This window comes from Mustelus asterias, chromosome 2 (genome assembly GCF_964213995.1).
Source record: "Mustelus asterias chromosome 2, sMusAst1.hap1.1, whole genome shotgun sequence".
NCBI classification, from domain to species: domain Eukaryota; kingdom Metazoa; phylum Chordata; class Chondrichthyes; order Carcharhiniformes; family Triakidae; genus Mustelus; species Mustelus asterias.
In genome coordinates, this window is record NC_135802.1 from 88,909,160 (window position 1) to 89,416,475 (window position 507,316).

The following is a 507,316-nucleotide window of genomic DNA, read 5'->3' on the forward strand; positions in this document are numbered from 1 at the left end:
TGCGCATTTCTGCTGGTTTCCTCTTCTTAGCTTCCCTCTCTGCTGTGGGACACAGGTCTGTGAGGAGCAGGTTGCCAAGGGTGCTGCTGCTGCTGCAATTCCTCGTGTGAAGTCCAATCTAAGGCATCACATGTGGCACCCATCCTGATATGATAGCTGGGCAAACCTCTAAAGTGCAGGAAGTACATTCTCAGCGAAAAGGACTGTGAACAAAGGCTTTCCCACTTGAAGGTAGGAAATCAGCTGCCAGGACTGACCATTCGTTGACATATATTCCTGAGACTGATTTAGTCCCTCAATCGGAGCCGTGTGTTCACCTTGCATTAAAGGGAGAGTTTCAGGAAGCCTGGGAGATCTGTGGAGCTGGTCTTAAAACTCTAAAGTGTGTGTAATATCCCTCCAATAGACCAATTAACATCTGTTAATTGGCAACCTGCCTTTCCCGAGAGTCTTGTGGGCACTCAGCCTTACAAGCGCGAGTTACACACTGAAGTTGACAGGTTTCAGCCAGGTATCCAACACATTGGCATTTTTCTCAGTCTTGTGCCCCACTAGCACTCAAACTCTTCCAGCTTAAAATTAAATTGCAAGTCTGATTACCAAATTATCACCCATGAAAAGAATATAATGATGTATTCTGAGAAGCAATATGCATTTATGGCATCCAAAAGGATGTGCCTCCCCTTTAATTAGACTGAGCCTCATTTTCCACTTATACAATTAGGATCGCAATGATTTAATTATGCTCCCATTGAGTCTGCTGCTTCAAATGTATTATGTTTCTCATAAATTTAATAACTAAGATAAAAACACAAGCACTGTGCTGTAAAAAGGTCTGCCCTGCAGCAAATATACCATCTGCTGAGAGGCAGAAAGTTTTCCCAATAACCATCATAAGTGCAGCAATAAAGTTCTCAGAGAGATTGTATGTGGCTGGGCCCGAAGTAAATCTTTTCCATTGAAGCATTAAAGTACCCCACTTCATATCAGCTCCATTGTTAGATTAGTTTAAGGAAATAAATTTGGGCAACTGGTTAATTCTTTAATTTATTTTTATGATGATATTCATTGAGTTTGACATTTTGGTGAAACTCACAACTATCAATTAATTTATGAAATAGAATAGAGCAAATTTAATGGAATGTCAGGAAAGAGATACTTTATTTGGACAAAGCTCATCAGAAAACATAGCATCAGAAATCATCCCCAGTTAGCAAAGGAAAATAATTGCTCTAGATGAAAAGTTACCGATTCTTAGAACCTAAAGCGAGTGTAGAAAAATAATTTTCAATGCAAGAAAAGGAGAACATCTCCGAATAGTGTGTGCACATGGGGGTGAGCGTGTGGGTGTGCATGTATGTGGGGTGGGTAGTATGAATGTGTATCTGGGGGGTGTGGATGTGGGTCTGTTTTGGGGGTATGTGTATGGGTGTGTGTGTGCTGGGAGGAGGGGGGAGAGTCAGTGTGGGGCTTGCATATATAGATGTGTGTGCATGGAGGTGGGTATGTGTGGAGGGATGGTTTGAATGTGGGCATGTATGGGGGGGAAGGTGTGGATGGCGGCGTGTGTGGGGAGGGACGGTGTGGATGTGGATGTGCATAGGGGATACAGTGTGAATCTAGGAGTGTGTGGGGGGGATGGTGCCAATGTGCGTGTGCGTATGTGTGTGTGCACGTGCGCACGGAAGGGGGGTGGGGGGGTGGGATGCGGGTATGTGTGTATGCCTGAGCAAGTGCATATGTTCTCCAGTGCAGGGGTTTTGCTAATGAATGTCAGACTCATTGGTGAGGGTTCAAGTTTCCCGGAGGTGTTGGAATGTCCATAAAAATCACCTGCACTTTGTAATTCTTTAGACTTATTTGTTCCTTTTCTTTTCACTCGCTTTCTAATTGCAGTTTGTTGGCACAGGGGGAAATCCCAGACATGTTGAATGAACTGGTTCAAACACATGTGGCGGCTAGCTGTACCTCTCTCATAAATGGCATCTCTGGCTGCACCATCGCAATCTGGTCAACTACCTTTGTACTCCTTCCAGTAAGGAAGCCAAAAAAATATGTGCAGCAAGTCAGTGCCATTAATCATTTTAACAACATACACTAAGGAGCGGTGGGAGCTAGTGTCAAATGTGAAAAAGCCGTAGGCAACTTGCTTATGTTATTTTTTTTATTTCATTGAAATGCTGCATTTATTATTGCTAAATAATCCAGCAGAAATCTCTTTTAGTCACTATTTTCTTTCCCCCTTTTAAAGAGAAGCAAAATTACCACATAATGGAATAAAAATTTAGCAGATTAATCATTTCAAGAACCTGCTTCAGAAGGTAATGTTGTCACCAGGTGTGTGGTACTCAAATTGACATAGCACTGAACCAGAAACATAGCCATTGTTTGACTTTCCCATTAATTCTATGCCTTCATAAGTACAAATTGCTTTTGCCCATCTTCCATTTAGACAAGCATAAATTGTTCCTTAGATGAATGTACCTGATTTTCAATATATTCTGCTCAGTATTTATAAACACCAAGTCACTGCATGACTTAATTGCAACCAAATTACAAAGGATAATTGGACCTCCTACCAGCTGTGAGGCCCAGCCCACCACGAATATTGGCCACAGATACTGAGTTTAAAAGCTTTGGCTTGTCACGATAGCCCACTCTGCTGGCTGCCTTGGGGGAACTTGTCAAGCCTGGGTCCCTGCTGCTACGCTTCTGAGATTATTTTATTAAAAAAAGCCTCACAAGTGGAATTCTAACTGTCTGGTTCCAGAAAATGTGGAAAGGATTAATGTGGCATGCAAAACAAATCACTCCTGAAATCAGCTGAAAAAAAACCCAGCTAATATTAAACATGCATCACAAACAGGGCTTTTGTGAAAGAACTGAGGTTTGTTGCACAGGTTTCATTTGCCCAATTCTTAAATCCATTGGCTGCTTGGAAATGGAAATTGTTTATGTGAATGCTGAATGCTTTCAAGACTCCTCATCACAGCAGATGTTACGCAAACTAATTCTTTCTACAAATGGGCTTTTGCTTCTTGCTAGCAGAAAGTCAAAGGTGATCCAATTGAAGTTTAATCAATCCTTTGCAAAGTGTTTATCTAAATTATAAAAATACAGAGCGAGCAGATATGGTCTGGATTGCACCATTATAGAATGCCATTACATGGCATGAATTAAAATGTAGTGAACTTAGCCAGACTGGCTAAAGTGCTTGTTTCACAATGTGCTGGACCAAACAGAGGCTAATACTGTAATACACCAACCATGTGTGGACCGTTCAATTTTCATGCAGGTTTATGCAGAGATAATGTATGCAAATTGGATGCATAATCCACTCCACAAAGCTGGGGCTAACAGAGGAAGCAGAGTTGAGTGATTTTTAAAAAAGAACTCCAGTGATTTCTGCTGCACTTTTCACAGCTACATTCCTCAAATATCTCAGAGAAGTTTCATACTAATCTGAGTGCTTCTGAAAGAAGAGACATAGGGTGGGATTTTACGACCTCACTCCGGCGACACCGGAAATTCCCGCCCAAGGTCAACGGAGATTTCCGTTGTTGGACCCTCCCCCGCTCCGATTCCGTGGTGGGCAAGGTGGTAGAGGTCTGGTTATAATGTCGAAGCTTTTTTACCTTACACTCATCGGGATAGATGCAAGAATACCAACTTTCAAAGGGAGCAACAATTAATGCTGCACAAGAAAAAGGATGCTGATTGGTTAGCAAGTGGAGTCTGATTGGTTGACTTGCTGCCATTTAGAAAACACCAGTGAACAATTATTCCTCCCAAGTTTTTGTTTAAATTAAAAAAAAGTAGATGCTGATTGGTCAAGACATTGCTATGGAGGGTGCACCAGGAAAAGTTGTTCCCCAAAACTCTTGCCTAATTAAAATGTTGCAATGCCAAGACATGTTCTTTCTGTTTGCAGAGGACAAGACTCTGCATATGAATGTATGTAACTTCTAGCAAAGATAAGTGAGCCACATTGTGAGCTCAACTAATAATAGACACTATGTTCTGAATTTTGCAAACATAGTCTGGTTGAATACTGTTAGTACTCTGCCTGTTGTGAACAGTTAGGGGGAGGTGCTGTTTGATATGATCCACCAGTCTTTGGGACATGCCTGGCATCACACAGGTACTGAAATTCATATATCACATTACATTGTGTGGTGGGCAGAATGGGTTTTTAGCCTTGACAACAGCATCTTGTTAGTGGAGAATATCGCTTGTGTTGCTGCTGTACAGTGCCAGTGTAAAATGGCTATCTTCACTTATTGCTCAAAGTTTTGAGACACTTTTGCCCTTCCAAGTTAATTTGAGGTAGACTAAGCACTTTTCCAGATCAAATGTGGCCTTCGGCCCATTTGTGTGTTTGTGTGATAGACAGCAAGCAATGATCTGATCAGGATAGCCATTATTCCGCAGGATAGCTTTGAGACCACCGATTTCAGCATCAAGCTCGCACAGTGAGCAAATGGCTTGTGCTTAGTTTATGAGGTTGTCTACAATCTTCTAATACGTGGAGCTGTAGGAATCTTGACAGATGTATTGAGTAATGAAGATTGCAGTAGACACAAGTAGAGAATCCATGAGCGGGTTTCTCAACTTGCACATAAAGAAAAAGGAGATTATTGGATTGCAGAATTTAAAAGGTGAATCTGAGCATGCGATGGAGCCCATTAAGGTATGCGAGGAATTTCTTTATGTTCCTTTTATTTTTGTTTTTCTCTTTTTGCCTTGCAGCATAGTTTCCTTGTGTACATTTTGAGCAGTGTGTCAATTTCATCAATGAGAAATCCTCTGAATCTTTCTCCTCCTCGTCTTCCAGAGATCCTGATTAAGCAGATTAAGATCCCTGGTTAAGCATAAAACATATTTTAATTTTGTTATCGCCAGATGAAAAACAGGTGGAAGCAAATCAAGGGCCCATTTGACAACTCGCCACTGCAAAGATGTGCAGGTTTAGGTGGATTGGCCATGCTAAATTGTCCTTTAGTGTCAGGGGGATTAGCAGGGTAAATATATGGGGTTACAGGGATAGGGCCTGGGTGGGATTGTTGTTTGGTGTAGGCTTGATTGGCCAAATGGCCTCCTTCTGCACTGTAGGCACTCTATGATTCTACCACTCAGGCAATAGAAATTAAAATTATCTCTAAGGTGTAAATGACCAATAGAAAGAGCAATAAATGAGAAATATGATGAAACAAGATCTCTTACATCCAATAGTTTTGTAAATTCTATTCAAATTCACAACTTTAAATTTACAAAATGAACAGTAGTGTGCATTTAAAACGTTGATGGTTCCTGCTGTTGACTGTGGTTTTCAGCTATGAAAAATCATTGGGCTTAGCAATGTGCCCAGCATGAACATCCTGTTACTACTACTATTTGTCAAATGCATGTTAAAATTTATTTGCTGACGTTCACTGTAATAATGAAAAAAATATTTTTTTCTACAGTTAGATCCTTCCTTGCTCTTTCGAGCAGTAGCTAGTTATCTGCTTTCCGGCTTGTAATAATGATGGATTATAAAAGAGATTGAACAAATGGGTAAATTCCATAATGGAGTACCTTATGCAGTGTGTGGAGATTTGATATGTGTACTCACCTGTTCCTGCAAAGGTTCAGGTTAGCTCACCTGTTAATTTTTATTTCCCCCTTTTTTCTTTGCGTACCAAATTCTAGATGACAAAACTGGGTTCTAGAATGCACTAAATTTGGAAACACGAATGTAAACTATCTATCACCTCCTTAAATTCATAAATCACCTTATTAGTGACCTGGATTCTAAAGTATCCATGAACTTCCTCTCTTTATAATGTATAGTGTGTTGATTATTTCATTGTTGCTAAATATATCATAGAAATCATCATAGAATCCCTACAGTGCAGAAGGAGGCCATTCGGCCCATCAAGTCTGCACCGGCCACAATCCCACCCAGGCCCTACCCCCACATATTTACCCACTAAGCCCTCTAACCTACGCATCTCAGGATTCTAAGGGGCAATTTTTAACCTGGCCAATCAACCTAACCCGCACATTTTTGGACTGTGGGAGGAAACCGGAGCACCTGGAGGAAACCCACGCAGACACGAGGAGAATGTGCAAACTCCTGTCTGTGTGGAGTTTGCACATTCTCCTCGTGTCCGCGTGGGATATATAATAAAAACTCATTCTAATGAAGTGCTGAAGGTATATGGTCTGATATCATTCCCTTCGTCTATTACTCCCTCCCTATTTGCACTAACCTTTCCCTACATTTTTCATGTTCACTGTGTTTATCACTTGTGGTGAACCATAGTTGGTTACCACTATGAGTACTGAACCATAGATGGTCAGCACTATGGGTATTTGTAGATATGTTACTGTTGTCACTGTTGGGGTTAGGGTTGGGCTGTTCTACCTGTTGATATTGTTCTGTGGTACACTCCAGTTGGCTCCGCCTACCTGGAGCAAAATAAAGGTCACTGCACTGCCTGGTGACCCTTTAGTCTGGGATTGTATTGTATATAGTGTGCTCCATTCTTGTTAGTAATAAAAGCCTTTATTTCCCGGGTACAATCTAGCCTCCCGAGTGATTTAATCGCGCATCAATTTTATTACTAACAAAATTTTGGTAAAAAAAAAACCATGGAGCAAATGTTGAAACCCGATCAGCTTACTTTAGATCCACGTGCGGCAGGAGCGTCGAACACTTTCGACCATTGGTTAAAGTGTTTTCAAGACTATATCGTTGCCTCAACAGCCATTCAAAACGACGCCGATAGACTGCGGGTCCTCCACACGAGGGTAAGCGACACCGTATACTCTCCCGCGCATATCTGACATGGTCAACCAGATTGCGCAGTACCGGGTGTTCTCCACCATTGACTTGAAGTCAGCTTACCACCAGCTCCCCATTCGCCCGGAGGACCGAAAATACACGGCCTTTGAGGCGGATGGTCATCTTTACCACTTTTTAAGGGTTCCCTTTGGCGTCACGAATGGGGTCTCGGTCTTCCAGCGTGCAATGGACCGAATGGGCTGCGGGCTACCTTCCCGTACCTGGATAACGTCACTATCTGCGGCCATGACCAGCAGGACCACGATGCCAACCTCCTTAGATTATTACGCACTGCGTCTCGCCTGAATCTGACCTACAACAGGGAGAAGTGCATATTTAGCAAGCGCCGCCTAGCAATTCTTGGATACGTGGTGGAAAACGGGGTCCTTGGCCCTGATCCAGACCGTATGCGTCCCCTCCTTGAACTTCCCCTGCCCACTAGTATCAAAGCACTGAGAAGATGCTTAGGTTTCTTTTCATACTATGCACAGTGGGTTCCCAATTATGCGGACAAAGCCCGTCCGCTCATGAAGTCTACCTCTTTTCCCCTAGCAGCAGAGGCTCGCTTAGCCTTTGAAGGGATAAAAGCCGACATCGCGAAAGCCACGATGCACGCTGTTGATGAGTCCATCCCCTTTCAGGTGGAGAGTGATGCATCTGATTTTGCCCTGGCCGCCACACTTAACCAGGCGGGCAGGCCCGTCGCCTTTTTCTCTCGCACCCTCCAAGGCCCTGAAATTCGGCACTCCGCGGTGGAAAAAGAGGCCCAGGCCATTGTGGAGGCCGTTCGGCATTGGCGCCATTACTTGGCGGGAAAACGATTCACCCTGCTCACGGACCAGCAGTCCGTGGCGTTCATGTTCAACAACACGTTACGGGGTAAGATCAAAAATGATAAAATCTTGAGGTGGAGAATCGAACTCTCCACCTACAACTATGATATCAGGTACCGTCCAGGGAAGCTCAATGAGCCCTCAGACGCCCTGTCACGTGGAACATGTGCAAGTGTGCAGGAGGATCGATTACAGGCCCTCCACAATGATCTCTGCCATCCGGGGATCACTCGGCTCTTCCATTTCGTAAAGGCTCGGAATCTACCCTACTCAGTGGATGATGTCAGGTCCATAACCCGAAGCTGCCAGGTATGTGCTGAATGCAAACCGCACTTCTACCGACCTGACAGGGCACACCTCATTAAGGCCACTCGCCCTTTTGAAAGACTGAGTGTGGACTTCAAGGGCCCCCTCCCTTCGACAGATCGGACGTGTACTTCCTCAACGTGATTGACGAGTACTCACGATTCCCTTTTGCCATTCCCTGTTCAGACATGACCGCTGCCACGGTTATCAAAGCATTACGGGATCTTTTCACCCTGTTCGGTTACCCCAGCTATATCCACAGTGATACGGGCTCGTCATTTATGAGTGACGACTTGAGGCAATACCTGCTCTCAAAAGGGATTGCCTCAAGTAGAACTACGAGTTACAACCCTAGGGGTAACGGACAGGTTGAACGAGAAAATGCTACAGTCTGGAAGGCTGTCTTACTGGCGTTGAGGTCTAAAGGTCTTCCAGTCTCCCGTTGGCAAGAGGTACTCTCTGATGCGCTCCATTCCATCCGCTCCCTCCTGTGTACGGCAACCAATGCTACTCCACATGAGAGGATGTTTTCCTTCCCTAGGAAGTCTTCCTCTGGGACCTCATTACCGTCTTGGTTGGTGTACTCAGGACCTGTCCTCCTGCGGCGGCATGTTAGGACCCACAAGTCCGACCCTTTGGTTGAACAGGTCCATCTCCTCCACACCAACCCTCAATATGCCTATGTGGCATATCCTGACTGGCGAGAGGACACGGTCTCTATTAGAGATCTGGCGCCTGCAGGGGACTTGGAAACCCCAGTCGCTCCCACACCCTAGTTAGGGACCCCTTGACCTTTATCTCCCCTCCTGACACGGCGCGGGCAGTATCGGGACCTTCACTTAATCCTTTTACTCCCGTGTACAGCTTGCCTGAGTCCAGGAGATTGTCACCACCTCGAGGCGTGCTCGAATCCAGTAGATTGTCGCCACCACGTGGTCCACCCGTCCATGAGGAACTGGAGGAGTCACTGGACACCGCCTTGGAGAGAGGGTCACCACGGTCACCAGAACCGGCGTTACCACCAGTGTTGAGGAGGTCACAGAGACGGTGCGGTCCTCCAATACGACTGAACTTGTAAATATATGAACAGTTGTTCTGGTTTTTTTTGCCCCGCCGGCCTTTGTTTTAAAGGAGGGGTGAATGTGGTGAACCATAGTTGGTTACCACTATGAGTACTGAACCATAGATGGTCAGCACTATGGGTATTTGTAGATATGTTACTGTTGTCACTGTTGGGGTTAGGGTTGGGCTGTTCTACCTGTTGATATTGTTCTGTGGTACACTCCAGTTGGCTCCGCCTACCTGGAGAAGTATAAAGGTCACTGCACTGCCTGGTGACCCTTTGTCTGGGATTGTATTGTATATAGTGTGCTCCATTCTTGTTAGTAATAAAAGCCTTTATTTCCCGGGTACAATCTAGCCTCCTGAGTGATTTAATCGCGCATCATCACTTAAGTTCACAAAAATAAACCAAACACAATAAAGAAATGTTTATTATGATCTTAAGCACCTCTATCAGCTCATCTATTAATTCTTTCAACTTTAGTGATAATAGTTTTTTCTTCATTATAGTAAGCAAACATCCTTCATATAACCCTGCTGAATATATATTACACCTTTTGCATTGCCTTTACATCCTGTACACAGAAATGCACAGAACACACCAACTGCAAACAAAGATCATCCCCGTGATCATAACCGGGATATGGAAAATTATAGTTATGAGCAGAGACTGGAGGTCTGGTGATTCTATACCCTGGAAAAGGCTAAAAGAAGATTTAATAAATGCTTTTAAAATTATGAAGGGCTTCAATAGAATGAAGAGTTGATTGTCTCTGGATGATGTTGAGTTTCTAGAATGTTGTTGGAGTTGCACTCATTCAGGCAAGTGGAGAATATTCTATCACACTCCCACTTGTGCCCTGCAGATAGTGAACAGACTTTAAGAAGTCAAGAGATGGATTACATGCCACAAAATTCCCAACCTCTGGTGTGCTCTTGTAGGTATAGCATTTATATAGCTGATCTAAAGTCACTGGTCAATGGTAACCCTAGGATGTTGATGAAGAATTCACCAATGGTAGTTTCATTGAACACCAAGACTAGCTGGTTAGATTCTCTCCTATTGGAGATGGTCACTACCTGGCGCTTTATCTGCACAGAATGCTATTTGCCATTTATTAGCCCAATTGTCGTGGTCTTGCTGCATGTGGGCACATATTGTTTCAGTATCTGAGTTGCAAATGGTACTGAACACTGTGTAATCATCACCACTTCTGACCCTATGGTAGAGGGGGGGAATCAAATACTGTCTTGATGTCGAGGGCAGTCACTCTCATCTCACCTTACTAAGAGAGTGAGGCTCGGACAAATTGTTCTATGCAGAGGGTTGTTGGAGGGAGGAATCTTTTATTGCCTGGAATGTCTGAAGCAGAGACCTCATCATGCTATAAGAGATAAGTCACACACATATTTAAAGGTAGAGGAGAGAGTGGGACAGTGGAATTCATCTTGGATTGTTCTATCACAGAGTTGACACAAACACAATAGCCCAGATGTTAAGTCAGAGGCACACTGGGATCGGTGAGAATGGCGATCCAATATCTCTTGAGAAACCCAGAAATAAGGTCAACTGCACTCCCAGTGGCATTTTATGCAGCCAGTTCATCACCATTTCACTTCTCGGTTTGATGTTGACATGGGGTGGTGGACATGATGAGGATGCGCATGACAAGGCCCTGACTCCAGTATTTAAAAGCACAATCCAAAGATGGAATTTGGAGGGGTGAGAGCCGGAAGCAAAAGCATCTTTTGACTTCTTAAAGCCTGTTCACTATCTGCAGGGCACAAAAAAGTGTGACAATGAATTCGGAGCTGAAAGACTGCGCCTTACATTAATGTGATCCTGTTAGGAGCTGAGGACAAATACTGCCCCGCAGTATTGGGAGGAAGAAACTTGCTGCTTTCACAAAAGATGTGTGGCTGGAGGTGTCCCAGGAGGTCAGTAGCAGGAGCAATGGGGAGAATCTTATCATCCCACATGAAGCAGGATGACGGCGGGTGGGGGGAGGGGATTTTGCTCATAGTGGATTTGACGTAAGCTGTCTTCTTTAGCAGTGGCCACTGTTCCGGGTACTCCAAAAGTACTTTTGGCAAGGTGGCACAGTGGTTAGCACTGCTGCTTCACAGCGCCAGGCATCTGGGTTTGATTCCCGGCTTGGGTCACTCACTGTGTGGAGTTTGCACATTCTCCCCGTGTCTGCGTGGGTTTCCTCTGGGTGCTCCGGTTTCCTCCCACAGTCTGAAAGATGTGCTACTTAGGTGCATTGACCTGAACAGGCGCCAGAGTGTGATGACTAGGGGAATTTCACAGTAACTTCATTGTAGTGTTAATGTCAGCCTTACTTGTGACTAATAAATAAACAAACTTTAACTTTACTTTAAAAGTGAAGCGCTGTGGAGGGTCTGGAAGTTTTGAAAGATGGTTTGATGCTGTCTAAACGCAAATTCTTCTTTGTTGCCTGTCCATACAATGTGCACTTGAATCCCTTATTGCTCTCTCTGTATAAAATGCACCACCCTTGCATGTTTCATATGGTTCTATAAAATACCTCCAAAATCGAGTTTGAAGGGAAGTCAGAGGAAGGGAAGGGAGAGAAGGGAAAGAATCTGGACAAGGAAAATGACAAAGCTCCTTTGGACATTTCAGGAAACAAAGATGAGAGGATTTCCTGATGGTATTTCGGAAAGGATGTTCGCTTTCTGTAGGCAGTTTTAATATTGCCACACTTCTCTCTGTATGAGGCTGCTCCATCATGAGCAATGGGAAGAATTTCTGAGGATAAGACAACACTATTTTCTACAATGGGAAGGATCTCTAAGATGACATGAGTTCATCTGGAGCCTCAGAGTTGCGATGAATCACAGCATGGTTTATTTCTCTGAGTTCTGCCTGCCTCGCATACCGAACCACTTGATCAATGATGGAATTCTGCGGCGGGCTTTGAGAACGGCATCACAATCTGTAGCCATCCCTTCCATTCCCTGCCTCGGGAAAAGATAGTCTGCTACCAGGCCCACAGTATAGAGAAACAAACTGACCTGGTGCCCTTGCTCTTTAGCATGAAGGCCTGATGCTACTCAGTATCGAAATAAGTTTCTCATCCAAAACTCCCAACTCTAGCCTCTCCATAGTCCCACAATCTTCAAAAAGGGTAGTGGAAAGGGTAGTGACTGCTGGACAGTGCTGGCATGATTAGCAGTTTCCAGTTTGCCTCTTCCTTTGTTAAATTTGTAAATGCAAGTTATTATCAAACTTTCCTTCACTCCCTTACCATGGTTCAGTTGATGGCACCAACCTCTGGCTAGATTGGTGTTACCACCACTGCTACCATGCTTTGGCTATCACCATGATCTATGCACTGTTGCTGTGGTTCCTGACTGCTGATGTGCATCACCTATCTTCCCCAGACAGACTGTGGTCTTATTCCAGTACTTGCTTTAAACAGATTAAAGTATAGGTATGTCTCTCCCATGTAGAATGCATTCTATCCTCATTCTCAGGAGTCTTGCACATGACTACTGATATCACTGGTACATCATTATCTTGTATATCTACTCCATCAATCCGTTGCAAGAAAGGAAGATAGGAAGGAACAGAGGGGAGGGAGGATGAAAGGAAGGGAGGGAGGAGACTTAAATTATATCAGGGGCCTAAGTACAAAATAAGGACCTGATTTGCTCCTGTCTGGTTTGGTTAGGAGTGCTGAATGACTATTCCTTTCAGTATGAAAATGGCCAGAGGCACTGCATCCTGGCCTCACTATTATTCCCTTCCCTCAAAGAAATGGGTTGATAATACCATATTGTCACCAATGTCCCTCAGGAATATCTCAAGGCGCTTTGCAGACAATGAAAACTTTAAAACGTTACTATGTTTCCCGTAACGAGAGGCAATTTGACTTCAGGAAACTTGCACATTCGACAAATAAGATCAACGACCTGTGACTGAATCAGGAAAAAATTTGATGTTGGTCATACGACAAATTCATTATTTTATTAAAATAACCTACTTTCAGTTTTGGGAAAGGATCTGGAAATTTTGCTTAAATGTTACAAGAGAGGATTTAAAAAATGGAATACAAATTTTACTTACAGGTTTTGCTGGTGTTAGCTGAAGGGGGAATGGTAAACATTAAACATCGGGCAGGACAGAAAGCTGAGCATATATTATCCAGATCTCCTTCAAATCCTGAGTAAAGTTTGCCCAAAAGCACTGGCATAACATCCTAAGCGCTAATTTTCTTTCCTCATAACAGCTCTGGCTTGCTCTAACAGCAAGCTAGTATCAGACAATTCATCTTTGAAAGTCACTGAAAAATGTTTTTTACTGCTTTGCTGGAATATCCCCGCAAAGACATAATGGCCAGATTGGTGGAAAAGATCTAAAAATTACTGATAACCACTGGAGTTGTTAAAATGTGGATAAGTTCATTTATCCCTTTTTTTTAACTTGTTAAGCATTTTAAAAAAAAACTTGATACCTTCCAACACAATATATTTCACAGCAATCATAAAATGGCTTGTGACTGATGGCAGGCAGGCAATTTCCTTGGCTCAGGAATGAGCTATGCAGCTGTTTTGAAGCCAATCACATTAACTGTTTGGGTCCAAAATATTTTCCTATGGGCAGCCTTGACTTACTGTACAGTGATTAAGGCCAAGTATTGGCCTTGGTATGTTACTTACACTCAGTCATTCCTGCCACTGTTAATTAAATTCATGCAAAAAGGAAAGGATATCACAGGAAAAATATTAACGAACATTGTGGTCAAACTTCTGAATAATGGAGGTGTGTTCAGTAGATTTTTATTAATTTGAAACTAATTCAGCAAGTCCAGGCCTCTGAAGTCTGTGAATTAACCATCTGTGTATTGAGGACAAATGTAACTGGTATGTGCAATAAGGACTTAGAATTAACAATTGCTTAGCAATAAATTTAATAAGTGCAAGCAAACTGAGGGGCAATCTCATTCTTTAATTTATTTTCTGACTTTGAGCTGGAAATAGCAACGGATTCATAAGGCCAAATTTTCAAATGTTTTCCCCCAGCTACACATGTGCATGTGTGCAAACACTAAATGGCATAGGCTAAAAGGAATTGTGAGCCATCAAGGATAAAACATTTACAGCACAAGAAAACCATAATTTATTAAAATACAAATGGATGACTTTTTGAATTAAATTTGTGACTCTGATCTGAGCTTCTTGTTTCGAATGCTATTTCCATACAAAGGTAGCAAAAGTCTCTCCATCAATAAAGATATTTTATTTATAGAGAACCGTTAACATAGTGAAATGTCCCACACATGCACATGTCAAGGAGCATTACAAAGCCAAGAGTGACACAAGGACATGTTTGGAAAGATGACCAAAAGCTTGATCAAAGGGATTGATATTAAGGAGTGCCTTAAAGGAGGAAAGTGAGGTAGAGAGATTTAGGGAGGGAACTCCATAGCATAGGGCCTTGGCAGCTGAAAACATAGCCACCAATGGTAGAGCAAATAACATTAGGCATGCTTAAGAGACCAGAATTAATAGCGGGCGACATGATGGCACAGTTGTTAGCACTGCTGCCTCACAGCGTCAGGGGTCCGGGTTCGATTCCCGGCTTGGGTCACTGTCTGTGTGGAATTTGCACGTCCTCCCCATGTCTGTGTGGGTTTCCTCTGGGTGCTCCCACAGTCTGAAAGATATGATGGTTAGGTGCATTGACCTGAACAGGCACCAGAGTGTGGCGACTAGGGGAATTTCTCAGTAACTTCATTGCAGTGTTAATGTAAGCCTTACTTGTGACGAATAAATAAATAAACTTTACTTTAGATGAAGTCAGATACCTTTGAAGGTTGAGAGTGTATTGTAGTGAGGTACGGTTCAAACTGCAGTCAGTGAACTAACAAAGATTTATTAACTGAATAATTATACACATTACAAAGCAAAGAAAAAAGTCTTTAAACTCCACAGACCCAAATTCCAACTGGCTGGAACTAGTCTAGGCAAGTCTCCATGAGTCCCCAACCCAGCTCCTGATTGGACCAGCAGGGACCTTTCAGGGATGCGCCTCTTAAAGGGCTACGACACCACAGAGGAGCTGGATGGAATTAGAGATATTGAGGGATGAGGCTGTGGAAGTGTTTGAAACATTGGTGAGTAAATCCCACCCACTGTTACTACATACATTTTAGCTAATTGTTTAAACAAAATCTGTGCCCAATTTCTGTGCTATTTAGATTCTTCTTTCATAGTGCAAATAATTATTTTAGCTTATTGAGCAGAATTTAATACAGTGGCAAGTTTAGTGGTAGAGGGCCTTTAATCAGGCGAGAGTTTGGCAGGTGGGATCCCACCGCCTTCCCCATCCACCCTGATTAAGTCTGTGGTGGAAAAGACAGTGGGCTACCTTCACACCCATCGCTGTTTAGGTCCCCTTAAGTGGACAATTAACACTGGTATTAACCTCGCACCTGGCAGGGGCTCACAATGTGGCAAAATGATTCTCAATGAACACCACACCTTCATAAACTTGATTACTGAATCAGGCACCAAGAGCCTTTGAATGAGGTAGATGGCACTGTTAACCATGAAATAGATGGCCTATTCAGGTACACTGAGGGAGAATTTAGCACAGCCAATGTACATAACCAGCATGTCTTTTGGATTGCGGAAAGAAATTGAAACACCCAGATACAGAGAGAATGTGCAGATTCCGCACAGACAGTGACCCAAGCCTGGAATTGAACCTGGGTTCCTGGTGCTGTGAGACAGCAGTGCTAGCCACTGTGCCACCGTTCTGCCCTAGCTCTCCAGGTCTCTGATTGGCTGGCAGCTTGCAGTAGTTGATACTTCTGTCTCCAGGGTCCTTGAACCCAAGGAAGGCCAGCCCCTGCCTTGTTAAGTACTTGTGTGACATACATTTCCCTGAAGCTACTTCTGCAGTCAGGCATAAGAAATCTCATCTTTCTCAGAGGCAAACTGTCAGTGCCTTAAGCACTGTGCCTTAAGCACAGACTTGTTTCTGTTTAACCGCCAGGTAACCACATCCATACACAAAGAATAGAAATCAGGATTCCTTTTCAAAAAAAGACAAATGATATTAAAAGAAAATACATTTAAGAACATAAGATAAGAAATAGGAGAAGGAATAAGCCAATCAGCTGTTTGAACTTCCTCTGTTACTCATTGAGATCATGGCTGTTCTTTGGCCTCATTTCCGCCTTTCTGCGCGATCCCTCATTTCCCTTCGTACAAACAAATATATTAATCTCTGTCTTGAATGTTCTCTATAGAATGTTAGAAATGACTTTGTCATTTTCTACCTTTTTGCAAGGTGAACACATTCTCAATTTTCCAAATTGCTTGGTGGTACAGAACTTGAATATTGCTGAGAAAAGAGACATGGCTGTCAAAGCTTTTTTGACATGCACTCATCAGGACAGATACAAGAATACCAAATTCAAAAGGAATCAACAATTTAATCTTTATGGCAATGCCTGACCAATCAGGGTCTACTTGCCAACCAATCAGCACCCTTTTCTCATGTAGTATAAATTGTTGTTCCCTTTGAAGTTGGGTATTCTTGTACTTGTCCTTATGAGCGCAAGATGAAAAGCTGTGTATCTTTTTTCAGCAACACTAAAATTTTCAAAGTGTTATCATTCATGTTATGAGAACCCTTGCTATACTTTTAGTAGAATATTATAGTCTGGAAACTGAAAAAAAAATTCAGCTGTAGTATACATTATTGTTGACTGGGGTGCTTAAGGCTTCTGTTTTGTTTCATGAACCAGTAACCAATACTGCAGCAAGCCTATGCGGCCAGCAGAAACAATTGCCTTTTTGTCATGAGCAGGAAGAAGAAAAGAGAAATAGTAAACTCTAGACGGATGGTAGATGGGCGATACTTGTTCTACAGTGTCTATATCGGATTCATATCTACCAGTCACTACATCTATGCACAATTGATGCAGCTTATTAGGCAGGTATTGCACAATGGCAAAATGAACTTTTTAATCAATTCAATATTATATAGTCCAGAATTATTATTTTAATGATATGCAACTGCAAAATCTGTCTCCTTAGCATCCATTTTTTTGGTGCTGTGAGTGTCTTTTTGGCTCTGAAGTTCTGTCATGGTATGCACACATGTACATCTAGTGCAAGTCTTAGCAGAACCTCATTGCCAGTGAATGTTAGGGGAAAGAAGATAGTGCGGTGCATTGAACAGTAACTGAGATTTAGTGGTACTTCGGTTGAGATATAGGGCGGGATTTTGTGGCCTTGCTCGGGTGAGATCGTAAAATCTCGCCCAATGCCAACCGAGATTCCCATTCTTGGAACCTCGCTTGCCCCGGAATGGGGGGGGGGTGAGGTGGTAGGGTTTCGGCCATGGCATTTGAAGATGCAGTCACTGACCTTGACCACTCAAGTGAAGTTTTGGAAATTTATGCAACACTGGATCAATGTGCTTGGTGCTAAACACCTAGCAATGGCAACCATGCGAACTAACTCCACTGCCTGAGCAAATTTTATCTGGAGAGCATCCTGGTCCAAATGGATGGATAAAATCTCCGGTTCACCTCCTGCTCAAAGGTCTCCATTGAAGTTAAAGTTGTTAAATCGTGGAGCCCATTCCTGACCACATTTTGCCATTGTTGTGTGTTTCCCAGGTCAAAATCATTTTTAGAAAGACGTCCAACACTGACTCCAATCTAATTCAGTGGATTTTGAGATTCTCCTTTCAACAGTAAATCACTTCAGTGTTGACTGTCCAGGGAAGCTAACTCAAAGATCAAAGAACAGTACAGCACAGGAACAGGCCCTTTGGCCCACCAAGTCTGTGCTGACACAGATGCCTCTCTATTCTAATATTTTCTTGCTTGTACATAGTCCATATCCCTCTATTTCCTGCCTATTCATGTATCTGTCCAGATGCCTCTTGAATGTTGTTATAGAATCTGCTTCCATCACCTCCTCTGGCAGTGCATTCCAGGCTTTCACCACCCTCTGTGTGAAAAACTTGCCCCTTACATCTCTTTTAAACTTCCCCCCCCTTGCTTTCAACCTATGCCCCCGAGTAATTGACCTTTCAACCCTGGGAAAAAGACTCTGACTATCTACTCGTACCAAGCCTGTCATAATCTTGTAAACCTCTATCAGGCACCACCCTCCCCCCACCCCCTCACCTCCCACCACCCCCTCATCCTCTGAAGCTCCAATGAAAACAATCCAAATTTGTTCAACCTTTCTTCATAGTCCATATCCTCTAAACCAGGCAACATCCTGGTCAACCTCTTCTGCACCCTTTCCAATGTATCAACATCCTTCCAGTCATGTGGCGACCAGAATTGTACACAATACTCCAAATGCAATCTAACCAAAGTCTTCTACAGCTGCAATGTGATTTTCTAATTCCTATACTTCCCCGACCGATGAAGGCCAGCATGCCATACATCTTCTTGACCACCTTGTCCACATGAGTTGCCACCTTCGGGGAACTGTGGATTTGCACACCTAGATCCCTCTGTATGCTAGTATTTCGAAGGGCTCTACCATTTACTGTATGCTTTCCTAACACGTTATTATTTTGCTTCCAGATACTTCCATAGACTTTCAGAATTTTCTGTGTTAGCTTGCATTTTGAGACCTTTTTGATCATGGAGCTGTATAGAAACAGAAACATAGAAAAACTACAGCACAAACAGGCCCTTCGGCCCACAAGCTGTGCCGAACACATCCCTACCTGCGAGACCTACCTATAACCCTCCATCCTATTAAGCTCCATGTACTCATCCAGGAGTCTCTTAAAAGAGTCTATTGAGTTCGCCTCCACCACCACTGACGGCAGCCGATTCCACTCGCCCACCACCCTCTGTGTGAAAAACTTACCCCTAACATCTCCCCTGTACCTACCCCCCAGCACCCTAAACCTGTGTCCTCTCGTAGCAGACATTTCCACCCCGGCAAAAAGCCTCAGAGAGTCCACCCGATCTCTGCCTCTCAACATCTTATACACCTCTATTAGGTCTCCTCTCATCCTTCGTCTCTGCAAGGAGAAAAGACCGAGCTCCCTCAGCCTATCCTCATAAGGCATGCCACTCAATCCAGGCAACATCCTTCTAAATCTCCTGTGCACCCTTTCAATCTTTTCCACATCCTTCCTATAGTGAGGCGACCAGAACTGAGCACAGTACTCCAAGTGGGGTCTGACGAGGGTCTTATATAGCTGCATCATTATCCCCAGACTCCTAAACTCAATCCCTCGATTGATAAAGGCCAGCACACCATACGCCTTCTTAACCACCTCCTCCACCTGCGGGGCCGATTTTAGAGTCCTATGGACCCGGACCCCAAGGTCCTTCTGATCCTCTACAGTATTAAGAGTCTTTCCCTTTATATTGTACTCCTTCATCCCATTTGACCTACCAAAATGGACCACGACGCATTTATCTGGGTTGAAGTCCATCTGCCACTTGTCCGCCCAGTCTTGCGTCCTATCTATGTCCCCCTGTAACTTCTGACATCCCTCCAGACTATCCACAACCCCACCAACCTTCGTGTCGTTGGCAAACTTACCAACCCATCCCTCCGCTTCCTCATCCAGGTCATTTATGAAAATGACAAACAGCAAGGGTCCCAGAACAGATCCCTGGGGCACACCACTGGTGACCGACCTCCATTTAGAAAAAAACCCATCTATACCCACTCTCTGCCTCCTTTGGGCAAGCCAGTTCTGGATCCACCGGGCAGCAGCCCCTTGGATCCCATGCCCTCTCACTTTTTCTAGAAGCCTTGCATGGGGGACCTTATCGAACGCCTTGCTAAAATCCATATAAACCACATCTACTGCCTTCCCTTCGTCAATGTGTTTAGTCACATTTTCGAAGAACTCCACCAGGCTCGTAAGGCACGATCTGCCCTTGACAAAGCCATGCTGAGTATTCTTGAGCATACTAAACCTCTCTAAATGCTCATATATCCTGTCCCTCAGGATCTTCTCCATCAGTTTACCAACCACTGAGGTTAGACTCACCGGTCGGTAATTACCTGGGCTATCCCTATTCCCCTTCTTGAAAATAGGAACCACATCCGCAATCCTCCAATCCTCTGGCATCTCTCCCGTCTCCATCGATGACGCAAAGATCATTGCCAGAGGCTCTGCAATCTCTTCCCTCGCCTCCCACAGTAACCTGGGGTACATCCCATCCGGACCCGGCGACTTCTCTATCTTGATGCCATTCAAAGATTCCAGCACAACCTCTTTCTTAAAGTCCACATACTCAATCCTTTCCGTCCACCGCACGCCCGCAATACATCCACCCAGGTCCTTCTCCTCTGTGAAAACCGAGGCAAAATACTCATTGAGCACCTCTGCCATTTCTACTGGTTCCGTACAGACTTTCCCGCCTTCTCCTTTTATAGGCCCTATTCCGTCACGTCTCATCCTTTTACTCTTCACATATTTATAGAACGCCTTAGGGTTCTCCTTAATCCTACCTACCAGGGCCTTCTCGTGACCCCTTCTGGTTCTCCTAATTTCCTTCTTTAGTCCCTTCCTACAAGCCGTATACTCTTCTAAATCCCTATCTTCGCCAAGCTCTCTGAGCCTTTTGTACGCTTTCCTTTTCTTCTCGACTAGGTCCCGCACAGCTTTCGTGCAGCACGGTTCCTTTAACCGACCAACACCTCCCTGTCTGCTCGGAACGTTGTTCTGTAGAACTCTAGAAAGACATTCCTTGAAAAACTGCCACCTCTCTTCAGTACATTTCCCCGAGAATACCTCCTTCCAATTTACTCCTCTAATTTGCTGCCTAATGTCTTCATATTTCCCCTTACTCCATATAAACACTTTCCTAGCTTGCTTGATCCTCTCTTTTTCCAATGCAAGCCTAAAGGAGATAGAGTTATGATCGCTATCCCCAAGATGCTCTCCCACTGAGAGATCTGACACCTGTCCAGGTTCATGAATGACATAGATCAAAATATCAATGAATTTATTGTATTTTCTGGCAGCCACGACCTAATGTGTGAAGATGCAGATCAGGGTATTTGACTCATCATGCCCCTAAGTGATCAGTGGAAATATTTTGACATCCTACAGCTCTTTGGACGGTCATTCCATGGGATGCAAAATTACACATGAAAGGCACCTTCAGTCTGGCATCCTGAGAGGAGAATGCCCTCGAAATTATCAACCCTCCTTTGCTGCACTTATTCCATCAACACCTTGAAACATGCATCAAAAATGGGCATCTGATCTTTCCTGCAGCCATTTCTGCTTCTTAACCTGGCAGCAATTCATGTGCCCTTTCAAATGGAAGCTGTAGCCTTTACCAGTCGCAGGTGAACCCAAGTTTCTCCTCTAGCTGTCGGTCAACTCCTGTAGGCTAAATGAATGTGCATAAAAAACCTTCAGAAATTCCTGGCAGTTTGTTCGAAGGCAGGCATGAAGTTCACCATTCTGTTACAGAGCCAATTTTATTCTCATGACAGAACATTGCTCCCATTGTGTATATTGATTGAAATCCATCATTGGACAATCATGGAAAGTGTTAATGTTTATGAAGAATAGGGCCTATGAAAGAATCAGTCATTAATATTTATTTAAAATAATGGATGGAAAACCTTGCACAGTGTTTGACCAAATTTCCAAAATGCACGATTGCATCCAAGAGTGGATAAACTCTTGGAGAAACGTCGACAATAAGTTTGTTACTCGAGTTCATGAAAAGAAATAGTGCAGCCTCAAAATTAATTGGTGCATAGTTTTCTCCATATAAAAAAAGACATTTGATTGTTTAAACACTGAAAGGAAGTCATTTATCTAACTGGTGACAGATTTATACAAAACCTTTGTTGTATGTTTGTTTATGCAGAGCTTTTTTGGATTGCAATTTGATCCATTTGTTATAATCAACTATCACGTAAAACATAGATTGATCTAAGAATTATTTCAGCTGTAGTGCAAGTCCCTTTAGCCAGAAAAAACTGACTGTGAATAGACATCTGTTTATTAGGTTTCAAAGGTAACCATAAAATGAGCATAATCTAAATGTATGTGCGCAAAATGAAATAAATTTCCCTTTGTGACACGATGAACCCCACAATAATTATCCTTGAATAAAATGATAGATAATAGCAACATTTATTTCCAAATTAAATATATATACAAAGATGTAATTATTTAAAAATTACACTGGACAAGCATAATGAAATGAACTCCTGGTTGATAATGACAATCTGACCAAGGGATCGGCTGACAGTTGAAGTTGGCATGCAGCAGTCCAGCCAAAGAAAAGTAGGATTTTCCATTCTAAAGTAGTTTATAAGACTTTTCCACATATACATTTACACAGTACATTGGAAATTAAATGGAATTGAAGAGTAAAGAAAATAAGCTGTTAAAGGAAAGCTTTATAGGGTATATTTTCCAACAGCATACTGGATATATTTTCTTGTTACTGTGATCCTGATTATATACGGAACATTTAGTAGTTGCCACAGCCTGCAAGAAAGGAGTGATGAATTCATATTGCTGATCTAAAAGTCATCTCACGAAAACAAGTTGCAATGTCTTCATTTAACTATTACGCTGCAAATAAAGTTTAGAGGAATTTTTCACTGCCTACGACAAGATCACATTGGGAGCTCCTTTCAATCAATTGGAGCGGGTTTCTCAGAAACTTCATTGCATGGGCTGACTGAGTTTGAAAAAAATCAGTAACATCACCAGAAAGTCATAAGTTGATTAGTTGGTGAGTAACTGCTATTCAGGAATGGATTCATGAACTAGAGTAACAAACTTATTGTTGACGTTTCTCCAAGAGGTTATACATATTTAATTCTATTTGTACTGAAAATTCATCCATTTTGTTACAATGCTTATGCACATTCAGATGCAAAGCCTATAGTTTCCTTTCTTAACTATTGTTGCAAATTTTGGCCTTATCTGCTGATGCAGTCCTTAGCTTTTATGCTCACTCCGAATGGGCAATTTTCGGAATCTGTGCTGCCGTTTGGGAGGTTTGCTGTCAGTAGTACATTTTGGAAATTTGGTCAAACACTGTGCAAGGTTTTCCATCCATTATTTTAAATAAATATTAATGACTGATTCTTTCATAGGCCCTATTCTTCATTATTATTAACACTTTCCATGATTATCCAATGATGGATTTCAATCAATATACACAATGGGGGCAATGTTCTGTCATGAGAATAAAACTAGCTCTTACTGTGCGTGTGTAAATAGCTGGAAATTAGAAAACCATATAAAAAATTGAAATAAGCCCTAAGTAGCTACCTTATAATTAATTAGCAGATACAAACAGAGGGAAGTAAGAAGCTAGTGAGTCTATTGTTTATTTTATTTGTAAGTGATAAAGTTTATTGCATCACTAAGTTCTAAATTAGTACGGTAAATGGTGGTGAGGAGAGGTATTAATTTTTTTTAAATTAAGAAAACAATGAATTAATTAGTTAATTAAAACACAAAAAGGATGGCAGGGCAGGTGATATTTTGCAGATGCAGTATGTGGGAACAAACATCAAAATGGGGAACAGACATCAATGTGATCCATGGCAAACACATCTGCAATTTGTATCAATGGCTCGAGAAACTTCAGTTCACAGTCAATGAGCTGGAGGCCGAGCTACAGTCGCTGTGATTTACCAGGGGAGGGAAATGTTCCCTGGACACTTTTCTCCAGAAGGCAGTCAAACTATTTAAGATAGGGTCATTAGATTTGATCAGTGGTCAGGGACTGGGCGTGTGTGACTGCAAGTGAAGAAGAATCTGTCTTTCCAGTTGTTCAATAGCTTCTTTTAACTTGAATAGATGAGGGGGCAAGTGAAGGGCTGCATGGTGAATGAACAAACTGACTATGGCACTGTGGTTCAGGAAGCCTTACAAATGGGGTGAGTAAATAGGAATGTTGTGGTTGTAGGAAACAGTAAAGGCAAAGGGTTTCACACAGTTTTCTGCAACCAAGAGGGAAAGTTCAGAAGGTTGCATTGCCTGACTGGTGCTAGCGTTCAAGAAATCTGTTTGGGGCTAGAGAAGAACTTGTAGTGGGAGGCAAGAATCCAGTTGTTATGGTCCACACGGGTATAAACAACATAGACAGGACTAGGAAAGAGGTTCTGCTTAGAGAATATGAACAGTTAAGCGTTAAATTAAAAATAAGAAGCACAAATGTAATAATATCTACTTATTACCTGAACCATGAGCAAATTGAATGTGTGGCTCAAATACTGATGTGGGAAGGATAGGTTTCAATTCATGGGGCACTGGCACGAGTAGTGGGGAAAGTGCGAGCTGTACCATTGGGATGACCTTCACCTGACCTTTTCTGGGACCAGTGTTTTGGCAAGTCAAAATACTAGAGCAGTAGAGAGGGCTTAAAGCAAAATAATAGAGGGAGGGATCATGTGAGGGAAGATATGGTAGTAGGGAGGGGCAGAGCATAAAAGCTAAGGAATGCATCGGCAGATAAGGCCAAAATTTGCAACAATAGTTAAGAAAGAAAACTATAGGCTTTGCATCTGAATGTGCATAGCATTTGTAACAAAATGGATGAATTTTCAGTTAAATAGAATTAAATATGTATAACCTATATCCATTACAGCAATGTGGTTCCAAGGTGACAAAGGATGGGAACTGAATATCCAAGGATGCTTGATATTTCGGAATGACAGTAAGTTGGAGAAGGTGGTGGGGTAGCTCTGTTAGTACAATAGTAAAAGATGACCTTCGTTCTAAAGATCAAGATGTAGAATCAGTTTGGGTAGACATAAGAAATAGCATAGATAAGAAGTCACTTATGGAAGTAGTTTTTATATCCCCTAACAGTAACTGCACTGCAGGATGGAATATACTGGAAAAAATAACGGGGGTTTGTAAGAAAGAGACTACAATGATGATTTTAATATTGGTTGAGATTGGAGAAATCAGATTGGCAAAGATAACCCGAAACATGAGTCCATAGAGTGTTTTTGGGACAGTTTCTTAGAGGAGCACATACTGGAGCCAACCAGAAAGCAGGCTATTCTAGACCTGGTAATGTGCAATGACGATGTGGAGATGCCGGCGTTGGACTGGGGTAAACACAGTAAGAAGTCTAACAACACCAGGTTAAAGTCCAACAGGCTACCAAATAAACCTGTTGGACTTTAACCTGGTGTTGTTAGACTTCTTAATGTGCAATGAGACAGGAGTAATTAATGACCTTATTGTAATGTGGCCTCTGGCTGGTGGTGATCATAAAATGGTTGAATTTCACATTCAGTTTAGGATGAGCGGTGTGGGTCTAAGACATGTGTTTTAAATTTAAATAAAGGCAATTATGACATTACTAAGGTAGAGTTAATTAAGGTGAACTGGAAAATTATGTTAAAGGGTTGTCCAGTAGAGTGGCAGGGGCAGACGTTTAAGGAGATATTTCATAACCCTTAGCAAAGATATATTCCAGTGAGAAAGAAAGACTCTATGAGAAGGATGCACTACCTGTGGCTAACTAAGGAAATTAAAGATAGTGGCCCATAACTTGTCGAAACTTCAGGTGTGTGGAGATCGTATGCCACACATGCGTGTCGGGACTATGCTATGCGGAAGGACACACGTGCTGAAAGTGTGCCAAACCTAAACTCCTGAATCATTTTTATTAAGTCTCCACATGGAAGTGCTGCACTGAACCAGTTAAATGAAAATTAATGGACTTTGTCGGCTTTCCCCGATGTTCAATAGGTATTTACACTTGCTTATCTACACAGTTTCTTTTTGTTCTAGCAGCAGTGAGCAGAGGCAGGAGACATCTTAGAAAGATTCTTTAGATGGGCTAATCTTTTTTAAATGTGTTTTAAAGATGTTTAAAATGCAAGTGAAAGAAAGATGTATCTTTATTTTTTTAAACCTTAGTTCATCATGAGGCTGTTAATTCTATTAAAAAGTACTTCCATTTATAACAAAGTGGGTTTGGAGTGTCAGTAATAAGCTTCAGCTAAAGTTAGTTTGGATTTTGCTATGTATTTTAAGCAGTGTTGTTTATTTCAGTCTTAAGAGTCTCCCCGATGTAATGATGATCCTTACAAGCCTCTTAGCCAACTGCGTGTCCCATATTGCAACATCAAAACACAACATTTGAATACAAGATAATTATAACTGACTAACATAATTGAAGTAAACAACATATTTGAACAGGCAAATGTTTGAGTGAAGGCATAAATATATTGATAAACAACACAAAGCAAAAGAAAACACATAAATATTTTTTTTGAAATCTTGCTATCCCGTCCTGAAGCACAGAGACTGAGGAAAGCTTGTGCCTGTGAGAAGGTTCAATATCTGCTTCCAAGCCATTGATTGAAGTTTACTCGGAGGTTTAGAGTTTCCACGGCCTAGAATGTGAACTCTCCTCCGTTCAACCTCACGCAATAAGGTATCCAAATCATCGTCAATGAAGTTCTGACTTCTCTTCCTTATGACTAAATTTTCAGTCGCCATATTCTTAATTAAAACATATGAACAATTTTAAGCATGCCACACGTAATGTTATATAATAATATAATGCAGATTTATTTAGTACTTTTACAGATTTAAAATAAATAACAAAACCTATGTTCACTTATAAATATTAAATAATCATCTTCAATCATAAAAAAAATTAAAAATTGCACTTGAAATGAGCACTGGGGCCTGTGACAACTGTCCAGACGCAGACTGAAGGCTGCTGCTTGCACCGAAAGTTACTTCGTGTTTTTTTGAACAGAGGTAAGTAGATATTTTTTTCTCTTGGTTTTGGTCACCCATGGCTTTCCGTCGGTACACAGAAGCTATGGGCCAGTATGAAATTGAATGAACAAGCGTACAATTCTGCAAAAATTAGGTTGTCAGAAGATTGAACAGAATATAAAAACCAGCAAAACAAGATTAAAAACAATAAGGATGGCGAAATTAGAGTTTGAAAGAAGGCTAGCTAGAAATATAAAAAACAGATAGTAAGAGTTTCTACAAGTACTTTTAAAAAAAGCAAGCAAAGTGAGCATTGGTCCTCTAGAGAGTGAGTCTGGAGAATTAATAATGAGAAATAAGGAAATTGTGGAAATATTGAATGGATAATTTGTATCTGTCTTCACTGTAGAAGACACAAATAACATCCGAGAAATAATTGTAAATTGAGAGGAGAAAGGGAAGGAGGAACTTGATTTACAATTACCAGGGAAAGAATATTGAAAAAAAAGACCTAACAGCTAATAAATCTCAGGACCTGATGGCCTGCATCTTAGGGCTTTAAAAGAAGAGGCTTGGAGAAATGGATGCATAATTTTCCATAATTTCCTAGATTTTGGAAAGGTCCATTTGGTCTGGAAAAGAGTGAATGCAGAAAGGAGGGTGACAGAAAATTGGAAACTGCAGGTGACTTAGCCTAACATAGTTAAAGTGCTAGGATCTATTATTAAAGAGGTTAAAGCAGGTCACTTTGAAAATCCTAATGTGATCAGGTCGAGTCAACACGGTTTGTGAAAAGTAAAACTAATTCTATTTAAGAGTCTTTCGAGGGAACAACAAGCAATGTGGATAAAGGAAAATCTGTGGATGTGATGTACTTGCATTTCTAAAAGGCATATGATAAAGTGCTACATCAAAGGTTACTAAACAAACTCAGAGCTCATTGTGCAGGGGATAACATATTAGCATGGCTAGAGGATTGGTTAGCTAACAGGAAGCAGAGAGTAGGAATAAATGGGTCATTTTCAGGTTGGCAAGTTGATACTGATAGAACGCCACAGGGACCAGTGCTCAGGCCTCAACTATTTACAGTCTATACCAATGACCTAGCTGAACGGATCAAATGTATGGTTGCTAAGTTTGCGGATGACATAAAAATAGTTAGAAGAGTAAGTTACAAAGAGGACATAAAGGGCCTGATTTTACCATCACATTGCACCCATTTTTGGGTACGAAAACTTGATAAAGTCGGGCGTGAGGCGAGTAGCGCGATCCGCGCCTGCCTCCGTGCCAGTTCCCCCTTTACCAAGGCCCGAAAATGGCCTGCATGCATTTAAATTGACTTAATGGGCTGCACACCCAATTTTACCGGCACTTCCCCCTTTACCACCGCGTTTGCCCACTCAGAATCGGTGTGAAACAGACGTGCTCCATATAAATTCAATTTGGGCTCTCAGTTAGTGAGGAGGTAAGTGCCAAGCGTCTGACAGATCTCTGTTTGAGATCGGTAGGGGGGAGGGGGAGGAAGGTGGGTCCGCTGCCACTTTGCTTGAGCTTGGTCGGGGGTGAGGGAGGTCTGCTGCCACTGTGCCTGAGATCAGTGGAGGGGAAGGGGGGTCTGCTGCCACTCTGCCTGAGATCAGTGTGGGGGTAGGGGGGTCCGCTGCCACTCTGCCTGAGATCAGTGTGGGGGTGGGGGGGTCCGCTGCCACTCTGCCTGAGATCAGTGTGGGGATAGGGGGGTCCGCTGCCACTCTGCCTGAGATCAGTGGGGGCGGGAGGGGAAGGGCAGATCATTCTGCCAGTTGGAGGGGGGAGGGGGAGGGGCCCACGATCAGTCTGGGTGGCAGGGGGATGGGGAGATAAGGGGATCAGTAATGTTGTGGGGTGGGGCAATGTCCGTGGGGCCAGGGGGAAGCATTATCCGGCCCAGGAGGGATGTGGCAGGGGAGCAGCATTTTATCTTTTTTTTCTGCAAATGCGCAGTTGGAGGCACTGATGGGAGCTGTAGGGTTTCGGGCACGTTAGGCCCTGACCACAGTCTTGTACAGCGTGATTCAGAATCGCTGATATTTTTGCAGGCAGAGTGCAAGTGGGGTGCCTCAGAACGGGTCTAAAAGTCGGATCTGAAACGCTCCCAGTTTCAAGTCCACCAAGCACTTAGAATCAAAATGGTAAAATAGGGCCCAAAGAGTCTGCCCAAGAATATGGTTCGGTTAATTGAATGGGAAAAAAAATAGTAGCGAGAGTATAAAGTGGGAAAATGTGAACTTGTCCACTTTAGCAAGAAGAATAGAAAAGCAGTATATTATTTAAATGGTGAGGGCTTGTAGAACTCTGAGGTACTGGGGGATCTGGCTGAACTGCCAAATGAATCACAAAAAAAGTTAGCATGCAAGTACAGCGAGTGATTGGGCAGGCAAATCGAAGGTTGTTATTTCTTACAAGGTGGGTGAAATATAAAAACAAGGAAGTTTTGCTACAATTGTACAGGGCATTGGCGAGACCACATCTGGAGTACTGAGATTCCTTACTTAAGAAAGGATATAATTACATCAGAAGCAGTTCGGAGAAGAGTCATTCAGCAGATTCCTGGAATGAAGGGGCTCTCTTATTAGATAAAGTTGTGCAAGCTGAACTTGTATTCATTGGAGTTTAGAAGAATGAGAGGTGATTTTATTGAAACATATGAGGGACTTGACAGGGTGGGTGCTGAGAGAATGTTTCCCATTATGGGAGAGAATGAGAACCAGGAGACACAATTTAAAAATATCCCACTTAAGACAGAGATGAGGAGAATTTATTTTCTCTCAGGAGGTTATTAATCTGTGGAATTCTCTTCTCTGGAGAGGAATGGAGGCATTGAATATTTTTAGAGCTGAATTAGATAGATTTTTGATTGACAAGGGAGTCAAAGAATTCAAGAGGCAGACAGGAAAGTAGAGTTGAGTTCACAAGCAGGTCAGGCTTGATCTTATCAAATGATGGAGAATGCTCAATGGGCAGGATTTTCCGGCCATGCTCGCCCCAAGACAGGAAAATCCCACCTGAGGTGAATGGACCTTTGCATGGTCCTGTCCTGCCCACTATGAGTCCCGTGGCGGGCAGGATGGGAAAATTCTACCCAAGATGTCTAATTTCTTACTCCTGTCTTAATTCATTTGTACCTGCGTATGGACAACAGAGGGCTGAAATTTCTCAAAGCTTTTCTTGTTTTCCAGTTTTAAGTACAGTTTTTGTCTTTCATTAAAGATGGCACTTTTATTCAAAACTACATTAATTTTAATATTGTTCAGAGTTTTTTGTTTCCTTATAATAGTGGCGGCTCCTTTGGTCTCTTAAAGTGATGGTTTGTGCTATGGTAGTTAACTCCGTGGTAGCACCGCCTGGTGTAGCTCAGGAACCCACTCTGGCATGGCAGTCTCTGCTGCATTTGCTGCAGAGGCAGATGGTGGGCCTAAAAGGTGCACAATTGACTGGCCTCTGTTTTCTCTGGCACCTTCTCTCAGCCAGATGAGCATTTCATTTCTGATCACTTCTTACAATTTCCTTCCAAACAGTTAGCCTCCAGAGGTCATGGTCATCAGCAACTGTCTCCAGCTGTCAGTGCCAATGCCCACCTTCTTCATATCTCACTTGCAGGTCTCCTTGTGGCAGAGGTATGGATAATTAGGAGGTCGTGACCTTGTGGCCAGTTCACCACACAGAAAATCTTTGGGTATATTGCCATCATCTATCTGATGAACGTGGCTGAGCCAGCACATTGGCTTCACGATGAGTGTATTCTGATGGAATTAGCACATTCCTTTGTGATCTTGTCCAGTCAAGAGATGTTGAGGATGCATCTGAGACAGTGAAGGTGGGAAACTGTTCAACCTTTCCTCCCGCTAGCATACGTTGTTCAGCTCTCAACACTGTAGAGGGGTGTGCTGAGGCCGCAGGCTTGTTAGACTCAAAGTTTGGTGATCTCAGTCAGGTTTCTGATGTTCCACACTCTCTGGGTGGAATTTTCCCATCCCGCCCGCCACAGGAATCATAGTGGGCCGGACAGGACCATGCAAAGGTCCATTGACCTCAGGCGGGATTTTCCGGTCTTGGGGCGAGCACAGCCAAAATATCCCACCACTTGATTCAGCTTGGACATAATATCTGCAGCTTTTGCAATGCATGTGTTGATCTCCATGTGAAATGATAGATTGCAGTGCCATTAAATGTGAAGCTATCAACAACCGCCATTACTTTATCAATGCTGACTGATGGCAGTTTGGAAACATCATGGACCAGGAAATTTCCTGACCAATAGAACATAGAACATTACAGCGCAGTACAGGCCCTTCAGCCCTCGATGTTGTGCCGACCAGTGGTACCAATCTAAAGCCCCTCTAATCTACACTATTCCAATATCATTCATATGTTTATCCAATAACCACTTGAATGCTCTCAACGTTGACGAGTCCACCACTGCTGCAGGCAGGGCATTCCACGCCCTTACTACTCTCTGAGTAGTAATGGTTAAACCAAACTCATAATAGGCATGGCTTTATTCCTGTAACAGCAGGCAATGTTTATTTGGAACCGAGAAGGATTGTTAGCTAATTTACCAGAAAGCTGACTGCAATTGATAAGAATCCAAGATTTCAACAGAACAAGAGCCCCAAAATCCCAGCCAAACGGACATGAGAAAGTATCTCTTACATTATCAAATTTCAAGTAAGCTGAAGGTATAAAACTACCTATGTGAAGAATCCCATGTGGTCCTCAAATGTTGTTGACTTCCAAGTCTACGCCCATCTGGACAACATTTGGTTTGCTCCTCTCCAATCTGCTTTCTGACTCGTCCACAGCACCAAAACAGCCTTAATTTCACAAACAAGTTGTCTTTGGCACATTCTGAGGATCAATTCTCCCTTCAGATCAGGAAGTCAAAGCCATTGGGCTGACTAAAAATAGCAGTGGCTGCCCCAGCTCTTGCTAATTCTTAAATTGAAAGGTAAGAGTTGGGTGAAAGCATAGGGGAAAGGTAGAATCGGTTGCTCAGAGAAAGGCAGAAATAGTTACTCAGACAATGACAGAGCTGGCTGCTTGGGTCCCTATTGTTTTGTGGATTGAATATTAATTTGTAAGTTATTGCCATGGGAGAAGGTGGATAAAGACACATTGGGGTAGGGAGGAGTAGCAGAAATCAGTTGAAATGACATGGAAGACAGAAGAAAAGCTAGAAGGGAATAGGATATACAACTTTACAAAAAAATAAAAATAAATTGAAAACCTCCATGAAAATTATTTTGGTAAAATGCAAAATGGATCATATGAATTATAATATTCAAAATAAATGTAATGAATCTACTGTGGTTCTCCAATCAATATGATATCTTCTACTGGAAAGAACACAGATAATCAAAGGAGACAGCTGCTTTAAATTGCATGGGAATGGTTCATTTGTTTAATAATAAAGACCAGAAGAGTTTTAAATAACTCTGTTCCTATAGATAAACAATCAGTTTTGACATTGAGACTTCCAGAATTGTTGTGGGAGGGACGGAAAATTTGACAGACCATCCAAAGCTCCAGTGACTTTGGACAGGAATTTCCAGTTCCGCTGCTGACAGAGACAGGATCGAACGAGGCAGCTCTCCTAAAGGAAAAGGATGAGGAGTTCTGAAACCTAGGTTGGACTCTTTTAGCCTTGTCGAGTGGATTTGGGTCATTCTCAGCTTAAAATGCCATGAGGTCGGAACCTCCTCAGGCAAGGCGGCCTGTCCCCTTTGTCTGAAACAAGGAAATGTGATTGTGATCAATTAAAAAGGGCAAGAAGAAAAAAAAAGTAGCACAAAATGATGTCATGTATTAAACATGTGTACCAGATGTTTCTTGATATAAACCAGAAGAGCCCAGTAAACATCAAGATTCTCCTAGTATGGTTTAGATTCCAAGTTTGGTGAACACTATGATGAACTGGGAAATGTAACTGCACTATGCAGCCAGACAGCCATGGAAAAAAAATAAAAGTGGCATGTGCCAATAAGATATCAAATTCGCTTCATTGCCTGATGTCTTTAAAATTTACAGGAAGGTGATATAGCTCTGTGTAGCCCACATTAACATTACCTAATTCAGGATATTTATCTACACACATACACATAATTGGCATATCTCCCATAATATTGCCTAGGGTGTGTCTGAGGATGCATTGTTTTATAACAATAGAGCTGCTATACCAACCATGTAGAGCATAAGACCAAGGACACAGAATAAGACAAGTTCTAGGGTTTTTATCACATAGTGTCCTGGAATTTTTACTGTTTCTTTGGGAATTAAATTATTTGATTCTGCCCATTATTTTCTGAAACCAGAACCAGTATGCATATGTCTGTGCAATATTTAATTTTGGTATATCTATATATAACATATAAACATTTTTGGGGAACGCAATATTATATACTTGTGTGTTTTATTTTTATCCAGAGATATTTTAAAGCTGAGAACATGTAGTGAAAAGCACCAGCTACATGTAGCTATCAGGTATTTAGCAATACTGAAAACGGAAAGGAGTTTAGCTGTACTGGGGGATTGTTTGTGGGGATTGCAGGACTTAGGGTGGTCTATATGAGAAGGATCCTGTGATCTGGTACCTGGGATATTTTGAAACTGGTGACAAATCTAATGGCTGGGAGAATGGGGGGAGTGGAATCTGGAATTTGGCTCATTGAAGATTTCCCAGGGTCTGTAGGTAATGAAGGGGAAACAAGATAAGGGAGTCTACCAGAATAATTGGAAATTTACTTGGTACTCAGATATGAGTATGTTCATCATGATGAAGTCTCTTAATTGGTCTTATGAGGGCAGTGGCTCCACGTACCTGTACGAAAGTTATCTATATAACTGAGGTAGAGCTGAGGATGGGAGGATTGAACATTAAAATACTTGTGCCCTGCGCCTTAATTCTTTAGGACTTGATGCGTAGTGGTGCACATACACCTGGTAAGCAGATGTGGGGCCCACCTGAGGTTCCAAACTGAGATCAGCTTCTCTGAAGCAATATAAATACTAGTCCTGAAATTCCATCAATTGTTCTCCCAATCTCCTGCCGTTACTCTTAGCAGGTGATTGGCAGAATACACCATTAAAAGTCAATGGAAATAAAAATCGGAAGAGATGTAAAACAGATGACCAATCTGATATCATCCATTTTGCATGATTGCACAATGTCAATATTTACCCCAAAGTGTGATCAATGCATGAATGTACCACGATGAGTAGGATGGTGGAGGTCAAACTCCTGGAATAATTTACAACACATCTGGAAACTACAATGAGATTTCTGAATAGATCAGCAAAGAGCAGCTTTATGGTTTTCCTCAACTTTATCCATTTCATGATCTGGCTTACTGCCAGATTTCACATGTAAACGGCTATTTCATGGATTACTAATACAATTGTCCCTTTACTCGAGTTACAAAGGTGCTTCCATAATCCAGTCAAATGTTAAAACAACCAAATGCTTTCTCGAAACCCACAAATCCAAAGAATGTTGCTCTCCCACATTCCATTTATTTTTTCTTTTTATTTGGTTTAAAACTGGTCAGCTGATTATGATTAAAAGATGAAACAACATGCAGAGGTTGATAGACATGATCAGGTTCATTTATGGCTGGAGGGAATAAAGGAATTTTGCTAATACCATGAGCAGTAACTGAGAAGCACAGGAACCACCGGCTTAGCATTTGTGAGTTTCTTGTTCACCTTTGCATCTTCTTCTACTGTACCACATATACAAATTTAAATTCAACTCAAATCCAGGCTGGAAGAGGGAAGTGACACTCTTACAAAAACTATGTTCATTTTTGAGCAGCGTTATACTATAAAATCTGATGTAAAAACAGAAAAATCCTGGGAAATATTCAGCAGGTCAAGCCGCAGCTATAGAGAGAAAAACTGCTAACGTTTCAGGTTGATGATTTGCACCTTTATCTGATGCATTGGTCACAAACTCTCAGGGAGAATATTAGGTGAATAGCTGAGACACACAGACTCAGAAGTCCCAGATTTGATACTAGCCTATGCAGATTGAGTTGATGTTTGCCAGTGTAATAGTGTCGGTACAATTTTAGCAACCCAGATTAGGGAGATGACAATCAACAAGATCAAGCAATCTGTAACAAGCAAATACAGACATCACAAGAGGACAGATTAATGACCATCTGCAAAGCCCCATCCAGGCAGAACTGCCTACTAATGGTTGCTGTTAAAACTCATAACTGGGAGGCACTGCAGGTGACTGTCGTTTGTGCACTCAAATACCAGGGATGAGTTTGTACATTCAGAAAAGGAGGTAAAAATGGTGAGAAAACACTAACAAGATCAATGTGTGAATGTACCTCTGGGAAGGCTTTGTGGAGGTAAAATTCCTGGAATAATTTACAACACATCTGGAAACTACGCTGGGAACTGAATGTTATTTCTGTATAGATCAGCAAAGAGGAGCCTTATGGCTTTCCTCAACTTTATCTATTTCATGATCTGGCTAAATGCCAGATTTCACACGTAGCCAACTATTTCATGGATCACTGACACAATTGTCACTTTACTAGAGTTAGAGAAGCTCTATTTTCTAACTAGATGCTGCTTCCACAGTCTAGTCAAATGTTCAAACAATCAAATGATTTTTCGAAACCCACAGCTACTGCTAATAATTAATTACAAACTTAAATCACAACCTTAATTTACAGATCACAGGAGATCTTTGTGAATTTATATACTTATCTAAGAATAGCTAAAGTGTAGAAAAGAACCATAATGAAATCAGCTGCTTTAAACTTGACTCTGGTGATTTTTAGGAGTGTAAAGTACTTAGGTTTTGTACTGATTTAAAAAGGAGATACTTCACATTTTCTCATACCAGGCAGTGGTAGGACTTTGGTGGCCAAGGAATGAATCAAAGTGACAATATGGTTTGGGAGCGAGTTCCAAAGCAGGAAGAATGATATGTTAAAGTTTGATCAGTGGTATGGTGTGTGCTTTGTTCGAATTAATACTGATGAAAATAAACCATTTCCCTATTTATGCTCCCAGATCAATGATGGTCACCCCAGGTTTAGACACGTGGGCCGCGATTCTCCCATCCGCCCCACCACTTTCCTGGCGGGTCCGGCCGGGAGACGTGCGCCTGCGGCCTTGAACGGGGATTTGCGCATGCGCGGGGAAAGCATGCGCATCTCCCAGAGCCGACGAGCATCGCCGGCCAGACCACACTGGAAACTGGCGGGAAGGCAGGTGAGTAATTTAAATCTTCTTTTAATCTATTTTAAATATGTGTATTTGTTAATTATCGAGACCTTTCAGGTCCCGATTGAATCCCCCGCCCCGCCAGCAGTACTTCATTCTGGCGGGCATCAGACTAGCTCCCCATGTTCACGGAGCTAGCAGGAGACTCCATCAGAGGGAAGAGGGGGCAATTGGGGCCCCCCAGAGGGTCGGGCAGTGAGGGGGTAGTGCCCCCTAGGCAAGGGCACCCTGGCAGTGCTAGCCTGTGCCCTCTGGCAATGCCCAAGAGGCAAAGTGCCCATTCCCAGGGGGCACCTTGGCACTGCCCACTGGGCATCAGGCAGTGCCAAGGGGGTGGGGCCTATTATGGGCAGGGCCTAGGTGCGATTGGTGGAGATGGAGGGTCCCGCTGAAACTCTGCATTGGGATCGGTCTGTGATGGAGGGAGAGCAGCGATTGGGCAGACTGGGGGAGGTGGTCTGCCGGGGGTTTCAACGGGAGGTACCATTCATGAGTGCTCTGCCAAAGGTAATCGTTGGCTCATTGCCTACTGATACTTCATCCTGAGCCATTTTCTTGGCTTTTCTTTTCAGAGGCAGGGCAGGGAGTCAGGTCCCAAATCTACCTTGGCTGGAATCAAGCCTAGATTGCTGGTGTTATTCTAAATGACATTCTAGCCATCAAGCCAACTGAGCTAACTATACTAAGGGACATAGAAAGTTTAAATGAGTGTGCACAACTGTAAAAAATTGAGTTAAATGTAGGGAAGTGTGAGATCATCCACATTGGATACACGAAAGTCAGCATATTTTCATAATGATGAGAGAATAGGGATTTTGGAGGAATGAAGGGATGTGGGTGCTCAGGTATACAATTCACCAAAAGCTGGTCCACCAATACAAAAGTAAACAAAAGGTTTATATCAGGCCGGTTGGACAATGAACAGAAGTGGAGTAATGGGACAACCTCATCTGGAATGCTCCATTCAGTTTCAGCACTACCATTCGAGAAAGATATTTTGGCCCACAATACAGATCCAACAGAATGACACCAGGGCTTATAAGGTTAATTTATTAGGGCACGTTACGCAAACTTGGCTTGGATTTCCTTCAGTTTTGAAGATTGAGGGATGAATTTATTGAAGTGTTTGAAAAGGGGTTCAATAGAATAGATTGTGTGGATTAACAGGATGTGTTCTGCCAGTCCACCTGGCTCCAGACCTCATTACAGCCTTGGTCAAAACATGGCAAAAGAACTGGGTTCCTGAGGTGAATCGAGAGTGACTGCCCTTGGCATCAAGGCAGGGGCGGCATGGTGGCATAGTGGTTAGCACTGCTGCCTCACAGTGCCAGGGACCCAGGTTTGATTTCCGGCTTGGGTCACTGTCTGTGTGGAGTTTGCATGTTCTCCCCATGTCTGCGTGGGTTTCTTCCAGGTGCTCCGGTTTCCTCCCACGGTCCGAAAAACATGCTGGTTAGATGCATTGACCTGAAGGCCCCGGAGTGTGGTTACTAGGGGAATTTCACAGTAACTTCATTGCAGTGTTAATGTAAGCCTTACTTGTGACTAATAAATGAACTTTAACTTTAGAAAAACACTTGAATGAGTGTGGCATCAAAGAGCCCTACAAAAGTGAGTCAATAGAAATCTGGGGAAAAATCTCCATTCGCTGGAATCGTACTCAGCACAGAGGAAGATGGTTGTGGTTGTTGGAGGCCAATTATCTCAGCCCTCAGATATTGCTGCAAGTGGTCCGCTGGGTAGAGACCAGGGTCCAACCATCTTCAGCTGCTTCATTCACGAACTTCCTTCCACAAGGTCAGAAGTGGGATGTTCGCTAAAGTGGTGCACTGTTCATCACCATTCACGACTCCTCAGATACTGAAGCAGTCTATGCCTGCATGAGGCAAAATCTGGACAATATTCAGGCTTGGGCTGATAAGTGGTATGTAACATATGTGCTTCACAAGTACCAATAATGATCAGCTAAACAAGAGAGCATCTAATCATCTTCTATTAATTTTTAATGGCACTAATTTCACCGAATCCCCCACTGTGACCATCTTGGGGGCTCCAATGACCAGAAACTGAACTGGACTAGCCATCGAAAAATTGTGACGATAAAAGAAGGTTGGAGGCTGGGAATTCTGTGATAAGCAACTCACCTCCTGACTCCCCAAAGTCTGTCTACTCCCATCTACAAGGCACAAGTCAGGAGTGTAATGGAAACTTTCCACTTAGCTGGATGAGCACAGCTCCAACAACATTCAAGAAACTTGACACCTTCCAGGACAAAACAGGCCGCTTGACTAGCAGTCCATCTAACACCTTAAACATTCACTCACTCCACCACCAGTACATTGGCAGAAGTATGTACCACCTACCAGATGCACTACAGCAACTTGCCAAGGGTGCTTTGACTGCACCTACCAAACCCACAACCATTATACTTAGAATAAGGACACCAGGCACATAGAAACAACACTATCTTAAAGTTCCCCTTTAAGTCACTTGGAACTAGATCGTCATTCTTTCATTGATACTGGGTCAAAATCCTGGAACTCCCTTCCTAACAGCACTGTGGGTGTACTTACACCACATGGACTGCAGCAGTTGAAGAAGGGACTCACCACCACCATGTCAACAGCAGTTAAGAATGGGCAAGAAATTCTGGCCTTACCAGTGATGCCCAAATCCCAGGAAAAAACACAGTTAAAGTTACAGGAAAGCTATTTCCTTGGGTGAACGTTTCCAGAAAACATGGGCACAAACCTATAATTAGAATTATAACCATTCTGGTATGTTAATTGAGGGAAGGGGTGAAGGAGTACTAGTCTCAAAGGAATAAATGGGCCCACCCACTTAACCCATTTATTACCTGGAGTCTTTTTTTTGTTGAAACATTTGGTTATTCAGCCTCTTGCTTCAAATGATAAACAAGGGAATGCCTGGGCCTTTTGGGATGTCTGGGGAAGCCGGGTGGAACAATATTCGAGTTTCAGTGGACATGTATTTTAAGGATCTGAAGTGGCATTTGTACCGACCTGTCTCATTCTAATGAGATGACCACCTTCCGACCTGCAAATTCTGGCGGGGGTGATGATGGAAGGCCTCAACCTCAGTTTAATGGTCAGGATCATGATCCAAGGAATTTTGAGGCCAAGGCATTCGATTGGAACATTTAATGTAAGATTACGTCTTGTTTTGTTTTATTCATTCATGGGACAAGGTCTCCACTGGCTGGCCAGCATTTATTGTTCATCGCCAGTTGTCCTGGGAGGGCAGTTGAGAGTCAACCACATTGCTGTGGCTCTGGATCACATGTAGGCCAGACCAGGTAAGGAAGGCAGATTTCCTTTCCCAAAGGGACATTAGTGAACCAGATGGGTTTTTCCAACAATTGACAGTGTTTCACGGTCATTAGTAGATTCTTACCAGATTTTTTAAAAATTCAAACTCCCCCACCTGCTGTGGCAGGATTTGAATCAAGGTCCCCAGAACATTATCTGAGTTTCTGGATGAAGAAACTAGTGATAATACCACTAGGCCATCTCCTCCCCTTGTAAATATCATGGAAGGAAATACTCATTAAGTTTATCTCATTTGACAGTGATACTTTTAAAAAATAAAACAATAGTCAATGAATTAAGAAATATGCTGGAGGTGACAGTCCATGGTGGGGCACTGTAACTAAAATAAAACATCAAATGGAAACTTTATTAATTAAGTTAAAATGTCATTCCCAGAGATGATGTATCCCAGCCCCTCTGGTGCCGAATGATCATAGCGTACCCATGGATACTACATGCTCCTTCTCCAAGGCCACTTGGCCGTGAATGTAGCCATGGGTCGAGGGACAAACATTCATGTTGGACAACTCCCTCAAGAACTGGACCTGTTGACTGGACATGTTAATGGCTACCTTGGCCAGGCCCACCGGGAAGTCCTCCCTCCTCCTCCCTCCTCCCTCCTCCTCCCTCCTCCCTCCTCCTCCCTCCTCCTCCCTCCTCCCTCCTCCTCCCTCCTCCCTCCTCCTCCCTCCTCCCTCCTCCTCCCTCCTCCTCCCTCCTCCCTCCTCCTCCTCCCTCCTCCTCCCTCCTCCCTCCTCCCTCCTCCTCCCTCCTCCCTCCTCCTCCCTCCTCCTCCCTCCTCCTCCCTCCTCCTCCCTCCTCCTCCCTCCTCCTCCCTCCTCCTCCCTCCTCCCTCCTCCTCCCTCCTCCTCCCTCCTCCCTCCTCCCTCCTCCCTCCTCCTCCCTCCTCCCCCCCTCCGTACCAGGTGACCAATGATAGTTATATGTGAGCTAAGTAATATGTTGCCAAGTGCAATATTAAATAGATGATACATACTTATGTATTGCAGTGTAATTTTTCCATCAATTCTCCCCTTGTTAGCAGATTATAGAACAATTCAGTAAAATACATTTTCCCTTCACTCATGCAGCATCCACATACATCCTCATTTATTAAATCAAACCAGATGATGAGGAGCAATTTGAGCAGTTTTTCTTCTGGTTGGTAGTCTTACTCCCCCTGCTGGACAAAGACAGCATAACCACATTGAAGCTTTCTGGAGGGAATTTTCTTAAAGACAGTTTGGACGGTATCTTCCAGACATGAATAATAATTGGAGGTGAGAGGTGCGTAGGCAGGGGAAATGTCTGCATTTATCAATAGGCTCCAGAGGCAAGAATGCAGGGTGTTACAGACCCTAGTGTGAGTGAGAGCAGTGGGAGCATGCTGAGGGCGAGATTGATGAAGCCTCAGGGAGGCACTGCATTAGCGTCTATTGTTCGGATGAAAGGTTCACTGCATTGGGCATTGAAATGATTTTATCACTCAATGGCCAGGGTGTATTACAACCAGGATGAGGAGAGTGCACGGATTATCTAGTCCACTACTCCGCAGGTCGTATCATTAATTTAAAAGTTCAATTTACTCACCAAAATGGCCAAATATTTACCTTCTCTACCAGTAATCAGAGTAAAAAAGACTTTAACCAGGTTTCTTTCAATAAACTCACAATGATTGTTATTAAAAAACATTTTTTTAACAAGTTGCTAGAACTGGTTAAAATACAATTGTACACTGGAGGAATAACTATCTCTCTCTTAAAACACACACACACACACAAATAGCACATACATACATAAATGACAAACAGATAGGTTCAATCTGCAGAAATGGATAGGCATTATGAAATAATGGATAAAGTTTGCAGGGTCTTGATGCTATTGATCTGGAGTTCCCTTGTGTGAAGATGATTCTGGTGAATTTCTGGAAGTTTTTACCAATGGGACTTCAGCATAGAGAAGAAGATAGGGCTGGATCAATTCTTTTTGTCTCAGCTTTGCAGGTTCAAATGCAGACAAGTTATAAGGATTCACTGGCAACAGGTTGCAAATCACGAAACATTTCAGAAAAAGCAGAGAGAGAGAGAGTCAGGTAGGGTAGCCTTCCTTTTTCGGCTTATTCTCCAATAGGGATGACTTCAAAACTAACAAGTTCAAAAATTAAAAAGTTGTGAGCTAGATGTTCCACGCAACCCACCGCATATTTAACAGCATCGGAGGTGGCCCACCGTTGTCCGATGGCAGGATCTTCTGATCTCGCCATTGTTGACAGGGATTCCTATCGAATTCACTCCTTACCATCAGGAAACCCGCAGCAGGGGTGAGCTATTGGTGGGAATGGAAGATCCCACTGGTATGAACGGCTGGAAAGTTCCAGCCTGTTTCTGTCATGTGATTTCCAGCTAGTCACTAGCCTTTATCTTTCTGTATTTTCCCCCATCGATTAAAGTGATTGCAGTTCACAACAAATGGATCTTCCTCAAGTACTACGCAAGAAGGAGAAGGCGGGCTTGCTCCCAGTTCAAGATGAACTTATGACCTTTTTTTAAAAAAAGTCCAGGTCAGCATCTAAGTGTCCAGATAATGCAATGCTTTTCCATTTTTAAAAACCAATATAGTTTTGACATATCTGATTTTCCCAACAGGTGTCATATGTGCAGACAGCAACTTTACAATTTGCTGTCAATGAATAAGTCACCATCTTTTGTGTTACAAGACTCCAAGCTCCCATTGTGACCCTGCCTCTTCTTACCTGTTGGCGCAAAGGCATGAGCTGCTGACAGGATCTCATTGTAATGGGTAAACATGGGCTCATTGCCCTTGTTATCCACCCTCATTACGGTTGATGGGCTGCGATCAACTGCCACTGGGAGACTAACCTCTGGCAAAACTACATGGAGGTGAGAATGTGTCAGGATGCAAAGTTATCTAAATTTCCACAGATCCTATCCGCCCCTTCGTTCTTTCCTCCTCCAAAACCCCTCCCAAGAGGTTAGAAAATCCTGACCTCTGATTCTGTCTACAATTTTGGATGCTGCAACTGAGCCTACGATTAATAAACTAATTTGTTAAACATTTTGAAACTATAAATAAAAGTGGCCTTTGCAGCTGGTCTGCAGTTGGGCATCTTTCTCCAGGCTGCTAAACCTGCCCCCCCGCCCCCCCACAGGAAAATCCCAGTTGGCTTCCTTCAGTAAACCCTTAACTACCTCAATTGGTTACCTGTGGCCCTGCTGGCCCCCATCCCATCTCTGGGGAAATGGTCCAGGGACGGGATCAACCCAGCAAACCAGCATACAAGTCAGCAGGACTAAATCCCACACCTCCATTCCTGACCTCAGCAGGGGCTGAAGATTCAGCCCATGAGCTCACAGTTAGCTGATGACAGGATTACAAATATCTCTGGCACATACTTGTTGACTTACTTTCATCTGTGACTGAACGACAATAAGACTGAACATTGATTGTAATTTTTGTCACAGCTAAATCATATTCCTTTCTTTGGTCTTCATGCAGCAAGTGTTGTGGGACATCCATCAGAGCAATTCTTCAGAGGATCTCACTCCGTTTGAAGGTGCACCATCATGGCATCTACAGCCACGCAGCAGCATAAATGTTTGCACGTTAGTAGGTCAACGTTGACGGTCACTTGGGTTTTCACCCAATGATTCATACCTCACAAATGGGCATAAGCAGAAAATGGTGTCAGCGGTGAAGAGTCTACCTCTGAGAGCCACAATTCACTCCACGTTCTGCTCAGGTGGACACAGATGCTGAAATCCAAGGACTGTTGTTGAGAAGTAAAATGCTGCAGTGCATTAGCAACTTTGCGAGTTACTGACAGATATGCCATGCACATGCTATAAGAGTGGTGAAGATGGAGGAGTCCAATTTGTTCACTAATGGTTATGGTTACATGGGAAATTGCAGGAACGTCTTCCAAGGAGAGAGAGCTTGTCTCTGTGGAGCTGTAAGCCAGGTTCACAACTTACCAGTGGTTTTACAATGTATCACCAGCCTTCATCAATCTGATCTCTGGCAGAGTGGGAAATAAATAATGTGGCATTGATGTGTGAAAAACATTTTGTAAATTGAAGGCCAGAATATAATGAGATTTTAAAGATTTATTTTTAATGAAGTTGTACAATTTAGTGCAATGCCCAATAACAAAAATCAGCTCCAAGAAAAAGATATTTTGTAAGATGAAGGTCAGAGTATAAATAAGGGGACATGGAAGTGGCAACACCAATCAAAGTATGTCCAATTCCTACCTGATGCCATTCCCTTCTGTCAGTACCTGGCAAGCTGCTTCGACTTCCCAATGACTTAGCTATCCCTGCTTAGGTGAGTGGGTGAAATCTTTATGAGGTAGAGGTCAAAGGTCAGAGGTCAAAATCATCTTAGCAGTTAGAATAAGGATCAGTGTAGCCTGCTGGAGACACACAGGATGCAGCATGTCAAGTGGTAAGAAGGATAAGTTGAAGAAATTGCACATGGGTGTTCTGGCAAAATGTTATTTAAAATAATGCTAGATAAAATTTGCACCACTTTCATGTCTTGCCTGTTAGAGTGTCCTGAGGGCCAAGTTATCCTTTCACTTGTTTCATATGACTGGATGTCTGTCCAATGGGTGAATCAGGGGGTGAAGGACTGCTTAGTGTAAAAGGCATGGTGGTGAGTGGAGGGAGATGGCCACTGGTGGCGGGAGTGGGTCGTGGGATTTCCTGTTTCACTCCAGGTGAACCTTTGTGATATCAGGCATCAATGTACACAGCTGGTCAGGTGAACATATTCATTCTCCTGCTCCACCTCCTCTATATTCCACTGATCAGAGCATGGGTGATGATCCCCTTCATCCTCTCCCACTTCTAAACCTCCTTCCTGTGGGCCTCTCTCTTTGTACAAAAATTGAGCTCACTACAGCAACATCATTACCACGAATAGTGAATGTCTTCTTCTCCTGATCAGCTGTCAAATGCATCCAAGGCATCTCCCATACTGATTTTGTCAATTTGAAATTCTCCAAGGTTGAAAAATGCTGTATCCACAAACCACGCCCAGCTGGACATTTTGCCAAGGCAAAGCGAGACAGCCTTCTCTTTGGTGGGAAAGCGAGACACCTGCTGCAAAGAAATCTGTGCTCCTCAAGTACGATTTAGAGCCAATTTAAAGACCTTATTAATGTCTCCTGAGGATGTCAACTACAGCAATAAGTATCTGCCTCTGCATCCAATTAAGAAATCCCCAATTTTGGTCATGAGGTTTCCTGCCAGCATCCAAATACTTCTCCATTAAACCTGGAAGTGGGTATGTTGGATCTGGGTTGCACTCACTCTCTAAAAATCAAAATGTTTACCCTCCCCCTGTGCATTCCAAACCTACTTATTCCTGAGCATTACATTCCCCCATTCTTCCAATTCTTGTTCATGTCTGAATGTTCAACTAAAGGTCCCAGCAGATAATAGCTGAGGGGAAGGTCCTGGGTGAGAAATTGGCCTCGTGCATGCCCATATTTGGGAAATGTGAGCTTTTAGAATTCCAAAATGGAAGACAGAGCCCATGTATACTTCTGGGGCCAGAAACCATATTGGTGAGGGTGTTAGCACGCATGCAGTGAAGGTTCACCGTGAGTATGGAGAGTAGGCAGATCATGATGCAACACTGATTTGATGATAACAGTGCTGTGGTGGAGCTCAATGCTCCAGCCAAACCCATCTGTTAACCTTGAATGACTGGACATGAGTTCAGCAGCAGGAAGGAGATCTCACCCTGACCAGTTCTATTTAAAGGGATCATCAACTACTTACAGGCTAGTTACTGATTGATTTATTCTAGTTGTTGCCATGATTTCTAGAAGCTTTTGATGCTCCCAGAGCAAAATACTGCAGAGGCTAGAAATCTGAAATTTTAAAAAATGCTGCAAATACTCAGCAGCTCTGGCAACATCTGTGGTGAGAGAAAAGAGTTAATATTTCAGGTCGATGACCCTTCGTCAGAAGGTGATAGCTGTTTCAAGTTGCCAAAGTCTACAGGGAGTGTTGTGGAAGGTGCCCCGACTTCAAAGCTTCTGCACAAACCCGTTGCTCTGAGATTTGGGTATATTAGTAGGTCTTCCTCTTGCAGCAGAGCATGGCTTAAAGAATGAACAGAAGCAATAAGAACATAAGAACATAAGAAATAAGAGCAGGAGTAGGCCACCTAGCCCCTCGAGCCTGCCCCGCCATTCAATAAGATCATGGCTGATCTGAAGTGGATCAGTTCCACTTACCCGCCTGATCCCTATAACCCCTAATTCCCTTACCGATCAGGAATCCATCTATCCGTGATTTAAACATATTCAACGAGGGAGCCTCCACCACTTCAGTGGGCAGAGAATTCCAGAGATTCACCACCCTCTGAGAGAAGAAGTTCCTCCTCAACTCTGTCCTAAACTGACCCCCCTTTATTTTGAGGCTGTGCCCTCTAGTTCCAGCTTCCTTTCTAAGTGGAAAGAATCTCTCCACCTCTACCCTATCCAGCCCCTTCATTATCTTATAGGTCTCTATAAGATCCCCCCTCAGCCTTCTAAATTCCAATGGAGAACAGGACAAGCTAGTGGAAGAAGAGAAAGGGGAGCAGGGCTTTCAGAAGGAGAGCCCCATGGTGGCCAGGGAGCAGTTCTCCTACTTGCGATAAGCAATTGTAAAATGTCTGTGCTTCAGTCAGGATATCCTCACTGAAACCAAGCTACAATTGCAACCTCAGAGTATGGTGAGGATGGCGGTGCCTGTGTCTGTGAAGGTGACTGTGACCAGCAACTTTATAGGCAGTGTTTTCAGGAGTACGGGTGCTTGGCCCCCTGCCTTCCAAAGAGTCGATGGGAAATGTATCCCCTTGCCTCCAGCAACCCCGAGCCATTTCACACTCTAAGGAGCATTGATTGGCAGAACTTGTGCCTGTCACTGGGAGGAAATCCTGCCTTGGAGAGGTGCTGGCCAATCAGATTGTCATGAACATTGAACAGTGCTGCAGTAGCCAGGAGAGGCACTGGGCGGTTCACAAACAAAGTGATCAGGTTCTTGGGAGATGGGTCACAGGGGAGGGAGGACCGAGATGACCAGGCCCTAAGGGGAGGTTACTCCAAGTCAGAAGGGGGCTTCTGATGGAGATATCCCCCTCCAAGATCAAACCTAGTTCAATTTTGGCTTTCCCCTCCGATTTACCATCTGCCTATCAGCCTAAAAATTGAAGCTGGGTGGGAAAAGGCCCTTAAATGGCCTAAGTGATCAATGAATGGCCTTAATTGGGGCATGGTGGACTTTCCATCCAAGGCCACATCCGCCCCGGCATAAAGTCCTTGCGATTTTATGTACTCCCCTCACGTCAGAGGGAAAAATGTCTGGCTTCTTCCAGGCTGGAGCTGGGGATATTTGCAATAACCTGTATTTTACCATTCATTGTTGTGTGAGACATTATCCAAGCTCTCCATTCAACCACAGCTGAATATGTTTCATTGGCGCTTGCCAGAAGCAGGCAAAGTTGGTGCGTAACTTTGCCAGGATTCCTCTCCCATTTTGCCAGGATTGCTGGGTCCCCCATGGTGCAGGGTCTCATTCCCTGCATGCACCTCCTTTTATGGGCGTTGCATATCAATCTTAAGAGGTACCACAACCAAAAGGGATCCAATTCCTCAACATCTAGCTGGCATGTTCTAAATACAATGAATCATGCAGGTAAATACCCATATCCTTGAAGCTGTCATCAAGCCTTTAAAAAAATGAAGCCTTTATTTTGTGTCATATTGTGCCAGATGCATTTGAATGACCATATCAAATCAAAGGTTGACTATGGGCTATTGACTATGGTTTAAGTAAGCTTAGATGACAATTTTTAGTAAAAATCTATCAGTCTCAAACCAACCAACAAGTGATTACATGAAAAGCAATTAACCACTGCATTTTTGAATTGGTTCTGACATGTTTGATACATCAGGGATTGTAAATGAAACAGTAAATCAGCAGAAAATGTGAATCCCCACTTTTGCAAAGAACTTCCTTTCTCTGGATAGCATTTTGTGCACGTAGAATGCTCAATCGATAGAGTAGGTTTATCAAGTGTAAGTGTTGTGAAACCTGGAATTTATGCACACTCCTTCTCCTGCACCTATTTGCCGTTTCAGCTTAATACAAGCAATAACAACAAGAGTTCAGGATGATATCAAAGCAAAATACTGCAGATGCTGGAAATCTGAAATCAAAACAATAAATGCTGGAAATACTCAGCAGGTCTGCCAGAATCTGTGGAGAGAAACAGAGTTAACCGCCTGGATTTTCACTGAGTCAAGTTGACTCGGGAGCCCTTTAAACATGGCGATCAGGTATCAATTCCAGGATTCCTGACCCCATTCCTCATCTGTGCAATCTTTGGGAGTGTCTTGGGTGCAGACTGGTTCCTCTCAAAGCCCACATCCAGCACGTCCAACCAGCTGGCTCCATTGCAGAGATTGGTTTCACCCACACCTCGACAATTTTCATCAAGTTGGGCTAGGTTTTTAAAGAGTTGTGATTCACGACCCCTGAGGGGAGTTGTGAACCCTCATGTGCCTGAGGGGACCTTTTGAAAGGTAAGTTCAAAAGGTCCCCCTCATGCACTCAGTGCCAAGTTACACTCATCATCCATCCTCAATGGCCCCTCATGTCCCCTATGCCAAGATATTGCCAAGCTGAGGCATTTCCATGCCCATTGACCTACTGTACACTTTCTAGAATCAACGAATCCTATAGTGTAAAGTTGAATCTGTAAAAAAAAACTTCTCAAACAGGAATCATTCATGACAATAGATGTCCATCTGCAGTAACACCTGGACAATATCCAGGCTTGGGTTCATAGAAATCATAGAAACCCTACAGTGCAGAAGGAGGCCATTCGGCCCATCGAGTCTGCACTGACCACAATCCCACCCAGGCCCTACCCCCACATATTTTACCCGCTAATCCCTCTAACCAACGCATCCCAGGACTCTAAGGGGCAATTTCTTTTTTTTTTAACCTGGCCAATCAACCTAACCCGCACATCTTTGGACTGTGGGAGGAAACCGGAGCACCCGGAGGAAACCCACGCAGACACGAGGAGAATGTGCAAACTCCACACAGACAGTGACCCGAGCCGGGAATCGAACCTGGGACCCTGGAGCTTTGAAGCAGCAGTGCTAACCACTGTGCTACCGTGCCGCCCGGTTGACAAGTGGCAAGTAACATTCATGCCTCACAAGTGTCAGGCAATGACCATATCTAGCAAGAGAGAATCCAATCGTCACCCATTGACATTCAGTGGCAATACCATCACAGAATACCCCATAATCAACATCTCAGGGGTTACCATCAAACAGAAACTGAACCTGATTAGCCATATAAACATTGTGGCTACATTGCAGACAACACAAAGCTTGGCCGAGTAGTGGATAGCTATAATCTCTAAAACGATGTAGATGGGTTGGTGGAGTGGATGGTAAAGAGGCAGATGGATTTTAACACAGAATTGTGAGGTCATGCATTTAGGCAGGTTAAACAGTTATAGACAGTACACAATAAATGGAAATATACTGAGAGGGGTAGATGAAGTGAGAGATCTTGCCGTACAAGTACACAGGTCCCCAGAGGTATCAGTTCAGTTGGACAAGGTTATAAAGAAGGCATATGGAATGCTCTCCTTCAGTGGCAGAGGGATATAATATAAAGTTGGAATTGTATAAAGCACTGGTGAGGCCACAACTGGAGTATCTGGTCACCACGTTATAAGAAGGATGTAATTGCTCTGGAGAGAGTGCAGAGGAGGTTTACAAGAATGTTGCCAGGGCTGGAGACGTGTAGCTATGAGGAAAGGTTTGGATAGGTTGGGGTTATTTTCCTTGGAACAAGGTAGGGCTGAGGGGTAACTTGAGTGAGGTGTACAAAATTATGAGGGGAAGAGATACTGGACAGGATAAAATTGTTTCCTTTGGTGAATAATTCTAGAACCAGGGGACATAGATTCAAGATAAGTGGCAGAAGGTGTAGTGGGGGCATAAGGAAGAACTTTTTTATACAGAGGGTAGCGGGTGTCTGGAATTCGCTGCCTGAGTTGGTGATGAAGGTAGAGACTCTAAACTCCTTTAAAAAGTACATGGATCTGCACCTTCAGTGCTGTAAGTTACAGGGCTATGGGCCGGGTGCAGGAAGGAAGATTAGGAACAGCACCTTTGCATCCTCAGGCTGGCATGGACAAAATGGGCTGAATGGTCTCCTTCTGCGCTGTAACTTTTCTATGGTTCTATGGTTTTAAAAGGTTAGAGGCTGGGAATTCTGCGATGAGTGACTCACCTCCTGACTCTGCAAAGCCTGTCCACCATCTACAAGCGCAAGTCAGCAGTGTGATGGAATACTCTCCATTTGCCTGGATGAGTGCAGCTCCAACAAAACTCAAGAAGGTCGACACTATCCAGGACAAAGCAACCCATTTTATCGGCACCTTAAACATTAATTCCCTCCCTCACTGATGTACAATGGAGCAGTGAGTATCATCTACAAGATGCACTGCAGCAACTCGGCAAGGATCCTTCAAAAATGTCTTCCAAACCCGAGTGACCTCTACCACCTGGAAGGACATGGGCAGCAGATGCATGAGAACACTACCATCTGCAAGTTTAGCTCCAAAACACACATCATCCTGATTTGGACCTATATATCCATTCTTTAACAATCGTAGGGTCAAAATCCTGGACCTCCCTTCTTAACAGCACTCTGGGTGTTCCTTTTACACATCACCACCTTCTCAGGGGTAACTAAGGATGTGCAACAAATGTTGGTCTCGCCAACAATGCCCACACCCCAAGACTCAGTATGTATGCTTGCCTGAGAGCCTGGTTAGGTATTGGAATACTAGAACACTTTGCTCCCCAGAGGAAACACTGTTTGAATAACAGTTCAGACTCTCTGATTCTGCGGCCAATTTCACAATGTTTATTTACAAAAGTTAAGTGGTTTTAAAGGTTTGTGGTTTTTGTACCTTGAAAGAAGCAGAATGGTTGACAAAAAGTTTTATTTTTATATATTATATTATAGGGTTCATTGGTTCTAGAAAAGGTACAGTGGATCAATGGGCATAGAAGTGCCAAAGCTAGGCTTGGGGACATAGGATGGGAGTAGAAGGGCAGAGCTTGGCATAGAGGACATGACAAGACATAAGGGGTAGGTGGCAGATCTTGGAATGGAGCATGTATGGTGGGGGCATTAGATAGCAATGATGGAGCATCAGAAATGTTTGAGGATGAAGGGGATGTGAGGGGTGAGGGATGGAGGGCACTAAAGTGGGATTTCAAACAGCCCGTCTCAGCATCAGGCAGTCCCCGTGGCTGTCTCCGCACTTCTTCCTTGGTCATCTGGGAGTTTGGGGGGAGGGGATGTTTGAGTACCATGGGGGGGAAATCCTGTGGAGGGGAAATCCCATGGGGGGAAGATCAGGTGGGGGGTTGTTATTGTGGGGTGAAGAGATTTCAAGGGGGTGTGGGGTCAGTCCGTGGTGGGTTAGTGTGGGTCCGTACAACAGTTACCCAGAAGTCAGAAGCAGGTTTAATTCTTTTCATTTGTTTTAAGCAACTATCGATGTAACGCAGTCAAAAATATTTGAAGTTTGTGATTTAAATCGCATTTTCGGATGATTTCCATTGCTGGGCAATTGTCTCATCGGAATTTTGCACTTTCCAGGCAATTGCTGTGCAAATCTTACCTGGGAATCTCTGAAGAGATGGGGGAAGGGAAGTTCACTAGTGCATCTTTGGGAAATCCCCCAGTTTCACTGCCCTGGAGCTCAGTTACAGCCCTAATTCTTAAAGGGTTTTATGATGTCGATGCTGAGAGTCTGTTTTCCATGGCTGGCAAGTGTGGAACTAGGGGACAGTCTCAGGATGAGGGGGACAAAGATGAGGAGAAACTTAGTAATTCAGCAAATTGTAAATATTTTGTCTTTACTATTCCAGAGGGCGGGTTGATGAATATATGCAAAGTTGAGATTGAAAGAAGTTTTGACACTAAGGAAATCAAAGGATATGGGGATAGGGTCTTTTTTTATTTGTGGAGTTTTTTTTTATTCGTTCACAGGATGTGGGAGTCGCTGGGTGGGCCAGTATTTTTTGCCCATCCCTGAGGGCAGTTAAGAGTCAAACACATTGCTGTGTGTCAAGAGTCACATGTAGGTCAGACCAGGTAAGGGCAGCAGATTTCCTTCCCTAAAGGACATTAGTGAACTAGATGTGTTTTTATGACATTTGACAATGGTTTTCTGGTCATTAGACTTTTAAATACAGATTTTTATTGAATTCAAATTTCACCACTTGCCACGGTGGGATTCAAACCCAGGTCCCCACGGTACCCTGGGTCTCTGGGTTACTTGTCCAGTGACAATAACACTACGCCACCATCTCCCCTCTGAGGTAGAAGTTCTGCCTTGTTTCAATTCATCATATTGTCAGTTTTGATTTTTATATGTTCTTATGTATGGAGACAGAACTAATTGTATTCTTTAGAATGCTCTTGCGCACCTTTTAGTGGCTAGCTGAAGAAAGTCAGAGGAGTGGAAACAAATTGCTGGTTCAATAAGAAATTGGGGGTGGAGTTGGGGGGTGCCTCACAGTGCCAGGGACCCGGGTTCAATTCTGGCCTTGGGTCACTGTTTGGGTGGAGTTTGCACGTTCTCCGTGTATGCGTGGGTTTCCTCTGGGTGCTCTGGTTTCCTCCCATAGTCCAAAGATGTGCCGGTTAGGTTAATTGGCCATGCTAAATTGCCTCTTAGTGTCAGGGGGATTAACAGGTAAATATGTGCGATTATGGGGATAGGGCCTGGGTGGGATTGTGGTCGGTGCAGACTCGATGGGCCGAATGGCCTCCTTCTGCACTTTCGGATTCTATGAAATGACGTGTGAATCTGGGATGTAAGTTTCAGCGGACTGGTGATATCATAGACACACAAAGGAAAATTCCCCAATAGGTGGGATTATGTGCAAGCCTCAAGAAAGCACACCAAAAATCTCTTACCAGAAAGTGTCCCTGCTGTTATCAACCTCACCGAATGTCCACAGCTCCTTATGTCCTTGTTGGGATTCGTAGGTTGTGACTTACATCAGGAAATCTGATTTTTTGTTTAGCCGCCAGTGTCAATCAATTGTAGTGTCTCCCCACTGCCCTCACTGGGAGCAGCTCTTCAAGCACACACTCGGGATCAAACCTGGGGCTTTTTTGCACCATACAGTTCAGGTTCATACCTTTGACTAGGATGTAACTAAAACGTGCTAAATAAAACCAATCCTTTACCAGGCTTCAAATATCATTTATTGAGAAATACAGTAACAGCGGTTCAACAATTGTGGATATTGCCTGGGTTCGGAATAGTCACATTCGAATGGCTTTGATGCCGAGGTCAATTCCAAGTACTTTTTTCTAAACGAGAGCTCATTCCCAGTTTTACTTATCAGCTTTAAATCCAGAACAATCATTAAAGCAAAAAGGAGATTGTTTGATTATTTGGCTAACGGGACTTGCAGTGTGAATGCTCCCAGGGGAAAAACCTCCCTTGTCAGGAAATGATGGACACGCCGCAAAGATTTTCCATTGTCCACTTTTGTGAAATTGGCCCAACTTTGGCCCTCGGTTTGTGTTTGAGCCACAGCACTAAATCCAGCAGGTGGCACTGCAGTCTGGGAATCTGAGCTTGCTAGAATCTTTTGAGTTTTGAGAGCTGAATTTTCTGAGGTTGCGATGTCCTGCCATTGGGAGCGAACGTGAGAGTCAGCCCTGCCCTGGTGGTGGTAAGGCCCTGGGCGATACTTTGTCAGTGATTGCCCGAACTGCCATCCAATTGAGGATAGTGGCTGGCATCCTAGAGCTGCCAGTCGATCAACGGTGACCACTGCGCAGGATCGGGCCTTGAGGAAAAGCAAAGTTTCTTTTGGTGAGCCAAGGACAGGAATGAGCGATTGAGGTGGGGAGTCATATTCCAACTGTGGACCCTTAGCTGTGGAGGCATCCATTTGGGGACCACCTTACGGGCCATGGAGTGACCATTAAAGAGGCTACCCCCCACTTCCAGCAGCCCCCCTCCCCCAGAACCTACTATCTCCTGGGGGGCTTCCAGAGATTACCTTGCGGTCTCCCCACATGACCCCCTTCCGATACCTTCCCCACCTTATTACGAGTCTGCACCAATCACATCCTGTCCCCAAAAGGCTGTTAAAATTTGATCTGCCGAGTATCACGGAAACCTTAAATTTGGAGTTTTCAAACCAAGCAACAGGTGGAGGTTACACTCCACAGGAGGTAGTGTACACTCTGTCACCCTTATTCCCCTTGTGGTATTAGCTCACAGAATTATGCAAAGTTCATCGGGAAGCATCCCAGCCTCACCATGACAGATCTTTAACATCCCTCACTTGTGTCTCAGTGGTTTATAAAACCTTCCACACCACCTCTTTTTTCCTCCTGATGTGGTCTCTTTGGAACAGTTTTCATGTTTTCACCGGTGTAACTCATTGGTTTGAATCGCTGGCCCCGATTGTATGTCTGGGGTGGGAATGAGTGGGGTGCGGGGAGGAAATAGGGTTGGGAAAATGGGAAAGTGTTGGTTCGGGAGGAACTGTTGGAAATATTTTTAATTGGTTTCCTGTCCAACAGCTTGACATGCTGCTTACTAGGCACAGAGCAGACGGCGGTATTTGGGTTTAGTACTGGGATCATTGGGCAGAGATCACAGTCTTTGGGATTTGAATCCAGGGGGTTGGTCAGAGATGGGAGGCCTTTGGGTTTACATTGGAGGTTGGGTTGAGTTGGGGTCTTTGGGATTTGGCTCGCAGGAGTCAGGGAGAGATCAGAGACTTTGGGGTCTGGATCAGGGATTTGGTAAAGATCTGGGTCTTTGGAGTTTGGGTTGAGGGCTTGGGGAGGGAGAGATCAGAGTCTTTGGGGTTTAGATCAAGAGGGTTGGGAAAGATTTGAGATCTTCAGCATGGTTCAATCACTTTGGGGAGCTGTTGAGATGCGTAATAGAATCATAGAATCCTACAGTGCAGAAGGAGGCCATTCAGCCCATCGAGTCTGCACCAATCACAATCGCACCCAGATCCTATCCCCATAACCCCATATATTTACCTTAGCTAGCCCCCCTAACACTAAAGGGCAATTTAGCACGGCCAATCCACTTAACCCGCACATCTTTGGACTGTGGGAGGAAACTGGAGCGCCCGGAGGAAACCCACGCAGACACGGAGAGAACGTGCAGGCTCCACACAGACAGTGACCCAAGCCGGGAATTGAACTTGGGTCCCTGGCGCTGTGAGGCAGCAATGCTAACCACTGTGCCACCATTAACCAAATTAATGAGTTTACATGTGAGCCAGGGGGGAAAAACATCTGTCCCTCCTCACCTACAGGCAGGATAATAAAGTCCCTCATCTGACGTTTTTTACACAGAGAGTGGTGGGGGCCTGGAATGCGCTGCCAAGTAGGGTGGTGGAGGCAGACACGCTGGCATCGCTTAAGACTTACCTGGATAGTCACATGAGCAGTCTGGGAATGGAGGGATACAAACGAATGGTCTAGTTGGACCAAGGAGCGGCACAGGCTTGGAGGGCCGAAGGGCCTGTTTCCTGTGCTGTACTGTTCTTTGTTCTTTGATGGAACTGGAAAGCCTCCTTTCATTGTTGAAGAATACAAAAAATGAAGGTGATCTATATCTTAGTGATCAGGTCACCTCCTGAGAGTGGATTGGTTGCCCTGCATGCTTCCTACCACCCACCTTCATTACAACCAGTAGGGGGGCAGATTGGAGGATAGCTGGGATTGAGCTTCTTATTTTAACATTTTTAACCAACTATTTGAAGCCGGTTCCCTTCACCAAAGTTTTAGCCATGCTTTACTCCACTGACTTACTCTCGGTCTCTCTTCACTAGCACAGGACAGACATATTTCAGAAAATAAATCATTTCAGTTCCTTCCCTTAAGCTTCCTATCTAAAGCTCTAAAATAAATAAACCAGTAAAAACGGGGAAATAAGAATACTGCTCCAAACTGTTTTGCCGCATTGGGTATAAGCGACATCAGATCCTCAATCTGTGCTGCCATGAGCCAGCAAACCATTAACTTTTCTCGGAGCGTTTTGTGCTGAGTTCTATCTGCAAACCAAATCATTGAATCCCTGCATCTGTTTGCAACTCTTTCCCTCCTTCTTTGATGGACTCTTGGAGCCCCTCAGTGCTCGGGCGCATCAAAATTAAATTCAAATGCCGATTTACCAATGAGCTGCCTGGGATGTTCAGCATGTGCCTGCAGCTCAAAGGCCTTATTAAAATGAGGCCTGCTGCCCCATACCTGATGTGACTCGGGACTGCGAGCAAGCTGTTTCCACGTAACTGTTGAAGAGAACCAGCAGCACATGTAGAGAAACATGACGAATAACATGAACAGATTGTAGGCCACTGACTGCAGCCCATCAGTCAGATCCATCTGGTCATAGAATCCCTACAGCGCAGAAGGAGGACATTTGGCCCATCGAGTCTGCATCAACTCTCTGACAGAGCATCTTGCCCCTTATCCTATCCCTGTAACTCCATGCATTTACCCCGCTAATCCCCCTAATCTACAAATCTTTAGAAACCAAGGGGCAATTTAGCATGGCCAATCCACCTAACCCGCACATCTTCAGACTATTGGGAGGAAACCGAAGCGTCCGGAAGAAACCCACGCAGACATGGGGCGAACGTGCAAACTCCACACAGATAGTTACCCGAGGCCGGAATTGAACCCGGTTCCCTGGCGCTGTGAGGCAGCAGTGCTAACCACTGTACCATTGTACCGCCCCAATTTAACTCATTGATCTGAAGGGAACGTTTGCAGCCATTCTCTCCCCATTTCTACAAACCATATTTTTGCAATGTGTCCACTGTGTTCTGCCCTAAGTATCACACATTTTATTCTTGAGCCAGGTATGAGGGACAAATGTACTCCTCATGGTTTTTATTTATGAAGTACCGTCTCCCAGATGAGCTGCAGCTAAGGCTAAAGCAACTTACCCTTTATGATGTTGGGGGTGGGGAACAGTCACCCATCCAAATGGGCATCAATCCCAGTATGTAGAGCTGGTGCCTTGGTCTGCACACTCTGTCTGGAGTTAGAGCTATGACCTTTCACCTTCTAATTGAGAGGCAGCAATGTTACCACTAAGCGTACATTTTTTTATAAAACCTCCTGCAATAAAATGGGTGAACCTGCAAAATTTGCTTTCCCACTGCAATCTCAGACTAACTCCTCTTCATCATGTGTCATAAGATCTTTATTTAGTGTAGCTTGTGGTCGGTTGGCCTTTTGATGTGGGTGGGCGGGGGGAGTGCCAGGCATGACAGTGATCCTGCAAGTGTCCATAAGGTGTTGCCATTTTGCTAGGCTGGTACAGATGAACGTTAATAATGGAAAGAATGTTAATAATGTATAGGATTTTTGATTTATTGTATGCTGCGTAAAAGTTAAAGCTTTGAGATTAAATAAGCCAGGAATTTATAGGGGTAATATTAGTTAGAGTGCCCTGTGATTATTGTTATTAAATTTCTCTTCTCTGATACCACCTTTACTATTACAATCTAATTCTGTAAAATTCCATAGGTGATTGAATCCTGGTATTTTCTTTGATCTGCTCATACCAAATAAGACAGTAAATCAAAGAAATCAATCACATACAAACACTTAAATGTTTCTAATCCAGATGAAGATATAAAATTGCAGCAGAAATGATAATTACAGTAATTTCAGCTCTTCTATATGTCATCCCTGTTGGACTACTTCAAAACTCTTTTTTTGGCTTTGCTCTTCCACTTTTCTTGGGACATAACTCATGCTTTTTCCCCACTGATGCTTCATTGCGTCCCTTCTTGTTTGGACCTTCCTGTCACTGATTATTCGTTTTCCCTGCATTAGTTTTGTTCAATTACTGGATTTCTTCCTCAACTTTTCCTCATTCCTTCTCCTGTTTTTCTGCATTTCCTATTTATTTTTCCAGCCTTTATTCCCACCCACCCCCCCTGCCCCCCCCCCCCCCCCCCCCCCGCCCCCCCTTTCCTTGTCTCTCTTTCTGATTCTCTCGCTCAGTCCTTATTCTACTTTCTGTATCTCTTGGTGGCTCTTTGGTGACTCACTATTGTCCATTTTGATGCCGACGTGTATAAAAATCAAATGAAACGGGGGAAGAAAAATCCGGCCAGCTTGAGCACACATGCATCATGTGCAAATGAGTTCAGCAGTGGCAGAATGGGCAGTAGTGTGATGAAGCAGTGTGGGGAGGACAGCATAATGGGACAGTGAGCAGTAATTACTTTGTCTTTTTGACACAGCTTCCCTGGAATACATCAGGGAGCTGCAAGGAGCGCCACATTTAATGTAGTTACCAGAAGTTAGCTTAAGCGCTTGTTCTAAATGTGACACGAGACTGATTTTCTACATTAAATTGAGAGGGACTGAAATGGAAACATTGTGAATATTGTAGAGTCATAGAATCCCCACAGTGCAGAGGAGGCCATTCGGCCTATCAAGTCCACACTGACCCTCCAAAAGAACATCTTACCCAGGACCACCCCCCCCCCCCCCCCCCAATCCCCGTAACCCCATACATTTACCTCACTAATCCACCTAACCTACACATCTTAGGACACTTCGGGGAAATTTAGCATGGCCAATCCACCTAACATGCACATCTTTGGAGTGTGGGAGGAAACCGGAACACCTGGAGGAAACCCACACAGACACGGGGAGAACATGCAAACTCCACACAGACAGTGACCCGAGGGTGGAATTGAACCCAGGTCCTTGGTGCTGTGAGGCAGCAGTGCTAACCACTGTGGAAATCAGCGCTGAGAAGCTTTTAATTAACTTACTGTAATTTTATTTTCCCACTGCTTTTAATTCTCTCGTAAGAAGTCTCACGACACCAGGTTAAAGTCCAACAGGTTTATTTGGTAGCACGAGCTTTCGGAGCGCTGTTCCTTCATCAGGTGAGTGCCTGAGTTTAATTCTCTAAGTAGAACAGCAATCTTTTAAAAAATAACTTTCGGATCCTGTTAAGCATCTTTAAAGTACCACGCTGTAATCTTCTGGAGAAATGGTTACTGGGCAATTATTTAAAAACAAAACTCAATATTTAAATCAAAATGACAGCTCTCCCGCATGAACCTCTCCTCAGGTTTTTGTACCACCATTAACATAATGTACCGTCTGGCTGTATTCCAGGTAATTTCATATCACTGGTGGGAAGAGCCTTTTTTTGAAGGTGTGGAGTAGAATTTCTTCTGTAAGTCTTGTACTCATAAAGATGGGTTAACTCAATCAGAGTCGAGTCATAACTGATTCTCACACGGTCACCAATGAATGGGGTCTTCATTAGGGCAAGATGGACAATAACAGATAAGTGGACTTCATATTGTTGACCTTAGTAACTCTGGATTCTGAATTTTGAGAGCAGATTGCTGCTCTAAACTGGATTTCGCGTCCTGTTAATCTTCCTGAGAAAAAGTTGACAGAGGATACTTGCAGTTTTTCACAGCCGCCATCAGAGGGCAGTATGTTCCTTCAGCCAGTGTTCAGCCATCACAACATCTGTGACTGACTGCAGTCAAACCACAAGGAGCTGTCCAGTTAGAGCAGGGCTTCGCTGCTTTGTTAATGAATCGATGATTGAAGCTCCTTGCTTTGCAGATTCTTGAACTTCATTCATGTCCTGTACAAAAATAAAAATTGAGTTAAGGAGATGTAGAGATTTTTTTATTCCTTCCCTTTGGTTACTGACCTACTATCGAGCACCAAAATCCACCACACACTTTATATTTTTCTTTCTAAATCCATCCGACACTTTATACTTTAATACTCAAACAATGCAAACAGTTTACCAGCATATGTACATTTTATTAATGCTAATCGTTAATGCAAAATATTTTGCATTCCAGTCTCTGCCGATTTAAGAGAATATCACTGCTCGTATTTCTTTTAAATACCATAGTTGCACAAACTGTGATTAATGTTAGCATTCTTCTGCCTCTTTTTTCTTGTTTTTTTATCTCTCACCACCTAACCTATTAGCTATATCTGGTCCAGATCTCCTCAAAGCAGTTCATGGCAGCATGTGTGAAATGCCCTTTCTTCATTTTTTTATGCATTGCATTTCAATTTGGTTCTTCTCTGCAGTGGTAGACTTTGAGAGTTCAGTAAATCTATGATCCTATGATTCATTCTATGAAATGAGGGACTGACAGCCAAAGATACATTGCACATCACGTGGCTGCTTTAGCAAAAATGCATCACAATGGTCATTATTTTTGATGATTTCTATAATGTTGCTGATACCTGTAATGACTCAGGAAAACCTTTGATTTGATTTGATTTATTATTGTCACATGTATTAACATACAGTGAAAAGTATTGTTTCTTGCGCGCTATACAGACAAAACATACCGTTCATAGAGAAGGAAACGAGAGAGTGCAGAATGTCGTGTTACAGTCATAGCTAGGGTGTAGAGAAAGATCAACTTAATGCAAGGTAGGTCCATTCAAAAATCTGACAGCAGCAGGGAAGAAGCTGTTCTTGAATCGGTTGGTACGTGACCTCAGACTTTTGTATCTTTTTCCCAAAGGAAGAAGATGGAAGAGAGAATGTCCAGGGTGTGTGGGGTCCTTAATTATGCTGGCTGCTTTGCCAAGGCAGCGGGAAGTGTAGACAGAGTCAATGGATGGGAGGCTGGATTGCGTGATGGATTGGGCTATTTTTGTAGTTCCTTGCGGTCTTGGGCAGAGCAGAACCATACCAAGCTGTGATACAACCAGAAAGAATGCTTTCTATGGTGCATCTGCAAATGTTGGTGAGAGTCGTAGCTGACAGGGCAAATTTCCTTAGTCTTCTGAGAAAGTAGAGGTGTTAGTGGGCTTTCTTAACTATAGTGTCGGCATGGGGGACCAGGACAGGTTGTTGGTGATCTGGACACCTAAAAACTTGGAGCTCTCGACCCTTTCTACTTCGTCCCCATTGATGTAGATAGGGGCATGTTCTCCTTTACGTTTCCTGAAGTCAATGACAGTCTCCTTCATTTTGTTGACATTGAGGGAGAGATTATCGTTGCCGCACCAGTTCACCAGATTCTCTATCTCTTTCCTGTACTCCATTTCATCATTGTTTGAGATCCGACCCGCTATGGTGGTGTCGTCAGCAAACTTGAAAATCGAATTGGAGGGGAATTTGGCCGCACAGTCATAGGTGTATAAGGAGTATAGTAGGGGGCTGAGAACACAGCCTTGTGGGGCACTGGTATTGAGGATGATCGTGGAGGAGGTGTTGTTGCCTATCCTTACTGATTGTGGTCTGTGAGTTAGGAAGTTCAGGATCCGACTGGAAAACCCGACTGGAAAGGAACATAGTTTATTACAGAAAACCACTACTGCGGTGTACACACACTGGTCCCTGCCTGGAACTACAGTTCAGCAGGCCCAGTCCAGGGTCTGCCTTCTAAAAGGCTCAGGTAATGAGTTTCAGCTGGACAGGCCACTGCCTGTGATCAGGGCAACTCATACTCAATGCATCCCACACAGCAAGATCCATCAGTGGTTTTCCCTTGGGCCTCATGGAGGCTATCGCACCACACCACCCCCACCCCCCTCCTCCCTCTAAGTCCGAGGTTTCCCTCTCACTCCCATGACAATGGGCCATTCGCTGGCTCTTTACCCGACGCCCGATTCTCTGGGTCATCACGATTCTTGCCAGGAGCTAGTGGGTCCAAAGAATCCTCCCGCCATCTCCACACTCTTCCCCCCCCCCCCCCTCCCCCCCACCCCCCACCTACATTTTCAAACTATTCCAGCTGAATTCCTAGAAGGCCACATATAAAGAGATTGGGGCTCCTGATAAGAAAACTATGAGTCACTAATTTCATGATCTATTAAACATTCATCTTTTTGAAGGAATCCTGCAATAATCCTGATATCTGACTCCGGAGAACTCCGGAATGGAACGGATTTCCTTCATCACAGGATCCAAAAGATTGTATTCTGAGCTAGACATGTGAATTGTTAACTGTCTTAGTGCTTGTAGGAGTACACTATCTTCTTTAAATGTGTGAGGTGAGTCCCATGGCGTTTAGAGTTTGCTGCTGGAATGTGAGATTCGATAATCCTCTTCATTTAAAACTCACAAAAGTCTGCTGCTGATACTTTTAATTGACCAATTGCTAATTGGGGCTTGGAAATGAACACATCTACCTTTCCAAAAAAAAATACCACGCTGATTATGGACAGGACGGAAGGGAATTGAGATTTTTCAGTGTAGCTCTACTCGCTGGTCTATAACACACTTTCCACTTTTAGACAACCAAGCAGTTCAGAATCAAATATATAGGCTGATGTTATAAAGTCTTAATCCCAGCAGCTGAGGTTCCCACCAGATGCACTACTTTGTAAAGCACAATTGTAACTGCCTAAGGGGAGACAGGCTCCGGTACAGGTGGGGAGTTCAAAGGCTGAAAAGTGGTGTCAGGTCTGGAACCTGATACGATCCTGCCCAATTCCAAGTTTAACCTGAATGTGTTTGCTGGCGAGAGGGGAAACCCGTATGGCGATTGGGTAAGTAACTGAAATACGCAAAGAGGCAATGAACTGAATTTGATGCAGCATTCCACCTTTAACAGGCAGAGCCTGGGTTTCCAGAGCTATGCGCAGCCAGGGTCAAATGCTGAGAGCACAATATAGTGTGCTACAACAGGGAAACTGCCAGGCTGGCAGGGCAGCAGTGAGGCTGCCAGGGCAGCAGTGAGGCTGCCAGGCTGACAAGGCAGCAGTGAGGCTGCCAGGCTGACAAGGCAGCAGTGAGGCTGCTAGGCTGGCAGGGCAGCAGTGAGGCTGCCAGGCTGGCAGGGCAGCAGTGAGGCTGCCAGGGCAGCAGTGAGGCTGCCAGGCTGGCAGGGCAGCAGTGAGGCTGCCAGGCTGACAAGGCAGCAGTGAGGCTGCTAGGCTGGCAGGGCAGCAGTGAGGCTGCTAGGCTGGCAGGGCAGCAGTGAGGCTGCCAGGCTGACAGGGCAGCAGTGAGGCTGCCAGGCTGGCAGGGCAGCAGTGAGGCTGCCAGGCTGACAGGGCAGCAGTGAAATCTGATATTCTAGCATTTGTCCAAATTGCAAATTGAAAAACTTCGACAGCATGTCTTTTTCTTTGAGCAATACTGAAGTTCTGTCCCACCAATTGACTATTAGTTTAATTCAAAACAATACAAATATCTCAGCAAACAGGAATGAAAATCTCTGTATGGACTAAACTTTCTATTAAGTTTAATTTGCTTATTCAATGGAGAACTACTTCCCAATCAGCATTCCATTAGAATCAAACAGTGACAAAAAATCTGATTAGCTTTTACATATTTTTGTTCTGTGTGTTTTGACTCATGTTTTCCAAAGATATATTCAGTGGAAAATATGACATATTCAGAAGAATATTCAGAACTTGGATGACACACTGAGATCAGCAGTACGAGGCTGGTCCAGACATTTGGTAATTTATCCAGTGTTGCAGCAATATTTTACCATTCTGTCTGTTTGGTATTGTGATTAACGCCCCCTCCCCCCCCACAAGGTCCATGGGGAATCAATGAAGCTTCCGGCCTGCCCCACCAGCTCCGATCAGGATATTCAAATACAGTAGTTAACATATAGTTAGTGAGCTGGAAGCACGAGTCAAATATCTCTCGCTATTCACCGGCCTCCCCAGTGGGATCTGTAGTGGGTGAGCTTTTCAACAAGTCCTCACAACCGAGGACCAGGTGTGTTGGACCCCAAAGGTCAAGGGGCACCACCAGCCCCATAGCAATGAGATGCATCCTCCCCCCACACAACGCAGGCATAACGTATACCTGACCCCCCCGCCCACTCAGCACCCCCCTTCGCCCTCAGATCTCCCACTCAGCCCCCTTTCCCCCTCTTTCCCCTTAGACACCCACTCAGACCCCCCCCCGCCTTCCCCATTAAAACCCTCACTTAGCCCCCTTTCCCCCTCAGACCCCCCACTCAGGCCCCCTTCCCCCTCAAACAGCTCACTCAGCACCCCCCTTCAAGCCATATGCCTTGGCAGTGCCAACAGTGGACTACCCCCTGCCACCCGGGCACTGACACCCTAGCCTGGTGCCTTGGGCCCCGAGGGGAGGATCAAGGAAGTAAGTCCACAGCCATTTTCCCCTCTGCTGCCGCCAGGTTGCAGTGGAAGAGTCCATCAAGGATCCTTGGGGTTGGGTGGGCTTAGGTCGCCCTCATGCCTCCATGTTGTAGGATGGTGGGGTTACCTGATGTTTGTGGATGCGGGGGAGAAGCCCTGCTTTGGTGAGGGGCTGGTGGTGTTCCCCCGGTCAGTGAGGAGGACAATCATTTAATTTTTGGGGGGGGGGGGGGGGGGGGAGTGGGGGGGGGGAAGGGGGTGGGGGGTGGGGGCTGTCTCCAAGCCGGAAATTGGGAGGCCCTTTACAAAGGGCCATCCGATCTTGGAATAGTGGATCTGGCCAGCAGGTTGCTCGACATGATCTTTTAGCATCTTTCAGGTGGGTGAATCCAGTGGGAAACATTCCTGTTTTCCCACCAGCGTGGGCACATCCAATTCTGGAGAACTGCGGCTGTAGCCGCCAGTTTTAGGGCAGAGATGCATCACCTTTCTCTGCAACTGGTATCTGCCACATTCTACTGACTGCCTCTGATCCGTTATGAACATATGAATTAGGGGCAGGAGTCGGCCACTCAGCTCTTCAAGCCTGCTCCACCATTCAACAAGATCATGGCTGATCTGACTAGCCTTCGGCCTACCCCTGTAAATCTTTAATCCCTTTGCTTATCAGGAGTCTGTCTACCTCTGCCTTGAAAACATTCAAAGACTCTGTTTCCGCTGCCTATTCTTGGAATACTCTTCTCTCCTTCAAGCTGAATGTAAAATTCAATCATATTATGATCACTGCTACCCAGGAAGAAGTCTCACAACACCAGCTTAAAATCCAACAGGTTTGTTTGGCATCATAAGCTTTCAGAGCACTGCTCCTTCATCAGGTGTGTTAGGGGTGTCTCTACCATAAGGTTATCAGTTAACCCTATCTCATTGCATTAATACCAGGGCTAGTATAGACTGCTCTTTTTTTGTTGTTTTAAGAAATTATCCTGGAAACTTCTATGAACTCCTCATCTATGCTATCTTTACCAATGTTTCCAGTAAATATGTACCTTTCTGACAAGCTCTCATTATCTCTTCCTTTATACTATGTCCTACCTTGCAACTAAAATTAGCGGGCATTGTACATCATTCCCACAAGTGACTTCTTGCCTTTATCATTTCTCATCTTGACCCTAACACCTTCTACAGCCTGATTTCCTGACCTTGGGTCATTTATCTCTATAGCACTAACACCATCATGACTTAACACAGCCAACCTTCCACTTTTTCCTAACTTCCTGTCCTTGCTTCTGTCCTTCAATACTCAGGTCCCAATCTCTGTCATCCTGCAGCCAGGGTCTTGGGATAATAGAAGATTTTAGTCTCAGAAGCCAGTTACAGTCACATGGTGAACAGCCAAAGTCCACCCAGAATGACTTAAAGCTAAAAGGCTATTGCTGTACAATAGGAGATAAATGGTGATCTTTTAAAACACTTGAAATGTGGATAACTGGTCTCATCAGCTTCCCTTTGTTACATTACAAACCTGGAGATAGGAGTGCATTGATACTGTGTTTGGGGTAAGCTTTGAACAATCGCAGGTGTGAATTCCACGAATAGCTTCCGTCTAGGTGAGTCACTCAAGGGCAAGTTCCCTCACCCATGGGTAGTAAATTCAGAACTTTCCAGAAGCTTGATAGTCTCTGTTGAAGTTGCAAATATCACTTGACCCCTTAGCAGCCATTTTAAATAAATAAAAGCCAGCTCCAGAAGCTTCCATACGAGCACAGTCCATGCTTAAAGTTATGAATAGGACATGCCTTTGACAGCATTCCTAATTCCAATGCTAACACTCCTCACCTTGATAAACACTAACATTCATGCATAAAATTCATTAATTAAAATACTTGAAAATATTTGAGAATTAACTTTTTTTGTAGGGTTTATTTAAAAACTACAAAAATGTAAAGTGAATTTATTGCGCCCATTACTTTTCTGAGTAGGTTATAGATCAGACTGGAAATATACAGGAAGATCCATCTTCAGCTTTCTTAGCCACAGGAAGAGGTTATTCAGCCCATCATGCCTGTGCTGGCCGAGCTGCCCATTCTAATTCCACCTTCCAGCACCCGGTCTCTAGCCTTGGAGGTTGCACCACTTTTTAGTGCTGATCCAGGTGCCTTTCTAATAAGTTGAGGGTTTTTGCCTCCACCACCAGAGCAGGCTGCAAATTCCAAACACCCACTTCCTTCTGGGTAAAGAAGCTTTTCCTCATATTTCCTCTAATCTTTCTACTAATCACTTTAAATCTGTGCTCCTTGGTAATAGACCTCGATGCTCGGGGAAACAGGGTATCCCTATCTACTCTATCTAGGCCCCTCATAATCTTGTACAACTCAATCAGATCACCCCTCAGCCTCCCCAGTTCCAGGAAACTGACAAAGTTTCAGGAAATCTAAGGAAATTTGGCATGTCAGCTACGACTCTCACCAACTTTTACAGATGCACCTTACAAAGCATTCTTTCTGGTTGTATCACAGCTTGGTATGGCTCTTGCTCTACCCAAGACCGCAAGAAACTACAGAAGGTCGTGAATGTAGCCCAATCCATCGCGTAAACCAGCCTCCCATCCATTGACTCTGTCTACACTTCCCACTGCCTCGGAAAAGCAGCCAACATAATTAAGGACCCCACGCATCCCAGACATTCTCTCTTCCACCTTCCTCCGTCGGGAGAAAGATACAAAAGTCTGTGGTAACATACCAACCGACTCAAGAACAGCTTCCTCCCTGCTGCTGTCAGACTTTTGAATGGACCTCCCTTGCATTAAGTTGATCTTTCTCTACACCTTAGCTATGAGTGTAACACTACATTCTGCACTCGCTCCTTCTCTATGAACGGTATGCTTTGTATAGTGTGCAAGAAACAATACTTTTCACTGTATACCAATATATGTGACAATAATAAATCAAATCAAATCAAAACAACCTCAGCCTATCCAATCTCTCCTCATAACTGCATTTTTCAAGTCCTGGCAACATTTTTGTAAATCTCCTCTGTACTTTCTCTAGAACAATTATGTCCTTCCTGTAATGTGGTGACCAGAACAGCACACAAAATTCCAGCTGTGGCCTAGCCAACTTTTTATTCAGTTCCACCATCTCTCCTTTTGTATTCAGTACCTCCCCCAATAAAAGAAAGCATTCCATGTGCGTTCTTTACCATCTTATCCACTTGTCCTACCAACTTCAAGGGCCTGTGGACATGCACTCCAAGGTCGCTCAGCCCTCTCAATATCCTCCCGTTTATTGAGTATTCCCTTGCTTTGTTTGCCCTTCCCAAATGCATTACCTCACACTTTCCTGGATTAATTCCATCCGCTACTTCTCTGCCCACTCGACCAAATCATCGATGATGACGTCTCCTACCCATTCTCTTGGAATCTCAGGAGCTTTTACAAAATAAAGATGTTGTTTGGGGAAAATCACCCATACGGAGCTCCTCCTCTACTTTTCTTTCTTATTCTGTTCCACATCAAAGTCAAGGCCCACAATCCACATCGACAAAAGGGAAGGAATTCCGCTTCTGTGCTTTTACTTTTGTCGGGTGAGCCAGCGATTGCTGGTGACACTCACAAAACTGGGTTTGTGATACAACTGAGTTTCTCAAGGTCAGGTCAAGCATTACTAAGAGGCACACTTAATTAAAAGTATTGTGTCTGCTGCCAATGGCACCTTATATAAATTCACATGTGTAGCTGGTAAAAATAACGTAAAAATAAGCAGATAAAATATCTCTTGTTAAAATATGAGTGGATGTTCTTTTGTGATTCAGTGCAGGCTGCTCTTCTTAATTACAACTATCCCAAAAAAATATAAATTAGAATTAACTTAGTTATAATTGTAAGGAGTATAAAGCCATTTTTGTTACAAATTTGAAGGTTTGGAAAAGAGCTTTAAAGAGAGAGATCCTTACATATAGGATGACATCTTACCAAAAATGTAGTGTTTCACGTGCCAGCATGTTTTCAGGCCAAAACTTACACCTGATTAAAGGCAGCACGGCAGCACAGTGGTTAGCACTGCTGTCTCACAACGCCAGGGACCTGGGTTCAATTCCCGGCTTGGGTCACTGTATGTGAGGAATCTGCACGTTCTCCCCGTGTCTGCGTGAGTTTCCTCCGGGTGCTCTGGTTTCCTCCCACAGTCCGAAAGACGTGCTGGTCAGGTGCATTGGCCATGCTAAATTCTCCCTCAGTGTACCTGAACAGGTGCAAGAATGTGGTGACTAGGGGATTTTCACAGTAACTTCATTGCAGTGTTAATGTGAGCTTGTGACATTAATTAATAAACTTAAAAAAGATTTCTATTCCCACGGGTTTCACGCCGCTCCTGCAACATGTTCCCTCTGATTCACCCGTCGCGTAACTACTTAACTGCTGCAGGCACTGGGGAGCTCCATATTAACAGCTCCCCAGCAGGCGCCAGCACTTGTTCCACAACAACTGCAAGAGATGGCAGCCAAAATCAGCTGGCAAAAGGATGTGGAAACCAGCAGGCTGCCTCAGCTTTATCTGTAGATCCTGGGGATACACCTGGGAGGGTGAGGAACATTAAGAAACCATAGGCACTTAGTGGGCACAGGTGAATACAGGCATTGTAGCACTAAGGTTACCATTCTGCTGTGATTGTATGTTATTAAATTTCACTTTGTTCACCAATAGAGCCACCAGCCTGTCGCTTTGTGCCACCAAACTTGGGGGTACCAGCATGCTCACCCGGCGCCTCATCCCTCTGGAGTATGAGAGTGCGGGTGCTATGTCTCTGCCACCCTCTTGCTAGCCCCCAGTAAGAAAGAGCACTCCCCCCAGCAGCAATATGAACAGGAACCCAGGATGGAGGATATGTGGGAAGCGCTGCCGGAATACCAGCCCTCACAACCCTTTGAGAGCAGAGGGTGCCCGGCATGAAGGGAAGAGAAGGCCTGCAAGTAACCCCTCCCGGCCTTTCCCCCCAGAATTGCGACTGTGGGACTCCCCCAAGTTGAACTTATCTGTCCCCAAGTCCTCTTCGGAGCCCCCTGAGCAGTGCCCACCGCTGAGGATGCTGGCTGCCTGAGCGCTCCTCTCCGAAATCCCCCTTGGAGGTGAAGGCGCCGGGTTCACGCTTGTGTAGAGCTGTTGTAAATGGTGCTGACGTTTAGCGCCAACTCAAAATTCGGTGCTGGCTCAATATCCGGAGAGAGTGCTTGCTAATGACATGCTAATGTATTAAAATGAGCTTTCTGCGGTCCCGCGGCATGTTTCAGATCACTCCATCAGCCAGGGGCCAGTAAGATTGGAACTTGGAAACTCACCAGCGTGAATCGCGTTCTCTGGATTTTGAATAGGCGCCGCTTTTCCCACAGATGGAGAGTGTGGGCTCAAAATCGCCCCCACCATCTTGTATTTACCTCACATTGACATGTTCTGTTTGTAATCACTTTTTCTGCTGTTCAAACTCAGATCTTTTAGTTTTCCACTCATTTTATCACATAACCTATTGCCAAAAATCAGGTCAGACATGTTGCTTGAAATAAATCTGATAAGGTGAGCAGCACGCAGAGTCAATCCTGAGATATGTCAAGTTGTTGTTATGGCCCATTACAGTAGAAATTACTTGATTGACTCAGTGTTAAAGAAATAACTTGCATTTATATTGTCACTTGTCACACCCTCTGGGTGACCCAAAGCACTTTGCAACTAACAAGTTACCTGGTGAGAATGCCCTGCTCTTTTTCAGAACAATTGCCATGGGTTTTTTTTTATATCAACAGGAGCAGGCAGATTGGCTCTCAGCTTAATATTTCATTGGAAAGATGAGAACTCTGATAATGCAGCACTCCCAAAGTAATATGCCTTCGTGTCAACCTGATTTATGCGTTCAAGTCCCCAGTAGGCTTGAAAGCCAAAGTTCTGACTAAGAGGCATGAGTGCCGCAAACTGAGCTCACCTTTTACTGGAACGTGTGAGCCTCAAAGTTTTCCCCATCAAGCAATTTTGTAAAAAATGCTACAAATAAGTGTTCAAAATTGCATTTAAGCAAATTGCAACTAAAGTGGTATAAAACACTGCAAATGGTTTGATGACCAAGCTTGATTTTAAGTGGAGTAATATGGATTTCTGAGATGTGTTAGAGTTATGGGGTTTATAATATTTTTGGACTGCAGGTTTAAATTTAGGGTAAGTGAAGGGGGCCATGTGAACTGTTCTGCAGTCTGCCTGACAGTTAGCCTGGACGGGTTAATTGTTCGAGATCAAATGAAAGTTTAGATTGTTCTCCTGAGAAGAAGGTGCAAAGTATTTACACTTGGAGACAATGGCAGGAGTCTCTTGAGTTTCTTTTTTATATTCGTTCATGGGATGTGAGCGTTGCTGGCTAAGTCAACATTTATTGACTATCCCTAATTGTCTTTGCAAAGGTGGTGGCGAACTGTCTTCTTGAACTGCTATAGTCAATGTGGACTGGTGCACCCACAGTGCTGTTAGGAAGGGAGTTCCAGGATCTTGACCTAGCGACAGTGAAGGATCGGTGATATAGTTTCAAGTAAAGATGGTGGAGGGAGTGAATGTTTAAGGCGGTGGTTGGGGTTCCAATCATGTGGGCTGATTTGTCCTGGATGTATTGAGCTTCTGGGCTGTTGGAGCTGTAGTCATCCAGATAAGTAGAGAGTATTCCATTCCACTCCTGAGTTGTACCTTGTAGATAATGGACAGGCTTTGGGGAGTCAGGAGTTGAGTTTCTTATTGCAGAATTCCCAGCCTCTAATCTGCTCTTGTAGCCACAGTATTTATATGGCTGGTCCAGTTCAGGTCCAGGCCAATGGCAACCCCCAGGATGTTGATATTGAGGGATTCAGTGATGGTAATGCCATTGAATGTCAAGAGGAGGTGGTTTGATTCTCTCTTGTTGGAGATGGTCATTGCCTGGCATTTGTGTAGCATGAATGTTACTTGTGACTTATTAGCCCAAGCCTGAATGTGCCCAGGTTTTGCTGCATTTGGGCACAGGCTGCACCAGTATCTGAGGAGGCACAAATGTTGCTGAACATTGTGCAGTCATCAGCAAACACTCCCACTTCTGACTTTATGATGGAAGAAAGTCATTGATGAAGCAGCTGAGTTCAGTTCGTTTGTCCATGTTTGAGCCAAGGCTGTAATGAGGTCAAGAGTCGAGTGACCCTGGCGGAACCCAAACTGAGCGTCTGTGAGCAGGTTATTGCTGAGTACGTGCCACTTGCTGGCACTATCGACAATGCCTTCCATCACTTTGTGGACAGGACATTCCTGGTAGATTTTCCACATTGCTGGTTGATGCCAGTGTTGTAGCTGTACTGGAACAACTTGGCTAGGTGTGCAGCAATTTCTGGAGAATAGTTCTTCAGTACTATTGCTGGAATATTATCAGGGCCCATAGCCTTTGCAGCATCCAGTGCCTTCAGCCATTTCTTGATGTCATGTGGAGTGAATCGAATTAGCTGACCCCTGAGATGCTGGGGACCACTGGAAGAGGCTGAGATGTATCATCCAGACAGCACTTCTGGTACTTCTGCACTTCCGCTACGACTCTTATGAACTTTTACAGATGCACCACAGAAAGCATTATTTCTGGTTGTATCACTGCTTGGTATGGCTCCTGCTCTGCCCAAGACCACAAAAAACGATAAAGGGTCATGAAAACGAAGCCCAGCTCATCACGCAAACCAACCTCCCATCTATTGACTCTGCATATCTTTTCACGCTGCCTCAGAAAAGCAGCCAGCATAATCAAGGACCCTACGCACCCCAGGCATACTCTCTTCCACTAGGAAAAAGATACAAAGGTCTGAGGACACGTACCAACCGACTCGAGAACAGATTCTTTCCTACTGCCATCAGACTTTTGAATGGACCTACCTCTTATGAAGTTGATGTTTCTCTACACCCTAGCTATGACTATAACACTACATTCTGCACTCTCTCCTTTCCTTCTCTATGTACGGTATGCTTTGTCTGTATAGCATGCAAAAAACAATACTTTTCACTGTATACTAATATATGTGACAATAATAAATCAAATCAAATCAAATGAAAGTGGTTGCAAATGCTTCAGCCTTTGCTCTTGCACTGATGTGCTGGGCATCCCCATCACTGAGGATGTGGATATTTGCAAAGACTTCCTCCAGTTAGTTGTTTAATCACCATTCCTGACGGGATGTTGCAGGACTTCAAAGCTTAGATTTGATCCATTGCTTGTGGAATAGCTTAGCTCTGGCTATTATTTGCTGCTTATATTGTTTGGCATGCAAGTAGTCCTGTGCTGTACATTCACCCGGTTGACACCTCATTCTTACATATGCCTGGTTCTGCTTCTGGCATGATCTCCTAAAGCCTTCATTGAACCAGAGTTGATCCCCTGGCTTGATGGTAACGGTAGAGAGGGGGATATGCTATGCCATGAGGTACTGTGGTTGAGTATAGTTCTGCTGCTGCTGATGGCCCACAATGCCTCATGGATGCCCAGTTTCGAGATGCTAGATCTGTTCAAAATCTATCCTATTTAGAACAGTGGGAGTGCCACACAACAAGAAAGAGGGTATACTCAATGTGAAACTGGGGCTGTGTCTCCACTGTGCTGTGGTCAATCCTACTGATCCTCTCATAGACAAATGCATCTGTGACAGGTAGACTGGGGAGGAGGAGATGAAGGAGGATTTTCTTTCTCTCCTTGATTCCGTCACCACCTGCTGAGGTCCCAGACTAGCAGCTATGTCCTTCAGGACATAGTGTGCTTACTTTAGGACTCGGCCAACATGGTCAGTAGCTTTGCTACTGAGCTACTCTTGGTGATGGGCATTAAAGTCCCCCACCCAGCGGCTAATGGTAGAGTAAATAAAAATTGGGGATGTGCAAGGGGCTAGAATTGGTTGAGCACAGGGATCTCAGAAGGCTGCAGTGCTTGAGGAGGTTACAGACATAGGAAGATGCAAAGCCATGGAGAAATTTGAAAACAAGAATGAGAATTTTAAAATCGAATTACTGCTACACTAGTAGTTAACGTAGATCACTGAGCGTGTCCGACCCAAGATGTGCATTGGGACCCGCAGGAATTTCGAATTGCGTACAGACGACATGGGAATTGCCTGGGAAATCTAAACTTCTGATGAGCCAATTCCCAGGTCCCTCCGAGAAAGTCTCTAACTCTGAATTAGAGTAGGAAAATTCAGATTATTTAGATAGCTACCCAGGAAATGTTAGACAGAAAATTTCTAGTCTAACTCCTGGGTAACTATACAACTGACACCTCCAATCACTAACACTGACCACCACCACCACCCCCCTCCGACCTGCCCTGACCCACCCCCAAACTGGATTAAGCCCCCGACCCGACCTGACTAGCCCCCACCAACCAGCTAACCCTTGACCGAACTGACACTCCCACCCAACCTCAAGACTGCCCCCAACCTGACATGACCTGACAATCCCTCCTGACCCGACTACTCCCTGACACCTCTACCCACCTTTCACCCTGCCCACTTACCTCACCCAGTATCCCCACGTACCCATTCACTAACATTCATACTAGACATTTAAACTTATTTTATGGGAGCTAGTGCTGTAAAAAGGGGACATGTCTTCTGCGCTGATTCTCTTCACCGCTCTCTGCAAAGATCCCCGCTCTGAGTGAGTTCTCCCACATTGTAGAGTGGAAGTCTGGCCATTTTCAACACATCCAGGTAAGTGTGTATTTTTGTATCTGACGAACATTGGACTCAGCAGCTCCGGTGCTGATTGGAAGGTTTGAGCCCTAATCTCATCCAAACTGATAAGTGGGTTTTCCTGTTGGCTTCAGTGCCCTGATCTTAGGGAGAAGAAAGGTCAGCCAGGGTCAAATTCCTGACTGACCAGTGACCTCTGCTAAATAACCTGCATGCAAGGATATGGGTTAAGGATGGGATTGGGTGATTAGTTTATTTATTAGTCACGAGTAAGGCTTATATTAACACTGCAATGAGGTTACTGTGAAATTCCCCTAGTCGCCATACTCTGGTGCCTGTTTGGGTCAATGCACCTAATCAGCACGTCTTTCAGACTGTGGGAGGAAACTGGAGCACCCAGAAGAAACCCACGCAGACCTGGAGAGAATGTGCAAACTCTACACCAGGAACTGAACCCAGGTCCTTGGTGCTGTGAGGCAGCAGTGCTAACCACTGTGCCACCATGCCGCTCAATTATTTGGTTATTTGGCTGAGATAGTCAGGTTCATAGTGAGGTTCAATAGACAGCATCTTGTTGGACTGCATCACGGTGTGATACGGCAGTCGCTCCATTTCTGACCGGAAAGCTCTGCAGCGGGTCGTCAAAAGTGCCCAATACATCATCGGCACCCAGCTACCAGCCATCCAGGACATATATCACAAACACTGTCTGCGGAGATCTCTCAGCATTACTGGAGATCCCACCCAATCCAGCAAAAGACTGTTTGCCCCCCCTGCTAGCTGGGAGGAGCTACAGATGAATTCGAACCCATACGGTCAGGCTCAGGAACAGCTTCTTCTCCAGAGCTGTTATCAGCTGAACTCCATCCTTTAACATATTCCCAGGCAATGGGTATTGTGCAATATGCACGGATACACTTAATGACTATTGGCACTATTTTATAATGACTACTTGCATTTGCTTCTTTCTTTATTTCTTGGGTGCTTGTAAGCTCACTTTTTGTTGTATTTGGATTTGTGCACTATACAATGACAATAAAATTGAATTGAATTGAATTCAACCTGCGCCTGATAACTCTGATGTGGAGATGCCGGAGTTGGACTGGGATAAACACAGTAAGGAGTCTAACACCACCAGGTTAAAGTCCAACAGGTTTATTTGGTAGCAAACGCCACTAGTTTTCGGAGCGCTGCTCCTTCTTCAGGTGAGTGGGAGATCAGCTCACAAACAGCAAACAGTGTTTGCCGTTTGTGAACAGATCTCCCATTCACCTGACGAAGGAGCAGTGCTCCGAAAACTAGTGGCGTTTGCTACCAAATAAACCTGTTGGACTTTAACCTGATAACTCTATCACCCTTAAAATAAAATTATGGTAATGTTTCAGTATTTTTGTGTTACTTTGATTTGCAGCAATGCAATGGTAGCGGTTACAGCGTCTCTTATGGTAAATCATCTGAATGATATCTGATACGACAGCCATTTTCTGGAAAATGTAATCACCAACAACCCCTATGAAAAGCAAATATTCACATTTAGTTAACAGTAAAATCTAACCACTTTATTGGGTACATTTTTTGCAAATTCAATACTTTGATCTAATTTCCTCCAGCAATCTAGAATGGATAAGTTCAATATATGATTGGAAACACATTCTTCACATTTGTTTAATACAAACCTTGTGGTGCTTACGTTTTTTTTAAATTTCACAGTGGCATTGTATTACTTAGAACTAACATGAGAAGGTGCCATGTTTGGAGCCATAAAAAGTTATATATACCATCCAATCCTCAGTAAATGCTTTGGTCTTTGGTCACTTTCAGTGGAATTAGGATCAAATATCTTCCTTATGAGAAACACCTAAAGGTTGATTCAAGCAAATATGATCATTATGTCGACCTACAATTGCTGCATTCAATCTGTTATTTCAACAAGTTAACTAAAAGATCTAAATGAGGTAATATGACATTAGCTTTGGTTCTCTTCCTTAGATCCACAATATTTAAATATAGCCATACGTTAAGTTCTTGGAATTAACACATAAGATTTAAAATTGTAATTCAAGAATATAAACACTTGAAATTCACATAAGTTGCATAAAGTCTATTTAATAATTAGTCACAAATACAAAACAATCCTCTGAATCTTTCTCCCACCTTTAAACAAGGTCTCAGGACTCCCACCACCCTGTCTTATTATTAACCTAATCAGCTTTGATGCTTTCTCTTAACCGTGTTTCTTGAACACAATGGCCTAGATTTTCCTCTTAAAAAGCATATGGATTCGTGTGATCGGGCACAAACTCATTCTGTGGCTGAAAATATTGCTAAACTTCAGATGAAGTGGCCTAGGGCTTGGCTCCTCTCTCTGCGACTGGATCCTAGATTTCCTAACCCACAGACCGCAATCAGTAAGGATAGGCAATGGCACTTCCTCCATGATTATCCTCAACACCAGTGCCCCACAAGGCTGTGTCCTCAGCCCCTTACTATACTCCTGATACACTTATGACTGTGTGGCCAAATTCCATTCCAACTCCATTTTCAAGTTTGCTGATGACACCACTGCAGTGGGTTGGATCTCAAACAATGACGAGACGGAGTACAGGAAAGAGATAGAGAATCTGGTGAACTGGTGTGATGACAATAATCTCTCTCTCAATGCCAACTAAACAAAGGAGATAGTCATCGACTTCAGGAAGTGTAGTGGAGAACATGTCCTTGTCTAATGGTGATGAAGTGGAAATGGCAGAGAACTTCAAGTTTCTAGGCGTCCGGATCACCAACAACCTGTCCTGGACCCTTCACGCTGGCACCATAGTTAAGAAAGCTGTAACACTATATTCTGAACCCTTTCTTTCCCCCCTATCTACTCTATGAATGGTATGTTTTGTCTATATAGCGCAAGAAACAATAGCTTTCACTGTCCAATACATGTGGCATTAATAAAGCAATTAATAAATCAAATCAAAGGTGAGTTACATTCATAACTACAGCATATCCAAGTCAAGTCTCCTCAATCTTTAATGGCTGACCATCAAACCTTTTGTCTGACCAAATCTCTGCCTACAAGACTAGCAAGTGTATGACTCTCAGATGTAAGGATTATTCAATTATGCTTTTATGGTGGTTGGGGTTGGGGATAAATGGAGTGGAGGGTTTGGTGGGGGTGTTGGATTACTTAACATTGAAGCTATGTTTCTGGATGCAGCACAGAGGAAAACAGTTTTGCTGCTTTTTTATTGAATATATTTTCACTAAGACCCGCTGTATATTTTCCCTTTCTTTGACTAAGTTTTCATGGCAAGGTATCTTCTTATTCTAAGCTGTGCTCTAAGCTGTATGACAAAGTACAAGTCCCATTAAAAATTGAAACACTTCCCTGACTGCAGGTTCTTAAACATTATCCGTGGCTAGATTGCTTAAATGATGTTTCAATAAGCTGAAACTTTATTTTTAAGATGCACTAGATTAAGGTGTGGTTTCAGTGCTTTTTGAGCCTCAGTTGTTTAAGCTGATTAATGTTTGATTACAGGTTAGGCATATTTTAATGAGAGTGGAATATGTGGATGCAACTTGCCATCTGCAAAATAACATGGCTTTGGATGAAATTGGAATGCAATCTCTGGGTTGTGCTCTGAAAGGAAATTCCAGGCCACTTTTCTCAATTAACTTCCTTCTCCTATTTAATGTGATTATTTTGGTTCGAGATGCACATGTTATTCTTGAAGGACAGCTCAACAGATGAATCCCCAAACTCAAAATTGGCCTATTACCGGGGTGCTTCAGTTCAGTCTGAATGAGGTATTTACAAAGTAGTCAGCGCTAAATAACGTGGGTTCCTGAGCTTTCCGATTTTGATCTAATTTTCAACCAGTTTCCATGATCAAAATTAATTCATGCGCATTGCTGAGTTGTAGACATTCAGACGTTCCTTCTCATCGGTTTCTAGAACCTGATTGCAGAGAGACCATTGGAGTGAAATGATTCTCAAACCATTTTCAATTGGAGAAAGTCTACTATCAGCCATGACCAAAAAAGTTACTTTACAGGAGGACAAATTCAGAGCTCCAGCAAGCCATCAGTGCGATCTGGCCACAGCTTAATACTGATCAATTGCCATTTGACACAACAGGTCAAAGTAAGGATCCATTGATTTGGAAAAGCTGATGCAGAAGAAATTAATTTAATGAACTAGTTTGCTGGGAAGTGGACTTCACACTATTACTTAGCTAATGTTAGCAGGCATAACAGCTGTATGGTTTCAATTGTTAAAGCCCTTGCTGTATCCCTGTGCATACTTGGAAATTCCCAAGTGATGGCTCTCACTAACCTGCATCCTGTAATTAAGTAGCTGTAGTCATACTATGTACACTTCATAGAGTGTGAACAGAAGTCTACTAGTGTGGATTTCTCAGGAGCATGCTTGAAAAAACTCACAAACAAGCTGGTGGATTTCTACATACGTTAGATGAAAACTATTGTAAATTCACTCCATTCTGCACAGTTTTAACATATTCAAACCTTCCAAAAGCCTCAAATGAAGTTATTCACACGTTCTGTCCCACAGTCACATGGGATAAAGTTTTGTCAATCCTTATAGCCGTTCCCTTTAAGTAAATTATTGTACATTCCTTCAATCATTGCAAAAGAAATATTCAAAATATTTAAATGGAAAAACATTGCAGCAACAGTTTGATTTAACCAATGAAGGGTGAGATGAGGCACACTTTCTTAATGCAATAGAAAGCAGCACGAAAATACTATTAATATTCACCTCATTTATGTCTGATTCAATTCCTCAACTCCCAGCACCATAACTGAGAGGATAGTTCTGTTCCCTAATGCAGGATGTGGCATTGGCAAGAGGTGACGATCAGGACATCAGGTGATGAGAATGCAGATGCTGGCACCATATTTAAAATGCTGAGAGGCTGTGAAAGGCAAGACCATTGTCAATCGGAGGAGTATGGGAGACTGTGCCATGCTCTGTCCCGGGTTTTTGATGAGCCACTCGGCCACACAAGAAATGCTGGAGTTTCAGCGAAACATGAGGGCGCATTTTGCAAACTTACTGGAAACAGTGCACGGCCACGAGCGAATGATGGAGGAGTCCATCCAGGCCATAATTGTTGCCATGTCTCAGGCACATGAGCATATATCTTCCTCCACTGAGAGATTGGTGACCTTCATGAAGAGTCAAGTTCTGCAGATGAGAGCAGAGTTGCACATCTTCCATGAGTTCAATGCGACAAGGTGAGAGAGGAACAAGACACCTGAGTCTCCACCAGGGCCTCATCCTTCTCTGGTCAGCAGGGAGATTCAAGTGAACCTTGAAAGGGATGAAAGGGATGAGGTGTGGCTGCCTTTCACAACTGGGGGCTCCTCTCAGGGCAGTCCGAGCGTAGGCAGCAGCTCCTCAGCCCACTTGGCAGTGATCCAGCTCCAGTAGCAGCGTTAACTGTGGAAGTTCCTGGTGCAGTCCTTCAGCATGCCGAGACCCACTAGCCTCTGGCTGCCAGTGGATAGCTGCTAAGGTTAGCCACAGGACAGTAAGTTCATGCAATCTGCTGACACCTCAGCTGTGAGCGCAGAGGCAGCACCTCATAGGAATGCAGTAAGTGCATGAAGGATGCTTAGGTGAACTTGGGGTCCGCCAGGTGTTAACAACTGGATGTGATTATTGATTGTTTCGAGACTTTAAATAAAGGGAGGTCACTTTGATTGTAGAAAACCTCTCAAACTTTTCTTTGTGCCTTGACAGAAGCTACCCTCACCTTTGTTTGCTCAATGGTTTGCCAGTGTAGAGTTTATTAGCATTTGCTCATCGTCTCAGCTTTGCGAAGAGTGCATGTGATGACCTCGGCTCTTGGTGTTGGATTGTGACAGGTGGTATACATTGAGGTGAATCTTTACTAAGTTCATTAGGAAAGGACTTCATGGGGCAGGAACTGGGTATACTAGATTGTCTCATGCCCCCCTTGTGTGTCGTTCAATGTTCCTCGCCGATATGGTGGCAGAGTGGTTAGCACTGCTGCCTCACAGCGCCAGGGACCCGGGTTCGATTCCTGGCTTGGACCACTGTCTGCGTGGAGTCTGCACGTTCTCCCTGTGTCTGTGTGAGTTTCCTCTGGGTGCTCCGGTTTCCTCCCACAGTCCAAAAGACGTGCCCGTTAGATGCATTTGCCATGCTAAATTCTCCCTCAGTGTAACTGAACAGGTGCCTAAGTATGGCGACTGGGGGATTTTCACAGTAACTTCACTGCAGTGTTAATGTAAGCCTACTTGGGACACTAATAAATAAATAAACTTTAAAACATTTCAAGGGCTTCTTCACCCTGAGCTGATTGCTCAGCATCCACCCCATGTCCCCCTCATTGGATGAAGACTCACAATCAGCCATGTCTTCATGATGCAAGGCCTCCATCCTCTGCACTGCTAGATTGTAGAGAGCACAGCAGACCAGCACAATGCATGAGACTCTGGCTGGGGCACACTGCAGGGCTTCACTAGATTGATCAAGGGATCAGAGTTTCATTTTTAGCAGCCCAATGACCAGCAGTCATTTGGAATGACCCGTGACAGATATTGTAGCTCTCCCCTGCTGCATTACTTACAGTTATGAGAAACCCTGTCTCCAATGGGTAGCCTGTGTTACCAAGAATGCATCCCTGAAGAATGCTCAAGGTGGGGATGTGGAAAAGCTGCCTGCATCTATAGGAGTCAAGGCTGCTTCCTGGGAACCAGGCACAAATCTGCAAGGTGGATTTTTGGTGGTTGCAGACCAGTAGGACATTGATGGAATGCAGGTCCTTCCTGTTGATGAAGGCTGCTGGCTGAAACTGGACACCTTGCATCTGTGGAAATCCAGCATTGGATCTGAAGCTGATGGCTCGCTCCACCTAAATGTCAGTAGTCACCAGCCCTCCTGAACGAGATATCAGTCACCTCCGTGATGCAGAGATAAGCTACTGCCTGTGAGATCCTACACATGTCCCCAGTAGATCCCTGGAAAGATCCGGATGCATATAAGTTGAATGCCACAGTGATCTTCAGGGCTACAAGTATTGAATATCCACTGAGGTCCTTGGATCTCAGCTCATCCTGCAAAATGGTGCATAATTCTGTGCCAGCCTACCTGGTAGAGGTCTTCACCGACACTGGCAATTGGACATTTGCAGATAGTTAAGGCGAGTCTGATAAACTCTCTGACACAGAAAAGCCCTTCTGAGTATGGCCTTCTGTCACTCCACTGGTGGGGCACTGCCTTTCCAGACAATACCTGGCCAAACATCCCTCTGTGCCTCTGCAGCACAGCACAGGGATTTACAAAGATCAGGTGTCTGAGACTCGCACCCAATGGTTTCTCCACCCCAGATGTGCTGACCCTTGAAAGATTATTTGATGCTTTCCCTTTGACTCTCAGATCCTCTGAGCATGTAACGTTGCTCCTTCTTCTCCCACCCTTTCAGAGAATTTGGCACCCTTAGCTGCCCACCCTCGCCGTGAATGCAACAATCTCTCTACTCCGCTTTATGCTGTATCGCTGTTGACCGATATCTGCCCGTCCCTCTGTTCCCCGACCTGCTTTCACCCAGCACTCCCAATGGCTGCCTTTCTGAAGCAGCACAGAGTATCTGCCTTGGTACCTCCATCTTTAACCAGATGAGAATTTGAAGGCAGGTGATCCCCATGTGCTGTTGCTTAATTTCAAGAGCCCTCAAAGTTGACGTGATCTCCATGCAAATGCAAGTTAAATGCCTGCTCAGCAACTTAACTCGCAGCCTGGCAACATTAACACCGCCTCGGAGTTTTCCCGCCACTGCTAAAATCCTGAACCGACATCGAGTTTCAGAGCAAGCTCATCCCATCCCAGTTTTTCAACCTCCCCCCACTCCCGCCATGCCTCCCAACTCACACAAAATTCAGCCCTTTGTGTGAATTCCATACCCATTTTCATAGCGGCTCAATCTTTTAACAAACGTACACCGCCAAAGCACCACCTGCTAGATCGTTACAGCAAAATGGAGCTACACTTTTCAATGAAAGAAAATCATACAAGCACCACTATGATTGATGGGACACAGTCAGTACCAGTATTTTCTGAACTTCGTACGCCAAAACAAAAATGCAGTGGGTAATTTTATGAATATGCACTCTCAGACAGAAAAGCCTGCCGTTTGTTGACCTCTGCAGCCAAGCTCTCTTTGATCCCTGCTTGCACTAAGGGCTAGTGTGCATTCCCGACGGGTGAAACTCCACCTCAGGAACATGAGAGCACAGGAGCGCAAATTCATAAAATTACCGCAGTTTATTTAATAATTTCTGCACCATCAATCACTGTTTTAAAACTTGTGCTAAGTTATTTTTAAACAAGCAGAGATTGTTTCTTTTAATTCCATTTTTTAAATCAAAGTCTCAAGAGACTAATAATGCGGGTGTTGTAATCTAATAGCTGCTCCATCTGTCCATCACCTCTCAAGGCATGGCAGCAACAACTGATTTACTTACTGCAGGAAACATGCATCACTTCTAGGTTTTCACATAAATATTTGACCCATGTAAGTCTTTCTCATAATAAAAAAGATTCCAAGTATATATTAAAGAAGGCAGAATATCAATAGCTGCAGTTGACTTGTGACTTAAAACTGTTTCCTGCTGAACATGTTGTCAAGAAGGCTGGCAGCTGCAGAACACAAAGCATAACGTTATAGATTTTGAGTGCCACCGTTAAAACTGTATTTGCATCATTGATATCAGTATAGTTTTATTCCAAAGAACCCCAGATGTTTTTGTTTTCTTTTAAGAAGCAACACTGCCCCAGATTATCAGCAGATCTTTGCATAGTTCAGGCTGAGAGAAGTTAATGCCAGTCCAATTATTTGTGAAATGATATCATGCCCCCATTTGTTAAAGATAGAGGATTGAAGATGAGGTCTGAATATACCAGAAGTTGCATTAGATGATACATTTAAATTATGTCATTTGATAAAAAAGCTGGGAAATTTCAAATGCAATTGGAACACAATGGTGGCCCACAATAGTGGTGAACTTTTATGGTGACACCAGGAGTTGGATTTTGTCTTCCATTACGCTGTCTGAAAATGGAGAAAAAAATTGTCATTGAGGCCTATCAATATCTCAGAAACTCAACCTTACCCCATCCCTGTTAGGACCACTGTTGTCTGCCCAGTGCATGCAAATTCTGAAATATTGTTGGGGGAGGGGGGGGGGGGGTGGCATGGCATATGATCTGGATTTCAATCCCTGTTTCTGCTGGAAGTCATGATGTGGAAATGCCGGCGTTGGACTGGGGTGAACACAGCAAGGAGTCTAACAACACCAGGTTAAAGTCCAACAGGTTTATTTGGTAGCAAACGCCACTAGCTTTCGGAGCACTGCTCCTTCGTCAGAAGGAATTTCCACTCCATCTGATGAAGGAGCAGCGCTCCGAAAGCTAGTGGTGTTTGCTACCAAATAAACCTGTTGGACTGGTGTTGTTAGACTCCTTACTCTGCTGGAAGTGGCAGGTAATCATTGAATCCCTACAGTGCAGAAAGTGGTCACTGGACCCATCAAACCTGCACTGACAACAATCCTACCCATACCCCATCCGTGTAACCCCCACATATTTACCCTGTTAATCTCCCTGACACTATGGGGCAATTTAGCATGGCCAATCAACCTAATCCGCACATCTTTGGTCTATGGGAGGAAACCGGAGCACCTGGAGGGAAACCCACGCAGACATAGGGAGAACGTGCAAACCCCACACAGTCACCCGAATTAAACCCGGGTCCCTGGCACTGAGAGGCAGGATTAGGTTGCTAATTACTGTGCCATCCTGATGGTGGTTTCTAGGCCAGTGCCAAGGAGGTCTCTCAGTCGCCATGTGCCTACTCACTCCATTTTCACCTTCAGTACCTTCCTTAATCAACGGGAAATGTGCTGAGGTTTTTGGGGCATCTCTTCCCCTTTCATTAGCTACCGTCTCTTATGTTGACTTTTCCCATGGAAAACAGGAGGAGCACTGTTGGCATAAATCCTGCTGGATACTACCATGTATGCTTAATGATCTGGGCCTGGGCTATGGAACTGTGTAAGATCTGCACAAACTCTGTACAGACAAGACTCAGGAAAATCCAGACACAAGTGTTCTGTCCTTGCACCACCCTGAGTTCAACTAAGAGTATAGGTCATTTCTTCTCTGATCTTTACCTACCTGCCATTAAGACAGTTGCTAGGAGGTTAGAAGCAATGGTTCATTGAGAATTTTCCCTCCAATATTCTCTGTCTCTTATGGACAAGCCACTGGTTTCATATTAGTTCTACCCACTGTGATGCACCTCCTATTGAACACTCACAAACATGAGAGAGGAAGCTTGTGCCACAGACTGCAAAAGCAACACACTGGAGAATACCAACAAATATTGCTACTTTTAGTCGTTATACACAGACTAAAAAAATCAATGTTGATTTCAGTTAAATTCAAATGATTTAACAGATAGTTGCTTGAAGTTGTTAATATACTTTAAATATTTTTAAATATTTTTAAATATTTAAATATACTTTAAATACCGCGGCACGGTAGCACAGTGGTTAGCACTGCTGCTTCACAGCTCCAGGGTCCTGGGTTCAATTCCCGGCTCGGGTCACTGTCTGTGTGGAGTTTGCACATTCTCCTCGTGTCTGCGTGGGTTTCCTCCGGGTGCTCCGGTTTCCTCCCACAGTCCAAAGATGTGCGGGTTAGGATGATTGGCCAGGTTAAAAATTGCCCCTTAGAGTCCTGGGATGTGTAGGTTAGAGGGATTAGCGGGTAAATATGTGGGGGTAGGGCCTGGGTGGGATTGTGGTCGGTGCAGACTCGATGGGTCGAATGGCCTCCTTCTGCACTGTAGGGTTTCTATGATAATTGCTTTATTTAGTTCCTTCTTTCTTGTCCAGTTCTGGCCAATCATTGCTGCCTCCCATATCAACACATCTGTCTTTGAGTCAGGATGTCAAGACTTCTTTCAAACTGTCAATGCTAATTCATGATTACTGATTTTGTGGTGTCTGGCTGTCTGATCAGATTTTAATCTTGCTCATGTGACCATAAAACTGGATAAAGTGTCTGGAATCACATGTGGATGCCAAGTGAGCTTGAGTACGGTGTTGTGCTTTGTTATATCTGGAGGCGAATGCACTCAACTAATCATAGAATCATACAGTGCAGAAGAGGCCCTTTGGCCCATCGGGTCCGCCCTGACACATTAGAAACACCACCTGAACTCCCACTTAATTCCATCTGCCAGCACTTGGCCCATAGCCTTGAATGTTATGATGTGCCAAGTTCTCATCCAGCTACTTTTTAAACGATGTGAGGCAACCCGCCTCTACCACCCTCCCAGGCAGCACATTCCAGACCATCACCACCCTCTGGGTAAAAAGGTTTTTCCTCACATTCCCCCTAAACCTCCTGCCCCTCACCTTGCACCTATGTCTCCTCATGACTGACCCTTCAACTAAGGGGAACAGCTGCTCCTTATCCACTCTGTCCATGTCCTTCATAATCTTGTATACCTCGATCAGGTCGTCCCTTAGTCTTCTCTGCTGCAACAGAAACAACCCAAGCCTATGCAACTTCTCTCCATAACTTAAATGTTCCATCCCAGGCAGCATCCTGGTGAATCTCATCTGCACCCCCTCCAGTGCAATCACATCCTTCCAATAATGTGGCGATCAGAACTGTACACAGTACTCTAGCTGTGGCCTCACCAAAGTTCTATACAACTCCAACATGACTTCCCTGCTTTTGTAATCTATGCCACGATTGATGAAGGCAAGTGTCCTGTATGCTTTTTCATCACCCTACTAACGTGCCCTTCCACTTTCAGAGATTTGTGGACAAACACGATAAGGTCCCTTTGTTCAACAGAACTTCCTAGTGTCCTACCATTGATTGAGTACTTTCTTGTCAAATTACTCTTTCCAAAACGTATCACCTCACACTTATCAGGATTAAATTCCATCTGCCACTTATCTGCCCATTTGACCATTCCGTCTATATCTTGACACTCCGCCTCATTATTAATCATCTGTCCAATAATAGAACGATGAATTGAAACCTGTATGCTTCACATATAGAATTGGGCTCACATTTGAACACCTTTCGTGTAATATATTTAGTTCTGAAATATTGTCAATTTTGGAGTAAATCTTTCTGTCCTTCTATGGGTTTAGTTTGATCATAATTTGCAAATATGGGCCCTTTCATTTATGACATATTTTTAGATAATAAAGAATTCCAATGGGTTACTCTGGCACTAAACATGGCAGTTCTTCTGTGAAATACAGAATGAATGACATCCATTATCAGTGTTTAAACAATGGATCTGGTAGTGATTAGAAATCTGCACAAAGGAGTGAATGTTTATCTTCACTGACTTGGCATTAATCAAGTAGAGTAAGTTGGGTCAGCCTGTTTCAGAACCCACCTGATTTCCATTCTTTAGAATGAAAATCAAGAAGTTTCTATAATGAATAGTGATTGCTTCACTGGTCTCCCATCCAGATGATGTACAATTAGCAATGACATTTTTTGACAAAAAGATAACTTTCTTCGAATCATAGAATCCCTACAGTGCAGAAGGAGGCCATTCGCCCCATCGAGTCTGCACCGACAACAATTCCACCCAGTCTTCATCCATGTAACCCCACATATTTAACCTGCTAATCCCTCTGACACTAAGGGGCAATTTAGCATGGCCAATCAACTTAACCTGCACATCTTTGGACTGTGGGAGGAAACCGGAGCACCCAGAGGAAACCCACACAGACACGGGGAGAATGTGCAAACTCCACATAGATAGTCACCCAAGGCTGAAATTGAACCCGGGTCCCTGGCGCTGTGAGGCAGCAGTGCTAACCACTGTGTCACCTATGTGAGATAGTAAATCATACATAAAAGGTAAATCCAGAAAAATAATTTAAATTGTGAGAGCAAGACAATGGGAAGCAGGTTCAAGCTGGTAAAAGAGAACAAATATGTTGATGAACTGATTAATACTAAGAATATACTCCCTGATATTTCCTCTTCTTGAGGAAAACCATGTTCTGCCCTATGAGTGATCAACTCAGGAGTTAGTTCATCTTTGCAGAAATCTCACATTATCTCTGTCCATCTGTGTGCACTTTGTGTATGAATACACCAGTACACTTGGGAGATCTACATATATACATCACCTCTATTAGAGTAAAACATTAGTAAATTGACCAAGAAAAATAAAAAAAGTCTTGCTCAATATTACAACCGCTTTCTACAACAATGACAAGATAATTACAGGCAAGGAAGGCCATCCTGTCTGAACAACTAGAAAGATCCTAAAATCTTCCTGTTGCAGCATCCAGGTAACCCATTGATGATGATTAATCTTCATCAGCGATGAGAGGTTTTGACTTTTATTGGAATATCAGGAAGTATATTTGAAGTACTGATCACTTCTTCAACAAGAACTTCCTGATATTTGTTCTTTTACCAGCTTGAACCTGCTTCCCATCTCACAATTTAAATTATTTTTCTAGTGTGTGTACACCATGGTAGTGGTTTTACTTTGCATTCTGTAATAAATTATGTTCCTTTCCAGTAAGGCTTCCGAATCATTAATGTTTATTTAAATAATATGTTTCCCAAAGAAAACAGCAGTCCAAGTTACCCAAAATTACAAAAGGATAATGTGCCTTATTAACATCAGAAAACATCCAATCAAGTTAAAGGCAACATGCAGGTAGCTGTAGCATGTGCCTATGTCGTAGATATTTGCTTTGTTGTACTGGATCCACTCAAAAGGGTTTCAGTTAAAACAATTGAAAGTAATGCAAACTATCAGAAATGTTTATGTCAAATGAGCATCTGAAAGAAAAGAATAAACCTAGATTAAAAGTTTGGATTTGGAAGTCACAGGGCGGAATTTTTCCATCCAGCCTGCCATGGGAATCATTGCAGGCGGAGGCAGACTATGCTACCTTAGCATAGTCTGCCTCCGCCCGCAATGATTCCCATGGCAGGCTGGATGGAAAAATTCCACCCTGTGACTTCCAGCCTTGGGGTGAGTGTGCCTGGAAATCCTGCCCACAATCTTCTCTTAATTGAAGTAGTTTAGTTCAAACTAATAATTCAAACTCTTGCTATAACTATATCTTTGTACTCAGCTGTTATTTGTATTGCTTAATTTGAATTATGGAATAATTCAACATTTTAAGCAGTAAAATGACTTCAAATTCTCAGGTGTAGATTGTCTTGATTTAAGGTATTTTTACAATTCAATTTTTTGGTGAATATTTGTGGGACCAAGAATGGAGTATGGTTCTTTTCACTTGTGACAGTTGAGATTTTTTGAGGGTGAAATTCCAAAGGGGTGATACTTTTGCCGGCTTTTTCAACTCTTCCCAACCTTGACCAATTCCTCTGGATTGGGCCACATCATCTGTGTATGGTACATTCATGGTGGAGTTCCTACTGCCAAGAGGGAATTGGCCCTACAATGAATGAAGGAATGAAGACTAGCTGTTCCATTGAACCCGTCCTTTACTGTAATATTGGAATTGATAATCATGATCCACAATGTTCCCTACCCACCAGCAATCTCCTGCCATAAAATAGGTGTAACAGAAAAAAACAACCTATGTTAAGAAGGGAAAAAACGATTTCTGGGGAAATTCCTTTCCAATTGCCTCCCAAAGGTGATCAAAGTGAAGGAAATCTAAACAGTACTGCAAAGGGACCTGGAGAAACCAAAATGACGTAAGGGGCAAGAACTGAGAGAGTGTCCAAAGTCATCTCATTTAGGACTAACAGCCAACAAAGGCAGGAAACTTTCAATCCCACTTCTTTCAGCTAGTTTCATAACTCAGGGGAATCTGAGTGAAAGCGGGTGCACTAATCCATGTGCCATTCATTTCCTGTTTTACTTTTCAATTGAAAGCACTGGCTGAACGCACTCCCTAATCCATTGAACCTTCTGACATTTCTCAACACCAGTCGCAGAAAAAAGTCCCACAGAAATCCAGAATAATGGTTGCTTACACTATATGAGAGGAATGTTACAATCTATGGAGATCTATCTGCAGAACTGTTTAAACAGCTATAACAAATTCAAAACAGCTGTGAGAAAGAGAGAGATTTGATACAAACTGCTACAACTTGCCCATTTTTAAAGGCATGACTCCACTCTTTACGATGTGACAGTGAATATTCTTAGACAAAGGGCGCTCATTGTCTCAAAATTCTGCAAAGCACCCTGCACGATTCTCTTAACTCTCAACTTGGTAGTTACAAAGCAAATGGAGATTCTACAAATACATTTACTCTACTCAGTGCTAAGTGAAGGAAATGTATTATAGCAGACAGGAGAACAAAAGACTGAAAATAACAAGGAAATCCACAGTAATGTGCAGGCCCCTATCTGTTTCAATATGATTCCGACAGTACTGTTTTAGTTTTTTGCATTACAGTTTTTTCCCCTCTTGCAATATTTACATTATTTCATGTTTCAGCATTTAAAATATTAGATCTGCTTTTAATGAAAACAGAGGTATATCTTTTAAAAGTTGGCTGTTATTGTGGGGAGCATGGAACCTGATGTACAATATATCATGTATGTTGCTTTTATAATTTTAGCTGTTACAATGGTAAGTTACATGTTTTGTTTAAACATGCAACCAGAAACAACAGGTGCTAACCAGCTTTACAACAAATGTAGAAACATTAGGGTAAAAGATTCATATGCGTCGTTCTTTTATTGTCAGGAAACAGAGGTAATTTTAAGTAATCTGTATTTGTGGGTATTAGAAATAAGGTATAGCTTTAAGTACATTTATTTTTATGTTTCTGTATAAGAAGCAGTTGAAACTTTATTTAATTTCATGTTAAACAAATGTGCCTGTACGTCTGTGGGTTTTGGTTATTTTAAACTGCCTGCATTGTAATTAAAGGGTTTACGGCATGAACATAAACAGGGTTAAAGAAAGACTAGACTGTCGCTTAGCAACCAGGAGTCCATACTGAAAAGCGTTGGTACTTTTGGTTCAGTTGGAACGAGGCATCTGAGAAGAAAGCAGCTCTCACAAAAACTGCCAGCAGAGAGGCAGGACAATGGAATAAGGGGCAGAAAGCAAGCCCCAGAAGCTAAAGAAAGATAGTTCCGGGAACCAGGGAATGAAAAGAGGAGTCAAAGGGACAAAGAACTGGAATCAAACCAGGTACTTTCACTAAGTTAAAGAAAGGGGCAGAGAGATGCTCCCAGTTAAAGATAGAGCTGTAAGGTGCAGACTTGGACAAGTTGGCTAGAAAGAAGCCAGACATCTTAAGTAATCCTAAGGTTGGTGACACCTTAATATAGCCCTTGAAACAGTGATGGTCTGTTGGCGGGTCGGGGTACTGCAAAGATTGTGTGAAAGCTTGAAAGCACACGGCAATCCAGAGTAGAGGAATGCTAAAAGGCGAGTTTAAATTCCTGGATCTGGATCCTTCGTGAAGACATCTGAGAAAGATCCTTGTGTGGGAGAAGATTTCAAAGTGTGCTCTTCGAGAGTGGTAAATTAGAAATCCTTGGGTTGAAGTCAGATTCCAGTAAGACCAATTGACTCACAGTGTGATAAATAGCTGGAAAGATTTAATGCAAAATCCACAGAAGTTGTATTGGGTGTCATCTGCCACTTGGTTTCAGAGTGTAGTATGTCTGACCACAGCCTATTGGTTTACATGGACTGTGTACTTACTGAGAACATTGTACTACAAGATTTATTTTGTAACTTGTGTTATCCTTAAAATCTGTGAAGATGTAGGCAGGAGAAGGAGTATTGTATTATAGCCAATATTTTCATGTTTATAAATGTTTTTTTCTTTTGTTAAAAGTGAACTGGCAGTTCTGTGACTCTGTACATCCGTGTTTCTAAACAAAATATAAAAGTTATGATCTATCAAGCCAGAGTTCCATTCTGGGATCTGACTGCCCAATAGTAACATCAGTAAGAAGTCTCACAACACCAGGTTAAAGTCCAACAGGTTTATTTGGTAGCACAAGCTTTCGGAGTGTCGCTCCTTCCTCAGGTGAATGAAGAGTTGTGTTCACAAACAGGGCATATATATGGATATATATATGTTTGTGAACACAACTCTTCACTCACCTGAAGGAAGAGCGACACTCCGAAAGCTTGTGCTACCAAATAATCCTGTTGAACTTTAACTTGGTGCTGTGAGACTTCTTACTGTGCTTACCCCAGTCCAACGCCACCTCCACATCAATAGTAACATCAGCAGGGATGGTAACATTATTCATATGTTTCCAGCAAAGTCATACAGTGACATTGAATTGAACATAGACCAAATCATTTCCCAAAGAGGAAGAAGTTTTCCCAAGCTGCTTATCTTCTCTCTACAGAAGGTAGACTCAGAATAGAACAGATGCAGATCTGGGATCAGGTCACTTATCCACCCTCTTAGAACCATAGAATGGTTACAGTACGGAAGGTGGCCATTTGACCCATTAGGCTGCAGTACACAAAGTGCCGGATTCCCCACAATGCCGACTTGAATAAACATTCAGGGAGGAGCCTGCTGCGGGGAAGACCAGCTGCCCCACAGCCATTTAACATCCAATTGGCTGTTAATAGGCTGAAGATGGGACTCCTGTGCTTCTGAATCAGAAAGTCCCACCCCAGAGAGCTGCCAGCCAATCAGAAACTGGCAGCTGCCCAGCAGTTTGGACTTGTGGCACTGGATCATTTAAGTATGATTGGGGATCTTGCCGGGTACCAAACTGTCAGGACTGTAAGTAACAGACAAGCCACCCGTTGGACGTAATGAACTCCTCCCACCTTCAAACACATAGGCGGGGAGAGAATTAAATCAGCCCTATGTGTCTGAGCTGACCAAGTCCTACTCCACCACCACATAACCTTGCAAATTTATTCTCTTCAGGTGCTTATCCAATTCCCTTTCGAAAACCCCGATTGTATCTTCCTTCACCACACTTCCATTTAGTGGATTCCAGATCCTAACCACTTGCTGTGTGAAGAAGATTTTCTTCATATAACCATTGGTTCTTTTGCCAAACACCTTAAACATCAGTTTTGTTTGATTCTCAATCCTTCCACCAATGGGAACAATTGCTCTCTATTGTGTCTAGATGCCTCATGATATTGAACAATTCTATCAAATCTCCCGTCAACATTCTGTTCTCTAGCCACAGTTTCTCCAATCTATCCATGAAACTAAAGTCCTGTATCACTGAAAGATTTTAGTAAATCTTTTCTGCACCCTCTCTAAAGTCTTCACATCCTTCTGACGGTGCATTCCCAGAAACGTACATAGTACTCCAGCTGAGGCCAAACTGGTGTCAAAATGGATTAAGTGTAGTTTTGGGAAACCAATCGAGAAGAACAAAAATATTTCTCCAATAAAGATTATTTTTTGGTAATATCTAAAGCCCAGCTAGTAATTAATTTCAGGACTAAATTGTCCATTTCCTTTTTTAAAAAAAACAAAGGAATAAACTAAGGTTTGAATTCCTGATTTTATCTCAGGTAAGAAGTCAACAAAATCTGGTGGGACAGACAGAAATCCAGGTTGAATCAACTTGTTGATCTGAGGCTCAGGCCATTTAATCATCAAGGCATGATTACCATATTTCTGTCATTGGGTGTTCTGTGGGGGCTAGTAGGGGAGATCAGGGACTGCATGGCAGAAGGCTGCCACCAGGGACTCGTGTGAGAGGTACCATATAATCAAGTGCATATGTTCGCTGTTGGATAGTGGCGTGGGTGCACAGACATGATCACATTTGAAGGGGCAGACCTCCGGAGCAGGAGAGCCCAAGGATTTCCTTGTTGGGCTCAGGGGAACACTCCTATTCCTCTCAGACAAAAAGATAGCTTAAAAATGTAATCAACTTATATTTGTGACCCTCTTCTGGGCATTCTCCTGGTTTGGGTGAGAGTCTCTAAGCTGACCTGGATGTTCAAATGGCAGGGGCACAAGTGTAGTGTGGGCAAGGTAGACAATATTTTAACCCCCCTTTTCCCTTGAAGAGTCACTTCAGGAAAAGTATTTCTGAAGGATGGGATCACCAAATGTTTGTACTTCCAACATTTATATTAAACAATCTTGGCTCCTCAAATGGCAGAATATTTTGAAGTAAACATTTTGCCACCTTAGGTTTGCACCACAAACTTTACATTCTGACAATGTTACACTCTGACAGGGACAGATGTGTTAATATGTACTGATAAGGCCATTAGGAGCCTCAAGTGTGGGAATAGATCTGGATCTCTCACCTCAATGCAGACAAGTTGCATTATAGGGAGCCTGAGGCACTGATGTTTGGGTTACCTGGGCTCTGGTGCTTCAACTCTTTGTGTTTCCTTCTGGAAAGGAGTCTTTTTCCCTTATCTTTTTGCAGGCCAGACAAAGGCAGAGAGGATGGATCATATTTGTTTACAAGTGAATTGCTTGGGGATACAGACACATTTTTCTTTTTCACTTTCCTGGCTAATCCGTTCATTAGAGTTTTGAAAGAACTCTGAAGGTATAAAACCGCCTATGTTAGTGAAGGAGACTTAAGTCTCTTTTACTGTTATGTTAGAGCAGCGTTGAGTGACATGATTGCAACTTCTACCATCTCTTCTGGTTTCTGCTTACCTACATTTTACAGAAAAACTAAGTATCAAGAGCACGCAAACTCCTTCACCATTCTTGTAATCTATTTTCATTTTAAGATCAGCATTTAGATATTTTGGGTCGGATTTTCAAAGTGGGGTTGGGAACCCGATACCCTGATAATTTCTGTGTTCTGACCCCCATCACACAACACTACTTTGAAAAATAAATGCCCTAACTGGACTGGAGGCACATTTGGACCATAAGTCGTAGGAACACGGGCGGCACGGTAGCACAGTGGTTAGCACTGCTGCTTCACAGCTCCAGGGTCCCGGGTTCGATTCCCGGCTCGGGTCACTGTCTGTGTGGAGTTTGCACATTCTCCTCGTGTCTGCGTGGGTTTCCTCCGGGTGCTCCGGTTTCCTCCCACAGTCCAAAGATGTGCGGGTTAGGTTGATTGGCCAGGTTAAAAATTGCCCCTTAGAGTCCTGAGATGCGTAGGTTAGAGGGATTAGCGGGTAAATATGTGGGGGTAGGGCCTGGGTGGGATTGTGGTCGGTGCAGACTCGATGGGCCGAATGGCCTCCTTCCGCACTGTAGGGTTTCTATGATTCTTTGATTTCTATGAACAGAAGGAGGCTATTTGACCCACTGAATCTGCTCCGCCATTCAATGAGATCATGAATGATCTGATATAACTCGCAACTCCACTTTCCCGTTTTATTGCCATAATCTTGGATTCCACTGCGAGTTAAAATTCTGACTATCTCAGTCTTGAACATACTTAACGGCCCAGCCTTTACAGCTCTGGGGAGTAAAGAATTCCACATATTCGCCATTCTTAGATGAAGAAATTCCTCCTCATCTCAGTCTTAAATGAGCAACAACTTGCTCTGAGATTATGCCCTCTGGTCCTAGACTCTCCCAAGGGGAACCAACCTCTCAGCATCTACCCTGACAAACCCCCGGTAATCCTATACGTCTCAATGAGGTCGACGCTCATTCTTCTAAATTCCAATGAACACAGACCCAACCTATTTAACCTCTACTCATAACAAAACCCCCAATTAGTGGCAGTAAGCATTCTCCAGGAGGCTAGAGGTGCTTGCAGAGTGTGAATGACAAAGGCAGACAACAGCCTACCTTACTGAAGAGAGCAGGTAGCTCCTCGAAGCGCTAGCAGCATAAATGCTCGCAAAAGTAACCATATGGCCAAATGAGAGGTCATGCACTTGGTCCAACACAAGATCCCCTATATTCTTATATTTCTCACTGCATTTAAAAAAGAAAATTGACTTCTCTCCAATTTGAACATGACATTTGCGCACTGATGTGCAGTAGATTATTCGGGATCCCTGAAATCACATTTGAAAATAACATTCTCGCCCTTCCCAACCCATTAACAAGCTCCTCAAGGAGCTTAATGGGTCATTACTTAGTTGCAAGTGGGTTCTCAGTTCACCTACCCCACCCACTTTGAAAATCAAAGCACATCCCAGAGGCATCAGGAGCCTGTGATGCCCCCCCCGAAAACACTATTTTTAAACTGTATGTACACCAACTCTATAAATAGTATGATAAATTTTCATCATTATTCATTGGTGCCCAAAGTGTTCTTTAGTAAGCTGCAATAATTTTAGAGAATCAGTGTGAGGTGCAATCACTTCACATTGCAAACTCAACACTTTCCATCCCCTGGAACTCATTTCAAACTTCTGATCCTGTTATGTGATCAATTACATGGAAAAATATATTGTAGATTGGAAGGGAAAACTGTCGTGCATAGAAGAAATCACATTCATTGCTTTTAACTAAAATATGTCCAGTATCCCGAAAGCAAACATTTCTTTGGTCTTTGGGTCACTCTGTTGCAATGTTATTTCATCTGTTGGATAATGACATACAGTCACACATTTTGGGAAATAAAAAACAGCCAATAATGAATATCAAAGAGCATTGTACGCAGTCCAATAAAGATTTGTGATAATAGGGTTGCACAAGCATATTGGACATATGAATCAGTTATATATTTGGCACTATGTCAACGATTCAATGTTTTTTTATCAAAAATTCAGAAGAAATTGGCAGCAGATGGATTTCAACTTTTTTGAATAGAGTTGAAAAAAATTCAAAACAAAGCTTTTGAAGCCCCAAATGTTTACACTTATTCTGTTCCAATTCATTTTAAGTCGTACATTTAATAGCTTTAATAGAGGATTTGTAATTAATAAATAGTGATAGGAAAATAGCATAGTCGATGCTTATGATGAAATAGACTGCTATCAAAAGCTGAAGGACCACTATAAAAACACAGCTTTCTTAGATAAATAATGTAAATGGAATCCTTTTTCTTAGGTATACATATACAGCAGGAAAACGCAGGCTAATACCAGTTTCTATATGAAATGGTCTCATCTACACATGGGGCACTACAAAGTATCCCAATAATATCTGATGAAACCAAATTAATTTAGGCAAACCCATCTAAATCACAAGAAGCCAAGTCTGGTTGCTGGAATTAAAACCCTCAATTATTTTATTCCAGGTTGCTATCTGTCACTTAGAAAGACAAATTTGAATAGAAATTGCTTCTGGAGATAGCTTTGCCTCCTAGCTGTGTATAGAAGGAGCTTGAATGAGGAGATTGTTGTGCCTTGCAGAATAATCCATCCATGACGGAACACAAATTCATTAAATCTATCTTTTACTGCTTGATTTTTAGATTAGCATGTGAACGATTGATATCACTATGCCTGACACATTGCAGATATCTGAGGAAATCACTTGATAGTGATAGTAGATGGAGTTCTCTTAATGCTGCAAATGTCAACATTGCTGAGGCACACTGCCAGTTAAGTGCCAAGAATTGCATGGCCACCTTGAAATTGTGTGTGATTTTAGGGAATTCAGTAGAATCTTGCCCTATCAAAATAAACCAAAAAGAGACCTTTCTACTGAGCCAGGAATGTCAGTGGTGTTGGAGCACTAACATTTATTTTATTGGTTTATTGCTTTTTTAATGTTTTGGAGAGCTTTTTCTTATAAATATTCTGATTAATTCATTATACTTAACATCTGCAAATTCACAGGAATTTAATGACAGTAAGCTTGATGGAGGCACATGTTGCATATAGCCAAGGGAGGGATGGGGATGCATGACAGCATCCGTGTGAACTAAGCAAGAGCCGACCGAAGGTTAAGCTGAGCTTACAGTGCATGTAAAATAAGATTCTGTTGAATGGTAATATGATAAAACAAATTACAAATAAATGAAGGGGAACTCAGGAGAGCAAAAATCTCCAACATGCTTTAATAACTCAACATTATTGAGTAACTAAAGTACTTGCAGTTGTTGTAGAACTTTCTCATGATCCAGTACAAAGAACTAAAGAGCAGTAATATATCCCCAAACTTGCTCCTTATATCTGAGATGACATATGGAAGCAGAATGAGACTAGGAGCTGGACACATACATCCTAAACTCTCACCAGGGGAAAACACTCAGCAGAATGCAGATCTTCGCAACACTATTTAACTCAACATTATTATAATTATGCAGCTCTTCCTGGAAGCTTTTTCCTGTCAGTTGATGTTCTGTAACTAGAAAGCTGAAAAAATAAATCTTTTCATTCAGAGCTTCCACCTGAACCCACATCAAACAACCTGCTCTGAAAACTCTGCTCACACTTTTGACAGCTGTGACGAATTCTACTGCAGCTGTTGAGATAATCCACAACATTCTAAAACAATCACCACCATTCTAAACAAAACATTCCCTACAACATTGTAAAAAAAAAATCAATTCACCCTATCTCCCAATGTTAACAGATCCTTTAAAAATTCTAAGATCCAGATCCACATATTCACCAAAAGCTAATCACTCCTCACTTGGGCCATACCCTACCTGTGTAACAAGTTTCACATTTTTATGATATAGTGCATACAGACAAATAGACAAACAGGAGTGAAACATTACCTCCATTCACCTTCTGTGGTGGAAGTAATAAAACAGAATATATCGCACAGAAGCAGACCATTCAGGCCCGACTAGTTCATTCTGGTGCTTATACGCCAGGTGAGTTTTCACCCATTCCATTTACCTCATCTCAGCTGCTGAACATGTCTTTCTGTTCACTTCTCTCGCATGTATGCATCAAGTTTCCTTTTGAAAGCATTTAAGCTATCTGCCTCAATCACTTTGTGAGTTCCATATTCTAACCACTCTCTGAATAAATAAATTTATCCTGATTTCTCTATTGGGTTTATTAGTAACTACTATCCTGTATTTATGGCCCTTAGTTTAGAATTCTTGGACAAGTTCTCTGCATCCACTTTGCCTAAGCCATTTGTAACTTTAAAAAGCACTTCAGGTCTTTTCTAAGATTCTTTCCTAAACAAAAGACACACCAACCGGAATGTTACCACTGTTCACGCCGGTGGGATTTTCCTACCCCGACAGAGTGAACGGAAATTTCGCTGGGCACCAAATTCTTAGACCTCTCTGCAGCGGGAGTGTGGCAGGAATGGCTGGTAAGATCATGCCCAACTTGTTCAAATCTGTTTTAATAGCCATTATCTCTCAATTCTGGTACCATCCTTGTAAATCTTTTTTGTACTTTCTCCAGTGCTTCTATGTCATTTTTATAGCATGGAGACTGGAACTGTGCACAATACTTTTACATGCAGCCTGACCAGGGTCATATAAAAGTTTGACATAACTTCACTACTTTTGAATTCTATATCATGGGAATAATTGTGAGTGCTTTGTTAGCATCTCAACTACTTTGCTGAACTGTGATGTTGCTTTAAATAATCTTTGCACCCATATCCTTAGATACTTTCATTTTTCCACACCATTCCATAGAACCATAGAAAATTACAGCTCAGAAACAGGCCTTTTGGCCCTTCTTGTCTGTGCCGAACCATTTTATGCCTAGTCCCACTGACCTGCACTTGGACCATATCCCTCCACACCCCTCTCATCCATGAACCCGTCCAAGTTTTTCTTAAATGTTAAAAGTGACCCTGCATTTACCACTTTATCCGGCAGCTCATTCCACACTCCCACCACTCTCTGCGTGAAGAAGCCCCCCCTAATATTCCCTTTAAACTTTTCTCCTTTCACCCTTAACCCATGCCCTCTGGTTTTTTTCTCCCCGAGCCTCAGCGGAAAAAGCCTGCTTGCATTCACTCTATCTATACCCATCAAAATCTTATACACCTCTATCAAATCTCCCCTCAATCTTCTACGCTCCAGGGAATAAAGTCCCAACCTATTCAATCTCTCTCTGTAACTCAGCTTCTCAAGTCCCGGCAACATCCTTGTGAACCTTCTCTGCACTCTTTCAACCTTATTTACATCCTTCCTGTAACTAGGTGACCAAAACTGTACACAATACTCCAAATTCGGCCTCACCAATGCCTTATATAACCTTACCATAACACTCCAACTTTTATACTCGATACTCCGATTTATAAAGGCCAATGTACCAAAGGCACTCTTTACGACCCTATCCACCTGTGATGTCACTTTTAGGGAATTCTGTACCTGTATTCCCAGATCCCTCTGTTCAACTGCACTCTTCAGAGTCCTACCATTTACCCTGTACATTCTTCTTTGGTTTGTCCTTCCAAAGTGCAATATCTCACACTTGTCTGCGTTAAATTCCATTTGCCATTTTTCAGCCCATTTTTCTAGTTGGTCCAAATCCCTCTGCAAGCTTTGAAAACCTTCCTCACTGTCCACTACACCTCCAATCTTTGTATCATCAGCAAACTTGCTGATCCAATTTACCACATTATCATCCAGATCATTGATATAGATGACAAACAACAATGGACCCAACACCGATCCCTGCGGCACACCACTAGTCACAGGCCTCCACTCAGAGAAGCAATCCTCCACAACCACTCTCTGGCTTCTTCCATTGAGCCAGTGTCTTATCCAATTTACTACCTCCCCATGTATACCCAGCGACTGAACCTTCCTAACTAACCTCCCATGAGGGACCTTGTCAAAGGCCTTGCTGAAATCCAGGTAGACAACATCCACCGCCTTCCCTTCATCCACTTTCCTGGTAACCTCCTCGAAAAAGTCTAATAGATTGGTCAAACATGACCTACCACGCACAAAGCCATGTTGACTCTCCCTAATAAGTCCCTGTCTATCCAAATATTTGTAGATCCTATCCCTTATCACACCTTCCAATAACTTGCCCACCACCGACGTCAAACTTACTGGCCGATAATTTCCCGGATTTCTTTTGGAACCTTTTTTAAACAACGGAACAACATGAGCCACCCTCCAATCATCCGGCACCTCCCCCGTGAATACTGACATTTTAAATATGTCTGCCAGGGCCCCTGCAAGTTCAACACTAGCTTCCCTCAAGGTCCGTGGGAATACCCTGTCCGGTCCTGGGGATTTATCCACTCTGATTTGCCTCAAGACAGTGAGCACCTCCTCCCCTTTAATCTGTAAAGGTTCCATGGCCTCCCTACCAGTTTGCCCTATTTCCGTAGACTCCATGCCCGTTTCCTCAGTAAATACGGATGCAAAAAATTTGGGCTTTTAAGCCCAAATTATTAAAATCATAATTATTCAGTTTCTTATTTTCTAAGACATGGATGACATTTCAATTTTTCCCACACAATTGCCTCATTTTTTTTATTTCAAAAATATACTTTATTCATAAATACTCTGAAATAAATGACATTTCCAATAATTACAAACAGTGCAAAAAACAGTCATATTTACAATGCTCTGCTCCAATTGGTGCTCTGTTCCAAGACATTACATTCATTACAGTTCAGCTCTTCAACAAACTATATACATTTGTCACTGTGTGCTGTTTTTACGGATTAGCACGCAGTTACGCAGTCATATTTATTCATGTTAAACTTAACTTGTCACCTAACTGCTTAATTTGCAAGTTTTCTAATGTCTTCTTGCATAATGATGCATACCTCCTCAGTGTTAGCCTAACCCCTAGTTTGATTTCATCTGAAAATTTTGATACCGAGTTACTTGCTTTTAAGCCCAAATTATTAAAATCATTAATCAATCATAATCAAAATCATGATTAACAATGGCCTCAGCACTGATCCTTTTGGACACAGTTTTCTATCTTTGTTCAATATGAATATCTACCCTTTACCTCCATTTTCAACCATGTTTTAGCCAATATGATCTTCATTCCACTATTTGTCCATTGATTTTGATGCCCTAACCTAGTGTACTTTATTGCATGCCTTTTAAAAATCTAAGTATTTAACATCTGCAACATCCTTGTCTACTCTTTCCATGACCTCTTTAGGAAATGCTGTCGAGTTTGTTAAGCAAGTCTTAGCTTTTTGCAATCCACGCTATATTTTACTGTATGTTCTGTCTCTAGATATTTATCTATCATGTCTTTTATTATAGATTACAATATCCTTTCTATCTAGGAACTAAACACTAAAGCAAAAATATAGCATTACACTAAGAAAATAAACTGGTTGCAGTTTTGTAGGGAAGTATCTGGAGATTTATTCGCAGAAGGAACATATGAGTACTGCTGGGAGGAATGACATCAAGGTACTTGAGGCTTTAGACTCAGCATGTGAATATTGGAAGTAATATTGAATGGAGAGAATTATAAGACTAATCACGCAGAACAACAAGTGGAGTGTTTTTTTAGGTTCAAAATCCAGCAATCAATTATTGACTTGCCAGCCTTCCTGGCTGAACATTAGCTTTGGCTAATCATCCTCTTCCACCAAGTTGCATGCTGACCTGTCCGGTTTGTGGCTGAATGGATCAGATAGACTGTTATGGCCCTCAAATCCTTGCACGATCCTATATATCCGACAGATTCTGCATGAGCCACTTCCATGGGATAAACAGATGACCGTAGCAATATCTTACACATTCCCAAACACTTATTTTTTAAATTTGGATTGCCAGCAGGCAATGGATATTATGAAAAGAATTTGCAATTTAATGCAAGAAATAAAAAAAACTAAAATCTGGTTGATTTGGCACAATAGTCTTGTCTTAGGTTTTGGTTATGTGAGCAAACCCATTGATGTTTTTGCGTTATTTCTTAGAAATAATGTGAGCAGAACCTCTGCAAAACAGATGTGAGTTGCAGCAGCCAAGTCTTGATGATACTGTGATATTCAATAATTTGCTCTGACAACAGAAACATCAAACAAACAAATAAGGAGTAGGACCTGCACTTGTGTCATTCTCAGGAAATGCTGATCCATAAGGGACTATAAATTGTTGTCTAGCAACCTTGTGTTGATGAAGGAAAACACTGATTTAATAGCGTCAGCTGGCATGCTCGGACGCAATTATTTGCAGGTTTCTGCTTTCTCCAAAAAAATTGGTTTGAATATTGAAGCTATGAGACTTTGTGCCTGCAGATTCTCAGTCAGGTGTTGCATGTGAAATGGAAAGCCAACATTCAATCAATACTATATTGCAAGTCGCTGAAAGGGTGTGGAGGAAACACAAGTGAGTTTGGGATGGATGGATCGAGTATGACAAGCAGCATAACTGAAAACATAATAATAGTTTTCCACACAAATGGTCTTCAGAACAAACAGAATTTTAGGTTACCATGGAACAATTCTCCAGCAAAGAATGGTCTGTCAAGATGAGTGAATTAAGGCAAAAGAATACAACCGTCTGATTTGAACAGAATTTTGGGGCTGTAGATATGAGTTCAGCTCATGATTGATGGGTACTTTATGCGTCAAATCAAGTTTTGCGTGACCAATGGATTCGGAAGTTTTAAGAATAACAATTTTTAAAAATCTAACCAAGTAAAGATTCAGTTGCGACCTTTGCCCTGCAGTTACATAGAACTTTTAAGGTAATAAAGCATCCCAAGGTACTTCACAGGGGCAAAAAATACAAATTATAACACAAGAGCTACTTACACAGATTAATCAGATGGCCAATGAGTTTGGTTTTAAGGAGGGTTTTAAAGGAGGAACGAAGGAAAGAGGTGTAGAGAGGTTTAGGGTGGGAATTCCAGAGCTGATAGGCAGCTAAAGACAGGGCCACCAATGTTGGAGCAATTACAGTCGGCTATACTCAACATTAGAGGAGCACGGATATTTCGGAGGTTTGTGGAACTGGAGATTAGTGAAATAGAGAGAGGGGAGTTCATGAAGAGATCTGAAATCAAGGATGAGGATTTTAAAATCAAAGCATGCTTAACTGGGAAGCAACAGGTTCAGGGGTAATGGATGAAAAAAATTTGGTGCAAGACAGAACACGGGCAGCAGAGTACTGGATGACCACAAGTTTACAGAGGGTAGAAATGGGAAGCCGGCCAGGACTGAGTTAGAATTGTCAAATCTAGAGGTAAGTTCGTTCCATGCAAAATAAATAGATGTTGCGTCCAGTTACATTGTGGAAATATGATCCAAAACAATATAAATGCAGTCGCGTGTTTGATACCATATGGTTTAGAATCTATGCTGGCAACAAGTTTGTGCATCATTGTTCAAATTCAAATAAATGACTTGGGGGCACATGGAGGGATTTAAGCTTATCCATCCATTGGAAATCCTATCCACCCTCAAACCACTCACCAATTGGGACCTTTTGACATAAGCGTCAAGTGATGGGGGTTAAACTACACATCTAAAGTATTTAAATATGCAAATTGAGGACCAATTATGTAACCACCCCCAAAAGACAGTTTTAACTCTAGGCTGAATGGGGAATTTGTAATGATGTTCTCATGAGGCTGAAGAGAGTTGCGGTTTTCCATAATAAACATAGAGACTGAAACAAATATTTTTTTTGTCTTCCTTTGTGATGCCAGGAGTAGATATCAGAGGCAGAAATTGCTTCTATCTGTTCTCTGCCTGTTCTGGGCAGGAAGCTGCACACAGCATCTTTTAACAAGCTCCGGGAATTAATTGGGCCCAATTTCTGCAGCAGCCAGTCATTGCCCAAAACCCATACAAAGTTAAAATGGGGGCCATGAAATGTTTTGGGTGTTGCAGTGTTAAGAACTCTAATTACTTACTCAAATATATTGACATCAATTGAATAAAAGCTAATATTTGCCCTATAATCAATGTCAATGTGTCCAGTCAATGGAGTATTTTGGTCCCAGGGTCCATTCTGATTCCTGTTTAAGTGCACGCAAAATTGTTCATTTAAATCTGATTGCTGAGAAGCTGAGTCTTCCTTTGAATCTCTCTGGACCACTGTTCAGAAGTATCTTTCCCAAAACTGTGGGTTACTCAAATGATAGTGTCAAACTTTTACTATCTCAGTTTTTCTGCAGATGCACACAGTAATCAATATGGAGTGAAAAAAATGGAATGTAATCCGTTACTAAAGCCAGTCATCACATTCCAGAAAGCACAATCTAGGTAGGAATAACATTGCAATGTTACTTTTAAATCAAGTTTCATTCATCACAGTTTACAAATTCCACCTGCAGCGTGACCAGTCTCTTCATCAAATAAAAGCAGCTTGTTAAATCTTTTCTGTGAACAGTCCTACTTTGTTGTTTCAAGATAGCTTATTCATTTTGAAAACAGGTGTTGGTTACTGTAGGGCTACATCCTGAGGAGTTGGGAGGGCCGGCAGTGGAGTGAGGGCTTGGAAGTGCCATGGATGGAGTGGTTAGCCAAAGTATAATGTAGTTGTACCGGCCGACCCATGAATAGGGAACAGGTTGGAAGTTATGCCTTTTCTACCTCTTGTCCATGGCAGAGAAATAACAGCAGAAAAATGTATGTTTGGAGATCGGTTAACAAGATCTGCTGATCAAGGTAACAATGCATTTGGGCCATTTTACATTAGGTCTTGATCTGATTGGATGAAAGGGCTGACCAAATGAAAGTACTGCTTCGCAACTAATGCTTATTTAATCTGACTCAAAAGAAATAACTACTATTACTACTAAGCTACTCCTTGAGATTGGTCCGCAAGTGTTTTTTTCTGTGCATTTCTCTCCCTGTCTGTGATGGACATGCCTCATTTCCTGAGGTTCACCTTCAAGGAGTCCTTGAACTTTAATCTTGGCTTACCTGGCAGGCAGGGTTCAAGTTTAAGTTATGAATATATGATACATTTATAGGAAAATGCACATTAAATAACAGGGACAGTGCCGTATGGCTGAATAATTCTTTGTAATATTGAAGTGTGAAACAGTCTATTGCATGGACGATTGGGGAAGCATACTAGGGCATTAGTGAGTTAATGGTAAACAGTTCATTCAATGTGTCCCTTGCTATTTATCCTCCAAGTCACAGTAGGTAAATCTTAGTTTGTGAAAATAAATTGGGCTTGGGGTACATTCAGAGCGATCAAAGAAGTTGGGGCAGGACTCTTGCTCCTGGGTCCGGAGGAAGTGTGGGCTGGGAACCCATTTGCCGATGGCAGGATTTAGAGTGTGATTTTGGAGGAAGCGGCCAATTAGGTTGACACCTCCAGGAGACCCATCCAATTAAAGATGGCGAACAGGCTGCTGAGACTACAGGGCTAATAGGAGCCTGTACAGCAGTAACATATCAGCTAGCCCTACTATAAAGGTGAACACTGCTGAAGAATACAGGGCATTAATGGAGACTCCATTCCCCGTCACTTGTCACACAAGGGCCATAAGAGGACTGAAGGAGTTAGCGTAATGGACATGAGGGGGTAGTCCCCCTCTATAGCAATGGACATTGCCTAGGATGTGGTTGATTTTTAGAGCAGCATCTTCTACATTGAAAGGAGCCTCCTCTGATGCCTATCCAGCCTGCCGCTGCAATGCTGCCTTACTCCTCATGGAGAGGATCGACCCCTCCTCTGTATTTCCCATGCCTCCTCTCCAAAACTGCAAACTGAGTTTCAAAGAGTTGACAATTAGCTTTTCTGCATGCTCAATTACTAAACCACCATTTTTAAAAGATATTTTGCCTTTTATGGAGAATTTCACATAGACCAGCCAATTTTCAGGTCAAAAAGGGCAGCTTTTGGCCCATTTGCGTGATTCACAGTAACAATGATCTTATCAGGGCAGCTTGAATATGCTCTCTTTCTGCATCAGGCTTGCAAGATGAACAAATAGCTTTTACCTTATTTGCAAGATTGCTGATAAGGCCAATCTTACAGCAGGTGGAGCGAAATAAATCCCAACATGACTGGAGAAGGTAGACTTGTGGATTACTGGATTTCTCAACTAAAATATTGTGTATTAGACTGCTCTGTCTCAAAGTGAATTAGAGTGTGGGTAGTGTGAAAGGAAATCTTTACACATGGCTGCAGATTCAAAGAATAAATCGTATATGTATTGCAAATATGCATGCAGTAAGAGGTTAGGGCTTATTCCATCATAAACATGTTTCTTGTGGAAACCAATGAAATGTTAGCGAGCACTGGACCTAGAAGAGACCCCATGGCTACACCACCTATTTTGCATACAAGGTGTGATTAAAACTGAACTGGGCTGCTCTTTTCCCATGACCCTGGAAATGTTTCCTTTTCAAATTCCAATAGCAAATTCCTGTCTTAAATTTATTATTGAATCTTCTTCCACCACGCTTTTGAACAGATTCTAGATCAGAACAATTCATTGGATGTTTTAAAAAACATCTTCTCCCAGAAACTGTAGAGAAGACCCAGCTGGTCAGTCAATAAGTTGAAGGAAAAGACAGAATAATGTTTTGCTCTGTGACTTTTACGTGATCTTGCTTTTGATGCATGAATGTCCACAAATCTAACCTGTTCGCATTGTTTTCAAATTGATAACAAAATTGACTAGAATCATAGAATCCCTACAGTGCAGAAGAAGGCCATTCAGCCCTTTGAATCTGCACCACCCAGGCCCTATTTCAATAGCCCCACATATCCACTCTGCTAATCCCCCTAACACTAAGGTCAATTTAGCGTGGCCAATCAACCTAACCCGCACTTCTTTGGACTGTGTGAGGAAACGGAGCACCCGGAGGAAACCCATGCAGGCACGGGGAGAACATGCAAACTCCACACAGACAGTGACCCAAGCTGGAAATTGGACCCGGGTCCCTGGCGCTGTGAGGCAGCAGTGCTAACCACTGTGCCGCCCTAAATTAAGTCCATTATTCTACATAAAAGAACAGAACAGCACTCAAACATTTCACTCTTGCTCATGGTGAATGATAAAGACTCATCTTTTTCAAATTCAACAATAAGATTGTGAAACAAGTAAATTTTACTTTTCTATATCTGGCATAATTAATTTAAAGAAATGCAATCTTTTTTCCCATTACTTTATGAAAAAAATAAATTACATTAGCCTCAGTTATTCTTTCAGCTCAATTTCTTAAAGCACTCAATATCCATGAAGTATACATTACACTGACAGATTAAAAAGATTATGGGCGGAATTCTCCAAAAAAAGTTCGAACTGTCTGAATTCACATGAAAACTGGAGTAATTCATGCTGGTTTTCTCAGTCGGAGTTCAGAGAGAAATCAGAAGCCACCAGTGTGAATATCATTAAATTTCAGGGAGTGGGGCCTATCCCTGCTGGGAGAGGCTGAAATCAGTGCACTGAGCGGGCCACTGCTCATGCGTCGATCCCGGCACTGACAGATCGGCGCATGCACAGTGGCCCGCACTGCTGGCCTCCTGATTGCTGGCCAGCTCAGACGTTGGCCAGCCTTGCGATCCCTGCAACTTCAACGCTCCGCCCCCCATGGCCCGATCGCTGGATTGGCACTTTGCCCCTTGAGCAGTGCCGATTGCCCCCTGCTTCACTCCAGCGGGGTCGGGCCCCTAGCTCCCTGAAAGTGGGGAGCTAGTGTAATTCCCGCTGGAGTGAAACACTCTGGTGGTGTGGGAGACACTAGCGAGCCTGGAGACTTCAGTCTGGGGCCCGCTAATGATAGTCAAATAATATTAAAATGACCATTTAAATGGTCTGTGCATCTCCCCGCCGATTTTCCGTGTGGAACAGACGCTGCCGGAAATCCGGTGCTGGGAGATGCAAGTGGGGCACAAACGCTTGCGCAAACCCCGAGAACTGGCTGCTTGGGATTCTCCTGGCCCGCTGCACTAAAAACTTAACACAGCGGGATGGGAGAATCGCGGCCTTTATATTTATCAGACATCTATTATAACTACATTGGCTAAAGTTTTCCAGCCGTTTCCGCCAGTGGGATCTTCCGGTCCCGCCAATGGTGACACCCCGTGGGGCGGGGGGGGGAGGCGGCACAGAATATCCACCCAATTGTAAAATCACTCAGGCTAATGTTGAATCATTCAAAAAAGTCAAGTGGAGGCAAGCTGAATATCATTTGCCGACCAAACATTACTCAACTTCATTGGGCAAGTTGAAGATTTATAATGTGATTTATAGCTGTTGGGTGAACTCATAACATGTTGAGCGAAGCTGTCATAATTAAACAAATGGAAACTTACCACAAATGACAGGAAGCTGAGAAGCAAAGAATGATCTCTTTTGGTTTGAGCTATAGTGCCAACTATAGATATCAGACCTCTCAGTAGAATTGACTGCGTCTCATTAGTTTAAAGCTTGCAACATCTAGTTTCACAATGAAAGCAATATGAGTGTAGCACTAAAACAGAATCTTTTAACTTATTCAGAAGGGTTGTAGTTCTTTAAAATTATAGTAATCAGACACATAGGGCAGGATTTTCTGGTTCCTTGTGGCATGGTTACCCGTGACAGAGGTGGCTTGCCATTGGGGTATCCCAGTCCTGCTGAGGTATCTGCCTGCCCTGCCTGCTGTAATTTGTCGCCTTCGACAGGACTGGAAGATTCTGCTGTTGGGAAGGGCCAGAATATCCCACTCATATTTGAAGACTAAGGGCCCGATTTTACCATTTGGAGTCTAAGGGCTGGATCCGGGCGTAATGCAGATCCGAGCCCCAAATCCTCTTTGCAGCGCGCCCATACACTTTTTGCCGGCTCCAGTCCGATCCGCGCAGTGGGCGGGGCTTAGCGCTGCCGGAGCAATCGGAGCTCTGAATTGCGCATGCGCAGTTCGAAAAAAAATCTGAAGCAGCGCGCCTGGACGCGAAAGAAAAAAACAGCAGAGAGAGCAGAGAGGGGTGGGGGGGGGGGAGGAGGGGGGGATTGGGGGGGGGGGGGGGGGGGAGGATGGGGGAGGAGAATCTTGCAAACTGAAAATAATGTAGCATCTTCTTTGTGCTGCCTAATTATCTATGGGAAAGGTAATTAAACTACAGTGTCCTAGTGAGCAATTAGTGACCTGTATAATACATTTGTGATCTGTAACTGGATTGTTGATGTCCCTGTAGCCATGAGCCAGGTGCTCAAATGTTCAGAGTCATGTGGTGAACTTGGAAGAATTGTCCCTATGGTGGAACTTGGTTGGAAATAAGATTCAAGGAGATTACTAAATCTGGGAAATCAACCACAGTGAAAAGAAGTTTGTATTGGCAACTCTTCTCTCACATTCCATGGCAGATGTGCCCCTACTTATGAATGTGATTTGCATGGGCAGCCAATCTGCCTCTGGAGCAGCCTTGGATCCCTTCTTTCATCTTGTTTTCATCTGAACATTGCACAGAATTAGAGAATTCCCTTTGGAAGATAACGTCAAAATTATAATCGCAGGAACTAAAAACCTGACAGTCAAAAATTTGGGAAAATACTTCAAAATATATATCCCCCCAACCATATTTTGAAATATTTTCCCAAATTTTTGACTGTCAGGTTTTTAGTTCCTGCGATTATAATTTTGACATTATCTTCCAAAAGGAATTCCTCTAATTCTGTGCAATGTTCAGATGAAAACAAGATGAATGAAAGGATCCAAGGCTGCTCCAGAGGCAGATTAGCTGCACCCAACGTTGCCCATGCAAATCACATTCATAAGTAGGGGCACATCTGCAATGGAATGTGAGAGAAGAGTTGCCAATACAAACTTCTTTTCACTATGGTTGATTTCCCAGATTTAGTAATCTCCTTGAATCTTATTTCCAACCAAGTTCCACCACGGGGACAATTCTTCCAAGTTCACCACATGACTCTGAACATTTGAGTACTTGGCTCATGGCTACAGGGCCATCAACAATCCAGTTACAGATCACAAATGTATTAAACAGGTCACTAATTGCTCACTAGGACACTGTAGTGTAATTACCTTTCCCATAGATAATTAGGCAGCACAAAGAAGATGCTACATTATTTTCAGTTTGCAAGATTCTCCCAAAACCATCCTCCCCCCCCCACAACCAGAGATCCATCCGAGCCCGCCCCCCTCCTCCGGCGGAAGGCCAAGAAAGTGCTGCAGGGTCTCGCAGGACTGCAGGTCGGAAGGATGGTGGAGGGAGGCCAGTGGTCGAAGTAGGTTGGGGGTGTGCTCTGCCGAGGGGGACCTGCCTCCCAGGGGGGTCTGATCCCGGGGGGTGGGGGTCTGCCGGGGGAGGGGGTCTGCCGGGGAGGGGGGGGGGCCTGCCTCCCGGGAGGTCCGATCTCGGAGGGGGGGAGGGTCTGCCGGGGGGGCCTGCCTCCCAGGGGGGTCTGATCCGGTGGGGGGGGTTCTGCCGGGACGGTTAGCGGGAGGGTCTGCGAAGGATGGTCGAGGAGGATGGGCTTCGGAGGTTCCCCTGCGGAATAGAAATACGCTTCGGATTTTTATTCTGCAGGTCACTTACAGCGCCGATCCGGAACGGACCAGAAGACGGTAAAGTGGGATTTGGCGGTAAAGTTGGGCGCGCGGTTCATTAAGTCAATTTAAATGCATGCTAATGCATTTAAATTGTCAGGCCGCCCGATTTGGGCGTGGACTGGACCCGCGCCCGAACCGGGTGTCGGTAAAGCCGCGATCTGCCCGGATTCGGGTGCAGATCACGTTAAAGGCCCGACGCCCGACTTTACCGTGATTTCATGCCCGAAAACGGGCGCGAATCTTTGGTAATATCGGGCCCTAAATCTCCAAACAGTGATAAGAATGTTTACAAGTTTAAGAAATCAAATTAATATGTATATAGATTAATTTAATTCAAAGGAATATGTCTTCTTGTAAATGTGCTAAATAAATGTGCTGGATCCACAGTCAACTAGGAATAGGAGCATAGAGTGAAAAAAGGCTAATCATACCATATCATTGGGCATACAATTTGTTAAATCAAATCACATTGATGGCTTTCAAGGAGCAGCTGCAGAGAAGGGAGAGGAAGATACGAAAAGTAGATCAGAGGAGAAATTGGTCCCTAGTGTCTTATATTACTGAAAAAGAGTCCTCAGAAAAACATCAAAGCATGTGCCAAGCAAGTTCTGCTCAGGTCACCAAGCACTTGTTGTGACCAAACAAGTGGATAGATTTTGAAATTTAACTTCTCTTAATGTGAAACCAGGGGAGCAAGTGTGCTCCTTCCAGCTCCAAAGCATGTCAGAGAGCCTTTGCTAGCCCACAATCACCTCCCAGGATTGATCTCAAGGCCAGTAGCACTGAGGTAGCTGATTCTGTAGTGCCTTTGTCAGCTCTCTAAAAGCCATTGTTTTGTACAAGGATTTTATACAGGGAGCTCGGAATTTGTTTGATTTACTATTGCTCTCATGGAATGCATCTTGACTAAACCCAAACTGCCTCCTCTGTAAAGGCAGCTCAATGACTAGCTTTATCAGCCAGTTCTTCACCCATCAGCTGTTTCTCTGCTGCTGATGTCACTTTATTGGCTAAGGAGGTTAACTGAAATGTTTTACTTATCTTTTTATTATTTAAAAACCATAGATTTTAATTTACAGCAAAATTCAGAACTGTTAAATGTTACTATCCTTTATTATTTTGTTGTAATTCTATCCTCTAGATTCAATTAATTGATAGATTGTAATCATACGAAAAATTATAAAATTGGCTTGTTTTTAATATCTGTGCTAGTTAAGCAAACGTTCAATTTATCCTTTGTAATTATTTAATTTATATTATATTATAAAGCTTACCTCAGAACTCAACCCAAAAGACGTTATTACAAAGGGAATGGAATAGGAAAGCAATTAAGTTTGAATGCAACTGTACAGAGCCATTTGTGCGACCACAGCTGGAGTTCTAATTCCATATTGGAAGCAGTTCAGAGAAGGACCCAGGAAGGTTCCTGGGATGACGGGCTTATCTTGTAAGGGAAGGTTGGACAGGTTGGGCCTGTATCCATTGGAGTTTGGAAGAATGAAAAGGCAATCTTATTGAAACACAAAAGATCCTGAGCGGTCTTGACAAAGTAGGTGCTGAAAGGATGTTTTCTCTCATGGGAAAGATTAGATCGAGGGAACACATTAAAAATAAGGGTTCTCCCATTCAAAATGGAGGTCAGGAGAATTTTTTTCCCTCGGAGGGTCATTGGTTCATGGATTTCTCTTTCACGGAGAGCAGAGGCAGAGTCATTGAATATTTTTAAGGCTGAGTTAGATTCTTGATTGACAAAGAAACTAAAGGGAATAGTGGAGCTGAGGCCACATTCAGATCAGCCAAAAGAGTAACAAGGGAGAGTAGGGCCTCTTAAGGATCAACAAGGTCATCTATGTGCAGATCCACAAGGGATGGGTGAGATCCTAAATGAATATTTCTCATCAGTATTTACTGCTGAGAAAAGCATGGATGTTAGGGAACTTGGGGAAATAAATAGTGTTGTCTTGAGGAGTGTACATATTACAGAGAAAGAGGTGCTGGCAGTCTTAAAGCTCATCAAGGTAGATAAATCCCCGGGACCTGAAGAAGTGTATCCCAGGACATTGTGGGAGCCTAGGGAGGAAATTGCAGGTCCCCTAGCTGAGATATTTGAATCATCGACAGGAACGGGTGAGGTGCCTGAAGATTGGAGGGTGGCAAATGTTGCGCCTTTGTTTAAAAAGGGCTGCAGGGAAAAGCCTGTGACCCTCATATCTGTGGTGGGTAAGTTCTTGGAAGGTATTTTGAGAGACAGGATCTACAGGCATTTAGACTGATTAGGGACAGTCAGCATGGCTTTGTGAGTGGAAAATCATGTCTCACAAATTTGATTGAGTTTTTTGAAGGGGTAACCAAGAAGGTAGATGAGAGCAGTGCAGTGTCGACATGGACTTTAGCAAGGCCTTTGACAAGGTACCGCATGGTAGATTGTTGCATAAAGTTAAATCTCACAGGATCCAGGGTGAGGTAGCCAAATGGATACAAAATTGGCATCTTGACAGAAGCCAGAGGGTGTTGTAGAGGGCTGTTTTTCAAAATGGAGGCCTGTGATCAGCAGTGTGCCTCAGGGATCAGTGCTGGATCCACTGTTATTTGTCATTCATATTAATGATTTGGATGAGAATATAGGGGGCATGGTTATTAAGTTTGCAGCTGACACCAAGATTGGTGGCATCGTGGACAGTGAAGAAAGTTATCTCCGTTTGCAACGGGATCTTGATCAATTGGGCCAGTGGGCTGACGAATGGCAGATGGAGTTTAATTTAGATAAATGCAAGGTGATTGCATTTTGGTGGATTGAACCAGGGCAGGACTTACTTTAGTTAATGGTGGGGCATTGGGGAGAGTTACAGAACAAAAAGATCCAGGGGTACATGTTCATAGCTCTTTGAAAGTGGAGTCACAGCTGGACAGAGTGGTGAAGAAGGCATTCATCTTGCTTGGTTTCATTGGTCAGAACATTGAATACAGGAGTTGGGAGGTCTTGTTGAAGTTGTACAAGACATTGGTAAGGCCACACTTGGAATACTGTGTACAGTTCTGGTCAATCTATTATAGAAGGGATATTATTAAAACTAGAAAGAGTGCAGAAAAGATTTACTAAGATGCTACTGGGACTTGATGGTTTGAGTTATAAGGAGAGGCTGGATAGACTGACTTTTTCTCTGGAGCGTAGGAGGCTGAGGGGTGATCTTATAGAGGTCCATAAAATAATGAGAGGCACAGATCAGCTAGATAGTTAATATCTTTTCCCAAAGGTAGGGGAGTGTAAAACTAGAGGGCATAGGTTTAAGGTGAGAGGTGAGAGATGCAAAAGTGTCCAGGGGGGCAATTTTTTCACACAGAGGGTGGTGAGTGTCTGGACCAAGCTGCCAGAGGTAGTAGTAGAGGCGGGTACAATTTTGTCTTTTAAAAAGCATTTAGACAATGACATGGGTAAGATGGGTTTAGAGGGATATGGGCCAAATGCTGGCAATTGGGATTAGCTTAGGGGTTTAAAAAAAAAGGGTGGGTTGGACAAGTTGGGCTGAAGGGCCTTTTTCCATGCTGTAAACCTCTATGACTCTAGCTTATCGAATGGCGGAGCAGGGATTTGAAGGAGTTAAATTTGGGCTTACTGTACGACATAGAATATTACTGCAAAATAAATGAAGGTGGAAAAGCAGCTCATTAAAGTTCAGTGAGGTTTGACAATCAGAACATTTTGCAGTGAATCATAAACTGAAAACCAGATGTAAAGATGACAATTACATTAAAAAGCTTGCAATCCTGGAAACATTATTTTCCTGCAGTGAACATTTTTTAAAAGTGTAATTAAAGTGTATGAACCATAGTTCAATTCTTTCCAGCTCAGACACACTGGTTCCCATTGATCTTTGAGCCACATTCCACTGTTTTTTATGCCTGAATCAAATAAAGATTAAAATTCAAATTTTACTACAAGCAGGTAGTAATTAGTGGAATACTTCGACTGTAAGTTGTAATTTAAAAGCAAATACTTGGTAAGATGCATATTAGCCAGGGGCTGCAGAGCAGGGGGCAATAATCACTCTCTAACTAATTTAATTCTGGTGACTGTAGTTAACACAAAATATTTGTAGCATTGGGGGTTGATTTAGCTCAGTTGATTAGATGGCTGGTTTCTGATGTAAAGCGATGCCAACAAAGTGGGTTCAATTCTCATACCGGCTGAGTTTCATGAAGGCCCACCTTCTCAACCTTGCCCCTCGCCTGAGGTGTGGTGACCATCAGGTTAAATTGCCACCACTCAGTTCTCCCCCTCAAAGGGTAGCACATGGTCATCTGGGACTATGACAACTTTACCTTTATTTGTAGGAATTATATTGGTTTTTGCTTAAGATGACTTTTATGCTCAATATCATGGACATTTTTACACGTGTATATCACATTTATTTTAAAATATTGTCAGCAGCTCACAGCAATGCGATGACTCATGGGCACCCCTTAATCACTTCAGACAGCCTAATCACTTTAGACTCCAAGCAGGGAAAACACAGACAATAGCTCAACTGATTAGATTATGCAAGAAGCTCAAAACACAAAGGGAATCCTCCAGAAAGAGATCAGCCCAGGGAAATGGGTTCACATCATCATCAGCCACAGATCAATTCCACCTATCTATAATGGCTTTTTAATATCTTGCTATTGTGCCACTGCTTTGTGTTATTAGCAGGCACTGATCATGTAACTGGTAGTAAATGATGAGCCTATTACCATATGTTTGGCGCCAAGTTCAAAACCCTACAAATTGTAAAGCGCACAATGGCCAGGCAGAGCAGTTGACTAGCAGCTGTCTCTCCCCAGGCCTGCGGTTTTTGTTATTTTAAACAGAGAATAAAGTTTGTGTTGCCTTTTTGTACTGTACTCATGTCTGCTTGTCTTTTATGCTGATAGGAAGCGAGAAACTTCCCCTTACAGTTAGATTACAACTTGTTACAAACCAATGTGTGCTCCAAAACCCTGCCTTAGCCAACCTGTCTCTTGGTCTATAAGCCAGCCAGGAAGAAAGCCCACAAAATTCCCCATTTGTTTTAGACTGGAGGTATCATCTCAACTCCATCATTAGCTCCAGTTTGCACCTTTCCACATATCAGTGTCACACCTTCAAACCTCTTGCTCAAGAGATCTGAAACTAAACTAGGAGAGAGAGAAAGTATAGTGGGGCGAGATTTCTGTCTGCTGCTTTGTGGCGCTGCCTATACCATCCCAAATTTTGGGAATGGGATCATTACAATATTCTGGGCGGATGCCCACATCTGGAGGAGGCAGAAGTCAGTGCCGTAACCTTCACGACACTTCAAAGAGGAACCTGATGCATGAAACAGGCCCCAAAAATGCATTGGTTCATTTACGGCAGGAAATCAAAGGGTAACTTTGTAACAATCTACACCCAAATGTATGACTTGTATTTCAGGCATGAGAATCTGTGCGCCGGCAGTGTGAATTAAATTTTTTCGAGAGAGTAAAGCAATTGGAGTGAAGCCCTGCCAGAAGATGAAAGATCTTCAAGATACAAACTTATATGATGCATGGTCTCACGATTTAAGAGGCCTACGGTCTTGTAAATTCTTTGTTTTCCAAGTACAAATGCAGTGCCTTGTGTGACATTGAGACAAACATACCAACAAGTTCTCAGATTCAATCTGAGGTCAGTGAAAAGTTTGTTAACTCTGCCAGGCAGCAGAAAAAAAAGAAATAAAAACAGAATATACAAGATACATGAAGCGGTCAGCAGCTTTGACTAGAATAAGTGTCATTGTTACAGCTCCTTGACAGATCTGATAAAATGGAAGATGAAGAAGTTAATAGAGTGAGAGCAAAGGGGGTGAAGGACCTACACCTGAAACATGAAGACAAATGCTGACTATTAGCACATTTCTTGCTTTTGTTTCAGATTTCAAGCATCTACAGATTTTTTTGTGCTTTTTGTTTGCATAAGAGGATGATTACTTGATGGCAGAGATGATAGTTACATCAAAGAGGCACCAAAAATAATTAAAGACACACTGAATCAAAGAATATGCGAATGGTTGAGGAAACACCATTGAAAATGGCAAATTAGTATATAGTCGCTCAGATTCGCTGAGAGAAGAACAGGCCAATTCTAGGGTAAAAGACCAACCAGTCTCTGAAATGGGGTGGGAAGAGCTTTGGAAGAGTTAAGTCTCAAATTCTTGGGCCTGCATGGCACCATTTTATAATGTATAGTGCTAAACTGGTTTGAAAAGGGATTCTCTGACCACATCCATGGTTCAGAGGTAGTTGTACAATGAAAAGTGCAGGGTTATCTTCAAACAGATCTAATTTTCTTAAGTAGGACACGATTCGTGGACCTTAGACCTTTAAGGAAAAGGTGTAGAACTGCCAGAGTTATTTGGAGAGGTAGGTTACCCTTTTTAATAGGTTCAGGGACCCATTTGGAAGAGGTAAGGAACCCTTCAGGAGAGGAAAGATTAGACATGACTGTGAGTAAAAACTGGATATGTTCTGTAGAACTGTCAAGCTTTCAAAGCGCTTAAATCTCCTTTAGATTTAAAAAAAAATCAGCCTTTGCAATTTCATTCTGACTGTAACTCCTACAATTTGTGCCTTTTTTTCTAAAGCTGAATTCTCATTGTTATTCACATAATACTTAAAACGGACATAAACCTGAGGACTATTATTATATGATTTGTACTGTATGACTGATTCCACAACTCAGCATTATCACAGTGGGGTTGCTGGCAGTCTGATTGAAAGCTCCAAGTCATTATAAAGATCCGCGATTTAGTGGCTCTGTTGATTATAGACGCAAAGCCCGTAATGGCCGCTAAATCTTCTGAGCAGCCAAAAGCGAGATTTGCGCTGACGAGATCTCAGTTTGAGACAGACGTTGTGATGCGCGTTATCAAACACGAGGCTAGATGCTCGGGAAATAAAGGCTTTTATTTACTGTAATGAAGCAGCCAATAATTATATACACGATCCCAGACTGAGGGGTCCCAGCCAGAGCAGGGACTTTTATACCTCTCCCAGGAGGCGGAGCCCGACTGGGATGTACCACAATACTACAGTACAAAGGTGTAACAACCCCACCCTAACCCCAACAGCAACAAGTAGCACAACCCAACAGTAACATATGTACATCCTTGTAGTACTGGCCAGACCCTGGCTCAGTACTATCCAGTTGGAACCAACGATGGTTCACCACATTCACCCCTCCTTTGAGAACAAAGGCCGGCGGGGTACAAAAAAACAGAATAAAGTGTCATCAGTCTATAAGTTCAGACGGTCAGGGGGACCGCACCGTCGTTGTGACCTCCTCAATACCGGCGGTGACACCGGAGTAGGCACTTGCGGTGGCGTTCTCCCCAAGGCGGCGTCCAGCTGTTCTTCCACGGACTCACAGGCCGGTTGACCCTGAGGTGACGGTAGTCCATGGGGTCCTGACACGCCCTGCAGTGGCGACCATCCTCTGGACTCAGGCAAGCTGTACACGGGAGTAAAAGGGTTAAGCAATGGTCCCGATGCTGCCCGCGCCGTGTCCGGGGGGGAAACAAGAGTTAAGGGGTTTGTAACAGGGGGTATGGGAGCGACAGGGGTTGCTACGTCCCCTGCTGGCGCCAGGTCTCGGATCAAGTCCGTGTCCTCTCGCCCGTCAGGGTATGCCACATAGGCATACTGAGGGTTGGCGTGGTGGAGATGGACCTGTTCGACCAACGGGTCGGACTTGCGGGCCCTTACATGTCGCCGCAGGAGGACGGGTCCTGAGTACGTCAACCAAGACGGTAATGAGGTCCCCGAGGAAGACTTCCGAGGGAATGAAAACATCCTCTCGTGGGGAGTAGCATTGGTTGCCGTACACAGGAGGGAGCGAATAGAATGGAGCGCATCAGGGAGCACCTCTTGCCAACGGGAGACTGGAAGACTTTTTGACTTCAACGCCAGTAAGACAGCCTTCCAGACTGTAGCATTCTCACGTTCCACCTGTCCGTTACCCCTAGGGTTGTAGCTCGTGGTCCTACTCGAGGCAATCCCGTATGAGAGCAGGAATTGCCTCAAGTCATCGCTCATGAACGACGAGCCCCTGTCGCTGTGAATGTAGCCGGGGTACCCGAACAGGGTAAAGAGATCACGGAATGCCTTGATAACCGTGGCAGCGGATGTATCAGAGCAGGGAACAACAAAAGGGAACCGAGAGTACTCGTCAATGATATTGAGGAAGTACACATTCCGATCTGTTGAGGGAAGGGGGCCCTTAAAATCGACACTCAGTCTCTCGAAGGGACGAGTGGCCTTGACTAAATGTGCCCGGTCAGGTCGGTAAAAGTGCGGTTTGCATTCCGCGCAAACCCGACAGCTCCTTGTTACGGACCTGACGTCCTCCACCGAGTAGGGCAGGTTGCGGGCTTTTATAAAGTGGTAGAGCCGAGTGACCCCAGGATGGCATAGGTCATTATCGAGAGCCTGCAAACGGTCCTCCTGTATACTGGCGCATGTTCCACGCGAGAGGGCATCCGAGGGCTCATTGAGTTTCCCTGGACGGTACATGATGTCGTAGTTATAGGTGGAGAGTTCAATTCTCCACCGCAAGATCTTGTCATTCTTGATCTTGCCCCTCTGCGTGTTATTAAACATGAACACCACGGACCGCTGGTCCGTGATCAGGGTGAACCGTTTTCCCGCCAAGTAATGGCGCCAGTGCCTGACGGCCTCCACAATGGCCTGGGCCTCCTTTTCCACTGCTGAATGCCGGATTTCGGGGCCTTGGAGGGTGCGGGAAAAAAATGCGACGGGCCTGCCCACCTGGTTAAGTGTGGCGGCCAGGGCGAAATCAGATGCATCGCTCTCCACCTGAAGGGGATGGACTCGTCAACAGCGTGCATCGTAGCTTTCGCGATGTCGGCTTTTAATTTATCGAAGGCCAATCGGGCCTCTGGCGTTAGGGGAAAAGTCGTGGACTTAATGAGCGGACGGGCTTTGTCCGCGTAATTGGGAACCCACTGCGCATAATAAGAGAAGAAGCCTAAGCATCTTCTCAGTGCTTTTGCACTAGCAGGCAAGGGAAGTTCAGAAAGGGGGCGCATACGGTCTGGATCAGGGCCAATGACCCCGTTTTCCACCACGTATCCTAGGATGGCTAAACGGCCCGTACGAAACACACACTTCTCCCTGTTGTAGGTCAAGTTCAGGCGAGATGCAGTGCGTAGGAAATTCAGGAGATTCGTGTCGTGGTCCTGCTGGTCATGGCCGCAGATGGTGACATTATCCAGGTACGGGAAGGTAGCCCGCAGCCCGTTCTGGTCCACCATTCGGTCCATAGCACGCTGGAAGACCGAGACCCCATTGGTGACACCAAAGGGAACCCTGAGAAAGTGATACAAGCGACCATCCGCCTCAAAAGCCGTGTATTGTCGGTCCTCTGGGCGAATGGGGAGTTGGTGGTAGGCAGACTTGAGGTCTATGGTAGAGAACACCCGGGACTGCGCAATCTGATTGACCACATCAGATATGCGCGGGAGAGGATACGCATCCAGCTGCGTATATCGATTAATGGTCTGACTCTAGTCAATGACCATCCGGGGTTTGTTCCCGCTCTTGACCACCACGACCTGCGCCCTCCACAGACTAGCGCTGGGTTGTATGATCCTTTCTTTGAGGAGCCGCTGAACCTCAGATCTAATGAAGATCCGATCCTCAGCGCTGTAACGCCTACTTTTAGTCGCAATGGGCTTGCAGCCTGGCACAAGATTCTGGAACAGGGAGGGTGTGGTGATCTTCAGCGTCGAGAGGCTACAGGCGGGGCGCGTTGGGCAATTTGGAGGCTGCTGCTGTTCTCCCACTGCCAGTGAAGGGAGTGGCCCGCCGTACTGTAGGGTTACACTCCTCAAGTGGACCATGAAGTTTAGTCCGAGAAGTATTGGCGCGCAAAGGTACGGCAACGCTCGTAAACTGTGCCTTGCACCGTCAAAGTTACCACGCAACTCCCTAGCACGGTGACAGACCGGGACCTCGATGCCATAGAGATTGTCTGTTTGGCAGGTTGAATCCGGAGTCCACACCGCTTCACAGTGTCTGGGTGGATAAAGCTCTCAGTGCTCCCGCTGTCAAACAGACAATAAATCACGTGGTCATTTACCTGGATGTTCATCATAGATTTGTCAAGTCTATGAGGCTTGGCCTGGTCCAGGATGATCGACGCCACCGTTGGTTCATGAGCGCCACTGCAGGCAGCTGAAATCGACGAGGAGGACCCCTGCTGGTCGTTCGAGGTCGGTGCCGACCAACATGGCCGCTCCCATAAGTCGCACGTGGGTGATGGCGTCAAACTCAGCGACCCCTGGTGGTCACACACCTCCGACTCCGTCGACCGTAATGGCGTCGTCCTGGCCTCGCACGTGGACGAACCCCTCGATGATTTCGACGACGAAGAGCCGAGCTCTGAAGAATCGCAGGCCGCACTGCCGTTCCTAGATTTAGATAGGCACACTTTCGAATAGTGCCCCTTCTTACCGCAGGCGGAGCACAACACAGCCTTAGCGGGACACCGTTGCCGAGTATGCTTCGCTCCCCCACAGAAGTAACACCGCGGGCCGCCCGGAGCTGCTGCCATCGTCTGGCCCGAGTGTGAGCACGCCATTATGCAGCATTTCGAACCCGAGGGACGAGGAGGGATTGGCGACTGCTCCTGCCACGTTGTCTCCATGTGGTCTTCCAGATACAATACTAAGCTTTTGGAGGCCGTCTCCAGCATCTCCGCTAGCTCGATTGCCTGGATAAGGTCAAGGTTACCTTTCTCCAATAGTTTAAGTCGAATGTACGACGATCCGACTCCCGCCACAAACGCATCTCGGGCGAGGTCGTTCATGCTCTGCTCAGCCGACACAGCTTTGCAGTCACAGCCCCTGGCTAGCTGTAGGAGCTCGTTCGCATATTCCTCCATCGTTTCGCCAGACTGCCGTCGTCGAGTGGCTAAGAGGTAGCGAGTGTGTATTTCATTGGGCGGTTTGATATAACGCTTCTTCAGAAGCTCGAGGGCCTTTGTATAATCGGTGGCCGCACGGATCGCGAGGTAGACAGTGTCGCTTACCCTCGCATGGAGGACCCGGAGTCTGTCATCATCTGTGGTGACCGCTGCGGAGGCTGCCAGGTAGTCTTCGAAGCACTTCAGCCAGTGGTCGAAGGTGCTAGAGGCGCCAACCGCATGTGGATCTAGTGTAAGGCGTTCCGGCTTCAGGATCTGCTCCATACTCTTTTTTTTTCTTCGACGAGAGTTTAACAACAGTAAATAAAATTGATGCGCGTTATCAAACACGAGGCTAGATGCTCGGGAAATAAAGGCTTTTATTTACTGTAATGAAGCAGCCAATAATTATATACACGATCCCAGACTGAGGGGTCCCAGCCAGAGCAGGGACTTTTATACCTCTCCCAGGAGGCGGAGCCCGACTGGGATGTACCACAACACTACAGTACAAAGGTGTAACAACCCCACCCTAACCCCAACAGCAACAAGTAGCACAACCCAACAGTAACATATGTACATCCTTGTAGTACTGGCCAGACCCTGGCTCAGTACTATCCAGTGGGAACCAACGATGGTTCACCACACGTTGTGAAGGGAGTGCCCTGATATTGGCATTGTGTTGGGGGAGGGGGTGCTCTGATATTGGCGTTGTGGTGGGAGGGGGTGGTCCCAATATCCATGGGGGTGGAGCAGAGGAGGGGAGACTTTTATTTAAGTTGGAGATCAGGGTGCCCTTACAAAATAGCACCCTGATCTTGGGATTCCTGGCCTTGCCGGCATCCTCAGGCACTGTCCTTCCAGCTAATGGTGTGAATTTCGCTTTCCTTATTAAAATGCCTGCAAGCTTCATATCATTTTTCTTGCCAGAGTCTCTGTTTTTGGGAAAATTTTGCCCATTGTCTCTGTTGTGGGGCCAATAATGTGTTTTTATTAAAAAAAAGTACTTGAATGAAATGTTTGATTTCATAAGGGATTTAGCAATTTAAGGAATCTAAACGTATTGAATAAGTTTTTATGAGAGTTTCTTCTTAAAATAAAAAGAATGGGCGGCACGGTCGCACAGTGGTTAGCACTGCTGCTTCACTGCTCCAGGGACCTGGGTTCGATTCCCGGCTTGGGTCACTGTCTGTGTGGAGTTTGCACATTCTCCTCGTGTCTGCGTGGGTTTCCTCCCACAGTCCAAAGATGTGCGGGTTAGGTTGATTGGCCATGCTACAAAATTGCCCCTTAGTGTCCAGAGATGCGTAGGTTAGAGGGATTAGCGGGTAAATATGTAGGGATATGGGGGTAGGGCCTGGGTGGGATTGGGGTCGGTGCAGACTCGATGGGCCAAATGGCCTCTTTCTGCACTGTAGGGTTTCTATGATTCTGATTCTAAAAATCTATAATAGTCACACCTTTATTAAATCTCAGCATGGCTACTGAGCTTTGCCCATGGTGGATACTGGGTGAGCTGGCATGAATGGCATATGGGAAAATGTGGTGGGGGACCTGGTTTGCCATGAGTTGGCAGTAGGTTGGAGGAGGGATATGAAGGGCCATGGGGTGGATAAGTAGCATCGGTTGGCACAGGGGGGTATTGGATGTGATGGATAGAAGGGCTTAGAGGTGTGAATAGCTGTGAGGATGGATAGAGGGGTATCAGTAATCAAAAGTCATGGGCAGAGGGGCAAAGGTTGGCATTGGTGGGCTATGGGGGTGAGTGGGTGTCAGGGATTGGCATAGGACATATGAGAGAATACGGGGTAGGAACAGTGTTATAGGAGGTATGAGGGCAATTGATAGAGGCGCATAAATTAGTATAGTACAGTGCAGAAGGAGGCCATTCAGCCTATTGAGGTTGCACCGACTCTCTGACAGAGTATCTTACCCAGGCCCTCTCTCCCGCCCTAACCCCGCAACCCCACACATTCACCATGGCTAATCCATCTAAGCTACACATCTTGAGGTATTAAGGGACAATTTACCATGGCCAATCCACCTAACCTCTCCAATATGTATCTTACAACCAACAGTACTTACAACAGATTAGCTGACCATTTTAATATTGCTATTTGTGGAATTTTGTTGTGAGCAAATTATATCCTTGTTTTCCTTCCTACGTTGCAAGTGACTACAGCAGAAAAACATTTATTTGGCTCTAAAAAACTATGGGCATCGTAAGATCGAGAAAAACACTGTATAAATGTAAGTCCTTTATATTTTAAAGACATTGACATCCATGTTGATCCACAGCAGACTATAATTTGTGCAGTTAAGTCCTTGACATGTTGTTCCATTTAGAGCTGGTATATGCAGGCTTCACAGATATCTGTGCAACATAATTAAGAAGTCATTTTTTGATATGAAAACCCTAAATCCTGTGTATTCGTAGTGCATTCACTTTTTCTAGTTTTCAATCTAACTTGGCAGTAACAAAACATTGTGTTACCACCTTCTCAAATCACTTTGTTCCTGCCCCAGAATTCCAAGTAGAATTCTATGACAGACTGGATTTAAAAGCCTCCATCCAATAGCTTTCATAGAATCATAGAATCCTACAGTGTAGAAAGAGGCCATTTGGCCCATCGAGTCTGCACCAAACACAATCCCACCCAGGCCCTATCCACATATCCACCCACTAACCCCTCTAACCTATGCATCCCGGGACACTAAGGGGCAATTCAGAATGGCCAATCAACCTAGCCCACACATCTTTGAACTGTGGGAGGAAACCGGAGCACCCGGAGGAAACCCACGCAGACACGGGGAGAATGTGCAAACTCCACGCAGACAGCGACCCAAGCCGGGATTCGAACCCAGGTCCCTGGAGCTGTGAAGCAGTAGCGCTAACCACTGTGCTACTGTGCCGCCCCGCTTTGTAAGTGTCTTTTTTTTTTGTCAGACACAAATTTTAAATGTTTTAACCAAAATGATGGTAAATTAATTATAAGTAAGTGGGAAAGCAGTAGCTGAGTATTAAATGCTGCTCAACAAATTCAGTCAGTAAATTTCGAGGATTGGATATAATGATCTTTTGATTTAAAGATAAAGTAACCTGGAACATTATTGCTGCTGAATCCTGACAAATGCAGAACTAATTCACGCTGAAATGTTATAGTTGGACAGGGCTTGTGCATAATAGAAGCAAACAAGAATGGTAAGTCAAATTTCACGCATGGATTTGGTATGCATTTTTCCACTCCATGCTCCATTATCACCACTGCCACGAAGGCCACTTGAGATTATGAGTTTCCATTTCAATTGGATAATTCTCTTAGCTTCAATGCAAAAATGACTATATTTTAATACTTTCCACTTTGACTTGCCAAATGTAAAACCAGACGAAAAATTAATCTAACAAGAACACCCTCAAATCCTTGAACTGGCTCGTGGCTGGAACACTACGTATCATTTAGATTCATCCCAAAACCAAATCAATGAAATTAGGGATCGCATCCATGCTTCAAATGAATGTCTGTTGACAATTTATGTTGTGTACCAGGAAATTATCAAAACAAGTTAACAAAAATTGTATTTAATTTAGGTTCAAGAACCGTCCCATCCCAGAAAATTACACATCCTTATTTTTACCAACTGTCACTGAGGGAAATAAATTACTGTGAAATTACAACCATAACTAATCTGACGTTCAGATATTTTCAAGATGTTCTAGAATGCTGCAAGTAGATTCTTCATGATCAAAGTTTTTGAGATGCTCGCCTCTGGTTTTTCATAGCCCTCACTATTAACAGATAACAAGGAAAACGGGCCATCGGTTTTTTGGAAATTAGCAGATCCTTGGAATTGCTAAAGAGAGTTGCAAGTTTTGCTCTTGTTTCCTGGGAAATGAATAAATAGAAATGTCCTTGCCCCTTGTGGGTAGATAAATAAATATATCCTCATCCCTTTTCTAATAAAGCCATGCATACATTTGGCACAGTGGCACAGTGGTTAGCACTGCTACCTCACAGCGCCAGGGACCCAGGTTCGATTCCCAGCTTGGGTCACTGTCTGTGCAGAGTCAGCACGTCCTCCCACGTGTCTGCGTGGGTTTCCTCCGGGTGCTCCAGTTTCTTCCCACAGTCTGAAAGACATGCTGGTTAGGTTTGGCCGTAGTAAATTCTCCCTCAGTGTATCCGAACAAGTGCCAGAGTGTGACGATGAGGGGATTTTCACAGTAACTTTATTGCAGTGTTAATGTAAGCCTACTTATGACACTAATAAATAAACTTTAAACATTGAGGAAAAATGGCACTTTTACTTTTCACTACAAATGAGGCCTTTCAGAGTGTATATTAATTGTCCAATGCAGTGGACGAAGTCCAGTAAGTGCACGGGGAACCTGAAATTTCAGGAGCAGTTTGGTGGCGTTTTTCACAGCAGTGGCTTTTTAATCCTTTGCATTTGTATCTGATTTCCAGATTTCACCAAATGATCAGCGCAAGTGGGTGTGGCAATGACCAACATGAGTCCATTTCAGCTGAAGTATTTAGCAGACCCTGTTAAGAAGAAATAGAAGAAGGATTGTCCATGTGTGTCAACAGAGGAAGGAACTGCAGCAATGTATTCCCACTATTGCATGGCAGCACCTGCAATCTGTCAGGACCAGTCAGGAGATAGGCTTCCTTGCAACGGGAAGAAGAAGCCTGGCTGAGAGAGCACGAATGAATGGCTGGCTATTGCAGAGTAGGTCAGCAGCAGGGATGAACCCTCACACTCCAGGGTACAATGCCAAGAAGATTTTAATCAAATCAAGAAAGATGAGTGGCATGGCACATTCAATGATCTGTAACTAATTGAACCTCCCCTCGTTCTGCCTTCTCAAGCCTACTCCCACACATCATTCCTCAGAGCAACTTACCTTGCAGGTGATGCCATCCCTCTTTGTCTAGGCATTCCCTCAACGAAGTTTCCACTAAGCTGCACACGTGCACAACTGTACACTGGCCTGAAAGACACTATACAGGCCTCACTCTATGATAAAATACACAATTGCACAGCCAGACAAAAATTTAAAGGTACAATTTGAAACAACTGAATTCCAGAGAGAGTACTGCTCCTCAAACAATCTTCTGACACAAACCTTCATCTTAATCCTTCAAAAATGTTGCTCATTCATCCTTTACACACATTCCACTCATAGATCTCTTTTTTGCCTCCATCCAGCAAAAGAGAGCACTGACTAGCAGGGTGAGGGAGAAAACCAGAGACTGCCTTCGTCATACTGATTGGGTGGAGGAAGCAGCACCAGAGATCAGCCAAGTCTCGGCATGACTGGTCATTGGAGGTAGCGAGCTGATTGTTAAGGTGAAGAGTTGTTCGCTGAGGTGGAGAGCTGGTTGTTAAGGTGGAGAGCTGGTTGTTAAGGTGGAGAGCTGGTTGTTAAAGTGGAGAGCTTGTTGTTGGAGGTGGAGAACTGGTTGTTAAGGTGAAGAGCTGGTTGTTAAGGTGGAGAGCTGGTTGTTAAGGTGGAGAGCTGGTTGTTAAGGTGGAGAGCTAGTTGTTGAAGGTGGAGAGCTGGTTGATGGAGGTGGAGAGCTGGTTGTTGGAGGTGGAGAGCTGGTTGTTGGAGGTGGAGAGCTGGTTGTTGGAGGTGGAGAGCTGGTTGTTAAGGTGGAGAGCTAGTTGTTGAAGGTGGAGAGCTGGTTGTTGGAGGTGGAGAGCTGGTTGTTGGAGGTGGAAAGCTGGTTGTTAAGGTGGAGAGCTGGTTGTTGGAGGTGGAAAGCTGGTTGTTAAGGTGGAGAGCTATTTTGGTGACAGAATTAAATATCAGACAGATGTCTGGCATCCAACATTCGCCATTTTGCCTTGATTTTAGCAATGAATCAAATCTGATCATGTACGCAATGATGTCTTAACACCTTCTTACCTTAACAGTTCTGAATCATGTCTTTCATTTCTCACAGGCCCATCAAGCATCCTGAAGGAGGTGACATGGAAGAAGGATGAGGACTTCTCAGAGAAGGTCACTCATGCATGAGGATGCACTGTCACAGGACTCAAGCAGGCAATCCAGCTGGTCAGATACACACATCTCTGTGGGACTGACAATGTTCTCACGTGGTACTTAACACACAAGTGAGCAAAAACAGGTGGTGGAGATACAGACAGTAATAGAGAGATCCTCTTGGATTGTACAAGACCCTCCAAGCTCTGCTCAGCTTGACACAGGGAGCTGTTAGTGAAGAAGATAATTCTGGAGCGCCAGCAAAAAATATGTGAAACACAGGCAGCCTTAACATGTACATTGTGCAGGATTGGAGAAAGATTAGCCCAGCTTTGAGAGGATGCCCAGCCTGAGGTCCATGGTCCGGGGGAACTCCAGCAAGGCTCAGAGGATGAGGAGGTCAGACCATCCTGCGGAGGTAACTCACACAACCAAGCGTCTATCAAAGAAGACTTTCCTATCTGGAGATGAGAGACAGAGAATATCATGCATGTCTACACTTATCAAGAGATATGTTGGATCATAGCTGTCACAGTCTGCGGGAGGCTGTCATGCACCGTGGACTGGGAGGATATCCCAGAAGTGATATCAAGTTTCTTCATTTTTCAAACCCTACCACTAAGTCTAGTGCATCCCCAACCACCGCAGCAGAGGTGGAGGCAGCCTGCTATGACATCTTTGATGATGTTGATGGGGGTCCTCTGGAGGGCCCTGGCCTGCATTGGGCATCCTGCTGTGGGGCAGGCGCACCCAGCTCGGCCTGTGCAGCTGCAGGTGATGAGGTCACAGGTAGAAGGGATTGGGATTGGCTGAAGACTCACTGGGTGGATGACCCCAGGGTCTCCAGCTACTGGTCCCCCTCCCTGCGTATGCCCAAAGTCTCCTGCCTAACTCCGAGAAGAAGGGGCTGTTGGGGGGAGGGTGAAGTGCCCGCCCCCCCCCCCCCCCCCCTCTCTCGACTAGCTACTGATGAATCTCACCAATAGCAAAGTAATGCAGGTCCAAGTGCAACTCCGGCAGAATCTACTGGACTAAGGACCTAGGCAGCCGCCACATTTTCCATGGAGACCTTGTGGCATTCACTCACTCAGAGCCAAGACATCAGAAAGAATGTGGGTGGACTCATCCATCTTTCGTTCCAATCTGTTTTCGCAACTCTGTCTGATTTTCCCTCCCTTGCCGATGCAGCTCCTGCTTGTGTGAGATGGTTGTTTCCAGAGGCTCAACATCTGCCTTGGATTCTGATGGTGCCTGATCTCCAGCAGTCCTTCAAGTGCCAGAGACCTGGGCTGTCACTGCTTCAGACTGCTGTGAAGATCTGTCTGTGACTTATTCCCCTGAGCCTAATCTGGATGTGTCACCCATCAGGGTGTGTGTCTGCACTGGTGGTAGGTACAGGTGAACTCAGCAACAGGTATTCTTCAAATAAATCCTCATCATCCTCTTCTGCGGAGGTATGGTGGCTGGGACTTCTGTTGGTTGTGCTGGTGTGTCTGGACCTCCTGCTGCCTGTAAATGAGAGAAGATAGATTCAGTTCATGAACAGACTGAATACAGCTTTGCATATAACTCAGAGTCTGTCAGGATGTGATCAACTCATGGAGGACTCATCTGCACTGGCTCGCCTACCCCACAGGAGCAACCTCTGTCATCCCTTGCCAACTCAGCATCATCCTCCTCCAATATGGAGAGCTCCTACATGTTGGCTGTCCTTCTGCTATTGTGGGATTTGTCCCTCTTGTTGTGGGTAAGCTTGGGCTGCCTGGAGAGAAATGAATGGAACGTGATGAACAGAGATGGAGGAGAGGTTGGGAAGCAGGCAAACTTCCTGTGCATACTGAGCCTCTCTAGTAACGGCCGAGGATGGAGTTTGTGCAGCATGGATAGATGAGATGTTGGTGATGTTAAAGTGTCCGTGAAACAACCCGTGCTGATGTCTCCCCCACTCATGTTATGTAAGGTCATGAGCAGTGTAATCCTTAAGTGCATGATGCCGTTATGAGAGTGTGAGATTAGAGTGAGTTGACGGTTGACTTATTCTGGTGGAGTGGATGAGATCATTTGTCCTCTCTCTGCATTGGATGGCGTTTCTTGGGTGCTCATTGAGCTGATGTTCTTTGAAACCACCTCGCAGGTCAGTGAAACGAGGATGGTGGGCATCCCTCGGGTAGAGAATATCCAAGTGCCGGAGAACGCCACAGATGAAGGCCTCAATGGAGTCATTGCTTTTTTCTTGTGCGCAGCCACATTGAGGTGTTTCCTCCAGCAGCTGGGCTGGAGAAAGTGAAGGTATGTCTTAGAAAGAAATCTTAGAATTTCTGGCTCTGCTCAGTTGGGATTTACATATGATGCTTAGACCAACAGACCCATTAAGTAATGGCAGGGTGGATGAATCAGTTCCCTCCCCGCCCTGTCATGTGATTCAGAGAGCTACTCACCCATGCAAAGTTGATGAGCATCAGAGCCACCATGCTGTGCAGCGATAAACATGCTACAAAACCCGCCCACCACTGCAGTCAGTCTGTAAAATGGAAAACTCCACCCTGTATCAGGAGGGTCTACATCAAAAAGAAAGCACAACCCTTAAGTATAATTTTTTTTCTAAATCTCTGTGTAAAAACATTAAGAAATGTTACCCTGCCTTGGTTCCAGAAAGATTACACTGGAAGTTCCCAATGTGCACTTACACCATGAGGTGCCCCTTTGTGAATCTTTGGGACAACCTGACACGTAATTTGCTGTGCTCCTTCCAGGCTTTTTGTGTTTCATCCACCATGAGTCCTATAGCCCTCTCCGGCTCTGTAATCTTTAGGTGATAATCCATCATGATATATACATGCCCCTGAAATTGCCCAAACCAAATTACCCAATTCCTTCATCCAAATCATTGATCTCGATCACAGAAGGTGCCTGTTAACATGGATCCCTATGAGTCTCTGCTTATGATCAAACCCTAATAGAGCTCCCCCCAGCACCCCTCACACCCCACCATTTGCTACCTGCTGACAGCAAGAATATAAGCAAAGTTATCCAGCTTTTGAAATCAGCCCGTCAATCTCACACAACAAGACCTTACTAACAGCTTCTGTGCACCATCTTAACAAAGGCTTCGGAAATCAAATTATACAATACCAACTAGGTCACTCTCATTTACCAAACTAGCCAACTCTTCAATCTACCGAGAGCGTAAAATTCTGGTGGCACCACTCACCGGAAGTGCGGCACTGGAAAATTTCCACCCGTTCTTTGATTCCATAGTGGATTTGCCCCAAATCTCATTTGGTCGGAGTAAGATACATGCCTGGATGTGAAGCAGTGATGCAACAGAGTACTGTGGGCAGTGTGGGTGGTTTCACACCTCGCTAAACAGCCATTCTCAAGTAACCAGCTGTGGTGAGGTGCTGAGTAGAAACCTGGTATGTCTCCACAGCCATACTGAAAGGTGAAGCTGTCCCTGGATTTTTATTGGAAACACAATGAGGGCTGATTCAGAGTGATAAGAGATGAGACCTAGAAGTGGGTTCCCATAGAATGGGACTGCATGTACCTGTATGAAGCACTTTCTGTGGTGTACATCAATGATTTGGATGAAGGAATTAAATAAATAAAGTACAACTTTATTGATGAGAATAATGCATGTCAGAGTTGAAAGTAGATGAATTACATAGGATGCTGGTCAATTTAGATATATTGTGGAAATGGCCCACATGTGCCAGATGTGCTTCACACAAGTCCATGCAGTCCCATTGGTTTCTACAGTGCAAAAGGAGGCCATTTACGGACGGCACGGTGGCACAGTGGTTAGCGCTGCTGCCTCACAGCTCCAGGGACCTGGGTTCGATTCCCAGTTTGGGTCACTGCCTGTGTGGAGTTTGCACGTTCTCCCCGTGTCTGCATGGGTTTCCTCCCACAGTCCAAAGATTTGCAGGTTAGGTGCATTGGCCATGCTAAATTGCCCCTTAGTGTCCCGGTGTGCATAGGTTAGAGGAATTAACAGGGTAAATACATGGGATTATGGGGATAGGGCCTGGGTGGGATTGTTGTCGGTGCAGATTTGATGGGCCGAATGGTCTCATTCTGCATTGTAGGGATTCTATGATTTGACCCATCGAGTCTGCACCGACCACAATCCCACCCGTAACCCCACGTATTTACCCTGCTCAATGGTAACACTAAGCGGCAATTTAACATAGCCAATGCACCTAACCTGCTCATCTGGACGTGGGAGGAAATCTGGAGGAAACCCACGCAAACACGAGGAGAACATGTAAACTCCACACAGGCAATCACCCGAGGCCGGAATTGAACCCAGGTCCCTGGCGCTGTGGGGCAGCAGTGCTAACCACTGTGCCACCGTGCCGTCCTAAATGTGGTCCCAGTAGAATTGAAGAGTTGGCTGGTTTGGTAAATGAGAATGACCTAGTTGATATTGTATAACTTGATTTCCGAAGCCTTTGTTAAAGTGGTGCATCAAAGCTATTAAGCAAGGTCTCGTGTGAGAAGGGTTGTCCAAGAAGATTCCCTCCTGAAGACTAAAGGGAAAGCAAACAGGAGCTTTATTACATTTATAAAGATGTAAGAGTCACCAAAAGGAATCACATGCAATCTGGACAGCTAAACTGAGGCATCCATTGTGAATCACTTCTGAAAATTAATGAATTTTCTCACAAAAGCTAATGACACTGGCCCTTCTTGATAGTTGAATAGCATTATGGAACGACATGCTATTTTAGTTAACCCCTAATAAGATTATTATCTGACCCAATAATCTTTAATATATTGCGGCAAATGATTATCCTCCCCCTTCACGCCAAGACCCACTGCTCCAAGTATGTTTCCTTTATCTATAATTTGATTAAGTATATTTTGTCATGAAAATGACTCATTATTTTGGAAAAATCAACTGACTGGAGATTCAATACTTTAAAAAATGAGACAGCAAGCTGCTTTAAAAGACAAGCCTACCTTCCAAGGTAAAGGTGAGAAAAGCAAACAAGAAGCCCCCTCAAAAGGAACTGTGTTGAGAGAGATTTTTCAAGAGAAACTGACAGATATTAAAACCCACTCTAAAGAAGAGTTTAAAAATGAAAATGCTGCATTTTAATCAGATGTAAAGGGAATGGGAGTAGCTAACCAGACAGATACAGTGAACAGACATTCAAACAACACCCACCCCCCCCCCCTCAACCCCCATGGATTGCAGAATTAAAAGGAAGGAAATTGTTGCCAGCCGCGAGTGTTTGAGTGTGTGTGCGGGGAGTCAGTGCGTCCTTCCTCACCCATACAATTTAAAAAACTTTGACCATGATACTCATTCAAAGCTTTATATTGGTGAGGAATTGTACGTGGGAGTGATCTAATTAATGGAGGTCTCAAAATGGATGTTCAATGCCACGATTCACCAAAAATATAGACAGACTGAATTGCTGAAGACCAACCAATAACTGTGGGAGATTCAGTTCAATGAAGGACCTTTGTTTATTTGTCCAAAAGAATACTGGAACAGACATTAACCAAATAGAGATATAAAGAGCAACCTGATCAGTAAATTAAATGGCCTTAAGGCAATGCACTGATTAAAATGATTAGACTAAATTGCTTTTCTACTGTTCATGAACAAACATGTATGGCAATTTCAAAAATGAGAAAACGTCAACAACAGCTTCAAAAAAACCGACAACACCCATAAATCTTTTGAAGTGGGGAAAAACATAAAGATGGGTACATAACACATAAAATGGCTGCCTGGCACATAAAAAGGTTACCTGGGAGAGAGACATTAAGCAGGCACTGACTTTTAATGCAGACAGCTACTTGAAATTGAAACATACAGGACAGACAGTTATTTAAAGTTCAAACATGCAGGGAACAAATACTACAGGAAACAGCCAGGGCTTGAGGCACTTTTAAGTTAAGGACAGATCTAGGACAATAAGGACTGATAAAGAGGTTAGCCACAAACGGGAACGGGAATACATAAATGCAGGAAAACCAATTACTGTACGTATCGACCGAAACTAAGTCATTGATAGGGAAAATGTACCTATTCTAAGAAACAATTCGATGTTAAAAGCCAATGTCTGTACATGTCTGGCTGTAATGATGTGTTAACTATCGATCCTACTCGACTATAACGATGTGTTAAATGGCTAATGTCCGGACGATCCATTGTCTGAAAAGTATAAAAATGAACCACTCCTATTGTATCATTGAGAGAAGGTAGCTGCCTAAAGTACTGCGGAGTGTCAGTGCCTTTTCTCCACGAAGCTTCATTGAATAAAACTGTATTGTTGAAACCTCCAAGTCTGACTCCGAAGTGGCAATTTTCCCACAACATCGGTCAACTCAAGACCGGACCTGATTGTAAGCTCTTCCTCCCCATTCCCTACACAGAGTGTTGGGACTCTTCTTCCTCCCCCACCCATAACTGCCAGCCTTAGCTTCTATCTCTTCCCTCTCCCCTTCATCCCTTCCCTCTTACATCTTCTACCCGAGTCCTGTTGTTAATGGAAGGGATCCTGATCAATTTAACACAGTGAACACAACTCCTCTTTCATATGCTGAGGAAAGATATGTTCTACCTGTAACTTCATTTGCAAACTGCAATCTCTCTGTTCTTTTTTTAAAATTCATTTGTGGGACATGTGCATTGCTGGCTGGCCAGAATTTATTGCGCAGTTGCCCGAGGGCAGTTGAGAATCAACCACATTGCTGTGGCTTTGGAGTCACATGTAGGCCAGACCAGGTAAGAACAGCAGATTTCCTTCTCTACAGGACATTAGACCAGATGGGTCTTTCTGACAATCAACAAGGATTTCAAGGTCATCAGTAGATTCTCAACTCCAGAAATCTTTAATTGAATTCAAATTCCACCATCTGCCATGGTGGGATTCGAACTCGGGTCCTCAGAACATTAGCCGAGTTTCCAGATTAATAGACTAGCAGTAACACCACTAGGCCATCGCTGCCCCTGTTCACTTATCTATTTGCTTATCTAACTATCTGGCAGTTTATAACCTAGAGACAATCTATGAAATGCTTTCACTATCACCTTCCAAAGTTGAAGAAGACAGTGAGGGCTTGTGACATACCTCTCAGGATGAAATACAATGATAAATGATTTCTGTTTGACTTCTGAGTTTGCTACAATTGGCTGGATATTATGCAGAGAAAGGCACAGTCCAGGTCATAAATGCACTTTCGTAACTCATGATTAGGTACTTGTCAAGATAACCAGCAAACGTATGAAAATGAAAGACAGGGAGAAAATGGTCCCACATTGTCGTTGTGTGACTTACGTACAGCCAAATGAATAACAACAACATCTTGTAATTCCGAACCCCTTTAACATGGCAACTGTGCTTCACAGGAACATTCTTTTTAAAAATTGACACTGAGGCTCATAAGACAAGTTTGCGGTAGATGGCTAAAAATTGATCAAAGAAGTCATTTTTAAGAAGCGTATTAAAGGTGAAAAAAGTGGAGAGGTTTGTGGAGGGAATTCCTGAGACGGCCACGAATGGTGGAGTGATTAAATTTGGGGATGCACAAGAGGCGAGAGTTGGAGTTGCATAAGTATGACCAAAATGCTGCTAACCAAGAGCCAATGTGGATTCACAAGCACAGGAGTGACAGGTGAAGGGGACATGGTGGGAATTAGGGCTGCAGAGTTTTAAATGACGTTAGGTTTATGGAATGTAGAACATGGAAGGCCAGGAGTGCGTTGGAATAGTCAACTGTGGAGTGGTATCAAAGGCATGGATTAGAGTTACAGGGGCAGATAAATGGACAGAGTCAGACATTGTTACCCCAATCACTTCCCTCAACTTCTCCACCCACTCCCACAATGGTGGTGGTGGTGGTGGTTGGGGGGGGGGGGGGGGGGGGGGGAGGGCTGCAAAACAGAGCCAATTTTTTTAAAAGTTCTGAGAAATTCTGCTTCAACCCGTGAAGACTATCAAATAAGTTTTTGGAGACATCAGTTACTAATCCAACCCTACTGTCTACCTGAAGTTATGTTGCTATATCAGCTACCATTTGGATACTTCTAGCAAATCTGCATTTTTGTCGGTGCCAGCAACTTATTCCAGAGGTTGATGACTTTTTGCAGCTGAAGTATTATCTCACATTCAATCTAGTTCTATGTTAACATAACTTATACTCATCTGCCTACTTCCTCACATATCTGTCTAGAATCATAGAATCCTACAGTGCAGAAGGAGGCCATTCCGCCCATCGAGTCTGCACTGACCACAATCCCACCCAGGCCGTATCCCCACAGCTCCATGCATTTACCCTAGCTGGTCCCCCTGACACTAAGGGGCAATTTATCATGGTCAATCCAACTAACCCGCACATCTTTGGACTGTAGGAGAAAACCGGAGCATCAGGAGGATATCCACGCAGACACGGGGAGAATGTGCAAACTCCACACAGTGACCCAAACCGGGAATTGAACCTGAATCCCTGGCGCTGTGAGGCAGCAGTGCTAACTGCTGTGCCACCGTGCCCTCATGCTTGAACAGCATATCCACTTGGACTACACAAAATCCTTTCATTATTTTAAAGATCTCAATCAAATCTCCTTGAAGTCTACTCTATTCTAGAGTTAAAAAGCCATCTTGTAAGCCTGGAACGGCAACTAAAGTTTTTTAATGTAGCTATGAAGGTGGTGGGCCTTCTCCATAACTTTCGCAGAGTTTCAATATCATCATGTGAGTAGACCAAAACTGGAGACATAATTCTACCTAAGATAGGACTAAGTTGTTGTACAAAGTAGAATAACATTTCTTGATTTGTATTTAATAATTCTGGGAACGCGTCTCCTCGCTCGATTTGTTTTTGTGATTGTCTCATGGCACAGATTATGGACCTTGAGTATTTAATGCAGTTGGATCCTTGTCCTGCTCAGCAGCTATGAGGATGTAACCCTGCAAGATATCTGCACACATGGCTTTGTCCTTACTAAAGTGCATTTCACATTCACCCAACACAGCTGGATCTGTGATCTGTTTTTTTTTTCATCGAAAAGATCTTCACATTGGACAACTGAAAACTGTGGGAGAGTTCCCCAATCCTTCATCCATCCAGATCACTGGTAAAGAAGGCCGTAGAACCAGCCCCTGCAGAACTCCACTAACGACCAGTCCTTGCGTCGAACTACTCATATAAGTGTTTAATGCTCCCTCCACCCACATTGTCTGTACCTTTAAGACCTGGCTGGCTGTAGGGATTCGCATTCTAATCAGTATTCTGCAACTTGATTTTGTGTCTGTTTGCACTGTTTGAGAGAACATTTCCACTCCATCTGACGAAGGAGCAGTGCTCCGAAAGCTTATGGTATTTGCTACCAAATAAACCTGTTGGACTTTAACCTGGTGTTGTGAGACTTCTTACTATGAGAATGTAAGCAGCTCCTTATCTAACCCAAAAATCTGCCTGACTATCTCAGAAGGCTCAACCTTATTTAGTAGCCTTTAATGCAACTTCACGAAGATTTTTTTTCAGAATCAAATCAGAAACAACATCCATATCATCAGTTCAAAAGAGAGCAGCTTACAGGTGATTCTGCAATTTCACACTTCCAATGGGAAAGCTACACTTTTATGGAATATAGATGGGAGATAGGGCTACAAAACTGTCCCCTCGATTCTCCACTCTGCAACACCAAGAGCCCAAGAATGAGGCAAGACTGTGATGATGTTGATAGGACTCTTACAAAATTCAAGCACCAATGGATGATATGTAAACTGTGGTACTGGACACAGAATGGCCTAACGAGTGGTCCTTAAAGGCAATTATAAACATACTCTGCCAGATGGTAGCAGATAGATCTCTACAATGTAAACGTTTCTACAGACCTTCAGCAAAGTTTTAAAAATGATTTACAAACCAAAATATTCATGCATCTAATGAGATAACGGTAGGATATTTGGAGCTATAAAAAAACGAAAAGAATGCAAGTGTTGACAAAATAAAATAAAAAACAGAAGATGCTTCAGATACACAGACTGTCAATGTCGACAGAGAAAACCTTAAGGCAGATTATGAAGCAGCATTCTGTTGACGGACAAATTTATCAGATGAAAGCCATTCTGGGATCCGTGGTCAGTCAATATTTAAACTGAGGAAAGCAACTGTGTAAACTGATACAAGAACGCGGTTGTTCTTTGAGCAACTGTTTGCCAAGACGTACTAGTTTAAAACTGAAACCTGCTTGTAGTTTTTGGGGGGTCAACAAACGACGTTACCCTCCCAGCTCATGTCGTTCCTCGGCCGGGAGGAACTGAGTTCTGTGATGTGGGGTGGGATTCTCCCATCCCACTGCGCTACTTTTTTTTAGCGGAGTGGGCCAGGAGATTTAGGTGGCACCCGATCCGTAGGATCTGTGCTGGGCACCCGAGTGCGTCTCCCAGCTTCGGATATCGAGCGTTGTCAACTCCTCACCAGAAATAGGCGCAGAGCTGCATAATTTATGTAAATTCTCATTTAAATGTGATTTAAATGCTATTAGCAGACCCGGGACTGAAATCTCCGGGCCCGCTAGCATCCCCCGCCACCGCCCCCCCCCCCCCCCCCGCCCCCCCAGGAGTATTTCACTCCAGCGCGGTTTAGTTTGCTCCCCACTTTCCAGGGGCTGTGACCCGACCCCACTGGAGTGAACGGGGGGGCATCAAGGCCCCCCACAGGGTCAGGCACCGGGTGTGCCCCCTGGGCATTGGCACCTTGGCAGTACCAGCCTGTGCCGCTTGGCACTGCCCAAGGGGCAAAGAGCCAATGCCCAAGGAGCACTGTGGCATTGCCCATCGAGCAGTGCCATGGGGGCGGGGCCTAATAGGGGCAGAGCATCCCAGTGCCCCTCTGCAGTCAGGATTAGTGAGGGAGGGAAGGAGGCCAGTGCGGTTGGGATCAGTGGGGGTGGGAGGTAGACCAGCAATTGAGGCTGGCCATCCGCATGGGTGGTGGGGGGGTGCTGAAGATTGGAGCGGGTTGTGGGGGGGAGAGGGGCTGGCCCAGGAATGTTTGGGGGGCCAGTGATTGGGCCATGGGGGGGGGGGGGTGAGGTGAGAGAGCCAGCATTGTGGGAATCGTGGAGCTGACCAGCGATCAAGAGGCCGACAGACGGGGGCCACTGCGCCTGTGCTGATCTCGGTGCTGACAGCACTATGTTGCCGGCCTCCCTGGCAGGGATAGGCCTTGCCTCCTGAATTCTGCCGTGAATCACACCGGTGCACTCTGCAGGGCACAGAGTGTGGGAGATTCTTCTCTTGAAAAAACGTGATTTACTCCAGTTTTCACGCAAATTCGACACTTCGTATTCTTTTGGGAGAATCCCGGCCGTGATCTCTACTGACTGGCATCTGAAGGCAGGTTTAATTTGAACATTAAAAAAGAGCTAATGGGATACTCTGCTAACATCAAAAAGATCAAAGGGAAGTTTATTAAGCTTACTTTACCCCAGCTGTTGCTGTAGCCTGTGTGACGCTGAAGTGTCATGAGATATGATTTCGAGGTAATCTCAAACACTTGTTTGAATTTGGCTTCACACCCACAGTAAATGAAGCCACTGAGGCAAACTGCATAGTAGAATTCACCTACGAGAATAAAAGTGTAATAATTCCACTCAGATCTATTTATTGTGATATGTTTAGGATTTTAAGATGAATGAAATGCAAAGTTACACCATTTACATTAACAATTTTGTCAAACCAATTTGAACTGGGGAGTGAAGCAAAGCTATTTAAAAGAAAGCAATGAGAGAAATCAAACTTTCAGGAGTGTACTTTCCATTAAATGTGCTCATTGCAAAAACATCTTTGGCAGAATGAAGCTATTTGTTTGATACAACACCGCCAGTTAAGAGAAACTAAGGTCAATGACTTTGTTAAAGTAAAACATTGGGCACGGCCATAGGAAAACAGTAGGGGAATGGGGCTGAGTTCAAACTTGCCCGGGTGAAACCCAAAAACGGATTGGATGACGTCAAGATCCGGATTCAACATCACTGTTAAGGAATTCAAAACCCCACACTCAAACTTGCTTCTCCCTGTCTGTAAAAACTCTTTGCATTGCCTCCATGTACATGACTCAAAGACTTAACTGAATTGCAACCATTGATACAAGAACACTGTACCTTCGTTAGCATCAACACATTCAAACTTATTTGGCTTTCATGCAAAAATACTTGCGGAATATATTCCCAAAGAACCAGCAAAAATCAGAGAAGCTGTTGTTTTAAAAATGGAATTTGATTGATTTAAGCAATGCATTGATAAGAGTTTTATGTGGTTAAATTAACAAACCCCAAAACATATTTAACTATAACACGACATTAAATAACAAACGGCCAATCTAAAAATTATAATTTCTCAGATAATATATTTTATCTGTAAATGCTTTAATGTGTAAATACAACAAGAGGTCTGCCTATCTTGCTTTTCTTCATATTGGTTACATGAAACTTCTTGCTTCGGAAGCAACATGTAGGTGTCAATTGTGAGGCATGAGTTACAAGAACTTCTAGGAAACGGAATAGGTCATGCTGCCAAAGAAAAATACTCCTTGATCTAAACCTAATCTACCCACCTTTTCACCATTTTCACAGTCCCTTCTTTCTCCAGAAATGTATCTCTGGAATAAACATACATTGTCCATTTCAATGGCTGCCTCCAGTAAATCAAATTGCATCTACTTCTTGACAAGTCAGTAATGTATGTTAAAGCAGCTTAACATGTAACATAATTATTCATTTCCTTCTCCACACTGTTGCTTTCTAATGATGTGAACTGCTGAGAGGCTTGACTGTAATTGCCGTTTCTCCTTCTGTAATTGTTACGAGATACAGCAGAGTATCTCATTATTTAAATTCCTAAGGTAGCATTCCACAACCTCATAAAAAATTACTTACTATACAACACCTTAAATATTAAGCCATCTGTAAAGGAACTGCATTAACAGCAAAGGAAAATATATGTCAGACAATAGAACTGTAAAATAGTAATCCAGGCGAATGGATCTAATAACCTCATAAATGCCAATTACAAGGCTGCAGTGCGTTAATGCTAAGAGCAGAATTTAGAGAATGAATTACTGCCTTAAACCCAATGCTAATTGACTATTATGCTCCATATTATTGCAACTGCTTTTTTTAAGTTAACAAAAGTTTTCTTTACCAGAAGCACACCGATGATTGAGAAAGAGTGGCCTTGAAATTCCATAGAGGTTCCACTGGTCTCATACAACAACTCCATGGGAGGCAATCGGCCAGTCTCCAGGTGGGAGTTATGACATGAGACCGATTGAACCCTCTTAGAATTTCAGGGCCATCAAGTGAAAGCATTAAATGACATTGATAAATTTGAAGGTGTATTGTACCATGAGATGGATATAACAATAACGCTAGGTTCTTCCTTTCCCTGAGCAAACTACAAGAAATCAGATCTACAAAGATATATCTGAAATTTATTCGACTTGTCACGCTGATTGCATAATATATGAAAGCTGGCATCTTGGTGAAGGCAAGCACAACACAATGAACCCTGACTATACACATTAGTTGAAGTATTAAACACAATAGACTGCATCACTCAGTTTTGATTCCCTAAAATGTCCAGAGAAATTTAGTGATTTTGTTTATTCTTAAAAAGTAACACGTGTTTCAATTTCTTTACTTTTACCAAGTCACGGAAGCTGATAAGAAAGCACTGATTTTCTGAGTTGGACAGACAGGCTATGTTAGCCTGTAGCACAGGCACACCCACACTGGAGGTTTAGAGGGTGTCCCATTGCTTAATTTGGCATTGGAAGTAATGCCCCCTTGAAAATGTAGTTGTTATGCACAGCCCATTTTTTTCAGTATGCATATTTAATTTTTGTTGTGGGGCCATACACACAGAGCTAAGGCCTGTATAGGACTGTCTGTACCTTGCAGACTGCTGCTCAGCTATGCAGCTTAGTGGGATAATTGATTGAAAACCCTTCCCCTTTATGTGAATAGGTATGAAGACAAGGAAAGTTTGCTGAACAGAGAGTTAAGCACACTTCTCAGGGGAGCATAGAATCTAATCAGGTTACGTAAAAGGGAAAATTTGAAGGTTACAGAAGAAAATAGACCAATTGTTCATAATGGCACATCAAAGATATATGGGCATCACTGCTTCCTTTAGCTTGGAATTGTTTTGAAGCCACTTTTCAAGCACCAGACAAATGGAGGTCTGAGGATCACAAGACATTGGTCCTCAGGCTTCAGCTAAGGAAATGAGGCTGGAAAGTTGCATCCAGAAATCACAGGGGTTCTGCTAGAAAAGGAGAAACTAGGAGCAGGCCAGTCAGCCCTTTGAACCTGCTCAATATGATCATGGTTGATCTCTGATCTCAATGTCATATTCCCACTTTCTCCTCATAACTTTGATACCATTAAAAGCTAAAAAAATCTATCTCTTTCTTGAATAAATTCAGTGACTTGGCTTCCGCAGCGTTTTGTGATAGAGAATTCCACAGTTTCATAACACTTTGATTAATGACATGTTGAAGGTTCCAAAGAAGAATGTCGTAGCTTCTCCGCTCCGGGGAAGTACTGGACAACGAAGGGTACTCTGTCCACCGTGTCCCGTGTTTGTCTTCTGAGGAGGTCGGTGCGGTTTTTCGCTGTGGCACGTCGGAACTGTCGATCGATGAGTCGAGCGCCATATCCTGTTCTTATGAGGGCATCTTTCAGTGTCTGGAGGTGTCTGTTGCGATCCTCCTCATCTGAGCAGATCCTGTGTATATGGAGGGCTTGTCGGTAGGGGATGGCTTCTTTAACGTGTTTAGGGTGGAAGCTGGAGAAGTGGAGCATTGTGAGGTTATCCGTGGGCTTGCGGTACAGTGAAGTGCTGAGGTGACTGTCCTTAATAGAGATGCGTGTGTCCAAGAATGCAACCGATTCTGGAGAGTAGTCCATGGTGAGTCTGATGGTGGGATGGAACTTATTGATGTCATCATATAGTTGTTTCAGTGATTGTTCACCATGAGTCCAAAGGAAGAAAATGTGATCAATGTATCCAGTGTATAGCGTTGGTTGAAGGTCCTGTGCGGTGAAGAGGTCTTGTTCGAACCTGTGCATGAAGATGTTGGCATATTGAGGTGTGAATTTGGTCCCCATGGCTGTTCCGTGTGTCTGGATGAAGAACTGGTTGTTGATAGTGAAGACATTGTGGTCCAGGATGAAGCGGATGAGTTATAAAATTGCATCTGGAAACTCGCAGTTGTCGCCATTGAGTACTGAGGCAGTTGCAGCAATGCCATCGTCATGGGGGATGCTGGTGTAGAGTGTCGAGACATCCATTGTGACGAGGAGTGCTCCTGGTTCAACTGCTCCATGTGTGCTGAGTTTCTGTAGGAAATCCATAGTGTCGCGACAAAAGCTGGGGGTTCTTTGTACAATACGTTTCAGGATGCCATCGACATAGCCGGAGAGGTTCTCGCACAGGGTCCCATTGCCCGATTTGATGGGACGGCCGGGTGTGTTTGCCTTGTGTATCTTCGAGAGGCAGTAGAGATCTCCAACGCGGGGAGTATGTGGGATGAAGGTCCGGATCAAAGGTCTTGATCAGTCTGTTGAGTTGACGGGTGTGTTCTTTGGTCGGATCTGCGGGTAACTGTCTGTAGTGTCCCTCGCTGTTCAGTTGTCGGTACACTTCTTTGCAGTAATCCGTTCTGTTCAGTATGATGATGGTCCCTCCTTTGTCTGCTGGTTTGATGACAATGTTGCGGTTGGTCTTGAGAACGTGGATGGCTTGCATTGTGCTTGGGTGATGTTCGGGGCTGTCTTGTGAGTGCGGCTGATGAATCTGGTGTTGACGCACCTCCTGACGGCTTGGGCATACATGTCAAGTCAAACCGGAACGGCCGACAGAGAGATCCGCAGTGCAGCAACCGAAGAGGAAAGAGTCGAATTGGACTCCTCCGGAAGGCCACTGCCCTCGACTTGACATGTATGCCTAAGCCGTCAGGAGGTGCGTCAACACCAGATTCATCAGCCGCACTCACAAGACAGCCCCAAACATCACCCAAGCACAACGCAATGCCATCCGCGCTCTCAAGACCAACCGCAACATTGTCATCAAACCAGCAGACAAAGGAGGGGCCATCGTCATACTGAACAGAACGGATTACTGCAAAGAAGTGTACCGACAACTGAATAGCGAGGAACACTACAGACAGTTACCCGCAGATCTAACCAAAGAACACACCCGTCAACTCAACAGACTGATCAAGACCTTTGATCCGGACCTTCAGAGCACGCTCCGTGCTCTCATCCCACGTACTCCCCGCGTTGGAGATCTCTACTGCTTCTCGAAGATACACAAGGCAAACACACCCGGCCGTCCCATCGTATCGGGCAATGGGACCCTGTGCGAGAACCTCTCCGGCTATGTCGAGGGCATCCTGAAACCTATTGTACAAAGAACCCCCAGCTTTTGTCGCGACACTACGGACTTCCTACAGAAACTCAGCATACATGTAGCAGTTGAACCAGGAGCACTCCTCATCACAATGGATGTCTCGGCACTCTACACCAGGATCCCCCACAACGATGGCATTGCTGCAACTGCTTCAGTACTCAATGCCGACAACTGCGAGTCTCCAGATGCAATTATGCAACTCATCCGCTTCATCCTGGACCACAATGTCTTCACCTTCAACAATCAGTTCTTCATCCAGACACATGGAACAGCCATGGGGACCAAACTCGCACCTCAATATGCCAACATCTTCATGCACAGATTCGAACAAGACCTCTTCACCACACAGGACCTTCAACCGACGCTATACACTAGATACATCGATGACATTTTCTTCCTTTTGACTCATGCTGAACAATCACTGAAACAACTATATGATGTCATCAACAAGTTCCATTCCACCATCAGACTCACCATAGACTACTCTCCGGAATCGGTTGCATTCTTGGACACATGCATCTCCATCAAGGACGGTCACCTCAGCACTTCACTGTACCGCAAGCCCACGGATAACCTTACGATGTTCCACTTCTCCAGCTTCCACCCTAAACACGTTAAAGAAGCCATCCCCTACGGACAAGCCCTCCGTATACATAGGATCTGCTCAGATGAGGAGGATCGCAACAGACACCTCCAGACGCTGAAAGATGCCCTCATAAGAACAGGATATGGCGCTCGATTCATCGATCGACAGTTCCGACGCGCCACAGCGAAAAACCGCACCGACCTCCTCAGAAGACAAAAACGGGACACGGTGGACAGAGTACCCTTCGTCATCCAGTACTCCCCCGGAGCGGAGAAGCTACGACATCTTCTCCGGAGCCTTCAACATGTCATCAATGGAGACGAACATCTCGCCAAGGCCATCCCCACACCCCCACTTCTTGCCTTCAAACAACCGCACAACCTCAAACAGACCATTGTCCGCAGCAAACTACCCAGCCTTCAGGAGAACAGTGACCACGGCACCACACAACCCTGCCACAGCAACCGCTGCAAGACGTGCCGGATCATCGACACGGATGCCATCATCTCACGTGAGAACACCATCCACCAGGTACTTGGTACATACTCTTGCAACTCGGCCAACCTTGTCTACCTGATACGCTGCAGGAAAGGATGTCCCGAGGCATGATACATTGGGGAGACCATGCAGACCCTACGACAACGGATGAATGAACACCGCTCGACAATCACCAGGCAAGAGTGTTCTCTTCCTGTTGGGGAACACTTCAGCGGTCATGGGCATTCGGCCTCTGATCTTCGGGTAAGCGGTCTCCAAGGCGGCCTTCACGACACACGACAATGCATAGTCGCTGAGCAGAGACTGATACCCAAGTTCCGCACACATGAGGACGGCCTCAACAGGGATCTTGGGTTCATGTCACACTATCTGTAACCCCCATGACTTGCCTGGGCTTGCAAAATCTCACTAACTGTCCCGGCTGGAGACAATACACATCTCTTTAACCTGTCCTTAAAGCTCTCTCCACTCACATTGTCTGTACCTTTAAGACTTGATTACTTGTAAAGACTCGCATTCCAACCATTATTTTGCAAATTGAGTTTGTGTCTTTATATGCCCTGTTTGTGAACAGAACTCCCACTTACCTGACGAAGGAGCAGCGCTCCGAAAGCTAGTGGCCTTTGCTACAAATAAACCTGTTGGACTTTAACCTGGTGTTGTGAGACTTCTTACTGTGTTTGTGCAAAACCCCATGAATGCTTTCCAAATGTTCTGTTATCACGTCTTACATGATATACTCTAGCATCTTCCCCACTACTGATGTCAAGGTAACTAGTCGATAATTCTCCCTTTTTTCTCTCCCTCCCTTTTTAAATAGTGGGGTTACATTTGCCACCTTCTAATCTGTAGGAACTGCTGCAGAGTCTATAGAATTTTGGAAGATGGCCACCAATGCATACAATATTTCCAAGGGATAAGGCACCTTACTACACAAAAGACTGGTAAACTTCCCACTGCTTGTCTCGTCAGGCTAACTCTACCCCTTATGGCACAAGCTTACAAGACGATCTGGAAGAATTCCAGCCCCAGTAATAGGTATATTCCTCCAGGTCTCATGTATCAGGCTGGCTGTCATATATCACAGCATTCTGGATAACTGCAAACCTGCCTGGTTGAACTATCACATTATGTAATCTGCAACAGACGACTGATTCAATTCCAAACTCCCATCCTCCAGGGTATCTTTTTGGAACCAACTCAACCACAATGAGTTATTGCAATGGCAATTAAATGCTGCACATCAGTCATGTCCTTTGCTTCAAATAAAACAATATCAATTAAATGCACAAGTTTCGTGGAGACCTGTGACTACTGTGTCAATTTTTGCTACTATTCATTTGAGTGTCAGTGTGGGAGAGAAATTTACTTGGCAAGCATGTGAGCTCTGTAACTGGTAAGAATTAGGTTGAAGATGTAAGATGCTTGTAGATGTCCATGATGACATCACACTGTAGTTCCAATGAAGGTATGCACTACAGTCTTCACTCCCAACAAAGTAGAATACAGCTGTAATTACCCATAATAACCATATATCTTAAGATGAAGGGCAGCATGGTGGCACAGTGGTTAGCACTGCTGCCTCACAGCATCAGGGACCCGAGTTCGATTCCTGGCTTAGGTCACTGTCTGTGCGGAGTCTGCACATTCTCCGTGTTTGTGTGGGTTTCCTCCGGGTGCTCCAGTTTCCTCCCACAGTCCTAAAGACATGCTGGTTAGGTGTATTGGCCATGCTAAATTCTCCCTCAATGTACCCGAGTGTGGCGGCTAGGGAATTTTCACAGTAACTTCATTGCGGTGTTAATGTAAGCCTACCTGTGACACTAATAAATAAACTTTAAAATTGTTCAACCTTTTTAGGTCTGCACACTGAACGTTTTGCAATTGACACTGAATTAAGAGTTGACTTCCTGGTGGTAAAATGCACATAGCAAGTATTCTAAGCACTTTATTTCCAATATCTTATTAAAGTAATTATCTTTGGAATTTTAAAAAGTTGCAGTTTAATTTTAAAAGAGATTTTAGGTAAGTCTGTATTCCTGAAGATGCTGGGTTCAATTCTGCAATAGCTAATTTAGTGCTGATAAGTACTTCATAATTAACCTCAACTGCCCTGCTCAAAAACACTTTTGATGGTCGCTGCATATTCAGGACTTGCCTCAACTAATTTTCCCCTTCCTGTCAAATAGCTTTTAACTGTTGATGTCTAGGTTCACAAATTAATTATTGGGCAGCAAGGTATCAGATGCTATGCCAGCAAAGATCTGGGGAAACAAGATGAGAAGAAAATTGGAAATAAATTAGTAAACAGAATGCTGTACAATTCGCTGAAGAAGGCAGTCATTATTGTTAATTATTTATGAACATACCACTACATTTAGTTGTAATTACAGCGGCCTAGTAATGGGCCAAAAGGAGACCAAAGTGGGATCAATTATTTGCGACCTCTTTCTGTTCATCCTCAAAGTTAACTTACCAAACAGTATTTGCTATGTCACTGCTACAGTTCACACTCACCATGACAATGCCACCTAGAATTCACACCATTTGTTGTGTATTATCAATGAATCTGTTCCATATGGAATTTAACGCAGACAAGTGTGAGATATTGCACTTTGGAAGGACAAACCAAAGAAGAACGTACAGGGTAAATGGTAGGACTCTGAAGAGTGCAGTTGAACAGAGGGATCTGGGAATACAGGTTCAGAGTTCCCTAAAAGTGACGTCACAGGTGGATAGGGTCGTAAAGAGTGCCTTTGGTACATTGGCCTTTATAAATCGGAGTATCGAGTATAAAGGTTGGAGTGTTATGGTAAGGTTATATAAGGCATTGGTGAGGCCGAATTTGGAGTATTGTGTACAGTTTTGGTCACCTAGTTACAGGAAGGATGTAAATAAGATTGAAAGAGTGCAGAGGAGGTTCACAAGGATGTTGCCGGGACTTGAGAAGCTGAGTTACAGAGAGAGATTGAATAGGTTGGGACTTTATTCCCTGGAGCGTAGAAGATTGAGGGGAGATTTGATAGAGGTGTATAAGATTTTGATGGGTATAGATAGAGTGAATGCAAGCAGGCTTTTTCCGCTGAGGCTCGGGGAGAAAAAAACCAGAGAGCATGGGTTAAGGGTGAAAGGAGAAAAGTTTAAAGGGAATATTAGGGGGGGCTTCTTCACGCAGAGAGTGGTGGGAGTGTGGAATGAGCTGCCGGATAAAGTGGTAAATGCGGGGTCACTTTTAACATTTAAGAAAAACTTGGACGGGTTCATGGATGAGAGGGGTGTGGAGGGATATGGTCCAAGTGCAGGTCAGTGGGACTAGGCATAAAATGGTTCGGCACAGACAAGAAGGGCCAAAAGGCCTGTTTCTGAGCTGTAATTTTCTATGGTTCAATGTCTTTCAAAATATTAAATACATTTTACAAAAAATTAAATATCAAATAATCTGTTTTTTTTAACCAGAAGAGTTTTCAACATAGTAAAGCCACAGAGGGCCCAAATTTACCAAAACTTTGCGTCCGTTTTCGGGCACGAAATCGCGGTAAAGTTGGGCGTCGGGCCTTTAACACGGTGCGCACCCGATTCCTAGCAGAGCCCAATTCGGGCGCGGGCCTGATCGGGCGGCCCGCCAATTTAAATGCATTTGCATGCATTTAAATCAACTTAATGAAGCGCACATCCAACTCTACCACCAAATCCCACTTTACCACCGTGCAGCCCAATCCGCGTTTTTAACGACCTGGTAAATAAAAGTCGGAAGCCGGCACTTCCTCAGTGAGGGTTGGCGAGGAGGTAGGCACGTTGCATTCGAAGGCTCCCCGGTACTTACGTGTGTCTTGAGTTGCAGCCATTCCGTTGTCCCGTTGTCCCGCAGTTCACAACTCAGATCGGTCCGCCAGCGCTAAGCCCCGCCGACAGCGCGCATCGGGCCGGAGCTGGCAAAACGCGTATGGGCGCGCTGCAAAGAGGATTCCGGGCTCGGATCCGTATTACGCCCGGATCCCGCCCTGCGAGTGTGTGGGGGGGGAGAGATAATATTTCAAAATGTATATCCTCCCATCCATGTTCTGGAATATTATCCCAGATTTTTGACTGTCAGGTTTTTAGTCCCTGAGATTATAACTTTGACATTATCTTCCAAAGGGAATTCCTCTAATTCTGTGCAATGTTCAGATGAAAACAAGATGACAAAGGATCCAAGGCTGCTCCAGAGGCAGAGTAGCTGCACCCAAAGTTGCCCATCCAAGTCACATTCATAAGTATCTGAATATTCATAAGTATCACATCTGCCATGGCATGTGAGAGAAGAGTTGCCAATACAAGCTTCTTTTCACTATGGTTGGTTTCCCAGATGTAGTAATCTCCTTGAATCTTATTTCCAACCAAGTTCCACCACGGGGACAATTCTGCCAAGTTCACCACAGGGCTCTGAACACTTGAGCATCAACAATCCAGTTACAGATCACAAATGTATTATACAGGTCACTACTTGCTCACTAGGACACTGTAGTTTAATTACCTTTCCCATAGATAATTAGGCAGCACAAAGAGGATGCTACATTATTTGCAGTTTGCAAGATTCTCCCAAGTCCATCCGTCCCCCCCTCTCTGCTCTCTCTGCTGTTTTGTATTTCGCGCCCGGGCACGCTGTTTCGGATTTTTTCGAACTGCGCATGCACAGTTCACAACTCAGATCGGTCCGGCAGCGCTAAGCCCCGCCGACAGCGCGCATAGGGCCGGAGCCGGCAAAACGCGTATGGGCGCACTGCAAAGAGGATTCCGGGCTCGGATCCGTATTATGCCCGGATCCCGCCCTTCGGCTCCGATTGGTAAAATCGGGCCCAGAGTGTACCACTGATGTTAAACCACAATATTATGAAGAGATTTCATTCTTATGAATAGATGTCACTATGTCATCTTGTCATTAATCAGATCCTGTGTCCTCATTTATAAAACTTTGTGACCTTTCCTCATCTTATCTCTGCAAGGTCTGACAGTTCTATATTCCCTTAGGTACACACACTTACTACCTCTATGCTTGGCTGTGCAACCAGACACACCGCCACCCTCTCCATCTCCTTTGATCCACCACTACCATTGGTAGCAGAGTTTTCCGCAACCTTGGTCCTAATGCTGAGAACTCCCTTGCCAAATCTCTTCAAATCGAGATTAGAGGCTACCCTGTCAAAACTTTTCCACCCTGGCACCAGAACTCATTGTCGGTGTTCTTATTCTAAGACAAACCTGGAGGCAGTTCTTACATCAAAGGTGCAAATTGTTGCAGTCCAGGCAAACAGCCGTAACCACTTAATTCCTCGCACCCACACAATCAATACTAAAAGCTTCCATGAACTTGCCAACTAACATTCATTAGGCAGTCTACACAGGGAACACACCTTCCTTTTGAAGTGGCTTTGGCTTGTGAGACAGGAAAAACAGCAGGGCCACGGGAATGACCAAAATCCCCCAAAAATATGTAGGTACCAACACTGCACAGTTCTGCTGTTGACCCAGAACCTTAACAATGGCAAACAAAGGTTGGAAATCATTTCAACTTTCACAACACACTATTGAGGCTCCTCTTCCAAACTCCAATAATTAACTCAACAGTGTCTCAAATGTTGAAACAAGCTATGTCACTGAAGCTTTAGAATTTCATCTTTTTAATTCTTTCAACCTGGGCAATTTTAAAAGAAGCAATGCGTGGAAGAAAATTGTACAGATTATATGCAATAAAAACAGAAAATGCTGGAAAAACTCAGATTTGGCAAAATCTGTGGAGAGAGAAGCAGAGTCAACGTTTCAAATCTGTCCGATCTGATGATTGTTTGGATTGATATAAATGTCAGGGTTCAACCACATTAGCTTCTGCACTTCTGGTATAAACATGGAGGTTTACCACATGAGCAACTATTGTGTTGTTGCAGTCATGATATTGTAGATCTATTGTATAACCTAGCAACAGCAATGCCATAACGTAAAGGTGAACTCTGACATTAAATAGCCTGCTTTATTTGAGACAGTTGTTTTGCATTTAATGATACTGCAGAGGCCAAGACCAAAAAATGGATTTTTTTCTGCAATCTACCTTCAATTTGACTTCAGATTTACATTCCCCTGCACCTACCTACAAAGATGTGGAGATGCCGGTACTTATCTGTGTCGATATGCGCGATCTTCTTGGAGATCCTCTTCACTTAGAGCCGGCAGTTTGCGGAAACTGATAGCCAAGTTCCGCACACATGAGGACGGCCTCAACCGGGATCTTGGGTACATGTCACACTATCAGTGACCCCCACGACTTGCCTGGGCTTGCAAAATCTCACTAACTGTCCTGTCTGGAGACAATACACATTTCTTTAACCTGTGCTTAACCCTCTCTCCACTCACATTGTCTGTACCTTTAAGACTTGATTACCTGTAAAGACTCGCATTCCAACCATTATCTTGTAAATTGAGTTTGTGTCTATATATGCCCTGTTTGTGAACACAACTCCCACTCACCTGATGAAGGGGCAGTGCTCCGAAAGCTTATGGCTTGTGCTACCAAATAAACTTGTTGGACTTTAACCTGGTGTTGTGAGACTTCTTACTGTATCTACAAAGGTCAGTGGTGGTTTGAGTGTTGGTTTGTAGTTTCCCACAGGCATTCATAGAATCCCTACAGTGCAGAAGGAGGCCATTCAGAGCATCAAGTCAGCACCAACAACAATCTCACCCAGGCCATATCCCCATACCCCCACGTATTTGCCCACTCACTCATTTTGTCAAAATCACCTTGAAGCCTATTAATATCCTCCTCACCACTCATATTCTCACCAAGTTTCATTTCACCAGCAAACTTGGTAATATTGCATTTAGTTTACTCATCCAAATCATTGATGTATATTGTGAATAGCTAGGGCCCAAGCACTGATTTTTGCAGGGATCTTGCATTTCTCTGTAGTGATCTTGCAAATTTCTTCTTCTATATCATAGAAATAGAAACCCCTACAGTACAGAAAGAGGCCATTCGGCCCATCGAGTCTGCACCGACAACAATCCCACCCAGGCCCTACCCCCATATCCCTACATATTTAACTCGCTAATCCCTCTAATCTACGCATCCCAGGACACTAAGGGGCAATTTTATCATGGCCAATCAACCTAACCCGCACATCTTTGGACTGTGGGAGGAAACCGGAGCACCCGGAGGAAACCCACGCAGACACGAGGAGAATGTGCAAACTCCACACAGTCAGTGACCCAAGCCGGAAATCGAACCCAGGTCCCTGGAGCTGTGAAGCAGCAGTGCTAACTACTGTGCTACCGTGCCGCCCCACCAGTTGGTGACTTATAAATTACATCAAACCATGTAAAGATACCTTTATTATTTCATAGCTCAAGTCAAATAGATTCTGTTCTTGACCCTTCTGGGATATTCTCCGTCTCGAGACCTATGGTGTACTCTTTAATCAATAGTGCATCCCTCCTCCTTTGGAGGAGGCTCTTCTTGTGATCGCAGACCAGTTAAGAATGGAGGAAATGGGGGTCCTTCCTGTTGATGAATATGACTGGGTAGTCACTGTGTTATAATGTAACCAATTGTAGCATGCTGTGAGGGTCAGCTGACCCACTAGACAATGTAACCAATGACAAAATGATGTAGTGGTCAGCTGACCTGGTATAAATAGAAAGCAGATGGGGATTGTGGGGAGCATTTGTAGCCCAAATGGTGGTGGAATTATGTTTTTTTTTAAATAAAACCTTTACTTTGTGAAGTTAGTTATTTTATTGCTTGCTACTGGAGTATCCTTACTGGTAGATAAACAACTGGGTGCCTTGATGATCATATGAGTGCAACTGAAGGTGCCTTACAACTGGGGCAATCCAACAACAGCTGCAAAACCCAATGGTCCCTCTCATTGAAAGGCCACATCTGTTGTTAAATGATGGCACTGTGCAATCTTGAAAATGTAGCCATCAGTGACCAGTGAGATGTAATGGCATGCAGCATTAAAAAGAGATGGCACTAAGGTCTGCAGCTTATGCTTGGAAGGAGTGAGAAGTGAAGAAGTTCAAAACCACAGTAACTTTGACAGTGAGCAGTGCTGCAATGTGAAAGGTCTTTGGCAATGAGGTCACAGGTTTCTGTGACCATTTGTCTGGAGAATCACACTCTCTTGAGATACTGCAGGTTCTCAGATATCTCCACCTTCAAGGATAGATTCTGTATTGAAGGTTTGGCATTTATTGCCTTCTCCTTTCCTCTCCTATGTCCTCCTGCTACATGGAATTCCATCTCCCCTCCTCCCCCATTTCCTGTGGAGGATGTTGCCCCTCATCTTCACTGGGCCCAATATCTGACAGTTGAGCTGTTAACCTTCCTTTTGTACAGGCGGCTTTCCAATTGTCCTTGGCAGCCTTTTCTCCGGCTGCTCTGCCCTGTGGTGCCAAGGGTTGAGGAACCCATTCAATGCCTGAGCACCAAGTGCCCACTCTCCCTCTCACCTTCACAGCACTCAAGGGCACTTACCAATCAAATTTTACCTTTCTGATTTTATTATCTATCTCATTCTTTTACTATATTCTAAGATACCTCTATTCAAGACTGAAGAGCACTAAGTTCTCCAATCTTATCTTCATAAATAAATGTCTCCAGAGTCTCACCCATTCTTATCCCTGCCCTTCCCTGATCTCCCTGCATCACAAATCACCTCTGACCCAGGGAAACAGTGGCCGAAATTTTTTGTCAATGCTGGGCCGCATCAAAGTTTCTTAACCTTAGTTAAAGGGCTTGAGAGGTTATTATTTGTGCTACATTTTCAAAAAAAAGCTCTCTTATTTATCTCTTTCACTATTTTGCACTCTTTTCCCTCTTTCACTAGTTTCACTGTCCTCATTTTCTTTATCTTACTCACGATCCTCCAAGTTTCACTTTAGTTTTTCTTTCTCCCTCACTTTTATCTCCCTTTCCTCCCTCGCATCTCTTCTTTCCATTCTTATTTTTAACTTTCCCTTTTCTGTGCTTTGCCTCTTCAATCAGTTTCTGTTCACTTCCTTCCTACATTTGACTTGCCCCATGAGGAGCAGCGTGGGTAAGATGAGGAAACCAGACATGCCTCTCCATCAATCAGACAACATGACTCCATGAAGAGCAGGGCTTGGGAACAGAGCAATGCTTTCACATTGAGAGAAAAGCTTTGTTGACAGGAGCAGGAACTTGAAAGTGCAGATGCAGCAGGGAATCAGCAAGCTGGCCCCTGCAAAATGTTGACCAGGATGGTTTCCACTATCCCATGTAGTGGGGCTTTTTTCAAATGAGTAACAGTAAGCAACTTCTATTAGCAGATACAAATCTCAGAATTACACAGAACCCACAACATGGAAATAGGCTGATTAGCCCAACAAATCCATCCCAAGCAGCAAATCCATCCTATTCCCATACCCATTTATTTGCCAGAATTTTACGGTGCCGCGTGTCACGGGAATCGGAGTGGGTGAGGAACGGACAATGGGAAGGTCCATTGATCTCGGGCGGGAGTTTCCAGTCTTGCGATATGCGAGGTCGTAAAACCCCGTCGATTGTCTTTCACATCAACCCTCCTAAAAGCTGACATGTTTGTTGTTGTGGTTGTTATTCCTACAACGACCCATCCTTGGTTCCCTCCTATTGTTCATTTCATTTCTGCCCCTCGGCAATCTCACCCGAGAACGCACCAATTTCAACTTCATCAGCTCCGTTCTAGACCTTTGGCTCTAAATTGTCAGATTGCTTCCTCCAACTAACTATTGGAAAGACCAAAACCATAAATTTTGATTTCTGCCACATTCTCCCTTTCCTAGAAACTGCATCCATCCATTCCATTGGCAACTGCCTTGACACTCAATCAAAATATAGATAACATTGGTGTCATATGAACCCAGAAATTAGCTTATTTCTATATTGCTGTGCCATCACTGAATCTCTCTACTTCACCTCCATAACATCTCTGTCCCTACCTCATCCCATTTGCTGTTGAAACCTTTATTTATACCTGTGTGTGACGTTAGTGTGCCTTTAAGAATTTTTTAAAAATCATGTTCTCTGCAGTTAAGCAGCTTTGTTTTTTTTTATTGTTGCTGAGCTGTCTGCTAAAAGTCCTTTTTATTGCTGCTTCAATGGTTTAAATCGGGTTTTGTTTATTTTTACTCAGGGCCTCAGGTACTTTCCGGGATTTTTTTTATGACCCTGCATTGTGAGGGGGAAGATTAATTGACAATTCAAAGTCAGGTGTTTCCTCTCCAGAAGAATCCAAGGATTCACTTTCAGTTTTGGGTTTAGAGTCAAAAGCTGTCCTGGTTGTCAAATACAGTAAGAAGTCTCACAACACCAGGTTAAAGTCCAACAGATTTATTTGGTAGCAAATACCATAAGCTTTCGGAGCGCTGCTCCTTCGTCAGATGGAGTGGATATCTGTTCTCAAACAATGCACAGACACAGAAATCAAGTTACAGAATACTAATTAGAATGCAAATCTCTACAGCCAGCCAGGTCTTAAAGGTACAGACAATGTGGGTGGAGGGAGCATTCAACACAAGTTAAAGAGATGTGTATTGTCTCCAGACAGAACAGCTAGTGAGATTCTGCAAGACCAGGGGCAAGCTGTGGGGGTTACTGATAATCTGACATAAATCCAACATCCCGGTTTAGGCCGTCCTCATGTGTGTGGAACTTGGCTATCAGTTTCTGCTCAGCGACTCTGCGCTGTCGTGTGTCGTGAAGGCTGCCTTGGAGAACGCTTACCTGAAGATCGCTTACCTTACCTTACGCTTACCTGATACGCTGCAGGAAAGGATGTCCCGAGGCATGGTACATTGGGGAAACCATGCGGACGCTACGACAACGGATGAATGAACACCGCTCGACAATCACCAGGCAAGACTGTTCTCTTCCTGTGGGGGAGCACTTCAGCAGTCACGGGCATTCAGCCTTGGATCTTCAGGTAAGCGTTCTCCAAGGCGGCCTTCACGACACACGACAGCGCAGAGTCGCTGAGCAGAAACTGATAGCCAAGTTCCACACACATGAGGACGGCCTAAACTGGGATGTTGGATTTATGTCACATTATCAGTAACCCCCACAGCTTGCCCCTGGTCTTGCAGAATCTCACTAGCTGTTCTGTCTGGAGACAATGCACATCTCTTTAACCTGTGTTGAATGCTCCCTCCACCCACATTGTCTGTACCTTTAAGACCTGGCAGGCTGTAGAGATTTGCATTCTAATTAGTATTCTGTAACTTGATTTCTGTGTCTGTGCACTGTTTGAGAGCAAATACCCACTCCATCTGACGAAGGGGCAGTGCTCCGAAAGCTTATGGTATTTGCTACCAAATAAATCTGTTGGACTTTAACCTGGTGTTGTGAGACTTCTTACTGTGTTTACCCCAGTCCAACGCCGGAACTCCACATCCTGGTTGTCAAATGGCAGGCAAGTTTTCTCTCTCTCTCTCTCTCATTGGATTGTAAATTCTACTGGCTGGCTGGAAGCAGGTCTCCTGGCCTTCCTGGAGTGAAAATCCTGCTGTTGGTGGTTTGCTATCTAGTACCCAGAGTTTCTCTCTCTCCTCTTGGTGTTTTGGGAAACTGTTCTGACTTCAAGCTTGTCTGTGTGTGTATCAAGAAAACTGTAGCATCCAACCAAAGGACTAAGTTCCAGCATCACATGAGCTTTCGTATTTTCTGTGCTAAACCTGTGGCAAGGATTTTGTTTATGGGATTTTTTTTGGTTGGAACGATGTTTAGCTGTTAAGGTTTATACAATATCATGGTTGTTTTTTCTTCCTTGTTTGTAAATGGTAAAAGTTATTGCTATATGTTAACTGTATTCTTAAATAAACTTTGTTTGATAAAAGCTCCCTAGTGGGTCAGTTGAATCATACCTGAAGTGAAACATCTTATGCTCACCCTAGCCAAATTCAAATTGCAAAACTTATGATCCAGGCGGACTTCATAAAACATTTTGGAGTTTCTGATCTGAATTATAACATATGTTACCTCTGGGCTTGATTATTCCAATGTACTTCTGATCAGATTACCATTTTCCAATCTCTATAAATTCATCCAAAACTCTGCTCGCCTTATTCTAACACACACCAAGTTCTGTTCACCTATCACCCCTGTGCTTGCTGACTTGCAATGCTTTGATTTTAGGATTCCCATCTTTGATTTGAATTCCTCCATTGCTGCGTCCCTCCAATCTTTCTAACTTCCTCTAACCCTGCAAACCTCTGAGATTTCTGAACTTACTCAATTCTGATGTCTTACACATCCCTAATGTTAATTGCATCATTACCAGCAGCCAAGTCGTTGTTGAGAACCTGGAATTCCTTCCCCAAAATTCTCTGCCTGTTTACCTCTTTTTCTTTCTTTAAGGCACTCCTTAAAACTTATATCTCTTTGATCAAACCTTTGCTCATATGCCTTAATATCTCCTTTTGTGATTTGTTCTCAATTTTTGTTTGATAACAATCCTGCTAAGTATCTTGGAATGTTTTACTACCTGAAGGCACCATAGCAATGCAAGTTATTGCTGTGGCTATTCTTTCTCTGTGATAATGAGACCACAATCCAAGAACAATGCAAATTTATATTTGTTGCATTTCCCTTCAAATACTCTCACATTGCTAACTTTTAATAAAGGTCACTGGAGACCTAAAGGGGTTTTAAAAAAATGATGCTTCAGACGATGTCATGTTGTTTCAAGCTTAAGGATTCTCCAAGGATTATGGTGCCTAGTTGTCTGATTTTCTGGTCACTCTCCTACAATGATTCAGTCAAAATGTATGAAAAGGTGACAGCATTTTTTGTGTTTCAGTTAAGGCAAACTATTTACTTTTGAACTAGAGCAATTGTACGTTTGTGTTTGACTCCATTCTTTCTGACAGCTATCTATTGACATTGTACAGTTTTGTGTTTTCATGTACAAAGTAGCGTTCCATTTAGTTTAGTCAATCACAAACACACACACTATACTTTGAGAAAACTGGCAAATCTCCATTTAGCTGTGAGGAATAGGTGTAAGTGGAGTGGTCAAAGTTCATGAATAAAGTTTATGGCACCTACTTATTTATGAATAGTGCCTTTTTATTGACAGTTCACATTTCAAAACTAATCCTGACCAAACCCAAGGTTTGTAACTACTCAAACAAAGGGAACAAGGAACTTCCGCAGGCAGCAGTCTTTGTTTATACAGTTAACTTTAAAATACAAATATCAGTTCTGTTCCAGCCTTGACCCTGAAAACTCTACAATCACTTTTCATTTTCTAATTTGGCTTTACCTGAAGACAATGGAAACAATCCATTAAAATAAACTTGTGTATCTTATAAATACAGAGCATGCTGCAAAAATTAAAAAGTATTCCTCACACAGAATTTAAAAGGAAACAACTGTGTGTTGGTTATGTGATGACCACAGTAGATAAACAACTAATTATTTTATTCTATATGGCTGATAACACAGCACTAAAGGCAAAAGACATTGGGAACGATTTTACGACCCCATCATGCCCGTTGTTTGGCGAGGTGAGGTGGTACGATCGGGTGAGAGGTGAGAAATCAGAAACACACCCGGTTACTCATCTCTCCTGAATGTACCGGCACTGTTTTGCCAGCGAAATGTCATTCGAGAGTCCAAGACACTATTGTCCGGGACTTACTTGAACTTACCTGCTGTCGGTCTAACTTCCCACTGGCAAAGACCAGATGTGATGGCCTTGCCAGGAGATCAGAGGCCATTGAAGCCCCTGTGTGGTCAGAGGAAGGGCCAGGTTGTGCCTGCTTGGCACCCTGATACTACCCACCGGGCACCATAACTGTGTTATAGAATCATAGAATCCCTACAGTGCAGAAGGAGGCCATTTGGCCCATCGTGTCTGCACCAACCACAATCTCACCCAGGCCCTATCCCCTTAACCCCATCTTTTTACCCTGTTAATCCCCCTAACACTAACGGCCAATTTAGCATAGCTAATCCACCTAACCCGCACACGTTTGGAGTGCGGGAGGAAACGGGAACACCCGGAGGAAACCCACGCAGACACGGGAAGAACATAAAGACTCCACACAGACAGTGACCCGAGGCTGGAATTGAACCTGGGTCCCTGGCGCTGTGAGGCAGCAGTGCTAACCACTGTACCAGTGTGCTGCCCTCAGAGGCAGTACCAAAGGGGTGAGGCCTGAATGGGAGTGAAGCCTGAATGGGGATGGAGCAATTACGGCAGGCAGGGGGGGGAAGAGGAGCTCCATAGTGGTGGTGACTGGGGAGGGATGGAACGCTGCAGAGAGGGGTGATTGGGAAGGGTGGGCGAAGAGGGAACTCTGCAGGGGTGGTGACCGAGGAGGGAGGGAATTCTGCAGTGGTGGTGATGGGTGAGAGGGGGTTGGCGACGTCTGTGAGGCAGATGGAGGGTGGTGGACCGGCACAGGGAGTGATCGGTGGCGGGGGGGGTCCCAATGTCCATGGGACAGGTGGGGTGGGGGGGGTTGCAGCAGATGATCTCCCAGTTCGCTGGGAGTTTGGGGCGCCTGTGCAATGGTGCCCCAAGAGCTCAGCAGCCGGCTTCCTCAGCAAACTCTGGCTCCGCCCACTGCTGGCGAAAATCGCATCCTGGCACTTTGTGCACTAAGTGCCATAAGATTGTAACTCACAGCTCACCAAATAAAAACCCAGCGCGATTCTCTCCCATTTTCTCACTTGTTCGGGACTTTGAATCTTTTTGTAAGATCGTGCCCATTCCTATTTAAGCGTGTGGATACCTGCTGCACCGTCAACTGACCTCATGCTTAACTCCAGGTGAGGTCACCTCATGAACATCATGGTGATTCTGACTTCAGCCATTTGATGGTAAGGAGATTTGAGATTACTCAGCCTTGGTCATTCTCTTGGAATAATGGTGTTGATATGGCTGCTGCAGTTCAGCTGTGGGTTAACGTTGATCTGAAGGATGTTGGTGGATCAGATATCACTGAAAATCAGGAGGAGGGGGTTTCCGTGTTATCTTGTTAGAAATAGTCAATCTTGTGTGGAGTGAACGTTACTGACCATATACCAGCCCAAGCCTTGGGGTTGATCAAGTCCTGCCTGAACCATCATGGGCTTCATTATCAGAGAAGTTGAAAATTAAACAGCCTATTGTATAAATGCCATTGATGAAGCCATTGAATGTGGCTGGGTCTAGCATGCTGTGCGGAGGAATTCCCAACCTCATGGGACTCTGACATTCTTTCTTTGCAAGAGTTTTCAGTCAGAGGAAGGGACTCCCTTTGATCTCCACTGACCTCAAACGTGCTTTAGTGCAAAAACTATTGAAATAGGTGAATACTTTATTTCGATATTGTAGCAATCACAACTTTTACTTTTCATGCTAATTTGAGAAATTGTGGGTGGGTTTGTGAGCTGGACTGCATGGAAGTGGGAGAAATTCCTGCTAAGAGCCAGACAGCTGACCAGAGGTGATCTTGCGCTTGTCAGCTTATGCATCTGCAAGGAGCTCACCCATTTTCATGCCGGGGTAGGCAAGAATTCACCAACCCTGCTGTTATTTCATGGGGTTAAATTTCAGATGCCATATTTAAAGGGCACCCAGACAACTTGCACACTCCCTGCCACCTTTGTCTAGCCAGTGCTCCACCTTCCCCAGTAACCCTCCCTTGCTTCCTTGGTCATCCCACCCACAACCTGCTTTGCTGAAGAGGTTGGTATTTAAAGGTTTTCTCCAAAGAGGACAATGCAGCGACACTCATTGGTAACCATGGAAGAAGTCAACTTTGCCAGGTGCATTCCACCTATATGCAGTCGTGAATGTGAACGTTTTAATTTCTCGCTGGCAGGGAGCTTAATTTGACAGGGAAACGTATTTCTGGTGAGATGACCTTTGAATGAGCATGTATGACATACTAATGCACGCTGAGGGACTTCCCGACTTTGTTCTTAGGGAAGTTCAATCTGCCTTTAACCCACCTTTAAAGTCCTGAGAATAGAATTCCAAAAGTTCACCTTGATGTCAGAAAAATGATTTTTGGCTTCATGCCACATTAAGTTTCCCTGCCTGCCTGCCTGCCTGCCATGCTTCCCACTGCTGGTGGGGCTGAAAGATTCCGCTGTGCTTTTCTCTCTCTTTCCACACCATTGGATTTCCTTGGACACATTTTGCCCTTTACTTCTTTTCTCTGTACTTTTCAATTTCCCCTTTCCCCGTCCCCTTTTCTTGCTCTATACTCTTTACATCCCTATCCCATTTTTTTCTATTTGTCTCAGACTGACCAGCAGGAGGCTGGGGAACAAACTACAGTTGCTGATGAACAACAGAGACCAGGAAAGACCAAGTCAGGGTTGTTCATGAACTACCAAGAATGGGAGGGGATGGATTAGGCACAAAATGGGAGCCAGCAGGTCAGCACTGTTCGTGAACTTTCAGAAATAAAAGTGGGCAGTCTGGGGCAGCAATACACCACACACAAAATGAGACACAGTAGGCTGGAGCCTCAGGAATGCAGAAACTATTATGTTAATAAGGAAATATACATCTCTTTGTGAAAGCAGAAACTAATCAATTAATTGCCAATTCAAAAGGAGAAAATGTAGAGAGTGAACTAACAATCATGACAAAGATATCAAACCTAAGAAATTTTACTGTACATACACTGACATTTATACTGCTCCCTAACAATATACAAAAATGTTGTGGCATCATCCCCACTATAAGTGCACTTGGAAATAATCTGGAATTGATTTCGGCAGAACTTTTACATTTTTTTAATAGAGTATTATCTCCTTAACAAAAGCTTTAACAAGGGCAAAGAGTAAACCCATTAACCGAGAATATTTATTCTTGGAGCAGAACGCAATGTTCAAAACATGAATCTACTAGTGTTGTTAAGATACTTCTGTGGTCTTGTGAAGTCATCGGTTTGTGAATAAATGTAAGTAATTGAGAGACTTGCTTTCAGTGGCCAAACCTAAATAAGGTTGTTGCTTGGAATGTTGTTTTGAAATAAAGTGTAATTACCTTTGAGTGGGTAGGTTTGAACAGTTTGCAGAAGTACTAATATAGTTTTCCAATGTCACCACGTAATCAATTGAAGCTGCATAAATAATTCAAACACTGCAGTCAAACTGGTGGTTATAGCCAGATGGGGCATGTCCACGAGTTTATGGAGCAAACAAAACATCTTGGGGTTGATTTTCCAGTCTGCCACGGGAATCGGTGCGGGTGGAGCAGAAAAGTTGGCAGACCATTTAAAGATCCGTTGACCTCGGGTGGGAATTTCCAGTCTTGGGGCGCACATGGCCGGAAAATCCACCCCTAATTTCCTGATATCAAACAGTCAAATTAAACAGATGCAATTTTGATTTGTGTCATATACCGTCACAATCTGAAACCACAGTATGACCGACATTTTAGATTGCTAGATAGATTTTTGATTAACAAGGAGACGAAAGGTTATCGGGATAGGCAGGAATGTGAGTTTGAAGTTACAATCAGATCAGCCTCGATCTTATTGAATGGCAGAATAAGCTCGAGGAGCCAAGTGGGCTACTCATGCTCCTAATTTGGATGTTTGTATGTTTATTTATATACTGCCTTTCATGAGATCAAATTATCGCTAAGTGCTTCACAGCCAATCTATCTGTCACCGATGCATCTGTCCCTGACAACATTGGTTGGAGTGACCACCCCAGAACCCTTGGGGAGACAAAGTTCAATCTTCACGCAGAGGGCACATCCACTGAGTACAAAATGGGATAGATTAAGAACAGATCCAGCAGCTCAAATGGGCTATATATGACACTGGGGACCATGAGCAGCAGCAGAACTGTATAACACCACAATCTGTAACCTTAAGGTTTGGCAAATACAAGAGTACATTAATAAACTTGCAGAGTGGGCTTGTAATTCATAAATGAATTTCAATATAGGCAAATGAGAACTGGTGCATTTTATAGGAATGTAGGAACAGGAATAAACTATTTATTCCCGTAAGCCTGTATTACCACTCAATGGGGTGATGGGTGATCTGCAACCTCACTCCATATGTGGACCTTTGTCCTATATCCTGTGATACTCTTGGCTAACAAAAATCTATCAACCTGAGCTTTAAAATTAATAATGAATCATCTAGTATCAATTACAGTTTGCAGAAGAGAATTCCAAGCTTCCAGCAGTCTTTTCATGTATAAGTCTTTCCTAATTTTACTCCCGAATGACCTGGCTCGAATTTTTAGATTATGTCCCATCGCCCTGTTCCGCCCAGCTACTAGGAATAGTTTCTCCCAATCCACTCTATCTGCTTGCCTTAATGGACCTTCCAAGCTGCGGCAATGATAGATTACCGCTGCACTCCAAAATCATCCAACTCGATGCTGCTGCACATTTCTTCTGGGGTCTTCAGAGCCCGGCTTTCACAGAAATGCACAGTGCAGCTTCCCTCTGGGAACTGCATCAGAATGGAGTCAGGGGAAGACAGGACATGCTCCCTTTTTATGGCACTAACTGCTGCAGGGTAAGTTTAAATGTCCAATCTGAATGTTAGTCAATGGATGAGTAGATGAATTGGTAGGTGGGTAAGTGGGTAGGTGGGTGAGATAGCATGTGGACGAAGTGGGTAAGTGAGTGAGTGAGTCAATGGATAGGATGGGTAGCTGGGTATGTAGGTGAGGTCGGTAGGTGGGTGAGTTCGGTGAGTGGATAGTCAGATCGAGGGTTAGTCAGATCAGGTCAGAAGTTAGTTTGTGGGTAGTCGAAGCAAGTCAGGAGGGTAGCCAGATGGCTGGTGAGTTTGGGTCAGTAGTTAGTTGGTGTGTTGGGATCGTAGTCAGGTTGTGTGGGGGGGGTGTGGCATCAAGTCAGGTTGGCAGGTGTAGTCGGGCAGTTAGTCAGGGAGATAAAGAGGGGGGACAAGAGGTCAGTTGTGAAGTTACCCAAGTGTTGATATGTCTAACAGCTCCTGAGTAACTATCCAGGTAAGTACCATGGGACTGTGCAAAATCTTTGACTCATTGGAGACATTTGCAGTGAATCTTGAGGAGCAGGGATATTGCCCATCGGAGGTTAAAACTTCCCGGGCCATTCCCAAGTAGATCCATGCGTCAAGACTTCCACAAAGTCCTGACACGCATCTTGAGACATATGTCTGATTTCCAATGATCTGGAGACCAGAAAATTTGGCCCATTATCTTGAAATAAATCACCCTCAACCTTCTAAATTGCTGAGAATACAATTCTAGTTTGTGCAATCTCTCTTCATAGCTTATTTCTTCAAGTCAAATAAATTAATGTTGCACTCCCTCCATGACCAATATCTCCATCCTGAGGTGTGGTGCCCAGAAGAACTTCTGAGGTGTGGTGCCTAGTTGTCTGGGAGCATTGGGAAGAAATACAAAGTTCTTTCAGTACTGGGGCTGGAATAGCTTGGGTTTTGTAGCACTGGCTTAGACTGGGAACAGGACCCCCAGGTTATGAGAGCAGTGAGGTAGCCCATAAACTGAGAACATTGAGAGAGAGTGCAGAGAGGACCCAGGATCTAGAAGCATGTGGCGGCACGGTGGTACAGTGGTTAGCACTGCTGCCTCACAGCACCAGGGACCTGGGTTCAATTCTGGCCTCGGGTGACTGTCTGTGTGAAGTTGCACATTCTCCCCGTGTCTGCGTGGGTTTCCTCTGAGTGCTCTGGTTTCCTCCCACAGTCCAAAGACGTGCGGGTTAGGTGGATTGGCCATGCTAAATCACCCCTTAATGTCAGGGGATTAGCAGGGTAAATACATGGGGTTACGGGGATAGGGCCTGGGTGGGATTGTCGTCAATGCAGGCTTGATGGGCCGAAGTCCTCCTTCTGCACTAAGGATACTATTCTATTCTTTTCTATTCTATTTTATTCTATTCTATATTTGAGGAAGGATGCTGGGGCCACAGTCACGGTGTCTGGAAATGTAAGGAGAGGGTTGCTCTGAAAAGATGTTTCATAAGAAGGGAATGTCCTGGTGTGTGCAGATACCAGAATGATGACCCAAGGAACATAGTGGATCTATGGAATGAGGCCTCTATGCATGGTGGTAATGGGAGGAACTTACCAAAAGGTTAACCAAGTTGTTGGAGCAGTGAGAGGGGCTTCTATTTTGGAGAACATGGTGAAGTGTGGGGAGGTGGTGGGGGTTGTGAGGGAGGGGGGCCGGGGTGGTGGGATTGCAATTGCCGCAGGAAATGTGAACAACAGAGGTCGACAGTCAAGAATCAGGGAGCATTATGGTGGAGCAGGCTGCCTGGATCACTGCATGAAGACATTTTCTAAGGTGCACTTTGTACTTAGTGACAGAATCTGACTGATTCAGGGTGGAAAATTCTACACATACTCAGAACATGCCCTTTATCTAGTAGTTGTTGGTCAAAAATATTAATGCTAGATCCAGCCTTTTGAGAAAGGACGATGCCTTGATGTAAAAGCATCAATAAATCTACTCTAAAAGAAGAAAAATAATGTTATAGTGCTAAATTTAATCATGTTATTATGGAAGTATACATTGTATTAATGTTTTTATGTTAGAAATCTGCTATTTTTGCTCATACTCACAAGGCAGAGGAGGTCATCAGCAACTGCAATAAATAGTTGGAGAGTTAGGTAGATTACTACCTTGAGTTGTATTCCAAGGAAAACATTGTCATTAAAGAAACCTCAGAGAAACTCTGCCTGTCATGGCAGAGTTAGATATCAAACCCACATTGGAGCAGCTTAGCAAAGTTATTGACTTGCTCGCAGAGGACAAAGCTCCAGGTGCTGATGCTATACTATCTGAATTCATCAAGCATGGGAAACCAGCAATCCTACAGCATTTGCGTAAACCTCTCTGTCTCTGCTGGAGGGCGGGTGCAGAGCCCTCTGACCTTGTACAAGAACAAAGGTGACCACAGCGATTGCAACAAAAAGTGAGGCATCGCCCTGCTGAGCATGGTGGGAAAGGAATTTGCCCTTGTCAGACTGCTCATCTTGGCTCAAGACATCTATTTTGCATCACCGTGTGGTTTCAGAACTGGAAAGTTTATAATTGACATAATCTTTTCAGTTTGGCAGCTGTAGGAACAAAGGCGATCACTATGTAGAAATATAGAAAACAGGAGCAGGAGTAGGTTATTCAGCCCTAGGAGCCTCATCTGACATTCAATATGATCATGATTGATCATGATCATATGATCATGGGCGGGGCGACACGGTAGCACAGTGGTTAGCACTGCTGCTTCACAGCTCCAGGGACCTGGGTTCGATTCCTGGCTTGGGTCACTGTCTGTGTGGGTTTGCGTGGGTTTCCTCCAGGTGCTCCGGTTTCCTCCCACAGTCTAAAGATGTGCGGGTTAGGTTGATTGGCCATGCTAAAATTGCCCCTTAGTGTCCTGAGATGCGTAGGTTAGAGGGATTAGCGGGTAAATGTGTAGGGATAAGGGGGTAGGGCCTGGGTGGGATTGTGGTCGGCGCAGACTTGATGGGCCAAATGGCCTCTTTCTGCACTGTAGGGTTTCTATGATTCTATGATTTCTATTATCCTCTATTTCAATGCCATACTCCCGCTCTCTCTCTATACCCTTTCACGCCTTTAGAGTCTAGAAATCTATCTCTTTCTTAAATATATTTAGCGACTTGGCCTCCACAGCCTTCTGTGGTAGAGAATTCCGCAGGTTCACCACCCTTCTTTGATCCCACCAAGGTTTTTGACCATATGAGCAGAGGCTATCTATTTAAGCTGCTGGAGAAGGTGGCTGCCCACTGAAGCTACCCAATGTAATCTCCTTCCATGACAACATGATGGGTAAGGTCAGCTATGACAGGGCAACGTTTGGAAAACTTTGCGATCTGCAATGGGGTCAAATGGGGTTGCGTTCTGGCACTGAGGCCCCTTGGCATAGTCTTCTCTTTCCTGATGTCATATGTCATTTGGTCATCTTCCGGAGATGTTGACTTACATACCAGAAGGGACAGAAAGCTGTTCAAACTACTTCACCTCAGATCCAAGAGAAAGGTCTGTCGAGTTCTGATTCGAAAGTTGCTCTACACTGATGATGCTGTACTAACATTCCATACTGAGAAGCACCCGCTTGATGCTGATATCAACACACACATCGCAAAAGTTGCAGCTGTTATGTCCAAGCTGAGTAAGAGTGTGGAAGAACAGCAACCCGACTGAGAACACTAAACTTCAAGTTTACCAAGCCTGCATCCTCAGAGCACTCCTCTACAGTGGTGAGACTTGCACAATATATGCTAGGCAGGAGAAAAGGCTGAACAGTTTCCACCTTTGCTGTTCCAGATATATCCTCAGCATCCCTTGGCAGGAGAAGGTCACCAACTGAGAGATCCTGAAGTGTGCTAATTCCATCTGCATACATCATTGCTGAGCCAATGACATGTGTGCTGGCTTGGCCACGTTGATGGGATGCATGGTGGCTGTTAACCCAAAGACCTTCTGTACAGTGAACTGTCCCCTGGGCCGTGACCTCCTCAGCATCAATTCCTCTGCTACAAGGACACTGGCAAGTGAAATATGAAGAGGGTGGATACTGACATTGACAACTGGGAGACGGTGGCTGACGGTCATGACCTTTGGAGGGCATTGGAAGAGTGGGGCAGAAATGAAGAGCTCAGATGGCCGAGAATAAGGCCCAGAGGAAACAGAAGCCAGTGAATTGTGCACCTTCTCAGCCCAGTGTCTTCCTTTGCAGAAAATATAGACAGAGATTGCCAAGACAGAGTGGCTCCCAAGCTGCACCAGGTGATGCTTAACACAGTGTTGACCACCAGACTGTCATTTTATGTGATGGAAAGTTGCTCCAATCTGATATTTTTGTCCATACTTACCAGGTCAGGGAAACAAAAAAAGGGGCTGATTTTTGAGTCATTTCCCTTCTTTCTCCTGACAGGTCATTTAGGATTCGTTTTTTTCAGAATTTTCCCAGGCTTTTTTCATTTTTGAATCATATTATAGAAAGTGTAAAGATGAAGATAGAAGGAAACTTCATAAGAATGATAGTAGAATTGAGAAATTCTATTATCAGGAAAAGGTGAACAGACTGAGGCTCTTTTCTCCAAAAATGAGAAATCTTACTTAATTGTGACCTAATGGAGGTTTTTCGGAGGATTTTGTGGCGCAGTGGGCAGCTCCCCTGCCTCTGAGCCAGTAGGTCCGGGTTTGAGTCCCATTCCAGGACTTGATGGCCAAGAATGGTGCGTTCATAACACTGCCAAACAGGTTGAGAATCAACTTGCAAAATCCTTCCAACTGTGTGGCGGTAAGAGTGGGAGAGAATCCTAGTCAGGGGTACTACTCCACTTCAAGCTATAAGCCTCAGGTGATAGACTACCGACCAAGAATTACTTGCCATGAAAACAGACAAAAGTCTGCTTTAGTGCACCACTAGGTGTTGAAAGGGAATTGGAGTGGAATGTAGGCATTTGATAGGGTTGACAATGAGTATCTGTTTCCACTTGCAGTGGAGGCCAATACTAGAGACCATGAATATAAGCAACCAATCTAATAAGAAACTCTGGAAAAATCTCTTTACCAAAAGAGTAGTAAGAATTTGGAATACGGCGTGGCTAAGATTAATCATAGATGTACCTTAAAAGGAAGCTAGATAAACACATGAAATAAAACAATAGAAAGGATGTGCTTATAGGATTGAAAAAACAAAGATGGGAGGAGGTTTGTATGGAGTAGCAACATTGGACTAGACCACTTGAGCCAAATAGCCTGTTTCTGAGCTATAAATTGTATGTAATGCCATGAAATGCATGTGGGTGAAGAGCAGGGAGGAGACTAGAGGAGGGGAAAGGACAGAGAGGGTGAACAAAAAGAGTGGCAGAGAAGGAGAGAGTGAGAGGGGTAGAAATGAAACCAGTGGGACAGGAGGTGGCAAAGGATGGAAGGAGAGGGGTGGCAGAGGAAAGGAGGAAAAGACAGAAAGGAAGGTTGGCTAGGAATTTTTACTTTCTTCCACCCATCTCTCCTGGTCCCCATCTCTCCTCCCTCTTGGGAGAGAACTTAAAACATTAAACAATTGACAGCAGTGCATCCAAGAATATTGCTGCAATAGTCCAAGGCTTGTAACACTGACTGAAACTGAGTGTCTGAAAGTCATTCGCACCATTAACATCCCTCACCTTGATGAGTATAAAGATTCAGAGAAGAAAATGGGGAAGGAACAGTTGATTTTAACAGAGACAAAAGTCACGAGTATATAGAAAAGCAAAGCATCACATAGTTCTCCTTCCAAAACTATGCAGTAATCTTAAAAAAAAATACAGATCTCTGGAATGCATTTTCTTTTTGAAGCAATGTCCAAAAGTTCAAAGAAAACTGGAAACGGCGGAACACAATTCTAAAAACTGCGCACGCAACTGATTTATAATGATAACTGAACATAAGGTACATGGGGCAGCCAGCTCCAACACATTAAAGCAATTAAAATAAAACTAAAACACAGAACTTTATCGATATTTTGGATTCTGAGTGAAAAATTCTTTCATTAGGTGAGGCTTTCTGAAGGCCAAGCATAACAAGGTATGTTTTTGAAACATCTGGATTTTCTTTTAGATAAATATTGTTAGGGTCCTCACACAGGATCAAACTAATGTAGGCAATGGAAGAAGCATAACACTCAATGAATTAGGAAAAATATCATCTTGCATTTAACATTCCTTCTACTTCCTGTGCAACAGGGAGGAAATTAGCTAAAAGTAAACATCAGGGTTCCGTGAATTAAGGAACAAAGGCCCACATGTGTCACCCTGGCAGCTCTTAAAACTATTGACAAGGTTGAAAGATGATGCATAAGACTCATAAATGGGAAGCCATCATAAACAAAAATATCGCATGAGTAAAAGATGCACCCGGAGGCTTTTAAAAGCATCAGGGAAAGAAATATTTAGAAATCACAACTCTGTCAACAGCAGCAGTACATCTGTTGACACAAAAGACCCCAAGTCAAATTGCTTCAACTCAAAGTCATTAAGTACAAAATACTTCATGTGCTATCATGAAATGATGCAAGCTTTCTCAGCATGGAGGGTAAATCTTGCCAATATCTTCGTACAGGAGCCAAACATTCCCTAACTTATGAGTATGGTAAAAGTTAAAAAGGACATTTGCAGAAGGGGGAGAGAAAAACAAAAGTTACTGCTGACACATCTGTTTTATTGCCACCATACAGAAATTCGCCATTTGCTCGATCAAGTTTGTGTTGACTCTTTGTTGGAGGCAGGTGAACCAACTGTCCTGGACTTCCCAGAACTGTACTTAAGGTGTGCATCCAGTTTTGTTCTGCCTCCTGGATGCTGTTTGCCCATATTCCCAATCATTGAATATTACACAATATGCACTTGTGCACGCATATTGTGCTTTCCACCCGGCATCTTGTTCCGATGTTACCACAGAATTGCCAGCCCCCTCTGCCCATCCCCGCACTCCGAAAGCTAATGGCATTTGCTACTTTAACCTGGTGTTGTTAAAACACTTACTGTGTTTATCCCCGCACTCACAGACATGACAGACAGACTCAAAGAACAAAGAACAGTACAGCACAGGAAACAGGCCCTTCGGCCCTCCAGGTCTGTGCCGCTCCTTGGTCCAACTAGACCAATCGTTTGTATCCCTCCATTCCCAGGCTGCTCATGTGACTATCCAGGTAAGTCTTAAACGATGTCAGCGTGCCTGCCTCCACCACCCTACTTGGCAGCGCATTCCAGGCCCCCACCACCCTCTGTGTAAAAAACATCCCTCTAATATCGGAGTTATACTTCGCCCCTCTCACCTTCAGCCCGTGACCCCTCGTGAACGTCACTTCTGATCTGGGAAAAAGCTTCCCACCGTTCACCCTATCTATCCCCTTCATAATCTTGTACACCTCTATTAGATCTCCCCTCATTCTTCGTCTTTCCAGGGAGAACAACCCCAGTTTACCCAATCTCTCCTCATAGCTAAGACCCTCCATACCAGGCAACATCCTGGTAAACCTTCTCTGCACTCTCTCTAACGCCTCCACGTCCTTCTGTTAGTGCGGCGACCAGAACTGGATGCAGTACTCCAAATGTGGCCTAACCAGCGTTCTATACAGCTGCATCATCAGACTCCAGCTTTTATACTCTATACCCTGTCCTATAAAGGCAAGCATACCATATGCCTTCTTTACCACCTTCTCCACCTGTGTTGCCACCTTCAAGGATTTGTGGACTTGCACACCTAGGTCCCTCTGTGTTTCTATACTCCTGATGACTCTGCCATTTATTGTATAACTCCTCCCTACATTATTTCTTCTAAAATGCATCACTTCGCATTTATCTGGATTAAACTCCATCTGCCACCTCTCCGCCCAATTTTCCAGCCTATCTATATCCTGCTGTATTGCCCGACAATGCTCTTCGCTATCCGCAAGTCCAGCCATCTCCGTGTCATCCGCAAACTTGCTGATTACACCAGTTACACCTTCTTCCAAATCATTTATATATATATCACAAATAGCAGAGGTCCCAGTACAGAGCCCTGCGGAACACCACTGGTCACAGACCTCCAGCCGGAAAAAGACCCTTCGACCACTACCCTCTGTCTCCTATGGCCAAGCCAGTTCTCCACCCATCTAGCCACTTCTCCTTGTATCCCATGAGCCTTAACCTTCTTAACCAACCTTCCATGTGGGACTTTGTCAAATGCCTTACTGAAATCCATATAGACGACATCCACGGCCCTTCCTTCATCAACTGTTTTTGTCACTTCCTCAAAAAACTCCACCAAATTTGTAAGGCACAGAGTCTAGTTGGACTCAGAATGTTAACTGAGGGGATTTTCACAGTAACTTCATTGTAGTGTTAATGTAAGCCTACCTGTGACACTAACTTAAATAATAAACTGTTCCTCGCTCCACCGATGCTGCCGGACCTGCTGAGTATTTTCCAGAATTTTCTGTTTTTATTTCAGATTTCCAGCATCCGCAGTATTTTGTTTTTAAAAAGTGCATATTACATTGGACAGGGTTTCATTTGTGTAGGTAGAGGTGAAACTGAAAAGAACCATAACAAGGGTGGGTATCTTATGAATTGGACCTGACTGACTGTTGACTGGACAGAATCACTTGAAGAAATCATAATGGGTCAACTCCTCTCAAGTCACAGATTATGTCTAATCGATTATTGGATTTAAATTTCAGTGTACAAAGGACAGTTTCAGGCAACACATTCACATGTACACTTGCTTTCCTTGGGTATGAAATTTGGATACATAGCCTTGCTGGAGACAGTGTGAAGTTGAACACCCATCTGGGGGTGCTCACTGCACTCCAGTCACAGCTCCCAGTCAGGTTGAGAAGGGCGATGGTCTGGGAATCCCCAGATATCCCCAGCATCAGAAACAGCTGAAATAGTTACTTCATGATGCCACGTAGTCCCGCTGGCAGATGTGATGCCCTTTTTCCAAATTGAGACCATGCAGGTCCAATCGATGAATTCACTTGTCACTCATTGAGGGTAAAGTATTCAGCTGCAGGAGGGGCCCAGCACGTGTCTTATTTAAAGGGTCAGGCACCAAGCCTGCAGTTATCTGTATACACAAAGGCAAAGAGCCTGATTTTACTATCAAGTTGCGCCCGTTTTCGGGCGTGAAAACTTGGTAAAGTCGGTTGTGAGGCGAGTAGCACGATCTGCACCCATTCCCCCTTTACCAATGGCTGAAAATGGCGGTGATCGGGACCGCGCCCAAAATGGGCGCGACGGCAATTTAAATGCATTTGAATGCATTTAAATTGAATGAATGGGCTGGAAGCCCAACTTTACCAGCACTTCCCCCTTTACCACCGCGTTCGCCCGTCCAGACTCGGCGCGAAACAGACATGGTCCGCAAAGGTCCAATTCGAGCGCTCCAGCTTCTGAGGAGGTTCAGGGCTTCTAGCGGATCCCTGACTCAGAACAGGGGTTGAGGGGAGGGTTTGAGAGGCAGGTCAGATGGCTCCCTGTGGTGGGAGGAGGAAGGTGGGTCAGATGGCTCTCTGGTGGGGAGGGCTGGAAGGGGGCAAGGGCAGGGGTGTCCGCTGCCACTCTGCGCCTGATCGGTGGGGGGGAAGGGGGGGTCCGCTGCCACTTTGCGTGCAATCGGTGGGGGGGGGGGAAGGGGGGTCCGCTGCCACTCTGCGTACGATCAGTGGAGGGGAAGGATGGGGTCTGCTGCCACTTTGCGTGTGATCGGTGGGTGGGCGGGGGGGTCCACTGCCACTCTGCGTGTGATTGGTGTGGGGGAAGGGGGGTCCACTACCACTCTGTGTGATCGGGGGGGAGGGGAGCAGGGGGCGCGATCGGTCTGGGTAGTGGGGGGGGGGGGGGGAGCGGAGGGGGAATTAAGCCCTGCCCAGCAGCGCAATTTTTTTTCTGATATTTTTTCAGGCAGAGTGCGTATGGGGGCGCCTGAGAACGGGTCTAAAAAGTCGGATCTGAAACACTCTCAGTTTCAAGTCCGCCCAGCACTATTATTAAAAGGGTAAAGAGCCCAAAGTGTCTGACAGTATGCTTATTCGCTGGGAAAGGGTGCCGAGATCCTTCGGCCAATCTGAACCGAACTTGGTGGGAAGATACCTTGGACCGAGTGGCATACCATGAGGGAGTTGACAGCTAATCATGCCCACTGAACATAGAACATAGAACATAGAACATTACAGCGCAGAACAGGCCCTTCGGCCCACGATGTTGCACCGACCAGTTAATCCAATTAATCTCTTACCAGCACTGCTGCTTTTCAATCACCCCTCTCAGCTTGCTCCAGTGGATCAATGAGGGGGAACCTCCCAGGTAACTGACTTTTAAAGTTAAAATAAAAACCCTTCCCAGACTCCTTTGCTGCCCACTTCTAGTTTTCACTTTAAACTTGAAAAACTGCTGTTAAAGTAAAGGCCAAAAAAATACACACACTAGCTGACTAATTAAATAAATAAACAATTCAATTAATCCAATTAATCTCTTACCAGCACTGCTGCTTTTCAATCACCCCTCTCAGCTTGCTCCAGTGGATCAATGAGGGGGAACCTCCCAGGTAACTGACTTTTAAAGTTAAAATAAAAACCCTTCCCAGACTCCTTTGCTGCCCACTTCTAGTTTTCACTTTAAACTTGAAAAACTGCTGTTAAAGTAAAGGCCAAAAAAATACACACACTAGCTGACTAATTAAATAAATAAACAATTCAATTAATCCAATTAATCTCTTACCAGCACTGCTGCTTTTCAATCACCCCTCTCAGCTTGCTCCAGTGGATCAATGAGGGGGAACCTCCCAGGTAACTGACTTTTAAAGTTAAAATAAAAACCCTTCCCAGACTCCTTTGCTGCCCACTTCTAGTTTTCACTTTAAACTTGAAAAACTGCTGTTAAAGTAAAGGCCAAAAAAATACACACACTAGCTGACTAATTAAATAAATAAACAATTCAATTAATCCAATTAATCTCTTACCAGCACTGCTGCTTTTCAATCACCCCTCTCAGCTTGCTCCAGTGGATCAATGAGGGGGAACCTCCCAGGTAACTGACTTTTAAAGTTAAAATAAAAACCCTTCCCAGACTCCTTTGCTGCCCACTTCTAGTTTTCACTTTAAACTTGAAAAACTGCTGTTAAAGTAAAGGCCAAAAAAATACACACACTAGCTGACTAATTAAATAAATAAACAATTCAATTAATCCAATTAATCTCTTACCAGCACTGCTGCTTTTCAATCACCCCTCTCAGCTTGCTCCAGTGGATCAAGCGATGGTCTCCTCACAGAGGACCCCCCAAATCTGCCTACACTATGTTCTCACTGACACTGGGAGCCCGATTTTATCATTGCGTTGTGCCCATTTTCGGGCACGAAAACTTGATAAAGTTGGGCGTGAGGTGAGTAGCGTGATCCGCACCCGCCTCTGCGCCCATTCCCTCTTTACCAAGACCCAAAAATGGACGTGATCAGGACCGTGGCCAAAATGGGCGCAACGGCCATTTAAATGTATTTGCATGCATTTAATTTGACTTAATGGGTTGCACGCCCAACCTTACCGGCACTTCCCCCTTTACCACCGTATTCGCCCATCCAGAAACGGCGTGAAACAGACATGCTCCACAAAAGTCTGATTCGGACAATCCAGTTAGTGAGGAGGTAAGTGCCGAACGTCCAATGGCTCTCTGCCTAAGATCAGTGAGGAGGAAGGAGGGTGGGGTCCGCTACCACTCTGCAGATCGGTGGGGGGGGGGAGGGGGGGGGCTCGCAATCGGTCTGGGTGACGGGGGTGTGTGGGGAGGGTAAGGGGGTCAGTAATGTTGAGGGGGTGGGGCAATGTCTGTGGGAGCCAGGGGAGGCATTGTCTGACCCGGGAGAGATGTGGCAGGGGAGCCGCATTCTATCATTTTTTCATTTCTGCGCATGCGCAGTTGGAGGCACCGATTGGAGCTGCAGGGTTTTGGGTGCATTAAGCCCCAGCCACAGGCTTCTAGAGTATGATTCGGAATGGCTGCTATTTTTGCCGACAGAGTTCGTATGGTGACGCCTCAGAACAGGTCTAAAAGTCGGGTCTGAAAAACTCCCAGTTTCAAATCCGTCCAGTATTTAGAATCAAAATGGTAAAATAGGGCCCTGTAACTCAGACATGCTTTAACCAACCTTAACTATACATTCCAAGAAAGAATGTGACAAATTTACATCGTAAATTCCTGACTTTCTTTCATATTTCATTTGCTTTTTTTCTCATATTTTAGTTGCTTCATGAGCTTACATTCTGCAATAGTACACATTAATAGTTGGCAAGGGAAAGGCAGCAGTTAGATAAAGAGAAAGATGAAGAAGCAAGAACGAGAAGTCAAGAAGTTAACAGTCAGAATGCAAGAAGAACCAGTGCTTCAGGTAAGAGACCCAGGGTGGGATTTTCCAGCCCTTCCCGCCGGTGGATCTTCCGGTCCCACGGCAGGTTCTCCAGCAGTGGAGCTGTACAAAATGCTACAGACCTTGCTGGGACCGTTCTCTTTCAGGAAGCTTTCATCCACGATCCTCCTTATAATTATGAGTCAGTTCCAGAACATGATATTGGTATTAGGTCCGAGGTATGTGTATAATGTGCTCCAACAAAGAAAAAGAGCCACCTTCAATGTGCTGTTCAGATGGTAAAATATGATTGCCATCCTTAAGTGAGCCACCTGACTCCCTGAATGTTCTTCTTATGAAAACAACAACAAAATCAAAACACATCCATCAGAAAATATAACTGCTGAGCAGGGTCACATATAAATCTCTTTATTTTTGCTCAAGAAGAAAGACATTCTATTTCGGATTGTCATGAAATATTTAATGTTTGAACAGATAGTGACACTGAAAATGTGCCATGCCCTCTGCCAACGTGGACCTGGCATGCGTCATGCTCCCTAACAGTAACAGAAGATTATCCAGCAGGCCAACAAATACACCCAGTATCTCAGTGTTGTTACAATTCCCGTTGATGTTATTTAATGTTAGAAAATGAAGACAGTGACGCTGAAAATGTAGAGAGTGATATTACAGATATTGCCTCTGATACTGATGATGGAATATTTGCATTAACAAAGCTCCAGGAAATAGGTCGAAATATGGATTTTGATTCTGAGGATTTTGAGAGTGACATTAGAGTCAGGGAGTCATACAGCGCAGAAGAGACCTTTTGGCCCATCGAATCTGCACTGACACGTGAGAAACACCTCACCTCCCACCTAATCCTATTTACCAGCATTTGGCCCACATATAGAACCATAGCGGATGTAGAGAATGATTAGCAGAAATCATCGAATAAAAATTCTAAATCCAATTAAACCAGAGTTAAGCCAAGTAAAGCAAGTGAAAATAAATTCATGGTGAAAATATTTTTTTATTTTATTTAGATATATGGTTCATATTTGTGGGATCAAACCTGTTAATTAAAATAATTGCGTGAAATTAGGTAATTAAGTGAATTGTTGAGAGAAATATGTTAAATATAAGAAATTATTCAAACAAATTACTTCATGGACACATTTTTGTGGTTTGATTTTCAGCGTTAATATATATCTCATCCAGTCCAAACGCCCACTGAGCAAATATCTCAGCTTATTACTTCATAAAAACATTTTTTTGATTTTATGTTTAACTTTCATCCCTTTATTTCCCAGCCGTAGGACGTTGGCCTGTATATAATTAGAATAACTTCTATTATTGCAAAGACTCTGAAGGTGCTATGCGGTGTTTATGGAGGGAGGTTGGTAAACATTTAGATTTGGTAGGGGGTGTTGCTGAATCCTCACTGGGAGGGCAGGGAATTTTGGTGACCTGTCCACACAGGGGCTTCTACAGGTTGAGGGCTGTGATCCTTGGATTACCCTGACTCGAAATACTGGCTCTATTCTCTCTCCACAAATATTGTCAGACCTGCAGAGTTTTTCCAGCATTTTCTGTTTTTGTTTCCTCCTTGGGCTACTGTGGCTAGGCATAAGGCAGCTTTGGGCGTACCAAAGAGGAAAATTAGAAAGAGCAAGTTTGGTGAGGATAAGGAGGGTACGAGGTTCATGGATATGCCATCTGCAGCTTGTCCAACATTTTTTTGTTCATTAAAGTAAAGCGATAGAAGGGTAAGGCTGGGGACTGTGTGGAGATTCAGCCTTGCGGACATCATCCAGACAACTGGATGTGTAAACTTAGTTAAACATGGGAAGATTCAGTTTCTTAGGGTTATTTATGAAATTAGGACACAACTGAATTAAAATAGGTCAGTTTAAGTGTTTTACTTCCTACTGATGGATCTTGCATGGTGTTATTCACCTGTTCATCAGCTATCACATGCTATTAAAAGCCTTTTGATTTTGAAAGAGAGGTCAATCAAATTACTTTGAGAACGTTATAATGCTATATTTACTAATGTCATTATTTATTCTATGCAAGGCTATTTATAACAACTGTTAACAACAGTTCACCTCTTACAAGAGGGCCTCTGGTTTCCATCGTGTCACCTCAAACTATGCTACAGATCTAAATTATGTGCACATAAAGGAGATAGGAAAGAGGGACCACTCGCAGCATGGCAAAAGACAGACATGAAGCCAATAACTAGTGGGTACACCAACACACCAATACAGTACCTAGCCCCACAAGCTGGTAAGTAATTTTATTTATCTAATAATATAGATAACAAAGACACCAATGTCAGACTCCTATTTATTGACTACAGCTCAGACTTCAACACCATTATTGTTGGAATGTCTTGTTGGAGTTGTACAAGACATTGGTAAGGCCACACTTGGAATACTGTGTGCAATTCTGGTCTCCCTATTATAGAAAGGATATTATTTAATTGAAAGAGTGCAGAAAAGATTTACTAGGATTCTACCGGAACTTGATGGATTGAGTTATAAGGAGAGGCTGGATAGACTGGGACTTTTTTCTCTGGAGCGTAGGAGGCTGAGGGGTGATCTTATGGAGGTCTATAAAATAATGAGGGGCACAGATCAGCTAGATAGTCAATATCTTTTCCCAAAGATAGGGGAGTCTAAAACTAGAGGGCATAGGTTTAAGGTGAGAGGGGAGAGATACAAGTGTCCAGAGGGGCAATTTTTTCACACAAAGGGTGGTGAGTGTCTGGAACAAGCTGCCAGAGGTAGTAGTAGAGGCAGGTACAATTTCATCTTTTAAAAAGCATTTAGATAGTTACAAGGGTACGATGGGTATAGAGGGATATGGGCCAAAAGCGGGCAATTGGGATTAACTTAGGGGTTTTTAAAAGAAAGGACGGCATGGACAAGTTGGGCCGAAGGGCCTGTTTCCATGCTGTAAACCTCTATGACTCTATTCCTACGAAACTCATCTCCAAACTCCCGTGGCCTGGGGCTCGGCTCCTCCTTCTGCAACTGGATCCTGAACTTCCTAACCCACAGACTGCAATCAGTAAGGATAGGCAATAACACCTCCTCACGATCATCCTCAATACCAGTGCACCACAAGGCTGTGTTCTCAGCCCCCTACTATACTCCTTATACACCTATGACTGTGGCCAAATTCCCCTCCAACTTGATTTTCAAGTTTGCTAATGACGCCACTGTAGTGGGTCGGATCTCAAACAATGACAAGACACAGTACAGGAATAAGATAGAGAATCTGGTGAACTGATGCAATGACAATAATCTTTCCCTCAATGTCAACAAAATGAAGGAGATAGTCATCGACTTCAGGAAGCACAGTGGAGAACATGCCCCTGTCTTCATCAATGGGGGCGAAGTGGTCGAGAGTTTCAAGTTTTTAGATGTCCAGGTCACCAACAACCTGTCCTGGTCCCCCCCATGCTGACACTATTGTTAAGAAAGCCCACTAATGCCGCTACTTTCTCAGAAGACTAAGGAAATTTGGCATGTCAGCTACGACTCTCACCAACGTTTACAGATGCACCATAGAAAGCATTCTTTCTGGTTGTATCACAACTTGGTATGGCTCCTGCAAGAAACTACAAAGGGATGTGAATGAAGCCCAGTCCATCACGCATTCCAGCCTCCCGCCCATTGACTCTGTCTACACTTCCCGCTGCCTTGGACAAACAGCCAACATAATTAAGGACCCCACAAGCCCCGGAGATACTCTCTTCCACCTTCTTCCATCAGGAAAAAGATACAAAAGTCCAAGGTCACATATCAACCGACTCAAGAACAACTTCTTCCCTGCTGCCATCAGACTTCTGAATGGACTTACCTCGTATTAAGTTGATCTTTCTCTACACCCCAGCTCTGAACTGTAACACTACATTCTATACTCTCTCCTTTCCTTCTCTATGAATGGTATGCTTTGTCTGTATAGCATGTAAGAAACCATACTATACACTATACTAATACATGTACAATAATAAATCAAATCAAAATTAGAATTTATGGATGGCAGATTAAAAGATGCCTGGTTTTCAGACATTCCACACGATTTTCGATAACTGGATTTGAGACACTTTACCTGAAAAAAATATGTTGTGAACGTAACCTGTAATGGTAAGTGCATGAGGGTACCTCATATACTCTATCGGATAAAATTGAACTGTATCTGTACAATCTGTACTTGACAACTCAAATTGCTAAATTTGAACTGTTATGTTATGTAACTTTATAAATTAAATGCAGTCTATTTTTGGGAGCAAAGCCAAAGATTTCATAACATTGATGGATAAAGAAATAAAAACGTGTCCACATGAGGCGTAAATGGCTGTGGAACAGCCAACCAAATTACCACTCCCCTTAGCTTTAATACCATTTACTCTCTCTTGCCATCCCATTACAAATCTTTCCTTTTGATCATCCTCCCCTCTAATCCTTTTCACTTGAAGGAAACCGATTACATTTCTATCTTTCCTCAGTTCCGCTCAAGGGTCATTGACCTGAAATGTTGGGTTGGATTTTATGTGCTGCTGTTTCCCCCCCGCCACAGCCGTCTAAAATGTTGGTAGGGAGCTCTCCACCAGAAAACTAGCAGCCCTGCAGTTGATTAATTGCCTAAGGTCGAGACTTCTGCCACCATCTGGGGCAGAAGTTGCACCTTAAGAGAGCTGTCAGCCAATGCGATTGGCCAGCAGCTCTGTTGTCCCAGCAGCACCTGGTTCAAGCAGTGGCCACTATTGGCAATCCTCAAAGAAGTGGAGGTTATGGTGCCAGACCTCAAGGTAACCTGGGGTATTGGCCGGGCCTGGGAGGTAGGCCCCGCAAGGTAAGAGGTCGGATTTGAGAGGCTAGCGGGTGTGATCTTGGGGAAAGTGTCTCCCATGAGCACAGAGGATTTCCAAATGGGCTTCCCCCACCAGGAGGGGGGGAGGGGGGGAGGGGGAGGGGGAGGGGGGGGAGAGAGGGGGTAGGGGGGGAGGTGGGGGGGAGGGGGGGAGGGGGAGGGGGACGGGGGGGAGAGAGGGGGTAGGGGGGGAGGTGGGGGGGAGGGAGGGGTGAGGGGGGAGGGTGGGGGGGAGGTAGGGGGAGGGAGGGGGGAGGGGGGAGGGAGGGGGGAGGGGGGGAGGGAGGGGGGAGGGGGGGATGCTTGGGGCTGTAAAATCCACCACATCAGCTTTTTTTTTCTCCACAGAAGCTGCCTGACCTGCTAACTGTTTCCAGCATTTTAATTTCACATTTCAGTGGTCTAGCATCTGTATTTGTTCCAGGCTCTAGGTGAACAAATAATTCATGATCAATAAATGCTGGCCTAGCCAGTGACATTCGCATCCCATGATGGGATAAATTTTAAAAAGGTGATACCTGTAACCTTTGTGTAACCTTAGGCAACCTTACCTTCCCTTAGGTAACATTCCATGAGACTTTGCCTGCCCTGGTGCCCATGCGAGGCAGTTCCCCAGTGGCACGGCTAGTGGAAAACTGCTGATGTTAAATGGAGAAGATTTAGATTGACCTTGAGGAGCTCTGGACCTGGAAGTCCCGGCTACAGAATCCATCTTCTCAGCCTGGACAGCAGCAGTTTGGGTTGGCTAAAGACAGCAGCAAGGGCACTGCCAAACTGGCACGGTTGGAAGCATGAATGTTATCGTCCTGAGCGAGTGCAGCAAGTCATTGCTCCATGGGGCTACTGGCAATTTCCTGGGGCAATGCCTCAGCAATCCTACCTATCTGTTGGAGAACAAATTGTCGGTGGGCCGTCATATCCTGGCCCATATGCATGCCGGTATCTAAACACATAATGGCAGCTGTAGTAGCTGAATGGCTGATGTTTGATGGAACTAAGATACCGGCCATCGGGCATTGCATCATGGCTGGCTCAAAAGATTTGTTGATGGAGGTGACCACCTGTTCCATGTTGGAAGGCCCTGTGTCAAATTGGTTGGACTTCTCCATGCACCTTAAATCTTTCAGCCTTTCCACAAGGCTTCTCAATGCACTAAATGTTTGGTGATGTGCATCCATCAGACCTATGCTGTCATCTGGCCCATCAAAGTCCTCATCTGAGTGAGTTCTCAGCAGAACTTACGAGCTACCTCTCCTTCTGGTGAGTTAGCGCCTGTGCCATCCGCCCCCCCCCACCCAGCTCTGGTTTCAGCACACTTGTGCCAGATGTGGATCCTGCCTCTCTGCTGGCCTCTAAATTACATGCAGTGTTAGTATGTGAGCTGATGGCTGCAATTGTGAGATAAAGTGGTGGTGTCCCCTCGCAATTTTGATCCATTCCTGGGATATGGGTGTCACTGGCTAGGCCAGTATTTATTTCCCATTCCTAATTGCCCTTCACTTTTTCCTTCCTCTCCCTCCACTGTTCCAGTTCTTGAGTGTCTGAGATGAAAGAGGTAAGGGTTGGTTTATGGTGAGGGCAGAGGAAAAAGTAAGAAATGTATATTTACACAGTCTGCAACTTTTAGGCCAGAGAAGATTGAGGGATAAAGGGCAATAAATGAAAGAGGATTATGTATGAAGACCTCCTTATCTTCAATGGCTTCAGTCACACTGGTGACTGTGGTCTCTGCAATGGCTCTTCCCCGAACAGCCAGCACCTTCTCCTCCATAGGGGTTTAAAAGTGCAGACCCTCCTTTCCCTAAGCTACTAATTCCTCCGACCTCAAGTTGTATTCCACCTTCTGTAAGAAAGAGAGAAGTGTTTCACTGAGTGTTTGAGGTGATACAGTGGTCATGTTTCAATAGCTGCCAGTGTACACAAGCTCCGAGCTGTGAGGATGAGGTTTGTAAGTGTGTGAGGGTGAGCTAAACTATATCAACGTTAGGTACAAGTGCTGATTCAAAAAGATTAATACGAGATAAGTGGTGGGTTTTAAGTAATAAGCAGCGGATGAGGCCAGCTGTGCGGTTGGCAGAATATGGCATTTTACAGTCAGTGATCTTAAGAACTCACGTGAGATCATTACACTTCTTCCTGCACTCCAAGAGGTCTTTAAGGCCACACTCCTGGCATTGTGCTTCTCTATCATCTCTTGTCACTTACTTCTAGGGATGTGTTTGAAGGGCCACTGCCTGATCACACCCCTCTAGCAGAAGATCCTCAACACCGGTGCCCCACAAGGGTGTGTTCTCAGCCCCCTTCTATAAGACCATAAGACATAGGAGCGGAAGTAAGGCCATTCGGCCCATCGAGTCCACTCCACCATTCAATCATGGTTGATTTCAACTCCATTTACCCGCTCTCTCCCCATAGCCCTTAATTCCTCGAGAAATCAAGAATTTATCAATTTCTGTCTTGAAGACGCTCAACGTCTCGGCCTCCACAGCCCTCTGTGGCAATGAATTCCACAGACCCACCACTCTCTGGCTGAAGAAATTTCTCCTCATCTCTGTTCTAAAGTGACTCCCTTTTATTCTAAGGCTGTGCCCCCGCGTCCTAGTCTCCCCTGTTAATGGAAACAACTTCCCTACGTCCATCCTATCTAAGCCGTTCATTATCTTGTAAGTTTCTATCAGATCTCCCCTCAACCTCCTAAACTCCAATGAATATAATCCCACGATCCTCAGACGTTCATCGTATGTCAGGCCTACCATTCCTGGGATCATCCGTGTGAATCTCCGCTGGACCCGCTCCAGTGCCAGTATGTCCTTCCTGAGGTGTGGGGCCCAAAATTGCTCACAGTACTCCAAATGGGGCCTAACCAGTGCTTTATAAAGCCTCAGAAGTACATCCCTGCTTTTGTATTCCAAGCCTCTTGAGATAAATGACAACATTACATTTGCTTTCTTAATTACGGACCTATACACCTATGACTATGCGGCCAAATTCCCCTCCAATTCGATTTTCAAGTTTGCTGACGACTCCACCGTAGTGGGTCGGATCTCAAACAATGACAAGACAGAGTTCAGGAATGAGATAGAGAATCTGGTGAACTGATGTGGCAACAATAATCTCTCCCTCAATGTCAATAAAACGAAGGAGATTGTCATCGACTTCAGGAAGCGTAAAGGAGAACATGCCCCTGTCTATGTCAACGGGGACGAAGTAGAAAGGGTCGAGAGCTTCAAGTTTTTAGGTGTCCAGATCACCAACAACCTGTCCTGGTCCCCCCATGTCGACAATATAGTTAAGAAAACCCACTAACGCCTCTATTTTCTCAGACGTCTAAGGAAATTTGGCATGTCAGCTGTGACTCTCATCAAATTTTACAGATGCACCATAGAAAGTATTCTTTCTGGTTATATCACAGCTTGGTCTGGCTCCTGCTCTGCCCAAGACCACAAGAAACTACAAAAGGTCGTGAATGTAGCCCAATCCATCACGCAAACCAACCTCCCATCCATTGACTCTGTCTACACTTCCCGCTGCCTCGGCAAAGCAGCCAGCATAATTAAGGACCCCACGCACCCCGGACATTCTCTCTTCCATCTTCTTCCTTCGGGAAAAAGATACAAAAGTCTGAGGTCACGTACAACCGACTCAAGAACAGCTTCTTTCCTGTTGCCATCAGACTTTTGAATGGACTTACTGTGCATTAAGTTGATCTTTCTCTACACCCTAGCTATGACTGTAACACTACATTCTGCACTCTTTTGTTTCCTTCTCTATGAACGGTATGTTTTGTCTGTATACCACGCAAGAAACAATACTTTTCACTGTGTGTTAATACATGTGACAATAATAAATCAAATCAAATCAAATTAAAGATACAGGAGATCTCTTCTTTTTTGCCTTTTGCACCAGAGCTCCAGTACAGCATCCAAAACCTTGATGTGCGCTCTTTGCCATGGTCAGTTTGTGTTGACATTTTCACAGATTAATAGTCAGAATTATTCCTGCACCATCAGCTGCCACTATGGATGCACTTCCCCCTTTAAGAGATGCAGGTGAGCTTTAAGTAGCGCCAAGCAGTTAACAATATCAGGTCACTGCAGATGCATGAATACTTATGATTCAAAAGAGAAACAAAGGCATTGGGAGGAACAACGTAGGGCTGAAAAATGGGGCGGGTGCCCATCACACCATCTTCCCACCCACCCCTGAGCTCACTCCTATAATACAGGGGACACAGGTGGATAGGTGCCAAAATTGGCAGCTACGTTTAAGTGAACAATTGAGAGTCAATTCTTCTTCTGAGGATGACTTGATTCCACACTAAAAATGAGTCCAATACATGGCCTACAGTCTCTGTCACAGGTGGGGCAAAGAATTGTTGGAGGAGTGTGTGCCACACGCTCCTTTCACTGTCCACGCTTGGCTTCAGTTTGCTCTTGGCGATGAAACTCGAGGTGTTCAGTTACTTTTCAGATGCTTTTCCTCCACTTCGGGTGGTCTTGGGCCAGAGATTATCAGGTGCCCATGGGGATGTTATACTTTTTGAGGATGTTTTGAGGGTGTCCTTGAAGTGTTTCCCCTGTTCTCCTGATGCTTATTTGCTGTGTCAAAGCTCCGAGTAGATCACTTGTTTTGGGAGTCTCAAGTCAGACATATCAGCCCAACCAGTGGTCAATGCTTCGATGCTGGGAATGTTGGCCTGAGCAAGAACACTGATGCTGTGTGCCTATCCAGTCAATGGAATTGCAGGATCTTGTGGTGCTGCACATAGACCACATCTCTGAGCCATATCGGAGGACAAGTATCAATATTACTCTTTAGACCATGAGCTTGGCGTCAAGTCTGAAGTACTGGTCTTCAAACACTCTCTTCCTCAGGCGACCGAAGGCTATGCTGGCACACTGAGGGTGGTGTTGAACCTCGTCGTCAATGTCTGCCCTGGTTGACAGTAGGTTCCTAAGGTATGAAAGTGGTCCATGTTGTCGAAGATCTCATCATAGACTTTGATAGCTGGGGAATGGAGGCGGGAGGGCTAGTGTTTTGTGATGGCGGAGGTTGAACAGGCTCTCGTTTGTTCTGTAGTTTAGCTTCAATTCAACGGTGAGCTTGCTGTGGGTGAGATGAGGCATTTCAGCCAGGAGACTGTGAAGAGCATCAGTGCAATGATACAGCCTTGCTTCACTCTCGTCCAGAACTGTGGTGGATCCATTTGTCAGGATCGTGACTTGCCTGTCATCGTGGAACAGGTGGAGGGAGAATGATGAAAACCTACGGGGGCAGCCAAAAAGGAGGATGCTCCATAATCCTCATGGTTGACAGTGTAGATGGCCTTTGTGAGGTCAAAGAAAACCATCTACAAGGATTGGTGCTGCTCCCTGCATTTCTCTTGTAGTTGCCATGCGGTGAAGATCATGTCCATTGTGTCCGTTAGTGGGCAGAATCCACATTGCAACTCTGGGAGGAAATCATCAGCCACACTGAGATCTAGCCAACCTTTTTTGTCTAATATGATGGGGGCGATTCTCCCAAAAAAATTCTAAGTGCTGAATTCGCGAGAAAAATGGTGTAAATCACGATAGTTTTTTCAGTGGGAGTTCACACTCGAATCTCCCACACTCTGTGCAATGCAGAGGTCACAATCGTGAATCTCATTATAAGCTCAATCGCTGGCCAACCCGAGCCCCCACAAGCATTCCCGGGCCTGCCCCGACCCCCACCCCGATCCCGGAGTGCCCCGATCTCCAGTCCACCCCCCCAGCACTGACGATCCCCCCACCAACCCCTCCCCCAGAAGACCCCCCCTGTCCGCCCCACAGGAGGCAGACCCACCTCCCGGGAGACACCTCCCTCCCCCGGGAGGCAGACCCACTCCACCCCATTAAACCCACCCACGGCCCCAGCCCGCCCCGATTACTGGTCTCCCTCCGGCCCTGACCGATCCAAATGGCAGAGTGGCAGCAGGACCCATCCACTCCCATCGATCGCCCCTTGGCCCTACCCTCATCAGGCCCTACCCCAGCCCTGCCCCCAATAGACCCACCCCTTGGCACTGCCCTGTGCCCAGTGGGCACTGCCAAGGTGCCCCTTTGGCATTTGTACTTTGTCCCTTGGGCACTGCCTGGGGACACAGGCTGGCACAGCCAGGGTGGCCATGCTCAGGGGCACCACCCACCCGGCCGACCCTCAGGGGGCCCCAATTGCCTCCCCTTCACTCCAGCGGGGTCTCCTGCTAGTTCCCCAAAAGTGGGGAGCTAGTCTGAATCCCGCTGGAGTGAATTTGTACTTGCGGGGTGGGAGATGCTATCGGGCCCGGAGAATTCAGTCCCAGGCCTGATTTTGACATTCAAATAACATTAAAAATAGATTTAAATTACTTACCAGATTTCCGGCGGTGGGAGACGCACATGCATCGAGAACGCATGCGTGAATCGTCACATGCGTGCATCTCCTGACCCACCCCGCCAAAAAATTAATGGGTCAGAATGGGAGAATCGCCCCCATAATGTTTTATTCTTTCTGCCATCAGTTCATCAGCAGACTCCTGTGAATCTGTTCAGTAACTGACCTCCATGGTTTCTAAAAAAAAAGTTACCATCTATCAAGCCAGGTTTTACTCTGAGATCGGACTTGCCCAGTATTAATATCAACTGGGATCAGCTGGGATAGCTTGCGTTGCTTAAAAGGGGATCAATTATATTTTTTAGATAATAAACAGTTTTGGTCCATATGATCTGGTGATCCTTGCCCTGGAAGCAGAAGAAAATGGAGAGTGGAGGCAGTCAGCCAGGCGGAGAGCTGGATTTCAGAGCAGTTGGAAATAATTGTCAGGACTTTTGGTACTGTTTCCTTCACTTCCTTGTGAGTGAATGCCCAAAATTGGCAATGCCATTATAAAGGTAAATAATGTTTTGATAGATTCATGACCAATTGGAGTTGAGAAAGTTCGGAAAGAACTGCACCACTGTTTAAAAGATTTCACATGTGGAATCTGCTGTATAAGGAGAATCGGATAAGTCTTTGAAGAAAAGAGACTGGAATGCTGCCCAAGGAAGATCCAAGCTTGGATGATCTGTGTGGCTGAAATTGATGCCCGTGAAACCTGTCTATGTTGCATCTGCTATTCCAATGTAAGTTACAGTTTGTACCAACTGTGATTTGCCCGTTGATTTACGCTTAAGCTACATTGATTCTGACTTGTATTAAAGTAAAAGTCATAAAAAAATGAAATCTTATTTGGTAACTGATTCATTTGGGGACCATCCAGTAAATTGTGCTCTTTTGATTTATGGATCCCCATGGGGAATGAACAAAACATATTGACAAAGTTATATTTCTCCGTAACTAATATTGTGCTTCAGGAATTGCTCAGACTTAACATTAATAGATCATTGGAAAATTAATGTCTAAATGACACACTACATAAATTGCAAATTGCCATAAATCTGCTATTAGCTTTGTGCTAATGTCATTTCATAATGTTTCATAATGTTGCTGAATTTGCACATTAATTGTCCATTAAAACTGCCACAGAGAGCTAAGTTAATACCATAAGTACCCTTTTAATAATGACAATTGTTAATGACTCCTAATAAACCTCTCAGGCCCAGAAAGTGAACACTTGAAATTGTGGAGCAGCATTCCTTCTGGTAGAAAAATCAGGAAGCTCTTAAAAATGCCCATTTATCTCCCTTTCCTCCCTTTTACATTTTCTCTCAATCCAATCTTTCATTCACTTTCTATACCTGATTTAATATTAAATTAGAATTGGTGAATCTACTCTCCTTCTGAGTTCTTTCTTCTATTTTGCATCCTATCCTTTCCTTCTCCCCTGTGTACTCTATGAACGGTATATTTTGTCTGCATAGCTCGTAAGAAACAATACCTTTCACTGTATCCCAATAATAAATCAATTCAATTCAATAATTTTTCAATCTGTAAATGTCACTGTTTAAAGAGATACTCCATTGGTCCCATTGTTCACCAAAGTTCCAGATCAACCGTTGCCCTCACCATAGTTATCAGCCTGCACTTCAAGCAAATTACAAGCCAAAAACCTTCTGAGCAGGAAACAATCTAACCAGGCTCATCATGAGATGCTCTCTTCCAGCAAATTAAGGCCCATTGTTAATTTGTGTAGACTATTCAATAGATTATTCAGTTAAATTCAACAGTTAGGGTATATTATGAGGACATGAAAAGTAAATTGGCATCATTGATATTTACAGTGTACACTTGTAACTGATATTATTTCCCCTCAGCCATCAAGCTTTCTACCTTTGGTTGTAATCTTGTTAATTTGTTACATATACTGAAGCTTCAGCTGATGAATGCAGTTTCCACAATGCCATGCCTGTTCTTTCATGAGTTTCTCCATATGGTTTGTATTTTCCCATGTTGATAACTTGTCTGAGAAGCCTAAAGACATATTTTATAAGGATAGACTGATGGGCATGATAAAGACTAAGTGCTTATTTTTGTGTTTTGGCATAAAGCATTTCTAGATACTTAAAGATTGAAGAAAATGGTATATGATTTTGATGAGATAGTCTGTTATTCACAGCTCGAGCTTCAGATTTGGATTGTCACGGAGCCATCAGCAGTTTTGGAGCAAAAATGCATTTTGGTGAAATGTAAAAGGATTTTTCTTTATAAAATACAGGGCAGGATTTTGCCCTTTCTGTTGTGGCTGTATCAGAGCCAAATAGGGGCCAACTCCTCATTGTGTGGAAAATAATCACCTGGCAGTGATTTTCCTGAATTGGTCCGATAGTGGCTAAAGGGTGGGCACACCATCCAATTAAAGTCAGAGGTGGTTTCTCAAACTGGAGGACCATAGAACCATAGAAACGTTTTAATGCAGATGGCCCATCTTGTCCATGCCAGCCCAAGGACACCCAAGTGCCCTTTTTTAATCCCACCTTCCTGCACCCGGCCTATGTAGCTTACAACACTTAAGGTGGAGACCCTAGGTACTTTTAAAAAGAATTTAAGGTCTCCGCTTCCACCACCAACTCGGGCAGCAAATTCTGCCACTTATCTTGAACCTATGTCCCTTGGTTCTAGAATTATCTACTGGGGATTTGGGGTGGGATGGGGGGGAGGGGGGTGTATGTTTGTCTGTGTCTGTGTCTGTCTGTGTGTGTGTGTGTCTGTGTATGTGTGGTGAACCATCGTTGGTTACCACTGGGGGTTGTTATTATGTTACTGTTGGGCTAGGGTGTTGTCACTGTGGGGGTTGTACAATGTTGTTGGGTTAGGGTGTTTACCTGTTATAAGTGTTATTATGGCACATCCCGGTGGGGCCCCGCCTCCGGAGGAGAGGTATAAGACCCTCTGCTCCAGCAGGACCCCTTCAGTCTGAACTGGTGTATTCGTGTTAGTAGTTCCATTGTTAGACAATAAAAGCCTTCAATACTGAAGCCTTGTTCCACGTGCTTGATTGTCGCGCATCAATTTTATTGTCGAACAGAAAACTCTCAGCTGTACAAAAAAAAAGAGTATGGAACAGATCTTGAAACCAGATCGTCTGGCGCTGGACCCACGTGCGGTCGGTGCCGCTAACACCTTCGACCACTGGTGGAAGTGTTTCGAAGACTACCTGGCTGCCTCTGTAGCTATTACTACAGACAGCGACAAACTCCAAGTCCTCCACGCAAGGGTAAGCGACACGATTTATCTCGCGATTCGTGCGGCTCCCACTTACCCGAGGGCCGTCGAGCTCTTGAAGAAACGATACACGAAACCACCCAACGAGATACACGCTCGTTACCTCCTCGCTACACGACGTCGGCAGTCGGGCGAAACCATGGAGGACTACGCCAATGAGTTCCTGCAGCTTGCCAGGGGTTGCGATTGTAAAGACGTATCAGCCGAACAATACATGTATGACCTCGCCCGAGACGCGTTCGTAGCAGGGGTAGGGTCCTCGTACATCCGGCTTAAATTACTGGAAAAGGGGAACCTCGACTTGACCCAAGCGATGGAGATGGCTGAGATGCTGGAAGCGGCGTCGAAAAGCTTGGCGCTGTACCCCGAGGACCACGTGGAGTCAACGTGGCAAGAGCAAGCCCAGCTCCCTCCTCGCCCCGCAAACCCGCGCTCCCAGATCGATCCGACGACGGCGGCAGCTCCAGGTGGCCAGCGATGCTATTTTTGCGGTGGGGCCAAGCATCCACGGCAACAGTGTCCGGCAAGAACGGCAATCTGCAGCCAGTGTGGTAAAAAAGGCCACTACGGTAAAGTCTGCAGGTCGAAGTCTAAAAACGGCAGTGCAGCTTGTAACCCTCCAGAACGGAGACAATCTCCTTCGGCGTCGCAGTACCCACGAGGTCCGACCACGTGCGAATCCAGTACGGCGCCATCGTGGCTGACGGAGGAGGAGGAAGACCACCAGGAGTCGCTGCATTTGGCGCCCTCGCCCACGTGCGATTCATGGGGGCGGCCATCATGGTCCACGACGACTAGGAGCGACCAGCAGGGGTCCTCAGCATCAACATCGGCGGCATGCAGTGACGCCCAGGGGCCAACGGTGGCGTCGATCTCCCTGGACCAGACTAAGCACCACAGGCTTGAGAATTCAATGATGGATATAAAGGTAAATGGTCGAACTGTGAATTGTCTGTTTGACAGTGGGAGCACCGAGAGTTTCATACACCCTGAAACTGCTAAAAGGTGTGGACTCCGGGTTCTCCCTGCCAAGCAGACAATTTCCATGGCATCACGGTCCCGGTCTGTACCGATCCAAGGACGATGTATGGTAACTAGAGGTACAGGGCACAATTTACGAGCAATACAGGCTCCTTGTGTTACCTCACCTTTGTGCACCAATTCTCCTCGGACTAAATTTTATGGTCCACATGACGAGTGTGATCCTACAGTACGGTGAGCCACTCCCTTCACTGGCAGTAGGGAATCAGCCGCAGCCTCCAAATTGCCCAAAGCGCCCCGCATGCAATCTTTCCACTCTGAAAATCACTACACCATCCCTATTTAAGAATCTGGTACCAGGCTGCAAGCCCATCGCTACTAAAAGTAGGCGTTACAGCGCTGAGGACCGGATCTTTATTAGATCTGAGGTTCAGCGGCTCCTCAAGGAAGGGATCATAAAGGCCAGTGGAGTCCGTGGAGAGCGCAGGTCGTGGTAGTCAAAAGCGGGAACAAACCTCGGATGGTCATCGACTACAGTCAGACCATTAACCGTTATACGCAGCTGGATGCGTATCCTCTCCCGCGCATTTCTGATATGGTCAATCAGATTGCGCAGTACCGAGTGTTCTCTACCATAGACCTTAAGTCCGCCTACCATCAACTCCCCATCCGCCCAGAGGACCGACAATATACGGTTTTTGAGGCGGATGGTCGTCTATACCATTTCCTCAGGGTTCCATTTGGTGTCACCAATGGGGTCTCGGTCTTCCAGCGTGCTATGGACCGAATGGTGGACCAGAACGGGTTGCGGGCTACCTTCCCGTACCTGGATAACGTCACCATCTGCGGCCATGACCAGCAGGACCATGACACGAATCTCCAACACTTTCTGCGCACCGCATCTCGCCTGAATCTGACCTATAACAGGGAGAAGTGCGTATTCCGTACGCGCAGGTTAGCCATCCTCGGATACGTGGTGGAAAACGGGGTCATTGGCCCTGATCCAGACCGTATGCGCCCCCTTTCTGAACTTCCCGTGCCCGCTAGCACGAAAGCACTGAGGAGATGCCTCGGGTTCTTTTCGTACTATGCACAGTGGGTCCCCAATTACGCGGACAAAGCTCGTCCGCTCATCAAGTCCACGACCTTCCCACTTACGCCGGAGGCCCAATTGGCCTTCAAGGCTTTGAAAAGCGACATTTCGAAAGCCACGATGCACGCGGTGGATGAATCCATCCCCTTCCAGGTGGAGAGTGATGCATCTGATTTCGCCCTAGCCGCCACACTAAACCAGGCAGGCAGGCCCGTCGCGTTCTTTTCCCGCACCCTTCAAGGCCCCGAAATTCGGCACTCAGCGGTGGAGAAGGAGGCTCAGGCCATTGTGGAGGCAGTCAGACACTGGCGCCATTACCTGGCAGGGAAGCGGTTCACTCTGATCACGGATCAACGATCCGTGGCGTTTATGTTCAGCAACACGCAGAGGGGCAAGATCAAGAACGATAAGATCTTGCGGTGGAGAATTGAGCTCTCCACCTATAATTACGATATTATGTATAGTCCAGGGAAGCTCAATGAGCCCTCGGATGCCCTCTCGCGCGGAACATGCGCCATCATGCAGGAGGACCGCTTGAAGGCCCTCCACAATGACTTGTGTCATCCTGGAGTCACCCGACTCTACCATTTCGTCAAAGCCCGCAACCTGCCCTACTCGGTGGAGGATGTCAGGTCAGTGACGAGAAGCTGTCGGATTTGCGCAGAATGCAAACCACACTTTTATCGACCAGACCGGGCACAATTGGTCAAGGCCACTCGCCCTTTTGAGAGGCTGAGTGTGGATTTTAAGGGCCCCCTTCCCTCAACGGACCGGAACGTCTATTTCCTCAACATAATAGACGAGTACTCCCGGTTCCCGTTTGTTGTCCCCTGTGCGGACACGTCGACTGCCACCGTCATCAAGGCATTCAGTGAGCTTTTTACCCTGTTCGGGTACCCCTGCTACATTCATAGCGACAGGGGCTCGTCGTTCATGAGCAACGACTTGAGGCAATTCCTGCTCTCATTCGGGATTGCCTCTAGTAGAACCACGAGCTACAACCCTAGGGGTAACGGACAGGTGGAAAGGGAGAATGCTACAGTCTGGAAGGCTGTCCTACTGGCACTGAAATCCAGGGGCCTTCCAGTCTCCCGTTGGCAGGAGGTCCTTCCAAATGCGCTCCATTCGATCCGCTCCCTCCTGTGTACGGCAACCAATGCTACTCCCCACGAGAGGATGTTCTCATTCCCTCGGAAGTCGTCCTCGGGGATCTCATTACCAGCCTGGTTGACGTACCCAGGGCCCGTCCTTCTGCGGCGACATGTGAGGGCTCGCAGGTCCGACCCCTTGGTCGAACCGGTCCAACTCCTCCACGCCAACTCTCAGTATGCCTATGTGGCATATCCTGACGGGCGAGAGGACACTGTCTCCATTAGAGACCTGGCGCCCGCAGGGGACGTAGCAACTCCTGTCGCTCCCATACCCCCTGTCACGAATCCCCTACTACTCATTTCTTCCCCAGACGTGGCGCGGTCAGCACCGGGACCAGTGCATAACAGTTCTCCTCCCATGTACAGCTTGCCTGAGACTCGGAGATCGGCGCCACCACCGAAGGTTCCAGGATCCCCTGCACCATCGCCTCACCAGGGCCAACCGGCCCGGGAGTCCTTGAGGGGACAGCCGGACGTTGTTTTGGAGAGAACGCCACCGCAAGCACCTGCTCCGGTTTCGCAACCGGTGTTGAGGAGATCACAGCGACGGTGCGGTCCTCCAGACCGTCTGGACTTGTGAATTTTGTACATATGACCTGTTTTTTTTTTGCACCCCGCCGGCCTTTGTTTTTAAAGGAGGGGTGAATGTGGTGAACCATCGTTGGTTACCACTGGGGGTTGTTATTATGTTACTGTTGGGCTAGGGTGTTGTCACTGTGGGGGTTGTACAATGTTGTTGGGTTAGGGTGTTTACCTGTTATAAGTGTTATTATGGCACATCCCGGTGGGGCCCCGCCTCCGGAGGAGAGGTATAAGATCCTCTGCTCCGGCAGGACCCCTTCAGTCTGAACTGGTGTATTCGTGTTAGTAGTTCCATTGTTAGACAATAAAAGCCTTCAATACTGAAGCCTTGTTCCACGTGCTTGATTGTCGCGCATCAGTATGTGTGTCAGTCTGTGCGTGTGTGTGTGTCTGTGTGTGTGTCTGTTTGTGTGAGTGTGTGTGTGTTTGTCTGTCTGTCCATCCATGGCCACATGCCTATGTGGCAACCACCATATGCGGCTGAAAATCCTGACCTTCAGCAGAAGATCTAAGGTGACATTCCGATGCAATACTGAATTCTGAAATGCTGGGCGGGATTTTCCAGATCTTCCCGCCGTTGGGATCCGCTGGTCCTGCCAAAGTCAATGGGGATTTGTATGGATCGCAGTGGACTGGAAATCTTTGGTCTCTGTGTCATGAGAGGTGAAGCCGAGGCTCCATCTAGCTTATGAGTGGTCCGGTCAATATTTATCCCTTAACAAACATGAGTAAAACAAACGATCTGCTCATATCAAAAAGCTACTTGTAGAATCTTACTGTGCATAAATTGGTTGCCAGGTTTCCTACATCACAGCAGTAATGATATTTCTAAACTAATTTGTTGTCTGTAAACTTCCTTGAGAACCCATGGAGCTGCAACTTATTTTTCTTTTAAGCGCAAGTGGCAGACAGGGAGAAATTAATTTTACAGCTGTTAGAAAGGGTGTAAGGTGCTGTCAACCTATCAGCAGCCTTTGCTACAGGGGAGGGAGGTAAGAAGTGACTGCCAAAATTTAGCAGGAAAGGAAGTCCAAAGTGTAAAATGAGAACACAAGCGAGTAACAAAGCAGCCCAGCGCTGAAGCTTTTGTGGCTTGATGTGGTTGCACAGCAGCTGACCCTGTTGACCCCGTCAAGGTATTATTCCCATAGGTCAGCATTGGAGAGGAAATAGAGACAGTTTGAAGTCTCGTGCTGACAATCAACTGTTTTTTTTAAGCTTTATGAAGCTGCCAGTGTCCTTGTGGAAGTTGGCACAGCTTTGGATCTTACACTCTACTAACCGAGAATTGTTGAAGAAAGTTCACCACAGTCATTGCCAGATAAGTGACCGTAATAAAACCATAAGAGTTAGGAACAGCAGTAGACCTTTCAACCCTTCGTGCCTGGTCTGCCATTTAAAAGATCATGGCTGATCTAACACTCATTGAGTCCACTTTCCTGCCTTATCTCAGTGACCCTTAATACCCCTACTGATTAAAAACCTATTGATCTCCGCCTTGACAATGATCGAGGACTCCACAGTTTTCTGGTGTAAAGAATACCAAAGTGTAACAATAACATCAAATATGGCGAAGTGGCATCTTCATCAGTCCAGGAATCAAATTATTCTTGCTGTTGATCACCCTGACTGATCTTTTATTCTGCAGCACTGAAAGCATGATATTCTACAGTCATGGTTTTCCACAAGAACAATTCAGCTAAATGGCTAGTCAGGCCTCCACCTATTTCTGTGCCATTTGCTGGTATATCTGACTTTCAGAGTTGAAGCCTCTTCATGCTTTAATCCTTAGCCAGGATGAGGCACGTGCAGCTTTCTATGTTTTTGCTGGACTGGAAGTGTTGGCATGCATTGCTGGTGCAGTCTGGTCTGCCTGGTGTTCCGACATTGTTGTGACGTTAGTGTACCTTTAAGAAATGTTTTTTCTTTAAATCATGTTCTCTGCAGTTGTAAACAGACCTTTTCAGTTTCTTTTCTCATTGTTGCCGGGCCGTCTACTAGAAGTCCTTTTATTGCTACTTCAATGGTTTAAATGGGATTTTGTTTATTTTTACTCTGGGGTATTTTATGACCTTGCATTGTGAAAGGGAAGATTAATTAACAAGTCAAAGTCAGGTGGTCCCTCCCAGGAAAAAATCCGAGGGTTCATTTTCAGTTTCAGTTTAGAAGAGGGTGGACATCAGATTGAAAACACTCTCCCGCCCTGGTATTATAGCATCTGCTGTCAACTGGAAGTATGGTTCCTGGCCTGCCCGGAGTAGAAAGTCTGATGCTGGTGGTTGGCTTGCCTAGAGTCTCACTCTCCCTGGTGTTCTGGTAAGCTGTTCTGACTTCAAACTGTTTTGGTGTATCCAGAGGGCTGCTAGAAGTTACAAGGCTGAGAAGTAGGGTTTCAATTCTCCAACCAAAGGATTCAGTTCCAGTATTACGTGAGCATTAGTCTTTGCTGTGTTAAACCTGTGGCAAAAGTTTTGTTTATGGGATTTGTTTCGTTGGAATGGTGTTTAGCTGTTAAGGTTTATATAATATCATATTCTTTTGTTTGTAATTGGTAAACGTTATTGCTTATTTTCTTTCTATATATGTCAATATATTCTTAAATAAACTTTGTTTGATACAAGCTCCCTAGTGGGTCACTTGAATCATACCTGAAGTGAAACATCTCATGCTCATCCTAGCCAAATTCAAAGTGAAAAACTTATGATCCAGACAGGCTTCATAAAACACTTTGGAGTTTCTGACCAGAATTATAACACTGTCATGTGGGGAATCTTCAATAAAAGACAAAGTGCCAGCACCACTTGTGAGCTCATTTCTGCCAAAGCCTAGATGTCAGGGCAGTCATCCACAATATGACTGTGGATGGCAAACACTTTGTTTGTGAGTGAACAGACAATCTGCAGCTGGAGAAAGGTAGTGAATATTAGTCTTCTGGCAGAGGGCAGTGACACAACACCAGGTTAAAATCCAACAGGTCTATTTGGCATCACTAACTTTTGGATTCTCAAGCTCCTTCATCAGGTGAGTGAGGACTTGTGTTCACAAACAGGTCATATACAGAGAGACTCTTTCTGAGACTCCGAAAGCTAGTGCTGCCAAGTAAAGCTCTTGGACTTTAACCTGGTGTTGTGAGACTTCTTACTGTGCTTACCCCAGTCCAACGCCGGCATCTCCACATCAGAGGGCAGTGAGGCAGTGATTGCTGGGTCAGCAAGATGGAAAGGTAGCTGTTGAAATTTGCCCCTGATAATGCAGTGTGTGGTATGTTCAGCAAGAAAGATTCAACATTATGTAATAAGGAGTCAGAAGCAAGGCATTTAATGGGCCCTGTAGAGAGTGCAAGAGAGGCAAAATGCTTTCCAGCAAAATGCTTTCCATTTGCGTCATTTGGTCAGTGACATCATTCAACCTTCAGATCATATCTTTCACCTTTTTCTGCTGTGGATTGGACTGGCTCCTCAAGTTCATACTGCTGCTCCCAATCTAGTGTGCACAATCAGGCAGAGTCCAGGAGATAAATATCAGCAAAGCTCCAACCAATACAAAACAAGCTGGGTGGAGGAATGTGCAATTTGTCCTGTACACTTTAAGCACGTTGCTGCAACTCAAAGTTTCAGCAAGAATGCATCTCTATTCAGGTAAGGGCATTTTACACAGTGGAGGAGAGGAGACAGGCAAGGGGAAACTGCTCAGAAGCCATGGTCATGGGCAAGGCTGGAAAAGAACAAAAGAACAAAGAACAAAGAACAGTACAGCACAGGAAACAGGCCCTTCGGCCCTCCAAGCCTCTGCCGCTCATTGGTCCAACTAGACCATTCGTTTGTATCCCTCCATTTCCAGACTGTTCGTGTGACTATCCAGGTAAGTCTTAAACGATGACAGCGTGTCTGCCTCCACCACCCTACTTGGCAGCGCATTCCAAGCCCCCACCACTCTCTGTGTAAAAAATGTCCCTCTGATATCTGAGTTATACCTCGCCCCTCTCACCTTGAGCCCGTGACCCCGTGTGATCGTCACCTCCGACCTGGGAAAAAGCTTCCCACTGTTCACCCTATCTATACCCTTCATAATTTTGTACCTATTAGGTCTCCCTCATTCTCCATCTTTCCAGGGAGAACAAGCCCAGTTTACCCAATCTCTCCTCATAGCTAAGACCCTCCATACCAGGCAACATCCTGGTAAACCTTCTCTGCACTCTCTCTAACGCCTCCACGTCCTTCTGGTAGTGCGGCAACCAGAACTGGACGCAGTACTCCAAATGTGGCCTAACCAGCATTCTATACAGCTGCAACATCAGACTCTAGCTTTTATACTCCATACCCCGTCCTATAAAGGCAAGCATACCATATGCCTTCTTCACCACCTTCTTCACCTGTGCTGCCACCTTCAAGGATTTGTGGACTTGCACACCTAGGTCCCTCTGTGTTTCTATACTCTTGATGGCTCTGCCATTTATTGTATAACTCCCCCTTACATTAGTTCTTCCAAAATGCATCACTTTGCATTTATCTGGATTAAATTCCATCTGCCATTTCTCCGCCCAATTTTCCAGCCTATCTATATCCTGCTGTATTGTCCGACAATGTTCATCGCTATCCGCAAGTCCAGCCATCTTCGTGTCATCCACAAACTTGCCGATAACACCAGTTACACCTTCTTCCAAATCATTTATATATATCACAAATAGCAGAGGTCCCAGTACAGAGCCCTGCGGAACACCACTGGTCACAGACCTCCAGCCAGAAAAAGACCCTTCGACTGCTACCCTCTGTCTCCTGTGGCCAAGCCAGTTCTCTACCCATCTAGCCACCTCTCCTTGTATCCCATGAGCCTTAACCTTCGTAACCAACCTGCCATGAGGGACTTTGTCAAATGCCTACTGAAATCCATATAGACGACATCCATGGCCCTTCCTTCGTCAACCATTTTTGTCACTTCCTCAAAAAACTCCACCAAATTTGTAAGGCACGGCCTCCCTCTTACAAAACCATGCTGTCTGTCACTAATGAGGTTGTTCCGTTCTAAATGCGCATACATCCTGTTTCTAAGAATCCTCTCCAACAACTTCCCTACCACGGACGTCAAGCTCATTGGCCTATAATTACCCAGGTTATCCCTTCTACCCTTCTTAAATAACGGTACCACATTCGCTATCCTCCAATCCTCAGGGACCTCACCTCTGTCCAATGAAGACACAAAGATTTCCGTCAGAGGCCCAGCAATTACATCTCTTGTCTCCCTGAGCAGTCTAGGATAGATGCCATCAGGCCCTGGGGATTTGTCAGTTTTAATGTTACCCAAAAAACCTAACACTTCCTCCCTTATAATGGAGATTCTCTCTAACGGGTCAACACCTCCCTCTGAGACACTCCCAGTCAACAAGTCCCTCGCCTTGACATTTCGAGTCCAGATGACACTTTGTCAAAGCTAAAAGACCTTGATTAGATGATCCTGCATCACTCTACTATACTCAGGGGAATACGATCAAGCTTAAGCAACCTATCCTTGTAAGTTATAATTTTAAATAACAAATGAGGTGTTCATTTTGGTTCTCCCACACTCATGGTCAGAAGGATAATTGGGAGAGCACATTTGTTTGGGAAAGGAACTGGTAAAATTAGGGGGGGGAAAAAGGGCAATAAATTCCAGGCCCACACTGGCCAAAGCTGGTATGTGTTTCTTCTCCTTGAGCTGTCTGCTGGAAGGCAGGTCTGACCCACAGTGCTATGACCTTCACTCTGAATTCTGAATCAGATCCGATCCTGTTCTGTTGGCATCAGTCTGATCCAAGTCAGCAGTCCAGCCAACTGAGCCAACCGGACCCCGCCAAGGAGTTGCGAGTTGCACTGGCAACATACATTTTCATTTTTGTGTTGTAGCCTGAAGCTATGGATAGTGATGGTAGAGGCTCCAGTTTCTTTCCATCGCATGGCTGACCAGGAATCTCTCCCACCGCTAACACTTGTCTTTTGGAAGGTGGACATTGGAATGCATAGGGCTTACCTGGGAGACATCCTTGAAACATAAACCATGCTGATCCAAACAATAGGAAGCCAATATTTGCTGTTCAGGGGCCTGAAACTTCCTATGTAACAGCACCGTGAGGTGACCTTTACGTGACCTTGGAAGGGGTGGAATGCAGGTCATTTAAAATTGTAACTTACAAGGATAGGTTGCTTAAACTTGATCGTATTCCCCTGAGTATAGTAGAGTGATGCAGGATCATCTCATCAAGGTCTTTTAGCCTTTTAGCTTTGACAAAGTGTCATCTGGACTTGAAATGTCAGCTCTTTTCGCTCCTTACAGATGCTGCCAGACCTGCTGAGATTTTCCAGCATTTTCTCTTTTGGCATTTAATAAAGGTGTTTAAAAGTTAACAAGGTTCAATAGAGTAGATGGGGATTCCAGAGTAAAGCTAAAATAGACTTAAACTTTGAGCCAGGCTGTTCAGGAGATAAATGAGGAAGTAGCTTTCCGTATACTGGGTAAGAGAAATCCATAACTCTCTCCCCAATAGGCTAGGTCAATTGAAGCTTTCAATACCTGGACTGATAGGTTTTTGCTAGGTAAGTGTATGGAAGAATATTTTATTTTTATTCATTCATGGAATGTGGATGTTGCTGGCTGGGCCACCATTTATTGCCCATCTTCTTCACTTGGTGCAAAAGTAGATAAATTTGACTTACAGATCAACCTTGTTTCTAATTGAATGATGAGGCAGGCTAAGGTAATAGTTCACCAGGCAGCAGCAATTCCCACACTTCCACTTATGCCTCGACGTTTGGACAACCTGCAGTAGGCAACTCAAAGAATCAGCAGTGGTGCCTTCACAAGATCCTCTAAATCCAATGGCAAGAAAAGCAATCCAACAGCAATGTCCTCTCTCAAACCAACATGCCCAGCATCCAGGTGCTGATCGCTCAAAATCAACTCCACTGAAATGCTCTTAGGATATCCTCAGAGAGCTTCGAAAGAGGTCAAACATTCTCACAGACTTATGGGAGTCCTTGGCATGTGACTGATCAAAATGGAGAAGGTTAATTCAGGAAGGTTAAGAAAAACATTGAGAGACTTCATTGGAAACACGCAGAGGCAAAGTTAAGGTATCAGAGAGACTGCACAAACCTCCACACGACTCGTTTATCTGATCTGCCAAGTGCCAACTGCCCCACATCTGGTATTGTCTGCAGATTACACATTAGACATGTCAATGATCTCAGAATTCATCAAACCAGAGCGGAGGCAAGTCATCCTCAAACCTGAGGGACTGCCTAAGAAGAGAGACTGGTGAGTGTTATTTAATTTGAATTTATACAGTATTGCTTTTACATTTAGTAACTTATTTTATTTCACAGGTTATTTAATTTACGTATGTGCAGTACTATACATGTACTGCACAGTATTTCAATTTGCGGTAAGTTTTCAAAGATGAGAAATGCCCATAAGACTCTAATTACAGTTTATATATTGTTTCCTCTGGGAACCTCTGATTCCTTAAAATTCTTTAACTTTAAGTCAGGAATTACTGTACTCCACTTAGGGCCAAAGTAATGTTTCATATAGATTTCGCATAATTTTGTGGTTTTGCTACTCTGCAACTCTGTTCGTAAAGCAGGATCACATATGCTTCATTAACTGTTTTGCGAACCTGCCACCTTCAAAGAGTTTTGCAAAAGCACGCCCAGGTCTCTCTCTTTTACATCCCTGTTAAAATTGTACCATTTAGCTTATATCGTTCCTTACCTTCTTCCTATCAAAATGCATCACCTCACACTTTTGTGTGTTGAATTTTATCTCCCACCAGCTTATCTAAGTTCATTACTACCTTCCTTAATGTTTGCTACACTTGCGAATTTCAAGGTAACTACAAATTTTAAAATTGTGCCCTATCTCTGCAGTCAATGTTATTTAATGCATATCAAAAACGAAGCAATTTGAGTCCCACCCACTCATTGGAGAACTGACAGAAATCTTTTGATTTAATTTGATTATTCTTGTCACATGTATTAATATACAGTGAAAAGTATTGTTTCTTGCACGCTATACAGGCAAAGCATACTGTAGATAAGGAAGGAAAGGAGAGAGTGCAGAATGTAAGTGTTAAAGTCATAGCTAGAGTGTAGAGAAAGATCAACTTGCGAGGTAGGTCCATTCAAAAGTCTGATGGCAGCAGGGAAGCTGTTCTTGAGTTGGTTGGTACATGTCCTCAGACTTTTGTATCTTTTTCCTGACAGAAGAAGGTGGAAGAGAGTGTGCCCGGGGTACGTAGGGTCCTTAATTATGCTGGCTGCTTTTCTGAGGCAGTGGGAAATGTTGACAGCGTTAATGGTGAAAGGCTGGTTTGAGTGAAGGACTGGGCTTCGTTCACGACCCTTTGTAGTTTCTTGTGGTGTTGGACAGAGCAGGAGCCATACCAAGCTGTGATACAACCAGAAAGCATGCTTTCTATGGTGCATCTGTAAATGTTGGTGAGAGTCATAGCTAACATGCCAAATATCCTTAGTCTTCTGAGGAAGTAGAGGCGTTGGTGGGCTTTCTTAACTATAGTGTTGGCATGGGGGGACCAAGACAGGTTGTTGATGATCTGGACAACTAAAAACTTGAAGCTCTTGACCATTTCTACATTGCCGCCATGGATGCAGACAGGTGCATGTCCTATACTACGCTTCCTGAAGTCGATGACTATCTCCTTCATTTCATTGACATTGAGGGAGAGATTATTATTTTTGTACCAGTTCACCAGATTCTCTATCTCTTTCCTGTATTCTGTCTCATCATTGTTTGAGATCTGGCCCACTACGGTGGTATCATCAGCATAGTTGAAAATCGAGTTGGAGGGGAATTTAGCCACAGTCATAGGTGTATATGGAGTATAGTAGGGGGCTGAGGACACAGCCTTGTGGAGCACCGGTGTTGAGGATGATCGTGGAGGAGGTGTTGTTGCCTATCCTTACTGATTGCAGTCTGTGGGTTAGGAAGTTCAGGATCCAGTCGCAGAGGGAGTAGCTGAGACCCAGGCCACGGAGTTTGTAGATGAGTTCCGTAAAAGAGTTTTGTTGACATAATAGTGTTGAAGGCTGAGCTGTGGTTGATAAATAGGAGTCTGACATCGGTGTCTTTGTTATCAGGTGTTCCAGGGTTGAGTGCAGATCCAGGGAGATAGTGTCTGCTCTGGACCTGTTGTGGCGGTAGGCGAACTGTAGTGAATCCAGGCAATCTGGGAGGCTGGAATTGATTTTTGCCATGACTAACCTTTCGATGCACTGCACAATGATGGATGCCAAAGCCACCGGACGATAGTCATTAAAGCATGCTGCTTCATTTTTCTTTGGTACTGGGAAGATGGTCGTCTTGTTGAAGCAGATAGGGACCTCAAATTGTTGTAAAGAGAGGTTAAAGATGTCTGCAAATACCCCGCCAGCTGATCCAAGCAGGATCTGAGTGCTTGTCTGGGTACCACATCTGGGCCAGTCGCTTTCCGTGGGTTGACATTCGAGAAAGCTGCTCTGACATCTGCGATGGTGACCTTGGATACAGGTTCATCCTAAGCTTTCAGCGTGGAGGGTGTGCTCTCACTGACCTCTTGCTGAAAACGGGCAGAGAATGCATTGAGATCATCAAGGAGGGGTGCGTTGGTGCCGGCGATTTTACATGCCTTTGTCTTTCAGACCTTGCCATAGTCGGCGGGGGGTTCCATGTGGCTAGCCTGGGACTCTAGCTTGGTCTGGTATTGTCATTTGGCATTTTTGATAAATCTCCTTAGATCATATCTGGCTTTCTTGTATAGGTCAAGATCGCCTGACTTGAACGTCTCAGACCTAGACTTTAGAAAGCAGTGGATATCCCTGTTCATCCATGGTTTCTGGTTGGGGAACACACGGATTTGCTTTTTTGGCACACAGCCTTCTACACACTAATGAAGTCAGTTGCTGTAGTGACATACTCGTTCAGGCTGGTCGCAGAGTTTTTAAATACTGATTAGTCCACTGACTCTAAGCAGCCCCGTAGGAGATCATTCGATTTCTCAGACCAATATTGCACGACTTTCTTTGATGGATTCTCCCGTTTCAGTTTTTGCTTGTAAGCTGGGAGCAGGGGCGTAGCCTTGGGGTCCGATTTGCCAAAGACTGGGCGCGCGACAGAGTGGTTGGCATGTTTGATATTTGTGTAGCAGTAGTTTGGGATGTTTGGCCTCTGGTGGAGCAGGAGACATGTTCGTGGTATTTTGGTAGGACGCTCTTGAGCTTGGCCTGATTGAAGTCCCCAGCCACGATGAACAAGTCTCGGGATGTTTCCTCTCAAAGCTATTCGTTGTGGTCCAGCGTGGTCATCACGTCCACGTGGGGTGGGATATAAACTACTGTCAGGATAACAGAGGTGAAGTCCCACGGAAGGTAGTAGGGGCAGCATTTTAGCATCAGGTATTCGAGGTCCGGGGAGCAGAAACTTGCCAGTGTTGCTATGTCTAGACACCACAAGGTGTTGATTAGAAGGTAGATCCCACCTCCCCTAGCCTTGCACGAGGAGGCCGCTGTAATCTACTAATGTTGCTGCCATCAGGCACTTAACTGGCAAGTGGCAGACCTTCCCCATGCTTCAGGACACCGGAGGATGGAAATCCCTTCACCAACTTGCCCACTCCAGCCTGTTCTACTAAATCCAGCCCCAGCAAAGATCCTAGTTCTGAAACATAGGCAACTCCACTGTATATTCCTCCAGTTTGAAAAACAGTTATTCGCTACAACTGTCTGTTTCCAATCCCTTAGTTGAATTTAAGAACGCAATTCCTGGACTTGCGCAGTTGCAGTGTGTGTGGCGTCAAAGCAGTGAAGTCCGAGGTTCTGTAGAAGGGTCATATGGACTTGAAACATTAGCTGTGTTTCTCTCTCCACAGATGTTTCCAGACCTGCTGAGTTTATCCAGCATTTTCTGTCATTATTTCAGATTTCCAGCATCCACAGTATTTTGTTTTTATATGCCTGCATTATGAATGATGCAGATTTAGTCCCCACGCAGGCCAGTGTAAAGGAGGACAGAGAGGGGAAGGCATCTCTTGACAGCCCGTCTTCATCTGCATTGCAGCTGCAAGGAGTTGGGCATGGGACAACAGAAAGTCCAGGTCACAGCGTTCTTTTATTCTCTGGATCACTCTGCAGCTTCGTGTTTGCATTAGTTGCTGGGTGATCAAGGCAAAAGTTGGCATTTGGGAACATCGAATGAAGAGAGATATTAAAAGCTTTGCAGGTAGCTATGAAGGAGGACTGTGGTACAGTGACTTGGATCTACTTTGAAGTTCAGGCCTCCACTTTGGCAGAAGCTTGGAATTCAAATGGTTGAAATTACCTCAAGAGGTGCTTTAGAATTTTGCCATGTGCAACAGACTGGAATGCATTATCCCCTTAGAAAATCCAGCAACCCCAAAATTCCTCGGTCAGGCAGGGCTAGAGGCGGGATTTGCAAGGCAAGGAATTTCCAATGTAGCTGATTTACAGCAAGTTTATTCTGAATCATGAACGTATTTGGGTTCAGAGATGGCTGACGAAATACCTGGAGTTTATCAACTGCCTCTGACAACCTGCGCCATTGCTGAGTTTGACAGGACCAACTTGTCACAAAAGAAGTACCTTGTTAAAGAGGCACTTTAAGCTATTACTATTCCACTTGTTTTTGAAATGTTAAATCTTTCTGGTGGAGCCTGCAGTTTGAAAGATGACCAAATCATGGGTATGGGCCTGAGAGCTTTCAAAAATTACTCCACACGGGGAATGCCCAGTAAGTGGGTTGATGGCTCCACGCAATTGCCAGTGCACAGAAACCAGTACTGGTATGAGTGAACAGACAGACAGATGTACTCCGATGACATTAGCAGTGGGTGAAGCTCTGCGTGTGTGGGTGGATATAGTATGAGTGAACAAATACACAAAGGTGCCTTCTGATCAGCATTCGGAGTTAGCATTCCCAGACCAGCAGCATGGCTTCCAAAAAACATGAGCATTTTCTTGCTGGTATGATGTAAATTAGGCTTGCTGACTTTGATACCCAATTCTACAGTCTGAAATCCCCACCCCCAAAGCCCTGTTTTTGGAAGATTATGGAAAGATAATTTGAAAGTTTTGACAGTGTTAACGAAACACAGCTGACAATATCACTGTGTTGCAAAATTGCCAGACTGGATGTGGGATAAGGAAGACAGTTCCATGATCGAGCAAAAGATGGAGTCTGTACACTCTTCAGCCCGAACAGGCAGACATGACATCATCCTGGATCACAATGGAACAGAAAGACGGATGAGAAAACAGAGGGAAAGAAAAAAATAGTGACGGGAACTAAAGAAACAAATGTTACAGTTTTGGTGGGGTTTTGTAATTCTGCCCTAATGTCAAAGATTTATGAGACGGCTTCACCAGACCTGTAGAATAAATTACGCAGACAAGAAAACCATTGCTGGAAAATTATAGCATAAGGCACCACTGCAACCCATAAAAAAGCAAGGACTTACTGTAGAATCCTACATATCTAGTGTATCCCATTTTATTGAGGCAATTCCAAATCCCATTTTATTGAGGCATTTCCAAAGTATTTGTCACACATTAATCTTTTCACTGTGGTCTGCTGGTGTTTAATTATTCCATGAGAACACACCGGGCCGGATCCCACGTGCACAACACAAAGCAAAATGCACCCTTTTCTATGGCATAACCTAAGCTAATAACACTTTGGAAAAACCTGCATTCGTTACAGAGCGATGAAGGTCACTGCCTAAGTTAATCTTCAGCGTCACAACAGTGCAGGGGGAATTTGCTACAATGGCACTGCAGATGTGGGACTTCAGTTAAGTGGAGAGGCTGGAGAAGCTGAAATTGTTTTCGTCAAGAGTCAAGAAAATGCAGAGGAGATTTGATAAAGGTGTTCAAAATCTTGAAAGGATTTGATAGAATAAATAAGGAGTAAGGGTTTCTGGTGGCAGGAAGGTTGATAGTCAGAGGTCACAGTTTTCAGAGAATTGGCAAAAAAATGCAGAGGAATGATGAGACGTCTCTCAGGCTCTGAATCCCTGTGATCTAGAATGCATTATCGGAAAGGGTGATGAAAGCAGATTTAATAACAACTTTCAAAAAGGAAAACAGGAACAAGAAAAATTGACAGAGTACTGGGAGCAGGATTGATTCAATAGCTCCTTTAAGAAGCTAAAACAGGCCTCCTTCTCTGCTTATGTGGGGGTAGGGGGGATGGTTGGAATCAGTTAATTGCACAGTCACTGTCAGTATTTTATTTAAAGCATTATCAATGACACAGCTCAACTTACATCAAGTTGGAATATATTTACTTTTCTCCCCACACCCCAACCTGCATGTACTGACAGTATTGCTATAGGCAAGTACCAATGGGGGGTTCTCACTGAATGAACACCATGCAAACATTTCATAGGTGGGTTCACTGTACAGAAATCAGGTATGGGAGCCTTGGCTGATTCATATCTTCCCCAGCCCAACGTTGCAAACACCTGTTCTCTTAGTCTTAGTCCAATACTCACCCAGAAAGGGTAGCGTAATGTAGATTGGGGATCAAATAAGAGACTTTCCTGATTGAAATGTCTCATATTGGTCATTCTTAAAGTACCAAGCAGAAGCTCCATTACCTACCATGTGATGGGCTAAATGAAGAGGGATGGGAGGAAGCTTGTGTTGGGCTGAATTGGTTTCTTTCCATACTGTAGGCTCTATGTATTGTAATTCTAAATAAGGTAATAGATGTAATTCTGCACCCCCTCCCAGGTGGTCATGCAAACATGTGGATAATTGATTTCAAGTGAAGGTCTGATACATATGGGACAGCAAAAAGCGACATAAATCAAAATGAGGATAAGAAATGTTTTGTGCCAGGATGATGGATAACTGCACTGTAAACAATTCAGAGAGAAATTGATTTTCTCCAGGGCATAGGTTTTTAAACTAGTTTCCTCACAGCCTTGAGGATCTGTGACATCAAAATACATGTTGGCCATGACCTTAAACCACGGACGTATAAAAGTGCATTTTAACAACAACTTATTCACATCCGGTGAGGCAAGCAAAGTGAAAAAGAAGGAAATTGAAAAAAACCCTGCACCATGTGGAACTTAGAAATGCAGAGAGAGAAATGCAGAGAGAAATGCAGGTTTAAGCTTCGTTCTGTATTGAATTAGTGGATCTCATGGTAGGAGAGTGTAGCAAATTGGATTTTGCCTGTAGTCTAAGCTGATCTTTATTAACTTGTAACGTTTCCATAATGATGGCTTCAGCATTTCCTTGACCAGCAGCTGGAAAATTCATTGAGTCTGACAATGGAGATTTGAAGTATGAATTAGTATTCATGGGTGTGCTCATTATGTACAATTTAAACTATTCCATGTGATTATGAGACATTCATTCCTTGCAACACCTGACAGTCCAGGTGTTATTCATTCTATTTGCACAGCAGAGAACTTAGCTAATGCAGACACATGGGGGCTTCCTGATCCCAAATCAAAAGGCATATGTTCACTTCAGCATAGTAAATGCGAATGACAGCTCAATGAACCGAGCTCCCATTTCAGTCATTTAAAGGTGGCAGCTCCGAGAGCTTTTTCCTTCTGCTCTCTCTGGTACAACGAATCATTACAGCCTGTTTTGTTTCAAAGCCTGAATTGGTTTTGCTTTGCAGATGAGTTTGAGAAGTGAGCCCATGTTTTGCAAAATAGAAAGTTATGTTTTTATTATTTTTCATAACAAAAGAGCACGGGAAATTGACATCATGCTGTTCCTTCGTGTATTTTACGTATAAACCAGTGCACAGTCTAACACTGTGCCCGTCTTGATAAGAGTGAATTTCAGGACAGCATATTGCCACAGTGGTTAGCACTGCTGCCTCACAGTGCCAGGAACCCGGTTTAATTCTGGCTTCAGATCAGTGTCTGTGTGGAGTTTGCACGTTCTCCCCGTGTCTGCGTGAGTTTCCTCTGGGTGCTCCAGTTTCCTCCCACAGTCGTGGGTGCAGGTGCAAGATTAGGTGGATTGGCTATGCTAAATTGCCCCTTAATGTCAGGGAGACTAGCAGGGCAAATCCGTGGGGTTACGGGGTAGGGCCTGGGTGGGGTTGCTGTTGGTGCAGGCTCGATGGGCTGAACGGCCTCCTTCTGTACTGTAGGGATTCTATGATTGTATGATTCAGTCCATTGTACATAAAGTGACACAATTCAAGCGGCAGCCAGTGATCCATTTCTGTTGTTGGCCTATGGTCTAAGGGTTTTTCTGTTATGATTCCTGGGTCTTACAATTGTTTAACCAGATATTGGGCAGGAAAAAGACCATGCTCTCTAAATCATATGGGATGCAAAGTGACCTTAGTGCACAAACAGAAATCCAGCAATTTTTACTAGAATATTATGCCAACATAGGTTAGGACAGAACTATGCTTTACTGTGATGCAGAATAGACTGCTGACACTAAGCTCATGATGTGGACTCCCACCCACCTGACGAAGGGACAGCCTGTTCCGAAAGCTAGTGGTTTTTGCCACCAAATAAACCTGTTGGACTTTAACCTGGTGTTGTTAGACTTCTTACGACACTAAGCTTAGCCAGAGGTTGCCGCTTTTAGGGCATATTGAAGCTCTGCTCTAGGTGTGTGAAGATGAAAATTAATTCATTTATGTCATAAAAAGGAATCACAAAGTCCTCTTTTGGTTATATAAATAATAAAAGAGTGACATTTGAGTAGTAGGGCTGAATAGGGACCAAAAAGGGCATTTAGGCATGTGAGCACAGGGCATACCCGAGGTATTAATTTAATATTTTGCATCTGTCTTTACCAAGGAAGAAGGTGTTATCCAAGCCAGGAAGAAGAGGCAATTACTTACATTAGATGGGTTTAAAATTGATAAGCAGGAGGTATTGGATACGCTGTCTGTGCTTCAAACTGATAAATTGTCAGGATTAGATTCAATACATCCAAGGATACTGAGGCAAGTGAGAGTGGAAATTGCTGAGGCACTGGAGATGATTTTTCAGTCTTCCTTAGACTTAGGGATTGAGCTAGAGGGCTGGAGAATTGCAAACTTATACGCTTGTTCAAAAATGAGTATAAAGATAAGCCCAGCAACTGCAGGCCAATCAGTTTGACTTCAGTGGTGGGGAAACTTTGAGAAACAATAATGCAGGACAAAATTAATATTCAGGTTTACAAATGCAGGTTCAAAAAGGAAAGCCAGAGTGAATTTGTTAAGGGAAAATCATGCTTTACTCACTTGCTGATTTTTGAAGAGGCGACAGAGAGGGTTGATGAGCACACAGCTGTTGCTGTGGTGGACTGGAACTTCCAAAAGGCACTGATACAGCGTCACACAACAGACTTGTGAGCAAGGTTATAACTCATGGAATATAAGGGATAGCAGCAACATGGTTCAGAAATTGGCTGAGTGACAGGAAACAGAAAGTAGTGGTCAATGGATATTCTTCAGGCTGTCAGTAGGTTGGTAGTGGAGTTCCCCATGGGTTAGTTGCTCTTCCTGATATATTTTAATGACCGAGACCTTGTTGTTGTCATGATGATGGAGAAAACCACAAATACAGACATACTAAGCTTTTAAATAAGACCTGTAGTTTTAAAACTGGACATACAAGCCAAGGATGGCTGAGGATGTAACTGAAGTCACTGGCTGAATTGCTGGTGGGTGATGCTCTGAGAGAAAATGGAATCACACCATGTTTCCAGACAAAGACATCAAAAGCACAAAAGCCATATAGAAACTAATTGTCATCTCCCATGGAGATAATGGGAGCTGATTATCAGCTCAGCAGGAATGATATATAGTGAGCAATGTCCCAGACCGGTGTGTGGGTTTTCACCTTCCAGGAATATACAAAGACTGAGATAAAAGCCAGTGGCAAAACTTGGTCAGTGTGTGACACAGGAGGAAAGGCAACTGCAGCAGAGCCCTGCAAATTTTGCCAGTAATTCTCTCTCTCTGATTTCTGAAACAAGCCACAGCTGAAAATGAAACAGGGCAATCTCTCAGCCAAACTGCAAAAAAGTGCAATCTCGGAACTGACAATTCACCTGAAGTTAGCACTACTGGAATCACGAATCGCAATGGCCGCACATTCCACCATCAACTCCTCACAGAGAAGTCAAAGACTGACACATTTTTAAAAAACTTACTTTCGGACTCGATTCTCATTTCTGGATGTGCTTTATCATTTTACTTGTATTTAGCAGCCAATAAACTCAATCTTTCCTTAACTCAAGAAAGCCTGGTTAAATTTGCTCCTTTTAAAACATAAATATCGGACTGGGAAAAGGTATCCATAAGGAAAGGGATCCTTTTAAAATTAATCTTGTGACCAACCAAGGGGTGTAGCCAGTTCATCCCTCCTCACCTGGGATAATGAATTTGGGGAACCTTGTCTAGAGACCGGTTGTAACAGTGCACAGGGCACAATTTCATAATTATGGATAATACAAAACTTAAATTCATTGTGAACTGTGAGGTGGATAATGTAGAACTTCAAAAGTTGGTGGAACAGGCAGGCAAGTGGCAGATGAGGTTCAATGCACCTAGACACACCTAGACAGCCATATGAACGGAGTGGGAATGGAGGGATACAAAAGAATGGTCTAGTTTGGACCAGGGAGCGGCACGGGCTTGGAGGGCCGAAGGGCCTGTTCCTGTGCTGTATTGTTCTTTGTTCTTTGTTTTAAATGTGGGGCGGGAGTCTCGAAAGAAAATTCTAAATGTCGAATTCACACAAAAACGGGAGTAAATCCTGCTGGTTTTTACAGCGGATGTTTCAAAATGAATCTCCCACACTCTGTGCATCACAGAATGCCCTAGCTTGAATCTTGCGAAAAATCAGTGGGCGGGACCTATTACCACTGGAGAGGCCGGCAGCTAGCGCAGAGCAGGCCACTGTGCAAGTGCTGATCTATCAGCGCCACGATCGGCGCATGCGCAGAAGCCCCGCACTGCCAGCCTCCCAATCGCAGCGCCGCTACCCCCACCGATCCCACCACAACCCGATCGTTGGCCCCCGGACGTGTCCGGGCCAGCCTCACCAACCCCGGCTCGACCCCCCGCCCCCCTAAAACCAGCAGTTCCAATCCGATCTCCCCCCCGCTCCTCCTCCCCCCACCACCAGCAGCCCTGACCCCTCTAGTTCCGATCATCCACCCTCCCTGCAGTCCTGACCTCCCCCCCCTCCCCCTCCCCCCGATGGCCAACCCTGATTGCTGGCCTCCCTCCCTCTGTTACTGATCCCAGTGCAGAGTGGAAGCGGGTCCCCCCATCCCCACCAATCTCTCCCCCCCCCCGTCCCCCACAGAGGCCCTGCCTCCATTTGGCCCTACGCCATTAGGCCCCCCCTTGGTATTGCCGATACTCAGTGGGCAGTGCCAAGGTGCCCCCTTAGGCATTGCCACTTTACCCCTTGGGCAGTGCCTGGGGGCCAAGCTGGCACTGTCAAGCTGGCAATGCCCAGGGGGCACCCCCCCTTATCCTGACCTTCTCGATGGCCCCTTTTCACTCCAGCAGGGTCAGGCCGCCAGCTTCCCGCTATGGGGAGCTGCTGTAAATCCCGCTGGAGTGAAACACTCCTTCAGGGTGGTTGAGACGCTAGTGGGCCTGGAGACTTCAGTCCCGGGCCTGTTAATTAGGTGCAATTCATCATTTAAATAACTCATACAGCTCTGCACTGATCTCTGGTGTGGAGCTGATGATGCCGGAAATCCAGCGGCCAGAGACCAGCGGAGGCTGTGGTCTCCAGCGGGAAGCCCACTAAATGGCCTCCACTTGAGTCTCCCGGCCCACTGTGCTGCCCCCTGAAGTGAATCATTGTGGTAGAACATGGAAAAGACTATGTAAAATAAAGGGTGCAAATCGAAAGGAGGTGCAGAAGCAGAGGGATCTGGGTTTATATGTGCATTTGTCAGTTAAGGCGGCAGGACAAGTTGAGAAAGCAGTTAACCAACCATCCTAGGCTTTATTAACAGGGGCATAGTGTAGAAGAGCAAGGAGGTTATGTTGAACTTGTATAAGACACTAGTCTGATTTCTGCTGCATCCACTTCTGGACACCGCAATCAAGGAATCTTTCTGAAGGCATTGGAGAGAGGATGTAGAAAAGATTTAGCAAAATAGTCCCAGGAATGAGGGATTTCAGTTTTTTTAAGGTTTAAAGTTAAAGTTTATTCGTCACAAGTAGGCTTACATTATCACTGCAATGAAGTTACTGTGAAACTCCCCTAGTCACAAAGGTAGATTACAGTCATTGGGACTGTTTTCTTGGAGAAGATTCAGATGAGATTTGACAGAGGTGCTGAAAATCATGGAGGGTTTGAACAGAGTAGATAGGAAGAAACTATTCCCACTCATGAAAGGATCGAGAAATGGAGCACACAGATTTAAAGCAAGTGCCAGAAGAAGAAAAAGGAATGAGAGGAAAAAAAAATTCATGCCAATTGTGGACCGCCAACACGCCAGTTTGGGAGGAGGCGTGGAAAATCCCACCCTATGTCTTTAACAATCTCTTATAGCTCTATTAGATTACCTCTGATACTTTCATTCCAGCCTCAAAATCCCTGTCTAACTACAGTATTTAGACCCCAAAGCTGAGGATCAGTCTTGTGGCTCTTCTCTGCATTGCCTCGAACACTTGATTGTCTCTGTAGTTTCTTGGCGACTAAACTTAAGTGCAGTAGGTGCAGTCTGAGAAGAGCACTGTACGGTGTGATCATTCCCTCCTCAGACTTTGATTCCATTATTTTGGCTATATATTTCAAAATCCTATCAGCTTTGTTGATTGCAGCTCTATCCTGGAGGAGCATATTGCTAAGCGTCTTTCAACTTTCTCCTTAGCGATATTAATACCAGAGTATGCATCTCATCAATTTTGCTTCCTCTTTGCATTCCTGTGTTTCACCTCTTCTCCGACCACCCTCTCATTGCTGAAAGAATTGTTTTCTGTTATGCTTGGTATCATTTGATATACCTTATTCCTCATCTCATTTTGCCCTTCTGATCATCCTTTTAATTTTTTTTGATATTTTCTTAAATTAGTCCCAGTGAGCTCCTTTCCCTTTTGACTGGCAGGATTTGCACAGGTCATTTTTCCTCTTTATTTCATTATTAATTTGCTTGCTAATCCATTTACGATCACATTGCTTAGATGGAGCTGGCTGGCTTTAGAATATATTTGTCCAGCATGTCCGCCTTATATTTTTAATTAAAAGTTTCTTTTGAACCAGACAAAACTGACTTGCTGCCAGTGCAACGTTCAGAAAAATAATTTGCTTTTCAAAGGCTCCGATTGCAGTAAATTAGATTTTGCTGCTTCTTATCGGCTGCGGGATGTGCTCACAAGCAGTAGGAACAAGCTTCATTGACAAAGTTCTCTTGTGCTTGGAATAGAAAAGAACACATATCTTTCCGTCCCACCATTTAATCCAGTTTTAGGTTCAGCTTTTCTAAAATGGTCTTCAGTTAGGAGGGGGAAATAATTAGCAGCATAGAAGATGTGAACAAACTCAGCGGAAAGGGAAAAAAAAAGTTATAACAGCAGCTTGGAACAGAGGAAGCAAACTACATTAAAGGTAGGCAGCAATAAGTTTAATTGTGGGATCAAATGGGCACAACCATGGTATACAGGAAACAGGATTACACAAACACTTCCTCAAATTTAGGTGTGCTGGAACGCTAATTTACAGCAAAACAAGAAACGGAAAATACTTTTCTCCCAGCATGTTCGTATTATAGCTCATAAACTATCTGCCTTTATCACAGACTTAATGGAACCTTTTTTTTTGTCCTGCTGAACTTATAAAATACAGATCGGTTTTATTTTTCTTAAACCATAATTCATTAACATTCTAAGTGAATGTTCGCAGGTCTTTCCATTAAAAACATCTGTTTCTTGAGGAACTAATCTCTCAGGAATGCAATGGTAATATTTAGCATGTAATTATAATTTTACAGTCTACCAGAGGAAATTAAAAGACGTGCTTACAGAATCTATGGGACCAATGCCAAGTCTGGAAGATTTACCAATCCCTCACTTTACAGATTAATTATGGTAATGCTCAAACTGCTTAAACCTTTCGAGCACTTTATACATTCGCGAACATGTTGGTAAAGGCCGTGGAGTAGATACACATCAAAACTCTCAAGTATTATTGCTTGGATTTGAGATTTTTGGTAGAGAATTTAATTGCAATAATCAAACCAAACATGCTGTATGCAACATTTACATTCCTTGTTTTACCCTATTCCAATCACATCTTTCTGGGAATAGAGGGATACAAACGGATGGTCTCGTTAGGAACACATGATTGGTGCAGGCTTGGAGGGCCGAAGGGCCTGTTCCTGTGCTGTATTGTTCTTTGTTTGTTCTTTGTTCTCTGCCACACCTCTCCTGAAGCTTGTGACATGGTCTCTGACTGTCTTTCAAATTCTTCACCTCAACAACCGTTCTTCTTGAGGCTTTTCTTACACATTCATGGGATGCGGGCATTACTGGCAAGGTCAGTATTAGTTTCCCATCCCCAATCGAACCTGAGAAGGTGGTGGTGAGCCGCCTTCTTGAACTGCCTCCAGTCCATGTTTGTATGGGTACACCACACTGTGGTTAGGGAGGGAGTTCCAGGATTTTCACCCAACTGAGTCAGTTATTCATCTTCAATAGTAATACACACAAGTCCAATTCTGCCTTCATGTTATTCTCACAGAGACAGAGCAGTAGGGGGTTGTTGAACTGCTTTTATATGGCACTTTTCACAACTTTAAAGCATTTTACAGTGAATTAAGTATTTTTCAACTGCAGTCATATTTGTAACATGGGAACAACAGTGGACTACACTTAATGGCTTGAACAGGAATCCTGACTGATGTTGCCCTTTCCTTCAAAAGCCCACATTTTGTGGCACAGGTATCACACTTGCTGTTGCGATCAGCACACAACTAGGATTTTCTGGATCATGTGGCTCAACTACTTGTCCCTGAATTTTCACTATGACAGAGTGCCTTTCATTGAAGCAAAAATGACAGACAATCCTGTAATTCAGTAGTCCCGCCCTCCAACATGGCACATATAATTTTTACAGGAGTAGGAATGGGCCTGGGTCACGTTTTGTGCAAGCGCGCTTCACAGAGGCAGCTGCCCATATTTATCAGCAGCTGCCTTCACTCAAGTCAGGTTTTGGTCTCACAGCTGTCCGAAATGTGGTGTGCGCAGAGTAGACCTGGTAGGAGCAGATCTGAACTTTGCGTAATTCTTTGGATAGCCAGGTTACACATTTGGAGAGGTGCATCTACCCCTATGGTAGGGGTCCCACAGGCAGGAAGGGAATGGGTGACCACCAGGCAGAGCAAGAGAGCCGAATGGTCTACTGCTGCTTCTAGTTTCTGTTAGCTGTAACCTTGCCAGAATTTGCAAGAACTCAATTCAAGTTGTCTTGTTTTAAGCCAAGGGTATCAGAGGGTGAGTCTGCTGGAACTACAGGGTAGTTTTTTTGTCCCTACTGACTCGTGCACCCAGGTGCCAGGAAAAACACTGTGCTTGAGAAGGGAGCATTGCGATGTGTGCAAAGGAAGATAGATGAATAAAACACCCTCACACATAAACACCATAGAAGCCAGTCAGTGAGAGCATCTGGAGGTCACCACTTATGGAGAAGGAGGAAGAGGACAGGCAGGACCACTAGGCATCAATCTGTGGGAAGTGTGTGCAGGCCTTTGACGGCATACCTCAATATGATGGAGAACCAGTGCTGAAGGCGACTGAGATTGATCCGTGAGGTGATGACAGACATATATCACATGGTCCAGCAACAACTCGAGCCACACTCTATTGAGCCCAAACCCTGCCAGTTGTTGGAAAGGTAATTGTCATTCTCAATTTTTACACGTCAGATTCTTTCCAAAGTCATCAGCAGACCTGTCTGGTAGAGTCCAGTCAGCAGCACACAGTGCATCAATGCTGTAACAAATGCCCTCATTGCATGTATGAGGGATCACATTAGTTTCCATGTTGATTTGGTGTTTCAGATGCAAAGAGTCACTGCCTTTGCCCAATTAGTGGGCTTCCTTCAAGTGCAGGGTGTTATTGAATGCCCACATGTTGCCATAAAGTCTCAAACTCATAATTCGGACACTTCTGTCAACCAAAATTCCTTCCATTCAATGTCCAGGTGGCTTGTAACTACAACAAGGTCTTCTTTCATGTGTGCGAGGTTCCCTGGTAGCTGCCATAATCCCTTCACACTCCATGATAGTGGTCAATCTCTCATGGTCAGACATCATGTGGTTGAGTCCCTGGGATAATGTGGAGCTCATGATTAAGATGGACTCCTCCATTCACAATCCTAGAGCTCTCTCTGCCTCAGGAAACATTGCCAGATGTCCACACATCTGCTGCTGAATGTCCAGGTACTGTGTCCCAAAAGGTGGCTCCTGAGGCTCCACATTCCTGTCCCCTGGAGCATCATCCTAATTTACCCCTTCCCAAATGGGGTCTGTATACAGACTGACATCTCCTCCTGCACTCTGGTGTGGTGATTCACCCTGTGCCACAAGCTGTTATCCAAGTTGACGGAGTGTGGGCTCGTCAGATGTGACTCCTCGGACTGTCATCCTCTTGATGCCTGAGGGGTGATCTGGCCCAGGTGGGTGAAGGGGCAGAGCTGGCCCCTGTGTGAGACATTCAAAGGAGTTATTTAGGCCCTTTCCTTTCCCCTTGTGAAAGGACGCTCTGATGCATACTTTAACCATGCTCATGCTGCATGAATGATGCAACCTCATCCTTGTACTGCCTCTCATGCCACCTGCTCAGTGAATTGCCATCATCAACACCAGCATTGCCACCATGTTTTAAGGTGATTTTAACACCTCCTTTATCACCTAATCAGGGACCCTGGCAATCTCCATGGCAACCTGTTCACCCGAGTAAATTCTCAGCCAGGCTGACCCATTTCTACTCCGACCCATCTGAAGTGTTCTTCACCCTTTTCGACTACAATGACAACATGATTATATGTTAGTCTGGTACATAGTGCATGCAGCAATATGTCTCTCCACAGTGCTCATTCACATGTGCTCTGTACACACCTACATGAGCAGCTTACACTCACAAGCCTCAATGTTGAAGCAGAGCTATGTGCCAGGTCTCACATCTCAGCTGCAGCATGCAGGTGTGACCCTTCCAAGGACCTCTGTGTGGTTGAGCCAAGCTACTCACCTTTCTGGAATGCAGCAGGTCGTTGAACCTCTTCCTGCACTGAATCCATGAGCACTGATGGTCTCCTGCTGAGCTCACCACAGCTGCAATTTGAATCCAGGCCTCCTTGGTTATTGCAGGTTGATTGCCCTGGCCAGCAGGATATGGGACAGCTCCCCTCTTCTGGACCCCTTCCACCAAGATCAAAAAAACATGGAGCAGCTGAACCTATCACTTCCTGTGCAGCTCCTCCATAAACAATAACAATGCAAGGCACAAAGGTTAGTGAACTGTTCAGATTATAAACTCTCATTCATTTTTAAGTGCTTACATGCACTAACCAGTTTCACCATATCATTATTGATTACTGCTATAGCATAGTGGAGAAAATGGCTCTGTGCAGATGTCTGGTGCTATGTATACTGCAGCTGTCACTCCAAGATAAGATACTGTGCTCCACCACCACTGACAGCCCTACTAGTTTCCTCCCATTTTGTCATACTGTTCTGCAATGACTGTCTGCAAACGTGAGGGACTTGGTCAAGATTCAACTGTGTGGGTGCATCCTGTTAGATAGATAACAAGAGGACAAATGGACGCAATTATAACCTTGTTTATTATTCATTCACTGAAACTTTACAGCTAACAATGTGACTGCAGAATATCTGTACCGAGTAGTGGTGGCAAAACAATGCCATCTCCATGGCTGTGTTTTGAGAATCCACTCCATGCTTTCAGTGCTTCAACAGTGTAGACTGTGAATAGGCAACAACAATGACATTTTTCCCTCGGGAAAGCCCCTGATGGACCATCCATTCCAGGATCCACTCGCTACCAGCTGGACAACATTTACAGAGTTCCCACCCACCTGACAAGTCAATGATGTCTCCTCCGAGGCACAGGTTCTTCACCATAGACCAACCTCTCAGATGGACCTTTCTGAGGGCCTGGTATTTACCCATGCTGGAGTTGCCCAACCCATGCCAGGCACGCCTTCAACCTCTCACTACGTCCGGGGTCACAGCCCCGACTCCTAATAGAGCCCATCCCCCAGATTAAAAACCTGACGTTTGGCCAGATATTTCGGAAGTTGGGTTCGCAGGGCTGGGAATTCTCCCAGTTCTGTAGAAGGGTCATTTGGACTCGAAACGTTAGCTGTATTTCACTCTTCACAGATGCTGCCAGACCTCCTGAGTTTACTCAGCATTTTCTGTTTGTTTTCAGATTTCCAGCACGTGCAGTATTTTGCTTTTATTTGAGGATTCTCCCGATTCTGTGCACTCGGCATGCAGATTAAAACCTGGGCCTTGATGTCTAAATGAGCCAAGCTATCAGAGAATTTCCAATAAAAGCTGAGAGGTGAAATATAAATAGGCAGCCTCCACTTGAAAGTGGGCATCAAACTACTTTTGACTTTCTTACATCAGTAAAAGATAAGCTTTAATATTTCCACTTCATTTGAAACTAAATTTAATTATTTTTTTATTAAACATAACATTAGGATAATATTATGCCATTTATGGTTGACATTGGAGGCTGGGATGTAGGCACCATTAGTTCTAATGTTACCTGAATAGTTAAAATTGGATCTATCATATTACAAGTCCATGATTCCACACATAGCACGATTCAGATAATATATAGATAAAGTACTGTTGCAAAGCATAACTAAAAACGGATTTGCTCAGCCAATTTTCAAGATGACATTAAACAGTTCAGGCAGATGTTGGAGATTACGTATCGGGTAAATGATTTAAGCTTGCAAACTGCATTGCAATATGTCCAACCTTTAGCTCAAATTGCTCTGCCATGCTAATACTAAGGTGCAAGGTCAGGAGTGCAAAAAAGTAAGCCTGGGTCAAAATGCTGACCTTGATTCCTGTTTTTCTACGTCGGGCTCCAAAAGGTTTTAATAAATTCAGACACATAGACACCTTTCAGACTCTTGAGTACATACTTTCCAGTTACTTCATAGAGCCTCCTGTGCCATGCAGGATTGCACACGGAATTTACTGTTGGTGACGTGCGTTCAGCCCATCGGACTGATGGGACTCGTGTCACCTCCTTGATGGGTGCCTGGTGCTATTTAAATGCAAACTCGTACCATGTCACCCCTACATAATTCAGTCCCAAGTGGGGCAGAAATCCAACCCCTGAGTGCTGCTGGCCAATCGGAGGCTGGCAGTTCCATAGCACAGGTAGTGCCACTGGGAGCAGTGGCTGCTGCCAGTAATTCAGTGAGATCTCCAGCAGGGGTCATCATCGCAGGAGACAGGTGAGGGTAGCAGGTTGAAGGTTGTGGGGGAGGGGGCTGCTAGTGAGGGGGAGAGGGGTAAGATGCAATGGTTGGGGGATAGCTCTTAGAGGGAACGCCCCCATGCCGATGTCAGGTCCCCCAATCAGGCAGGAAGTGCCTTTCAAAGAGGGATCTTTTTGATGAGGTTGGCTGGGAGGACATCATGGAGGCACTGGAGACCCAAATGAGTTTGGGAGAATCTCTGAGCCACCACTAAATTCCTGTGAGCTCAGGGTTAATTGCCTTTTGGTGGATCAGTAATGAGCCTAATTGTCAGTGGGCAGGTTCCCTGCGTTGGCCCCAACGGAGGCCAGTTATCCTGCCGGCTGGAACGATTCTCATGATTCTCCAAACCCTCCCACCACCTCGATGAGTGCAGTTGCAACAACACTTGAGAAGCTTGACACCATCCAGGAAAAAACAGCCCACTTGACTGGCACCTCATCCACCACCTTCAACATTCACTCTCTCCACCACTGACGTACAGTGGCAGCAGTGTGTACCATTTACAAGATGCACTGAAGGAATACACTACCAAGGTTCCTTCGACAGCTCCTTCCAAACCACGACCAATACCATCCAGAAGAACAAGAACAGCTGCATGGGACACCACCACCTGCAATTTCCCTTCCAAGTCATGCACCTGGAGCTATATCGCCGGGTCCTTCATTGTTGTTGGGTCAAAATCCTGGAACTCTCTTCCTAACAGCACTGTGGGTGTACCTACATCACGTAGACTGCACCAGTTCAAGTACACAGCTCACTACCACTTTCTCAAGGGCAACTATGGATGGGCAATAAATGCTGGCCTAGCCAGCAACGTCCACATCCCATGAAGAAATAAATAAAACTAACATCTGCTTTGTGTGGAAGAGAGTTCCACATTCTACCACCTTTTGTGTGAGGGTGTTTTCTAGCTTCTCTATTGAATTAATTGGCTCTAATTTTAAGGTTACATCCATTTTTCCCAGACTCTCCCATGAACAGAACCAGTTTCTCCATATCTACAGCCTTTCAAAATGCTAAAAATCTGAATCAAAGCAACACTTCTGTATTTCACAAAAGCCTGTTTTATGTAATTTCTTCTCATAATCTAATACCTGATACCCTGGTAACATTCTGGTGAATCTTCACCGGGAAAGCCAATATATACTTCCTAAGGTGTACAAAGCATTCTGCATGTGGTTTAACCAGAGCCTTTGTATAGCTGTAGGAAAATTTCCTTTTCTTTGTATTTTTACCCCCCAAGAGACGGCTAGCTCAATTGGCTGAGGTAGAGTTGAAACCAGCCTCCTTGCCAGCCCCATTCTTGATGCCCCTGAAGCTATAATGCCAATTGTCTCTAAGAGAGAGAGATGCCGACAGTCTCTCCTTCATTTTGGCTAATTGCCTACATATATTCTAATCCTGTGGATCTAAAGGCAAACATTCATTTACATCTGACTATGACATTTAATAAATATTGTCCACATTTCTTTGGACCTCCACCATTCCCCAGGTTTTAAAAAACTATTCACATCTGTCCTTCATTGGTCTAAAATGGATGGCTTCACACTAAGCTGCGTTGAAATCCATCTGCCACAGTTTTGTCCATCACCTAAACAATCTTAGCAAGTAGTGTAGCTGGAAGCATAAAATTACAATGTCAGCAATCCTCATGTCATCAGCATATGTGGATATATGGCTCTCTATTGTGTTATCTAAACCATTCATAAATTGAGGCCCCACACGAATCCATGTGGGACATAGAACATAGAACATAGAACATTACAGCGCAGAACAGGCCCTTCGGCCCACGATGTTGCACCGACCAGTTAAAAAAAAAAACTGTGACCCTCCAACCTAAACCAATTTCTTTTCGTCCATGAACCTATCTACGGATCTCTTAAACGCCCCCAAACTAGGCGCATTTACTACTGATGCTGGCAGGGCATTCCAATCCCTCACCACCCTCTGGGTAAAGAACCTACCCCTGACATCGGTTCTATAACTACCCCCCCTCAATTTAAAGCCATGCCCCCTCGTGCTGGATTTCTCCATCAGAGGAAAAAGGCTATCACTATCCACCCTATCTAAACCTCTAATCATCTTATATGTTTCAATAAGATCCCCTCTTAGCCGCCGCCTTTCCAGCGAAAACAATCCCAAATCCCTCAGCCTCTCCTCATAGGATCTCCCCTCCATACCAGGCAACATCCTGGTAAACCTCCTCTGCACCCTCTCCAAAGCCTCCACATCCTTCCTGTAATGTGGGGACCAGAACTGCACACAGTACTCCAAGTGCGGCCGCACCAGAGTTGTGTACAGTTGCAACATAACGCTACGACTCCTAAATTCAATCCCCCTACCAATAAACGCCAAGACACCATATGCCTTCTTAACAACCTTATCTACTTGATTCCCAACTTTCAGGGATCTATGCACACATACACCTAGATCCCTCTGCTCCTCCACACTATTCAAAGTCCTCCCGTTAGCCCTATACTCAACACATCTGTTATTCCTACCAAAGTGAATTACCTCACACTTCTCCGCATTAAACTCCATCCGCCACCTCTCGGCCCAACTTTGCAACCTGTCTAAGTCTTCCTGCAAACTACGACACCCTTCCTCACTGTCTACCACACCACCGACTTTGGTGTCATCAGCAAATTTGCTAATCCACCCAACTATACCCTCATCCAGATCATTAATAAATATTACAAACAGCAGTGGCCCCAAAACAGATCCCTGAGGTACACCACTTGTAACCGCACTCCATGATGAATATTTACTATCAACCACCACCCTCTGTTTCCTATCCGCTAGCCAATTCCTGATCCAATTTCCTAGATCACCCCCAATCCCATACATCTGCATTTTCTGCAGAAGCCTACCATGGTGAACCTTATCAAACGCCTTACTAAAATCCATATATACCACGTCCACTGCCTTGCCCCCATCCACCTCCTTGGTCACTTTCTCAAAAAACTCAATAAGGTTAGTAAGGCACGACCTACCTGCCACAAAACCATGCTGACTATCACCTATCAATTCATTACTCTCCAAATAACTATAAATCCTATCCCTTATAATTTTTTCCAACATCTTGCCGACAACAGAAGTGAGACTCACCGGTCTATAATTCCCGGGGAAGTCTCTGTTCCCCTTCTTAAACAATGGGACAACATTCGCTAACCTCCAATCTTCTGGTACTATACCAGAGGCCAACGACGACCTGAAGATCAGAGCCAGAGGCTCTGCAATCACTTCTCTTGCCTCCCAGAGAATCCTTGGATAAATCCCATCCGGACCAGGGGATTTATCTATTTTCAGACCCTCCAGAATATCCTGCACATCCTCCTTATCAACTGTAATACTGTCTATTCTACTCCCTTGCAACCCAGTGTCCTCCTCAGCTATATTCATGTCCCCTTGCGTGAACACCGAAGAGAAATATTGGTTCAATGCTTCACCAATCTCCTCCGGTTCCACACATAACTTCCCTCTGCCATCTATAACTGGCCCTAAACTTGCCCTAACCAACCTTCTGTTCTTGACATACCTATAGAACGCCTTAGGATTCTCTTTAACCCTATCCGCCAAAGTCTTCTCATGTCCCCTTTTAGCCCTTCTAAGCTCGCTCTTCAACTCCCTCTTAGCCAATCTAAAGCTTTCTAGTGCACTACCCGAATGCTCACGTCTCATCCGAACATAAGCCTCCTTTTTCTTTTTAACCAACAAAGAAACTTTTTTGGTGCACCACGGTTCCCTAGCCCTACCAATTCCTCCTTGCCTGACAGGGACATACCTATCACAGACTCGCAGTAGCTGCTCCTTGAAAAAACTCCACATGTCGGACGTTCCCAGTCCCTGTAATCTCCTAGTCCAACCTATGTTTCCTAATTCTCTCCTAATAGCCTCATAATTACCCTTCCCCCAGCTAAAACCACTGGCCCGAGGTTCATGCCTATCCCTTTCCATCACTAAGGTGAACGTAACCGAATTGTGGTCACTATCACCAAAATGCACACCAACTTCCAAGTCTAGCACCTGGTCTGGCTCATTTCCCAGCACCAGATCCAATATAGCCTCACCTCTAGTTGGCCTGTCTACATACTGAGTCAAAAAACCTTCCTGCACGCTTTGAACAAAAACTGACCCCTCTAACGAGTTAGAGCTATAACAATTCCAGTCAATATTAGTCAAGTTAAAATCCCCCATAACAATTGCCCTATTACTTTCACTCCTAAGCAGGATTGACTCCGCAATCCTTTCCTCAACCTCTCTAGAACTTTTAGGAGGTCTATAAAAGACTCCCAACAGGGTGACCTCTCCTCTCCTATTTCTAATCTCCGCCCATACTACCTCAACAGATAAGTCCTCATCAAACCTCCTCTCTGACACTGTGATACAATCTCTGACCAATAATGCTACCCCTCCCCCTCTTCTACCTCCTTCCCTACTTCGACTAAAACATTTGAACCCCGGGACCTGCAGCATCCATTCCTGCCCCTGCTCTATCCATGTCTCTGAAATAGCCACAACATCGAAGTCCCAGGTACTGATCCACGCTGCAAGTTCACCCACTTTATTGCGAATACTCCTGGCATTGAAGTATACACATTTCAAACCCTGCTCCACCCCACCTCTGCAATGCCGTGCATTGCAGTCCCCATCCATGCATCCCTCACTTTCAGCCCCACTACTCAGGATCCCTCCCCCCCCCCGAATCAGTTTAAACCTCCCTGCATGGCCTTAGCAAATTTACCCCCCAGGATATTGGTCCCCTTCTGATTAAGGTGTAGACCATCCTTCTCATAGAGGTCACACCTTCCCCAGTACGAGCCCCAATTGCTTAAGTACCTGAACCCCTCCCTCCTGCACCATCCCCTCAGCCATGAATTCAAACCTTCCCTCTCCCTATTCCTCTCTAAACTATCCCGTGGTACAGGCAAGAGTCCAGAGATAACCACTCTGTCAGTCTTGGCCTTTAGTTTCCACCCCAACTCCATAAATCCCTGCCTAATATCCCCTTCCCCTATCCTCCCTATGTCGTGTGTCCCCACATGTACAATAACTTGTGGTTTATCTCCCTCCCCCCTAAGAGTCCTGAATACCCTGTCAGACACATCCCGGACCCCAGCCCCTGGTAGGCAACACACCAACCCTGAGTCCCTACCTTTAGTTCCGACCCTCCTATCTGTCCCCTTAATTGTGGAGTCCCCAATCACAAGGCCCAGTCTTTTACAGCCCCTAACCACCTGAGCTTTCTCACTCGGCTCACCCCCAGAGATCTGCATTGCAAGTAACTTCCTTCCAATCTCTTGTCACATATATCTGGAAAGTAGCAGCTAATGATGACATGTCACGTCCTTCACTGAGCAGCTGAGCTCCATGTTTGTTAGGCTGAAGTTCTCCGACACCATGGCAAACCATTTAAAAGCACTTTCTGAGGCAAAAGAATGCTCTTTCTATTCAAATACCGAGAGGATCTGCTTTTCAACAGTTAACTTTTTGAGCCAAACAACGTTGGAGCAATTTCCATTGCATTGAAAAATATTTTTCCAAATTGTGACCTTCATAATCAACTTACCGAAAATAAAGAAAATAAAGAAAACACTGGAAATTTTCTCAGAAACATGCTGTAACTGTATGTAAATCTGCTTTTTTTCAGAAGATCTCCAGTTGAATAAATAAAAACCACAAGAACACTGATTGAGAGGATTTTTCCCCACTCGCGCATCACTTCTTGAATGAGAAAGCAGAGGAGATATTTAACCAAGAGAATGAGCTCATATCAAGATAGAGATAACAGCAGGAACTCATCTGTCAAGAAATTAAGTGACACAGTTAAACTCACGCTAAGTGCATAGGTTGCCTTCCAAGTCAGTGGGGAGCGGCTCTCAAATGAACTGTCAAATAGGAATTTGCCATATACAACCCATGTTTTCTTGTAGTTTAAATTTAATGAATAGAAACTCACAACCAAACTGACCATCCCACTGAGTGCAACCCCTGTCAGCAGCAAGGAGTCATAAGTCTGGATTTTCATGCGCCGAAATAGGTTAGCATGAAGGTGGGCAACTAAAAATAAATGGCACCAACAGAGTTGGTCTAGCACTTCTGTTCCCACCAACCCTGCTGCCTTTCTTGAGGACGGTGGTGGGGGGAGGCAAGAAAGTGAAGTCGCCTGCATCATTTTTGTATTAAGGAGCTCATTAAGAACTTGCGTTCTAAAGATCTGAAAATCTCACAAGGGCAGGGAGCCGTTGGGAGCTGTGTAAAGCTGAATGACAAGGGCAGCATAGTGGCACAGTGGGTTAGCACTGCTGCCACACAGCGCCGGGGACCTGGGTTCAATTCCTGGCTTGAGTCACTGTGCAGAGTTTGCACATTCTCCCCGTGTCTGCATGGGTTTCCTCTGGATGCTCCGGTTTCCTCCCACAGCCCAAAGATGTGCGGATTAGGTTGATAGGCCATGCTAAATTGACCCTAGTGTCAGGGGATTAGCAGGATAAATATGTGGGGTTACAGGAATAGGGCCTGGATGGGAATGTGGTCAGCGCAAACTCAATGGGCTGAATGGCCTCCTTCTGCACTGTTGGGATTCTATAATTCTATTTTATGAACTCCAGCCTGTCACAAACAGATACAGCCGCGTTGAAAATGCTCCAAGTGATTTAAAAAGTGCACATTTTTGATTAAAATCTATTGCACAGCAAAGTAATTTTAATAACACCAACATTTCCCAAACAGATCCCAGGTTCCATCTCTCTCATCTGCCCTGGTCAACTTGAATTTGCTATTTTAACTCACACACAGCAGAGCAACGGCAGCTGAGTCAGTTCAGACTGTACCGTTTCCCACCTCCATTCTGGTACTGCCCTACTGCCACCACTAATTGGCCAGCAGACCTGTCCCTTCTCCAATCATCTACTTCAGCACTGACCGGCTCCTGCAAATGAACTCTCCACCCAATTCCACTTGGTCTGCAAAAATCCAAAACATAATATCTTTAGGGCACAGAAGGTGATTCTGCCCATTGAATCCTTTCCAGCTCTTGGTACCACAATCCAGTCAGTCCCATTCCCCGGCCCCATCGATCCTTGGAGGCACTTTTTTAAAAAAAACTTACTTTTTAACATTTTTGATATCAGTTATAAAAAGGATCATATCAAGAATCTATAAAGAATCACCCAATAGGTCAGTTCACTTTCCAGTTGACCACAGGAAGGCAGTGTCGTAAGGATGGATACGTAGGCTAACCAATGGCAGGAGTGTGGAGGCAGGGAACTGTGAGGATGGATGTGCACAGTGGTCAATGGTGTAGGGTGAGAGTGGGATGCCACAAGAATGAGGGTGTTGAGTGATCAATGGCATGGATGTAGGTGTGGGAGAATTGAAGAGAGGAGGTCCTGAAACCTCCAAGAATACCACAGCCCAGAGTTGGCAACCCTAACTACCCCAATCACGGTGTCGGTTTCCCAGGCTGCTCACTGCATCGGAGCCCTCTGTTTGCAGGTATACCTCCCTCCAAAAGTGCTCTCGCTGTGAGAGAGAAACCTGTGAGTAACGGGACTTTTGAGGCCCTGTGAACTCTTGTTCAATTGCTCCATAGCCAGAGAGAGAAAAACAATAATCCATTTCTGGTTTCTCAGAACGTGTATTCACTAAATTGCCAAACGCTTCAATCCCTGGTCCAAAGAAATTTCTCCTACGTTGTCATCATTACTCAGATTTAACCTTACTTCGAGATGAATACAACAGAGCGCAGTTACAATGAGTGACCCTTGAGCTGAAAAAACCACTCCATCTGTACAGTTACAGAGAATGTTAATCTTGTATAAAACACAAATTCGGCCCCAATGGGAGTATTTCATCCAGTTCTGGGCACCACGCTTTGGGAAGGATGTGAAGGCATTCAAGGGGGTGCAAAATTCATGAGAATGTTTTTAGGGATGAGGAACTTCAGTTAAGTAGATAGACTGGAAAAGCTGGAACTATTTTCTTTCCAGAACAGAAGTTTGAGAGGAGATTTGATAGAGGTATATAAAATCCTGAGGGATCGGACAAAATAGATAGGGAAAAACTGTTCCCATTGGTGGAACAATCGAGAACCAGAGGGCATATTTAAGGTAACTGGCAAAATAAGCAATGGCTGCATGAGGAGTAACTCCTTCAAGCAGCGAGTGGTTAGGATCCAGAATGTACTGTCTAAGAGTGACTCAAGGCAGGGTCTATCAAGAGAGAATTAGTTTATTCTCTGAAAAGAAAGAACATGTAGGGCTATGCGGAAAAGGCAGGTGAGTGCAGCTGGCAAAAAGTGAATTGCTCCTTCAGAGAGCCAGAATTGACACAAAGGGCCAAGTGGTCTCCTTCTATGGAGACCATTCTATAATCTGTACACAGTGAGTGGCTCTGATACTGAATAAGTAAATATTGAGTAGTTACAGTAGGTGACCTTTACCCTGAATAAACAGTGACATTGTACTGTTACACGATGAATGACCCTTGCCTTGAACAAACAGTAACTCTGTACAGTTACACAGTGAATGACCCTTACTGTGAATAAACAGTTGCTCGGTAGTTACAGTGAGTGACCCTTACCTTGAATAAACAGTGACTCCTCTACCACAGCAGTCAAATTTTTATATTTGCTTCATTCAGTAAACCAGATGGTTTGACAAAGATAAATGGCTTACAGGCAGTCAATAAGTATTTGGAAATGAGCCATGCTCAAGTGGCTGATTCATTAAGATTTCCTTCTGCTAGGAAAAATACCAACAAACTTATCTTACTTTTGTAAAGTTAAACTTGGCTTCACTCAAGACAGATGCCTTGGATTTTGAACAGGAAGAAGAGACAAGAACATTCAGATCCAAACAGGAGACATTCTTAGGTGATCACGCATGAAACAACTCAAATCAGATCTTAAAGGAAGCATAGTCAAATCAGCACTAATCCAGCTGAAATAAATCAAGCATTCATATCTCTGAATAGCTGAGTAACTTGAGGATTTGAAATACAGCCTCTTTTTAACAGTTGATTAGTTTGCAAACACGTGTATTTTTTTTCTGAATGAACTCTTACATGAAAATACCAACTCTATAAAGTGTTATTCCATTCTCCCCTTCCTATTTTCAGATTTTCCCATGCTAACTGGCTTTCAGAACTTCCTCCTTATGACCTACCCAAAGTTGTGATGTAACCTCACATTGCATCAATGAACTGTGCCACCAACTGCCCAGTGAGTGCAGAACTCAAAGAATTAATGAGGAATGTACATACTTCTCCTTGAAAGCTAAGAAAATACAGAGCGGAAAAATAATAGTGCATGAAGTAGTGGAACTCAACCAGAATAGCAGCACTGCACATTATTCTCCATTTAAACATGGTCCATTGGATATCCAATTATAATACTAAAATGCAATCTCAATTATCCATCAGATTTTTAGATGATAAGAGGAGAACTGTGCGAGTCATGATAATTCACTCAACTTTGATATGCTGCTCATGCCAGTTAAGTTAAATAGCATTGGAATCATTTAACTGGTCCACCGTCTGAAAGTTCCCAATTTGTCAGACCTTAACTCCAGCCACAAGTTCCATTATTTCGATGAATTAGTCAAAAATGCTCCTCGTCAAGACATTCATTGTATTCAAGAAAGAGGTATATTTTAAAGATTTTAATGGCAAGACATATGGGGAGAAAGTGGGAATCTGGGATTGAGATCAAAAATCAGCCATGATCATATTGAATGGTGGAGCAGGTTCATAGGGCCAAATGGCCTATTCCTGCTTTGAGTTTCTATGTCAGTAATTTTCTGTCCATTGCTGCCGGCAGGATCTTCCCATCCCGCCGGTGGTGGACTGCCACCATGGGTTTCCCGGCAACAGGGGATGCATAAAATGGGAAACTCCATCGACAGTGGCAGGACCAGACTATTCCACCACCGGCCAATGGTGGGACACCTCTGCCGCGACAAAACATGCAGTGGGAGGCTCAGAAAATCCTTCTCTGTGTTTCTATGTTTGATGTCAACCACTGTCTATGAGCTCCAGAAGAAATAACAAGCTCATCTTCACTGATCTCAGTGGAGCTGTTGTTTTGAAGAATCAAAACTGAGTTTGCCTATTTAAGTAGGTTTTGATTCTAATCCAGTATGTGTGAAATGTAATGCCAGCCAGTTCAGTAAGTAGCTAGCTTTATATTCAACATGTGTTCTTCTCACTGGCACAAGCAAATCTGCTTTGTCTTTAAAGTCAATAGTTTTTGCAGTCATAATCTAAAGGGAGGCTGTGGATGTTACCAATCGAGGTGATATATGCTGCCTTTCACACGACGCAAGGAAATAAATGTAGTGAAGCATTTTTCGTCAGTTTCCTAAGGCCTGTAGTGGACGTAGAAAGTGCAGTCAAAGGAAAATATATGGGCCAGCGCATCAGCTTACAGAAGAGTTGATCCAATACCGTCTGACTTTGTTGGCTGGAAACGAGCAGCAAAGCGAAGGCTACTAAGGGGAACTGAAGTGGACAGTTGAAAAAGAGCGGTGCATTCAGAATTCTGCACAATATTGCTGACGAAGAGCTTTTAATCACTTGCCTGCTTTTACCATCCACTGAGAGGACCCACTCCAGTCTAGTACGGAGTGGATAACTAAATATTACTTGTCCTAGCATATGATCGTTTCAAGGATGATATTTGTACCGTTTACTACTGACAAATTGATACCACCACTATAAGCAAACATAGAATATTTCTCAATAATTTTACAATGATAAGACAGGGGCTTGGATTTTCATCTTGGAGGTGGGAAAGGGATGCGTGACTTATCCCGCCATCACGGTTCTGCCTCTATCCCTAGGCTGCCAGGAAAGAGGATTTGGACTTAATTGGTTCACAGATGGACCTGTTCACTGGGATGGGAATGGAATGGTGCCAGAGCAGAGGTTAAAAGATCATTTCCATTCACCAAAACCATCCGCTCAGTTCTTCCAATGGAATCAGCAGTGCAGGTTAAACAATATTGGGAAAGTCTCACAATCTATAGAAATTCAAAATGACTGATCTATTTAACCCCCCTCCCCACTCATCCATTATATTCCCAGCTGGAAGCCATTGAATAGCACATAAACCACACCCCCACCCCCAAGTAAAATAACAGATTATTCATACCAGCTGCGCAAACAGAAGCAATCATTTGTAAAATGATTAGGCAGCTGGCTTGCAGCCAAGAGCCCAGAAAAGTCCCCAAGTAAACAAACTCACCTCAGAATTTCTATCTCAGGTGTTTTGAGGTGTAAAGTAATGGGAAAAGATTAATATTTATTCATACTCCGGAATTGTATCGCCCCGCCCGGCACGGAATCGGAGAGGGCGAGGGACGCACAATGGGAATGTCCATTCATCTCATCAGGAATTTCTGATCTCACTCGAGTGAAGCCATAAAATCCTGCCCATAGTTATCCCATCCTTAGTATTAGCAGGTAGACTCCAGGGCCTGTTCCTTCCCCTGCCCTCGTGAAAATGGCTGAGGGCGTTCTGCTCGGTGGCTATTTTTTTCCAGTCCTGCATTGATTTGGTCCAGATTGGGATCATGAAATTCCGACCCCATGTATACAATCAAACAAAAAAGAACATGGAAAGTTGATAATAGATCAAACTAGCATATTTTGCTGGATGGCATACCCAAAAAAAATTTAAAGCAAACCATTTACTCAACACCAAGTCATCACTATTGATGGTCAAAAGGTAATAATGGATCAGTAAAATTTCATGTGGTGGCTTAATGAAAGACAGCACAATCTAGTGACAAAATGTTCTCCACGCTTTTTTCCAGTTGGTTTTCCCAAAATGGGTTCCTTAAGTTTTACAAACCGCAAAATGAAACAAAGAAGAACTGTTAGCATTTTGACTGCACTGAATTTGAGATGGATTAATGTATACTTTCTAAAGCAATAAGTAAAGCACAAAGAAACGATCCCTACCTGGGTGTAATTAATCAGTAGCCTGTAAACTAAAATATTTTTCTGATTGGCTTCCTTTGCCAGTTCTCTGATGTTGGTAAAGTCTTCCATTCGAATGCAAAGAGCTGCAGGTTCCAAGTTGCTCAAGTGCACCTGTAGCAAAAAAACAATCTGCACTTATAAATGAAATAAAATACCTTTGTCCTTAATAGAAAATAAAGGCACAAGATGGGAATAAATGGCCAACGATACTGAATTATCACAGTGCAGTTAAAGTCAGAGGTGTTTATCACTTCCAAGAGGGAAACTAATGGCCTGGATTTGGCTGTTATAATGACAACAAAACTGTCAATGTTCGCTGTCATTACCTCTCTGAAAACTGACAGCAACTTCTGGCATCTACACACGTGCAGTTAAATGTGGAATTCCAGAAGCTGCTGTCAGTGATTTCCTGTTCCTCTGCCGCGTATGCTTCTGAAGTTCCCGCAGATGGCAATCGTAGAAGTCACTTGAAACCACTTCCAATTTTATGCTCAAAGCAAACTACTGCAGATGCTGGAATCTGAAACAAGAACAGAAAATGCTGAAAAATGTCAGCAGGTCTGACAGCGTCTGTACTGTCATCCAGACTGAAACGTTAACTCTGTTCTCTCCCCATTGATGCTGTCAGATCTGCAGAGATTTTCCAGCATTTTATGTTTTGGTCCAGTTTTATATGATTAGTCTCACTGCCAAAACCCTTCAAAAAGTCACAGCTTGTTGAATGAAGTGTAACAGGGTTCTTCACAGTGCACTGAGTTCACAATTACTTCCCGACAACCTCCCTAGTCCTGAAAAGCTGATTTTATATTGTGAAAAGTCAGATTTCTCCATTATAGTAAAAACAAATGTACAGATGTTTAAAATAAGGCTATTTTAATGGCTGTGTAGATTTCAAATTCCAACTTAATGCCACATGTATGTCTTCATTTCACCATCTGTAAAATGATTAAAATGTGCAGGATAATCAAAGATTTTTAACTTCCTGGTTTGCTCACTGCCAAAATTCTTCAATGTGATTAGCTGTTCAGCCTTCCTAAAGTCATCACTATTGCTGGACATTTCAGATCCCTTTGAGCTGATGCCTGAATAAAACTAACATCAAGAAAGGTGAAATTCACACTATAGTTGAGATCACTGCGGACAACTTCCTTCGAGATCAACAGCAAGTGCAATTGACTGCAAAATCTGAGACAATAAGATCAAATCCCCTTCCTCACATCATAGCAATTGTGGACTCCTGGAACCTAATGTGTCTTCCTTGTATTCATTGTTGCAATACAATTAATGATAAAGCATCACTCTATCATCTGCCCACCACAAGGAAAACCTGGAGAAATTGCAGAATATATCGAACTTTACATCCAAAATTGGTCAACGTGGCAACAACATGCACACAGTTTGCAAATTATGAATGTCAATGTACCGCAGAAGTGAAACCTGAAAATGCTGTTTTCAGTTGTGCTGAAGGGTATGCATCTAAAAGTATATGTATTCTTTCTTTTTGGCACACCATATATTTCCAGGATTTATTTCTCAATTCTAACATTTGAAGTTTATTTTCTTTTCATAAATACCTCAGAGTGTTTGATTATTTCAGTCTATAATCTTCAATCATGTTCCCAATCATATATTTGTCCAGCTCCTCTAAAGGATTGGCACACACTATTAACTGCTTTCCACAGTTGCAATATCTCCATGAATATTCTTCTAATCCCTCATCTTGCCTGAGACTTGTCCATTTTAAACCTGTGCTCTCCACTTGTAAACTCAAAGCCCAACTCCAATTATCTTTTACCATCAAACTCACTTTTGTCTCAGCATTTTAAAGATCTGGATCACAATCTGGCTCAATCTTCTTTTCTCCAGAGAAAATAAGTTCAACTCTGCGCATTTCCCTTTATAACTCCTGGTCCTTAAATGCAGCTCATTCTTCTTGCTTTTTTCTGAAACCGCTATTTTTTTTGAAGGTGACAGTCTCCAAACTGCTCCCAATTTTGAAGTGATCTACACTAGGTTAAGAAGGTCAAATATAATTAAACATGCAATTTAAATAAGTAACATATGAGTGACGATGGTAGAAACTGAACATAGATTTTAATTACAAAATTTGAATAAACTGGATTGTCTAAAAATGGGCAGAATTTATAAAGAGAGATTGCACAGGAAACAACATGAACAATATCTGGCAGAACATGCTAAGCACTTACACGCTTCCTTAACTGTGGTAATAAGCACATTGTGCATCCAAGGTGCTTGATATTTTGAGCTCCTGATCCAATGGCATCATATTGGGATTTTGTAGTCAAAAGGGCAGATATTTTCCCAGAAACATGAGTTGAGATGAAGAGAGCCTGAAAATTTGAGGGATATATTACTCGACTCAGCTACCTGCTTGTCCACTCTCCCAGCTGGGAAATACTGCATGTTCCACGAAGAAAGAAAATATAGCCGGGGGAGGTAGTGGAAGCAGATACGATAGTGATTTTTAAGGGCATCTTGACAAATACATGAATAGGATGGGAATAGAGGGATATGGTCCCCAGAAGGGTAGGGGTTTTTAGTTCAGTAAGAAGTTTAACAACACCAGGTTAAAGTCCAACAGGTTCATTTGGTAGCAAAAGCCACACAAGCTTTCAGAGCTCTAAGCCCCTTCTTCAGGTGAGTGGGAATTCTGTTCACAAACAGAGCTTATAAAGACACAAACTCAATTTACATGAATAATGGTTGGAATGCGAATACTTACAACGAATCAAGTCTTTAAGAAACAAAACAATGTGAGTGGAGAGAGCATCAAGACAGGCTAAAAAGATGTGTATTGTCTCCAGACAAGACAGCCAGTGAAACTCTGCAGGTCTAGGCAACTGTGGGGGTTACAAATAGTGTGACATGAACCCAATATCCCGGTTGAGGCCGTCCTCGTGTGTGCGGAACTTGGCTATCAGTTTCTGCTCAGCGACTCTGCGCTGTCGTGTGTCGCGAAGGCCGCCTTGGAGACCGCTTACCCGAATATCAGAGGCCGAATGCCCGTGACCGCTGAAGTGCTCCCCAACAGGAAGAGAACAGTCTTGCCTGGTGATTGTCGAGCGGTGTTCATTCATCCGTTGTCGCAGCGTCTGCATAGTTTCCCCAATGTACCATGCCTCGGGACATCCTTTCTTGCAGCGTATCAGGTAGACAACGTTGGCCGAATTGCAAGAGTATGTACCGTGTACCTGGTGGATGGTGTTCTCACGTGAGATGATGGCATCTGTGTCGATGATCCGGCACATCTTGCAGAGGTTGCTGTGGCAGGGTTGTGTGGTGTCATGGTCACTGTTTTCCTGAAGGCTGGGTAGTTTGCTGCGGACAATGGTCTGTTTGAGGTTGCGTGGTTGTTTGAAGGCAAGAAGTGGGGGTGTGGGGATGGCCTTGGCGAGATGTTCGTCTTCATCAATGACATGTTGAAGGCTCCGGAGGAGATGCCGTAGCTTCTCCGCTCCGGGGAAGTACTGGACAACGAAGGGTACTCTGTCCACTGTGTCCCGTGTTTGTCTTCTGAGGAGGTCGGTGCGGTTTGTCGCTGTGGCGCGTTGGAACTGTTGATCAATGAGTCGAGCGCTATATCCTGTTCTTATGAGGGCATCTTTCAGCGTCTGGAGGTGTCTGTTGCGATCCTCCTCATCCGAGCAGATCCTGTGTATACGGAGGGCTTGTCCGTAGGGGATGGCTTCTTTAACGTGTTTAGGGTGGGAGCTGGAGAAGTGGAGCATCGTGAGGTTATCCGTGGGCTTGCGGTACAGTAAGGTGCTGAGGTGACCGTCCTTAATGGAGATGCGTGTGTCCAAGAATGCAACCGATTCCGGAGAGTAGTCTATGGTGACTCTGATGGTGGGATGGAACTTGTTGATGTCATCATAGAGTTGTTTCAGTGATTGTTCACCATGAGTCCAAAGGAAGAAAATGTCATCGATGTATCTAGTGTATAGCATCGGTTGAAGGTCCCGTGCGGTGAAGAAGTCTTGTTCGAACCTGTGCATGAAGATGTTGGCATATTGAGGTGCGAATTTGGTCCCCATGGCTGTTCCGTGTGTCTGGATGAAGAACTGGTTGTTGAAGGTGAAGATATTGTGGTCCAGGATGAAGCGGATGAGATGTAAAATTGCATCTGGAAACTGGCAGTTGTTGGCGCTGAGCACTGAGGCCGTTGCAGCAATGCCATCGTCATGGGGGATGCTGGTGTCGAGTGCTGAGACATCCATTGTGACGAGGAGCGCTCCTGGTTCAACTGCTCCATGTGTGCCGAGTTTCTGTAGGAAGTCCGTCGTGTCGCGACAAAAGCTGGGGGTTCTTTGTACAATGGGTTTCAGGATGCCCGCGACATAGCCGGAGAGGTTCTCGCACAGGGTCCCATTGCCCGATACAATGGGACGGCCGGGTGTGTTTGCCTTGTGTATCTTCGGGAGGCAGTAGAGATCTCCAACGCAGGGAGTACGTGGGATGAGAGCACGGAGGATGTTCTGAAGGTCCGGATCAAAGGTCTTGATCAGAGTGTTGAGTTGACGGGTGTGTTCTTTGGTCGGATCTGCAGGTAACTGTCTGTAGTGTTCCTCGTTGTTGAGTTGTCGGTACACTTCTTTGCAGTAATCCGTTCTGTTCAGTATGACGATGGCCCCTCCTTTGTCTGCTGGTTTGATGACAATGTTGCGGTTGGTCTTGAGAGCGTGGATGGCGTTACGTTGTGCTTGGGTGATGTTCGGGGCTGTCTTGTGAGTGCGGCTGATGAATTTGGTGATGACGCACCTCCTGACGGCTTGGGCTTACATGTCAAGTCGAGGGCAGCGGCCTTCCGGAGGAGTCCAATTCGACTCTTTCCTCTTCGGATGCACTGCGGATCTCTCTGTCGGCTGTTCCGGTTCATTGGCTGTCTCATTGTGTTCGTTGTTGGCCTCTTGGGGTTTGTGGAAGAACTCCCTCAGCCTCATTCGCCTGATGAATTCCTCTGTGTCTGCTGCGAGACTGATGGGGTCTATTTTGGTGGTGGGGCAAAAATTAAGCTCAGACAGGCAGCATGGTCAGTGCAGACTTGGAGGGCCGAAGGGCCTGTTCCTGTGCTGTAACTTTCTTTGTTCTTTGTTTTGTTCTTTGAAAATAGTTTTTAAAAAATGAAATTTCTCCACTTTCTCTGATATTTAGTCTGGTCTTCATAATACGTGGGGATGAAATCAGTCAAATTATCCTTTTCATTATTAGTCTTCATCTACATTGCTTTACCTCCGATTTCTGCCTGTGCCTCCAATTGCCAATAAATGTAAATCACTCTTCAGTTTCTCGCTCACACTGCAAACCAACATGTTCATACATGATCGTGGAGGTGTTGTTGCCTATCCTTACTGATTGTGGTCTGTGAGTTCGGATGTTCAGGATTCAGTCGCAGAGGGAGGTGCTGAGGCCCAGGCCATGGGGCATGTTGTTTACTGCAAGTAAAGACCCATAACATCCATTTCTCTTTTGATTAATTTGCACTCATCAGATTCTACAATATTGAAGCTTTTCTATTTAGAAAAATGGACACTGTTCAGAAAGTTTTAATTCAATTCACTCTGGAAATGTTTTTAAACAAATAATTATGCTGCAATTTTCTCCCCATTCATGGTGTCAATAGGGGGAAATGTCATCTATATCATCTTTTTGCGAAATAACACATTGCCTCTTAACACATTTACTGCAGTCCAACAGTTTCAAAACTATTTCTTTTACCATTTCACTCATTTGACTGGAGTGAGAAGTATTGTTCATCTGACAGCCATCGCACTTTGAGCCACCATTTCACCCGAACAGCATTTGAAATTCAAGAACTGAGATGCACAGACTCAGCTACTGGTTCCATGGTTGCAGCAGCTATTCAGAGTTTTAAATGTCAGGAAATGTGTGACAGGTGTGTACATGCACCAACGCATATTTAACACTAAAGTATAACGCAGAATGCATCATTCCACTATAATTTAGCCGTAAGCTAAAACCCAAAAGTTCCTTATTGAAACTGTTCCAATTTACTTATTTATAATGTAGTATCTATTCTTATCAGTTAAATATCTGATTTTTGATTTCATTTATTATTGTCACATGCATTAACATACAGTGAAAAGTATTGTTTCTTGCGTGCTATACATACAAAACATGCTGTTCATAGAGAAGGAAACGAGAGAGTGCAGAATGTAGTGTTACAGTCATAGCTAGGGTGTAGAGAAAGATCAACTTAATGCACAGTAAGTCCATTCAAAAGTCTGACAGCTGCAGGGAAGAAGCTGTTCTTGAGTCAGTTGGTACGTGACCTCAGACTTTTGTATTGTTTTCCCAATGGAAGAAGGTGGAAGAGAGAATGTCCAGGGTGCGTGGAGTCCTTAATTATGCTGGCTGCTTTGCTGAGGCAGTGGGAAATGTAGACAGAGTCAATGGATGGGAGGCTGGTTTGCGTGATGGTTTGGGCTACATTCACGACCTTTTGTAGTTCCTTGTGGTCTTGGGCAGAAAGGAGTCATACCAAGCTGTGATACAACCAGAAAGAATGCTTTCTATGGCGTATCTGTAAAAGTTGGTGAGAGTCGTAGCTGACATGTCAAATTTCCTTAGTCTTCTGAGAAAATAGAGATGTTGGTGGGCTTTCATAACTATAGTGTTGACATGGGGGGACCAGGAGAGGTTGTTGATGATCCGGACACCTAAAAGCTTGAAGCTCTCGACCCTTTCTACTTCGTCCCCATTGATGTAGACAGGGGCATATTCTCCTTTACACTTCCTGAAGTCGATGACAATCTCCTTCGTTTTGTTGACATTGAGGGAGAGATTATTGTTGCCGCACCAGTTCACCAGATTCTCTATCTCATTCCTGTACTCTGTCTCATCATTGTTTGAGATCTGACCCACTACGGCGGTGTCGTCAGCAAACTTGAAAATCGAATTGGAGGGGAATTTGGCCGCACAGTCATAGGTGTATAAGGAGTATCTTAGGGGGCTGAGAACACAGCCTTGTGACGCACCGGTGTTGAGGATGATCGTGGAGGCGTTGTTGCCTATCCTTACTGATTGTGGTCTGTGAGTTAGGATGTTCAGGATTCAGTCGTAGAGGGAGGTGCTGAGGCCCAGGCCATGGAGTTTGAAGTTGAGTTTCGTGGGAATAATAGTGTTGAAGGCTGAGCTGTAGTCAATAAATAGGAGTCTGTCATAGGTGTCCTTTTTATCGAGGTGTTCCAGGGTTGACTGCAGTGCCAGGGAAATGGCGTCTGCTGTGGACCTGTTGCGGCGGTAGGCAAACTGTAGTGGATCCAGGTAGTCTGGGAGGCTGGAATTGGTTACTGCCATGACCAGCCTTTCGAAGCACTTCATAATGATGAATGTCAGAGCCACCGGCCGATAGTCATTAAGGCACGCTGCTTGGTTTTTCTTAGGATGATGGCCATCTTCTTGAAGCAGATAGGGACCTCAGATTGTTGTAAAGAGAGGTTGAAGATGTCTGTGAATACCTCTGCCAGCTGATCCACACAGGATCTGAGTGCTCATCCGGGTACCCCATCCGGGCCAGTTGATTTTTGTGGGTTGATCTTCAAGAAAGCTGCTCTGACATCTGCAATGGTGACCCCAGATACAGGTTCATCCAGGGTTTCCAGGGTGGAGGGCATGCTTTCGCTGACCTCTTGCTCAAAACGGGTGTAGAATGCATTGAACTCATCAGGGAGGGGTGCGTTGGAGCCGGCGATTTTACATGCCTTCATCTTGTAGCCTGTTATGTCTTGCAGACCTTGCCATAGTCGGCGGGGGTCGGTGTAGCTAGCCTGGGACTCTAGCTTGGTCCGGTATTATCTTTTACCATCTTTGATGGATCTCTTTAGATCGTATCTGGATTTCTTGTACAGGTCTGTGTCGCCTGACTTGAACACCTCAGACCTGGACTTCAGCAAGCAGTGAATATCCCTGTTCATCCATGGTTTCCGGTTGGGGAACACACGGATTTGCTTCTTTGGCACACAGTCTTCTACACACTTATGAATGAAGTCAGTTACTGTCATGGCGTACTCGTTCAGGCTGGTCGCGGAGTTTTTAAATACTCACCAATCCACTGACTCCAAGCAGCCCCGTAGGAGATCATCCGATTCCTCAGACCAACATTGCATGACTCTCTTTGATGGATTCTCCCGCTTCAGTCTCCTATCTGAGGCTAGCACTGCTGCCTCACAGCACCAGGGACCTGGGTTTGATGCCTGGCTTGGGTCACTGTCTGTGCGGAGTCTGCATGTTCTCCCCGTGTCTGTGTGGGTTTCCTCCAGGTGCTCCGGTTTCCTCCCACAGTCCGGAAAACATGCTGGTTAGGTGCATTAGCCACGCTGAATTTTCCCTCAGTGTACCCAAACAGGCGCTGGAGTGTGGCGACCAGGGGATTTTCACAGTAACTTCATTGCAGTGTTAATGTAAGCTTACTTGTGACACTAATAAGTAAACTTTAAACTTTAATGAACAGAATTTATTCTATTGTCCTGTGAGGGTCAATGGTGGTGAAAAGGAAGTCATTCAGAGGACTATGCCTCAGTGAATCAATAATAGTCAATTACTAATATTAAGAAAATTGAAGCAAGTTTTGCTGGGAAGCATGCCCATATCTTTAAACAACTTCAAAAGGATTGGCAGAGCATCATCAAAGAAAGAAACAAACCAACTTTTAGAGTGGAATCAAGATAACTGCAGAAAAGGATAGAGGATGGGAAATCACCCACAATGAATGAAATGCTCTAATGGTAACAAGACTATGATATTTTTAAGGAAAATTTCCTATGGGCAGAAAAATGCTAAATGATAAAAGTAATCTTTGAAGTGGAGATAGCACTTCAATCCTGGTATGTAGATATAAATTGGCCTATACATCTGCCAATTATCTACCTAGTCTGCTAGCCTAACAATGTTCTCAACTTGTATCATTCAGGCTAGTGATGGGCAACCTTGGCGCTGACAGATCGGCACATACGCAGTGGTCCGCTCAGCGCTATGCTGCCAGCCTGTCCAGCAGGAATAGGCCCTGCCCACTGATTTTCTACATGAATCTCACTAGAGTACTCTTCCCCCTCCCCCCTCTATCAACAGTTTGTCATTCTATGTGTGGTCTCTGCTCAATCTCTGCCATGCTGCAGCCTACAGCACCTATGAGTGGGAGCAGGTAATCCAAGTAAAACTCTTTGAAAGAAGAATCAAGGCCTTCTCCCTGTAGGCTTCACCAACTTCAAGTGGCAGAAGATTCAAGCAATTATACAAATGCAGCAAGAGCTAATTGAAATGAATCAGCAACCAATTTAAATGCAGTTGTTGATCCTTTATGTAGCTGTTGCGGGGTTGGGATTCCCCATCCCCCACTGCATGTTTTGAGGTGGCAGAGGCAGCATGCCATTGTTTGGTGGTGGGATTTTCTGGTCCTGCTGCTGTCAACGGGTTTTCCAGTTGTTTACATGCTCCGCCAGTGGGGAACCTGCAACAGGGGCTCGCCGTCGGTGGGACCAGATGATTCCACCAGTGGGAACAGCCAGAAAATCCCGCCCGGAATCTTTTGAGCTGCTGACCACATGTTCTACTGTGTAAGGTTAAGCAAGGGCATTGCTTGGAGCGTTGCATCAAAAATGTCTCCACTGGCATTAAATCAGCGTTACTCAACTGACATCATTGAGATCTATAACCGTTTCTTTGATCAACATTGCTCCCATCCCAGCCCACTTCTTCTGCCCTTTCTTATTTTTCCTGAATATCTTGTTGTGTGCAATATTAAGTCCAAATCCTCACTTTCTTTGGGTCAGGTTTCTGTTATTATCAATATATCCCTGTATTGTACCTGCTGCTCACCAACCTTATTCACCACACTTTACAACATGCACTTCAAACCCACCTTAGACTGCCTCATTTGACCACCTGTCTGAGTCCCTCTTATTCTTTACTCTAGCACTATTGCCTCTCCCAGACGACAGCAAATTGTTTCCCCTCACTAGTGTTTCATCCTGGTGCCCAATCCCTTGCAAATTAGATTAAATCATCTCCACAGCAATATGTTATTGTCCCTGGGGAAAATAGTCCTAGCTCTGTTGAGGTGGAACCCATTCACCTTGAACAGCTCCCTCTTGCCCCTAAATTATTCCTAAGGTTACAGGAATCTGAAATCCTCCCTCCAGCAACTTGGTAACCTTATCCAAATATTCCTATACATACCAGTGCCAGGCACTGTGATAGTTCAGAGATTACAACCTTTGCCATTTTAACTTGTTTGTTAGCTCCTTAAACCCTAACTGTAGGAACTCGACTCTTTTCCTTCCTATGTCATTAGTCCCACATGAACCATGGACTCCCCGTGTCTGTTCCCTTTTGCCCCTCAAAATGTCTTAGTTGCTCTCAGTGATGTTCTTGAAGTATACATGATTCACATCAACATGGAATTCTGTAGAACCATAGAATTCCTACAGAGGAGGAGGCCGCCATTCAGTCCAGCGAGTATGCATTGATTTACTGAAAGAGCACCCCCCACCCTATACCTGTAACCCTGCGCATTTATTATTGCTAATCCACCTAACCTGCACATTTTTGGACAACAAGGGGCAACACTGTATGGACAATCCACCTAATCTGCACATCTTAGGACTGTGGGAGGAAGCCAGAACATCCGGGGGAAACCCACATAGACACAGGGAGAACATTCAAACTCCACACAGTCATCGAAGACCAGAATTGGACCTGGGTCCCTGGCGCTGTGAGGCAGCAGTGTGCCACCGTGTCCCCCTGACCATTGCCCTACAACCAATTCATTTTTACACTTTGCTGTGCCCTTTCCTGTGAAGTTATTTGTCCCACAATGCCATGGATGTGTTCTGGATTGCACTCTTCCAAAGTTGTCAACCTCACTGGATATTCAGCACTGCAAGCCAATTTACCTGTGCCATGCTCCCTGAGAATTCCTGCACTGCAGGATGGTCATCCACTTACAATGCTCCTGAACTTTCCGTGGGCTGCATGGCCATCTCATGGAACAAGTGATCCTAACTTTGTGAACTTGTTGTTTGATAGCCAACATGAGTCGCAGAGACTAGGTCTGAACTGTTCACCTTTTAAATTTACTTAACAAGCAGTGTGTGATTGCGTGTTTCAGAGGACAAAAATTATTTTTAAGTAAAACATGGAGGTAATTTCCTAATCCAGGCTTCCACTGGTGAGCACCACTCATGGAGTGTAGCTCAGGAAATTGAGTCACAAACTGCAATTAGAATGAACAGCTGAAATATTATGGGGTGCCCAGCAGCCTTCCCTAGGTACACATTCAGTAAGTGTCACTGCCCAACGGAATTGCCAAATCACAGAAACACCCTTGTAGTGAAACGTAATTTTCAATCTTACAATGCTCAAATTCCCACAACACCTGTCCAGTGCACTAGTGTGAACAAGATAGTTTCCCACACCCTACACTGCTCTGAAATCTTTTTGTTACTTTCTTGAGTCTTAGGACACGAGTCCTTTTTAAAAGCCTGTAAACCTCTGTGACTCTCTATGACTCTAAATAGCAAAGGTTAGATAATGGTGTGTGCCAATTTTTGGCTGTGGGTGAGTGGGGCTTAAAATAAAAGACCTGCCCATGTTGGTCCTACTGAGGTGTGCAGCACACAAATTTGGCGCTACCATACCATTTCCATGTAGGTCCAAGCATCTGCCACACTGCAGGCTGCCTCTGTGCTCAGGAGGCAGCCATACAGCATTGCTTATCTCACATGGTGTAATCAACTTAAAGACTGTCTGTCCCTCTTAAAGGGAAGTTGCTGTCAACCACAGGATGCTGTTGCTGAGTACAATTGATGCAATTCTGTGCAAGGAAATGGAACAACAAAGTATAGGTGGGACTCACATATCACATCCACATACTCTACTTCACCCTCACATGCCTACCAATGTTGCCAGCCTTATACTTACCTCACATTACCTCCACTTGTCTCCAGCTATTCAGTGATAAGTATTCAATGATGAACAGGCATTTCACCCAAACACGGTGCAACACAGTCAATGACATTCTTCCCTCCTCTTGAAGGACAAGGTGTCCCACAGTAGATAGGAGCAGAGTGCAATCAAGGAGAGATCAGAATGTCTGCACTTCCTGAGCCGTGTGGAGGACAATTCTCCACATCACAGGGTGAGCTGTAACAGAGCATGAGCATCTGGCAGCACCAAGAATATGGAGGATGACAATATGTTCCAGCATCATGCCCCTTCTCAACTCCTAGTTCACCCACATCCTGTGCTCTGGTATGGTGAACAAGCTGCAAGTGATGTGACCATGAACATCTCGCTTTCCATGCCCACTTCCCTTTTCCCAACGTTCCCCTTCTGATTTTCTACTTTCAGACATCCAGACATCCTGCCTGCACAACCATAGCAGTCCTCGGAAGAGGAAAGAGAGCAACATTAACCAACTGATGAAGAGGCCCAATCACTTGTTTCGACACTTGCAGCCACCAGCTCAGATGCCTGCACTGCACTTAAAGGTTAATACAGAGTTAGGAACGGCATGAGGTGAGTTACCGGGCATGAGTGTGCTACAGCCACATCGGGATAATGGATGGTTTGTGCACCAGATCAACGCAAGGGGGCAGTGGCAGATAAGTTCTGCTGCAGGGAACTCAGATGAGGACCTCCATGGGGTAGCATGCAGGAGAGCACTGCTTAGGTACGCACCCTGAAATCCTGCATTGGCTGGCCTGCCAGTCAGCCTCCTGTCATTGTCAAGGAGCACAGGTAGATCCAGTAAGAAATTGGCAGAGGGCATCATGCAGAGTTTCTCTTCTCTGCAGCCTCTGCTCCAGTTGTAGTGCCTCTGCTATTGCAAATGCAGAGGCACTACAACTGCAGACATACCTGTCACGGCCTACGTACAGTAAGAAGTCTCACAACACCAGGTTAAAGTCCAACAGGTTTATTTGGCAGCACAGCTTTCGGAGCACTGCCCCTTCATCAGGTGGGTCAGTGCTCCGAAAGGTGGGGCAGTGCTCCGAAAGCTTGTGCTGCCAAATAAACCCGTTGGACTTTAACCTGGTGTTGTGAGGCTTCTTACTGTGCTTACCCCAGTCCAACGCCGGCATCTCCACATCACGGCCTATGTGGGCAGCAAATACTCTGCCTTCCCTGTGAGGATGTAACAACACTTCCTGCCAAATGTGCCCCAAATATCATACACATGTGTCTAACATCCTTAACCCACTACACCGTTGTTTTGCAGTTCTTCAGGAAATCCAACAAATCAGGCAGGTTTCGACAGGGAATACAGCAAATGTTAATTTATGTACCTACCACAGTCACAACCACAGGATACAAAGCTGACAGTTTTGCCTTTTCAATTGATTCCACCAGTTGCACAATTTCCTGAGGTAAATCAAAGTTGTTGATCTGTTCAAGACAAGAAACAATACACTGAAGAGAAGGGAAACATGTCAAGAGCAATACAGGAGGTAAAATATAACATTTAGAGGGATCTAGCAGCATTACATGGATTTACATCGATTGCAAGGGGAGGCAGTTCACAGACTGCTACCTATGTGGCTTGATTCTTCAATGATATCAGTGGAAAACACCTGGTGTGCTGTGAATGGCTCACTGTGCTGCCTGGCTCAGTGAATCGACATTAATCCACACTAGGAGCAGCACTACGAAGCAGCACTATGCAAACAAATGTCTGCTCCATTGCTTTCTGATGAACATACATGAAAATATTAAAATACTGAAAATGCTGAGATAATATCTTATTCCAGATTAACTGAAAACAGCAGAAGTGTAGTTGTCATCTGCATTAATTTCACGGATAATTACAGGCTAGACATTTGAACTCTTGCTCCAGCTAATTGAGGTATTACAGTGACATGTGTACACAACTGTAGGGAGCCCTCCTCAGCTGGGTAGAACTTTTGCCCACACCTAATTCCACCTCCGTTCCCACAGCCAAGAGGTCTGCAATCTTTTAAATTCTCATGGGCCCCGCTTTCACCAGGACCAACAGCAGTAACTTGTATTTATAAAACACCGTGAATGAAATATTAAAGTCCCAAAGCAATGTGAAGCAAATATCTGACAATGAGCCACATAAACACATAGAACACTTTCAGGGGTGCTGACCAAAGGATTGGTAAAAAAGGCATATTTTAATGAGTGTCTTAAACAAAGAAAGAAAGGTAGAGAGTGGAGAGAATTAGAGGGAGTACCAGCGCTTATTGTCTGTGCAGTAAAATTTATCAACGCAGCTGTAAATAAAAGTGGCTGATTTAATGGCAACGCCTCGACCAGTCAACTAGCTACCCAATCAGCAACCTTTTCTCCTCTAGTATAAAAGATGATTGTTTGAAATTTGGCATTCTTGTGCTTATCCTGATGAGTTCAAGATGAAAAACTTTGGCAACACGTCTCTCTTTTCAGCAATAAGAAATCCAGATTACAAGTTCACAATAAATGGAAGCAAGTCAGAACACGTCAATCAGTTCAACCATCTAAGAAGCACTGTAACATCTGATGTCAAAAGCAATACTGAAATCCAAAAAATGGATTAAACAAGCCAAAAGAGTTTTTACATTGGACAACATTCTTGGAAGTGTCAGTTTGAGTCTTGAAATGAGAGTCCATGTGCTAAAATATTTATCTGGTCAGCAATGAATTGTGAATGTGAAGCTTGAGAATGAGAAGGAAACGAAAATCAAAAATGTGATGCTTAAAAAGGACCCTAAGGATAAACTGGGTGGAGAAAAGAACTAATGAAGAGGTACAGTACAAGCCAGAAGAATGAGAGAACTCATAAATAACAGCAAAAGAAGACAAATGCACTTCTTCAGCAGATTTTTCTTGCAGAAGGGTTGGAGTGTCTAATCATCACCAGAAGGATTAATAGAAGAACTCATGAACAAGGAACAAAGAACAAAGAACAATACAGCACAGGAACAGATCCTTCGGCCCTCCAAGCCCGCGCCGCTCCCAGGTCCCAACTAGACCATTCTTTTGTATCCCTCCATTCCCACTCCGTTCATGTGGCTATCTAGATAAGTCTTAAACGTTCCCAGTGTGTCCGCCTCCACCACCTTGTCCGGCAGCGCATTCCAGGCCCCCACCATCCTCTGTGTAAAATACGTCCTTCTGATATCCGTGTTAAACCTCCCCCAGCTCACCTTGAACCTATGACCCCTCGTGAACGTCACCACCAACCTGGGAAAAAGCTTCCCACCGTTCACCCTATCTATGCCTTTCATAATTTTATGCACCTCTATTAGGTCACCCCTCATCCTCCGTCTTTCCAGTGAGAACAACCCCAGTTTCCCCAATCTCTCCTCATAACTAAGCCCTTCCATACCAGGCAGCATCCTGGTAAACTTCCTCTGCACTCTCTCTAAAGCCTCCACGTCCTTCTGGTAGTGTGGCGACCAGAACTGGGCGCAGTATTCCAAATGCGGCCGAACCAACGCTCTATACAACCGCAACATCAGACCCCAACTTTTATACTCTATGCCCCGTCCTATAAAGGCAAGCATGCCATATGCCTTCTTCACCACCTTCTCCACCTGTGACGTCACCTTCAAGGATCTGTGGACTTGCACACTCAGGTCCCTCTGCGTATCTACACCCTTTATGGTTCTGCCATTTATCGTATAGCTCCCCCCTACGTTAGTTCTACCAAAATGCATCACTTCACATTTATCTGGATTGAACTCCATCTGCCATTTCTTTGCCCAAATTTCCAGCCTATCTATATCCTTCTGTAGCCTCTGACAATGTTCCTCACTATCTGCTGATTACCCCAGTTACACCTTCTTCCAGATCGTTTATATAAATCACAAACAGCAGAGGTCCCAATACAGAGCCCTGCGGAACACCACTAGTCACAGGCATCCAGCCGGAAAAAGACCCTTCCACTACCACCCTCTGTCTTCTGTTTAAAACTTTGAGATATGGTAGAGCTCATCTATACCATAGACTTTTCTGTTCACACTGCATGAGCTCTCAATACCTCAGGGAACACTGACAGATGACCACGTATCTCCCTCTGCAGTAGCAAACCAAACTGTGACTCATGAGGCCATTACTCAGTGCCGAGCGAAGCATCACTACAACTGTCCTCCCTCCTCTGAGGGGTCTGTCTGCTCACGGATGCCTCTGCCACAGACACATAGGAAAGTAAGACTTAGGTGCAGGAGTTGACCATTTGGCCCCTCAAGTCTGATCCACAATTCAGTAAAATCATGGCTGATCTGATCATGGTCTCAGCCCCATTTTCCTGTCTGTTCCCCATAACCTTTGAGTCCTTTGTCTATCATAAATCTGTAGAACTCCGGCTTGGATAAATTCAATGACCCAGCCTCTACTGATTTCTGGTAAAGACATTTCCACAGACTAACAACCCTCTGAAAGAAAAAAATTCTCCTCATCTCCATTAAAAGGGAGACCTCTTAATCGTAAACTGTGTCCCCTCATTCTAGACTCCCCCACAGGAGGAAACATCCTCCCGGCTTCTACCCTTTCAAATGTGCTCAGGATCTGACATGTTTAAATCAGTTTGTCTCTAATTCTTCTAAACTCCAATGGGTATAGGCCCAACCTGTTCAACTTTCTTCAAAGGATAAGCCCTTCTTCCCAGGAATGAGTCAACTGAACCTTCTTTGAACTGCTCCTAATGCAGATATATCCTATTTCAAATCCAGAACTGGACACATATTCCAGATGTCCTCTCACCAATGCCCTGTACAGCTGCAGTAAAACTTCCCTACTTTCATATTCCATTCCCCTTGCAATAAACGCCAACATTCCATTTGCTTTCCTAATCATTCGCTGTATCTACATACAAACTTTTGTGATTCATGAACAGGTCAAGTTCTGCAATCTCTCTCTATTTAAATAATATATTGCTTTTCTATTCTTTCTGCCAAAATGGATAAGTTGATCTCTCGATTTTATTTCTGGGTATGATGTGTTACTGTTTCTTGTTAAATAATGAGTGAGAGAGCACCATATTGCAATTATTCACAAGTTATCGTAAAGAATACTCAACACAAAAATACTGTGGCATATCAAATAATCAAATATGGTAATAATAGGAGTCATCTTTTTTTTAGTACTCAAGTTCAGAGGTACCAAAGTCTTGACTAAGACTTTCAGCCATGGATAGACTAAGATGTGAACTGCAGCAGGCAATGCTGCAGAGATGGCAGTATGCAGTTCGTGTGATGAGCATGGTATGGAGTCAGAAGTTCATCTCAGGTGTGGAGAGCACAGAGTGGAAGCCTCTGCCACAAACTCTGTACATTTACTACCTTCTCCACCTCCTCTAGTCGTCAGTACGATCAAACTACCACTCTGTGCTCTCCACACCTGAGATGAACTTCTGACTCCATACCATGCTCATCACACGAACTGCATACTGCCATCTCTGCAGCATTGCCTGCTGCAGTTCACATCTTAGTCTATCCATGGCTGAAAGTCTTAGTCAAGACTTTGGTACCTCTGAACTTGAGTACAAAAAAAATCTCATGGCTGGCCTCACTCCCATCATAAATGTCACACCATTCATATCCTACCCAGCACCGTAATGAACCTGCCATCACCTATGCCTTCATTGACCTATATGGAGAGCCTAAACACGCCAGTAAGCCCAGCTTCACAGAGATCGGGCACTCATTAAAGGGGCACCCTAATCTCAAATTTAAATTGAGGACCCACTTCCTCCCCCCATGGGTATCAGGAACACCGCCCATCTTCCCATCACTGAAGGGAGGTTTACTCACACCCTCATCAACAAAGATTATTGATACTGGGACATTGGGACCTTCTCAATTGGTCCCCCTTCATGTCCTGCTTCATGACCCTCTCTTCATGACCTCCACTTCATGACCCCGCCCCATGACCCCCCTCAGGCTCCACCCCCTCATGCCCCAGCCACCTTGGCACTGTCCCTGGCACCCTGGCAACTGGCAGTGGCCACCTGGCAGTACCAGGGTGGTTCTGACAGATAGGCAATGTTCAGCCATGCACCTAACCACCAGGGGATTCAATTGCCTCTGAGCCCCATCCCTCCTCCAGCGTGGCCAGTATACCTGGGCTCCGTTTGTGTAGGTTAGTACAATTCTCGCTGGCTCCTGCTGCGCACGTGGGTCGGAAAATCCGAGGAGCAGGGAAGAACCAGCTTCGAATGGACTTAGTATATTTACATAGAACATAGAAAACTACAGCACAAAACAGGCCCTTCGGCCCCACAAGTTGTGCTGAACATATCCCTATCTTTTAGGCCTACCTATAACCCTCCATCCTATTAAGTCCCATGTACTCATCCAGGAGTCTCTTAAAAGACCCCATTGAGTTTGCCTCCACCACCACTGATGGCAGCCAATTCCACTCGCCCACCACCCTCTGTGTGAAAAACTTCCCCCGAACATTTCCCCTGTACCTACACCCCAGCACCTTAAACCTGTGTCCTCTCGTAGCAGCCATTTCCACCCTGGGAAAAAGCCTCTGAGATTCCACCCGATCTATGCCTCTCAACATCTTATATACCTCTATTAGGTCTCCTCTCATCCTACGTCTCTCCAAGGAGAAAAGACCGAGCTCCCTCAGCCTATCCTCATAAGGCATGCCACTCAATCCAGGCAACATCCTTATAAATCGCCTCTGCACCCTTTCAATCTTTTCCACATCCTTCCTGTAATGAGGCGACCAGAACTGAGCACAGTACCCCAAGTGGGGTCTGACGAGGGTCTTATATAGCTGCATCATTATCCCCGGACTCCTAAATTCAATCCCTCGATTGATAAAGGCCAGCACACCATACGCCTTCTTAACCACCTCCTCCACCGGCGGGGCCGATTTTAGAGTCCTATGGACCTGGACCCCAATGTCCTTCTGATCCTCCACAGTACTAAGAGTCTTTCCCTTAATATTGTACTCCTTCATCCCATTTGACCTGCCAAAATGGACCACTACGCATTTATCTGGGTTGAAGTCCATCTGCCACTTCTCTGCCCAGTCTTGCATCCTATCTATGTCCCTCTGTAACTTCTGATCTCCCTCCAGACTATCAACAACCCCACCAACCTTCGTGTCGTCAGCAAACTTATCAACCCATCCCTCCACTTCCTCATCCAGGTCATTTATGAAAATGACAAACAGCAACGGTCCCAGAACAGATCCCTGGGACACACCACTGGTGACCGACCTCCACTTAGAAAAAGACCCATCTATACACACTCTCTGCCTCCTTTGGGCAATCATGATGTGGAGATGCCGGCGTTGGACTGGGGTAAACACAGTAAGAAGTTTAACAACACCAGGTTAAAGTCCAACAGGTTTATTTGGTAGCAAAAGCCACACAAGCTTTCGGAGCTGCAAGCCCCTTCTTCAGGTGAGTGGGAATTCTGTTGGTCTTGAGAGCGTGGATGGCGTTACGTTGTGCTTGGGTGATGTTCGGGGCTGTCTTGAACAGAATTCCCACTCACCTGAAGAAGGGGCTTGTAGCTCCGAAAGCTTGTGTGGCTTTTGCTACCAAATAAACCTGTTGGACTTTAACCTGGTGTTGTTAAACTTCTTACTGTCCTTTGGGCAAGCCAGTTCTGAACCCACAGGGCAGCAGCCCCTTGGATCCCATGCCCTCTCACTTTTTCTAGGAGCCTTGCATGGGGGACCTTATCGAATGCCTTGCTAAAATCCATATAAACCACATCTACCACTTTCCCTTCGTCAATGTGTTTAGTCACATTTTCAAAGAACTCCACCAGGCTCGTAAGGCACGATCTGCCTTTGACAAAGCCATGCTGAGCACTCTTGAGCATACTAAACCTCTCCAAATGCTCATAAATCTTGTCCCTCAGGATCTTCTCCATCAACTTACCAACCACTGAGGTTAGACTCACCGGTCGGTAATTTCCTGGGCTATCCCTATTCCCCTTCTTGAAAATAGGAACCACATCCGCAATCCTCCAATCCTCCGGCACCTCTCCCGTCTCCATCAACGACACAAAGATCATCGCCAGAGGCTCTACAATCTCTTCCCTTGTCTCCCACAGTAACCTGGGGTATATCCCATCCGGACACGGCGACTTATCTATCTTGACGCCATTCAAAGATTCCAGCACAACCTCTTTCTTAAAGTGCACATACTCAATCTTTTCAGTCCACCGCAAGCCCGCAGTACATCCACCCATGTCCTTCTCCTCTGTGAAAACTGAGGCAAAATACTCATTAAGCACCTCTGCCATTTCTACTGGTGCCGTACTGATTTTCCCGCCTTCACCTTTTATAGGCTCATTTAAATGCTCATTTAAACATGCTGATCTGGTTCCCACCATTGCTTTCAGTTTGGTCTCATGATCATAACCGATTTTGAGCACGGGCTGGGAGACTGCAGCCAGAGTGAGATTCAGCCAGAGTGAGGGTATCAGGATTGGGCTCACCAAATTGCAGCAAAACGATGGAGGAGGATTTCTTGGAATGTATGAGGGATGGTTTTCTCGACCAATTTGTCAAGGAACCAACTAGAGAGCAGGCCACCCTAGACTGGATATTGTGTCATGAGAGAGGATTAATTAACAACTTTGTGCTGCGAGATCCTTTGGGGAAGAGTGACCATAATATGGTAAAATTCTGCATTAAGATGGAGAGTGATACAGTTAAGTCTGAGATTAGGGTCCTGAACTTGAGGAAAGCTAACTTTGATGGTATGAGATGTGCATTGGCTAAGATTGGCTGGCAAAGGATACTTGACGGGTTGACAGGATAGGCAATGGCAGACATTTAAAGAACACATGGATGAACTTCAACAACTGTACATCCCTGTCTAGCGTAAGAGGCAAATGGGGAAGGTGGCTCATCCATGGCTAACAAGGGAAATCAGGGATAATGTTAAAGCCAAAGAGGAGGCATACAAATTGGCCAGAAAAAGCAGCAAACTGGGAGAAATTTAAAATCCAGTAGAGGTGGACAAAGAGTTTAATTCAGAAGGAGAAAATAGAATACAAGAATAGGCTTGCCCAAAACATAAAAACTGACTGCAAAAGCTTCTGTAGGTATGTGAAGAGAAAAAGACTGGTGAAGACAAATGTAGGTCCCTTACAGTTAGAATCAGGTGAATTCATAATGGGCAACAAAGAGATGGCAGACCAGCTGAACAAATGCTTTGGATCTGTTTTCACTAAGGAGGACACAAATAACCTTCCAGAAATACTAGGGGACAGAAGCTCTGGCATGAAGGAGAAACCAAAAGAAATCCTGATTAGTCAGGAAATTGTATTGGAGAAATTGCTGGGATAAAAACCCGATAAGTCCGTAGGGCTCTGCATCCCAGAGTACTCAAAGAAGTAGCCCGAGAAATAGTAGACGCATTGGTGATCATTTTCCAGCATTCTATAGACTCTGGAAGAGTTCCAATGGATCGGAGGGTAGCTTATGTAACCCCACTTTTTAATAAAGGAGGGAGAGAGAAAACCGGGAATTATAGACCAGTTAGCCTGACATCGGTGGCGGGAAAAATGCTGGAGTCAATTATTAAGGATGCAATAACTGAGCATTCGGAAAGTAGTGATAGGATCGGTCCAAGATAGCATGGATTCACTAAAGGGAAATCGTGCTTGACAAATCTTCCGGAATTTTTTTGAGAATGTGACCAGTACAATGGACAAGGGTGAAACAGTGGATGCTGTGTATCTGGACTTTCAAAAGGCTTTTGACAAGGTCCCACACAAGAGATTAGTGGGCAAAATTAAATTAAAGCTCATAGTATTGGGGGTAATGCATTGATATGAATAAAGAACTGGTCAGCAGACTGGAAGCAGAGAGTGGGAATAAACGGGTCCTTTTCAGAGTGGCAGGCAGTGACTAGTGGGGTACTGCAGGGTTCAGTGCTGGGACCCCAGCTGTTCACAATGTAGATTAATGATTTGGACAAAGAAATTGAATGTAATATCTCCAAATTTGCAGACGACACCAAGCTGGGTGGCAGTGTGTGCTGTGAGGAGGATGCTAAGAGGTTGCAGGGTGAGCTGGACAGGCTGGCTGAGTGGGCAAATACTTGGTAAATGCAATATAATGTGGATAAATATGAGGTTATCCACTTTGGTGGCAAAAACAGTAAGGAAGATTATCTGAATGGTGGGAGTTTAGGAAAATGGGAAGTGCAACGTGACCTGGGTGTCATGGTGGAACAGTCGCTGAAGGTTGGCATGCAGGTACAGCAGGCAGTGAGGAAAGCTATTGGCATGTTGGCCTTCATGGCAAGAGGATTTGAGTATTGGAGTAAAGATGTCTTGTTGCAGTTATACGGGGCCTTCATGAGGCCACATCTTGAGTATTGTGTGCAGTTTTCGTCTCCTAGCCTGAGGAAGGATATCCTTGCTATTGAGAGGGATTAGCAGGGTAAATATGTTGGGTTACGGGAATAGGGCCTGGGTGGGATTGTGGTCGGTGCAGGCTCGATGGGCTGAATGGCCTCCTTCTGCACTGTAGGGATTCTATGATTCTATGAGAGAGTCCAGCGAAGGTTCACCTGATTGATTCCTCGAATGGCAGGACTGACATATGAAGTGAGACTGGATCGACTGGACTTGTACTCACTGGAATTTAGAAGAATGAGAGGGTAGCTCATAGAAACATATAAAATCCTGAAAGGACTGGTTAGTCTAGATGCAGGAAGAATGTTTGCAATGTTGGGGAAGTTCAGAATTAGGGGTCACAGTCTAAGAATAAGGGGTAAGCCATTCAGGAGTGAGATGAGGAAGAACTTCTTCACTCAGAGTTGTGAACCTGTGGAATTCTCTACCACTGAAAGCTGTTGGGGCCAGTTCATTAGATATGTTCAAGAGGAAGCTGGACGTGGCACTTGTGGCTAAAGGGATCAAGGAGTATGGAGAGAAAGCGGGACTGGGATACTGAAAGTGCATGGTCAGCCATGATCATATTGAATGGTGGTGCAGGCTCGAAGGGCCAAATGGCCTACTCCTGCCCCTGTTTTCTATGTTTTTATGTTTCTAATCAATCCAGTATTGGTGATCATGCCTCCAGCTGCCTGGACCTCAAGCTCTGGAATTTTCTCCTGATATGTCCAGCTTTCTTTCCGCCTTGAAGGCATTATTATTCTTTTGGTCTTCTCAAGATAGTCATATCCCAAGCTAATGCTGAAACAACAGAGTTGTAATTGTCTAAAATGCATATTGCAGATCAATCCCTTCTTCACAATAATAAACTGCACACGCTGAGCAATTAATCAAATAATTTTTTTCTGGTAGGGATCTGTCTGGAAGCATTTGCCCAACATAAACAGAGACAGACTGTAGGTTGAAGCTCGCCCCTTCAAAGCAGGCAGGATCTATGTATTTGCTTGATGCTCCAGATAGAGATCCCAATTCTAGCTTTTTAAAAGGTATTGATGGGATATGGGTGTCACTGGCTAGGTCAACATTTATTGTCCATTCCAAATTGCACTTGAGGGAAATTAGGCAAAAAAAGTCGGACATATTAGTGTCAATTAGTGTCAATTAGTAACTAGACACATGGACGAGGGAAGAGCGGTAGATGTAGTTTATATGGATTTCAGCAAGGCGTTTGATAAGGTGCCCCATGCAAGGCTCATTGAGAAAGTGAAGGGGCATGGGATACAAGGGGACATTGCTTTGTGGATTCAGAACTGGCTTGTCCACAGAAGGCAAAGAGTGGTTTGTAGATGGGTCTTTTTCAGCATGGAGGTCGGTCACCAGTGGAGTGCCCCAGGGATCTGTTCTGGGACCCTTGCTCTTTGTGATTTTTATAAATGACCTGGATGAGGAAGTGGAAGGATGGGTTGGCAAGTTTGCTGATGACACAAAGGTTGGTGGGGTTGTGGATAGTGTAGAGGGATGTCAGCAGTTGCAACGAGACATAGATAAGATGCAAGACTGGGCGGAGAAGTGGCAGATGGACTTCATGGTGGTTCATTTTGGCAGGTCGAATAGGATGAAAGAATATAATATTAAGGGTAAGACGCTTGGCAGTTTGGAAGATCAGATGGATCTTGGGGTCCGGGTTCATAGGATGCTCAAAGCAGCGTCGCAGGTGGGGGCTGTGGTTAAGAAGGCGTGTGGAATACTGGCCTTCATCAATAGAGGAATTGAGTTTAGAAATCGGGAGATAATGCTGCAGCTGTATAGGACCCTGGTCAGACCCCACCTGGAGTACTGTGCCCAGTTCTGGTCACCTCATTACAGAAAGGATGTGGAAGCCATAGAAAGGGTGCAGAGGAGATTTACAAGGATGTTGCCTGGAATAGGTGGCATGCCTTATGAGGATAGGTTGAAAGAGCTAGGTCTTTTCTCCTTGGAGAGGCGAAGGATGAGAGGTGACCTGATAGCGATGTATAAGATGTTGAGGGGTATTGATAGAGTGGATTCTCAGAGGCATCTACCCAGGGCTGAAATGGTTGCCACAAGAGGTCACAGGTTTACATAGAACATAGAACATAGAACAGTACAGCACAGAACAGGCCCTTCGGCCCACGATGTTGTGCCGAGCTTAGTAACTAGACACATGGACGAGGGAAGAGCGGTAGATGTAGTTTATATGGATTTCAGCAAGGCGTTTAGGGTGCTGGGGAGTAGGTACAGAGGAGATGTCAGGGGTAAATCTTTCACTCAGAGGGTGGTGGGTGCGTGGAATCGGTTGCCCGTAGTGGTGGAGGAGGCGGATTCGATAGGGTCTTTTAAGAGACTTTTGGATAAGTTCATGGAAGTTAGTAAGATAGAGGGTTCTAGGTAAGCCTAGTAGGTAGGGACATGTTCAGCGCAACTTGTGGGCCGAAGGGCCTGTTTGTGCTGTAGCTTTTCTATGTTCTATGTTCTATGTTCTTGGAGGTTTGATCATGTAACATCCAAGAAATGGTCACATGATATTCAATCATGCAAACATTTGGTCACGTGACAAGCTCCAGAACTGCCCTGTTGAAAGGTTTCATTAAATCTCCACAAACTAAAAGCAATCAACATAAACTGACAAACTGAGCCAGATCAGGACAGTCAAACACTTGTTCTGTACTGAGTTTAGCTTACCTGAACAGACTGGCACAAGGAACACCACAATTGGCCTCAGCACTCTGGGTTATTTCTGATGACCAGTTGTGTCTTCAAAAATTGAGGCCGAGATCACTATTTTTTTATGGATCTTTGGCAGAGGTGATACTGCTTCTCGCTTCCAGCTAGTGCACATGTAAACTGGCAGGCCCAAAGCTGGCTGAAATTGAGCCTTAAGCCTTATTAAGCTAATGTGTCACACCTCCATGGGCAGCTTACTCATTTCAAACAATTTTGGGTCACTTATTAGCGCTGCCTCTCAGTTAAGTGCCAAGAAGGGTGGGGGATAGAGGAGAGATGCAGAAAGACCAGTCATTGTTGTAGAGCCGGGAGGAGCAATTAAACAAAATGGTGGTGGTTATGGTGGTGTCGCTTGCCAAGCCAAATTCCAACTGGACAAACCAAAAGGGAGAGCAGTCCAATTTCTCAAAGGAGTCCAAAGTAGGCCTTAGGCCCCTCATTAGCATGTGAATTAGCCCAAAAGAGATTTTGTCAATCTCCCACATGCCTATACGTTATACAAGGCAAACCTGGCATTAGATATACTTCCTCCCCTCTCAAGGTGTAGGGCACAGCTCTGCTAAATTGGCCATTTTCTGGGCAGCAAATGGGCACAACGATGATCCATTTATATTGCCTCATCTTTCTAATTCTACCAGTGATAGAGGGCCCTTAACCTTCTACAAAATGCTTTGGATACTGATGCCATTCTGCCTGGAAAATGTACAAGCCCACCCAGAGCAATGCTTACATTCTCCTTCCCTTCATTTCTATGTCTGGTTTGAACCCCACTACTTCCTGTAAGGCAAAGAAATAAAATTGGTGCAGAGTCTCATTCAACACCTTCACTCAAAAGAAACAATGTTTTAGACACATGTTTTATGGATGCTGCTGGTCATGGAAGTTCTTCAGCGGTTACAACCATAGACTTTATGTCACCAACCCTTAATGTTCATGAATTTTCCTCTTAACTGGAATTTTGAATAAAGCAAATAATCCGCACAACATCGAATGATAGAATGATTATAGCACAAGTTTCCCATTGTGGATCACTGCAAGAGGAACTGAGCTCGTCCCACTCCATTGCTCTTTCCCCATTGCTGTTTTTTTTCTCTTCAGGTGCTTTATCCAATTCCAGTTTGAAACCCATGATTATATTTGCCTCCACCACACTCAGGTAATGTATTTCGGATCCTAACCACTCAACCGCTGCATAAACATAATTTTCCTCATGTAACTGTTGGTTCATAGAAACCCTACAGTGCGGAAGGAGGCCATTCGGCCCATCAAGTCTGCACCGACCACAATCCCACCCAAGCCCTACCCCCACATATTTACTTGCTAATCCCTCTAACCTACGCATCTCAGGACTCTAAGGGGCAATTTTTAACCTGGCCAATCAACCTAACCCGCGCATCTTTGGACTGTGGGAGGAAACCGGAGCACCCGGAGGAAACCCACGCAGACACGAGGAGAATGTGCAAACTCCACACAGACAGTGACCCGAGCCGGGAATCGAACCCGGGACCCTGGAGCTGTGAAGCAGCAGTGCTAACCACTGTGCTACCGTGCCACGTTCTTTTACCAATTCACCTGAAATTGTTGTCCTCTGTCACTCGACCCTTCCTCCAGCAGGAACAATTTCTCTCAATCTACTCTGTCTAGACCACATGATTTTGATCATATTTATCAGGTCTCCTCTCAACTTTTTTTCCCCCGAAGGAACAGAATCCCAGCTATCAAAAGGTTGGTCATCAATTCCAGCCTCCCGGATTGCCTGGATTCATTACAGTTTGCCTACCGCCGCAACAGGTCCAGAGCAGACACCATCTCCCTGGCCCTGCACTCAACCCTGGAACACCGAGATAACAAAGACACCGATGTCAGACTCCTATCTATTGACTACAGCTCAGCCTTCAACACCATTATTTCTACGAAATTCATCTCCAAACTCCATGGCCTGGGCCTCGGCTCCTCCCTCTGCAACTGGACCCTGAACTTCCTAACCCAGAGACCACAATCAGTAAGGATAGGCAACATCACCTCCTCCAAAATCATCCTCAACACCCGTGCCCCACAAGGCTGTGTCCTCAGCCCCCTACTATACTCCATATACACCTATGACTCTGCGACCAAATTCCCCTCCAATTCGATTTTCAAGTTTGCTGATGACACCACCGTAATGGGTCGGATCTCAAACAATGACAAGTCAGGGTACAGGAATGAGATAGAGAATCTGGTGAACTGGTGCAACGACAATAATCTCTCCCTAATGTCAACAAAACGAAGGAGATTGTCATCGACTTCAGGAAGTGTAGAGGAGAACATGCCCCTGTCTTCATTAACAGGGGCGAAGTAGAAAGGGTCGAGAGCTTCAAATTTTTAGGTGTCCAGATCACCAACAACCTGTCCTGGTCCCCCCATGCCGAAATTATAGTTAAGAAGGCCCACCAATGCCTCTACTTTCTCAGAAGATTAATGAAATTTGGCACATCAGCTATGACTCTCACCAATTTTTAAAGATGCACGTAGAATGCATTCTTTCTGGTTGTATCACAGCTTGGTATGGCTCCTACTCTGCTCAAGACTGCAAGAAACTACAAAAGGTTGTGAATGTAGCCCAATCCATCACACAAGCCAGCCTCCCGTCCACTGACTCTGTCTACACTTCCCGCTGTCTCGGCAAAGCAGCCAGCATAATTAAGGACCCCACACACCTCGGACATTCTCTCTTCCACCTTGTTCCATCGGGAAAAAGATACAAAAGTCTGAGATCACATCCCAACCGACTCAAGAACAGCTACTTCCCTGCTGCTGTCAGACTTTTGAATGGACCTACCTTGCATTAATTTGATCTTACTCTACACCCTAACTATGACTGTAACACTACATTTTGCACGCTCTCGTCACCTTCTCTATGCACGGGATGCTTTGTCTGGATAGTGCACAAGAAACAATAATTTTCACTGTATACTAATATATTTGACAATAATAAATCAAATCAAATCTATCCATGTAACTGAAGTCCCTTATCGCTGGAACCATTTTCATAAATCTTTTCTACACACAGTCTAAAAGGTCAGTGCCCAGAATACTTCAGCTGAGGCCAAACCAATAATTGATTTATAAAGGTTCATAATAGTGGCACGGTGGCACAGTGGTTAGCACTGCCTCAAAGCGCCAGGACCCAGGTTTGATTCTGGCCTTGGGTGACTCACTGTGTGGAGTTTGCATCTTCTCACGTGTCTGCATAGGTTTTCTCTGGGTGCTCTGGTTTCCTCCCACAGTCCAAATAGTGCATGTTAGGTGGATTGGCCATGCTAAATTGCCCCTTAATGTCCAAAGATGCATAGGTTAAGTGGATTGGCCATGGTAAATGCATGGGGTTGTTGGATAGGGAGGGGTGGTGGGTCTGGGTAACAGTTGTTGCAGACTCAATAGGCTGAATGGTCTCCTTTGGCAGTGGAGGGATTCTATGATTCTATTCTACTCTATGATAACCTCCTTGCTTTTATACTCTTTGCCCCTATTTATAAAGATCAAACTCATAAGTGCATCTCTAGCTGAGTGCATTGCATTGTGAATAATTCAAAGCTTGCAAGATTTCAATAGAGAGGCTGTTTATAACTGTAATATTTATCATAATATTAAAATTACAGGGAGGGAACATCCGAGGCAGCTGCCTCATGATATAAATCACACCACCTAAATCATAAAAGTTGGAATGAAATGTTTAAAACTCAACAAATTCAAAAGTATGGTATTAAAGTCTGAAACTGCAGGAGACTACCTCCCGAGATAGTTGCCAGAGGTATACAAGCAAACCATACTATAGAAGGACATGATGCTAGCCAATGACCAGTTGTAGAAGTATGAACACACAGCAGAGCGATGACTTATGGCAACTGGAGGAACGCTGAGTAGTGAATTTAAGATTTACCTACCAATTACACAGTCGTCTGCAGTTCTGAAAACACAAACAACTTATACCGAGCACATTGCTCCTGGGCTACCAACAACAGTGTCCGGGAGATTAATTCTCATTCCGAAGAGATTCCAGGCCATTGTAGGATGGTTGGAACTCACGAGTATGATTTTAAAAAGTACCTTTAATTTAAACATTTGAAAAATATAGCTGATACTCACATTTATGCAAATGAAATTATAGTACAGGCCTGAGGAGATGGCCTGAATACACTGGCTCTCTTTATTCAGTGACCACTTCAACACATCCACCTGCTGCAGAGAAACATGATGAGATCATTGAGCTGCAATACACAAACGAAGTCTCAATCTGAAGCATTCACAGATAGTTTATGATACTGATTATACATAACAATGAGGAACTTATTTGAAAAACAGCACATTACAGCAAAACAGATATAGCTCACTGTGTAAAAATGTCATAACCATCCTAACACAAACTTTATGAAAATGCAGCTTTCTATATTTTGGGAACCATTATCTGTATATTTAACATATAAGTTTATTTTGAAAAAGTAATCACAAGTGCCTGACCTGATCAAAATCTTTACCATTGTACAATGTTTCAGCTGTAAGGGGGCTAAGGGCATTAAGCCATTTAGACTAACCCCACACTCCCAGAAGATGAAGTTAATTAGCATATTGAATGAAGCAACTCTTAAGTTACTGCGACAAATTCAGCCATTAAAGTACTTGTATTATTTAAATCACAGCACAATGCATAATTTCCAATTACTCATTCATAACATTCATCTCCTACATTCTGGTCACTGAATATTATAAAGTAAATCAAGCTGCTATTGAGGAAATCATTATTTAAGTTGTAAAGCAGTACCTACTGTTGAACACATTATCAGCAGTAAAACACTTCATTTACATGGCTCACAACATCACTGAGCCTTCAGTGCATAACTGTTATTCCAAAAATATACACTGTTCATAAAATTTGTAGATACATTATATAATAGTTCAAATTTAGCATTGCGTCAAGTGCAGACAAGATCAGTGTAGGGCGGCATTCTACGGGGCACCCTGGTCCCTGGACACCACCACCACCCCTGCTAAAAAGCACATGCGAAGCCCACCTACGATCCCAATGGTTGGCCCGTAGCAATTTAATTCTGGGTGCAACATTAATTGCTTTAAACTTCCACCCAGATCTCAGGAGGAAGCCCTGCCTTAGAAAGCTGCTGGCCAATCTGAAGGCCGGCAAGTCTGTACAACCCACAGCACCAGGTGAGAGAAATTGCCACTGCTGGAATTACAAGCAGTCCCACCACACCATGGCACCCAGGTAAGTGTGGGGTAAGAGGGGCCTCAGAGAGGGTATAAATGGAGTGTGGAGGCCAGATTCAAGATGCCAGGGAGATGGATAACGGGAAGGGATGATCTTGGGCATTGTTTCTGATGGGCCCAGCAAGTAGGTGCTCCCATTTTCTTGACATCAGTCATGCATCTAAAACTGCCAGATTCCCACATGGCATGTGCCTCGCCCATGTGTAAAATACCAGTGGGATGGGGCCAATAAGTAGCAATTAATTAGCTGCTTAAGAGCCTTAATAGGAACAAGGGTGGGCCTGAAGTCTTTAAAGTTTCAGCTGGGTCTTAGATGGGTGAATAGACAGCGGGAAAGCCACCCATTGGATTTTACGTGCCCCCTAGCCTTCAAGTCTGCTGGCAGAGTGCATTAAATTCATTCCATCTGTTCAATTCAATCATCTCAATAAGAGCAATTCTATCATAAAGAATATACTGTATTTCTGTATCAATGCTATTCCAAACACATTTTATCCCAATTCACCATCTGTAGTGACCAACAATGAGTGACTAACTTGACCACAAAACTTCATAAGGTTTTTTTTAACTTTTTTGTGGTTTGTCATTGCCTTCTGCAGTGTGGCTCCAGCTCTTACCACCTGGCATACTGGAAGGATTTACAGGCTGATCATCCACCTGCTTGGCCACATTGTGAACACATCATCAATAGCCATCAAATCTGAGACCCAGAGCTTCTGGCCTAGCGGACCCTACTACTAAGGTTATAATTAAGCTTACTTGCAATTATTTGTGATTAAAGTCTTGCGTGTTCATCCCAAGTTTGGTAAGCAGAGAGAAGACAGTAGCAATCTCTCTAGTGTGTACAGAAGTACAATGGGGTAAATTTTCTGATCCCGCCCACTGCAGTGTTTTCCCAAAAAATGACAAGTGTCATAATGGCAAGAAAACTGGAGCAATCAACTGGCGCAGATGGACCGTACCGCAATCGACCCACATTTCGTCATTTTTTGGGAGAGTGGTGAGTTGCGTGCCGGTTCTGGAAGGGACGGGGCCTAAACGCACCAGTGAGCTTGGCTGCAAATTTCACTGTGCACTAGAAGACACCCTCCCTCCCCGCCACAGACATCAGGACCCAATCCCCCCTCCCCTACCATTGGCTGCTTGTTACCCCATCCCCTCCTCAACTCAGATCGCTGACATCGGGGCATTGGGGCCCTCCCAATGTGTCCCCTTTCATGACCCCCGACATGCCCCACCCCTTCATTTTCCCCTTCATAGCTGCTTCCCTCATAACCCCCGTTCATGACACTCACTCAGGCCCCTACCCCACTCAGGCCCATGCCCTCACCGGCACTGCCCCTGGTACACTGGTAGTGTCCACCTGGCCAGGTGGGCAGTGCTCATCTGACAAATGCCAGGTGGGCACTGCTCGGGTGCCAGGTGGACACCGTCTGATGGGCGCTGCCCAGCCATGTTGCAACCACCCAGGGGCTGCGGTGGCCTCCGAGCCCCCGGTGTGGCCATCACGCCTGGTCTCTGCTAATGGAAACCAGTAGTGATTCGTGCCGCGTTCGCACTGCGCCTGAGGGTCGGAAGATCCCAGCAGCTAGTAGAATCCGCCGTCAAACGGGCTAAGCGTATTTAAACACTACTTTACATAAGCCCTTTCTGGGCGAGGTACAGCTTGTGCCATCAGAAAGGGACCGGAATGATTGCAAACCATTTGGCACCGGGCCATTTTTAGGCCACACAGAATTGAGCGGGAGCCACGCAACATGCACCAGGTGCGGCGAGGCTGGAATATCATCCCCAGTGACTCAGTGCAAGTTTTGTCACTTAGTCTAAAGTGGCAACTGAGGTAAACTCAAGGGTCCATATTTAAAACAGACTCTTATCCTTTCTTTTTACAAAATAAGAAGCAATTAAGTTTTATTCTTTGATATATATATATGTTACACACTTTTGAATAAATGCATTGTCACGTTAGCACTTTATCGTCCAATTATGCGGCACATTTGGCACCAGCTTCTTGACACAATCTTTTCCACCTTAAGTCAAATGGCTGACATAATGCAAAATGTTCATTAAAAGCAGACTCACACCAACCTGCATTTATTTAATTCCTTTAACCTAGTAAAATGTCCCAAGACATGTGACAGAACCATTGCGAAGCAAAATTTTAAATAGAGCCACATAAGGAGTTATTAGGGCAGATGACCAATTGCTCAGCCCAAAAGCTAGGTTTTATGGAGTGTCTCAAAGGAGAAAATTGAGTTGGAGCAGTGTAGGGAGTGAATTCCAGAGCTTAAAGGCTGAGGCAACTGAAGGCACGGCCACTGGTGGCGGGACAAGGCTGACCACTTGGAAACGATGATATCAAACTCTTAAATGTTGTACATTCATGCACTTCTGATTTGTTCTGAAGTTTATAAAGAACACAGACTGCATATTACTTACAGCTGTAAAAAGTAACAGCTGCTTCCTCTCATTCCAAATGCATCCGGTCATTGGCCAGTGAGCAAGTTCCACAAATTCATTTGATTTTGCAGGTGGAGCTCTTGTTTTCCCAATGCAGCAGCAATGCAAGTGGCAGTGTAACCAGCCGCACCCTCACATTGCTTTTTTAAATTAACCTGATAACACACTGTTTGGTGTAAGTGGAGCACTGAAAATGCTTAATCTTTTATTTAGCTTGCCCGATTGACCAAGAAATACAAACAGCTTTTCTTTGTTTACTGAAATAGCTTTAAAAAGCCTTGGAGGGATGAATTAATTGCTTTTCAAGTGATGAAACATTAGCAATCTGCCTCAAGGAGTCTGATCACTCAACACAATCTCATTTGCACATACCATTAGCATAACAGGATAACCAAATCAAGTTGCTTCTAATTATACCGTGTAAATCATGTTCCTAATTGGAAACAGATTATTTAAAATATGTTGATGAATAAGTTAGTTTACAGTAATTAGAAATGTTTCAGAATGGCTTTAAATATGGTCTTACAGTCGATTTTACAGTAAACATTTTCTGTTCAGTTTTACAAATCAAATCTTAACCAGCCAATAAACCTTGTGTCCTCAGAACAAGTTAGGTTACTGTTCCAAATAAGGCCTGTAGAACCATTGAGATGCTGATTTAATGCTCTGGGCCCATGACTCCCATCGACACCGCAAACTGCTGGCTCCATAGAGTGGGTATAGAGAATGATAGTGAGGAGTGGAAGAGGGGCCACTTTGAGTGAAAGGTAAGGCCTCAGTTGTTTCTGATGTTTTCTGGTAGCTGCAATGTTTCTCCTGCTCTTTCTCAATCATCATGTATGGGTGAATAGCCCATCAGCGTTCACTGTCAGTGGCTGCTCAGGCGAGACAGCAGAGCCGGAATCCTCCCATCCCGCCCGCCACTGTAATTTGACCGGGTGGGTTGCAGACAATATGAAACCTCATTGACAGTCGGGCGGGAATTTCCGGCTTTTAGACCAGCACAGCTGAAGAATTCCGCCCAGATGTTGGCCATCACCCATGGGATCCAAGGAAGGAGAGGATGGGACACTGATGAAGGGATGAAAAGGATTCTTTCTAAACCTTTTCTGACCTACAAGGATCAACATACACCATAGGATGGGCTTGGAGGGCTGAAGAGCCTGTTTCTGTGCTGCACTTTTCTTTGTTCTTTATTTTTAGATATGTCAAAGTCAACAGGTAACAATCATATTTTGCGATAAATTAAACATGCTTACTAAGATGTGTTGGGTATGTTTATTTTATGAGCTCCCCCCACCCACCCCAACCTCACTGGTGCATTTAAAGGGGTGGGAGGGGCTCGTAACATAATGCGAGTGGCCTTCCCACTGCCTCCCTGTCCAACCCCAAATTGTCTCCCATATTATGTGAGCAGCCAAGCGTCTGGCAGCCTGCTTGCCTTAAGGCCTATTGGGGTCCTTAAGTTGTCAATTAATGGCCACTCAAGGGCCAACTTCCACCACTGCTGCATTTTACGTGCAGCAGGGAAGGCAGAGACAACAGTAACCAGCAGCTTTCACCTTGTGGGCAGCTGTCGGGCAGAAAGCAGAGTACCACCTTTGGGGGAATCTCCTATGCTCATTGGGGGCCCCCCCTCAGGATAGTACAACCCAGCCTCTACAATCCTCAGTGGTAAAGAATTCCACAGATTCACTACCCTATCATCTACCCCTATAAAACCCCTTTAACTTCAAATATCTATATGAGATTGCTTCTCAATCTTCTCTTTTCTGAAGAACAGAGCTGCAGCCTGTTCAGTCTTTCCTTATAGTTTTGTATTATTCTTTTGAATCTTTTTGCCCTTCTTCAAGTGTTTTCACATCCATTTTGTCACATGGTGATGAGGAACTCTGCACAGTACTCTATATCAGGCTCCGGGGGAAAGGGGTCAAGGTTCATTGCTCTAAATTGTGTTCCTTATGTCCCCCAACCTGAGCCAGAGGCAGAGCTGCAGACCTGAAAGACCAACTTTAAAAAAAATCTGAACATTCAGGCTGAGTTTCAACTTTTTTAAAGCCCGTCTGTCAGGTCAACCTTAGAGTTGTTGCTGCTGCTTCTGACCTTTGGCCGGCTTTGTCGTTCTGATTTTATTTTAAAGTCTGCCAGAAAACAATGAAACTGCCCAAAGGTCAGCAGCAGTGCAGCAACTGAGAATGTTTTTGCTTGAAAAATGGTAAGTCAAATCTCTATTATAAAGGCAATTGGATCATGTGTGTGGCAGGGAGAGGAGTGGTGGAGAAGGTTGGGGGGGTGTTGCATGAGCAGGTTGAGTTTGTTGTGGGGGATTTTTGATGGGTGGCGAATGTAGGAGTGTTGCAGAGGTTGGGGGGTATTGGAGGAATGCGGGGAGGTTGCGTTTGTTGAAGAAGTGGGTGGAGGTTTATTGATTACATTTTTCCATTATAGGCTGCAAATTACGAGTGTACAAAACATTTGTATGACAGCCATGGGGAAGGGGAAACATTTCAGTTCTTGTGTTGCCGCACTGAATTTATGTACCATGCATCTTTCTTCTATGAAAAATTCAGATCAAAAATTCTCTCTATATCTTTCCCAGTAGATGCTGGTAGATGTCTCATTGACAAATCCTGGGGATAGTGACATTAGTGTAAAAAGGACAGCTGCCATTTATGGTAGGTTGTGGATTGGCACCAGAGAATTAAGAATGGTAGGGTTGAATTAGATAAAGAGTTGAACTGTTTTGTAAATGTAGTGATTTCTTTGGAGCCACTTTTGTAACATCAGGTGATCACTCTGTGATTAATTATCCTTAGAGAGTCAGCATTGATTCACCATTGCTACAGCCACTCTGCCGACTGCATGCAGGCATAATAAAAGAAATACAAATACACAGCACCTTTCATAATGTCTCAAATTGCATTACAGCCAATTAACTACTTTTGAGCTGTAGTCACTGGTATAATGTAAGCAATGTTATCAAAAAAATGGAGCAAGTTCAAGGAGTCAAATGGCTTACGACTAAATATTTGTATGTCTTTCTGGATGAATGAGATGAGCTGTGCTAGATGGTCCTTCATCCATAATTAGCTTGTGAACAGAGGATGGAATCATGACTGGAGTTTGGTATTTTTGGAAGGCTTGGTGGGGCAAAATTGCCAGGACAGGAATGTGTAATAGGCCCATAGTGATTCAATAACCTGTTAAACACTGCATATGATTCACACAAGTCTTTTCCATTAACTTCAATCTTGTCTTTTTATCTGCTTACCCATTATCCCACTCAGCTTGGTGATTTCATTGTTTTTTGAGAAATGAAAGAAATGTGATAAAGTTGTGCTGCATAGTAGATTTTGGAAATGTATTGCAGTGAGACGCAGCACAGTCTTCATACTTGCTGATCAAGAAAACAATTGTGAACCATTTAGTCGTTGTCCTCTGGCCTCTAAAAAGTTGTGACACACAGACACCTGAGTACTCCAATGTTTCTCACTGACAATGAAGACCTACACTGTTCAATCATTTTGCTTTGTTGCTCAAGAATCATTTGATCTATCTATCCTATGAGATTATTGATAAAATTGAATCCGATTCCATCCCTTCTGAGAAATAATTATATTGAATAATTTCATAACCCAGGTAGGAGAAAGTCTTCTAATTCCTCTACAGAATTGAAAAAACCTTGTGCAGTTTATCTGGGTTGAAAGTATTGATTTTTCTTCCCAAATATGAATTTACTGTCACTGTGTTCATATGGTGCAATGTGCAGAGCATGTTTATGAAGGCTGATGCAGTCACCAAAATCAGAGTTATTTATAATACTGTACAGACAATAACAAATAGGATATTTTCCTGTCAAATTAACAATATTGCATGATGCTAATAAAGTAATCACCAGAGAAGTGATATTGAGCAAATTGTTGGTTCTACAGGCTGACAAATCCAGATGGACTTCACCTTACGGTCTTGAAAGAAGTAGTTAATGAGATAGTTGATGCATTAGATTTAACTTTACAAAATTCCCTGGACTCAGGGAAGATTTAATCAGATTGGAAGATAGAAAATATCAAGCCCCTTTATTCCAATAGCAAGGAAGACAGAAAGCAGAAAACTACAGGGCAGTTAGCCTAACATTTGTCAAAGGGAAAATGTTCGAAGCCATTGTTAAAGGTGTTACAACAGGACACTAGGAAAAATTCAAGGCAGTCAGGCAGTGTCAACATGGTTTTGTGAAAGGGAAATCATGTTTAACCAATTTATTGGAGTTCTTCGAAGAAGTCACTTCTGCTGCGGATGAAGAGGAAGCAATGGATGTACTGTACTTAGAAAACATTTGATAAGGTGCCACACAAAAGGTTATTGTGGAAAACAAAGTTTATGGTGTAACGGGTAACGTAATGGCATGGATTGAAGATTGGCTTGCTAAAATGAAACAGAGTTGGCATGAATGGGTCTTTTTCTGGTTGGCAGCAAATATGATGAGTATTGTGTCGCAGGGATCTATCCTGGGGCATCAATGTTTTACAATTTATATAAATGACTTGGATAAAAGGACTGAAGGTATGGTTGCTAAAATTTGCTGACAGCACAGAGATAGATAGGAAAGTAAATTGTGAAGATGATTATGGAGGCTAAAAAGCAATATAGATAGGTTAAGTGAATGGGCAAAAATCTGGGAAATGGAGAATAATGTGAGCAAATGTGAAATGGTCCATTTTAGCAGGAAGAATAAAGAAAATGCTCAAGATCTAAATGGTAAGATTGCAGAGCTCTGAGGTGCAGAGGAATCTGGGTGTCCTAGTGTATGAATCAGAAAAGGCACAGCAAGTAATTAGGAAAGTTAAAGCTATTTTTCATTGTGAGGAGAATTAATTACAAGCATGGTGGCACAGTGGTTAGCACTGCTGCCTCACAGCCTCAGAGACCCCGGTTCAATTCTGGCCTTGGGTGACTCTCTGTGCGGAGTCTGCATGTTCTCTGCCTGGGTTTCCTCCGGGTACTCCAGTTTCCTCCCACAGTCTGAAGGATGTGCAGGTTAGGTGCGTTGGCCATGCTAAAGTCCTCCTCAGTGTACCCCAACAGGCACTGGAGTGTGGCAACTAGAGGATTTTCACAGTGACTTCATTGCAGTGTTAATGTAAGCCTACTTGTGAAACAAATAAACTTTAAAACTTTATGCTTCATTTGTACAGGGCATTGGTGAGACTACACCTGGAGTATTGGGTACAGAACTGATCTCCTTATCTAAAGAAATATGTAACTGTATTAGAAACAGTTCGGAGAATATTGATTAGACTAATACTGGGAATGAGCAGATTGTCTTATGAGGAAAGATTGGAGAGTTTAGGTTTGTATCCACTAGATTTAGACGGGTAAGAGGTGACTTGATCAAAATCTTTATGGAGGGGTATTGACAGGGTGGATGTGGAGAGGATGTTTCCTCATCATAGAATCGAGAACTATAAGTCACTGTTTAAAAATAAGGAGACACTCATTTAAGACAGAGGTGAGGAGAGTTTTCTTCTCTCAAAGTTGTGCGTCCCTGGAACTTTCTTCCTCAAAAAGCAGTGGATGCAAAGTGAATATTTTTTAAGGCAGAGCTAGATTAACAAGGGGGTGAAAGATTATCAGTGATAGGCAGGAATGTGGGGTGAGGTTTCAATCAAATAAGCCATGATTTTATTGAATGGCGGAGCAGCTCGAGAGACCTATTCCTGCTCCTAATTCGTATAATTTGTAAATCAGTACTCCAGATCTACTTCGATGCCGACATAGACTCTTACTTTCTAAGGAGTATGTGGCAGCCCATGCACCATCTACCATCTTGTCATACCTGCTTAAGACAACTTTCATCCCCCTGTCCCATCTGCCTATTGCAGGCAGACAAATAAAGGCATCAATGCTAATAAACACCAATACTTTGAAAACTTGCTCTAAGCCAACCACAGTACAACTCTGAGGATCATGCTGCAGGTGTGGAGCCATCATAAAAAGTATTCCTGCTCAGATTATTCAAATACAATACAAAGCAAGAATTTCATTGAAGACAGGGCGTCAAGTAACTATTCTCACCAACACCACCACTTACTTGCGCACAGAGAGTAGTCAATTCCATTAATTATTTGTCTCAGGTTTCAAGAAAATTAAACTGATTTATGTGCCTTCTACAAAATCCTTGCACATTATAGAGTTAGAGACAAAAAATATTGGATGTTACTTTATTGGTTAATGGCACATGAAGTAACATAATTTTTTCAGAGCTGTCAATTCAGAGTAAGGTGTCTGGCTTCAATCGGAGCCCAATCTTGCATTAAAGTCAGTGGATTGTGGATTTTCAAATGGTTGAGGTTTATACTCATTCGTGTGTAACAGGTTCAGTGTGGCTTTAGATTTCTTCCATAACGGAAGGTAGTTTTATGTGGACAGATCAGTAGCCTGTCTTATAAACTCCTTACAGTAGTGGTATGCACTCAGGCTCCCTGTTTCCGACCTTTCCAGCTCTAACAGGAGTTATTTCCCCAGCAGCTTAGCTATGAGGGTCAAAGTAGCATGCACAACCTCCCACCATGTCAATGTGCACTCACTGGAGACGGAATAGTATTTTGAGGAGGTCCTATAGAGTGAATAATGAAAGGTTATTTTTTCTTCTTGGCTAGAAGTACAGACGTTCAGCTATTTCTAGTACCACAGCCTTCTTCAAAAAGTTTGGAAGTAAAATTTGTCAGCCAAATCCACTTGGAGAGTCATCACACTTGTGTCCATTCTATCACTGGCTAATATGCTCACACACATGCCTCCATCATCAACCACATGGTAGCAATCAGGAACAAAAGCGTGGCTTCTTTTCCCACTGTCTAACCCAAGGGGATAGACCCTTTCCTACTATAAAGGAATCCTGAACACCGGGCTGGTACGTACACTGTGTGATATTAAGGCAAAAAATACAATTCGAGCAAAATGAAGGTTAAAATCTATGTCTAAAATTCAAGTTGAAACAGAAACAGCTCCTTTGTGAAAACCACCCTTAGTGGATTTCATGGACCCTCCTCAAAGCTATCTTACTATTTTTGCCTTCAAGCATTTTGTCCTATTAAAACTTAATAATACATTATTACACCATATAAAATGCTACCACAATAAATGCAAACTATGTAGCTCACAGGATATTGAATAATGGATGCTTAGGGGTGAATTTGTCAGACATGCCTACAGTCCCAGACTGACTTGAAGACAAGTATATGCATGAGTGATGCAGTCAGTCAAGCACACGCCATTTCTAGAACGAATTAGGGAACCTCCCTAAATGCCTGTCATTCACTTCCTGACCATCCATTGTTTCCTCTAATGTCTTGTGCAATGTTATTTTGATGTATGCACAAGTGAGCAAGATTTCAGTCAGGGCTGGGTTTTTTGATGATACAAAAATGGGACAGAAATACAGTCCAGAACAGTCAATAGTTGTGTTAAACTGTCAAAGCTTATAAGCAAAGACTCTGAAGGGTTTTTTTCCATTTTACTTCCACTTAGATTCTTCTTTTTCCAGACACTGACAGTTTTCACTGTAGATCTCCAGATGATTTAATGGAAGAATACAAGTGTGAATTGGGGATTGGGTGGTTATTTGGAATTTAAAAATAACGTAAAAGGTAGGAGAAAACCTTCAATTCCATCTCCCCCAAAGCTATTAAATTGGTTTCAACCTCAAACACAGCTTTTTCCCTGGGTACACTGACTAGCATTCAATGTGCCACCTTGCCAAAGTCCTCCATCTATTATTCTATTTTTACCTCTCAGAATACTTATAAGTATAATGATGACATTTTGAAATGAAAAACATAAGGAAAGAATATTATGTATTGTCTATAAGAAATACTGGGCAGAATATTATGGAGGAGGGAGGGGTCAGCTTGCTCCAAGTCCCCGGAGCCAACGTGCTCCACTCTAGCCTGCCTCACAGCCACAATATGCTCACACACATGCCTCCATCATCAACCACATGGCAGCAATCAGGAACAAAAGCCTAGCTTCTTTTCCCACTGTCTAACCCAAGGGTATAGACCCTTTCCGACTATAAAGGAGTCCCGAATACCGGGCTGGTACGTACACTGTGTGATATTAAGACAAAAAATACAATTCGAGCAAAATGAAGGTTAAAATCTATGTCTAAAATTGGAAAGGGTGGAAAGGTTGGAACCGTTCTCCTTGTTCCGCCTTGAAAAGAAGGCTGAGAGGAGGTTTGATATAGATATTCAAAATCATGAGGGGGCTGAACAGAGTAGATAGGAAGAATCTATTCTTGCTTCTAAATGAATCAAGAACGAGAGGGCACAGATAGAAAGTGATTTGCAAAAGAAGCAAATGTGATGCGAGAAAAAACTTTTTCACACAACGAGTCGTTTGGGTCTGGAATTCACTGCCTGGAAGTGTGGTGGAGGCGGGTTCAATCGAGGCATTCAAGAGGGCATTCGATGATTATTTGAATAGAAATAATGTGCAGGGGTACGGGGAAAAAGCAGGGGAATGGCACTAAGCCATGATGCTTATTTGGAGAGCCGGTGCAGACACAATGAGCCAAATGGCCTCCTTCTGCACCATACAATTCTGTGATACTGTGAAAACATAAGGATCAAATTGATCTCAGTAACAGACATGCCAGAATCAAGTTGAATGTTGAAATAGGTCTGAGGGGCTGAATCTCCTCCTTCCATTCCTTTGTTCTACTGGTATTTACACAATATAAGTTCAGGTTTTAAGTGTAACTTTAATGATATACTTAAATATTAAGTCATCACACCTTCTGCTTTGCTAACAGCATTAAAGCAGATTAACAACTGGGAACTACCCTTTGAAAACTGAAACAGAAATGTGAAGGGATGTGCATAATGCTGGCTGTTTTCACCTGGAAACTACATGTATACTATGAAAAGGCTGATACAGTTTCTTTAAAAACATGATGTTGGCACAACAATTAGGCAATTAGCACCAAGAATAGTTCTCGCTGCATGTAAATCTAGTTTCAAACTGTCCATCCCTTACCTGACAAGAACAGGTAATTAAAATAGCCGTGCAATGTTTCCCTTTCCATCACTGACACTGTCATGCCTGTGCCATTTTAACCCTGGGCCTACGATGAAGAATATTTGCCTACTCTTCGTCTTCGGTCTGACTGACCTGTGCTCCCTCTCTCTCTCTCCATCTCTCTGGGTCTCTTGAAGTGACAAGATACCTTTTTAAGATTTCTTATGTGAGGCACTTAGGTGGGTACATCTGTAGTACCAATGGAGGCATAGATACCAATGCTTAACATGACAATTGCCCTGTCCCAGGATTTTATGATGTGGAGATGCCGGCGTTGGACTGGGGTAAACACAGTAAGAAGTCTCACAACACCAGGTTAAAGTCCAACGGGTTTATTTGGCAGCACTAGCTTTCGGAGTCTCAAGCTCAAGCTCCGCCTCCACCACACTCACCTGATAAAGGAGCTTGAGACTCCGAAAGCTAGTGCTACCAAATAAACCTGTTGGACTTTAACCTGGTGTTGAGACTTCTTACCAGGATTTTAGACAAGGTCACATGAGAGGTAAAGCCACCGAACCCCCAGAACAGCAGATTTTTTACTTTAGGATCTACAGCAGTGTACACTCAATGCATTACTTTTAACAAGTGACCAGTCATCGCAAAAGGCAAAATCATCAGAGTTACAACTAGTAACAATCAGGCTAAATGCTTAATCTAATAATCTGCTGTCACATTTATACATTAGGCCTGCATTTATTATTTAGCAGTGTTTTTGACTGAGCCAAAGCTTTTTTTTAATGCTATAATATATTTCCCCAACAGTGGAGCAGGACATGAATATGTACATACAGCTGGTCCATTCATGTGGTAAATGTTGAGATTCAGTGGCTCACAGTGTAACTGTGATATTTTCAGTGCATTATTAGACCACTTTGATGCTGTAAGTTTTCCTGGTGTTCCCCAGTGTGACAAACAGTTCACTATGAATACATGATATATCACACATGCTTCACAAACACGAGACATAGCTGACCTCCATCACCAGTTGTAAGGCCTCTTGTAGAAAACAGCCAAATTGAACTGCTTCTTCCTGCATTCCAGTGAAGATACAGACACTCTTGGAAAGATTTTCTATGGGGAGAAAGACAAATTGATGGAAGAATTTTATTACTAGTTTCTCAGTGTTTGAAGGTTCTTCCTTAAAGGAACATTTCTCCTTCATTTTTGGTTAGACATTCCTGATGCCAAAGATCCAGAAGCCGACTCCCAAACCTGTGTGACATTTTTCCCCCTTATCTCCCTTCATTTCTTGAAGGCTGCATCCCTCTGGTACCTCACCTTAGCGCCATACATGACTGATGCTATAGAATTACACGACTCCCTGTACAGTCTTGTTTGATCGGAGTGTAAATTGGAGAATCTAACAGGGCTGTCAAGATTTACTACAGACGCTGGTGTTAAACCTAGAGTTAATATTACATGATTAAATTTGACTTTTGCCGACATACATGTATTCAAATTGAGAATGCAAGAAAGAAACCTGAGCATGAGATATATTAATAAATGATGACGGGTCAAAGAACCTTTTCAAATTCAGGAATGCTTCCATACTTGGTTATATTTTCATTATTTCCAGTACAAAATAGTAATAGGTCGACCAATATCATGAAACAATGGCCGCAATTCTCCCATTCCGACTCCCAACTTTTCTGGTAGGTCAGGGTGGGAGATGCGCGTCGCCGGCCTTGTTCTAGGATTTCCAGAGCCGGTGAACAGTCGCAGGCCAGACCACGCTGGAAACCGGCAGGAAGGCAGGTAAGTCATTTGAATCTTTTAAAAATACATTTTAAATGTCTTTTAAATCTAATTATCAGGAACTTACCGGTCCTGATTGAATCTCCCACCCCGCCAGGAATACTTCATTCCGGCAGGGTTTAGAGTAGCTCCCCACGTACAGGAAACTAGCGGGAGACCCCGCCGGAATGAAGGGGGGGCAATCGGAGCCCCCCCAGGAGGTCGGGCGGCAGGGGAGTGGGCACCCTGGTAGTGCCAGCCTGTGGCCCCTGGCAAAGTGCCCATGCCCAGTGGGCACCTTGGCACTACCCACCAGGCATCGGGCAGTGCCAAGGGGGCAGGGCTTGTGGGCGGGGCCTAGGGGTGATCGGTGGGGGTGGGGTGTCCCGCTGCCACTCTGCATGGCGATCGGTCTGGGATGGAGGGAGGGCAGCGATTGGGACAGGCAGGGGGGAGGGGGGAGAGGGTGGGCCGGCCCGGGAATTGTTGTGGGCCGTGTGGGGGGCTGGAGGGGCAGCACTACGGGGGTCCCGGGCTGGCCAGCGATCGAGCTGGCCAGCAAACGGGAAGACTGACAGATCGGGACCACTGCGCATGCGAAGAGATCCGGAGCTGTCAGACTCCGGTGCGAATAGACCCCACCCTCCTGGATTTTTAATGAGATTCATGATTGGGATCTCTGCATTGCACAGAGTGCAGGGATCGAGTGAGAACTTGAACTGACATAACAGTCGGGATCTCTAACAGTTTTCCCGCCAATTCAGCGCTTCTGGGAGAATCACGGCCAATGTCACTGAACTTGTAAACCACCTTCCATATGACAAGTATTATTTAATCTCAGTGAAAATAAATACAGAAATTGTTAAAAAAGCAAATGGTCAGTCAGTATCTGTAAAAGCTCCTTCTTATTTCAGCAAGACTCGTTATCAAAACCAATTTTCTTTATTTCAGCTGCAGAAATGCCTATTTCCATTCTTTATTTCAAACATGTATAATTTTCTGCCTTTGATAAGATTGGCAAATATTTTCATTACTAGCATGCACCTTTCAGTGAGTTTTTCCCTCATGAACAGCAAGGAGCTGAAGGCCAACTTGTCCTCTATTCCAAGGCAGAATCTGACTTGCACAAATATAGCAGCAAGACCACTTCAGCAAATAACTATTCAAACTAGAAGCTTCTGCTGAAATAAGTAAAAAGCTTTTCTGCATATGCTGTTCCCCATAATTATACCTGAGCCATTCAGAACAAAAATCTTGACCGAGCAGTATTGGAGAGCATTAACAGTATTGAAAGATAGAATCCGATAATCATAGAATCCCTGCAGTGCGGAAGGAGGCCATTTGGCCCATCGAGCCTGCATCTTCTTCAAAATAGCGCTGTCAGGACCTTTATGTCCACCTTAGGGGTCAGACAGGATGGTGTTTTAACAGCACATCCAAAAGATTGGCGTGTCAGCTATGAGCTTTTATGTTCAAGTCCTGACGTGGGACTTGAACCCATGGTTCTGGGACAAGAGTGCTACCAACTGAGCTACAGCTGACACAGTTCAAAAGTACATAGTCAGCAGCTGAAGAGAAGGTTCGGTAGCATTTTGCAGATGCATTTTAATTTGATCCTCAGTTACATACTCGTTGTAGTTGACCTAATCTCTCAGAAAATTTGGGTAAAATCTTTTGGATGAAATGTTAAAATGGGCCCTCAGCTGCCCTCTTAGGTCCATGGCATTCCAAGAAAAGCTGAGGAGTCTCCCAGTATCCTGGCCAATATCTATCCACAGAATCCATAAAATCCCTAGAGTACAGAAGGAGGCCATTTAGCCTATTGAGTCTGCACCAACTCTCCAAAAAGCATCTTAACCAGGCCTACTCCCCTAACCTATCTTCATGATCTCGCACATTTTTACCATCGCTAATCCACTTACCCTACACATCTTGGGATACTAAGGGGCAATTTAGCATGGCCAATCCACCTAACTCGCACATCTTTGAACTGTGGGGGAAAAAAATGGAGCAATTGAGTTTACCCACGCAAACACAGGGAGAACATGCAAATTTCACAGTCACCCAAACTGGAATCGAACTCAGGTCCCTGGCACAGTGAGGCAGCAGTACTAACCACTATGCCACCTCAGCCCTCATCCTCAAAATAGGTTATTTGGTCACTAATCTCAGTGCTGTTGGTGGGGACTTCCTCTGTACAAACTGACTGTTGCATTTTCCCACATCAAAGCAATGACTACACTTCAAAAGCATTTCATTAGCTGTGAGTGGACCTTTTCTGGTGTGTTAACTAACAGTCCTCCCTCAAGGAAGGACTGTTAGCCAACACACCAGAAAAACTCACTGCACTGTTCCAGTGAAGTTCAATGTAAGCTTGAGGAACGGCAACTCATCTTTCAATGAAGCAATATACAGGATTTAGGACTCAACATCAAGTTAATCAAATTCAGATCACAATCTCTGTCCCTGTTTCCCTTTCTTTGCACGTTCTGGATTTTTCCTTTTTTATAGCTTTCGGGCAGTAGCACACCTGATTCAGGCACATATTTTGTTTTTCTTGCCCAACCATCATTCCCTTTGCCCCTGGAAGACACTTCAACCATTCATTCAAGTTCTCCTATCTTTCTACCCTATCTCAGACCTTCCTCTGTCCTTGTCCCATCCACTCCCTTGCTCAAATCCTATTACATTTCTAGCCTTCCCCAGTTCTGATGAAAGTTATTGACCTGAACCGTTAATTGTGCTTCTCTGCCCACAGATGCTGTCTGACCTGCTGAGTGGTTGCAGCATTTTCTGCTTTTATTTCAGATTTTCAGCATCCACATTATTTTGCTTTTCAATCTATAATTTTACTTTTTCTACCTTCCTTATATTACTTATTTCTGCTAAGCTTTAAATCTGAATAACCTTGATGTTGAATAATGTTTGAATAGTTTGGAACATTTCCCTAAGTTGTACCTAGCTTGTGTATGCTGTAACTGAGTCATTTGTTGGTGGGCAACTTCTTTTGTTAAATCTTTATTGTAAGACAGGTGTGGAGGGTTCAGCTTACTGGCCTTTAGCCACAAGTGAAGTACCAATCTTGTCTTGCTTGTCTACATGTAATTTAAACATAGGTGGTGCATTCCCTGAAGCTACAAGGATTGCAGCAACAGACTGAGATTGAAGAACTGGTGCTCTTTCATCATAAGAGGTGAGACCTCCTAGCTTTGACAGCGGTTGAATATGTGTGTTATTTCAGGGCAGCACAGTCGCAGAGTGGTTAGCATTGCTGTCTCACAGCACCAGGGACCCTGGTTCGATTCCAGTCTTGGGTGACTGTCTATGTAGAGTTTGCACATTCTCCCCGTGTCTGCATGGGTTTCCTCCAGGTGCCTCCCGCAGTGCAAAGATGTGCAGGTTAGATGGATTGGCCATGGTAAATGGGCCAAGGGGCAGTTTCAGGATAGTGTCTGGCCATGTCCCTGACCACCCAAGGACTATAATAGCCTCCAAGCCTCCCCCCCGACCCCCCACATCCCCGACCCCCTCCTCCCCCGGTGTGGTCATTATGCCTATCCAGAGTATTCAACAATGGCTGTGAGAAAGTCCTCATTGAGGAACCCTTGGACTTCACTGTCTGAGTCATGCCAGCCTCCAGTAAAGGCATGATGTTCAGGCATAAGAGTTAGAAAAATTCCCCTTAAAAATGCCCTCAGGTTTCTAGAAAGCACTTCAAACTTGAAAAAAAATCTCCTTCAAAAAATGGGGTCAGACAGAAGAAGCAGAACAAAAACCAGTATATAAAATGCATGCATAAAGAACACCTGCTCATAAAATGAAGCACTTCAGAGTGAATAGACCATGAAGTGCTACAAAAACAAAGCAAATCCTCCTTTGAAAATTGAATTGATTTATTATTAACACATGTATTGGGATACAGTGAAAAGTATTCTTTCTTGCGAGCTGTTACAGTCTAAACATACCATTCATAGAGTATATAGGGGAGAAGGAAAGGATAGGGTGCAGAATACAGTGCTGCAGTTACCGCTGGGGTGAGAAGAAAGATCAGCTTAGTGTGTGGTAGGACTATTCAAAAGTCTGATGGCAGCAGGCATTCAGCTATCAAAAGGCTTGTAAAAGTTAATGGAGTGTGAAAGTGCATGTGTAAACAAACAGAGCTAATCCCTCCTTGTGATAGTAAATTGGGCATGAAATTGAATGTGAACAAAGGGTTTCAAAAATTTGCAAGGCAATATTGAGAAGTTGGCAATTGATTGAAATTGACATGCTGAGACAAAGTTCAATGATTTTAAAAGCTACAGAAAGAAGACTAGCCTCATGACCCTCATCCTGGGGAGACCCCCGATCTGAACCCCTTTGCGCACGGGCACCATGGATGTAAGTGTAGTGAAAGTACTCAACTCCTTAATCCCAATTAGTCCATGGCAGCTGGTCCCCACTTTTATGGGCCAGCAGTAATTTGAGCCCACAAGACTTTTTCAGCTGGGGGTGAAGGTGGGTGGGTGGTGGGGGGGAATTGTGGGTGGATAATCGGAGGCTACTGCATTTTACTTTAATCTCAGTAATGAGGAGCATCACAATGTGTTTAACCCAGCACAAATCCCATTTGAGGCCTCTCAGCAAATTCACCAATGGAAGCTATGCCTAGGGTTAATGGGGCTGGTGAATCACCCCATAAATTTATTCCCTATGCACATCAGCCCAGATGTGTGGAACACAATTGATGTGTGAGAGAGAAGTCCAGAATGATCCACCTACTTCTCTGCTCGTTAAATTTGGTATATATCACCTTGTGCTCCTTTGAAGGGACCAACTTTACACTGAGGTTCAGGGTGATTTTCACATAGACCATTGCTGTAAGAGCTATGTCTTATTGTTGAACTTGTCTGTAGGCCTGGCTCCGGATGACAGCATACTGCTATTACTACCTCCACAGTAAACCATAGATAGCAAAGACACATTATCTCAGAGATGAAAAGTGGCTACTTTTTCCTTAGGAAGACAGCATAGAGTGATCTGGTTAGATTGGTTACATGTTATTCTCCCATAACATTTATTAAGTGCCATCATTAAGCTAGCTATTCAGGAATCTGATAATAATTTGGCTATCAAAGCCATTTTCCATTAAATTCAATGGAAAGTAAAATCAAGCAGGCCAATTCACTATCACCCATCCTGTGCTACTGCCAAAGCCAATTTTACCCTCGGTATATTTCAATGAGCTACAATATGATTTTTTTCTTAGGCAGGGAGAAACAAAAGTTACAATATACTTTAAACAAGAAACTGCCCTTTCCACCTCTGGGAAAATAGGCTATTATAAATATATCTGCTGGGATTTTTCCACCCCGCTGAGCTAATCAAGTAGGAAAGCGAGGTGGGAAATATGAGTGAGAGGCCTGTGCCCGATTTCTCGCCTCTGTCGATATTGCCTGCCCCATTCTGCCAGCGTAATCAGTCTCTCACCCGGGAAGGGCGCACACTGATTTAAATATACATTAGCCCATTTTAATGTCATTCGTGAGCCTGGGATGTAATAGTCCAGGCTCACTTAGCTTTCTGACCTCACCGGCAAAGATCATAGATGGTCCTTCACCAAAAGGGGACCAGATGTGATGGCCTCGCTGGTGGGACCGGAGGCCACTGAAGCCCATTTTCTCACCCATTTAACACTTATAGCCTTTGGGGGGAAATTCCAACTGTGATCAAATATAAAGTACTCCCTGTATATTTCAACATGGGAACTTTAGTTACAGGTTTTCAGCAAAAGGACTGGATTAGAGAGTCTCATCTCTAAAACCATATGTGCTCAATACCATTGTGAGAGGTTTACATTGCATCAAGAGCAAGGAAAAGTTAAACGGGGAATTTTCACAGGCAAGGGGAGGTCTGTTTAGGTGTGTGTGGAGAGTTAAATATCCAAAATATGACATTGGGTTGGGATCCCGACATCATGGAATCATAGAATCCCTACTGTGCAGAAGGAGACCATACAGCTCATCGAGTCTGCACCAACGGCAATCCCGGCCAGGCCTTCTCCCCATAACCCCATGTGTTTGCCCTGCTAATCCCCCTGACACAAAGGGGCAATTTAGCATGGCCAATCCACCTAACCCACACATTTTTGGACTGCGAGGAAACCGGAGCACCCAGAGGAACCCCATGCAGACATGGGGAGAATGTGCAAACTCCACACTGATAATCACCCAAGGCCAAAATTGAACCCGGGTACCTGGCGCTGTGAGGCAGTCAGTGCTAACCACTGTACCATCTTGCCATCATTCCACCACCTTCCATGTTTCAGTCAGGCAGTTTAAAGGCAAGCAGGGAAACCCCTTTGGAACAGTTGGGAAGTTAATTCTATGATCCAGACAGGCAATTAGGTGGATTTTTAACCCTGCCTTCTGGTTTTAGCAATCCCTTCACAAACTGTCATCCACATCACTAAGGCAAATGCCCTTCAGTAAAACTGACAGGCTGGAAAGCCTGTGATCAGTGAGACTGAAGATCTCCAGCCACCGCCATGGAAAGGCTGCCCACTAAAAGGCTGCCGCCCTATGCAATCCCTCCCAGAAGCTGCTTGAAAGGTCATTGGCAACTTCTTTGAAGACATTTCACTCACCTTCAGCTGCACTTCCACACTGTCAGCCTTCACAACAGCACGGGAGCAACTTGCTGCAGATCTACCTTGAATCTCTAAGGAAGAGCAAGAGGAGCAACAACACCAGCACCAGCTATTTCTCCTCAGCCACATGCCGCTCTATAGGACAGAAGGGACGTACACAGAGATCTACCTCAAAGGAGATGAGATTTCCTAACATGGGGTCTACAGAGGATCAGCTCTCTTGGCTTGTGTGCCAGGGACCAGGTTCAATTCCCGGCTTGGGTCACTGTCCGTGTGGAGTTCGCATGTTCTCCCCATGTCTGCGTGGGTTTCCTCCGGGTGCTCCGGTTTCCTCTCATGGTCTGAAAGATGTGTTGGTTAGCTGCATTGACCTGAACAGGCGCCGGAGTGTGGCAATTAGGGAAATTTCACAGTAATTTCATTGCAATGTTAATGTAAACCTTACTTGTGACTAATAAATTAACTTTAACTTTCGTGGGCACCAGTGCCCCAGGAGGCCCAGCCTCTCATGGGATGTCACTGCTGACATCTGGAGCTTCCTGGAACAAGAGCGCATTCACAAGCATTGCCAGTGACCATCAAGATCTCTGATGCCTGTCATTGGAGGACATCCCCAACGTCTCTCCCCACGCATCCCCCAACCCCTCTGACCTCTCACCACCATCAACCCCCATCCCCCAATCTCTGCCATTCTCTTCTCCTGCAATAAGAGAAAAGAAAGATTTATGATTGTTAGAAATAGCTCACATGGAGAGAAGGGAAGGACAACCTTTATCAAGAGTGACTGTGAGGCATGGGTACAAGAGGGCAATCGGTTAAGACTGAGTACGAGTGCTTGGCTGTTCAGATGGTATGTGAGGAGGTGTCTGGAAAGATAGGAATGCATGGTGAGTTCTGAGGAGTGCTGTGCAGGAGAATACTGAATAAGGCAGAGTGCCACTCACCGCTCACCCTTCTGAGGTCCTGGATCTTCTTGGTGGTCCACCTCCAAATTGGAGGGACCAGAGTCCTGCTGCTGACTGCCTCGGCCACTTTCATGAATGTCTATTTGGTTTGAGGGACTGGCCTCTTCCTCTCGTATTTGGGAAATATCACTTCACTGCAGCTCCTCTAATCCCGCAGCAGGGTCTCCAGGTTAGAGTGAGAGAACAGGGGAGCAACCTTCCCAGTTTCGGTCCTTTGGCCAGTTTAGGCTGTTTTGGTGAGTGAGTCAAACATTTAACTAATGTTGCGATCTGTGGAGTAGTGGGGCTACATAAACTACTCACTCTTCCCATCCCAAGGGTAACACTGTTGCTGTGTAAGCTCCGAGGACAACCTAACCAACAATGCTGCCCAATTATCAACCCAAACTGGTAGGTCCACAGGCAATGGAGTACTTCAATCTACAGTCTGGTCTGCGTGTGTCCCTCGTTTTGTGATTGATTTCAAATAACCTCAGGGCAACTAGGGTTGGGCACCAAATGCTCCCTTTCCAGTGCTGCCTGGGTCCCAAGAACAATTTTTTAAAAACTATCTTGTCCTCGAAAAACAATGCTCAAATGAAGACATGTGTTGCTTTCTCCATTCTAGATTGCAAACTTCTACTCCTCTTCGAGCAGGCTGGTGAGAGGTCAGTTCACAAAAGGAGACCTGTTTGTACACATATAACCATAGAAACATTAAAACGTACTACGACAGAAGAGAGTAATATCATTGATTCCAAATCCAGTCTTTCCAATGCATATATAAGTCAATTAAAGTTCAGTCTTCTCATTCAGTGTACTGTTAAAATTCAATATTGTTTGCTTCTTAGATGGTCATCAAACGAAGTAAAGTTGGTAAGACGAGGAATGAAATAACCTATGAAAAATGCATATGCTTCTGTTTACCAGGATGTTAAAATTCCTATTCTGAGACAATTGTTTAAATAACTTCTCCTAGGTCACCAATGTTAGCTGCGGACCCTTTATGGCATTGCCTGCTGGATATATAATAATACATCACAGTGCTACTTGTCACCACAGTCTGAGCATGTCCAACGTTCAGTGACGTTAGGAAGAACTAAGATATATCTTGTTCAGTAAAACAGTTCAAACAATTCAATTTGACAGAAAGAGGAAGACTTACCCTTGATAATCAACTCAGCTGCATAGAGGTCCCGCTTGTAAGTCACCTAAGGGGCAGAGAAATGTTGTGATCTTTATCACAGAAGGAAACTCAACAGCCAATATCATCACAGCCTAAAGCTGTTTCTTTAAATCATCAAAGCAAAAAAAGCACAATGCAACTTGGATATCTGATTGTAATGTTAAGCATAAGAATCAAAGCTGGTGGATGTTATTTTGTTTACTTTTGTAAATACTTCAGTGTTTCCTCGGTTAGAATATCTTCATTTTTTGTCAACATTTCACATCAACTTTTGTTTTTCTTCTGACACCAGTTTTTATTCTTATTTTCTCTTGTTATACTCTTTCTTTTAAAATAATAACAATGACTGCACTACAAAAAGTACTTTATTTGTTGTAAAACATTTGAGGCATCCAGCGATCATGAAAAGTGCTACATAAGTTTCTTCTTTTTCTTTCTAAAAGCATCAAGAATCAATAGAATGTGATCAGGGTCAGAAACCCAAGGTGATTTTTCTCTTCAGTACCCAGAGAGGCCAATAAAGGCAATCTCTACTTCCTGGGCTGGTTAACTACTTGAGCACAGATCAGAGATTGACAACTGTAGAAGCTTCACTAGTTATAGGGACAATCTGCGACAATCTGAATAGCTCCATTGTACATCTGTCAAGAAGGAGCCTACTGCTTGATTGATAGTAGTACCAATGAGGGAAGGGTTTTCATCATTTGTCTGATGCATTTCTGGCTGTCAGGGCCTATAGAGAGATTCTGTTCCCTGTGGATGGAAGAAGACGCCTGATCCAGACACCAAATAGGGAGAGTAGGAAGTGGCAGAGGAAATGAGCTGCAACAGTACGGTGCCTCACTCCTGAATCCAATGGGCAGAATCTTCCAGCAGCAAGAAGCTTTGGCCCGAGGTCAAACATCAGTTTCTCGACTGTGGGATGAACTGTTGGAATTTTGTTTTTCGGAACTTTAAAGGTGGGTCAAAGGTGGGTCGAGCCTCCCGGTGAACAATGCCGAGAATCCCCTTTTGCATGCACGAGCATGTCTCACATCCTCACTAAACCGGGAAGAGGCTACCCCTCCAAATCTAATCCCCAGCAATGAGAAATTAGAATGTTCACTTTTACAACTGTACACAAGTGGTGTGCAGCTGGCGATTCTCACTTCTTCCGGTCACTGTCTGTGTGGAGTTTGCATGTTCTCCCCGTGTCTGCGTGGGTTTCCTCCAGGTGCTCCGGTATCCTCCCACAGTCCAAAGACGTGCTGGTTAGGTGGATTGGCCATGTTTAGATTCTCCCTCAGTGTAACCGAACAGGCGCTGAAGTGTGGCGACGAGAGGATTTTCACAGTAGCTTCATTGCAGTGTTGATGTAAGCCTACCTGTGACTAATAAATAAACTTTACTTTGATTAAGGTGAGTAGATGCTGCTTTGGCCTTCTTGGGCACAACTCACAACGGATTCACATCAAGTACCGATAGGTCAAGCTGCACTAAAGCTGGGCGCAAGAGGCAGGCGAAAGGTGTAGATGGGCTAGGGTGGCATGGAAGCTAGACATGGGAATGAGAGGGTGCAACAACTTGGGATGGAGAGAAAAATCTTTTGTGTTGGGTCTAGGAATTCCTGTGGCTGAGCTGAGGAGTGGCTTTTTGGGCAAGGATAGTTGGGGAGAGATGATCCAAGAGAGCAGAGTCTGTGCTGCCGATGGTGGGTTCCTGGGTGTAGAACTGAGGGTACTGGGCAGTGAAGGGAACAGTCACGGTCAAAGAGAGGAGTGGGATGCGGTAAGGTGGCAGGTCCAGGATGATAGTCATCATCAGATGGGTGAAGATTTCATGGTGGGGGGGGGGGGTCAGAAAAACAGATTCGGGGGGGGGGGGGGGCGGGTGGTCAGAAAAACAGATTCAATGGTGGTTCAACTAACAGGAGGGGTAAGGGTCAGGGTGGACATGGGCACGTTAATTCTGTCTGCACTTAGAAGAGGAAAAGTATGAGGAGGTGGATGATAAAGCATTCAGAATAAAAAGGGGAGTTTCAAGGGTGACAGAGGGGATAGGAATGGTGATATTGGCTGGGTCAAGAGTGATGGGGGGGCAAATTGATGGGTGATGGGAGAGGGTACAAGGTTGTGGAGCAAGTCTGAAAATTAATAAGCACCATTGTTCGAGTAACAACAATGCAACACATTTGATGTAAAACTGCAATACCTTGAAGTGAGAGGAGGGTCTTTTTGGACAGATGGAGTTCAAGGTCAGCATAATTGATCGACTAAAGGGACACCCTAATAACCATAAGGCAAGTGGGTGACAATTTTGCACAGTTGTGATCTCTGCTCGATGTCGGAGCCCACACGGCAACAGATTTGTTCCCAACTCATGGGCCTCAATCTCGAGATGGCAGCAAGTGAGGGGTCTTCGAATTCCCCACAATGTGGTTGCACACGTTTTTCAGCCTCAAAGCCTTGGAGGGAATTGTATTCCAGTGACGCTGAAGGTCACCGCTGCCTTAAATTTGTCAGTGGCCCCTTGCAGGGCTCCATTGGGCACCTGTATGGAGTCTTCTAGTCAGCGACACACAAGTGTACCTGAGAGATGACGGATGCTTTGTTCGGAAGAGTGTACCAATTTGTCCAATTCCCTTGGATCAGAATAGCCAGGTTGCAAAAGTGATGGGATTTGCAGCAATCGCAGCTTTCCCACAAGGGCAAGATGCAATCAACTGCACACATGTAGCTCTGAGAGCTCCCTGACAATAGGGCATGCCTGCACACTAAACTGGACATGTAAGTTCACTTGTAGGAGGGGTGGGATGCCCCAATGCCAGTGAGAATGAATGGGTGTGGCTGGATCACACATGTCTTTGTGGTGTGGGGAACAGATGACCTGGACATTTAGTGATGTAGGGGAAATAAGATTGACCCTCCTGGGTCAAAGGTTGGGGGTGTTCCTCATGTCTGCGGGGGGGGGGGTCACAATGTCCATGTGGGGGGAACCCTCAACTTAACTTTGAGAAGATCTCTGAGGAGCAGGTCTTGTTGATATCTTTAGGTCCCCATTCCAAAAAAAAATTCTAAGTATGGGAGAATTCAGTGCGAATCTTCCCAGCCCCAAAACAATTTCCAAGTGAGGTTGAATTGCTAAATTGCCCCAAACCACCCAGCAGGAATATCACTGGTTTCCCACTGAGGACAACACTTAGAAACCTTTCGGGAGAATTCTGCCCATTGTGTTATGTTAGTATCACTTCAGCCATTTAATATATTCCAGCTCAGCGCTATTACTGGCCATGCTATGGGGCTAAAATTCAGTCTGCATTACCAGCACTTTTCATACCAAGCCTGATTTTCATAAAAACCAATGGAAAAGAGAATTGGGTGGAGTATAAAATGGGCTGCCTGTGCACTTTTGCCCCTTTATGCTACTCCCCAAGATGAAGTTCAGTTGAAATTTCTTTTTGTGGAGTGCTTTTATGTGTTTTCCCATCCCCTTTCCCCTCTGCTCTGTTCAATTTGAATGCAGTTCATCTGTGATATCTTTCAGTTTTGTCAAAAGGCCACAGCAGTGAGGTAATGTTGGCTTTATTCCGCACTTCATGCAATACTTCCAACTACAGCATCAAGAGCGAGGAAGGAAGCAGTCAGTATAATAGGGCACAAAATGACAGGGCCAGCTGCAGATATATTCCCTTTAGAACTCAAGTCAATCTTTCAAATAAAAATGTAGCAAATCTCAACATACAATTCTGTCTTAAATGCGAGCAAATGATGTATTATATGTTCATACTCTTAAACGACCTGAATATAAAATAATACATGTCGTAATTAGGATGACTGCAGACCAATGAACTAGATTGAAGTTTACCTAATATTCACATGCAATACTCTGACTCTTCCCATTAATAATAAATAAAAGAGGTTCAATTCCAGAACTTAATCTCAGTACCATATACATTTCCTTTACATTTTTAACTGCAAGATCCCCCACCAAGAAATAAAACATAACATTTTAAAATGACAATCTGAGATTTTATTCTGTGACATATATTTCATTAACGTGTTTAAAAGTTTGGGCTGGATTTTATGGCCTCACTCGACCTGAGACCGGAAAATCCCGCCCGAGGTTTACGTCCTTTCCCATTGTCCACTCCTCGCCCGCACTGATTCCCATGGCGGGCGGGATGGTAGAATTCCAGCACATGTTTCAATTCTCAGATACAACTATGTGGCAACTGAAGTCACAAAAAGAGATCATTTGTCTTATTGTGTCTGCACTGGCTCTATGCTAGTGTAATCCAAAACTAATCTAACTGCCCTGCTTTTTGTATTTTCTTTGACCTCAAATGTTTATGTATTCTCCTCTTGCAAAATGCAATGACCTGTGTCTCAACCACTCCCTGTAGAAAAGCATGCCATCCTCCAATAACCTCTGTGCAAAAAGACTTCTCCAACTTCTTATTCTCTCTATCGCAGTACATTGACGAGCCTGCAACACTAATTTCCCAAACATAAGAAATATCTGATCTTCATTCATTCATTTCATTATGAGGAACTAAAACCCCACACTGTATATTTTTACAAAATATATATAAAAACGCTCACTGATATTTCTAAATTTTTTAAACTAAGAAAACATCCTTAAAGTGGCAGAAACAAAGGATGGAAATTTCCCCAAAACTGGCAAGAAAACCAGTGTGATTCATGCCGGCCTGGCTGGCGCGAATGAGATCGTGATCTTAACTACTTCGTTCTTTGTGAAGACGGGGAGCATCTTGTTCTGAGAGGGGTGGGGCCTAAACACGCCGGCAAGACAGCTTCACAGAGATCGGGCGCCGTTTTTAACGGCTGTCTCGATCATAAAGTGAAATTGAAGATCCCCTCTCCCCCCATGCACATCAGGATCCTCCGCACATTGAAGGCATATTTCCCCACCACCCTCCTCAACAGAGATTATTGGCAATGGGGCATTGGGGCCCTCCCAGTGAGTCCCCCTTCATGCCATCCCCATACATCATCCTCCTCAAGCCCCACCCCTTCAGGCTCTATCCCTCAGACCCCATCCCACTCAGGCCCCACCCCCTTTGCACTGCCCCCCTAGCAGCCTGGTAGTATCAACCGGGCAGTGGCAGGCACTGCCATGTTGACACTGCCAGGTGGGCACTGCCCAGCCATGTTCCCGACCACCCGAGGGATTCAATGGCCTCCGCGCCCCCACAGCGTGGCCATCACACCTTGTCTCCATTTTTGGAGACCAGTAGTGATTCTTGCCTGGTTCCAGCTGCACCTGAGGGTCATAGAATCCCGGGAGCAAGGAGAATCCGGCTTGAAATTGACAAAGCATATTTAAATGAGGGCGAGAACCAGATTAAAAACGGGTGCAGGGGGCGAGGTGAATCCCAATGGGGGTTCTTGCCAGTGCTAAATGCGTTAGACTGCTTCCCCACAATAATCCGACCCCACGCAGGCCCAGCGCAATCTGCGCTGGACACGATGCAGCCGCAAAATTGTGGCTAATGTTTGTGATCCCAAAACTAAAGCAGCCACCTGAAGAAAACTCTCATCTCATTATCTATGAGGAGCTGAGGAGCCACTAAAGAACCCCTCCTTCCTCCTCACCACCTCCATGGACTGTACAGCCCAACATCAAAGTTTCAAAGAGAGTTATACAAAGACCATCTGCATCTAATAACCCAGGCTGGCCCAGGAGTTCATCCTATCTTAAGTTTCCTGTGGTGTCACTAATAGAAAATTGGATCGCACCAAAACTGAGGGGATTGGGAAATACAGCACTGCTCAGAGTGAAACAAATCAAAAACGTCTTTCTTTTTATGGATGGGTGGTGAGTGGAGAAACCTGTGCTATTTAGATTAAACCCCATCCCATTTTTAACACCTGTGCAGGCAGCATGGTGGCACAGTGGTTAGAACTCACAGCACGAGAAACCCAGGTTCGATTCCGGCCTCGAATCACTGTCTGTGTGGAGTTTACATATGCTCCGTGTGTCTGCGTGGGTTTCCTCCAGGTGTATCGCTTCCTCCCACGGTCCAAAGATGTGCGGGTTAGGTTGATTGGCCATGCTAAATTGACCCTAGTGTCAGAGGGATTAGCAGTGTAAACAAGTGGGGTTACAGGAATGGGACCTGTGTGGGATTGTGGTCGATGGGCCGAATGGCGTTCTTCTGCACTGTAAGGATTCTATGAATAGGTTCCAACAATAATTTTGAGAATGTAGGTTATGGGTGGCTATTTTACCATTTTAATTCTAAGTGCTGGGCGGACTTGAAACTGGGAGTGTTTCAGATCCGACTTTTAGACCCGTTCTCAGGTGCCCCCATACGCACTCTGCCTGAAAAAATATCAGCAATTTCGAATTGTGCTGCAGCAGCCAGTGGGTGAGGCTGAATGCGTCCAAATCCTGCAACTCCGATCAGCGCCTCCAACTGCGCATGTGCAGAAAAAAAATGATAGAATGCGGCTCCCCGCCACATTAAATTTCCAGAGTTAATTGTTGAATTTTACTGCCTCGCCCGCCCGCCCGAGGCCAATGGAGAATGCCGTTCTGCGAACCTCACCCACACCGATTCCAGGGTGGGCGTGCCGGTAAAATTCCGGCCAATATCTGTAATCCGTTCTGATGAAAGCTCACAACCTGAAATGTTCACTCTGTGGGCAGGATTTTATGGCCTCGCTCAACCAGAGACTGGAAAATTCCGCCTGAGGTTAATGGAGGGCTTCCCACTGTCCATCCCTCGTCCGTTTCTATTCTCATGGTGGGCGGGGCAGTAGAATTCCGGCGTGTTTCTCTCTTCACTCATGCTGCCAGACCTGATGAGTATTTTCAGTCTTTTATTAAGTTTCTAGTCCTGGCCAAATTTACACCATGGTCACAATCCTATTTTTCTGACCATAATGCTTCCAGCAAAGCATGATATTTAAACTTGAATATTTCCCACCTACCTTCCACAGATCAGGTGGCCCTTCAATGAGCTTGGCAGAAGTGCCACAATACTTCAGAGCTAAATGAAGACACTCTGTCCCATATTCAAAATCATAATCAGTGCACTGAAAGATAAAATATAAAGACAAATCAAACCATATGGATCATCAAGGGAATATTTTATTAAATCATTCACCACAGTATGGTTGAATTTAAAATACAGATGGAGCATGAGAAGGTAAAATCCAATACCAGTGTCTTGTGCTTAAACAAAGGAGACTACAAAGGGATGAGGGAGCCGTTGGCTAAGGTAGACTGGGAGCAAAAACTTTATGGTGAGACAATTGAGGAACAGTGGAGGACTTTCAAAGCGATCTTTCACAGTGCTCAGCAAACTTATATACCAGTGATAAGTAAGAACTGTAGAAAAAGAGATAATCAGCCATGGATATCTAAGGAAATAAAGGAGGGTATCAAATTGAAAGAAAATGCATACAAAGTGGCAAAGAGTAGTGGGAACCTAGAGGATTGGGAAATCTTTAAAGGTCAACTGAAAGCCACGAAAAAAGCTATAAAGAAAAGAAAGATGGATTATGAGAGTAAACTAGCTCAGAATATAAAAACAGATAGCAAACGTTTTTACAAATATATAAAATGAAAAAGAGTGGCGAAAGTAAACATTGGTCCTTTAGAGGACGAGAAGGGGGATGTAATAACTGGAAATGAGAAAATGGCTGAAGCATTGAACAGGTATTTTGTGTCGGTCTTCACAGTGCAAGACACAAATAACATGCCAAAAATTGATGACAGGAAGGCTATGGCAGGTGAGGACCTAGAAACTATCATTGTCACGAAAGAGGTAGTGTTGGGCAAGTTAATGGGGCTAAAGGTAGACAAGTCTCCAAGTCCTCATGGAATGCATCCCAGAGTACTAAAAGAGATGGCGGGAGAAATAGCAAATGCACTAGTGGTAATTTACCAAAATTCACTGGACTCTGGGGTGGTTCTCGCAGATTGGAAAACAGCAAATGTGACGCCTCTGCTTAAAAAAGGAGGTAGACAAAAAGCGGGTAACTATAGGCCAGTTAGCTTAACTTCTGTAACAGGGAAAATGCTTGAATCTATCAAGGAAGAAATAGCGAGACATCCGGATATAAATTGTCCCATTGGTAAGACGCAGCATGGGTTCATGAAGGGAAGGTCATGTTTGACTAGTTTGGTGGAATTCTTTGAGAACATCACATATGCAGTGGACAATGGGGAACCTATGGATGTGGTGTATCTGGATTTCCAGAAGGCATTTGACAAGGTGTCTCACCAAAGACTGCTACATAAGATAAAGGTGCACGGTGTTACGGGTAATGTGTTAGCATGGATAGAGGATTGGTTAACTAACAGAAAGCAAAGAGTGGGGGTAAATGGGTGTTTTTCTGGTTGGCGATCAGTGACTAGTGGTGTGCCTCAGGGATCAGCGTTCGGACTGCAATTGTTTACGATTTACACGGATGATTTGGAATTGGGGACCAAATGTAGTGTGTCAAAATTTGCAGATGACACTAAGCTGAGTGGCAGAGCAAAGTGTGCAGAGGATGCTGAAAGTCTGCAAATGGATATAGACAGTCTAAGTGAGTGGCAAGGGTCTGGCAGTTGGAGTACAATGTTGGTAAATGTGAGGTCATCCATTTTGGTAGGAATAACAGCAAAATGGACTATTATTTAAATGGTAAAAAATTGCAGCATGCTGCTGTGCAGAGGGACCTGGGTGTCCTTGTGCAAGAATCACAAGGAGTTGGTTTGCAGGTGCAGCAGGTAATTAAGAAGGCAAATGGAATTTTGTCCTTCATTGCTAGAGGGATGGAGTTTAAAAACAGCGAGATTATGTTGCAGCTGTATAAAGTGCTAGTGAGGCCACACCTGGAGTACTGTGTACAGTTTTGGTCTCCTTACTTGAGAAAGGATATACTGGCACTGGAGGGGGTGCAGAGGAGATTCACTGGGTTAATTCCGGAGTTGAGAGGGTTGGCTTATGAGGAGAGACTGAGTAGACTGGGGCTATACTCATTGGAATTCAGAAGAAGAGGGGAGATCTTATAGAAACATATAAGATTGTGAAGAGAATATATAAGATAGAAGCCGGAAAGTTGTTTCTACTGGCAGGTGAAACTAGAACTAGGGGGCATGGCTCTGAGTTGAGGAGGAATTTCTTCACATAAAGGGTTGTGAATCTGTGGAATTCCCTGCCCAGTGAAGCAGTTGAGGCTACCTCATTGAATGTTTTTAAGGCAAGGATAGATAAATTTTTGAACAAGGAATTAAGGGTTATGGTGAGTGGAGCCGAGTTCACGAAAAGATCAGCCATGATCTTACTGAATGACGGAGCAGGCTCAAGGGGCCAGATGGCCTACTCCTGCTCCTAGTTCTTATGTCCTTATTATCACAGACAAAAAGCAGCCATGAGGAACTGTGATGATACAATTTTGAAGTTTCAACTTAAAATGTTTTTGACTAAGATAAATATTTATAATATGCTGACTATGTCAGAGACAGAAATGAAGATATATTATGATAAGTTACTCTATCTCCTTAAATAAATCTCCCTATCTTCAATTCTGCATGGCAAATTCAGATATTCACTGTTTTTAAGTAAAAGAGTTTTAAGTTTCATGAAGAGGATAATGTGAAGGTGATTTGATTTATAGAAACTATGATGAAATCCAGTCTTAATTCAGGATAAGCAATAAATCCTTGGAATGAATACAAAAAGCTTGATGATAATACTGAACTCTCTGGGCTCCCCAGTGTCAGATTTGGTGGGTAACCAAAAGATGCACTGGGGAATCCCTCTCGGAACAACCCAGGTAAGCATTGGCACAGCAATTGCCCAGAAGTCCTAACTTTCTTCAACCCAACCATGGTGTCCAAATCCCGCACTCCTCCCTCCCAATGTCCTCTCCCTTCCTCTCATGTCTGACTCCCCCACACTCCCCAACACCTGGCATCCCCCATGGCTTCCATTCCTCCAGACCCCCAAACCCTATCAACTTACCTTCTCCCTGGCCTGTCACGTTCAATCAGAGCTTTAAACTTACCTGCTTTTCAGCAGATAGTAAAAAAAGGGGACATGACCTCCTTCACTCCGACTCTCTTCAACTTCAATGTTGGGCTTTGGAGACTGTTGCGTTGCCTGGATCTGACCCGGCCTGAGCCAGAAGGTTGAGCAAACAGGCATGGAAGATATTTGGCACAGGGTAAGTGGGTACAGAGTGACAATCCGATGCTGACTGCCACTCTTAGAAAGTTAGAGCCCATGCTATTTTTGAAGCTGAAGATACACAGCAAGCTATGCAAGAGGCAGGTAATTGAAGGTAGATGAAGCTAGTACAACTGAATATTGGAATGGGCGAATAACAGGCGACTAATGTCATTCTGGCCCATTTTCTCTTCCTCACAAGACAAATTTCTATCTCACTATCAGTAATGCTCCCACTTTGTCTCTTTCCTCCACCCAGCCAACCCATGTCCGATAGCTTGGAATGTTAATAACACTGCAGGAGTTCCTCAGGGCAGTATCCTAAGCCCGGTTGCAGCTGCTTAATGAATGACCCTCCCTCCATCATTAGGTCAGAAGTGGGGGTGTTCACAGATGATTGCACAATGCTCAGCGCCATTCATAGCTCCTCAGATACTGAAGCAGCCTTTGTCAGCATGCAGTAGGATCTGGACATCATTCAGGCTTAGGTTGATCAGTGGCAAGTAAAATGCACCCTATGCTAGACTCAAACATTGACATCTTCTACAAGAGGGAATCTAACCATCTTCCCTTGTGAGTCAACAATTTTATCATCATCAAGTCCCCCACTATTAACGTCTGGGGTCACCACTGACCAGAAACTTGACTGGAACAGCCATATAAATACTGTGGCCACAAGAGCAGGTCAAAGACTGGAAATTCTGCAGCGAGTCATCCTCTGACTCCCTGTCAACCATCTCCAAGGCACATGTCAGGAAAATGTGCAATGTTCTCTGCTTGCCTGCATGGGTGAAGCTTTAATAACACTCACAATGTCAACTCCATGCAGGGCTAAAGGAGCCCACCTGACTGGCAATCCATTCATCACCTTAAACATTCACCATGATCTACAAGATACACTGCAGCAGCTCAGCAGAACTTCTCCAATAGCACCTTCCAAACCCACAACATCTACCACCTGGATGAACAAGGGCAGAGGCATATAAATTCCCCACAAATCAGACACATCTGTAACTTGGAAGTAAATTGCCATTACTTTATCATCATTGAATAGAAATCCTGAACTCGTCGAGTTGGTTGATCAGCCATGATCATAATGAATGGCGGCACAGGCTCGAAGGGCCAAATGGCCTCCTCCTACTCCAATCTTCTATATTTCTATGTTTCTAACTCCCAAATAACAATGCTATAGTTGTACCTGCACCACACAATTGCAACAGTTCAAGAATGCAGCTCACCACAGCTTTCTCAAGGCTGATTAGGGATGGGTAATGAGCCTTGCCAACGTCACCCACATCGCATGAATTAATTAACAAACCCTCTTAGAATTTGTTAGCAACAAAACTCAAAGTTGGAGAATGTTTCAAAATTCAACCTTTGTTGTGAATTACAATGAAGAAAGACATCCTGGGCTGAATTTTGCTTCAGGCAAGCAAGTCCCACTGCCAGGACCAAAAACCCAGGTCAAAGCCCATGCAGGCAGATATCAGCACCATGGGGGCAATTTTACTAGCAGCGGCCAACTAAAAGGCCACCAGCTAGATCACTGTCCAATTGAGGATGGCGCCTGCCTCTCTGTGCTATTGCAGCATAATTCTCAGGATGCATAACCATTCAGGAGCAAAATCATTGGAATATTTTTCTTTAGCTTAGCACAATTATTGAATGAATTTGAAAAACCTTATTGAGAGAAATCTTTGTTGAGTGTTCTTCTAAACAAGGAGGCTGGCTGTGTGTATGTGAGACAGATAAAATGAGACTTTAAGTTCCCTTAACTTTATAAAATGCCGAAACCTGATTGAGGGAGATAAATATAGGGAATGAGAAAGAGGGAGAGAGATAGAGGCTGAAATTTTAACGGCCCTTTTGTTGACAGATGAGAGGGCTTATAAAATGGCATGGAAAAGCATTGGGTGGAAAGCACAAAATCTTCCCAATACAATGAGATATTCCTGGAAACAGGAATGGCAGCAGTGAAGCTGCCTGTCGACTGACAGTGGGCAGTCAATTTATTCAATTAACTGGCCAATTAATGGCCACATTTTGCCACTGCCAGCACTTATACACATCAAAATGACCCCTGCCATGTGAGGAGACCCACCAGATTCATTGAGCAGCCGAGGGAGGGGTGGGCTTTCCTTCCTGGTTGTTCAATGACCCATGGAGGGATTCCTCAGCAAGATATTTCTCCAATTGCCAGTCCCTTTCTGCCTGGACCGAGCACGTTAAAAAAGTTCCTTACCTACCCTTCAAGGGTACCTCAACGTGGATGTGTTCTCAACTTTTCCGTGCAACCTTAACAGTGATCACTTTTATCCTTGACACTGTCGAGCTACCAGTGCTCTGGTTATGATCCCCTATTCTTGAAATAATTGTGAAAAATAACTGAGAAAAAACTGCGAAAGAAAAATATTCCAATGATTTTGCTACTGATCAGACTGCCAAATATAAATTCAAATCACACCATCACAGCTCAAGAATCCCACTGCTATCAGGACCTGTGCCCTGTGAACTATCCCACTCAGCTCTAGGCCCACCTGCCCTCTTCGGTTGCGACGTTGCGCTGAAGAGTTCCTGCCAAATAGGCCTCCGGCCTGAGAATCAGGCTGCCTCTGAGAAGCAAATAGAATAAAATTTAAAGGAGCCCTGGTGTTAAAAACTGCAGGATAATTGGGAAACCAATTCTTCCAGCTTTCCGGATCTCAAAACAGTGTGAATCCATGCCTTTGGCCAAATATCTTAGCCAATATTTTACTCATCAACAAGTTAAATTCTTTCTCATTAGGCAGCCATGGAACTGGCCTTGATTCCATATACTTTACATACTTGTGTCATGGGCCTAGCTTGGATTCTGATCATTATTTTCCTTTTATGTTTGGCTGCCCAATGTGCTAACCTTAATGATTGGGAAGGTAGGAGCCATCCTGACTAATTGAAATTCTTGTGACTCCATTACTGTGATCCCTTGGTTACATATCAATGTGGAATGCTGCAGTAAATTGGAGAGGGAAGGAAATGGAAAAGGGGGTCAATCATTTATACATCCCTCTCCAAGGTTGGGGAATCAGGTAGGCCTCACCATTCCGGATTGTATTTTAAGGGAAGAAACAGGTTCCAAGGGGTATGTAACCTGAAAGGACAAGAACAACAGATGCATGGGAACACCACCATCTGCAAGATCCCCTCCAAGCCACACACTTTCCTGACTTGAACCTTTTCTTCACTGTCTCTGGGTCAAAATCCAGAGCAACCTCCCGACAGCACTGTGGGTGTACCTACATCACATGGACTGGTGTCATTCAAGAAGGTGGCAAAAGGCAATTTGGAGTGGACAATAAAAACTGGCAGAGCCAGTGATGGCCCCATCCTGTGAACAAATCAGCAAGAAAATGTTTCTGGTTAAATTTAAGTTATTCAAAGTCAACATTGTTCTTTATGGTATAAAAGTGAAAATGGGTATAGGATTAATGATTAATCATGTGTTAGTAGGAGCTGGATTTCTATCTGAAATTAGATCTATAAATTACACACTCTCTCTAGTTAAAAGGCAGCTCTGTTTCCAATGTTCTTTTTGTTTGCTTTCCACACCCACAGACTTTTCTTTAAGTCACGACGACACATCACAGCCATCATTCAAGAAAGTGACAGTTACATTTTATGGTCTCTAAAGGTTTCAGTTACCTGAAATAATAGAGCTGCTACCTTTATAATAAAAGGCATATTATTTAATCTAATCTCAAAATCTGATCTGTCCCTTTCCGTCTTGCCAAACAAAAGTGTCTTCCTCTTCTTAAAAATTCACAGGCAGGCAGAAAATAAAAGCACTCGCTCTCACCTTTTTCTATAACTATATTTGGTCTCACAAGAGTGCGCACATGATAGGCTTGATTCACAATTCCCTTCAATTCATATATATGTCAGGCTACAGCAGGCTGACCATAACTACTGAATATACGCTACTTTATGGTACAAGTCTTCAATAAATCTATTGTAACATTGCCCAGAGGATTAACATACGGCAATTGTGTTACTTAGATGTTAAAACCAGTGATTTATAAGTTCCCAGCTGTATTCATGTTCAGAATTTTCAGCCTTGTAACTTTAGGAGATTAAACAAACATAATATATTACAGGAAAATTAATTGTCACATAACAAAATATGCATTTCAATAAAAAGTTCCTTTTCGTCTTTATATTCTAGATTGTAAAATTGTTTCATTTTTGCATTGAAGGCTTGAGGTGATGAAAATCTTTTGACTTTGCAATAGTTTATTTTAGAATTTAACTATTTGAGTAGTTTGCCACTGTTCTATTTTAAAGTTTAAACAATTTCAATGAAGACTGGTGGGAAAATTGCTCTCTCCCCCTCTCTTATATGAGCTTTAACAGTGTCAATACAGCTACAAATACATGTGCAGCCAAACAATCAAACTGTCCCGAATGACTGGCATTCTCAGTCAGGAACAATGACTAGCATAGAAAATAGAAAGATTCACACTGATTTAATGAGTGTTATTCTGAGGCCGAGGTTACATTTAAGGTAGACATGTGAGGCTGCGAAATTCTTTCTTTTCTGTACAATAAATTCATTTCCCTAGTGGCATAAAAAATAGTTTTTAGAAAGTCCATTTACGGGGGCATTTACAAAATTCATGGGTTCGCACTCACTCACAACCTAAGCAGATAATCTAAGCTAACACTCCAATGTGGTACTGAAAGAGCACTGCATTGAAAAAGCTCTGCCTTTCAGATAAAACTGTTTAAATGAGTCCCCATCTTCCTGTTTAGGTGGATGTAGAAGATCCAAAGATATTGTTCAAATTAAAACAAGGAGGTTCCCTCAGTTTAGAATTCGGTTCAATGGGAACTTTCAAAAGGCAATTGGACTTGCTCTTGAAAAGGTCTAAATGGCACGGTTATGGGGCAAAAGCTGGGGCGTGGCGCTTAATTGGACAATCCATCCTAAGAGGCAACACAGGCGTGGTCGGCCATTGTAAGATTACATGATTATATGAGGGTCTTCAACATCATTCTCCCCTCAATATTGACTGTGGTAGTTCAAGAATAAAGCCCACTAGCTTTTCAGAACAACATGAGATGGACAATAATACTGGGCCTGCCAGGGAACTTCTAATATATATTTTAAAAAGCAGTGTTAAATATCAGGTAAACGGAAATATCAGATTAAGGAACTAATTAATGCAAATCAAATAAGCCTGTGTTAATTACAGTTTATCTTACAAGGTCAGAGTTGGTAGTAAAACTTGAACAATGAATGACCCATCTGGTCTGTAGTGGAGCCAGAAAGTCTGCCTTGTCTCAATAAAAGATTTTAATTGTGTATGTAGTTCCCAGATGAAAAAGCTAAAAGCCATTAGTAAATATGGGAGTTTCTTGATGGACCCAGTAAGTCTGGGGAGAGGGCAGTCATGTCCATTAGGGATGTAACTTATTCATTTGGTCATAGAATCAAAGAGTTGTGTTGAGGGTAAAACATATTTAGTTTGCATTTCTGTTTTGGAGCATCCCAAAGCATGCCTCGTTGCAATGGAGATAGGTTGTGAGGTTTAGAACTGTCCAAAGTCTCTGAGTCTAACTCAGAGTTGGGTACTTTTACAGAAGGTAGGGGAATTGGTCATCTGAAGTTGCAATTTCCACCGAGCCATTGCATGGGACTTTGAGGGGTCATATCACACATCTGGAGACTGGAAGATCTGGGCCATTATACTGGATCCTTGCCTTTAAATCAGTACATGGACCCTTTTCTCTTCCAGCAGGGATCTTGCCACCCACCCCATAACCACCGTCCTGTATTTGGATAATGGTAGAGGGTAAGGGTCGGCAAATTAGGCCAATTCTTACCTTCTGACTGCATAGATACTGACCCCATGGGACAGAGGACATGGCCCACACTGTCATAATAATGGAAAGAAACTAAAGGAGGCAAAAGATGTGGTTGTTGCATCTCCCCTTCTCCACAATGATATGAGATTTGTGCTCATTCAGAGCCCATCTTTAAAACATTTATGGTCTTCAGGTGGGTTCTGCGATTGATCCTCCCACTTCTAATGTTGCAGCATGTTTCCCACTGCAGCGCTGCTAGATTTCCCTGCTGTGCAGTGACAGGGTTCCTTCTGTGCAGAACAATTAGTGCCTTCACCACAGGCAGCAGCATAGAATTTCATAGAATATATAGCACAGAAACAGGGGAAATCTGTGCTTGTGTTAATACTCCACCCAAGTCTCCTCCTATTCCATCTAACACAACTCAGCCTTTCAGCATATCCTACGACTGAAATTAACAGACACAAAGAAATCACAAGAATAATGAAAAGTCTTTCCAATTTATCTATACCATTGCCTGAAAAGCTAGGCATACTGTAAACTAATAAAAACCTGCAATAATAGAGCACCTATAACACAGGAAGATTCCCAAGAGATACTGTGCACATAGGAACTAAAAGAATATACACACAATGACTGATAAAACACAATCATTCACTCCATGACATATTCTCACAGAATATCAGAAACATTGGTGGACAAGATGAGCTGCAAGAATTTTACCTGCTGGTAAGCTCTGTAAATGATATCAAACGTGAAGGCTTGGGGCATTTCACTTGCCCTGTATTTGGCACGTTCCAGTGAATGATCAAGATAGCCTTCTGGGTTTGTTGCAACGACGGTGGAAACAAGTGGCCTGATAGCCCCTGCTGCCTAAAAACAAAGAGACAAAATTTTATAATGCATTTTCTCAATGGGTGAAAGGAATGGGGAGACAGGGAATGAACCTCATAGTGCCACAAATCGCTCAATTTTATAGATAAAACATGCATCAAAAAACTATATGTTTTGATATATTGCACACATTAGTTGTAGGAAATATTTCAGCGGAACTGTTTGTATCTGTATACATTTTATAACTTGTTCTGTATAGATTTTGCTATTCAAAATCTACTACTGCTGTCATTATATCTGACATCATAAAAGTGTTAAAGATTGAAGAGATTACAGTTGAAATGAAAATGCAATACACATTAGATAACAACTGGTTGAGAGTATACACAAAGCTGTAATGCACACTCCTATTCTACTTCAAATACTGTCACGGCATCTTTTTTATTCACCTCTGCGAGGAGAACAGGTCTTGGTTTAACATATTTGAAAGACAGCACCGACAGTGGTTCCGTCAATATTGCACTGAAGTGTCATCCTAGATCATACTCTGAAAACTCTGAAGTGTGGCTTAATCCCTTGATCTTCTGTGCAGAAGTGACACTAAGCCAAGGCCGACACATCCATGATCTTTACATCGCATTGTATTAGCTACCACATACTGTAGCCAAGCATAAAATGACCAACAGAGGTTACATTAGATCACTAGTTTCGTCGATCTGAAAATATGAGGCCAAAACTAATAAATGAAAGCTAGCAGGAATTTATTAAAGTCAAATCATGTTTTACTAACTTGATTGATACCTTGAGTAAGTAACAAAGAGAATTGCTAAGTGTTAGCGTCGCTGATGCATCACCTATGTCAGACTCCTATTTATTGACTACAGCTCAGCCTTCAACATCATTATTCCCATGAAACTTCATCTCCAAACCCCGTGGCCTGGGCCTCGGCACCTCTATCTGCTACTGGATCCTGAACTTCCTAATCCACAGACCACAATCAGTAAAGATAGGCAACAACACTTCCTCCATGATTCTGCGTTGTCGTGTCTCTTGAAGGCCGCCTTGGAGAACGCTTACCCGAAGATCAGAGGCTGAATGAATAAAGAAGATAGTAACTGATTTCGGAACACACAGTAATTTAATGAGCAGACATATGGAAAATGAAATTTTTTGCAAGATAAATGTGTGAAGTGATGCATTTTGGTAGGAAGACTGAGGCAAGTCAATACAAACAAAATGACACAAGAACAGAGACACTTGGGGGTGCATGTGCGCTAGTTTTTAAAAGTCAAGAAGGTTGTTAAAGACATATTGGAATCATGACCTTAGAAATAGAGGTATTCCGTACCAAAGCAAGTAAAATATGTTAAAGTTTTTTTAAATATTAGCTAGATCCCATGTTAGCTTATTGTGTTCAATTTTGGACAGACACTTCAGCAAGGATATAAAGGCCTTAAAGAGGGTACTCAGAGGAGAATTGCTACAATTGTTCCATGGGTGAAAGATATCAGTTGCATGGGGAAAGCGGTGAAGTTGTGGAACTATTCCTCAGAGCAAAAAAGCTTAAAAAGAGACTGAGGGCCCTATTTTACCATTTTAATGCCAAGTGCTGGGCGGACTTGGAACTGGGAGTGTTTCAGATCTGACTTTTAGACCCGTTCTCCAGCGCCCCCATACGCACTCTGCCTGAAAAAATATCAGCGATTCTGAATCGCGCTGCAGAAGCCTGTGGGTGGGGCTTAACGCACCCGAAATGCTGCAGCTCCGATCGGCGCCACCAACTGCACAAGAGCAGTAAAAAAAAGATAGAAAAATGCTCTCCTGTCACATCGCTCCTGGGCCGGATAATGCCTCCCCTTGGCTCCCACAGACATTGCCCACAGCATTACTGACCCCCTTAGACCCCACCCTCCCACTACCCAGACCGATCACGGCCCCCTGCCCCCCTTTCCCCAAACCAATCACACGCAAGTGGCAGCGGACCCCGCCTACCCCCTCACTGAGCAGAGGCAGAGTGACAGCAGACCCCCCCCCATCCTCCCCACCGATCTGAGTGGAGCCACCTGATCCACCTCCCTCTCCCTCCGCTCCCCCCCCCCACCCCCACCAATCTGACGCACAGAGCCATCTAACATACCTCCCTCGCCCCGCCCCACCCCACCGATCTGAGTCAGAGAGCCACCGGACGCTCAGAACTTACCTCTTCAGAATCTGGAGCGCCTGAATCGGACCTTTGAGGACCATGTCTCCAATCTGGACAGGAGAACGCAGTGGTAAAGGGAGAAGTGCCGGTAAGTTTGGATGTGCAGCCCATTAAGTCAATTTAAATGCATGCAAATGCATTTAAATTGATGTTGCACCCGTTTTGGGTGTGATTCCGACGGCGACCATTTTCAGCCCTTGGTAAAGAAGGAATTGGCGCGGCGGTGGGCATGGATCGCACTTCTCGCCTCATACCCGACTTTACCAAATTTTCACGCCCGAAAACTGGCGCAACGTGAAGGTAAAATCGGGCCCTAGATATTGCATTCAAAAATTGTGATGAATAAATAAAGAAAACCTTTTTATTCTATTGGCAGAAGGGTCAGTAACCATATGGACACAGATTAAAGGTAATTGGAAAAAGAACCAGAGACAATGGAAGGAATGTAAATGATTATGATCTGGAAGGTACTGCCTGAAAGTGAAGCAGATTCAATAATAACTTTCAAAAGGAAACTGGATAAATGCAGCAACTTGCAGTTATGTGGTGCTTTTAACATATTAAAACATCCCAAGGCATTCCGCAGGGACATTGTAAAGATAAAATTTGACACAGAGCCACATAAAAATGTATCAGAGCAGATGAGCAAAAGGTTGGGCAAAGAGGTAGATCTCAAGGAGTGTCTTAAAAGAAGCAAAGAAAGACAGAGAGGTGACGAGGTAAGGGAGTGAATTCCAAAGCTTAGGGCCTTAGCGGCTGAAGGCATGGAAACCTGGTAGACCAATTAAACTCACAGGTGAAATAAAGAAATCAAGAAGGAATGAACGACAGATGAAAGACTTGCATTTATGTACTGCTTTTCACAACTACCGGACATCTCAAAAGCGTTTTACAACCAATGAAGTACTTTTGAAATGTAGGCGCTATTATAATTTATGAAACACTGCAGCCAAATATGCAAACTCCCACAAACAGCAAAGTGACTAGATAATCTGTTTTTGTGATTATTGGTTGAGGGGTAAATATTGGCGCGGACATTGGGGTAACTCCCCTGTTCATTGAAATTGTGCATGGGATCTTTCACATCCAACCAATCAGGCAGCTGGAGCCTTGTCTTAATGTGTCATCCAACAAATGGCACCTCCAACTGTGCAGCACTCCCTCAGTACTGCACTGGAATATTAGCCTTAATTTTTGCACTCAAGTCTTGGAGCGGAGCTTGAACTTGGGACCATGTGGCTTTGAAAAGCGAGTGCTGTCAACTGAGTCACAACAAAGGAGGTATGAAGAGGAGATTACAGAGATGGGGAGGGGAGCAGCCATGAAGGGATTTAAAAGCAAGGATCAAAATGTGGTGTTGCTTAACCAGAAGCATCTGTCAGTTCGATAAGTGGTGAATGGGACTTGTGCAATTCGGAGATGCAAAGTAGAATTTTGACAGACTTAGATTTATGGAGGATACACTGGGGGAGACTGTTAAGAATGTGTTGGAATATTCCTGTCTAGAAGTAACAAAGACATGGATGAGGGTTTCTGCAGCAGCAGAGAAACTGACCCGTAATCAGGATCAGGTGATGTTATTGAAGTGGAAATAGGTAGCCTTAGTAATGGCATGGATGTGTGATCAGAAGCTCATCCCAGGTCAAAGGTTGTAAACAGTCTGTTTCAACCTCAGATAGTTATAGAGTGATAGAGTCAGTAGCTAGGAAGCAGTGTTTACGCAGGGTACCAAAGACAATGGCTTCAGTCTTCCCAATATTTAGTTGGAGGAAACTTCTGCTAATCTAGTACTGAATGTTAAACAAGTAGTCTAACAATATAAAGACTATACTGAACTAGAGTTACATGTGGAAACTGACACTGTTATCAAATAATGTTATCAAGGGGCAACATGTAAATGAGAAATAGGAGGGGGCCAAGAATAGATCCTTGCGAGATAGCAGAAGTAACAGTGCAGGAGCGAGAAGAGATGCTGTTGCAGGTGATTCACTGGCTAGGACTGGATAGCGAGGCATTGGAGAAGGCTGGTGTGGTCAACGCTGCTAAAGCTTCAGAAGGGATAACCACATTCCTATGTTGTTGATCCCATTAGAAAGTGGCAGAGTTCCAGCCCTAACAGGGCTGAGCAAAGATTGACAGAGACTGCAGCTTTTACAATGCCAAGAGTGTGCTTGAACATCTGCTGAACTTAGTACAAGCAAAGGCACCACATTATAGCAAACACTTGTACACGCTACAGCATGAACAGGCCAGGATACTATTTATCAAATGATGATACCACTGATCTAGGTTATCCATTGAAATGTCATTGGATACAATGTTATAATTGGAAAAGCTAGGCCAGAGTATTGACTCAAGTTGCTCATGATGAAAAATGACATTGTATAAAGGGTTAAGCCTGACCAATGCAGAAAGGACCGAAAGCAAGACAACACTGCTGTTCTAATCCAGTTAGAGACCAGTAGTATTTTGTTTTATGTCGACAAAATTTGAAATCCCAGTTACTTACAAAGAGAGTAAAGCCTCATGACTCCTCAGTTTTAAACAAACAAAATAAACTACTATACAGAATCAGAAAAGTAAAACAATCTGCAATATCTATCTTTCATTCTAACATTCAGGGCAGAATTTTACCGGCACGTCCACCCGAGGTTCGTACGATCCTGCCCGAGGCCAACGGTGAAGAACGCTCTCCGAGCCTCGCCCGCTCCCGGAATCAGGCCGGGCACCCTGGTAAAATTCCGGCATCAGAATTAATGAGATAAATATGAATTAAAAGGCAAACTATGATCAAACACATCATGCTGTACCTAAAATGGTAGATGTGACCAAGATGGATCCCATGGATTTCCAGCAATCCACCCAAACATCAGTGACCGCTGTGAGTCACAAAACCCCGTTAAAACTCTGTCCCCGTCATGAGGGATTTTTAAGTTCCTTACCTTTAAAGATCTAGCCTCAGAATTGCCTCCTTTTGCCTCAAAAGCCACTCCAACTAGAATTGCCCATCTTCCAATGCTTCAATTTCTTCTCCTGAGACTGCATTCTAAAAGATTCACAAAGCTTCACTCCTACTTCTAATTACCAGCACAGTAGGCCGCTAGCTTCACTAAGTTGACACTGCCCCAGAGTTTCTCTGTTCTCCAGTTTCCCAGGTGGGCAGAACTAGAACTAGAAGCCTTCCTGGGCTTCTCTGAGCCATAATGGCCTGGAACCTGCTAAAAGCTCCCAGGGCTTCTCTATGATCTACAAACCACACAATGTCCAAAATGCAACCAATTCCTCTTTCACAGCACAAATAAATTGAAAGCAGAGAACTTTCTTACGCTCTATTCAACTCCATATTGATGTGGTCAGCTCTGATCTATCTCAAACTGACCTTCAAGCCAATTATCCCTCCTTTACAATTTCTCCAGCTAAGTAAGTCCACCTCTATTTTATGTTCCATCCCTATTAAACAAACATAGGTAGCTTTCTAAACCACCATTTTCTTTGAGGTGTTTTGGCAATTGAGCATTTTAGTCATCTTACCTTCACAACAACAATTCATCTCCCTAGAAGTAAACATTATCTTGAAAATATTAACATGAACTATGAACTAGATATTCATGCAGCACAAGATTATTCTTAGATGTCAAATGGCTGACAACTTCAGCCTTTCACTGCATTGCATATTAATAAAGCTCTCCAGCAGAGTTAATTAAAATGCATTTTGATTTTACACAATGCATCTTACACAATCTTTACACAATCACAATGCATGGGCGGCACGGTAGCACAGTGATTAGCACTGCTGCTTCACAGCTCCAGGGACCTGGGTTCGATTCCCGGCTTGGGTCACTGTCTGTGTGGAGTTTGCACATTCTCCTCGTGTCTGCGTGGGTTTCCTCTGGGTGCTCCGGTTTCCTCCCACAGTCCAAAGATGTGCGGGTTAGGTCGATTGGCCATGCTAAAATTGCCCCTTAGTGTCCTGAGATGCGTAGGTTAGAGGGATTAGCGGGTAAAATATGTAGGGATATGGGGGTAGGGCCTGGGTGGGATTGCGGTCGGTGCAGACTCGATGGGCCGAATGGCCTCTTTCTGTACTGTAGGGTTTCTATGATTTCTATGACAATGCATGCTGATTTCATTATCTCAGAATTTAATTTGATAGGCATGGAACATTGTAAACCAGTCAGAATATACAAATAAAATGACTGGTTTGTCAGTGAGATATATTAAGGTCAGAAGTACAAGTAATCTATCTTGGTGTTTGATGGTAGAGAGCCCAGTAAGAACAGTACCATGGAAGTGGGCCGAGAGGAGATGTGGTGGAAAGTAGTAGAGAAGTCAACTGTATCAAATATCATTCATCGGTCAAAAGAGTCGACAAACCATAGCCAGATCACGGAGAATGTCTGTAAATTTAATCAGCGTGCCTTGATGCGGTGGTCAAAGAGAAAGCTAGGCTGAAGGGGTTTGCGCAGGGAATGATTGGAAAGGTGATTGTATAGCTGAGTGGCAGTGATGAATTCAAGGGCAGTAGCAAATAAAAGGTTAGACTTGGCGCGGCAGTGGCAGAGAGGAGTAAAGGCAAGGGTGAGTTTTTCAGTGAATAGGATGATGAACATCATTTTGAAAGAAAAGTGAGCAGTACCTGTAAAGCGTTAGCTGTTAGGATAATCATTGAGCAACAGAGCAATGAAAGGCAGTTGCATGGTCAAGGTTTAAGTTTCATGGTGTAAATGGGGATCTGGGTGGACTTGCAAAAGAAAAGACTGAACTAGGTAATGACCAGGATAAGCATGTTTTCTTACCCTTCTTTTCATATGATCACCGAGCTAAGTATGGATGAGATAGTTGGTAGCTAGTTTGTCCTCCCATAGAAGCTAATAATGGTTCCTCATCCCCACCCTCACACCATCCCCTCCACACCCCTGACTTTCCCACCACTCCAAAATGTTCAGATTGCACGTTGTACTTTTTGGTTATATCAGGGCACTTATGAACCACACTGCTGAAGTAGCAAATGTGAAAATAAATCGTACAGGTCAGTTATGATACAGTCTGCTTTAAAATGTTTCTGTGACTAACATTAATGGACACGGCATCACTTTATCAGAAATCATTAAAAAGGCCTCTATTTATCATTGTCATTTTGGGCTTATGCTCAAATCAGTTTTGGCTATGAGCACAACAGCTCACAATTAGGATAATTAAGTTTGGAGGAGGTTAATAATTCAAAATTGCTTCCAAATGTCAATATCATAAAAATAAGTTTATACAAGTTTGGGTTACTTAAAATGATGACGTTTCAGGCAGCTTATTGTTAAAAGCTTTCCCAAGGAAACCGCATTACCTCTGGTCCCAGCAGAGTCTTGTACTTTTACAGGTAAAAACGTGTATCACAGTTTCAGACGTCTGCACCAAAATTCATTTTAAAATTTGTGTCATGCAAGGAATGCAGAAACCACATAAAGGCAGGATTTGCTAAGGCGGACATTCCAATTATTCTTTTTCTAAAGACTGTGTGCATACATGTATCTAGAGTTGCTCTAAATTATGGTAAGAAATTTCAAGGCATAATAATTCATAGAAGTTACTTACAGACATATCCTAAAAGTAAGCCTAGGTGTTTAGATGTTTGCCCAGTGGCACATTATGTAATGCTGCACTATGGATATGGCCGGATGTGTTCCTTTTATTTGCCATATATGTTTAAGTTGTATTAGTGATTCTATCATTAAAAAAATAACTTGTAGCACAAAATTACTTGATTGAGAAAACCCACCTTTTGAGAGATTTACTGCAGCACTTAATCTAAAGGATTGATTATAAAGTTTATATGATCAACAGTCTTGCATGATTCCTGCTCCTGATCACCACTGAGTGACTCCTGATGCAAAACACATGTATATGTTAAGTGAGGTAAGGATTGAACTTGACTGTAATACCCTCCAGAGTCAAATAGCTGCTGACACACACTATATTATATTTATACATGAAAACTGGGTGATTTAAATAAGGTACTGTATCAGATTCCGAACGACATTGCTTTCGGTAAACAGTGCAACAGTGTATGTTCAAAAACTAGTGCATGTAATGCAGTATAAATGTGGCTTTCAACACACACTCAAAAATCCAGAGTTCTCAATTTATTTTGTAAATAAAAATCTATAGGTGAATGAATATGGTCTCGCTACCTTGTCAAAACATTCTCTTAATTTAAATCTTTATCATGGAATTAAATGGGCCAACTGTGCATTCATACATTAGTTAGTATGCAGTACCCGTATCACTGAGGGATAGGGTGTGGATTAGTGTACAAGTTCCAGATCTCAACTGAAGCCCTGAAAAGAAACCAAACAAGGTATTTATCCAGTAAATGATGAAGTCACAGGAAACCCATTCCTAGACATTTCACTTTTTTAAACCGTAGCAAAATGATTTGAAATGCAAAATTGGGGGCCAGCTCAGGAATCTGGTCCCAGACTCTATTCTGGCACAGGTGTAGGATCACCCCCTCTACAGTGTCATACATACAACATAAAACAAGATGTTAAGAATTTCTAATGATTTTAACATTTGCAGAGAACATATTAGGTGAAAAATTCAAAAAGGTCCACTTTCACATTGCACAATTATCTTGTGCCCAATCCCACTGGGGCAGGCAAACCTGGTGCTGTCTGTTCATCATCAGGATTGTGGCATGCAGCCCAACATGAAATGAGCGCTGACAGACTTCACGCTCAGATGGGAGCCCAGCGTGTGCATGGCTAGCATGACAAGCAGCCAGCCTGGACTTCAAGAAGGCCGCCTGTCACTCTTAAAGTGGAACTGCATTCAGGCAATATTTGCTGTTGCAGCAGTTTCAGGAAGGTTTGGCTGAGAGGCAAAGGGCACAAATGGAGCAACAGGCAAGAGTACGATTCCCAGGTTTTTGGATGTGGTGCTGGATGCTTCAAAGATGAAGTTGGGAAGGAAGAGAAAGGCCATGTTCCCACAGGGGATCAAGCAGCTGTTAGGACACACCCCGTGAAGGGAAAGGAAGAAGGTGGCCAGGAAGGTCAGTTCCCCTGTGTATGGCACAAGAAACTTGGGTGCAATGCTGTAAACAACTTCAATAAACTCCCACAGTGGTCAAAGCCAGTGGCTATATCTTGAAAAGACATCCCTTGTGTTCCATTACCCAAGCCAGCTGCAGTGCAAGACGTACATCAACTCTGGACCCTATTACTGAAACAGGTTTCCTCTTGACAGGCCTTCCAACTCCTCTGACCTCTTTGTCAAGATCCAGCATCACTCCCTTGCAAATCCAAAAGGTTTCGCAAATTCCTCCAATAAAACTCAACACTCAATACTCAACATTTGCACCAACGGAAGAAAGTCAAAAGCACCTCTACTGAAAGTTAGATGATTAGTCTTTTAAGTAGCACTGGTTGGGAGAGGGCTGAACACATTGATTAGGACTGGGCATTCACTGGACCAACACTTCCAAAATGGCAGACCTTGCATCAAATCAATGGTGTAAGTTGTTTGATGTCATGGTCTTCCTTCTCTACCTACTTCCAGTGCACAAATGACATAGCCAACTTGTGCCTTTACCGTCAGGGGGTGCCATGTGGACTGTACCAGAAGTGGTCAGAAGTGTCCCACCAACATTTTTTGCACTTTTAGGCTTCCAAGTCCAATTTTACAGAAACTATCCTTTGGCTTGAATATGGTCACATTGGCAACTTTCTGCATCACAGTGAAATACAATAGTTGTTAGTATTAGCTTGTCTCTTTTTCAATCCTTGGTATCTTTGAGGCGAGTCAACTGTTATCTGATACATCACCAATGTTATGCTGCATCCATGTTGATAGCCAAACAGCAGTTGGATGTTTCTTAATTGCTCCATAAATGTTCCGAAGAGAAGTCATGATGGATTTGAAACATGAATTCAATTTCTCTCCCCACAACTGCTGCCGGACCCGATGAGGTAATCCAGCATTTTTTGGTTTTATTTCAGATTTTCAACATCTGCAGTATTTTGCTTTTATTTTTCTTAATTGAATTTGTTTACGTAGGATGACCCAAGAGCAAAAGTAGGTGTCACAAATGTGAATAAAATCATAGTTTCTACACTCCCAGTAGATGGCCATGCTTGAGCCATCAATGGGCTTGCTTTACAGGCTTCCCATGTGGCAACTACCCTGCCTGTCACTGGTTAATTGTCCACTCAAGGGCCTCATTTGATGTTGGGGTGAGATGGCTGTCCACAACCTTTCCTGCCCAGACTGAAACAGTCATGATGTGGAGATGCCGGCGTTGGACTGGGGTAAACACAGTAAGGAGTCTAACAACATCAGGTTAAAGTCCAACAGGTTTATTTGGTAGCAAACACCACTAGCTTTCGGAGCGCTGCTCCTTCATCAGGTGAGTGGGAGTTCTGTTCACAAACAGGGCATATAAAGACACAAACTCAATTTACAGAATAATGAATAATGATTGGAATGCGAGTCTGTACAGCTAATCGAGTCTTAAAGGTACAGACAATGTGAGTGGAGAGAGCATTAGCACAGGTTAAAAAGATGTGTATTGTCTCCAGACAGGACAGCCAGTGAGACTTTGCAAGTCCAGGCAAGTTGTGGGAGTTACAGATAGTGTGACATGAACCCAAGATCCCGGTTGAGGCCGTCCTCATGTGTGCGGAACCTGGCTATCAGTCTCTGCTCAGCGACTCTGCGCTGTCGTGTGTTGTGAAGGCCGCCTTGATGAATGCTTACCCGAATATCAGAGACCGAATGCCCGTGACCACTGAAGTGCTCCCCAACAGGAAGAGAACAGTCTTGCCTGGTGATTGTCGAGCGGTGTTCATTCATCCGTTGTCGTAGCGTCTGCATGGTTTCCCCAATGTACCATGCCTCGGGACATCCTTTCCTGCAGCGTATCAGGTAGACAATGTTGGCCGAGTTGCAAGAGTATGTACCGTGTACCTGGTGGATGGTGTTCTCATGTGAGATGATGGCATCCGTGTCAATGGTCCAGCACGTCTTGCAGCGGTTGCTGTGGCAGGGTTGTGTGGTGTCGTGGTCACTGTTCTCCTGAAGGCTGGGTAGTTTGCTGCGGACAATGGTCTGTTTGAGGTTGTGCGGTTGTTTGAAGGCAAGAAGTGGGGGTGTGGGAATGGCCTTGGCGAGATGTTCATCTTCATCAATGACATGTTGAAGGCTCCGGAGGAGATGTCGTAGCTTCTCCGCTCCGGGGAAGTACTGGACGACGAAGGGTACTCTGACCACCGTGTCCCATGTTTGTCTTCTGAGGAGGTCAGTGCGGTTTTTCGCTGTGGTGCGTTGGAACTGTCGATCGATGAGTCGAGCGCCTTATCCTGTTCTTATGAGGGCATCTTTCAGCGTCTGGAGGTGTCTGTTGCGATCCTCCTCATCCGAGCAGATCCTGTGTATACGGAGGGCTTGTCCGTAGGGGATGGCTTCTTTAACGTGTTTAGGGTGGAAGCTGGAGAAGTGGAGCATCGTGAGGTTATCCGTGGGCTTGCGGTACAGTGAGGTGCTGAAGTGACCATCCTTAATGGAGATGCGTGTGTCCAAGAATGCAACCGATTCCGGAGAGTAGTCCATGGTGAGTCTGATGGTGGGATGGAACTTGTTGATGTCATCATATAGTTGTTTCAGTGATTGTTCGCCATCAGTCCAAAGGAAGAAAATGTCATCGATGTATCTAGTGTATAGCATCGGTTGAAGGTCCTGTGCAGTGAAGAAGTCTTGTTCGAACCTGTGCATGAAGATGTTGGCATATTGAGGTGTGAATTTGGTCCCCATGGCTGTTCCATGTGTCTGGATGAAGAACTGGTTGTTGAAGGTGAAGACATTGTGGTCCAGGATGAAGCGGATGAGTTGTAAAATTGCATCTGGAAACTGGCAGTTGTCGGCGTTGAGTACTGAGGGTAGCTGCAGAAATGCCATCATCATGGGGGATGCTGGTGTAGAGTGCCGAGACATCCATTGTGACGAGGAGTGCTCCTGATTCAACTGCTCCATGTGTGCTGAGTTTCTGTAGGAAGTCCGTAGTGTCACGACCAAAGCTGGGGGTTCTTTGTACAATGGGTTTCAGGATGCCCTCGACATAGCCGGAGAGGTTCTCGCACAGGTTCCCATTGCCCGATACTGAGAACTCCCACTTACCTGACGAAGGAGCAGTGCTCCGAAAGTTAGTGGCGTTTGCTACCAAATAAACCTGTTGGACTTTAACCTGGTGTTGTTAGACTCCTTACTGTGTTTACCCCAGTCCAACGCCGGCATCTCCATATCATGACTGCCATCGACACCGCAAACTGCCGGCTGCAGACACAGACATCAAGTTTCTACACAGATGCAAGAAAGCAGACAAGATACCGAAAGGACTACAGATCACAAACCCACTCAGGTCAACCTATAACACAGACTACACTGAGAGACTTTGCCGTCGCACCTCTCTCATACTCCTCAAACATCTCATACACCAGCTCTACAGCAAACGCCGCAGCCTGGAAACCAAGATAGAATCCATATTCTCAACTTGCGCTCAGGACGCAGACCAGCTGCGAAAATCTGCCAGACGAGACAAAGGAACTACACCATCTACATGCACACCAAGAACAGGAAACTTAAGAAACTGGGCATCTCCTCCAGCAGCAACCAAGCCTCCCCCGGTACCACAGTAGAAAACACCACCACTGCAGGAAAGTCCATTGTCAACTTGTCCAACTACACACTTCAACCAGATGAAAGCGAAGTTCTCAGCCGAGGGCTCAATTTTTGCCCCACCACCAAAATAGACCCCATCAGTCTCGCAGCAGACACAGAGGAATTCATCAGGCGAATGAGGCTGCGGGAGCTCTTCCACAAACCCCAAGAGGCCAGCAGCGAACACAATGAGACAGCCAATGAATCGGAATAGCCGACAGAGAGATCCGCAGTGCATCCGAAGAGGAAAGAGTCGAATTGGACCCTTCCGGAAGGCCGCTGCCCTCGACTTGACATGTATGCCCAAGCCATCAGGAGATGCGTCAACACCAAATTCATCAGTCGCATCACAAGACAGCCCCGAACATCACCCAAGCACAACGCAACACCATCCGCGCTCTCAAGACCAACCGCAACATTGTCATCAAACCAGCAGACAAAGGAGGGGCCATCGTCATACTGAACAAAACGGATTACTGCAAAGAAGTGTACCGACAACTCAACAACGAGGAACACTCCAGACAGTTACCTGCAGATCCGACCAAAGAACACACCCGTCAACTCAACACTCTGATCAAGACCTTTGATCCGGACCTTCAGAACACCCTCCGTGCTCTCATCCCACGTACTCCTCGCGTTGGAGATCTCTACTGCCTCCCAAAGATACACAAGGCAAACACACCCGGCCGTCCCATCGTACAAGACTGTGTTCTCAGCCGTCTACTATACTCCATATACACCTATGACTGTGCAGCCAAATTCCCCTCCAATTCGATTTTCAAGTTTGCTGACGACACCACCGTAGTGGGTCGGATCTCAAACAATGACGAGACAGAGTACAGGAATGAGATAGAGAATCTGGTGAACTGGTGCGGCAACAATAATCTCTCCCTCAAAGTCAACAAAACGAAGGGGATTGTCATCGACTTCAAGAAGCGTAAAGAAGAACATGTCCCTGTCTACATCAACGGGGAAGAAGTAGAAAGAGTCGAGGGCTTCACGATTTTATGTGTCCAGATCACCAACAACCTGTCCTGGTCCCCCCATGCCGACACTATAGTTAAAAAAGCCCACCACGCCTCTACTTTCTCAGAAGACTAAGGAAATCTGGCATGTCAGCTACGATGCTCACCAACGTTTACAGATGCACCATAGAAAGCATTCTTTCTGGTTGTATCGCAGCTTGGTATGGCTCCTGCTCTGCCCAAGACCGAAAGGAACTACAAAAGGTCGTGAATGTAGCCCAATCCATCACACAAACCAGCCTCCCATCCATTGACTCTGTCTACATTTCCCGTTGCCTCAGGAAAGCAGCCAGCATAATGAAGGACCCCACGCACCCCGGACATTCGTTCTTCCACCTTCTTCCGTTGGGAAAAAGATACAAAAGTCTGAGGTCACATACCAACCGACTCAAGAACAGCTTCTTCCCTGCTGCTGTCAGACTTTCAAATGGAATTACCTTGCATTAAGTTGATCTTTCTCTGCACCCCTAGCTATGACTGTAGCACTACATTCTACACTCTCTCGTTTCCTCTTCTATGAACGGTATGCTTTGTCTGTATAGCGCGCAAGAAACAATACTTTTCGCTGTATGTTAATACAAGTGACAATAATAAATCAAATCAAAGAGTGATGGAAGCTGATCTAATAATAATTTCAAAAAGGAATTACATAAATTCTGCAACGGAAAACAAATACTGGGCTATGGGGATGGAACAGGGAACTAGGACTAATTGAATAACTCTTTAATACAGTCAGCACAAGACAAACACCGTGGGTATTTGGCCTCCTTTTGTGCCATTTGATTCTGCGGTTCTATGGAGTAACCCTTATTGCAGACGCTAACACCATCATGCAAGGGAAGAAAGGGGTAGGCGAAATGTGCAGTTGAGGACAAAATCAGATCAGCCACGATCTTACTGAATGGCGGAGCAGGCTCAAAGGGTCAAATGGCCTATTCCTCTTCCTCATTCCTATGTTCTTAAGTGAAGAAGATCAACTCCCCCATGTTGCTCATAAAAAATTAGGTCATATAACACTAAGAAACATTGTTAACTATTAGCAAACACACTTTAATCTATTGAACGGACTGGTTATTCAATCTTGCTAATCTGTCAGGTAGGTTATGAGGAAAAGGTATGGCACTAAGAGAGTTGCTCATTTGGACAGCCAGTGCAGTCATGATGGACCAAATGGCCTCCTTCTGTACTGCAACAATTTTGTGATTCTGTGATCTAAACAGTTCAATTGTAGGTTCATCTCATCAATTTATATCAGTTTCACTAACTGATTTCAAATATAATTTGATAATCAGTGATCCAGTCAATGCTACATTACGGTGACAGCCCTGAATTGCCTTTACAACCCCCATCATTCTTTTTAAGTAACTCTATCTACTAATAAAGTTATTCAAATTGATAGTTATACTTCTTTAACTACTTATGATTCATTGTTTTTGATTTGATTTATTGTCACATGTATTGGCATACAGTAAAAAGTATTGTTTCTTAGCACTATACAGACAAAGCATAATGTAGTGTTACAGTCATAGCTAGGGTGTAGAGAAAGATCAACTTAGTGTGAGGTAGGTCCATTCAAAAGTCTGATGGCAGCAGGGAAGAAACTGTTCTTGAGTTGGTTGGTACATGTCCTCAGACTTTGTATCTTTTTCCCAATGGAAGAAGGTGGAAGAGAGAATGTATGGGGTGCATTATGCTGGCTGCTTTTCCAAGGCAGTGGGAAGTGTAGACAGAATCAATGGATGAGAAGCTGTTTTGTGTGATGGATTGGGCTACATTCACAACTTTTTGTAGTTTCTTGCGGTCTTGGGCAGAGCAGGAGCTATACCAAGCTGTGATACAACCAGAAAGAATACTTTCTATGGTGCATCTGTAAACGTTGGTGAGAGTCGTAGCTGACATACCAAATTTCCTTAGTTTTCTGAGAAAGTAGAGGCATTGGTGGGCTTTCTTAACTATAATGTCGGCATGGGGGGACTAGGACAGGTTGCTGGTGATCTGGACACCTAAAAACATGAAGCTCTTGACCCTTTCTACTTCGTCCCTGTTGATGTAGGCAGGGGCATGTTCTCGTCCACGCTTCCTGAAGGCGTATCATATCATTTATTTTAACTACTGATTCTTCTGATCAAGTAGTTAAATAGTTGTAAGCATGTGACTTGTTGCCTGACTTGGTATTTTGCCAATTTGGCAGGAATCTTTCAGACGGTAGCTTGTGGGTATCCTAATTGAGAGATAATGAGGTAATTTAATTTTCAATCCAAGATGAGTGATGCAAGACAGTTTGGCACGCCAGTCAGATTTAGGAATAATTTACTCCTAAATTAAAATGGGTAGTTAAGCCCAAGACAATACTTTTAAGAGGACATGTGGGGTTTAAGACTTCATGTCAATTATATGCATGGCTGATTATCAAGATAGATAAACCAAAGTTCTTCTGGATAACCATCACATTTACTCACTTTGAAAATTGGAACCATGTCATTTGGTAAGACTTTTCCAATTGGTGGTCTATGGCCTGGATTTTAGCCCCCAAAGCCATTGTCTGTGTGCCCGGCAAAACCATTCAAAATGCCGGCAACGCATGTAAGTGAAGTTGAGGATTTTACCAGGCTCCTCCAAACACCAACCATTACTTAGTCGTAGAGTCATAGAGGTTTACAGCATGGAAACAGGCCCTTCGACCCAACTTGTCCATGCCGCCCTTTTTTTTAAACCCCTAAGCTAATCCCAATTGCCCACATTTGGCCCATATCTCTCTATACCCATTGTACCCATGTAACTATCTAAATGCTTTTTAAAAAGATAAAATTGTACCCACCTCTACTACTACCTCTGGCAGCTTGTTCCAGACACTCACCACCCTCTGAGAAAAAATTGCCCCTCTGGACACTTTTGTATCTCTCCCCTCTCATCTTAAACCTATGCCCTCTAGTTTTAGACTCCCCTACCTTTGGGAAAAGATATTGACTATCTACCTTGTCTATGCCCCTCATTATTTTATAGATCTCTACAAGGTCACCCCTCAGCCTCCTACGCTCCAGAGAAAAAAGTTCCAGTCTATTCAGCATCTCCTTATAACTCAATCCATCAAGTCCCGGTAGCATCCTAGTAAACTTTCCCATGTTCATTGCCGATTGGTTCCCGAGTGAGCAAATGTGGGAGAGAAACAGTCTCTGAATGGACGAGTAGCGATAAATCTGCTTGGAAGAGCGAAAGAGGATTTCAGTGGGGGGGGGGGGGGGGGGTGGAAGGGGGGAAGGGGAGGGGAGGGGGGAAAGGGGGGGAAGGAGGAGAGAAGGTGCTGTGGGGCACAAGGAGAGAAAAAGAGAGAGACTGCAGACCCCAAGGTGAGAAGATGCTAAGAAGCCCAGGGATAGATAGAGCTGAAGGACCGAGGGAAAGAAGGTGCGGTGGGGCTCAAAAAGTGGCTGCCTAGCCTAGGTGGGAAGGCAGGGTTAAGATACTCGCTACCGGGAGGTGTGTGAGTGAAAGGGAGAGAGTGTGTGTTTGTGAGAGAGGGGGAGATAGAGGGAGAGAGTGAATGTGTGAGAGAGGGAGAGAATGTGTATGAGTGAGTGTGTTTGTGTGTGAAAAAGGGAGACAGTGGCCATAACTTTCCATCCGCTCATGCCAGTAGGATCTTCCGGTTGTACCAACGGCACACCCTGCCACCAGTTGCACAGTGGCGAGGGGCGAATTCAATGTAAAACCCGTTGACAACAGCGGGACCAGAAGATCCAATGGCGAGCCACCTCCACAAATCATGCGGCGAGTGTGTGTGTGTGTGTAAGAAGGAGGGAGGGAGATTATGTATGTTCGTGTGTGTGTAAGAGGAAGAGAGTGAGTGTGTGTGAGAGAGAGGGAGACAGTAAGTGCATGTCAGAGAGGGAGAGAGTGAGTTAGTGCGTGTATGAGAGAGTGAGGGACTCCAAGCGTGTACATGTGTGAGAGAAAGGGAGCAAGTGTGTGAGAGATAGAGCGTGTGTCTGCCTCACTCCCAGTCTCAGGATTCCCAGTCATCCTCAACCCAACACATTATTGCATACTCTCACCCACTCTCACAGCAGGTGTGGGCAAATGAATAAACATTCGAGATTTGGAGTGAGCCCAACACACACACACACACACCTTCTTACACGCTAATGGTCATTTTTATTAATTACTCTTTTTAAAAAATATTAAGCAATCGCTTTGGTATTGCTTTATTTTTTTCTTAGCAAGATGTTTCTTTTTTACATGCTCAAATTTATTTTGTAATTGGTGCAATTTTCTGAAATCTGCTTATCTGCCTCTTGACCGAGAAAGAAATAGAAATGTGCCTCCCTCCCCATGCGAAAAAGGTTGGACCCGCCTGTTTTAGGTCAATCGATGAAAGCGGAACTTCGTTGAGAAGTGAAAACAGGAAGGAGCAGGAGACAGCCTCATGTTGAGTACTGTTCAATGGGGAGTGACAGGGAATAAAACCCACAGAGGAGAACACTTTGTATCTAAGGTCTCATTCTGCCGGGCTGCTGGCAACTAATTAACTAAATTGCTTACAGAGTGAACAACTCAGACAGTGTGAGTGAGGTTGCCAACATTCAATCCAAGATCTAACACTGGAATGCAAAGATAACAGGAATTAACATGTACTGTGTAGGCTTTCAGAGCAGAGTTCCAGCAAAATATGGAGATCAACATTTGATGACACCTTTTGTCTTTATTTTAAAAATATACTTACAACATCTTGGACAGTGCATTGTCTTCACATGAAAATTAATCAATACATCAGCACAAACCACTCAGGCTATCAAACTGGCACTTTATGTTCTGTTTTCACATGTGATGGACGACGCATGTCCCTTTCCAGGATTTATTCCAAGCATAATTGCACAATTAGAGTAAAGTTCAAGTTTATTTATTAGTCACAAGTAAGGCTTACATTACACTGCAATGAAGTTACTGTGAAATTCCCCCAGTTGCCACACTCTAGCGTCTGTTCAGGTAAATGTACCTAGGTCTTTCAGACTGGGAGGAAACCGGAGCACCCAGAGGAAACCCATGCAGACACGGGGAGAACATGCAAACTCCACACAGACAGTGACCCAAGCTGGGAATCGAACCCAGGTCCCTGGCACTGTGAGGTAGCAGTGCTAACCACTGTGCCATCGTGCCACCTGGTTCTCTTTGAGAACCACGGTGACAGATAAGCCCCTTGTCCAGGCCACTATGAACTGAGAGGTAGCAGAGAAAATTAAGAGGGGAAACCAAGAAACAGTCACAAAGTGATGCCAAACTTGACCTCTACAAGTATGGAGATTTTAGGCAACTCCAAATAATGCCTGATGTGTCAAGGATGAGGGATATATTGTGGAAGATCATGGCCAGAATTGTACACTCCACTGCCAGTGGCTTTTTAGATGGGGGAGGGAAGGGGGTGGGCATGAAACTGATTCTCTCTGGGTGCCTGCTCACCCCGATCACGCAGTGATTTTACAACTGGGTGGGCAAGGCCTCACAGGAAGTCCAGCCTTACATCGATTGAGGCCCTTAAGTAGCCTTAATTTGTCACTTTTCCTGCCCAACTCAATTTTTAGGTTGGCAGGAAGATTGATCTCCCATAGGTTAAGGCCAGAAAACAGCAAAGTTCCATCTCAGGCAAGAAGTAGGGGGGGTCTCGATCAGAAGCCCCCTTCTGAAGTCAGGCCTCCCCCTCATCCACTCAAAGTCCGGTATCCTCCAGGCTCCCCTCTCCACATCAAGACTCCAAACCAGTGGTTCGTGCTTCTATCCTTCCCGTCCTGCTTCACAGACATAGGCCGGAATTCTCTGGCCATTCATACCCCACCGCTGCTGCCAGCGAGGACAGAGAATCCCACTGGCGCGAACAGCCAGAAAATCCTACCCATTGGCCGGGAGTTTATGACCTCACTTGGATGAGGCTCGTAAAATCCCGCCCGAGGCCAACAGAGAATTCCGTTCTGCAAGCCTCGCCCGGCCCAATTCCGGGGTGGGCGAGGCGGTAAAATTCCAGCCATAGTCTCAGGCATCCTTCCACATTTCTTCTTCTGTCCACTGCAGCACTGTTGCTGCATGAATTGGAGAGCTGCCAGCCAATCAGATTGGCTGGCAGCTTTCTAAGGCAGGACTTCTTCCCGAGCGAGTTGGTGCAAATCCCACTTCCAGTCACTTAACGCTGATTCAAGTGCAAATTGGCTGCAGGGCACTCAGTCTCCGTCGACTCTTTGGATGAAGGGAAGCGAGATTCCACCATTTGAAAGATTCAAACCCATATTATTCAACATGCAATAAATCTTGGACATTTCATGCAAAATGCAGAAGTTGAGCAGCAAATTGTGTGACATGAGGTAAAAGTAGGAATTTGTGAAAAATTGCACTATACCAAATCACCTGCTCTCATCTTATTTCATCCAATTTATTCCTCAATAATAGTGTGACTGATGTTTTTCTTTTGCTTAGATCATACATTTTTTAAAAATAGCCGGGTATGTGTTTGGGGCTATGCAAGTCAGCCTATTTCTCTATATAAGTTTCCCCACACACACACACACACTGCTGAAACATGACATGAATAGAATAATGTTTCCTCCTCCCTCCGCTGCCCCCAAATCCCCTGGTTTTGTCTTTAATGGATCAGTGGTTTCCTTTCTCATTCCATCTGTCAGCAGTCACAATTCATTGACAAACTTAGCACAGAAGAAGAGGTAATTCTGTATGTGAGAAGAAAGCTATTGCTAAATTCCTCATAATAACCCATTCAGGTGAACACCATAGGTTGTTCAAGCTTGCTAGCCCAACCCAAGCTAATGAGAGATTTCTAAAGGATGTATTATAGTACCATTTAAGTCTGAAGACTGTCACATCGAAAAAAATAATCCATCATGTCTTCCCGTGGCTGTACAAAGGGGGAAAAAAAATGAATGTTTTTATTAGATTAGTCACTGTCATAAATTACTCTCAGTTACTCACAACGGGGCTGCATCCACATTGTTTTATTTCATAAACAATGAAAAAGGGATAGAATTAGCCAAGGATTTCATTCTATAAAGAGTCCTGCTGGAATATGTGAACATTAAATCAAGGCAGCATTAGATATAGCCAAATGGTCCCTGCTTAAATTTTCTACCTTTACTCAAAAAGCAAACAGCAGTCTCTGAAAGTGGACATGAAGATAACTCTGGGAACTGCAAACTGCTGAGCCCGATACCTGGAACAGGCAAAATAATATTCCAGGAATAACAAGAGGAATCAGGGAGTATGGTCATGCATAACAAATTTACTGGAGTTCTTTGAAGGAACAGCTATTTGGTGGTCATAGTTTTTAGGTATCCAGATCAACAACCTGTCCTAGTCCCCCCCATGCCGACACTATAGTTAACAAAGCCCATAAATACCTCTACTTGGAATATAGTGTTCAATTCTGGTCGCCACACTACCAGAAGGATGTGGAGGCTTTGGAGAGGGTACAGAAAAGATTTACCAGGATGTTGCCTGGTATGGAGGGCATTAGCTATGAGGAGAGGTTGGAGAAACTTGGTTTGTTCTCACTGGAATGACGGAGGTTGAGGGGCGACCTGATAGAAGTCTACAAGATTATGAGAGGCATGGACGGAGTGGATAATCAGAAGCTTTTTCCCAGGGTGGAAGAGTCAATTACTAGGGGGCACAGGTTAAGGTGCGAGGGGCAAGGTTTAAAGGAGATGTACGAGGCAGATTTTTTACACAGAGAGTAGTGGGCGCCTGGAACTCGTTGCCGGAGGAGGTAGTGGAAGCGGATATGGTAGTGACTTTTAAGGGGCGTCTTGACAAATACATGAATAGCATGAGAATAGAGGGATATGGTCTCCGGAAGGGTAGGGGGTTTTAGTTCAGTCGGGCAGCATGGTTGGTGCAGGCTTGGAGGGCCGAAGGGCCTGTTCCCGTGCTGTAATTTTCTTTGTTCTTTCTCAGAAGACGAAGGAAATTTGGCATGTCAGCTACAACTCTCAACAACTTTTACAGATGCACCATAGAAAACATTCTTTCTGGTTATATCACAGCTTGGTATGGCTCCTGTTCTGCCCAAGATCGCAAGGAACTACAAAAGGTTGTGAATGTAGCCCAATCCATCACGTAAACCAGCCTCCCATCCATTGACTCTGTCTACATTTCCCGCTGCCTCGGCAAAGCAGCCAGCATAATTAAGGACCCTACGCAACTCGGACATTCTCTCTTCCACCTTCTTCCTTCGGGAAAAAGATACAAAAGTCTGAGGTCACGTACCAATCGACTCAAGAACAGCTTCTTCCCTGCTGCTGTCAGACTTTTGAATGGACTTACCTTGCGTTAAGTCAATCTTTCTCTACACCCTCGCTATGAGTGTAACACATTCTGCACTCTCTCGTTTCCTTCTCTATGAATGGTATGCTTTGTCTGTATAGCGCGCAAGAAACAATACTTTTCATTGTATGTAAATACATGTGAAAATAATAAATCAAATCAAATTTTTAAAAAAACAGAACTCATGGGAGGAATTTTCAGAAGAAATGGCGAAGTGTCAGGTTCTGACATGTTCCTCTCCAGAAACACAGCCAGGTTTTCTCATCAGATCACCTGACACTCTGCGCAGACTTTTCCCAAAAACTGGCTGTGAGGGAATTCTCTGGACCCACTAGCTCCAATCGTGAATTGCCATGGCCAGGAGAATCAGGAGTTGGTGGAAAAGCGGGTTTCGCACCGGGTGCCAAACCCACTGTGACCCCCCCCCAGTCCGCACTGCTGGCCCCGATCCGGCTCCCGCCCATAATGTATATTCAAAACCAGACATTTGCATATAATTAGCAAGCTTGCGACCCGAGTCAAATGGCCTTCACTATTCACCCATCTCCCCAGCGGGATCTGCAGCGGGCAGGCTTTTGTACAGATCCTCACAAGCAAGGGCCTGGCATGCTGGATCCCAAGGGTCGAGGAAGCACCACCAACCCCATAGCAATGAGAGGCATCCTCCCCCTCAACATTCCTTCAGGCATGAAGTTTATCCAACCTCCACTCAACCTCCCTTCCCTCCCAGATCCCCCACTCAGCTCTCCTTCACCCTCAGACCACCACCCCCCCCCCCGCCCCCACTCAGTCTCCCTTTAGGCCACGTGCCTTGGCAATACCAACAGTGCACTACCACCTGGCACTGACACCCTGGCCTGGCACCTTGAGTAACATGGAGGCTCGAGGAGGCAGGTCCAGTGGCCATTTACTCCTCTTCTCATAGAATCATAGAATCCCTACAGTGCAGAAGGAGGCCATTCAGCCCATCGAGTCTGCACCGACCACAATCCCACCCAGGCCCTACCCCCACATATTTACCCACTAATCCCTCTAACCTACGCATCTCAGGACTCTAAGGGGCAATTTTTAACCTGGCCAATCAACCTAACCCGCAAATCTTTGGACTGTGGGAGGAAACCGGAGCACCCGGAGGAAACCCACGCAGACACGAGGAGAATGTGCAAACTCCACACAGACAGTGACCCAAGCCGGGAATCGAACCCGGGACCCTGGAGCTGTGAAGCAGCAGTGCTAACCACTGTGCTACCGTGCAAGGCTGCAGAGTAAGGGTCCCTCAAGGGTCCTGAGGGTTGGGTGGGCTTATGTTGAGAGCAAAGGGGTTGATCACAACACTCTCTCTCAGGCTGGACTGGCACCACCTAGCGGCTTCAATGGTCTCCGAGCCCTCAGCGTGACAATCACACCTGCTCTCTGTTTCTGGAGGCCAGCAATGATTCTTGCTGAGTTCCCACTGTGCCCAAGGTTCGGGGAATCCTGGGAGCAGGGAGAATCTGGCCTCAAATGGACTCAGCATATTTAAATACTTATTTGTGTTAATCTGGTTCTTGCCCTCATTGGGTGGGAATCAGATTACAGCCAGGTGCAGTAGCCGGGAGGATTGCAATGGGGTTTCGCACTGGCGCAGAACACGCTAGATCCCTCACCCATGATTTTCTGAGCCCACTCGGTTTGCACCATCACTCTGGCTGGGTGGAGCCTAATAGAGCCAGCAAGGCTTGCTCCATAGAGATGGGGGCAAACTTTTTAAAGGGCGCCCCAATCTGCGAGAATAACAGATTCCCTCCTACCCCTTCATGCCCATGGAGGACACCCCCACCCATAAGCTTCGGGGCGACCCACTCCCACCACAAAAATTTGGGGGCACTCCCTCACTCTCCCAACCCCTGTCTTCAGTGCACCCCCTCCCTCTCAGCACTGCCAGGATGCAAGGGGGCAATGTCCAGCCTTGGCCCTCAATCTCCGGGGTCTCCAGGTACCTCTGCACCCCTGGCGTGGGCATCTTGACTGTTTTACATTTTCAAAAACAAGTAGTGAATTGCACTGGCGTGACACATTCCACTTGGCCAGATGATATGGTGGAAAGCTGTTTAACTATATTTAAATATATGTAAATTCATGTAAATCAGATTCAATCAGGCATCTGATTACATCACTGGCTGAGTCGGGGTAGATCTCAACCCAAAATCTTGCTGGTGCAAATCCCGTTACAACTCCTCTGGTGAAGCTTAGTGGCCAAATCTGAAGTTGCGCCCACGACGAATGGATCCGCTAAATCTCAACCCATATTTTTTATATCTTTTAAAACTTACAAACAGGAAATTGACCCAAAAGTTTGAAAAGGATAGAATGATGGAGAATTTCTGAAGCGTATTGGAAATTCAGAAAGTTCAGAGTTATATATGGGCTGTATCAGAATGGAAAATTCTGACTATTGCAGTGTCTTGGAGTTTAGTGTTTTAGCCATTATTGTTTGCAACATGCATAAATAATATAGAAGCTTTCTAAATTTGCAGGTGAAGCCAAATTTCAGGGAAAGGAAAGATATTGCAAGTAAGTAAGAAAAGGCAAACCAACAAAGACCCTGCAGGTATTCATAAACAGTACAAGAAAATACACCAGCGCAGCATACAACACTAAAGAAAATAGGATCTTAGATTGCATAGCCTGAAGGGTAGAATACAAGTCACAGGAAGTCATAAGGAACTTTCATTAAGCACTGCTCAGGAGCACTGTTCAATTTTGGTCACTACGACGAATGTCATCATGGCCTGGGAGAATGCATTGCAAGAGGAAACATAAGATTATGATTCAAGAGCTTTGTTCCAGTGGGATTATTATAAGGCGATGTAGATATAAGAATAATGTTAAAGATTTAGGATAAAGAGCAAAAAAAAACATTTAAAAGATTAATAGCCTCGAATTTGAAATAGTAATGGTGGCAAAATTGTCAGCGTTTGTTCTCATTACTCTTCTGAAACTGAAATCAACTGCTGGAAACCCAGAGGATGCCATCAGTAAGTCTATACTTCCCCAAAGGATGCTCTACTGATACAAAAAAAGAAAATGCTGGAAAATCTCAGCCAGTCAGCAGGAGAATAGAGCCAATGTTTTGAGTTTGGATAACCCTTTGTCACAGCTGAGGGTAATGTGGAAGGGAGAGCTCATGCTCTAAAGTTGTTGAACTCAATGTTCAGTCCAGAAGTCTGTAAAGTGCCCAATCGGAAGATGAGGTGCTGTTCCCCTCCAGTTTGCATTCGCTAGAACATTGCAAAAGGCCAAGGACAGCATGTGGGCAGCAGAGCAAGTGACAGGAAGGTCTGTGTCCTGCTTGCAGATGGACCAAAGGTGTTTTGCAAAGTGGTCACCCATCTACGTTTGGTCTCTCCGATGCAGAGTGGGCCACATTAGGAACAGCAAATGCAATAGACCAGATTGAAGGAGGTGCATGTGAAGCGCTGCTTCACATGAAAGGGGTGTTTAGGACCTGGGATGATGAGCAGGGAGGAGGTAAAGGGGCAGGTGTCTTCCACGATTGTATGGGAAGGTGCTGGTGGGCAGGGGGGTGAGGTGTTGGGTCTGACAAAGGAGTGGACCAGGGTGTCCCGGAGAGAATGGTCCCTGTGGAATGCTGATTTGGGGCGGGGGGGGGGGGGGGGCAGAAAGTGAGGAAAGGGGGACCCTACCCTCATTCTGGGAAGGCGGGGAGGGGGTGAGAGCAGTAGCTCGGGGGATGGGTCGGACGCGGTTAATTACAGTGGATGGAAAAGGAAAAGGCAGAAGAAAGGCATAGCAGCGCTGTTTTGGGGAGTGGCATCATCAGAACAGATGTGGCTAAAGCGAAGGAACTGAGAGAATGGGATGGAGTCCTTACAGGATGTGGGCTGTGAAGAACTGTAGTCAAAGTAGTTGTGGGAGTCAGTGGGTTTGTAATGGATACTGGTGGACAATTTATCACCAGAAATGGAAACAGAGAGGTCAAAGAAGGGAAGAGAAGTGTCAGAGATGGACCATGTGAAGGTGATAGAGGGGTGGAAATTGGAAGCAAAATTGATAAATGTTTCAACATCCCCCAGATGACAAAATTATGTGGCACTGAAATACTCATCAATGTACTGATAAAGGAGTTGTGGGAGGGGGATGGAGTAGGACTGGAACAGGGAATGCTCCACACAACCCATAAAGAGACAGGTATAACTGGGACCCATGTGGATGTCCATAGCCACACCTTTATTTGGAGGAAGTGAGAAATTGTTGAGAGAGAGAACCAGTTCATCCCATACGGAGGAGAATGATAATAGATGGGGATTGTTCAGACCTCTGTTTGAGGAAGCAGCGAAGAGCTTTGAGGCGATCCAGATGGAGAATGGCAGCGGAGAAGTCACTGTATGAATGCTAGGCATTTTGAACTATTTTGCACAGTGATGATATGGAACAGGCTGCTTGTAGAAAAATTGGAGTGCATACTGGGATGCTGTGAACAATTTCAAGGGGGAAGCGATTTATATTTGATAATGAAAGAGATTGCGGGCTGTGAAAATAACAAAAGTACATAGTATTCCTTGAACTTTGGAACTAACCGAAAAGACCACAATAATCTCCTGGATGGCTGTTCATCTTTCATAACATTTCAGAAGTCCCAGATGGCTGCTGGCACCTATGTGACTGCAAGCACATCAGTGCCTCCAGACTACGTGAAGGGGCAAAGCAACCTGACTGTGGTTTTATCCCCGCGTTACTATATTTCACTATGATACAATAGGATTCACTCTTCTTCAAACTGCACAAGTGGGTTTTGAACAGCACAATGCTGAAGAAGCAATACATAGCTGTATCTGTTGTAATACAAAGTGCCAGAGATAGAAAGGGTGATATGCTTAAACATTGCTAGCCAAGAATAAGCATGCCTTAACAGAGTGATTAATGATCTGTAGAAAAAAACAAATCAAATTGTTATATGTTCCAATTTCCTAATTAAGGCATCTGGCAGCAACACAATATTCCTTGTTATTCAAAAGATGATTAACTATTATTCTAATCATAATAAATAGTCATGTTGCAATACAGCAAGCACATTGTAAGTTGCAATTTATACCTTTTAACAGCAATATTAAACAAGTCATATATGGCAGTGGTTCCCAACCAGTGTGTACTGGCACTTTGGTGTGCCCTGAAGACTCAAGTGTGCCATGAAAAATGATTCAAAATAATTCAACATTCCTGTAATTAAACTAAAACTAACCTTCATCTTCAGCTGTGGTTGGCTTCTCTGAGACCCAATGAATCTCAGGCCTCCCACGTATGCGCCAGCTGGGAAAGCTGCATATGGGTGGTTTAGATTTTGTGCATTGGTCTGGCCTATGCGCATGACTAACCGGACTCGGAGCTGGACGCAAAGGTCCCATGTGCCTGCATAAAAAGTGAAAGCTCCAAAAGGGTGAAAAGGGAGAAATGAGAGACAGAGAGAGGTTAAAAAAACACAAGTGAGAAGAAAGGAAGAAGTTAAAAATGATGTCTCCAATAAGGGAAGAAGACAGAGAAAATAGGTGGTGTGTCTCAAAATTATTTTATAGTATGGAGGTGTGCCATGACATGTAAAAGGTTGGGAACCACTGATACTTGGCATCAACATCCAAAAATACTTAGACGAAATAAAAATGCAATAGTCAAACTCCCATGGCTTTCAACATGTAAGTCAAAGCATATAGCATTCTCTTACCAGGCTCTGGTATATTCATATTCTAGTTTCTCTATTGTCTTTTTGTTCTGTCTCTTTCTCTTCCTTATCCTTTTATTTCTCTTTATCTGCTTCTCCTGCATTCTTTTTATCTTTCCTTTTCAGAGCTCCTGCTCTGTCCAAGACCACAAGAAACTACAAAGGGTCATGAACAAAGCTCACTCCATCACACAACCAGTCTCCCATCCATTGTCTCTGTCTACATTTCCCACTGCCTCGGAAAAGCAGCCAGTATAATCAAGGACCTCACACACCATGGACATTCTCTCTTCCACATTCTTCCATTGGGAGAAAGATACAAAAATCTGAGATCACGTACCAACCGACTGAAGAACAGCTTCTTCTCTGCTGCCATCAGACTTTTGAATGGACCTACCTCGTATTAAGTTGATCTTTCTCTACACCTTAGCTATGACTGCAAAACTACACTCTGCATTCTCTTCTTTCCTTCCCGAGGGATGGTATGACTGTCTGTATAGCACGCAAGAATCCTTTTCAGTGTATACTAATACATGTGACAATAATAAAACAAATCAAATCAAAGAGAGGTGCTGGGTGATATTGGATGGTACAATGGGGAAAAGAGCTACACCAAAGTCTAACGGCTGCCTTTAAAGGATGGGGGTATTGAAAAAAATGTGATTTTAAGTGATTATTTGCCTAATTCCCCACATATTTATTTCATCACTTACATGGGTTCCTGAACCTTTCGCCTTCTCAATATCGATTGTTCTTCCTATCATCTCCTCATTCCTATCATAACCAATATCTCTCCCCTTTCAATTACCAACTCAACAAGAGTAACCTCTCCGGCTTGCTCTGCTGCTACTCAGTTCATCATCAGCATTCCCATCAACTCTGCCCAAGAATGGGAACCAAAGGGTTGTGAAAGTAGCCCAGTCCATCATGCAAACCAGCCTCCCATCCATTGACCGCCATCTTCACCTCCCGCTGCCTCGGGAAAGCAGCCATCATAATCAAGAACCCCACACACCCTGGACATACTCTCTTCCACCATCTTCTGTCGGGAAAAAGATACGGAAATCTGAAGACACGTACCAACCGACTCATAGAATCATACAGCACAGAAGAGGCTCTTCAGCCCATCGAGTCCGCACCAACACAGTAGAAACGAGGAGGAGCTTTTATCAAAAACAAAGTTTAATTAACAATATCGTTGATATGTATAGTAAGACACTTAGCAAGAACTTTTAACAATTACAAACAAGAAACACAACAACCACAATAATGTATAACTCTTAAGGAGATATCTCCAATGTGTTCCAACCAAAGCCAACATCCAATACACAAAACCCACCAAATAAACACAATTCAGCATAGGTTAATGCCCACTTGTTACAGGAATCCCGCCTCCTGGGTTGAATGCTGAAACTCCCTTGTGAAGAAACTCAGAAGAGGGAGTCAAATCTATTTCCCAAAACACAGCTTCTTTAAGACAGGCTGGCAATAAGCCTCTCCTGCAGATAACCAAACAAAGAGAATACGGAGCGAGAGACTCAGTCTTAGCTTGCTGTTAAACTGCTTCCAAAGCGAAACTGAAAGCCCAAAGGAAAAACCCCTATCACCTGACTGCCACAAACTAAACTGAAACCCCTATCACCTGACTGCCACAGCTTCGCCCCGCCCCACCCCACCCCACCATGACATCGCTGAAGCTGTAAACTGCATGATCTTTTTTTTAAAAACTTTCTTAAAGGTACACTCACATGACAATAGATTATCCACTAGCTAAAGTGCCAGTCTACAACATACAATGTTTACAGACTAGCCCAGTATGAAATCGAGAACTAATTATTTAAATTCTCCTCATGGATTTCATTCATTCTTTGCAGAAGACCTCAGCAATGTGTTTTGCCGTTTGAAAGCTTCGACAAATGTATGAGCTTTTGACTGCCTTCAAAAGCACTAATACATTCGGTAATACAATGTTCGTTTGCATAACTGTCCTAGCAAATGTAAGTTGGATGACTTTGACAGATTTTTGAACATCTGAAGAGACCAATGGTATTTCAAATGTTGTTTGTATATTTTGAATGTTAGTATTTTTGACAGATTTATGAGCTTTGTAGTAACTTCCAGATATTATAGGGCTGTGAGTTCTGTTTATAAAATGGACACTAGGTGAGTGGGTGGTGAGGGGTGTAAACAGAACACAAGGGGGTGGAGGTGAAGAGGGTGAAGGGGGTAGGAGCCCAAGAGTATGAGGTGGGCTTTACATTAATTTGAAGAACTGATCAATGTTTCTGGGAATGGAAGCGATCCTTTTAACCAGGCTACCTTGGCATCGACCCGCCAAAGGCAGCAGGCCTGACTTCAGGCCGCACTGCCCTCCAGAATCTGAAAATCCTGCCAACTGGCACTGCCGGAACAGAGACAGGATCGTAACATTGGGAAAACTCCTGACTCCCGCCTCCATGATGAAAATGTTTGCATCCAAAATGAATTTGCTTCCTTCAAAAGATCTAATCAGGATGAGTAAAGGACCTACATAAGTATCTTTCTTTTCTCTCTTAAATGTTAGCAGAATCTCAGTGGCACATACTGAGCAATGACCAATCTGGATATGGGGATAATTAGTTGGCTTCAAAACTCAAAATGAGTGTTGTTTTTCAAACTGATATAAAAATACATATGTCTGTTGATTGTGAATAAATTGTATTTAATTATATGCAAGCGGTGAACAAAAACTGGCGATTCCTCTGTAAATAGATGCAAAGTGAATCTGTAATTGTTTGCGAGAGGAGGTGAACACTTATAATGTGTATTTCTGTAAATAAGTGCTTATAAAAATGTGTAAAGATTGACTCCAATTCCATTCTTCACCAACTTGCTTTCTGGATTATAACACTGACTCTCTTTCTCATTCGACAGCTCAACTCCTCTCTCTCCCGAAGTTCAATACATTTTTAACTTTGTAAGATGTAAAACAGCTGCAGCAAATGTGTAATCAGAAGACTGACATTTATCCTTTAAAAGAGCACTCAATGTAACTTTTATTTCAGTAAAACATTGGTTCTCCTGTTCTTTTAATTGTTTGAAGGACAACTACATGGCAGAGAGGGTTCGGAGGCAAAGAAAAGTATCCCATCAATGCAGTTAACTGAACTGTACTGATGTATTTTGGAAAATTAGGCACACTGCACCCGATTAAAACACAACATCCAAGTGAATAGCAGCCATAATGGTGTATTGCAAGCACTAATTCTTCATTTTTAGTGCCATGTATTTTTAATACAGAATTCAATTTTTAAATAAATGTCTTTACATGTTTTATGCTGGAAGAGAAGTGATCAAAGTCTTCAGTTATGCCTTGTTCCTTCATTAGCTCGAGGGTCCTTACTGGAACCTTAAAACATGCCGAAACAGTCACTGAAGTCATTAGTTGTTCCCTGTTACTTTTGATTGAATATTTTACATATCCTGTGTGCCTAGCATGGCAATTATAGTGAATTATTTTCATACACAGTATTGCATTTTGTGAAAAAACACGAAGCTTTAGCAAACATTAATATTTACTTAGCGAACTTGTCACATCATTTTTAATAGTTTATGGATTTATTTTATATTAAGAATAAATCAGAAGTAACTTTAGGCTTGAGGGGCAAAGATGTTGCATTTTTCACCACAAAGTCCAGGCCAGAAGAAGGCCGAAAAGTAGTTCTTGTTGTTACCTACTTTGCTTGTTTCCTTTGTGGCCAGAGAAAGCAGGACCTCCCCACGTTGAGGCTATTCAAAAGCGGTTGTTAACTGAAAGCAATCTAACCTTCAAGTAAGTTTTGGAAGTTGCAGTATCCATGCAATCAGCAGCCAAAGAAGTTCAACAGTTGAGTTTGAGCACAAGAATTCATAAGATGTTGGCTGTGAACCAAACACAGAAGTAGACTTCCAATTGCCATCAGTGTGCAAATCCAGGCAATCAACAGCAGATTGCCGGCACAAACATCATGTGCAGGAATTACGGCAAAAAGACTTGTTGGAAAAAGCAACAGGCTTACAGATTTACAAAAACCAAAAAATGAATGCAGCAAATGGAATGCTAAATAAGAACATAAGAACTCGGAGCAGGAGTAGGCCATCTGGCCCCTCGAGCCTGCTCCGCCATTCAATAAGATCATGGCTGATCTTTTTGTGGACTCAGCTCCACTTACCCGCCAGCTCACCATAACCCTTAATTCCTTTACTGTTCAAAAGTTTATCTATCCTTGCCTTAAAAACATTCAATGAAGTAGCCTCAACTGCTTCACTGGGCAGAGAATTCCACAGATTCACAACCCTTTGTGTGAAGAAGTTCCTCCTCAACTCAGTCCTAAATTTGCTTCACCTTATTTTGAGGCTATGCCCCCTAGTTCTAGTTTCATCTGCCAGTGGAAACAACTTCCCTGCTTCTATCTTATCTATTCCCTTCATAATCTTATATGTTTCTATAACATCTCCTCTCATTCTTCTGAAATTCCAATGAGTATAGCCCCAGTCTACTCAGTCTCTCCTCATAAGCCAACCCTCTCAACTCCGGAATCAACCTAGTGAATCTCCTCTGCATCCCCTCCAATGCCAGTATATCCTTTCTCAAGTAAAGAGACCAAAACTGTACACAGTACTCCAGGTGTGGCCTCACCAGCACCTTATACAGCTGCAACATAACCTCGCTGTTTTTAAACTCCATCCCTCTAGCAATGAAGGACAAAATTCCATTTGCCTTCTTAATTACCTGCTGCACTTGCAAACCAACTCCTTGAGATTTCTGCACAAGGACACCCAGATCCCTCTGCACAGCAGCATGCTGCAATTTTTTACCATCTAAATAATAGTCCATTTTTCTGTTATTCCTACCAAAATGGATGACCTCACATTTACCACCATCTGCCAGACCCTCGCCCACACACTTAGATTATCTATATCCCTTTGCAGACTTTCAGCGTCCTCTGCACATTTTGCTCTTCCACCCATCTTAGTGTCATCTGTGAATTTTGACATACTACACTTGGTCCCCAATTCCAAATCATCTGTGTAAATTGTGAACAATTGCGGTCCCAACACTGATCCCTGAGGCACACCACTAGTCACTGATTGCCAACCAAAAAAACACCCATTTACACGCACTCTTTGCTTTCTGTTAGTTAACCAATCCTCTATCTATGCTAATACATTACCCGTAACACTGCGCACCTTTATCTTATGTAGCAGTCTTTGGTGCAGCACCTTGTCAAATTCCTTCTGGAAATCCAGATACACCACATCCACAGGTTACCGATTGTCCACTGCACATGTAATGTTCTCAAAGAATTCCACCAAATTAGTCAAACATGACCTGCCCTTCATGAACCCATGCTGCATCTTACCAATGGGACAATTTATATCCAGATGTCTCGCTATTTCTTCCTCGATGATAGATTCAAGCATTTCCTCTACTGCAGAAGTTAAGCTAACCGGCCTATAGTTAACTGCCTTTTGTCTACCTCCTTTTTCAAACAGTGGCGTCACATTTGCTGTTTTCCAATCTGTGGGAACCACCCCAGAGTCCAGCGAATTTTGGTAAATTACTACTAGTGCATTTGCTATTTCTCCCGCCATCTCTTTTAGTACCCTGGGATGCATTCCATCAGGACTTGGAGACTTGTCTACCTTTAGCCCCATTAACTTGCCCAACACTATCTCTTTCGTGATAATAATAGTTTCTAGGTTCTCACCTGCCATAGTCTTCCTGTCATCAATTTTTGGCATGTTATTTGCGTCTTGCACTGTGAAGACCGACACAAAATACCTGTTCAATGCCTCAGCCATTTTCTCATTTCCGGTTATTACATCCCCCTTCTCGTCCTCTAAAGGACCAATGTTTACTCTCGCCACTCTTTTTCATTTTATATATTTGTAAAAACTTTTGCTATCTGTTTTTATATTCTGAGCTAGTTTACTCTCATAATCCATCTTACCTTTCTTTATAGCTTTTTTCGTGGCTTTCTGCTGACCTTTAAAGATTTCCCAATCCTCTAGGTTCCCACTAATCTTTGCCACTTTGTATGCATTTTCTTTCAATTTGATACCCTCCTTTATTTCCTTAGATATCCATGGCTGATTATCTCTTTTTCTACAGTCCTTCCTTATCACTGGTATATACTTTTGCTGAGCACTGTGAAACATCGCTTTGAAAGTCCTCCACTGTTCCTCAATTGTCCCACCATAAAGTTTTTGCTCCCAGTCTACCTTAGCCAACTCCTCCCTCATTCCTTTATAGTCTCCTGATTCTGGATAGGTGCAGAAAAAATAGGGTTGTTGTAGTGGGGGACTTTAATTTCCCTGGCACAGACTGGAAAGTGCTTAGAGCTGGGGTCCGGACGGGGAGGAATTTGTAAAATGCGTACTGGAAGGTTCTTTGGAACAGTATGTAGATAGCCCGACTAGAGAGGGGGCTATACTGGACCTAGTTCTGGGAAATGAGCCCAGTCAGGTCGTCAAAGTTTCGGTAGGGGAACATGTGGCAAATAGTGACCACAACTCTGTTAACTTTAGGATAGTAATGGACAAGGATGAGTGCTGTCCTACGGGCAGGGTGCTAAATTGGGGGAAGGTTGACTATAGCCGGATTAGGCAGGAATTGGTGGATGTTGATTGGGAGAGGATGTTCGAGGGTAAGTCCGCGTCTGGCATGTGGAAGTCTTTTAAGGAACTATTGATAAGGTTGCAGGATAGGCATGTGCCTGTAAAAAGGAAAGATAGGAAAGGTAGGATTCGAGAGCCGTGGATAACCAGGGAAATTGAGGATCTGATTAAAATGAAAAGGGAGGCGTACGTTAAGTCCAGGCAACTGAAAACAGATGGAGCTCTGGAGGAATACAGAGAGAGTAGGAAAGAACTCAAACGGGGAGTTAGAAGGGCAAAAAGAGGTCACGAGATGTTCTTGGCAGGCAGGATTAAGGAGGATCCTAAGGCATTCTATTCATATGTTAGGAACAAAAGAGTTGTCAGGGAGAAAATCGGACCTCTCAGGGACAAAGGAGGGGAATTATGCTTAGAACCCAAGGGAATAGGGGAGATCCTAAATGAATACTTTGCATCGGTATTCACGAAGGAGAGGGGCGTGTTAACCGGGAGTGTCTCGGAGGGAGGTGTTGACCCGTTAGAGAAAATCTCCATTACAAGAGAGGAAGTGTTAGGTTTTTTAGGGAACATTAAAACTGACAAAGCCCCAGGGCCTGATGCCATCTATCCTCGACTGCTCAGGGAGACGAGATATGAAATTGCTGGGCCTCTGACGGAAATCTTTGTCGCTTCTTTGAACACGGGTGAGGTCCCTGAGGATTGGAGGATAGCGAATGTGGTCCCGTTGTTTAAGAAGGGTAGCAGGAATAACCCAGGAAATTATAGGCCGGTGAGCTTGACGTCCGTGGTAGGGAAGTTGTTGGAGAGGATTCTTAGAGACAGGATGTATGTGCATTTAGAACGGAACAATCTCATTAGTGACAGACAGCATGGTTTTGTAAGAGGGAGGTCGTGCCTTACAAATTTGGTGGAGTTTTTTGAGGAAGTGACAAAAACGGTTGATGAAGGAAGGGCCGTGAATGTCGTCTATATGGATTTCAGTAAGGCATTTGACAAAGTCCGACATGGCAGGTTGGTTAAGAAGGTTAAGGCTCATGGGATACAAGGAGAAGTGGCTAGATGGGTGGAGAACTGGCTTGGCCATAGGAGACAGAGGGTAGTGGTCGAAGGGTCTTTTTCCGGCTGGAGGTCTGTGACCAGTGGTGTTCCGCAGGGCTCTGTACTGGGACCTCTGCTATTTGAGATATATATAAATGATTTGGAAGAAGGTGTAACTGGTGTAATCAGCAAGTTTGCGGATGACACGAAGATGGCTGGACTTGCGGATAGCGAAGAGCATTGTCAGGCAATACAGCAGGATATAGATAGACTGGAAAATTGGGCGGAGAGGTGGCAGATGGAGTTTAATCCGGATAAATGCGAAGTGATGCATTTTGGAAGAAATAATGTAGGGAGGAGTTATACAATAAATGGCAGAGTCATCAGGAGTATAGAAACACAGAGGGACCTAGGTGTGCAAGTCCACAAATCCTTGAAGGTGGCAACACAGGTGGAGAAGGTGGTGAAGAAGGCATATGGTATGCTTGCCTTTATAGGACGGGGTATAGAGTATAAAAGCTGGAGTCTGATGATGCAGCTGTATAGAACGCTGGTTAGGCCACATTTGGAGTACTGCGTCCAGTTCTGGTCGCCGCACTACCAGAAGGACGTGGAGGCGTTAGAGAGAGTGCAGAGAAGGTTTACCAGGATGTTGCCTGGTATGGAGGGTCTTAGCTATGAGGAGAGATTGGGTAGACTGGGGTTGTTCTCCTTGGAAAGACGGAGAATGAGGGGAGATCTAAGAGAGGTGTACAAGATTATGAAGGGGATGGATAGGGTGAACAGTGGGAAGCTTTTTCCCAGGTCGGAGGTGACGATCACGAGAGGTCACGGGCTCAAGGTGAGAGGGGCGAAGTATAACTCAGATATCAGAGGGACGTTTTTTCCACAGAGGGTGGTGGGGGCCTGGAATGCGCTGCCAAGTAGGGTGGTGGAGGCAGGCACGCTGACATCGTTTAAGACTTACCTGGATAGTCACATGAGCAGCCTGGGAATGGAGGGATACAAACGATTGGTCTAGTTGGACCAAGGAGCGGCACAGGCTTGGAGGGCCGAAGGGCCTGTTTCCTGTGCTGTACTGTTCTTTGTTCTTTGTTCCTTTGTTTAAGCACAAGACACTGGTATTGGATTTTACCTTCTCACACTCCATCTGTATTTTAAGTTCAACCATACTATGATCGCTTCTTCCAAGAGGATCCCTAACTGCAAGATCATTAATTATTCCCATCTCATTACACAGGACCAGATCTAGGATAGCTTGCTCCCTTGTCGGTTTCATTACATACTGTTCAAGGAAGCTATCGCGGATACATTCTATGAACTCCTCCTCAAGGCTGCCTTGACCGACCTGATTTGACCAATTGATATGTAGATTAAAATCCCTCATGATAATTGCTGCACCATCTTTACATGCATCAGTTATTTCTTTGTTTATTTCACGCCCCACCATGATGTCATTATTTGGTGGCCTATAGACTATGTCTATCAGTGACTTTTTCTCCTTATTATTTCTAATTTCCACCCAAATGGATTCAACCTTTTTTTTCCATAGAACCTATATCATCTCTCACGACTGCCCTGATATCATCCTTAAATATCAGAGCTACACCACCTCAATTACTATCCTGTCAGTCCCTCCGAACAGTTTGATACCCCTGGATATTCACCTCCCAGTCGTGACCATCCTGCAACCATGTCTTAGAATAAGAGATAAAGTATCCATGTGGTACCAAACGGGTTCGATAAAGGACTTAAGTCACAGTCTGAAAATGAAACATCACTAAACATAGTAGCTATTGCTGGTGAAAAAAAAATGACTGGATCAATCTTTTACTGGACAGATAGCCGATGGAAACGGAGGTTGACACTGGAACGGCAGCTTTGTTGGTACCAGAAACTATTGACCAAGAAAAGCTTCGAGATATTGCCCTGAAACACTGGAAGATAGATTTAAAAACCTATACTGGAGAAGTGGCTTGAAGGGCAGTATTGATGTAACCGTGTCGTTGAATGGGCAGTCTGCTGATTTGTTCTTGCACATCGTTAAAAGAAACTATCTAGTACTAATGCGGAGAACCTGGCTGGAAAAGATCAGATTAAATTGGGCCAAGATAAATCTGATGATAGATTCCGAAACAGGTCTACCTCCAACACTCCAAAGATGTGCGGGTTAGGTTGATTGGCCATGCTGAATTGCCCCTTCGTGTCAGGGTAAATATGTGGGGTTAGGGGGTAGGTACTGGGTAGGATTGTTTTTGGTGCAAGCTCGATGGACCGAGTGGCTTCCTTCTGTACTGTAGGAATTCTTTGATTCTACGACCTTGAAGAAACATGCCATTGTCTTCAATGGTGAGCTGGAAAGCATGAAGAATATCTCAGTTAATTTAACGATTAGGGACAAAGGTCAGGCAAGATGCTTACAGGCTATGCAATCAGACATAAGATCGAGGCTGAGTTAGAGCAACTGGTCAAAACAGGAGTCCTCGAATCCATTACTGTGAGTGACTGGGCCACACTGATTGTATCCATGATGAAGAAAGCTGGATCGGAATGCAATTGTGGCCATTTTAAAGTCACTATCAATCCTGTACTGGGTGCAGAGCAATGTCCTCTGCCTCTGATTGATGGTTTATTCACTGGGTTGGCTGGAGACAACACTTCAGTCAAACTGACCTCAGTCAAACATATCTTCAGGTGAACATGGATCCAGATTCACAACAATACTTGACAATTGTGATATACAAAGGATTATTTTGATATAAAAGACTACCATTTGGCATCATGTCCGAACCTGCGTTGTTCCAACGTGCGATGGATCAAATTTTAAGTGGAAAAGAAAGAGTGCAGTGTTACTTGGACGATATCTTAATTACTGGAAAGAATAAGGAAAAACATCTCCACAATAAAGATGCCACGCTCCAGAGATTAGAAGTTTACGGAATAAGAGTCCAGGAAGACAATTGTGAATTTTTCCAATCTTCGATCGAATATCTGGGTCCTGTCAGAGAAGCTAAAGGACTGCACAAGTCGCCTTCAAAAGTCAGAACCTTTACTGAGGCAGCTACATCTCAAAATATCAATCAACTTTGATATTTTTAGGCTAACTAAACTAAAGCTGAAGGTTTGTCCATAATCTGGCTACCATTATTAAACCCTGACACAACTTATTGTGTCAAAACAGAAAATGGGACTGGGTGGATCAGTGTGAGAAAGCCTTCACACAAGCTAAAGAGGCACTACTAAAGTCAGAAACCCTGACACACTTTGATCCAAATTTATCTTTCGCAGGCATTGACTAGTGGGATACCGCAGAGGTCTGTGCGGAGTCTGATGGAATATTCTCCACTTGCCTGGGTGAGTGCAGTGAGAGCTGCTGCCATCAGACTTTTAAATGGAACTATCACTTATTAAGCTGATCTTCTCTACATCCTAGCTATGACTGTAACATTATATTGTGCACCCTCTCCTTTCCTTCTCCCCTATGTACTCTATGAATGGTATGTTTTGTCTATATCGCACCCAAGAAACAAAACTTTTCACTGTATCCCAATACACATGGCAATAATAAATCAAATCAAAATCAACAACATTTAAGAAGCTTGACACATTCCAGGACAAAACAGCCCGCTTAATTGCTACCCCTTCCTCATAGACTGGATCTCTCCACCACAGACAAACAGAGGCAGGGGTGTGTTCCATCTACAAAATGCTCTGTAGGAACTCACCAGAGTTCCTTAGGCAGCACCTTCCAAACCCACGACCACTACCATCTAGAAGGACAAGTGCAGCAGATACCTAGGAACACCACCACCTAGAGGTTCCCCTCCAAGTCAGTCACCATCCTGACTTGGAAACATATCACCATTACTTCACTGTCACGGATCAAAATCCTGGAACTCCCTCCCTAACAGCACTGTGGGTGTACCTACACCTCAGGGACTGCAGCAGTTCAAAAAGGCAGCTCACACCACCTTCTCAAAGGCAACTAGGGATGGACAATAAATGCTGGCCTAGCCAGCAACACCCACATCCCATAAATGCATTTTTTAAAAAAGCCTTTTTAGAGAACCTACCCGAGATTTACCAGGACAAGAAAATATAGTTAAGAGAATAGACTGGAGATACTGGGACGATGTTGACTAAAATGAGGAAGGTGAAGTGGATACTTAACAGAAACTTTTAGAAATATAAAGAATCTTTACATAGTGAATGAGAAAAGACTATTTCCACTGGTTAAGAAGTCAGTGATGAGTGGCCATTCAATTCGATTTTCAAGTTTGCTGATGACACCACCATAGTGGCTCGGATCTCAAACAATGACAAGACAGAGTATAGGAATGAGATAGAGAATCTGGTGAACTGGTGCAATAATAATCTCTCCCTCAATGTCAACAAAACGAAGGATATTATCATCGACTTCAGGAAGCGTAAAGGAGAACATGCCCCTGTCTAGATCAATGGGGACGAAGTAGAAAGGGTCGAGAGCTTCAGGTTTTTGGGTGTCCAGATCACCAACAACCTGTCCTGGTCCCCCCCATGCCGACACTATAGTTAAGAAAGCCCACCAACGCCTCTACTTTCTTAGAAGACTAAGGAAATTTGGCAGCTATGACTCTCACCAACTTTTACAGATACACTATAGAAAGCATTCTTTCTGGTTGTATCACAGCTTGGAATGGCTCTTGCTCGGCCCAAGACTGCAAGAAACTACAAAAGGTCGTGAATGTAGCCCAATCCATCACGCAAACCAGCCTCCCATCCATTGACTCCGTCTACACTTCCCGCTGCCTCGGCAAAGCAGCCTGCATAATTAAGGACCCCACGCACCCCGGACAGTCTCTCTTCCACCTTCTTCCTTCGGGAAAAAGATACAAAAGTCTGAGGTCATGTACCAACCGACTCAAGAATAGCTTCTTCCTTGCTGCTGTCAGACTCTTGAATGGACTTACCGTGCATTAAGTTGATCTTTCTCTACACCCTTGCTATGGCTGTAACACTACATTCTGCACTCTCTCGTTTCCTTCTCTATGAACGGTATGCTTTGTCTGTATAGCGCGCAAGAAAGTATACTTTTCACTGTATGTTAATACATGTGAGAATAATAAATCAAATCAAATCAATTTAAAACTGTCACTAGGACACTGTAGAGAGGGATTAGCACTCTAGCAATATATTTATGCAGGGTTCTTCGCTCATGGAGTGCTTTGCCACAGGGAGACAGAAAGATTACAGCTTTTAAGATAAACTTCAGAATCAGAAAGATGCAAGACTGTGGAGAGACAGCAGCCGAAATAATTTTTGGATTGCACTTGTACTCGTGGTGCAGTCGTGATATGCCAAATAGTTTTCGTCTGTGCTGTAAAATTCTAACGCTCTATGGTTAAAATTAACTGTCCAACCAGTGTGGTTCCACTTTGTGGCCCCGCACATTATATCCCGACTGCACAAGACTAACTGTGCTTAACTATTCTTTCCAACTCTGATTAAAATCCTGTCAAGCATCAGAAACATGTTGCAGAGTGTTCTTTTCTGTCTGTACTGGAAAAACTATTTTAAAGTGGGTTAAAAGCTTTATATTAGAAAAGGTTCATTCACTTTCACCATTTTCAAAATGAGTAGGATTTTCATCCCTGAGGCAGGTAGTAGGAGACAGGAAATTTCCATGCTTGGCCAGCCTGCTTGGGAGAAAGAGCCCTCAAGGACAGGATTTTCATTGTGTGCGGGTGGTGGGTGTGGGTTGCAGGCAGGTTAGCTGGCCCAGGAAAAAGTTCCAAGGCCAGCAGAGGGGCTGCTGAGTGCTGAGGAGCTGTTTAAAAGGCCCAGCTTGGTTCTGTGGGGCCTCTTCCCAGTTACAATAACAACAGAAAGGCCCTCCAGCCCTCAACCCTCACACCCCATGCCTCCTCCATGCCACCTTATACCCCCCACTCACCCCCTCTAGGGCCTTATGCCCTCATGCCAAGGTATGCCCGCCACATACCACCTATAGCCCCTCATGCCCCCCATGTCAAGTTATGTCCCAGAAACAATCATTATGGTCCATCATGCACTCCAAGCACATGGAACTTCTTTCTCATGCATAAATAAACACTGAAATTGACAGTATAGATCAGAGGGCCAGGGCTGTCAATCAAGCAGTTTTCCCTGGGGCCAATGGATTTCTGGGCTTTCAGCTAAGAATGCTTGGCTGGAAGTCAATCCAAAATCTATCCAATTCAGCCTTAAATATATTTAATGGCCCTGCCTCCACCACTTGCTAGGGAAGAGAGGTCCATAGATTCACTACCTTCTGAGAAAAAAAAATCATGTGTTTTAAATGGGAGACTCCTTACTTATTAACTGTGTCCCCTAGCTCTAGTCACTCCCACAGGGAGAAATATCTTTACAGCATCCACACTGTCAAATCCCCTCAGGATCTTATATGTTTCAATAACATCACCTCTCTACCTTCTAAACTCCAATGGATACAGGTCTAACTGTCCAACCTTCTCTCATAGGATAGGATATTTCAGTTAATTCTCTGAACTGTTGATAATGCAATTATGTCCTTCCCAAAGTAAGGGAGCCAAAAGTATACTCAGTACTCCAGATGTGGTCTCACAAATACCCTCTGCTACTGCAGCAAAATGTCCTTCCTTTTATATTCCATTCCCCTTGCAATAAACAATAACATTTTATTTGCCTTCCTAATCACTTGTAATACCTGCATATTAACTTATTGTGATACATGTACCAGAACACTCAAAGGTCTCTCTACCTTAGAGTTCTGCAATCTCACCCTATTTAAATAATATGCTGTTTTTTAAATTTTTCCGGTCAAACTGGACAAGTTCACATTTTCCATATTATACTCCATCTGCCAACGGTGGCACAATGGTTAGCACCGCTGCCTAACAGTGCCAGGGACCCGGATTCGATTCCCGGCTTGGGTTACTGTCTGTGCGGAGTCTGCATACTCTCCCCATGTCGGCGAGGGTTTCCTCCAGGTGCTCTGGTTTCTTCCCATAGTCTGAAAACGTGCTGGTTAGGTGCATTGGCCATGCTAAATTCTCCCTCAGTGTACCCGAATAGGCACCGGAGTGTGGCGACTGGGGGATTTTCACAGTAACTTCATTGCAGTGTTAAGCCTACTTGTGACACAAATAAATAAACTTTAAATCCATCTATATCCCTTTGCAGGCTTCCTATGTCTTCACACTTACTTTCCTACTGTATTTGTGTCATCAGCAAATTTAGCAACCATACATTCAACTCTATAATCCAAGCTATTAATATAGATCGTAAATAGCCCAAGCACTGATCCCTGTGGTTCTTCACTTGTTACATCCTGAAAATGAACCACTAATGTATATTCTCAGTTTCCTGTTAGGTAAAGGTAAAGTCACTATAGTCCCAGATGACTACAAGCTGCTCTCCCCTTTAAGGGGGAGTGTTGACTGGTGGTGATTTTAACCTGAGGATCATCACACCTCAGGTAAGGATCCTCTATCCATGTTAATATGTTACCCTCTATGTCATGACCCCTTATTTGCATGGTCGCCTTTGAAAATATTATGACACAATAGATGAGTCCAATTCACTATCCATCCCAGACATTTCGGTTGACAAATTCCTAAAACAATATTTGCATCAATATAGCATCCCAGACATTTCGGTTGACAAATTCCTAAAACAATATTTGCATCAATATAGCACCTTATTTTATCAAAAGATCCAAACTGTTGTACTTGCTTACAGCTGTTTGTTTCCAGTCTGTTAAGAGGAGAGGCACCGGAAATGTGGTGGACCAAGTGAATCAAATGTCAGTAGGAGAACCTTTTGGAGAACAGTGACCATTGTATTGTGAGATTCAGGTTGGCCTTGGAAAGGGACAAAGCACAATTTAACGTAAGAATAATTATCTGGGGGAAAGCCAACCTAAATAGGGTAAGATTGGATGTGGGCCAAATAAATTGGAATCAACAGTTAATGGGAAAACAATAGCTGAACAATGAGCTACCTTCAAAGAAGACATAGTTTGGCACAGTCAAGGTACATTCCCTCAAAAGAAAGGCAACGTAAGCAAATTGAGAGATTCCTGGATGACAAAAAGCGATAGAGATTAAGATGAAAGAGATAAAGTATGCTTACGACAGATGTCAGAAGGATAATATGATGGAGAATCAGGCTGAATACAGAAGGTTGAGGGAGGAAGTGAAAAAAGCAAATTAGAGAAGCAAAGATGGAGTATAAAAAGAGACTGGTAGCTCATATAAAAGGGAATCCCAAAGTCTTCTATAGGCATATAAATAGTAAAAGGGTGGGTTTCAATGTTATTATGGGAGATTGCAAAGTTGATCTAGGCAAATTGCTCACTGCGGCAAAAGATTTACCTACCAGGCCAGGCAAAGTAAAAATAAGGAAGTTGGGATTAGGATAATTTAATTTTAACATAAGGATAATAAATTTATGGAATAAATTAATAGCGCATTCCACTAAACGAACATTGTTAGAAAATAAATGTGCTACATGGAGGTGCTAGCTAAATAATGGCAAAATAGCTAACTCAGGAATGATGGGGAAGAGAAATTTGGCTGAGTTAGCACATGCAGCCAGTCACATTGCACAACAAAGTTTTCCAACATAAAGCCACAGGAAAATATGTTTTTGACTAAATCAGCCATAACAGGAGGATAAGATTAAGAAAGTAGAAGCAGAAACAGATGTGGCAGTTAACCACAATGCAAACTGAATTTAGAATTAAAAGAAGCATAACTAGATTAATAATGCCTACATAACAATAATCAAATGTAATTACGGTTAGGGTACTAGAAAATACTGTGCAAAGAGAGAGAAATGAGTTCAGTCTGAGAGGATAAGAACAACCTTGGGTGAGCATTGATAAGAATGTTTCCGCTCCATGGCAGCTGCAGCTCTGTGCTGCCATAAGTCATTTAAATGAAGTCCATTAGATGACAATGAGCTGCAGAAGGCAAAACAAGATCTTATAGTGGGGGGACAAAATGGCCATTTCAGGGAGAGGGTAAAATTAGTTAACTATCACTCGAAGAGACCCTGACAAGGAGTTTTGAATCGTGGGTATATATTAACTTATAGCTTAGAAATAGAATAGATGGATTTAAGATCTATCCATAAACATAATCCTTAGTTACATTTGGATGGACTTTGAACTAATAAAGTTGTGCATTAAACTAAAGTGTGCTTCTCAAATCAGTTGATGTGTCATTTGGCACACTCAACAAATACAATAGTCTATTGACAATGGCACTGGACTAGCAATGCTAGGGATTGGAAGTTCAATTTATTTTGGGTGGGGGTGATATGGGCACTGCTGACAATCGTACAATCATACATTCCCTACAGTGCAGAAGGAGGCCATCCGGCCCATGAAGTCTGCACCAACCACAATCCCACCCAGGCCCTATTTCTGTAACCGCACATATTAATCCTGCTAATCCCCCTGACACTAGGGTTAATTTAGCATGGCCAATCAACCTAACTCGTACATCTTTGGATTGTGGGAGGGAACCGGAGCAACTGGAGGAAACCCACGCAGACATGGGGAGAATGTGCAAACTCCACACCGACAGTGACCCGAGGCCAGAATTGAACCCTGGCGCTGTGAGGCAGCAGTGCTAACCACTGTGCCACCGTGCTGCCCCAAAAGGTCAGCATTTGTTGCCCTTAAACTAAATGGCTTGCCAGGACATTTCAGAGGGCAGTTAAGAATCAGCCACCTTGTTGTGGAGTCAAACGTAGGCCAGACTGGGTAGGAATGGAGGATTTCCTTCCCTAAAGGACATTAGTGTTTTACAACAATCAATTGTTTTTAGCTTTGAATTTGAATTTTACCAACTGCTGTAGTGGGATTTGAACCCATGCCCCCAGAGCATTAGCTTGGACCTCTGGATTATTAGTACCATCATCCCCCTGAATCTCACCATAACAATTTGTGAAACTGTATTCAATAATAACTTGCAGCCTAACACAAGAAAAATAAGCACTAAAATGTAAATGATTCTATAATGTCCTTCGGGGGAGGCAGCCTGGCACCACGACCTAGTTGTATGAAAATTATTTTTTAAAAACCTTCAGCTGTAATTCTATAACTTGAAATGAGGCAGCACAAACTGCTTTAAAACTGTGAGACCACCTTCCTTTCTTAAAGTTACAAAGCCAAGGCTCAGAGAGGACCGGGCAGACCCAAATCCATCACCTTGCTTGCTCCAAAACACCAAATTCAAATTGAATCTAATTCATGGTCTCCTCAAGGGAGACAAACAAGATCCAAGCTGACAAGGTAAGGCATTGCACCCCATTTGGGGTTTGATCCAAGTGTGTGTGTGTGTATGTGTGTGTGCGCGTGTGTGTCAGTGAGGCCTAGGCATGACTCCAGTCCCACACTACATGGTTGATTGTTAATACAGTCCAAAGTTGGTATAAAAAGTTTCCCAGTTTTAAACAATCACAACAAAGGGAGGCACGGTGGCACAGTGGTTAGCACTGTTGCCTCACAGCACCAGGGACCTTGGTTCAATTCCCAGCTTGGGTTGCTGTCTGTGCAGAGTCTGCACGTTCTCCCTGTGTCTGCGTGGATTTCCTGCAGGTGCTCCGGTTTCCTCCCACAGTCTGAAAGACGTGCTGGTTCTCCTTCAGTATATCCAAACAGGCGCTGGAGTTCGGCGACTAGGGGATTTTCACAGTAACTTCATTGCAGTGAGCCTACATGTGACACTAATAAATAAACTTTAAAAACAAAGTTTACAATAAGAGAACATTGGCTGGACTAATGAGCAACAATGCAGGAATGGTATTAGATTGAGACTAAAATCTGAGCCCAGTCAACCCTGCAATGTTCTCCTCACTAACATTTGGTGAATGATGCCCATGGTAGGAGAGTGTCTCACATATTTGTCAAGCAAGAGCTTGGCATAGTCAGACTCACAGAATCATATCAACCAATGAGCCAGATTCCGCCATCAGCATCCCTGGGTAAGTCTTATCACATAAGAGGTGGGGCGGCACTGGGAGTCCTCAACATTGAGTCTGGACATTCTGAAGTCTCATGGCTCCAGGTCAAATAAATGTCAATCACCACTCCGCCATCCACCTCACAGCTGACAAATCAACATCCTCCATATTAAATGGCTGTTGAAGGAAGTCCTTCCAAATGCAAGGGTACAGGATGGACATCAAGGTGAAGAACGTTGATGTACATTACTGAGTAACTACATAAAATCGCCTTTGGCCAAGTTCTGAAAGGTCAGACAAAGCATGAGAGATTGGCTTTTTCCATTCACCTCACGTACAGAGATTATTAATGGATTTGTCAGGAGAAGCTTCCTGTCATAGGGGTGTCCGATCCAACACTCTGCACATCTGTGAGCGGGACAACCAGCTGGGAGGCACTTCAACCAATTGGATTGAAAAATCTTCATTGGCAAATGCAAAAGAAAGAGTAGGAAGTAAAAGAAACAGGAAATAAAGATTATATTTAATTCATTGCACAGAAAGCAAAATAAAGACTGAAACACAGGCTGAATTATCACTGCCATGAGTAAAATGTGGGGAGGATTCTCTGCTCCGCAAACCCAGCTCCTGAAAAACTTCCCCGGAAGCTCTGATTTTCATTCCAGTCCCAAGGGCCCTCATACCCACATGCCAAACCATATGTCCCACCCGCCACTCTTTGCCCTTTCCCCATGCTGCCTGGAAATAAAATTCTAACCCTAAAATCTTGGTGCCAATTACACCGGCAGGATCTTATGGTCCCACCAATGGCCCATCTCCACAGTGAGATTTGCAGTGGCCAGGGGAGTGTTCAATGGGAAACCCTGTTGACAACGGCAAAACCATGAGATCCTGCCGCCAGCAACCGCAAAACACACCACAGAGGGGGAGGAAAATCCCACCCAATGTGTCCATTGATAATTCACTATGTTTTTTAAAACAATCCCATTAATTACAAACCCATTCACTTTATCTGAATTCTTTCAAACACTTAGGGAGGGATTTTCCGGTTGTTCGTGCCAGTAGGATTTTCCGGTCTCACCAATAAAGACCCAGCCACTGCGGTTTCCCTGGCAGCGGAAAGTACTAACAGTGGGAAACCCCGTTGACAGTGGCAGGAGCAGATGGTCCCGCTGTCAGCCTATGGCAGGTCGCCTGTGCCGCCACATGCCACACCACAAGGTGGTTAGAAATCCTGCCCTTAATCCCTTAAAACAACCAACATTTGTATTCAAAGCCCTCAATCAAAAATGATTATAAGCACTTGGAGCTATTAATCAAACTGTGAACCAACAGGCACCCCATTATGATAATGATAGGTTGCAAAATCAATCCCATAGCACAAATCCTATGACAGTCCTCAGGCTTATATCAACAAATAAGAGTGAAATAGCAGGCACTGATTTTTTTAAATCTGCAGACTGCATTTTCATTTAAATTAAAGGCCAAGCGATTTAAATTCTTTGACAGTTCTAATAAGTTTTGATAGTTCCCTTGACATCTTAAAAGCTCTCTTGACGGTGCCCTTGACAATTCCCTTGGCAGCTCCCTTGACAGCTCCACATTTTACGCACGTTCGTGTTCAGTTTTAACAATTCCAAAATGTACCTGGACTAATCCAAAAGGGATTTCTTGCCCCTTTCTACCTCTCCAAAGAATTCCACCAGCTTTAGACATTCACCTGACAGTTATGGTTCAGACAAAAATTGGATCTCTCTGAAGGCAGCCAAACTTTAATATATGCAACTCCCTTTGTGGACCACAGATGAACAACCTGTCTCAAACAAATGAAAACTTTAACTTATCAAATGAGTAGATGAAGTGCTAAGTATTGGTTAAGTGTCAAGTAATATTATAAAATGCAATCTAGATTAAAATAATTTTACAACACATAAGGAGGCTATTTTTCCTACTGAATTTGGGCTGGCTCTTTGAAAGCTATCCAATTAATCCCACTCCCTGGTAGTTTCCCTTTGGCACTGTTTTTTTTCCCTTCCAGTATTTATCCAGTTCTCTTTGGGAAGTTGTTAGTGAATCTGCTTCCACCACACTTTCAGGCACTGTTTCCTCATGTCATCTCTGTTTCTTTTGCCAATTCTCTTATAACTGTCTTCTAGTTATTGACTATTCTGCCATTTAGAACAGTTTTTCCTCAGTTACTCCATCAAAATCATTCATGATTTTGAACCCTTCTATCAAATCTCCTCTTAATAATCCTTGTTCCAAAGAAGAGAACCCCAACTTCTCAAATCTCTGATCATATATTTCTCTAACCTGCTTCATTTGTTACATTTCCACCAAATTTCACTTTCACCCCTGAAGCTAGGCCCCAGGTTAACTCTGGGGTTAACAAGGGGCAGCCAACTCGAAACTTGCTCTGGCTTCATATCCAAAAGGTCACTGGGTAGTAACTAAGATTCATAGCAGAACAGAAGACCATATCAACGCTTTGAAAGAGCTGTCCAATTTGTCCCACTCCCATGTTCTTTCCCTGGAACCCGGTATCTTTTTAACCTTGTCATCTATATATTAACGTGCCATTGAATCTGTTTCCACCAGCATTTTAGGCAGTGCTGTTTCATAGCATAGCAACTCAAAAAACATCTCTTCACTTTTCCAATCAATTCTTTTGTCAACTACTTTAAATCTGTGTTCTCAGATTACCAACCATCCCGCCAGTAGAAACAATTTGTCGTTGTTTATATATCAAAAGCTCATATAATTTTAATACATCTTATTTTATCTCCCCTTAAAATTAAAGATATATTTGCAGTTTTACGACACTTTTGGCAATCTCATTATTTTGCAAAATGTCTTAGAGCCAACAAAATACTTTTGAAGTACTCTTGTACTTCAGTGACCTGTTACAGTGTAAGAAATAGGGCAGCAAATTTAAACACAGCAAGCTCCCACAAACAGCAATGCGAAGAAAAACCAGATATTCTGATTTCATGGTGTTGGTTGACTTAAATCATTTCTGTTTGGAGCAGAACAATTCACTTTGGTTAATCTTTCTACAGACCTTAAGTATCCCAAGCCTGGTAATAGTGAGAACCTTTGCTGACTAATTTTTCATTCACCCCTTGTGGATACTTTGAACACTCCATCTACCAATTCCCAACCAAGAATGTCCAAGTTGTTTCCTTTTATATTTTTCTTCCCTTCCTATTTCTCTGCAACATATACAACCAAGCAAACAGTAAGTTGATTTATTTCCAAGGTTCTTGTCTGTACAAACGTTAGCTGCAGATGAGCAACACATGACCTGTTCTCTGATTTTCCCCTTCTAATTATCACGTCCTTCCAGTGCAGCTAATAAGATATCAATAAGATCTGCTGAAATTCAGTGGAACTCCCACCTACCTTTGTCAGGTAGGTGGGAGTTCCACCCACCCACCTGACGAAGGGACAGCCTGTTCCGAAAGCTAGTGGCTTTTGCTACCAAATAAACCTGTTGGACTTTAACCTGGTGTTGTTCGACTTCTTACTGTGTTTACCCCAGTCAACGCCGGCATCTCCACATCATGACCAACATCTCTATGCCAGTGTTATTCTGGTTTGCACAAGCTGACATATCTTAGTCCTGTTCACAAAAGAGTGTTTTTGCTACATTCCTGAATTACGTTGCCATGCAAATAAATGGGGGAGGAGGTGGCATAGTGTATTGTCACTGGACCAACAATACAGATACACAGGGTAATGCTCGAAGTTCAAATCCCACCATCTAGTGGAATTTGAATTCAATCAACAAAAATCTGGAAATAAAAATCTTATGATGGCCATTGTCGATTACTGTAAAAACCCAACTGATATATAATATCCTTTAGGACGGAAATCTTCTCTCCTTACCTGGTCTGGCCTACAAGTGACTCCAGATCCACAGCAATATGATTGACTCTTAAAATCCCTCTGAAAGGACCATGCAAGCCACTCAGTTGTATAGAAATGCTAGAAAGTCAATAAGGAATGCAATGAATAGACTACCCAGAATCGACCTGGGCACCAGACACAAAAACGGCAAACCCAGCCCTATCGACCCTGCAAAATGCTCCTTACTAACACGTGGGGGCCAGTGCCAAAATTAGGAGAGCTGTCTCACAGACCAAACATCAGCCTGACATTGTCATACTCATGGAATCATACCTTACAGATAATCTCCCAGACACCACCATCATCATTTCAAGTTTATTTATTAGTGTCTCAAGTAGGCTTACCTTAACACTGCAATGAAGTTACTGTGAAAATCCCCTAGTCGCCACACTCCAGCGCCTGTTCGGGTACACTGAGGAAGAATTTAGCATGGCCAATGCACCTAACCAGCACATCTTTCAGACCCGAGTATGTCCTGTCCCACCGGCAGGACAGAACCAGCAGAGTGGCAGCAGCACAGTGGTTTACAGTCAAGAGGGAGTTGCTCTGGGTGTCCTCAACATTGACTCTGGAACCCATGAAGTCACAGATCAAAAATGGGCACGGAAACCTCCTTCTGATTACCATGTAACTGCCCCACTCAGCTGATGAATCAGTACTCCTCCTGTTGAACACCACTTGGAGGAAGCTCTGAGGGTGACAAGGGTACAGAATGTACTCTGTGTGGAGGATTCATCACCAAGAGTGGCTTTGTTGCACTACACAGACCAAGCTAGCTGAGTACTAAAGGACATAGCTGCTCGATCTGGCCTGTGGCAGGTGATGAGGGAAGCAACAAGAAGGAAAAACATACTTGATCTCATCCTCGCCGACCTGCCTGTCGCAAATGCATCTGTCCATGGCAGTATTGGTAGGAGTGATCACTGCAAATTCCTTTGATGGGAATGGTCTGGAGATAAAGTCCCATCTTCAAATTGACTATACCCTACATCGTATTATGTGACACTACCACCATGATAAATGTGATAGATTTCATTCATATCTAACACCTCAAAACTGGGCAGCCAAGAGGTGCTGTGGGCCATTAGCAGCAGCAGAATTGTACTCAACCACAATCTGTAACTTCATGACCAGAACGTACCCCACCCTATTATTACGTATCATCCAGCCAGTGATCAACCCTGTTTCCATGAAGAGTGCAGGAGGGCATGCCAGGAACAAGGGATACTTAAAACTTAGGTGTCAACCTGGTGAAGCTACAACATTGAATTACATGCATGTCAAATAGCATAAGCAGCATGCGATAGACGGATCTCAGCAATTCCACAAGCAACAGATCAGATCCAAGCTCTGCAGTCCTGCCACATATGGTCGAGAATGTTGCTGGACAATAAAACAATCCACTGGAGGGGGAGACTCCACAAGTATCCCCACCCTCAATGATGGGAGAGCCCAGCACATCAGTGCAAAAAATACGGCTGAAGCATTCGCAACAATCTTCAGCCGGAAACGCCGAGTGGATAATTCTTCTTTGATGTGATTTGTTTTATTATTGTCACATGTATTAATATATAGTGAAAAGTATTGTTTCTTGCGTGCTATACAGACAAAGCATACTGTACACAGAGAAGGAAAGGGTGCAGAATGTAGTATTACAGTTATAGCTAGGGTGTAGAGAAAGATCAACTTGATACGAGGTAGGTTCATTCAAAAGTCTGATGGCAGCAAGAAAGAAGCTGCTCTTGAGTTGGTTGGTATGGAACCTCAGACCTTTGCAGCTTTTTCCCGATGGAAGAAGGTGGAAGAGAGTGTGTCCAGGGTGCGTGGGGTCCTTGATTATGCTGGCTGCTTTTCCGAGGCAGTGGGACGTGTAGATAGAGTCAATGGATGGGAGGCTGGTTTGCATGATGGACTGGGCTTCGTTCATGACCCTTTGTAGTTTCTTGTGGTTTTGGACAGAGCAGGAGCCATACCAAGCTGTGATACAAACAGAAACAATGCTTTATATGATGCATCTGTAAAAGTTGGTGAGAGTCGTAGCAGACATGCCAAGTTTCCTTAGCCTCCTGAGAAAGGAGCGGCGTTGATGGGCTTTCTTAGCTGTAGTGTCAGTGTGGAGGGACGAGGACAGGTTGTTGGTGATCTGGACACCTAGAAACTTGAAGCTCTCAAACATTTCCACTTTGTGCCCATTGATGTAGATGTCCTCCAATACACTTCCTGAAGTTGATGACGATCTCCATCCTTTTGTTGACAGTGAGGAGAGATTATTGTCATTGCACCAGTTCACCAGATTCTCTATTTCTTTCCTGTACTCTGTCTCATCATTGTTTGAGATCCGACTCACTATGGTGGTATCAGCAGCAAACTTGAAAATCAAGTTGGAGGGGAATTTGGCCACACAGTCATAGGTGGAAAAGGAGTGTAGTAAGGGGCTGAGGACACAGCCTTGTGGGGCACCGGTGTTGAGGATGATCATTGAGGAGGTGCTATTGCCTATCCTTACTGATTGCAGTCTGTGGGGCAGGAGGTCTTGGATTCATTCACAGAGGGAGGAGCCAAGCCCCAGGCCACAGAGTTTGGAGATGAGTCTTGTAAGAATAATGGTGTTGAAGGCTGAGCTGTAGTCAATAAATAGGAGTCTGATATGGGTGTCTTTGTTATCCAGATGTTCCAGGGTTGAGTGTAGGGTCAACCTTGGTTCCAACATGAACAAGGAGCTAAACTCCAGACATGAGGTGAGAGTGAGAAGAGGTCAGGGAGAAGAGGTCTGCTGTGGACCTGTTGCGGCGGTAGGCAAACTGTAGTGGATCCAGGCAGTCTGAGAGGCCGGAATTGATTCATGCCATGACTAACCTTTCAAAGCACTTCATAATGATGGATGTCAGAGCCACCGGACGATAGTCATTAAGGCACACTGCCTGGTCTTTCTTTGGTACAGGGATGATGGTCATCTTCTTGAAGCAGATAGGGACCTCAGATTGGTGTAAAGAGAGGTTCAAGATGTCTGCAAATAACTCCATTATCTGGCCCAGGCAGGACCTGAGTGCTCGTCTGTGTATCTCATCCGGGCCAGTCGCTTTCCGTGGGTTGACTTTCGAGAAGGCTGCTCTGACGTCTGCGACAATGACCTCGGACACGGTTTTGGGCAAGGCTTCCAGGGTAGAGGGCGTGCTCTCGCTGACCTCTTACTCAAAACAGGCATAGAATGTGTTGTGCTTATCAGGGAGGGGTGCGTTGGTGCTGGCGATCTTAGCCTCCTCCTCTGGCAGTCCCCAGTATCACTGATGTCAGTTGTCAGCCAATTCGATTCACTCCATTGATATCAAGAAACTTCTGAAAGCACTGGATACTGCAAAGGCAATGGGCCCTGATAATATTCCGGCAAAAATACTAAAGACTTGTGCTCCAGAAACTGCTGCACCCCTAGCCAAGCTGTTCCTGTACAGCAACAACACTGGCATCTACTTTGCAATTTGGAAAAATGTTCAGGTACATACACAAAAAAAACAGGACAAATGGAACCCAGCCAAACCGCTCATTAGTTCACTCTCAATCATGAGTAAAGTAATGGAGGGGGTTATCACAGTGTGTTCAAGCAGAATTTGCTAAGCAATAACCTGGTTACTGATGCTCAGTTTGGGTTCTGCCAAGGCCAGTCAGCTCCTGACCTCATTACAACCTTGGTTTCAACATGAACAAGGAGCTAAACTCCAGACATGAGGTGAGAGTGACTGCTCTTGATATCAAGGTAGCATACTTGGCACAAAGCAAGATGATTGTCGTCGTTGGAGATCCATCATCTCAGTCCTGCGATATTGCTGTAAGAGTTCCTCAGGGCAGTGTCCTAGACCCAACCATCTTCAGCTGCTTCAACAATGACCTTCTTTCGATCATAAAGTCAAAAACAGGCATGTTCACTGATGACTGCATGATGTTCAGCACCATTTATGACTCCTCACATACTGAAGCAGTCCATCTCCAAATGCAACTAGACCTGGACAACATCCAAGGTTGGAGTAACAAGTGGCAAGAAACATTCACGCCACACAAGTGTCAGGCAATGACCATCTCGAACAAGAGATGATCTAACCATGCCCCTTGATATTCAATGATATTACCATCGCTGAATTCTCCCACTATCAACATCCTGGCAGTTACCATTGACCAGAAACTGAGGTGAATTAGCCATATAAATACTGTTGCAAGAGCAGGTCAGAGACCGGGAATCTTGTGGCAAGAAACGCACCTCCTGATTCCCCAAAACGCGTCTACCATCTACAAGGCACAAGTCAGAAGTGTGATGGAATACTGTCCACTTGTCTGGATGAGTGCAGCTCCAACAACAGTTAAGAAGCTTGACACCATCTGAGGCAATGCAGTCCATTTGATTGGCATCCCTTCGTTGACTCCCTCCAACACTGATGTAAAGTGGCAGCAGTGTATACCATCAACAAAATGCACTGCAGGAACTCACCAAGGCATCTTATACAGCATCTTCCCAACCCACGAACCCTACCATCTAAAAGTCTAGGGTGGCATGGTGGCACAGTGGTTAGCACTGCTCCCTCATAGCACCAGAGACCTGGGTTCAATTCCTGGCTTGGGTCACTGTCTGTGCAGAGTATGCACCTTCTCCCAGTGTCTGCATGTGTTTCCTCTGCGTGCTCCGGTTTCTCTCACAGTTTGAAAGACGTGTTGGTTAGGTGCATTGGCCATGCTAAATTCTCCCTCAGTGTACCTAAACAGAATGTGGCGACTAGGAAATTTTCACAGTAACTTCATTGCAGTGTTAATGTAAGCCTACTTGTGATACTAATAGATAATAAATAAATAGTTTTTAATTTCAGCAACATTCCTCAATGTTGTGATGTTCGATTTTTGGGATAATCGTTTCAAAGTATCACCTCCAAATAGATCCAAATAGTGCCGATGATCTATCTGTAAACATCGGCTCCTCATGTTAGTGCTGTCCAGTTCACAATGTATCTGACCCCAAATAAGCGATTTTCACCAATGATCACTAGCTAGAATACTGGAGTAGGATTCCTGGTCAATTATTATTCTCTCTAACTCAGTAATCTGAAGCCTATTGAGAAGATTCTACCATCTAATCTCTGGCTGAGATCACTTAGTTTAGCACTGACAAAACCTGGGACCCCCAGCTCTCTATGACTCAGTTACTTGTTTGGATTAACAATCTCTGGGTCATGAGGAAAACTTTATTAACAAGATTAAAATTCATAGACCACAAAGATTTATGAATTAATCTACGTCAGAGAAATTGGCAGGCATACGATGATCACTGAGATCTTGTGAAGTAAATATTTCAATGGGTATATTGGCCCAGAGTTTCCAAAGGCGTTCCTGGTCACCCATTAAAACACTGGCAGAATCCTCGAGAATTGGATAAATGAGCTTTTTCACACTATTTCTCCACGATTCTACAGATCTCCCACCAATGTTACAGGAGGAGGTCAAGACAACTCTAGTAGCAATTCAGGGCCATTCCATTTAATGCAATGTTTATATATTATCATGATGATGGAGGAAAATCCCTGAATTGTGTTACGGACATACTGAGCTTTTAAATACGCCCTGTGGTTTTCAAAATGGACATACAAATCAAAGATGGCTGAGGATGTAAATTTAGTCATTGGCTGAATTGCTGGTAGGCAATATTAAGAGTGAGACAATGGAATCACACCCTGTTTCCAGACAAGGACATCAAAAGCACAAGATCCATACAGAAATTAACTGTCATCACCAATTGAGATAATGGGGGCTGATTGTCATTTCAACAGGAATTATATACATAATTATATTACATAAGAAATGTCCCAGAATGGTTTGTGGATTTTTTGCCTTCCAGGAATATACAAAGACGAGGATAAAAGCCTGCTGCAAAACCTGGTTAGCGTTGACTAGTGCAGGGTGTGTCTACGTGTGGCACAGAAGGAACGACAGCAGCAGATCCCTGCATGTTTTGTAGCTAACGCTCTCTCTCTGATTGCTGAAGCAAGCCAAGTCAGCAAAGCCACAGCTGTAAAGGAAGCAGGGCAGCTTCCCAGCCAAACTGCAGAATACTGGAATATCAAAATCAACTATTCACCTGCTGAGGTCACAAATAAAGTAAGAAGTTTAACAACACCAGGTTAAAGTCCAACAGGTTTATTTGGTAGCAAAAGCCACACAAGCTTTCGAGGCTCTGAGCCCCTTCTTCAGGTGAGTGGGAATTCTGTTCACAAACAGAACTTATAAGACACAGACTCAATTTACATGAATAATGGTTGGAATGCGAATACTTACAACTAATCCAGTCTTTAAGAAACAAAACAATGGGAGTGGAGAGAGCATCAAGACAGGCTAAAAAGATGTGTATTGTCTCCAGACAAGACAGCCAGTGAAACTCTGCAGGTCCACGCAACTGTGGGAGTTACAAATAGTGTGACATAAATTCTGATTCTAGGATCGCATGATAAAGACTCAGGAGGAAAAAAGCAGAAATATTTATGTGAAATAGTGTGACATAAACCCAATATCCCGGTTGAGGCCGTCCTTGTGTGTGCGGAACCTGGCTATCAGTTTCTGCTCCGCGACTCTGCGCTGTCGTGTGTCGCGAAGGCCGCCTTGGAGAACGCTTACCCGAATATCAGAGGCCGAATGCCCGTGACCGCTGAAGTGCTCCCCAACAGGAAGAGAACAGTCTTGCCTGGTGATTGTCGAGCGGTGTTCATTCATCCGTTGTCGCAGCGTCTGCATAGTTTCCCCAATGTACCATGCCTCGGGACATCCTTTCTTGCAGCGTATCAGGTAGACAACGTTGGCCGAGTTGCAAGAGTATGTACCGTGTACCTGGTGGATGGTGTTCTCACGTGAGATGATGGCATCTGTGTCGATGATCCGGCACGTCTTGCAGAGGTTGCTGTGGCAGGGTTGTGTGGTGTCTTGGTCACTGTTCTCCTGAAGGCTGGGTAGTTTGCTGCGGACAATGGTCTGTTTGAGGTTGTGCGGTTGTTTGAAGGCAAGAAGTGGGGGTGTGGGGATGGCCTTGGCGAGATGTTCGTCTTCATCAATGACATGTTGAAGGCTCCGGAGGAGATGCCGTAGCTTCTCCGCTCCGGGGAAGTACTGGACAACGAAGGGTACTCTGTCCACTGTGTCCCGTGTTTGTCTTCTGAGGAGGTCGGTGCGGTTTTTCGCTGTGGCGCGTTGGAACTGTTGATCAATGAGTCTAGCGCCATATCCTGTTCTTATGAGGGCATCTTTCAGCGTCTGGAGGTGTCTGTTGCGATCCTCCTCATCCGAGCAGATCCTGTGTATACGGAGGGCTTGTCCGTAGGGGATGGCTTCTTTAACGTGTTTAGGGTGGAAGCTGGAGAAGTGGAGCATCGTGAGGTTATCCGTGGGCTTGCGGTACAGTGAGGTGCTGAGGTGACCGTCCTTAATGGAGATGCGCGTGTCCAAGAATGCAACCGATTCCGGAGAGTAGTCTATGGTGAGCCTGATGGTGGGATGGAACTTGTTGATGTCATCATAGAGTTGTTTCAGTGATTGTTCACCATGAGTCCAAAGGAAGAAAATGTCATCGATGTATCTAGTGTATAGCACCGGTTGAAGGTCCCGTGCGGTGAAGAAGTCTTGTTCGAACCTGTGCATGAAGATGTTGGCATATTGAGGTGCAAATTTGGTCCCCATGGCTGTTCCGTGTGTCTGGATGAAGAACTGGTTGTTGAAGGTGAAGATATTGTGGTCCAGGATGAAGCGGATGAGATGTAAAATTGCATCTGGAAACTGGCAGTTGTTGGCGCTGAGCACTGAGGCCGTTGCAGCAATGCCATCGTCATGGGGGATGCTGGTGTAGAGTGCTGAGACATCCATTGTGACGAGGAGCGCTCCTGGTTCAACTGCTCCATGTGTGCCGAGTTTCTGTAGGAAGTCCGTCGTGTCGCGACAAAAGCTGGGGGTTCTTTGTACAATGGGTTTCAGGATGCCCTCGACATAGCCGGAGAGGTTCTCGCACAGGGTCCCATTGCCCGATACGATGGGACGGCCGGGTGTGTTTGCCTTGTGTATCTTCGGGAGGCAGTAGAGATCTCCAACGCGGGGAGTACGTGGGATGAGAGCACGGAGGGTGTTCTGAAGGTCCGGATCAAAGGTCTTGATCAGAGTGTTGAGTTGACGGGTGTGTTCTTTGGTCGGATCTGCAGGTAACTGTCTGTAGTGTTCCTCGTTGTTGAGTTGTCGGTACACTTCTTTGCAGTAATCCGTTCTGTTCAGTATGACGATGGCCCCTCCTTTGTCTGCTGGTTTGATGACAATGTTGCGGTTGGTCTTGAGAGCGTGGATGGCGTTACGTTGTGCTTGGGTGATGTTCGGGGCTGTGCGAGAGCCTGTGCGAGAACCTCTCCGGCTATGTCGAGGGCATCCTGAAACCCATTGTACAAAGAACCCCCAGCTTTTGTCGCGACACGACGGACTTCCTACAGAAACTCGGCACACATGGAGCAGTTGAACCAGGAGCGCTCCTCGTCACAATGGATGTCTCAGCACTCTACACCAGCATCCCCCATGACGATGGCATTGCTGCAACGGCCTCAGTGCTCAGCGCCAACAACTGCCAGTTTCCAGATGCAATTTTACATCTCATCCGCTTCATCCTGGACCACAATATCTTCACCTTCAACAACCAGTTCTTCATCCAGACACACGGAACAGCCATGGGGACCAAATTTGCACCTCAATATGCCAACATCTTCATGCACAGGTTCGAACAAGACTTCTTCACCGCACGGGACCTTCAACCGGTGCTATACACTAGATACATCGATGACATTTTCTTCCTTTGGACTCATGGTGAACAATCACTGAAACAACTCTATGATGACATCAACAAGTTCCATCCCACCATCAGGCTCACCATAGACTACTCTCCGGAATCGGTTGCATTCTTGGACACGCGCATCTCCATTAAGGACGGTCACCTCAGCACCTCACTGTACCGCAAGCCCACGGATAACCTCACGATGCTCCACTTCTCCAGCTTCCACCCTAAACACGTTAAAGAAGCCATCCCCTACGGACAAGCCCTCCGTATACACAGGATCTGCTCGGATGAGGAGGATCGCAACAGACACCTCCAGACGCTGAAAGATGCCCTCATAAGAACAGGATATGGCGCTAGACTCATTGATCAACAGTTCCAACGCGCCACAGCGAAAAACCGCACCGACCTCCTCAGAAGACAAACACGGGACACAGTGGACAGAGTACCCTTCGTTGTCCAGTACTTCCCCGGAGCGGAGAAGCTACGGCATCTCCTCCGGAGCCTTCAACATGTCATTGATGAAGACGAACATCTCGCCAAGGCCATCCCCACACCCCCACTTCTTGCCTTCAAACAACCGCACAACCTCAAACAGACCATTGTCCGCAGCAAACTACCCAGCCTTCAGGAGAACAGTGACCAAGACACCACACAACCCTGCCACAGCAACCTCTGCAAGACGTGCCGGATCATCGACACAGATGCCATCATCTCACGTGAGAACACCATCCACCAGGTACACGGTACATACTCTTGCAACTCGGCCAACGTTGTCTACCTGATACGCTGCAAGAAAGGATGTCCCGAGGCATGGTACATTGGGGAAACTATGCAGACGCTGCGACAACGGATGAATGAACACCGCTCGACAATCACCAGGCAAGACTGTTCTCTTCCTGTTGGGGAGCACTTCAGCGGTCACGGGCATTCGGCCTCTGATATTCGGGTAAGCGTTCTCCAAGGCGGCCTTCGCGACACACGACAGCGCAGAGTCGCGGAGCAGAAACTGATAGCCAGGTTCCGCACACACAAGGACGGCCTCAACCGGGATATTGGGTTTATGTCACACTATTTCACATAAATATTTCTGCTTTTTTCCTCCTGAGTCTTTATCATGCGATCCTAGAATCAGAATTTATGTCACACTATTTGTAACTCCCACAGTTGCGTGGACCTGCAGAGTTTCACTGGCTGTCTTGTCTGGAGACAATACACATCTTTTTAGCCTGTCTTGATGCTCTCTCCACTCCCATTGTTTTGTTTCTTAAAGACTGGATTAGTTGTAAGTATTCGCATTCCAACCATTATTCATGTAAATTGAGTCTGTGTCTTATAAGTTCTGTTTGTGAACAGAATTCCCACTCACCTGAAGAAGGGGCTCAGAGCCTCGAAAGCTTGTGTGGCTTTTGCTACCAAATAAACCTGTTGGACTTTAACCTGGTGTTGTTAAACTTCTTACTGTGTTTACCCCAGTCCAACGCCGGCATCTCCACATCGAGGTCACAAATCACAATGACTGCAACTTTCCACCATCCACTCTTCACGAACAAGTCAACGACTGATTCACCTTTTTTTCCCCACTGGACTCAACTCTCATTTCTAATCTGCGTGAATGTATATGCAGGAGCTTTATCATTTTTCTCACATTCAGTAGCTAATAAACTCACTCTTTAACTCAAGGAAGATTGGTTAAATTGGCTCCTTTTAAAATATAAATATGGGGTGGGTAGAGATATTCGCAAGGGAAGGGATGCTTTTTAAATGAATCTGGTTACATCTGTTATAATGTAACCAATGATAACATTGAAATCTGTTATAATGTAACAAATGGTAACATGCTGTGACGGTCAGCTGACCCGATAGACAACGTAACCAATGGCAAAATGATGTGGTGGTCAGCTGATCCGGTATAAATAGATGGGGATTGAGGGGAACTTGTGTGGCCCAAGGTGTGGCCCGAGTGTTGGTGTAATGAAGTTTGTTTATTAAACCTTTCTCTTTGATTTACTTTGTGAAGTTACTTCTTTTAATGCTTGCAACTGAAGTATCCTTACTGCCGGATGAACACCAACCAAGGAGGTGAAAAAAGAAAGGGGGCCAGTTCATCTCTCCTCACCCAGGATAACAAATTTGGGGACCCTTGCCTGGGGACCGGTCATAACAATACTATAAGCTTTCTTTATAGATTAGTCTCCTTGTTTACTTCGATCTTCCAGCCAGTAGCTACAAAATCTGCATTTCTTGGTGTCAAAAGAGGACATTAACTCTGCAAAGTAGCTGATGAACAAAGACCATGGTGTTCTACGAAGATGGGAAGGTCTGAGACCCAGCCCTGGTCTGTAGCAAGTGTGTTGATCTGAGTCCAGGCTTGTTACAAAAGTATTGAGATTGGCCTCGCTACCCATGATTCAGAGAGAGGAGGGAGTTATTCAAGGTTCTGGCTCATAATCACTTTGAACCATAAAGGAAATTGTGAAGGTTGGATGAAGATAGAATCTTGTTTTTTGTTACAGCTCATGCAGTCAAATAACCTGTTAATATTCAAGGTCTATGCTCACATGTGAGGAATGATTAGTTGGGTGAACTCATGGAAGGAATACCTGGAATTGCACCCAAACACAAGTTACTGCCTTCAGGAGAGAAAAAGAGAAATCAGCAGGGCTTGGGAAACAGACCGATCCATTAAATCAGATCTTTGTTAGGGAGTGATAGAGTAGACAGAGAGTAGGGGAGTTCAGGAGAAGAGGGCAGAACCTTAAAATTGGAGCTAAGCCATACAGGGTTTGATGTCAACTGGCACTTATTCACACAAATAATCATAGAAATCTAGAACTTTCTTCATCCCAAAAGCTACTGAGTCTAGGACAAATAATAGTGTCAAAATTGAGATTGATAATATAGGAACATAGGAAATAGGTACAGGAGTAGGCCACTCGGCCCCTCGAGCCTGCCCTGTCATTCAACGGGATCATGGCTGATCTTCGACCTCAACGCCATTTTCACCTACTATCCCCAAATGTATTTAATATCTAAGGAATCTATCCATCTCTGCCTTGAATATATTCAATAACTGAGCACCCACAGCCCTCTGTGGTCAAGAATTTCAATAAATCTGAGTGAAGAAAATTCCTCATCTCAGACCTACGTGGCCTCCCACTTAATTCTGAGACTGTGTGCCCTGATTTTAGAACTCTCAATCAGGAAAAACATCTTTCAAAATATCTTCACCTAATAAAAATCTGAGTGTTACAGAACCAAGGAAGAAAGTATAGTTCAGATGCAGATCAATCAAGATCTAATTGCCTGGCAGTACAGGCTCGAAAGGCTGAATGTCTTCCTATTCCTATGTTTCATCTGTGATATCGCAATATTTTTACATACCCCATATTCCTTCGCTGCAGTGGCCACTCTAAGTAAGATGTCTTCTTCTACAAAGGGTCTCACTGCATCATGAATGATCACCACTTCAGGTTTCTCCGGCCAAGATTTATGAGGTTGATTTACCACAAATGCTTTTAGCCCATTGAAAATAGACTGGTGACGAGTGAGTGCGCCTTCCACAACGATTGCTCTCGAGTGACCATAATGCTCTATAATCGAATTCATCAATTCAAAGTTCTGTTTTGACACCACTACCACAATTTCTTTTATCCAATGAACTCTGCAAAAGAAAAATCAAATTTAACAAAAATAAATATTTTAGTATCATTCATAAGCCACAATGGTCCATAACCTCTGATTACCGGGGGGTGGGGGGGGGGGGGGGGGCGCGGCGGCAGCGGCGGCGCAACAAGGAGGTCCCTGGGAGGATGCACTGAGGGACATCCCCATCCCCAGAAGTTCCCACACAGGGACTGCACAGGAAGTTCAAACTTCTGATGGGCAATTTTCCTGCACCTGGAACCTTCCAATACTCCAATGTAAATCACAAGTTTTGGATAGTTCTGACTGTCTTATCAGACAATAGTTACCTCGGAAAAGTTAGAAGAATTAAAACCGCTTCTACTCCCCTGGGTAGCTATATTATTGACTCCTACCCAATGGGACAACATCGTCCGCACCCCCCCCCCTCTCCCCTTGCCTCCATCTCCAAATAGCCTCCCAACCTCCAATGATGCTGCTCAACCCACTGACTGTACCCCGCAACACCCCTGACTACCTTCTGCAAACCTGAATAACACCCCAACTACCCTCCCACCCCCTCGAATGCCCTCCCAACCAACCCCCAACCACCCCCCAGCCTCTAACTATCCTCTTGACTAACTCCATCCCCAACTACCCTCCGAACCCCCCAACTACACCTCCAAGCCCTCAAATACCCCCTACCTTGACTACCCTCATGACCTCCCCCGATTGACCATCCAACCCTCCTGACCTAGCCTACACCCCTATTCCCCATTGACTACCTGCCACCTGAACCATCAAATCCCTCCGCACGGAACACTAGGCCCTCCTAGCCATTGACCACCCAAAGCACCTGACCCCTTCCCACTAACCACCTGATCGAGGTGACCCCCTACTCCCTCATGACCAATTGACCCCTCCCCCCCCTCACTGACCATCTGACCCATCCTTATCCATCCTACCGACTTATCTTATACACTTACCATCTGCCTAGATTCTCAAAATGACTGGGAACTTTAAAGCTATCTGCTTTACGGCAGCTAGTGCTGTAAGAAAAAGAGGATGTGGCTTCCTTTCCTTTACCTCTGCTGCACTTGACTGAAGGCCTGGGGATCCTACTGCACTTTTTCCAGCTGGCCTAAGTCGGAAGGTCAGGTTAGAAAGCTGCAGCTGAGATCCAGCGCAAGTAGAAAGGAACCAATGGCATTCCGACTGAGATTGCCACACCTCAGAGGTTCTGGCCCAATATTCACAATAGATCAATTATGTGAAAGACTTGAATAACTTTTTCAACAATTCTTACAGTCTGTATGCGGATCTGAAAATAACCAATTCTGGCAATAGTTCCTGTTTCTGAGATTCTTTCCTTCCAGACATCATGGGCTGGATTTTCAAGGTATCAGGGAGTCTTTTTGGAGGAGTAAAAATGGCACACGGGACTTAATTCCAGAATTCCTGACCCCATTCCCAGGGTTTCTGATTTTCAGTAGAATCTTTTAAGGATGTAAGCTAGTTTGGGTTGCAAGCATATACCCTGCATTCTTGATGTGGTCAGCTTCGTTGTGGGGAAAGGCATGTCCTAATTTTCTACAATTTTAATGGAACTAGGCCAGCTTTTCCAAGAGATATGATTCACAGAACTCAGAAGTGTTATGAACCAGAGTCTGCAGTCGCACTGCTGCCTCACAGCGCCAGGGACCTGGGTTTGATTCCCGGCTCGGGTCACTGTCTGTGCAGAGTCTGCACGTTCTCCCTGTGTCTGCGTGGGTTTTCTCCAGATGCTCCGGTTTCCTCCTCCAGTCTGAAAGACGAGCTGGTTAAGTGTATTGAACATGCTAAATTCTCCTTCGGTGTACCCGAACAGGTGCCAGTGTGTGGCAACTAGGGGATTTTCACAGTAACTTCATTGCCGTGTCAATGTAAGCCTATTTGTGACATTAATAAATAAACTTTAAAATGTAAATTCAAAAGGTCTTCTCCATCACCACCTTGCTAAATTATGCTCCTCCCACCCATTGTCTCTCAAGCCCACAATGTCAAAGAATGCTCCCTACCCACCTCTATAGCCCATCATGCCCCTAATGCACTTCCATGGCACTCCCATGCCCGTTAACCCACTATAAATGGTATAAAACCAATTAACTCTATAGTGACTATAGGATGTCAAAAAAAGATTTTTTTTAAAATCAATCATCGATAACTTTCCACTTTCTTCCAAAAACTCCTTTTTACTGCAGGTCAATAAAATAGTAAATCATTTTATCTTTTAGATATTAATAGCAAAAACTACAAGCACCTGAAACCTTTATCCTGAGTAAATAAATATAGATCAGAAAGTCAAGGCTGTCATTCAAGCAATATTTGCCCTTGGGCTCAGTGGGTTCAATGGTCTAATGGATTTCAGGATTCTCAGACAAGCCCTATCGTGAATTCTTTGAGAAACCAAAAATCCATTCAATTAGAGTCATAGAGGTTTACAGCATGGAAACAGGCCCTTCGGCCCAACTTGTCCATGCCACCCTTATTTTTTTTTTTAAACCCCTAAGCTAATCCCAATTGCCCGCATTTGGCCCATATCTCTCTATACCCATCGAACCATGTAACTATCTAAATGCTTTTTAAAAGATAAAATTGTACCCGCCTCCATTACTACCTCTGGCAGCTTGTTCCAGACACTCACCACCCTCTGTGTGAAATAATTGCCCCTCTGGACACTTTTGTATCTCTCCCCTCTCACCTTAAACCTATGCCCTCTAGTTTTAGACTCCCCTACCTTTTGGGAAAAGATATTGACTATCTACCTTATCTATGCCCCTCATTATTTTATAGACCTCTATAAGGTCACCCCTCAGCCTCCTACGCTCCAGAGAAAAAAGTCCCAGTCTATTCAGCCTCTCCTTATAACTCAATCCATCAAGTCCCGGTAGCATCCTAGTAAATCTTTTCTGCACTCTTCTAGTTTAATAATATCCTTTCTATAATAGGGTGACCAGAACTGCACACAGTATTCCAAGTGTGGCCTTACCAATGTCTTGTACAACTTCAACAAGACATCCCAACTCCTGTATTCAATGTTCTGACCGATGAAACCAAGCATGCCGAATGCCTTCTTCACCACTCTGTCCACCTGTGACTCTACTTTCAAGGAGCTATGAATATGTACCCCTAGATCTCTTTGTTCTGTAACTCCCCCAACGCCCTACCATTAACTGAGTAAGCCCTGCCCTAGTTCAATCTACCAAAATGCATTACCTCGCATTTGTCTAAATTAAACTCCATCAGCCATTTGTCAGCCCACTGGCCCAATTGATCAAGATCCCGCTGCAATTGGAGATAACCTTCCTCGCTGTCCACCATGCCACCAATGTAGTGTCATCTGCAAACTTACTACCATGCCCCCAATATTCTCATCCAAATCATTAATATAAATGACAAATAACAGTGGGCCCAGCACTGATCCCTGAGGCACACCGCTGGTAACAGGCCTCCAGTTTGAAAAACAACTCTCCACAACCACCCTCTGGCTTCTGTCAAGAAGCCAATTTTATATCCATTTAGATACCTCACCCTGGATCCGATGAGATTCAACTTTATGCAACAACCTACTGATTGTTGAAACAGTTGAGCTCCAGAGTTGACACTGCTTGATTGACAGCTCTGGCTCTCTGATCTCTTCCTCTATCATACAATGCTTATTAAGAAGAGATTTCAAGTGCTTGTGGTTTCTGCTATTGATATATTGCTCATTTGCTTGCTCAGTTGACTTGATGGCCGGAATTTTACCATCCCCCCTCCTGCCAAGGGAATCGGAGCAGGCGAGCGGCAGACAATGGAAAGGTCCGTTGACTTTGGGCGGGATTTTACAGTTTCGGGGCGAGTGAGGCGTAAAGTCCCTGCAACATTTGCTGTATATTATGTGTGAAACAGTTCCAGTTTTAATTACATGTGACCTTGTGTCAACACTTTTTGATTGCTTTAAAGGTTACAGTATTTTTAATTCAGTCTAGTTAGCCCATTGCAGTATCTAATTGCTTTTCATTGATTTTAATGCTTTTGCACCCATTACACTATCCTGAATTTCACTAAATATATTGATCACTTTAATTCTTTGCATGAAAAAGGAATCCCTGTTATCTACTCTAAATTTACTGTTCACTGATCTGAGACTGTGGCCCCTTTGTATTATTTTCACAATGACATTTAAAGTAATTTTCCAGATTTACTTTCCCCATCTGCGAAAATCTCACAGGTGTCAGCCTTGGCTCAGTAGTGGGGTTTCACGTTTGAGTCAGAAAATCAAGTTTCAAGCTTAACTCCAGAGATTTGGACGCGTAATCTGTCCTGACTTTCCAGTGTAGCAATGTGAAGTTGATCTAAGGTCCTGTCAACAAACCGAGACTTTAGTACTTCAGTCTGACAAAACGTTCCCTAAGAGCAAATATAACAAGCCCAGGCTGACTCAATCATTCAAAGCTCAAAAATATGGGACAGGGTCCAGCTTAAAATTGCTGAATGAATGTATGCTGAAATTAATGCCAAAACATGTAAATGAAAAGACAACTTAAAAGGTGCATTCATATCCTGAAGACAAACTTAAATCGCCAAGGAAGCAAAATAAATGAGTTATGTTTTGCGTTTAAGACAGAAACAGATAGTCTGCAAACAAAAATTCAAGGAGGGTAGGCACCTATCAGCAAAATGCAAAAGTTATAGGCGCACAATATTTGGGGCATGTGCTCTGCAGCTTAAGAGTGTCAGATATACATCGGGATAAACAGAAATTACTTTGAAAAAATGTTGGTGCAAATTAGTGGCTGGGAATATAACATTATTGGGAACAAATAACTGGTGAAGGCTTTCCACCAGTTTCATTAAAAGCTGGTTTCTAGCAACGTGGGCAATTGTTAGAACTGTGGAAAATGTCCTATTGCATTATTTAGAAATAGAAAATTTAGAAATTTAGAAATAGAATTTAGAAATAGAAATGAATGTATTCGGGAAAATAGTCAGTATCAGCTGCTGGAAGCACAGACTCAAGAAGAAGAAATATTAAGATAACCAAAAACAGATCAAATAGAGAATTTGGTGATTTCTTTATCCATAGAAAATGGCGAGAAGGTAAAAGTTGCAACACGTGGAGTAGTGGCTATAAATTACACTGACACATCTGAGGTGAAGCTTGGCAAGGGAGAAGGGCAAACAGAGATATAGAGACAGGGTGGGGAGGTAGTTTGCCTGGGAGGAGATTTGTGTGGATTATGAACACTGTCAGACCACCAGTAGAGCTCTGTGCTATAAATTCTATTTAATACCTTATGGGCTGGATTGTATGGCCCTGCTGGGTGTGTTTCTGGCAAGGTTGTATATAAAATGTATCAGGTGTCTAAGTGCACCTCCCTCCACCCCACCCCCAACCAGTTCCCCATAATATGGGGGCAGCGAGGAAGGAGGGGTGGTTGTGGGTAAGTCACCCACCCTTAGACCTACTGAGGTCTTTAATTGGTGAATTAACTAGCAATTAAGGGCTTCAACCTGCCTCCACTGCCATGAAACGTTGGGCAGTGGCAGCGAGTTACAAATGACTTCCTCTACATGAAACCATGGTGACTCTGCTTGATCAGATTTATGGTTTTCCAGCTGCACTACTGTTCTCTTCTTAGTGGTCGATTCTAATATTTTTCTAAGAACGGAAGTTAGTCTAACTTCCGTTCTTAGAAAAATATTAGAATCGACCACGAAGAAGAGAACAGCAGTGCAGCTGGAAAACCATAAATCTGATCAAGCAGAGTCACCATGGTTTCATGTAGAGGAAGTCATTTGTCATCTGCCAAATTTACTAGAGTTCTTTGAGGAGGGATCAGCCAGAGTAGATAGAGGAGAACCAGTCGATGTTGTATATTTGGATTTTCAAAAGGCATTTGAAAAGGGGCCACACAAAACGCTACAATGTAAGATAGCTCATGGTATTGGAGGTAATATTCTGGTATGGATAGAGGAGAAAACAGTGAGCAGTGATAAGGAGGTCTTTCTCAGGTTGGAAGGCAGTAACCAGTGAAGGGTCACAGGGATCAGTGCTGCAATCACAGCTCTTCACAATGTGCATTAATGATTTGGATGGTAGGAAGAGAGTGTACTGTGTGGCCAAATTTGCAGATGATGCAAAGGTGGAAGAGAAGGCAGATTAAGAGGATGATATAAATATCTTACAGAGAGATATTGACAGGTTAAGTGAAGTGGGCAGAAATTTGGCAAATGGAACTCAACATGGGAAAATGTGAAATTGTTCATTTTGGAAGAAAGAATGAGAAAGCAAATTATTATTTAAATGGAGAGAGACTGCAGAAAACTGTAGCATAAAGGGACTTGGGGGTCCTTGTTCATGAAACTCAGAAAGTGAGCATACAGGTGCAGAAGGTAATAGGGAAGGCAAGTGGAATGCTAACCTTTATTTCAAGGGGGCTAGAGAACAAAAGTAAAGGTATTATTGCAGATTCTTCGGGCGTTAGGCAGGGTAATGTTGGGAGGATATTAACACTCATGGGAGAGTGCCGAATCAGAGGGCATAGTCACAGCATTAGAGGCTATTCATTTAAGATAGATCTGAGGAAGATTTTCTTCTCTCAAAGACTGGTGAGTCTTTGGAATTCTTTAGCCCAGGAAGCTGAGGAGGCCGAATCCTTGAACATTTTCAAGGCTGAGATCAATAGGTTTTTAATCAGTAGGGGAATTAAGGGTTAGGGAGATAAGGCAGGAAAGTTGACTTCATGAGTGTTAGATCAGCCATAATCTTATTAAATGGCAGAGAAAGTCGCAGGGATGACTGGCCTACTCCTGTTCCTATTTCTTTTGGCGGGCTATAGTGTGAATGCCATTTTTGAAAGCGCTTCTTTAAAAAGGCAGGACAGAAGGGGGCTACATCGATCAGGAGATGCCTTAAACACAATGCCTCCACTCTGCTCACCCTGACCCTCTCAGATGTCACCCCACCACTTTGTTCCTCCCCACCTACCCTCCAAACCCGAACCCCGATCTCCTTGTCTTCAGCTCTTGAATCTCTCCACACCATAAAAGTCTGAAACTTAACTCCACCCGCTCATCACTGCCCTTCTTCCTGCATCTCCTTGCAGCATCCATGACTGAGTCCCCCCATGCCCCCCCCGCCCCCCCACACACATACACATACAGTCACACACACACACACACACCCCACACATACACTCTACAGCAGGCTTTTTAAAAGTTGGTCCATTCAGGAGTGCCTTTTCTCCTGTGAAATCCAGCCCTATGTGTTAATCAAATACACAGCAAATCACCTACGCAAATGTCTAAAGCAGATCAGACCACTCTTCATGAGTTTTATATTGATCAATGGAATTCATCAAAAATATAATGAAAAGCTTCAAAAGTAGAAACGAGACAACATTTCTCACATGTCTCATCTTCGCTGAAATGTGGTAAAACTGTTCTCACATGGATGGTTTTGCATGCTTGAAATAATTTTAGTTCTCTAAATCCACATCATTTTTTAAATGATTCTTTTTAGATTAAGTGAATTAATACTTTCAATCTTACTCCATAATAGGTCTCTTTTAAAATGTCTTATTACTTCCTCCCATCAGGAAATCACACTGGTGCTGTTCAGAGTAAGCAGATAACCTGAGGCAATACAACTGGCCACAGCAACCCTAGTCTGGGAAGGTGGAGCAAAAGAGAATTCAGCGTTCCTGCTTCTAATTGTTGTCCAATGAAGCCCGTGCGAAATGCATGAGTTGATGCCAAGTAGAGTTTAGATAGGGTTCAGTCACTTCTACGTGGACTCTGATTGCCGACGCTTGAGTGAAATATCCCTGTCTAAGTCACCACCCTCAGGAGAGGAAGCAGATGACCGTAAAAAAGAAATTAACCCGGTTGTTACAACCTGGCTCAAATATACAGCAATGAAAACAGATAAATCCCATTGCAATTTTACAACAGGCAGTGTTGACTACCTGAAGTGCTGCAATGTATGTAAATATATACCCTGAAAGCTGGTAGCTGTAAAGTACTCAACTTTTGAGGCAAACCACAACATTGTATGAATAAAGCATCAATGTAACACTTGAGTAAAACACCACGACAGGTAGGAATGATTGATGGTTGTTCTCACTCCCTCCAATGGAGACATTTGTCCTTGAAAATATTCCCTCTTATGAATCCATCCAAAATTATATGTAATATACCAAGAAAATCTCTCAGCAGCACTATCTTGGCAAAGTAGGACTTACAATCAGCATCGAAAAATGAATCATGAATAGAAATTCACAAGTTACAATACCCGTGTCTAACTTCAATTCCAGACAGTTTATAGTTAAAGTTGTAAAGTTCATGTGTCTGACACATGAGTGTCACACTCATTTAATCAAAAGTAACTGGACCAAACAGTAGCACAGTGGTTAGCACTGCTGCTTCACAGCGCCAGGGACCCGGGTTCAATTCCCGGCTTGGGTCATTGTCTGTGTGGAATTTGTACGTTCTTCCCGTACCTGCGTGGGTTTGCTCCGGTTTCCTCCCACATTCTGAAAGGCATGCTGGTTAGGTGCATTGGCTTGAACAGACACCGGACTGTGGCGACTACGGGAATTTCACAGTAACTTCATTGCACTGTTAATGTAAGCCTTACTTGTGACTAATAAATAAACTTTACTTTAGTCACATAAGGTTTTACTGCACCCTTAATCTTTTTCTTTTTTTATTCATTCATGGGATGTGGGCTTCACTGGCTTGGCCAGCATTTATTGCCTATCCCTAATTGTACTTGAGATGATGATGGTGAGCTTCCTTCTTGAACCATGATAGGGGTACACGCACAGTGCTGTTTGGAAGGGAGTTCCAGGACTTTGATTCAACGATAGGGAAGGATATATTTCCAAGTCAGAATGGTGAGTGGCTTGGTGGGCAACTTCCAAGTGGTGAGGTTCCCATGTATTCAGGATGTTGATAATGGGGGATTCAGCAGTGGTAATGCCATCGAATGTCAAGGTGTGGTGGTTAAATTCTTTCCTGTTGGACAAAGGCAGCAGACACAAGGGAATGTTACCACCTGGAAATTCCCCTCCAAGCCATTCAACATCCTGTCTTGGTAATATCTTGTTGTTCCTTCACTGTTGCTGGGTTAAAATCCAGGAACTCCCTCCTTAACAGCACTGTGAGTGTACCTACCGCACATGGACTGCAGTGTTTCAAGAAGGCAGCTCACGACCACCTTCTCAAGGGAAATTAGGGGTGGACAATACATGGTAGCCAAGACATTACCGCCTGTTTCTGAAGAATGAATTAAAAAAAGTTGGTCATTGCCTGGCACTTGTGTTGCACGAATGTTACTTGCCAGGTCTTGCTGCAATTGGAGATGGACTGCTTCAGTATCTGAGGAGATGCGAATGGTGCTGAATATTGTGCAATCCTGTGCAATCCTCAGCAATCACCCCCACTTCAGCCCTTATGATGGAAAGATAGTCATTGATGAAACTGGTTCATCAATGACCTTCCTTCCATCATCTTTCATTTCATTTAAATCTTTTACTTTAACCTTGTCTTGCATACCAGATATATCACGTGCTGAATTCAGTCATTGCTTCCCTAGTCCATAAGATTATCTTACATTATAACAGTGACGACACTTCAAAGGCATTTTGTTAGTTGTAAAATACTTTGAGCAGTCCTGAGGTTCTGAAAGGTGCTATATAAGAGACTTACCTTTCTTGTGGTAACTTGGCCATAAAAGATCATCGAACGCGTTGTGATATTCAATCTACTTATAAAAAGATTGAAATACAGTACAGCATGGATACAGAACTGGAGACAGCCAGTTACATAGGTCCCTCATGGTAAAACTAAACCTGCGAAAACCTGCACTACCGATGGTGTCACCTGCATATGCTCATATCCACTAAAGACATCGGTATATACATTCAGATAGGAAGATGCTTCCTATAACATTCTAGAATCATTCCCCCCCTCCTCCAACCTTTCCCCGCTTAATTTCAATCCCCTTTAAGGAAAAGCAAAATGAAACTAATATCTCAATTATACATCAGTCTTTCTGGAGCTTTGCAACTACGGTGTGACCTGCGCAGTACCACTGGTGACTCCAAAGACACTGGTGAGGCTTGTTTCAATGGAGCTGGACTTATGGAGGCACAAGTAGGTTGAGTATCTGTGCATGAACGCTTCTCATCCTCTCCTGAAGCAGAGTCCTCTGGATGCCCCTATACGTCTGGAACCATTCCTGTTGAGATTCCACGGCAGCATTTCCTTCACCGTGTGATGTGAAATTCGGTTATCTCAGAATCATGGTACAAACAAATGTGATCCTGGTATTTGTGGATGACTCTTCCATTAGTTAGTTTCACTACTAAAGATACTGGACCACGTTGGCTGAGAATGACTCCAGGTGGCCAACATTGTTTAGTGCCAAATTTCCTTACATAGACACAATCATTTGGATTGAAATGTCTCTCCCTAGTATGGAAGTCATGCCTCTTCTATTGCTTTTCCTGTCTCTTTCCCACTCTTGCTTTGACATTTGGATGTAGCAGATCCAGATGAGACTTTGGCTTTCTACCCATCAGCATTTCAGCCAGTGAGAGACCTGTCATTGTTTGTGGTGTGATACGATACTGGAACAAGAACTGTGAGAGCTTCGCTCCCAATTTATTACCTGCCACTCTCCTCAATCCTTCTTTCAGTATCTGAACAGTTCGCTCTGCTAAACCATTTGAAGCTGGATGAAAAGGTGCAGACCATTCCTTTACATAAACTCTTGGAACAAGTCACTCATAAATGTTGTACATTATCAGAAACGAGAGAAGCTGGTAAGCCATAATTTGTAAAATGTTACCGTAGCTTCTTTATCCTAAGTTCTCTATTGTAATGAGAGCTGTGATGTTACTCATGATGTGTATTTCTAAACATATCCAGAATGACTAGAAACATATGACCCATAAAAGGCCCTACAAAGTCCACATGAAGTCTAGACCATGAACGATCAGGCCACCTATGGATGTAGTGGTGCTGGTGGCACCATCTTCTGGTTTATCTGATACACAGAATAGGATTTCACCTTATTCTCCAAGTCCTGATCCATATTAGGCCACCAAACATACAACCGTGCTAAACTTTTCATTCGGGAGGCACCTGGGTGTGTCTCATAAACTTCATCCAAGGCTTGTGAATGACAAGAGGGTGGGACAACTATTCTGGAACCCCAAAGGATACAACCATCCTGCACATGCAGCTCATTTTTCTGTTTTGCAGATGGTCTCGATTCATCATCCCGTATAGCCATAGGCCATCTCTACATAAGGAATCTCTTCACCTGAGATAGAACAGGGTCTTGGTCTATCCACTGGTTAATCTGTTTAGTATTGAGTGGAGAACGTGAAAGTCTCTCAAGCAAGCAGACTCACGGCACCTGTGTTTGCATTGTCCTTCCCTGCCTTGTACACAATGTTGTACTGGTAGGCTGACAATATGAGAGCCCAGTGCTGTATTCTCGCCAAGGCCATGGGAGAAAACATTTGGATTCACTGAAAAAACGTATCAATGGCTTGTGGTCAGTACATATGGTGAATGAACAACCATAAAGGTACTGATGAAACTGTTTCACAGCAAAGATGATGGCCAGACCTTCCTTGTCTAACTGAGAATATCCCTTCTCAGCTGTTGTCAACATGGGTGATGCAAAACCCATCCTACCTCAGATGAGAGAGTACTGCCTCAACACCGTAGGGCAGGGTATCACATGACAGAATTGGTTCCCTGTCTTGATCAAAGTGAACGAGCAGATTAACTGATTGTAGTAGCACTTTCATATCCTTGAAAGCTTTCTTTTGTGCTGGCCCCATTTCCATTGAGTCTCTTTATGGAGCAACAGATATAGTGGTGCCAACGCTGCTGAAAGTTGTGGCAGAAACTTCCTGTAATAATTTACCATGCCCAGAAATGACCTGAGTTCGGACACAGTTCTGAGGCTTGGAGTTTCCTTGATAGCTCTAACTTAATCTTCCACTGGGGACAGACCCTGCACTGTGATTTTGTGACTCAAATAATCCACACGCTGTGCCTGGAAGATGCACTTGCTATGCTTCAGACACAGCCCTGCCTCTTTAACACTTCACCCAAGTTGCTGAGGTGCTCCTCCTCAGTTTTCCTTGTGATCAGGATATTGTGCAAGTAAACTGTTCCATGAGGAATCCCCTGGAACAGATTGTCCATTGTCCTCCAAAAAATCACTGGATTGCCGGACACCACAAAAGCCAGACGGTTATATTTGAACAAACCCTTGTGAGTGCTGATTGTGACATATTGTTTTGAGTCCTCCTCTAACAAAAGTTGCTGGTCAGTGTGGCTCATCTCAAGTTTTGAGAATCCCTTGCCTTCTGCAAAGGTTGAACCAGATCTTCCACCCGCGGCAATGCATAAGCATCCAGCTCGGAGACCTGATTAATGGTAAACTTGTAATCCTCACACATGCGCTTTGTATCATCACATTTAACAACAGGAACAATTGTAGCTGCCCAACAAGACTCCTGAATGGGCTCAATGATTCCAAGCCTCTGCAGCCGCTCTACCTCCTCCTCCACTTTACCTTTCATGGTGTAGGACACTGGCTTGGGTTTGAAAAAGCGAGGAGTAGCCGGAGGATCTATGAACAACTTAACTGTTGTGCCACACAATTTATCCAGTTCATATTTGAAAACCCCAGTATATTTCTGAATGGCATCCTCTGTGATCTGTGTGTGCTTAACCTCACCCCAGTTTAACAGAATTTTACTGAGCGAATCACATCCTAGTAAACTAGGTCCATTCTCTTTTACCACTAGGAGCCTTGCTTTTGCTTCTTGGCTGTTGCATGCAATATCCACCTATGGTGCCCCAAGCCTCTCTGGTCTACATCCGAAGCTGGATTCCTGCCTAAGTGAGGGCTTGCACCGGCTTAGAGCCCCAGGTCTTCCTGTAGGGCTCCTCCCTGATTAGAGATGCAGGGACTCCCCGGTCAACCTCCACCTTGATTTGTTTTCCATCAACCTCCACTGTAGCATAGATAAGCTCTGCACGCCCCTCACCCACATTAAACATATTGTAAGAGTGTTCCTCTGCCTGCTCTTAGCTTTCCAGGTGATGCCGAGGTGACTGGGACATTTTCAAATTGGAATTTCCCTTCTCAACCTTCAAATTGCTCTTAGCACCCCTGCAACAGTGACAAACAGCATCGATAAATTTGCAAAGATTTGTAAATTTGCAATGTGCCCTTCCAGATCTGAAACATTCCTGCTTTCACCTTTTTGATTGCAGCCTCTTTCTTTACTTGATGCACTCTGCCTGCTAGTGCACCACCACTGACCTTTTGAATATCTTTTGCATTGCTGGCAGCCATTTCCATGCCCTGAGAAATTTCTAGAGCCTTCTTGAAAGCCAATGTGTCTTCTCCCAACAAATGACACTGAATGTTGTCCTCATTAATGCCTCTTTCCCGGAACATGTCCTCCAATACTGCTCCAGATTCACATTAGAATCCCTAGTGCAGAAGGAGGCTGTTCGGCCCATCAAGTCTGCACCAACCACAATCCCACCCAGGCCCTATTCCCGTAACCGCACATATTTATCCTGCTAAACCCCTGACACTAGGGTCAATTTATCATGGCCAATCAACCTAACCCGCACATTTTTGGACTGTGGGCAGAAATCGGAGCACCCAATGGAAATCCACGCAGACACAGGGAGAATGTGCAAATTTCACACAGACAGTGACCCAAGGCCGGAATTGAACCCGGGTCCCTAGCACTGTGAGGTAGCAGTGCTAACCACTGCGCCGCCCCTGTTCAGAGAGTTGTCTTAATTCAGGAACAAAGTTAGCTGCAGACTATTCCATCTTCCAAAAATGACTATGGAAATTGAAATGCTGGACAATCATTGAGGATTCAGGGTTGTGGTGATTCTGAATGAGTGCAACTAAATCCACATATGGAATGGCCTCCAGTTTCCATGGTGTTGCTAAATTTCTCACTATCTTGTAGGTCTTTGCCCCATGCACACTCAGGAGAATTGAGCGCTTTTTAGTTACATCTGCAATTCCATTTGCCAAAAAAAGTGTTCCATCTTTCCACATATTCAGTCCAACCCTCGTTCTCTTCCACAAACTCATTGGTAGTCCCAAAAAAGATCATGTGCTCTAATCTGTTTTTTGTTGGTCAACTCACAAACCCACTGCTGAGAGCCCTCAGCCGCCACCCATGTTGCAAACTACTCATTGTGCAAATGTTTGCAGCGCCATGCTGAACAGTGAACTTTTCTAATCAATAAAAACAAATTACTGTGGATGCTGGAATCTGAAACCAAAAGAGAAAATGCTGAAAAATCTCAGTAGGTCTGGCAGCATCTGTAAGGAGAGAAAAGAGCTGACGTTCCGAGTCCAGATGACTCTTTGTCAAAGCTGAACTTTTCTTTTCGTTTTATTTTGCCGTTTTCTCCTTGTTGCCAAAACGTTGGCCACAAAAAGGTAGTCAAACATGTTGTGATATTCCATCTGCCTTACGTACAAAATAATATTAAAATCCAGTACAACATGGACTCAGAACTGGAGGCAGCAAGTTACACAGGTCCCTCGTGGTGAAACTAAACCCACAAAAAACATGCACTGCTGACAATGTCACTCGCGCATGCTCATACCTGCTAAAGATATCAGTATATACATTCAAACAGGAAGATGCTTACTATAATGCTCTATAGCACAACTAAAACATTCTTCTTTGAAAATCACAATTAGCTTGAGACCTTTAACCACATAGACCAATAAATTATATTTATTTTGTTTGCGCTTGGATTTTCTATTCCTATTTCGCATCTATATGCTACCTCTCAGTAACATCGTCCAAAGGCACAGCATTAATTTTCACATGTATACTGACAGCACCTAGCTCCGCCTCAACACCATCTTTCTCGCCTCAGCCATCGTTGCTAAATTATCAAACTGCTAATTTGACATCCAGCACTGGATGTGCAGAAATTTCCTCCAATTAAATATTGGAAAGGGGAAACCATTGTTTTTGGGCCCTGCTTCAAACTCTGTTCCCTAGCTACTGAATTTATCTCTCCCTGGCACAAATCTGAGATGAGGTCAGTCTATTTGCAATTTTAATATCACATTTAGCTTCTGACCTCATATTCATGACTTCACTAAGACTGTCTCCACCTCCGAAACATCACCAACTTTGCCCCGTCTCAGCTCATCTGCTGCTGAAACCCTAATTTATGCTCACGTTACATCTGAACTTGACTATTCCAACACACTCCTGGCTGCTCTCCCACATTCTACCCTTTGTAAACTCTGCTGCCCATGACTTAACTCACGGGAACTCCGGTTCCTTTATCACCTGTACGCTGGCTAACATACTTTGGCTCCAAGTCAAGCAACATTTTGATTTAAAAATGTTCTTCATTGTTTTTAAATCTCTCTGTGCTCTTGCCCCCATCTAACTATAATCTCATCCAGCCCAACAACACCCTAAAGTATCTGTGCTCCTCTAATTCTGGCCTCTTGTGCATTCCCAATTATATTGCCCCAGCACTGATGGCTGTGCCTCCAGCAGCCGAGGTCCCAAGCTCTGGAAATCCCTCCCTGCGCCTCTCCGCCTCTCTATCTCGCTTTGCTCCTTTAAGACACTCCTTAGCACCTACCTCTTTGACCAAGCTTTTGGTCATTTGACCTATTAGCTCCTTATGTGGTTCAGTGTTACGTTGTTTTATAATGTCCCTGTGAAACACCTTGAGATGTTTCATTATGTTAAAGGCACTCTGTAATGTCAACAAGAAATGCTTTATGTCAAATAATGATTTTAATCCATTGGCTGGAAATCCTAATTGAATTTTTAAAAAATGACTTTGAAATGGCCAAACCCAATTTCCATTCCTATACATTCCACATTCCAATACATTGGAGTGGAGTCAGTCTGTCTGCAAAACTCATCAAAGACATGACTTCAGGGGAATGTACAGGACTCACATCTCCCGATTCATTAACAAAGCATCTATGATGATCACCTGAGGTATTCAAGTGTTGGAGATGGGCCATTAAGACTAATCGCTTAGACAATGGAACCCTGGCAAAGTTAGTTTCCAAACATAAGTGAATCAAGACGTCTTTGAAATACATGGACAATGTAATTTATTTGAATACTGCTGGGATTTGGAGAATGAACATCATATGGCAAGCCAACTGTTTGTATGATTTAAGCACATGTCTTCTCAGCAGCAGAACTGAGGACAAGCAGCTTAGGAAGAAGACCTAACACTTTTGTCTCCTCCTTTCTCTAACTCACCTGGGAAGCTTCAAGTCCTGTTTGCTGACTGATCATCTGGGATGTCTTAAAAGAACCCAAAGGAATTTCTTTAAAAAATCCAACCCAGCACTATTGCCTCCCGAAAAACAACCAACTCAGTCATCTATATCGTTAAATTGCAAGCATCAAGACCATCAAATTCAGCCTGATAGCAACTAAGTCACCAAACTACAGACTGGATACTCTAACTTTTTTTTATCTACATTCATTTGGCCAACTTATCCTTCCCCACTCGGTAATGTTTCTGTGTCTGTGCATGTGTATGCACATTTTATTATTTTATTTAGATCGGTTTAGTAAAATAAAACCAACATCTTTTCTCTATTGAACTCAAGAAAACCTGTCCTGCTGGATACCAATATCCTTTTATGACCCTAGCACGTAAACAGTTCTGCACTCACTGAATTGGCAAGTGTATCCTTCGCAAACAAAAAAAAACTTGCTGCAGTCAAATGAGGAGAGGGCAACAAAGGAAGCCATTCAACCCTTCTTCATCTGGTTGTAACCATAAATATAAGTTATTGCAGTTCCTAATGCTGAAATATCACTAGTAGTAATCCAATACTTAATGCCAAGGATTAAATAAGGAAGATTTCCAGTGAGGAGGCAATACTTTCAGGAGAAAAATGGCAGATAGAAAATTGGTGAGTAATTTTTTTCCCCCAATGTTATCATCTTTTCTCCCCTATGCTGCTAAAGATCCCATAATACTGAACTCTACTAACTCCAGCAATGACCCAAGAACTCACCAATGTTGCTATTCTTTATGCATAAACATATACTCCAAGGGTGGGATTTTCCAGCCACGCTCGCCCCAAAGCCAGAAAATCCCACCCGAGGTCAATGGACCTTTGCATGATCCGTGTCCCGCCCATTACGATTCCCGTGGCAGACGGGAAGGAAAAATTCCATCCCAAGTGCCAGCAGACTATTTTACCTGGATGGAGAGTACCAACATCACAGGTGATCCAATTCTGCCCAACATTCAAGCACACTTTCAATCAGAGGCCTAAATATGGCAAAAGCGGCATAAAATCTGATTGATATTTTCCCCTTTATTACCTAAGAACGTTGAGTTCAATTTCAGAAACTTCTTCGATTGTCTACAGCACAGTTACTGAAGATATATTTAGCTACTAAAACAAAAGGCATATCTTAAACATTTTAATGAAAACCTATTTTCTACAGTACTGGGCACAACAACATCAACATGGTGAGTCAGAGTGTCCTAGACAGCGGAGCAGCCAGAAAAGGGGTGAGTGAAACCTGTAAGTCAATAGTAAAAGATTGTTTCTGCAATTACAGAACTGAGAAACTGGGGACTGAAACCAAGGATTCTCAGTGGGAAAACCACAAGGGGAGATTTTTGAACTGAGGGCTATGACACGGTGGAATCCTTCACCACGTGTGGTATTTAGGTAGTAACTCAAGCTTAATTTAAAAGGAAAGACAATAAATATTTGGAAAAGATGTCTATTTTAAAAAATGGTAGGAATGAGGTACACTCGTCAAATGGCTTTCTCCTGTGCTCTAATTTCTATTGCTCTATGCAAAATCTCCTTTCTCTAGACTGAGTCCTGCGAGTGGTTTAGAATTTTTGGCACTGAGCTAAGTTTAGGACGATGTGTCCTGTAAAAAGTGACCCAAACACAGAATCTACAATTCTTTGTGTAATTTTTCAATGATTTCATGTTGGCCTGTAACGGCCAGGCCTGAATGAGGTTCCTAGTTCAGAGTTGACACCTTCATGCAGAATCTGAATTCAAACAGAGTTTAAGGAGATAGGGAGAGAGTTAAGTCTATTGACAGTGAACTTAACAGGAGAGCCTGCACTGCACTTTAGGGAGCTGGGGCTATGGTTCCATAGAGGAGCTTAGTTGCTTCTAGGATTACTGAGTTACAGGTTGGATTTCAGGGTATTCCACCTATTAATGCCAGTTACATATCAACCATCAGTGAGTTAACGTTATTACTGTTGGTCATAAGGGAAATGAGTGGTATCTGTATACTATTTATTATTTGTGCAATTTCAGTGTGTTACCATTAGTTACTGATAGAGTTGAAGTTCCTCCCAAGCCAGTTTTCCATTTGCAAACCGCTCCTCCACCCTTTTTTTGCAACCTCTCGGATTTCATATTTCCCTACTCTCGGTGGCTTCCTGGATTTTGGAGCTATTCACACAACAGCCACAAAATCATAAAGAAAGATATTCAACTACAGGGAACCCAATCTTTATAAAGGTAAATGTAATAGCATTTGTAGAAGTAATGCCATCAGGTCTCATGTCCTCAGCCATCACGTGGTCAGTTATGGTGTGGTTAAAATGCCACATGATCATTGATGCATTTAAGGGGAAGCTAGATAAATACATGAGGGAGAAAGCAGCATGATATATGAATATGTGGTTCATGTGGAGCATAAACATAAATATCCGCAGAGACCTGGTGGGCTGAAAGGCCTATCTGTTTGTTGTAAGTATTATACAGTACGACTTTGTAAACTAGAGCTGCCATTCCTGAATTCCCTGAATCTCTAAGAATTAATTTCCAGGTCACTACTGTGAGTAACCTCAGAAATAAATCATCAAGCGTTATAAATTATATTTCGATTTATGTTTTGATTTTCTTTGAATAATCAGGTAATGGGGAGCCTGCTTGGTTTCTGATTGCCATAAGAAGGTGATGCCCTGCAAATTTGTGTCACCAAGGGCAAGGATGTAGAGGTGGAGGGAGTAGACAAAGTAGTGACACCTCCAGGAATATAGCACAGTGGTTTGTACTGCTGCCTCACAGCTCCGGGGGACCCAGATTCAATTCCAGCCTTGGATAACTGTCTGTGTGGGTGTCCTCTGGGTGCTCGTTTCCTCCCACAGTCCAAACATGTCTGGGTTAGGTTGATTGGCTATGCTAAATTGACCCTTAAAGTCAGGGGGATTAGCAGGGTAAATATGTGGGGTTACGGGGATCAGGCCTCGTTGTCAGTGTAGGCGTGATGGGCCGAATGGCCTCCTTCTGCACTGTAGGAATTCTATGAATATGTCCAACCAGAGTTGACAACCATAAATGTAACCTCCAGCAATGCTGGAACAGAGTTACCAACCGAGCTCCAACAGATCCAGTATGAGTCAAGCAATTACAGTATTTTCGACATGGCAGCTGTGACTATGCTACAAAGTGTTTAAAATGAATGTTTTTGTGAAAGGTGGGGGTGGTGAGAGGCGCTATAGAAATGCAAGTTGCTTTGACAAAGGGTCATCTGGACTCGAAAGGTCAGCTCTTTTCTCTCCTTACAGATGCTGCCAGACCTGCCGAGATTTTCCAGCGTTTTCTCTTTTTGTTGCAAGTTGCGCCCTTTGCCGGGTCTTTGCCCGGAGGCATTGTGACGTCAGAGGGGAGTGGAACGTTGTGTGATCCCCGGGGACCGTTCGAAGTGGCTCACCTCTCGAAGCGCTCCAGAGTGATGCTGATGAGTGGCCGCTGCAGGAGTGGGCAGAACTGCTTCGGAGTGGCCGTCCCCATTCTCTCGCCGCTACCGCCGGCAGGCAGCACTGCTGCCACCGAGAAATCCAGCCGGCGGTTCCCAGCGGCCTGCTCGCTCTGCTTGCAAACCAAAGGCCGATTCAGTTGCGAGTTATCCCTCGCTGCCTCCGCCATCAAAATGAAAGCAAAACAAAAATAAACTGCAACTCGCGCAAACCCCCCTGCAAAATCGGTGCAGCAGCGGCTTTGGGAGCAGAACCCAGAGCAGAGCTTTACAACCTGTCTTGCGGGCAGTCTTCAAATCCGGTTTGGCGCCTCTTCCAGGGTGGAATCAGTTGCCCGGGGCTGGGGGGGGTTTTGACAGACGCGCACAGGTTAGGGATTGGGAGCTGATTCCAACTGGATACATACAGGGCAACAGAGATCCGCTTCTGCAGAACTGAACCTCAGATGGAAGGATGCGACTTTTCATTTTTAATGTACATGAATTAATTTCCATGCATTACTGAAATGAACCAAAGCGGAGATTTTTTTTAACGCAGCAAGTTATGATCTTGAATGGTAAAATACTGTGGATGCTGGAATCTGAAACAGAAACAGAGAAAGCTAGAAAAACTCAGCAGGTCGGGCAGCATCCATAGGGAGAGAAAACAGCTAACTTTTCGAGTACCTTCAGAACTAAAGTGGGGAAAATTGTGATTTGATATATATATATATATATATATGAGGGTGGAACAGTGATTAGTGGGACTTGGGGGAGGTTGCAACAAAACTGAAGAACAAATGACATGGACCGGTTGGGGAGAGTGGGTTTTTGCAGAGTAACAAAGAATATATAAAGGGATATATAAATTTAAAAGTTAAAGATGGAGGGGAATGATCAATAAAACTCAATGTTGAGTCCTAAGAACTGTAAAGTGCTGAATCGGAAGGAGGTGCTGTTCCTCCAGCTTGCATTGGGCTTCACTGGAACATTTCAGCAGGCCAAAAACAGACGTGTGGGCATGAGGGCAAGGTGCTGAGTTGAAATGGCAAGCAACAGGGAGGTTGGTCTCGCTTGTGGGCTAAGCGAATGTGTTTAGTCTGGCCAACGTCGAGGAGGTTGCATTGGGAGCAGTGAATACAGTAGACCCGCCCACAAGGGCCATCTGTCATTTGTTCTTAAATTTTACTACATATTCATTGTAATCTCTCCCACTGATCACTGTTCCACCCCCTTATATATAAGCACATTTTTCCCTCTCTTTAGTCCTAAAGAAGGATCGTACAAACTCCAAATATTGGCCTATAACTTGCATGTATCGGCGGGAAGCCATGGCTCGCTGATACTAAGTTTTTAAAAAATGCCCACTTACCAGTGTTCAAAAATCATGGAAGAACTTTCCAATCACAGCAGTGACCTCGGGCCTGTGTCAAGAAGATCTGATGTGGAGATGCCGGCGTTGGACTGGGGTAAACACAGTAAGAAGTTTAACAACACCAGGTTAAAGTCCAACAGGTTTATTTGGTAGCAAAAGCCACACAAGCTTTCGAGGCTCTAAGCCCCTTCTTCAGGTGAGTGGGAATTCTGTTCACAAACAGAACTTATAAAGACACAGACTCAATTTACATGAATAATGGTTGGAATGCGAATACTTACAACTAATCCAGTCTTTAAGAAACAAAACAATGGGAGTGGAGAGAGCATCAAGACAGGCTAAAAAGATGTGTATTGTCTCCAGACAAGACAGCCAGTGAAACTCTGCAGGTCCACGCAACTGTGGGAGTTACAAATAGTGTGACATAAACCCAATATCCCGGTTGAGGCCGTCCTTGTGTGTGCGGAACTTGGCTATCAGTTTCTGCTCAGCGACTCTGCGCTGTCATGTGTCGCGAAGGCCGCCTTGGAGAACGCTTACCCGAATATCAGAGGCCGAATGCCCGTGACCGCTGAAGTGCTCCCCAACAGGAAGAGAACAGTCTTGCCTGGTGATTGTCGAGCGGTGTTCATTCATCCGTTGTCGCAGCGTCTGCATAGTTTCCCCAATGTACCATGCCTCGGGACATCCTTTCTTGCAGCGTATCAGGTAGACAACGTTGGCCGAGTTGCAAGAGAATGTACCGTGTACCTGGTGGATGGTGTTCTCACGTGAGATGATGGCATCTGTGTCGATGATCCGGCACGTCTTGCAGAGGTTGCTGTGGCAGGGTTGTGTGGTGTCTTGGTCACTGTTCTCCTGAAGGCTGGGTAGTTTGCTGCGGACAATGGTCTGTTTGAGGTTGTGCGGTTGTTTGAAGGCAAGAAGTGGGGGTGTGGGGATGGCCTTGGCGAGATGTTCATCTTCATCAATGACATGTTGAAGGCTCCGGAGGAGATGCCGTAGCTTCTCCGCTCCGGGGAAGTACTGGACAACGAAGGGTACTCTGTCCACTGTGTCCCGTGTTTGTCTTCTGAGGAGGTCGGTGCGGTTTTTCACTGTGGCACGTTGGAACTGTTGATCAATGAGTCTAGCGCCATATCCTGTTCTTATGAGGGCATCTTTCAGCGTCTGGAGGTGTCTGTTGCGATCCTCCTCATCCGAGCAGATCAAGAACATCAAGAAGATCTGCGCAGGCCCCAGCGGGGTACAGTTTGAATGAAGCCACACCCCCTTGTGACAGGAGATCTAAGGGAATGCCCATTGAGGTCAGGGATTTAAACAAAAGGTTTGTATTGAAGAGAGCAAGCAACAGGTTTCATGGCTATTATAAAGGTATGTCAATGGTTTTTTAAAATCTTTTTTGTTCTTTTAAACAGGCAATGTTATTATTGGTTCTTTTAAAGTATCTTTTATATGCTTGAAGATGATTATTGTTTATAAGTGAACATGGGTTTTGTTATTTGTTTTAAATCTCTGAAACTACTGTTTAAATCTACATTATATTATTACATAACTTTACGTGTGGCATGCTTAAGTGTTCATGTCTTAATTTAGAATACTGAAAACATAGTTGGGAAGAAGAGAAGTCAGAACTTCTGGGATCGTGATTTGGATACTTCTGCCTTGTTTACTTAAATTATGCTATCTCATTGTTAGATGTTTTGTTTTGATGTTTCAATAAAACATTTGTACAAGTTTGTAAAGTTTAATGGAAAATATTTGTGAACAAAAATAATGTTATAAATACAAAACTTTGAAACCATGTTAACATCTAACTTAACGTTTAACTTCAGCAGGTGCAGTATGACATTTTGTTTAGTAATTACCTCAAAGTTTCCAAATTTGTTGCAATAAAATATATTTTTTCACTTTAACACAACGATCAATGAATTAATTTTTTACTTTAACTCAACTTTGTTAACCTTTTGTAAATAGGGAGAGAGGTTTGGACATATCCATTGTTAATTTTACAAGCTCTATGTCCAAAAGTAGCAGCTGCCAGGTGATCTCAAACAGTCCTTGCATCATCTGGAGCCTGGGCTTCCCAGGAGGTATGTCTTCATCAGGCTCCATATTACTCTTCTCCAGCTCCTCCCTTTCTGGTGGCAAGTCATCTTCCAAGTAAATGATCGGTCCATTCTGAAGGGCAAAGTTGTGCAATGCACAACACACAACAATTTTTGTGACTATCTCCCGTGCATTCTATAATGTGCCCCCTGACCTGTCCAGGCATCAAAACACTAATTGTCCTCTCCACCACTTGACATATTGCGACGTACGCGCAATTGTAACACTCCTGTGCTTCACTGTTGGTCCTCCGGAATGGTGTCTTAAATCGATGTTCTCAGTGGATATCCCTTATCACCCTGTGTAACTCCCAGTTATGTTATCATGGTGGAACATTGAGTTTGCAAGGACAAATGAGTCATGGACACTTCCCTGGGTGTCTGCATTTACACTGAGGATCTTCATTTGTGCATCCCACACTAGCATAACATTTAAAGAATTGAACCCCTTCCTCTTTATGAACGAAATATTGCATTGAAGGCGCCAAGAAATGGTAATGTGTGTTCCATTGACAGCTCAAAATACAAAAAAAGGGTTATGCTCAGTCAGACATTTTCCCTCCGGGCCCTGGCTTGCTCAGCAAATACCATCTGCTGTGATTATAACAACTCCCTCTTTAGCTTTGAATGCATGGGATGTTGTCAGGTAGGAAGCAAGGGTACCTCCTTTTGGGGAGGCTCTGTGTGCCCATTGGAGGTTTCTGTTAAATCCAACCCATGTGTCAATGTGAACAACTTAAGAATGAGGTGCCTTTCACTCAAGCTATATGACTAAAATAGAGTGAGGTGGTTCTGTCATTTCTGCAGCAGTGAGGACTAGATCTTCTCAGAGGGGAGAAAAATTAAGAATTTGAAGTTAACAGAAGCAAATACCAATCTGGTCAAACACCACCCTGCAGCCCATGGTAATTGTGACTGCATACGTGTTCATCACAGAGCTCCATATAAATGATACACATTTGGTATGAATAAAGCTGCGTAGGGCAGAGAAGGAGCTAAATCCTTTATGTCTGTTGAAAGAGGGTTATGGGGAACAAGTCTATTGTGTCTCCCAAGGTTTGGACAATTACTTGATATAAAGAATGATTGATAATTCTAGCTTAGCCTAACCTATTAATCACTAGCAGCAACTGCCCTGGATATGCATTGTTGTCATCTCATGATTAGCACTCGTTCACGCTCTCTTTTGTGGCCAGTGGTCAAAGCTGGCAATGGCGTAGTGGTGTTACCGCTAGTACTAGTAATTCAGAGACTCAGGGTAATGCTTAGGGAACCTGTGTTTGAATCCCACCACAGCAAATGCTGGAATTTCAATTCAATAAAAATCTGGAATTAAAGGTCTAATGATGACCATTGTTGATTATGGTTTTAAAAAAAAACTTATCTGGTTCACCAATGTCCTTTAGGGAAGGAAATCTGACTCTGGCCTACATGTGGTTGACGCTTAACTACCCCTAACAAGCCACTCAATTCAAGGGCAATTAGGGATGGGCAACAAATGCTGGCCTTGCCAGCGACGCCCACATCCCATGTTAGAAAAAGGATCTGCCACAATAATACTTTAACAGAACTTTCAAACAACTCTGGCCCATGTGGTACTTACAACTGCTCCTCGCACTGAGGAAAAGCACTCTGATTTTCACATGCAGTTTACTATTTCATGTTACTATTTCAGGGCTATCCTGCAACGATGCCACGTAGAATCAACAAGCTAATGGGGGAGGCATATTTGCACTGAGATCTCAAGGTAATTTGCTACAGCAGGGCACTTAACAGCATATGTTGTTAGTTAGACTTCCACATAGAGGCTTTTTAAATTCTTGCATGGCAAGTTGTTGAAAGTACAAACTGATAACGTTGCAGTGAGGGAAACCAGGCATCTGGGAACCGAGTGAACAGAGGCAGAAAATGTATATCCCATTAACCAAACAGATACAACTTTGGGAAATTAACAGCACAAGAACTGAGAAGTAAGTTAAATTGAGTGAATGAGATGTAAAATCAGATGAAAGGAAAGAAAGAGTAACAAAGGGAAGATATGATTAAGAGAGAAAAAAAGCCAAAGTAAAAAAACATGTAATTCCCAGTTAAAAATACCTGAAGAAATAATACCTAATTTTCAATGCCATGGAGGTTGATTGGCACAAAGTAACACCACATTATAAAAAGGGTGCTTGGACTGGAATAAACAAGCTTTAACTTTATTTTTAAACTAATATATGATATCCTTTCTTGAACAAGGGTGTAACATTTGCAATTCTAGAATATTGTTGAAAAGAGAAACATGTTATCAAAACTTTTTGTCTTGCACTCATCAGGACTAAAGCAAGAACTCCAAATTTTAAATTATAACAATTTATGTTGAAGGAGATGTTGACAAGTTGACGCTGATTGGCCATGGAGAAAGCAATCGGGAACAGGGTCCCCAAGCTCCTGGATAATTCAAAAAAGGCACAAAACCTGAACATATTCCATTTGTTTGCAAAGAACAGTCCCTGTGTATGAATGTGTGTCACTTCTTTAAGCGTAAATGAGTCACATTCTGAGCTCCATTGAATATCTTACATTGGTTATTGCTGTAGCTATTAGCACACAGGATTGTTCAGCAAGTGCTGCCCACTTGTGGAATCTTATTAAACAGCTGACATTTTGTTTTAGGTTTTGCAAGTGTGGGTTGGTTGAGTATGCTCTGTACCTCTGTCTATTATGAAGGAATATGCTCTTTGATTTGATCAGCCAATTGTTGGGATGTACAGTCTATGTACCTGGCATCACACCAGCACTGAAATTCATACACAATATTGCTCAATTGTATGGTAGGCTGAAAGTCTTTTTGAACAGACAGCAGCATCCAGTTAATGGAAAATGCCACTCACTTAGCCACTGCACAGCAACAGCATTAAATAGTTCAAATTTTTGAGATCTTTTGCCTTTCCAGGTTAATTTGAGGTAGACTGGGCACTTTTCATGCCTGAAAATTGTAGCCTTTTACCCATTAAGGAATTTGTATATTACACAGTGAACAGTGATCTGATTGGGATAGCTATTGTATTGCAGGATGTGCTCTTTTTCTGTGTCAAGCTTGTAATGTGATGAAATGGCTGGGTCCTTATTTACAAGATTTCATATAAAGTCAATCTTATAGTGCTTTGAGCTTTATGAATCCCCCCAACCTGTATATTGACCAGTGGAGGTAGGCTTGCGATAGACAGTAGTGCAGAAACCATGAGCAGATTTCTCAACTAGAAAATTGAGTCAAAGGATCACATTATACTGTTCCTACTTGAAATTAAATTTGAGCATGGAATGGAGAGTATTAAGGTATAAAAGGATGATCACAATTCTCCATTTCTCTGGCATTACCCTATATCAAGGAATTAATGGAAGATCGTGGCCTGTACCTCCCGCAGTTATGCCCTTATTTTCCTCAAGGATATAACATGTTCAGGAAAGATAGGGAAGGAAAGAAAGAGAGAGGGGTGGTAGTACATATTGTAGTTTTGGAGAGAGATATCCTTGATTGGTCAAGGATTTAATCTCTTTGGTTCGTGTGAAGAAATAAAAAGAGGTGCCATTGCACCACTGGGTTTGTTCTAGAGCCCATCAACTAGTGGGAAAGATAGAGAGGAGCAAATTTGGAAGGAAATTACAGAGCGGTGCAAGAATTGTAGAGTTCTGATAACGGGAGACTTTAATTATCCAAATAACTAGGATAGCACTAGTTTAAAGGACAGAGAAGGAGAAGAACTTCTGTGGTCTGGAGAATTTTCTTGATCTGTACATTTCTGACCCAACGAGGCAGGAGGAATTTGAGGATCTGGTTCTAGGGAATGAACTGGGTCAAGTGTCAGCAGGGAAGCACTTGGAGAAAAGTGGCCACAGTGCCATGGAAAAAACAAGGAGCACTCTAGAGCAAAAATGCTTAATTGAAGGAGGGCCAATTTCAGTGGGTTGAGAATGGACCTGTACTAGTAAGTTGGAAAGAATTATGAGCTAACAACACTACAATGGCTTTTTTTGAAGAGGAGATTGTTCAGATGCAATCAAGTCCATTCTCAGCATGGGTAAAGATAGGGCAACCAAAGCTGGAGCGCCCTGGATGAAGCAGTGAAAGGGTGAGTATGACAGATGTCAGATTGCTAAGTGAAAAGCAGGCTAATTATAGAATGTTCTGAGAGACAGTAGAAAAGAAAATGAGAGGCAAATGATCAGTTTAGACCCCTAATCTGGTTTACCAATTTGGAAATAAGATGCAAAAGGATTGCCCATTTGGAGCCGATGACTTGCCACCTTCACTAAAAGAGGTCTGAACCCAAATGTGATTCAGGCCTCCTGATACCAACTTTTCTTTGGGTACCCCATAGATGTGCTGGGGAATCCCTCTCAGAACTTCCCAGATAAGCATTTGCACAGCGATTGTCCAGATCTGCTAATTTTCCCTGAGGGCAATTGTGCTGTTAAACATCTGAAAAAGTGATATTAAAGGATTACACTAATAGTTACACCAAGAAGGTTAGAAGAAACCTCCCTCAATGTCAACAAAACGAAGGAGATTGTCATTGGCTTCAGGAAGCGTAAAGGAGAACATGCCCCCCTCTACATCAACGGGGACTAAGTAAAAATGATTAAAAGCTTCAAGTTTTTAGGTGTCCAGATCACCAACAATCTGTCCTGGTCTCCCCATTCCAACGCTATAGTTAAGAAAGCCCACCGATGTCTCAACTTTCTCAGAAGACTAAGGAAATTAGGCATGTCAGCTACGACTCTCAACAACTTTTACAGATGCACCATAGAAAGCATTCTTTCTGGTTGTATCACAGTTTGGTATGGCTCCTGCTCTGCCCAAGGCCGCAAGAAACTACAAAATGTCGTGAATGTAGCCCAATCCATCACGCGAAAGAGCCTCCCAGCCATTGACTCTGTCTACATTTCCTGCTGCCTCGGTAAAGCAACCAGCATAATTAAGGACCCCACGCACCCCAGACTTTCTTCCACCTTCTTCGGGGAAAAGATACAAAAGTCTGAGGTCACATACCAACCGACTCAAGAACAGCTTCTTCCCTGCTGCCATCAGACTTTTGAATGGACCTACCTTACATTAGAACAAAGAACAAAGAACAGTACAGCACAGGAAACAGGCCCTTCGGCCCTCCAAGCCTGTGCCGCTCCTTGGTCCAACTAGACCAATCGTTTGTATCCCTCCATTAGGCTGCTCATGTGACTATCCAGGTAAGTCTTAAACGATGTCAGCGTGCCTGCCTCCACCACCCTACTTGGCAGCGCATTCCAGGCCCCCACCACCCTCTGTGTAAAAAACGTCCCTCTGATGTCTGAGTTATACTTCGCCCCTCTCAGCTTGAGCCCATGATCCCTCGTGATCGTCACCTCCGACCTGGGAAAAAGCTTCCCACCGTTCACCCTATCTATACCCTTCATAATCTTGTATACCTCTCTTAGATCTCCCCTCATTCTCCGTCTTTCCAAGGAGAACAACCCCAGTCTACCCAATCTCTCCTCATAGCTAAGACCCTCCATACCAGGCAACATCCTGGTAAACCTTCTCTGCACTCTCTCCAATGCCTCCACGTCCTTCTGGTAGTGCGGCGACCAGAACTGGACGCAGTACTCCAAATGTGGCCTAACCAGCGTTCTATACAGCTGCATCATCAGACTCCAGCTTTTATACTCTATACCCCGTCCTATAAAGGCAAGCATACCAAATGCCTTCTTCACCACTTTCTCCACCTGTGTTGCCACCTTCAAGGATTTGTGGACTTGCACACCTAGGTCCCTCTGTGTTTCTATACTCCTGATGACTCTGCCATTTATTGTATAACTCCTCCCTACATTATTTCTTCCAAAATGCATCACTTCGCATTTATCCGGATTAAATTCCATCTGCCACCTCTCCGCCCAATTTTCCAGCCTATCTATATCCTGCTGTATTGCCCGACAATGCTCTTCGCTATCCGCAATTCCAGCCATCTTTGTGTCATCCGCAAACTTGCTGATTACACCAGTTACACCTTCTTCCAAATCATTTATATATATCACAAATAGCAGAGGTCCTAGTACAGAGCCCTGCGGAACACCACTGGTCACAGACCTCCAGCCGGAAAAAGACCCTTCGACCACTACCCTCTGTCTCCTATGGCCAAGCCAGTTCTCCACCCATCGAGCCACTTCTCCTTGTATCCCATGAGCCTTAACCTTCTTAACCAACCTGCCATGTGGGACTTTGTCAAATGCCTTACTGAAATCCATATAGACGACATCCACGCCCCTTCCTTCATCAACCGTTTTTGTCACTTCCTCAAAAAACTCCACCAAATTTGTAAGGCACGACCTCCCTCTTACAAAACCATGCTGTCTGTCACTAATGAGATTGTTCCGTTCTAAATGCACATACATCCTGTCTCTAAGAATCCTCTCCAACAACTTCCCTACCACGGACGTCAAGCTCACCGGCCTATAATTTCCTGGGTTATCCCTGCTACCCTTCTTAAACAACGGGACCACATTCGCTATCCTCCAATCCTCAGGGACCTCACCCGTGTCCAAAGAAGCGACAAAGATTTCCGTCAGAGGCCCAGCAATTTCACCTCTCGTCTCCCTGAGCAGTCGAGGATAGATGCCATCAGGCCCTGGGGCTTTGTCAGTTTTAATGTTCCCTAAAAAACCTAACACTTCCTCTCTTGTAATGGAGATTTTCTCTAACGGGTCAACACCTCCCTCCGAGACACTCCCGGTTAACACGCCCCTCTCCTTCGTGAATACCGATGCAAAGTATTCATTTAGGATCTCCCCTATTCCCTTGGGTTCTAAGCATAATTCCCCTCCTTTGTCCCTGAGAGGTCCGATTTTCTCCCTGACAACTCTTTTGTTCCTAACGTATGAATAGAATGCCTTAGGATTCTCCTTAATCCTGCCTGCCAAGAACATCTCGTGACCTCTTTTTGCCCTTCTAACTCCCCGTTTGAGATCTTTCCTACTCTCTCTGTATTCCTCCAGAGCTCCATCTGTTTTTAGTTGCCTGGACTTAACGTACGCCTCCCTTTTCATTTTAATCAGATCCTCAATTTCCCTGGTTATCCACGGCTCTCGAATCCTACCTTTCCTATCTTTCCTTTTTACAGGCACATGCCTATCCTGCAGCCTTATCAATAGTTCCTTAAAAGACTCCCACATGCCAGATGCGGACTTACCCTCGAACATCCTCTCCCAATCAACATCCACCAATTCCTGCCTAATCCGGCTATAGTCAACCTTCCCCCAATTTAGCACCCTGCCCGTAGGACAGCACTCATCCTTGTCCATTACTATCCTAAAGTTAACAGAGTTGTGGTCACTATTTGCCACATGTTCCCCTACCGAAACTTTGACGACCTGACCGGGCTCATTTCCCAGAACTAGGTCCAGTATAGCCCCCTCTCTAGTCGGGCTATCTACATACTGTTCCAAAGAACCTTCCAGTACGCATTTTACAAATTCCTCCCCGTCCGGTCCCCCAGCTCTAAGCACTTTCCAGTCTGTGCCAGGGAAATTAAAGTCCCCCACTACAACAACCCTATGTTTTCTGCACCTATCCAGAATCTCCTGACATATCCTTTCCTCCACTTGCCGTGGGCTGTTGGGTGGTCTGTAGTACACCCCCAGCATAGTGACTGCACCCTTCCTGTTTCTGAGTTCCACCCACAGCGACTCAGTACATGACCCCTCTAAGTTGTCTACCCTCTGCACCGTGGTAATATGCTCCTTAACTAATATCGCTACTCCCCCACCTTTTTTAGCCCCTCCTCTGTCTCGCCTAAAACACTTATACCCCGGAATATTCAGCTGCCAGTCCTGTCCTTCTTTTAACCAAGTTTCCGTCACCGCAACCACATCCAAATTCCGCACAAGCATTAAGGCCCTAAGTTCGTCTGTTTTACCCGTTACACTCCTCGCATTGAAGCAGATGCACTCCAGACCTCCAGGCCCAGTCAGGTCCTCCTCCTCCAGAGTGCTCCTCTTCTTAGCTAGCCTTGCCCTGGCCCCCAGCTCGACCCCAGCCTCAGTATTTACTGACCTCCTGTTTTGTTCCCCACCCCCCCTGCCACACTAGTTTAAATCCTGCCGAAACACTCTAGCAAAACTCCCAGCCAGGATATTTGCTCCCTTCCAGTTAAGGTGTAACCCATCCTTTCTGTACAGTTGCCATCCTGACTTGAAGATTTCCCAGTTATCTATGAATTTAAAACCCTCCCTCTTGCACCAGTCCTTTAGCCACGCGTTCAACTGTAGAATCTCCCTGTTCCGAGCCTCACTTGCACTAGGCACCGGGAGCAGTCCAGAGATTGCTACCCTGGAGGTCTTACTTTTTAGCCTAGCACCCAACTCCCTGAATTTCTCTCGTATGACCCCCCTGCTCTTCCTACCTACATCATTTCCCCCAATGTGTACAATCACATCCGTTTGACTACCTTCCTTTTTAAATATGCTTCCTACCCTCTCGGAGACATCCAGTACCCCGGCACCAGGGAGGCAGACTACCATCCTGGATTCTCGTTCAGTCCCACAGAAGCGCCTGTCCGTGCCTCTAACTATTGCGTCCCCCACAACTATCGCTCTCCTAAACCCCTTCTTTCCCTTCCGGACCCCTGAGCCTGTCTCCGTGGAGGCGATCTGGTCCTCGTGGCTTACCCCTGGAGGGTCATCCCCCTCCACAGAATCCAAAACAATATACCTATTTTGGAGGGGGACAACCACAGGGGATCCCTCCACAGACTGCTCACTCCCTTCCCTTCTCCCATCTGTTGCCCATCCCTTTCTCTTATGGGAGACTGCCACTGGGGTGCTTTCTGGCACATCACCCTTCTGACTATTACCCCTCCTAACCGTGACCCACGTGTCTTCCTTCTGAGACCCTGGTGTCACTACCTGACTATAACTTTTATCTATTACTCTCTCATTTTCCCTAACTAAACTGAGTTCATCGAGCCTCAGCTCCAGCTCCCTTACACCATCCTTCAGGAGATGCAGTTCCACACATCTGGCTTTCTCTACATCCTAGCTATGACAAACACTACATTCTGCACTTTCTCATTTCCTTCTCTATGAACGGTATGCTTTGTATAGCGCACAAGAAATAATACTTTTCATTATATACTAATACATGTGATAATAAATCAAATCAAAGAACTTCTGTTCTTTGTTAACTGTTAACTTTTGCGTAACTATTTTAAACTTCCAGATCAATAACCGCACTGTACCCGCCTCATCCCAAGGTAACCACCAATCCCCCAACAGAATTCCCCACCCACCAACACCTGCATGGGTTTCCACCCCCATTTCTCCACTCCCCCACACCCCCCCCCCCCCCCCCCCCCCCCCCACTCCCCCACCAGCACGGGGCTCCCTCAACTTCTCCCCCAAACCTGCCGGCCTGAATCTCCTAACCTCCTGACTGACCTTACCCAACCTGATCCACAACATCCCCCAATGTCTTATTCTCCCCCCCTGATGTGCGACATCCCCACCCCGCTCCTGATGTCTGATCCCCCCACCCCCTCCTATGTCTGTAGTCCCATGCCTCCTATCCCACCACCCTCATATTCTGTCCACTTAACCCTAGACAGCCAGTTTCAATGGGACCTTTAAACTTACCTGCTTTACAGCAGCTGCTGCAGAAAGAAAGGGGGTGTGTCCTCCTTCATTTCGACTCGCTTAGATTTCGACACTGGGCCCCAGGGATGTGCTGCACTGCCTGGATCTCACATGGCATGAATCAGAAGGTCAGGTGAAACAGGCACGGAAGAATCTTGGCACAGGTATGGGTATGGAGTGGTAATCCAATGCTGATTGACATTCCGCGGAAGTTATGGCCCACTTGTATTTGTAATATATGAAAGATATTCTGAAACATAGTAATTTACATAGCTTAATTAATAAGTTTTAAAAATGGATACCAAACATTCTGCATAAATACTGAGACAGGTTTCTGGAGAATCTTTCTAAAAGGCGGGGTGTTTAAAGCAGTTGACAGATTGAACCTCGGAACAATAGAAGTCTCGCAGCACACAGCTTTTCTGTTGTGTCTGCTCCAGGTCTTTACTTCATTTGGTCAGAACTATTCAAAGTTTGAATAACAAATTAACCACCATTTGTTAATCATCTTGGGATCCTTAATTCCAGTATCACCGACTTCTTCTGCCTAAATCACTGGCTAAACTTAATTGAAGATATTTGTTTTCAGGTATACCCAGAAGCAGCTCCATTGTGGACTACCTGACAAAGGCAAGACAACCAGATGTATTTGTGTGTTTCTTTTTGATCTGTTGCTTAAACAAAATGACTCCCTTACTTCACAGTTAAAATAATGATCAGTATGATGTCCTTCTAGCAAAGAAAATACTGCAGCACATATAGCCCTATGGTGCAGAATGTAATACTTTATAATATTGAATGAGTAGAATGTTAGAATACGGCTTATGGTGGATTAAATATCTGCTTTTACTAAAATGTGGAGTGCAATAGTACATTGACTCTACAAAGTATAATTTGATCTCAGAACAATATCTTGAAACCTTAAGTGGCATCACATCTTTAAAATGGTGTCAGCCACTTTCCTTGCCAGGACTAAAACCTCTGTCTCTTTTTCCTTGACAGTCGGACAAAACCTTTTTATTCTGTGGATGTCACTTCGAAAGATGTATGTACAAATTTCAAAACAGGCCTTGAAAGCAGAATTGATACTGATACCACTGGTCAATAGCAGCGGAAATATCTTCAAGCCCTACACACCTCTCTGCAAAGAACAACAGCTCAAGGCTAGTTTTTTGTACAAATTACTGTGAAATGGTAAACCTCTTTGAAAATTATAAAAGGGATCCAACAATAGAATTTTTCTAATTTATAAAACCATTAGAGTGCATCACAGACAATGTATTTTTTTTTGGTCAGATGGATATATAGGATGTGTAAAAATTTATCACTATGTTTAGTGCAAGCTACAGAAAATTCTACACAGACAGAGTTTGGATTTGCCCAGTATGGATGTACACACCCCATGGGAACATACCCACTTAGCTAAGTCCAACTATCTTATGGGCAGCTTGATATAACCAATCGGGACACCCAGCTGTGTGCAGATGCTGCTGAAGTTTAACCAGCTAAGTTTGCAGAGTATAGCATACCACAAGACTTGCTCTATTTTCCAGTTAGATCTACGCTGTCCATTGGCTTTGAGATATTTGGGTTAAGTATGAAGAATCCTCTCCACATTCATAGGCCTACAGGTTCCTACATTGAGCTAGATCAGTTCAGTCAATTGTTAAAGTGTCTTATAGTACTGAAGGAGAAAATCTTACAGAAAACCATATTTTACATCGTCAAACATATTTACATATTGGACTAATTGGCACCACTCATAACGGGCCAACAATGCAGAGGGGCACCCCCGGATGGATATTCGATCGGGTCCCCCCCTGTACAGCTGAGAGACTCACGAATTTCAGAAACTGCGGGAGATCCCTAATCTGCCTAGCAACAGCCTGTAGCTGCATTTTAAACTGGTCAAGGACGATCAAGACCCCTATGAAACGAGCCATAGAGTGGGTTATCAAAACCAAGCTATCACTGAAACATTACTAATTCGGCCAAGGCAGACATAAAAATCTGATAAACCAAGATATAAGAATAAAAGGTTAGAATGAAGTACTCCAGACATCCAACAAGACAGGATAACATTAACACTCAATCTCACAAGCAGGAAACACAGACACGGGACAATAGGATCAAATTCAAATAAGGGGACACATAGAGATGATAATGGGAAACGCATTTAGACACCGGGGCAGGACCAAGTAATCCCATTAACACGAACACACACCATACAAATGCAAATTGACAAGCCTCCCAGAGAACTTCCTGACCTGACAGACCACTTTATACATATTGTAAAAAGATGCATAATCAAATGTTCCCGCTCAAATTTGGAGCCCTATAAAGATCCAGGGCTGATGTAATCCAATTGAGATCAACGTGGCCAAGCCACTGTTTCTGAGCTGGCTACGGGGGTCTCCCTAGGATCCTAGTAAATTGTACAATAAAGACACGCTTTGAACCTTGATTTGCGACTCGGCTTCTATTCTGTGCTGGTAAGGGATTTTTCCCTACAACAAAATGGCGTAGTCAGCAGGATTTGATATCTGACTTCTGACTGATAACCACAGTTTGAAAGTCGGGATCAAATTAAACGAATCTGATACAAATCCAGAACAGTCAGAGGCGAGTGCAGGTCTCCGTTCAAAGTGAGGTACCTTTAAGGGTTAGGGTTTGTCTGTTTTGAGTATTGTTGTCTTGTAGAACTGTATAATCTTGCCTAAGTTTTAAATTGAAACAGAAGTCCGCACTAAAGAGGTACAGGTCAGAACAACCGCGTGGAAGAAGGTAAGTAACTGTTAACTTTAATAGGAGTAAAAGACCAAAGGTAAAGATAACAGGTTTTGGGCTATTTGATAACAAAGAATTAAGACTAATATAAAGATAAGTACCGCATGCAGAACTAATTGGTGTAACTAACCCAGGATTGTAAATGAAACCGCTGTCTGTGCCAAGGCAATAGGACAAGGGAGTGCTTGACTCAAGGTGCCCTACCCTAAACTGGACGTTAAGAGGAGAAATCTCCCACGCTAAGGTTGGGTTTTGAAGCGGGCGCTAAGAGAGACAGGCACTCAGGGTGCAAGGCACGGACAGTGTAAATCGGGTAACAACACTGACTCTGAAGGGACGAACAACCTCAGAGTCGATACAGTTACTAACTATAACAGGGGCTTTGATAACAGAGTACAGGTGTGTAAGTGTTGAGGAAAAGTGGACCCGATCCATCCTGACCAAGAGACACGACGACGGAGGATCCATTAGGGACCCGGGCGGAGTTTGATAACCTTGTTCGTCTGTAGGGAACACCACAGCCCATAGCAGGATACCCGGTTTTGGGGGGTAACGGATCAACCCTGCTAGTGGGGGTGGTGGCCGAGCGGGAGGCGTTGTACTTAGAGGGGCTGGGAACAGGGGCGGACAAACCCACTAAACAACCAGCACACATCCCAATAAGACAACACAAAATAGTCCAAGCGTGAGGTGTCAGGAATAGTTGGGGGAGCCCAGGGGAAAGAGACCCACTGGAACCTCACTACGAGGCTCTACAGCAATACAGACGGTGCTGGGGCAGTATCAGTGACAGGAGTTGAGGCACTTTTACTGTAGCAGCCAGCATACGGGGGTTGCAGGACTGCTAGACAGAAAAATGGCAGACCACGTTGTTAAGGGAGAAACTGCAGTAGCTCTCATTTTAAAGTATCTGTTAGCCAGAGAAGCGATTGTTGCAAAGATGAAACGGAACGGGTGGAACGCATCACAAACTTTAGAAGATCAAAGAAAGTGGGTAGACGGAGTTAAACGGGACAAAACAAAAGTAATGGGAGTAATATTAGTGACCCAGTTAGCTGGACTAATTGAGGAAGTAAATGCCTCCATGGAGGAGAGACACAAAGAGACAGAACAAATTAAAGTATTACAGGAGAGAGTGAGGGAGTTAGAATACAGAAACAACACTGCGGAGATAACGCAGAGATCAGAGGAAACGGACCCTCGGCGCCCATACGAGTCAGTGCAGAAACATACAGCCACTCCAGCATCAAAAGAAAACATAGACAATTATAATCTAGCGCCAGTCACGAGAGGAGGGACGTTAGCACAACCAAAGGCAACCTATAAGCCTTTTACGCCAGGGGAAAGGCAGCAGATTATGGCATCCCTGGGGAAGTTAAAACCCAGAAGCGCAAACCTGGAATTTTGGGGCGAATTAGATTCGCTCTGGGTAGGACACCAGTTACATTTAAGGGACATACACCAGCTGGTCAGGGCAGCCTGTCCAGCGGATAAATGGAGGTTGGTAGCAGGAGGGCCAGCGGCTCAAGCAGCACAGGACTATAATGGAGGAAGATGGACACATGCCGTTCCTACAACGGCTGAGATAGATGACCAGCAGGCACCCTTTACATTATTCAAGACCGAAGTCCAACGGGTCTTAGGGAATTCCCCCACTAATTGGAGCAGGATCACAAACACTAAACAAGGACGGGGGGAAAGTGCATCGGAATTTGGAGAGAGATTATTCGGGGTATATATGGAATGTTCAGGACGAGACGACGCGGATAGGAGGGACAGGGCTTTTGTTCAGGCATTTAAGGACGGGCTCTCAGAGGCACACCAAGAGATCCTTAAGATGGGGGTGATAGCATCCCAAGACTATGACGAGCTAGTCGAGTGGGCTAGCGGGATAAGAGAAGAGAAGGCTGCCCAAACCAAGCCCAGACGAGAGAGAGTTGTAACCCCCCATAACGGAGATAGGGGGAGAACCGGGTTCAGCTGCTACACATGTGGCCAGCCAGGGCATACGGCTAGATTCTGCAGGGGGGCACCAGTCAAAGGGAAACCTGAGAATGGCGGGCCTCGCTGTGACCACTGCCATAAACCAGGGCACACTGAGGCAACATGTTGGGGGAAGCATGGGAGACCCCAGGACAACTATGGAACAACCCCGGGGGCACCACACTCCCGGAATCCACCAGGGTGACTAGGAGAAACCTTAAGCCAGGGAGATGGCAGAAGAGAGAGGGTTAGTGTAGCCACGCCCACAGAAGACTGTGAATCCCGACAAAAGCCGGTGTCCGTCCACTCCACTTATCGGCCAACATTGGTCAAAATCTCACAACCCGTAGCTCCCATCCAAAACAGGAAAGAGGGGGAGAGAATATACGTAGATGCCGTGGTAGGGGGTAGGGAGTGCCACATGTTAGTAGATACGGGAGCAGCCATATCAGTTACAAACCTACCCCTGCCACTGACCAACAAAAGAATACACATAACCGGGGTAGGAGGGGAGAGAATACCCGCCTATCTTAGTGAAACCACACTAGTAGAAATCAACCACAAGTACATTCCAATGCAATTTTACGTTTGTCAAAATAATGAGGGCACAATCATGGGAAATGACCTAATGAGGGAATACCAGGTACTGATAGATTGTGGGAAAGGAAAACTAATTTGGCCACAACCTGACGGTAGAAAGACCAGGCAAGGGACACTAGCCAACCACCTGGGGACGGTTGGGGTAGCCACTGTCGTGGCCCGAGATTGGGACCAGGAACGAGAAGGGTTCGGAGCCATCTGTGCTTCTATTCCAGAAGCCTGGGCTACGACGAAATTAGATACCGGACTAACCGACACAGAACCGATAAAAGTCCCAGGACCAGAGCACAAGCCCCACAGACAATACCCTATCAAAAAGGAAGCGAAAGGGGCAGTGGTAGAAATAGTCAAAGGTTTAATAGAAAAAGGAATCCTCAGGGAAACCACCAGTACCACCAATTCCCCCACATGGCCAGTCATCAAACCTGACGGGAGCTACCGGCTCACCATCGATTACACAGGTTTGAACAAGGTAACACCTAAATTACACCCCATTGTGGCAAACCCCTCGACTATTTTAAACGGATTGGCACAAGACCACAAAATTTTCACGGTACTAGATATCGCAAATGGATTCTGGTCCCTTCCACTAGACCCAGAATCCCAAGACAAATTTGCTTTCACTGTGGGAGAAAAACAGTACACATGGACCCGTCTCCCACAAGGATTTCATAACAGTCCTGCCATATTCCACAGAACGATGAGCGACATCCTAAGTAGGGTGAAATTGCATGAGGACAATACAGTTCTCCAATATGTGGACGATGTCTTAATAGCGTCCAAAACAGAACAAGGGCACAAGGCAGCCCTGTATGCAGTACTAAAAGAATTGGCAAAAGCCGGGCTGAAAATAAGCCCACATAAGGCACAAATTGCGAAACCCCAGGTCCTGTACTTAGGACACCTAATTTCCCAGGGAGTTAAAAACATGCCCGCAGATCGCAAAACCGCGATTAAAGAAATGCCACGACCAGTCACAATAAGAGGGGTCCGGAAAGTTTTAGGACTATTCAATTATAGCAGGAGTTTTATCCCTGACTTTGCACGGATCGCGGAACCAATTCAGAGATTAGTAAAGGGAGGAAAGCCAGCCCTGGAAAGGATAGAGTGGGGACAAGAGCAAGAGACAGCATACGCAGAACTGAAAGCAAGGTTAGTTTCAGCCCCTGGATTGGGATTGCCCGATGGAAGCAAAAAGTTTCACATCTTCTGCGACAACCGGGACGGCTTCTATTCTGCCGTAGTGGCACAGACTCATGGAGATAGAAAGAGACCCGTTGGGTATTATTCAACGGCTGAGGGACCAGTAGTCACCGGGATGCCCAGGTGCATAGCCGCCCTAGACTGTGCAGCATGGGCTGTAGGGATAAGTGAGCCCATTGTCATGACAGGAGATATTGTACTACATACAAAACATACATTGGTAGAGATGCTAAACACGGGCAAACTCAAAACAGTCTCCAATATAAGGAGGGCAAGGTGGGAGGCCACACTCCTACCGCCTAACAAGTCAGTCACGATCGTAAGGGACACGGGAGAAAATCCCGCGGAAGGGATTTTAGATATTGGGGAGGCACACAGCTGTGGAGAAACTGACAAAAATGACGAGGAAGGAAAGATTAGAGATGAACCCCTTCCAACAGCAGATAAGACCGTCTATGTGGATGGGTCCCGCAAATATGTATCCGGATCCCCAAGGACAGGGTGGGCAGTAGTGGACCAGAACCTGGAAACCCTAGAATCAGGAAGGATCGACGGGGGTCAGTCCGCTCAGGTAGCAGAATTAGTTGCCCTCACCCAAGCCCTAAGATTAGCAGCAGGAAAAACAGTCAATGTGTATACAGACAGCCAATACGCATTTGGTGTGATCCACGATTACATGCCAGCATGGGGGAGAAGGGGATTCATCACAACAGGAGGTACCCCCATTAAACACCAACAGCAGATAAGAGCACTGCTAGCAGCTAGTGAACAACCGACAAAGGCCGCAGTAATTAAAATAAAAGCCCACCAGCGGGAACCTGGGAGGGACACCCCGGGGTGGATTCACTTCAAAGGGAATCAAGCCGCAGACGCAGCGGCACGGCAAGCACTAGAAAACAGTGACATTAAAAGCATGCCCCTTGCAGCAATAACGATAGAACAGGAAGAGATTGACATACAGAAATTACATGGGGACATTACACAGCAAGAACGAGACAGGTGGGAGGAGCTGGGCGCAGTTAAAGGGACTGACGGGGTTTGGAGAAAAGATAACCGAGTATTGGCACCAGGATGTATCCAGAACACATTACTGGAACTACACCACGGGCTTCCCCATACAGGCAGGGATGCAATGATACAGAGCCTGGGGAGAGAGTGGTGGTGGAAAGGATTGGGACGAGATGTGGCCACATACTGCCGCAGATGCACTATATGTGCCCAGCACAACCCCGGGAAGCCCATAAAGGTAAAGATGGGACACCAACCCAGACCAAAGGGACCCTGGGAACAGATACAAATGGACTTCATCGGACCACTGCCCCCCTCTCACGGGAAAACATACTGCCTGGTAATAGTAGACCAATTCACCAGGTGGGTAGAGGCATTCCCCACAACCAATTGTACAGCCCTAACAGTAGCCAAGATATTGGCAGCAGAAGTCATTCCCCGGTGGGGGATGCCAATTCAAGCTGATTCGGACCAGGGAACACACTTCACAGGAAAGGTTCTGAAAAACATTTGCCAACTATTAGGAATAAAACAAAAATTTCACATCCCCTATCACCCACAAAGTTCCGGGATGGTGGAGAGGATGAATCGGACTCTAAAAACAACAATGGCAAAGGCAATGCAATCCTCAGGTAGAAATTGGACAGAAGTCCTACCTGCAGTCCTGATGAGGCTTAGGGCGACCACAAATCGAACTACCGGCTTGACTCCATACGAGCTGATGACCGGGCGAGCAATGCACTTGCCCGAAAACATTATTACAGGCTGGACAGATGTGGGTCCGATAAAAGATAGGATCCGACAATACATCCGAGACCTTAGCACCCAATTGAAGGGGATGCGCCGGTCCGTAATTTCTAATCAGGCACAGGTCGACGCAGAGGGGGACTCAGAAATACTACCAGAAGTCCCAAAAGCCGGGAGCCGGGTATTAACAAAGGTGCTTCCTGCAAAACCAGGATTTGCCCCAAGATGGCACGGACCTTACGAGGTCATTATTAGCGGAGATACCTGTGCCTGTATAGATATAAGAGGACAGGGGGTCTGGAAACACTGGACCCAATTAAAACTATATGAGGACAAATAAACTAAAAAAAATACCGTTTTGCTCATTCAACTTCCACAGGAACCAGGACCAGATCCACTATCAAGACGTCGGAACCAACTACCTTTAATTTGATTGCCTGTTTATTTTTTGTATATACTGTAATTGTAAAATACTGTTGAAAAAAAAAAAGAGAGCGATATGGGAACAGGGACATATCTGATAATAACCCTGACCATTGTAAATACACTCCAGCATACGAGGGTTAGGGGAGCAGAACCACCAATCATGGAAGGAAACCTATTCCTGAAAACACACATCCAGATCTATGGGAATAGGACCGCTTGTTACCCCTCAGCGCGATCAGTAAACTCCCTATTCATAGCAACACCAGGGTGGCTCCCACAAGAGTTATTCACTATTGACACATCGGGGGCACCCTGCAAAGAACATATTGGGTACTTTAAGCAAGGGATACAAGGAAGGTGTGTAGAGCTCACTGAGCCGGGAATTCTAGGGGGGACGGGACCCCAACCGGAGGAGACACATGGGAACTACCCACAATGTTTTAAGGGAGAGGGATGGGGGTGCGTGCATGCCTTTGTCCCTAAAAATGATTCGTGCGCTGAGGCACATTGTGCTCTCCAGGAGTGCCGGGTCCGGGAAGGACACTTCACCTGTGACTGCAAGCAACAGAAATGCATTGCAGTCACCGCGGGTAGGCAGCTTATGTGTGGCAAGTGCAACGGCACCCACGTAAGCTCAGCCTCAGGGACATATCCATTTGATTCTCACCAAGAAGTACAATCAAGTGGACAGTCCAGGGGGAGGGAAGGTCCCACAAGATGGGGCCATGCGGTCAAACGACCCCGGGGAAATGCATGTTATCGGGTTAAAGACGGGTACGTGTTTTTATTTAAAAATGTATACATGACGGCCACAGACAGGCCTCCAAGGTTCTTTTCCGTAGGGACAATCAGACCTCTCACGGTTCCATGCCCAAGTGAGGGGCATGTCCAGAAACGCATAGTGACCAGGGCCATCAGCGCAGAATTTTGCTCCGACTGGCAGGCCCCTGTCACACTAGGGTCTTCTTTAGGATATGGATTTCTGGGGACACTATCCCTGGGAGGCGCCGCAGGGGTGATCAGTGCCAGTAATAGGAACTTCTTCATATGTGGACTGACCATTTTAGGAAACAACACCCTACAAGCATTAGGCGCAATTGACCAAGAACTCGCAGAACTCAGACTATACACACAACAAACAAGATATGCGGTGGACTATCAGCTAGCCAGACAAGGGGGGGTATGCACCATCATCAAGGACAAATGCATCACATACGTACACGACGAGACACTAAACATAACAGCAGCCATGTCCGGGATACAAAAGCAATTGGATAACTTTAAACAGGGGTTAACAGGGACTGATGGGTGGTTAGGATGGCTGTTTAACACCGTTTGGGGAGCATATATTATGAAGGGATTAATCCTAGTAGTAGCCATCCTGTTCACAGTCTGCCTTGGCCTAACCTGTATTAAAGTGATATGTGCAAATATTACATCAAGAATGCTACCCACTGCCAGTATCCAGATGCAAGAACTTAACAACGATACAGAAGAAGAGGAGCAACGACAAGGACAACAGCTGTACAAATCACTGTTCCTCTGAAGGTCGTCCATGGGGGGTCAGCCATGAATGGCACCCCCTGGACGAGAGGAGGGACTGAAGGAGAAAATCTTACAGAAAACCATATTTTACATCGTCAAACATATTTACATATTGGACTAATTGGCACCACTCATAACGGGCCAACAATGCAGAGGGGCACCCCCGGATGGATATTCGATCGGGTCCCCCCCTGTACAGCTGAGAGACTCACGAATTTCAGAAACTGCGGGAGATCCCTAATCTGCCTAGCAACAGCCTGTAGCTGCATTTTAAACTGGTCAAGGACGATCAAGACCCCTATGAAACGAGCCATAGAGTGGGTTATCAAAACCAAGCTATCACTGAAACATTACTAATTCGGCCAAGGCAGACATAAAAATCTGATAAACCAAGATATAAGAATAAAAGGTTAGAATGAAGTACTCCAGACATCCAACAAGACAGGATAACATTAACACTCAATCTCACAAGCAGGAAACACAGACACGGGACAATAGGATCAAATTCAAATAAGGGGACACATAGAGATGATAATGGGAAACGCATTTAGACACCGGGGCAGGACCAAGTAATCCCATTAACACGAACACACACCATACAAATGCAAATTGACAAGCCTCCCAGAGAACTTCCTGACCTGACAGACCACTTTATACATATTGTAAAAAGATGCATAATCAAATGTTCCCGCTCAAATTTGGAGCCCTATAAAGATCCAGGGCTGATGTAATCCAATTGAGATCAACGTGGCCAAGCCACTGTTTCTGAGCTGGCTACGGGGGTCTCCCTAGGATCCTAGTAAATTGTACAATAAAGACACGCTTTGAACCTTGATTTGCGACTCGGCTTCTATTCTGTGCTGGTAAGGGATTTTTCCCTACAACAGTACTCTGGCCCTTCCAGGCCTCTGTATTAATTTAACAAGCATACCACAGAGGGTGAATTTGTTTCAGACTTTGAGCAGTCGGCATATGTCATCTTGGAGCAATTTTGCCTTCAACAGGTAGCAGGAACTCCTTTTGAATGACACAATGAGCAATTAACTTCATCATAGGATGGGAGAGTATTGTTGGCACCATTTGCTTCATTACAAGATAGGCACACATTATATTGCATTAGTATGCTGTTTCAAAAACACATGCTTGCAATGGAATCTTGGTAAGCACCAGCCTGGATACATAAGCAAATGTTCTCACCCCCAGCCTCAAGAGCCTCACAGACTCTGTCATCCAAAGTCTCCTCATGAACACTACACTTGCATGATTGAAGAGTGTACATGGAGCAGCTTGCGATGCTGTTCTCAATGTCAAGTCCAGTGTTTCTCATCATCACATGTCACATGTGCAAACCACGTCAAGCCATATTGGGAGGCGATGGCCGAGTGGTATTATCGATAGACTATTAATCTAGAAATTCAGCTAATGTTCTGGAGACCTGGGTTTGAATCCCGTCACAGCAGATGATGGAATTTGAGCTCAATAAAACAAATCTGGAATTAAGAATCTACTGATGACCATGAAACCATTGTCGATTGTTGGAAAATCCCATCTGGTTCACTAATGTCCTTTAGGGAAGGAAATCTGCCATCCTTACCTAGTCTGGCCTACATGTGACTCCAGACCCACAGCAATGTGGTTGAATCTCAACTGCCCTCTGAAATGGCCTAGCAAGCCACTCAGTTCAAGGGCAACCAGGGATAGGTAATAAATGCTGGCCAGCCAGCAACGCCCATGCCCCACAAATGAATTTTTAAAAATCATATTCCGAGCTGATTGATAAAATGTGTATATGGGGAAATGAGATCATTTCTGGTCATTTATAAGTAACAGTAAGCTCAATGGTAACTCTTCATTGCTTTTGCCTGCCATGGTAGTTCTCTTTTAATCTTCTGCTCTGGGCTGGGCTTCACTCACTCTGCACAAACGTTTCTCATTCTCAGGCTCCCATGTCCTGTCCTCTTTTTCCTACTAGCACTCCGTCCACCCCGTGCTTCAATCGGGCTCAGGCTTACATCCATTCCTTCCACCAGAACTTTCTGAGCACTTGGATCCTTTTTTTTAACCATTCCATAAAACTGCAGTTCAAAGATTTCAATTCACTCTCTCCATACTTGACTGTCAGCATTGTGATCCAAAATAATAAAAGAAGGAAACATCAATGCAATGATTATTGCAACAAAAGTTTACAATTTTTTTCTGTTCTCAGATAAAATAGCTGATTACAAGACACCCATGCAAGCACTACTGGTAAAATAAATAAGCTGTTTAAACTGGTACCTCACATTCCTTAAAAGGCCGGTAAATTACTGGGTTTCTAACCTCAGGTACTGAGCTAATTACAGATCTCTTTCACAGCATAATGTGAAATTACCTAGTATTTACAACATAAAAACAGGCCATCCCACCATACAGGTGTTTTTGCTCCACAGGACCCTCATTTCACTCTGCTTCATGTAACCCAATCAATAAATTCCTTTCTCTCTCATTTGTCTATTTAGTTTTCCCTTAACTATATCTATGTTGGTCACCTCCATTATTCCTTATGGTCGTATGTTCCACATTCTAATCACTTATTAAATGAAGAAATTTCTCTTGAATTCACAAATGGATTTATTACTGACCATCTTGCATTTATGGCCCCTAATTCCAGCCTGCCTCACAAGTGGAAACATCTTCTCCATATCTACCCTATCAAATGCTTTCATAATCTTAAAGGCCTTGTTGGGTCCATTCATTCCTTTGAACAGGCGAGGGGACAACACTTGGTACAATTTTTAAAATGAAGTTCTTTTATTGAACATAACTTAAAGAAAATTAATTCATGACAGAAGCAGAGAAAAAGCAAAGCGAACTTGGAGAGACTGGCTTTTACTGTCAGCCCCTGTACTGATCACAATGAGAAGTCTCACAACACCAGGTTAAAGTCCAACAGGTTTATTTGGTAGCAAATACCATAAGCTTTCGGAGCTTGCTGCTCCTTCGTCAGATGGAGTGGTAAATCTGACGAAGGAGCAGCAAGCTCCAAAAGCTTATGGTATTTGCTACCAAATAAACCTGTTGGACTTTAACCTGGTGTTGTGAGACTTCTTACTGTGCTTACCCCAGTCCAACGTCGGCATCTCCACATCATGACCACAATGAACAGATCTCAAAAACAGACTGCACAAACATAGACTAAAATCCACAATATATCTCAACCCTTATCTCGTTATTGTAAGTGTTCTTCACATACTGTCTCTGTCTGGCAAACAAGCCTTGCAGCTGTTCTTATGAAGAAAGAACTTGTTTTGCCTGCATTGTGCACTCTTTAGGAATGCAGTCAATTTTTAGCTAACCCAGCATGCCTTGTTAACCCCTACAGTCTAGCATTTAAATGTAATTGCACAGGCAGAAATATCTTAAAATGAAATATTTGCATAGACAAAGTCTTCACATAGACTGAAGCAAACAGGGCTAAGCATACATAGGATCTCTCTGACCTCTACCAGATGACCTTTCAGACTTCGCTTATTCTAGAAAAAAGAGATTCGGACTGTTTCAATAGACACAAGCATTTAAATTCTGGTGTTATCCCAGTAAATCTTTTTGTACCTTCTCCAATATTTTTTTCCTAATGTGGGGATGAGAATAGTACGTACTATTCCAAATGTGCTTTAACTAAGGTCCTCTACAAATTTAACCTAATAATCTGAGTAACTACCTTTAATTCTTTGCCTGCCGTTTGTTTTTTAGGCAGCTGGCTATTCATTATACCACTTGTCTCCTACTGTCACGTTTTGATCTTCATTATGAGTTTACTATGAAATATCTTACTAAAGGCATTTTGAAAATCCAAATCAAATGGGCACAGAATTTCCTTGTGCCTGTATTTTCAGTGCTACGGGGGCCATTTCAAACCCAAAGATTGAAATGGGTGACTGTCTGTGTGGAGTTTGCACATTCTCCCCGTGTCTGCGTAGGTATCCTCCAGGTGCTCCGTTCTTCCCACTGTCCAAAGATGTGCAAGTTAGGTGGATTGACCATGTTAAATTGCCCCTTAGTGTCCAACTGTTGAGGTTAGATGGATTAGCCATGGTAATGCAGAGGGTCGATGCAGACTCGATGGGCCAAATGACCTCCTTCTGCACTGTAGGAATACAATGGTTCTATTTTTTGAGGCTGTAATCTATATGGCAAAATAATTATTTAATATTTCTGCTATTTCACTGTTATTACTTATGTTTATCATATCCATCCCGTAGCCCTATTCCTATTCTGATTTTTCTTCTCTTAGTTATATATCTATAGAATATTTAGCGATTTCTTGAATGTGAATGAACACACTGGTGAATTCCTGGTATCAGCATCAAAGAGAGGAGGGATGTACATACCTGAGCTATCTACAAAACAATCTGGAGAAACCAGTTCCCTATATCTCCCGCTGTTCTACCTATTGCAACCAGAATGCAAAGATATGGATTAAACTTCAGTTGGACATGCTAATTCCTCGACAACAGAACAATTTCTTTTCCCCTCTAGCAACTAGCACCATTACTATGAGCAGCAAAAAGAGCTATTTTTGTCTTAAAGTATATGCCTTAGGGCACTAAAATTAATAAGCAATAAAATTCATTGATGAAATCAGGAGAACTATGTGACTCTGAGTGCCCTGTATACAATGATGTTAACAATTCAGATCCATGCACACAAGTTCCAAACTAATTTCTACAACATCATCCAATATGTGGATAATTAAGCTACTTTGCATAATCACAAATCATCCTTCATTTGCAAGCGTAGTCCTTTAGAAAATATCAGCAAGAGACTGCAATAAAAATGATAAGTGAATAAGCATGCCCTTACTGATGTATCAGAATAACTCAAAGCCATAGTGCTACTGAGGGCCTTCCAGCACTGAAGCATGCAACTGGCATTGGCCTTTGAAGCCAGTAGTGCTTTATCACACAACCTTTTGTCCTTGCAGGAGAAACAAACAAATATTGCCCAGGACACGGCCCAGACAGGAGGAGAGGTACCCTACTTTCCTCTTATCACCATCATGAAGGAGGGAGCCATGGACATTGCCAGGGTCACTGACCACGAGGAAGTCAGGCAAAGTAAAATCGCCAGCCGCGGCGGAGATAGTGATTAAAGTGCACAATGTATTCACCAAGGGGTCACTGACAGCATACCATAGACTGAGTTGCATTATGAAGTCTGGGTGCATGCAGAGGTTACCACTCTCTATGGCTAGTTCCCCTGATCTTGTCTTGTGTCTTTGACATGTGTAATGTAAGAGGTCAAGACAATGAGACCAATTCCTTCATCATTACCTGAGCAAATGCATCCACATCAGAGCCTAGAAGAAGCACCATCATATCTTCCGAGCACATCCACCACCAGCTTAGATACAATCACTTCTGTGAGTCCATCATTTTTTCAAAGTTTACTAGTGTCACAAGTAGGCTTACATTAACACTGCAATGAAGTTACTGTGAAAATCCCCTAGTCGGCACACTCTGTCGCCTGTTCGGGTACACTGATGGAGAATTTAGTATGGCCAATGCAACTAACCAGCAGTCTTTCAGATTGTGGAAGGAAACCGGAGCACCTGCAAATCCCCATAACCTACACACCTTTGGACGTTAAGGAGAAATTTAGCACAGCCAATTTACCTAACCTGCATATATTTGGACTGTGGGAGGAAACAGGAGCACCCAGAGAAAACCCACGCAGACACGGGGAGAACTCCACAGTGATCAAGGCCGGGAATCGAACCCGGGTCCCTGTCGGTGTGAGGTAGCAGTGCTAATCACTGTGCCACCGTGCTGCCCATTATGTGTTTCAATAGATTTGCACTGGGTGATGAGCATGGCATTACTATGCAAGAAGAAATGGCAGCGGTAGAGCAACTATGAGAAGAGCCCTTGAAGGATGGAGAACAGACACAACACTATACTGCTGGCACAGATGCAGGGCTTCAGGAGTTGCAGGAAAGGAGTCTCTACTTAACTCAGTGCTCCCACATTTGGAGATCCTTGAGGTAATGTGGATCAGAAGCTAAGATTGAGGAATCCATCGAGTTCATATGCACCACCAAGGGTCAGGTTTTTGAGCCGATGAACTCTTCCATTGAGAGAGTGGCCAAATCCATGGAGAGCCATATGTGGCAGCACTTGAAATGTATTCAGGAATGCATGCCACACACAATTGCCTTTCGCCAGTGGTGTTGATGGCAGAAAGATGTTTGGAAGGAATGCCAATTGCACCCTATATGGTGCCTTCAGCTATCTGAGCAACAACCAAGCGCTGAGGCAGTTACATCCAGGATGAAAGTACTATCCATCATGGAGTCCATCATCATTTTCAGTCTCCTCGGACCCTCTGACAGTGGAAGCTTGTGTTAAGTAAGGACCAGTAATGGAAGCTGATCCTGCAATGATGCAAGTGCAGCAGTTCTTAAAGATGCCCCCAGCGTCACACCCAGGATGAGGAAAACTACATGTATCTCATCACAGGCAAAGAGAGACAAGTGAGGAGGTTACCCCTGCCTCCTCCAACGCCACAAGGAGAGCAACTCACAGCATTTACCGAGCACAAAGGCCATCGTGTTGGACAGAATACTGAGTGCTTCACTGAGGTGTCTTTCTGTAACTATGTACTGTTTTTCTTCATAAGGATCATGTAAATATTGACCTATGAAGCCAGATATATGTGCGTCCTTTTACTAAGAGTGGAACAAGAAAAGAACTATGAAATGGTGAAAGCAAACAAGAATCCATCTATGTGGCGATGTTGAAATCTCTGGACAGATGTATGTCCTTCATTAGCAGTAAGAGATGTGCTACATCTTCAATGAAAGCGTTACCACAGGTAGCTCAGAATAAGTTCCATAGCATACTGTTCCTCTTGTGTCAGAGGGACTCAGTGAAAACAAATCTCAATCAGATGATAATAAAAACAAAACATGCTAAATATTCTCTTCAGGTCAAACAGCATCTGTGGAGAGAAACAGAGTTAATGTTTCAGGTTAATGATGACCCAAGGATATTGAGTATTTCTGGCATTTTCTGTTTTTCTTTCAGATTTCCAGCATCTGCAGTATTTTACTCCTGGTTGGATCAGATGCTTCTTGACATTAATGGCATCCTGACAAGGCCCTCAAGCTCTGTACTAGGCTTGACCACCTCCCTGTGCAGTGAACACATCTCTTTGTTCTGCATCTTCCTCCTCTTTTTGTTCCTCTCTTTTTGTTCCTCCCCTTTCATGACCTGCCCCAGTTCTTTCTTCTACGAGTTGCCACCTTCCAGGGCCTTACCCTCTTCAAGATTCACCCCTCTCTTCAGGGCCAGTAGATGATCACAATGAGTGAAACCTTTTCAGGACTGTATTGGAGGGCACAACCTGACCGGTCCAGGCACAGCAACCACATGTTTAGAAACACAATGGTCTGATCAATGGTTGTCCAAGTGGCGAACTTGCTTGTGTCATCTCTATGCTTGCGCCTCGCCTCTTGCAGAGCAGTGAGTACCCATCTTTTTGAAGGATATCCATTGTCCCCCGGAATCCATCCACAGAGTTTGGGTTGGTGATGGAGTGAAAAGCTGCAGCAACTTGGACGGTGGGAGGGTGAAAGCGTCATGGTAGCTGTCTGGGAAGTGAGTGCACACATGAAAAAAGCTCTTATGGTTGCAGACCAAGCTGAATGTTGGGAGAGTGGAAACACTTGCTGTTAATGAAGCACTGGGTGCATTAATTGCCACATTGGTGTAAGCTGCAATGACCTGTACCCAGGGGAATTGTGAAACCCACTGCTCTCTATGCCTGCGAAGACAAGTCTGTCTAAAATTTACTGAAATGTCTCAGCTCCCGCAAATAGGGCTTCAATTTGGAGGAATGGTAATATTGCTGGACTAGTCATCCCAAGACTCTGTCTGGGGACATGGGTTGAAATCCCACCACAGCAGCTGGAGGAATTTAAATGTAATAAATCTGTAATATAAAGCCAATATCAGAAATAAAGATCAACAAACTATCACCAATTATTGTAAAAACCTATGTGATTCACTAATGTATTTCATAGAGAGAAATTTACCATCCTATGCTGAGGCTTCCATGTCCTTCCTACTCCTTGTCCTGCGCAAGCCAATGGCACCTGCTTGTCAATAGCATGGGTTCCTCTGTACCTATCACCTTTACATGGGATGCAGTTTAATCCCTTGGATGGGCAGAATTGGCTCCCCAGTGTGTCCAGCTCCATTCACCTGGTCTGCTCCAGACAGCGTGTACAGCCTGTCTGCCTCTGTCAAAATCAGACCATATCTCAGAGTGAATTGCCAATGAGCCCTTTAACAATTGTAATTGGCATTGTTATAGGGCCAGGTGGAATCTTGGACAAAAACCGAAAATGCTGGAAAATCTCAGCAGGTCTGACAGAATCTGTGAAGGGAGAATAGAGCCAATGTTTTGAGTCAGGGTGACCCTTCGCCAGAGCACCCCACCCCCCCCCCCCCCCCCCCCCGCCAACCCCACCACCCCTGCCACTGTTCCTGCAGTGATGTGGAGATGCCGGCATTGGACTGGGGTAAACACAGTAAGAAGTTTAACAACACCAGGTTAAAGTCCAACAGGTTTATTTGGTAGCAAAAGCCACACAAGCTTTCGGAGCCCCAAGCCCTTTCTTCATGTGAGTGGGAATTGCTGTTCCTGCACTCAGCAGGATCTGAAAATCCAGCCTGAGGACTTGAAAATCCCTCTCATGTTTTTCCAAAGGGAGTACAACTCTTCGAAATCAGAATGGAATTGATATGATCTCTAAAATGATAACAGATAGTATAGTTGAAATAGACAGAGAAGCTTTGACTTTATTGCTTAATTTCCCATTATTTTATTCTTGTAAGAAAGTACGTTACATCAGTGGAAGACATTAAAATACAACAAAAAATAGTTGAAACCAGAGTGGTGGATTTCTACAGAAGATAAAACTCCTTTGCGTTTCATTTATTGATTAAGTAAAGCTAATTTTAGAGTTTTTCATACTCCTCAAACCCTGCAGCAAAAAAGCCTAAAATAAAGCTTGGAATTCTGAACAGCCAGAATGCTATTAGCTGTTTAAAGTTTATACTACATTCTCTACATTTATGTTCTGATCGCCAACTAAAAAACTTGAAAATATTTTTAGATGCATGATAAAAACCATTTTAAAAATGCTGAATAATTCTCATTCGCCAAAGGTAACTTATTAAATAACTATAAGGGTGGCACTGCTGCCTCACAGCACCAGGGACCCAGGTTCGATTCCAGCCTTGGGCATATCTGTGTGAAGTTTGCACGTTCTCCCTACGTCTGCATGGGTTTCCTCCAGGTGCTCTGGTTTCCTCCCACACTCCAAAGATGTGCAAGTAAGGTGGATTGCCATTCTAAAATTGCCCCTTTGTGTCCCAAGATGTGTAGGTTAGGGGGATTAGTGGAGAATTACATGGCATTATGAGGATAGAGTGTGAGGATGGTCCTGGGTAAAATGCATGGGATAGCATGGTGGTTAGCACTGCTGCCTCACAGCTCCGGTGACCCGGGTTCGATTCCGGCCTCAGATCACTGTGTGGAGTTTGAACGTTCTCCCCACGTCTGCGCGGGTTTCCTCCGGTTTCCTCCCACGGTCCAAAGATGTGTGAGCTGGGCTGATTGGCCAGGCCAAATTGCCCCTTACTTTTAGGGGGAGTAGCAGGGTGAATCGTGAGGTTACAGGGATAGGGCCTGGGTAGTATTGTTGTCGGTGCAGGCTTGATGGGTCGAATGGCCTCCTTCTGCACTGTAGGGATTCTAAGTTCTGTTGGAGAGTCGGTGCAGACTTGATGCGCTGAATGGCCTCCTGCATTGTATGGATTACATGTTATATTGAAAAAATAAATATATAACAAATGTTCTTTTAACTGTGGAATATATATCTGCTAATCAGAATTAATAAGAGAATTGGCTCATATAGTTCTCATCCATTAAATAAACATTTGGGTCTTGTTGTATTAAAAGTTGAGGGCTTTGTTGTTTAGGTATTAATGAACTTTATTTTTGTGTGGAGAACAGAAGTGGATACAGGTTGCTACTGGGAGAGTGCAGGTTGACCAGATGTATTTACTTCATACCCTTGCACTACCTCTTGTTCTGCATTAAAGATAAATCCAGTAATGCGCATTTATAAATGCACTTAAGAATAACATACTTACGGTAATATATATGGGGTCCCAGGCAGATTAGAATTTTGTCCAAATATATCTATTATACATAAACTGATACCAATTAATTTGATGAAATATACAATTCACCAGGTTTATTGGAACCAAAATGATTCCAAGCTTGACTTATCCAATCAGTGGGAACTGTAATCTAAATTTATTTTCATCATTGTTGAATAACTTAATTATTCTACATCCATTTAATAAACATTTGTTCAATTAGATATCCAAAAGTGGTGCCACTGTCTTTTCAAAGCCATTTCTAAATGAAAGGTGCACAGTAAGGAATGCTATTGAAAACATATATCCAGGATCCTGAGCATACATGTTTTCATTCAGGAGTCCTGATGGTTAATACTTATCTGCTGGACCATAGCACTAATCCTTCTTTAATTAATCTTACCTAACTCATATGGAATAAACGTGTTTTAATAAATGCAGAGCACCAACAAAGGAAGTCCACTTTTGCACAGTACAGTTCATATGGTGACACATGAAAAACAAAATCACTGTTTATCTTCCAATTCATGCCAGTTTACTTTAAGCTTGGTTTGCTCTCGATGCATCTTACGGGATCTTTTTTTGCCTCTGGATCTTCTTCTGTTTGTTGGCAATGCCTCTTCGATATTACTTTTGCTTGACTCATTATGCTGTCGTGTATATCTCTTGCACTTGCATGAAGTAACTATGGTGATTTTGTAGGTTCGTGTCCCACCGCTTTGGCATTGCAGTTGAATCCTCTCAGTACGAGTCTTGTCAGTCACACAGCGCCACTCCTGTGTGTTCCTCCTGCTCCAGTATTTCCTGCCATAACCTCCAATCCAGTTGGGAAGTACTGGCACGGGTAGGCACTCCCCAGCGCACACCAATTCCTTCACTGGATTAATACTTGTACACAGACCATCAGAAATGTATTTGGTTGACCTCAGCTCACGACAGCCAACTTGAGATTGATCTAAATTTCAGAGAACACATTAAATTTTACATAGAATTTGCTTACAATATAAACCTCAAATCAAAATTCAATTGTAAGAGCCATTATAAATCTTAAGCATAAAATTTTCAATTGCTTGAGAATTTTCATCATGTATCTCAAACGGTAAATTTTTCAGGAGTGGTGTTGCTTTAAAACTCAAGACTTTTTCTCATGATCAAATCTAGAGCAAACATTTACTTTTTGTGGATCTATGTATAGGGCAATGCTTAAAAAATCTGTTCTGTAATAATCTGAGACCTTTTAAAAGTACAAAGACATATTTTTCATATATTGTTTCAAATACCCAAGACTGGCTTGTAACCAAATAGCCGTGAAACTTTTAACTGATTTTTGGAATGTGGGGTGAATGTCAAGCATTGGTTTGGCTTGCTATGTATTTTACTTGTTATTTTCCAAGCTCTTTCTACTTTGAAAGTTATTAAAGGCACAAAGAAAAATACTTTAATAACAAGTCTATGCATACGTATTCTTGATCCTGCTTTTCTATTGCCTAGTGCGTTTTGCATGAGCTAGCCAATTTGTCTTTAAGAAATGACTTAATTTGAGTGTGGCCTACCCTAATATAAATGTACATCATTGAAAAAACTAATCAAATTTAGAAAGCTCTGATGATAAATCACGACAATTGCTGTTTTTGAATTGGCTTACATTGACACATTAATCTCGAATTTGAACACCACATTCAATTTGGAATAAATTCGCTGAAATTCTGCCAACATCTGTGGCAGAAGCAGATATGCTGTCGGCCCCTTTGAAGGCAATGCACTGGTAGGTTGATTTCAAGTTTAGCCGACATGATAGCACATGTAATCCTAGTAACTGTAACTAAAAACTAGCTGAACATTGAAGTGCTTCTTGAAATCTTTGCACATTGATCAATCTCACAAACCTGCCCAAAAGATGGTTTGTGATTGAAAAACCTCAAGGAAAATAAGTATAACAGTTATGTCTTTTAGAGTCAGAGAAAGATTTAAAATTTTGATCTCAGTGGAATTCCCTGGAAACTGTACATTGCAAAATCTGTGATTACATTTTCAAACACAAAATTGGTGCTTATATTCTTAGTTCTCATTCAATTAATTTTTAAACCCTTTTTACATACATGATTTGATGAACCATAAACTTTTGTTTGATTAAATAAACTTCAGTGTATGAAGATATTTATTCTTAAGAATACGAATGTTTACTTATGCTATATGTTTATAACAATGAACTACATGATACAAGCATGTAACTTTGCACTTTTGTGTATAAAGATTAACAGTTAATTTATGGAAAAATAAAGTCCTGTAATTTTTGACTTTAACAATATCATTCTATTAGTTAGGCATGCCTATAACCAAAAAAAACACTTTGAAAGCAAAGAGAATATTCTTTAAAGCATAAAAAACATACCATTAAGATTCAAATCTGAAGGATTTGGTTGCCGTCCTCCGCTCCTTGCCTGATTTAATGTTAAATTACTTGGATTATCATGTTGTAGTACCTTGTGGTTGTAGAATATTTCTGTCGCATCATTTTTAGTTTGTTCAGCACCCTTGTCAAAAGCAAAGCAGCATTTGAAAAAGATGCATGCTATCACAAAGAAAGTGCAATCAAATGACTGAGAGACCATGGCTTCTGAGCTCTCAGAACGAAGACCAGGTTGTAACACTGCAGATTTTAACGAGGATTTTCTGTGCCTCCCTTTTTATAAAGCTCCTTGGCATTCATTCAAGTGGAAACAGTGTAGCTTGAGAATGGAAACATAGACACACATTCTAGTAACCAATAGCAGGGCAGATCACACACGTAGAAGTGTGGTATATGCAAATCATGTCAGTTTCAAATTTCACACTTCTCCTGTTTCACATGGTGAAATATTTCCTTTGTAACGCCCCTTAAAGAGACAGAACCCTTCAGTCATATCTGGCATATGGTGAATTTCCAAAGTTATACATTAAATTTACATGACTTGTTTTATACACAATGTATTACTATTAATTTTAATAAGCAATCATGCTTCCGATTGTAATCCCATTTATCTTTATTTACATCTGTCATAATGGCTCTACATCAATCCAAAATAAATTTACAAATTGTACCAAACTAATTATTAAAATTATTTGACATAATACGATTTACATATTTTCAATTTCACGCAATGAGGCTTCTGCCACAGTTAAAGCAGTACAATATCAGGTGATTCGTAATAAAACAAGTGAATATTAGCTTAATCCAATAAAATTTGTTTAGACCATTCTAAAATTGAAACAAAGATCTTCAGTATTTGTTTTATTTCATTGCTTCAAGTCCTGCATATTTTTCACATGTATGCTGACAACATCCAGCTCTGCCACCTCTCTTGACGCTTCCATTGTTGCTAAATTATCAGACTGCTTCTCTGGCATCTAGTATAAGAGGAGCAGAAATTTCCTCCAATTAAATATTGGGAAGACTGAAGCGGTTATGTTTGGTTTCCCATCCAAATTCTGTACCTTAGCTACTGACAACATCCCCCTCCCTGGCAACAGGAACAAGTGAACAGGAACAGCACAGGAACAGGCCCTTGGGCCCTCCCAAGCCTCTGCTGATCAGGATGCCCTTGCTAAACTAAAGAAAAACCTTCTCCCCTTACTCGGTCCGTATTCGTCTATTCCCTCCCTATTCATGTACCCATCCAGATGCCTCTTAAATGTTGCTAATATGCCTATTTCAACCACCTCCCCAGGCACCATGTCCCAGGCACCCACCACTCTGTGTGAAAAACTTCCCGCACACATCTCCCTTAAACTTTTCCCTTTCACCTTGAACCTGTGCCCCCTTGTAATTACAGTTCCACCCTGGGAAAAAGCCTCTGGCTATCTACCCTGTCTATGCCTCTCATAATTTTGTAGACCTCTATCAGGTCTCCCCTCAGCCTCCGTCTTTCCAGTGAAAACAATCCTAGTTTATTCAATCTCTCTTCATGGTCAACATCCTCGAGACCAGGCAACATCCTGGTGAACCTTCTTTGCACTCTCTCCAAAGCTTCCACCTCCTTCTGATAATGTGGTGACCAGAACTGCATGTAATACTCTAAATGCGACTAACCAAAGTTTTATATCGCTGCAACATGATTTCCCAACTCTTGTACTCAATGCCCTGGCCGATGAAGGTAAGCATGCCATTTGCAATCTGAGATTAAACCAATTGGTTCACAACCTTGGTGTCACATTTGATTCTGAGACAAGTTTCCAAACTCATATTCATGCCATCACTAAGAATGACCTTTTCCATCTCTAACATTGTTCGATTTCATCTCTGTCTCAACTCATCTGTTGCTGAAACCCTCATTTATACCTTCATTACTTCTGGACTTTTCTACTCCAATGCAATCCTGGCTGCTCTTCCACATTCGACATTGTAAACTTGAGGTCATCTGAAATTCTGCTGCCCATGCCTTAACTTATAGCAAGTCTTGTTCCACTAGGACTCCTATGCTTGCTGACCTATGTTGGCTACAAGTCAAATGAAAATGTCTTCATTTTAAAATTCTCACCTTTTTTCAAATCCTTCCTTTGCCTCACCCCTCCCTAACTCTGTAATCTCCTCCAGCCCCACTCTGAACTGTTTAATCTCCTTTAATTTTGGCCTCTTGCACATCCCCAACTTTAATTGCTCCACCTAGGGCAGCATGGTGGCACAGTGGTTTGCACTGCTGCCTTCACAGTACCTGGGTTCAATTCCCGGCTTGGGTCACTGTCTGTGTGGAGTCTGCATGTTCTCCCTGTGTGGGTTTCCTCTGGGTGCTCCTGTTTCCTCCCACAGTCCGAAAGACATGCTGGTTAGATGCATTGGCCATGCTAAATTCTTCCTCAGTGTTCCCAAACAGGTGCCTGAGTGTGGAGACGCGGGGATTTTCACAGTGACTTCATTGCTGTGTTAATGTGACACTACTTGTAACATTAATAAATAAACTTTAAACATTGGTGGCCATGCCTTGAGTTATCTGAGCCCTAAGCTCTGGAACACTTTGTTTACATCTTTCTGCCAACCTACCTCACTTTCCTCCTTTAAGACATTCCTGAGAAAACTACCACTTGGATTAAGCTTTTGGTCGTTTGATATAAGATCTCCTTATGTGGCCCAGTGCCACGCTCCTGTGAAATGCCTTGAAACATTTCATTATGTTGGATATCAACAGCATGGATTCACAGTTTTCTTAGATAAAACACTTTAATACTACAGTTTAAATAATATCCTCTGACGTAGTAATAGTAATTTATTTGTATTTAAATTCACCTTTGACTTTTGAATGTAATTTCAATGTAAATAATATAAATGTAATAATTAGAATACTTAAAGAATACAGTGGCTATCTCCAGCAAGAGAGAATCTAATCATTGCGCCTTGACATTCAATGGCATTACTATCACTAAATCCCTTACTATCAGCACATGGGGGGGGGGTTACCATTCACCAGAAACTTAACTGGACTAGCCATACATATACCGTGGCTACAAGATCAGGTCACGGACTAGTAACTCACCTCCTGAGTCCACAAAGCTTGTCCACAATTTACAAAGTACAAGTCAGGAGTGTAATAGAATACTCTCCACTTGCCTGGAATGGTGCAGCTCCAACAACACTCAAGAAGCTTGACACCATCCAGGACAAAGCAGCCCATTTTACTGGCATCTCTTCCACATTTCACTCTCTCCACCACCAACACAGTAGCAGCAGTGTGTACTGTCTACAAGATGTACTGGAGAAATTCCTTAGACAGCACCTTCCAATCCTACAACCACTACCACCTAGAAGGACAAGGACAGCAGAAACATGGGAACATCACCATCTGGAAGTTCCCCTCCAAACATTCACCATCCTGACTTGGAAATATATTGTAGGCAATTCTCCCAAAACAAATTCGAAGTCTCGAATTCACGTAAAAACTGGAGTAAATCGCACTGTTTTTTTCAGCAGGTGTTTCAAAATGAATCTCCCACACTCTGTGTACTGCAGAGTGCCTCAGCGTGAATCATGCTGAAAATCTGTTGGCGGGGCCTATTCCTGCTGAAGAGACCGGCAGCATAGCCCTGAGCAGGCCACTGTGCATGCGTCGATCTGTCCATTCTGAGATTGGAGCATATGCAGTGGCCCCGCACTGCTGGCCCCCCAATTGCAACCCCGCACTGCTGGCCATGCGACCCTGTCCCACAGCCTGATTGTGCTGCCCCCTCCCCCCCCCCACCCCGCCACTACTGGCATCCCTGGCACCCACCACCACCAGCCCCCTCGCAGTCCCAATCCCCCCCCGGCAGGCTGACCACCCCCCCATTATAATGGCCAGCCCCGATCGTTGGCCTCCCTCCTTCTGTCACTCATCTCGAGTGCAGAGTGACAGCGGGATCCCACAACCCCACCAATCACCCCCCCCCCCCAATTAGACCCCACGTCCATTAGGTCCTGCCTCCTTGTTCCCTGGGCATTGACACTTCGCCCCTTGGGCAATGCTGGGGGCCTGGGCTGGCACTGCCAAGGTGGCAATGCCCAGGAGGCAACCCCGGCACCCAACTCTCTGAAGGGCCTCGATTGCCCTCCCTCCACTCCAGCGGGGTCGAGCTACCAGCTCCCTGCAAGTGGGGAACTATACTAAACCCTGCTGGAGTGAAATTCTCCTGGAGGGGGTGGAGAGGCCCCCATGGAGAATCGCCCCCATTGTTATTCCTGAACTGTCACTGGGTCAAAATTCTGGAACTTCTTCCCTAACTGCATTGTGGGTGTACCAATGCCACATGGACCACGGTGGTTCAAGAAGACAGCTCACCATCACCTTTTCAAGGGCAAATAGGGATGGCCTTGCCAGCAAAGCTCACATCTCTTAAATGAATAAAATAAAACTGTGGACTTACTCAATGGCTCCATGTATAAATGCACCATGTAGCATAATTGGGCACAGTGCTGCAGCTCAGGAAATGAGAAAGTCTATTATAGTTCCCACTGGAAGTTGTGTACTTATGACATGTGATATGGTTAGGATTGAGTTTTGCTGTAATAAAGATTGGTTAAATTTAAAATTAATTCAAAATTTTCCTTGAAACTGTAAGATGAATGAAGCCCTTCAGTAAAGGAAGAGGGGAAAAGAAGCATCATATAAGGAGAAAAATGTATGGATCTCTCAGTAACTGAATTACTAATCCTGATATTTGGGCTCCTCCGACTGTCAGTTTTATATTTGTCTATGAGGGAGGAACAAGCTCTGCTTAAAAAAAAGCAAAAATCTTCAATATCTCTGAGTGAAAATAATCTACTTAGTATTTGTGTTTAATAGTCACTTCCCTTAGATTACTTAACTATCTCCACATGTTTATACAGAGACATTCATGAAATAAAGATTTGACTCTGAAAATGTGATTTCCATTTTGCCATTGTATTGGGATCTTGCAAAAAAGATAATGCCCTATAAAGATTAACAATGTTCATTTATTGTCCTGAATATGTTCCATAATATATAAGTTTCTTTCAATTGGGCTAAAAATAATTATCCTTGTATTGACAAATATTGAATTGCATTTCCCACTTCATCGAAGCAATGTTAGGAATGAAAAATGATCAATAACTTCAGTTAGTTTACTTTAAATCCATGTTCAAAATCCTCTTGGGGCATTTTATTCGTTATTGTCTGTGCATTTTGAGGGAGTAAGCTCTATCTGATGACTGTTAATGGGATCTTGCTGTGCACAAATTGTGCCACACTTCCCTAAAGGACTCCATTAGCTGTGAAGTACTCCAGGGCATCTAAAGTGTGAAGCGCAAGTTTTTTAAAAACATCGTAACGTACTTGGTGTCGGTGCACACATTCAGTGTATATGCAGTTTATTATCAGGTCTATTTCGTTTTGCAACTAACAGTAATATAGTTAACTTTTCTAACAAAACCATAAGGAATAAAAATATTGGAAAGCACTCCAGTATCAACAAAATAATATTGCTCAGTGTTTTTTCTGCATAATTATTGTTCCACTGGATAACAAAACATTAGACTAATACTGAATGATGGCAAACATATTTTGTCAAATATCTTTTGTACCTGCCTAAATACATATCCAGCATTATTTACAAATAATGTTGATGGAAGCAGTGGCAGTATATTTAACGACACATATTGTATTATCTTCTTGAAAATTGGTTGACATTTAATGTTCTCATGCATCAACAATTATTATGTGAAATATATATGAATTATACTATGCAGATCAGGCAGCCCCTGACTGTAGAAAAATACTATTACATTAAAACCAGAGGTTGCTAAGTGGAAATGTTTTTGCTTCCAATAACAACAGGAAATAAAATTCAGAATTTTTATCTGAAAGCCAGTTTAAGATTTTTTCAAGACAAAAGATGTATTGTTCCAAACTGCAGTAGTTATATTTTCTTTTCCAATATACAAAACATACAAAAGGCAACTGACAGGTGGCAGAAATGTGTAAGTAACTTGAATTTCGAAATGACTGCCTCTATTTTGAAAAAGTATCCTCGAATTCTAAGTGAGATTGCAAGTAAACTTTTAATTCATCATTAAAATTACAGATCAACCATAAAGAATCCGCAGGGGAATCAATAAGTTAATCTAAAGTGCAGTCAGGCTGGCAAAATGTGTCACATTGAAGAGCTGACACACCTTTTCTTAATATGCAAACAGGCAAAACAAAACTTTAATGTTGCTTACAGACAGATCAAATATATATCAATTATTTCCAATGTCAACCTTGTGGGTGCCTTTTCAACATGGTGTCCAGAATGATGGTGAACTACACACCATCCAGCCTGCCCCACCATGGAATATGGCGCAAAACACCCGGTTGCATAATTAATGAGGTTGGGGGAAGAAGATATGTTGTGGTTTCCCAAGGCCTCCACAGTGGGAAACATTCCATGTTCCTGCCCCCTTCACAGGACTTACTCCCAGAGGGGAGAATTCCGTGTGAGGAAGAATGTCCTGATAAAAGTCCTAAAGTTATCACTTACCAATATAAACCTGTGTCCGCTTGCTCCCCCCCCCCACAATGTAATTTCAGTAATATTCTAATGTACTGTTTACCATATATCTTGTACATCACCATAAGATCACTTCTTACACCTCTTTTTCTTTCATTTCCTATATTCCTGACAGTAGGATCAACCTTGTGACTCTTTTCAGCACTAAATCCAGTACTTCAATATCTCCCTTGTGTTTCAGTGACCAGAAGTGGGCACAATACTCCGTCTGATCAGAGCATCATACTGTGACTTACGTTCAACTGTTTTGGCTATACCGTTTAACATTTCAGTTGTTTTCCTGATTGCTGCTTTGCATTGTTTGTACATGTTTGGACTGAAATCTACTAAACCTCCTGGGACCCTTTCCACTTCATCCTGAGCTATTTTAAGATCATTTGTGGAGTATATGCCTTGCTTACTTCTCAGTTCTGTGTCAAGAGCTTTGCAGTTGTCAGCATTAAATTCTCTCTAGCTTTCATCTGCCCACATGTTTGTCACAAGTCAAGAATCACAACTCAAAATCAGCCTTTCATCTAGACATCTATTCAGATCTGAAGATCCATAAAAATGATTTCATGCATAGATATATTGATTTTAAAAATCATTTTACAGTGTAGCTGATGCAAAATATCTCACTAAATTCCATTTTACAAGCAACGCAATATATTTTATGAAAATTAGAAATGCAGAACAGTCATTAAACTTAAACATACTCCTAAGCAGAAGCAGATAAAAAGTATTAAGAACTAGCACTAAAATTCTCAGTGATAATAAAATAAAACAGAGCAGAATTATAACCTAAAATATGAAAAATAGCACTGATTATTGGTAAAGAACTACTCAATAACTTTGATGTACCTGTACCAAAATTATGGGATTTATACTCTCAACCTGTTCAGATGCGTAATAGCATTTATTGCTGTCCTCTGGTGGCTGTTTTATTTTTTGCACTCTCTCATTGCTCATGCAATGTTGCTGATTCCACAAGCTTTTCAATGTTGTACAAGCAATAACATAGATTTATCAATACTTCTTTTGAGATTAGTACTGCTGGTGAGGAATACTAGGACCCAGAAGATTAACATGGAAAGAGAGAATAACCCTGACCCCACATTTATTCCTTGTGGTGTTGGTGTGGAGAGCTTCGATGTTGGGTATACTTCTGATTTTATTTAAGTCAATATTAACACTATTGAGCATGAGACAAGGAAAGGCAAATCAATCATCAAGCCTGCTGTTGATGCCGAACCTAATCTATCATGGACTGCATGCTTAATCTCCAGCAGAAAGCTTCTATGTAAATATTCCTTGGTCCTGAAAGATAAGCTGGTTTTGTATTAATTCATCTTCATGTGTCCATGGCCTGTGACAGTAGAAATATATGAATGGAAAATGGTGTACCAGCTATGTCTTTGACAGCAATCTGCATGGCCCAGTAAACATCAAGAACATGTTGATACAAAAGCAAAATACTGATGTTAGATTTTATGCCTTGGAGATATGCAGATATTACACATGTTTTATGCCTCGGGAATAAACAGGGATGACAAACACCAGGTTTCTGAACTTTGTTAAATGTTTTAAAATGTCTGCTCTCATACCTACAGCTTCTTTCCAGTTTGATGTCTCTTTCTGTAATCACATCGAGGTTTATTGCTTAACAGCACACAGAACAATGAAAAACTAAACAATTAAATGATTGAATATGGTACAATATTGCAAATGCTGAAAATATGAAATATAAATAGAACTATTGAAGGTCATCAACTTGAAAACCAACCCATGTTTCTCCCCACCAATGATGGCTGAGTTGCTAAGTATTCTATAGAATCATAGATTCCCTAGTGTAGAAGGCCATTTGGCCCATCGAGTCTGCACCAACCTCCCCCCCCCCCAACATCTTACCCATGCCATATTACTGTAACTCCACATATTTACCCCACAAATCCCCATAACGTGCGCATCTTTGGACACTAAGGGGAAATTTAGCATGGCCAATCTCCCTAACCTGCATATATTTGGACTCATGATGTGGAGATGCCGGCGTTGGACTGGGGTAAACACAGTAAGAAGTTTAACAACACCAGGTTAAAGTCCAACAGGTTTATTTGGTAGCAAAAGCCAGAGAGCTCCAAAAGCTTGTGTGGCTTTTGCTACCAAATAAACCTGTTGGACTTTAACCTGGTGTTGTTAAACTTCTTACTATATTTGGACTGTGCAAGGAAACCAGAGCACCCAGAGGAAACCCGCGCAGACGCGGGGAGAATGTGCAAACTCCACACAGTGACCCGAGGCTGGGTTCCAGTCGCTGTGAGGCAGCAGTGCTAACCACTGTGCCACCATTTTCTGGGTTTTGTTTTATGTTAATGACTTTCCATCCACAGTTGCCCCCCGCAAAAAATCAAGATCAAGAACAGAAAATGATTGCTTTACAGGGACGGTATAATGACACAGCATTGGAGCTCTGAAAGTATCTGAGCTCTGGGTGGCAATTTAGATCCGGAACATGCATGGTGGCAGAAAATGTTCGTTAGGAACAGATAAAACTCCGATTCAGGGGGCACAGAGTTGGTGCGATTGCTGTGAATGCTGTGGAAATGCTGCTGGAAGCTCCTCATTCACTGACTGGGTTCCCAGAGCGAGCCCGGGAATGGAACCCCAGCCCGGGATTGACGTCACGTTGCCGGGCAACACCTTCCAAACAGAGGATGGCGAAAGCGGCGGTGGAGGTGAGAGAATCTCCGGGGCTGAGTTAGCGGCCAAGACACCCACTACTGCCCTCTCGCCCCCATTCTCCCCTCACTCCTCTCCCACTTCCCCCACTCCACTCTTCCACCCCCTCTCCCCACACTTAATCCCCCCCTACTCCACCACTCTTCCCTTCTCCCCCAGTCAACCACTCTCCTTCCCCCACTCTACACTCAATGAAGCATGTGGAGCGGAGTATGAAGCCAAGAGCATCTGATTCAAAGATGAGGATATTCCCGACTGTGCTACAATTAAGATGCTGCAGCACCAACACTAGAGATTGTAGTTACAATATGACACATTTCTATTATAGATTTGATTTAGTTTGTTTATTATTGTCACATTTATTAGTATGCAGTGTAAAGTATTGTTTCTTGTACACTATACAGACAAAGCATACTGTATGTAGAGAAGGAAAGTGGAAGGGGTGAAGAATGTAGTGTTACAGTCATAGAGAAAGATCAACTTAATATGAGGTAGGTCCATTCAAAAGTCTGATGGCAGCAGGGAAGAAGCTGCTCTTGAGTTGGTTGGTACATGACCTCAGGCTTTTGTATCTTTTTCCCGATAGAAGAAGGTGGAAGAGAATATGTCCGGGGTGCGTGGGGTCCTTGATTATGCTGGCTGCTTTTCCGAGGCAGCGGGAAGTGTAGACAGAGTCGCTGAATGGGAGGCTGGTTTGCATGATAATATATGGATGTGTGTATTTATAATAGGGAAAATGTTGATCCAACAACTGACAAAAACATGTCAGTGTTAAGTAGAGTTTGTAGACAGGAGGGGCATGTAAATATAAGCTGTTTAATATATTACTGGTTAATCTCTGTGGCATTGCACATGGGAGTCAAGATCTTGATGGTCTTTAGTTGAAAATTTCTTCATCAACCCCTATAAGACAATCAAAATGAAATCTACAATCTATATAGCAGAACCCTGTAGCCTCTACAACACTTTAGAACTTTAGCATACCTCCTAAAAATATCATCAGCAGTCTAAATGGCAATTTTGATATGCTACTTCTTTTTTGTGATAGGTTTTTAGATGATAGGTTATGAAAATTAAATGAAAACGTAAATTTTGTGAAGTTTTTGTAACCTGAAAAACTAACAGAAATCACTTTGCTGCTGTTGTGATTTACTATGGTAATTTGTTGCTATTTATGTGCATGTGTTGTGTAATTTTTCTAAAAGTACGTCAGAATTCAGAAATTGATACCAATGTTAAGGTTCATTTTTTGTAACAGTTTGATATAAACATACAGGTACTAGGAGTGGCAGTCAAAAAGTAAAATGTACTAAAAAGAAAATGCTTGGATTTAAAATTAAATGTAACTTATATCCTATTGCTTAAATTAAAAACAGGTTATACAAAATCAATTAAAGCTCTTTAAAATCAAGACGCAAAATGATCTCGTTGAACTGTATCTGGCTAAAGAGTAAGTATCACTAATTCTTTATCACTAAACCATGAAATGATAACTGCTGTATAATTGTTATGGACTACGCAGAATCACAGAATTGTACTGTTGCAGAAGGAAACCATTTGGCCTGTCATGTCTGGACTAGCTCTCCCAAAGAGCATTATGACTTAGAGCCATTTTCTTGCCTTTTCCTTGTAACCCTATGAATGTCACAGAATATATATTTTGTATCAATAGCTGAACATCTGGAATAGATGAAACATTTTTAGATGTCTGTATCATTATTTTTATATGCCATATTTACGACTAATAAAAATATCTAAACCAAAATCTGTTTATGTGCCTTTCAGTCTATAACATTGTAGCCACCAGATTAACAGAGATTCACTGAAACCTATGAGACAAGTCATAGAATTCTAACCAGTGTTTTATCAGTCATACTAATTGCTGACAGCTATTCATACTTGTGGGTACTGAATCATTACATTCCTCATAATACGTGGGTGTGATAGAGAACCAATGCCTTCTTGCTCAATCAAAAAATGTCAAAAGTCACACCATAACCTGATTATTGGAAGTAAAAACTAGGATAAGCCTGACAGAGACAGCTGTGGTAAACTGGCATTTCCCATTTACCAGAGCCAGTTGAGAGAAATTAAATTTGCACAAGCTACTGTCTTCTACTCGCTTCTCGGCCTTTTAAGATCAAGTGTAGTATCGACATGTTGAAGTCATTAGGTTACATTTTAGCTTCATTTGAAGCAATTTTTAAAAGTGGCATCTGGGCCTTTTGGCTAAGATGCAAATGAGATCAAGCCTTGGAGGAGGTGTAATGCCTACTCCAATCAGCTTGGATCATGTAGATCAAGCCCAAGACAGGAGGTGAGAGCCCTGTCTTGTCAGCTTGGATCGGGAATGTCTCACTTGTTGAGACTCTGAATTGGACTTGATTTGATTGAATTGGATTTTTAAAAAAACTTTAAAAAAAAATTGTTTCAGCTCCTTTCACCTTTGCTGTTCATATGCCATCACATAAAGTTTAACATGTTCTGCACTGAAGAACATCTATCTGATGCAGACATAGGTAGATTTTACTATTTGTTTCTTCACTTCTCAATATACATTGATTGAATTGCTTATGGGATATAACCTGATCCACATATATTACTTGTTCTTGATTGTAGATATCTGAGAAGCTTTACAGTTAGAAATATATGGTGGCACAAAGGTCTTCAGTGATCATTGTTTTTAAATCTTTTTATGTTAAAGAATGAATAGCAAAATTAAAATTGATACAATTGATTCATTTTAGAAAGAGCAGATTAAACAAAATTGGGATCAACTCATCCAGACCAAGGAACCTGGTCAAAGGCATTAAAAAATTTGCATCATATATGGATGTCCTTTAAAAGGTCAGGTGGCATATTACAGTTAGATTCAGTCCTGGGATACCCTGGGGGCAGAGACTCTGAAACTTAGGGGGCCTTAGAGAAACAAATCACATCTGTTAAGTGTGTATCAGAGAAAAACTTTCTAAAACTCTTAAGTATATGCTATAAACTGCATTGGGTTGAAAGCCTGCAAGATTGCAAAAAGCTAACATGTCCTTCTATTTAAAGAGGACAACAAAATTAAACTGTGCAACTATAGGCCTATTAGTATCAATATCCATTGAAATAGTGGATTCTGTTCTAAGAGGCAAGCTCGAGGAGTACCTAAATCTTAACAATTTGATTAGTTGAATTTGGAATGACAAGATCTTGTCTCCTACCTGACTGACAGTTTTCTTTGTTTCTTTGAGGGTTCCACAGATCAGGTACATAATGATTTAGTTTTTCAGACTTTTGGCAACCGATGTTGTAAGACAATTCACAACATCGATCTAATATTCAGAGTCAATGTGATGTGTATGTGAATTAAAGGTAAATTGGTCAAACGCACCATACTACACAATGAATGGCAGATGTTACCAATATAGATAACAAGGATTTTTCAGCAACCCACACAGACATTAGTGTTCACTGTCAATTAAAAAATCTCATTAAAACTTTGTCTCCGTTACAAAGGACTCTAAACTCTTGTCTTTGAAGGTCTAGTCTCTGAATTCCTCCAAAGGCTGCTCCAACTTGGACTGCCTAAACACTGGTTACCTCCCTGGGTTTCAATCTCATCTCCTGAGATTATGTTCTGTCTGGATTCCCGTGATTGCACTCCAACCTCGACTTACTGGTGAAATTTCACCTCCTTAGAAGACAGCTAGCTTCCACCAAGTTGGCACTATCCTGGGTTTCTCCAAGTGAGCCACTTGCACAAGAAGCAACTGATTTAGCACAATCCTATCACTCAGTCCTCGCAGCTGATATGATGCTGGACGTCCTCATTTGGATCATACAAGTTGATTGTAAAGTGACACGTGAAATCATTCAGAGGACAAGCATTAAGTTGTGAGATCTCCTTTTTGCAAAGTGTCTGGAAGTATACCTCCAGGGATGTGTTTAGAGATGTTGTGGTGAGTTTCTAGATGCATCTGACAGGGAGGGTATTCAGCCCAGGGTTCAGTTTTGTTAACAACATAAAACAGAAAGTGCTGGGAAACTCATTGGGTCTAGCAGCATCTGAGGAGAGAGAAGAGTTGATATTTTGAGTTGAATGTGACTCTTCGAAGATGAAGAGTCATATTGGACTCAATGTTAACTCAGTTTCACTCTCCATAGATGCTACTGAGATTTCTTTGGCATTTTCAGTTTTTATTTCTGGCTTATAGTATCTGTAATATTTTGTTTCTATCATGTGGTATTTTATCAAATACTTTTGAAAATCCATGTTCATAATACCAACTTTCATCCATCCTCTTTACTTAAAAAAAAAGACTCGACTGGGTTAGTCAGACGCGATTAACTTAATAGTTTCTGGAGAGTAGGGGGAAAGCAAAAGGGAAACATCTGAAAAACCAACATCAATTATGAAATACAGGATAGCTTTAAATGAAGTAGCACACCAAATGTTTGGGGAGATACTGGAATAAGTCTGACGTTTTGCTTAAAAAGATACTCTGAAATGCCTTTTTATTTTGGTATTGTGGCACTTTTTAAAGCAGTAATATAAAAAATGTTTATCTTTCTGTTTTTTAGAGGATTAACCGAAGTACCGGATCTGTCAAGATACAAACACTTAACATATTTGTGGGTGAATCACAATAAGGTGAGTGGAAATTTTTATAGCTGCTACATAGTTTAGAGTTAATTATGTTAATTCATAAGAGTATTTCAGAATAACAAGTGCAAGCTCTTCTAGTTGTTTTAATCAGCCTGACAGCTGGTGGCTGACATCAGTGATGAGAATTGTTGGTAGGCAGAAACACAGTTAAACATCCTTTCCTGTCTCCAATGTCAAGAACTGCCTGAGTTAGCAAACGTCACTTCTGACATTATACGTGCTATGCATTTTTCCATGAAATTGCCTACTGCTAATTTAATTAGCATTTTGCTAGGTTTGCAAATTGAAGCTGGTGAGACTATAGTGGGCTAAAATTATACAGAGGCTGGGCAAAAATGTCCTGAATGAAATGCATAGTCTACTCCTATTTCTTACTTTTATGTTTTAAGTGTAAAACAATGTACCATGAAGTGTAAATCACCTTGCTAACTGTGCTCTTGTCTAGCATGCAATGCCAATGTGCAAACTGCTTCAGAAGATTGGATTGGCTATGTCATTTTTAAAAAGTCAAGATATCTGTAACTAACTTACATCTGCACAGTTGTGTGTTTGACAGACTTTAAGTCCAAATGTACAAAATAAATTTAATTTTAGAATCCCTACAGTGCAGAAGAAGGTCATTCAGCCTATCAGGTCTGCGATAGAGCGTCTTACCCAAGCCCAACCCCTCACCCTATCCCTGTAAACCCATACATTTACCATGGCTAATCCACCTAACCTACACATCTTTGGTCTATGGGAGGAAACCAGAACGCCCGGAAGAAACCCATGCAGACACGGAGAGAATTTGCAAACTCCATAGTCACCTAAGGCTAGAATTGAACCTGGGTCCCTGGCGCTGTGACGCAGTAGTAATAACCACTATGCCACTGTGCTGACCTTTAGCAAAGAATTCTCTGTTCAGCCAAATGTGCTTTCTACAATTTTCTTCCAAGGTGCCAGTCTAATTACTCTTCGTCTTGAATGAAAATTCGAGCCCGCCAGACCTATCCTTACATGGATTGTTCAACAGGATCACGCTCAAATGGGGTTGCCAGCCCTCAAGGATTGTTCTGGAATCTCCTGTAATTGAAGGTTAATCTCCAAGACATGCCTGTGAACAACTCAGGAGAAAAATCATTCGGCTATTTTAAACGAAGGGCCTGTTTTGTGCTGTAGTTTTTCTATGTTTCTATGTTCACAAAGAATCACAAACAGCCTGCCCCACTATGAAGGCTTCAGTAGTGCCATCTCCAGCAGTGTTACACATTTGAATTTCACATCCATATTTCAATTTGCATGCCCAGCAATAAAAGTAACGTTGAAGAAATTCCAAATCAGTGGCCTAGAAATTATAATAATTTCCATGTCTAAATGGGTAGATCCGAGGCACACCTGATATAGGGTTATAAATGCATATGAGGCCAGTGCAGAGGTTTTGAATTTTGAGCCATTGCTTTGCCAATAGTGGTTCTCATAGACCATTAAAGAAAATGTAATTGTAACCAACAAAGAGAATGTTAAGGTTATCAGGACATTTGGATGGGAGAGCAATCAGGATGGGGGGGAGGGGAGGGGTTGAAACAGTTATTGGGAGGGAGCACAAGTGATAGCTGACAATAGTTAGCAGCTTTACTATGAGATCGGGAAGAGTATTAAAGCTTCTAACTTCACATTCAGGTAATTTTTTTTTACAGATTTATCTTTATTTGGTCTCTTTCAAGATCTCTGGTTAGGTGATATGTAAACTGGGTTTCCTGACTGAAATTTGCTCAGTGCAAAGTACATTCAGTTTTGCCCAAGGGGCTTCATAGTTCCTTTGCAAAAGCAAACAGTCTAATGTCTTATTAAGGCATTGACCTGGGATGCTTGCTTGTTTGGCACACATCTGACTATTAATGGGTGGGTACCTTCTGTGTTTGTATGCTGTAACCACCTGATCGGATTAGGTGGTTTCGACAACATGTTAACATTCAAAGAAATGGGTGCAGTGCTTAAGTATTGTGAACAAACTGTTGTTAATTTTACTTTAGTTTATCTGCTGGCAAGAAACCCATATTTTTCATTTGTCGATGGGATGTGTATCTCACTGACAAGTCAAGCATTTATTGATGATTTCTAATCACCCCTCAAAAAAGAAACATTAATTTACAACATTAAAAGAGAAATGTCATTTTTAAGTAGAGTTCTACAAGTTTTAGTTTTTGCAAAGCTGTGCGATAAATTGCACTGAAACATTTGTACTTCTGTTTTGATCCTGGCTGATAATACAGGACAAGTCAGATCCTAGAATAAAACCTGGCTTGATAGATCCTAGCTTCATTCTATTTTTAGAAAGTGTGGAAGCAAGTTACTGAACAAATTCACAGGAATCTGCTGATGAACTTTTAACATGAGGAATGAAACATTTATTGAACAAGAAAAATGAACTGTATTACACCAGACAAAAAGGTTAGAAATATCTCAATACAAACATGAGAAAATGATTCAAATATTCACTATTCCTTCACCCTAGCTATACCTTTACAGACACATAGAAATTCGAAAAGATTAAACAACTTACAATATCTATCATATATTCTAATATTCAAGTTGAGTATGCAGTACATGTGAATTAACAGGCAAACTGTGGCCAAACACACGGCACGCCAAAGTAAATTATAAATGAGACAGGAGTAGATTCCATGGATTCATCAAAAGTCCATCCAGATGCTTATCATACAGTGAGCCAACTGGCCTCACTGAAACTCTGTGTTTCTCACAAGGGCTTCCAATCTCCACATTCAAAGAACTCATCTTGGAATTCTCTCAAAACATCACTCCGATTCAGATGGCTTCAACATGTATCCATCTCCAGGATTCTGACCACACCTTCCGAGATTCCTTTCCCCTGGATTCCCATGTACACTCATGCTTCACCTTCCAAGCACAATTTCAGATCTTTAGTCGTGCCAAGCAGAAGACCACTACTCCAATGATTATCTTTGCCCTTCCAGCCTGCAGCACTGAGTCACCAAACCTCAGCTGTTTTCTGATCTTCTGGGATTCTTTCGAACCCACTTTGCATCAAGTCTGATTATCGCAGCTCTTTCTTCAGCTTGGAGCCCATTTCTCTGATCCTTTCTTTTTACTGAACAGGATCTGCTTCTGATCTCTGTTCTTGTCCTTTACTTGGAACTGTTTTCTGGGAGCTCTTTCTGATCCCCATTTTTGTCCCTTATTTGGGACCTTGTTCTTGGTTTGGGACCTTCTCCCTGACCCCCTCCCATGTCTTACCTGAACATACTCACTGCAATGGCGGTCCGTTTCCAGGACACCTGATTTACGTTTTGCGCTGTTTTACTTTTCTTTCCCCCCTTTTGTCCTGTGCAGGGCCTACAGAATGTCAAAGACATTAACTGGTGCATGTGTGGCCATTTCCCGGCCAATGCATGCACAGAAGGCCCTGAGCTCAGACTGCTGATGTAAAAGTAAGTATCGTGCTTCATCACATTTCAGCAGGTAAGTTATATCCTCATGATATAGCCGTGTCTGACTCTGTTTGAGCTCAAAATAATTTTCTGGTATGTTTTGTTGTTGTAATTTAATTCATTAGCAAATAGGGGCGGCACAGCGGTATAGTGGTTTGCACTGCTGCCTCACAGCTCCAGGGACCTGGGTTCGATTCCTGGCTTGGGTCACTGTCTGTGTGGATTTTGCACGCTTTCCCTGTGTCTGCGTGAGTTTCCTCCGGGTGCTCCGGTTTCCTCCCACAGTCCAAAGATGTGCATGTTAAGTTGATTGGCCATGCTAAATAGCCCCTTAATGTCCCAGGATGCATAGGTTAGAGGGATTAATGGGTAAGTATGTGGGGTTATGGGATTGTTGTCGGTACAGACTTAATGGGCCGAATGGTCTCTTTCTACGCTGTAGGGTTTCTAAATAATTATTCACAAAACTAGATCTCCATAGCAGCATTTGTACGTGATTACAAATGAAAGTGAATAGTCTAGTAAAATGGTACCATATCTTCTTTCCAATCAATATTTTATTAACTTTAAATGGTCATTGTTGATATTTTTTGCTATTATTTCTGTTACCATTTGTTTATTATAGATTAAAAAACTGGATTTCCTGAGGCATAACTATCACCTCAAAGAATTATACTTGAACAGCAACCTGATCTCTGATATTACAGGTACAATATCTATTTTTATAAGTACAACCCATTTTTAATTGTGTTGCTTAATGACTCAACTGTTTTCTGAGAGCTTTTTCAACTTTTTGTTGCTGTGCCCCATGTCAAAAGATTGGATAAGCCTGTTAAAGAGTAATATCCCCCAATCAACAAACACAACAATGTCCCAGTTAACATATTACTTAAATGGAACCATAGCACATGGTCAGATTCAACAAGTCGTGGCAAATTTATTCCTAAATCTGGGTGGCATTGGCTTGAAAACTGGCTTAATTCAGGAAAACTGTGATTACTGTTGATTTTAATGAGGGTTGGAGATATGATCATTACTGTCTAACTATTTCCAGCAAGAGCAATTATAAGAGTCACTCTAGTGTTTGGGGAAATTTGGAGTTACGCAATCAATGGTGTACATGACAGTTTACTGCATAATTTGTTTGCTCTTTTGTGCCATTCAAGGATTCCTACATTGTAGATGCACTAATAGAATGCTACATATCCAAGAATTCTGGACCACAATGTATAATACTTGTAAAATCTTCAATCTACATTCACTTCCCATTACCTTTTTCCATTAGCAATTCCTGCCTCCACATTTTTAGTCAAAACTTTCTGTGAGAACTTGCCATGCAGAAATTATATTTTCAACCATTTAGAGGCAATGCAGTGCACTGCTAGCTCATGAATTTACCATGCAAATATATATAAGGATATTAGAATATCTTACTTTAAATGGGGTCTGGATTATGTTGCTCATCCTGATTCGATAATCTCCCACCTACAAACTATTTTTCATGGAACACTATACTTGGTCTTAACCCATGTGCAATGGTCAGCTGAATTTTTTATTATTTTTTTGTTCCTGGCATGTGGGCAAAACTGGCATGGAAATATGGCATTGCAAGTAAACCGCAAAGAGTGAGACTGGAGTCACGTGTAAAAGTTAAAGTTTTATTTCTTAGCCACAAGTCGGCTTATATTAACACTGCAATGAAATTACTGGGAAAATCCCCTAGTCGCCACACTCTAGCACCTGTTCGGGTACAGTGAGAGAGAATTTAGCACAGCCAATGCACCTAACCAGCACGTCTTTCAGACTGTGGGAGGAAACCGGAGCACCCGGAGGAAACCCATGCAAACACAGAGAGAACGTTCAGACTCCACACAAACAGTGACCAAGCTGGAAATCAAACCCGAGTCTTTGGTGTTGTAAGGCAGCAGTGCTAAACATTGCGCCACCGTACCGCCCTTGTAGACCAGGACCTTATAGATCAGACCTTGTAGATGACTGATTTCCTATTCTGAATAACATTAATGAACCAAATGAGCAATTGCAATAAAACAACACATACGGCCAGATTTATTGAGGTAAATTTCATAGCTTAAGATGCTAAGATTTGTAGTCATGCAGTGGGATTTTCTAGCCGTTCCGCTGCCCCCCCCGCCCCCCTCCCCACCGCAGGTTCCCAGTGCAAACAAGAGGAAACCCTTGACAGCTGCAGGACCAGAAGATTCTGCCATTGGTTAATGGCTGGCCACCGCTGCTGCCGCAAAATATACCACAGGGAGGGTGGAAAATCCCGCCCACAATCTCTAATCTGCTGGTTCAGTATTATAATCAGTAAGTTATTAGGACTCTACAATGTGTAGTTTCTAAACATAATGTTTTCAATCAGCTGAAGTTAGTAAGATTAACATTTTACAATAATATAATTTGTATTGTAGGTGCTCTGAAACACTTGGCATCATTACAGATATTGATGTTACAAAATAATTGGCTTCATGGGGTGGAGAACGTCATAGCAGAGATCAAGAGATTGACTGGGCTACACACATTAAGTAAGCAACTGTCTGTCTCAGGGGTATCAAACCCATTTTATGTGGTAGCCCTGATCCAGTATCCCGAGTGTTGATGCAGGCCACATACAACAAATGTTATTACCATAGAAATAAAGATAAATCATATTGCAAATTTCTTACAGTTAGATTTTGTTTTGATCAATATTAACATAATAATGTTGTTAAATAGCTCGCTGCAACTTAGTTTCTTATTCTGTTGATTAATCAGAATTATTCCTACAAAGTATTTTACTCAATTAATTAATGTGAATAACCTGTAAAAAAAATGCTTAAATTACTGAATCATAGCAATTTCAAAGGTATGGATTTCGAAGCCTGGCCCTCAAAACATTAGCTGAGTTTCTGGATTAATAATCTAGAGCAAGTACCACTAGGCCATCGCCTCCCCAGCTGTTGCAATCCTTCCAGACAAACTGACTCTGTAGAAGAACATTGCATCTTAAAGCAGTCTTCCTCAATATAAAATATATTAATAGCACAGTATCATCACTGTATAAAATTACCCAGTTTGTTTTATGAGCACATGTACAAATATTGCAATGTAACTCTCTAAATCCTAACTCGCACTGTTTATCTTTCACCTTTGTGTTTGTTGACCTACATTAGTCCTCAAAAACACCTCAGTTTAAAAGTTCTTATCCTTGTTTTCAATCCTTCCCTAGCTCACCCCTTCTTGTCTCTATAATCTTCTCCTAGCTATTGTACAGCCTTCCAAGATCTCTGTGTTCCTTCTATTCCAGCCCCTTGCAATCCCCAATTTTAATTGCTCTATCTTTGATCACAGTGCCTTCAGCTGCTCAGGCCTAAAGCTCTAGAATACCTAAACTTTCACCATATATTTTTCCTCCTTGAAGACACTCCTTAAAGTCTGCCTCTTTGTCCAAGCTTTTGTCACTTGTCTTAGTATCTCCTTAGGTGAGTCAGTGTCAGATTTGGTTTGGTAAGGCACCTATGAAGTACCTTGGAATCTTTTATGGTGGTAAAGGTGCTATATGAATGCAAGTTGTTGTTGTAACCTTCAAGTTGTTTCCAGTACCAGGAAACTCCATCAAGCATTATGCTTAAATCTGAAGAGTTTTTCCTGGTTGAATACTCATGTTTCTGTACGTTGGAATTAAACTTTTACAACATGAGTTTTTTTTTAAAGTTGCAAGCTGTCAACTCTGCAGCAAAGCATTTCTTATTTTAACTTTTAAAACTGTGTACTAATTTAAAACAAATACTGCAGCGACTTGTTGGACTTCAGGACAATTCTTTGTCCCATTCTTTTGCAAATCTGCAGGTGTTTCTTTTCCTCTCTGTCTTTCTGCCTGCATTTTTTTCCATATCTCCCCTTCCATACCTGCTTCCAAAACTGCTTCCATATTTCCTATATCTTCCCTTCAAACCTGTCAAACTTTTAAAACTTCTCTGTTGCTTTTTGAACTTCTGGTACTCACAACAACCAGAGGGTGGAGCATGCAGCATAAGTCTGATTTATCCTCATGGCCAGTATGATAACTTGAGGCAGGGGCAGGTCTGGTGCAAACAAATCTAAACTTTATTGGGAACACGCATTAAGATGTTTACAGGCTCGTCGTCAACTTGCTACAGCAGAGCACTGGTGCTGCCCACCGGCTGATTAGCAGCCACATCCATCACTACAACCAACTTTGCTGCTTATTGATTAACTGATACGATTGTCAGTGACAAAGCTTCAAACACATTAATCTTGGCCTGTGTTTCCCATTTAACAATGTGTGTCCCTTTCAAATTTATTACCGTAATGCCACTCAACAACTCCAGCCCAGAAAGGAAACAATCAAAATCATGGCGTTTCGTTCCTACAGGTAGTAATTTGTTCCTCATTATTTTTTTTTTCGATTTTCCTCTTAGTCTCATTTTTTCCTCTAGTCCAATCTTTCATTCCCTCTCTTTCTTTATTTGTATGAAAAATCTAACAAACGAGTGCCCCATGAAATAATCTGCTTTACCAAATAGTGGCCCAATATGAAGCAAAGAAAGACAAAAGCATTGCTGTTCACTGTACCATGGTTTCCCTGACAACAGGGATCAAAGATCAAAGACAAAAAGATCTTCCATGTCTGGGGGAATGAATACACTCCTTTAGTGACACGAACAAGTTGTCATATTGGGACAACTAGTTATTAATACCATTTATCCAGATCAGAGCAATAGATTTTGTTGAGCTTATACATTTCCAGATGTTGTATACATGGAAAATAGTGCAGTTCACAATAAGTCAGATAGCTTGATGTAGCTCCTGAATGATTACATTAATTGTAGGCACCATATTGATTTCAAGTGATTTTGAATTCACAATATACTTATATCTCAGGAAAGTTAGTCAAAACCTTGTTTTAAAACTATTTGTTAAATTCATTTTTAAAAATTATTTGTTCATTCATGCGATGTGGGTGTTACAGACAAGGATTTGAACTCATTTATCCAGCACATTAGTCCAAGCCTCTGCATTAGGGCCATATTTCCTTATATCTGCATATTGGGAAGTAACATCTTAACAGCGGGTATCAAATAAAGATCATAACAGATATAGGATACGACTAATCATGTAGGCCTTTATCATCATTGTAGATGCAGTCAACAAACACAAGACAAATTGGAAATCAAACCTAGAACTTTCCTGGTCTGCGTTGTTCTGCTAAACTTTATTGCTGATGAATCAGGAATAAATATTTTCTTGATTAGCTTTAAATGAAGATCTTCATTTGATAGCAAAATATTAAAAATGTGTCCCAATGCGCTTTCATCTGAGCTGTTAACGTGGCTTTCAACTGAAAAACATTGAAACACAGGAATGTTACAGTGTTGATAGAAGCCATTCAGTCCATTATGTCTGCACCTGCTCTCCAAGTGAGCAATTCACTTAGTAAACCTTCTCCCTGTAACCCTACACATTGTTCCTTTATTCTAATTCCCTTTTGAATGCTTCTAAACTGTGTACAGTTTTGGTCTCCTTACTTGAGAAAGGATATACTGGCACTGGAGGGGGTGCAGAGGAGATTCACTAGATTGATCCGGAGTTGAGAGGGTTGGCTTATGAGGAGAGACTGAGTAGACTGGGGCTATACTCATTGGAATTCAGAAGAGTGAGGGGAGATCTTATAGAAACATATAAGATTATGAAGAGAATAGATAAGATAGAAGCAGGGAGGTTGTTTCCACTGGCCGGTGAAACTAGAACTAGGGGGCATGACCTCAAAATAAGGGGGAGCAGATTTAGGACTGAGTTGAGGAGGACTTTCTTCACCCAAAGGGTTGTGAATCTGTGGAATTCCCTGCCCAGTGAAGCAGTTGAGGCTACCTCATTGAATGTTTTTAAGGCAAGGATAGAAACATTTTTGAACAGTTAAGGAAGTAAGAGTTATGGTAAGTGTCAGGTAAGTGGAGCTGAGTCCACAAAAAGATCAGCCATGATCTTATTGAATGGCGGAGCAGTCTTGAGGGGCCATACGGCCTACTCCTGCTCCTGGTTCTTATGTTCTTACGTTCAGTTGAACCTGCCTTCACCACACTCTCAGGCAGTGCATTTCAGACCTGAACCACATACTGCATGAAAACATTTTCCTCTTATCTCTTCTAACGACCACTTTAAATCTATGCCTTCTTATCCCTGATCCTTTCACAAGTGGGAACAATTTATCTCTATCTACTCTGTCCAGACCCTTCATGATTTTGAATGCTACTATCAAATCTCCCATCAGCCTTCTTTGCTCCAAGAAAAGCAGTTTCAATTTCTCTAACCTGTCTTCATAACTGAAGTTCCTCATCCCTGGAAGCTTCTTGTGAATCATTTTTACACTCTGTCCAATACCTTCACATCTTTCCTAAAGTGCGGCACCCAGAAATGGATGCAATGCTTTGGCTGAGGCCTATAGAAGTTCAACATAATCTCCTTACTCTTACTATACACATATTAATAAAACCTAGGATATTGTATGATTTATTAACTTGTCCTGCGACCAGTGACTTGAGGGGTTCTACTGCTTCTCCATCCCTTTTAAAACTGTGCCCTTAATTTTGTACTTTCTCTCCATGTTCTTCCTACCAAAATGAATCGCTTCATATTTCTCCATCCTGAACTTCATTTGCCATTTGTCTTCCCATTCCACCAACTTGTCTATGTCATTTTGAATTTCTACACTATCTTCCTCACAGTTCACAATGCCTCCAAGTTTTATATCATCCACCAACTTTGAAATTGCGTCCCATACACTAAGGTCTAATTCACTGATATATATCAGGAAAAGTAATGATCCCAACTTTGACCCTTGGGGATCTCCACTACAAACCTTTCTCCAGCCCGAAAAATATCTAGTAACTACTACTCTCTGTTTCCTATGGATTCTGTATCCACGTTGCTCCTGTCCCTTTTATTTTATGAGCTATGCTCAGAAGTCTGTTTTATAGCACTGTATCAAATGCCTTTGAAAGTCCTGCACCACATCAACTGCATTGCCCTCATCAGGTCTCTTTACTACTTCTTCAAAGGAACTCCAGCAAGTTAGTTAAATATGACTTTCCCTTAAATATGTGCTGGCTTTCTTTAATTAACCCTGTGTTTGTCAGTGTGACTATGAATTTTGTCCAAAATTATTGTTCCTCGAGGTTTCCCCACCACCGAAGATAAACTGACCAGCCCGTATTGCTGGGCTTATTGTAATAAGTCTTTGGAGGCAGAAGTCCCGTCACCAAAATCTCTTTATTTACAATTCCAACAGTAGTACACAGAGTGCTATCAGTCAGCAGTCTACCTTTGGGAGCACCAGAGGAACTGACACTTCTGATTAAATACAAGGAAAAGACTCCCTGATTGGCCCATCAATTGACTCCTTAATCAAGGAGTTCATATTCCAATAGGCCAACCTCAATGGCCTGATTGAAGTCATTACACTTATATTTTTTGAACAAGAGTGCAATGTTTGCAATTCTTCCACCCTCTGGCATCACCCCTGAGTCTAAGGAAGATTGGAGAATTATCCCCTTTTATGAAACATGTTAACATTTTCACAAAATTAAAGCAGTGAACTTTTCTTCCTGAGCTATCAAAGAATCAAAATGTTCTTGATCATTTCAATATCAAGCTGTGAACATAAACATAGTAACTTCATGTTTCTTGGTGTAACTTTAGTTTGTAAATTTAATTCTCTTTCAGACTTATTCAATAATCCTTTGACACAGGATTATGATTATCGCCTGTGTGTCATCTATCACCTGCCTTCAGTGCAGCTGCTTGATAGACAGGGTTAGTTATTCAAAGCTTCCTTATCTTTGAAAGTTCTGAATTCTGATTGCTGTTGAAGTTACAGTACACACTCGTGCCTTACTTGTACAGTGGTTACCCAGAAGGAACGGGACATTGCTTTTTGTAACTACAGCCAAGACCAATTCCGAAGCCGTCAATCTCTGGCTTTTGGGCAGAGGAAACCACTCTTCAATCTTGAATGGGTAACACCAAAGAAACGTTATCAAGGTGGGAACTTGTGTATTACTTAAGTAAATAAATATAATTTTTTTTCCATTTAAGAGTACAATGACTGCAAATTTTGCCAGTGTATTTAAATGGATGATTTATTAGAAGTTACTTCGTAATTACCATTGCATGTCCTGCCACATTGCCCACAGATCATAGATGAGACTGGGCCGCGAGCATGGCAGGGTTGAAGGAATAGAAGCATTGATTTTCAAAAGAAAAGTGTTTTGAATAAATAAATGTGTGGCTGTAATTCATCAGTCATAACCCCCCAATTATTAATAAATTGATTCCCAGATACCTAAAGGCTGAGAGCTACTCATATATTTGGCCTGAGTATTCTTGAGGCCCATGCTCCTTACATCTGCCTTTGATAAAATGTGTCTTAGATATATAGAAATAGACATATTTCTAATTTTAAAAACGAGTTAAATGGACATGGAGAACAGGTAGGGAGGTGGATTTGAGACCAGGGAGAGATCAGCCATAATCTGATTGAATGGTGGAGCAGGTTCAAAGGGCTGAATTTGCCTATTTCTGCTTCTTATTCCTGTGTTCCTATGTTTGCATAATCTTACATCTGAGGTTTCCCTCTCAGTAATTTATTGAAGAACTTGACTTCCCTCAATAATAGCCATTATATCTCTGGGGGAAGTGTTACTAGATCTGCACATGTGGGCCATCAGCAGCAACAGAATTGTATTCCATCTGTATTTGTAAATGGCATATCCCTCATATACCATTACTATCAATCCAGTGGAATCAACCCTGATGAGTGTAAAACAGCATGTCAGGAGCTGCATCAGACGTATTTAAAAATGAGGTATCTACCTGGTAAAGCTATATCACGGGACTAGGTGCATTGTTAAAAAGAAAGGCGGGGTGTAATAGATCTAAGTGATCCCACAACCAATGGGTCAAATTAAGTCGCTGCTGCCGTGCCAGACCCAGTTCTGAGTACTGATGGACAATTAAACAACTAACAGAAGGAGGGGGCTGCATGATTATCTCCACCCTCAGTAATGACGGAGCCCAGCACGTGAATGCAAAAGTCACAGCTGAAGTGTTTGCAACCACTTTCAACTAGAAATGCTGAATTAATTATTCATTTTAGTCTCCTTCGGAGACCCCTCCTTCATAAATGCAAGTTTTCAGCCATACTAACTCACTCAGCATGATCTTAAGAAACAGCTAAGTGCACTGGTTTCATCAAAGAACTGTTCCAGTAAAACTACAAAACTGGTATCTCCCCCAAGAATGTGGAAAATTGCCCTGGTGTGTCCCAGTCACAAAAGATGGGACAAGTCTAATCTGGCCAACACTGTCCCATTAATCTACCCTCCATTAGCAACAACACAGTTTCATAACTGAAGTCTTGTGCTCCAGAACTAGCCATGCCTTAAACTAAGCTGTTCCAGTAAAACTACAAAACTGGTATCTCCCCTAACAATGTGGAAAATTGCCCTGGTGTGTCCCATTCACAAAAGGTGGGACAAGTCTAATCTGGCCAACACTGTCCCATTAATCTACCCTCCATTAATAAAATGATTGAAAATGTCACTGTCATTGCTATAATGTGGCATTTACCAATAACCTGCCTAATGGGGCTCAGTCTGAGTTATATCCGAACAACTCTGCTCCAGATTTCATAAGCCTTGATACACACATGGTCAAAAGAGCTGAACTCCAGAGGTGAGGTTAGAGTAACTGCTCTTGACATCAAGTCTGCATTTGACCGAGTTTCAGTGGGAATCTGGGGGAACACTCTTCACTGGTTGTTGTCATACCTTGCACTTTTTAAAGAATCTATTCACAGGATTGGAACATAGGAACAGGAGTAGGCTATTCAGCCCGTCAAGCCTGCTCCACCATTCAATATGATCATGGTGACCAGACATGTCAATGCCTTTTACACACATTATCTGCATAACCCTTTATTGTTATTAAGAAATCTATCAATCATAGGAACACAGGAACAGGAGTAAGCCATTCAGCCCATTGAGCCCATTCTGCCATTTAATAAGATCATGGTTGACCTGTGACCTAACTCCATATATCTGCCTTTGGCCTGTACCCCTTAATACCTTCACTGAACAAACATTTATCTATCTCAGATTTAAAGACAGCAACTGATCTAGCATCAACTGCCATTTGTGGAAGAGAATTCCAAACTTTTGTGTGTAGAAGTGTTTCCCTACATCTGTCCTGAATGGTCTGGCCCTTTTTTAGAATGTGCCCCTAATTCTAGAATCTCCAACCAGTGGAAATAATTTATTTTTATCTACCCTGTCTTTTCTTGCTAATATCTTGAAGACTTTGATCAGATCTCGCCTTAATCTTCTAAATTCTAGAGACAACAGGTCTAATTTATATAATCCCTCTGCATAATTAAACCTTTGAAGTCCAGGTATCATTCTTGTAAACCTACGCTGCGCTCCCTCCAAGGCCAATATATCCTTCCTAAGGTGTGGTGCACAGGTCTGCTCACAGTACTCCATGGGGTCTAACCAGGGTTTTATATAACTGCAGCATAACTTCAGTGTCCTTATATTCCAGTCCTCTAGATATAAAGGCCAGCATCTCATTAACCTTCTTGATTATTTTCTGCACTTGCATGTGGCATTTTAAAGATCTATGCAGCTGAACCCCCAAGTCACTTTGGACATCTACTGTATTTAGCTTCACACCATCTAGAAAATTAGATGATCTAGTCTTTTTTAGTCCAAAATGAATAACTTCACACCTGCTTAGATTAAAATCCATCTCCCACAGTTTTTCCCATTCACCTAGTTTATCAATATCCCTTTATAATTTTATGCATCATCTACACTGTACACAATGCTGCCTAAGTTTGTGACATCAGCAAAATTTGGCATGTGACTTTCTTTGCCATTATCAACGTTGTTAATAAATTATGTGAACAATTGAGTCTCCAACACAAATCCTTCTAGGACACCACTAGTCACATCCTGCCACTTTGAGTACCTACCTATTATCCTCACCTTCTGTCGCCTGCCCTCAAACTTGTTTCCCAGACATGTCAGTAATTTGCCCTCATATATGGGGTGGACTTCTATATGGGGTGGGCTTCTACCTTAGTTAACAGTCTCCAATTCCCCTGTCCACTACCTTAGTCACCTCTTCAAAAAATTCAATGAGGTTTGTCAGGCATAATCTACCTGTCATGAATCCATGCCGGCTCTCTGACTAACTGAAAATTTTAGAGGTGTTCAGTTACCCTATCCTTGATTATAGACTCCAATAATTTCCCCACCACAGATGTTAAACTAACTGGTTTGTAATTCCCTGGATATCCTCTTTCACCCTTCTTAAAAAGCGGAGTGACATGAATAATTTTTCAATCCAGAGGGACAGCTCCTGTATCTAGGGAACTCTGAAAGATTATTGTTTGGGCATCTACAACATGCTCCCTTACTTTATCACCCTCAGATGGAAACTGTCAGGTTCTGGGCATTTAGCCCTCTTTAGTTCCATTAATTTCCTCATTATCGATGTTTTACTTAAATGAATTGAATTTAATTCCTGCCCCTGATCCACTATTAATTTCCATGGGACTTCTGGCAAGCTATCCCCCTATTCTGCTGTAAAAACCTCTAAACCTACCTTAAACATACTCAATGACTGAGCTTCCACAGCCTTCTGGGGTAGAGAATACTGAAGATTCACAACCCTCTATGTAAAGAAGTTTCTCCTCATCTCGGTCCTAACTGGTGTCCCCCTTATTTTGAAATTGTGTCCCCAGGTATTAAATTCCCCAACAAAGGAAAACATCTTACCTGCATTTACCCTTTCTATTCCTTTTAGTATTTTATAGGTTTCAATGAGATCACCTCTCATTTTCTTCAACACTCCAGAGAATACATGCACAGTTTGCCCAATCTCTCTACATAAGACAGCCCTGCCATCCCAGGAACAAGTCTACTGAACCTTGTTGCACTCCCTCTAGGACAATAATATCCCTTTTGAGGTAAGGGGACCAAAACTGCACACGGTACTCCAGGTGCAGTCTAATCAAACTTCCTATACAATTGAAGCAAGACCTCACTACTCCTGTACTCAAATCCTCTTGTGATAAAGGTTAACATTCCATTAGCCTTCTGAATAGCTTGCTGCACCTGTATGTTAGCATTCAGTGACTTATGGCCCCTTTATACATTCGCGCTTTTGAATTTCTTAGCATTTAGGAAGAACTCTGCACATCTGTTCCATCAAAATGGATTACCTCACATTTTTCCACATTATATTCCATCTGCCCACTCACTAAGTCTGTCCAAATCCTCCTGTAGCTGCTTTACATTTTCCTCACAACACACATTCCCGCCTAGCTCTCTATCATCTGCAAACTTGGAAATATTACATTTGATCTACATTCAAATCACTGATTTATTTTGCAAACAGCAGGAGCTCTAAGTACTGATCCATGCGGTACCCCATTAGCCACAGCCTGCCAATGCAAGAATGATCTGTTTATTCCTACCCTGTTTTCTGCCTCTTAGCCAATCCTTAATCCAGACAGTATATTATCTCCCATCCCATGTGGTTTTGCAAATCAACCTCCCATGGGTGGCATGGTGGCACAGTGCTTAGCACTGCTGCCTCACTTTGCCAGGGACCTGGATTTGATTCCCGACTTGGGTCAGTGTCCGTATAGAGTCTGCACATTTTCCCTGTGTCTCTGTGGGTTTCCTTTGGGTGCTCTGGTTTCCTCCCAGTCTGAAAGACGTGCAGGTTAGGTGCATTGGCCAGGCTAAATTCTCCCTCTGTGTACCCGAATAGGCGCCAGAATGTGGCGACTAGGGAATTTTCACAGTAACTTCATTGCAGTGTTAATGTAAGCCTACTTGTGACTAATAAATAAACTATTGACTTTTATGTTGGACTTCATCAAAAGCCATTTGAAAATCCAAATATATGTCCATCGATTCTCCTTGATCAATTTTGTTAGTAACATCTTCAAAAAACTCCAACAAGTTCATTTGTAAATCCATGCTGACTATGCCCAATCAGATCATGATTGTCCAAATGTCTATTTATCACATCCTTTATAATAGATTTTAGCATTTTCCCCACCACAGATGTAAGGCTATTAGGTCTATAGTTCTCTGTCTTCTCTATTTCTCCCTTCTTCATAGAATAGAATCACTATGGTGCAGAAGGATGGCATTCAGCCCATCTAGTCTGCACCGTCTCACCAGCAGAGCATCTGGGAGATTTCCTGTATCTTCCTAAGTGAAAAGAGACACAACATAATCATTTAGCTTCTCTATCATTTCTCTATCCTCCATTATTAATTCTCCTGACTCTGCCTGTAATGGACCCACATTTGTCTTCGTCAAATTCTTCCTATAGCAACAGCATACAAACAGACGAGCACGCTGCTTTTCTAATTTTCTGTTTCTGGAAACTAGTTTTGCACAAATTGGCTGCTGCACTTGTTCATGTTATGACGGTGATTGCACTGAAAGAGTAAGTCATTTTTTGGGAATCACTGGAAGGTCCCGAGGTTGTGTTGTGTCTTTAGTGTACTGATATCAGCCATAATCATCTCACTGGGCACAGCGGGCTTGATGAGCTGAATGGTCTACTCCAGCTCCTGTTTCTGTCCAATGTTTGTTAATAGCTGAAATATTCATGGATGACTTCATGTCAATTTAAACTGAGAATTACAACTCATATAGATTTCCACTAGGTGGCAACATTTCATTCTGAATCATTTCAATTGAATTCAATCTGTTACTCGTATCAGAGCATTTCCTAACGATGGTCCAAATATTTGATGTTATTTAATACTCTTAATCTGGGAAATCAATATCAGTTATTTAATTTAAATTAACTTGTGCTACAGTTTCAAATTGGTGAGCCGAATTTTTAGCTGATGTAAAAAAATCACTTTGTACGTTGCTGGAGATTTATATGGTTACTACAACTAAAGAAACCATCATTAATAATAAATAATCGTAAGTAAATATCCAATGGCAATACTCAAGGTGAGTTGGTGAATATGCTGTTTTATAACAAAAGGGGTGTCTCTGCCATTTAGAAAATAACGAAAAGGAAACCGATTCAATGTTTTGAAAAAAGCAATTCCCAGAATATAGCTGACACGGGCTAGTAATTATAACCAGTCCTTAAGTTGTCCTGAGAAAGTAATGTGGACTTTTTTCTTGAGTCACTGCTGTTTTTGTATTGATGGTGCAGCTGTATGGTATTAGGTAGGTACTTCTGAGATATGGACCCATCTACAATGAGAGAACAATATTTGTACAAATCAGAATGATATGCGACTTGGTGGAGTACATGGAAGTTATGGTGTTATCACAGCAGTAGGCTCAGTAAGTTGCTGCAGTGTATCCTGCTAGTCAAACACGTTGAAGTTGCTGTGCATCAGTGGAGGAGGAAGGTAGGTATTGCGTTTGGTGACAGGGGTACCAATTAAAGGAATTGCTCTGTCTGTGGAGGTATTGTGTTTCTTGAGTATTGTTCTGGCTGTACACATCCAGGCAAGTGATGAGCGTTCCATTGCTTTCCTGACTGGACTGTTGTAGATTATGGCAAGGCTTAGAGGGGACAAGAGATGATCTCCTGGTTACAGGTACCTCATCAATTATGATTATTATTATTATTACTTTCCCTCTGGTTCTCAGCTCCTATGTTCATAGCTGGATTGACGCTGTGATGAACTCTGGAGCTAAGTGGTTCTGGTGGAACTCAAAACTCACCATTGGTAATCAAGGTGAGTAGATGACACTATTGCTGAGTGCTTATATACTTTACTGATTATGGATGATGAAGCAGTACTTGGCCTGGTTAGATTTGTTCTATTTCTTCTGAATCAAAAATATCTCATGTGAGTATCAGTATAGTGGCTGCAGTAAAACCGCTAAGATGGCAGCTTGACTGGAAGTAGCAAAGACGGCAGCTAGCCTGATGCACTCCAGCCAATGTTATTATGAGACTTATAGCTTTCACAGTATCTGATGTTCGTCACTTCTGAATTTTATGTGGAATGAATTGGATAGATTAGACCCCAGCATCTATGGTGAGGGTCTCTGGGAGGAGACTGAGTAGAATTGTCTAATATCAGTGCTTTCAGCTGCTGACTTTGTCTCTTGCACTCATGTACTGGGTTCCACCTTGCTTCAAGATGGAGGTATTCATGTCACCTTTGTCTCCTGCTAGTTGCCTGATTCTCCACCACCATTCTCAGCCTGATCTGTTCGTTATGGGACTGGTAGTCAAATATATTCCTGGTGCAATTCTTGACTGTACTTCACATTGAATTGGTGTTAGTCTCCAGACCGGATGAAGATAGAAGAATAAACAACTTCCCTGGAGTGGCAATCAGCCCAACTGGAAAGGAACATAGTTTTTATTTACAAATGCAAAGTAAAATCACTGGCGTGGTATACACACACTAGTCCCTGCCTGGGACAAGTAGTTCTGCAGACCCAGTCCTGGGTCTGCCTTATAAAAGCCTTACCTTTCTCAGAGCTTTACAGGGAAGGATTTGCGTGGCAATTGCCCAGAAGCACAAACTTCCTCTGAGAAATGGACCAGCACTGGGAACCATCCCAAGATGCGATTTAAATCGCAGCTGGACAAACCACTGCCTGTTACCTGGGGAACTCATATTCAGCGAGCTCCACAGGGAGATCAGTCAGTGATTCCCCATGGATCTCGGGGGGGTTTCACAGACACACACCCTTTTTTATGGCACCAACTGCCGTAAACCAGTTAAGTTAAAGGTCCCATTCAAATTGACAGACCAGGAAGAAGATAAGTCTCTAAGGCAAGTGTGCGTTTGTGTGTGTGTGTGTATGGGTGGGTGGAGAGGGGTGCTTAGGTCAGTTTGGGCTAGGGACTGGTAGAGTCAGGTGCAGGTGACGTCAGGTGATTTGGATCAGGGATGGGGGGTGGTGGAGCTGTCCCATGTGGGTCCGGAATACCATGGGATAATGCTTAGTTGGGAGTGGGGGTGTCCCATGGAGGGTCAGGTCTGTCGGGGGACTGTGGAGTACTGTGGCAGGATGGTCAGGTGGTTAGTTGGGAGAGTTCCCTGGGTGGGGGGGGGGGGGGGGGGGGGGAGGTTTGGGGGGGTATAGGGGTGTGGGAAGAGGCACTTTACGGGGTCAGTCTGGGTCTTTACAATATTTACCAAGAAGGTAGAAGAAGTTTTAATTTTCCTAACTCAATATTGGTGTAACCCTGTTGGAATCATTCAATGTTTGCAATTTAAATCACATTTTGGGATGGTCCCCAGCACAGGGCAATTCCCCAGAGGAAGTTTGTGCTTCTGGGAAATTGCTGTGCAAATCTTTCACTGTAAAGCTCTGAGAAGGATACCAGCACATCTTCGGGGACCCCCCCACCCCCCCAATGATGTTGGGGAACTCAGAAATTACAGCCCATGTTGTCCCATGGTGGTAGTATACAATTCTGCTGCTGTTTATGATGGTTCAAAACTCTTTATGACTTCCAAGTATTGGGCTGCAGTACCTGTCCTTAGTCTGCCCTATTTAGGGGAACCGCACTAGGTAATGGAAGATGTCATCAGAATGGATTTATACCTATTAACGAATCCATTTAATTTTCTAGGCAGGTTTTGTGTTGACTCCAGAAGCGGTTTGCCACTTTATTTGTTCCTAATTTTAAGATAATTAAAACAATGTAATTTAAATGCCCATATAATTTCCAGTGTTTATACTGGTAAAATAGTCCAGCCCTTACACAGTATCTCCAAGATGCTAACATGTGTTGCTTACGGAAGTGTATTTGAAGTGCTCTTTATTAGGATGTTTGTGGTTATTTTGAAGATTCTTTGTTTTTACTTACTTGATATGTTGGTTTTGTGTCAAGTTCTAGCTTTTTAATGGTGTGTGTATGATACTTGAATAATAGGTTCCCAATGCGAAGACAGTCAGGTGCATTGGATATGCCAGATCAGGCTGCACTAGATATAGTCTGCACCCAATTGTCATTTTCTCCCTAACAATATTTAAAGGCTGAAGAGTATCTAGGTGACAATTCCCTGTGTTGGCAAATTATAAGGATGATTGATATACAATTTGCTGCATCCTCATGAAAATCTCCCATTGTTGGCCAAGAAAGTAGAGTTCACTCACACTGTATAAATGTTTCTGACTGAAAAACCAGGACAATATTCATGACAGTTAAACTGATGGCAACATCACACCACCTAGCTAGCACACAACAGAGCCCAACTGGAGAATTTATCTCAGGAATATTCAAGAATAAATTTATTGACATAAAATAAGAGACTTGGAAATATGTATTATTTTTATTTCAACATCCTGATGCTACAAACTAAAGAAGGTTATTAACTAATCTTACCCATTCTTATCTTTTACTTTAGGTCGGAATAAATCAACTTCCGGACAGAAAGGTGAGAAATTATCTAAGCCTAAATTTGGTCAATATGAATAGTGGCCTTTCATTGTGTATCACTTTCCCTTGGAAGATATCTTGCTGGATCCTCGAGACAAAATCAGGAATTCATCTTGTGTACATGAATCCACGCTGTCATTTTGTAGCGTACTAGTTGGGTACAGCATCATGCAGTGTCACTATGCTACGCTTCACAGAATATTCTTGTTAGCAATATTTTACACATTATTTTATTCAAAGAGCTTTTGTGCCCATTGTGTTGAGATATGAAATTGCGAGAGTGCTTTTTACATTGTGCCAAACGCTCGGTTTTCTGCTTATTCTGCCCCAGAAAAATGCTCATCTCTCAAGTCAAAAGACTAACTCCTACTGTAGCACTGCGGCATATCCGTCTCCTATATCAGCTATCCATATGATTTCTCCAACTAAAATATTCAGAAAATGTTAGCTAATGAATTTGCACCATTTTGCCAGAACAGCTCAAGATAGTGTGACTTCAAACAGCAGATAAAGAAAATTTCTATCTCATCAGTTTGGGCTGGATTTGAATTCATGCCCCAAAGGATTTGCAGCACCCAATCTTCTAAATTGAATCAATTTTAATCAACTCAGTCACTCAACACATATCAATCTGGTACAGGTTTTTTTTGTGTTTACTCTCAATTCTCTCCAATTGGGATTCTGCATGTACAGATTTAACAAATGTGCAGAGCTTTGCGTATCATCCTGATGTTAAACTTTTGAGATAGAACAATATAAAAGCAGCATGAGAGCACATGCTCCACTAGCCTTCCATGATTATAACCAATGTCTATTAATAAAACTTTTTTGATTTTATTTCAGATGTTTTGAAACCTGGGATCAAAGAGAATACGTTAGTATATCTCGATTTATACTAAGACATTTTTGTAATGAAAACATGTTTTTAAATGGTTTAGGTATAACGCATGAAAACAGCTGTAAGTATGAAGCAAGTTCAGATTCACATTTTTTTAAACATTTACACTGCTTCCTTTGTTGTAATCCACATCCCATAAAACCAGATTGGGAAATAATGGGAGGCTGCTTTCTCAATTGTTAAGACCAATACCTAAAAATGTAGTCTTATTTTTCTTTCTGTTGCTCTTTGTCCCAATGCAAATTGAAGCAGACCCAGATGTTTGGGTCCCTGAAAGATGGACTGGAATAAATGCTGGAATTTAACATACAATGTAACCAGTGTGTTCATCACTGTGACAATTTAAAGTCCATCCCAGTAAATACCCAAGGAAAAGAAAGTCAAGAAATATGCAGCCAAATCTAAAACATGGGCTTAAGTTATCTAAATGGTAATTCCTTCCAGAGATCCTCACAAACTGCAATACCTAATTTAAACAGCCATTCATTAAATTTAGCATGGTGGGGACAGTAACGATCGGAATTTTGATAAAAGATATATTTCCACCATTACCATCCTTTTTGTATTGGAACACTGTTGAGAAAGCACCTGTTCCTAAATGATGAAACCATTGTCGTGTCAAAACCAAGTAGGACTGGTTCCTATCCCAATTGAAATTCTGTAAGTAAGTTTTCTGATGCTATTACATACCATAATGCCCAAGGAACATTGAGCAAATTTAGAGAGAGGGTTCTTCTCCAGTTGTCAGTTTTTTTGAAACTGTTGATCAGTTTTTGTTAGTTTTCTACATTTTTCTGATTGTAAAGTTTCAATATCTACTTATATGAAGAAACTCCCTTATCAAAATTTTCAGATCTACTTCCTTGAAGCATATCTTTCTGCAAAGTTTAGTTTTTGCACACTGTTTTTGAGATTTCATCACAACCAGCATCTACGGCAGATTCAAAGTGATTACAAGTAGTAGGTTCCAAAGCTCCCTCAGAATTTCAGGCGATGAATACACTGATTATGAGGTGGGGTCTGCAAAACTTCCCTGTGTCACTGCACTTGTCTGGAGGGGAGATGAGGGGGTCAGTGTGGTATGGACAAGTTGGAACCTTTCTTCTCCTGTGGTGATGTTGCTTTCTGTTATCCATCCTGGTATCAGCCTTTTCCTGGGCTCCTCCAAGCAGGCTAACAGAATGATATATCAAAAGTGGCTCAGGAACATGGAACAAAAAATAATAATTCCTCAGTAATATACTACAGCCTTCAGGAATGATTTCTCAGGTATCTAAAATAATTTAAAAGCCAATTGCCAAACCTTTGGTACTTACTAGAGCCTAGCATTCTGTCCATCTTACACAATTGGAACCAAAATGTCTAAACTTTTTAAAGGGGGAAATCAGCTCTTGATTATTAGAGGAAATCTGGGAAGATTTGGTTTCTATTTACATATAATTTATGAGCGGCTCAGAGGAAAATCTGTCTTCTGTATTTTCTACCAAATGTATCTTAATAATAGAATAGTTTCTACCCTCAATTTACCTTTAGTAGATTTGATGTTTATTGTAATAGAAACTCTTTAGATATATTTGATGTCCCATTCAATGCAATTTTTTTTCCTTACTTTTTGTAATGTGAGGTATAAAAAAATTGTTGGAATCATACTGTTTTGTTTATTTCAGAGATTCTTCCAAGAAAGTTGTTGATTCACAAGTAAGACGGAGATCAATGATGCAGTTTTCCACTCTGGATTGGACTAAAGTACCTGATACGCAACAGAAACGTTTGGGAAATGATTCTTTGCAGAAATCGCAAATAATTACTACCCTATTGCGCTAACTCCAATGCATTAAAGTGTATTTTGCATTGAACCAACAGGCCAGGATGTTTTTAACTTGTATTCACAAGAGAAATACAATTATTGTTGGATTATTGAAAAACATTATTGTTACTACATTATCATTTAAATCATAGAAGTCTAATGTACTATTTCCTAATCTTTCTCCATAATTATTTGCCATAAGGTTGTACCCTTCAAGAGTGCAGATTGAAGTATCTTCTTCTCTGAAGTACATGGCAGCATCTAAAACTTTGTGATCAGATGACACAGATGAAACACAATCTTTCATACATTGCATTATTTTAATTTTACATTTATTTGCTGTGTGAGATAAATGCCAGTTGTTTGGATATATGAAACAGAAGCGCACCACCAATACATATAATTGCATACCCTATTTTTTTGGTATTTTAGTTTAATAAGAACAGGACAGCATACATTTTCCATCTGTCCTGTGTTAAGTAACGAGTTCCTTTAAATTCAGTATGGTAATCCTTACCAAGTGTCACGCATATTAAATACACTTCCTGTATATTCAGTTGCAAGAAGATTTATATAGCAGACTATAATGTATATTGTATTAAAATCAGTAAGTGTTTCATGCTCCATTTTAGAGATGGGTTTTGTCATGTTAAAATGTCAACGTCTCTCCAGGTGTTGTCTTAAGTTCACCTTGTTAAGTGAGCCGCTATTTGCAGGTGCAAATGGTGAAGCTACATTATAGATCTGTCTTTTCAGCAACAAAATATAACTGGATAATCACTGGTTCCTCAATGTCCATGAACCTACAATCTGACAGTTCATTCACTTTTCTCTGGAGCTATCTCACAAATTTGAAAGTAGAAAAAAGTTAATGAGTGATTCTAATGTGCAGTCTTCAGTGCAAGACACTTCAAACAATATGTTCTGTTATCTCTCCTCTTATGATGCTGTGTGCTTCTGGTTATGTAGTTCTATACCAGAGGTATTGTTTGTTTTTGGTAATAATTAAAAATACTCAAGGCTACTCGTTTATGCTAATAAATTTGTTCTTTAACTCAGTTGGATTTAGAGAGTTTTTATACAAATAGAGTTGCTTTGGAAATTACATTTCATGGTTGCATTCATTTTTCAATTTTTGGGTTCCTACATCTGGAGAAGTACTCCAATACTGTATTTTCAGAACTTTACCTGTAATGGCTTTTTAAAAAAGAATATTCTTGCTGAACCAAAAAGATGACTGTTATAAGTCACATGACTACAGGGTTGGCCCTTTGTCTGGGGGCTATCCACAAGTTTCAAGAACATGATAATTATTTTCTTAGCTTCTGGAATCTCGCAGCTCATTGTTCAGATCCCTTGTAATCACAAAAGACCAGGAGACTCACGTATCAAGACACATTATGCCTGCAAAGCTGCTAAGACTTGTATTATTCTGAGACTGTCCAGAGCCATTCCAAAAGGAAACCAAGCTTTACTAGCAGAGTCTGTGGGTCTGCTTAGACAATAGCTACTCAGCAACAGACCCTCAGCATGAATGGTAACTCTTCCAACATCTGGGTAATTATCAGTCCTGAAATTAAAACCAATTCCGGACACTGGATAAGCATCCCTTTTGAAGTAATTGTGGAGAAGGAAAGTCACATGACTCATCTAACCATTTTGAAATCTTGATATGTCTTTTGAGAACTGGGAAACAGTCAGTCTGTTGTTTTAACATCCAACTGGTGAGCCACAAAAGGCAGGCCCAGTAGGCCATACCTTGAAGCCTGTATCCGCTGGAACATTATCTCTCATAGCCTACAGAACTGACCCAGCCACTTCGTACCTACTTCGTCTTGCAGTCAGCACTAACTGAAAAGTGAATACTCTGGTCGTCAGCCAGTGGATCACAAACTCCTACATGAAAGAACTGCTTAACAGACTCTGAATTGGTATATAGGAAATCATATGAGCTAATATTAATTTCTGTGGTTCTTGTACTACAAAACTCCTTTTCTCTACCCCGCTCATCCCCTCTTTACTGTGAACGTGTGTGTGCGCGCGTGCGTGCGTGAGAGAGAGAAGTTATTAACACTCCCAGGTTTTGAGTGCAAAATGAACTTAACTTTGAATTAATCCTAACTTGAGTTTGCTGAGGATTATTAATAAATTGGATCTCAAAAACAGAGGGTTTGGGAAAACATGCCATCGCTTTTTTAAAAAATTCAAAGCATCTTCTGCTTACAAACACAAGAGGAAATAGGTAGTTTGCCTGTCTCTGTCCTGTCCATGACACAATAAAAACTACTATTCAGTGATCTTGGAACACTTGATATGTAGTGAGAGTTTGGTTACCCTGCTCATATTTTCTCAATTGAGAAGTATTTCCCCTCGTTTCCCTATCACCAAAAATCTTTAATGAGGTTAGATATTACATTTAGCCCCTCTGTGTTCTTGGTTAGGAAGAAGATTAACCCAGGTTTTCACATTGACTGCTATGTAGGATGTTAAGGTGATATAGAATGGGGTTTGGAGGCAGGCTCAGGTTTCAAATGTCAGAAACAGGCCTGACTCGCTGCATCAAAGTCCAGAGGTGAAATTTCCAGGCCATTATTTCCAAGTTTTCCAATTAGGTTGAACCATCCTTATATGTCAATTTCAAGTGCAATATCTAAAGGGACATTGCAAACATGATTCTGGAGTTGGGAGCAGAACACAAGGAAGTGACAGAATGAAAGGCATACACGCAAAGGATGCACCTTGAGCTTCCGTCATTGTGACACTAGGGGCTGCAAGTTTCCTTCTGACAGGAGAAAGAAATGTACCAATGAAACCAAATGGAGGTCGCAGGGATAGAGGCTTTCAACAATGTTAAACAGCAACTTTTGTCCTCTAATCTATTGGCTCATTTCAACCCCAAAAGGGACCTTATCTTGACATGCGATGCCTCCCCTTACGGGGTTGCAGTGGTACTGACACATCACTGGTGAGATGGAGCAGAGAAGGCTGTTGTGAATACATCTTGTGCCCTCTCAGATGCTGAGTGGAGTATTCCCAGATTGAGAAAGAGGGGTTGGCAGTTGTCTTTGGCGTTAAAAAATTCCATTAGTACGTCTACGGTTGACACTTCATCATAGTAACTGATTATAAACTACAGCTGGGACTCTTTAAAGAAGACAAGGCAATACCGTGATTGCCTCCACCCGGATACTGTTGGGCCTTGTTACTGGCGGCTTATGAATACCTCCCAAAGCACCGCCCCGAGACCTGGATAGCTAACGCTGATGCACTGAGTTGTCTGCTGTTGCCCATAAGCCCAGCTTCATTACCAGCTGTGGAAGAGGTTGTGATGACCCTCAATTTTTTGGACACCTTGCTGGTGTCTGCAAGGCAAATCAAGACCTGGACGCAAAAGGACCCAGTCCTGTCTAAACTAAAAAACATATTACATGAGGAATTCTTTCAAAAATTAAGGTCCACAGGGTTCCTCAACTAGCAGAGATACAGTAAAAAGTTTAAAAGTGAAGTTTAGTTTAGTTCAGAGGGTATCTGAAAATGCAGCAAAAAAAGTGAGCCTCGAATATACAGAAAGGACAAAAGGCTCTTCCCACCATATCTTTTGACAGATAGTCAAAACAAAAGTCCTGGAGGTGGGTCCCACACTGGCGAGGTGGTTTAATGGGTGCCCCAATCTGAAAAACATAAATCCCGGGAACGATGAACCTCACCAACAGAACCCCCACAGCAGTGCTGGGAACAGTGCTCAGGTGCGACTCCCGCCCACCCCCCCACAACCCCGCCGAAGGACTGTACATACCTGCACACCCTCAGCGGTTTCTCTTTGCCGTGTCCCCATTTGTCCAAACCAGTTGTAAATCCTGCCAATGTGACCTCTTGTTGGCGGTGGGGGAATTCTTAACATAGGGTGATATTACAGCGGGGAAGCTTATTAATTTAAATATATGGTAATGGGGTTCCTGACCTTTCAGGGTGAGAACTCCATTCAGTCATTGGAGGGGGTGGGGACTCTTTGGAAGGGAAATCCTGCCGGTGTAACTGCCTTTTAGATTCTCTGCTCCTCCCCCACCCACTGAAAAAGGTGGCAGAAATCCCCCCTGTGAGTAAGGTTATCATGATATCCCAGCAACATGCAGTAGAGTGACCTCTAGGGGCTGGAGGTATTCTTTGGCATCTGTCCATTGGCAATTGGACAAAATAGAAGTTGTAATTGTCACTAAACCAATTAGCATGAGACCTCCACCCAGTAAAAACTGAAACTAAAATGTATAAACAGGCAACCAGAGAGGGGAAAATACAGACAATGGGAAAAACACTTGCGACTGCAGGCAGCCAAGACCACGCCCATCTATCTGTGCAATCTGGGATTGGTAAACCTTCTCATCTGTCATGGGCATGTCTATTGTGTCTATTCAGATTCAAAAGTACACTTCTCAATACACCGCTCAAACTTTAAACCAATTCACTTACAACTCAATTTTTTTTTTAAACCCTACAGTGCAGGAGGAGGCCATTCGGCCCATCGAGTCTGCACCGACCACAATCCCACCCAGGCCCTACCCCCACATATTTACCCGCTAATCCCTCTAACCTACGCATCTCAGGACTCTAAGGGGCAATTTTTAACCTGGCCAATCAACCTAACCCGCACATCTTTGGACTGTGGGAGGAAACCGGAGCACCCGGAGGAAACCCACGCAAACACGAGGAGAATGTGCAAACTCCACACAGACAGTGACCCGAGCCGGGAATCGAACCCAGGACCCTGGAGCTGTGAAGCAGCAGTGCTAACCACTGTGCTACCGTGCCGCCCTAAATTCTTGTGTAATCAGTCTCTCCTCAGCGACTCTACGCTGTCGTGTGTCGTGAAGGCTGCCTTGGAGAACACTTATCCGAAGATCAGAGGCCGAATGCCCATGACTGCTGAAGTGTTCCCCAACAGGAATTGAACACTCTTGCCTGGTGATTGTCGAGTGGTGTTCGTTCATCCGTTGTCGTAGTGTCTGCATGGTCTCCCCAATGTACCATGCCTCGGGACAGGAAAGGATGTCCCGAGGCATGGTACATTGGGGAGACCATGCAGATGCTACGACATCGGATGAATGAACACCGCTCGACAATCACCAGGCAAGAGTGTTCTCTTCCTGTTGGGGAACACTTCAGCGGTCACGGGCATTCGGCCTCTGATCTTCGGGTAAGCGTTCTCCAAGGTGGCCTTCATGACACAGAACAGCGCAAAGACGCTGAGCAGAAACTGATAGCCAAGTTCTGCACACAAGAGGACGGCCTCAACTGGGATCATGTCACACTATCTGTAACCCCCATGACTTGCCTGGGCTTGCAAAATCTCACTAGCTGTCCTGTCTGGATACAATACACATCTCTTTAACCTGTGCTTAACGCTCTCTCCACTCACATTGTCTGTACCTTTGAGACTTGATTACCTGTAAAGACTCGCATTCCAACCATTATTTTGTAAATTGAGTTTGTGTCTTTATATGCCCTGTTTGTGAACAGAACTCCCACTCACCTGACGAAGGAGCAGCAGGCGCTCCGAAAGCGAGTGACTTTTGCTACCAAATAAACCTGTTGGACTTTAACCTGGTGTTGTGAGACTTATTACTGAACATACAAGGAGCCCAGAAGCTATGGTGTAAAGCCGCTTATGCACATTTAAAGTGATGGAAATCAGGTTCACGATCTCGCTGGATGTGATTCTGATTATATTGCCCACGGGAGGCAGGGAAGGTCTCATTTGAGATCCCCCTGTACAATTCTAGTTATAGCCACCAATTCTCCTGAGAGGGACACAACAGGATTTGCACAACTGTCAAACGGGCCCGGAAAATCCCGGCCGTAGTATCTGAATGAGGAGAAATGAAATCAGGCATCAAGCATGTGAATGGAACTAAGCTACTATGGGGCAAGATAGGTAATACATTTGCCAAAAGAGCATTCAAGCGCACATTCTAATACTTTAAATGTTTCCTGAAACAATATTAAGTTTTGATGCTGATGACTAGACTGCCACGTGGAAGCAGGTCAATCACTGGTGCCGGGGGTGAGATCACAGAGGAGGAATACAACGGCTGCAGAAAAAGAACACCATTGTTTCAATTGTCAAATGCAGGTAATTCAGTGAAAAGAGCTGGAAGTTGCTCCAGCTGCTGGCTAAAAAGGCTCTTACCACATAAGAAACAAGCAAGTGTGGCCTCATAATTTAATAATGAAGCTTTCTTTCAGATGAGATGTTAAGCCAAAGCCCGGTCTGCCCTCTGTGGACAGAGAAAGAACAGCTGCAACAATAATTTAACAATATTGGCAATAGTGGCTTTAAAATGGCTATTCTGGCTGAGAGTGAAACATGCTGGGATTTTTGGTCAATTTATAGATTAAAACCAGATGCAGGTCGTAAAGAGGCTCTCAAGTAGATGTGAACAACCCCATGGCAGTACGCTATTCCAAGAAGAGCTGGGAAGTTTGCCTGGCGACCAGGCCATTATTTATCCTTTAACTAACATCCCTAAAATAGATGATCTGGTCATTATGACAGTGTTGTTTTTGAGACTTTGCAGTGTGCAATTTGGTTACTGTTTCTCCTATATTTATGTGGTGTTGTCACTGTTACAAATAGTTCATTGGCCGTAAAGCATGAAGTCTGTGAAAGGTATTATAGAAATTCAAGTTCTAACCCTGTGGTAGATTCAGTTATTCTTAGAACAGAGAAGCTAAATGGGAGAATTAACTGAGGTGATCAAAGTCCTAGAATTTTTATATGAGTAAATAAGGAGAAACTGTTTTCAGTAGCTGGAGGATCAGCAACTGGAAGAGACAGATTTAAATGAAATTGGAGAAAGAACCAGAGGTAAAATTATGAGATTAATCTTAAAACAGTTATGATGATGTGAAACGCACTGATTGAAAGGGTGATGGAAGCAGATTCAATGATTCAAAAGGGAACTGGATAAATACTTGGAAGGGGAAAGATTTGCAGGGCTATTGGAGAAGGGTGAACAAATGGAATGACAACCGAGATGTCTCTTTCAAAGAGCAGACACAGGCTTGGTGCACTGAATGGAAACCTCTGCTGTTCTGTGATTCTATGATTTACTGTTTGGAATTGGATGGTGACCTTAATCAATGCAAGTAAAATATTTTCAACAGTTACAATTTCATTACCATGACACAAAACAAATGCAGTAAACATAGCTTAGATCAAGTTTTATTAAAAAAAGGAAACAAATTCATAGGTTCTCGTGTAACTTCAATTTTCTGTTATTGCTGCACATGAAACATCAGTAATAGTGCACAGTACTTAAAATCATGTTTACCTGAAACAAATCACTAAACCAATTCTTAAATGAGAATCTTGAACCATAACAAGGCCACAAAGTTTAAATTCCAAGATTGGCAATCAACTGAAGTTCCAAAAAAATTCCTCATTTTATTTAATTATCTCCCACAGAAAAGAAAACATCAATGTTTCATATTTCAGTCCTGCAGTAACATGACATATTTTGGATCAAAATCAAGTGTTACAGAAAACCAAGAGTATAGGTATCTAGGAGACATTGAAATGTGGAACACAAACTACACCACTAGTACATGCCTGGGAGGCTAAATCACAAATACATTCCATTTGTCTTTCTAACAAGAAGCACTAGTCTGGTGTTACTGCTTCAATAAAGGAAATGCTCAGGTATAGTATAGTTTCCTTTTTAAATAAGATCACAGTATATTCAGACACACAAAGCAGCATTATAGCAACATGAAAACAAACAGTTACCTCTCTAAAATGGTAATTTTATTTCTGTAGCCAACAGGGCAAGGATTATTTTGAAAATACCAGAGAGCTAAAGCCAAATTATATGGTAAAATAACTTCTGCATTATATCAATTTTCTGTTTACCCAGTGTGTGAATGTTACAATACTTTCAGTAAATATTATCTACTAGTAAATAATAAACTGAAACTGAAATATGTTAAGACGGCCCAAGATAGTAAAAAGAAAAGTCAGAAAACTGAGAATTAATACAAAGCCAAACAGAACTTTGCGGAGATGGTCACTTCAAGTGGGAAAGGTTCCCATCTAGAAAGGGATTTCTTTTCTCGTTTGGAGTAATACAACTTTCTGTGGTAGAAAATGAAATTTGAGTAAAAATCCCCTACCTCATGGTTCCTGGTCGATCTCAAAAAACAGACCATCAAGCCTCATCAGCTTCAAGAAAAATTAATAATTGTTAATGTGTTGTATGGTTAATAAATGTCCATTGCACGTGTAGCAAGACTGTTACTGATGTAACACAATCTCGCAGTGACAATTAGAGGTTAAATTTTTATCAATTTTAATTTCGTGCATTTTAAAAATGTTAAATTTATTGCCCCAATGAAGACTGCAACAGTCTGCACTTCAACGGAAATGCTTCCATGAATTTTAGGGTCTGATAAGTAATAACACTTGCATTAAGTAATTAAATCATGACCATAAAATATGACACAAAAAAACAAGTTACCGTTTAGGCACATTGGTGAACATACAAAAATGTAGCAACAAAAAAAAAATTGGAAAAAATATTACTATTGCACAAAATTTCACAAATGCTGGTAGCATCCCTTAATATCACATATAATTCAGACAACAACATAGCGATTTACAAAGTTTTTGTTAATTTGGCAATAATCCAGCATATTTTCTCTTGCAGAGAAACATTTTTTATTGGGTCATATTAAATTTGTAATTCCATTCATACAGGTGCACAAAATTTCTAGTTGCAGTCTTTCAATTGGGGTCCCAGGTGTGGTGGGTAGAACATTTGTTTTTTGTATTGATGCAACTGTAGGTGATGTATCAGTTAAGCAGGTAATTTTACTTTTGGGCTGGGTTGATGGGGAGAGTGCAGAAAGAGTAGAGAAGCCCAAAACAAACAATAACAAAAATACAAATTTACTGTTAACATACATTTGGACCCACTTGAATTCAGCAATTCCAAAATCTATTTTGTTCTTCAATATACACTAGAAATGAAAATGCATTTTTGTGAAAAATAACCTATGTAATGAGAACATCAACAATGCAGTAAAACTGCTTAACTAACATTTTCCCTAGGACTGGCATTCCTGGAAACCTTTACATTTTTTCATATGAAGGTGGTTTGGTTTATTCTGCATAAGCATTGTAAAGCAAATCATACATTATACGATTTGGAAAAATATCACGGTAAATTTTGAAATGTTTCAGCAAATTTATCTAGTCTGAATGGATTTTAGATACAACCACTTAGAGGTCTCTAAGCAGTAAATGGTCCAACTGTTCCAGTTAATGAATTAAGTACGGGTGACAGCAAATCCTACTGACCTCTTTAGATAGTGTTGCTTTGCTTCCTCCATGTCGGCAGCAGGTGGCTTTGGTGCAGGCTGGGGTGCATAATCAAAGCAAGTAATTCTTTTATTGCGCAATAAACAGAATGTAGCCCCCCTACTACTGTCATGCGGTGGGAGCAGTGACCTTGTTGCTGAACGTAGGTTGGATTATGCTCCATACTTTATCAAAATTGGAGAAAAGCCAGGACTGCATTATATCGACTTTATTCTTCAGCTGTGTGTGTGGGTGCAGGAGGACTGGAATCTCCTTCTGTGGTGAGGTCTTCCTGTGGAGTTTTGGCTTCTGCTGTCATGCCTGTACCAATATCCCCAGAATCTGGGTGTAGTGAGCTGGAGGACTCTGTAGGTCCTGGAACACTTTCAGCTTCATCTACGCTGGTTTCAGAAATGCTTTTTTCCGCTTCTGTTTGAGCCAACAAGAAAATGAATTAATCCAGTCGCATTTGAGATGATCTTCAAAATTAAATCCAACCAGTATTTTACAGAATTAGTAAACGGAGTTGGATTGACTGTCACTTAAGTTTTTGAAAACTAGATGCATGTTTGACATTATTCTGTTAAGATTAATATACCTCTCTTTCAAGAATATGATAGAACTTAAAACCATCCGCAGCAATAGTGTACATTTGTTTTTTGACGTTTTGTAACACAGTTAATGTTCGGATTAGCACACAGCGAGTTCCAAATACTTTGTTACAGGAAAAGAAGTTCTGGACTTCTTGTCTGTCTCTCAGCAGCTGGCCTCAAAGCTACACTGGCATCTCAAGAAAGCGAAATAAACATTAACACAAATCAGTAAAAAACAAAAGCTTTATATTTTTCATGGAAGATAGCCGAACATAATCTTGCTTAAAAAAACTAACCTTTCTGCTTTGATTTTTCTTTGGCTTCTTGTTTCTCTCTGGACTCTTTCAGTTTTTTACACACCTTTTTGTGAGTGAACCAGTGCATCTTCTGACAATTTTGGTTACAATATATTACCTGCGGTATTATCAGCAAAGAATATGTTCTCATTAAAAGACAACTAGGGTTATAAAGCTGATTACATACATTTCTACACTCTTAGTGATTTGACCATAACAAGAAGAAGCGTGTGTTCGTATTTCAAACAATTCAAACCAGCACAGGAATGATTAACTGCATTAATATCTTTGCACATTTCTTGTACTAAATATTTCTTTATTATCTGATCCAAATGTTCTTACCATTTTGCAGAGTGAGCATCTTTTATCTGCGCCCTTTTCACCACAAGCAGTACAAAATTCAGCATCCACGAAGCCAACTTGGCCAGTTATGGCCTGGGTCAGTACAGATAAAGCTGTTGGATCATTGCCCTGGTGTAATTTACATAGTTGGATGTGCAGGGTTTTGGAAAGGAGAGGGTGAAAGGGAAGAGAAGAAGCAAATTTCAATAATGAATAAATAGATGGACCAAACGGATATATTATAGAAAGTTTCATTCCCATATTCAGGTCACAGACCTGCTGAGCTATTTCAGCTTTTATCAATGCATCAACTTTTTCTCTGAGAAGACAAAGTCCAATCATAAACCTGGATGTTCTTAATTTTGATATCTTTATTGGTGCATATGACTTCTTGACACTTGACTTGAAATTTAGACTTCCAATGGGTATTGTTCTCAAGAATCAGAATTATGGAATACACAGAGTGGTATTAATGGAAATTCAGTTTATTACAAAAATCAAACCACTGGTTTCATTATAAATGGTATTACTGCAAATATTCAAAAGTAATTGACCAATGATCACTTTTTGAAAAGTATTCACCTAAAAAAAAACTTGAAAAGTATCGTATTTATCTAACATTTTGGTGGAGTCGGTTAAAGGAAAAGTGAAAGCAAATGACTGTAAAAATCAAACTCAAAATGAGGTATGCTTGGGTATTTTTTGCAACTGGGAACAGCCACATTGGCTCAGACTTTATAATCATGACGGCAACACTGCCAGCATTCTCCACCATTCCACCACTGAAACTCTAAGCAACCTTTGGAGAGTCTGCACGTTTACAGAATAATGTGGAAATCCAGAAGTTGTTCGCAGTGATTCTATGCTTCCGCAGAGGGTGCACTGTTGAGATTCCTCGGGAATGCAGTCAGTGTACTGCCAAGAATTATGCTCTTAGTCTAGCTGTAAAAACCCTTGAAAACTTTGTACGATATTGAATACAGTGTAACTGTGTTTTAACAGTATACCAAGTTTATAATTACTGTACAACAGTCTCAAAACCCTGAACTATTTGTTGAATATCAAATATCTTCACCATGCTAAGAAACTCCACAGATTATTGAAATGATATTTTTAAAGTTCGATACTGTAATCCCATGTTTATGGTCCAATCATTTATTTCACCATCTGTAGAATGTAAAAATTGCAAGTGAAAGGATTCACTGGTTTTTAATTCCTGATTTGTTGTCTGTGCGATTACTCGGATTGGATGCTTAGTGACATCACTGCTTCTAGGCATGGGGGGGGGGGGGGGGGGGGGGGGGGGGGGGTGTCACCTTGGCCGGATGTCAGATTTTAACTGATAAAAAGATAAACACGTGCAAGAGAGAATGCTGGATCTTTGGAGGCAGCTTTATATGAGATCAGGTGTGATCACTTTTGCTTCAATGTTAACTGCATAATCCAGCCATTAATGAGAAAAACCCATTCAAACTTACAACAAAAGTATAAAGTTAATTCATTATGCATAAAATGCATGGCACAGTGGCACATTGATTAGCAGTGCTGCCTCACAGTGCCAGGGATGCGGGTTCAATTCCCGGCATGGGTCACTGTCTGTGTGGAGTTTGCACATTGTCCCTGTGTCAGCATGGGTTTCCTCTGGGTGCTCTGGTTTCCTCCCACAGTCGAAAGCTGTGCAGGTTAGATGCATTGGCCATGTTAAATTCTCCCTCAGTGTACTTGAACAGTCGCTGGAGTGTGGTGACTAGGAGAATTTCACAGTGGAGTGTTAATGTAAGGCTACTTGTGACACGAATAAATAAACCTCAAGTTAAACTTTAAACTTAAAAATCAGAGGACAAATAATTGGTTAATTAAAATAAATACAAAACAAACTGCTAAGTGAAACAAAACTATTAGAAATTGGAAAGACTTCAAATAGCTCAAAACTGGGCATCCATGAGGTGCTGTGGGCCATCAGCAGCAGCAGAATTGTATTCAATCACAATCTGTAACCTCATGGCCCGGCATATCCCTCACTCTACCATTACCACCAAGCCAGGGGATGACCCCTGGTTCAATGTAGAGTGTAGAAGGGCATGCCAGGAGCAACACCAGGCATACCAAAAAACATGAAGGGTCAACCTGGTGAAGCTACAAGATTACTTGCATGCCCAACAGCATAAGCAGCAAGTAATAGAGAGAGCCAAGATATCCATGGCTCAGATCTAAGCTCGGCAGCTCTGCCACAACCAGCCATGAATGGTGGTGGACAATTAAACAACTCACTGGAGGAGGAGGCTCCACAAATATCCCCACCTCCAATAATGGAGGAACCTAACACATAAGTGCAAAGGATAAGGCTGAAGCATTAGCAGCAATCTTCTGCCAGAAGTGCCGTGTGGATGATCTCTCTCGACCTCCTCTGGAGGTCTCCAGCCTCACAGATGCCAGTCTTCAGCCAATTAATTTCATGTGATATTAAGAAACAGCTAAAGGCACTGGATACTGCAAAGGCAATGGGCCCCGAGAACATTCCGGCAATAGTACTGAAGACTTGTGCTCTGGAATTTACCGCTCCCCTAACCAAGCTCTTCCAGTACAGTTACAACACTGGCATCTACCTGGCAATGTGGAAAATTGCCCAGGTATGTTCTGTATGCAAGAAACAAGACAAACCCAACCTGGCCAATTACCGCCCTATCAATCTACTCTTGATCATCAGTAAAGTGATGGAAAGGGTTAGCAACATGCTATCAAGCAGCACTTAGCCAGCAATAACCTGCTCATGGATGCTCAGTATGGGTTCTGCCAGTGTCACTCAGCTCCTGACCTCATTACAGCCTTGGTTCAAACATGGACGAAAGAGCTAAATACCGGATATGAGGTGAGAGTGACTGCCCTTGACATCAAGGCAGCATTTGACTGAATATGGCATCAAGGAGCCCTAGGAAAACTGGGGTCAATGGGAATCAGGAGATTCCACTGATTGGAGTTATACCTGGCACAAAGAAATTTGGCTGTGGTGACTTGGGTTCAATCATCTCAGCTCCAGGACATCACTGCAATAGTTCCTCAGGGTAATGTCCTAGGCCCAATCATCTTCAACTACTGCATCAAAGACCTTCCTTCCATCATAAGGTCAGGAGTGGGTATATTTGCTGATTACTGTACAATGTTCAGGATCATTCATGACTTCTCAGATGCTGAAGCAGTCCATGTCCAAATGCAGCAAGACTTGGACAATATCCAGGTTCGCGCTAACAAGCGGCAAATAACATTCGCACCACATAATTGGAAGGGAATGACCATATTCAAAAAGAAAGGAACTCACCATCACCCCTTGACATTCAATTAAATTACTATCGCTGAATCCCACATAGTCAACATCCTGGGGGTTCCAATGACCAGTAGCTGAACTGGACTTTCCATATAAATACTGTGGCTACCAGAGCAGGTCAACGACGAGGAATCCTGTGGCAAGTAACTCACCACCTGACTCACAAATCCTGCCCACATCTACAAGGCACAAATCAGGAGTGTAATAGAATACTCTCCACTTGCCTGGATGAATGCTGCTCCAATTGCTACCCCTTCCACAAATATTCAATTCCTCTACCACCAACGAACAGTTGGTGGTACTATGTACCATTTACAAGAGGCACTGCAGATGCTCACCAAGGTTTCTTAGACAGCACCTTTCAACCCCATGCTATCTAGAAGGACAGGAGCAGCTGACACCTGCGAACACCACCACCTGGAGGTTTCCCTCCAAATCACTCACCATCCTGACTTGGAAATATATCACTGTTCCTTCACTGTCACTGGGTCAAAATCATGGAACTCCCACCCTCACAGCACAGTGGGTGTAACTAGACCTCAGGGACTGCTGCAGTGGTTCATGGAGGCAGCTCACCACCTCCTTCTCAAGGGTAACTAGGGATGGGCAGTAATTGCTGGTCCAGCCAGCGACACCCATATCCCATGAAATTAATAAAAATAGAAATAAGATAGTTCCAAGGGTTGATTGCTAGTTTGAGCTTGGCTCACTGGTTTCGACCAAGTGACAAGGTGATCATTATGTTGTTGACTGCAATCCAATGAACCCTGTTGGAAGTGTAAAGGTGTAGACCTCTAATAGTCTCAAATGTCATCATTTCTGACCCCACCCATTGAACAATCCATAAACATTATGTTTAGTGACTCATACGAAGAAAGCTTCAACATATGCCGCTTTTAAATTAACAATTGAGATTGTACAACTTTTGTATAAAATACTGCTTAGCAATATACTTTTTAAAGTGATTAAACATTACTGAAATAACTTACTATTTCAACAGGAGCAATGGTTCTCACAAGCTGCTGTAGAAGTGTGGCTTCGCACCATGGAAACTTCCGAATACATTCTCTTATAAATTTCTCTTGGTAAGTTGGGAAACCATCTGTATCACGTCCTTTTAACAAACTGTATAAAATAACAAGCAAGAAAACTTAATTCAATCCACATAAAACTGTCAACACAACTACAATTATGATAACTGCTGATCATGCCTTCGCTATAATAAAGGACTGCTTTTAGCAATTACATAAAAATTCCATGAAGGGCTTGTAGCAGACAAAATTAATTCAATGGAAGATCTAAAAAGATGTATAATTGGCATTTCATTAAAAATCCATGTAAGTTGCATAACACCCAGTCTATAGTGTGAAATTGCATAACACCCAGTCTATAGTGTGAAATTGGGCGGCACGGTAGCACAGTGGTTAGCACTGCTGCTTCACAGCTCCAGGGTCCCGGGTTCGATTCCCGGCTCGGGTCACTGTCTGTGTGGAGTTTGCACATTCTCCTCGTGTCTGCGTGGGTTTCCTCCGGGTGCTCCGGTTTCCTCCCACAGTCCAAAGATGTGCAGGTTAGGTTGATTGGCCAGGTTAAAAATTGCCCCTTAGAGTCCTGGGATGCGTAGGTTAGAGGGATTAGCGGGTAAATATGTGGGGATAGGTAGGGCCTGGGTGGGATTGTGGTCGGTGCAAACTCGATGGGCCGAATGGCCTCCTTCTGCACTGTAGGGTTTCTATGATTCTTTCTATGATTCTATCATTTTGCCAGTAGAACTACATCCTTGACTATATGATGGGCTAAATGTCCTCCTTCGGAGCCATAGATCTATTTATATTTCTATGTACAGCATACAGTTTTGGAAATAAGATGAGAATACATTTCTGCATGTTATACAAATTATTTGTTTTTGTGATGCATCACAATTTGATACCATTTCAATCTTATGACACTGAAAAGCACTACAATCAATCGAGAGTTACAATAGGAACCAGTTGCTCTGTGATTGAAAGTAGACAATGCAGGAATCTCCGTCAATTAAGTGTCTCCCCAAAGAAGGATGTACTACCATTTTAAAAATACCTCAATATACCTCAACTTCATTACAAATAACTGGCATACTGGGAAATACTGCACAGTTACTAAGATAGCGCTGGAGCAAGACGACTTCTTGCGAGCTACCCCCGGCATACCCTCTAATTCTTTTATTCTCATTCTATGCTTTTAAAACTGTACTCTAACTCTTTTAAACAGTCTAATAATGTACACTATATTCTGCACCCTCTCCTTTCCTTCTCCTCTATGTACTCTATGAATGGTATGTTTTGTCTGTATAGTGTGTATCCCAATACATGTGACAATAATAAATCAAATCAAATAAAAATACTTCATTTGTATTTTAGGTTATGCCCAAATTGCTGTCTACCTTTTTATAAGCCCGTCAAGTTTATTTTCTTGTTCTTTTAAGAAACTGGCACACTTCTGGAAGATGTAGCTAAGGTAGTGCATCTTCATGGCCAGCACTTCATTGATCTCCCTCTGTTTCATACACTTTTCAATTATAAGGTCCAGCACCCTATAGCACTTTCCCAGTGCCTCAACATCTGCCAGTAAAGGATTTTCCTTAACCATGAGCACAATCTGCAGGGAAACACAGATAACAAGTGATTTGTTTCTTTGGTGTAGTGATAATCTGAGTAAGCACAAGTTAATAGGGGTTTGAAATCATGCACGGCAATATATTTTCAGTAAAAATTCTTCTGTCACTAATAATGCATTCAAATGCAGAACTCGGGATACTTAAATCAGAGTCCAAGAATGTGGAAATTCAAGTTTCAGAACACTGCATTCAACATCAAGTTCAACAACTCTAGATTGTGACCTTTCTCCTCCATCTTAAATACTTTTTAAAAATGTGCCATACATTTATTGTCTCATTGCAACTCTTCGTCATCCCCCCAATCAACTGGGTCATCTGTTTCTTGTGTCGTAAGTTTGTTACAACTTATTGCAATCTCTCCCAGCTACAGTGTAATATCCAGCACATTTTCTCGAGTTCTGACAAAGTTATCCAGACTTGAAATGTTAGCTTGGTTCTCTCTCCACAGATGCTGTCAGACATGCTGAGATCTTCCAGTATTTTCTGTTTTTCAGATACCAGCATCTGCAGTAATTTGCTTTAATCGGCATTATTTCGTTTATTTTACTGTATTGCTGTTGCCTGGTGGTTTCTCTCACATTTTTGTAATTGTAAGATGTAAATTTGAATACATGTTGTTTTAGCCTGAGCTATGTGGACTGCCAGCATGACATGCAAAAATAAACATGAAACAATGAAGTTCAACTTCAAAACAAATCTCACAAAACACCTAAAATTTGGGTTTTCTTTCAGGAATTTTATTCAAGTTCACGGCAACAAGACTATCTCTATAGACAGGGCAGAGCCACACGTGAACCAGAACTGAGAAATTTTGTGGGTAAAATGAAAATGTATTGGACGATTGAGAGTTACACTTTTACCAAGTATCTGTCACTAAAGATGTACCAGATACATTTATTGTACACCCAATTACTTCAATAGGTGGAAATACTGATGAACTGCATGGCTCAAGCAGAAGCTATAAATCACATTCATTGAAAAACACAGCTTAACCTTCAGAAACTGGTGCAAGATACATTGCAATAGCAGAGAATGCACTCCACACACATGCAGTTGCAGTGCCTGTGATGCCACTGAGTGATTCAGGCAGCTGCCCGCATTAAAGATGGCACAAAATCTAATCAAAGACCATGGGGTCAATTCTTCCATCCCGCTGCACTGATTTTTTAGTGCAGCGGGATGGGAGATTTCAGCAGGGCCGAATTACCGCGAACCATGCTGGGCGTCCGACCCCAAGCGCATCTCCCAGTGCTGGATTTCCGGCGCCGTCAGCTCCACACCTGAAATAGACGTGGAGCTTCATGAATTATTTAAATAGGATTCACAGTAGTACCCCACTTTCAGGGAGCTAGCAGCCCAACTCCACTGGAGTGAAGAGCGGGCAATTGGGGACCTCCTCCCCGGCATTAGCACCATCGCAGTGCCAGCCTGCGCCCCTGGAACTGCCCAAGAGGTAAAGTGCCAATGCCCAGGAGGCACTTTGGCACTGTCCATCGGGCATGGGACAGGGCCAAGGGGGCGGGGCCCGCTGCCACTCTGCAGTCAGGATCGGTCGGGGAGGGAGGGAGGCCAGCAATCAGGGGTGGTCATCGGGGTGGTGGGGGGGCAGTAATCAGGCTGTGAGGAAGGGCGAGGTGAGAGAGCCAGCGATTCAGGGGTCGTGGGGCTGGCCAGCAATCGGGAGGCCGGCAGACAGGGGCCACTGCGCATGCGCCAATTTCCCACTGAAAAACAAAGCGTTATTTACTCCAGTTTTCACGCAAATTCGACAATTCAAATTTGTTTGGGAGAATTCCGGCCCACAAAGAAAAACCACAATGCTCTAAGCTTACAACACTACCTCACAACTTAAAGATGAAAATACCAGGGCATTGAGTAAACCAAGCTCTTGTTCCATGATATTCCTCATTTTCTTTTAAACAAAAGCAAGCTCTTCCCACCCCGTTATCCCAGCAAACTCTCCTCCCACAGTCAGATCACAGTCTTGTCACAGTAGTTAATATCAAAATAATAACCACCACTTTCCAGCAGGCTACCTCCTGTGGGTCCCGTTTAACCTGTAATACCTTTATGCTACTCCTGCATATAGCATTCAAAGAAATTGAACTTTTTACAATGTCGCCTATATGCTTTATTATAAAACTGCCGTATCTTCAAATGCCAGTGCCGACTCCAGAATGTAAATGTTGATTACTGACACCCAGATCTATACAAGAAAAGGAATTTATCAGGGCCAATCAACATTTAAAAAAATATTTTAATGTAAATTTTGGTATACCAAATATAATTTATAACATGTTGCACTTAACTTATATATAAATGAATCTTAAAAATCATAGCCTTCCATCCTAGAATTTAAAAAAATGAAACTTAAGAATGGCCAATAAAAACCTCTAAAGTAGTACAAGCCGGTGAGTGAGTACTATGTCAGGAAATATGCCTAAAATTGGCCCCATAATTCCTCAATCGCATAAGCCTAATTGCAATCACGCTGAATAGGAGGTGCCAGTAGGAAGTAGGGAATAAAGATTATTTAAAAAGGGACTCAGAGATATTGTGGGTTAAATAGTGCATACCCCTTCGGGGCTAGCTGAAGAAAGGAAACAAGTGATGGGGCCAAGCAAACTCACCACCCTTCCAGCTTGCAAATTATATGCAACCAGTGCAAGTTAAAAAGGAGCTAAGAACAAAGAAATATTTCAAGAAAAGGAAAATAAATACTAAAATAAAACCTGGTCTAACTTCTATATGGCTCATGAGCAAAGATATCTAACCGCAACAGGGTGTAAATTTGTTGTTATGATGATCTTGTGCAAGGGTCCTGCTAATTTGACTGGAAGCTTCGGTTCTTTGTCAAGACCTTGTGGTTTTGTGTAGCAGTCCAACTTTTCACGAGAGAAGAAATTGTTGATAATGGTTACACAGTCATGCTGGCCTAAAAAGGGGAAAAAAAATTAATTACACTTTTCAGAACATCATATTACTTTGACCTCCAACCTTTGAGAAAACCCAAATCACAATTTGTAAAATCCATGATCAAGTTTCACCCAAACAGGAGATTTCTATAACCTAACAATACTTAGACAATAAGATTTTCATTTACCAATTGACAATATCACCAAGAAAATAGGTATGCATAGGAATTGGGTTTTACAGTAGCCTGCATCCTGTGGTCCTGCAATGGCAACTCACTTCCATTTCTAATAAAGGGGGAGAACCAAAGGTACCAAAAATAAAGTGGTTTGATTGTTAATTCATCTTAAAGACTTCCTTGTGAAAATTTCAGTGGGACTCTCAAACTAATTGGTTTTGTTGGGGCAAGAAACTTGATACCTTCCAGGACAAAACAACCGGTGGCTGTAAACATTCACTCCTTCCCCCACCAAGGAACTGTGGCAGGAGTATGTACCATCTACAAATGGCACTGGAGGAACACACCAAGGCTTCTTAGACATTCTTCTAGCTACCATCTAGAAGAACAAGGTCAGCAGACACATGGGAACACCATCACCTGCAAGTTCCCCTCCAAGCCACTCACCATCCTGACTTGGAAATATATCACAGTTCCTTCACTGTCACTGGGTCAAAATCCTGGAACTCCCTCCCTAATAGCACTCTGATTGCTAGCACCACAGGGACTGTAGCAGTTCAAGAAGGCAGGTCACCACAACCTTCTCAAGGGCAATTAGGGATGGGCAATAAAAACTGGCCTAGTCAGCGATGCCTACATCCTGTAAACAATTTTTCAAAGCACACAGACTTAGTACATCGAGTATTAAGGTGGGGACTTCCCATATTTAATTATATTTAACAACATCTATGAGAGTCATAAGGCCTTAGTTTTAGAATTCAGGATCATCGATAAGATTCCACATCTAGAAGAAAACATCCAACCAGCTTTTAAACTATTAGCAGTATCATACCTACTGGAGGCATGTCCTATTCATAACTTTAAACAGGAACTGTGTTCTTATGACTACTTCTGGAACTGTCTTTTATATTTTAAAAAGGACACTTACAAGTTGGCTAAGATAGTTACCAAGAGTCATATGACCTTTATTTAACATGGACTACTTCAAGCTTCCAGAAAGTTTTAATCGAATCACCCTGGCTTGGGGCCTCCCCTGTAATGGATGTACCAAGACTGTGAGATTTACATATGCTTTGTCTGTGATTTACCTAAAGCTTAAAGTCAACAGACTTCGAAGGCAGAATTTTCCAGCCCCTCCTGCCAGCAAATTCCCCAGTCGTGCAACTGGTGAGCAGCACAAATGACCACTGACTTCTGTAGGATTGGAAGATCCTGTCGGTGGCCAAAGGTGAGCAGCCTCTAGAAAACCACCCCCTGGTGGCCGTAAAATTTCGGCCCTAGACTTCTCATCTCGAATTATAGAATATCTACAGTGCAGAAGGTGGCTGTTCAGCCCATCGAGCCTGCACCAACAACAATCCCACCCAGGTCCTAACCCCATAGTCTGCTGACACTAGGGGGCAATTTAGCATGGCCAATTTACCTAACCTGCACATCTTTGGAGTGTGGGAGGAAACCTGAGTACCTAGAGGAAACCATGCAAAAGCAGGGAGAATATGCAAACTCTACACAGAGGCTAGAATTGAAGCTGAGTCCCTGGCGCTGTGAGGGACCAGTGCTAATCACTGTGCCACAATGCTTCACAAAAAATGAGATTTGAAGGGACCTGGAAGAAGTGTGAAGGACAACCATCTATGTCCCATTGTATATCAATTACTTAGTTCATTAAACAAGAATCACATGGACTGGTTTAACATTTGTAGAAGTGCATTATCTTCTTTAATTGTATCTTTCTTGGCTGTGTGGTGTGTAATTGAAAAAATCTTTAGATTTTTGAGTGTGTATGTGAATAATTAATCCTCTTTATTTAGACCCAAAGTCTGCTGCTGGTTCTTTAAATTGACCACATGTGTAAAACTTAGAAACACAAATCTAACTTTCCAAAAAAAAACACTGATTGCAGACAGTAAGAGAAGGAAATTAAGTGTTTCCAGGTTATTTCTCCTCCTGTAATATCAGTTAGGTATACATTTCCATAATTGATGCAAGTAACCATAACAGCATGTTTTAAAATCTTGGTAGGTTAAGGCTTGACAGGAAAATGCTGCACATATAAAATGAAGTTCTTTTACTTTCCAATAACTTACCGACAAAGGCAGCCATCTGTGCTGCAGTTCGCCCAACAGAGTTTACAACATCTGTTTCAGCTCCAGCTTCCAATATCATCCTCGTTATCTCCTTACTACCTACAGTAAAATAAAATGGCCCACATTGAAGCGCTTTTAAACTAAATAGAACATAGCTTTTCTAACTCAAAGGGCAGTTAATATTTCATGAAGGCCTTAACATGTCCCAATTAAACAAAACCTTCCAAATAACGACTGCTGTCATCTAGAAGGACAAGGGCAGCAGAAACATGGGAACACCACCACCTGCAAGTTCCCAAGTCACTCACCAGCCTAAATTGAAAATGTATAATTGTTGCTTCACTGTCACTGAGCCAAAATCCTGGAACTCCTCGCTAACAGCACTGTGGCTGTACCTACACCACATGGAATGCAGTGGTTCAAGAAGGCACCTACTACAACCTTCGCAAGGTCAATTAGGGATGGATAATAAATGCTGGCCTTGCCAGTGATACCCAGATCCCTTGAATTAATAAAACGTTTTATTGCTGTTATAAGCTACTATCCCTATACAAAAAGTTTGGTGGTAACCTTGAGACAGGATGTGGTAATTGGTTGGGACTTGGGTCAGAGAATTGGGATAAAAATGTCAGGATGTAATGAGAGTTGAACATCACAGATCTTTACCATATATGGATGGGGATGATATGGAAGGGATGAAAAGAATGACATGGAAAGAATGGAATAGCACGAGATGCGGATTTAAATAAGTACTGTTGTCATGAAGATACTAAGTGTACTGGAAATATCCATGGGTCTCTGCTAGTATATTATTAACTTTAATAAAATGTACATTCAAGTTGGCATATGTGACTAAATTAGAAAGATCAACTTGTGATACATAAAGAGACAGGAATTTACAAAGGGATATAGACAAATTGAGTGGTGAAACAGTGACAGATGGAATTTAATGTAGGACAGTGTAGGGCATTCACTTTGGATTCAAGACAGAAAAAAATTACAATACTGTGCTCATGATGAAAGACTAAGAACTGTGGAGAAGCAAAGAGATAGTAAAATACTGCAGATGCTGTAAATCTGAAATAAAACAAAATGCTGGATAAATTCAACAGGTCTGGCAGCATCTATGGAGAGAAACAGAATTAACGTTTTGGATTTAAATGACCCTTCGACAGAAGCAAAGAGATTTGGGTTTCTGTGCAACCTTCACAAAAGGCTAGTTCACAGGTACAAAAATTGATCAAAAGGTTAATGGAATATTAGCTTTTATCTCCAGGGATTTGGATTGCAAAAGTGATGCTGAAGCTGTAAATGGCCTGATCCAGACCCCATCTAGAATACTGCGTTTAGTACTGGACATCAAGCCTCAGGAAGGATAGATTGGATCTGGAGAAATATACTGCAGATTCACCCAAATAAACTGCCGTTTAAATGAATAGGTCACATAAACCTGCCTCATATTTCTTCAAGATTAGAAGGCTGAGGGTTGATCTAATTAATGTATTTAATATGTTAATGGGAATTGATAAGGTTGAAGCTGAGAAACTATTTCCTCTAGTGAGGTGCTGTAAATCCAGAACAAAGGATGTAACCTTAAAATTAAAGCTTAGTGATTGAACAGTGAAATCATGAACACACTTCCCCCAAAATATTGGGGATACAAGGCAATTGAAATTGACGATGGCAATCAATGAATCAACCATGATCTGACTGAATGGTAGAAGAGGTTTGAAAAGATAATGGTCTACTCCTGTTCCTATTACCAAAGAAACATGTCAGTGATCTATTTTCAGACATTGCTCTCTTTGGCTAGATGGCAGGAAATGCACAATAGTAGTTTCGTGATCATATTTTGGTTTGATTTTCCTTTCATTTGACAATTATTTCAAAGATCGGAAAATGAATAGATAACGATTCTTCCAACTCTGTAGGATCTTGCACATGTTTCAAGGTGCAACTCCATTGCTCCATTTCACAATTTTATGAAATTAACTCATAGCTTTGTTACATTGTCAGATTGCTTTGCCTTGTTTTACTAAAGAACAAATGTATACGGCTCACAAAAGTATCACGATCCAATGTAGTAACAGAGCAGTTTGTCAATATTAGAAAATTGTGGATTGCGAAGCTTGGTGAAGAATACAGAAAAAGAGGAGACGACGTGTTAAATGCCGGTGACTCAGTTATGTATGATAACACGATGTTCTATAGTGTAAATCAGATTTTGTCTGTGGTTTTCCTCACTCTGTGCATTCACAGAAGTTCCATCCACACCGCAAACAAATACATCTTCAAGTGAAAGATGAATTGAGATATCTAAAAGGATAAAGACAGCTTGGGTAACTCAAAAAAGGGGAACTGGATGAAATCAATGTTTCAGAGAGTAAGCAAGAACAGATACATGTGTAGGGACACATTTCCACATAGAGGCTATCTCAGAGATATTTCACAATTGGAGAATAAGTAGCAAGGACCAAAAACAACAGCCAGAGAGTAGCCAGTTTATTCTCAAACCACCACACAGCCAGAGGCAACAGCCACACAGCATTGCCCATCTTCACAACAATGTGGAATAGACTAGGGCGATTAGAAGACCTGTTTGGCTCAAAAACTGTAAGTCCCACATTCTGTCTTCTCTGCTGCTCAGGTTGAGAAGAAAACCTCAAGTCGCTCATCAATTGTCATAAAAATCAACACTGATTGTTCACGTCAATGGAAGTTCCCTTTTGCTGATTCCAGGACTATTTAATTTTAATTTATGCAATGCAGAGGGGAGACAACATTCCCATCCAATATTTATACTATAAAACTAGTATAAAATAAGTCTAGTATATATAAATATATAGTGTACCTCGCTTGCCATAACTTATCAATTATTGTAAATTAAAAACTCAACCCATTTACCAGTGGTCCTTTCAATGTAACACCATGAATACCTTACCTGAGAGTCCAGCAAACATAAGAGCTGTATAACCATGCTCATGTTCATTGCAATTCACATCGGCACCATGTTGCAGGAGCAGCTTGCACATCTCAGCTTTGCCTTTATATGCAGCATGCATCAAAGGAGTCATTCCATGCTGAAAAAAAAACACAAACCGTTGTAAATAAAACACAATTCACTAATTTTATTTCTTTAAAATGTTCTCATTGGTCTTCCACTGTTACCCTTCAAAAAAAACTGTAACTAATCAGCATGACTGTATCGGGAAGCTCTGGTAAAAAGACCCATGCAACCATTATATGTGTCTAACTAAATTAATATTGACATCCTTGTCCTTAGGAAACCTTCGCCAGTCATAAATCCCAGCTTTCAATCTTTCATTCCCACAAATCTAGATTATTTCGAACTTCTGACAACACTGCTCCAAGGCTGGAGACCAATTTTCTGTCACTGTCTACATCCCATTAGAATCCTCTTCCAAAACAATTTTTGCTATTTCTCATGTCCAAAAGCCTTCAGTCCCTTCACCTTCGCTTGTTGTTAAGAATCTATTCACCATGGCCTCCTCCCCGAACCCTTGGAAAGCGATAGCTGATATGGTCAGTTCTATAGTGTTGAGATCACATTTTAGAAACTTTGCATTCCAGTTTCTCCTACAAAAGTAGATAACTTCAAATTTTTTAGTGTTATACTCCATCTACCACATTATTGCCCTCTCACTTAAGCCTATCCCATGAAGCTTTTTTGTATCCTCCTCACAACTCTTATTCCCATCTAGTTTTGTGTCATCCACAAACTCAGAAATATTATATTTGGTCCCCACATCTAAATCATTTGTTCCCTGTGGTACCTGCCTAGTCTCAGCCCACCAACCTGAAAATGACCCATTTATTCCTTCTGTTTTCTGTCTACTAACCAGTTCTCAATCCATGCCAGTGTATTACCTCCAATCTGTTATACCCTAATTTTCATTACTAACCTTTTGTGTGGGACCCGACTGAAAGCATTCTGAAAATCCAAGTACATCACATCCACTAGTTCTCCTTTATCTATTTACTCATTACTTCCTAAAAAAAACACCAACAAGCTTGTCAAACATGATTTCTCTGTCATAAATTCCAGCTGCCCCCACCCAATCTTACCATCATTTTTCTAAATGTTCAGTTATCACATCCTTTATAATAGATTCTAGCATTTTCCTGACTACTGATGTCAGGCTAACTGGTCTTTATTTTCCGGTTTGCTCTTCCCCTCCTTTATTAAATAATGGGGTGACGTTTGCTACCTTCCAATGTGCACAATCTGAACAACCAACTCTTTCAACACCCTGGGATGCAAATTATCAGGTCAAGGAATTTACTAACATTCAGTCGTCACCAGTTTCGTTTTTGTTTCTACTAAATCAGTTCCTCATTCTTGCTAGTCCCTTAGGTCTCTTGTGGCTCTGGGAGATTTTTGTACCATCCTCTGTCAAGACTGAACTAAAGGGTGAAATTTTATGGTCCTGTTGCTGCCCTGTCAAACTTTAACTTTATGAACTGGAGACTGGAAAGAGAAAGTAGAATTATTCACCAATTAGCTCCTTCCCTAGTACCAAAGTCACTTTTTATTCCTGACGTCATGTTTCAAACTCTGCTCACGTTCCACTTCCACTGGCTGCTTTTCATGAGTCGCCCAGTTCTTGCTTCTTCCTGCCACAATCACAAAAACACACACACGCAAAAAACACACACACCGCAAAAAACACACACACACGCAAAACACACACACACACGCAAAACACACACACACACGCAAAACACACACACACACGCAAAACACACACACACACGCAAAACACACACACACACGCAAAACACACACACACACACAAAAACACACACACACACACAAAAACACACACACACACACAAAAACACACACACACACACAAAAACACACACACACACACAAAAACACACACACAAAAACACACACACACAAAAACACACACACACAAAAACACACACACACAAAAACACACACACACAAAAACACACACACAAAAACACACACACACAAAAACACACACACACAAAAACACACACACACAAAAACACACACACACAAAAACACACACACACAAAAACACACACACACAAAAACACACACACACAAAAACACACACACAAAAACACACACACAAAAACACACACACAAAAACACACACAAAAACACACACACAAAAACACACACACAAAAACAGACACACAAAAACACACACACAAAAACACACACACAAAAACACACACACACACACAAAAACACACACACACACACAAAAACACACACACAAAAACACACACACAAAAACACACACACAAAAACACACACACAAAAACACACACACAAAAACACACACACAAAAACACACACACAAAAACACACACACAAAAACACACACACAAAAACACACACACAAAAACACACACACAAAAACACACACACAAAAACACACACACAAAAACACACACACAAAAACACACACACACACAAAAACACACACACACACAAAAACACACACACACACAAAAACACACACACACACAAAAACACACACACACACAAAAAAACACACACACACACAAAAACACACACAAAAACACACAAACACACACAAAAACACACACACAAAAACACACACACAAAAACACACACACAAAAACACACACACAAAAACACACACACAAAAACACACACACAAAAACACACACACAAAAACACACACACAAAAACACACACAAAAACACACACACAAAAACACACACACAAAAACACACACACAAAAACACACACAAAAACACACACACAAAAACACACACACAAAAACACACACACAAAAACACACACACAAAAACACACACACAAAAACACACACACAAAAACACACACACAAAAACACACACACAAAAACACACACACAAAAACACACACACAAAAACACACACACAAAAACACACACACAAAAACACACACACAAAAACACACACACAAAAACACACACACAAAAACACACACACAAAAACACACACACAAAAACACACACACAAAAACACACACACAAAAACACACACACAAAAACACACACACAAAAACACACACGCATTTACTGAAATATTAATATGTGAACGTCCTGTCCGTCACACTTCAGATACCCATCACAGAGTTGGTGGCAAGCTCTGTCTAAGGCTAATTTCTGTCACACTTCAAAAAGCAAGAATAAAGAAATCAAAGATGTAATTTTGAACCAAAGGGACACTGCAGCAGACTGCATTCACAAATGTTTTCATTTGTTAAGAGAACAAACATAAACTGTTTTCTGATCTCCAGCCTTAAGAAACTGAATACAATTAATCTTGAAATGAACTAAACTAGTGTACACTTATCAATTTGATTCTATACTGTTGAGGGGGGCCTGTGTCTACAGTTTAGCAGAGGAATGATAAAGTGACTACAAGAGTAGGTCAGAGGATGAAAATTTTGTGCCATGCAAACGACTCCCAAGACCCCAAAGCCTCTCCACAAAGTACAAGTCATGAATGTGATGGGATTCTCTCCACTTGCCTGGATGAGTGTAACTCCAACAACACTCAAGGAACTCAACACATCCAGGAAAAAGCTGCCCGCCCCACCCATCAGCATGAACATTCATTCCCTCCATCACTGATGCAGTGATAGCAGTGTGTACCAAGGACTACAGTCACATGGGAACGCCACCACCTGCAAGTTCCCCATCCTGACTGGGAACTATATTGCTTCTCTTTCACTGTTGCTGGGTCAAAACCCTGAAACACCCTTCTGAACAGCAATGAGTGAATCCACACCACCTGAAGTACAATGGTTCAAAGCAGCAGCTTGTCAGCATCTTCGAATGGAATAAAGGATGAGCAATAAATGATGGCCTAGCCACAGGCACCACCTCCCACAAATGAATAAAGGAAATTTAAATGTAGCAGAATCTATGAAAGTTATTGATTTACAAGTTGTTTTTATTCGTATCACATTGTACATGTTCGAGTGTTGCGTTAAAATTATACATTTCTCTACTCACTGAATAAACCCTTAACTATACATATCATCACCCTAAATAAGCTTACCCCTGCACTGACTGAGGATGAGGGAAGAGAAAATCTCACCATCATTGTGTAATATTAAAGAAAACCAAGTGAGGCAAAACACTAAAATTACTAATCCCCTTGCAATGCTAAATGTAGACTGATCATTTTGGCTTTCTTTCTGAACTAGTTTCTCACACTACTGCAGCCTGTAAAAAGCCGAAGCTGCTAAATTAATCTGCTTGCAGCTTCATCCTTTGAAACGTCATCAACTGGCTCACCCTGACATCAGAATATGCATATCCATCAACTAAAATGGTCTTGGGAAATTGGGATTGCTCCAACACAGGAAACAAGTGAAAACGGAAAATATCTGGATTATATCCTTGGATCTCAGCAGGAGCAAGACAGTTGTGTTTGCAGTTACTGGACCAGTAGTAGACAACATGTTTTAACAACATCCAATTATAGAGAGCTTTCTTCACTGGCCTTGGTGGGATTGTAGCACTGAAAACCACATGTCACAATATCAAGGAACTGCAAACAGGCCATGTTTAATAAGTTTCAAATGGTAGCAAAGGGAGATGCAATTTCAAAGAAAAAAGGATATTTAAACAGCCAAGGTGCTTAAATGTATGGGGAAAAACTCTGAACAAGAAAAAAACCCAGCAATTTGAGGGAAGATGGTGCAGAAACTGAAATAAGATAAAAGAGGCCTTTCGTGATAGGCACAGTTTCATGCAAGAAAGGCGATGTTTTATAAAATTTTAATGAGAAAATAAACTTTTCTGCAAGGACTATATGAATAGTGAAATGGTGATGATTATGTTAAAGTCACAGCCACTGAAATTCTACCGTGTGACACTTAAAAACAGAGTATCCACACCAGATGCTCTTGCATTGTATTCAGGTTAGATGCTCAATATAGAACACTCTACTGAAATGATTACTTAAAACCAAACTGTCAAATGTCAGAAACATTTGGTTCTATTTCTGAAAAAAAACCTATTATGTTCCTTCAGATTATTTATCTGGATCTGACAAATAGAGGGTACAAAAGCCAGACAAATGTGCTCATTTGTGCAAACTATTTTGAAAGTACTACAGACAGAAAATATTTATTCTACAGCAGTATTTTCTGCTTAAATTATTCTTCCGGCTATGGACACTGTTACCTTTATTATCCATGCTTAATTGGCCTCAAGAAGGTGGTGATATGATGATGCCTTGAACCATTGCTGATAGCATTCTCACAATGCTGTTGGTTGGGAACTCCAGGATTTGATCTAACAACAATGTAGGAACAGCCATGCATGGCCAAGGCAGGATGGTTTTTGACTCACAGGTATTGGCGTTCTTAGGCAGCAGCTGTCTTTTGTCCTCCTATGTGGCAGCAGACATGGGTTCAGGTGTTGAAAAAGCTTTAGCAGCTTGCTGAAGTGCATCCAGTAGATAGCACACACTCAACCTTGGTATGTCAGTATTGGAGGGAGTCAACGCTTAAGCTTGTGGATGAGGTGGTTGCTTTATAAAGCATGAGCTTCAGAAACTCACCTATGTTAAAAATGTTTTGTACAGCAAGTATGGTTTCATGTACTTCCTCAAAAATCAGAATCCACAATTTAGATGCACAAAAGGCCACATCTTATTCATTGCCAGAACTAGGCTACTTCATAAAACCTTGGACCAATGTCATTACTGACTTGGATATGATGTTTTTGAAGATAATTGACACATTTGCAATGGAATGCAGAAAACTTTCAAATAAGATCAGAAGTACTGCTTGGTAAAACTGGGTCAGAATTCTGTTATCTGTAGAAAATGACAAATAAGGAAGAAAATAATTTTGGCTATACAACATTAACTTCATCAGCAGTAAACATTCCTCATCTACTGACATCTATCCCACAAACCACCTTTATTTTTGTTCAGAGATTAATTTATACATAACTACATAACCTTCAAAGAACAAAAAACAGTACAGCACAGGAGCAGGCCCTTAGACCCACAAAGTCTGTGCCGACACAGATGCCTCTCTAATCTAATATTTTCTTGCCTCTACGTAGTCCATATCCCTCTATTCCCTGCCTATTCATGTATCTATCCAGATGTCTTGAACGTTGTTATAGAATCTGCTTCCACCACCTCCTCTGGCACAACGTTCCAGGCATTCACCACCCTGTGTGAGAAAAACTTGCCCCTTACATCTCTTTTAAACTTCCCCCTCTCACTTTCAACCTGCTACCATCAGACTTTTCAATGGACCTACTTTGCACTAAGTTGATCTTTCTCTATACCCTAGCTATGACTGTACTTTTCACTGTATACTAATACATGTGACAATAATAAATCAAATCAAAATCTATGTCCCTGAGAAATTGACCCTTCAACCCTGGGAAAAAGACTCCAACTATCCACTCTATCCAAGCCTGTCATAATCTTGTAAACCTCTATCAGGTCCCACTCATCCTCCAACACTCCAATGCAAACAATCCAAGTTTGTTCAACCTTTCTTCATTGTCCATATCCTCCAAACCAGGCAACATCCTGGTAAATCTCTTCTGCACCATTTCCAGTGCATCAACATCCTTTTGGTAGTGTGGTGACCAGAATTGTACACAATACTCCAAATGCGGCCTAACCAAAGTCTTAAACAGCTGCAACATGATTTTCCAATCCGTATACTCAATGCCCCGAACGATGAAGCCATGTGCCTTCTTGACCACCTTGTCCACCTGAGTCGCTCCCTTCAGAGAACTGTGGTTCTGCATGGCTAGATCCCTCCGCATGCTAATATTTCTAAGGGCTCTCCCATTTACTGTATACTTTCCTTCTGCAGTAGATCTTCCAAAGCGCACCACTTCACATTTGTCCAGGTTAAATTCCATCTGCGGCCCAGATCTCCAGCCAATTTATATCCTGCTGTAACCTCTGACAATCCACTACTCCTCCGATTTTTGTATCATCTGCAAATTCACTAATCAGACCACCTCCATTTTCCTCCAAATCATTTATATATATTACAAACAACAGGGGCCCCAGCACTGATTCTTGTGGAACACCACTTGTCACAGGCCTCCAGTTAGAAAAGTACCCTTCCATTGCTACTCTCTGCTTTCTATGCCCAAGATGTGGAGATGCCGGCATTGGACTGGGGTAAACACAGTAAGAGTTTTAACAACACCAGGTTAAAGTCCAACAGGTTTATTTGGTAGCAAATACCATTAGCTTTCAGAGCGCGGCTCCTTCGTCAGATGGAGTGGATATCTGCTCTCAAACAGGGCACAGAGACACAAAATCAAGTTCCAGAATACTGATTAGAATGCGAATCCCTACAGCCAACCAAATCTTAAAGATATAGACAATGTGGATGGAGGGAGCATTAAGCACAGGTTAAAGAGATGTGTATTGTCTCCAGACAGGATAGCCCACAAGTCCAGGAGGCAAGCTGTGGGGGGGTTACTGATAATGTGACATAAATCCAACATCCCGGTTTAGGCCGTCCTCATGTGCGCGGAACTTGGCTATCAGTTTCTGCTCAGCGACTCTGCAATGTCGTGTGTCGTGAAGGCTGCCTTGGAGAACGCTTACCTGAAGGTCAGAGGCTGAATGCCCGTGACTGCTGAAGTGCTCCCCCACAGGAAGAGAACAGTCTTGCCTGGTGATTGTCGAGTGGTGTTCATTCATCCGTTGTCGTAGCGTCTGCATGGTTTCCCCAATGTACCATGCCTCGGGACATCCTTTCCTGCAGCGTATCAGGTAGACAACGTTGGCCGAGTTGCAAGAGTAGGTACCGTGTACCTGGTAGATGGTGTTCTCACGTGAGATGATGGCATCCGTGTCGATGATCCGGCATGTCTTGCAGAGATTGCTGTGGCAGGGTTGTGTGGTGTCGTGGTCACTGTTCTCCTGAAGGCTGGGTAGTTTGCTGCGGACAATGGTCTGTTTGAGGTTGCGCGGTTGTTTGAAGGCAAGAAGTGGGGGTGTGGGGATGGCCTTGGCGAGATGTTCGTCTTCATCAATGACATGAAGGCTCCGGAGGAGATGCCGTAGCTTCTCCGCCCCGGGGAAGTACTGGACGACAAAGGGTACTCTGTCCACCATGTCCCGTGTTTGTCTTCTGAGGAGGTCGGTGCGGTTTTTCGCTGTGGCGCGTCGGAACTGTCGATCGATGAGTCGAGCGCCATATCCTGTTCTTATGAGGGCATCTTTCAGCGTCTGGAGGTGTCTGTTGCGATCCTCCTCATCCGAGCAGATCCCGTGTATACGGAGGGCTTGTCCGTAGGGGATGGCTTCTTTAACGTGTTTAGGGTGGAAGCTGGAGAAGTGGAGCATCGTGAGGTTATCCGTGGGCTTGCGGTACAGTGAGGTGCTGAGGTGACCGTCCTTAATGGAGATGCGTGTGTCCAAGAATGCAACCGATTCCGGAGAGTAGTCCATGGTGAGTCTGATGGTGGGATGGAACTTGTTGATGTCATCACATAGTTGTTTCAGTGATTGCTCACCATGACTCCAAAGGAAGAAAATGTCATCGATGTATCTAGTGTATAGCATCGGTTGAAGGTCCTGTGCGGTGAAGAAGTCTTGTTCGAACCTGTGCATGAAGATGTTGGCATATTGAGCTGCGAATTTGGTCCCCATGGCTGTTCCATGTGTCTAGATGAAGAACTGGTTGTTGAAGGTGAAGACATTGTGGTCCAGGATGAAGCGGATGAGATGTAAAATTGCATCTGGAAACTGGCAGTTGACGGTGCTTAATGCTCCCTCCACCCACATTGTCTATATCTTTAAAATCTGGTTGGCTGTAGGGATTCGCATTCTAATCAGTATTCTGTAACTTGATTTTGTGTCTCTGTGCCCTGTTTGAGAGCACATTTCCGCTCCACCTGACGAAGGAGCAGCGCTCCGAAAGCTAATGGTATTTGCTACCAAATAAACCTGTTGGACTTTAACCTGGTGTTGTTAAAACTCTTTCTATGCCCAAGCCAACTTTGTATCCATTTTATCAGCTCACCTCGGATCCTTCTGTATTAGCCCGCCATGAGGAACCTTATCAAAGACTTTACTAAAGTCCATGTATACAACATCCACTGCCCGACCTGGTCAACTTTTTTGTCACTTCCTCAAAGAACTCAATCAAGTTTGTGAGACATGACCTCCTCTTCATAAAACCATGCTGCCTTTCGCTAATAAGCCTATTCTCTTCCAGGTGTGAGTCCATCCTGTCCCTAAGAATCCTCTCCAATAATTTCTCTACCACTGATGTGAGGCTCACAGGCCTGTAATTTCCCAGATTGTCTCTTCTGCCTTTCTTAAACAGAGGAACGATGTTAGCTATTCTCTAATCCTCTGGTACCTCACCCGTCAGCTTTTGCTATCTCCTCCAACAAAGAACTAAAATATCAGCTCAAGGGGATCACAAGCTCTCTTGTTTTCTTATAGTTGATGGTGGATACTGAGAGGCTGTTTCTCCAGGCTGGGGAATCTAAAAGAAGGGGACACAGTTTCTTGGTAAGGTGCCCATCACTTAAGACTGAGATGAGGAAATATTTCTTCACTAAAGGGTTGTAAGTCTTTGGAATTCTCTATTCCACAGGGTTTTGTCGGCTCAGTCACTGGATATATTCAAGGCTGATTTTTGGTCTCTCAGAGAACCAAGGGAGATGAGAAGTGGGCAGAAATATGGAGTTGAGACAAAAAGTCATCTATGATCAGACTGATCAGCAGAGCAGACGCGACAGGCCATACGGTCTACTTCCTGCTGCTATTTCTTGTTCTTATGTAGATTTACAACACCAACATTACATTCAGATGGTTAAACAAGTTGATTGCATCATGGATAATGGAGTATATCACTGTGATGCCTCCTTTATATTAGCCAGTCAGGCATGGAGTCAATAGGTATTACATGGTCTCTTCTGGGTGAGATATTCGTACACTGGACAGTTTTTCCATTTGTGCATTAAATACCTGCATGGTTTGCGCACATGCAGTTTAATGTTGTCCAGGAGTTTTATGTGTGATCAATGTCAGGGATCCAATGTGTTTTCCTGTTGTTTGCACCCTCCACCACCGGGGAACTTATGGCAGAATATCATCAGCAGGATTAGAAGATCCCACTGGTGGAAATGGATGGAAATTTAATCCAGGGTGTTTGTTTTGGACATGTTGTAAATTGTATTTGGCTTTCCAAGCGTCATTAAGGTTCAAGTCACATTTCTGAAAGACGGGCATGTGGGTCCAAAAGCGCTTCTGTGACTTCAAGCAGTGTCAAATGAGATTTGGAGATCCTGGTGGATGGGGAAACATGTCCTTTCCTCAATTTACTGGATTTGTGGCTGTTCAGCATAGAGGTCGACTAAAGGACAACGCTAACCTGGTTAATTCCTGCCCATAAGACACAGGAAAGTAGGCCATTCGGCCCATCGAGTCTGCTCACCATTCAATGCGATCTTGACTGATCTGATATAATTCTTAACTCCACTTTCCTGCTTTATGGTGCAACTATGAACAGCTGAACTGAAGAGGTGATATGGCAGTGACTGACGTCAAGGCAGCATTTCACGGTGTCTGCCATCAAAGTGCCCTAGCACTTTGTCGACCTCTATGCTGGAGTTAATGAGAATCATGGGGCAAACGCTCTGCTGCTTAGCGTCATACCTAGCACAAAGGAAAATGGTTGCAGTTGTTGTAGTTCATAGAAACTAGAAGCAGGAGTAGGCCATTCAGCCCATTTTGATCATGGCTGATCATCGAATTCAATATCCTGATCTCCCCACCTTCCACATCCCTTGATCTCTTTAGCCCCAAGAGCTATATTTAATTTCTTCTTGAAATCAGACGTTTTGGCCTCAACTACATTCTGTGGTAGTGAATTCCACACATTCACCATCCTCTGAGTGAAGAAATTTCACCTCACCTCAGTTCTAAAAGGTTTACCTCTTATCCTCAAACTGTGACCCCTACTTCTGGACTCCCCCATCATTGGGGACATTCTTTCTGAATCTACCCTGTCTAACCCTGTTAGAATTTTATAAGTTTCTGTGAGATCCCCTCTCACTCTTCTAAACTCCAGTGAATATAATCCTAATCGACTTCGTCTCTCTTCATATGACAGACCTGCCATCCCAGGAATGGTAAACCTTTGCTGAACTCCCTCTATAGCAAAGACATCCTTCCTCAGATAAGGACACCAAAACTGCACACAATACTCCAGATGTGGCCTCACCAATGGCCTATATGATTGCAGCAAAACATCCCTATCCTCAAAGCCTCTCGCTGTGAAGGCCAACTTACCATTTGCCTTCTTTATTGCCTGCTGTACCTGCATGCTTACTTTCGGCAACTGATGCACGAGGACTCCAAGGTCTCGTTGAGTATCCACCTCTCTCAATTTACATCTATTCTAGTAATAATCTGGCTTCCTATTATTGCTATCAAAGTAGATAACTTCACATTTATCCACGTTATACTGCATATGCCATGCAGATGCCCACACACTCCACCTGTCCAAATCACGCTGAAGCATCTATGCATCCTCCTCACAGCTCACCCTCCCACCCAACTTTGTATCATCTGCAAATTTGGAGATAATACATTCAGTTCCCTCTTCCAAATCATTAATATATAATGTGAAAAGCTGGGGTTCTAGCACAGATCTCTGCGGAACCCCACTGGTCACTGACTGCCAATCAGATAAAGACCCATTTATGCCAACTCTATGCTTCCTATCTGCTAACCAGCTTTCTATCCATCTAAAGACATTACCTGCAATCCCATGTGCTTATGTGAGACCTTATTGAAAGCCTTCTGAAAGTCTAAATAATATCCACTGGTTCTCCTCAGTCAACTCTACTAGTTACATCCTCAAAGAATTCCAATAGATTCGTCAAGCATAATTTCCCTTTTGTAAATCCATGCTGACATTGTCTGATTATACCACTGACTTCCAAATGCCGAGTTATGAAATCCTTGATAATAGACTCTAGCAACTTCCCCAGTATCGACATCGGGCTCACTGGTCTATAGTTCCCCATTTTCTCTCTACCTCCCTTTTTGAATAGCGGGCTTACATTAGCTACCCTCCAATCTGTAGGAATTATTCCAGAGTCCAAGAATTTTGGAAAATAACTAATGGACCTACTATTTCCAGGGCCACTTCTTTAAGTACTCTGGGATGAAGATTATCAGGACCTGGAGATTTATCCACCTTCAATCCCATCAATTTTCCCATAACCATTTCTCTTCTAATGCTGATTTCCTTCAGCTCCTCACTATAACATGTTTCTCTCAGCACTTCTGGTACTTTGCTTCAGTCTTCACAAAGGAAGACATGAATAAAGTACAAATTTAATTCCTCAGCCATTTCTTTATTCCCCGTTATGAATCCTCCTGTTTCAGACTCGAAGGAGCCTACATTAGTTTTTGTCAATCTTTTTCTCTTTACGTATCTATAGAAACTTTTACAGTCAGTTTTTATGTTCCCTGCTAGCTTACTTTCATACTCTATTTTCCCTTCTTAATCAATCCTGGTCCTCCATTGCTGAATTTTAAACGGCTCCCAATTCTCAATCCTATTGCTTTTTCTTGCCAATTTGTATGCTTCTTCCTTGAATCTGATACTATCTCTATTTTCCCTTGTAAGCCATGGTTTGGCCACAATTCCCTTACCACTCTTGCACCAAACAGGAATAAACAGCTTCTGGAGTTCACTTATTCATTCTTTAAATGCCTGCTGTTGCCTGTCCACTGTCTTTCCTTTCAGTAATGTTTCAAAGTCTGTCATGGCCAATTCATGCCTCATCCCATCATAGTTATCTTGATTGAGATTCAGGATCCTGGTCTCAGAATCAAAGACATTATTATCCACCTTGACAAAGAATTCTACCATATTATGGTCACTCGTCCCCAAGGGTTCTTTCACAACTAGATTGCCAACTAATCCTTTCTCATTGCACAACACCCTGTCCAATATGGTCTGTTCCCTTGTTGGATCCTCACCGTATTGCTCCAGAAAACTCTAGAAATTCATCCTCTATTGTACTGTGACTAATTTGACTCTCCGAATCTATATGCAGATAATCACAGATGTTCCTTTAACACATGCATCTCTCATTTCCTGTCTAATGCTTTTCCCAACATTACCACGACAGTTTGGTAGTCTGCAGGCAATAAAGTTGTTGGCCTAGCTAATGATGCCCACATCCTGTGAAAGAAAGAAAAGCAGGATGGAGGAATGATGTGCAACCTGGATGTTGGGGCTGAGTAGAGTTCACTGCGGTTTCAGTTGTAAGTCGAGTGTGGATACTTATGGTCCATACCAGTGCACGGTACTTGATTGCACAGCACACAGGGTCCATCGCTGATCTTCGAAGCACTGATGCCAGTTGCTGGAACAGTTTGATCCTCGAATTTTTTTTTCTTGGCAGTTACCTTCTTTGTGGAAGGTTAGTCGCAGTCCAGGTCCAACTGTAAATAGTTTGTGGTGAGATCATGTAGTAGAAAATCACTTTCAGGGTGTGCATGGTGTTCTCATTATCAAGATGGAATGCAGTGACTGCTGTTTTGCAAGGCTTTGCCTTGAACAACCATTTCCAGAAATATTTCTGTGTGTTGGATTCCCTTCAAGGTTAACACAATGTCCTTGGTGTTGGCTTTGTGTATTACCAGGGTAAGGTAATTTTCACAAACTTTTATTTATTCATTAGATTTGGGTGTTGCTGATGAGGCAGACATTTACTACCCATCCCCTAATTGTCTTAGAGAAGGTGGTGATGAGCCATCTTCTTGAATACAACTGAGTGGTTTCCTTGATCATTTCAGATGACAGAGGGCAGTTAAGAGACAGCCACTCGTACAAAAGCAAAACACCTCAGATGCTGGAAATCTGAAATGAAAACAGAAAATGCTGGTAATACTCAGCAGATCCTGTTGCCTCAGTGGAGAGAAATAGAATTAACATTTCATGTCAATGATCCTTGATCAGAGAGAGGGTCATTGTCCCAAAACACACACATTCTGTTTCTCTCCACAGATGCTGTCCAAATTGCTGAGTGTTTCCAGCATTTTCTGCTTTTATTTAAGAGTCAAACACATTGATGTAGGTCTGGAGTTGCACCTTGACGAGGTGGACAAGAGCAGCAGATTTCTTTTCCTATTTGTGAACCAAATGGATTTTTATGGCAACCTAGTACTTGGGTCACAATGATTGATACTGTTTTTTTAAAAAAATATTCCAGACTTCATTAAATTAATTTAATTCAAATTTCATAACTGTCGTAATGACATTTGTACTCGTCTCTGGATCATTAATCCAGGTTCTGGATTTCTAGTCCTACAATATAACCTAAATTTGTGAAACTTCATTGGCAGCATGCCACTTATGTAGGGGTGCGAGTGCGAATACTGAGCCCTATGGCAGTCCGCTGTTGAGGAATCAATGCAAACTATTTATTGCTCAACATTGACCATAGAAGATAGAGGATGTTCCTTATAAACTTTAGCATCAGTCCTTTAAACCACACCATGTCGTAGGTCAATGGCATGCCCACAAAAGCTGCACCGGTCTTCGATTTCTTCTGGAAATTGGCCTCAATGTTAAGAGCTAGAATTTACTTACAGCAAATGGCTGGAATCCAATTTGTTCTTTGGAGATTACAGACTTAATGGGAAGGATGATCCTCCAGAGGACAATCAGTGTCAGGTCATACACAGGAACGACATTGGCCGATAGCTTCCCTGCTCAGGCTGTTAGTTTGTCCAGTTTGAGTATGGCAACAGCCATTTCCTTATGTCATGCATCTTGATTACATCGGTTTCGCCAGCTATTGGACTCGCTTGGGGTGTAGTTGAGGAAGAAATTCATGGGAAATACCATCAAAGCCAGCCAGCTTCCCTTTATTCATTGCGGATAAATCCTCCTTCCTCATAGGGATGACCTCAGAAACATACAATCCCTACAGTGCAAGAGTATCGAGTCTGCACCGACTCTCTGAAAAGGGCATCCCACCCAGGCCCTGCCCTCCACCCTATCCCCGTAATGCTGGCCAATCCACCTGACCTGCCCATTTTTGGACTGTGGGACGGAACTGGAGCACCTGAAGGAAACCCACGCAGACGTGGAAAGAACGTGCAAACTCCACACAGACACTCACCCAAGGCCGGAATCGAACCTGGGTCCGTAACCACTATGTCGCCCCAAATTAAATTGGCTTGATAGCACAGAAAGAGGGAAATAACACAGATAGCAACTGGATATCAAAAAATACTTTTAAAAAAGGGATTATAACAAACTAGTTTTACTTTGAGACAAGTATAATTACTCCTGCAACATGTAGTGAAGTGTGCCTTATTCAAAGTACATAAGCTTCAGCTTAAAACCCAAGTATTATGTTCAGCAAATGTTGCTATTTTTTGTTAAAAGAAACATCATAGAAATCCAGAATAGAGAACTGCAAATTGCAATTCAAAGCAAAAACAATTTCAAGTTAAGTTTCATAACCTCCGGTTGATTTAGGAGTCTGAATCGGAATGTTTTGTGGTCAAGTCAGCTGGGACAGGGAAACTGGGACATGGAAATCAAGTGCCACATTCAACAGTATCCAAACCAAGCTACCAAGAAATCTACACTTCCTTGAAGAATTTATTTACCAAAAGGAAGTGTGCACAACACTCCAGATGAGAACACACCCAATTTACCCAAGCGCAGAGAGTTTAGGCACAGATTTCAGAACTATTGCTCAAGAAATCCAGGGGCTACACAACAAGTGCTACTGTATAGTTTAACCAGCTGTAACCATGGCCAGTTTCCTACTGTTTGCCCAGCTAGGAGTAACTTGCCCACAGGGCTACAGCCTCCCAAGATTAAATAGAGCCAAGAAGAATAAAAGCCGCAGTGACAGATCCATCCCTCCAGGTTCCATAAGAAAATTAAACTTTCCAAAGTAACATCAGTAATAGTCTGAAATATGCAAACTCCCCAACTCAGGCACTGGATTACCAGGTTTGCTGTGCAGGGATAGCTTGGTTTTGTGAAGCGCGCCATCAAGGAGTGCCTGTAAGAGCTGATGGGCCTACCCATTCAGTAATCTGAACCAAGGTTGCTCTGGCAGCACAAGGTTTGAGTACGTTGGTGATGAACAAACAGAAAGGGGTCCACATCTCCTGGGTGCTTTACTATCTAACGTACACATGCATTAGCTTAACAACTTTAATGTTAGAAAGTTCCAAGGCACTTCTCAAAACAGTATTAAGACAATGGGCACTGAATTAGAAAAGAAAAGGTTGGGTTAGTGACCAAAAGATTATTTGAAGAGATAGGTCTTAATCCAGAAGGACTGAAAGCTCCGCCATAACAGTAATGGGTGTAACTTATTGAGTGTTGATAATGTGTCATTGCCATTGATGGATGCAAGCTCTTGGTCATTCAATTACATGCACAATCAATGTTGGACAGAATAGATATGGACAGAATGTTTTCACAAGTGGGAATCAGTGGAACTGTAGAAATAATGCTGCCGCATTACCTACCTAACAATGACTACAGTTTATAAGTAATTAATTGGCTACAAAGTGCTTTGGCGGATCCTCTAAGATATAAATGCAAGTTCTTTCTTTCTTATCAATAATACTTAAAATTTGAGTGACAGCTAATAACATAAAATGAATTATCCATTCTGAGGAAGAGTTCAATGGAGCCTTGAGACCATAGAGAATATATAGCACAGAAACAGGCCATTTGGCCCATCTCGTCTGTGTTAGTGTTTACACTCCAGACAAGGTACTTCCCATTCCAGGATCCTGATGATTATTTATGCAGGATTTCAAAGAGGAAGGTAGCTTGTAAGAATTTGTTTGCATTTTGGATATTTAACAGTTCTTTTGATAATATTTACTTTGCTACTACAAAGTTACACAACGCAGGGGCACAGTCTCAGGGCAAAAAACTCGATTATTTATGACTAAGATGAGGAGAAATTTTTCATGCAAATGATTGTGAATCTTTGGAATTACCTACAATTCTACTATTAAACACGGGCAAGGACAAAAAATACATAATGATGGCTTTTACAATGAGTGTGGCTAGTCTAATTAAAACTAACAGAAGATTACATGCCTACACACATACACACACATATATACACACAAAATATATATTATATAATATAAATAATTTAGACTAAGATATAACAGAACGCTGCATGTCTAGACTGCATCTTGAGGGTTTGTGCACAGCGAAACTGTCTTGAGCAAATAAATCAGAAGATGGCTCCATCACAAATATCTCGAGTTCAGAGCAGTTTTGAGAGATAGCGAGTTGGAGACAATCCAATGCACAAAGGAGGGACAGCACTATCTGGAGAGTTTCCTCCAGAGTCACACCACAGAGAGCTACAGGTGCAGAATGGGGTTACCATTACCAATAGTGCACAGAGTAAGGGGAACACAGGTGGGAAGAGAACAAGGATCTACAAATACTGGTCCTATCCAAAAGGTGTAGGTATAGCTAAGCGATAAAGATGATGACTGTCAGATGGACAGCAAGAATGTGGATCATGGTACCTGGGAGCAAGAAGCTGTCCAAAAAGGGGGCAGGGAAGGAGGGCAAGCCCAATGTGGTGATAGGAGGGAAAACAATCTGCTATGCCTTTCTAAATTATATATCCAAAGGGCATAAGAAATAAGAGGACTAGGTCACTGAACCTTCTGAGCCCACTCTGCCATTCAATGCGATCATGACTGATTCTCTACTTCAATTCTTTCCACTTAGTAAGGAAGTTAAAACTAGAGGACACAGCCTCAAAATAAAGGGGGGTCGGTTTAGGACAGAGTTGAGGAGGAACTTCTTCTCCCAGAGGGTGGTGAATCTCTGGAATTCTCTGCCCACTGAGGTGGTGGAGGCTACCTCGCTGAATATGTTTAAAGCGCGGATGGATGGATTCCTGATCGGTAAGGGAATTAAGGGTTATGGGGATCAGGCGGGTAAGTGGTACTGATCCACGTCAGATCAGCCATGATCTTATTGAATGGCGGGGCAGGCTAGAGGGGCTAGATGGCCTACTCCTGCTCCTATTTCTTATGTTCTTATGTTCAATTAGGGTGGCACAGTGGTTAGCACTACTGCCTCTCAGCGCCAGGTACCTGGGTTTCATTCCAGCTTTTGTTGACTGTGCAAACTCCACAGACATTCTCCCCATGTCTGCATGGGTTTCCTCCGGGTGCTCCCATTTCCTTCTACTGTCCAAAGATGTGCAGGTTAGGTGGATTGGCCATGATCAATGCATGGAGTTACGGGTATAGAGTGGGCGAATGGGCCTAGGTAAAATGCTATTGTGGAGGATTGGTGTAGATTCAATGGGCCAAATGGCCTCTTCTGCACTGTAGGGATTCTGTGAGCACCATATTCTTATACTATCCACTTATCCTTTGATGTTTTTAAATATGTAGAAATGTATCAATCTCAGTCTTGAACATAATCAACAACTGACCCTCCACAGTCCTCAGGGGCAGAGAATTCCTGCTGAGTGAGAAATTCCCTCATCTCAGTGCCAAATGGCCTGCCCTCATTCTGAGACTATGAGCCCTGGTTCTAGGAATATAATTATGCATATTTTGCCTCCTATGCTGTAAGCTTCTGTTATTTGTAATTACACTGGTTACATTCATTATAAAATCCACCCAGTCTGTTTCCAAAAAGGGAGTAGGAAAGAAACTTGAAAGAAAGTTGATCAAAATCAGCACAAAAAAAAACTTACGGTCAGAAGCATTGCAGACCCCTTGACAACTGATAACAGTGTGTTGTCAATGAAGATAGGGAAATGGAAGACATGCTGAATAATTATTTTGCTTCATTATTTAAAGTTTATTTATTATTGTCACAAGTAGGCTTACATTAACACTGCAATGAAGTTACTGTGAAAATCCCCCTTACAGCAGAAGAAAAGGTCAGCACACCAGACATTAAGGAAATAATTATTGAATCCCGGGCAGTGGCTCTGCAAAATTAATGTAAGCAAGATAACAGCAATGGAGAAATTAATGGCACTAAAGAGCGACAAATCCCCAGGAGCAGATTGTTTCTATCCCAGGGTTTTTAAAGAAGTAGATGAGAAAACGAAAAGGCATCCTAACTAAAATGGGGTACAGGAGCAGAGGGGTATATATGTGCATAAATAACTGAAGGTAGCAGGACAGTTTGAGAGCATGGTTAATAAAGCACACAACAGCATCATGGACTTTATTAACAGAGGGATAGAGTACATAAGCCATGCAGTTATGTTAAACTTGCATAGAAAAAATGGTTCGATCTCAAATGGAGAATAGTTTCCAGTTGCACGTGCCACACTTTAGGAAGAATATAAAGGCATTAGAGAGAGGACGCAGAAAAGGTTCACAAAAATGATTGGAGAGATGAGGAACTTCAGTATTGTAGATAGATTGGAGAAGCTGGGGCTGTTCTCCGGGGAACAGAGAAGGTTGAGAGATTTGGTAGAGGTGGAATGGACAGAGTAGATCAGGAACAACTATTCCCTCTGGTGGAAGGATCAAGAACGAGGGGGCAGTTTTAAGATAATTAATTGACAAAAGCAGCAAAGAGTGAAACGAGGCAAAACTTTTTCATCCAGCGAGTGGCTAGAATTTGGAATGCACTGCCTGAATGTGTGGTGGAAATAGGTCAATCGAGGCATTCAAGAGTTTGCATGTTCTGTGAATTTCCTCTGAGTGCTCCAGTTCCCTTCACAGTCCAAAGATGTACAGGTTAGGTGGACTGGCCGCGCTAAACCATCCCTTAGTGTCCAAAGATGTGTAGGTTATGGTAAATGCGCGGGGGTTACAGGGATTGTGCGGGGATGGGGAGCTGGATAAGATGCTCTTTCGGAGAGTCGGTGCAAACTCGATGGGGCAAATGGCCTCATAAGGAAGGAAGGGCCGTGGATGTCGTCTATATGGATTTCAGTAAGGCATTTGACAAAGTCCCACATGGCAGGTTGGTTAAGAAGGTTAAGGCTCATGGGATACAAGGAGAAGTGGCTAGATGGGTGGAGAACTGGCTTGGCCATAGGAGACAGAGGGTAGTGGTCGAAGGGTCTTTTTCCGGCTGGAGGTCTGTGACCAGTGGTGTTCCGCAGGGCTCTGTACTGGGACCTCTGCTATTTGTGATATATATAAATGATTTGGAAGAAGGTGTAACTGGTGTAATCAGCAAGTTTGCGGATGACACGAAGATGGCTGGACTTGCGGATAGCGAAGAGCATTGTCGGGCAATACAGCAGGATATAGATAGGCTGGAAAATTGGGCGGAGAGGTGGCAGATGGAGTTTAATCCGGATAAATGCGAAGTGATGCATTTTGGAAGAAATAATGTAGGGAGGAGTTATACAATAAATGGCAGAGTCATCAGGAGTATAGAAACACAGAGGGACCTAGGTGTGCAAGTCCACAAATTCTTGAAGGTGGCAACACAGGTGGAGAAGGTGGTGAAGAAGGCATATGGTATGCTTGCCTTTATAGGACGGGGTATAGAGTATAAAAGCTGGAGTCTGATGATGCAGCTGTATAGAACGCTGGTTAGGCCACATTTGGAGTACTGCGTCCAGTTCTGGTCGCCGCACTACCAGAAGGACGTGGAGGCGTTAAGAGAGAGTGCAGAGAAGGTTTACCAGGATGTTGCCTGGTATGGAGGGTCTTAGCTATGAGGAGAGATTGGGTAGACTGGGGTTGTTCTCCTTGGAAAGACGGAGAATGAGGGGAGATCTAATAGAGGTGTACAAGATTATGAAGGGGATAGATAGGGTGAACAGTGGGAAGCTTTTTCCCAGGTCGGAGGTGACGATCACAAGAGGTCACGGGCTCAAGGTGAGAGGGGTGAAGTATAACTCAGATATCAGAGGGACATTTTTTACACAGAGGGTGGTGGGGGCCTGGAATGCGCTGCCAAGTAGGGTGGTGGAGGCAGGCACGCTGACATCGTTTAAGACTTACCTGGATAGTCGCATGAGCAGCCTGGGAATGGAGGGATACAAACGATTGGTCTCGTTGGACCAAGGAGCGGCACAGGCTTGGAGGGCCGAAGGGCCTGTTTCCTGTGCTGTACTGTTCTTTGTTCTTTATAAGGATTCTATGGTTCTGTGGATTAGATTATTGTCCAAAAAGGAAGAATGTTCAGGGCTACGGGGGGGAAGGCAGGGAAGCCACACAAGGTGAATTGCTCCTTCTTCGAGTCACAGAGACAATGGGTCAATGGCCTTTTTCTGTGGTGTAATCATTCTATAATTGTCTAGAAGTTCCCTCAATTCAGAAATTGTTCCTTTAGACATTTTTTAAAAACACATTTCTCGAGCAAGCCTTTTATTGTTTCATTTGCCATGAACTTTCCTTTACTCTTACCCCTTTTGTTCCAGCTTTTAGTTTGCTTCAGAACAATTTTTATCACCTGAAATTCACCGTTGTTAAACAGTGTAGAAAAAAATGCTTGTAATACAGCAGTGAACAACATATAGTTTGAAGTTGTTCTTCCATAAACTCTTACATATATGTTGAAGCTTGAAAAATGATTTTTGTAGGTACTGTCAAGGTGAATCACAGGCTAAGCTTGATGCACAAGACCACAAGACCCTCCAACACAATTTTCAAGTTTGCTGATGACACCACTGTAGTGGGTCGGATCTCAAACAATAATGAGATGGAGTACAAGAAAGAGATAGAGAATCTGGTGAACTGGTGTGACAACAATAATCTCTCCCTCAATATCAACAAAATGAAGGAGATCGTCACCAACTTCAAGAATAGTCATCGACTTCAGGAAGTGTAGTGGAGGACATGTCCCTGTCTACATCAATGGGGTGAAGTAGAAATGGTCGGGAGCTTCACGTTTTTAGGTGTCCAGATCATCAACAACCTGTCCTGGTCTACTCATGCCGACACCATAGTTAAGAAAGCCCACCAACGCCTCTACTTTCTCAGAAGACTAAGGAAATTTGTTATGTCCACTACAAGTCTCACCAACCTTTACAGATGCACCATAGAAAGCATTCTTTCTGGTTGTATCACAGCTTGGTATGGCTCTTGCTCCATCCAAGACCGCAAAAAACTACAAAGAGTCGTGAACGAAGCCCAATCCATCACTCAAACCAGCCTCCCACCCATTGACACTGTCCACACTTCCCATTGCCTCAGAAAAGCAGCCAGTGTAATTAAGGACCCCATGCACCCCGGACATACTCTTTTCCACCTTCTTCCGTCAGGAAAAAGATGCAGAAGTCTGAGGACACGTAACAACCGACTCAAAAACAGTTTCTTCCCTGCTGCCATCAGACTTTTCAATGGACCTACTGCATATTAAGGTGATCTTTCTCTCCACCCTAGCCATGACTGTAACACTACATTCCGCACTCTCTCCTTTCCTTCTCTATGAACGGTATGTTTTGGCTTTATAGTGCGCAGGAAACAACATTTTTCATTGTATACCAATACACGTGACAATAATAAATCAAATCATAAGTTTCAGTCATCTATCAGTGTTAGAAATGTGGGCTCCGGTGGACAGTTAGGTTTTTATTTAAACCTAACTCACATCAAGGCTTTCCACCTCCAATGCGCTTCTTGAATCTGCCTCTCACAGTCCAGTTCACCTGTCTAACTTTACGCAGCTCATCCGAATTCATTCCATCTTCTGTTTTTTCACTGCTCCTACTCACTGTTGTTTTGACTAAATTTGTTTTATTCCATGTAGGTGAGACAGAGAATAATAAAAGGCACATGTTACGTCCAGTTCAACTTCTCTTTATGTACTGTCACAAAAATAAAGGACAGGAAATATATTAGCCCCTTTGACACATTCACAGAGCATCGAAAGACCGATTTGCTCTGCTATCTGTCCTACTAATGGTGCAAGGTTAATTTCCCCCCACAGCCCTTCTGCTGCCTGGATTCTTTTGTCAGCCTTTCTGTTGCTTTACTAAATATTAGTCTCTGCCAGTATTTTAGAAAGTCCTCCTGCAGGCACATGCAAAGTATATGAGAACGAAAGTGCTAATTTGGTCTCAAGAGAATTGACTTTACATCTCACATTGAAAACACCTGTCAGCAGCCACTGGATCGACAATGATGCATGGCATCTAGATGAACTGTACACTTACAGGCAAGCTTCTACTCAAAGTGCATTTTAAGAGAACTCATGTCAGCAACGCGTGTAGGAAACATGGTCAGGATCCTGAACTATGGCAACTTGATTGTTCCTTACGTGCTTCACAGAAAAGGAAGTATTTTGAGATATGGTTAACATTGTAATGAAGAGAAATGTGACACTCAGTTTGTACTCTACCAGGACACACAAACAGGAAGATAAAATGGTCAGATAACCTGTTCCAGTGGCAAATAGTAGAAAGGCACTCAGGTGGATGGAACCTCAGTTTATTGTTTCATCCGAAATACAGCATCTCCAATAGTGTTGCACTCTCTCCGAACTGAGTGAAATGTCAGTTTGGATTATGTGCTTAACTCTCTACAGGGGGAATGGAGTACATGACCTTCTGACTTTGACATAGTGATATATTGCCAACAAAATCAGTGATGCACACACACAGAATAGGTACTTTAATATGAGGCATAAAAAAACAGAAAGCGAGTTGAAATAGTGTTCCTGTACATGCGTTTTATATGGAAAAGTGAAATGTTGCGTGGAAGAAAACCGTTCAAAGATAAGAAATGAGAATCAAATCTGAAAGTGCACATTCACATTGAAGGGAAATTATATTATTAACTGAAACAAAAATTAATTTTAAATAATCTTACCTGATCTAAACAATTGACACGGACGTTTTTACTGCCTAGCAACCTTCCGACTTCCTGAACATTTCCTGCAGCAAGTTAAAAAAAGAAATTAAGTTCCATAGCCCATGTAACTCCTATGAATAAAAAGAAACTCAGCTGATCTCCTGTGGCATTGCATCCAAACATAGTCTTCAGGTGAAGGGAGCCTAAAACCAGGGGACTATTGGATATGGGTGTGAAAATATAATTAGGTTCCCATTTTAATTTCCTACACTTCAACTCCTACATGCACATTTATAAATGGAAACTACTTTCATCTTGCAATTAAATGCTGTAAGTGGTAAAACTATAGCATCTCCATTGGTGGGAGGGTGTAGTAATAGTGTACACAGAATTTTACAACGGAAATGTTAACAGGGACCCAAATTAATTTCCATTTGTCCAGAGTGTGCACTACTGCTCATGCTTCTATGAAGTTCAACAAGAAGAATCAAGAGAGATCCCACTGTAGTTTGAGCAGATACATCCGAATCACTTGTTAAACACAAAGGAACAGAAATGGGCCATCAAGTACCTCAAACCTATTCCACTATTAAATAAGATGATGACTGTTCACCAACTGAACTTCCTATATCTCATATCCCACAATACTTTTGACTACTAAAATCTATCATTCTCAGATTTTAAATCGAAAGTTTATCTAGCATCAACTGACATTTATGACAGATTCCAAATTTCCTAAATGTTTTATAATTTATAATCACTCCCAAGAGGTCTGTTCTAAATTTTAGACTATGTCTCCTAGGCATAGAAATTGTTGCCACTGGTTGGCAAGTCTATGTATACCCTATATGTTCCCCTTAATATCGTAAAAACTTTGACCAAATCACCTTCTAACCTTCCAAATTCTAGGGCACACAACCCTTGTTTGTGTGATTCCTCCTCATAATTTAATCCTTGGAGTCTAGGTATCAGTCTAGTAAAACCTGCATGGCATTCTGGTTGGGCAGAATTCTGTTTCTGTGCTTCACACCCTATCTATATGAGTAAACACACAAACTTTAATTAAATAAACAATTCAGAGCGAGATAGGGATGTCAGGGTAGGTTGTATGCAATTGGGAGTTTGTGGAGAGCATAATGTTCACGGACAACCACATAGTGTCGGTACTGTAATGAACTTCAGTTCAGAATTCTTCAGCTGGAGTCTAAGGTGCAGACATTAGGGTGCATTAGTGCAGAAGAGTTACATGGGACACTTTGATCCAGTAGGTAGTCACAACCTT

The 507,316-nt window shown here is 43.5% G+C and overlaps 3 protein-coding genes across 4 annotated transcripts; all 3 read right to left on the bottom strand.

The window, feature by feature from the left end:
* Positions 1 to 58,342: 58,342 nt before the first annotated feature.
* crppa (CDP-L-ribitol pyrophosphorylase A) lies at positions 58,343 to 384,243 on the bottom strand. Of its 2 annotated transcripts, XM_078228170.1 has the most exons (10): positions 383,801 to 384,243; positions 363,744 to 364,023; positions 300,901 to 301,050; positions 291,104 to 291,208; positions 284,148 to 284,193; positions 274,650 to 274,747; positions 261,005 to 261,097; positions 245,100 to 245,195; positions 231,750 to 231,881; positions 58,343 to 59,121 (listed from the first exon to the last, which is right to left on the bottom strand). In XM_078228170.1, exons 1-10 carry the CDS (start codon positions 384,013 to 384,015, stop codon positions 59,017 to 59,019), a joined length of 1,320 nt encoding a protein of 439 aa, XP_078084296.1. In that variant the 5' UTR covers positions 384,016 to 384,243; the 3' UTR covers positions 58,343 to 59,016. The 2 variants fall into 2 exon arrangements, with proteins under 2 accessions (XP_078084296.1, XP_078084304.1); XM_078228178.1 differs by lacking the exon at positions 245,100 to 245,195 and having other exon boundaries at positions 58,369 to 59,121; positions 383,801 to 384,057.
* A 31,823-nt stretch (positions 384,244 to 416,066) lies between these two features.
* sostdc1a (sclerostin domain containing 1a) lies at positions 416,067 to 420,106 on the bottom strand. Its single transcript, XM_078238418.1, has 2 exons — positions 419,855 to 420,106; positions 416,067 to 418,417 (listed from the first exon to the last, which is right to left on the bottom strand). The coding sequence occupies exons 1-2, from the start codon at positions 420,072 to 420,074 to the stop codon at positions 417,969 to 417,971; spliced, it is 669 nt and encodes a 222-aa protein (XP_078094544.1). The 5' UTR covers positions 420,075 to 420,106; the 3' UTR covers positions 416,067 to 417,968.
* Positions 420,107 to 464,905: 44,799 nt separating this feature from the next.
* On the bottom strand, positions 464,906 to 506,120 carry ankmy2a (ankyrin repeat and MYND domain containing 2a). The gene is made up of 9 exons (XM_078238429.1): positions 506,053 to 506,120; positions 482,165 to 482,303; positions 479,224 to 479,322; positions 476,820 to 476,980; positions 473,812 to 474,026; positions 472,379 to 472,514; positions 468,068 to 468,196; positions 467,726 to 467,843; positions 464,906 to 467,265 (listed from the first exon to the last, which is right to left on the bottom strand). Exons 2-9 carry the CDS (start codon positions 482,295 to 482,297, stop codon positions 467,066 to 467,068), a joined length of 1,191 nt encoding a protein of 396 aa, XP_078094555.1. The 5' UTR covers positions 482,298 to 482,303; positions 506,053 to 506,120; the 3' UTR covers positions 464,906 to 467,065.
* Between the last annotated feature and the right edge of the window lie 1,196 nt (positions 506,121 to 507,316).

Bases quoted from the DNA above. Each gene is read 5' to 3' on its own strand.
- crppa (XM_078228170.1), bottom strand. From the start codon at position 384,015: ATGGCGGAGGCAGCGAGGGATAACTCGCAACTGAATCGGCCTTTGGTT. The intron at 291,209-300,900 runs GTAAAATTCTTG...TTTATCTTTCAG, and splicing joins TTTACAGAGCTTACCAGCAG to TGCACTGATTATGATTTTGA. The intron at 274,748-284,147 runs GTAAGTCTTCCT...TTCTCCCCATAG, and splicing joins AGCTGAGTTGATTATCAAGG to AAAATCTTTCCAAGAGTGTC.
- sostdc1a (XM_078238418.1), bottom strand. From the start codon at position 420,074: ATGGTCTCTCAGTCATTTGATTGCACTTTCTTTGTGATAGCATGCATC. The intron at 418,418-419,854 runs GTATGTTTTTTA...TCTGAAATTTAG, and splicing joins TTCAGATTTGAATCTTAATG to ATCAATCTCAAGTTGGCTGT.
- ankmy2a (XM_078238429.1), bottom strand. From the start codon at position 482,297: ATGACTCCTTTGATGCATGCTGCATATAAAGGCAAAGCTGAGATGTGC. The intron at 479,323-482,164 runs GTAAGGTATTCA...ATTTTACTGTAG, and splicing joins TATGTTTGCTGGACTCTCAG to GTAGTAAGGAGATAACGAGG. The intron at 468,197-472,378 runs GTAAGTTATTTC...AAATTACACCAG, and splicing joins CCATTGCTCCTGTTGAAATA to GGCAATGATCCAACAGCTTT.